This window comes from Pleurodeles waltl, chromosome 3_1 (genome assembly GCF_031143425.1).
Source record: "Pleurodeles waltl isolate 20211129_DDA chromosome 3_1, aPleWal1.hap1.20221129, whole genome shotgun sequence".
Lineage (NCBI taxonomy): Eukaryota > Metazoa > Chordata > Amphibia > Caudata > Salamandridae > Pleurodeles > Pleurodeles waltl.
This window is the reverse complement of record NC_090440.1, coordinates 614,788,849-615,365,564: the sequence shown is the minus strand read 5'-3', so window position 1 is coordinate 615,365,564 and position 576,716 is coordinate 614,788,849.

Here is a 576,716-nt window from a genome sequence, read left to right as displayed (position 1 = left end):
GGGTGTTGTGATCCCAGAATACTTCGAACACAATGAGGGCACAGCCTCGTTGGGATTGTTGGAATGGGATGTGTTCAAAGTTTTTATTCGAGGGAATTGCCTGGGGACCCAGTGTAGTTTGCGTTGCTCTGTTGAGCGTGATTTGATCCAGGTGGAACGTTCTGTGCTGCGTCCGGAGGGGGAGGTGGCTGATGACCTGACGCAAGATCCGAGGTTATCTGTGGCTCGTGCAGAACACTTATTGTTACTTGAGTGGTTGTGCTGTCTGAACTATGCTGCGCATTCCGCGAGAACGCATGCCTCGGCTGATAGGGCGGGAAAACTACTTGCCTGGCTGATTCGTCGTGACTGCGACAGGGGGCCAATTGTGAAGATTCGGTCGAGAGGTGAGGGGATGGTGTATACGCCCTGGGAGATACACGCCGAGTTCACAAACTACTATGAGGCGTTATAAGCCTCAGATACGCCTCCCGCGGAGGGTCTTGGCAATGACTTTTTTGCTGGTTTGGAGCTTCCATGTCTGGAGGAGGAACAGGTGGAGGCACTTGAAGAGCCTCTCGACCTTGAGGAAATAAAGTCTAGTATAGGTAAGCTTGCATCCGGCAAAACCCCGGGTCCGGATGGTTTGCCATGTTGCCTTTTACAAGGCTTTTGCACCCCAGTTGGTGCCCCGGTTGCTTCACATATACAAAGAAGCTAGTCAGAGGGGCTGTGTGTCAGCCTCTCAGAGAGAGGCATTACTGGTGTCTCTTCCTAAGCCCGGGAGAGATCCAACTGAGCTGGGATCATACCGGCCCCTAGCAGTGCTGAACACCGACTACAAAATTTTGGCTGAAGTGTTAGCAGTGCGTCTTGCTCCGAGGGTGCCGGACCTGGTCCACTCTAACCAGAATGGGTTTGTGCCGGCCAGGGACACCTCGCATAATATTAGACGGCTGTTTCGCATCATGCAGTATGCGAGGAGAGATTGGCCAAGGGCGGGCTGCTTAGTCCTGGATTTGGAAAAGGCCTTCGACTCTCTGGAGTGGCCTTACCTGTTTCGAGTGCTGCTGCGGTTCGGTGTGGGACCCTCCTTTACCCGGCTGGTGTGGCTGCTGTATACTAAGCTGCAGGTTCGTGTGAAGCTTGGGGGCGTGATATCAGAGCCGATCAATGTGTGCAGGGGCACGAGGCAGGGCTGCCCTCTCTCACCGTTGCTGTTTTCTCTCGCCATGGAGCCCCTGGTGGCGGCACTGCGTGGAGAGGGGACTGACTGGGGCATCGCTCTGGGAGACGGTATGCACATAATGTCGTTGTATGCCGACAACCTTCTTCTGTACTTTTGTGACATCACGCAAATCCCCCCAAGGGTTGGGGCGCTGCTACAGCGCTTTGCGTTAGTATCTGGTCTCAAAATTAATTGATCCAAATCGAGTCTCTTCCCCTTTGACCTGGGGCTCAGGGATCCAGGACTCACAATAGCTGGGAGTCCTGTACCGTGGCAACCATGCATGATCCGATATCTGGGTATTCGTGTTTACCATTGTGAGAAGGACCTGATTGACGGCAACCTCACAAGAGCGGTGTCTTCGATTAAGTCACAGATGTCCTTCTGGAGGACGCTGCCGTTGTCGGTGGCTGGTAGAATAGGCCTTTTAAAAATGGTGGTCTTGCCGTGCTTATTGTACTTCTTTTCAAACCTACCGTACTATGTCTCCCCCGGCTTCTTTAGGTCCCTGGAGTCGGAATTGCGGGACTTCATATGCAATGGTGGCCGTTGCAGGGTTGCCTTGAAGAAGCTGTATTTACTGTCTGAGAGGGGTGGGTTGGCAGTCCCGAATCTAGAGCATTACTACCTGGCTGCCCAGCTTCAGTAGGTGTCTAAGTGGCTGGTCGGCGCCCAGCTTATTGATACGGCGTCCGAGAGTGGTTCCTGGTCCAGATCTTACACTTATTTCAACCGCTTAAGCGTGCGCGATCCAGCGGCAGCTGTACCTTGGTGTAGAATACAGATGCTTTCATAGATCCCTTCGACTCACCAGGCGGGTGGTCCCGTTTGCACCAGCCTTAGTGCTACTGGGCATGCCACGTGGTCCCAGGATCACATCGGACTTGGAGCTGCGTGGGTGGCACGAAGTGGAGTTGTGCACACTGGGCTATCTCTATGAGGACCGGCATCTGCTGTCATTTGCTCGCCTTCAGGAGCTGGGGCTGCCGCCCGGACAGTTCCTGCTATATAATTCCTTGCTGAGAGCCCTGAGATCCAAATGGGGAGAGGTATCGGTAGCTCTTCCTACGCATTTGCTGATTCAATACTTGCATGTGATGGGCCAGGGTCGTCGCCTGATCAGCTGGCTCACTGACGCACTGCGGGCGCATGCGGTCCTGGAGAGTGATGCCCTGCGAATGGCCTGGGAGGGGGATACGGGCAGCTAAATTTTGGAAGCACAGTGGAGGCTAGCCCTATCTGGTCACCGTAACATACCCCACAACTCCAGATTCCGCTTAATTCAGTTCTACATTGTCCACAGAGCTTATCTTACCCCAGCCCGAGTGAACAGATACTTTGCTCGCCAGGACGCTGCTTGTCCCCGTTGTCGTGCTGTGGGCGCGGATTTGTTATACATGTTTTGGTCATGCCCTTCTTTGTGCTACTACTGGAGTGCCGTGGTCGCCTGTCTGTCAGAGTGCACGGATCGGCGGGTTCCATGTACTTGGGAGGCGTGCATTCTGGGGATTTTTCCCAAAGGTAAGAAGCATAGAGCCGCGATGCGATTCAAGGATCTGGGATTAATTACGGCAAAGAGGCTGGTGACCCGCAGATGGAAGTCATCTGATCCCCCGCAATTGCAAGCTTGGAGATGCTGCTTTGAGGTGTGGGCCGGGGCCAAGGGCGCGGCGCTGAGGAGGGAAGAGGTGCTGGGTCTACGCCAGTTTCCATTTTCGGCTAGCTGGGAGGAGCTGGTGTCGCAATTGCGGAACATGAATGGGGCTCCGGAGGCAGAGAGCTTGGTCTAGCATGGATGGGGGTTCGCTGAGTACGTGGTGCACTGAGGTGGGGCACTGTGTGTGTTAACTGTCGAGGCCTGATTCAGTGTGGGAGTTAGACAGTGAGTTGTTGACTGGAGCTGGTGATGGGCTTTACCCCCCACCGGTGTACTGGACTGAAGAGAAGTGGCCCTCAATCTAGCCAGGATGTACCTGCAAGATAATTCTCTGCATGTATGTTTAACAACCAGCAATAGTTATTGTTTATATTGTTTGTTTGTAACCTGTTTACAGCATTCGCTTGCCAGTCAGCCGCATTCGACATGTAGTGTGGGTCTCGGTGACTTGTCTTACCATGTTCTACCTTTGTTCAACCTGTTGTCGCTGCTGTTCATTACTTGGGGCCATCAGAGTCAGCACTTATTGCTGTCTCAGTGGGGCTCTCTCAAAAACAGTATGCTGTCGTAGCCCATTCTATGCCTGAACCAACGGAATGACTGAAGACTGAGCAGCAGCTTGTCAAGCTGCCTACGTTTTTCTTTACTCGTTTGTTTCAATCTGAATGGACATTTCTAAGCATTGTAACCACGCAACACTGTCTCCTTGCACGCTAATGTTTAATGTTTCTTGTCATGTAGAAATAAAATGCAAATAAACAGATTCATGAAAAAAATTAAGCGCTGCAGGCGTGAAGCATGGCAGCCATGCACCTTTCTTTTGTTTCTGCAATGTACATGCTTGTTTACATATTCACTGGAAACATAGCATAAGCTTGCAATTGCGTTCATCCCACCTCTCTGAAATCCTGCCTACATCAAGGAAAAAAAAAGTGAGAACACACAACACTATTGGGAATGTCTGTGGCCATTACGCCACATCCGGTTCATGTTCGGAGAGGGGGAAGGGTTACTCTGCCTGCTGCTGAAATGATCTGCGAGCAAATCAAACCACTGGCGGCACTGACTTAGCAACTCATCCTTTCAGCATTAAAGTGCCATTAAATTGTGTAGGACTGTCCTACTTACAGAGCTAGCATGCAGTAAAACAGTAGTAGTAGGAACTTTATAAATGAGCTCTAATTTATTACAACTTCAGTTACGATTTTCCTTTTTATATTTTACCTCAAGCGGTGGAAAATACAACCCCTCCCCCGGTAATACAATATCAATATGGTACGATTATAAAAATTACTATACGTTAAAAAAACATGTAGATTCATTGAAAAATATAAAGGTTAAAGGGATGTTATAGTTAAGAAATACAATTTAAAAAACCATAGAAATTCTCCTAAAAAACAATGGTTACAGGTACCTTGTAGTTAGGCTCACATTTTAAACGTACAACTAGCCAAACCCAAAGCCAGCAACATAGACCCCACACACACACAGCCCCTATGTGACGCCCTCTCCAACCACTTCTACCACAAAATCCTGGACATCCACAGCAGCTTCATACCTCACACACCCACCACACACACCCCTCACTCACCCAACTGAACCCCCACTCATGACCCCCCCACCACACTCACCACTTGGGCCCCCACCACAATCAATCATAGGATTCATAAAGTGCACTACGTACCTGTGAGGGTTTCAAGGCGTGGGGGAGAGCTGTTGTTACTGGTCGAAGAGCCAGGTCTTGAGGAGTCTTCTGAAGGTGAGTAGGTCTTGAGTCTGTCGCAGGGTGATGGGGAGGGTGTTCCAGGTTTTGGTGGCGAGGTATGAGAAGGATCTGATACCGGAGGTCTTTCTTCGGATGCGGGGGACGATGGCGAGGGCGAGGTTGGTGGAGCGGAGCTGACGGGTGGGGGTGTAGAAGCTGGGTCTGTTGTTTAGGTAGGCTGGTCCGGTGTCGTGGAGCGCTTTGTGAGCGTGGGTAAGAAGCTTGAAAGTGATCCTTTTGTCCACAGGGAGCCAGTGAAGGTTTCTCAGGTGGTGGGAGATGTGGCTGTGGCGGGGTACGTTGAGGATCAGCCGGGCGGAGGCGTTTTCGATGCGTTGGAGGCGTAGTAGGTCTTTTGCTGGGATGCCTGTGTAGAGTGCGTTGCCGTAGTCCAGCCTGCTGCTGACGAGGGCCTGTGTCACTGTTCTTGTTTCTGTCGGGATCCACTTGTAGATTCTGCGGAGCATGTGGAGTGTGTTGTAGCAGGAGGAGGAGACTGCGTTGACCTGTTTAGACAAGGTGAGGGAGGAGTCGAGGATGAAGCTCAGGTTGCGAGCATGGTCGGACGGTGTTGGTGGGGTTCCTAGTGCGGTGGGCCACCAGGAGTCATCCCAGGCAGAGGCGGTGGGTCCGAGGATGAGGACCTCCGTCTTGTCTGAGTTCAGTTTCAGACGGCTGTTTCTCATCCATTCGGCGATGGATTTCATTCCCTCGTGGAGGTTGGTTTTGGCAGTGCGAGGGTCTTTGGTGAGTGAGAGGATGAGCTGGGTGTCGTCGGCGTAGGTGAGAATGTTGAGGTTGTGTTGTCGGGCCACTTGTGCGAGGGGGGCCATGTAGATGTTGAACAGCGTCAGGCTGAGGGATGAGCCTTGGGGGACGCCGCAGATGATGTCGGTGGCTTCGGAGCGGAAGGGGGGGAGGCGGACTCTTTGGGTTCTGCCAGAGAGGAATGAGACGATCCAGTCGAGGGCTTTTCCTTGAATTCCGGTTTCATGGAGGCGTGATTTCAGGGTGCAGTGTCAGACTGCGTCGAAGGCGGCAGATAGGTCCAAGAGGATGAGGGCTGATGTTTCGCCGTTGTCCATTTGGCGTCTGATGTCGTCTGTGGCGGCGAGAAGGGCAGTTTCGGTGCTGTGGATTCGTCTGAAGCCGGACTGGGAGGGGTCTAGGATGCCGTTGTCTTCGAGGTGGCTGGTTAGTTGTGTGTTGACAATTTTTTCAATCACCTTTGCTGAAAAAGGGAGCAGGGAGATGGGTCGGAAGTTCTTGAGGTCGTTGTGGTCTACTTTGGGCTTCTTGAGTAGGGCGCAGATTTCGGCGTGTTTCCATTTTTCAGGGAATGTCGCTGTTTCGAAGGAGATGTTGATGACCTTCCGTAGTTGGGGGGCGATGGCGGAGTCGGCTTTGTTGTATACGTGGTGGGGGCAGGGGTCTGACGGAGATCCTGAGTGGATGGAGTTCATGATCTTGCGTGTCTCTGTGTCGTTCAGGTTGGTCCAGGAGGTCAGGTGGATTGCACATGTGGAGTGTTCGGGGGTGGAGTCTGGCGTGGGAGTGGCGTCGAAGCTGTTGTGGATGTCGGTGATCTTCCGGTGGAAGAAGGTGGAAAGTGTGTTGCAGAGTTCTTGGGATGGAGGGATGTCGTTGATGTTGGCGCTGGGGTTGGAGAATTCTTTCACAATGCTGAAGAGCTCTTTGCTGTCGTGTGCTTTGTTGTCCAGGCGGTCTTTGAAGTGGGATCGTTTGGCTTGTCTGCTGAGTTGGTGGTGCTTGCGGGTGTCGTCCTTGTGGGCTGTGAGGCTGTCAGGTGTGTGTTTGAGGAGCCATTCTTTTTTTAGCTTCCGGCAGTCGTGTTTGGAGTTTAGGAGCTCGTCGGTGAACCAGGTGGCTTTTCTTCTGGCTTGGTTGTCGGTGGGTTTTTTGAGTGGCGTGAGGGTGTTTGCGCATTCGTTGATCCACAGGGTGAGGTTGTGGGTGGTGGTGTCTGGGTCGGTGGAGTCGGGGGGTGGGTTCTGGGCGAGGGCGTTGGTAAGCTGGTCTTCCGTGACTTTGCTCCAGCATCGGCGGGGTGATTGTTGGGTGCGATGGTGCTCGGTATGTTTCTTGTAGGTGAAGTGGATGCAGTGGTGGTCGGTCCAGTGGAGTACGGTGGTATGCTTGAAGGTGACATGCGCGCTTGAGGAGAAGATGGGATCAAGCGTGTGGCTAGCAATGTGGGTTGGTGTGTTGATGAGTTGTCTGAGGCCGTGGTTGGTGAGGTTGTCCATCAGAGTAGTGGAGTTGGTGTTGTTGTTGTTCTCCAGGTGGAAATTTAGGTCCCCGAGGAGGATGTAATCCGTTGAGGTGAGTGCGTGGGTGCTGGTGAGGTCGGCGAGGGATTCGCTGAATGGTGCTCGTGGTCCGGGGGGTCTGAAGATGAGCGTTTCTCTGAGAGTGGTGTTGGGGTCGGTGTGGATGCGGAAGTGTAGGTGTTCGGCGGTCTTGAGGGAGTCGTCAGTTTGGGTGTCGACCTTGAGGGAGGATTTGTGGGCGATGGCTATGCCTCCTCCGATTCCGTTGTTGCGGTCCCTACGGATGATCTTGTAGCCGTCCGGGATGGCTATTGCGATGTTGGGCACCGAGGAGTCGTTCCACCAGGTTTCGGTCAGGAAGGCTACGTCTGGGGCGGTGGAGTCGAGCAGGTCCCAGAGCTCGATGGCGTGCTTGCGTGCGGAGCGGGTGTTGAGGAGTATGCAGTGGAGGTGGTTAGTTTAGGTCTTTGTTGGTTTTGTTGTTCTGCTGCAGGTGAATCTGCAGGTGCGGCATGCGAAGGGTCCGTGGGTGTTCCTTGGTGAGGGCTGGGAGCATGCTGTGATGCGGCCGGGATTGAGGGCGTTGAGTTGGTCGGCCGTGTAGCGGCGTCTGTAGGTGCAGGGGTCTCGCGGACCAGGGGGAGTGCTGCTGGGCGCGGTCCAGACGCGGACGGGCGCAGACTGACTTGCCTTTGGCACGCCAGTGGCGAGATAGTGGGGCGCCAGCGGCGCGCCCGTTGCGCGCGGCCACGCCGCGGCTGCCATAAGAGGAGGGGAGGATGGGAGTGGCAGCTGGGAGGCGGGAGGGCTTGTCCTATGGGAGGGCTGGGGGTGGGGCCACAAGGGACGCAGCGGCGGGAAAGGGAAACAGGCACAACGGTGAGAGAAGGAGGGGGGAGGTGGGAGGGGCCACAGGGGACGCAGCAGCGGGGAAAGAGGCAAAGTGAGGATGGAAGAAAGGAGGTGGCGTGGAAGGCAAAGCGGGGAGCGACCTACCTGCAAGCAGGGTCAAAGGTTGCTCCCAGCTAGTGCGCCACGGCTGCCATAAGGGGAGGGGAGGGTGGGAGTGGCAGCTGGGAGGCGGGAGGGATTGTCCTATGGGAGGGCTGGGGGGTGGGGCCGCAAGGGACGCAGCGGCGGGAAAGGGAAACAGGCACAACGATGAGTGAAGGAGGGGGGAGGCGGGAGGGGCCGCAAGGGACGCACCGAAGGGAAAGGGAAACAGGCACAACGGTGAGAGAAGGAGGGGGGAGGTGGGAGGGGCCTCAAAGGACGCAGCGGCGGGAAAAGGAAACAGGCACAACATTGAGAGAAGGAGGGGGGAGGTGGGAGGGGCCGCAAGGGACGCAGCGGCGGGAAAGAGAAACAGGCACAACGGTGACAGAAGGAGGGGGGAGGTGGGAGGGGCCGCAAGGGAAGCAGCGGCGGGAAAGGGAATCAGGCACAACGGTGAGAGAAGGAGGGAGGAGGCGGGAGGGGCCGCAAGGGACGCAGCGGCGGGAAAGGGAAACAGGCACAACTTGAGAGAGGGAGGGGGGAGGTGGGAGGGGCCGCAGGGGATGCAGCGGTGGGGAAAGAAGCAAAGTGAGGACAGGAGAAAGGAGGTGGTGTGGAAGGCAAAGCGGGGAGCGACCTACCTGCAAGCACAAACCACACACAAAGAAACCGAAAAAAACATGAACTCCATCCAGTCCGGATCCCCCTCCGACCCCTGTCCTTATCGCATCTACAACAAAGCCAGCCCAACCATCACCCCCATACTCCGTGACATAATCAACTCCTCTTTCGGCTCCACCACCTACCCAGACCCCTGGAAGCACGCAGAAATCACTGCTCTCCTAACAAAACCCAAAGCCGACACGGAGGTCCTCCCCAACTATCGCCCCATCTCCCTCCTCCCTTTCCATGCCAAGGTTGCCGAGAAACTAGTCAACGCCCCCCTATCCCACTTTCTCGAAGAAAACAACAGTCTTGACCCCTCACAAATCTGGGATCCGCAAGAACCACAGCACGGAAACCGCCCTCATCGCATGCACTGACGACATCAGGACCAAAGTCGACAAAGGCGAGACCGTCGCACTCATCCTCCTAGACCTCTCCGCAGCCTTTGACACTGTCTGCCACCACACACTCCGCACACGCCTCCACAACACAGGAATTCACCACAAAGCCTTAGACTGGCTCACCTCCTTCCTCACCGACCGGGCCCAAAGAGTCCGCCTTCCACCTTTCCACTCCACCGTTACCAAGATCATCTGCGGAGTCCCCAAAGGGTCCTCCCTCAGCCCCACACTCTTCAACATTTACATGATCCCCCTAGCCAACATCCTCTGACCACACGGAATCACTATCCTCTCCTACGCAGACGACACCCAACTCATCCTCTTCCTCACCTGCAACCCCACCACTGCCAAAACCAACCTACACGCTGCTCTCCTCGACACCGCCAACTGGATGACAACTAACCACCTCAAGCTTAACTCCAACAAAACCAAGATCATCATCTTTGGCCCCAACAAAACCATATCGGACGACTCCCGGTGGCCCACCGCCCTAGGCCCCGCACCCACCCCGCAAACCACGCACGCAACCTCGACATCATCCTGGACCCCTCCCTCTCCATGACACAGCAAATCAATTCACTAACCTCCTCCTGCTTCCACACACTCCGCACTCTAAAAAAAATCCTTCAAATGGATTCCCCCAGAGACCAGGAAGACAGTCACCCATGCACTCATCAGCAGCAGACCAGACTACGGTAACGCCCTCTACGCCGGCACCACACTCAAACTCAAACACAAACTCCAGAGAATCCAGAACACAGCCGCACGCCTCGTCCTTGGCCTCCGCCGCCACAAACAAATCTCACCATACCTCAAATCCCTTCACTAGCTCACAATAGACAAGAGAATCACTTTCAAGATCCTCATCCACGCACACAAATCCCTCCACAACACCGGCCCGACCTACCTCAATGAAAGAATTAACTTCCACACTCCCACCCGCAACCTCCGATCAGCCGACCTCGCACTAGCTACAGTCCCCCACACCCAACGAACCACCACAGGAGGCAGGGCCTTCTCTTACCTCGCCCCCACAACTCCCTCTGCCTACCAACCTCCGCAAAACCAAAGACCTCCTACTCTTCAGAAAAAACCTCAAGGCATGGTTGTTCGAACAGTAACCCCTCCTCACCCCCACCCCCCACAAGCGCCTTGAGACCCTCATGGGTGAGTAGCGCGCTCTATACATTTTTTTGATTGATTAATTGATTGATAGAAATTCACCAGTTATAGTTCCCTCAAGTAACTATAACTCATTCCCCTAAGGCAGAGGTCTTCAAACTGGGGGGCGGGCCCCCCTAGGGGGGCTCGAAGTGATCCCAGGGGGGGCCCCAGACTCTGGACAAAATAAATATTATACAGATAACAGGCCTTTGTTTTAAGCAGAAGCATGTTATTGCAGTTTTAAAAAGGTAACAGTACTTAACTGCAATGTTTAAATAGGTTTAGACATTGCCATGTTTATAAAATAATTGTGAAAAATTCTTAGAGGGGCCCAATGATTTTTATTTTTCAACTGGGTGGGCGCAGCATTAAAAAAATTGGAGACCTCTGCCCTAAGGTGACTATAATTCTGACTATACATTTTTGAGGCTACTGCCCCAAAGCCTGAGCCATGGTGCGCTGTATCTTAGATACGGAGAGCACATGGTGGTGGTAAGGGGAGCTAAGGGGCGCAAAGAAAGTGGGGCTGTACTGTGTGCAGCGACACTTTCCTTAAAACTGCCCTCTAGTTTCTATAGAAAGATTATTTTTTGTTTTGCCAATAAGTTTGGTGCTTCTTAATGAATCTTCACGAAATGTTTTAAAGTTATACTTTGGTCAGTTCAGCTGTTGTCTTGAAAGTTTCAGGGTGATCTGTCAAGCAAGGGCCATGAAAAAGGGGGGGGTCCCAGAACTTGTTGTCCCCATTCATTTTTCCATTTGGTCTCTAAACACGCCTACAACCCAAACCGCTGAACGAAATTACACCAAATTTGGCAGAAAGCTACATCCTGGTCTGCAGATTGTGGATTCTGTGAGTCAGTGTAAATCTGTATAGTAGTTTTGGAGATATTAAAGGTTAAAAAATATAGATATCTAGGGACACGGAACCTCCGCAGATCAAACTGTCCCCGTGCTGATGTGTGATTGGCTGTTATCACTTCAACAAGAAAGTGTCATCAGCTATCTTGGGACTCGGCTTGAGCTGAGTCCCACAAAAAAAGTTAAACAAAAGTAAAGGGGCCAGCGTAGAGTCATCGTGAACCCCTAGCCTTGGTTTTGGTGTAGGGGTCCCTAATGGAAAGTTTTTATTTAAAGAAATCTTGAAAAAATCTATGGATCTGGATCTGTGGATTTTGCCAAGATTTTTGTTTTTAAAAAGGGCAGTCTCCTGCCCTTTTCTTTCATTTGGCCCGCGTTGGGCAGGTCCCGGGGACATTGGGGGATTGAAAAAAGAGAGGGATGCACTGGTCTGCCGTCATAGGGCTTATATTAACCCTGGTGATCACCACCTCTCCGGGGCGATTAGGAAAAATGTGCAGGGCCATGTCATTTCCCTGCACCCCGGGGACCACCACCTCCCCAGGGCAACATCTTTATTTTATATGGGGGAGGCCTTTAAGGCCTTTTCTGCAGCCCCCAGAACCATCACCTGCCCAGGGAGATTTGCTATAATCAAGGGGTGACATGCAGCCCCCCATAGCCCCAGAGACCCCAACTCCTCCCAGGGGCTGAAAAAAATAATCAATGAGGTCCATGGTGGACTCCTAGCCATGGGAACCACCACCTCCACAGGCAAAATGAAACATTCGGAGGCGGGCCATGTGGTTCCGCTCATGGTGCCAATAATGGCCCTGGGGACCACCCCAGGGCTATCTCCGGCTATGCCCCGGGGTGCTCACCCCTGGGACATAGCTGTTTGCTCTGACGTGACAGAGAACACTCTGCTTCTGGCAGGCAAAAGCTGTCAAAATGCTCTCGCCTGCTATAAGCAGAGGTTAAATCTCTTTCCCTGCCCACAGAGATACAGGAGGGAAAGAGATTAAATATTTGCTCTTAAACGCAGGTAGCTGCATGTTTAGCAGCTTCCTGGGTGCAATGGCAATGCCGACTCCTGCAGGTGGGGGGAGCTGGCTGGGACGACAGTGGCACTGAGGTTCCCTCTGTGGTCCAATTGCACCATGGGGGCCAACCAAGAGATATGGCCAGGCCCTGGGGGTATTGAGTCCCCGGGGCCAGAATCAGCCGGGGAGGGAAGCCATGTGACCCTCTCCCCCATTGAATTGTAGTGGGCCCAGGGGGAAGGGATCCCCGGTGTCACAATTGGCCTGGGGAGGGAGGTCATGTGGCCCCTTCCCCATTTAGTAGTGTTGGGAACCAGGGTATGGGGTCCCTGAGGCTGAAATTGACCTAGAAAGAGGGGACTCACGGCGCCCTCCTGGACACTGGCCATTTACCCAATGAAGTAGAACTTAGTAACTAACCATGAGAAAATACTCAAGTTAGATAGACATTTAGTGCAAAACTGTAGACTCTTGTTGGATAAATGAGCAGGTGAGTTTGTGTTCTTGCCATGATGCTTATTTCACAGAAAGTAAACCTCAACAGGAAGCACTTACAAATATAAACACAGCAGGTGCCCCAGTTGAAGCTCTACTTCTGGAAAGGACACATGATTCTAACTCTTGGGCTTGGAAAAGGCAAAGCAAGTGTGTTTGTTCCTAGATTCCATATTGAAATACAATCTGAAATCCTTTGTGGAAGTGAATGAATCTTTCATCTATTGGAATGCAATCTGTATGTGACTGTGACAAGTGGGTTCTTTCTTGTCCTCTCCTGGTGAGAGCATAGTCATGGTTCTCCCTTTAAATTGCTATGAGTATGCAAATGTGCTAATCACCTGGAAGCTCCGCCTGCTTGAACCCGTCCCATCAATCTTAGTGTTATGGATAGCTCTTCCTGCTTTTGCCAGGATGAATGACAGCTTACTAAAAGGCCCCCAGTGCATTTCCTGCCGATTTTGATGCTGTGTTCTTGATGCTGAGGAATATGAAGATATCCCTATTAAACAGAGAACCGCTTATGTCATAGGATGGACCCAGGTATGGTGGAGATTTACGTCTTTGTAGTCTCGTTGGCTTCTCTATAAGAGGATTCATGCTATCACAGAATCCTGGATAAAGATGCACAAGAAACAATCACATTGCCAAACACACACAAGATCGCTGGAGACACTTCTTGGTGGTCCATTACACAACCTTTGTGTAGAATGCACACTGGACATTAACCCAACAAGATAGCACTTATTAACTAACCAGTAGAAAGTACTTCAGTTGGGTTGTCATTTTGTGCAAAACTGTGGACTTTTGTTGGTTAAACGGTCAGGTGTGGTTCCTTTGTGGCAGAGTCACTCAGGCAGCTACTAACAAAACAACACAAACACACAAACACACCAACTCACAGACACACTCAGACACTCACTCAGACACTCATGCACCCTCTCACAGACCCAATCAGAGGCTCACGTACTCAAACACAAACCCTCTCAGACACTCACACACCCACTCATAGACCCATTTAGACACTCATGCACCCTTTCACAGACCCACTCAGAAATGCACGCGCCCACTCACAGACTCTCTGAGACATTCATGCTCCCACTCACAGACCCACTCAGACCACGCATCCATTCACAAGCCCACTCAGATAGTAATGCACTCACTCACACAAACATTTAAAAACTCATGCACTCACTCACATATGCACTCAGAGACTCATGTATCCACTCAAAGACCTACTAAGATACTCACACACTCACTCACAGATCTACTTAGACACTCACACATCCACTCACATCCACTCACAGACCCACTCAGAGACTGACGCATGCACTCACAGACCTCCTGAGACACTCATACACCCACTGACAGACCCACTCAGAAACTTACACCCACTCACAGATCTACTGAAACACTTATACACTCACTCACACACTCACTGTTAAAAGGTAAAGGTTATAGTTAGGAAACGAAATTCTAAATACCTTAGAAATTCACCCAAAAAATCCAAAGGTTACAGGGAGGTTATAGTTAGATAACAACATAAAAAAGTTTCACTGAAAAAAACAAAGGTTACAGGGACGTTAAAGTTAAGCTCACATTTCACTCATACAAAACCAGTGACATTCAGCTGTCATAGTTACCTGAGCTTACTATAAATTACGCCCCAGAATGCACTGCTTAGGACCTCACACATTACATCACTCTTGACGTGGTCACTGACATCACTGATGACATCACTGTCACTGATGAAATCTCAAATGACATCACTGATGACATTAGTGATTGCATCCTCCACATAGACACCCACAAACCCACTCACTCCCCTATGCAATATCTCATACACCCACTCACACACCCACACAACCACTCACATACCCATTCACAGACCCATACAAGTACTCACGCAACCACTCACTCATCCATAGAGCCACTCACACACCCACTCATTCACTCATGCAGGCACTCACACAACCTCTCACACAACCGCTCACCCACCCATACAGCTACTGATACAACCAGTCACCTACCCATACAGCCACTTACAGAGCCACCAATACCCACACAGCTACTTACACACCCACTTACTCTATATACAGCTACTCACTCATCCATACAAGCACTCACTCACACACCCCCACAAACCACTTACATGTCCATTCACACAGCTTATAAGCACTCATACATTATGAACATGGTGGTCTGTTGCACACCGCCGGCGGTGGCGGTAGAAACCGCCAACAGAGGAGTGGTCCGGACCTCCAAATAATGAACCAAACGAAACACACGCATCCCGCGCACCACCCACTGCCAGGAAAGGAGTCCCGCTGATGATGGCAGAGTTCGCTCACAGACCGTCGGAAAGGCCCAACCCGCCCATCAAATTATGAACCACCATTCTGCTGCCAGTTCCAGGGCGGGAACCACTGCCACACAAAGCCAGGCGGAAAAGAAACAAATAGAAGGAAACACTCACCGGAGTTCCACAAAACGTGCAGCGGCAGCCATGGACAGAGACCTGCAGATCATGCCAGCCTTGCTCCTTGCCATATATCTACACGACCGAGACCGCCGACAAAGACGACGATGGTAAGTACCGTAACCTACGACACAAGGGAGGAAGGGGCAAGCTTACATACCCACCCATTCCACCCACCCCTCAACGCCCCCCCAACCCTTCCCAGCAGCACAAGTCAGACACCCCACACCAAGAGGGACGTGCCCGACCGAGGCCACTGCAACTTGGCCATAGTACATACAATAGCCCCATACCCATAAATAATTTAAACAAACACCAGGGTGGAACTGTGTGGAGCCCAAACACAGGCCACACCGAAACTTAATTATGTAGCTCAGTGAGCTAAATGGTGCCAACAGGGCCAATGGCCAGTCCATCAAAAGTCAATTGTCCTTGGCCACAACTGGCCACACCTTACTCCCACAAGTGCTGGGTACTCCACTGAACAGGGCACCATATGGAGATCCAGGTACCTCATGGAAGGAGGGCGGGGATGGGGGTGGGGATTTATGACAGGGGTGGGACTTAGACTTGCATGAGGAGGTGGAAGGGGGTGAGCTTCTTCTTTGAAGGGGTGGAGGATGTTTGGCTCGGGCAGAGCAGGATGCCTTAGGCTCTGAGCAGGCCTTCTTCTTCACCGGAGAAGGGGCACAGGAATGGGAAGGCTGGACCGGGGTGGGCTGCGATGTGAAAGGAGCGGAAAGGGCAAAGAGGTGGGCACGTTTCGGGACAAGACGGGGTGGGCCAGTGGGTTCGAGCAGTTCTGCATTGGAGAGGAAAAGATTTTTGGGAGCAATTGGGGTGGGCGTGGATGAGGGCATGGGAGTGGAGGCAGAGGGAGTTGATGTATGGGGTGTAGGTGTGCGTGTAGTTGGTGCCAGTGACTGCTCAGTATGCTGTGGTGTGGTGGATGTCTGATGTGTGGGTGTCTTGGTGCGTTTGAGTGTTTTGGGAGATGAGGAGTGGACACAGTGGGAGAAGACAGACAGCTAGTGTGGATGTATGTTGGGTGGGTGTCTGCAAGTCGAGTGAGTGTGCTGCATGTGTCAACTACAGTGGAGGTGGTGAGTGCAGGTGTGGTGTATGGGGTGAATGTGTGGCTGTCTGCTGTTGTGGTGACTGTAGGAAGAGAAGAAGTAACAGTGAGTGAAGGTGCAGTGCATGAGTGTGTTGATGTAGGGGGACAGACAGGGAGGCGGAAGAGGCAGGCACACTGGGGGACGTGGGCGTTGTTGTGTGTGCAGGTGTCTGTTGGCTGTGTGAATGCTTGTTGTGGGATGCGTGGTGCTTGTGTTTGGAAGTGTGCTTCTTGTGTGTTGATGTGCCTGTAAGCGGGTCTGATTGTGTGCTTTGGATGGGTGAAGGGAGTGGAGTGCTGGAAGGGGTAGAGGAGGTTGGATGGGGGACGGTATGGCCAGGGAAACTGGCTGCCGTCAAAGAGGAGGCCAGAGCCTGAAAAGATCTCTGTAGGGCAGACACGGCACCGTGAATGCCATCCAGATAGGCATTTGGCTGCTGCACCTCTGATGCTTGCCCCAGGATGGCATTGACAATGGTTGTCTGCCCTACAGAGATGGTTCTCAGGAGGTCAACAGCCTCCTCTGTGTGGGCAGCAGGGCTGACTGGGGCAAGGGAGGAGGTGCCTGAGGCGAAGGAGATGCCCACCTTTCTTGGTAGGCAGGCACGGGCAACTCAGTGGGGAGCAGACGGGAGGGCACTGATGGTATGGGGGGTGGCAGGAGATCTCACGGTCATGGTTTGTCCACTAGTGTCCGCCACCACCAGAGGACCCCCATCGTAGGAGGTTTCAGAGTCACTACCTCCTGTGGTAGTAGCCTCCCCCGTGGAAGTCCCCTCGCCCTCCCACCCACTGGTACCCTGGGCGTCTGTTGTCTGTTGTCTCTGTCTCGGAGGATCCGTGGGCCGCTGCCTCCCCACTTGCCAGTGCCTCAGCTCCCTCGCCTGATGTTGGTGCTGTACCAGACAAACACAAGAGAACAGGGATGGAGAGACAAAACAGGAGAGACACTTGTAAGTAGCTGAATACTGATACACAATGGCCAGACATACACCTACCCAGCAGACACACCCAACAGGCAGCACAGTGCACTAGGCCCAGGACCATGGCCCTGACTACTGAGCAGTATACTGACCTACACCCATATCCTGTAATTGTATTTGAGCTGAGGTAGGTGAAACCTGACAGGGACACCCCTACACCCTTTGGGGAGCAGACAGTAGCTGGACACCAGTCAAAATCCCTGCTCTAAGCACCATGAGCCCTATCGCACCCACACTCATCCTTCCAGGCTGAATTATGGGCTGTGAGTATTCACCCCCTTGTGTCAGCCTTCAAGCGCCCATCCAGGTCTGGTTACGCCACCGCCAGGATCCTTCGCATGAGGGGGGTCAGTGCCCGACGTGCACCCCTTTCACATTGGGAGGACCTACCCAGCTGGACCTCGGTAATCTTCTGCGTCCAGCACCGCAGGTCCTCCCACCTCTTCTGACAGTGGGTGCTCTGCGGGGTCCGTACCGCCTTGGCGATGGCATGCCAATGTGCCCTCTTCTGGTGGGCGCTGACTTAGTATGGAGACACAGAAATGGAACACAGAGGTCAGGCACCTGCACAATGGCAACAGCTGGCAGATTGTCAGACATAGGACAGACAGCACTCCCAGACATGCAGGACAGTGGCATGCCGCATTCCATTCACCAAGCCCCATCCTGGCTCACAGGAGCACACATCTGTGCAATCCACTCCATCCATCAATCACACAGTGCCCCTCAAACCCGGACTCACCTGTACCTCTGGCCGGCCGTAGAGTCTGCCGTGCAGGGGCAGGACCCCTTCCACCAGTTTCTCCAGTTCTTCCTGGGTGAAGGCCTGGGCCCTTTCCCCTGCATCACGTGGAACATCCATAGCCAGAGGCAGGCCACAGCAGTACACAGTAGCTGGACACCAGTCAAAATCCCTGCTCTAAGCACCATGAGCCCTATCGCACCCACACTCATCCTTCCAGGCTGAATTATGGGCTGTGAGTATTCACCCCCTTGTGTCAGCCTTCAAGCGCCCATCCAGGTCTGGGTACGCCACCGCCAGGATCCTTCGCATGAGGGGGGTCAGTGCCCGACGTGCACCCCTTTCACATTGGGAGGACCTACCCAGCTGGACCTCGGTAATCTTCCGCGTCCAGCACCGCAGGTCCTCCCACCTCTTCTGACAGTGGGTGCTCTGCGGGGTCCGTACCGCCTTGGCGATGGCATGCCAATGTGCCCTCTTCTGGTGGGCGCTGACTTAGTATGGAGACACAGAAATGGAACACAGAGGTCAGGCACCTGCACAATGGCAACAGCTGGCAGATTGTCAGACATAGGACAGACAGCACTCCCAGACATGCAGGACAGTGGCATGCCGCATTCCATTCACCAAGCCCCATCCTGGCTCACAGGAGCACACATCTGTGCAATCCACTCCATCCATCAATCACACAGTGCCCCTCAAACCCGGACTCACCTGTACCTCTGGCCGGCCGTAGAGTCTGCCGTGCAGGGGCAGGACCCCTTCCACCAGTTTCTCCAGTTCTTCCTGGGTGAAGGCCTGGGCCCTTTCCCCTGCATCACGTGGAACATCCATAGCCAGAGGCAGGCCACAGCAGTACACAGAGTGGAGTACTTGTCCGCACAGGATTAGGGAGTCAAGTGATCAAACGATGACGAATGCACATATGTTCCGCGGCGGTATGCACAGTCACCGCTGGCGGCGATCATGATACGCCAGGATTCCCCATTGGCATCCAAGTTATCCAATGAGGGTGTGAACAGCGGTCAACACCGCCGTACGCTGTGACATCACCCGCTAGAGGTCTTAGGTCACTTCCACAACAAAGGGGCAGAACTACATTGGGCAGACATTTTGCAATCACCTACGCATCTTGAAATTCATAATACTCACAATGCTGGGCCTACTAGCCATATGAAGCACCTAGGGCTCTATCCATTGAATATATAATCACACATGATTTACTCCGTTCCCTTTTAGTGATGTACATGTACATCCGTCAGGTTGCAGTTATTGTACAGACACTACTATGAAGAATGCAGTGAATGTATGTAGCAAATATGCGAGTGTATGTGTGCACATGACTCCTTTTTCTTACCCCTCACAGGTACCGACCCTTGTGGCGAGGAAGGGCACCATCAGTGTACAGACCACTTGTGGATATGGGGACCATGGTGGAGTGTCAGATCATAATCACCTACAGACTCACATGTGCAACTGTTCAGGACCTATGTGCGTTACTGGACCCTGCACTGACTCCCGGAAATCATAATCAGCATGCCATTCCAACTGAGGTGCAGGTGATCTCCACACGCCATTTCCTGGCCACAAGCTCTTTTCAAGTGACAGTGGGCATGGGTGCTGGTTTCTCACAGCCAATGCTCAGCCAGGTACTGACAAGATTTCTGAATGCATTTGTACAACATCTGCAATCCTATGTGTGATTCCCCCAAAGTGCTGACCTCTCTGTCATCAAGTCTGTCTGACTTCTATGCCTTTGCAAACATTCCCCATGTTATAGGTGCCAACGATGGCACCCACATACCCATCATCCCCCCAAGAGTGAGTGAACAGGTGTACAGAAACAGGAAGAAATTTCACTCCATGAACATCCAATTGGTATGTACATCCATGTGAATGCTATGTTTCCGGGTTCTGTCCATGATTCATTTGTTTTGAGGAACAGTAGTGTGCCACAGAAGATGGAACAACTGCAAGAGGACAGAGGGTGGATCATCAGTAAGTTTGCCTGTCACTATCTGACACATTGCAGAAAACCAGCCTGTCTGACTAAGGGACATTACAATGACAACTATGTATTGACTATTTCTCTAGGTGATTCTGGCTATCCAAACTCGCGTTGGCTCCTGACACCAGTGAGGAATCCCAGGACGGATGCAGAGAGGAAATACAATGAGGCCCATTGACGTACTAGGAGGGTGACAGAGTGTACTAAAGGTCTCCCGAAGGCTAAATTTTGGTGCCTACATATCTCTGGGGGTTCCCTGGCCTATGGGCCTGATAAGGTGTGTAGAATAGTGGTGGCCTGCTGCATGCTGCACAACGTGGCAGTGAGACATTCAATCCCCCTTTTGGAGATGGAGGGTGCTATAGGCCCTGATCAGTTACCTCAGAGAGGTGAGGAGAGTGATGGTGAGGATGAGGAAGGGGAAGATGTCAATTCCAGGAATCAACTGATACAACTCTACTTCCAATAACTGTGTGGGACTTCAGCCTGTAAATGTGGTTAGTGGCTGAAAGTGTAAGTGTGCTATGTCATGTAGGGGGAATTGGTCATGAAAGGCGAGACATGAACCTCTTCAGCATGGTACTGACAGACAATATATGCATTCCCTCCTTGACTAATTTGAAACACACATTGCCACCACCATGCACAAATTGACAATAAAGTTGTTCCCTGCCAGTTGCATCCATACTCCACTTTGTTCAACATTGAAGACAGGGGACAGTGTTACAGGTGAGATATGTTGTTTATTGGTGGAATACAGTGAAATGAGCTATGTACAGTGATGGAAGTCATAATGGTTGGGTGTCCTCAAAACCAACTTGGTGGCAGGCCTGTTTGATGTCATAGGTGGGTCCTATTTGTAGTTTAGTACTTTATTTAGCCCTCAGCTAAGTGCAGTTGGTGAATGGGTGGGATGGTTGCTTGGCAGTAGTAGCAGTGTCAATTGTTGGAGGGGGGGCTTGTTCTTAGCTGGGTTTCCAGTGCCATATTTTGGCCTGAGACTACGTTTGGGTGCCTGCTGTGGAGCTTCTTGGGGTGGCATGGTTGGGCCTTGTGATTCCTGGGAGGGTATTTCCTGTGCTGTTTCAGCTGCTTGGGTCATCTGTTGCTGGTTGTTCAGGGCTGTTGTGGGGGCCTCTTGTCCGGTGTGGGTGTCTGAGTGTTTGTTAACCAACTGCAGCAGAGATCCAGCAATGGTGGCCATTGTGGCATTGTGTTCTTCCCACTGCTCCATGGCCTGTTGGTGTTGTTTCAGCTGCATCCTCTGACTTTGCTCCAGGGTCGATACAATCTGTGCCAACCTGTCTTGGGTATGTTGGTAGGCCCCCAATACCTCTGCAATGACGTCCTGGGTTGCTGCATCTATCCGGTGCCCTACCCCCTGACCCACTGGGGCACTTGACCTTGCCATGGACCCCTGTGCCTGTGTCCCTGCGCAGGTCTTGACGTGCCACTAGTACTGGGGCCCTTATCTTCCTGCATGTTGGGGGTGGGAGACTGTGGCCTCTGTAGCTGTGTTCCACCTGTTTGTGCCCTGGGTCCACTGGTGTGGGTGCGCCTCCCCTGGCCTGCTGGTCTTGACTGGGTGTTAGGGGTGACAGTGTTTTTCTGGGTGGGGCTGCTGCATGGTGAGCATCCAGGGCTGTGTGAGGGGCCTGCCTGCTCATCAGTATCCAGGGATCCTTCACCAGTGTCCTGTGATGTGACTCTGTCTCCCATGAGTGCTGTGGCACTCCTTGTCCCCTCCATTAGGGTTGCATGGGTGGTGGTGCCTGTTGGAGGACATAGAAATGTATGTTACATAGGCATGAGAGTTTGAGGTGTACTGAACTGTGCAATTTTGTGCTGGTGTGCCTTTCAGTGGCCTTCCAGGATGCCTTTGTGAGGTGGACATTGCATTTAGTGGCAGTGGTGGGGTTACATTGTGGTGGGGGTTATTATTCCATTGTGAGTACGTGCAGGGGTGGGTGGCTGTGCACAGCGGGAGTGATGTGGGCCTGGTAGTGAGTTGTGGGTGATGGATGTGGTGGGTAATGGCTGGGTGGGGTGTGGGTGTAGGTGGGGTGTGGGTCTAGGTGGGTGTGGGTGGGGTGGTGCATGCATTACAGGTATGGTGTATATGGGGTAATTGTAGATGACTTACCCACGTCCATTCCTCCAGTGAGTCCAGTGAGTCCCTCTGGGTGAAGGATGGCGAGTACCTTCTCCTCCCAGTCGGTGTAGTCGGGTGGTGTGGGTGGCGGTCCTCCCCCAGTCTTCTGCACTGCAATGTGGTGCCTGGATGCCATGGCCCGGACGTTCCCCTGCAGGTCGTTCCATCTCTTGTGGATATCGTCCCTGGTGCGTGGATGGTGTCCCACTGCATTCACCCTGTTCACAATGGTCTGCCACAGCTCCATTTTCCGGGCGATGGGTGTGTGCTGCACCTCAGACCCGAATATTTGTTGCTCCACTTTTAGGATCTCGTCCACCATGGTCCTTAGCTCCCTTTCGGTGAAGTGTGGATTTTTGGGGCGGGGACATGGTGAGGGTGGTGGATGGCGTCGGACTGGGGACGGGGTTTGAATGCTCCTGTGTGGGTCGTTATGCGTGTCCTGTCTGCTGGCAATCTCTGTCTGGCTCTGGTGCTCTCCGTCTTCTGGTTTCATTGCAAGGGGTTGTGGGGTGTGTCTGGGGATGTTTTATGGTGTTCTGGATGTGTGTCAGGTGTGTGGGTGCTAAGCCTAGCCAATGTGTGCACTGGTTGCTGTTGGGCCCACTTGCCGCCCATGGCAATCGCAGCCGCCAATGGTTGTCCGGCCTCCACTGTCCGCCGAGGTGATTTGTGCATCATTATTTGGAGGGCGGGATGTGGGTGTGCTTGGCGATGGCGGGGTGGGGTGGGCCGGGATTCCTGCCGACAGGGTCCTGGCGGGGAGTGGTGGTCTGGGAATTTTTGGCAGGGTTGGGTTTTTCGATCACTATATGGCGGGTTTCCATTCGCCGCCACCGGCGGGATTCTGTTCACCGCCACCACAGCGGTCGGCGGTCTTTCTCGCCATGTTCATAATGACTGCCTTAATTTACAATACAGCCACTCACACAGCAACTCACTTAACCAAACATCCACTCACATAGCCACTCACTTTCCCATACAGGTACTGACACGCACAATCACTCACCAATATAGTCAGTTGCACAGCCACTCACTCACCCACACGGCTACTCACATACCTACTTATATACCCATACAGGCACTCACACGCCCACTCACATACCCAATCAGACACTCAGACACCCACTCCCACATGAATATAGACAGCCACTCACATAATATATGTTAGAAATTAATAGTACAGAAAGTATACTAGTTTAACTTTTGTAGTAAAAGTGATACACTATGTGAGGTCATAAGAATGTATATTTATATATATTACCTGCTACATTATCTGTAGGTAGTTATTGTTAGGACCTAGTTTCCATAGGAAAAGCAGTTTTTATTTTGAGAATATGATGAACTTGATGGATCACCTCAACACTTTAAAAGAGAGCAGAACTGACTGTCATATAAGGTTTGAGAATTTTGTTAAGATTCGTGAAACAAAATTCTCAAACCTAATATGACAGTCAGTTCTGCTATCTTGAAAAGTGATGAGGTGATCCATCAAGTCAGGCCTGAGAAAAAGGGGGTCCCAAAGCATGTTCTCCTCATGCATTTTCGCTTAGGGATTTTGATCACCACTACAGCCCAAACCGCTAGACGGAATTGCACCAAATTTGCCAGAAAGTTAGATTTTGGTCAAGAAACTGTGCTTTTTGTGATTTTGGGACTCTGCTTCAGCCAAGTACCCCAAAAGTCTTTTTTTTTTTTTAAGAAAAGGGGGCAGGGTAGGAATACCCTTAATTCCTAGACTTGCTGCTGGGGTCCCCCTGGTCCCTGCTAGGTCACAAAAAGCATTTTATAAAAAGTTTCAGTAAAATTTGAGGAAGATCCGCAATTTGGCTAAATAAAATGTGGTCTCCTGAGATTCTTTCCAGTGTAGCCCCTGGGTGGGTCAGATCCTGGGGACATTAATATTTTTTTAAATAGGAGGGGGCACATGGGCCCTCCTCCAAGAGCTTTCACATGCCCCAGTGACCACCACCTCCCTGGGGCTCCCTAAAAAATAACAGGGGGCCTGTGCAGTCCCCCCAGGCCCCAGGGACCACCACCTCCCGGGGCCACCATGTACAAGTGAAAGATGGGGGACCGTGTGTCTCCCCTCCTGGGACCATGAATGGCATATTTAGCAGCTCTCTGAGTGCAGGAGCAATCTGGTCTCCCACAGAAGGTGGGGAGCTGGCTGGGACTGCAGGGGCCTTGAGGCTCCCCACGCGGTCCTCCAAACGCATGGCAGACACAAAGCAAGTGTGTTTTCTTTACAGTTTCAAAGTGAAAAGTAATCTGTAATCCTCAAGGGAAGTGTTTGAATCCTGTCGTTTTTGAGCATAATATTTTATGCAGTGATACTACGGGCATGTAAAATGCCCTGGAAGCCTTGTCCCATTTACATTAGTGGTATGCAACGTTTTTCCGCCCTTTTACCAGTGAGATGGACAGCTTATTATGAGATCACCCAAGCACATTTCCCGCCAATTTTAGAGAGACATTGTTTTTGATGCACAGAAATATGATCACATCTTCACCAAACAAAGAAGCACTTACTCCTGAAAAGTACAAATCATCCGAATTTCTTGCGCATGGCCAAGGCAAAGCAAGTGTGTTTTCTGAGCAGTTCCACCTTGAAAAGTTATGTGTAGCATGGGGTTGGGTGCTTACAGAGGTAGGTCGAGGGCCTGGCCTTATGACTAATCCCCGCATGCATGGCCAAAGGCCATGCACAATGTGGGGTTGGGTGGTTATGGACGTAGGCCATAGAGCCTAGCTGCACTCTAGGCCCGGTGACCAACCCCACCACATACAGCCAAAGTCCATGTATGGCATGGGGTTGGGTGGTTATGGGGGTAGGCCACAGGCCGTGGGGCCAACCCCTACCATGCAGTACCAAAGGCAGAGCATGGCACAGAATGGGGTGCTTATAGGGGGTTGGCTGCAGGGCCAACCTTCATCTATGCGCAGCTGTGGTTGTATTAATATAAAGTTATTGAATTTACTTAAAGTGAAAAAAAAGATAGAAATTCACCGGAAAAAGCAAAGGTTACAGGGACATTATAGTTCAGAAATTGAATTTAAAAAATCACAGAAATTCACTTTAAAAAAACAAAGGTTACCAGGATAATAGACTTACATTTCAAATGTGCAAAACCATAGAAATTCAGCAGTTATAGTTTGAGGTATATTGAGTAACTGCAACCCTAAGGTAACTATAGCTTGTGCCCCGCTATGCACAGTTTTCTTATCAATAATTTTATTGCAAATGTCACAGTAATATTATCAATGATGTCATAGAAGATATCACGACTCATGTAGTATGTAGGGTAGTCATGTAATATGTGGGGTAGTTAGCATTGCATGGCGAGGGTGCACGTTATAGTTTCTACTTGAGATAACTGGTACTATAATTGCTGAATTTCTATGGTTTTGTGTGTGTAAAATCTGAATGTAACTATGTTTTTTATTTCTACTTTTTAAAATCTATTTCCTAACTATGGCGTCTTTTGGGTTTTAATTGAATTTCTATGATTTTTTACATTTTCTCTACCAACTATAACATCCCTGTAATCTTTGTTTTTTCAGTGAATTTCTATGTTTTTTTTAACATAAAGTAATTTTAATTACTACACATTGACCCAACCACCACCAGGTCAGGTCTAGTGGCCAACCCCCATAACCACCCAACCTCACTGCAAACAGCCATAGGCGGGCTTGGCGATAGGGCCTATCTCTCTGGATGTGAGAATAGGTGTGAGAGGGTGTCTCCGGGTGTGATGTTTCTGGGTGGGTGTGACAGTGGGAGTGAGAGTGTCTGTCTGGGTGTGAGAGAAGGTTTGAGAGGGAACCTTTGGGGCATGAGAGTGGGCGTGAGTGTGTCTCTGTGAGTGTCTGTGAGGGGGCGTGTGAGAGACTGAGTGGGTCTGTGAGTAGGTGCGTGAATGTCTGAGTGGGTCTGTGAGTAGATACATGAGTGTCTGAGTGGGTCCGTGAGTGAACGAGTGAATGTGTAAGTCTAAATGGGTCTGTGAGTGGGTGCGTGAGTGGGTCTGTGAGTGGGAGTGGGAGTCTCTGAGTGGGTCTGTGAATGGGTGCATGAGTGTCTAAGTGGGTTTGTGAGTGGTTGCAGTCTGAATGTCTGAGGAGGTCTGTGAGTGACTACATGAGTCTCTGAGTACATCTAGGAATGAGTGCATGAGTTTCTGAGTGTGTTTGTGAGTGAGTGCATCAGTCTCTGAGTGGGTCTGTAAGTGGGTGTGTGAACCTGAGTGGGTCTATGTGTGGGTGCATGAATGTCTGGGAGGGTCTGTGAGTGGGGGTGTGAATGTCTGAGTGGATTTGTGAGTGTGTGTGTTAGTGTCTAAGTTGGTCTATGAGTGGGTACGTTAGTGGGTCTGTGAGTGGGTGCGTGAGCCTCTGCGTAGGTCTGTGAGCTGGTGCATGAATGTCTGAGTGGAACTGTGAGTGGGTGCATGAGTTTCTGAATAAGTGCCTGAGTTTGTTTCTGAGTGGGTGGGTGTGTGAGTGTATGTGTGGGTGTGTCAGTAGCTGTGTGAGTGACCCGGCCACAAAGGAACCTCACCTGCCCTTTTATCCAAGAAGAGTCCACTGTGTTGCCCAAAATATCTACCCAGGTGGAGTTCTTTCTCTCTCCTTGGCTAAATGATCAGTGCATATCCCACACAACAGCCGCGTAATGGAGCACAAGGAAATGTCACCAGTGACCTTGTGTGTGTTGTGGCAAAATGATTGTACCTGGTGCTTCTTTATCTAGAAATATGTGATAACATGAATCCTCCTATAAAAAGGCCAACAAGAGTACAAAGATGTGAACCTCCATCAAACTAGGGTCTTTCCTCTTATCTATATTACATAAGTGCTTCTTTAATTTGTGGCGATGTCCTCATATTCATTGGCATCACAAATGCACCACCGAAATCAACCGCAAACGCACTGGTGGGCCCTTTGGTAAGCTATCCATCATTCTGGCAAAATGCTGGAAAACCTTTCCTTACTACTAAGATGGACTGTGTGGGGCCAAACGTGTGGGGCTTCCAGGTGATTTGCACATTTGCATACTTGTAGCAATTGAAAGGAAGAACCATAAACTCTAGGGAAGGGTGGCCGAGCGCCCCCCACCCCTGGGCCAATTTTGGCCCTTGGAACCCCATCCCTCAGGGCGTAGCCATGGCTTTTGGGTCCCCCCCCCGGATCCCGGCCGACTCCCAGCCTCCTGCAGGAGTCGACATTGTTCTTGCACACAGGGAGCTGCTAAATATGCAGCTCCTGGTGTGCAAGAGCAATCGTTTCAACTCTTTCCCTGCCCGCATCTCTGCAGGCAGAGAAAGAGATAAAACCTTCACTTCCAGCAGGCAAGAGAACTTTGACAGCTTTCGACCACTAGAAACGGAGTGTTTGCTGTGGCATGGTGAAGCTGTCAAAGCTCCCGCTAAGTCACAGCAAATAGCTATGTCCCAGGGGTAGGCACCCCGGGACGTAGCAGTAGCCGACTGTGGGGGTGGTGATCCCCAGGACCATTATTGGCTACACGAGGAGGGTTGTGCACCCCCCCCAAACACTTAACTTAGCCCTGTGGAGTTGGTGGTCCCTGGGAGTTAAGGACAGACCCCCTTCATTATTTTGCAGCCCTGGGAGGTGGCAGTCCCCAGGCCTGAGGTGGGGGGCGTGTGGGCCTCCCCTATTACTTATTACCATGTTGCCCCGGGGTGGTGGCAACGTTTTTGCTGCACAAATGGTAAAAGACCTTGTCCCTTTCTAGCTCGGCATGGATAGCACAGTGCTAATCCTACGCCTAAAAACTTTGCTTGAAAAACAGCCATTTGAGATGAGAAAATCTAGAGTATTGCTCGTGTTGCAGGGTGCTCCTTACTGGAGCTGCTCTCCAGCCAAACTTGGGAACTACCCAGAGTTCTTTCTTTTTTGTGTGGGTGTGTGTTTATATATATATATATATATATATATATATATATATATATATATATATACTCATGCCCTAAGGTAACTATAACTCGTGCCCTCGCCATGTACAGTCGTCTCATCAATAATGTTATTGCAAATGTTACAATGAGAATATGAAAGATGGCATGGAATATGTCATCAATGATATAGCATGTGGGATATTTAGCTGTGCATGAAGGAGCGAGCTATAGTTACCTTAGGGCGTGAGTTTTAGTTACTTGAAAGAACTATAACTATAACTGCTGTATTTCTATGGTTTTGTACGAGTACATTCTGAAAGCTACATATAACGTCCCTGTAACCTTCGGTTTGTATTTTTTTTAACATATAGTAATTTTCATTGATATACATGAATCCAAGCACCGCCGCGCATGGCGGCAGTTGGCCCGGCCCTGAGGCCAACCCCCTATAAGCACTTAACCTTGCACCATGCACAACCTTCTTCTCTGTGCAGTAGGGGCTGCCTGCAATGGCTGGCCTGTAGCCAATCCCTGTGGTCAACCCACATAACGACCCAACTCGATGCTGTGCACTGCCCTTTGCTCATGCATGGCGGAAGTTGTCTGTGGCCTCCCTGGATATGAGAGTAGGTGTGAGAGGCTGTATGGGGTAAGTGTGGCTGTCAGAGTATCTATTTGGGTGTAGGAGTGCATACATCAGTGTTTTAGTGGGTGCGTCAGTATGTGTGCGTGACTATAAGTGGGTGCATCAGGGTGTCAGTGGGTCTGTGTGTGGGTGTGTGACGTCTGAGTGGGTGTGTGAGTGGGTGTGTAACTGTCTGATGGGGTCTGATTGGGTGCTTGAGGGTCTGACTGGGGCTGTTAGTGAGTGCATGAAGGTCTGAGTTGGTCTGTGAGTGGGTGTGTGAGTGTCTGACTGGGTCTGTGATTGGGTGCATGAGTGTCTGGGTCTGAGAGTGGATGTGTAAATGTTTGAGGGGTGTGTGAGTGGGAGAGAGACAGAGAGTGCAAAAGAAAGAGAGAGGGAGAGGGATAGAGTTTTTTAATCTTTGATGTCTGATATACTTATAATGAGTTGTTTCCAGTTTAAAATAAAAAAAGATTTTGGGCCAGATGTAGCAAAGTATTTGCACATCGCAAACGGCGAAAATCGCCGTTTGCGAGGTGCAAATGCCTCTTTGCTATGCAGAAATGCATATTGCGAGTCGGTACCGACTCTCAATATGCAATTCCGACTCGCAAATAGGAAGGGGTGTTCCCTTCCTATTTGCGAGTCTGAGTGGTATGCAACACCATTTGCGACCGCGTACGCGGTCGCAAATTGCATCGCAGTTACCATCCACTTCAAGTGGATGGTAACCCACTCGCAAATTGGAAGGGGTCCCCATGGGACCCCTTCCAGTTTGTGGCTGGACCCACAAATATTTTTTCAGGGCAGGGAGTGGTCCAAGGGACCACTCCCTGCCCTGAAAAAATACCGAAACTAAAGGTTTCGGTTTTTTTTTTAAGTGCAGCTCGTTTTCCTGTAAGGAAAACGGGCTACACTTAAAAAAAAAAAAAACTGCTTTATTTAAAAGCAGTCACGAACATGGAGGTCTGCTGACGACAGCAGGCCTCCATGTTAGCGAGTGCCTATACTCGCTATGGGGCCGCAATTTGCGACCCACCTCATGAATATTCATGAGGTGGGTCATTGCGACCCCATAGCGAGTTGCAGTCGGTGTCTGAGACACCGTACTGCATACCAACTTGCGAGGTGCAAAGTGCGAGTCGCATGGACTCGCACTTTGCACCTCGCAAATTTTAAATTTGCTACATCTGGCCCTTTATTTTTAAATGTAATAATAAAAAACTAAATAATAATGCGCCCAGCTGGAGTCGAACCCCCCCAAAGCTCAGTGTAAAGGTCGTAGCCCTTCTGCAACCTTCACACTTTTTTTGGGGCCTTTATGGGCTATCTGGAACCTCAAGGGCTCTCCTGCGGTCCCTGTATATTTTTTTATTAATTTATTTTTAATTTAAAAAAAACAAAAAAAACGCTTATGGGCTACCTGGCACTGCGGGGAAAGCATTAAGGCTTCTCTCATAGTGCCATTGCTTCAGCGAGCACAGAGCTGAGGGGACAGAGATGAAGGCTTCAGATTTTGTCAGCAGGACATGCTTTACAGCTATGTCCTGGGGGTGGGCACCCTGAGACACAGCAGGAGCTGGCCCTAGGGGGGTGATCCCCAGGGCCATCTATGGCTCCAAGCGGGGGGCATGCAGCCCCCTTCCAATGTGGACATAACCCAAGGGGGTTGTGGTTTCCGGGGATAATGGTGGTCCCAAAGGGGCAGCAGGGGGCCATGGCCCCCCCACTCGCATATTTTAAAAGGAAAGCCCTGTGAAAGTGGGGATCCCCAGGGCAGTGGGAGTGTCACGGGCCCCTTGCATGAAGGAAAAGGAAAACCCTGGGGAGGTAGCAGTTCCCAGGACAGCAGGGGGTCCGCAGGCCCCTCTGCATAGCTAAAAACGAAAGCCCTGGGGAGGTGGCGGTCCACAGGGCAGCGGGGAGGCCATAGGCCCCTCCGAATAGATAAAAAGGAAAGCCCTGGGGAGGTGGTGGTCCCCAAGGCAGTGGAACGACTACGGGCCCCCCGCGTAGATAAAAATGAAAGCTCTGGGAAGTTGACAGTCCCCTAGGAAGCAGGGGGCCGCTGCATATATAATATAAAAAAATGAAAGCTCTGGGGAGATGGCAGTCCCCGGAGATGTGGGGGGGCTAGGAGGCCCCCTACACTAAATTTTTAATGCCCCCAGGACCTGTATATATATGTATATAATGTAATGTATATAATATAATGTATATATATATTTATTCACTGAAAAAAACAAAGGTTACAGGGAAATTATAATTAGGTTCTGAATTTACTCACACAAAATCAGAGAAATTCAGCAATTAGAGTTATTTCAAGTAACTATAACTCGCTGCCTAAGACACCCCCGGCACGCACAGTTTTTTCTTCAATAGTTTGAATTCTAATGTTTCATTGATATCTTTATTGATGGTATAAAAGTTATCTAAAGTGCTTTAATATCTGGGGTACTTGGCAGTGCATGGTGAGGGCGTGGGTTATAGTTACCGTAGGCCGCAAATTATAGTTACTTGAAATAACTAACTATAACTGCTGACTTTTGTGCATGTAAATTCAGACCTAACTATAACGCCCCTGTAACCTTTGTTTTTTTAATTGAATTTCTAAGGTTTTTTAAATTCTATTTCTTAACTATAATGTCCCTGTAACCTTTGTTTTTTTTTCAGTGAAACTCTTAGTTTTTTCAATGTGAAGTAATTTTCGTTTCTGTATGTTAATCCAATCCCCGCCGCGCATAGGCAGCCACCCAACCACACTCAACACACCACCATAGGCATGCACAGCAGGAGATTTCCGCAGGGTCTGTCTCTCCGGTTGTGAAAATAGGTGTGAGAGGTTGTCTCTAGGTGTGAGAGTGGCTACAAGAGTGTCTGTCTGGGTGTGAGATTGAGTGTGAGAGGGTCTATTTGGTGTGAACGTGGTTGTGAGAGTGTCTGATTGTGCTCCAATAGATGAAAGATGCATTGATCTGCACAAAGGATTTCAGATCATTTTTCAATATGGAAACGCTGAGTAAGCACATTTGCTTTGCCTTTGCCAAGACCAGGAGTTAGGATTATTTATCCTTCCCAGAAGTGGAGCTTCAACTGGGAGACCTGCTATGTTTATATTTGTAAATGTATCCTGTTGAGGTGTAGTTTCAGTGAAATGAGCATCATAGCCCCTGTACTGCCCTCCCCATTGGAAATTAATGTTTTGTCTCGGGAAGGTGTTGGTCCCCGGATAGTGGAGGGATTTACAGCTCTGTCACATATTTCTCTGTCATTGCCCTGGGGAGGTACCGATCCTCGAGGCTAATACAAGCCCTAGGAGGATCTTCATATGCCCCCCCTCCTCTTTCAATCCCCCTATGCCCCCGGGACCTGGCCCACCCCTGTGCAAAATTAAAAAGAAAGGCCGGGACACCCATTTCTTTAAATGTCAATACAATCTGTGGATCAGATTTTCCCAACATTTAAAAAAAATGCTTTTTAGCCCTGGCAGGGTCCTCTAGACCAAGGCTAGGGGCTCAGGGGGACCCTACCTCAGCTGTAAGCATGTCTCAAGAACCTATGGAAAAATAATTGGGGAAAACATGTTTTGGGCCTCCCTGTTTCTTGGCCCCTGCTTGACAGATCCCCGCAAAATGACAGCAGCTGAACTGAACAAAGTATAAGTTTGGATAATTTTGTGAAGATTTGTCAAGCAGCACCAAAATTATTGGCAAAAGAAAAAATGCTCTTCCGATAGAAAATAGGTTCTAACTATAACTACCTATTGGTGACCGCAAGTAGATAATATATGTATATGTGAATAATAGATAAATTATTTATATTCACCAATCAAAGTTAACTGTAGTAACTAAAACTAATGCCATGCCCTCCTCATGCACTGTTTGTAACCTCACATATTTCAACACTCATAGCGTTTTCTATGACTTCTTTTATAAAGCCACTGATGACAACTGCAATTACATTATTATTCTCAACACTGTGCATGGTGAGAGAAGGAGTTATGGATTCCTCAGTTTTTTTAAACCTTTATTTTTGAGATTTTTACCAACAACACTGCAAGGTTAACCATTACAAACTGTTCAGAGACTGTAAATCAGGTCATACTAATAATAATAGTTAGCATCAGCATCAGTCCAACAAATGTAAATCAGTAGTAATGATGGCACACTTGGTATAACACAGTAAAAGGGACAATAGATGAAATATAGGGAAGAAGGTTCAATATTGGACCGTTGTATTGGAAGCGGATCCAACAAAAGAAGAGAGAGAAAGTGGAGACAAGTGAAAGGGAGTCAATCACTGATCACTACATGAGAACTGTGTGCATAGGGGCATGCTTGGACGATTATGTGCAAGTGGTGGTGCGTGTTAGGATATAGTTTCAAAGTGGCTGCCATATCTCTTTAGGCCTTGAAGATGGTGTCTGCAGTGCTGCATAAATGTCGCTAGTAGTATCACAAAAGGACATATCATGAAGCCAGGCTAGTACAGCAGGGAGAGTACTGATCCCCCAATAAACTGTAACCTGGCACTTTGCGATAAGTAGGGCCAGGGCAACAAAACGTCCGGTGTTTTGAGGCAGAGGTTTTACATATCCCAGTAGCACTATCAACAGCATCGGAGCAAATGGATGCCCTAGCATTTGCGCGATGGTAGTATGAATGGATTCCCAATAAGTATGGATCGGGGAGCAGTTCCAAGTGAGATGTGCACAATAAGCATGTTCAGCAGAGCATTTTGGGAAAGTGTGTGCACAGGAGGGTTCTCGTTGGCCAACAGATGTGGTGTAACGTATGTATGGTGCAAGAATTTGAAATGCAACAGTTTTTGTTGATGATTGTTGGAGACAAGTTTAGTTTGAGTGCTGCAGTAATGCCACCGTTTATCAGTCAGGATGCTACCTAAGTCGCGCTGCCACACAGCTCTGGACTTTTTCTGTCCGACAGGTCGAAATCTAAGTGAGGTATTGTAAGGCCCAGAAATCAGATGCGTACCTTCGGGAGCCACAAGGATCAAGGAGAGAGGAGAGAATTCAACTGGCTCCATTAGATATGTAGGCAGAATTGCATGCAACATGCTGTGTAGAAGGTAGAGGATGAGTCTATCCAGGTATGATGTGTCAGGTCTCTCAAATAAAGTGGAGACAGATTTAAGGGTGCCATCGCTGCAGAGGTTTCTTAGTGTATGGAGGTGATGTAAATTTAACCTACGCTGAGTAACCCGTTCTAGAGTGAGTGGGATACAGAGGTTATTTGACAAGGGAAGGTGAGGGGAATACAAAGTGGTACACCCCAAATACCATAGTAATTTGGGCCACACCCAACAAGTAATAGGAAGTGTCTGAATCTCAGTCGGATTTCGAGGGAGGCCCTGTGGAAACAGTGCAGAGAGAGAATAGAGGAGAGCTTGGGAGTGTTCAGGCTTAAGAAAGGGTAGTCAAGCATCTGGATGATACCAGCAATAAGCGAAGTGCGCCTGGGCTGATTGGTCGGGCACCACAAATCCACCCCTCTCATAAGGAAGAGTTAAGGTATCCCATCGAACCTGAGGATGCCGTTCAGCCCAAAGAAGTTTTATGAGCAGACCTCTGAGAGTATTGAAAAAGCTATTATATAGTGCAATGGGGATGTTAAGAAATAGGTCTAAAAATTTCGTCAGAACCACCATCTTGATTATAGCAATTCTGCCGGCCATGGACAAAGGAAGTGTAATCCACCTGTCTATCTGCGATGTAAGTTTATCCATGGCAGGGCCATATTTCTAATAGACTACTTCAGCACTGTCTCTGGGAAGAGAAATGCCAAGGTACTTTTGGTGGGTCCTCGCATCAACTGAGAGGGTATTTGAAGGAGCAAGGAACCGTGGCATCAGTTAGTGGAAATAACACTGATTCGCTCCAGTTAATAGGTAATCCAGAGTAAGCTCCGAAGCGTATAATCTCCTGGATGAGGAGACGGAGATTTACAGCAGGGTCACAGAAGAATAACAGGATGTCATATGCGTATAGGGAGGCCAGCAGCGGACCTCGCTGAAACCTCAATCCCCGAGCAAGATGGTGCTCCTGAAAGGAGTGCACTAAAGGGTCCATAGCTATAATAAATAGCAAAGGGGACAGCGGGCACCCCTGTTGTGTGCCATTCACCCGGACACAAGCATAAGGGGCTATATCGAGCAGGGGAATCAAGTCTCTGAAACCTTTAGCGACTCACAGCTTTGCCAGGGTAGCATGAAGGAAGGACTATTTGAGAGAATCAAATGCCTTTTTGGCATCCAGCAGCACCACCGCCGCCTCCTCCGGCAAAGTCGGGAATACTTGGTTGATCACAGCCAAAATTGTATGGAGATTAATCGCTGTCAAGCAATGTAGAACAAACCCTGATTGCATTGGGGATATAATTTTGTCAATCAGAAGAGCCAGGATTGTAGCGATAACCTTGGCCAGAATCTTGTTGTCGTGATTTAACAGTGGCCTATACTATGCACATAAGTGTGCAGGTTTGCCAGGTTTCAAGAGCAATACTATCACCACCTCCTTCAGAGTAGGAGGAGGGTGCCCGTCTGTAGAGATTCAGCATAAAACTCAAGTAAGTGTGGGGTTAGGATGTCTTTGTAAGTTTTAAAAAAATCCCCCTTAAAACAATCCATCCCCGGGGCCTTTGAGCCACTCAGTGCATCAATGGCCTGAGAGATCTCCTCACAGGTTATAGGGGCAGCAAGATACTACTGCTGACCTCTCTCAAGCCACACCATGCCAATATCTGACAAGTAATCCACCAGCACCTTGGAGAAGGTGCTAACGCTCGAGGTTTCTAAGTTGCGGTAGTATGTGGTAAATTCAGAGACAATGTCAGTGGTGGAAGTGAGCTCCACACCATCCGAAGGATGCATACTTGTGACATATACAGCCTGGTATTGGGGGTGCAGTAGATGGGCTAAAGTTCATCCCGGACTCTCACCCTCTTGGTATTGGTGGACCCTGGCATATTTGCTAAGATGGGCTACCTCTCACAATGTTGGGGTATGGAATTTATGTAACAGTTCCGCTCTTGTGTGCATGGATGTATGGTCTGTATGCAATAGGAGCTGGCTGTCAATATTGGTCAACTGCTTCTCCGCCCTGGCCAGGTCTGTTCTGATAGCTCAAAGGACACCAGAATGCTTTGTTATACAAACACCTCTTATGTACGCCTTAAATGCCTCCCATAGGGTGGAGTGCTGTTGTACTGAGCCAGCAATCAGGGCAACATTTTCAGTGATGGCTGCACATACCAGAGTGCGAAACATTTCATCATACAATGCATTTATGGGAAATTTCCACGTTCAAAGGATTGGGATGGCGCAAGATATATGTAGGTTGCCAACTACAGGGGAATGGTCCAACAGGATACTGGGAAGGTTGGAAACATCTGCCAGCCATAGCAGGACTGAGGGGGGGAATACCAGTGGTCAATACATGTCCAGACATCATGTGACGCAGAATAGAAGGCAAAGCATGCCATATTGAGATGCTGGGTGCACCAAGTATCTGAGAAATGAAACAGGTCTAATAGGTCTGTAAGTGTGTGTAATGCATGAGGCTTAGTGGCTCCTGTGTGTGCCTTTGAGTCTAATACTGGATCACAGGTAATATTGAAATCGACACCTAGCAAGACATAGTCAGCAGCCAAGGAGTTCATCGGGGTTCACAGATTAGCAAAAAATTCCGGGGAGTCCACATTCGAAGCATAAACATTAGCTAATAAAACAGTAGCCACGCCAGCGCACCACGAAGCAGCAGATACCGCCCCTCTAGGTCTAGGTCCATGGCATGGCAAACAAGTGGTATGCTCTTATGGATTAATATGTGCACTCTTCATGAGTAGGAGCTATAGCATGCACGATATCGGTTAGCGCCCCAATGCACAGCATAGTAGTGTTTGGCACAGGGTGATAAATGAGTTTCTTGAAGAAATGCCAATTTTATCTCATGTCTGTTGAGGTAAGATAGGACCGTCTTACCTTTCATCAGATTATTAAGGCCCCTAATATTCCAAGTCATGCATGCTATCTTAGTTATGTGTGCTTCAGTATCGTGTGGAGGTGTATAAAAAGTATGGAACATGGACGGAACAGCAGGTTATAATGCCAGAAAAACAAGAATACAGAAAGAGTAACAGCATCTGTGATGTTAAGTACCCAATACAACTTAACCCAACACCCCCCTTCCACACCGGCGGATGGTGTTCCCCGTCGAATCCCAAAACACATTACAACCCATAAACATTGGAACCATCTGTTGTGCACTATGGGGGTGAGGCAAAGCTCTCAGAAAGGGGGAAGCACAAAGAACTGAAAAGTATTAGAGAAAGAGGATACTATGCAGACAAATACAACATATGAGATCTGACAGTGGCAATATGTTATTTGCTCCTCCATGCTTGAGGCAAGGGGCCACCTGAAGGAGTGTGATGCACTGGTGATGATGGCAGAGATGCAGAATCAGAGCCCTCATTGCTGTGGGGATGTCATGAAGGCACTCCTAGATGGTGTTGTTTGCAGAAGGATGTAGCCTTAGAAGACATGGAAAAGAGGTGTTGTTTACCGTCCAGTTCTATGTGCAGTAGCCCAGAATATAACATTGCGTACTTAATGTTGCATTTTTGAAGCAGTGCCTTAGTATCTGAGTATTTGCAATGTGCCTCTTGTACCAGCTGAGTGAAGTCAGGGTAGATAGAAATGGACTGTAATGGACCCTTCTCATGTGCCAGGTGTAGTGCAGTGTCTCAATCCTGGAAATTCAGGAAACTAGCAATTATGGGACACAAAGGGGCCCCAGGGACAGGGTGTGGACCCTCTCCACAATGAAGGTAGTTGTAAAGGCATCTTTGCCAAACAGTTCCCCTATATGTTTTTCAACAAAACGGTCCATGCGCCCGGTATTGGTGGACTCTGCCACCCCTGTGATGCAAATATTATTGCGTCATGAGCATGCTTCTAGGTCTTCCTTTTTGGGTGCTACAGTTTTCAAAAGATGTTCCACCCTCTCCAGATGCATTTGAGTGCCTGCACATCCATCCTCAATCTCGGATGTACATTGTTGTGCCCCATCCATTCTGGTAGCCTAGCGGTCCATGCACTCAGTCATCCGATTCAACTGCACCATGAGAGAGTCAAAGCAAGAATCTATAGACTGGAATCACCACTGTGCAATCTGGTGAGGGGTTTGCCACAGCGCTAGACGCAGGAGCATCAGAGATGTGTCCATCCCCATCCATGGTGGATTGTTTGGTGTCTTTGCTACTATCAAATGACAGTTGTCGCTGCCGCAGATCATCACGGATCGCCATCTTACTATCCAAAGACAAAGATACAGGAGCAATCAGGGGCAATTCCTGGGGTAGTGCAGAACTGCAGGTGCTATTTTTGGGAGCTAGTGAAATAACTTCAAACTGTCACGCCATCATCCATGTTATGTACTGTGTTGCTGAGCACGAATGGCCCAGGGGTCCCCAGCGACTGCAAAACTCGGGCTCTAAAAGGTGACGAGTGCCTGAGGGTAGGAACACATCAGAATCCACGTCTCAAAAAGGGCTGAAAATCACTAGAGGAGATAGCAGAGTGCAGTACTCCCCCTCTATCAGGCAACTTGGAGTAATTCAGAATCTCCAGTGCAGTGAACCGCCGTGATCCAGTCACCACCAACCAGCAAAGCACGAGGCAGCACAAACATGTACCTCCTCAGACCCGGCCCCCAGAAGGCTTAGACTCTGTGCCCCAGCCACAAAGCAGCAGGCCGGCGCATGTCCCAGTGGCATCTGCCCAGCACAGCTCCCAGCTTGGAGGCCGGCGCCACCGGCGATAGCAGAGCAGCAGGGGTGACAGCGAGTGAGGCAGAGCGAGAAGAGTCTTCCCACTCCCCAGCCCTCCAGGGGCAGCGTCACTAAGTAGTCCAGATGTCCTTCCGCATCCCACCAGGATGAGAGCCAGCAAAGAGGCGATGAGCCCAGCCGAGCCCCCAAGGAAGCCAGCCAAATCCAGCAAAGATACACCACAGGGCCCGGACTGCACAGCTGGCCCGCCACGGCCCCACCCTCAGGCTCGCCAGCGGGACCTGTCAATGCAGGGCCTCCAAGGTCGGCGTCAGGCCGCAACGGATGGCTTCCCGCGCAGTGGAGCACCGGGTCCAACCATCAGGACAAGCAAGGCTGCATTTAGCTCCGCGCAAGGTAGGGCATCAAAGCGTCCTGTGGCCTGGGCAGCAAAGCAAATAAATATTTTGTCTGCAGTTGTAGGATTTATGGTGAAATCCCCCGGAGCTTCACAACCGAGCGACCATGTTGGTCGGCAGTCAGGCCACGTCCCACAAATACTTCAGTTGACTGGATAATTTGAGGTTTTTTTTTAGTTTACCATGTTACATTACATATATTATATCTCTCTCTCTCTCTCTCTCTCCTCTCTCTCTCTCTCTCTCTCTCTATATATATATATATATATATATATATATATATATATATATATATATATAAATATATATATATATATATATATCTAAAACATATTCACAAAAAAAAAAACAAAGGTTCCAGGGGCATTATAATTAGGTTGATGTTTTACCCATACAAAACAATATAACTTCCGCAGTTATACTTTTAGTTATGTTAAGGAACTATAACTCATTTCCTAAAGCTACTTTCTGGCGCGAGTTATAGTTTCTTTAGATAAGTATAACTATAACTGCTTAATTTCTTTGGTTTTGTATGGGTAAAATATGTAACTGTTGTATGTTAATGCAACCACTGCACCATTTTTTTTCATTTGGCCCAAATCACTCCCACAGGAGTCAGACTCCTGCTGTAACGAGCGCTGTGAGTGGCTTCCAGCAACATGAGAAAATTCATGCCGGCACCCATTACAAGACTCTGCCCTGAAGTTAAAAAAATAAATAAATAATATTAATATAAGGGGGCAGGATGGGAATACACCACCTGCCTAGCCCCTTTGTGGGGAACCCCGAGGGACCCCCTCCAGGCCAACATAAAAAAAAGAAATCTAAGGTTTTTGCCACAATCCCATGGAAGTTCTGCGGAATGATTGCAACAACATAAACAAAAATTGGTAGCTGAGATTTTTTTTTAAATAACTGAGGAGGGGGCATGAGTAAGCCACCCCTCTCCAAGCTCATTTTGGGCCCCAGGGATCCCATCGGCTAGGGGTAATCAATATGGGGAAGGGATATGCAACGCCCCTCCCTCAGCCTTGAAAGGCCCCGGAGACCCCGTCCCCTGGGGCTGAAATTATCAAAAATATTAGATTTTGGCCTAATGATATAGGGTCACTGGGGCCTTTTAAGGCTTGAGGAGGGGAGCACATTCTCCCCATCCCCTTTAAGTTGGAACTGGCTCTGGTGGATGGGGTTCCTGAGATCAATTAAGGAGTGAGAAGGGGGTCTGCACATGCCCTCCCTTTAATATATATGTTTGTGCCCCAGAGGATGGGGTCCCTGGGGCCAGAAGTCTAACGGTACGCTGTCACACCAAAGGCTCTGGCGGCATGGGTATGGCAGCCTGATGGGGGTCTGGCCATAGGGCCTGGTAGTAAGCCAAGCCCTGTGGCCAACCACCTGCTGTCCACGGCCAGAGGCTGTGCACAGTGTGGAGTTGGCTGCCTGCAGGGAGTTGGGCACAGGGCCTGGCTGCAGGTGAGGCCCTGCTGCTAATCCCACACCACACACTACCAAAGGTCATGTGCGGCATGGGGTTGGCTGTCTCTGGGTGGCTGCCTATGGGGAGTTGGAAGCAGGGCCTGGTTGCAAGCCAAGCCCTATGGCCAACCCCACACAAGGCACGACAAAAGGCCATGTGTAGCATGGGGGTGGCAGCCTGTGAGGTGTTTGCCTGCGGGGACTCTGAGGTCAACCCCCCAACACACACTGCAGTGCATGGTGGGGTTGGATTTATGTATAGTAATAAAATATTACCTTAAGTTTAAAAACAACCAGCTATTCACTGGAAAAAAAATAATGGTTAAAGTAATGTTATAGTTAGGTATGAACAAAAAAACAAAAAATGTTTTGTTTTTAAAAAAATCTTTGAAATTCTCTGAAAAAAAACAAAGGTTAAGTTGACGTTATACAATAAGGTTTTGAACAAAAAAAAGCACAAAGAAATTCACCAGTTATTGTTAGCAGCTCTAGCTATAACTTGCCCCCATCATGCACTGCTTATGACTTCACATATTACATCATTAATGATATATTTCATTACATCATTTATGACATCACTGATGACATCCCAAATTACACAATTGATGACATCAATGAAAAAATAAATATGTAAAAAAATTTAAAGTATACTGTACTACATTCTTTTTTAGAAATATAGGGCCTCATTATGGGTTTGGTGGAGGAGATTACTCCAACACAAATGTGACGGATATCCTGTCCGCCATATTACAAGTTCCATCATATCCCATGGAACTTGTAATATGGCAGATGGGATATCCATCGTGTTTGTGATGGAGTAATCCCCTCCGCCAAACTTGCAATGAGGCCCTTCGTGTACTACAGTGTCTTTTCAATTTTTAACATGTCTCATTCTTTAGAAAAACCTCTACAGATACCGCGATAACACCTACATATGATTGTGCAATTTAAAAAAAATACAAAAAAGTGTGGCTCTCTGTAAAATGCTATAAAATATATAGAAACAGATAAATACGTTTGTCTAGCTATTAACACTTTAGTAAAGTGGTAATAAGTAGGTAAGAACAATAAAACCTACTACTTACCTACATTTAGGTCCCTAACCTAGACATAGCGAAATATTGCTGAAAACAACATGGCTGCCTTTAATATTTTGTAAAGACAGCTGTTACCAATCACATACTGCCTTCTCATCTGCATTTATCACAGTATACCGCAAACTTACCGCTGTATACTGCGGCACAATAAATTTGCATTTGAACTCATAATCTACATTCCTGCTACATTACATCTACATCCATTTGCCCACCTATCATGCTGCATCTGTTCCGAGTACCTCACTCCAATCTACATCACTTTACTGTACTCCACTCCACTCTAAGGGCCAGATGTATCATCACGGCCCATTGCGATTCGGTAATAGTGATTTTTAAGAAATCGCTATTACCGACTCGCAAAGGGCTATGTATCACATTTGCGAATCAGTAATAGCGATTTCCTAAAAATCGCAAATGCTATTACCGAATCGCAAATTGCGATACCGGTCCCATTCGCAGCTATGGGCCTGTTGGCCCATAGCTGCAAATTTTTTGCATTTCCAAAATTGCGATTTCTGAACCAGAAATCGCAATTTTGGAAATGCAAAAGGCCAGGGTGCTGGGGGCCTAAGGCCCCCTCTCCTGCACCCCAAGATCATTTTTTTCAACATGTAAGGTACACACATGCCAAAAGGGCATGTGTGCTTTACATGTTCAATTTAAAAATGTAGTTTAACTTAATTTTTAAATTTTGCACCAGGTTCCCACCTGGTTGCATATCATGGTATTTTGCATGTGCAAAATGCCATTTTTGGAAAAATTGCAATTTGCGATTTTTTCCAGCATAGCCTTGCAACCTGGAATTTGCGAATCGCAAATTGCGACTCGCAATTTCCAGGTCGCAACGCAAGAAATCGCAATTTTAGCATTTTCCTATTTGTGGTCTGCGAATGCATTTCATGCATCGCAGACCACTGTTTTGCACTCGCAAAACGGCCGAATTTACCGATTCATTTGCGAGTGCAAAACTTTTTCATATATCTGGCCCTAAGTCACCACATTCTACACCTTTCCACGGTGTGTGATTACAACCTTTGCCATTCCATTTTATAACACTCCAGTGTATGCCACTATACTGTACCCCCCTCCACTCTATGGTACTCCACTCTATGCTATTTCACTCTATGCAAGTCCACTCTACAACACTGTACTGTATGGTATTTCACTTTATACCACTCCACTTTACACCACTCCAGCCTACACCACTGCACTATATGCTTTTCCACAATGTACCTCTACACCAGGCACGGACAGTCCTTTAGGGCACCCCCCCCCCACCTTTTGCCCCTCATGAATAGTGTCTGTCAGGCTGAACAAAGGTCAGCCTGACCGACACTCTTCATGTTCAGGTCAGGCAGCCAGGAGCAGACATGTGTGATTTGCGCAGACTCCTGGCTGCCTGGGCTGAACTTTGCTGGGCTGAGGAGGTCATAGCTCCTATGTGCGTGACCTCCTCGGCTCAGCAAAGGTGCCTTGAGGCCCTCCCCTGGGTGACAAGGAAAGCGTCACCCATTGACTTCTACCTGGGTGCTTCAGGTTTAAGCCCTGAAGCACCCAGGGCAAGTGTCAATCAGTGACACTTCATCACAGAGTGGAGTGGGGTGGGGTCAGCAGTCTCACTGACCCCAACCCCCTCTGTGACGAAGCTGGGACAGCTGACTTCCCTCATTGGCTGACCTTAGAAGGCTTAGAAGTCCCACCCCCCCGGGACCTCCGAGGCTGAAGGTAAGTGTGTGTGTTTGTGTGATCTTTTAAAATGAATGTTTGGTGTGTGCGTGCATGCTTGTTTGAATGTTATGAGTGTTATTAATGGATGTGCGTGCATGTGTGTGTGATCTTTTAAAATGAATGTTTGTTGCGTGCATGCATGTTTGAATGTTATGAGTGTTGTTAATGGATGTGCGTGCATGGGTGTGTGTGTGTGTGAAAGAATGAGTGTGTGCTTCCAGCCCGCCCCCCTCCCTCCTAAAGCTGCCAGCTGCCAGCTGCCACTGCTCTACACTGTACGCCACTCTACTCTAAGCCACTCCAGCCTACACCACTCTAGTGTATGCTATTCCACTGCACACCATTGCAATGTACATTTCTCCTGTCTTCTCCACTGTAAACCAGATCACTCAATGCCATGCCAGCCTATGCTGCTCTACTCAACGCCCTCCATTCTACCCCACTCCAGAGTACACTATGCCACTGTATGCCATGCCACTTTACACCACTCCACTCTATGCCACTCCCCTCTACGCTATTTCACTGTATGCCATTACAGTCTACCTCACTCCACTCTATGCTGCTTCGCTCTAAACCACTCCACTCTATGCCACTCTACTCTATGCTGTTCCACTTTACACCACTCCACTCTGCATCACTCCACTGTACGCTATTCTACTTTATACCACTCCACTCTAGCACACTCCACTCTACTCCACAGTACTTTACAGCACTCCATTGTACACTGTTCCACTGTACATCATTCCACTTGACATCACTCTAGTCTATGCCACTCAGCTGTATGCCACTCTACTCTACACCCTTTCACTATATGCCACTACACTCTACTTTATTCTACTTTGTGCCACTCTACTCTATGATAGTCCATTCTACACCACCCCAATCCATGCAACTCCACTCTGTGCAACTCAGCTGAACGGTATGTCACTTTATGCCAGTCTACTCTATCACATTCCGCTCTATTCCACTGCACTTCACTCCACTCTATACCACTCCACTCTACACTATTTCACTGTACACATTCCACAATATGCTACTCAACTCAACACCACTCCACCATGCGCCACTACACTCTATGCTATTCCACTGTATGCCACTACACTCTACCTCAGTCTGCTGTACACCCCTCAATCTACACTACTCCAATCTGTGCTACTCTACTGCATGCTATTACACTCTACCCCACTCCACTCTACACCACTTCAATGTACAATATTCCACGTTATGACACTCCACTCTACACCACTCCGCTATATGTCACTAGACTGTATGCCACTACACCTTATCTCTCTCTATTGTATGCCACTCTGCTCTATACCACTCCAATTTATGCTACTTCACTGCACACTATTCTACTGTATGCCACTCGACTGCATGCCAGTCCACTCTACGTCATTCCATGCCAATGGTCTCTCTGCCAATCCACTGCATGCTGTTCTTCTGTATGCCACTCCACTCTACCACACTCCAGTCTATGCTGCTGCACTCTACACCACTCCACAGTATGCTCTTCCATTTTACCCCATTCTATTCTACTCTACTACACTCTATGCTTCTCCACTGTATGCCACTACACTATACACCACTCCTGTCTTTGATATACCAGTAGATGCAGCTCTTCTGTACGCCTCTCCATTCTACAGTGTTCCACTCCATGCCACTCCAAACCACTGTACGTCACTTCAATATACACTGTTCCACTGTACACCACTCTAGTCTACTACACTACACTCTATGTTACTATATTCTACCGCATTACATTCTATTCCACTCCCCTCTATAGCACTACGCTCTACATCACTCCACTGTATGCTTCTCGAGTCTGATACTATGATATGATATCTCCAATCTACTCTATTCCACTCTATGCAACTCCACTCTACGCTAATCCACTCTACACTATTGCACTCTATGCCCTTCCACTCCACAACAATATATTGTATGTCACTCCACTGTATGCTATTCCACTCTTCAACATTCCACTCTATGCCACTGCACTCTACGCCATTGCACTGTATGCCACTGCACTGTTCCTCATTCCCTTGTATGCCACTCTGCAATACAACTCTCCACTCTACTCCACTACAGGGTAGCTATTATACTTTATCCCATTCTTCTCAATGCAAGACCACTCTTCCCACTCCACTGTATGCTAGTCCACTCCATCCCACTCAACTATATGCTATTCAGATGTATGCAACTAGACTCAATGCCACTCAAATCTGTGCTATTCAACTCCACTCTACCCGGCTCCACTCTACCCCACTCCAGTGTATGCTATTCCATTGTATGCCACTCCATGTTATGTCACTCTGCTCTATACTATTCCACTGTACACCACTCCATTCTACGGCACTACACAGTACGCTATCCCACTTTATGCCACTCCACTCCACCACATTCAACTCTACGCCACTGCCCTCTACACTTCTTCACTCTATACTATTTCATTATATACCATTGCACTCCACCACATTCAACTCTACGCCACTGCCCTCTACACCATTTCACTCTACGCTATTCCACTGTATGCCACTACACTGTACCATGCTCATCTATATGCCACTCCACTATATGCCACTCTACTGTACACTATTCCATTCTAAGCCACTCCACTCTATGCCACTCCTCTGTACGCTATCTCACTTTATGCCACTCCACTCTACCAGAACCCACTCTACAGAACTGACCTCTACATTACTCCACTGTATGCTGCTTAGCTCTATGCCATTCTACTCAACACCACTCCACTGTTTGCTACTCTACTATACACTATTCCACTGTATGCCACTCCAACCTGCAACACTCTGTTGTATGCTATTCTACAACCTGCAACACTCTGTTGTATGCTATTCTACTCTGTGTCACTTCACTGTACGCCACTCCACTCTACCCCATTCCACTGTACCCCACTCCACTCTATGTCACTCCAGTATATGCTATTCTACATTATACCACTCAACTCTACAGCACACTACTGCATACTATTCCATTGTACACTATTTCACTCTATGCCACTCTACTGTACACCACTCCACTCTATGCCACTTCAGTCTATGGTATTCAATTATATGAAACTCTCCTGTATGCCAATCCATTCTACTCTGTTTCATTCTATGCCACTCCACTCTACGCCATTCCACTGTACAGCACTCCAATGTATGCTATTCCACTGTAAGCCACTCTACTCTATGCTCCTCCACTCTATGCCACTATACTCTACCCCTCTCGACTCCACCTTATGGCACTTAACTTTTTGCTCCTCAGAGCAATGCCACTCCGCTGTATGAGTCTCCACTTTATACTAATTCTTTGTACTCAACTCCACTCTTTGCCATGCCACTCCACGCTATGCCAATCCACGGTATGTCACTCCACTATATGCTATTCTATACGCCACATCACTCCAATCTTCACAATTCCATTGTATGCCACCACAGTCTACCTCATTCTAGTGTATGTCTCTCCACTCTATGCCACTGCAATCTATGGTACTCCATTGTCAGTTTTTACACTCCACTCTTCTCCACTCCACTGTGTGATATTCCACTGAACCCCATTCCACTGTACATTGCTCCACTCTACAGTACTTCACTGTACGGTATTCCACTCTATGCCAGTCTGCTCTATGCCACTGCCCTCTAAGTCACTGAAATGTTCCTCACTCCAGGCTATACCAGTCAACTATATATTATTTTAATCTACACTAATCCACTCTATGCACTCTGTTGTACACTATTCTACTGTACTTTACTCCACTCTACACCACTCCACTCTACTCTATTTCATTGTATGCTACTCCACTCTACCACACTCCACTCTGTGCCACTGCACTGTTCACCACTCCACTGTATGATATTCCACTGTATTCCACTACACTCTATGCCACACCGCTCTACACCACTCCACTCCATGCCACCACACAACACACTACTCTACTGTACACAACTCCATTCTATGCTATTCTGCTCCACTGTATGGCACTCTACCATACACCTCTGTACTGAATGCCACTGCTCTACATGCCAGCCCACTTACGCCACTATACTCTATCCCACTTCAGTATATGCCACTCCACTGTCGACCAGACCAGTCTAGGTCACAAAACAGTACGCTGCTCCAGTCAGTGCTATTCCACTGTGCGCAACTACACTCTAGGCTCTTGCACTCTACACTCCACACTACTCCACTCAATGCTGCTCCACTGCATGCTCCACTCCAGTATACACTTTTCCACTTTTCCACTCTATGCCTCTTCAATCTATGCTATTGCACTGTATTCTACAACACTCTCCCTTACTCTACTGTACTCCACTCCACTCAATGCCACGGCACTGTACGCTACTACACTATACTCTATTACACTCTACCCCTCTCCACTCTATGGCCACTTCACTCTATGCCAATTAACTCTAGAACACTATGTTGTATGCTATTACACTTTAAACCAGTCCACTTCATGCCACCCTACTCTACACCACCTCACTGTACCACTTCACTCTACACCAATCAACTATATGCTATTCCACTGTATGCAGCTCGACTCTACACCACTCAACTATCCACTATTCGATTCTACACCCTCCCCTCTATCCTACTCATTTGCACACCACTTCACTGTATGCTTTTCCATTGTACACTACTCCATTGTACACTAATCCACTATACCATATTCCATTATTTACTACTCCACTCCACGCAATTCCACTCTATGCCACTCCACTCCACTCTACAACACTACACTCTTTGGTAATACACTGCACGGCAATCTCCTCCACTTTAATGAACCACTCTCCAGTTAATAACACTCCACTCAATGACATTAAACTCCACAGTTTCAAACACATTTTTATTAAAAAAGCATTCAAATTCAAATAAAAAACACAAAGGTTAAATTGGGGGGGCGGAATTTATGAATTTTTTGAGCAGATTGGAGTAAATTTGTTTTTCTGCATTCCTCATCCAATGCAAAATTACTAATTATTTCCACGAACCCACCACTGGAATTAAATCAGCACAGAACCCACCACTGGAATTAAATCAGCACTGTAATAGTTTTAAACAGGGCTGGAGGAGCAAGCAGTCCCCCTATGTTTAAAAACATAGAGGAGCTGGTTCCTCTTCCAGCCCTCAAAAGTACCACTGCAGTGCAGTGCATACATCTCAACACCCTTACATATGTATATAAGGCCACTGAGTGGTATGCACTAGAGTGGATACGCCTCAATCAATGTAAAAAAAAACAGCAAATAACAATATGTTGAATTTCAATATCTGGCTCAGGCAGAATAAATGTGTATGTGTAACTTTCTTTATTGTTTATTGATCTTTAATATTTGTGAGATTGCCATTGAATACCCTGCAGTGCCCTTAAAAAGTATGTTAGAGCACAGAGGAGTATGTACTGCACTGGAGTGCATAATCTCAGTGCTTTTACATAAGTATACATTGTCACATTATGGACACTGCTAAATGTTATTATTATTTGGGTAATCAGCTGGGTACATACAGCTGGTTTTCTGTTTCTCTGGAACAGTATGAGACTGTCACTTGGTTAATGGCACACTACTGTGCTAGCCTATGCTCTGCCTTCTGACTCCTCACAGATCAGTGGTTCCCAACCTGTGGTCCGGGGACCCCTGGGGGTCCGCAAAGGCTCCTCAGGGGGTTCGCGACTACTTAGGAAATTAAATAATATTAACAGATTAGCTCCCTGGCTTTCAGCAATGACTTACTGGGGGGTCCCCGGATTCCAATAATGATTCAGTGGGGGTACCCGGGATCCAGTAATGTTAAAGTGGGGGTCCACAGAAGTCAAACGGTTGGGAACCACTGTCATAGATCATTTTCTTTTTGCATTCCACAGGCCTTCTTCTCTTCTGCAAGAAAGCTCTGTGATTCTCCTGCACTGTGGTTCAGCCCTGCGCCTAAGACCAACAATGCCAGAAGAATACAGATGTACTGTTCATTTGTATGCAGTATACTTTTTCTGCTATGATTACTACTTTTTAATAGTGTGGGGTGTCACTATTTTGCCTTTTTCAACCACTCGTAAGGATTAGCTAATTTGGGAGCCTGGGAGCTAAAAGAAAGTTTGAATTTGGTAAGTGAACTGTTATGCAACATGCTCATGAAATTAATTAATGTTGTGTTCACCTACCTCTCACTTTCCATAAATCCTCTACCCATTCGTTCATGAAAACCACAACCCTTTTCCCCCAAGTTGTTAGATCTGTGCTGTTAATTTTCATCATCAAAAGATCACAAACTTGGTGCAGCCGATGTGGGTAAAGCAGTACCAACTGTTAAAGAAGGAGGTCTTCAGATATTGCAAATTTGCTCACACCACCCTTCATGCCTTAAAGTAAATATAACTCACTACTCTACATGCTTTGTTGGTACCCTTGCATATCACATCACTCACAACCTGCTAAGTGTCTGCATTGATAATATCCCTAATGACATCTGAAAGGACATCATTGATGACAACACTGACCATGGCGAGTGTGAGAGTTATAGTTACTTTAGGTCATGATTTAGACTTACTTGAAGTAAATATACATGGTCAACTTAAGTGGTTTCATTAGTTTAAAATGTTATTTTGGCATTTTCATTTAACTTTAACATCCCTTTAACATGAATTTCTGAGGGTTTTTTAACATAAAGTTAGATATTATTACAATATCTATTTACAAAGTTAAAATAGAAAATATATATATATGTATATATAAATATATATATATATATATATATATATATATATATATATATATATATATATATAAATATATGAAAGAAAGACAGGTCTCTTCTCAGCCACTCCCCTGGACCAGTTGCAGGGGGGCACAAGAACAGATGACTCCCGGTCCAGTTCAAAAACATCAGGTGATTTTTATTGTTTTTCTTCTTTGCGCATATATATTGCGCAGCCCATGAGAACCGGACTATGGAAGCAAATACATGCGGCAGTCTGGGCAGGGCTCTGGTGGCCCCAGATATAAATTACACAGTCCCAAATTATCTTCAGGTAGACCTGGACAATATTATATTATATATATATATATATATATATATATATATATATATATATATATATATATATATATATATATGTGTGCATTGATAGATAGATAGATAGATAGATAGATAGATAGATAGATAGATAGATAGATAGATAGATAGATAGATAGATTTGTTTGCAAACAAAATAAACGTTACAGGAACATTATAGTTGGGCTCAGAACCATACACATTGAGCAGTTATGTTACTGGGTTATAAGTAATAAACAGTGCACTGTGGGGTGTAAGTTATACATAGCTCAGGTAACTATAACTGCTGAATGTGTATGGTTTTGTGCATGTAAAATCTGAGTCTAACTATAACTCAGATTTCTAAGGTTTCTTTTAAATTTAATTTCCGAACTAAAACGTGCCTGTAACCTTTGTTGTTTTTAAAGTAAAGTTCCAAGTTTTTTTGATTGCATTCCCTAACTATAACATCCCTGAAACATCAGAGCTTTGTTTGCAAAGCTTTAATGTTTTTTAAAAGTTTATATCCTAAGTGTAACCTGTAACCTTAGAGGATGAGTGGATGTCGTTGTTGTATGTGTTGTTGAGTGGATGTGTGAGTGGCTGTATGAGTGCATGATTGGCTGTATGGGTCTATTAGTGGGTGTGTAGAGGTTTTGTGGGTGTGCAATTGGGTGTGTGAGTCGGTGTATGGATCTGTCTGTGGCTGTGTGAGTGTCTGTATGGGTCTGTGAGTGGGTGTATGAATAGTTCTATGGGTGTGTGATTAGGTGTGTCAGTGGTTGTACAGCTGTGTGAGTGGATGTGTAAGTGGTTGTATTGGTGTGTGAGTGGCTGTATGGCTCTGTGGGTGAGTGTGTATGTGGTTGTATGGGTCTCTGAGTGGTGTGTGAGTGGTTTTGTGGGTGTGTATGTGGGTGTGTGAGTGGCTGCTTGAGTCTATGAGTGGGTGTGTGAGTATGTGGGTGTGAAGGGTAAGTGGGTCAGTGAACTTGTGTATTTGTTTTTCCATTAGGGCTGGATCCCATCCCATCCTTTTACATGTGTTCTAGTTGGATAAACAATTGTTTAAGGGATACTCTGTTCTTGTTTCATTCGATCCATCCACATTGTCGGTAGATCCCTTCGATTGAAACAGTGATGCTGCTATTTTCGATCGATTCATTTTTCTGGTCTCTACTTTGTAAATAGTTGTATTCGCCATCCTTTAGTTATTTTTGTTTTTGATGCGGTAAAGATTTATGTCCCGCACTTCATAGGCTAACGTGAAAACAACTCACTATGAATGATCACAGCTATGAAAGTGGTGGTTATGACTATATTTAACTTCGCCGTTTTTCTAAACGAATTGCCTTTCCTGTGCCTTTTCTTTTGGGAAATTTGGATGGAGTCTGAATATTATCAAACGAAGTCAAGAGTTGGTAACAATGTTGCACTTTCAATAAAGAAGTAGTTTTTATCAGTTTCAAGGTGGATAATTGCCGTAGACACAGACTCTCTTTCAAAGACCATATAATTGATTTATGTTTCTTCCACTCCCTCTGAGGGTAGTTGTAATGCTAATTCTTTGCATCGTACTTTCAGGTGCTTAGCAAGATCATTCAAACTCTGTGTTACGGCATGGTTTGCTGCCAGTAATGCTTGCAGTGGTGTAATTCACAGTGTTATCTCCATTCAACTTTGCTGAGAGGCTGCTTTAGTGAATTCAGTGATACGTTCCATTTGTACAGTATTGGTCTCACTTTATTTCATGATTTAAGTGTGTCTGCTTGTGTACATTGTTTATCTTAAAAGCAAGTACACAAATGCGATTTGGTTACGGTGATGATTACTATAAATGCAATTGTCAATTATTGTAGAAACAAGCACTGAAAGCCGCTCTGGCCTGCCTTGAGTTCTTTTCAGTAATCTGACAAGTGAACACATTGTAGCGGTTCAGTACGTACAATTTGTCCGCTTCAGGCAGAGATTGCCTTTGATTCAGCATACCTAACACACAATATTCGTTACATTTCTCACCACAGTGTCACTTTTAGAAATAACTAAGTTGTAGTAATTCCTGGCCCGATACGTTTTGAAACATTTGAACAACTAGAAAAAATGATTTTATCCGCCTTAGTTTAGATAATTGTCTTGGACACTGCTTTTGGATTTCTTATCTCTTTCACATACCATGTCATTGATTTATAGTTAATCCACTCTATCAGAGCTTAGTTGTGACACTGCTCCTTTGTTTATTACTTGCATATGATTAGCAATGCCATTCATAGTCTGTATTGTCGGCTTAGATTGCTGCTGATTTTGCTTGTGGTGGTGTAGTTCACAGTATTCATAGACATTCAACTTTGCATAGCAGCGACTTCATGAATTAAGTGATACTCTCCATAAGTGATTTATTGGTCTCACTTTGTTTCCTAATTGAAAATTGTCTGATTGGAACGTTGTTTGTTTGGCAGCAATTATCCAAAAATGGGTTCGGTTACAATAATCATGCGCATATATGTAATTGTCAGATTTTGTTAACACAGCACTGAAATTCTCTCAGGCAGAGCTTTGAGCTGTTCACAGTGATCTTAGAAGTTGACACATTGTAGCTGTTTAGTGTATTGAATTTCTTGGCCTCAGGCAGAAGATTGTCTTAGATTTTGCCTACTGAGCACCACTGAGCACAGCCTTTGGCCCTGCTTCCAACTCCCTACAAGCACCAATTCCTGTCCCACCGTACAGCCTTCGGCCATTTAGGGCGGGGTTGGCGGCAGGACCTAGCCTGCTGCCAGATCCTGTGGTCAACCCCCTGTAAGCTCCGAGCCCCACGCTATGCATGGCCTTTGGCTATGTGCATCAGAGGTTAGCCGGAGGCCCTGGCCTGAATCCAGGTCCTGCAGCCTACCCCTATAAGCAACCAAACTCACACCATGCACAGCCTATGACCAGGCGGCACCCAACCCCTTCAAAGTACCAAACGCCACGCACGCCCTTCGATAAATACAAACAAGCATTTGCATACAATGGGTCTCGCATTTGCTCAAGTTAGAGCTATTAGCGTTGTAAACTCCTAACCAGAATTTTCTTGCCAAATAAATTGAAAATGAAAATTAAATCAGTTTCACCTAAGCGAGACAACTCACAGCACCACAGCCGCCATGAGCATCAGCGTAAAGAGACACACAAAAGGAAAAAGAAGTTAGCTCGAAGTCAAACTTATCACAAAAGTGCAATTAGACATGTAACAGGGACGATGGCCAAGGCGGTAACAAAACCTCCCCAAGGAGGAGCAAGGGTAAAGCAGTTACCAATGTCATCAAAGGATGTTTGAAGGGCAAGCCCACAAACGAGTGGTAGTGATGGGTGTGAGGTGGGCGTTGTTAAAAGCCCATATACATACTAACACATCGGAAAAACAGCACCTGCGCCCTGCTATGCTCGACCTAAAAAAAGAAAAGGGAGCTGGGTGCAAATATCCGAGCACCCTTGCTTTGGTCCTGGGGTTCCTCTAGGGCCCTGCCAGGGCCAAAAAGTATTTTCCTTTACATTTTTTGCCAGAATCCGTGGGTCGATCTACAGATTTTACCTACATTTTTTTAAAAAAGTGTGGTCTCCAAGTCCCGGCGCAAAGTGTTGTACCTATGTATTGATATTTAAAATGTGTGAAATTGTACTTAAGAAAGTGTTAGGTATAAAACCTTGAGTTTTTTAATGCTGGGGAGAGAAGCTGGGAGGTACTTGACCTGTTCGCATAATTCTGTATGTTTTGTCCTCTGGGCCTGTTTTCCTGGAATAAATCAACAAAAACTTTCACATCTTTTTTTGTGTTCTATTGACCTTCCCAACACAACATACTGGAAATGACTTGGAAGAATCTACATTGTACGGGTCAGTGATTTTGGAGGCCCACCCGGGTAGTTTTCTGAAACTCGAAGGAAAAGACAAAATACAGCGATATACAGTGAGATGCTCTGCAAGTACTATATTTACGTGGGTTGTGCAGTGGAGGAATTTAAAAATTAATGCTATTACTGTGGTTGCCCGCCTAAATGTTTACTTTTGTGTGGGAAAATGCAGTTGACTGTGTATGCTCGTGAGTCCGAATCTAAACTGCCACGCGGCTATTGTAGTGCAGAGCTTGAGACTGTGTTAATTTCTGGCAAGTAATTCAGTAAATTTGTGCTATTAATAATGGTATCAGATTATAGTTAACAGAGCAGGCTGTGCAGAACGATTTTCGCACCTCTTCTGCACGAGGTCTCTTCAAACTTTTCTTATTACACACGCATCAATAACACAAATTCTGTTGAATGTGAATCATCCTGCAGATTGGAGGATTTTGACTGCAGTTTCCATTTATATGAAAATCAAACTGTGTGTGCAGCTTTAATTTCTTGGAAATATATTAGTGGATCTAACATGCATTTATATGTTGTGGCTGGGTTCCCAGCTCTTGCGTATTGAGTTTACAGCTGATTAGTATTTTGAAGAAAGCCAGTTGAACATTAAACCATACTGGCATTTGTACAGCAACATTAGCTGCAACAATTTACCTCGTTCCTGTATCCATTTTCTTCTGGCATTGAATTTTTGGTTGTGGGCTACATTTGGGCTATCTAAAGCTTATTGGTGGATTGTTTTCAGTCCAACAAGTTTCTAGAACACTAACCTCCATTAGCACTGCATCAATTATGACAGATCCCAGTATATTCTTCAACAAACAGTATTTCTGTAGAATCCAGGAAAGCCCATATTAAAATGGAAAAAATTGGTACAGAGGGTTTGAGAACGATTTCATTATATCGATGGAAAACGTTTTAGTGTGGAGCGAAAGAAGGCACAGCTGAACAATAAGCCTTTGACAGTTTATCTGAAGTGGAACCACCAAATGGACAACGCGAACATTGGGACGAAGATACTGCAGCGGTCAAGTGCATGGAGAAACAGTATACTGAGTATCACGGTGTCGAGGCACTCATTTTTTATGAAAAAAACAATAAGACAGTGAAAGCATTAAGGAGTACATCACAACTTTGTGTATATTGGCCTACACATGTGAATTCGGAGATATTATCAACACTTGCATTAGGGACCAACTACAAGAAAGGTTATTAGCATGTAGGAACCCAAATTTATCAAAGGGAAGTGACTGCTAAGCTGATCTTATGATCTTGGTTAAGGTATTACTGTCAGATAACATGCAAACACCTAATATTTGCATGGTAAATGATTAAAAACATCTGGTTTCAAAAATGAATTTACAGGAGGTGCAACCTATGCAGGTGGAAGTGGCGAAAAGGTTAAAAGTGGTAAATTCAATTCAAGGAAACAAACATTGTGTTACAGGTGTGGTGAAAAGTCACATTTGAGTGATAAGCCAATTTGCCCTGCTGCTGATAACAAATGTCTCAAATGTTTGAAAATTTGCCATTTTGAATCAGTTTGTAAAAGCAGCAAACCTTATATTAAAGTAAATTCTGTAGAAGGGTTTGATGAGGAAATGTGTGCAAACATAATCTTTACCTTTAAAACTGGCAACACCAGATTCAAAGGCTGTTGTGCTTGGTCTACATTGGTGGAGTTGAGCTCAACATCATGGTGGATTCAGGGTCATCTGTCAACATTTTGTCTATGGATATGTAAAATAAGTTATGGAAAAATGTGTTATTGCCCAAAACCGATATTAACACAAAGGCCTTTGAAGAATTTGATATCACTATGATGGTTTATTTTGAAGATCATCTTTATTTTAAGGGACGGTCCATAAGAACAAAAATTTAGGGACGCCGGATTTGGGCAAGCTGGGAATCTGGCCTAAACCAGGTTTAGAAGATCCCATTGTGTTAGGTGACATGCCAATTTTGAATGTTCAGGAAAATAATAAAAATACTGAAGAACAGTTACATATTGACAAGATATTAGAAAAACATGTTAAGGTATTTTCACCACCCATTGGTTGTGCCAAGGGATTTGAACATAAAATAAAACTTAAAAGTGAAGCTGTTCCAGGAAGTCACAAAGTACGTCCCGTACTATTACCTGTCAGACACGATCTTAAAAAAATGTTAAATAAATTGTGAAGGAATTTGACAATTGAGGGCTCTGACTCATCTGAATGGATATAATTTCATGAGTGATTATGAACTTCTCTGTACATCAATTGGTGTTAGCAATGATGAAGGGGATGAAAATAGTATTGAACCACAATCTGAAAGTTGTATTGAACAACCGTTTGACATATCTGACTCTGATGTACACTGTGAACATAGTGGTAGGAGAATTGTCTTACCAGCAAAGTTTACTGACTTTGTGATGTATTGATTATATTTACATTTCAAAATGCTCATGCTTGTAACTAATTTATAGTATGTATTACTTACATGTTTATTAAAGTTTTATTAATATTTCCATATAGTATTTTAGTGTTAATAATTTTATAATTATATTTATTACTCTTCTTTATCTAGAGCTACTGTGTGTGTGTGTGTGTGTGTGTATATATATATATTTATTTATGTATATATATTTAGTTGTGTTTTTTTGTTTGTTTTTTTAAGAGAAAGAGATGTTGTACCTGTGTATTGATGTTTAAAATGTGTTAAATTCCACTTTAGAATGTGTTAGGTATAAAATGCTGGGTGTTAGGATGTTGGAGAGAGAAGCTGGGAGGAACTCAACCTGTTCACATCATTCTGTATCTTTTGTCCTGTGGGCCTGTTTTCCTGGAATAAATGAAAACGACTTTCAAATCTTTGTTTGTGTTCCATTAACCTTTCGAACGCAACAAATGGACAATATAGTAAATAAGGAGGAAGGGGGCAGCGACCCCTCCTCCTAGTGCTTTTAAAAGCCCTGGTGACCGCCACCTTCTCGGCATTATATTTAATAAATATACGGGGGCCAAACAATCCCCTCCAGGCCCCAGGGATCACTACCTCCCCAGGGCAACAAATTAAACATAGTTAGGTGGGGTTTATGGACCCCAGGGACCACCACCTCCCTGGGAATACATATGAAATTGTTTTAAGGGGAGGCCGTGAGGACTCTCCCCTGGGACCCGGGGACCACCACCTTTTTGGGACTACCTAAACAAATTGTTGGGGGGTTACATAAACATTACCTATGCCCCAGGGACAACCACCTCCCCAGGGAAACAAATTAAAAATACTTGGAGGGGCTACATAGACACCCCAGGCCCCAGGGAGCACCACCTCCCCTGGGCCATTTTTTCACTTTAAAATTCAGGGGAGCCACGTGGCCCCTCTCCCTAGGCTGATCTCAGCCCCAGGGAAGCCAACCTCCTAGGTGCCCTGCACCACCCAAGGCACCCAACATTCTTTGATGAGGACTGTGGGGGTTAGTCTCAAGGCTCCCGCGATTTCAGCCGGCTCCCCTCCTCTTGTGGGAGCTGGCATTGCTCAGCTGAGTCTAAAAAAAAGATGAAATGGTACTGTTACCGAGCCGTGGTCCAGAGGTCCCCCAGGCCCCACCACAGTGCTAAAAAGCATTTTTTCTAAATTCACGGTACAAATCACAAATATCAGTGAATTTCACCACAGATTAAAAAAAAAAGCATGTCTCATTTTGGCCCAAGGTAGGCCAGGTACAGAGGGTATTCACAAAATATAGGAGGTTGGCAGAGGCCCCCCCCAGGGCTTATCAAAGTGCCACGTCCCTGGGGCAATGCATATAATGCATGCAGGGGGTCTGCGGGGACCTCACCATGCCCCGGAGACTGCTACCTACCCATAGCAATCATTTGTTACGTATGTGGGGGGGCCCTAAAGATATACCCAATGAGGTAGGAATTACTAATTACCCAATAGAAAGTGCTTCAGTTGGATAGACATTCGGCACAAAATTGTGGCCTCTGCTTGGATAAATATGCAGGGCAGGATTTATTCTGGCATGATACTCATTTGACAGAAATCAAACCTCAACATGAAGCACTTACAGATATGAACAAATCAGGTGCCCAAGTTGAAGGTCCACTTCTGTAAGGTACTAATCATTCTAATTTTTTGCACCTGATCAAGGCAAAGCAAGTATTTTTTCTCTGCATTTCCACCTTGAAAGCTTACCTGTAATCCATGATAAAGGTGTTTGCATCCTTGCTTTTTTGAGCGTTCTTTCTTGTCTACTGATGCTGAGAGTAACTGTGTGTGACACAGGGTTGGGTAGTTATAGGGGGTTGGCCACAAGGCCTGGCTGCAGGTTGGATTAACGAATAGTAATTAAAATTAATTTCCGTTAAAAAAAAAAACAAAGAAATTCACTGAAAAGAACAAAGGTTACAGGGAGGTTATAGCTAGGAAATAGACATATAACATCCATGTAACTTTTTCTTAAGTGAATTTCAATGTTTTAAAAAAAAAAATATTTCTCAACTATAATGCCTGTTTAACCTTTGTTTTTCAGTGAATTTCTACTTCTTATAATGTAAAGTAATTTTAATTACTATATGCTAATCCAACTGCCGCCGTGCACAGCCATGAATGGCGGGGTTCGCTGACAGGGCCAAGCCCCTATAACCACCCAATCCCACACCGCACCTGGCCTTTGGCCTGTGCAGCGGGACATGCCCACAGTGCCTGGCCTTCAGCCAACCCCCTATAACCACCAAAACCGGCATCATGTGTGGCCTTCACAGGCATGGTGGAGTTTGGCCCCTGGGCCAGGCCCTGAAGCCAAACCCTTATAACCACCCAGCCCTGCGTCACACATGGCCTTCTCTCTATAACCATCCAACCCCGCTCTATGCACAGCCTTTGGCTGTCTGCATATTTGCATGAAGGGAAAGAGATGAAAACTCCGCTTTCTGCAAGCAAGAGCTGTTTGATAGTTCCCGCTTGCCTAAAGCAAACAGCTACTTCCCAAGGGCATGCACCTTAGGAGGTAGCAGTAGCCAGCTGTGGGAGGTGACGGTCCCCAAGGCCACCTACAGGTCCTCGAGGGGGACCGTGTAGCACCACTCCAATGTTTATTTTAGCCCTGAGGACCAGGGCCAGGGGTCCGTGACAGATCTCCTTCATTTTATTGTAGCCCTGTGGAGGGGGTTGCATGGCCTCCCATCTAATGATTTGAATTGTCCCGGTAGGTGGGGATCCTTATGGTATGGCGGCTGCATGGTCCCCCCACTAATTATATAAATTGTACCAGGAGGTGGTGGTTATCAGGGCTGTGTGGGGCTGGCCAGACCCCAGTGCACCAGGGAGGTGGTGGTCCCTGGGGTTGCGGTGGGCATTGTGGGCCCCCCTGCATTATTTTAACATCCTTTGTCCCAGGGAAGTGGCGCATGGCACCCCTTCATATTTTACTCTCAGCCCTGGGAAGGTGGTGGTCCCTTAGGATACAATAAGCCCCATTTGCCCCCTCCTTTTTTTTTAGGCCCCAATGCCCTAGGGCCCTGACCCACCCGGGGGCAATCAAAAGGAATAGTGTGGGAGACCACCCTTTAAAAAAATAAAATAATCTATGGATCCATCTGAGAATTTTTCAGAAATGTTTTCTTTACATAATGCTTTTTAGCCCTGGGGGAGTCCCTGGGGGACCCCTACACCAAGGCTTGGGGCTCAATGTGTCCCTACCCTGGTCCTTTTTCTTTTTTTATCTTTTTTTCCTTGTTGATGTTTTGGCAGCCAATCAGATATCAACCCTGGGTCAGTTGGATCCGCGGAGGATCTGTGTCCCTTGATATCTATATTATGTAACCTTTAATATCTTTAAAACTACTGAACAGATGTACACCAAATCACAAAAAAGCACGCTTTCAAGACCAAGAGCTAGTGTTCTGCCTAATTTGGTGTGATTCCGTCCAGTGGTTGGGCTATAGTTGTGTTCAAAAGCCCTGTGGGAAAATGCTTTTGAAAATGTGTTTTGGGGCCCCCCTTTTTCCCTGCCCCAGCTCAACGGATCACCTTCAAACTTTCAAGACAGCAGCTGAACTGACTGATGTATAAGTTTTGAATATTTTGTGAAGATTTCTCAAGTGGCATCAAAGTTACTGGCAAAATAAAAAAAATGCTCTTACTGTGGAAACAAGGTCCTAACTATAACTACCTACTGTTGATATATAAAACAGGTCTTTTCATCACTTCTAATATATATATATATATATATATATATATATATATATATATATATATATGTACATAGATTTGTATAGATAGATAGATAGATAGATAGATAGATAGATAGATAGATAGATAGATAGATAGATAGAAAACAAAGGTAAAAGTAAAATTATACTTAGATGTGAACAATTATTAGCAATTCACTGAAAAAAATGAAAGGTTAAAGCAACATTAATATGCACAGCCTTTGCTCATGTGTGGCGTCGATTTAGCCTCAGTGCCTGTGTTGCAGGCATGTGACCCGCCTTTCCAACCCTCAAAAGGCCCTGGGACCCCATTGCGCAGGGCCATATCTATTTTAAAAAGGGAGGGGGCCAGGCTTCACTCCTCATCAAGCCTCATTAGGCCCTAGGGACCCAATTCCCCAGGACCTTATTTATTTTAAAGGAAAGGGGGGCTGCATGCCCTCCTTTCCCAAGGCTCATTAGGGGCTCTGGACCTCACCCCCCATGGCTACACCTTTTTGTTTTAGTGACCCCTCTTACTGAGCCTTCGGAGGCCCCTTGGACCCAATCCCCCCAGGGTTGTATTGAGGGAGAAGTTATTTAGGATGTGTGCTCTGAGTGGAAGCTATCTGTTGATCTGTTTCCTTGCTCGCATCAGTGCAGGCAGGGAAACAGATCACAAGTCTGTTCCCAGACAGCAGGAGCATTTCTAAAGCTCCCATCTGCTGGAAAATACTTTGTGCTTGCTCCTGTTTGGCAGGAGATTCATAAATGCTCCCGCCAGGGGGGAGAAAAGACAAGTTTCTCTGTCTGCCCCAGTGAGGCAGAGAAACCACTGTGTCTTGGGGTGGGGTCCCTGGGATGAAGTATGGAGCAGGCCTTGGGTATAGGATCTCCGGGGACACTAAAAGTTCAGAGAAGGGGGCTGTACAGCCTCCCTCCCTTTTAATTTACGTAGCAGCCCTGGGGGATGGGGTCCCTGGGCTTTTTCAATGGGAGTTTTGGGGGGGGCCTTAGCCTCACTCCCCTTAAAATATACTTTGGGCCGTAAGTATGGGGTCCCCAAGGCCAAATGCAGCTCTGAGATGGATGGCACGTGCCCCCCCCATAGTTAATGAATCAGGCCCAAGGTGCTAGGGCTCCTAGGGCTGAATGTGGCTCAGGAAGGGAGGGCATGTGCCCCATTCCCTACATTCATAAGTCTGGCCCTGGGGGTAGAGCTCCGAGGACCAAAAATGGCTCAGGGAGAGGGGCCAGAGTGCCTCCTCCCCTTAATCAAATAATGCGGCCAGGGGCCCCCATTTTGTTTTGTTTTCTTGACACAGTCCTGCAAGAGTCTTGCAGGATTTTGGCAAAATTGTTGGTTTTTTTCAAATTGGCCCCAGGGCAGGTTTGGTCCCTCAGCTTATGCCCATGGAGCCTAGGGGTCAGGTTATCTCTAGCCTGTCCTCATATAACCTTTTTTTTAAAGCTCAGGACAGGGAGCTAAGGGCCAGATGTAGCAACTTTGCAAATTGAGACTTGCAATTTGCGAGTCCGAGCGACTTGCAAATTGCAACTCGCAATTTGCAATGCAGAACGGTGTCTCAGACACCATCTGCGAGTCGCTATGGGGTCGCAAAGACCCACCTCATTAATATTAATGAGGTGGGTCGCAAATTGCAGCCCCATAGCGACTATAGGCACTCACGGGTATGGAGGCCTGCTGTAGTCAGCAGACCTCCATGTCCGTGACTGCTTTTAAATGAAGCAGTATTTCTTTTTCAACTGTAGCCCGTTTTCCTTAAAGGAAAACGAGCTGCACTTAAAAAAAAAAAACGAAACCTTTTGTTTCGGATTTTTTCAGGGCAGGTAGTGGTCCCTTGGACCACTACCTGCTCTGAAAAAATAATTTGGGGTCCAGTCACAAAGGGGAAGGGGTCCCCTGGGGACCCCTTCCCGTTTGCGAGTGGGTTACCATCCACTTCAAGTGGATGGTAACTGCGACTCCATTTGCGACCGCGTACGCGGTCGCAAATGGAGTTGCATACCACTGCAACTCGCAAATAAGAAGGGAACACCCCTTCCTATTTGCGACTCTGAAATGCATTTTGCGAGTCGGTTCCGACTCGCAAAATGCATTTCTGCATAGCAAACTCAGGTTTGCGACTCGCAAACAGCGATTTTTGCCGTTTGCGACTCGCAAACTGTTTGCTACATCTGGCCCTAAGTCCCTGAGACCTGTTATGGCTACTGGCAACATTTGTCTCATGCTGCTGAAAGCCAATCAGAGTGCTCACTCCTGCAGGAGTCTGACTCACATGGGAGGGAGATGGCCCAAAGTAAAATAAACACCCTGGGACAATCAGAATTCTCAATTCTTTTACAATTGGGGCCAAAGGACTGTCCTGGACCCAACCATTCAGATATACTTTAATTTGTGTTATCCTAATTTCTCAAACTCTGCTGTAGGGATTTACATCAAATCCCAAATCCAACATCTGCCTGCTACTATCAATTTTCCCTCCAAGTTTTGTGTAATTCTGTTCAGCAGTTTTTGCTATAGCCCTGCCTAAAGAAGTCTACTAAAAAGGCATGATGATTTTGCATTTTTTGACCCACTTTTCCCCTTGGTCCCCACTTGATGGATATCCACAAAACGTTCCATGCACAAACTAGTCACAAATTAGCACCCTTTTGGGAAGTTTTGTGGCGACTCAACAATCGGAGCCAAAGTTATTTGCAACTCAAAAAACATTTTATCTATGAAGCAGCTGACCTAATATAACTACCCAGTGTCAATCACCACTGGGTAACATGTATACTTTACTGATACACAAACGTACAGTAAATGGTGGGCAAGTTTATAGGGAAGAAGATACCTGAGGATAAAGGGAAAATAATGTCTGGCCACATGGGCCTGGAATGCAGGAGCCACCATGAACCTAGCCACCAACAGGGACATACAGACAAAGATTTTGCATGAATACTCTGCCATCCACAAGCCCCTAAAATGATTTTTTAAAGCCTACAGCCCAGCAGCAATGAGAATGCAACACAATACGTAAAAATATATATCCAACGACAGCTGCATGACAGACTTGGTCCCAAACAGTAAAACTACAAGACAGGAAAATAATTAGGGGTAGGCATAAATGCTGTAATTCTCTCTATCATAATTAATCCTAATTAGTGCAAAATTATTGTGTGCAATAAGGTGAGAAGCGTAATCCAGCAATTAGTGCTATTTTTTAAGTGCAATGCATTTTGTGCTACAAAAATAACACTGAATGCTAGAGGACATGAACATTAGTAGGCAGCAGCCGCTCACTCTCTCTTAGTTTGTTGTTCCTGTGCTCCTGCTGTAGGATTTTTCCCCAAATTACTTTTAATTACTCAAACTGGGGTAATTGCATAATTTCAGTAATTTCACATCACAAGAGTCATGCATAATTACTGAAATTACTCGGATTACTTCTGCATAATGAATATTTAGCCGAGGCATACAATTATTCACTAATCTGTAGAAAATTCATTAAAAAATAAAGAGAATTGAAACAATATATAGAGAAAATGTGCAATCATTTTCCTGCAAGAAAAACGTAATCACACAAGGGTCCCTACTCAGTCTCCAGGCAGCCCAGCCATAAAAAACAAAACAAAAAAGGAATAAAACTGGCCTGCTGCACCTCAAACAAGAAACTTTTTGCACAGTACTCATCCAACTCACTTATTTTTCCCCCAAAAAGTAAAAATCCCAAGGATGGGCATGCAGCAGAGATTGATAACAAAAGAGACTGATGCTTTCGACCCAAATTCCAACTCCAAAATGGCCAATTACTGAACAGAGCAACGGGAGAAATCTTCAGGGCAGGGCACTGAATGCAGAGTAGCGTCACAGTCTCTATAACACTTCCCTATGTTTTAAAAAATACCTATTTCATGCTAAATAAATTGCCCAAAGGTGTGGCCCTGGTAATAATTCAACATGACAATGCACGTTCGAGTTGATTTTGGCACGCATGTGTTTACATTTGGAACAGTGTCATTTGCATTTCAAACACTACAGTTCCCATTCGGAACTGCAGTTTCACACTGTGCTTCTTGTGATAGTCATTTCCCCCAAACGGAATTCTCATAATGCGATTGGTGGCAATTGCTTATTCTCAGTAACTACGCATACATTTTATTTTGCGCAGTTCCCAAAATTATGAAAATTATTCTAGCATAATTGAAATGTTTCCTAGGCCAAAATAGAGGAATTCGCGATACCTATTTTTTTTTGCAATCAGGTTCTTTACAAAATAAAACCAAAAAAGCACTGGATCTGGCTCCTGCTCGAAGGCTACCCATCCTGAGAGTGGGTGCCCTCCTGACATCTCTTTATGAATTCCCGTGGCCACTCACTTGCCTAGAAACTCAGTGAATATTTAAGCCTTTCTAGTGGTACTCTTTCTGAGATAAAACTGTCTAAATTTTTAGAATTTAGCTCCTCCTGATGCACTGTCCTAATATGCACAACAATGATGTGCAAATTGCATGCCACCTGGTCTGCACTTGGGAGTGTGATTTGTGATGCGACCTATTGTCTACTAGGTCGCATCGCAGTTCTGTATTCACAGGGAGTCACAAAATGACCAGCCGAGTGAATAGTAATGAGGCAGGTTACAATTTGCAACTCAAGGGAAAGCAGGTCACCATACTTGCATTTGCGTTCCTAAATGGGAAACATTGTTTTTTTTTTTTTTTTAAAGCATTTGGTGTCCATAAAAAGGACAGATGATGCTTTTATTAAAAATAAACAGATTCCTGTTTGTGATTACATCCTCTAGACAACTACACACACCCCCACAAGCCCATATTGTCACAATTCCCAAATAAGAAGCTGTTCTAGAGGGACGGCTTTACCTTTTGAATCAGAACCTAACTCAGGGATCTGTGATCAAAGTTTGCGACCACAATTAGAGTTGGAAATCATTGAACCAGTCCATTGAAAATACCAAGTAGGAAGAGGGTAGCCTTTTAATGCAACTCCCCTGTAGGGAAATGCCTCCTTGGCATGGTTACCCCCTGACGTTTTGCCTTTGCTGATGCTAAGTTTTGATTGAAAGTGTGCCGTGACCCTGCTGACCAGGCCCCAGCACCAGTGTACTTTCCCTAAACTGTACCTTGGTTTCCACAATTGGCACAACCCTTGCACTCAGATAAGTCCCTGGTAACTGGTACCCCTAGTACCAAGGGCTCTGATGCCAGGGAAGGTCTCTAAGGGCTTCAGCATGCCTTATGTCACCCTGGGGACCCCTCACTCAGCACTTGCACACTGCCTCACAGCTTGTGTGTGCTGGGGGGGGGGGAGAAAAAAGACTAAGTCGACGCCAACCTCACACTTCCTGTGGCATAGGTAAGTCACCCCTCTAGCAGGCCTCACAGCTCTAAGGCAGGGTGCACTATACCACAGGTGGGGGCATGTGTGCATGAGCACTATGCCCCTACAGTGTCTAAGCAAAACCTTAGGCATTATAAGTGCAGGGTAGCCATAAGAGTATATGGTCTGGGAGTTTGTCAAACAATAACTCCAAAGTTCCATAATGGCTACACTGAAATCTGAGAAGTTTGAAATCTGAGAAGTTTGGTATCAAACTTCTCAACACAATAAATGCACACTGATGCCAGTGTGGAATTTATTGTAAAGTGCACCCAGAGGGCATCTTAGAAATGCCCCTTGAATACCAATCCGACTCCCAGTGTTAGGCTGACCAGTTCCTGCCAGCCTGCCACAAACAAGACGAATTGCTGGCCACATGGGGAGAGTGCCTTTGTCACTCTGTGGCCAGGAACAAAGTCTGTACTGGGTGGAGGTGCTTCTCACCTCCCCCTGCAGGAACTGTAACACCTGGCGGTGAGCCTCAAAGGCTTACTCCCTTTGTTACAGTGCCCAGGGCATCCCAGCTAGTTGAGATGCCCGCCCCTCCGGCCACTGCCCCCACTTTTGGCGGCAAGGCTGGAGGAGATAATTAGGAAAACAAGGAAGAGTCACCCACCAGTCAGGACAGCCCCTAAGGTGCCCTGAGCTGAGGTGACCCCTGCCTTTAGAAATCCTGCATCTTAGTTTTGGAGGATTCCCCCAATAGGATTATGGATGTGCCCAGCCTCCCCACAGGGAGGAGGCACAAAGAGGGTGTAGCCACCCCCCTGGACCGTAGCCATTGACTACTGCCCTCCCAGACCTAAACACACCCCTAGATTTAGTATTTAGGGATACCCCAAAACCCAGGAAATCAGATTCCTGCAACCTGAACTACAAAGAAGGACTGCTGACCTACAAGCCTGCAGAGACAACGGACGACGACAACTGCTTTGGCCCCAGCCCTACTGGCCTGTCTCCTGGGTCGAAAACCTACAACCAACGACGCATCCAACAGGGACCAGCGACCTCTGAAGCCTCAGAGGACGGCCCTGACCCCCAGGACCAAGAAACTCCCATGAGCAGCGGCTCTGCTCACCAACAGCAACATCTTTGCCACACGAAGCAACTTTTAAAGAACTCACTCTTCCCGCGGGAAGCGTGAGACTTCACACTCTGCCCCGACGCTCCGGCTCAAGATCCAGAGAACCAACACCACAGGGAGGACTCCCCCACACCTGTGACCCCGTGAGTAGCCCGAGACAACCCCCCCAGACCTCAACAGCGATGCCTGCAGAGAGAATCCAGAGGCTCCCCTGACTGCGACTGCCTGTAACAAGGGACCCGACGCCTGGACCAAGCACTGCACCCGTAGCCCCCAGGGCCTGAAGGAACCGAACCTCAGTGCAGGAGTGACCCCCAGGCCACCCCCTGCCTAGCCCAGGTGGTGGCTGTCCAGAAAAGCCCCCCCTGTGCCTGCCTGCACCACTAGAGTGACCCCCCGGGTCCCTCCATTGAAACCTATCGAAAACCCGACGCCTGCTTTCCACACTGCACCCGGCTGCCTCCATGCTGCTGAGGGTGTGTTTTATATGCCTACTTGTGTCCACCCTGGTCTGCCCCCCAAGGACACAGGTACTTACCTGCTGGCAGACTGGAACCGGAGCACCCCTGTTCTCCATAGGCGCCTATGTGTTTTGGGCACCTCTTTGACCTCTGCACCTGACTGGCCCTGAACTGCTGGTGTGGTAACTTTGGGGTTGCCTTGAACTCCCAACGGTGGTCGGCCTATGCCCAGGAACTAAGACTTGTAAGTGTCTTACTTACTTCACAATCTAACCAATACTTACCTCCCCCAGAAACTGTTGATTTTTGCTCTGTGTCTTTTAAAATAATGCCATTTTAGCAAAAACTGTATATGTTATTGCTCTAATTCAAAGTTCCTAACTTACCAGTGTGGAGTACCTTAGATTTTATGAATTTACTTCAAATCTTTAACTTGTGGTTCTAAAAATAAATTAAGATAAGATATTTTTCTATCTAAAAAACTATTGGCCTGGAGTAAAGTCTTTGAGTGTGTGTTCCTCATTTTTGTGTGTACAACAAAAGCTTAACACTACCCTCTGCTAAGCCTACTGCTCGACCACACTACCACAAAATAGAGCATTAGAATTATCTGTTTTTGCCACTATCTTACCTCTAAGGGGAACCCTTGGTCTCTGTGCACACTATCTCTTACATTGAGATAGTATATACAGAGCCAACTTCCTACATCCCCCTTTTTGCAATAAGTTTTGAATTGCAAAACCCCTTTGGCAAATTGGATCATTTCTTTGCACTTGAGGTCGCCAATTCTCTAGGGACGTGGGAAGCTGCAATGCCTCTCCCTCCAAATTTTTCGTAAACTCGCAAATTCTATTCTTACCTTCCTACAATGTATTCTATGTGGGTGTTCACATTGAAATGGTAACATTTGAATCACAGGGGATGCAGGAAACTTCGAGAACTAAACGTAATACAATTATCATGATCTTCTCTTCTTTTGTTGCTTGCTTAAAAAAATGCTCATGCCACTGGTGAGAATGTCTTTATTTTTAACAGTCTTGGTCTGAATCTTAAGAATACTGCCTTTCATACCCCAGTAGTCTGGGTTAATGTAAGTCCAGGCTGAAATTTTCAAGGTGGATTGTTGTTTTTAATGGCACCTGAACTTATAAAAGATGCAGTAATCGTCCCAGTTATGTCTCTGACTTCTTAACCCAATGCATTTAGGAATATGAGCAGTACAAATATGCTCGATAATACAATTCAAGGGGCGTCCTGCCATATCCTAAATCTCAATCAGAAAAAATAGAGGAGCTTTTCATGTAAGTGAGACCTCAATGGACTTTGGTCTGCAGTGACTTTTCTGTGTCCCGGGAACCTGGAACAGGAATGCAAAATTAAGCACATGCTGACTGATGTTTGCCCTGGGATGGAAAACAGTAAAATAATTATAATAAAACGTGAAGGGCCCAAAAACAAAGTGTAATACATTATAAAATTTCTGGTGGAGTATGAAAACATTTCCTTTTTCAAGAGACCCAAGAATTCGCCTAAGTTCTTGATGGATTTTTGGCTAACTTTACCAACAATTGTTAGCCAATTTCATTATTCAAACCTATTGCTGACATTCGGTCATGTTTTGGAAATTCTCACAAGGCTCAGATGTTTACCAGCTGAGAGGCAAATCTCAAACTATAGGAGGCCAAAGCCTTGGGGGGCATGGCCTGAGGGGCCAACATGGTGGGCGCACGCAGCTGGCTCAGCAATGAGACCCAGTTTATCCAGTGGTTTCCCCTCTCACAGGTGTCACACGGAATACTAGTCAGCAGTCTGTAACTGATGGGGCACACAAGACTGAAGAAGTGATTCAGCGGCCGACTACGCAGCCCGGGACTTGCCCGTTTCCTGCGTGCATTCCTCCGGCGTGAGGAGTAAGAGGACCGCCCGGCAGCAAGCGGAGGAGGTTGGCGACCGAGGGGACCGGAGTCGCAGATCTCGAAGGGGCATTTGCTGGCCCACAAAAGTGCCCCTGAGGGGCCTGTGACATTGAAGTGGTGGCCACCCCTCCCCTGCGAACAAGTAAGCGGGAGGAGTTGGAGGTGCGCATGCTCGGGCCATGTGGTGGAGGCCCGGATGCTGCACGGCCTCCTGGGGATGCCTCTCCGATGTGGCAAAGTCTGCGGGACCGCCGGGGGCCGGGATGAGATTGGGCCCTGAAGTGAGCCGGCCATAGTCGGATTGCTACCGTGTGGAGAGGGGAGAGGAGTAAGGATATCGACGGGCGCTTCGGCCCGCAATGAACGAACAGTGCACAGAGAGCGGGAGTGGAAGGGCTCCCACATTGAGAGGTGCTGTTGAGGGCAGAGGCGCTCTTCGGAGGGAGCATCAGGTGCTATGTTTCCCTAACACCCTGAGATTACCACACAGGCGCCCCCGAGGGAAATGAAAAGAGAGCGAGTGAGTAGTTATTGCCACACTTGCCCTTCTGGAGCAGTGTCAACGGACTGACATTGCTGTGCTGCTTAAGGAATGGCTGGTAGGGGCACACACTATATGACCCTACTACACTGTGACCATAGACTGTGCCCTGACCATTATTGCAGATGTCACCTGAATTGCATCATCTTGGGGGTGCCAGCAGCGGTGTGAGCTGATTGTGACCGCTTCATTACGCATTGTATACTGCGCTTCATTGCACATTGTATACTGTCCCACTGAGGAATTAAGTCTGACATGTTCCCAGACACCTGCAATATGGGGCGCTTGCGCTCCAGGACAGGTAGTGGATCCTCAGCCCGGAGCGCTGGCTGCCCATCTTCGATGGATTGCAAACTAGATGCAGTGCTGGAGGTCGTGGAATGCCTTGGCACATCACTGGATCAAACCAGATCATCCTTGGAGCAGAAGATCGATGCTGTGGCGACTGACCTCAATCTGCTCCATGTAGACCACCGGAAACTGGCGGATAAAACCCGCACCATGGAATACACCTTGCACGAACGTACCCCCAAAACCCATCAAGAAGAGGCTTCAGTGCAATCATTGCTTGATAGGGTGGCCAGTCTGGAGCGCAGAGTGGAGAACTCAGAGGGGCGCTCCCGGAGTAATAACATTCGAGTGGTAGGTTTGCCGGAGGGGATTAAGAGGAGTGACTCTGTGTCTTACATGGAAAAATAGATAAAGGAACTAGCCCCTGCTGGGGCGCTTACGCCATTTTTTACTGTCGAGCAAGCGCACCAGGTGCCCGCAAGGCCCCTGCCACCGGGGTCAGGCCCGCGGCCTTTTTCGTTTTGCTTATTACACTATGCTGACAGAGACTCCATACTAAGTGAAGCAAGGGCAGTACAAAACATTCAGGTTGACAACGCTATGGTAATGCTCTTCCCCGATTACACTATGACTGTACTAAAGCAAAGGAGCTCCTTCCTGGCCGTGAAACTACAACTCCACACCCTAAATTTGAAATATTCTCTTCTTCGTCCGGCAAGACTCCGGGAGGTGGCTCAGGGACAGTCAAACATTTTTGATGCACCTGAGGGAATGGCTGGAGGCAATGTACCAGGCCCGAAGGCCTACATCAGCGGAGACACGAGGCAGAAAGTGGAGGACACGATCCGGCTGCCGTCGAGCCAAGGGACGTAGCGGAGTATCTTCATAGCATTTGTCATATGCTCCTGATCTTGAACAGATTATACGGGACCGGCGAAGTTCATTACAGTCAGCAGCAGCCATTGGGGAGCCAGTTTGTTTTTCGGATCTGGAGGAGGGAACTTACGATTTTGGCAGCGAAGACAAGTCTTTGAGTGGTAGCCATTCAGGGACTGAAACGGTAATACCCCCGGATGTGACACTGCAAACAGCAGATGACATTTTATGAGTTACAAACCCCTTTGCTATTGCTGCAGTCTCCTGTTTCATATACATACTGCTGTTTAACATGGCCGCTATGTGAAAACATATACCTGACGGCCATCTGAGTGTCCGGGGGCCTGGAGGGAGCCTTGTGAACTTTATTTTCACTCTTGCTTCTTTCTGTCCAGTGTTTCCCTGTGGGGCACCTGTTCCCCCTCCCCCCTGCCGTGCTGCTTCCCTCCTTCCATTTATGCGTCTTTTGCCACGCTTGCAGAACTGGGACGCACTCCCTGCTGGGAGATACTGTACGCGGCTCAATGTGCTATTTCTTGGCGACGCTTGCCGAATAATGGTAGTTGAATGGGTTCTTTGTGTTGGCACTCCTCATGCCGACCCCCCCCACAGTCACTTTCTTCCTTCTACATTAGTTGAACTGCATCAATAAGTTTGGAAGTTAGGTCAGGAGTAGTTTGTCTTTCTGCTCTTATGGTATTTGCGCTAGCCATTTTGGTGCTATCTGTTTATTCCTCGTTGCATTGGTTTGTGTTGAATGGAGCCTCTATCATCACCTTCACCCTGCTGCTTACCCACCATCCATGAAGTACTCCATTGACTGTCCCTTCCCTGATTGGCACTGACTAACATACTCACATGGAATGTGAGAGGCATACACACACCAACATGCAGATATGCTATTTATTCATTCCTCAAAAGACATTCCGTACACATTGGATTTTTACAATAAACGCACCTCACCATGTCAGAGGCCACTAGGCTATAGAGACGCTGGCGCGGACAGTTAGTTGCAGCGCCTTTCTCCTCTTTTGCTAGAGGAGCTTTCATATGGATTAAACCAGGTACTCCCTTTCTGGCTGAGGAGCAGGTGATAGATGCTGACGGCCGTTATGTATTTGTACGCGGTCGTTTAAATGGCCGAGCCCTAGGTTTAGAAACAATATATGTACTAAATACATAACAAGCGTCCTTTTTGCACAAACTGTCTGGTATCCTATCTCGTTGGAGCGATATCCCATGGCTTCTGAGGGGGAGAATTTAACAGCGTCATTGACCAGGGCTTGGATCCCTCTTTCCCGCCCCTTCCCATGGCACCTGCAGTAAATGCTGCAACATCGCTGCGTAACTGGCTTCAGCATTGGCACTTAGTAGGTGTTTGGTGCCACCGCCACAGCCAGTATTGTGTACTCTCCTACTATTCTGCCCCACACAACCTCTATGTGCGGCTAGACAGAATCCTCTGCACTGAAAACCTAATACCCACCATATCACACACAGACTACTTGGGCTGTACACACTCAGATCACAATCCACAATACATGCAGATGGTACAGGATATTCTAGTTCCGGCTATACCCACTTGTCGATTACGGCCAGAGGCGCTGGAGGACCCTCCCTTTCACGAGTCTCTTGGTAAGGCTGTTGCAGCATACTTCGACAACAATGCCCAGACAGCCTCATCGAGGCACCTGGAATGGGACGCACTTAAGGTGACACTGCAGGGCCACTGTTTGGGTGTGCAGTGGAGCATGCTTAAGATGATTGAGGCCAGTCTAACGTGAGTAGAGGCAACTCTATTGGGTCAAGAAACACATGCCCTATGCGACCGGGAGGGGCGACGCATCCTAACGGATAGTCACAGGGAATGTATATCCTTGTCGGAGCATCTACGATGGCTTAATTACGCTTCACACTCAGCCCACATGCATGCTGAGGCGGACCGGTCAGGGCAATTACTGGCATGGCTGATACCCCAATAGTGGCGTTACCCAACGAGAAATACATGATGAGCTTACACATTACTATACACACCTGTATCAGTGAGCCCGAGGAATATAATCCATTTCTTACATTACTTCCTTTGCCTCATGGATGATCAGCAAATGGAATTAGAGGAACCCTAACACTGACCGAATTGCAGGAGAGCATAGGTGCCCCAGCCACTGGTAAGACCCCGGGTCCAGATGGACTCCCAACTGAATTTTACAAAACCTACGCTCACTTGATTGCCCCCCACCTCCTGAAAGTGTATGAGAAGGCACTCTTTGCGACTGCGCTCTCCGCTTCTCAAAGTGAGGCACAGCTAATTTCTCTTCCAAATCCTGACCAAGAGCCGACTCTGTTGGGCTCTTATAGACAGCTGGCCATGCTCAACATGGATTATAAGATACTGGCCAAGGTGCTCGCCACACGTTTAGCACCTTTGGTCCCCACACTGGTCCACCGGACCAGAACGGGTTTGTGCCAGCCCGCAGCACCTCTTTGAATATCCATCGTTTTTTCCAAGAAATGAAGTATTTCACGCAGGCCTGGCCAGCTGCTGGATGTCTGGTATTGGACCTTGAAAAGGTCTTCAGTTAGCTAGAATGGCCATTTTTATTTCAAGCCCTGAGTCACTACGGTTTTGGCCCCAGTTTTTTAGACTAGTGTGACTATTGTATACACAACCTCTGTTCAGAGTAAGAACTGGCTCTGCTATCTCCGATCTTAATGGGCAGGGGCACTCGACAAGGCTGTCCCCTTTCTCCATTATTCTTTTCACTAGCTATAGAGCCTCTGGTGGCAGAGATCCACCAACCTGGGGCAAACTGGGGCATCCCACTGGGGGACAGACTACATGTAGTGTCCCTATATGCGGGCAACCTACTTTATTTTAGAACCATCTCAGATATCCCTGCGGAGGTTGTGGAAGTGTTGCAACACTTTGCCTCCCTCTCAGGCCTGCGTGTTAACTAGGGCAAATTGTGTTTGTTCCCACTTCATCCAGAGTTAAAGGACCCGGCCTTGATGCTTCCTGGTGTTCCAGTTCTCTGGCAACCCAGAACATTCAGATACCTTGGGATCTGAATATACCACACTGACTCTGATTTGCACAATGGAAACCTTAAGGGTGCGGTTGTTATAAATGGGGTCTTTGGTTGGCAGTCAGGCTACCCCAATGTGTAAAGTATTTGTGCAATAGCTCATACAATAACTCCATATAGAATCACAAAAATACACCACACAGTGTTTAAAAAAGTATATCATATTTATCTGATAAGTTGCAGGTCAAAACGATTAAAATGCCATAAGTAGATGTTGAGATATCACTGTAAAAGTGATATAAAGTGTCTCAAGTCTTTGCAAAACAAGTAAATGTCTCTTAAAAACAATAAAACCCTCTTGCAAGCACAAAGTACCTGGTTCGTGTTCAAAATCTCCGCAAGGGAATGCAGAGGAGGCATTGCGTGGAAAACGGGGACGTGTGTGTCGATTTCGCCCCTTCGCACACTGACTTGTGTTATTTTTCACACAGGGGAAGGCTTTGCGTCGCCTTCCTTCTTGCAGAGCGAAGTCACAAGCGCTGGGTTGATCCAGTGGGCATTGCATGGACATTTCTCCCGCACGGCAGGCGCTGCATCGATTCCTCTCTAGAAGTCAGGCTGCCTCACCCCGGGTCGGCTGTGCGTCAATCCGGTGGGCCATGCGTTGAAGTTCCGGTCGCAATGCAGGTGCTGCATCAATCTTCTCCTTGTGAAGTCGGGCTGCATCATTCTGATTTGGCGTGCGGTGAATTTCTCACCGCAGGGCAGGCTGTGCGTCACTTTTAGCAGGCTGTGCATCAAATTTTCACCGCACAAGGAGTCCAGTTGCAGGAGTGAAGTCTTTTTGGTCCTGAGACTTCAGGGAACTGGAGGCAAGCTCTATCCAAGCCCTTGGAGAGCACTTCTCAGCACAGCCAGAGAGCAGCAAGGCAGCAGGGCAACAGCAAGGCAGCAGTCCTTGTCAGAAAGGCAGTCCCAATGAGTCCTCTATGCAGCCAGGCAGTTCCTCTTGGCAGGTCTCGTTCAGGGATTCTTCACCAGCAGGTTTCTTGTCCAGAAGTGTCTGTGAGGTATAGGCCCTCATTCTGACCCTGGCGGTCGGTGATAATGCGGCGGCCAAGCCGCCAACAGGCCGGCGGTCCAAAATATGCAATTCTGACCCTGGCGGGAACCGCCAACACAGCCCGCCGCATTAACACTCAGCCCGCCACGGCGGAACAAACAAACAGCGCGGCGGTCCCCGCCAACAGCCAGGCGGCAGACAATGTACCGCCCACCCTATCACGACCCACCAATCCGCCACCTTTTCCGGGGCGGGAGCACCGCCGATAAAAACACGGCGGAAACAGACTACGAACGGGAAAACGCTCACCTCTACGCACTCCACGCGAGATTCCGGCAGTATGGAACCCGAGTTGCAGGTAATCCCCGCACTCCTATACCTGCTCCTGTACCAGGAGCACGCCCGGCGGCGCGGAAGACATCGGTGAGTACTGCACCTACGACACAGGGGAGGGAAAAGAGTACCGGCACACACCCACCCACCCACACCCACTACAACACACACATCAATGCATTCCCACAGATCACTGTCACAACCCACAACCCCCCCCCCTCCGAAATAATGCAAAGACCAAAAGAAGAGATCATAAACGGGCAGATATATTGAAATATGGACACCAGTAATCCCAATAAATAAATAAACTATGTACAAAATATATACAGCTACTAAATGTAGTCCAACCACTGTCCGTGGACCACAGGGGTCCTGTGCAAAGGGGCAAGGCCCAGTCCCACGACAAGAACTCCACGGAGAGAACACTGCAGGGGCATCAGAAAGAAAATAGGACAGGCACCTCAGGGGGAAGGGAAGGGGGGGCACCTCAGCCACTTGAGTACACGACGCCAGATCCACGAGGGGACTCCATGACCACTGGGCCATCCTGGGGAGAGCAAAGCCACAGTCCATACAGTCCATACAGTGGGTGGCCTGCCCACTGGGCCATCCTGGGGAGTGCAAAGCCACAGTCCATACAGTCCATACAGTGGGTGGCCTGCCCACTGGGCCATCCTGGGGAGAGCAAAGCCACAGTCCATACAGTCCATACAGTGGGTGGCCTGCCCACTGGGCCATCCTGGGGAGAGCAAAGCCACAGTCCATACAGTCCATACAGTGGGTGGCCTGCCCACTGGGCCATCCTGGGGAGAGCAAAGCCACAGTCCATACAGTCCATACAGTGGGTGGCCTGCCCACTGGGCCATCCTGGGGAGTGCAAAGCCACAGTCCATACAGTCCATACAGTGGGTGGCCTGCCCACTGGGCCATCCTGGGGAGAGCAAAGCCACAGTCCAAACAGTCCATAACAGACTCCACTGCCACTGGAGGAGGCATGTTGGCCAGAGGACATCCTGCAGCCCTGCCCGAGACAGATCCTGCCCTGCCACGTCTGCCAAAGGGCCAGCGGTTCTTGCCTTGAAGGGCCCAGTTCAGCGCTTCTTGCCTTGAAGGGCCCAGTTCAGCGGGTCTTGCCTTGAAGGGCCCAGTTCAGCGGTTCTTGAGACGGCGGTCCCCAGCGGAGCGGTGCTTGAGACGGCGGGGCCCAGTTCAGCGGTGCTTGAGACGGCGGGGCCCAGTTCAGCGGTGCTTGAGACGGCGGGGCCCAGTTCAGCGGTTCTTGAGACGGCGGGGCCCAGTTCAGCGGTTCATGAGACGGCGGGGCCCAGTTCAGCGGTACTTGAGACGGCGGTCCCCAGCGGAGCGGTGCTGGAGACGGCGGGGCCCAGTTCAGCGGTTCTTGAGACGGCGGGGCCCAGTTCAGCGGTGCTTGAGACGGCGGGGCCCAGTTCAGCGGTGCTTGAGACGGCGGGGCCCAGTTCAGCGGTTCTTGAGACGGCGGGGCCCAGTTCAGCGGTTCTTGAGACGGCGGGGCCCAGTTCAGCGGTTCTTGAGATGGCGGGGCCCAGTTCAGCGGTTCTTGAGACGGCGGTCCCCAGCGGAGCGGTGCTGGAGACGGCGGGCCCAGTTCAGCGGTGCTTGAGACGGCGGGGCCCAGTTCAGCGGTGCTTGAGACGGCGGGGCCCAGTTCAGCGGTGCTTGAGACGGCGGGGCCCAGTTCAGCGGTTCTTGAGACGGCGGGGCCCAGTTCAGCGGTTCTTGAGACGGCGGTCCCCAGCGGAGCGGTGCTGGAGACGGCGGGGCCCAGTTCAGCGGTTCTTGAGACGGCGGGGCCCAGTTCAGCGGTTCTTGAGACGGCGGTCCCCAGCGGAGCGGTGCTGGAGACGGCGGGGCCCAGTTCAGCGGTGCTTGAGACGGCGGGCCCAGTTCAGCGGTGCTTGAGACGGCGGGGCCCAGTTCAGCGGTGCTTGAGACGGCGGGCCCAGTTCAGCTGTGCTTGAGACGGCGGGCCCAGTTCAGCGGTGCTTGAGACGGCGGGGCCCAGTTCAGCGGTGCTTGAGACGGCGGGCCGAGTTCAGCGGTGCTTGAGACGGCGGGCCCAGTTCAGCGGTGCTTGAGACGGCGGGGCCCAGTTCAGCGGTGCTTGAGACGGCGGGGCCCAGTTCAGTGGTTCTTGAGACGGTGGGGCCCAGTTCAGCGGTTCTTGAGACAGCGGGGCCCAGTTCAGCGGTGCTTGAGACGGCGGGGCCCAGTTCAGCGGTTCTTGAGACGGCGGGGCCCAGTTCTACGGTTCTTGAGACGGCGGTCCCCAGCGGAGTGGTGCTGGAGACGGAGGGGCCCAGTTCAGCGGTTCTTGAGACGGCGGGGCCCAGTTCAGCGGTTCTTGAGACGGCGGTCCCCAGCGGAGCGGTGCTGGAGACGGCGGGGCCCAGTTCAGCGGTTCTTGAGACGGCGGGGCCCAGTTCAGCGGTGCTTGAGACGGCGGCCGGTCTATGGCCAACTGCTCATTGCCTGGTGGTGCCCTCCTGGGCAGCGGGGATGGTGCTCCTTCAATGCCCACCTGGGCTGTGGGTGGTGGGGCCCTCCTGGCCAGCTGGGCTGGGTCCTCCCTGGCCAGCGGCTATGGGGGTGGTGGGCTCCTCCTGGGCAGCAGGCCTGCAGCCTGACCTCTCCGACTTGCTGCCCTTGCCCTCCTTAGTCGGGAGTCTGTGGCCCTTTCCTCCCTTTGGAGCTGTGGCTGGTGACTGTGTCTGGGTGGTGTCCGGGGGGGATGTAGAAGCCGGGCTCCTGCGGCGCCCCTTCCGCCTTCTGCTCCTCTTCCCAGGGGGTGGGCTGGCTGTCCCCTTGCTGCTGGGCGAAGATCCAGACATGCGGGCTGGTGGGCTCCAATACCCCTGCTCCCTTGTCAAGGGGGCTGCAGGGCTGGTGGTGGCTGAGGTGCTCTTCTTACCCCGACGAGAAGGAGGGGGGGGCTCAGGGTCAGGAAAGAAGTTAGCAGTGGCGAGGAAGAGTTTCTTGGGACAATGGAGAGTGGTAGGTACAGTGGGAATGGGAGTGGAGGGAGAGGATGTGGTTGTAGGTGAGTCACGTTTGCTGTCTTTGGGTGCAGGTGCAGGAGGGATAGGCTGTCGTGAGGTGGATGGCTGTTGGGTGGGTGGGTGGCTGCGTTTGTGTGGTGTGGAAGAGGGGGTGACAGACACAGTGGGAGAGGACACAGGGGACGTGTAAATGGCAGTGGGGGTGGTGACTGCACGTGTGCGGACTGGACTGGAGGGTGTGCTGGTGATGGAAACACTGGCTGATGGTGAGGTGAATGGAGGTGTGAGTGTAGACGTCACAGGGAGGGAGGAGGGAGACGAGGAGGTGGGGGTCACAGAGGTGGTAGTGACTGTTGGCATGTCTGCATCGGAATGTTGCGTGTGTGAATGTCTGCGTGATCTGTGGTGCTTATGTTTGGATGAGCTTCTCTTGGGTGTTGAGGTGTGTGCAGGCTGGTCTGATGGTGTGGGTGGGACAGGCAGAGGAACAGGAGACTGGGAGGAGGGAGTTAGTAGAGGGAGGCAGGAGACAGGGACAATGGCTGCCGTCAGTGCTGAGGCCAGAGCCTGGAACGATCGCTGATGGGCAGCCTGACCCGAATGAATGCCCTCCAGGTACGCATTGCTGCGATGAACCTCCCTCTCCACCCCCTGGATGGCATTCAAAAGGGTAGTCTGCCCAACAATGAGCGTTCGGAGGAGGTCAATGACCTCCTCACTGAGGGCAGCGGGGGTAACAGGGGCAGGGCCTGAGGTGCCTGGGGCGAAGGAAATGCCCGGCTTCCTGGCAGAGCGGGCACGGGGCGAACGCTGAGGGGCTGCTGGGAGGGCAGAGATGGTGCGCTGGGTGGCGGCTGTACCTGTAATGGCGGGGGGCACGGATGGTGCCACCCCCGCAAGGGAGCTCCCTTCTGAGGACGTGTCCGTGTCGCTGCAGGGTCCAGTCGTCCCCGTCGTGGAGCTCCCCTCGCCCTCCGTCTCACTGGTCCAGTCAGACTCTGTGGCATGGCCCTCCTGGGCCATGTGAGATGCAGCTCCCTCCTGCCCCGATGCCACTTTTCCTCCGCCTGATGATGCTGATGCACACAAGCACAGAAAGACAAACAAAAAGGGGGGGGGAGAGAGAAATAAAGGGATATTGAGTACATGGATCTCCGGTACAGTTAGCGGACATGACAGACACAGATGCCCCCTGCACTAAGTTGCGCACTTGGGGTCCGCTACGCATTCCGTGGAACATGCCCTACACGCCTAGAGTTGACAACTGCACCCATGGATGGCACGGCCCAGGGATGGCTGTACTGACACACTACTGAGGGTGGTGGCTGGGGACACAGGGGCTTACGGGGGTGCCCAGCCTACAGATATCGCCCTGGCCTAGGGGGACCCACAGCCCTCCTCCCCCACCCAGACACCTCCACTGCACGACAACAGAGTAGATAATGCTTTTACTCACCCCCTTGTGTCTGCTGTGCTGCCCTCACGCGCCCATCCAAATCAGGGTAGGCCACCGCCAGGATCCGGAACATCAGGGGGGTCAGTTGACGGCAGGCACCCCGCCTACGTTGGGAGGCCATCCCCAGCAGAGACTCGGCGGTCTTCTTGGTCCCGCGGCGGATGTCCTCCCACCTCTTGCGGCAGTGGGTGCCCCGTCGATGGTGGACCCCCAGGGTCCGGACTTCCTTGGCGATGGCACGCCAAATCCCGATCTTCTCATGGGCGCGGACCTATGTGACACGTACAGGGAGGGAGAAATACCACGTTCAAGTTTGTCTGCATTTTCGTTGCCAGTGGCCCAACGCCCCCCATCCCCGCCAGGCCCCCCGCCATGCCCCCCGCCAGGCCCAACATGCCCCCCATCCCCGCCAGGCCCCCCGCCATGCCCCCCACCAGGCCCAACATGCCCCCCATCCCCGCCAGGCCCCCCGCCATGCCCCCCACCAGGCCCAACATGCCCCCCATCCCCGCCAGGCCCCCCGCCATGCCCCCCACCAGGCCCAACATGCCCCCCATCCCCGCCAGGCCCCCGCCATGCCCCCCACCAGGCCCAACATGCCCCCATCCCCGCCAGGCCCCCCGCCAGCCCCAACATGCCCCCCATCCCCGCCAGGCCCCCCGCCAGCCCCAACATGCCCCCCATCCCCACCAGGCCCCCCGCCAGCCCCAACATGCCCCCCCATCCCCGCCAGGCCCCCCGCCAGGCCCCCCACCAGGCCCAACATGCCCCCCATCCCCGCCAGGCCCCCCGCCATGCCCCCCACCAGGCCCAACATGCCCCCCATCCCCGCCAGGCCCCCGCCAGCCCCAACATGCCCCCCCATCCCCGCCAGGCCCCCCGCCAGCCCCAACATGCCCCCCCATCCCCGCCAGGCCCCCCGCCATGCCCCCCGCCAGCCCCAACATGCCCCCCATCCCCGCCAGGCCCCCCGCCAGCCCCAACATGCCCCCCCATCCCCGCCAGGCCCCCCGCCATGCCCCCCGCCAGGCCCAACATGCCCCCCATCCCCGCCAGGCCCCCCGCCAGCCCCAACATGCCCCCCCATCCCCGCCAGGCCCCCAAGCCAGCCAGTGGCCCCAAATCCATATTGAATTAAACTCACTTGTTGGTCTGGAGGACCGTAGAGTAGCGCATACTGGGGGAGGACCCCATCCACAAGTTTCTCCAACTCCTCTCCAGTGAAGGCAGGGGCCCTTTCCCCAGTCGCAGCAGCCATTGTCCCTTCCAGACCGAGGTCACAGCAACACTTGCAGTATAGGTCCTCTCCTGTGAAAGTTCAAGTCGCAAGTGGATAAGTAGATTGAAAATGGCGGTCACGTCCGCGGCGGTGCGTACCGCCGCCGCCGGCGCCCTTCGCCATTGGCTCCTGAAACCCATAGGCTTCAATGTTAACCAATGCGGCTTCGCGCCGCGGTCTTCGACCGCTGACCGCCGCGGTGTGCCACGCCAGCGCATTGACCTCACATCCCATTGTCACACTTCACAGGTCAGGCAGCCGCCATTTCGAGGGTCCACATGGCTCAATTTCATCTGCGTCACACAGGCCTAGGCCTTGCATAGCCACTCAGACACGCCATTCACTGCATAGAGAATCGTTTACTGTGCTAGCTGTGAGTACGTACCTGTGGGTTGCTTGACTGTGTGCTCCATGTTGTCCTTCCTAGGCACCGTCCGCTGGGTTTGGCGAGGAGACGGATGAATCCTCCCGTGTACCGACCGCTGGTGGACCAGTCGACAATGGAAGAACGCCACATTATCCTGACCTACCGTCTTGACCGTGCCACTATACATGAACTGTGTGCCCAGCTGGAGCCCGACCTGATGTCCCCCATCCGCCAACCCACAGGGATTCCCCCTCTGGTGCAGGTCCTGTCAGTACTCTATTTCTTGGCAAGTGGCTCATTTCAGACAACAGTGGGAATTGCATCTGGGATGTCTCAGCCCATGTTTTCGAAGGTGTTATCCAGAGTGTTGTCTGCCCTGATGAAATACGTGAGGAGCTACATCATTTTCCCTGAGGTGGGCGAATTGGCTACAGTGAAGGGTGATTTCTACGCCCTTGGACATATTCCCAACGTCATTGGTGCCATTGATGGGACCCATGTGGCTTTGGTTCCCCCAAGAGACAGGGAGCAGGTGTACAGGAACAGAAAAAGTTACCATTCCATGAACATCCAGGTGGTGTGTTTGGCTGACCAGTACATCTCGCATGTAAATGCCAAATTCCCAGGGTCAGTGCATGACGCCTACATCCTGAGGAATAGCAGCATCCCTTACGTGATGGAACAGCTAGAGAGACACCGTGTATGGCTATTGGGGGACTCTGGGTACCCCAACCTGTCGTGGCTACTGACCCCAGTAAGGAATCCCCGGACCAGGGCAGAGGAACGGTACAATGAGGCCCATGGGCGTACTAGGAGGGTGATCGAACGCACCTTTGGCCTCCTAAAGGCCAGGTTTAGGTGCCTGCATATGACAGGTGGATCCCTAATGTACTCACCTAAGAAGGTGTGTCACATCATCGTGGCCTGCTGCATGCTTCACAACCTGGCTTTGCGCCGCCAGGTGCCTTTCCTGCAGGAGGATGGTCGAGACGGTGGTGTTGTGGCAGCGGTGGAACCTGTGGAGAGTGACGAGGAGGAAGACGACGGGGCTGAAACAGACAACAGGGACAGAATCATTGAACAGTACTTCCAATAGGACACAGGTAACAATTCAAAGATAATTTAGTAAATGTGAACTACTCTCCTGCATCTCTGCTGCCTGTCTATTTGCCCCAGTGTATGATGACTGAGTTGTGGCTTTTCCCTCCCTATTTCAGATCTGGGGTCCCCACTACGAGTCCTGTGCTTCGTTTCCCCATGGACTACAGCTTTGTGGCAGCTGTTTGTTGACTTCACTATGTACAAGGACATATTTGCACTGTCATGTCAATTACAATATTTTGAAATCACAGCCAGACTCCAGATAGTTTTGTGCAAAATAGGTGTTTATTTCAGTGCTCAAAATGGGATGGGTGGTTTCAAGTGGGTGGGGGCTATGGTGAAGGAATGTCCATGGCAGAGTCCAGAGTAACAGTCACACAGGTGCATTGTCCAGAGGCCTGTGGAGAGATGGAGCATGGGCAGTTCAAGGATGGACAGGGTGACAATGTGGGACAGTGGGATGACATCAGGTGGTATCCTTTGCTGGCGGGGGTCTTGACATCCTACTCTGTCTTCTTGCGAGATCTCAGGGCCCTCTTGCGGGGTGGTTCTTCTCCTGCAGGAGGTGGGGGTCTAGTGGGCTGCTGTTGTGCGGGGGCCTCCTGTCCACTAGCGCCGGCGGAGGTGGTTGGCTGTTCTTGGTCCAGGCTAGTGGCAGGGGCCCTTTGTTGTTGTTGAGTGTCCGTCCTGGTGTTGATGAGGTCCTGCAGCAGCCCGACCATGGTAACCAGGGTGGAGGTGAGGGCTCTGATGTCCTCCCTGTACCCCCGATAGTGTTCCTCCTGCAGTACCTGGATCTCCTGGAACCGGGCCAGTACCGTCGCCATCGTCTCCTGGGAGCGGTTGTATGCTCCCATGATGGTGGTGAGGGCCTCGTGGAGAGTGGGTTCCCTGGGCCCGTCCCCCCCCTGTCGCGCAGCTGCCCTCCGAGTTGCCCTGTTTCCCTGGGCCTCTGCCCCCTGGCCGGTGTGCCCACTACCACTGCCCCCAGGTCCCTGTTGTTGTTGGGGTGGTGGGTTATCCTGGGTGCCCTGTAGTGGTAGACACACCGCAGATTGACGCGCCCTGGAGACAGAGGCATGGGCCCGCTGGCTGGGAGCTGTGCTGGTGTTCCCAGAGGGGTTTGGGTCTGTAGTGGCCTGTGCCTGTGTGAGGGGAACCGACTGTCCAGAGGTCCCCGATGGTCCGGGCTGGTCATCGGTGTCCAGGTCGACAGAGCTGCTGTCATCGCTGACGGCCTCTTGGGTGGGGGGTGTGGATAATTCTGGGCCCTCCGCGGCGGTGTGTTGACGGTCGGGTCCTGCAGGGGTATAGAGGTATGGTTATAGTTTCAATGTGTGGCATATGGGTGTATCTGTGGGTTCCCGTGTCCCCAAGTGCTGGCATTCATGTGTGGGGGCTTTGGTGAGGGTGGCTTGTGGGGGGGATGTGTATATGCATTGGGCATGCTTTGGTGATGGGTGTCCATGCTTAGTGGACGCATGCAGGCCTAGGTTTTGGGATGTGTGGGTTGTGATGGTGAGACATTGGCAGGGAATAGGTGTGCTGGGGGTGGGGGTGAGGATGGTGGTGGGGGTGAGGATGGTGGTGGGGGTGAGGGTGGGGGTGAGGATGGGGGTGGGGGTGAGGGTGGGGTTCGAGGATGGGGGTGAGGGTTGGGGTATGATTTGGCATGCAGGTGGGGGGGAAGCAGTAGTGAAGCTTCAACTTACCAGTATCCATTCCTCCGCCGACTCCTGCGAGGCCGTCAGGATGCAGGATGTTCAAGACTTCCTCCTCCCATGTTGTAAATTGTGGGGGTTGAGGTGGGGGTCCTCCGCCAGTCTTCTGCACGGCGATGTTGTGCCTGGATACCATGGAACGCACCTTCCCCCGTAGGTCGTTCCATCGCTTCCTGATGTCTTCCCGATTTCTGGGGTGCTGTCCCACAGCGTTGACCCTGTCGACAATCCTCTGCCATAGCTCCGTCCTCCGGGCAATGCTGGTGTATTGGATCTGTGTGCCGAACAGCTGGGGCTCTACCCGAACGATTTCCTCCACCATGACCCTGAGTTCTTCGTCTGAGAAGCGGGGGTGTCTTTGGGGTGCCATGGGGTGGTATGTATGATGTGTGGGGTGGAGTATGTGTAGTTAAGTGTGTTGAGTGTGGTGGTGTGTGTTGTTTTGTGTGTGGATATTGTGTGGGTGATGGTGTTGAGTGGCTGTGGCTGCTAGTTTGTGGATGGTGGTGTCTCGCTCTGGCCTTCTTTCTGAATTTTTGGTCGTAGGGGTTTGTGGGTGATGTGGGTGTGTGTTTTATATTGTATTGTGTGTGTGGGAGTGGTGTGTGTATGTGTATTAGGTGTGTGGAATTCAATTCAGCCAATGTGGCTGAGTTTTGTTCGTTTGTGTGTATTCTGACCGCGGCGGTGTGTCCCGCCAATGGAAAACCGCGTTTGAAAGACCGCCGCGTGGATTCGTGGGTCGTAATGGCATGGGCGTATTTCTGTTGGCGTGACGGTGGAGGTTTTGTCACCTCCACTTTTCCGCCGACCGCTGGTCTGGCGGTCTGTTGTGGCTGTCGGATTTTCGGAGGTTTGGCTGCTGCGGGTCAGAATGACCGTGGCGGGTTTCCGCGACCGCGGCGGGATTATGGAGGATTTCTGACCGGCGGTAGGCGCCTTTTACCGCCGAGGTCAGAATGACCACCATAGTGTCTACCTCAAGAAGTGTCTAAAGGTCTGTGGTTTTGGGTCCTCTTCTTATACCCATTTTGGCCTTTGAAGTAGGCTTACTTCAAAGGAAAGTCTCACTTGATTGTGAAATCCTGCCTTGCACATGCAAGGCCTCAGACACACACAAGGGGGTTGGAGTCTGCATTGTGTGAGGGCAGGCACAGCCCTTTCAGGTGCGAGTGACCACTCCTCCCCTCCCTCCTAGCACAGATGGCTCATCAGAATATGCAGGCTACACCCCAGCACCCTTTGTGTCACTGTCTGGAGAGAGGTGCAAACAGCACAACTGTAAAACTAACCCAAGGCAGGGAATCCACAAACAGGCAGAGTCACAAAAATGGTTCAAGCAAGAAAATGCCCACTTTCTAAAAGTGGCATTTTCAAACACATAGGTGGTCATTACAACCCTGGCGGACGGTGTTAAAGGTGCGGAAATACCGCAAACAGGCCGGGGGTCAGAAAAAGGGAATTATGACCCTGGTGGAAACCGCCAACAAAGACAGCCATTTTAACACACTGCCCGCCATGGCGGTACAGACTAGCAGTGCAGCGGTTACCGCCAACAGACAAGCGGGAGACAATGTACCGCCCACACTATTACAACCCGCCAATCCGCCACCTTTTCCGGGGCGGATTCACCGTGGATAAAAACACAGCGGAAACAGCTTTTGCTATGGGAAAACGCTCACCTCAACATACTCCACGAGGAAGGAGGACACCATGGAGCCCAAATTACAAATCCTACCTGCCCTTGTCTTTCTGCTCCTCTACGACCAACAGCTACGTAGGCGCCGAAGACACCGGTGAGTACTGCACCTACGACACGGGGAGGCAAATGTTAGGGGGGGACCCACCAAACACCCCCTCCCCCACCCTCGCATATCACAACATACACACCAATGCAGTCACAAAAATCACAGTAACAACCCACAATCCCCCCGAAAGAATGAAAAGACAAAGCGAAATTCTGGCAAACATTGTAATGTGCCAATATACATGTCATACAAAAATATACATATATATATCTCAAAATCACTCATATTTATATATACAATCCGAGAAGTAGTGCAGATATGTACACAACAATGTCCGTGCACCAACAGACCAAAAATGCATGGGCGAGGCCCACAAACTATACCTGACCACAATCGGAGAGAACACTGCCGGGGCATCAGATAGAAATACTACAGGCACCTCAGGGGGAAGGGAAGGGGGGGCACCTCAGCCATATGAATGCGAAGCCAGATCCACGACGGGGCTCCATGCCCATTGATGTATCCTGGGGAGTGCAAAGCCACAGTCTCTCAAGTCTCTACAGTGGGTGGGTTGCCCATTGTGCCATCCTGGGGAGTGCAAAGCCACAGTCTCACAAGTCTCTACAGTGGGTGGGTTGCCCACTGTGCCATCCTGGGGAGTGCAAAGCCACAGTCTCACAAGTCTCTACAGTGGGTGGTTTGCCCACTGTGCCATCCTGGGGAGTGCAAAGCCACAGTCTCACAAGTCTCTACAGTGGGTGGGTTGCCCACTGTGCCATCCTGGGGAGTGCAAAGCCACAGTCTCACAAGTCTCTACAGTGGGTGGGTTGCCCACTGTGCCATCCTGGGGAGTGCAAAGCCACAGTCACTCAAGTCTCTACAGTGGGTGGTTTGCCTACTGTGCCATCCTGGGGAGTGCAGAGCCAAAGTCTCACAAGTCTCTACAGTGGGTGGGTTGCCCACTGTGCCATCCTGGGGAGTGCAAAGCCACAGTTTCACAAGTCTCTACAGTGGGTGGGTTGCCCACTGTGCCATCCTGGGGAGTGTAAAGCCACAGTCTCTCAAGTATATGCAGTTCTCTACTGGTACTGGGTGGGACTGGTGCCCAGACTGGATGAGTCTCCCCGTGAAAGTTCATGTCCTGTCACTGTCCCAGCTGCACATGGGAGACGGATGCCTGATGTGGCGGCCTTTTCATTCCTACACGGTGCTTGCCCTGTTCAGCGATCTTCACCATGGCGGTCTTTGCCCTGTTCAGCAGTGCTTTGCCATGGCGGTTCTGGACTGTTCAGCGGTGCTTAGTCATGCCAGTCTATGGACTGTTCAGCGGTGCTTTGTCATGCCGGTCTTTGCCCTGTTCAGCGGTGCTTTGACATGGCGGTTCTGGACTGTTTAGCGGTGCTTAGCCATGGCGGTCTTTGCCCTGTTCAGCGGTGCTTTGCCATGGCGGTTCTGGACTGTTCAGCGGTGCTTCGTCATGACGGTCTATGGACTGTTCAGCGGTGCTTTGCCATGCCGGTCTCTGCCCTGTTCAGCGGTGCTTTGACATTGCGGTTCTGGACTGTTTAGCGGTGCTTAGCCAGGCGGTCTTTGCCCTGTTCAGCGGTCTTCACCATGGCGGTCTTTGCCCTGTTCAGCGGTGCTTTGACATGGCGGTTCTGATACGGACATTGGTGTGTGGCATGACGATCTCTACACTGGGCATTGGTGTGTGGCATGACGATCTTTACACTGGCCATTGGTGTGTGGCATGACGATCTCTACACTGGGCATTGGTATGTGGCATGACGATCTCTACACTGGGCATTGGTGTGTGGCATGACGATCTCTACACTGGACATTGGTGTGTGGCATGACGTTCTCTACAATGGGCATTGGTGGGTGGCATGACGTTCCATCATTGCCCAGCGGGGCTGTGCCATCCGGGCCCCTCCTGGGCACTGACTCCGGCGGTGGTCTCCTGACCAGTGACGATACTTGGGCCCTCCTGGGCTGTGACTCTGGCGTGGTCTCCTGACCAGTGACGATACTTGGGCCCTCCTGGGCTGTGACTCCGGCGGTGGTCTCCTGACCAGTGACGATACTTTGGCCTTCCTGGGCTGTGACTCCGGCGGTGGTCTCCTGACCAGTGACGATACATGGGCCCTCCTGGGCTGTGACTCCGGCGGTGGTCTCCTGACCAGTGACGATACTTGGGCCCTCCTGGGCTGTGACTCCGGCGGTGGTCTCCTGACCAGTGACGATACTTGGGCCCTCCTGGGCTGTGACTTCGGCGGTGGTTTCAGGACCAGTGACGACGGTGCTGGCGGTTGTGTCTGGACCACCGGAAATGATGGCGCACTTCTCCACCGTGACACTCACAACAGGCTGGGCAGACTTCCTCTGGACCTTCCCCACCTTTGTTGGAGTTACAGCTGACACACAAATCCCCTTCGAACCCATGTCACTTGTTGTCCCACCAGGAGTCTTAAAACGGTCCTGTCGTCCACTCTCCACCAGGAGTCTTTACAGGGGAGGGCTGCCAGTGCCTTGGCTCCGGGTCCTACTGCCTGCCCTGGTGGCCTGTGCACTCCACAAGCCTTGAACACGCACCACTGGTACTGGAGGCTTTTTGGCTGAGGCGCTACGACGGGACTGATGAATTGGAGGGGGGGTGGGGGCAAAAAGGTCAATTTTACAGAGGGACAGTTTTTGACGGACACTGGGATGGGTAGCTGGAGGGGGTCTGGGAGTGGAGGAAGAGGAGGTGGTTGTAGGAGGTGTCACTTTAGGTGTTTTGGGTGCAGGTGCAGGTACTGGAGGCTGTTGTGACGTGGATGGATGTTGGGTGAGTGATTACACACTGTAAGAGGACACAGGGGACGTGTAAATGGCAGTGGAGGTGGTGAGTGCAGGTGAGCGGCTTGTGGTGCTGGGTGTCCTGGTGCGATTCCTGGTGCCTGTAGATGTGGTGCATGCAGGTGTGCGTGTAGACGAGACTGGGAGGGAGGAGGGAGAAGAGGAGGAGGGGGACACAGTGGAGACAGTGGATGTTGCTGTGTCTGTATGTGGGTGAGACTTGCGTGAGTGCCTGTGGTGTGTGTGGTGCCTATGTTTGCTTGAGCTACTTTTGGGTGTTGACTTGTGTGCATGCTGGTCTGTAGGTGTGCTTGAGATGGGCTGGGGTACAGGGGATTGGGTCTGGGTGGAGGAAGTTGGAGGGGGGAGGCTGGACACAGGGACAATGGCTGCCATCAGTGCTGAGGCCAGAGATTGCAGGGTTCGCTGAAGGGCAGCCTGACCAGAGTGAATGCCCTCCAGGAATGCATTACCATGTTGCAACTCTCGTTCTACACCCTGGATGCATTCACAATGGTAGACTGCCCAACAGTGAGTGACCTGAGGAGGTCAATGGCCTCCTCACTGAGGGCAGCAGGGGTGACTGGGGCAGGGCCTGAGGTGCCTGGGGCGAAGGTGATGCCCACCCTCCTGGGTGAGCGGGCACGGGGCAAACGCTGAGGGGCTGCTGGGAGGGCGGTGCTGGTAGGGGAGGTGGCTGCTGTACCTGTTGAAGTGGTGGGCACAGATGGTGCCGCCACCACAGGGGAGCTTCCATCGGCAGACGAGTCCCTGTCGCTGGTTGGTGATCCGGTGGCCGACGTGAAGCTCCCCTCGCCCTCTGTCCCACTGGTGCGTTCAGAGTCCGTGGTGTGGCCCTCCATGGCCATGTGGGATGCAGCTCCCTCGTGCTCCGGTGCCACTGTACCTCCGCCTGATGATGTTGATGTACAAAAGGACAGGGAGAGCAGGAAAATGGGGGGAGACAGAAGAAAGAGAGTTTTAGTGCATGGCATTCCGCTACCGTTGGCGGACAAGACAGACGCAGCACCCCCCTGCATAACGCCGTGCTCCGGCCCTCTGCACATGCAATTTCTGGGATATGGCCTACATGGCAATGGTGGATATCTGCGCACATGGATGCCACAGGGGCACTATACGTCAACTTGGCACTCTGCTGAGGTGGGGTTGAGTGCCACATGGCCTACATAACGGAGGGGCCTTGCCTACCGAACTCGCCCTGGCCTAGGGACACCCACAGCCCACCTCCCCCACCCAGACACCTCCACTGCAAGCAAAGTCCACAGAATGAGGTTGCACTCACCCCCTTGTGTCTGCTGTGATGTCCTCAAGCGCCCATCCAAATCCGGGTAGGCCACCGCCAGGATCCGGAACATCAGGGGGGTCATGGTGCGACGGGCACCCCTCCCACGTTGGGAGGCCATCCCCAGCTGAGCCTCCGCCGTCTTCTTGCTGCAGCGGCAAATGTCCTCCCATCTCTTACGGCAGTGGGTGCCCCGTCTCTGGTGGGCCGCCAGGGTCCGGACCTCCTTGGCAATGGCACGCCAAATGTCCCTCTTCTGGTGGGCGCTGACCTACATGACATGCACAAGGGAAGAGGAACAGTCATTACCAACTGCACCGTCGTTGTGAGTGGCCCCCTCCCTACTCTGGCCATGTGGCCCATTCATTCCCATGCATTAATGTTCTTAGAACTCTGCCTCCTTCCCTCTTCCACCCAGCTCTCTCCACCCAGGCCTAGCCCATACAACGTGCTCCCTGTATACTAACCTGTTGGTCTGGAGGACCGTAGATTAGCTTGTACTGGGGGAGGACCCCATCCACAAGTTTCTCCAACTCCTGTGCAGTGAAGGCAGGGGCCCTTTCCCCAGACGCAGCAGCCATCGTCGCTTCCAGACCGAGGTCAGAGCAGCACTAGCAGTGTAGGTCCTCTCCTGTCGAAGGTCAGGTATCTGGTGATTAAACAGATAGAAAATGGCGGTGACGTCCGCGGCGGTGCGCATCATCACTGCCGGCGCACCTGTTCATTGGCTCCTGGGACCCATAGGGTCCAATGTTAACCAATGCAGCATTGCGCCGCGGTCTACGACCGCCTACCGCAACGGTGTGCAACGCCAGCGCAGTTACCCCACAATCCCATTATCCCAGTTTAGAGGTCAGGCAGCCGCCATTTCAGGGGCCCACATGGCTTCATTTACTACTGCATCACACATAGCTAGGCCTACACTCAACACACATACAGGAAGGGTTTTGTGTCTGGTGTAGTCTTGTGTGTAACTGTGGGTACATACCTGCAGGAATAGTGACTGGTTCTTCACTGTTGTCCTTTGTAGGCACCGTCAGCTGGGACATATGAGAAGATGGCGGAATCCTCCGGTGTACCGACCGCTGGTGGACCTGTTGACAATGGAAGAAAGACATGTCATCGTCACCTACCGGTTTGACCGTGCCACAATCCCGGAACTATGTACCCAGTTGGAGCCAGACCTGATGTCACCGATCCGCCATCCGGCTGGAATCCCCCCTGACGTGCAGGTGCTGTCAGTGCTCCATTTCCTTGCAAGTGGGTCATTTCAGACTACTGTGGCCATGGCATCAGGGATGTCCCAGCCTATGTTTTCCAACGTCTTGTCAAGAGTGTTGTCTGCCCTGCTGAAACACGTAAGGAGATACATCATTTTCCCTCAGGTGGAGGATTTACCTACAGTGAAAGGTGACTTCTATGCCCTTGAACATATCCCCAACGTCATAGGTGCTATTGATGGGACTCATGTAGCTCTGGTCCCCCCCACAGGAGTGAATAGGTGTACAGGAACAGGAAGAGTTATCATTCCATGAATGTCCAGATGGTCTGTTTGGCAGACCAGTACATCTCGCAGGTAAATGCTATGTTCCCTGGCTCTGTGCATGACGCCTACATCCTGCGGAATAGCAGCATCCCTGATATGATGGGTCAACTCCAGAGGCACCGTGTATGGCTATTGGGGGACTCTGGTTACCCCAACCTTTCCTGGCTATTGACCCCAGTGAGGAATCCCAGGACCAGGGCAGAGGAACGGTACAATGATGCCCATGGGCGGACTAGGAGGGTTATCGAATGCACCTTTGGCCTCCTTAAGGCCAGGTTCAGGTGCCTCCATATGACTGGTGGATCCCTAGTCTACTCACCGAAGGAGGAGTGCGACATCATCATGGCCTGCTCCATGCTCCATAATTTGGCATTGCGATGCCAGGTGCCTTTTCTGCAGGAGGATGATCCAGATGACGGTGTTGTAGCAGCTGTGGAGCCTGTGGACAGTGATGAGGATGAAGCTGAGGAACAAGAAAACGACATCAGGGAGTCAGTCATACAGCAATATTTCCAGTGACACACAGGTGAGAACATTTTTTGGTTTAACATTACATTAACTTTCACACGTCTACCTCTATCCTGTACCTCCATTTCAATCACTATTTGTTAATTGAGTTGTACCCTTCCATTTCAGTTTCACAAGTGTGGTAACCTACGTGTCAACTGCTTGCATCCTTCAAGGGCTTGTGATGTGTGACATAGGTATGTTAGGCTTACAATGGGTAACCCATTATGACACTGTAATTGATAATACAAAGTACCAAATCATAGACTGACAGATTATTTTGTGTTTCAAGGGTGTTTATTTAAGTGCTCAAAAAATAAAGGGGGGTTGTGACATGGTGATGGGGGATGGTGGAGGAATGTCCATGGCAGAGTCCAGCCTATTAGTCTCACAGGTGCACTGCCCATCTGGGCATAGGAAGTGGAGCTGGGGCAGTTTGAATATGGACAGGGTAACAAAGTGGGACAGTGGGAGGACAATCAGGGTGGTCTTATTTCCTGGCAGGGGTCTTGCCATCTTGCTCTGTCCTGTTCCTGGATCTCAGGGCCCGCTTGCGTGGTGGTTGTCCGTCTGCAGGGGGTGGGGTGCTGGTGTGGTGGTCCTGTAGTGGGGCGTCCTGTCCACTAGCGCCGGCGGAGGTGTTGGGCAGTTCATCGTCATGGCTAGTGTCAGGGGCCCCTTGGAGTGCCACGGTGTCCCTCAAGGTCTTTTGAATGTCCTTCAGCACCCCTACAATGGTGCCCAGGGCGGAGCCGATGGTCCTGAGCTCCTCCCTGAACCCCAAATACTGCTCCTCCTGCAGACGCAGGGTCTCCTGCAACTTGTCCAGGACCGTCGCCATCGTCTCCTGGGAGTGGTGGGATGCTCCCATGATGGAGGAGAGGGCCTCGTGGAGAGTTGGTTCCCTTGGCCTGTCCTCCGGCTGTCGCACAGCAGCCCTCCCAGGTCCCCGGTGTTCCTGTGCCTCCGTCCCCTGGACCGTGTGCCCACTACCACTGCCCCCAGGTCCCTGTTGTTGTTGGGGTGGTGGGTTACCCTGGGTGCCCTGTAGTGGTGGACACACCGCTGATTGACCTGTCCTGGGTAGGGAGGTTTGGGCCCGCTGGGTGGGTGCTGTGCTGGTGTTACCAGAGGGTGGAAGCTCGGTGTTGGGCTATGGCTGGGCAAGGGGAACCGACTGTCCTGAGGCCCACGATGGTCCGGGCTGGTCATCAAGATCCAGTAGGGCAGAGCTGCTCTCGTCACTGTGGGCCTCTTCTGGGGGTGGAGTGGTGTTGTCTGGACCCTCTGGTGTGGTGACGTTCCTTCGGGTTCCTGCAGGGGTATAAGAACATGATTATTGCATGTGTGTGTGTAATGGTGTGCAATGGGTGGGTGTGCGTGAACCCCAGTGCAAGCATTCCTGTGTGGGGGCTTGTGTGATGATGGTTGTGGGGGTGTTCTGGGTATGTGCAGTGAGCATGCTTTAGTGAGGGGTGACCATGCTTAGTTGTGTCATGCAGGGCTTGGTGTTGGGATGGGTGGTTTGTGTTATGGGTACATTAGTGAGGATTTGGAGTGATAGGGGAGGGTGTGAGGGTGGGGGAGTGTGATAGCATGCAGGTAGGGTGGGGGATGTGATAGTTAAGATTTGACTTACCAGTGTCCCATCCTCCACCGACTCCTCCGAGGCCCTCAGGATGCAAGATGGTCAAGACTTCCTCCTCCCATGTTGTTAGTTATGGGGGAGGAGGTGGGGGTCCGCCGCCAGTCCGCTGCACCGCGATGTTGTGCCTGGAGACCGTGGAATGCACCTTCCCCCGTAGGTCGTTCCACCTCTTCCTGATGTCCTCCCTATTTCTTGGGTGCTGTCCCACGGCGTTCACCCTGTCCACTATTCTGCGCCATAACTCCATCTTCCTGGCTATTGATGTGTGCTGTACCTGTGAGCCAAATAGCTGTGGCTCTACCCTGGACGATTTCCTCCACCATGACCCTGAGCTCCTCCTCGGAAAAGCGGGGGTGTCTTTGGCGTGACATGGGGTGGTGTGGGTGAGGTGTGGGGTGGTGTATGTGGTGATGAGTGTGGTGAGTGTAGTGGTATGTGGTGATTTGTGCGTGGATGTTGTGTGGGTGATGGTGTTGTGTGCCTCTGTGTGATGGGGTTGTCATTTGCTGTGCTCTCTCTCTGGCCTTCTCTCAGAATTTCTGGTCGTAGGGGTTTGTGGGTGATGTTGGTGTGTATTTTATATTGTGTTGGGTGTGTGGGAGTGGTGTGTGTATGTGTATCAGGTGTGTGTATTTGGAATTGTCCAATGTGGCGGTGTTCTGTAGATGTGTGTGTATTTTGAGCGCGGCGGTGTGTACCGCCAATGGAATACCGCGGTTGAATGACCGCCACGTGGATTCGTGGGTCGTAATAGCATGGGCGTGTTTCTGTTGGCGTGGAGGTGGAGGATTTGTTTCCGCATGTTTATCACTGACCTTTGGTGTGGCGGTTTTGTGTGGGTGTCTGAATTTCGGCGGATTCCGTGATGTGTGTCATAATAGCTGTGGCGGTCTACCGCGGCAGCGGCAGTGTATTGGCGGTCTTCTGCACGGCGGTAAGCGCATTATACCGCCAATGTTGTAATGACCCCCATAATCTCAAAATCAACTTTACTAAAAGATGTATTTTTAAATTGTGAGTTCAGAGGCCCCAAACTCCACATGTCTATCTGCTCCCAAAGAGAAGCTACGCTTTAATCATTTTTAAAGGTAGCTCCCAGGTTAACCTATGAGAAAGATAGGCCTTGCAACAGTGAAAACCAAATTTGGCAGTATTTCACTGTCAGCACATATAAAACACAGTAGTATCTGTCCTACCTTAACCATACACTGCACCCTGCCCATGGGGATACCTAGGGCCTACTTTAGGGGTGTCTTACATGTAGGAAAAGGGAAGGGTTAGGCCTGGCACTTGGGACACATGCCAAGTCGAATTTACAGTTTAAAACTACACACACAGACACTGCAGTGGCAGGTCTGAGACATGATTACAGGGCTACTAATGTGGGTGGCAATCAGTGCTAAAGGCCCACTAGTAGCATTTGATTTACAGGACGTGGGCACCTCTAGTGCACTTTACTAGGGACTTGCCAGTAAATCAAATATGACAATCAATATAAACCAATTAACAGTACAATTTACACAGAGAGCATATGCACTTTAGCACTGGTTAGCAGTGGTAAAGTGCTCAGAGTTTAAAAGCCAACAAAAACAGATCAGGAAAAATAGGAGGAAGGAAGCAAAATGTTTGGGGAAGACCCTGCAAAAAGGGCCGGGTCCAACAGCCGTCACCTCCATAAGCACGCAAATGGCCTTCTGGCAGACGCTGTTGTTATCTGTGATGGGGTGAGTGGTCCTCCTGAAGATGGTAGTGCTTCCTCGCCTTTTATACTACTTCTCCAACCTGCCCATTTATATACCGGCAAAGGTTTTTAGAGAGTTAGAGCCCAGGATGAGGGACTTAATATGGAATACTGGCCGCTGTCGTGTGGCATTGGCGAAATTATATGCACCGCTGGATAGAGTAGGTTTGGCGGTGCCTAACCTGGGACACTATTATCTGGCCTCCCAGCTACAGTGGGTGACCAGCTGGCTTTCGGGTCATCACTTACCGGACACAGCTACAAAGGGCTGCAGTGGACTTTGGCCAGTATATTTCCTTTATTCCACCCAAAAACACACACTAGGACACCGGATTTCCTTTTTATAAAGATGGCACATTGGTGCTATAGTAGGAGCATTAATCTTACATGTTCTCTGACTCCCTATGCACCAGCACTGGCTCTATTGTCTATTGGGCCCCACCAGGAACACTACTCTTACGTCAGCAGCGGAGCTAACATCCTGGCATGTAGCAGGAATACATTCATTAGGTGATCTATACAGGGAGGGCACACTGGTTCTCTTTGACACTCTGGCAGCGGAGACTGGTCTACTGCCAGGACAGTTTCTGCATTATAATTCATTGAAGGCATCTTTGTCGTATCACTGGGGAGCCATAGTTACAGAACTGCCAACTCACCTAACGATCCAACATATGCAGGTTACAGGTCGGGGCACGCACTTAGTACATTGGCTAGTTAGCTCGCTACAAATACATCCCACACCTACCCATGCTTGTCTGCGTGCCCGATAGGAAGGTGACCTCTCCCAGCCATTCATGGATAGGGAATGGGAGATGGCACAGGAAAGTCCCACGCATTTCCTGACAAGATTAACAGGTATTTTCACCGGGCCGACGCGTCCTGTCCCAGATGTGTGTTGGTTGCAGCGATTTCTTGCACATGGTATGGTTGTGTCCCTCACTGTGCGCCTACTGGTGAGGTGTGACCTCCCACCTTTCTCCCCGTACGGCACGCCCCGCATTAACTAACTGGGAAGCATGCCTATTGGGATTATTCCCCAGGTTCCCCAGGTCTTTGAAACTCAAGGCAACCTCCTGTTTCTTGGACTTGGGACTTTTGACAGCAAAGTGTCTCATTACAAAGAGATGGAAGGCGTCTGAACCGCCGCCTCTGGTGGCGTGGCTGTCCTCTTTCTTGGTGTGGGAGTGGGCTGAGAGGGTAGCATTACGCAGGGAGGAAGTATCCATTGTCCGCTAGTTGTAGACCTGGCTCACTGAGCTGGAGACCCAGAGGCACTGTGTGCATTGTTTATGGGATGGGGGAGGGGGTAGTCTGCAACCCTAAAGCGGGGAATTGTACAGCATTAGAAGTCTATATTGCTGCATTTTCTTGCTCCTAGAGGGCGGAAAGGACTGAGTGAATGTATTGGGTGGGTGGCTGGGAGTTGAAACATAGGTGAGATTCTGCTAATAGGCTCTGGTTATGTTTGTTACACCCACTGTTGTCATCACTTGCTATCCCAAGTTATGCCAAAGTGCACATCATAAAACAGACACATCCTTCAGTTATGCTGCAACTGCCCTGACAGTCATGATTACTTATCATAGGACTATGGGAACTGGATAGCTGTCTCCACTAGAATATGCTTTGAACTTAGATACAATGGGAGAAACAACTGTCACAGTTGGGCCTCCTTGTAAATCGCACACAATGTAAGCTGTAGTTGTTCTAGACGAGAGTGTATAATGAATATATATATATGTATTTCTGAAATATGTATCTACTAGAGATGGTATGTCTGATAGTTCCTGATTAAACTTAAATGTTATACTGTGTAAACGGTTAAAAACTGTAACAAAAATCGAATAAAAGATTTATATAAAAAAAAATGAGCGGCAAAAGCCTCAGTCACACAAACTGTTTTATTATACTGCTCAAGAAAGTCCCTATACTGAGAGTCATTCCTGCGCACTGGACATGATCTTTGTAGATAATGCCTGTTTGTTGCAACATAATTTAGTTAGTTAATTTAGTAGTTAGTAGTTTAAAGGTATATATTTTCTGTTTTAGTATGTATACTCAGAATTGAAGACCTAGGAGGTCTCAATCTGAAAGCTGTTTAGAAGAAATGCAAAATGATAGAAACTGCTGTGAATTTAGCCACGTTGTGGATCAATCAATCATTCATAAAGCATGGCAAATCACCTGCGAGGGTCTGAAGGTGCTGGAGTTGCTAGCTGCTGTGTGGTGAGCAGTTCATTCAATCAACCAGGTCTTGAGTCTTTTCCTGAATTGCTAAAGCGATATGGTGGTCCTGAGGTACAGGGGAAAGTTGTCCCAAGCTTTGACTGCCAGATGTGACATACAGCATCCTCTGCTGTTGGCTCAGTGGATCTGGGGGTGTCGTCAGGAAAAAGGGAGGCGGATCATAGGTGTCTGGTTGGTTGATGGAAGGTCATGCGTTTGTTAATGTATGATGGTCCTACATTGTGCAGGGCTTTGAATGCATGGGTCAACATCTTGAACTGGCATCTCTTCTGGATCTGGAGCTAGTGCAGCTTCTTAAAGGTAGGGTGTGATGTGGGTTCATCTGGGGAGGTTGAGAATGAATCTTGCTGCTGAGTTTTTTATTGTCTGTAGTCTCTTCAGGAGGCTGAGGTGATTCCTACGGAGAGAGTGCTCCTGTAGTCCAGCTTGCTAGTGAAAAGGGCCTGTGTGATGGTCCTTAATGTGTTGACTGTGAGCCACCTGAAGATCTTGTGGAGCATGAGTAGGGCTTAGAAGTAGGTGGATGAATATGTTTACCTGTTGCTTCATAGATACCTTGCTATCCAAGATGATTCTGAGGTTGCAGGCATGGTCTGTCGAGGCAGGGGGTGGGCCGGGTTCTGCATGTCACCATGCATCATTCCATGGTGCAGTGTTGTTCACAGAGGTGAAGACTTCTGTCTTGTCCGTGTTCAGCTTGAGGCAGTTTTCTTCATCCAGTCGGCGACGTTCAGCCTTTCAGACGTTCAGCATACTTCTGTGGAAGTTGGCTCTGGTTGTGGAGGATTGTTCTGACAGCAAGAGAATGAGATGGGTGTCATCGATGTAGGAAATTATGTTGAGTTCATGTGATCTGATAGTATTGGCAAGGGCGGTCATGTGCGTGTTGAAGAGGGTGGGGCTGAGGGATGACCCTAGGGGGATGCCGCATATGATCTTCTTGGGTGCGATGTGAATGGTGGGCGGAGGATTCTCTGGGTTCTTCCGCCGAGGTATGTGGCGATCCATTTGAGAGTGTTTCTCTGGATTCCGGCAGGTGGAGCCTGCTGCTCAAGATGCGTGGGAGACTGTGTTGAAGGTGGCTCATAGGTCCAGGAGGATGAGGACTGCTGTTTTGCCACGGTCCAGGAGGGCCCTGATGTCATCGGAGCCTGCGATCAGGGTTGTCTTGTTGCTATGGTTGGCACTGAATCCAGATTGAGAGTGGTCCAGGAGGTTGGTGTGTTCCAGGTATTCTGTGCATTGATGTTTGATTGCCTTCTCAAGAACCTTCGCTGGAAAGGGGAGCAGGGAGATGGGTCGGTATTTCTTTGCTTCTGCTGGGTAAGCAGATGGTTTCTTCTGGAGTGGCCTCACTTCAACATGTTTCTAGTCCTTAGAGAAGGAGGCAGATGTGATGAGGTGTTCAGGACTTTCTTGAGCATGTCGCCAATTGTCTTGCTACCAAGTCTGAAGACATAGTGAGGACAAGGGTCCATGGGTGCTCCTCAGTGCACGCTGTTCATGATGGCTACTGTGGCTTGGGCTGTGACTGGGTTGGGTTGGGTTAGGTCTTGGTTAATGTTAAACAGACAACATGCTCAAAAGGACAAATCATCGCTACAATAGATAACGTGCCCCAGGACCCTCTGGAAACTTACTTTGTGTTTGAAAAGCCACCACATACAGTTAATAAATCTCCTAAGACAACCTTATTTGTATGTCTGTATGTATGTATGTATGTATTATTTCTATTGGGCAAACCTATCCAAAAGTCAAACAAGCAGTCTACAGAGTCAAAGCATAAAGTCAACAAGTGATAGGAGAGATCGCTCGGTTATGGACATTGAAGCAGTGTGCTGCAGTGTTGTTTAAAGAGTAATTACCTGATTTAGATCTTGACGGTGTTACCGCCAAGGTGCATCGGTGACAGACCCGAAGAGACCATCCACTCGACAGTGTTCTGCCCACTGTATTTAGATGTATTGTGGGTCAGCCGAAGACCGCCACGATGGAGAGCACTCCGTTGAGCATGCTGCATCCTGCAGCTGACGCAGCCTACAGGTGAAAACCGCCAGGAACAGGATGGCGGTAAGGAGGTCGGAATCCCCATGCCGGCACTGCAAGCAGCGCCGGCATGGAGGATTCCCTGGGGCAGCGGGAAACCAGCGGGAAACCGGCGGGACACCGCCGGTTTCATGTACTGACCGCGGCTTTACCGCCGCGGTCAGAATTGCCCCGGAAGCACCGCCAGCCTGTTGGTGGTGCTTCCGTCATTTTAGCCCTGGCGGTCGCCGACCGCCAGGGTTAGAAAGACCCCCTATATTTGTTTAAAAAGAATTCACAATGGTAGGGAGGAGAATTCCCTGTTTCTCAGAGTAAGAGTTGTCTGTCATGGTGGTTTGAAATCATTAGAGCAGAACCATGATTGCTTGGAGTACAAGTACAAAATACAACCATATCTCAAAAAAGACAAATGTAGTCCATAATAGTTGACAGAGTGAATGTTGGAGCAAACAACCGACACACACAGGAGGAGATTAGGAAGAGGTGGAATGACCTGTGGGGGACAGTGCATTCCCTGTCGTCTGAGCATCACCTGGAGGCCCAGAGGACTGGTGATGGTTCTCCCAGCCCCCCATTACAACTCTTTCTGGGATGAGAAGGTCTTGCAGATCCTACCTAGTGAAGTTTGACCAGAATCCCTGGTGGAGTGAAGTGTGTTAAATTGCACTTAGCAAAGTCTCAACAATCACAAATAGAGTCCTTCCCTTAAGTAAGACATTTAGAATGGTTCAACACCTTTAGCAAAACAGATATATCTGAAAGGGACTCCACAAAATATCTTGTTACATACCATTTACTAGCATCATGTTTGAACCTATCTTTTTAACAACGTGCAATATGTTTAGTCAGATTATGGGGGTTATTCTAACTTTGGAGGAGGTGTTAATCTGTCCCAAAAGTAACGGAAAAGTGACGGATTTACCACCAGCCGTATTACGAGTCCATTATATCCTATGGAACTCGTAATACGGCTGGTGGTATATCCGTCACTTTACCGTCACTTTTGGGACGGATTAACACTCCTCCAAAGTTAGAATCACCCCCTATGTGTTGTTCCCCATGGATCCTCCCTTGCATTTGCTCAGTCCCTTGCTTTCAATCAATGTATGTTGTTCTCCCAAAACAGGTCCAAAACTCTATCCATTTGCAAATGAAGGAATAATGTTTGTAAGTGGTATTTTCACCTATTCACATCTTACCCATATGTGTGTACATGTTGTAAATAAGTGTTAATCTTTGTTTTTATAATTGAAATAGGTATAGGTATGTGTCTCTCACTTTTTAAACAAGTAATGTCTATGGTGTTAATAGATGACTACAACTACTATGATACCCTAGTTTTGTATCTGCAAAACAATAGTGCAATGTAATGTTCTTCCACCTTTCTTCCATATATGGACACATCTAAAAAAATGTGTACATTTGACAGTAACCATGTCATGCTATGGATTAAAATGTCACATGTTGTGAGAAAGTGCCTCTTTTGCCATGGTTAGCCCCGCACTTTGCGCCTGGAGCATGATGTGGTTTTGAACTGTAAGTGCCGCAGGACCCTGCTAAACAGGTTCCCAGTGCCAGATCTCTCCCCCCAAAAACTGCACTACGATTGGCACTTCAGCCACTCTAGTAAGTCCCTAGTAAATAGTACCCCTGGTACCTAGGGCATGGGTACTGAAGAAAGCGAACCAGAGCTGCACCACCAATTGTGCCACTGTGAGAGGCCCCACACAAGCCTCATGCAAAGTGTCACTGCAAGTGCATGACAAGATGTCCCCAAAATTGCAAACTCAACATGGCACTCATCCTGGGTGCCATGCCCGCTAACACTGCATTCCATATAGATAAGTCACCGCTCAAGCTGGCCTTACAGCCTTAATTAGGGTTCACTGTCTTTGCCAATTCTTAGACATAGTAAGTGTACAGGGAAGCCATAGCAAATGCATGTGCTGGGCATTAGTCACTACACGTTCCCCAGGTACATGATGACCTCTCTGCAACCGTGGGTTGTTTGGAATCAAACAGCTAAGAATAATAAATCCACTCCGATTTCACTGTGGGAGATATTATAAAATGTGCCCAGAGGGCATTGCAGAGATGACACTGCAAAACAACCATGGCATGGTTGCTGACTGGTCTCAACCAGCCTGCCACCAGCAGACATGATTCTACACTACTTGGAGACAGAATACAAAGCCTTTCCTGGGTGGAGGTGTCACACCTCCTCCCTCAGGCAGGCATTTGCTCCAGCAGTCAGCTTCAAAGACTTTGCTCTTTTGAAATCTGAACTAGCAGCAGAAGGTAGACCTACAGTTTTACCCCCACATTAGGTGGGAAAACTGGCAGGAAACTCAGGAAGAATAGGAGGAGTGGTCACTCTGAGCCTGCACCACACCTCAGGTGTGGCAGGTGAGGTGACGACTCCATTTCATTTTCCTCCATCTTGGATGGTAGGAAAAATAGCCAATCAGGGTCAGGGATATGACCCCTTCCCACAGGAAGTGGTCACTTAGGGGTTGTAGCCACCCTAAGGTAGGTAGCCCATGGGCCACTACCAGGTACTCCCCCCAATGCCCCCTAAATACAGTATTTAGAGGGCATCCCCTGACCAAGATCTCAGATTCAATGGACACAAGAAGACCACGACAAAGACCACAGAAGAAAAGCCCTGCTGCAGAAAGAAAAAGGTTCCAAAGCCTGCCTGCTGCTCCAAGGACATGACCATCATTGCTGAGGTGTTGCCTGGAAACCTGAAGGACTCTAGAAGACCCCAGAGCGCCTGCAGCCTTCTAAAACTTGTCAAGAACCTCCCTCAGAGTGAAGGTATCACTCTCCTGCACTCTGCAGGCAAGGAATTGATGAAATCCAGTTTACTCACCTGCTGCTGACCAACGACCCAGACCCAGGAGCCCTGACCAAAATAGTACAACAGCACCAGAGATCAAGCGCTACCTATCTGTCAATTATGGTGGTACTAAGACTTACTAGGGCTGTGGCATACCACTACCCAGAGTACCAGAACCCCAACATCAGACTCCCAGAAGAAGAGTACATTTTGGACTCCCAAAAGTACAGGAGCAAGCACCAGTTGAGGGACTTCAGCACACCCAAGATCCATTCCCTGAGTGGCCCAGCTGACCTGCAATCTACCCTCAAGCTGCCTGCCCCTGCCTATAAGGGCTCCAAGATGCACAACACCTGGCTGACCAATTTGCGATGCACCTGGCCTCCCTGGCCCTTGTGCTGACAAACCAGCTGTGCTCCCATAGTCTGAAGCCCTTGCAACGTCCTCCCTCCAAGAATAACCCTGAGACTTACTTTTAAGCTCCTCTGTGCAGTGAGTTTTCAAGTGGTTCCTCTCTCCTCTATGCTCCAGCTCTAACACCTTCAGCTGCTGCTTCCGCTGGAACTGGGAACCACCTGTCACGACTTACGTGCTGCTTTACCCTGGAGGCCGCAGAGTGAGTGGCGTGGATCCTGTTCTTGAATGTTCGGCCTTAGCCCAAGTAGGGGTGACTCTTTCTGGTAGCCATGGTGCTGCAGGCAATGGGTACGCCAAGGGCAGGCCGTGTCCCTCAGAAGTAGCGCCAGAGGGCAAAAAACCCTGAAAGGCGAAAAAACCTCCTCAAAGATAGGTTCCTACAACAGGAATAAAAAAGAAGAGGTAACAGCAGGAGCAAATACAGGAAAAAATATACTGGAACTGCCGAGAACCAGCACAGGAATACAAGGAAACAGGAGCGAAGACACCATCCAAACAGAAGGTGTTGCAGCGCAAGGAGAGAAAGAATCACAGCCCTTAAATACCAACGAAACAGGAAACGACCAACAGGAAGTAAAAGGACACCATCTTAGAAAGGGAAAAGCACATAGAACAGAATGGACTAGGAACCATAGAGAATAGGGAACAAGGAATGCTGGGAAGAGAAGGGTAACATGGGAAGGGGTAAAAAACATAAAGGAAGGCACAATCAGATGTCCAAAGAAAAGAAGAAAAGAAAAACAGGTGAGTGGTGGTTCAGACCTGCCTAGACACGCGGTGCATGGAAAAAGAACGAGGCCCCATGCCTAATTTGGGGCCTCTTCAAGTACAAAGCAGACTGGAGATGCGGTGCATCTGAGGACCGCGTGCTGCGGCCCGAGCCGAATGTTCGGCTCATGCCGGGCGCAGCAGCGCAACAGTAGGCCCCCCCCCGAAGGCCCAGGTTTGTGCGGAAACAAGCAGTGAAAATGACAAATCAGAAGAGGTGCGTGAACAGAAGAGGCATCTTCCCAAGAGCATTCACTGAGAGGATAACCCTTCCAATGAATCAAATACTGAAGACATCTGTGAAAGATACAAGAATCACAAATCTCCTGTACCTCATATTCAGGTACATCATCCACTAACACAGGAGGAGGACAGGGAAACTGACAAGAGTAAGGATCAGGTACATAGGGTTTGAGCTGGGAAACATGAAAGACCGGGTGAATCCTCCAGGTACGAAGCAAGTGAAGACAGACAGTGATGGGATTAATAAGCTGAAGGATTCGGAAAGGACCATAGTAAAGAGGTGTGAACTTATTCTGAGAAAGGCGTAAAGGTAGAAATTTTGACGAAAGCCAGACCTTATCCTGAAGGTGATATTCTGGAGCATCCCTCCATTTCTTGTCTGCTATTCTCTTCATGTATCTCTTGGTGTTCAACAAGTTAGAGCGAATCAATCTATGGATCTGTAAAAGTCGTCTGGAGAATGAAGTAACAGCAAGAAGAGAAGAGGTAGACTAAGGAGTAGTAGGAAAAGAGGTAGGATGATAGCCATAAGAACAGGAAAAAGGAGTGACCTTGGAGGCACTATGGACAGAGTTATTGTAAGAGAATTCAGCGATATGGAGGTAAGTGTTCCAGTTGCTCTGAGTAGAATTACAAAAGCAGCGAAGGTACTGCTCCAATCCTTGGTTGATACGCTCAGTCTGTCCATTGGTTTGAGGATGGAAACCCGATGAAAGTGCAATGTTGATATTCTGTGTCCTACAAAAATGATTCCAAAACCGGGAGATGTACTGAGGTTCCCTGTCAGATACAATGCTGTGTGGAAGTCCATGGAGACATAAAGGAAGGCACAACCAGATGTCCAAAGAAAAGAAAAAAAGAAAAGAACAGGTTAGTGGGGGTCAGACCTGCCTAGACACGTGGTGCACGGAAAAAGAACGAGGCCCCATGGCCAATTTGGGGCCTCTTAAAGTACAAAGCAGACTGGGGGCGTGGCATGTCTGAGGATCGCGTGCTGCGGCCCGAGCCAAATGTTCGGCTTGTGCCACATGCAGTGGCGTGACACCACCTGAACTTCTCTGGCTGGACCATTGGACCTCTTCCTGATCTCGACCTAGAAACAAAAGGTGACTCTTGTAAGAACATTGACTGATTTTATATACATTTGTAAAGTTTTTCCCATTGATTCTAATGGTGTGTAATTATGAACAGGAAAGCAACATTTTCTGAACTTTGAAAAATCATTAAAAAAAGTACTTATCATACATTGGTGATCTTGGCCTTAAAAGGTTTACAAAAATCTATATTATTCTTATTATTCTTCCGAGTGTGTCTCTTCATTTATTGATACTGTGAGTACAAAAAATGCTTTGCACATATCCTTGATTAGCCTAACTGCTCGCCCACACTACCACACAAATAGAGCATTAGGTGGTCTGCTTTTTACCTCAGGATACCAAAGTGGGGTTATGTGGGCTCTCTGCACAGTGCACATTATTTTCGTATACTACATAGAGAGCCAGCCTCCTACATTTGTTGGCAGCAGTGGGATCTAGGACTTTGCATTTGCTGATACCACTTTGTCAATAAGTGATCACACGAATAACTCGAAAAATTGTCTTTAGCCTCATTGCATTTTTTTCAATTGGATTATTTTTCAGAATTTCAAAATTAATATCTAGGGCCCTGTTAGGTCCCTCAAATAGTAATTAAAAGCTTTAAAAATACTTTACTTTAGTTAGGACTTAGAAAAAGGTTTTAACAGTCTTAAAAAGGTCCCAATTTTAGTAAGATAAAATGTCTGATGCAGAGAACCACATTCAGGAGCTCGGCCTGACCCCTTGGATGGGGTATAAATACCCCTAGCTAAGGGCTCTCTGTAAAGCTTACATAATTCACACTGGTGCTCATGCTAACCCAGAAAAGCGTAGAAGGCTTGTGTGTGGCAGAATATGAGACTGAAAATCCAGTAGAGGAAGGAGAATCCTCAGAGAATCAAGAAAACTCAAATGAGAGTGAGGAGGAAGAGGCAGACTCCCCTACCTCAGAAACAGGAGCCCTCTCAGAGGTGGGCCTGGCTCTAGAAAAAATGACCAAAAGGTTGACTTTAGAAGCTCAACTTTTGGAACTAGAGATACAAAGAAGAGAGTTGGGCCTAGAACCCATTACTGGTGGCAGCAAGCAAATAAATAGGGGGAAATAGAAATATTTTAACCTAAAACCCCATAAACGAGTTGTCTGTCCTTACCCAGAAGGTGATGACATCATCAAATAGTGTACTGCCTATGAGAGAGCCTGCATAGCCAGGGAAGTAGATAGGAAACATTGGAGCTCTGTCTATTGTGGAAACTTTTCCCAGGTAAATGCAGGGATAGACTCCTGACACTGATGAGGCAGATGTTAAGTCCGATAACCTCATACCGGCTACCCCGATTGAGGGATTTGGACTTACCACTGAAGAATACATATTAAAATTCAGGGAGATTATAAAAAAACAGAGTCAGCCCTGAGTAATAATGCTGAGTGGCTGGTTAGAAGGTAATAAGGTACAAGATTATAATGGGCTTTACCATTTATTTATGAAAGAACTTCTATTGAGTTATTGTTATAATGAGAAACTACATCAGTTCCTGTAGACCTAAGTCTACTTTCTTCTCTAGAGTTGGGGAAGAAGGCAGACTACTGGGTCAAAACAAGGGTGAAAAAAACTACCACTGGTGGGGGAGACCAGAAGAAAGAGGCCAAAAAGCGCCCCACCCCCAAGGGAAAGAGGATACCAAAACAAAAACAAACAGTCTTCATCAAGCCCCAAAAAACCTGCTCAGGAGGGTGGGTCCCAAGACTCCACAAGTTTTATGGTGGGTACAAAGAGAAGCACTTTAATCCCAACAAGGCTTGGTGCCATAATTGTAAAACTACAGGACACCAAACAGGAGACCCTGGCTGTAAAAATCTAAAATAATGCCTCTAGTCCACCTGCAGTAAATGCAGTTGGTAATCTCCAGATGGGATCACAGATGTGGCTTAACTATGTCCGTGAACCCACTGAGGCAACATTAGTCACTGAGAGAGGGATACAATTGTTCTTTGCTGCCTGGCCCACTAATATGAAAAAATACATGCAGTGCTCCTTGATTAATGGGACTAAGTTAGAAGCCTTGAGGGACACTGGGGCTAGTGTCATTATGGTGACCCAGCACCTGGTTCACTCAGATCAGTATATGATAAGGAAACCTATCCTCTCACCAATGCTGACAATCTCACAAAGATCTATCCTATGGCATCTTTGGAATGGTGGGGGACTAGTTGGACAGAGAGAAGTGGCTGTGTCCCCATCCATCCCTGTAGTCTGTCTGCTTGGAAATGACCTGGAGAATTCCCCTCAGGCTGTAGTAGAACTGAGGACCCATGCAGGGATGCTCAGGACCCCAGAATGGGGTTGTGACAAAACCAGAGCGCAAAGCCAACTCCAAAGTGAACAAGAGGTGTTGGTTGGACCAACCCTCCAAGAAAAAAGGCAAGAAGACTGGGGGACCAGTTTCTAAACAGATCCCAAGTCAGAACCCCTCTTCCCAGGAAGAGGACTTGTTAATCACAGAGCTTGGGCCTTACCAACCAGAGCGCTTGGGACCAGGGAGACCCTCTAGGGAGGATCTGTGCAATGGACAAAAAACCTGTCCCACTCTTGAAAGCCTGAGGCAGCAAGGTACACAGGAAGAACAGGGTAATATAAATGGTAACCAAAGGGTCTTTTGGGAAGATAGACTCCTGTATAATGAGGCCATAGATCTCAATCCTGGTGCAATCAGAAGGGTGGTAGTATCTCAGCAGTACAGGGAGTTTTTTCTCTATCCTGCTCATGACATTCCCCTGACTGGGCACCTGGAGCAAACTAAAACCTAGAGTAGGTTAATAAATCACATTTACTGGCCTCGGATTTCCCAAAAGGTAAAGGACTTTTGTCAGTCCTGTGTCTCCTGTCAAGGTAATGGTAAGCCACTTGAAGACCCCCCTTAATCCCACTACCTGTGGTTGGGGTACCCTTCAAAAGGGTAGGGGCTTATATTGTTGCCCCTCTTTTACCCTCAAGAAGCCTTAGGAAATAGATTTATCCTAATGGTAGTGGATCATGCCACTAGATATCCTGAAGCTATTCTTCTTAGGACCACCACTACCCCTGCAGTGGCCAAGTCCCCTCTGGGTATTTTTACTATGGTTGGCTTTCCTAAAGTAGTAGTATAAGGCAGGGGTTCAAACTTCATATCTGCATACAGCAGGAATGAGGTGTTACTTATACATTCACTACCCCATACCATCCACAGACCAATTGATTGGTTGAATGGTTTAACCAAACATTGAAAGGCATGATTGGAAGACTCCCACAAAAACTCAGAAGAAGATGGGATATCTTCCTTCCATGTCCTTTTTTGCTTACAGGGAAGCGCCACAAAAGGGAGTAGGGTTTTCCCCCTTTAAACAGTTGTTTGGACATTATCTTAAGGGTCTATTAAGTCTTATAAGAGAAGACTGTGAGAGGCCTCTCAAAGAGCCCAAGAAAGACATTGTGGATTATGTGCTTAGCCTTTGTTCCAGGATGGCTGAGTGTTAGACGTGATGGCCTTAGGGTGGCCATCCCCTAACTTTTTGCCACACTCCACTTTTCCGACACTGTTTTTGCTGGTTTTAGGACTCTGTGCACTTTACCACTGCTAACCAGTGCTAAAGTGCATATGCTCTCACCCTACAAACATGGTAACATTGCTTCATACCCAATTGGCTTATTTAATTTACTTGTAAGTCCCTAGTCAAGTGCACTACATCTGCCCACGGCCAGTAAATTAAATGCTACTAGTGGGCTTCAGCACTGGTTGTGCCACCTACATAAGTAGCACTCTAACTATGTATCAGGCCTGCCATTGCACAGCCCGTGTGTGCAGTTTCACTGCCACTTCAACTTGCCATTTAAAAGTACTTGCCAAGCCCTAAACTCCCCTTTTTCTACATATGTCACCCATAGGGTAGTCCCTAGGTAACCCATAGGGCAGGGTGCTCTGTAGTTAAAAGGCAGGACATGGACATGTGTGGTTTATATGTCCTGGTAGCAGAAAACTCCTAAATTGTTTTTCCACTACTGTGAGGCCTGCTCCTTTCATAGGATAGCAATAGGACTACCCACATATGCTGTTGAGTGGTAGATTCTGATCAGAAAGATATAACCAGGTCATATTTAGTATGGCCAGAACGGTAATAGAAAATCCTGCTTATTTGAAAGGTTGGATTTTATATTACTATTTTAGAAATGCCATTTTTAGAAAGTCAGCATTTCTCTGCACTTAAAATCTATCTTTGCCTTACAGTCTGTCTCCAATTCACGTGTGGGCTGGGCTAGTTGACAGCTCCCTTGTGCATTTCACCCAGACAACCACAAACACAGAATACACAGTCACACCTGCACTCATCTGCATACTGAATGGGTCTTCCTGGGTTGGGAGGGTGAAGGGCCTGACACTTACATTTCAAAGGCTAGTGGCCTGCCTTGACACAATGGACTGCCAAACCTCCTACTGGGACCCTGGCAGACAGACATGCACTGAAAGAGGCCCTTGTGTACTTCAAAACTACTCTTTAAAGTCTCCCCCCACTTCAAAAGCATTTTTGGGTTTATAAACTGGGTGTCTGACTCTACCATTCTGGACTTGAACCTGCAACCTGTCAAGAGGAACTGCCTGACTGCCCAAAGAACTCCTCTGGATTGCTTTGCTGAGAAGGACTGCTTTACTGCTGTTGCCCTGCTGACCTCTGATGTTGCTGGGAAGTGTTCTCCAAGGTCTTGGATTGAGCTTGCCTCCTGTTTTCTGAAGTCTCAGGGCCAAAAAGAGGTCATCCCTTCAGGAAACACCTTGTGCACCAAAAATTGATGCACAGTCTGCCGGAAACTACGTACAGCCCAGGTGTGAAATTGCCGGACAGATGAACCAGAACGACGTAGCCGACTTCCCAAGTGAAGAATCGACACAGCGCCTGCCTTGCGGCCGAAAATTTGATGCACAGCCCTAGTGGACAGACGCACAGCCGAACAAGAACGATGCAGCCCAACTTCCCGAGTGAAGAAGTGACACAGCACCGGCTGTGTGACAGAAAATTCACTGATCGACGCAACGCCTGTAGCTTTTTCCCGCATGCCCTGGATTTCCCTGCATCACCCCTGTGCATCAAAAAGATCCCTGCATCGCAGTGAGAAACCAAGACTGCATGCCGGATATGGACACAAAGCCCCTTTCAGCATAGAAAGAAGCTACGCATCGTCCGTGCCGCTTTGGAAAATCAGACGCGCACACTATTTTTCAACGCCTCTCCTCCTCTGAGGTATCCGTGCATGTTATTTTTGACGTGACACAGGTACTTTGTGAAACCAAGAAACAGCTGTTGATTTCTGAGACTTAAGACTCTTTTTATTCTTGCAAAAGTGATTGCTCAACTTGTGCTTATTGAATCTTTGTCTTTTTGACCTTAATTTAACCAGATAAATATCTTATATTTTTCTAAACCTGTATTGTGTATTCTTGTGGTGTTTTCACTGTGTTACTGTATGATTTATTGCACAAATACTTTACACATCGCCTTCTAAGTTAAGCCCGACTGCTCAGTGCCAAGATACCAGAGGATAGGTACAGGATAATTTGGATTGTGTGTGACTTACCCTGAATAGAATTGTGGTCCCTACACCTCTGCCAACTAGAGACCCCATTTCTAACACTGAGTAAATGGCAAAAACAAGCAAATACCTTTAGGCCAGCCAGGAGCTCCAGAAGCACTGGTATGACCAAAGAGCTGCTACGCTGGAATTCCAACCAGGGCAGAAGGTATGGATGTTGGAGCCTGTGGCTCCTGAGGCTCTCCAAGATAAGTGGTCTCGGCCCTACCCTGTCCTTGAAAGAAAAGGGGAGGTCACCAATTAAGTTGACCTTGGCAGTTGCAAGAATCCCAAGAGAATAATTCATGTCAACTGTCTGAAGCCCTATTTTGACAGAGCTGATGTGACCATGCTCATGGTTACAGATGAGGGACAGGAAGAAGAGAGTGAATCGTTCCCTAATCTCCTCTCCAGCAACCCAAAATATGGTTCTGTTGATGGAGTGTTCTTGTCAGACACCTTCACAGAGCAATAGCAAGCTGATTGCAGGCAAGTCCTCAACCAATATGTTAAGTTATTCTCATTGACCCCTGGTAAGACGCATTGGAATACCCATGATGTGGACACTGGTGACAGTGAAAAACAAATTTATTGGCAATCAGACCATGTCAGAGAAAGCATCCAAACTGAAATAAGCAGGATGTTGTATGTGGGTGTTATTGAAACCTCTGAGAGCCCTTGGGCCAGCCCAGTAGTTTTTAGTCTCCAAATCTCACTCATAGGGTGAGAAAAGAATAATGAGGTTCTCTGTGGACCTTAGGGGCCTCAATGTAGTAATAAAAAAACTGATGCACACCCAGTTCCTAGAGCAGACACGCTTATTGACAGATTAGGGGGAGCCAAATATCTAAGTACCTTTGACATCACATCTGGGTGCTGGCAGATAGGTGTGAACCCTGGAGCAAAAGAAAGATCTGCATTCTCCACTCCAAGTGGGCACTACCAGTTCACTGTGATGCCGTTTGGATTAAAGAATGTACCTTCCAGAGTTTGGTGAACCAAGTCCTGGCTTGGTTGGAATCCTTTAGGGCAGCTTATCTGGATGATAGTGCTGAAAACAGCTCCACCTGGCAGCATCACCTGATCGACCTTGGGAAAGTCTTTGAGGCTCTGCAAAAGGCAGGCCTCACTATCAAGGCCAGTAAGTGCCAGATAGGGAAGGGAAAGGTTCTATACTTGGGCCACCTGGTAGGTGAAGGCCAAGTTCAACCCTACAGCCTAAGAGCTATACAATTCTAGCTTGGGAAGCTCCAACCACCCAGATCCAAGTCAGGGCATTCCTTGGTTTGACTGGGTACTATAAGATGTTTGTGAAGGATTAAGGCACCATAGTGGGCCCCCTCACAGAACTTTCTTTAAAAAAGATGCCCAAAAAGATTATTTGGACAGTAAGTTGTCAAAAGGCGTTTGACACTCTGAAGGGTGCAATGTGCTCTGCCCCAGTTCTGAAAGCTCTAGACAACTCCAATCAGCTTATTGTCCAAACAGATGCCCCTGAGCATAGAATAGGAGCAGTCCCAACCCAGACAAATAATGAGGGAGATGGCCAACCTGTTGCTTTTATAAAGCAGAAGACTTCTCTCCAGGGAACAAAAACAAAAAAGCCTTTGCTATGGCCTGGGCCCCGAAGAAACTGAGGCCACACTTGTTTGGCTCTCACTTCATAGTTCAGACCAACACTGGCCTCACTGGTGGCGGCAGCAAATGAAAGGTGAAAACCCCAAACTGCTTAGGTGGTCTATATCTCTACAGGGATTGCCCATGCCAATGCAGGTGGCCTTTCTAGGTTCTTCCTCTTTTGATATGGTTAGCCCCCTACGTTTTGCATGGAACATTATGTGGTTTTGAAATGTAGGTGCCTTGGGCCCCCGCTAAACAAATTCCCATGGCCAGATCTCTTTTCCCAAAGACTGTACTATGATTGGCACTTCAGCCACCCTTGTAAGTCCCTAGTAAATGGTACCCCTGGTACCTAGAGCGCGGGTACTGAAGAGGGCCCTCCAGAGCTGCAGGACCAATTGTGCCACTCTGAAAGGCCCCACAAGAGCCTTATGCAAACTGCCACTGCAACTGCATGAAAAGGTGTCCCCAAAATTTTAAACTCGACATGGCACTCACCCTGGGTGCCATGTCCACTGACACTGCATGCAATATAGATAGGTCACCCCTCTGGCAGGCCTAGCAGCACTAAGGCAGGGTGCACTATAATGCATGTGAGGGCAGATGTGCATGAACAAATGTGCCCCTAATGTGTCTTTGCCAATTCTTTGACATAGTAAGTGCAGAGGGAAGCCATAGCAAGTGCAAGTGCTGGTCACTGGTCACTACAAGTTCCCCAGCTACATGATCGCCTCTCTGAACCTTAGGCTTATTGATATGAAACAACTCAGAATAATGAATCCACACTGAAGCCAGTATGGGATTTATAATAAAATGTAACCACAGGGCAGCTTAGAGTTTCCCCCGCAAAACCTAACAGTTGTGGCATGGATGCTGACTGGTCTCAGCCAGCCTGCCACCACCAGACAGGATTCTGGAATCCTATGGTGAGAGTCTTTGCTCTCAGGAGCCAGAAGACAAAGCCTTTCCTGGGTTGAGGTCTCACACCTCCACCCCCAGACTGCTCTAGCGGTCAGCTCCAAATCTTTGTTGTCTTTGAAATCTGATCTCCATTTTTGCTGCTAGCAGCAGAAAGCAGCCAAATAGTTTTACCCCCACTTTAAGTGTGAAAACCAGGGGAAACTTAGGAAGAATAGGAGGAGTGGCCACTCTCAGCCTGCACCACCCCTCAGGTGAGGTAGGTGAGATGACCACTCCATTACATTTTCCCCAATCTTGGATGGTGGGAAAAAATAGCCAATCAGGGTTAGGGAAGTGTCCTCTTCCCACAGGAAGTGGGAAGTCACCACCCTAAGGTAGGTGGCCTGTTGGCCACGACCAGGTACTCCCCCAAACACCCCCTAAATGCAGTACTTAGAGGGCATCCCCTGACCAAGGTCTCCGATTCAATGGACACAAGAAGACCAGGACAAAGAAGACCCAAGACATGAGAAGAGAAGCCCTGCTGCACAAAGGAAAAGTCACCAAAGCCTACCTGATACTCCAAGGACTCTCCCATTGTTGCTGAGCTGTTGCCTGGAAACCTGAAAGACTCTACAAAACCCTAGAGCACTTCCAGCCTTCTAAACATTGCCAAGACCCTCCCTCAGAATCAAGGTATCAATCTCCTGCACGCTGCAAGAAAGGAACCCATGAAGTCTAACAGAACTGAGGACCCATGCAGGGATGCTTGGGATCCCAAAATGGGGTATGTCAAAAGCAGAGCGCAAAGAAAACTTCAAGGTGAGCAAGAGGTGTTGGATCTTGGAAGAATGGACCAATCCTCCAAGAGAAAAGGCAAGAAGATTGGGGGACTAGCTTCTAAACAGATTCCAAGTCAGAACCCCTCTTCCCAGGAATGAGGACTTGTTAATCCCAGAGGGAACTGGGCCTGCAGAGCTTGGGCCTTACCACCCAGAGCTCTTGGAACCAGGATATATGCCGGGGACATACAACCTGAGGCAGCAAGCTGCATAGGAGGAACATGGTAATGTCAGTGGTACCCACAGGGTCAACTGGGAGGATGGACTCCTGTATATTGAGGCCAGGGACCTCAAGCCTGGTACAACCAGGAGGGTGGTAGTACCTCAGCAGTACAGAGAGTTTCTTCTCTGTCTAACCCACAAAAATCCCCCGGCTGGGCACATGGGCCAGAACAGTACCTGGAGCAGGTTAGTAAATCACATTTACTGGCCTGGGATGTCTCAAAAGGTAAAGGACCTTTGCCAGTCTTATGTTTCTTAACAAGTCAGTGGTAAGGCCAGTGTGTCTCTTCATTTATTGATACTGTGAATACAACAAATACTTAGCTCATCTCCTATGTTAGCCTAACTGCTCGCCCACACTAACACAAAAACAGAGGATTAAGTGGTCTGCTTTTTACCTCTGGATTCCAAAGTGGGGTTGTGTGGACTCTCAGCACAATGCAAGTCATTTTTGTATACTATAAAGACAGCCAGCTTCCTACACTTGTTGTGTATCTCAAGCATGTGGACACATTCTCATAGCTACAATGAAGTAACGTAAATGCTCACATAAACCATAGTCCGTTGAATCCATGATTTCTGACCATGTGATGTGGTAATGCTATATGGAAGTAGTAGCAACACACAATTTAATTTGCACCATCCACACAATGATCAATGACAGTTTCAATATTAAGTTGAACCACAGTTTGCCTAATGTTTTGTAGCCTGCTAGGCCTTGGAATGGTCAAGTACTCTATTATACTCACCAGTGTGCTGGGTTAAATGTCTGCTACATGTAATGTACATCATCTCTGGAGTTGGGTCTGTATAAATCAGCCTACGTGTGTAAAACAATGAAAATAGCACAAAGGCCTAATCAGTCTAGCGATCTGTTTTTACCTTTTTTTTAGGTTTCCATGTTTGTAGATAAAGACACATATGATGTACAGACTAGATATTAATTAAATATTCCCTGTATTCTACTTAGGTCCGGCCCCCTGGGCAAGTGGACCACCATCTGCCACCCAAGACACCTCCACTCCAGGCCAGGAGCAAGCCTTGAGTGAGAACTGCACTCCTGCAAGCCCGGATGATCGGGAGCCAGCTGGTACATCTGATGTGTCTGGCCAGACAACTCCAGTAAGTTGGACTCGTCCCACACCTACAACCCCCACCCTTGCTGATACCCCATCTCAGCATGATGACACCTCCACTTCCTGTGTACCGAGGAGCTACACACCAATCCTGTGCCCCCTAGTCCTGGCTGCTGTTGAGCCAACACTGCCTCCAGTTATGCCCGGACCCCCTGGGATGGGGCACACTGCTTCAAGGGCACAGGACAGTGAGGGTAGGGGTCATGGGAAGGAATCTGTGGGCCAGCCATATAAGGCCATTGGGGCCAGACCACCATTGACTGAGTCTTGGGAGCAATACAGTGATCCCAGTAGCCCCAAGACATGATGGGGCAGGTTGTAACTGAGCTCTGGGAGATCAAGGAAGTGCACAGGGAGCTCATGTTGGAAATACACAACCACAATGAAATATGAGCTCCCTGACTGGGATACTTTACCACATCTACCACCATGTAAGCAGAACTTTTCCCAGTCTATCTGCCCTGTCTGTGTTCCTTCTACATCTGGCCGAAGTATACCACTGCCAGCCATAGACAGGGAGGCCCTGCCACATGAGGAACCTACTTTTCCCACCCCAGTCTCTTCACCTGTGCCCTCTCTCCACGTGGAGGTGAGAGTCTTTCAGACCACCAGGAGAGGATGGTAAGACCTCCACCACCTCCAAGAGACGTAGATCCTAATTTCCTCCAGTGTGTCTACCATTACTCTGTGGAGTAATTCAGGGACGAGTTTACATTCTTTGAGCACAGTTGTATTTTCTACATTGGACTTCAAACTGTTTTTGGCCCTACTACACCATAATATACTTTTTTGTTCAATTTCTCTTTGTTTCTGTTCTTTTGTGTCATGCAAATAAATGATATGGACACAAACTAAAAGACTCTTGTTGGATTTATTATGGTATTTTATTTGTCATGTCTGTTTTACACCATCATGTTTTCCAATCTTTTGAACATTCATTTGCAAAGGACAATTAGAAATGACAAATAGGTAATGTGTTACCCATTTCATTCAAACAAAACTAAACAAAACATATTTCTAATATATTGATAACATATATATGTAGGTAACAAGTCCTTGTAGAAATCAGAGCTGATTTTCACAAACCATGCATAACCCCAGTACTGTGTGCCATGTAGAGGTGGACACAGCACAACGTTGACACCATGGAAGAAAGGGAATATTGCATGGGATCAAATTAAATAGGCAGCTGGAGCCATACACCCTGCCCTCATAATTTGAATCCTACATCAATAACACCAAATAGTCTACATCATGGAAGTATAACTATTTTAGGAGATTTGACCATTAGAGGACACTGTGGCATTATCTGGTGCAATGTCACAATCACCATTCAGTAGTGTGCTAAAAAATGTTCTGTCAAGTATGAGAAGATACATAAACAGCTATAGCCACTGAACACAAATTGAAGATTTATCCAATGTGAAGGAAGAACAGGATGCAATGGCTTGACCTACATATGTGGTTTGAGCAGCACATATTGCATTGATGGTAACATCACACAGAAAACAGGTCAGATCTGATCACCTGGACTTTTATTCAATCACAGTGCAAGTTGTCTCTGTACAAGATCCTAAATTGGTGTCTGTCCCAGGATCAACACATGTTCACTTTATACTTTCCATCAGCAACATAGCACTGCAAATGCCCAAATGAAGATGATATGGTGAAGGACCCTGAAACAGAATAACAAGGGAAAATTAATTATTCCACATAATACATTTGACTCAAATAACCAGTTAGGAGAGCACATATACTTAGCACAAGCAAAGTTAATCTATGACAATGACCACAATAGTCAATGTAGGGATACTCTGATCTACTAACATCTTTGTCTTGGACTATCCTGATCCGACCAGTCCTACCAAAGTACCATTGCAGACTGATAGGTTTCCTATGTCACAAGTTGTACTTACATTGGATATTACAATATGTAAAGGTACACTTACAGTCAGGTGAAGAAGTGTTCAGTTACATGTTCATGTAGGTCAATTCCTTCTTCTTCACCACCGTCATCTTCATGGGTACTTCAACATCATCACCTGGCGGCTTTTCACAGTCTATGTAATCTGCAATTATTTGGATGTTCCGCCGCAGGGCTATATTGTGGAGCATGCAGCAGGCAAATGTGATTTGGCACACCTTATCAGTTTAGAAGAGGAAGGTTCCACCATTCTTTTCCAGACACCTAAATCTGGCCATGAAAACCCCCAAAAGCTTGCTCCACTGGCCTCCATGTTCTTTCATGTGCCTCATTAAAGCAGACTTCCCCAGGTGGTGCTGAATTCCTCAGCGGTTCCAACAACCATGGTAAGTTAGGACAATCTAAGTATCCTACATGGAAGCAACATATCAACAGGTTAATATCATAGTATACCATTGTCCCTCTCTAACCTTTAAAGTAGGATTCAGGCAGAAGACCCCCCAAGTCATATTGTACTTGCCAACAAGCCATGTCCTCTCAGTTCCAAAGTTGTGACATTTGCAGGGGTCTGGTGCTGTTCCATAGTACAAAGGAACCATGTGTTGACCCAGGAAAGCGGGTGCACACTTGAGATGTAATAACCCGGTAAGCAGACAATTTGCACATTGATGGAAAAGAAGCTCTTCTGATTGTGGTACAACTGTTCCCTTGTGTATGTTAGCACCAAGACAATGTGTGTGCCATCTATTGCTCCAGCCATATGTGGTAGTTGACCCCAAGGATAACATTTTCCATTCATAATGGCCAAATCCTGTTGTCATGGGAACTGGATGAAGCAGTTGATGTGTCTCAGCTTTGAAGAAAGGATTTCTTATAGCACACCACTGAAAGTTGGGTTGGACATGCCCCAGATACTGCCACAATGTATTGAAGAGAGCCAGTGGCCACAAAATGAAGTACTGGCATGAGTTTCACTATTGGTGTTATTACTGTTGTATTCATATTGTGAGGCAGGAGATCAGGCTCCAGCTGGTGACACAAACCCAGGATACTTTGCCTATTTAGCCAAAACCTTTTTATAACATCCCTTTCTTCCAAGGGGGCAAGGTCTGGAAATGGGCTGAAGACCTGAGGCAGTCATCTCCTACCCATGCCTGGGTACAAATGTCTGCATGTATGGGAAACAATATTAGCTTAACTAGTCACACCATACCCTGATAATCAGCACACATCTGATATCTTTATGACATTATAAATCTCATTGTGTCTTTTATGTATATAAAATGATTTGCAAATATTTTCTAAATTAAAAAAAAACTTTCCCCTTTCTAATTTATTTTTATATTATGTGCAAATAAAACATTTCAAATGTATTATTTGCACATAATTTTTTAAATGTCTTTTTACAGTCAACAATGATATTACATCCCCCACAGCACCCTCTATGTCAAACACAGTCACAGTTCACATTAAATGTGTCATATCTTGTCAAAAACAGTGTTGTTTCTATCTGACATTTGTAAATACACTAGCCTCCATTCTGAGTGCTGGTGATGCACTAACAATTGAAAAAAGCTCAGCTTAACACCATAAAATGGCAGGTGCTTGACCTTGCCAACAGGACATTGGCTACCCAATGTCCATGGGCAGAAGTTGACTGCGTAGTAGGTGGTACCCTCCATGATGGAACAGGCCATAGGTTAATGTGTGTGACAGCTACGCACAAAAGCTAATGGCTGTTTCCATCTCCATCACAAATCGCATCCTCCGTGTACTTGTATGCTGCATATTAGAAAAAAAGCTCACTTGCCTTCTAACACTGCAGCCAAGACCTCATTTTTTGCTGCTGTTACCGACTTCTGGGATCCAGGATGCCGGGCAAAGTATGTGACAGGGCCACTGCCTTCAGCACAGAGGAGCTGAAACTCCTTGCCACCTTGCCAGGGTGATCCTGTTCCTGTACAGCCAGCTCTATGGGACCCTAGAGGAACATATGCCTGTCTGATTGGGAAATGTTTGGTTAAGTAACTGGTTCCTTTTTTGTCCGCAAGATAAATTGTTCCTTTTTTTTCATGGGTGAGGTGTTGTGATTAGAGTGTAGTGAAGTGAATCATTTAGCTGGGGACAGAATGTTTTTTGCCACTGTGAGAAATGTCTGTTCATGGAAATGTAAAGTCACCTGAAAGGAGAAGCTGCAATATCTGTCCATGTAACTTACAATTCCAATTTCATCAGACAAACTGCAGACCCCTTACTACCAATGACTAGTATACAGTGTACCAGCAGTATGAGTGACGACATACAGTCAGTCTCAAAATGAGAGTGATGTTAAGTGGAAGACAATGTTTTAAAGTTATGAAGTTGCCTGATGCTGTCCTACCAAATGGGGTTACAGTCCATATTGTGGAATAGGAAGCTCTGTATGGTTTAAACATGTCATGGTGTCACATATGGGGAAAGTTACTTCCTGTGCTGCAAGTTCAAATGCCACAGGCTCTCAATCGTCCATACAAGTATGTCTCATTCCTACACACACCTACACACATCTGTTCATATATCCTCCAAATACCTGCTCTTCCGGACACATAGCTGCCCTTCCACACTGCTCTTAGACACTGTCTGTGATGTCTGGGGTTATGTGCAAGGATTGTACAGGTTGCTTAGCCTTTAGAATCGCACAATGATTGTGAGTAATCAGGGAGGGTCTCACAACAGAAAATGGTTCATAGCACTGATCTAGATGATGGGCCTGAATTGGTAACATGAGGACATAGAGATTGTTGAGGGTGCTCAAAAGATCACTGCAAATCAGAATTTCCTAGGAACCTCTAAATGTTTTAGGAATCGATGAAGTTACTATTTGCTGAATGTATTTGAGTGATGCAACAAAATGTTGTTACAGCACTATAGACAAGCCAAATCACAAAAAAAATCACTCAAAACGTCTCTTCTTGTTCTTTTCTATCATCCATACAGGTCAATGCCCATCAAATGTGGGAAATCTGGAAGGTCGTCGCCAAGAAGCTGCAGACCCTGGAATCCATAGTTGGCGCAGCCTGCCTTGCCGGAAGAGGTGAGAGGACCTCTGATGCGGAAGGCCAGCCTGGGCAGTCCCCCCAATGATCCAAGCGGGTGCGCTGCACCCTGACCCCTTTAATTACCTGCATCCTTGCAGTGGTGTACTCGGAGCATGATGGGCAGTTGAGGGCCCAAAAGCAACATCTAGGGGTAAGTTATTGTCTTTTTTTGTCGTTTATCCTTTTTAATTTCCAGCAATGTTGTGTGGCATCAACATGATGGTTGACACACATCCGACACATATAAGGATTTCTGGTGGTGTAAGTTATTCAGACAGTGTCTGATGCTGTGTCTGGTGTATTGCTGTGTGCTAAAGGTTGGCACTAGATTCCTCATCGCAAGCCAAGTATAGTTTTGAGCAGACATATGGGTTCATGAGTACAAAGGGGTACCTGCATTTTCTCAATGTCATAAGGGACAGTTGGACCAAACATGCCCCATTTTATGATTGGCTCAGGTAGGATGCTCCATCACAAATTTGAGTAGGTAATGTAGGCCCTATTACTGGTGATATGGCAAACTGTGCTCCTAAGATGCAGTTGATTTGTCATACTTGACACTGATAAGTTGGTGCTCTTACAATATGATAATGAGCATCTGTTCCAAAAGGACTAGAAACGTGTACAGTGGCATCATTCCTTATCTGGAACATGTTTGAAACCTGTTTAGACAGCATATTTCTAGTCAGTTCATGTGGACAGTAGCAGGTTGTCATTATACCTTAGTCATTCACAAATGTGCATGCAAGCCAGTCCGTGTGAAGCAACATGACATTTTATGCCACATTGTATTTATTGTAAAAGGCAGGAATGTGTCCACAATGGTGGGAGAGTTGCACATCCCTCAACATGATTTTGGTGTTCTTAGTTCTGTCCAGATGAGATATCAATGATGGTGAGAAATGTGATATTTAAAGGGACATTTGCAGATGGAAGGTTACATCACAAAGATGGTGTGGTATCCCATCTTGAGAAGTCAGTTTCCACCCATATACCTGGCTCCTTTGAAAATGTGAATATATTTTAGCTCTGCACTGCATTGGGTTAGAAATGTCTCAAGGCCTCTGTGTTTCCTCATGCTGTCGAAATCCTTTGTCATGGAGGGGACTACAAGTGGATAAGAGACAAAGGCATACATGATATAGGAGTTAGCATGGGGAATTTCTAGACTTTGAGCAAATGCTGTGTGATCAAAGTTCATGTCCAATTGTATTTGCCTAGATACTCATACTGTTTGCATTTGTCTTTTCAGCATCGTCTGGGCAAGGCGAAGGTGATAGTGGCCACGTAGGCGGGGAGAAAGCTGGCCACTGTGGCTCTGGTGTGGACACCACAGACAATGAGGGAGTCAGTGCCACAGAGGGTGAGGTAACTGGCACGGAGACCACAAGTGACTCTACATCTTCTTCAGAGGCTTCCAATGAAGACCAGTCCCTAATGGTGGCGGACCCTGGCATGACTGTTACACCTGCATCGTTGTCTGTCACCCACATTTCCATCCCCACCCTACCTCTTGCTTCCCCCCTAGTTGGCCCTAAAAGGGGTGACTTCACCTTTGCTGCAGGTACCTCACCCCTGCCCTAGTGTCCCAGGCTATACTCAGTGAGGATGCTGAAGATCTTTTAAGGACTATCGCTGTAGGACAGGCCCCATTACTGAATGCCATCCATTTTCCAAAGGAAGACCTTCTTTTTGCCCTGGCCTCAACCTCTTTCACATCCCAAACTATACCTCCTAAACGTCTTTCCACCCTTTCCACATCTCAACCCACCCTTGCCACAATCCAGCCCTCCCCTCCCAAATGTAAATCCACCCCTCCCAAACACAGACCCACCCCTCCTAAACCCATGACTCCCAAACACAAGGACGTACCACCCAGTAACAAAACTGAGGTGCCTGCTCTCTGCCCCACAGATGCCACTTCCAAAGGAGGTTTATTTTGGCAGTGACATTAGGAGGTAAGTTGTGGGCATGCACCCAAACAATTGACTACTGGCCTAGTGCCTTTATTGTTTCTGTACAATTTATTTTCAAAGACGTCTCAGAGAGTTATCTCAATTCTTTAAAACATTTTTATTTTGAAAATACCTTTGTACTGTCTTTATTTAATGATTGTTACTAACAGTTTGCTGACAATGGTATTTCTGCTAGTGGGTGTGCCATAAATGTACTCTCATTTCTGACAATGGCAAGCACAACTTGTACATTTCTTTTTAAAAAAAGGGTACATTAGTGTTGCACATTTGTAATGGCCATGTTTAGTTTGGTGCAATCATTCATCTTGCTACTGGACACTTGCACCAAAAGTATATGTGTTTCTTTTAATGTGACTGGAAAATGCATGTGTGTTTATTTTGACATGATGTGTCAATGATATGCACATATGCATTGCACAGGATACCTGGCACTTTACAGTTAAATTACATCAAATGTTTGCCATATATTGCACACATCAAGGGGGCATGTGACCTTCATACCTCTCTGCCATGTTTACAGTTCAGAACTAAGATTGGTAGTACATTCTGTGTACACCCACTTGCAGCATGTTGTAGTAGATGTGCGGCATTATCATGGGCCTGAGCAGTTCCTATTGGGTATTCTGTTAATGAGTTCAAATTTATTAGGACATTATTGCACACACCTGTGGTGTGGACACAATTCTAATTGTGATTGCTGTGACTTTTTGTGTAGGCGTCTACTGTCATGAAGGAATGTTCATACCAGATTGGCAGGTGCTACTAATATCTTGAGGTTTTACACATGAACAAATCCAGTGCTACTCTACAGCTACAAGTTCGAGGGTGACAGGTATGACCATGACTTATCTTCTGTTCCAGCAACAATAAGGTTGATTTCCATCTTGGTCCAGGAGCAGCAGCCAAGGCAGAACAGGTATGACTGGGTTCATGGTGGTAGGAAATAGGAAAAGTGTTAAGAAGGTGGGTTTCGTCCGTTCATCCTTCCCAATCCTCCAACTCAGGTGTAGAGGTTTAGCTGCCACAGTTGAATCCGCGGGAATGCACATCATGATTGGCTCAGTGGTAAAAGGGGGTTGCATCTTGCCGCCAGCCAATTTAGCCGATGGGGCCATCGAAGTGGATTGAGATATTTGGCAGTGACGGTGAACCGTCAGCCGTCTTTCAGTTATGCTCCCACTAACATCTAAATAGAGCAGGTGGACCGTCATGGCCGCAGACGAGTTTTGAGATGGGAAACCGACAGCAGGAGTATTACCACCAAGATCTAAATCAGGCCCTAAGTCTTCAACTCTTTCCTATATTGGAGCAATATTGGGCCTTCCTGGGCCATTCAAGGAGGTTGTTCCATATCCTGAGTGCCATTTTCTTGATTGTTCTAAGAGAAGTCCCACTTACCCTGAGATCATGCCATATTGTACTGTCCCATGTCCCATGCTTGTTACCACCACATCGATATAGACTTGATGACAAAGGCCGCAAATTCTGTGTGCCGCTGGGGCTTGAGTCCCAAAATTATTTCAGCTGACGGTCTCTTCTTTTACTGGAGCATCACTTGCGAATATAATGGCGCTGCACCTACTGTATGCTCATGTCATAAATGTGCTGCAGGTGTGGTACCTGAAAGAGCACCAAAGCTCAGCTGTGAAAGACAGAGTATAGCTCCAAAGGTTTCTTGTTCTCTTCAGACCTGTTTCAGCTCTTCTGTCTATACCGCATGGCCATAGGAGAAGTGGAAATTCCAGGTTGTGCTATGTCTCACTGCCAAAAGGCCCAACACTGATAGGCAGCAAAGGTTTTTGCTTGCCTCATTGTTTTAGAGGAGTGTGAATGTCTATCCATTAGCACTGGACTTCAGACTTAAGCATATCCTTGTTGTGAAAATAGACAGAATCTTCCAATAAATTCCCTTAAATAAAACACTGTGCCCACCTTGCAAAATAATGAGCAATCAATTGTAAACACTTTGTAGAATTTGTAAAACTTCCATTCAGTAAGGCTGCTTCTGCAGAAAATAATTGTTTAGGCTCAATCACTTTGAATTTTTTTTAATGTAATTGTTATTCTGGCAGTGCCTTGTTAGGCTATTTTTGTGAATACATTTGGATAATCGAATGACATAAATGTAATATTTAACCACATAAAAGGAATGTTAATAATATTTTTGTTAAACCTCTATAACACACATATTAATAAAACCTGAAACTTGAACTGGCCCCCAAAACGTTTATGCGCGTGAAGCTTGCAGCATGACACTGCACATTGAAGAATGTTTTTCTAGCATCTGCCCATGAGATGCAAACTCATCACTTCACTGATTCATCTTTGATTGTCTCTCCAACTAAAGGCCAAAAATCTCAAAAGAAGGCAATGGTTTTAACGTTTGCTGCTATGTGGTCCAATTGCCATTTGTGACACCATCATCTAATCGTGGCTTTTCAGGCAGCAGCATGTTGCATTGTAGAACTTGTGATTTTAAAACGGTAAGTAGGGACTGAAAATCCCACAGCAATTTTATTAGTTTTATATAGCAACATAAAACCCAACAGGTCACAATTGCACTTGGCAGACTGAACACTGCACAAGTCCAAAGCATATAACAGAGACATACGATCAAGAACCGTTGTAGTAGTCAAGAACAAGGCACACAACATTCCTACATCGCAGACATGCCTGCAGCACAATCTCCCCGGGTCCCCATCCATTTCCCCCTCAATCTGTCATGTTTAGCAGGACAGCCCCTCGCTTCATAAACAAGTTTTTCTTGCTGGGCACACCAGTCTACCCCTTGGTGCCACTTCACAATCACGGGAGCTGTCTCTGCTTTCCAATTCGCTGCGATGTCTCTCTTGGCCACTAAACATGCCTTTCCCACAAAGGCCCGCTCCGCTCTGCTGGACCCCACCTCTTCAAGGACTCCCAATAAAATTGACAATGGGGCAACCCCGACCTCCACTTGCAGGAGATCTCTGTCACCACTGCTTGCCAGTAGGTTGCTATGTGGGGGCAAGCCCACACCATATGGAAAAAGTCAGCACTAGGGCCTGCACAACGAGGACAAACAGCCTGGGCAGGTGGCCCGCTCTATGTAACCTGCCGGGAGTGAGGTAAGCCGTGTGGAGAAAGTAGGTCTGCACCACCCAGAGACGGGAGGTTATGGTCAGTGTCCTTGGGCCATCAAAGTGTCCCTCCAGACCTCGTCCTCCATTGGACCCACCCACTGTTCCCACTGCTCTCAGAGCTTGTCAAGTGCCTGTGCTGTATTAGTGACTAAGGTGCGATATATGCGCGACACTCCCCCTCTACCCAGGTCACCCATCAGTGTCTTGGCCTTAACAGGGCTAAACTCGGGGAGGACCGTCCCTGCTTGAACATGCACGTGTTATGCGTGTCTGAGTTGCAGATATTTATGGAACTGGGTCCAAGTGAGCGAAAACCGCTGCTGAAGCTCCTGGAAGGACCACATGTTGGAACCCACCCAAATGTCACCCAACAGCAAAAATGCCTATGAGGTCCCATTTATGGAACCCCTCAAGTGCCGAGACCTCTCCCAGCCACGATCCTTGCCACAGCGGAGTCTGTTGAGTGAGACAGCGCCACCATCCCGTCTCCGACAGCGCAGCCCTCCACCCCATCAGCACCACCCTCGTCACCTCTGGGACCTTGCACGGCAGGGGGTCACCGTACAGCATCCCGAACAGACTGGGAAAGCCCATCATCAAGAGTTCTAGCTGATATGCAGGATCCGACCAACCTCCCCAACCAGTCTTTAACCACCAGTAGATGCATCGCAAGGTGGTAAAGATAGAGGCTAGACATCCCCAGACCACCCTCATACACATCGCCCTGACAGGTGTGAAACACCAGCCGGGGCGGAAACTATGCCATAGGAACTGCGGCGCGACAGCCTCCATTTGTTTGAACCATCACCTGGGGATGTGGTAGGGGAAGTTCTGGAGCAAATAGAGGAACTGGGGAAGTACCATCATTTTATACAGCGCTATCCCTCCCAGGATGTTGAGGAGCAGAGACCGCCATCTCTGGAGGTCCTCCTTGACTCTCCGAGTTAGTGGCGCGACATTAAGTGACCATGCCAGCTCGGGTAGTAGCGCTATATGCACCCCTAGATACTAAAATATACTGCATCAGATAGGAATGGCAATTTTCCAATCATAGCAGTCCCTGGTAGGGCATAGCGGAACCAACAGAGATTTACTAGGGTTAGCCTCCGCGAACAGCCCCAGCAGTTGCATCACCCTAGGTCCACTGCTGGGTGGGTTGGCCAGGGACAAGAGTACATCGTCTGCATATAACATGATGCGGTTCTCCCTCCCGGTAGGCCATGACCAGCCATCAATCAGGGGGTCTTGCCTTATTAGCTTCGCAAGCAATACCTTCGCCAATGCAAATAGGAGCGGGACATCCCTGGCGGGTTCCCCGGTGGATAGGAAACTGGTCCGACACTGCCCCATTTACCTGCACCCGGACAGTTGGATTAGAGTAGAGGAGTCCCACCAGTGCTCAGAATCGTGGACCAAACCGGGCGCTCGAAAGCACCCACTGAAGGTAGGACCAGTCCACTGCATCGAACGCCTTTTTGAAGTCCAAGAGGAGGAGCGGCAGAGGAGAAGTTAACAGGGCCTGATTGGCCAGTGCCACGTGCGGTCACCTAATACAATGCCTGGAACTCCTAGCTGGCAAAAAGCCGCACTGGTATGGGTGGATCAGAGAAGACAACACCCTCTTCAACCTAGTGGCTAAAACCATGGACAGTATCTTAATTTCAGTATTCAAAAGCGAGATGGGGCGGTACGCAGAGCAGCGCCGTGAGGGGGGGCTAGTCTTAGGAATCACCACTATGGTGGCCTGGTCTAGTCCCAGGGGAAACCCCCAGTCTTTTCGGCCTCCTTAAACATGGCAAGTAGGTGGGGAGTTAGGATATCGCAAAACTTGTTGTAAAGCTCCGACAGGAAACTGTCAGGACCCGGTGTCTTGCCCGCAGCCAGCTCCCATGTAGCGGTCCCAACTTCCTTGAGGCCTATGGGTTCGTCTAGGTCCTGTATTTCCACCACCGAGATCCTTGGAAAGGACACCTCCTTCAGCAAGGGGATCTCACTCTCCACTTGGGGTATAGGCCGCTCTTCATAGAGTTTTGTGTAGTAGGTGGTGAAACTCTGCGCTGTTTCGTACGGCGTCTGGGAAATGGCTCCCGAGTCGTCAATGACTTCCGAACCGACTCTCCTTGCCATTGGTCCAGCTGCAAGCCAGTGCAAGAGCTTGCCGTTTTTGGCCCCCCACCCGTACACGTGGGTCGCAGAGGCTTGCCACATATGCTTCCTGGTCTCAAGAGTAGCGTGCCTAATCTCTTCCCTAACTAATGCGCGCTGCCTTGTGACGGATGCATGCGTGGAATCGGTGAGTTGGCCCTCCAGATGCACTGCCTTAGCCTCAAGCACCAACACTTTTTGGTTAGAAACATGAAGGAGATATTTGACATGCCCTTTAAGGGTGGCTTTGCAAGCAGCCCAGACTGTACCCAGAGACAGCACAGACCCAAGATTAAAAGCAAAGTAGTCAGTGAGCCGGTCCCTGAGGGCCTGAGCGTAATCACTATCCTGCAGGTACCAGGCATTAAGCCTCAATACCGGGCGCCGGACAGCATCAATATCATCCAGTCGAAGAGTGAGTGGCGCGTGGTCCGAGACCCCATGGGAGAGTATTTCAACCCCTGTGACTCGGGGTACACCAAGGACTGGCACAAGAAAGAGGTCTATCCTGACCTGAGTGTGGTGCGCCGCCGACATATGGGTGTATGGTCGCAATTGGGGGTGCCAAACCCACCACACATCACAGAGACCAAGGCCTTCCACCCATCTGAGCAGCACTGTTGCCCTGGTAACGCGGCTTGAAGACAAGGGCCCGGTGATGTCCATCTCCGGGTTCATGGCAGATTTGAAGTCCCCCCCAGTATGGTTAGACCCGGGGGAAGTCCCACCGCCACGTCCCTGAGGGTCACGAGAAATCGCTCCTGCGCACCCGGAGGAGCATAGACGCTAAGGATATTGATTGGGTGCCCCCGAGCAGTCCGGAGTTCACCACATATCGTCCCTGCGTATCCAACCGGGAGACAGCAAGGAACGGTGCAACAAAACAGCCACACTTCTAGAGCCCCTGGAGAATCCTGCGTGGTAAATCCTGTCGTAGCCCCCCCTCATGAGCATAGGGAATTGGGTACCAAGAAAGTGAGTCTCCTGTAGTAAGACTATGGACGGAGCAAAGCAACGGATGGTGCAAAAAAACGCAGATCATTTAATTTTATCCAGGAGCCCATTTACGTTCAAGGAGAGGACCCGCTTGGCCAGCTCTGGCATGTGTAAGGAATCAGTAGTATTGTGTGCAGTGTGCCCATCCGAACGTCCCATCGTGACCAACTAGTCAAGAACGGGAGAACGGAACACAGACTCAACCATAAAAAACTGTGAATGAACATTCTCGCAAGTCCCCCCAATTGGACCTCACCCCATACTTCCAACCCAGAAGCATCTGCGGCCCAAAACTGTGAAAACAGAGTGTCAGTAGTAGGTGTGGAGTGGTTGGCCCCTCCATCATGTTGGAGTTCTGCAATGCGGCCATCTTCCGCCCTGTGCCAGGTGCCACGGAGGGAGCGTTCGTCCATGTCCTCCCCAACTGCACGAGGTTCATGTAGATCAGTCTCAGGAGAGCAAGGGAGACTGGCTAAGGTGCGTCCCCTCCACAGCCAGAGCCAGCCTTTTCTCCTCGGGGCCACCTGGTGTACTCCTGCCCCCGAGGGACTCGGGTTCAATTGACCATCTTCCGCCGACATGCCACGCAGACCACTTCTTTTCCTCCAGTGGGACTCCCGGGAAGCCGATGGGGCCAGACACTAGCGGGACGCCCGATGCTCTTCCCACTCAGTCCCACGCAGCCTCCGGTGAGTCAAAAAAGAAGGATTTCCCATCCATGAGGACCTTGAGGCGCATGGGAAAGAGGAGCATATAAGTCAGTTGCATTGCCCGAAGCTTGTGCTTCATTCATACGAGTGATGCCTGGCGTGCACCGCTTGGGTGTAATCTGCGAAGATTAGGATCTTGTGGTTGTCCCAGCTACGGTCTGGGTGGGCTCTTGCCTCCCTAAGAATGACATCCCGGTCTTTAAAGTTGAGAAATCTTGCAATCATCGGCCGCCAGGGGCCACCCGGTGGTGGTGGGGGCGCAAAAGCCCTATGGGTATGCTCAATGGCGAACCGGGGGAAGAGCCGCTGATCGCGGACCCATGATCTGATCCAGCGCTCCAGGAAATCGATCGCGTGGCTCGCCTTTACTCCCTCCGGGAACCCAACAAAGCACAGGTTTTTACACCTGGGACGGTTTTTGGCGTCTTCCGCCCTATGGTGGAGTCTGCAGCTGGGCGACTTTGGCTTTGAGGTCCGCAATCTCATCCTCTACCTGGGAGACTTGGTCTTCAACTTCTTTAATATGACCCACCGCTGTCCACAGATCCTGTCACAACAGGCCCACATCCTCTCTCACCTCACCGACCTTGGTCTCAACTACCAACTGCAAGGATTGGATGGCCTGAGGATCATATTCACCCCCTCTGCAGCGGTAGCCTCCGGCACCGGGTCACCAGCCACGCGAGAGGCCGCGTGCCTGGCGAATTGATCAATGTGCTGCTGCAACGCCGGCGGCTGCTTACTTGCTTTATCTTTCCCTATGTCCACCACCAGTCCGGGGCGGCGCAGATGCAACCGGGACCCCCTCCAAAGTTCCAGGCACCAAAAGGCAAGTGGATGACTCGCAGCAGCCACACTCCGGTCACACCAGGACCACTCTCCGGTGGGCCATCGGGAGGGGGTTGGGCAGCAGGAGGTTGTTGCCTCTTCAGAAACCAAGCCTACTCAGGCCCATCCAGGTGACGGTACCTCGCCTAGCACATGCAGTGTCCTGCCACCAACTCGGGTCTCGCTTGTCGCCAGCAGGTCTCCCTTTCCGTCACCTTCTGTCCCCCACTTCTCCTCACGGGGTCAGTCACCCCGCCAAAGGCCACGCCGCACCTCAGGGGCCCGCACACACCAGCTCCTGGTCTCCGCACCGTGGGTCACCTCCAGGCCACCTCAGACTCTGTGTAGCAAGAGCACTGGCAAGGGGTTTGGCAGGCCCCACCCCACACCACAAAGTCCGCTGGCACCCCTCTCCGGGTGCATTGAGTTGCCCTCCTAACATGCGGCCCAGGCCCACCGCGGCCCCAGCGGGGAATGGCAACCACAGCACCAACGCTGGTGGGCCACCAGTTCCGGCACCACCAGCCGCTCCGGCTGCCAGGCAGGATCCATCGTCACTCCTGTCAAGTGCGGGCCCTTTCGGGCACAGGGATCAGGCCGCACCACACTGCGCAGGCCTCCTCGCATTCTCGGCACAGGCCGGCCTAGGCCCCTCCCGCCGTTGAAAGTCAGCCCCGCACTACCGGCCGTAGCACAGGCTTCAGGCTGCAGCTTTCCGGAGCAGGGCACAGCCCATCATCTTCGCTGCTGTCCCACGGCCAGAATCGCAGATTGGGACAGGCGGCGCTTCACTCCTTAGGAGCGCTGCCACAGGTGCAAAGCGCCACTCCAGGAGGCGGCCACGGCTTCCACCAATGGCCCACCCCATGCAACAGGGCCTAGAGGCAGGCCGCAGGCACCGGCTCCAAGCGACGGAGCTCCTCCCCAGGCTCTGTCGCAAATGCGCAGGAAGTCCAGGTCCCCACACCGCCTCAGCTGACTCCCATACAGGCGGGGGGCCAAGCAAGGACTAAACGGGCACAGGGTCAGACAGGCATATCGAGGCGGATGACGGAGGGGTCTGGAGCACTCTTAGAGTGCGACCGCCATCTTGACGCCTGTAGCCACACTCCCCTCTAGTGCAGTTTTAAACTGCCATTTCGACATGGTAAAAATAAACCACTTGACTGGCTTAAATCGTCCTTTTTTATATTTATAAGTCACCCATAAGGTTGGCCCTCAAATGTCATAAGCATAATTTTTTACATGTCCTGGCAGTGGAATACTCCTAAAGTCGTTTTTCACTGTGGCAAGGCTATCTCTCCCATAGGCTAATACCCGGCTGCCTTATTGCAAATAATAAGTGATAAATTAAGTTTATGAACAAATAGAAACATAGGGCCAGATGTAGCAAAGGGTTTTACCCATTCTGTGTCTATGGGAAAATGTGTTTGTACATATGGCCCATAGTTCTTCCACTCACTTGAATTGTGTTAGAAATGGGGTCTTTGGTTGGCAGTCAGGTTACCTCCTGTCCAAGCAAGGACCCTCACTCTAGTCAGGGTAAGTCACACACAATCCAAATTATCCTGTGCCTACCCTCTGGTAGCTTGGCACTGAGCAGTCAGACTTAACTTAGAAGGCAATGTGTAAATTATTTGTGCAATATATCAGTATAAGTACCACAAAAATACACCACAAAGGTTTAGAAAAATATTGAATATTTATCTGAGTAGATTAAGGACAAAACAATCAAGATTTGATAAGTACACGTTGAAATCTTACTTTTGTAATGCTAAGATGAAATTTAAGGTTTTAAAAAGCAATAAGTGTCTCTTGCAAGCACAAAGAACTTGGTTTGCATCTAAATTATTTGCATGAGACCGCAAAGGTGGAGATGCATGAAAAACGAGGAAGTGTGTGTCAGTTCCAATGGGGGCACACAGACGATGCATCAATGGTTTTCTACGCAGCAAGGGCTTTGCGTCGATTTACAGCGTGCAGACTTGAATCCTCTTTGGGTTGCGGTGTATTCGGATGCCCCGTGGACGATGTGGAGAAATCCTGGACATGCAGGACGAAGTCATCGGAGCTGCGTCGATCCGGTGGGTGATGCACGGAAATTTCTGTTGCATGGCAGGCGTTGTGTTGATTCCTCTCACAGGAAGTTGGGCTGCGCCGTTACTTTTCGGCGATGCGTTGATCTGGTGGGCCATGCGCTGAAGTTAGTTCCGGTAGCAACGCTGGTGCTGCGTCAATCTCCACTCAGAGAACTGGGGTGCATCGTTCTGGTTCGGCAATGGGATCATTTTCTTACCGGTGGGCAGGCTGTGCATCGATTCTGGCAAGCTGTGCATCGATTTTCACTGCACAAGGAGTTCTTTGCAGAGATTAAGGTGGTCATTTTGAACTTGGCGGTGTGGCCCGCCATGCCGGTGGTGGCGGGAAAACCCACCAACCCCCATCGGCGTCCCTCACTCACCGCCAGGCTGCCTCCGTCAGGCAGCCTGGCGGTGGTCGGAATCATTATCAGACAGGGGAGCAGTGCTGCCCCTCGAATAATGATTCCTCAGCCTCCAGCATCTCCCTGGCGGGCTTCCCCATCAGGGAAAGGCTGGCGGAAGGGGTGCTCCGGGTCACCTCTGGGGGCCCCTGCACTGCCCATGCAGTTGGCATGGACAGTGCAGGGGCCCCTGTGCAGTGCCCCATCGCGCAGGTCACTGCCTGATTTTCGGGCAGTGATCTGCGCGATGGGTGCAGCTGCACCCGTCGCACAGAGGCATTGGCGGCAGCTCCATGTAGAGCTGCCATCAATGTTCCGGCCAGACATTCCTGTGGGCCGGCCGGCAGATACAATGTTGTTTTTAGCACTTTTAAGTTTCATTGCAGCTTTTTGGTTTTGTTTTTCCATGTTCAGTCTATTATTTTAATTTATAGGTGAACAGATAATATCGCAGATATTGGTACCTTCATAGCACTCAGAAAAATGCATAAAGGTACAGATCGCATATCTGGGCTTATATATTACGTGCCTGTGGCGGATATCCGTTCACCATATTATGACACACAAACACCAATCCGTCACTATTCAGATACAGACACAAGTCTGCCACACCAAAGGTCAGGGATAAACTGGTGGTATCAAAGCCCACAACTTTACGCCAACAGAACAACGCCCATCATATTATGACCCATGAATCACCACAGCGAACATTCAATGGTGGTAAACCATTGGCGGTACATACCGCTGAGCTCAAAATACACACACTCAAACAAAACAACACCACATTGGTCAATTTAAATAACACACACCTGACACCCATAACCACACCACACCCACACACCCACACCACTAAAAAACTGTCAGGAATAAAGCTGTGCGCGGTCCAGGTCCCGCCCGAAACTCCGCTGCGTGTATTTGCGGCGCTTCATGCGCACCACTTGTCATCCCCTCTTGTTCTAAAAGTGGTCATCAGCGTCGCCTGCCCTGTGGTAAAGCTCATGTAGCTGCAGGGTCAGGACATTGGTTGACAAGATGCACTTATCAGTGCTATTTTAGGACTGGACTACAATTCCCAGGTCTCCAGAGGCAGCGGCCATCTTGGGGTGTGGCAGGCCTATAAAGCCCAGCCACACCCAAGCATATTGCTCACTATTTTGAAGACTTCAATGCAATCAGACCTCGTGGGGGTTCCTCTGAAGAAGAGCAAATTTCCTGCTTGGCAGATTGACAATAAAACGGAGTATCCTTGTTTCCATGGTGAATTCAGATACGAGTAGGTCGTACTCGTAGCAGTAAGGTCTTGATGAGCCCAATCTTGAAGGGAGTTGTTACTTTAAAAAGTAAAGCGCCCCTTAGCACAACGAGCAAAGCGTTTTCAGTTCAAAGAGTAAAGCGGCCTTGGCGCGACAATCAAATCGCTTCGGATCACAGGAGTAAAGCGCCCCTTAGCACAATGAGCAAAGCACTTCAGTCCACATGAGTAAAGCACCCTGGGCACGGCAATCAAAGCACTTCAGTCCACATGAGTAAAGCGCCCTGGGCACGGCAATCAAAGCGCTTCAGTTCACATGAGTAAAGCAACCTTGGCACGGCAATCAAAGCGCTTCAGTCCACATGAGTAAAGCGCCCTGAGCACGGCAATCAAAGCGCTTCAGTTCACATGAGTAAAGCGACCTTGGCACGACAATCAAAGCGCTTTAGTCCATATGAGTAAAGTGCCCTGCGCACGGCAATCAAAGCGCTTCAGTTCACATGAGTAAAGCGCCCTTGGCACGGTAATCAAAGCACTTTAGTCCACATGAGTAAAGTGTCCTTGGCACGGCAATCAAAGCGCTTCAGTCCACATGAGTAAAGCGCCCTTGGCACGGCAATCAAAGCTCTTCAGGCCACATGAGTAAAGCGCCTCTTAGCATAACGAGCGTAGCACTTCAGACAAAGCAAGTAAAAGCGCTCTCTGGCATATTGAACAAAGCGCTTCATGTATAACAAGCAAGGCGCTTCTGCCCATACAAACAAAGCGTTTCAAGTTCAATGAGTAAAACTTTCAGGTCTAGGTAGTAAATGTGAAAACGTTTTGGAGATAAGCAAATTATAGTTTCATTGTTTTTTGAGAATCATAATATGTGAGATACATATTGAAGTCTTTGAGAATATGTGAGATACATATTTAAGTCTTTGAGAATTTCTAGGCTGAGATCAAATGTTTATGTTTATGAATGTATAGTGGTTACATGATTGATATTCAGAGTATGTCAATAGTCCAAGGCTCTTGCCATCTCTAGGTTCAGAGGTTGCAGTTTGTTCTTGTTCCATGATTCAGTTCACAAAGGGTCTCAATCTGATATCACGGAGGAGCGAGTTATACTGTTATGAATAAGTATATGCATATTTGTTCTAAGGTTTTCTTTTCAGATCTCTGTCCCTGCAGTTCCCTACCCTAATTCCCTTCCCCCCACCTGGCTTCATCATAACTCTGTGCATAATAGCTTTCTGAGTTGGTGACGACGGGAGGTGGGCCTTTTGTTCAGCAGTGTACAGATTCCGAGGAAAGGGCACTGTGACAGAATAGTGAGCCCACGAGTTTATACATTCCTCTTGGTCTGTACGTGAGCTGCGGAAAATGGCCACCTTAGACACCCTTATGCAAGTAGTCACTCAAATGCAAAGGGATTTGACAGACTCAAAAAATGTTACAGCTGATTTAGTTAATAAAGTAACCCAGTTACAGAGTAAGGTGGATGGTTCTGAATCTGAGTCTCGTCCTACGCTTTCCACACCTACTAACATAGCTGTTAACGTGCCGACACAGATTCCTCTAGCTGCACCAGAAAGGTTTTCAGGGGACCCCAATAAGGTTAAAAATTTTCTCCCACAGGTGGAACTACATTTTTACGTGTCGTCCCAGTGCTTTTCCGGACTCACAATCTAGAATTGCATTCCTTATATCATATCTGAATGGTGATGCAGCTACTTGGGCAGTGTCATTAGTCCGATTAGACAGTCCCCTTTTGTATAATTGGCCTCGTTTTGTAGAAGAATTTTTTAAAGGTATTTGACAGGTGCGCAATAACTATGGGGGTGATTCTAAGTCTGGCGGGCGGCAGAGGCCGCCCGCCAGACTTCCCCCTCCAAAATACCGCTCCGCGGTCGAAAGACCGCTGAGGGTATTTTTGGTTTTGCACTGGGCTGGCGGGCGACCGCCAAAAGGCCGCCCGCCAGCCCAGTGCAAAACTACCTTCCCACGAGGACGCCGGCTCCGAATGGAGCCGGCGGAGTGGGAAGGTGCGACGGGTGCAGTGGCACCCATCGCGAATTTCACCATCTGCAATGCAGACAGTGAAATTCTTTGTGGTGCCCTCTTACTGGGGCCCCTGCAGTGCCCATGCCATTGGCATGGGCACTGCAGGGGCCCCCAGGGGCCCCACGACAACCCATACCGCCATCCTGTTCCTGGCGGGCGAACCGCCAGGAACAGGATGGCGGTATGGGCTGTCAGAATCCCCATGGCGGCGCAGCGAGCTGCGCCGCCATGGAGGATTCAAATGGGCAGCGGAAAACCGGCGGGAGACCGCCGGTTTTCCACTTCTGACCGCGGTCAAACCGCCGCGGTCAGAATGCCCAGTGGGGGCACCGCCAGCCTGTTGGCGGTGCCCCCGTCATTTTAGCCCTGGCGGTCTTGGACCGCCAGGCTTAAAATGACCCCCTATGTCTGCAGACAAAGAGTTACTAGAGTTACGCCAAGTAAACAAAGACTTGATAACGTATTTATCACACTTTAACCGGTTAGTAGTAGAAACCGCTTGTCCAGAGGAAAAAAGGTCAGCAGTATTTTTATCAAGGGCTAAAAGACGAACTGAAAGACGTATTGGCCCAAGTTGAACCGCAACCGGGAACTTGCACTTATCTAATTAATCTAACCCTGAGGATAGATCATAGACTCTCAGAGAGAAAAGGAGTAAGGAAAAAATGGGAAAAATGGGAAAAAAACAACTGGCTAATGGAAAGGTGCAGACACCCTCAGTTGTCCTCAGATCCTATTATTGAACCGATGGATATCGGAACTGTTCGCCCATCATTGACCAAAGAGGAGAAAGGCATGCGACGAAGAAATGGACAGTGTCTGTATTGTAGAAAAAATTGTCATTTCGTAAAAGAATATCAAAAGAAACCCAAAGGTAAAATTTATCCAACATTTGTGACAAAGAAAAAGATAGCAATTGCTTTGGAAAATTCACAGGAAAACTAAAGTGCACAAGAAAAAACAAAGGGGACCTCTTGGACAAATTGACAATCCCTTCAGTGTGTTCTTGCACAAATCGTTATGTCAAACATTTTCGAATTTTGGTGCAGCTGGCTGTACAGGGAAAAAGACATAGGGGGTCATTACAACTTTGGCGGTAAATCCCACTTACCGCCGGGCAGAAGACTGCCAACACACCGCCACGGCCGCGGAATTCCACCACAGCTATTACGACTCACAGCTCGGAATCTGCCAAAATTTAGACACCCACACAAGTCCACCACACCAAAGGTCAGTGATAAAATGGTGAGAACGAAACCTCCACCGTCACGCCAACAGGAATACACCCACACTATCAAGACCCACAAATCCACGCGGCGGTCTTTCAACCGCAGTAAACCATTGGCGGTACACACCGCCGTGCTCAAGATACACACACTCTTATAAAACACTACCACATTGGACAATTTGAAATACACACACCTGATACACATACACACACCACACCTACACACCCACACCACTATAAAACACCCGCCCACATCACCCACAAATCCTTACTACCTAAAATATTGATGAAGGCCAGAGAGACAGCACAGCAAAGACAACACCACCATATAGAGGCACACAACACCATCACACATACACATCCACGCACAAAACACCACACACCCCTAAACATCATCCCACACATCACAACACACACCACCTCACACATCACCCACACCACCCCATGGCACCGCAAAGACACCCCAGGTTTTCTGTGGAGGAGCTCAGGGTCATGGTGGAGGAAATCATCCGGGTAGAGCCACAGCTATTCAGATCACAGGTGCAGCACACCGCCATAGCTAGGAAGATGGAGCTATGGTGCAGAATCGTGGACAGGGTCAACACAGTGGGACAGCACCCAAGAACATGGGATGACATCAGGAAGAGGTGGAACGACCTACGGGGGAAGGTGCGTTCCGTGGTCTCAAGACACCACATTGCGGTTCAGAGGACTGGCGGCGGACCCCCACCTCCTCCCCCACAACTAACAACATGGGAGGAGCAGGTCTTGGCTATACTGCATCCTGAAGGCCTCGCAGGAGTAGCAGGAGGAAAGGACTCTGGTTAGTCAAATCTTAACTATTACATCCCCCACTCTACCTGCATGCTAACACATACCCCCACCCTTACCCTCACCCCCATCACTCCAACTCCTCACATATGTCCCACTATCACAAACCACACATCCCAACACCAAGCCCTGCATGCAACACCAATGCATGGACACCCATCACCAATGCATGTCCACTGCACATACCCACACAGAGCCCTAAACAATTAGCACACAAGGTCCTACACAGGAATGCAACCACTGGGGTAGGGGGTCACCCACCCATGGAACACCATGGCACCCACAGATACTAAAACTATGCCTTTACACCCCTGCAGGACCCCTACCCAACGTCACCAGACAGGAGGTTCCAGACATGTCCACTCCCCCCACAGAAGAGGCCCACATTGATGACAGCAGCTCTGTCCAACTGGATCTAGATGACCAGCCCGGCCCATCTGGGACCTCAGGACAGTCGGTTCCTCTCACACTGGCACAAGCCACAACAGCCTCTGGAAACACCAGCACAGCACCCACCCAGCGGGACCATACCTCTGTCCCAAGGACACGTCAAGCAGCAGTGTGTCTACCACTACAGGGAACCCATTACCCCAAGAACAGCAGGGACCTGGGGGCAGTGGTAGTGGGCACACTGTTGAGGGGACAGAGGCCCAGGAACACAGGGGGAACTGGGAGGGCTGCTGTGCAACAGGGGGAGGACAGGCCAAGGGAACCCTCTCTCCACAAGGCCCTCTCCAACATCATGGGAGCCTACCACCATTCCCAGGAGATGATGGCAATGGTACTGGCCAAGTTTCAGGAGACCCAGCGGCTGCAGGAGGAACAGTATTTTGGATTCAGGGAGGAACTCAAATCCGTCAATACCACCGTGGGCACCATTGTAGGGGTGCTGAAGGAACTAGTGAACACCAGGAGGGACACTGTGGCACCACAAGGGGCCCCTGACACTAGCCTGGACGATGAACTGCCCACCACCTCCGCCGGCGCTAGTGGAAAGGAGGCACCGCCACAGGGCCACAACACCAGCACCCCACCCCCTGCAGATGGAGAAACACCCCGCAAGCGGTCCCTGAGATCCAGGACAAAGACAGAGAACAATGCCAAGACCCCTGCCAAGAAATGAGACCACCCTGATTGTCATCCTTCTGTCCCACTTTGTCACCCTGTCCATCCATCAACTGCCCCAGCTCCACTTCCTATGCCCCTTTGGACAATGCACCTGTGAGACAAATATACTCGACTCTTCCATGGACATTCCTCCACCATCACCCCTTCCCATTTTACAACACCCTCCACTATTTAGCACTTAAATAAACACCCTTAAATCACAAAACTATCTGGAGTCAGTCTGTGCTTTCACAAATGTGTATTTGCAATAACTGAGGGAAATAGCAATATCCATTGTATTGTCAACATACCTATGTCACGCAGCTCTAGTCCATGAGGAAACATAGCAGAGGTCACACAGTGGGACCCACATCTGTGAAATCGAAAGGGAAAGTGACCAATCAGGGTCCATACACTGGGTGAAAGTGACAGACAGATGAGAGGTAGAACAAGTGTATCAGATGTAGCAGGCAGTGATGTCTTCTTACCTGTGTCTCACTAGAAGTATTGACGAATCACAGTGTTTCTGTTGTTGATATCCTCTTTTTCTGCTTCCTCTTCTTCAATGTCCACAGGCTCCACAGCTGCCACAACACCTCGTTCAGACCATCCTCCTGCAGAAAAGGCACCTGTCGTTGCAAAGCCAAGTTGTGCAGCATACAGCAGGCCATGATAATCTTGCACACCTTCTTTGGTGAGTAGTAGAGAGAACCACCCGTCATATGGAGGCACCTGAACCTGGCCTTCAGGACGCCGAAGGTCTTCTCTATAACCCCCCTAGTTCGCCCATGTGCCTTATTGCAGCGTTCCTCTGCCCTCGTCCTGGGATTCCTCACTGGGGTCAGTAGCCATGACAGGTTGGGGTAGCCAGAGTCACCTGCAAATGTTGAGGGACAACTGTAAGACATACACTAACCCTTAGGGACAACCCCAGACCCAGATAACTATTCACACTGTATAGGGTCCATGTCCTCACCTAATAGCCACACACGGTGCCTCTGGAGTTGCCCCATCACATAAGGGATGCTGCTATTCCTCAGAATGTAAGCGTCATGCACTGAACCAGGAAATTTGACATTCACCTGGGAGATGTACTGTTCGGCCAAACACACCATCTGCACATTCATAGAATGGTAACTCTTCCGGTTTTTGTACACCTGTTCACTCCGGTGGGGGGGGACCAAGGCCGCATGTGTCCCATCAATGGCACCTATGATATTGGGGATATGTCCCAAAGCACAGAAGTCACCTTTCACTGTAGGCAAATCCTCCACCTGAGGGAACACGATGTTGCTGCGCATGTGTTTCAGCAGGCCAGACAACACTCTGGACAACACGTTGGAGAACATAGGCTGGGACATCCCTGATGCTATGGCCACTGTCGTCTGACAAGACCCAATTGCCAGGAAATGGAGTACTGACAGCACCTGCACTAGAGGGGGTATCCATTGGGATGGCGGATAGCTGACATCAGGCCCGGCTCCAAATGGGCACACAGTTCATGGATTGTGGAACGGTCCAGTCTGTAGGTGACAATTACATGTCGCTCTTCCATTGTCGACAGGTCCACCAGCGGTCTGTACACCGGAGGATGCCTCCATCTCCTCAACTGCCCCAGCGGACGTGCTCTATGGAGGAGAACAGCGAGCAGAGGGTCAGCCAACACTGAGGTGCGAAAACACAACTTCATTGCACAAATTTTTTAATCTGCTATTGGCCTGTCTTAGTGTGTATGCAAGGCCTAGATATGTGTGACGCAATTAAAAATTACGCCATTTGGCCCCCTGAAATGGCAGCTGACTGACCCGTAAGGTGGGACAATGGGATATGAGGTAACTGCGCTGGCGTTGTACACCGTCGTGGTAGGCGGTCGAAGACCGCGGCGCAATCCTGGGCCTATGGGTCCCAGGAGCCAATGACGATGTACGCCGGCGGTGACGGTACGCACCGCCGCAGACCTGACCGCCATTTTCTATCTATTCACTCACTTGATACCTGATCTTCGACAGGAGAGGACCTACACTGCAAGTGCTGCTGTGACCTCAGTCTGGAAGTGACAATGGCTCATGTGTCTGGGGAAAGGGACCCTGCCTTCACCACGGAGGAGTTGGAGAAACTAGTGGATGGGGTCCTCCCGCAGTACACGCTAATCTACGGTCCTCCAGACAAACAGGTAAGTACACTGTGAGCATGCTGTATGAGTGAGCACTGCCTGTCTGCAGTGGTGTGGATGTAAGATACGAGGGGGAAGATTGAGGCATGCATGAAACGACGGTGAGTGCATGTGTGTCATGGCAAGGGTAGGAACGCGGCGGGCCAATGACTGTGACGGTCCGGACGGTTATATCTTCTCCTTTTCCCCTGTACTATTCCTGTAGGTCAGTGGCCACCAGAAGAAGGATATTTGGCTTGCCATCGCCAAGGACGTCCTGACCCTGGGGGTCCACCACAGACGGAGCACCCACTGCTGGGAAAGCTGGGAGGACATTCGCCCCTGGAGCAAGAAGACGGCGGAGGCCCAGCTGGGGACGGCCTCCCAATGTGGGAGGGGTGCCCGTCGCACCATGACCCCCCTGATGTTCTGGATCCTGGCAGTGGCGTACCCGGAGTTGGATCTGCGCTTGAGAGCATCACAGCAGCCACAAGAGGGTGAGTACACTCTCATTCAGCTGAATCAGCGCGCATTGGAGGTGTCTGGGTGGGGGAGGTGGGCTGTGGGTATCCCTAGGCCAGGGTGAGTTTTGTAGGCAAGGTCCCTTTGTAAGGCAGGCCATGTGGCACCCAACCCCACCAGGGTTAAGAGCCAACTACACCTAGGCAGGATCCTGTGACGTCCATGTGTGCAGCAATCGGGCATAGGCCTTGTACCCCATGGCCCTGTGATTCATGAGGGAACTCAAAGTGCATGGCGTAGTTCAGAGGGCTGCTGTATCTGTAGTGTCCACCAACGGTAGCGGTACTGCATGCACTGAACATGTCTTTCTTCTGTCTCCCCCCCCTTTATGTGGTCTCCCTGTTCTTGTGTGCAATTGCATCATCAGGCGGAGGAGCAGTGGCACCGGAGCAGGAGGGAGCTGCATCCTACATGGCCCTGGAGGGCGAGACAACGGACTCCGAATTCACCAGTGGGACGGAGGGCGAGGGGAGCTCCACGGCGGGGACAGGAGCTGAGACCAGCGACACGGACTCCTCCTCTGATGGGAGCTCCCTTGCGGTGGTGGGACCCTCTGTGCCCCCTGCATCTACAGGTACAGCTGCCACCCCCCCTACCAGCACTGCCCTCCCAGCAGCCCCTCAGCGTGTGCCCCGTGGCCGCTCACCCAGGAGGGTGGGCATCTCCTTCGCCCCAGGCACTTCAGCCCCTGCCCCTATCAGCCCTGCTGCCCTAAGTGAGGAGGCCATTGACCTCCTCAGATCCGTCACTGTTGGGCAGTCTACCATTTTGAATGCCATCCAGGGTGTAGAGAGGCAGTTGCAACAGACAAATGCATACCTGGAGGGCATTCATTCTGGTCAGGCAGCCCAACAGCGAGCTTTTCAGACTCTGGCCTCAGCATGGTGGCAGCCATTGTCCCTGTGTCCAGCCTCCCCCCTCCAACTTCCTCCACCCAGACCCAATCCCCTGTACCTCAGCCTATCCGAAGCACACCATCAGACCAGCATGCACAGACCTCAACACACAAGGGTAGCTCTGAGAAACATAAGCACCACACATCCCACAGGCACTCTCACAAGCATCATACCCATGCACACATACCAACATCCACTGCCTCTACTGTGTCCCCCTCCTCCTCGTCTCCCTCCTCCCTCCCTGTCACGTATCCACTCACACCTGCATGCACTACATCTTCAGCCACTACGTCTATCACCAGCACACCCATCACCACACACCGCTCACGTGCACTCACCACCCCCACTACCATTCACACGTCTGTGTGTCCTCTCCCAGTGTGTCTGTCAGCCCACCTCCCAAAGTACACAAATGCAGTCACACACCCACCCAACAGCCATCCACCTCACGACAGCCTCCAGCCCATGCACCTTCACCCAATGTCAGCAAACGTACACCTCCTACAACCACTACCTCTTCCTTCACTCCCGAACCCCCTCCATCTACCCGTCCCAGTGTGTCTAAAAAACTTTTCCTCTTAAATGTTGACCTCTTCCCTACACCTCCCCCACCCCTTCCGTCCCCTAGGGCATGCCTTTCCAGGTCCCAACCCAGCACCTCAACCACCACATCACTGGGAACAGTGGTGCCAGCAGTAAGCGGCTTCTGGAGTGCGCCAAGCCACAGGGCAGTCAGTGTGCCACGGAGCCAGACCACGGGCAGTCCCCCACCTCAGAAACATAGGAAGTTGGCCACAGCCCGGCGGGAGAAGGGCAAAATACCTGCCAACAAGGGCTCTCCCAGGACTACAGCTGGGAGTGGCAAGACAGCTGCGCCACCTTCCAAGATGGGGAAGGGGCATAGAAAGAAAGGGAAGTCGCCGCCAACCTCCAAGGCGGACAAGACCGCCACCAGCACCGCTTCCCAGGTCACCGCCGCCACCAGCACTGCTTCCCAGGACTCCGCCGCCACAACACCGCTTCCCAAGACACCGCCGCCACCAGCACCGCTGCCAAGGACGCCGCCCCCACCAGCACCGCTTCCCAGGACCCTGCCGCTACCAGCACCGCTTCCGAGGACACCGCTGACACCAGCACCGCTGCCAAGGACACCACCACCACCAGCACCGCTGCCAAGGACACCGCCGCCACCAGCACCGCTGCCAAGGACATCGCCGCCACCAGCACGCTCACTGAGCCACCCTGCAGCACCGCAGGCCCATGAGCGCCGCAAGCACCGCCGCTACTGAGGCTGCCGCGAGCACTGCCAGCGGTCACGCCACATCATGTGCCAGTGGCACCACTGCAGACATGGCTGCCATCCCCAGTGGTCAGTCGTACGAAGCTGGTGGTCAGTTTTAGGGGCCTGGACAGCTTCCATGTAGGCCCACCGTCAGTGGAGAAAGCCATCCACTACCTCAGTCCTTGGCAGGATGAAGCACTCTGGGCACAAAGCCCCCTCCTGAACCAGTGGAGAAAGGCATCCACTACCTCTGTCCTTGGCAGGATGAAGCACTCTGGGCACAAAGCCCCCTCCAGAACCAGTGGAGAGTTACATCCACTACCTCAGTCCTTGGCAGGATGAAGCACGCTGGGCACAAAGCCCCCTCCAGAACCAGTGGAGAGTTACATCCACTACCTCAGTCCTTGGCAGGATGAAGCACTCTGGGCACAAAGCCCCCTCCAGAACCAGTGGAGAAAGGCATCCACTACTTCAGTCCTTGACAGGATGAAGCACTCTGGGCACAAAGCCCCCTCCAGAACCAGTGGAGAGTTACATCCACTACCTCTGTCCTTGGCAGGATAAAGCACTCTGGGCACAAAGCCCCCTCCAGAACCAGTGGAGAAAGGCATCCACTACCCCTGTCCTTGGCAGGATGAAGCACTCTGGGCACAAAGCCATCTCCAGAACCAGTGGAGAAAGGCATCCACTACCTCTGTCCTTGGTAGGATGAAGCACTCTGGGCACAAAGCTCCCTCCAGAACCAGTAGAGAAAGGCATCCACTACCCCTGTCCTCGGCAGGATGAAGCACTCTGGGCACAAAGCCCCCCCCCCCAGAACCAGTGGAGAGTTACCTCCACTACCTCAGTCCATGGCAGGATGAAGCACTCTGGGCACAAAGCCCACTCCAGAACCAGTGGGGAAAGGCATCCATTACCTCTGTCCTTGGCAGGATGAAGCACTCTGGGCACAAAGCCCCCTCCAGAAACAGTGGAGAAAGGCATCCACTACCTCTGTCCTTGGCAGGATGAAGCACTCTGGACACAATGCCCCCTCCAGAACAGTGGAGAAAGGCATCCACTTGAGAGACTGTGGCTTTGCACTCCCCAGGATGCAGCAGTGGGCAACCCACCCACTGTAAAGACTTGTGAGACTGTGGCTTTGCACTCTCCCGGATGCAGCAGTGGGCAATCCACCCACTGTAAAGACTTGTGAGACTGTGGCTTTGCAATCCCCAGGATACATCAATGGTCATGGAGCCCCCTCGTGGATCTGGCGTTGTGCACTCATCGGGCTGAGGTGCCTCCCCTTCCCCCTGAGGTGCCTGTTTTATTTCGATCTGATGCCCCTGCAGTGTTCTCTCTGTTTTGGTCGGGTATCTTGTGTGGGCCTCGCCCATGCATTTTGGGCCCAGTGGTCCACGGACTATGTATGTGCAGTACATGGACTTGAATTCTTGGTGTATATATTTGTTAATAATGTATATATATTTTATGAGTACTGGATTTTTATTGATTACAATCGTTCAACTCATTTCCTTTTGTCCTTGCATTCTTCCAGGTGGGGCTGGGGGGTGTAAATGTAATGTATCAACATGTACTTGTGTGTGTGTTGTAGTGGGTGAGGGTGGGGGTGGGGGTTTTGCATGTTGCATGTGGGTCACTCTCTTTTCCCTCCCCCCTCCCCTGTGTCATAGGTGCAGTACTCACCGTGGTCTTCGCCGCCGGCATTCGTGCTCCTGGTAGAGGAGCAGGAAGACAATGTCAGGTAGAATATGGAGTTCCGGCTCCATGGCGTCCTGGTTCCTTGTGGGGTGTGTAGAGGTGAGCGTTTCCCTTTTTCAAGTCCTGTTTCCGCCGTGGTTTTGTTCGCGGTGAATCCGCCACGGAAAAGGTGGCGGATTGGCCTCTCATGATACTGTGGGCAGTACATTGTCTTCTGCCTGTCTGTTGGCGGTGACTGCCATGCTGTTTGTTTGTACCGCCGTGGCAGTCGGAGTGTTAAAGTGGCTGTCTATGTTGGCGGTTTCCGCCACGGTCTTGATTCAAGTTTTTTTTACCGCCGGCCTGTTGGTGGTTTTACCGCCGCTTTAACACCGACCGCCAGGGTTGTAATGAGGGCCATAATGTACAAGTTCCAATTGATCCAGGGGCAGCAGGAAATTTTTTGGGCCAACAAACTGCATTAGACTTGCATATTCCCAGTGTCAAGAAAAAGCTTCCTGAAGTTGTTTGTGCAGTTGATGGTAGTAAATTGGCAGGAGGCCCCGTTACTAAACAAACCTCACGAATACAAATGATTTGCAAAAATGATGAGAATCAGAACCACTGTGAGATAATTTGCTTCGATATAATCCAAGCACCCCAATATGGTTTTATTTTAGGAATGCCGTGGTTAATGTTAAACAATCCATGCATAGACTGGCGCAACCAGGCTGTGCGTTTTTCTTCTTCCTTTTGTGTAAAAAGATGTCTTCAACCAAGACGAGACAAAGAAGGAAATCTTCAGCACTCTATTGCTATGCAGTATTCAGAATATATTGACGTTCTCTGTGAAAAGAAAGCAAGATCCTTACCACCTCACAGGCCGTACCACTGTCAGATCGACTTTGTACCTGTCACCAATATACCAAATTGTAGAATCTATGCATTATCAGAGAAAGAAAATCAAGTCCTATGAGAATACCTTGATCAATGCTTAGCCAACAAGCTAATTCGGCCATCACAAATTCCAGTGGCTTCTCCGCTGTTTTTCGTAGCCAAAGCTTGTGGCGAATTGAGACCTTGTATTGACTTTACAGCAATAAACAAGATCATTGTTAAAAATAAATATCAACTACCTCTCATACCAGTCTTGTTAGACCAGATAAAATCTGCCATTATTTACACCAAGCTTGACTTACGAGGTGCTTATCACCTAGCTCGAATTCGAGAGGGAGAGGAGTGGAAAACAGCTTTTAAAACTTGTTATGGTCTCTTTGAGTATCTAGTGATGCCTTTTGGTCTCTGTAATGCCCCAGCAGATTTCCAATGTTTCCTAAACGATGTTCTGAGAGAATACCTAGACATCTTTGTCATCATTTATATTGACGATATATTGATTTATTCAAACTCTGAAGAAATACATGAAGAACATGTAAAAAAGTTATTACACACTCTACAAAACCATAATTTGTTTTGCAAATTAAGTAAATGCAAATTCCATACCAAAGAAGTTGAATTTGTGGGAGTCATTTTAACACCTGACAGCATACAAATGACTGAAAGAAAAAATCAAGCTGTATCTGAATGGCCCACACCAAAATCAGTATGTGACATCCAATGTTTTTTGGGTTTTGTGAATTTTTATTGACGCTTCATCCATCATTTCTCCCAAAAGGTAGCACCAATTACCAAATTGCTAAGGAAAAAGGCCGTCTTCAACTGGTCCCAAGAGGAAGCATTTCTTAAAAAAAGGCCTTTACTTCAGCACCCATTCTAGCTCATCCCAATGTGGAGGAACCTTTCATTGTGGAAGCCAATACATCCGATGTCGCTGTTGGGGCCATCCTATCCCAACGTCACAGAGACACTGGACAGTTGCACCCCATAGCATATGTGTCAAGAAAACTGAATGAAGCAGAACCGAATTACAACATAGCAGAAAAAGAATTATTAGCAATTTGCAATGCTTTCAAAGAATGGAGACATTATCTATTGGGAGCAAAACACACCATAACTGTATACTCTGACCATTGAAACTTACAATGTATGAGCTCTGCCAGACTACTAACTCCCAGGAAACTGAGATGGATGCTATTCTTTGCAGAATTTGTTTTCATAGTGACTTTTAGACCAGGAGTAGATAATCGTAAAGCTGACGCATTGTCTAGACAACATTCTTCGATCACACATACTGAACAAAAACCCATGCCTATTATAACGCCTTAAAAAGTGTTGTGTTTTATAGCAGCTGAGAAGTTCTTTGATCTGATTTGTAATCATTTTTACATCACCAAATGGCAAGAGTGGTTACAACAAGACACCAAAAGATCCATTCAACAAGGCCTACCTCTACACGAATCTCGAGTATTCCTGCCTACTGAGGAGTTAAGAGAGACAGCTTTTCATTGGTTGCATAGTCATCTTCTGGCAGGCCATCCAGGTCCTCAAAAAACACTAGAACTCATGAAAAGGTATTTTTGGTGGGCAACTTTTTTTCATGACTTTAAGCAAATGCTACAATCATGTGAAGTATGTGCAAGATACAAAAGCGAACATAGCAAGCCTAAAGGACTATTGATACCTCTACCCATTCCCAATCATCCATGGGAACATATCTCTATGGATTTTATTACTGGTCTTCCTCAAGTAAAGCAATTTACAACTATTTTAGTGGTGGTGGATAGTCTTACCAAATATGCTCATTTCATTGCATGTAAAGGTCTCCCAACCTCGGACACCTTAGCAACTATCATCTTAGAAAACATTGTTTGCCTTCATGGACTTCCAAGAGTCATCATCTCTGAGGGAGGAACACACTTTTCTGCAACTTTTTGGCAGCAATGGTGCAAGGTTTTACAAATTGATTTGACTTTATCCACTAGTTATCATCCACAAATGGATGCTCAAACAGAGAGACTAAACCAAACTCTAAAGCAATACTTACGATGTTATGCAACAAAGGGGGTTATTACAACTTTGGAGGAGGTGTTAATCTGTCCCAAATGTGACACCACGTTTGGTGCGACACTTTCATCTTCTCCATCCTGATGAGCCGGGCCCTGGACTGCGACTGGGAGAGGGGTGCAATGTCAGGAATAAAGCTGTGCGCATCCAGGTCCCGCCTGGAACTCTGCTGCGCATATTTGCGGCGCTTCATGCGCACCACTTGTCATCCCCTGTTGTTCTAAAAGTGGTCATCAGCATTGCATGCCCTGTGGTAAAGCTCATGTAGCTGCAGGGTCAGGACATTGGTGGACAAGATGCACTTATCAGTGCTATTTTAGGAATGACTATAATTCCCAGGTTTCTAGAGGCAGCGGCCATCTTGGGGTGTGGCAGGCCTATAAAGCCCAGCCACACCCAAGCACATTGCTCACTATTTTGAAGACTTCGATGCAGTCAGACCTTGTGGGGGTTCCTCTGAAGAAGAGCAGATTTCCTGCATGCAGATTGACAGTAAATCGGAGTATCCTTGTTTCCATGGTGAATTCAGATATGAGTACGTACTCGTAGCGGTAAGGTCTTGATGAGCCCAATATTGAAGGGAGTTGTAACTTCCAAAAGTAAAGCACCCCTTAGCACAACAAGCAAAGCGTTTTCAGTTCAAAGAGTAAAGCGGCCTTGGCGCGACGATCAAAGCGCTTTGGATCACAGGAGTAAAGCGCCCCTGTTGGAAAATGGGTTATTGGTAAGGGCAGGTAGGTACCTACACCTAGCAACAAGCCACTAACCTCCACCTAGGTACAGTTAGGTCTCAGTAAATTAATCCCAGCTCAACCCTTGGTAGCTTGGCAACGAGCGTCAAGGCTTAACATAGGAGACAAAGTGTAAAGCATTCAAATATCACAAAACAGTAATCAAATAAAACACAGGAAACAGTTTAAAAATCCAAAACCAATTTATAAAAATAGTTTATATTGTTATCTTTAAAATGACACAAAAACTATTAAAATCGGTTCAGGGGAACCGAAGATATGAATTTTTAAAGAATTACTATTTTTCTAGCGCTTAGAAACAAAAAGCGCCAATCGGGTCATCTGGTTGCACCAGGACCGGGGCAAAGTCAAAGTTTCAGGCCGACCGCGATGGAGCCCTGCTCGGCTACAGGTCGCGGGAGGCCTCGGTTAAAAAGTTACCTTCTGACTTAGTCTTTATTTTGAAGTTTTTCTTCACCGGGACGAACCTGCCAGTTGAATCCGACCTCCTGGAGCCCTTGTCCGGATACGCGATGTGGGTTTCCTCGGTGGAGACTTTTACCTTCGGACTTAGTCGTTTTTTCGAGATGAAAATCCTTCGACCGGGGTAAACCTGGATCTTGATCCGACGTCCATGGAGCCCTTCTCGGATACGATGGCTGGGAGGTCCCGGTCAACTTTTTACCTTCGGACTTAGTCTCTTTTTTGGATGTTTTTCTTTACCGGGACGAACCACGAAGTCAGGCCGGGTCGCGGTTGAGGCAAGCCGGCTAGAATTTCCGCGGCGGGTCGGTCCCCCTCTGGAGCTTTTTTCCCAAAATTCTCAAATCTTTTCCAAACTTCTGGGGCTTCACCCAGATGTTCTTTTAAGGTTCTTTTGGGGTCCACAGCTCACCCCAAGGGTCCAGAAGTTCTGTGATGGTCCTTGGGGGGTGCGGACTTCAACTCCCAGAATGCACCTGGCGCAAACTCCTTTTTGGCCACTGGACAGTGGTCAGCTGGTCGCTTTCTTCAGGAGTTGGTGCAGGGGACCCTGGTTAGCAATTTTCACCTGTAGCAAACAGGGAGTCCCTCCTTGAACCAGTTGAAGCCAGGCAAAGTCCTTCTTGTGGTGAAGCCCAAGTGTGCAGCTGGTGCAGTCCTTCTGAGTGCAGGTTCCAGGTGCAGGCCAGGGGTCCAGCAGGGCAGTCCTTCTTCTCCTTAAGTTCTTTCTTCTTGAAATTTGGTGGGGATCTGAGGTGTGGGGGCAGGTCTGCCAGTTTTATCCTTGCTCCTGGGTGAAAAGAAGGGGGGCCCTGGTTCTCCAATCAGGGACAGGGTCGTCCCCCTGTGATGACCACTTCCTGGGAAGTGTGGCAAAAATCCATCCCAGAAGGCAACAGTCTCTAAAAATCCAACATGGATGAATCTGATTTTTGGAGGTTACATCTGGCTGAGCCCACCCACTGGTGTGGCTAAAAATCATAAACACACCCCTCTCCTGCCCTCTCCTAATCTAATCAAGGGGGCACCTAATTGTCTGGGGTTGCAGGATGTGGGGGTGTTGCTGGGTGCTCCAGATGTCCTTCTCTGCCTTTGAAGACCAGTTTGGCAGCCCTCCCCCTTCCTGCATCACCATCTGCTGAGGGGAGATTCTCTCCCCCAAGCACATTCCTTTGTGTGAAGCCAGGCCACTTCACACCTCATCAAGGCAGCCTGGCAGAAGCTGCTGCAGGCTGGCCAATCAGAGCACAGCAGCAAAAACAATGCAGAGCTGAAATTGGCAATTTTTTAGGTAAAGTCTAAACTTTTTACCTGAACAAGTTATATTAAATCCAACAACTGGAAGTTGTGGGATTTATTACAACAATTAATTTGATACCAAATTCTTGGTATGTAACATTTAAGGAGACTTTAAAATTTAAAATAAAGTCTGCCCATTCTAGCCTATGAAGGCCATTTACTTCAATGAGGGAAAAACGAATTTGGCTGTTTTTACCTCACCAGGGCTTATAAATCTATTGTTATAAAGTCCCTGCTTATAGTTACATGGCACCCAGCCCTAGGGGCACATAGGGCACACCTTAGGGGTGACTTATATGTAAAAATAAGGTAGTTTAAGACTTTGGAAGTACCTTTAATTCCAAAGTCGAATTTGCATATAACTTTAATTTAAAAGCAGCCAGCAAGGCAGGCTTGCTTTTAAAATGACACTGGGCACCTCAGCAGTGCACCTAGGTGTGCACCACCTATGCTGTGGTCCCTAAACCTACATGCCCTACCATATACTAGGGACTTATAGGTAGGTTAACTTAGCCAATTATAATTAGCCTAATTTGCATATCCATTTTACACAGAGCACAGGCCCTGGGACTGGTTAGCAGTACCCAGGGCACCATCAAAGTCAGGAAAACACCAGCAAAAAGAGGAAAATGGGGGCAAAAAGTTATGGGGCCTCTGCAATCAGCCCTGTTTTCTCACAGCCCCTTAGCACAACGATCAAAGCGATTCACTCCACATGAGAAAAGCGCCCTGGGCACGGCAATCAAAGCGCTTCAGTCCACATAAGTAAAGCGCCCTGGGCACGGCAATCAAAGTGCTTCAGTTCACATGAGAAAAGCGACCTTGGCACGGCAATCAAAGCGCTTCAGTCCACATGAGTAAAGCGCCCTGGGCAAGGCAATCAAAGCGCTTCAGTTCACATGAGTAAAGCAACCTTGGCACGGCAATCAAAGCGCTTCAGTCCACATGAATAATGCGCCCTGGGCACGGCCATCAAAGTGCTTCAGTTCACATTAGTAAAGCGCCCTTGGTACGGCAATCAAAGCACTTCAGTCCACCTGAGTAAAGCGCCCTTGGCACAGTAATCAAAGCGCTTCAGTCCACATGAGTAAAGCGACCTTGGCAGGGCAATCAAAGCTCTTCAGTGCACATGAGTAAAGTGCCCTTGGCACAGCAATCAAAACGCTTCAGTCCACATGAGTAAAGCGCCCTGGGCACAGCAATCGAAGCTCTTCAGGCCACATGAGTAAAGCCCCCCCTTAGCATAACGTGCGTAGCGCTTCAGACAAAGCAAGTAAAAGCGCTCTCTGGCATATTGAACAACGCGCTTCATGTATAACAAGCAAGGCACTTCTGCCCAAACAAACAAAGCTTTTCAAGTTCAATGAGTAAAACTTTCAGGCCTAGGTAGTAAATGTGAAAACGTTTCAGAGATAAGCAAATTATAGTTTCATTATTTTTTGGGAAGCATAATATGTGAGATACATATCTAAGTCTTTGAGAATATGATAGATACATATTTAAGTCTTTGAGAATTTCTATGCTGAGATCAAACATTTATGTTTATGAATGTATAGTGCTTACATGATTGATATTCAGAGTATGTCAATAGTCCAAGGCTCTTGCCATCTCTAGGTTCAGAGGTTGCAGTTTGTTCTTCTTCCATGATTCAAAGAAGGGGCTATGCCCAATTCACAAAGGGTCTCAATCTGATATTACGGAGACGCCTTTAGTCAAGAGTCTATTGGTGAGTTATACTGTTATGAATGAGTATTCTTTTCAGATCTCTCTCCCTGCAGTTCCCTATCCTGATTCCCTTCCCCCCGCCCGGCTTCATCATAACTCTGTGTTATAATAGCTTTCTGAGTTGGTGACGCCAGGATGTGGGCCTTTTGTTCAGCAGCGTGCAGAACCCAAGGAAAGGGCACTGTGACAAAAACACACACCCAGATTACCCACACCCCATTAAGATTACAAACCATTTGGACGAGACAGACACCACGACTACAGACAAAACCAGAGCCACACACCACCTACACCTATACACCAGCCACGCAACCCACATTACACACCCCAAAACATCACCCCACACACCCTCACCTATACAACTCACACAACACCCATGGCACCACAAAGACACCCCAGATACTCAGAGGAGGTGCTAAGGGTCCTGCTGGAGGAAATCATCAGGGCAGAGCCACAGCTATTTGGAGCACAGGTGCAGCAGATATCAATTGCTAGGAAGATGGAGCTATGGTGAAGGATTGTGGACAGGGTCAACGCCATGGGACAGCACCCCACAACCCACTGATGCACAATATGTCACACACAGAAACAATAACACAGCATTTACATCCCCACATATGTCCCAGCCAATGGCAGCAGAGAAGAGGTGCCAGCACTATCCAGTCCCCCAACTGAAGAGGCCCACAGTGATGACAGCACCTCTAGTCGCCTGGATCTGGACGACCAACCTGGCCCATCAGGGACCTTCGGACAGTCGGTTACCCAGGTCCAGTCACACACCACAACAGAACCTCCCCCATCTGGAAGCACCACCACAGAACCCACCCAGCGTACCCATACCTCTGTCCCCAGGACACGTCAATCAGCAGTGTGTCCACCACTACAGGGACCCCAGGGCACACCTCATACCCAAGACAATCAGGGACCTGGGGTCAGTGGCAGTGGGCACACAGTTCAGGGGACAGAGGCACAGGACAACAGGGAAACTGGGAGGACTGTTGTGCGCCAGGAGGAGGACAGGCCCAGGGAACCGACTCTCCAGGAGGCACTTGCAGAGATCCTGGGAGCCTACCTACATTCTCAGGATACGCTGGGCCGGATCCTGGACAACGTGCAGGAGAACAGGCGGCTGAAGGAGGGACAGTACCAGAGGATCAGGGAGTACTTGCAGGCCATCAACATCATCCTGGTCTCCATAGCAGGGGTGCTGGCAGACATGGCCAACATTATGAGGGAGGCAGTCTCACAACAGTGGGCCCCTGCCACAAGCCAGACTTCTGAACTGCCTTCCACCTCCGCTGCCACTAATGGACAGAAGGCCTCACCACATGACCAACAGGCCAACAGCACCCCTCCCCCTGCAGAAGGTGAACCGCCCCACAAACGTTCCCTGCGATCAAGGCAGAAGCCAGAGACTATTGCCAAGACCCCTGCCAGGAAATTGGACTCCCCTGATTGTCACCCTCGTGTCCCACTCTACCACCCGTCCACATTGAACTGCCATTGCTCCCCTTCCTATGTCCCCATGGACAATGCACCTGTGCTACAGACTGGAACTCTACTGGAATGTCCTCCATCATCACCCCATCCCATTGCACTTGCCATCAATATCGTAGCACTTAAATAAACACCTTTGAAACAAATAGAAGTATGGACTATGTCACATTATTTATTATAAGTATGTATTCGTTTAACCAGATTCAAACATTGCAATTCAACTGTACAGTAATGTCCACATATGAAAGACCTGTAGTTAGCTGCAGTGATCACACCAGGAGCGATAGTGGGGCACCAACATCTGCAAAATGAGTTGCCAAAGGGTACAGTGAGTGGGCATAGAAGTGGGAAATAACAGCATGCCAGTGCCAAAGATAATCTAAATAATGACAATGAAATGTGAAGTAACACTGTCTTACCTGTGTGTCATTGGAAGTATTGTTGTATCAGTGTTGTTCTGTTTTTCTCATCCTCATCCTCTGCCTCCTCATCCTCACTGTCCACAGGGTCCACTGCTGCCACACGGCCATCTCCAGCCTCCTCCTCCTGCAGAAAAGGCACATGGCGCCTCAAGGCAAGGTTGTGCAACATGCAGCATGCCACGATTATCTGGCAGACCTTCTTGGGTAAGTAGCACAGAGATCCCCCAGTTAGATGGAGGCACCTGAACCTGGCCTTCAGGAGGCCAAAGGTCTGTTCGATTGTCCTTCTTGTTTGCCCATGTGCCTCATTGTAACGTTCTTCTGCCCTTGACCTGGCATTCCTCACAGCGGTCAGTAGGCATGATAGGTTGGGCTAACCTGAGTCACCTGCAAATATCAAAGGACAACATTTAGGCAAACACTACCTTATATGGCCCACACCATACCCATACACCAACATCTACTGGGTGGGAACCAGGGCTCACCTATTAGCCACACCCTGTGCTTCTGTAGTTGGGCCATCACATTTGGGATGCTGCTATTCCTCAGGATAAAGGTATCATGCACCGACCCAGGATACTTAGCATTGACATGGGAGATGTGCTTGTCCGCCAAGCACACCATCTGTACATTCCTGGAGTGGAAACTCTTACGATTTCTGAACACCTGTTCATTTTGCCGGGGGGGGGGGACAAATGCAATATGAGTTCCATCAATCCCCGCAGTTATGTTGGGGATATGTCCCCTTGCATAGAAGTCAGCCTTCACTGTGGCCAGATCCTCCACCTCTGGGAAAACAATGTAGCTGCACCTCTGTTCAATCAGGGCAGACAACACTCTTGTCAGCACTATTGAGAACATTGGCTGTGACATTCCTGCTGCCAAGCCCACTGTCACTTGGAAAGTACCAGTTGCCAAGAGATGGAGCACATATAAGACTTGCACAAGAGGGGGGATCCCAGTGGGGTTACAGATAGCAGATATCGGGTCAGGCTCCAGTTGGGCACACAGCTCTGTGATTGTGGCCCTCTCAAGTCTATAGGTGAGGATAATGTGCCTGTCCTCCATTGTTGCCAAGTCCACCAGGGGTCTGTACACAGGGGTATGTCTCCATCTCCTAATTATCCACAGCGGTTGCAGTCTAAGGGACAAAAGAGTGAGAAGCTGGTCACAAACTGAACATCGGAGCCACAACAGTACAATGCATGATCTTCATTTGTAATAGTTAAGTGGAATTTGTTCTGTATGTTCCATTTTTAACTGTGATGCAGTTATTATCCCGGGCTTGCACCCCCTGAAATGGCGTCTGCCTGTCCTGTGTGGAGGGACAGGTGGAAGTGAGGTAATTCCGCTGACGTTGTGTGCCGTTGCGGTAGGCAGTCAGGAACCGCCGTGCAACTCCTAATTGGTTAACATTGGGCCCTATTGGGTACAGTGGCCAATAATGATGTATGCCGGCAGTGACGGTATGCACCGCCGTGGACGTGACTGCCATTTTCTATCTGATCACTCACTTGCTACCTGACCTTCCATAGGAGAGGACCTACACTGCATGTGCTGCTGTGACCTGTGTCTGGAACCTAGCATGACTCATATGACTGGGGAAAGGAGCCCTGCCTTCACCTCGGCAGAGTTGGAGAGACTGGTGGATGGGGTCCTACACCAGTACGGACTGCTGTATGGGTCTCCAAACCAACAGGTGAGTACACTGTGAGCACAATGCATGTGGCATGATTGCATTGAGTGGTATGTGTGAAGGCCTTGTGTAGGGTGGGTGGTTGGATGTCCCCTGGACGGCGTACAGCTTGTGTGCTGGGCCATGTGTGTGAAAATGGCGATGTGAAGGAGTATGGGTGGCCATAAGTGTAACGGGCAGGACGGTCTGACTGATACCATTTCCTGTGTGTATTTCCGTGCAGGTCAGCGCCCATCAAAAGAAGGGTATATGGTGTGCCATCGTCAAGCATGTGTGGACCTTTGGGGTCTCCACAGCAGGTGGCACACCCACTGTCAGAAACTGTGGGAGAACCTGAGGCACTGGGCACGGAAGACAGCGGAGGCCAAGCTGGGGATGGCCTCCCAGCGAGGAAGGGGTGCCGGTCAGACTCTGACCCCCTTGATGGCCTGCATACTGGCGGTGGCCTATCCGGAGCTGGATGCATGCTTGAGGGCATCACATCAGCCACAAGGGGGTGAATACAGTGCCCATCATTTCAACTTATGCATGGTAGGGGGGTACCCGGGTGGGGGATTTGTGTCGGTGGGTGCCCCTAGGCCAGGCCTGACATTGCAGAGTAGGTGCCATGTTGGCCAGGGTTCTGAAGTGATAATCCTGCTACCTAGCTCGTAGGCATCCACAACTGGTCAGGACTGTGTGGGTCCCAGGTGTTCTGCATTTGGTGGTACGTGATCCTCCCCATGCCTTGGTGGCTAGCATTATAACTGGTAGTGCAATGCATAGTGCCTAGGGCTGTTCCCTGTGTGTTGTGACGGTGATGTGTACGCCAACGGTGGTGTTGGTGCAGCCACTGACCCAGTGTATCCTTTGTCTCTTCCCTCCCCTTTTTGTTTTGTCACCCTGTCCTTATGTGCATTAGTATCATCTGCCGGAGGAGCAGAGGCACCAGTGACGGAGGGAGCTGCATCCCACAGGATCCTGGAGGCAGAGTCCACCGATGGTGAGAGCACCAGTGGAACGGAGGGTGAGGGAAGCACCACGGCAGAGACAGGAGGGGACAGTTCGGACACAGATACCTCCTCCGATGGAAGCTCCCTGGTGGTGGCGGACACCTCTGTGACCACCCCAGCTGCAGGTGCAGCCGCCACCCCTGTACCAGCACCGCCCTCCCAGAAGCCCCTCATTGAGCTGCCCGTGCACGCTCACCCAGGAGGGTGGGCATCTCCCTCACCCCAGGCACCTCAGGCCCTGCCCCAGTTAGCCCTGCTGTCCAGAGTGAGGAGGCTATTGAGCTTCTGAGATCCATCTCTGTAGGGAAGTCAGTCATTGTGAATGCCATCCAGGGGCTGGCAGCCCAGGTGCAACAGACTAATGCATTCCTGGAGGGCATTCACACTGGCTTGGTGGCCCAACAGAGATCAATCCAGGCTTTGCCTCCTCCCTGATGGCAGCCATTGTCCCTGTTTCCACCCTCCCCCCTCCATCTTCCTCTTCCCAATCCCTTTCCCCTCAACCCCAACCTAGCCCAAGCGCATAGGCAGACGAGCATGCACAGAAGACAAAACACAAGAGTGGCACAGGCAACCATATATCATCCCACAGGCACTCACACAAACACCATCCAGATGCAGACATACCAACATCAACAGTTTCAACTGTCTCCCACTCCTCCTCCTCCTCCACCTCCATCCCAGTTGTGTCTACACTCACACCTGCATGCACTACATCCTTATCCACTACCAGCATCACCCACCACAAAACACACACCTCACTGGCAGACACCTCCACAACAGCCATGCACATGTCCCCTATGTCCTCTCCCACTGTGTCTGTCCCACCCTCCAAAAGTACAAAAACGCAAGCACTCAGACACCCAACCAGCCATCCACCTCACAACAGCATCCAGGCCATTCATCTGCACCCAAACACAGCAGACAGACACCTCCTACAACCACTCCCTCCACTCCCAAACCCTCTCCATCTTCCCGTCCCAGTGTGTCTAAATACCACCGCCAGCATCCCCGCCACAAGCAACGCCACATGCACTGCCCCCTGCCCCGCCGCTGCCACCACTACTGCCAGCAGCATCCCCAGTGGCAGCCGTCCGAGGCTGCAGGAGATGGGCTGGTGCCTCCCTCCACCACTGGCAGCACCGGCACCTGCACCACAGGAAGCACCACCAGCATCCCCGCCGCAAGCATCGCCTCAAGCACCGCCACCTGCATCGCTGACAGTAGGACCACTACCAGCAGCAGCAGCCCCAGTGTGCGTCCGTCCAAGGCTGCAGGAGATGGGCTGGAGCGTCCCACCACCACTGGCAGCACCCCCACCAGCACCGGCACCACCACCAGTTTGCAGCCGTAGTCGCTGCAGGATGGAGTCTGGCCCTGCCTCCATGGAGTATCATGCTACCTCGTCCCTGCAAATCTCGTGCCTCAGACACCCAGGTGAGGGAATGTGAACTGCCACACCCCAAGTGCTGCATCACTGGGCACAAAGCCCCCTCCAGAACCAGTGGAGATATGCATCCATTCACACGATCCTTGGCCGGATGAAGCAGCCTGGGCACAAAGCCCCCTCCAGAACCAGTGGAGATATGTATCCACTCACCCTATCCTTGGCAGGATGAAGCACACTGGGCAAAAAGCCCCCTCCAGAACCAGTAGAGAAGCCATCCACTCGAGAGTCTGTGGCCTTGCACTCCCCAGGACCAAGCAGTGGGCAAACCACCCACTTGAGAGACTGTGGACTTGCACTCCCCAGGACCAAGCAGTGGGCAACCCACCCACTTGAGAGACTGTGGCTTTGCACTCGCCAGGACCAAGCAGTGGGCAACACACCCACTTGAGAGACTTGAGAGACTGTGGCTTTGCACTCCCAAGGACCAAACAATGGGTAACCCACCCACTTGAGAGACTTGAAAGACTGTGGCTTTGCGCTCCCCAGGACCAAGCAGTGGGCAACCCATCCACTTGAGAGACTTGACAGACTGTGACTTTGTACTCCTCAGGACATCGCTGTGGGCATGGAGACCCCTCCAGGAGCAGTGGCGTTATTCCATCTTCCGGATGGGGTGCACCCCCTTCCCCATCCCCCTGAGGGGTTGGCGGTTTCCGCTGTGGTCGTGATCCCATTTTTTTACTGGCGGCCTGTTGACGGTATTACCGCTGCTTTAACACCGACCGCCACGCTTGTAATGAGGGCCTATATGTTGTAACTATACCCGTGTGTTGACCCGAGATAAAGCGAGGATCTGGATGGATGATCTTGAAACCAAAAAATGTGCCTGACATACATTGGTATCCATTGGCCAAATTAGCCACCCGCCAGGACTGGAAAGTGAAGAATTATAAGTACCAGAATGAACCTTTGCATTTAGCTCTTTGTCAGTGACATTCAGGAAGAATTGAACTTTGCAGGTGTTGGTATACTGGGCGTGTTCATTTCTTTCATTTTTGCTAACCACAGACAGGATGTCTGTTGAATGGTGTCATTTAAAAAGATTATTTGCACAGGAATCAGGCATGCTCTAAATAAAGCTTCCCTACCCTGTATTTGCCAATCTTGGGTTCCCCATACACTTTTTAAATCAAGTGTTCTTCCTGTATTCGTAGCCTTCAACTGTCAGACGGGAAACAAAGGACTCTGAATGAATCAGCTTTGCACCGGTTAGCAAAGTTTTTCTAATTTTTGAAGGAGGTAACTTGAAATAATATGACGCTGACTTTTTGTGTCATGTCCAGTGAAATAAGTGAACTTATTTAAATAGCGTTTTGGGCTCCCCACTGGAGGTGTAGAACAGTGTTCCCACTGTGTGTAGTTAAGTACTGGCCTGTGTCTAGTAGCAGGGTGCAGGTAGTAATATCCCCAGTTATTATAACAGAACGTTTCCCCAGAATTCATTGTATGTCTATATACATCATCACTTTCAAACACTGAATAGTCCTTCATTCCAGTTAACATTAAATGAACTGTCTGGACATCCCAATCATCAGGTACAACACCAGGTCTAATGACATCTGTCATAGATATTTTGAATACATATGGAATTTGAATCACCTCAGTAGGCCCGTATATATCAAATGGAACGTTGTCCCACACAAAACCATCAGGAATTGGCACAGCTGAAATGTTCACAAGGGACAAGTCTCTTCCGACCTTATGTGAGGAATGATATGGAGTTAAGACTTCATCCACAAGCTTTACTGAGGAGCGTTCAGGAAGGTAATGACCATTTATAAGCAAAAAGAATATAGTCACAAACCCAATCCATAGGAACAATGCAAAAAATGTCAAACAGAACCATAAATAATTCCATGGGTGAATTAAATAGTTACTTTTAAGCCATAAGTACAGCTTACGTATCTTTGGTACATTTTCAGTCACTGGAGTTGATGAGGCTGGAGAAAAGTCATCAATGTCGATGAAATAGACAGAGGCAGACTCTGTAAACACTGGAGCAGGTGCATTACTGGTAGATTGATCCACTTCGAGTGGAAGCTCATAGTAGACGGTGTCATCAGTTTGTGTAGTGTTGAATTAAAAAACAGCCAAATCTTTGACAGGTGCTGTCGTTGATGTGGTAACTGGAATCAGCAAGAGCTAATTTTCCGCCCTCCCCATGGTTGAGGAGGTGGTTGAAATATCGTTGGACATTGTTGTGTAGTCCGAAGTAGTGTTGTTAATTCTACTTTGAAGAGGTATGCCCTGTTGGGTGGTGAGAGGGGACCGGGAACTATCCAAAGGATCTCTAGGTCTACTGTGCAGGATCGGCCACATGGTGAACTGTAACGTCATCGATGAAAATTAATCTGTTTGCTTTGGAATCAGGCAGTAGTGGTAAGATGACAGTTCTGGTACCTTGTACTCCCAGGACTGGGACCAGTGCTCTGTAGGATGGACCGAATTCCTTCTTCACAGCGATCTTCTCACAAACCAGATCCCCGACTTCAGGAATCCAGCCAGTGGAAGTTGTTGGTAAATCCCTTATTCCTAAGGTGGCAGCACTGGCGGGTGATTTATCATCATGAAATTGCTGACGCTCCTGTAAGACAGTGAGACGTTCATTTATGTTAAAAGGTGTGTCTGCCGCCACCAAACCAGGGCCATCAAGATCTGGGCCATACACAGGTATCCCAAAGAGAACCTCAAACGGAGTGCGTACCCCCAAGGACCGCCTTGGCAAACTGTTTAGTGCTCTCTGGACCCCATATAGGTGATGAAGCCAACTGCTACCAGAACCTAATACGCTAGCTGTTAAGGACTGCTTTAGATCACGGTTCCGCCTCTCCATGGATCAATTTCCTTCGGGATGGTATGGTGAGGAGTAATGGAGTTCAACACCCATCGTCCCCATGGTGTCCCTGAATGCCTTAGAGGCAAATGCAGGGCTCTGTCCGAATGGAATGCTACAACCACATATGTACTGATAAAGATCAGCAAGTCTTTAATAACAGTTTGAGCGTCAGCCGACTGCTGAGGCCATACCCACAGGAATCCAGAACAAGAATCAACAGCGACTAACATGTATTTGTATGCACCATCAGGTTGAAATGGACTGTGATAGTCCAGGTACACACATTGCAGTGGCCTGCTGGACACTAAGTGGGATTTCTGCGATAGACATTTGACATTCGAGCCCTTTATTTGCTGGCAAATATCACAACAAAGGACGTATCGTTTTGTCTGTTTGTATAGACCTGTCCACCTAAAGCGTTTCTGTAAGAGTGTTACCGTGGCCGAAATACCAGCATGTGCAGAAGCGACACCCTCATGCGCTGCTTTTATTAGATCTAGTCTCTCCTCTTAGTTAGGGATCGCTCTATCTCCAACCCCAGGAATTGTTGCTTAAGCAACATTCTGTGCAGTGATGTGGTAAGAATATTTTGCAGGGTATGCTTTTGAGAGAGACTTGCCTTCAACCAAAGCCTTCATGGCAGTCAGTATTTCATTATCCAATCTCATCTGAGAATGAGTCACTGCAGCCACAGAAGCCATAGCTACTGCGGATTTGTCTGTTTCATCAGCCAAAGTGTTGCCGATAACGTGTACTCCTACACGTTGGTAGCCCAATGTATGTACTACATGGACACGGTGGTAGCCCAATGTATGTACCACATGGACACACAGTAGCTTATCCTTAAGATCAGCCACCCTCCCCTACAAAGTTTTGTGTTTTATGGTATTACCCTTGGAATATCTAAACCCATTCAGATTCCAATTATTAAGGTAATTATTGTAGGACTGGACGCAGTAGTATGAGTCGCAGCAATCAAAGTCAGCAAGCCTGGCTCTGTGCGTTCCAGTGCTTGAAGAAGGGTTTTAAGTTCAGCCAGCTGAGATGTGCAGACCCCTAGGATCTGCATGTAGGTATTATGAGGGTGGAAAACTCCATCCTTCATCACTCCACTCATGGCTGTGCAAGCAGCTAAATACTGATGTGTGGTACCTACAGCAGGTTGTGTTGAACCATTAGTATAAATGACAGTATGGTATCTGTCAAGTGGTAAAATTTCTAGAGGAGCAGGGTACTCCTGTTCGTATTGGAGATATTCTTGTGTCTGAAGTTTTGGATTAAAGATGTAGTCAACATCAGTGGCGGTCACGGAGGTTGCCCACTAAATCCAACATAGATGTAGTGCTTTAGCGTTAGGAACACTTGCTTTAGCGATGGCCTCTAAGGCTGGAACCGAGGTAACGACAATGGTGCATTTCCCTTGGGCAAGTGTCCTCTCCTTAATGAGAGCCATTTGAACTGCGGTCAGAATTCTTTCTAAAGGTGCAAAACGTTGTTCTGCATCCGAGTATAAATGAGATTTATATGCTATGGGCACTGTGTCGCCCTCGTTAAAGGTGACATAAGTAAACCCAATGGCACCCTGTAAGGAAATGCCTCCTTGGCATTGTTACCCCCCAAAACTTTTTGCCTTTGCTGATGCTAAGTTTTAATTGAAAGTGTGCTGGGACCCTGCTATCCAGGCCCCAGCACCAGTGTTCTTTCCCTAAACTGTACCTTTGTCTCCACAATTGGCACAACCCTGGGACTCAGGTAAGTCCCTTGTAACTGGTACCCCTGGTACCAAGGGCCCTGATGCCAGGGAAGGTCTCTAAGGGCTGCAGCATGTCTTATGCCACCCTGGGGACCCCTCACTCAGCACATGCACACTGTTTCACAGCTTGTGTGTGTTTGTGGGGAGAAAAAGACTAAGTCGACATGGCACTCCCCTCAGAGTGCCATGCCAACCTCACACTGCCTGTGGCATAGGTAAGTCACCCCTCTAGCAGGCCTCACAGCCCTAAGGCAGGGTGCACTATACCACGGGTGAGGGCATATGTGCATGAGCACTACGCCCCTACAGTGTCTAAGTAAAGCTTTAGACATAAGAGTCCAGGGTAGCCGTAAGAGCATATGGTCTAGGAGTTTGTCAAACACAGACTCCACAGAGTTATATAATGGCTACACTGAAAACTGGGAAGTTTGGTATCAAACTTCTCAGCACAATAAATGCACACTGATGCCAGTGTGCAATTTATTGTAACATACACCCAGAGGGCATCTTAGAGATGCCCCCTGAATACCAATCCGACTTCTAGTGTAGGCTGACCAGTTTCTGCCAGCCTGCCACACACCAGACATGTTGCTGGCCATATGGGGAGAGTGCCTTTGTCACTCTGTGGCCAGGAACAAAGCCTGTACTGAGTGGAGGTGCTTCTCCTCCCGCTGCAGGAACTGTAACACCTGGCGGTGAGTCTCAAAGGCTCACCCCTTTTGTTACAGCCCCCCCGGGCATCCCAGCTAGTGGAGATGCCTGCCCCTGTGACCACTACCCCCACTTTTGGCAGCAAGGCTGGAGGAGATAATGAGAAAAACAAGGAGGAGTCACCCACCAGTCAGGACAGCCCCTAAGGTGTCCTGAGCTGAGGTGACCCCTCCTTGAGAAATCCTCCATCTTGAGTGAGACTTCTCACTCTGCACCCGGCTCGAGATTCAGAGAACCAACACCTCAGGGAGGACTCCCCGGTGACTGCGAGCACGTGAGTAACCAGAGACGACCCCCCTGAGCCCTCACAGCGGCGCCTGCAGAGAGAATCCAGAGGCTCCCCCTGAACGCGACTGCCTGTAACAAGGGACCCAACGCTTGAACCAGCACTGCACCCACTGCCCCCAGGACCTGAAGGAACCGAACCTCAGTGCAGGAGTGACCCCCAGGCAACCCTCTGCCTAGCCCAGGTGGTGGCTGTCCTGAGAAGCCCCCCCCTGTGCCTGTCTGCACCGCTAGAATGACCCCCGGGTTCCTCAATTGTTTCCTACCGAAAACCCGACACCTGCTTTGCACACTGCACCCAGACGCCCCTGTGCCGCTGAGGGTGTCTTTTGTGTGCCTACTTGTGTCCCCCCCAATGCTCTACAAACCACCCCTGGTCTGCCCCCCGAGGACGCAGGTACTTACCTGCTGGCAGACTAGAACCGGAGCACCCCTGTTCTCCATAGGCGCCTATGTGTTTTGTGCATCTCTTTGACCTCTGCACCTGACCAGCCCTGAGCTGCTGGTGTGGTAACATTGGGGTTGCCTTGAACCCCTAATGGTGGGCTGCCTATGTCCCAGCACTGAGACTTGTAAGTGTTTTACTTACCTCCTAATCTAACCTTCACTTACCTCCCCCAGGAACTGTTGATTTTTGCACTGTGTCCACTTTGAAAATTGCTTGTTGCCATTTTTACAAAGACTGTATATGATATTGCTTTTATTCAAAGTTCCTAAACTATCTAAGTGAAGTACCTTGCATTTAAAGTATTTAATGCAAACCTTGAACCTCTGGTTCTTAAAATAAACTAAGAAAATATATTTTTCAATATAAAACCTATTGGCCTGGAGTAAGTCTTTAAGTGTGTGTTCCTCATTTATTTCCTGTGTGTGTATAACAAATGCTTAACAATACCCTTTGATAAGCCTACTGCTCGACCACACTACCACAAAATAGAGCATTAGAATTATCTATTTTTGCCACTATCTTACCTGTAAGGGGAACCCTTGGACTCTGTGCACACTTTTTTTTACTTTGAAATAGAATATACAGAGACAACTTCCTACACACCCGCAATTATTCTGATGACCAAACTTGTTTTATTGTCCTGTGTGTGTAAGTGTTTGGCTTCTAGCATGTCCTGTTGCAATTACCTAAGGATGCATGTGTGTTCAACTGTCCAGTGTTTGCTGGAAAAATCTGGGCAAATTAAGTCATAAAGTGGCTTGATACATTGTGCACAGTCAGGAATGTATGTTCTGCCAAAGTTAAAGAAGCCAAGTAGAGACTGTAGCTTTTGGAGCATGTTAGGTAGGTGAAGTTGTGCACATTTCTCTAGGAAGTGCGGGTCCAGGCTCTTCCCCTCATTTGACAGTTTATATCCCAGTAACAATACACTGAGAAAGGCTATCTTACTTTTCTTAAAGTTAAATTTGTAACCGAGGTCTGAACATCCTAAAATGATCCGATCGACCCTGACAAGATGAATGGTGAGGTCGTCGTCTGTGAGATAGATGTCATCCATGTAGGATAATGCCTCGAGATCAAGATCATGTAATATTGTCATTACACGGGCTGAGAACAGTCCTGGGACAAACGGCAGAGGCGTTTCTGTGAGCCAAATGAGAATGCACTCAGGTCCCGACTTTCGTGTGCTAAGTTTTAGCAGAAGAACCTGTTGGAAATATCCAACATTGTTTTGTACTTTTTGCGCACTATATTGGTAATGAGTGCTGTGCTGTGTGAATTTTGTATAGCGTATTAGCATGTATGAGCTGTTTAAGTGTCTGTAATCTTTTCAGTAGGAATCATCTGGCTTTGAAACCAGGAATAACGGGTTATTCATTGCAGAGACACAGGGCTCAATTACTCCCTGGTACCTGAGCTAAGTGAGGACTGCCCTCATTGGAGTTTTAGCTTTGTGTTTAACAGGATATTGTGGTTGAGGTTGGGGTGTGGACTTGATAGGTATTGCATGACAAGGAGAGTCCTTGTCCCAACCTACATGATTGCGGTATAGTGCAGGAGCCTGCATTAAAGCCCAATCAACAGTGTAGGCTTGTTTTACCCCCTCCGAAACAAGATCAGAGATAGAAGGCAAAATGACATCTTCCCCATGTGGGAGCTTATGGACGTGCACAGGTGGCGAGTCTCTTTCGGCCAATAGGATATCACAATTAAGTTCATCCCAGAATATCACTTCAATAGTGCACTCTATGTCTCCCTCAATTTGAATTTTTAAATCATAAACCCTATCTGGTGAAAGAACGCATCCATCCGCAGCCTAAACTGCAATGAAATCGCTAGTGACTGTTGCATCCAGATGATCCTTCAGACTCTGGCGACATATTGTGACCTCTGCTGAGCTGACTGTAACAGTCCGAACAGTATAAAGGCAACGGAGAGGTATGGAGTTGATTATATAAGTGGTTTATTCTAAATAATTAATAGCAATAAAGGGTTATGATGGTGGTGTTTGTTCTTCCCGCACTTGTGAGCTTGTTCGTCTGCTTTTCCCCCTTCCCGGATTGGTGTTATCTTCTAATTGTTTTCTTCTCTTTCAGGTTGCGTGGTGGCTTGTCCTCTCAGGGAAATCCAGCATGGTACCGGAAATAGAAGGACAAAACGCCGGGTAAGTATAGGGTCCTATAATAGGGTTTGTACTCTTTTCCTAGCATGGACTGGGGAAGAAAGGTAAAAACACAAGGAGGGGTTTGGTGGTCGTGAGGAAGTGGGGAAGTAAATGTGCCCACACAAAACAAAAACCCTAATAGGGGTGTTGTAAAGGTGCCACACAGGTGCTGGTTGCTGTGCCCCTTCTTAATTCCCCTTATCTCCTTCCCCCTCCTCTATATCCCCTCCCCAGTCCCTTTTTTAGTTATGCCCCTCTTGGTGTCCACAAGGACCGTACCTTGGTTAGCCACGACCCTCCAGGGTCGTGGCTGGCGTTGTAGCAGTCTTCCGTCTGCAGTCTCCTCTCAGGGTTTCTTTGTTCGGTCTCCTTGGGGTTCCCAGGTTTTCCTCGTCCTTCCTTCCAATTCGGTAGTACTCTCGGGTGTTCCTGCTCGCCGGTGAGGTCTTCGGTTCTCCTGGTCTCCTCCTCCCCGACGGGTTCTCCCCCTCGGTGCGGCGTCTCTCTCTTTTTACCTTCCCCGTGCCGGGAAACCATAATGGTTTCCCCGGCAACGCGAGGCTGCCAGCCTCGCTCTCGTCGCGTTTCCCCGGCAACGGGGAGACGCAGAAATGACGTATCGGCACTGTCCGATACGTCATCGGGAGCGTGCTGTGATGGGGACACCCCGTCACACTGACTAACAGTGTCACTGGCCACGTCATGTTCTTCAGCAATGTTCGCAAGTGTACTGGCATTTTTAATTGAAAGTGCTGCTACCTTTTTCTTTTTAAACTGTGGCTTCTGTTGGGGGATTTATCTTCTTTTTTGTCTGAAGACTGTGGTGAGTCTTTCTTCAGGAGGGCCCCCGCTCTCGCTTCGTCTATCCGCTGCATCCTGAAAGGAACGAGAGGGACATGAAACAGTATATATGTTGGAAGCTTTTATACTTTTTCTATTTCTGAGAGTATATCTCCTTTTGGAGTTCTACGGATGTGGAGAATCTGCTCTTTTATTTCGTCTTTCTTTAAATTGATTCTGCTTATCCCAGTGCTTCTTAGAACGTTCCTGTGCTTGTTTAGTACCTTGCTTAGGGGTGGTACATTGTATTTCCAGCTTCTTCGGCTTGGCTCCCAAATTATCCTGTCCTATACTAGTATATGTATAGGAAATAAGGGCCAGATGTAGCAAGCATTTTGCACGTCGCAAACAGCTAATTTCACTGTTTGCGATGTGCAAAAAGCACATCGCAATGCACAAATCTCATTTTGCGATTCGGTAACCTGGTTACCGAATCGCAAAACGGGTTTGCGAGTCGCAATTAGGAAGGGGTGTTCCCTTCCTAATTGCGAGTTGCAGTGCAATGCAGGATTGGTTTGTGACCGCGAATGCGGTCGCAAACCAATCGCATTTTGCACCCATGTCAAATGGGTGGCAACCCATTCGCAAAAGGGAAGGGGTTGTGAATGGCACTGCAAAAATTTTTTTAGAGCAGGCAGTGGTCCAAAAATGTTTCATTTTTCGTTTTTGTAATGCATCTTGTTTTCCTTTGAGGAAAATGGGCTGCATTACAAAAAAAAAAACTGCTTTATTAAACAGCTGTCACAGACATGATGGTCTGCTGTCCGCAGCAGGCCCCCATCCCTGTGAGGCCCGCCATTCGCAAGGGGGTCGCAAATTGCGGCCCACCTCATGATTATTCATGAGGAGGGCATTTGCGACCCCCTTGCGAATCGTAGATGGTGTCAGGGACACCATCCAACATTCAGAATTGCGACTCGCAAATTGCGAGTCGCTCTGACTCACAATTTGCGGGTCGCAATTCTAAATGTTGCTACATCTGGCCCTAACTTTCGGTAGTTGACTCTCCTGGTCCAAATGTGGAATCTCTCAGAGATGTTGGCATATAGCCAGTACTACTGCTTCCCCTTTAATGTTACTGAGTATTATTGAGTATTATTGACTATTATATGCTAGTGTATATGCAGCAAAGCCTGTACCCCATGTGGTGCAGTCATCCACTGAGGGAACCATCCTGAAGGGTAAGCGTATAGTGAGAATTCTATGTTTCTCCTGTGGTCCCGTATTGGGAAACACAGCATCCAGCTTATTTGTTTTCTGGGCTATCCAGAACGGTATTTTCTCTCATTCTGTGGGTACTTTAGCCATAATGGTATGTACTGTTTGTGGATTAATCCCAGTAGCCAATTGGTATACAGCATATGCTGGTGGTGCTGGACGCGCTGGTGTTGTGTTTAATGTACGCATTATGAACTGAACTAGTCGTCTGTATAGTGTTACTAATTCAAGATATAAGTCTTGCAGGTCGGCTGCCTGCATGTTTTGTATACCTGGGTGAGGTGTGTTTGCAGCAAACATAGGCCACGTTGGTCCATCATTACCTAGGGGACCTAATCTCACACGTTGTATTACATGTGGTAGGGCGTCTTCAAACCAGTTCTGATGCTCTTGGTATGTTAGCGGTATTTCAAGATACAGGTATGCTTGGTATCATTGAGGTACGTTCGCAGTGTTATATATGTGGAATGTGTCTGATCTGCCGTTTGTCACAGGAAATGTGACACAAGAATAAAATATTTCTGTTTGGTAAGCTTCACTAGCTTCAACTATGAATGTAACATTCCCGTCCTCTTCTGCTAAACCATGTGCTACTAAAGGTAAAGTAAAAGCTCGTCTAGCATTCTCAGGAAGGTCTATGGCATTAGCCATAATGTAAAACTGAGTAAAGAGATGGAACACCAAGTGGGGAGTGACGTGCTTTTATGAGTTCGAGCTCGAACAACCTACAGCTAAATTAGGTGGTCCCTGTTCAATTGAGGAGGAGCTTCCCCAAGACCACAGACGTCTCCATATAATGGTACTGAGGGTACCTGTAGTATGTGAGACAGTGATAATCGAAGTATCCATAAATTAGTGCCTCAAAAAACCATTATTGGTGGCGCCATGTCATAGTTGGACTCTTGCTCTAGGCAAGACTGCTTGTTTAAGGATGACAGTACTTATGTTTGTAGGCGACTATGCGAATCCTACAACAAAACGCAACTGTCGTCCCAACCCTTCCGGCTCACAAGCAGTACCTCACCAAAAACCCAAAACAGTCAAAGGTGATTTGTGGCAGCCTTTATGCATGGTCTTAAGAGTGTGACATCTCAGGGAGCGTCGTGGCTAAATGGAGAGTACCACTTTCTCACATTAACAACATGTCTCAATCATACACAGGCAATGAATAAGATGCAGTAAAGTTTCAATAGGTTTTATTTTGGCAAAACTGCAATCTGCAGTAGGTTGCATGGCCTGCAATCATTAGGATAATGAACAGTGCAAGAAATAGAATGGTAAAGACAAGAGTCATTAATACAAAGACACCCACCATCTTTCAAAATCATGAAATAACATGAAGTGTGTGATATATCCTAATACCCTAGCATGGTAGGCCTTACCTCTAACCTAGAAGAGAGCTAGGTATGTTAAACCTCAATGTGCCAATGCCATGTCCATGAAAAGAGCCCCCAACCCTTGTTACGTTGGAATGAGGTCTCTAGCTCAGACTCCGTAGGGACACGAAGACTGGATCAGCATCAAGGCGACATGCAGCATCAATAGTAGCGATGGCATCTGGTCGGAATCCCTCTGACTATCTGATAAAGTGAAGAGAATTTATACAGATCTACTTGAACCCCTGACATAGGTTTGTTCCCAAACAATAGATAACAAGACAAGCTTGGGACGGTAATAATATAAACAATTCCCTCGAAAGCATGAAGAGGAAAAGTACCTAAAGTGAGCACCTACAGTTTGCTTGTCTTTGTCGCCTGATCTTGACGCCTTACCGCGGTGGCACTGATAATGGAAACTAAAACATGGGCCTAAACCAAAACAAGGCAGCCATCTTAAAAGAATTAAAAGAGTTAAAAGAATTAATTAAATAAATGCGATAAAACAGAGCAAGCTAAGTAGGGTAAAAGTCACATACTAAGCAAACTCCTGTATCCCATTAAAACAAACTAGGATTCACTACAAGAGCAGACCACTTCTTCTTTCAGTGGTGACTCCTTGAAGCTGAAAACCCAGAAATGCCACACTGTCAAAAATCTTGATAGCATCTCCTCTCATCCACCATGGTGCGAGGCCTCTTGCGTAATATGTGGACCGCCCATGTCCTCCACTACAGGCCAGTAAAACCCGTCCTTAATCCTATTGGACCACTCAAGCCTCTAAAATAGTTTTTAAAGACAATACACACCTGAACAGTATATAAAAGAGTCTTACCATATCATACATCTGCAGCAGCTTCCTCCTTAAGCATATATGCTTTTCAGGCAGGTCAACTGCACCTAATTTAAACCGTCTACTCTGAAAAAAACAGAATACTTAGCAAACAAGTGTTGAACACACAAAGACAAACTGTAGTTGGGCTAAAACAATGCAGATGTGGAGCAGAGGAGAGATAAGAAATCAAGGCCTAGCACTGATTGCTGCCTGACACTGGAACATACCACTCTCTGAACCACAGCTGACCCCTCACTTCTACACTTCACAAAGAAGTTGAAAACATTATTATTTTGCTCATTTCTTGCTGATGTTTAGCTTCTCCTATCGAGCACAATGGACATCGATCTGGCCTCCACCTCGACACTCCACCCCGCATCCACTAGCTGCAATGAAATGGTCCCAATCTGTCTTCTTCTCACTCATGTATGAATCTCTTCACATGTTGTCATTACCCCTGTGATTTGTGCACTCAATCATTAGTGTTATATAACATTAATTTAACCCAAGGAAGAGCTCATCTGTGTAAGGTAGGAGATAAAGACATCTGTGTAATTTTCCGTCTTGACCCCACCATGAAGAGTCATAGAACTATATCATTGAGAACCAGTTTTGAACATCATTTTTTAAAACAATAAACAAATTCAGAGGTAGAAGTAAATTGTGGTGCATGTCATTTTGATGAAAAGAGTTGTGCTGCTAGATTATTCAACTCCTGAAGAAATGTTTTTAGGAAACGTTTCTGTAAGCGTGTGCCATACATCCTAACTTTTTGTCTATTTGTGTAGGTTTCTTGGGGGTTTGACATTGGGAATTGCATCTCCCAGCTCACCTGGAGGAGGTGTGCTTTGCTAGCACACTCTGGTATATTGGAGCTTTCATAAATTAGTTCCTCAAGATAGTATATATAACCAATGCAGCACACATAGAAGTAACAAAGCGTCATTTTGGAATCATTATTGTGTGCAGGAAGGGGCACCTTCCGTCACATAAACAACCAATCATGGCTTTTTGCTCCTTCTATGTGTGCTGCATAATGAAGCACACATAGAAAGAACAAAAAACGAGGAGGAATAAAAGTATTCCTCCTTGTTGTGCCATGCTAACGCCACCGCCTTCTTGTAAATATGGGGCAGCGTCAAAATCAATGGGTGTTGCAGTGAAACACCCACAGCAACACCCATTGCATGCCCCTCTGATGCAGAAAACTGCATGGGGGGGCATATTTACAAGGAGGTGTTAAGCACAAAAAGTGGCTTAATGCCTCGCTGTAAATATGGTGCAGTGAAAAGCGCCACCCAAGCTAGGGCCTTGTAAATATGGCCCCAGGTGAAGTCTCAATGGATAACCCAACTGCCAGGCCAGTTCTCTTCATTCAGCAGTCTATACCACGCTCTTTGTTAGCCTTGATTCCACGGTGGAACACAGTGCCTGATTATATGAACGCACAACTGGATGTTTAATGAACAGTGTTTGTGTTTTCAGATCAAATGCAAATGTTCCGTAGATATGACTGGGGGTGTCACTTAGAGAAGACCCACAACAAAATCCATTGTCAAGTTTTATACATTACAGTGTGTGCAGGGCCATAGCTTGGTCAGTAAGATTGGGGGGGGGGTGAGCTTCATATTTCCCAACAATCACATTGGCACATAGGACCTGATTACGAGTTTGGTGATCGGAAAACCAGACCCGCCAGACCCGTGGTAAGGAGACGGCTGCAGAGCTGGTGGTCTCCCAAGTGCCCCATTTGGAGTTTTCCACTAGGATGACAATCGGAAACCTAGGTTTTCGCCAGTCAGCCCAGTGGAAAATGTATGGCGGCATTGGACTCGGCTCCGCGTGGAGCCGAGTCCAATGCTGTCGGCCAGGGGGCTTCCCTAACACTCTCAGAATAAGCACACAGTACGCATTCCAACAGTGGTGGGGAGGAGGGCCACTGTACTGCCCACAACAATGTCCTGGGAAGTGTAGGGGTCCCTGTGTGACTCCCAGCACTTGTTCTTGGCCAACCTTTTCATGGCAGCTGAACTGCATTAAAAGGCTGGCAGAGAACATGGTTGTAATCAGCAGGGCGGCACTGACTTAAGTGTGGCCCTGGCTAATGACAACCAAGACCGCTGTCAGCCCGCTGGGATCAGAGATCCTAGTGGAGCTGGAGGTCTTTTGGCCACGCAACCCCCAGACTTGTAATGTGGCAGTCGGACCGCCAAAGCTGCGGTGGTCCAACCGCCACCTCAGGTCTTGAGACCGCCTGACTCGTAATCTGGCCCATAATGTTAAAATACATCATATGACAAGCAGGAAACACAAGAGGGGCTTAGGGGCAGCATAAAGGAAGATGAATGCAGACTGGTAGGGGCACTAAATGAGAGAAAGCACATTATTTTTTTAAATAACCAGCATTTTTTAAGTATTCTCAAACAGGGTGAGGGATGGAGTTTGTGTGCATTTTTGTTTGTGTGTATAAAATTCCTGGTGATATCCGACAGACACCTCACCATAAAAGCCCATGCACCCAACTAATTATGAAAAGATACATTTGTTAGGGGGTGTAAAACCACCCAACCCCCGCAGGTACACCCCCGACTGTGCGACAAAAGCCTTACACACAGGGCTCCATTTTCTCAAACAAGATCTGCATGTTGCGGTAGGTCTAGTATTGTGTGCTGATGGGTAACAAAGGCCCTCTTGGAAAAATCAAGGGTGTGATTTACTAACATTTTGCACTGACTTTGCACCTTAAAAGTGAAATAAACAAGCGCAATTTCTTTTTATTATTTACGTTACAGTGCAAAAAATGTTTTGCACTGGAAATTAACAAAAAGTAGGGCAAAGCAGTGTGAAGCTCTGCTTTGTATTACTTAGACCAAAGGTGACATTACATGGGCATTCCCATGCAACTTCCCACCCTTTTTGACACAAAACCCTATCTACCATAAAATGTGAGACAGGGTTTTAGGTAAAACATTAACTCCTTTTAAGGCCAGGTGTTAAAAGGAGAAAAATTGTCATTCTCCTTTTTTTTCCTACTTTACATGTGTGCTGCACTGTGCAGCACATATACGAAGTAGTACAAGTTTTAGAAGTTGTCTGGCAGTGGTAGCCGGCAGTTTTAGGAGGGAGGGGGCGGGCGGGAACCACACTCACACTCATTCTTTCACACACACATGCATGCATGCACATCCATTAACAACACTCATCAACATTCAAACATACACCCATGCACCAAACATTAATTTAAAAAGATCACACACACACACACACTTACCTTCAGCCTTGGAGGTCCAAGGAGGGTTGGGACTGCTGCCTTCCCTTGCTGGCTGACCTTAGTCCCTTATTAGGACCTTAGGTCAGCCAGCGAGGGAAGGCAGCAGTCCCAGCTCCGTCACAGAGTGGGATGGGGTCAGTGAGACTGCTGATCTCACCCCACTCTGTGACGAGGTGTCACTGATTTACACTCGCCCTGGGCGCTTCAGGGTTTAAACCTGAAGCGCCCAGGTCGAAGTCAATGGGTGACGCTTCCTTCGTCACCTGGGGGAGGGCCTTGAGGCACCTTTGCAGAGCCAAGGAGGTCACTCCAACAGGAGCTGTGACCTCTTCAGCCCAGCAAAGTTCAGCTCAGGCAGCTAGGAGTCTGCGCAAATCATGCATGTATTGCTCCTGGCTGCCTGACCTGAACATGAAGATTGTCTGTCAGGCTGACTTTTGTTCAGCCTGACCGGCACACTTCATGAGGAGCAAAAGGTGGGGTGCGTAGCCCCTCTGCCCTAAAAGACGAGCCGCACCTGTTGTCTAGGCATAGTATTTTGCACCGCAAGGGTACCCTTCCAGTACAAAACATGTGCTATGCTCTCACACACACCCTTGCACTAAGGGGCAAAGGCATGGGTATGGTTCACAACAGCTAAAATCAGCGCCGGTGCTAGGGAGAGGGGAGAAGTGAGCCAAATCCCTGTAGGTACAGTGTTCTCCTGCTGCATTTTTGCCTGCTGCGTTGCACGACAGTTTAATCGAAAAGCAGTCATTCAAAACTGCTATCGTCCAACTGGTTTAAAGATAAGACCCTTGTCTCCCTGTAGGCTGGACACTTGAAAACATCATAAAAGTCAGGCTTTAGAGGACCCGTCCTCTGAGACGCATTTTTCTTTTTTCACTTCTTATTAATAACAGTGAAAGAAAAAATAATGCCCGAGTTCTATAGGGCGTTAGACTAACATAAGGGTGATGGGTGTCTGTATCCCCTGTGACACGTTTAATGAAAAACTATCCCAGTGCTGTGAAGTCAATCAGGGACATTTCCACTGGCTACCCTTCTTACCCCCTGCCCGCACACTCATGGGTGTAGCGCTGTGCCATCTTTTCTGTCTTACTTCGTAGATCAGGAGGGGTTGGCCTGGCCTTGAATTCCAGGCCGGTTGTCAAACGCGGTGCTCGTTTTGAAGGTGTTCTGCGTTTTGAGCACAGTAGTCATCCTGGACAGCTTGCCCGAAATTTTCTATCACATAAGTTAACACAGATATACTATTCTCTCTATGTTAAAACCGACTGCCACGTGGAGAAGTCTATTTCGCCAGTACACCGTTAAATCTGGTGGCTTGTGAGGCGCTTCCCCACTGAACTAGCGCTCGTGCGTCTCTAATTTTCGAACTAACGTTAGCCGTGCGCACCTCCGGTGGGCAAAGCCGTGGGGAATGTTTTGTACAGTGGCGCAGCAAGGGTGCAATCACAGAGGAAATTGGACAACCCGATCCCTTATTAGGAAGTGAAACAAAACCATCGCCCGTGTTGTGGTGAGCGGCGTACTTTTCTGAACCACTGTGCCTCTCTACCTATTACACTAAGGAGGGTAACAGCTGTTTTTTCAAGCACCTAATAGTTAACACTGTAGGAGTGATTTCCACAGTATGAATAACCATTCCCATGGCGACGCTTACTTTCCTACCCCGTTCAGAATTAAACTCCCTCAGAAAACCGTTCCATAAAGAGAATGCCTACTGCCATGTGTGACTCAGGATTTGGAGGCTTTTTCCACATAATTGACAGTTTTTGAACCTTAAGTGACACATATGTTGCGAACCAGGTCATACGTATTTTCTCAAGATTACACGATTTTGTCATCTGGAAAAGGTAGAAGTTGAGTCCAAAATGTCAGTCCTAGATACACAACAGACAAGAAAGCCTCCAGTAGAGCAAATGAAAGAGTAAAATATTATTTAAAAAGCAACCAAATCACAGTGGTGGAACTATTCTGTGGGTGCACTGTCCTGGAAATGGAAAATAAATACTCTGGAAAACCATAGATTGGGGTTCCTGGTGTGGTGACGAAAAAGGGTAAAAATCACAAGGGGTGGAGTCATGAAAAGCAGTTTGACAGTTATTGTATACATTTTTTAAAAATATCTCTGCCACTAAGAAACTGGCAACAAGGACAAATGTGACAGTAAATGTATTCAGGCTCACATAAATTGGCCACGAAGCAGAGATCCTTCTATGCCCAACAATGTTTAGAGTAAATTATAAGGGTAAGGTAACTTTGGTGATTAATTCACTTGTTGAAGAAAGCTAGGTGTCCTCAAATACAGTTTTGACTCACAGTAGCACAGAGGATTAATGTTCCTGCTGCAAAGCACATTTTGTAACTTGTAGATCACAGATTTGCATATTATGTAGATTGGTAAGTGAATTACTGCTTTTGACACAGGGTCATTTTGACATAGAGATTTTGTCACAGAGATCATTTTGGGCCACATGTTGATGGTCTGATTTGCAGAATCGGACCGTTTGCGACCATTAATTCCATTTAGGTATGGACAAATCCTATTTTGCGATTCGGTAGCCAATTACCGAATGACAAAATAGGTTTACAATTCGGTATTAGGAAGGGGCATGTTAAGGTTGCCCCTTCCTAATGACTCGCAGGGGGATGTATGAATGTTTTGCGACCCCTGCCCTTTTTGTATGTGGATACAAACATTTTTTAAGAGCAAGCAGTAGTCCCAAGGTGCACTGCCTACTCTTAAAAAATGAAAAGAAAACTTGTCATTTTTTTAAATGAATCCCGTAGGCCCTTTAAGGAAAAGGGGCTACATTAAAAAAAAATGCTTTATTTAAAAAGCAATCACAGAGATGGTGGTCTGCTGACCCCAGCAGGCCACCATCCCTGTGATTTCAGGCCATTCCCAATGGGTCACAACTTGAGACCTACCTCATGAATATTGATGTGGTAGGTCTATTTGCTACCCACTGGGAATCTCTAAATGTGTTTCAGACACATTAGCACATTGATGTTTGAGTCTTCCTAATTGTGAATCACAAAAATGTGCAGTTAGGAAGTCACAAACAGAATTCTTTGTACATGTGGCCCTTGGTTACTTGCAGTTCGTAAGGTTTAGTCCTTCTAATATAACAGTCTGAGCTATGAACTGGCATCAAGGAGCTGCATGCAAACTCAATGCATGGGTTTAGATCCTTATTTTTTTTAATTCATCTCTTATTATTCCATGGGTGCTAAAAGGGATCATTTGGATAGTAATAATGCCATATTGGTAAAGACAACCTCAGCTACTGTATGACATTTAAATATTGAATTTGCGTTTCTCACTTAACGTATACTGCCAACCAGTATGGGTGAATATATGACTCCTGCATCTTGTAACCCTCTTTGTCTTATGTAACATTATCTGCACATTTATTTACGCAGGTGTTTGATTTATTATCACTGAATATTGTTTGTGTGTGATGTAAAGCTCTATAAAAGAGTTAAACAAAAAAATAATTATTAAGTGCTATTTAATTCTTTATTTGTGTAATTACGTATACAAACAGATACAACAGGCATGTTTATAGTGCATACATATCTCGTACATTCAGGGGTTGAGCCAAGTCAAAAACCTGCCTCCAGGTAATAGTTTCTCTAAGTATTTGAGTAGTGATAACACGCTGAGTGCTTTGATTATCTCTAATGGGTTGGCTTTTAGGTGTTAGTCTTTGGATAGCTTCCAGCCAAGTCGATACTTTAAATCAGACCTCTCTTTTGGGCACAGCTGGAAGTGAAAATATGAACGCCCCTTTGCTACATGCACATTGCCTGCTCCGAATACACAGCTGAATTACACTGGGGCATGTTCAGCATATTTTAATGAGATTATTCCAAATCCCAGATCTGACTCAGTAATAGCTGTTGGATTAGAGATCCCGCAGGAGCCCCCTTATTTCCCGCCTTGACTGTTGACAATGTTTAAAAAATACCATTATATAAAGATTCATTGTAAGAAAAACGAAATAATGACATCTTTGATTAAGTAAAATAAAACCACTTCATTTTGTGAGCCTGGCCCTCCCCATTCCCCACTGGCCATTCAAAGTCCCCACCACCACAGGAACTTCCATTTTTTGATTGACTGATTGACCTACCAGCACCTGTCTTTGAATGTAAGTGTATCATGCGTCCATACTGAAGCCCTCCGTATCCGGAAGGTGATTAGTGAAACGACAAACGACGGCTGGGCGAGCCTGTCTCCCCTCGAGCTGAAGTGAAATCAGTGGCGCCCCCTCGCCTTCCCCTTGCTCGCGCCTCTGGTGGTGATTAGCGACAGGATTATAGTAATTATGTGGCCTCTTATTTCATCAAGCCCTGAACGCTGCCTGCCAAACCCCATAAGTGGTAAGAATTGTGCGTCGTACATTTACATGAGAATCTGGAAAAAGTGGAAAAATGCCTTTCAACTAGCGCAAGCTTAAGTATCAGACCACCATCTAGCGCCTGTCAACCATGGGGACAGGTTTCACATTGCCTTTTGCCATGATGTGGATAGATCTTCTAGTAAAGCCACCATCCACTCTCTGAAGCGATACCAGACTCCTTCCCGACTGGATACTTCACATTAGAATTGATAGGTAGACCCGTCAGTAAGAGTTGTAGCATTTTAGGCCAAATTTAGAGAAAAAGAACGAGGCTGACTGTGGTGATCATTGCACAGGGTCACAAAAATGGACATTCTACAACAATATTGAAGCTTTAATATCCTCCTACTCTAATATCGAATCCATAATATCCTCTACTATTAAGATCAGTAGATGTGGAGTTAGGGATAGCAAACCCTTACCTACCTACATATGCTAACCATGACGGTTCGTTGGCGTTCCATATTGTGGTGTAAATATTTAAAAAATGGCACTGTGCCTGTGTCAGTCAATAGCTTGCGCCAGCCCTGCTTACATACACATTTGTCATATATTAAAAGTAAACATTGCTTCTTCCATCGCCATCTCGCTCCACCTGGGGCTTCAATTCACGTATTTTAATTATTTATTTTTTATTTTTGCAGTTTTATATATCCAGGACATGGCCTGAAGACACCAGAGCGCTCTACAGCGCACAGAATACAGGGTTACAGTAGGTTACATTAATAGTAGTTGAACTTGTATGTTTACATCAGTGTATGTATATAGCAGTGGTGTAACAAAGGCCCCACCAGCCCCCGCTGTGCGTGGGTGGGGGGAAGAGGTGGCCTTAATCACAGTACACTGTGCAAGGGTGGCAGGCCCCTGACTAGGTCCAAAAGGGAGGGGACCCCTCCAGGTACTTTGCAGGGAGGCCCCCTCAAGTTTTGTTACGCCATTGGGTATACTGGAGTTACCACAAGAAACAGTTACGACAATAGGGCAGAGAACATGAACAGTTAAACGAAGGCAGATCAGGGTGCACTGGAGAAAGTAAATACGTCTGGTCCAGGGTGAATTAACCAAGATGTCTGTCAAATAGGAGGAGCTTGAGGTTCTTTTTGAAGGTTGCTAGGCAGGTGGTTAGATGGAATGAGGGAGGCAGAGAGTTCCAGATTCTAGTGACGCTGCCAGAAAAGGATTGCTTCACATATCGTTCTCACCTGAAAGTGGGGGGTTCCAGGAACAGGGATTGGGCATTTCTGGAACCTCTATTTGCTCCGGGGATTTTCAGTTACTCATTTAGATGGCAGGATGAGGAGGAGTGCTGCGTTCTGTGGGTGAGGTAGGCAATTTTGAATTGGGCCCACCCTTGAATGGGGAGCCATTGGAGGGTTAGAAGGGCAGGGGCAATGTGGTCACATTTCTTATGACCTACGATGAAGCGTGCTTCAGCATGTAGTGTTGCTCTCAGTGGGCCTAGGTGAACTTTGGGAACGCCTGAGAGAAGTGTAATTCCATAGTCTAGTCTAGAGAGAACGAAAGACTGCACCACTATTTTGAGGTCTTGTTCCAGAATGAGTTGTCTGATGCCCCAAAGCTGCCTGAGTTGGTGTTGTCTGCTGTTGGTCATGACTGGTATGTGGCTGTGAAGATTAAGACAATTGTCCAGGGTGATGCAGTGTGATCTGGCACTCGTGACAATGGTGGGGCAGCCTACGAGCGCAGGAAAGTTGACCATCCATTCTAATACAGGCGTTTTTGGTTTCTGAGGTGAGGTCAAAAGAAATTCTGTTTTAGTCCGGTTGAGTTTTCAATGGAGGTTGGACATCCAGTTTTGAATATTTAGGAGTGTATTTGAAAGCAAGGAAACATTGTCAGAGGATGAGATTTTCATGTATATTTGGGTATTGTTGGCGTAGATGTGGAAGAGAATCCCAGAGTTTCTGAGAAACACACATAGTGGTTCTAGGTAGAGGTTGAAGAGGGTTGGGGAGAGGATAGAACCTTGGGGGCACCTTGGTTAATGCTGACTGGTCTCGAGAATGAGTTGCCCATTTTCACAATTTGGGAACGATAGGATAGGTAAGAGGAAAACCAGTTGAGGACTGTTCCTCCACATCCCATGTGTAGCTTAAGAATACGAAGGAGGTCATGTTGGTTGACCGTGTCAAATGTGGCTGAGAAATCCCGGAGGACCAGGAGCCAGGAGTTTCTGGAGTCAAGGATTCTAAGGGAGTCATCGACTACTTGGAGGACTGCAGTTTCTCTACTGTGACCCTGGCGGAAGCCTGATTGGAGAGTGTCTAGGAGGATGTTTGTTTGGATGTGTGAGGCTAGTTGGGACGCTACGCAGCTTTCAATGACTTTACCTAAAAATAGAAGTGTGGAGACTAGGTGGTAGTTGTTCAGGTTATCTGGTTCGAGAGGTTGTTTTTTTAAGAGTGGACTGATTTGACTGATTTTTAGTCGTTCAGGGAAGAGGCCCTAATTGAGAGAGGAACTGACCTAGGTGTTCCATATATGGAGTAGGTGTGTGGCGAGAGATTTCCTGATAGATCCTGGAATAGCGTCCTGATGATGGTCTGAGGATTTTACTTTGGAGATAATTTATAGTACGTTCTACTTAGATATTGGAGTGACACATGACCATGATTATGTTGCTTTGCACGGTAGACTCAACCGTTTCAAGGGAGTCATTGATTGGAAGCCATAAATGGATGTCTCTAACTTTTTTTATCACAGAAATCCATGAAGTCATTGCAACAGGCCAAGGATGGCATAGGAGCCGAAGTGATAACGGGGATAGTTGACTATGCAATAACCTCAAACAGATGCTTTGGTCTATACTTTGTGGAATATAGAGGGCTCTGATATGGGAGGATTTGGCTCTGAGAATTTGGTCTTGTATTGTTTTCTCGCTTTGCAAAGTTTAGCCATACTCAGGAAGGATAGTGCTTTTCTCCATCCTTTCTCATATTTTCTGACAAGCTTTCATTCTTCATAAAGCTGTATAGAGAACCAGGGCCTAGACGGTTTTGGTCTGGATAATTTGTACTTCAGTGGTGCACATTTGTGAATAAGGGATTCCATTCAGGAGTTGAACTTGTCACTGGCCTCGTTGATGTCAAGATGAGGTGCGATCACAATTAGGGTGGAAAAGACCATGATGGCCATGACTTCTGTGTCAAAGTTGGATGTTTTTTTAAACCATATTTTGTCTTTCTAGGGATGCCCATATTTTTTGGTGTAGGAGCTGGTTAGAGAGAGCAGGATCTGCATGTGATCAGACCAGTCGACTGGAATGGGGTCATATGTCTCTAGGTAAAGAGAATTGGGGAATATCAGATCCAGAATGGCACCTTTGTGGTGTGTAGGTCTATGGCAATGTTGCTGCAGAACGTTGGCATTGAGAAAGGAGGTAAAGGTGTCCACTTAACTGTTTCCCACATCTCTCCAGTGGATGTTGAAGTCACCAAGGAAGATATTGTTGTCAGGGCTCGTAAGTTGAGAGGTATAGAAATCTATGCATTACTTCATGAAGGTATTGGTTTGACCTGGTGGATGGTAAATCACATTCAATCTGAGTTTGGAGGTTGTGGATGTGGACAGTTCCACTGACATTCTTTTGAAAGACTGAAAGTGAGTAATTGGGAGGGTTCTGCATCTCAGAGAGTTTCAGTGAATGAGTGGGAGACCTCAACCTTGTCTTTCTTCACAGGTTGCACCGCAGAATGGAGTAGTTGGGAGGAAGAAGAAGGTCAAGAGCGTGGTTAGATGAGTTGAGCCACGTTTCTGTGAGCATTGGGATGTCAAGATTATGGGTCAAGATTGAGTCTGATAACTCAAGACAATGATTGACTGCAGATCGACAGTTGTGTAGCATGCAGCTTAGGGAGAAGCTGTTGTCTTTCTGACTTGGCTGATCTGGGAGGGTATTCAGGATTTGTATCAGGTTAAAAGGGGATGAGTGAGCACTGGGGTGGTGTGTGAGTTTTAATGCAATCAAAGTTGATAGTGGAAATCTGGCAGCCCTCTACGGTAAGATAGGAGGCGGGGGTAGCAGGCAGATAGGACAAGGGGTAGTAGAATTTGAAACTGCGTAACTCTTGAGGAGATGGAGTAGCTCTGAGTTGTCAAGGGCAGGTTGTGTTCATTTGGGTCTGGGTAGGCAGCTGTCTCTTGGTATGCTGGAAAGATGTGTGGGGAGAATCACAGGGATTGATGAGTATAGGAGTGAGGGGGAGACAGAGTCACTAAGATTGAATATTGCCAAAGTGAGGATGTCCATTTTTGAAAGAGGTGTGAGAATGAGGAAAGGAGCTCGTTCATAAGAGACCAGTTGTGTTCAGTAATTGTGGGAAGATTGGAGTGAACTGTCAGGAATGGACTCTGAGGGGGTTGATGTGCAAAAGCGGGAGGATGCTGGTTGCTGGTGTCTGGTGTTTGGAGATGTTGAGGCAGGAGATGAAAAAAGAAAGGTGAGGGGTGGTAATGGCAACCAGAGTGGGAGACAGTGGTTTGTGGAAGGATTGAGAAAAATGACGTGGGGATGGTTTATGGAAGGGATGTTCGAGGTCTGGAATAGGCAGTGGGCAATGGGTTGTGGGGGCATAATGGATTAGATGAGAGTCCAGGGTGAGAGAAGTTGTCTGGGTGGACTGCAAGGTGGGAGAGTGGGTGGAGAGTATTATTGGTGGACAGAGAGGGGGAATGTAGAGGATCATAGGAGGGAGTGAGGGTGAGATAGATTAAGTCAATGATGTCCAGAATTGTGTTGTTGGCTTAGAGCATGATCTTCCCATTGTTGTAAATAGATATAGAAAGGTTGCCTGAGAGGCAAAAAGGGGAGCAGCATTTGAGTTTGCGTCCAAAGGGGATGTTAGAGAGAGAAGAGGATGGAAGAAAACTGTGTAAGGATATGACTCATAGGTCAGTGTTGTGTGTGAAGAGGAGCAGGTAGGTTTCAAGGGAACCTTTGTGTTGCCAGTGGTATTGTTCTGTGAAGAGGGTTTCCGGGAAGCCTCTCAAGGTCCTGTGTTTCAAGCTTTTCCATTGTGTGTTTGGAAAGATTTGTGAGGTATTTGATCTTGAAAAAGGTTTGTGCCAGATTTGGAAATGGGCATTGGGGGGAGCTGGTGGCACTGGGCATCAACGACATGTTGGGGGCAGATGGGAGTTAGGAAATTATAGTTATGACCTAAGCAACCTTTGATAGGTTAAGGATGGTCGTCACCTGCAATGAAGCAGGTATTTGAGGCGATCACCCAGGGTGAACGAGTGAAAAACAATCACTGCCACGGCATGGGCCGAAGTGTTGAAATTAAGTTGGGCTTTTCTGGTCCTGTAACGTTTTCTCAGTGAAGTCATTCCGTCATCTCGCTCTGTCCTAATTTAAACTTAATGGCTAAGGATCACCAGTTCCGGTAGCTATCCAAAGCACTACATTCACTATGCGCCAGCACAGATAGTTTGATGGTTGGTAATTTTGGTTCCCATGGAGGTTAGTAATATAGGTCGTCATTCATATTTATGACATTAGGTGGAGCTCCAGAGTCCTCTTAATTGCTATGAGTCAAAGATCTGGACTGGTGTTTGGTTTTAGTCCTTTTTGTTGTTTTGGGAAAGATTGAAGGATAGCAAGAAGATGGCTGCTGTGGGGAAGAAAAATATGTGGGTTGGAGGGGCAATAAAAACCCAAAATGGAGGCAGCCGAATTAGGGCTTTGCTGAAATGAATTGAAAGTCTGCTCACAAGCAACTAAAATGGGCTACTCGGCCTCAGGAGCTGAAGGGATTACATCAAATGGAAGTCAGGCAGCTGAAAATGCAGCAAAGGATTGAACAATAGGACATAGAGTACATATATATTACACACAAGTCCCACGCCTCCTACGCACACCCAACTCACAGTGAGGTCAGTGATGCTATAGTGGAAGGCGTGGCTGGGCAGCAGTACTTTCTGTCTCGCTAGCTTAGGTAGGGGCACTGAGAAAGGGTCTTACCTTGAGGGTGATCAAAGGTGCCTCTGATCGATGTAGCAGCTCATTCACAGGAGTCTTTGTGTGCAGTAGAAGGAAGGGCCCCCCGTCACATCATGGGTGCCAGGATGTAGCAGCTCACTTACAGGACTCTTTGTGTGCAGTGGAAGAAAGGACCTCCGGCTGTAGTACATTGTGTGAGGCAATGAACACGGTCACCACCCAGAGCACTAGATCCTGGTTCTGAAGTCATCATCTGCAATAGTGTGAACTGAGTCCTGAAGGCCTCATATTCAATGTTGTAGATGTGCTCTGGAGGCCATCTCTGAAGGATTGTGGACTGTGTTCTGGGCCCCTCACCTGGAAGATTGTGGTGTTTGAAAGACCTTTACAATCCTATGCTATATTGCTTATTTGTATAAAACATTATGCTACTATAAAGTTACATCAGAGTGCTTGAGGAGGAGGGGAGCAGGCAACACAAACTGAAGTGGCAAGAGAGCTGAATTATTGAGCCTTTGCTGAAAGTCATACATATAGAATTCTGTTCAATGAGGGTGGCCGTACCTAGAATATTGTGCTCAATGCAGGTGGCAACATCTATTGTTTGTGATCAGTTCAGAAAGACATGTTTCTATCATGAGGTCAATATTACTGCCCAAAGTTCAGCATATCACATCTACACCACTGAGTTAATTTCATGAACCCACTGCTACAGTTCTGTGTCAAATTGAAGAGCTAATATCTATGGTATTGAGTTAATTTCACAAAGTCACATCTATAGTACTGTGTCCAGTTCAGGAGGTAACATCTATAGTATTGCGCTGAGTTAATGGAGCCACATTTTTAGCCATGTGCTGAAATCTGGGGCCACCATATAATATTGGTTTCCGTTGAGGAGGCAAAATCTATAACATTGTGTTTGGTTCAGGAGTTGTACCTACGGGATTGAATTCACGTAATAAGTCTGAATCTATAGTTCAGTATTAATTTCAAGGTGTTGCAGAACTCTATAGCATTGTGTGGAGTTCATGAGGGCACATCAGTTGCCATGTGTTCAAATATGGAATTTCTTTTAGTTGAGGAGGCCACATCTGCAGTACTGTGATCTACAATACAGTGATAAAATTATGTGGACATTGCCACAATTTATGTGGTCAACAGAAAAAATAATTTTCAGAAAGCCAAAAAAGGGGCGCTTGAGTTCCACCTGCATTGTGGTCTCCTGAGTACAGCATTTCATTAAGCACAAGTTGTGAACTTCCAATGAAAGTTAATGCTTGTACTTCACTTTTTGATTGCAGGAAAGTGTATGCTCAAAACAGCAGAGCTGTGTTGAATATATTGGTTAATCAATGATCACGGTTATAGTTCTAATTTACTTTGTCAATTGTAATTGGGTATATATTTTTAATTTCAGAGCAGTATGCTTCATGGTTGCCAGTTGTAGGAAAATGCCACTGTTGGCATGGTCACCCCCCACTTTTTCCCTAAATGTTGATGCCAGTTTTGATTGGAAGTGTGCTGGGACCTTGATGACCAGGCCCCATCACCAGTGTTCTTTCCCTAAAACTGTACCTTTGTTTACACATTTGGCACAGCCCTGGCACACAGTTAAGAGAGAGAAGGAGACGACAACTGACCTGGCCCCAGCCCTCCCGACCTTTCTCCTGCTTCAAAGACCTTACAACCAAAAAGGGATGCGTTCTATAGGACCAGCGACCCCTGAAAAGCCTCCAGAGGACTGCCTACACCCCCACAACGATGCCTGCAGATGGAATCCCGTGCACCCCACTGACCGCGACTGCCCAGGACGAAAATATCCGACACCTGAAGAAGCACTGTACCCGCAGCCCCCAGGCCTGTGAGAAACTGACTACCAGTGCAGCAACGACCAGCAGGCAGCACTCACCCTTGGCCAGTTGGGGGCTTGACTGAGAGGCCCCCGTGCCCTGTCTGCAGCGCCTAAGTGGCCCCCGGTCCCTCCCTAGAGTTCCATTGAGAACCCAATGCCCTATTTGCATACTGCATCCGGCTGCCCCGTGCTGCTGAGGGTGTGGTTTTTGTGCCTTCTTGGGGCCCCTCCAGTACTACTCCAAACCCCCCTGGTCTGCCCTCCGACAATGCAGGTACTTACCTGCAAGCAGACTGGAACCAGAGCACCCTTTTCTCCATAGACTCCCAAGCTATTTTGGCTCCTGTCTGACCTATGCACCTGTCCGGCCCTGTGTTGTGGTGATGTCTATTTGGGGTTGCCTTGAACCCCCAACGGTGGGCTACCTATGCCCCAGAGACTGAAGCCGTAAGTGTGGTTCTTACCTCTGAAACTGTACTGTACTTCCCTCTCCCAGAAACTGTTGAAAATTGCAGTGTCCACTTTTAAAACAGCTTTTTTCCATTTTAATGAAAACTGTGTACAGTATTGATTTGATTCTAAGTCTCAACTATTACTATGCAAAGTACCTTTCATTTAATGTACTTACCTGCTAAATGAATCTTGGCGTTCTAAAAATAAATTAACAAAATAATATTTTTCTATATAAAAACCCTTTGGCCTGGAGTTAAGTCATTGAGTGTGTGTTTTCACTTATTGCTTGTGTGTGTACAACAAATGCTTAGCACTGCCCTCTGATAAGCCTAACTGCTCAACCACACTACCACAAATAGAGCATTAGTATTATCTATTATTGCCTCTGTCAAGCCTCTTGGGGAACCCCTGGACTCTGTGCACACTATGGCTCTCATTAAGAGAATGGCAGTAAATGCTGCCTACAGCTGCGGTGACGGCCGCCAAAAGACCATCGCCACGGCTAACATCTGTCTGCCAAATTATGACCACAGCTAGATTTCCGCCACGAGAAGGGCGGAAACCTGGCTGTGGCCATACTGGCAGATGGTGTTAAGGTGTCGCTGCTACCACCAGCAGCTCCATGCCAGTAGACTGCCGCATTATGAAAATAACACTGCGTGGTGGTGCTCTGCTGGTGGGCGCTGCTGGCAGTAGCAGCGCCCCATCCCCTGCCAGAAGGCCCCCTGGATGCAGGTAAATTTGGTTTCTGACAGGGGAGGGGGGTGGAGGTGTGTGCATGAATGTGTGTGTAGTGTTGTTTGCGTGTGTGTATGCATGTGTGAGAATGTGTGTATGAATGGAAATGTTCATGCATGTCTGCGTGTCAGTGTGAATGTGTGTACGGATGTGTGCAAGAATGAATGGATGCATGCATGAATGAATACGTGTATGACTCTGTGAGTGAGTGTGTGTATGCGTGGTGCGTGTCTGCAAGTGTCCGTGAACGAGGGGTGAGGGATAGGAAGGGGGAGCATGGATGGAGGGAGGATGGGGGCATCTGGGTAGTGTTTGGGGGGTGGGTGAGCCTCCTACCAGTGACAGGGAAGGAATTCCCTGTCACTGGTTGGGCCTACTGCCATGGTTTTCGTGGCGTTGTGAACGCCACGAAAACCATGGCAGTAGGCAGGGTCAAAATGCCGCCGGTGGTACATTAGCGGCCCTGGGCTGGAGATTGTTATCTCCAGCCCAGCTGCTGCTATGACCATGGCGGTCGGAGTGGTATATTGGTGGGTTGGCTGCAGCCAACCCGCCAATGTCATAACGTGGCAGTATGTACCGCCAGCTAATTGGCGGTACTAACGCCACAATATCACCGATCGTCGGGGTCATAATGACCCCCTATATCTCATTTTGATATAGTATATACAGAGCCAGCTTCCTACACCAGTTTATTCACATTTCAGTTGGTCTGTTTTGTTTGTAGTGGCAAGCCAGTGGTAAAGGCTGTAGGCCAGTTTGGTCTATTGGGGAAGCTTATGTTAGAATTTATACGTTTGATCTCTTTACTATGAAAAAGTATGACAAGGTCAGAAGGCCTGATTTATTTTTGGTGAAAAACATGTGTCAAAGGCAATAGGCATTTACTGGTGGATTGTAACTGTGTTAAAACTTGCAGGCAGGGTTTTTGTTAAATATAATCTTAAAGATTACTGGTGTGGGCAAGGGTTTTGGCAATGATACCTTACTCGAACAAATTATGCATTTAGAAGTAGACCTGGGTGAAATTTAAATTAGGCTTGTGTAATTCACATAACTTTGGGAATTTTATTACTAAAACACGTAATTCCCAAAATTGTGCTATTAAGCTACTTCGAGTAATCATGCACCACTAGAGGTGAAACAAAAATACCACGAGTATGCTATTCTCAGAAAAACTTACAACAAATGCACAGGAACATCACAACACAAGCAGCTATTGTTCATGTTGCTTCTGCTTTTGCCCTATTATGTTAGCACAATATATTCTCCTGCATCAAATAATGACGCAAAGATGCATTTCACACTAAAATATAGTTCTAAATGGCTTTTGCATTACATTATTATGCGCAATTTCTCATTATTTTGCAGAATTTCTTTTAATCACCCCATAGCAAATCACACAAATTTCACAAACCAATAGGGAGAAGATTTGCACTAAGATAATACTTAAAAAGCCCTCTTAAGAGGTATTTTATATTTATTTGACAAATACAATTTTGTTCGCATTTGTAATTTTAGTATGGTATACATGATGGCTGCCTTGTGAGGAAGCATATGCTACCTGAAGTAGATCTGAGTTGTTTACTGTGAGAAGACATTGTTAAGTTTACACACATGACTGGTTCATTAGGGGAGGTTATTGTAGGTGCATAAAGTGTGAGATTTTTCACGTCAAAAAAACAAGGCAGCGGGTAGAATAAAGGAAGGTGGTGGATAAATTGTAAATGAAAGTTATACCTTTTGCATTTTTAATACTGTATATTTTAAACTTGGTTTGTATAGGGAAAATATGTTTTCCTAACTATAAGTAAGCTTTAACCTTTGTTTTTTCATTGGATTTCAATGTTTTTGTTTAACGTTTTTAATAAAAATCAGTTTCAAATCTTAGAATCCAGTGTTGCAAGTGTAGAGTTGTTATGTGGAGTGTCGCACAGTACAGTGGAGGAGAGTGTTGTAAAGTCTAGTGCCATAGACTGGAGTATTATGGTTTAGAATTGAGTGGAGTGTAGTAGAGTGCAGTAGTGTATCATACAGTATTGTAAAGTGTTATATAGTGGAGTCGCATGGTGTCTTACATAGTGGAATCAACGTCATAGACTGGAGCAACGAGTTGTGCAATGGAATGGAGTGTCGAACAGTAGAGTATGCCTTCAAAGACTGTCATAGAGTGCACAACAGTATTTTGGAGTCGAGTAGGGTGAAGTAGAGTGTCATAGGGTGGAGTACCATCAAGTTCAGTGTCATAGAGTACAGTGAATAAGAGTGTCATAGAGTTGAGTGCTGCTTCATATAGTGGAATGGCGTATCGTAGAGCGAAGTCTTGGCCTGTTGTAGAGTGTCATACAGTGTAGTACAGTGGCGCAGAGTGGATGGGCATAGAACAGAGTAGAGTGTCATAGAGTATGGCACAATATTGTAGAGGGCAGTTTTATACAGTGGAGTAGCATGTCGGACAGTGCAGTGGTGCAGAGCGGAGTATAGTACAGTGGCATAGATTGGGATAAAGTGTCATAGAGTGGAGTATAGTGGAGTGGAGTACATTGGAGTGGGTAGTGTAGACTGGAGAAAAGTGTCATAGACTATAGTGGCGAGGAGTGCATTAGAGTATAGTGTCATAGCATAGAGTAAAGTGTCATAAACTGGAGTGCCATGTTGTGCAGTACAGTATAGTGGGGTGATGTACAGTATTAGAAATTGATATAGACTACAGTAGAGTAGAGAGGCATAAAGTCTAGTTGATTTTTGTAGAGTGGCATGGTGTATAGTACAATACCGTTTTGTAGTGTGTGGTTGAGTGGATTGGAATACAGTGTTATGGCATATAATAGTACTGAGTGACGAAGAGTGGAGTGCCGTACAGTGGAGTAATGGAATAGAGTGGAGTACTGTGTCAGAGTAGAGTGGAATAAAGTGGGGTGAAGTGGCATATAAAGAGCTACGTACAAGTGTTGTACAGTATATTAGAGTGTCAGAGTAAAGTGAAGTAGCGTGTTGTACAATGACAGACACTATAGCACAGTGTTGTACAGTGGAGTGATGAGGTATAGACAGAAGTAAAGTGTTGTAGAGTGGAGTTGCATAGAGTACAGTAGTGTGTGAAAAACAGTGTAGCTGCGTAGAGTGGATTGTTATATAGTAGTGTAAAGTGAGGTAAAGTCTCATTCAGTGGGGTATAGTTGAGTAGACTGGAGTGAAATGTAACATAGTCTACTGGTGTGTTGTATAACAGATTGGCATGCAGTGGTGTGTACTGGTATAGTGTATGCAGTAAACTGTTATAAATTGGAGTGGGATCTCACACAGTAATGTGGAGTGCTGTGTCGTACAGAAAAATGTTGTACGTTGGAGTGTATAGGCATAGAGTGGAATATAGAGTAAGACAGTGGAGTGTAGAGGGATAGAGTAGAGTAGAATGTCAAGGAGTGCCATGAAGTATGATAGACGTTTAGAGAGTAGAGTTATATAGAGTGGAGGAGAGTGTCAAACAATGGAGCAATGTAGAGTGGAATGGTGTACACTGTAGTGGTGACACATGGATTACCTTAAAGTGGAGTAGAATATAGTTGATTAGAGTACAGTGAAGAGTAGAAGAGTTGAAGAGTTGAGTGGCATATAGTGGAGTGGTGTACAGTGGAGTAGGGTACAGTGGATTAGCATAGAATAGTGTGGGATACATTAGAGTGGCATAGATCTGAGGAAACTGTCATAAAATGGATTGGCATCTCGTACAGTCGATTGGAGTGCTGTGTCGTACAGTGTTGGAAACTGTCATAGAATGGAGTTGAGTGTTGTATAATAGAGTGTACATGCATAGAGTTGAGTGCAAATTTGGACAGTGAAGTGTCCTGGGATAGATTGGAGTAGGGTCTAAAAGTGGCATAGGATGTAGTAGAACTTTGTAGAGTGAAGTTGTATAGAGTGGAGGAGAGTACATTGGAGTGGCATAGAGTGGAGTAGCATACAATGGAGTGGCATGAAGTGGAATAGCTTTGAATGGAGTAGCATGGACTGGAGTAGCATAACGCACAGAGGGGAAGATTGAAATAGCATATAATATAGCAGTATACAATGGAGTGGCATAAAGTGTAATAGCATATAGGTGGTCATTATGAACACAGCGGGTTGGCCCGCCATGCCGGTGTTGGTGGCTGAAACCGCCAGCTGGCATGGCGGGCCAACCCGCAGCATAATAATCATGGTGCGGGACGCCATCGGCAGCCCTCACTCACCGCCAGGCTTCTGCCATCAGGCAGCCTGGTGGTGAGTGGAAACACCATCCGACAGGATAGCTGCGCTACCCCAGAGATGTTTCCTGATCCACCAGCCTTTCTGTCGCGGGTTATCCCGCCAGGGAAAGGCTGGCGGAGGGGGTGCCCACTTGGCATGGGCAGTGCAGGGGCCCCGGTGCAGTGCCCCGTCGCGCAGGTCACTGGCCGATTTTCGGGCAGTGATCTGCGCGACGGGTGCAGCTGCACCTGCCGCACAGAGGCATTGGAGCTGCCCTCAATGTCCCGGCCATGCCTTTCTGTGGGCCGGCGGGCGGAAACAATGTCCACTCTGGAGTGGGCTAAAGTGGAATACCATGCAGTAGAGTGTCAAAGATTTGAGTTGCATACAATTTAATTGCATTGAATGGAGTGGCATACAGTGAAATATCGTAGAGTAGACTACAGTGGAGTGGTGTAGAGTAGAATAGTGTAGAGTGGAGTGGCATACAGTGGAGTGGTATACACTGGAGTAGTGTACAGTGGAGTGGGGTAGAGTGAAATAGTATATAGGGGTGTGACATAGAATGGAGTGGCCTCCAATGGATTAGCATAGAATGGAGTGACCTAGAGTGAAGTGGTGTACACTGGAGTGGCATAGAGTGGAGTACCATATAGTAGAGTAGCATACAGTGGAATAACATTGGGTGGAGTGGTGTGCAGTAAAGTGGCATAGACTAGAATAGTGTATTGTGGTGTAGTGTACAGTGTAATGGTGTACAGTGAAGTGGTGTAGACTGGAGAGGTTTACACTGGAATGGGGTACAGTGTAATATCATACAGTGGAATGGTGTACAGCGGAGTATTGCTTAATGGAATAGCGTAGATTGGAATGGCATACGCTAAAGCGGAGTATAGTGGAGCAGCACACAGTGGAAAGGCATGCAATGGAATATCATAGAGTGGGGTGGCATACAGTGGAATGGCGGCATACAGTGGAATGGCATAGAGCAGAATAACATATACTGGAGTAGACTATAGTGGAGTGGCATACAGTGAAATAGAATGCACTGAAGAGGTGTTGAGTGGAGTTGCACAAGGAGTACTAGCATCGAGGGGCTGGTGTAGAGTGAAGTTGCGTACAGTGCAATAGCGTAACATGGTGTAGCATAGAGTGGAGTGTTGTACAGGGGAGTGGCATAGAATGTAAAAGCATATAGTGGATATAAGGAAATGCCTCCATGGCATGGTTACCCCCTGACTTTTTGCCTTTGCTGATGCTAAGTTATGATTTGAAAGTGTACTGGGACCCTTCTAACCAGGCCCCAGCACCAGTGTTCTTTCCCTAAACTGTACCTTTGTCTCCACAATTGGCACAACCCTGGCACTCAGGTAGGTCCCTTGTAACTGGTACCTCTGGTACCAAGGGCCATGATGCCACGGAAGGTCTCTAAGGGCTGCAGCATGTCTTATGCCACCCTGGTGACCCCTCACTCAGCACATGCACACTGCCTCACAGCTTGTGTGTGCTGGTGGGGAGAAAATGACTAAGTCGACATGGCACTCCCCTCAGAATGCCATGCCAACCTCACACTGCCTGTGGCATAGGTAAGTCACCCCTCTAGCAGGCCTTAAAGCCCTAAGGCAGGGTGCACTATACCACAGTTGAGGGCATATGTGCATGAGCACTATGCCCCTACAGTGCCTAAGCAAAACCTTAGGCAGTGTAAGTGCAGGGTAGCCATAAGAGTATATGGTCCTGGAGTTTGTCAAACACGAACTCCACAGTTCCATTATGGCTACACTGAAAACTGGGAAGTTTGGTATCAAACTTCTCAGCACAATAAATGCACACTGATGCCAGTGTGCAATTTATTGTAACATACACCTAGAGGGCACCATAGAACACCAACCCGACTTTCAGTGTAGGCTGACTAGTTTCTGACAGCCTGCCACACACCAGACATGTTGCTGGCCACATGGGGAGAGTGCCTTTGTCACTCTGTGGCCAGGAACAAAGCCTGTACTGGGTGGAGGTGCTTCTCACCTCCCCCTGCAGGAACTGTAACACCTGGCGGTGAGCCTCAAAGGCTCACCCCTTTTGTCACAGCACCACAGGGCATCCCAGCTAGTGGAGATGCCCACCCCTCCGGCCACTGCCCCCACTTGTGGCGGCAAGGCTGGAGGAGATAATTAGAAAAACAAAGAGGAGCCACCCACCAGTCAGGACAGCCCCTAAGGTGTACTGAGCTGAGGTGACGCCTGCTTTTAGAAATCCTCCATCATGTGAGTGGAGGATTCCTCCAATAGGACTAGAGATGTGCCCCCCTCCCCACAGGGAGGAGGCACAAAGAGGGTGCAGCCACCCTCAAGGACAGTAGCCATTGGCTACTGCCTTCCCAGACCTAAAACACACCCCTAAATTCAGTATTTAGGGGCTCCTCAGAACCTAGGAAAGTAGATTCCTGCAACCTTAACAAGAAGAAGGACTGCTGACCTGAAGCCCTGCAGAGAAGACCGAGACGACAACTGCTTTGGCCCCAGCCATACCGGCCTGTCTCCTAACTTCGAAGAAAACTGCAACAGCGACGCATCCAACAGGGACCAGCGACCTCTGAAGCCTTAGAGGACTGCCCTGCACCCAAGGACCAAGAAACTCCTGTGAACAGCAGCCGTGTTCAAAAACCTGCTACTTCTTGGCAAAACAAAGAAGCAACTTTAAAGACTTCACGTTTCCCGCCGCAAGCGTAAGACTTCCCACTCTGCACCCGACGCCCCTGGCTCGACCTGCAGAAAACAAACACCTCAGGGAGGACTCCCCGGCGACTGCAAGCCCGTGAGTAACCAAACACGACCCCTCTGATCCCCAAAGCGACACCTGCAGAGAGAATCCAGGGGCTCCCCCTGACCGCGACTGCCTGTAACAAGGGACCCGATGCCTGGAACCAACACTGCACCCGCAGCCCCCAGGACCTGAAGGAACCAAACTCCAGTGCAGGAACAACCCCCAGGCGACCCTCTGCCTAGCCCAGGTGGCGGCTACCCCGAGGAGCCCCCCCTGTGCCTGTCTGCATCATTGAAGTGACCCCAGGGTCCCTCCATGTTTTCAATATAAAACCCGACGCCTGTTTACACACTGCACCCGGCCGCCCCTGTGCCACTGGGGGTGTACTTTCTGTGCCTGCTTGTGTCCCCCCCGGTGCCTGGTCTGCCTCCCGAGGACGTGGATACTTACCTGCTGGCAGACTGGAACCGTGGCACCCCTGTTCTCCATGGAAGCCTATGTGTTTTGGGCACCTCTTTGTCCTCTGCACCTGACCGGCCCTGAGCTGCTGGTGTGGTAACTTTGGGCTGGCCCTGAACTCCCAACGGTGGGCTGCCTTTGCCCCAACTTTGAGACTTGTAAGTGTTTTACTTACCTTCAAAACTAACCTTTACTTACCTCCCCCAGGAACTGTTGATTTTTGCAGTGTCCACTTTTGAAATAGCTTATTGCCATTTTTACAAATACTGTACATGATATTGTGTTCATTCAAAGTTCCTAAAGTATCTAAGTGAAGTACCTTACATTTAAAGTGTTTGATGTAAATCTTGAACCTGTGGTTCTTAAAATAAATTAAGAAAATATATTTGTCAATATAAAAACCTATTGGCCTGGAGTAAGTCTTTGAGTGTGTGTTCCTCATTTATTGCCTGTGTGTGTACAACAAATGCTTAACACTACCCTCTGACAAGCCTACTGCTCGACCACACTACCACAAAATAGAGAATTAGTATTATCTATTGTTGCCACTATCTTACCTCTAAGGGGAACCCTTGGACTCTGTGCACACTATTTCTTACTTTGAAATAGTATATACAGAGACAACGTCATACAGTGGAGTAGCAGACAGTTGAGTGGCTTTTAATGGAGTGGTATAGACTGGTGTGGAATACAGTGGCATGGAGTAAAGTATGATAGGATGCAGTGGAAGGCCAAACATTGGAGTGGGGTTCCATTGAATAGCACATGTACTGGAGAGGTACAGGGTGGAGTAGTGTAGAGTGGAGTGGCACACAGTAGAGAAGCATAGAGTGGAGTGGCATAAAGTGGAATGACGTGCACTGAAGAGGTGTAGAATGGAGTTGCATCCAGTGTTACAGCATAGAGTGGACTGGAGTAGAGTAGAGCTGTATACAGTGCAATAGCATAGAGTGGAATTGTGTAGAGTGGGTTCTTGTACAATGGAGTGGAATGAATGTTGAATTTCTATGGTTTTGAGGAAGTAAATTCATAACCTAACAATAACGTCCCTGTAACCTTTCGTTTTTGCAGCAAATTTAAATATATATATATATATTCACTTAAAAAAACAAAGGTTACAGGGACGTTATAGTTAGGCTCACATTTTAAACGTACAAAACCATAAAAATGCACCTGTTATAGTTAATGTTATCTCAAGTAGCTCGTGACCTAAGATAACTATAACTTGTGCCCCCGCCATGCACAGTTTGTTCACCAAAATTTTACTGCATATATTACATTGATATTATCAATGATTTTTTCAAAGATGTCATTAGTGCTGACTTTTGGGGGATAATTACAAATTTGTTCCAGCACTCTTTTTCTGATTGGACATATCATGCTAACTATAGATAGTAAGTCACAGGGGCACAACAATGCATAAACACAGAAATCACTACTACATGTTATGAATTTGTTAATGTATCTTGTTTTCCCAGTAGGTAGTGAGTATGTATTCACGGGACCGAGGGAGAGAGCTTACTTAACAGTGGGGATTTTCCAAATGTGGCCACTGTAAAGCTTGTAAAACAAGCAAGAATGTGAAAGCCTACTCACTACCTACTAAAAAAAACTAAATACATTAACAAATGTATAACATGTAGTAGTGATTTCTGCATTTCTGTATTTTTGTGCACCTGTGGATTACTATATGTTGGTAGCACGATATTTCCGGTCAGAAAAAGAGTGCTGGAGCACAGGAGGGCCATTAGGAATGTCCATCAAAATGATCTTGTGGTGAGATATTGGTCCCTGGTGCATATACAGAATACGGATGATTTATCTTTCTATGGTATTGACAAGCTTGTCCTCAACAAATGAGGAGGAGACAGGGAGAAGAGACTCAGAATCGTGGAATCTGAATACATGAATTGGTTGAACAATTGTACACTTAGAGGACTGAATACGGATGAGAACTTTTTTGTTCATATTGGCTAAAAAAAGTTGTTGCTACTGCAATTGTGCAGAGAATGAAAGACATTTTCCTTATATAAGTTAACATACATGTTTCTGTTTTCCTGGGTTTGAATTGTGCACCTTTTTGTATGTCTTTTTTCTATGGGGAAGGATCAATAATGGTTGATGATGTACAGCTGATGATGAAATAAAGAGAAGGGACCTTGTTATCACACTGAGGGAGGGGGAGATGTTTACCTCATAAAATAATGGGCAATTTGATTATGATGTAGTTACCAGATTATTAATATCTGATGGATTGGCTTTGATGAGAAGTTTATTGCCAACATTCTGAGAAAATATTTATCTTGTGAAGTGCCAAGCCACTTGGTCATGATGGAATCAGAAGATGTTTCGAGGTAAATTGGTCTATATAATTAGACTATTATAATACTGGCTTTGTTTCCAAGAAAATATTTCCTTTTAAGCATCTCCTCATGAATTTTCAGATATGTGAGATAAGTAAAGCAAGTCTGTCTTTGCATAGGTCATCAATGGTGATGGTCTGCCTTTCATTTTCATTTCTTTTCCTGATGACATTGCAAACATGCTTTTAAAGGAGATAGGGCATGGGTTTGTTTTTGACTATGAAAAAGATGGTAAGATCGAAACGTGTTGCTGAATAACTTTTTATTCACATAACCCAGTCCTGGAGTACGTTTTTTGGTGTCATGGGATTCTTATGGAGCTTTGGATTCATGTTAGCGGGTTTCCTGCAAATTAGCACCGACCTCACAAGGTGGAGTTGGTCACCATCAGCTGGGCGGTTCACTGAAAAAAACAGAGCCTACAGGGGCTTTATAGTTAGTCTTGCGTTTTAAATGTACAAAAACATAGACATTCACCTGTTAGAGTAATCTCAGGTAACTATAACTCGTGCCATAAGGTATTTGTGGGGTAATTAGCAGTGCATGGCTTAGGGCATGAACATATGTATACATATATAGAGAGAGAGATATGCAGCTATATATGTGAATGTGTGTTTGTGTGTGTCTGTGTGTGTGTGTGTGTGTGTGTCTGTGTCTGTGTGTGAATGTGTGTATGTACTCGAACCAGCTTATAACCTTTGTCTGTGTAAGTGTAATTTTATTTAAAAAATTCTATCAGTTAAAGCATATTAAATCAAACAACTATCACAGAATAGTATTTACAGTGTATCATTGTATTACCATTCCAAGATGGGCAGGTCATTGATTCTTAATGTGGTATCTATGCTGAAACTTTAAAACAATAATGCAATATGTATACCACTGCAAGACGGCCACACGCTCCCATGTTTAAATTTAATTGTTATTGTAAGCATATGCCTGCCATCTGTAAGGGACAGAATATTTATTTTTTCTACTTTTATTCTTTTAGTTTATCTTGTATATGTTGTATTGTTTGTGAGTTTGTTTTATTGTAGTTGTGTACGAGGATGAACACACAAATGAGTCAGTGAGTAGATGAATGGATGCGTAAGTTTAAGGATAAGTGACAAAGCGTATGTGTGCTGACTTACTGAGTGGTTAAGTTCTTCAATGACTGAACAGGCATCTTCATTTATAAGCTAGACTTTCCTGCATTGCCACTGCTTGTTTTCTATTCGTGCCAGTGACAGTAATCGCTGTCGGTGACACAAGTCGGCCGGAAGAGCACAGTCTAGCACAAAGCTCGGCCAGCTTTTGCGCCTTACTCTCTCGATCAATTATACATATAGGGCAATGCAATGCAAAGATACTCAGTGAACACAAAATAGAACAAGCATTTGCAATGCAATGGGTCTCGCATTTACTCGAGTTAAAGCTATTAGAGTTGAAAACTCCTAACAAGACCTTTCTTGCCACATAAACTGAAAAATAAAACAGTTTCACATAAGCGAGCTGACGGCCGCCATGAGTGCAAAGCAAACATACAAAAGGGAACAGAAGTTCTCTTGCAGTGAAACGTATCAGCAAAAGTGCAATTATTAATGTAACCAGCAAAAGTGAAATTATCCATGTATCAGGCAAAAGTGCAAATATCCATGTAACAGTGTTGATGTCATGCAAAGCGCTCTACTACTGCCCAGCGAGATCGAGCTGCCTACAAAATAAAGAGACAAAATAGTGCAGAAACCATACAGAAAACATGGAGCCTCGTGTGTTTTCAATAGTTGGCCGGTGCGCACGAGGCTGCACGGAAAAGACATGACGAATGCCTGCCTTTCACTAATTAAATCAAGCTAATTTTAAAAGGCAAGCCCACGAAACAATCAAACTGATGGGCTTGACATGGGTATGTTTAAAGCCCACAGAGAGATTACAGCAGGGATGGAGCGCTTTGCTCTCGACCCTAAAAAGAGTGATGTATTCACAGGTTTGAATTGTATCTCACATGTGGCCTCAAACAAATATACAGCTCTTCAAGGATGCCTGCTTGTGTGGCCTGTGGCCACGCCCGTGCTGGGGGACCAAAAGCAGCACAGGCACAAATACACAAACCAGTCCCTCTCCCTTCCTCTCCTAGAGTCAGGGACAGCTTTAGGGTGGTACTGCCGCTACACTAGGCGCTGACCTTACGGGGAGGGGGCACTGATCTCAACAGGGTGGGGTTCTGTTTTTAGCAATAACTTATGATTTAGAAGTACCTGCTGCACAGTTACTTGTGCATCCAGCTTTCAACAGCAATAGAAATGTCAAGACAACTTGTGTGATTAATGTTCCAACTAGAGAGAGAGAGAGAGACAGATCGGAGTTTTTTCTAGTGGCTGTTTTGACTTGCCATTAAGTAGCGCAGAGGGTCAATATGCCCGCTGCAAAGAACTGATCTGTATTCTATGCGGATAGCTAAGTGGATTAATAAAGTCAGCCTTTACCAGTACTTTAAAAACAATTAAATGTTAGTAAGAGAGAGGGTATGAAGAGATGATGGGCACTTTTGCCTGGGGGGTAGTGAGGGAAACCGAGGAGGTGGTCATGGGGCGTCAAAAGGGACAGTGGCACTGCGCGCCACCAACCCCCAAGCCGGTCCTGCCAGGAGTTCTCCTTTTCCATCCATCCATTCTCTCTCTCTCTCACCGTCTCTCCTCTCTGCTGTGGTAGTGCTTCTGGGACAGCTGAGCAGCTAGGTGCCACGTTAGTTTCCTTGAGCCAGGAGGGACGCCCTGATCCGTGGCTACCTAAGCTGCAGTTCTCTGTTGTACCAGGTCACAGGTGCTAGCTCCAGGAACGATCTCCCTTCTCTGCTTAGCACGAGCTCTTTCGAGCCACAGTTCACACAAATCATTGTTCTAGCGCCATCTATCGACTAACTTGTGAATTATGTGGCACTGGGAGGCTTTATCACAAACCAAAGGTACTTTCTATTTATTCTTTTGACCAAGTCTATTTGTTCCACGTGATAATTAATGTGCTTTTTACTTGAATGTGTTTATTCATTCTTTGTGTTTTATTTGTGAGTAAACACAGTGTCTGGCTCAAGAAAATAAACGAAAAGAACTACCGGCAGAAATGTATGCCTCCTCTGAGCGCGTAGCCGTTATTTCCTATTCGTTGGTATTTGTAAAGCTCAGGATTCCAGTGTCCAATTCAGGATGTCAGGTGTTTTTTTTTTTTTTTTTTAGTCAAGTCTATAATGCTCCCTGCAAGGAGTTCTCCACGGTGAATAAGACAACCAAGGGTGGATGTAACCCTCTTAGCAAGCGGGCATTTTTTTTTTTTTCCATGTGGAATAAAGCTTTTCTCCTAAAATCCCAGCAAATGTGGAGAAATCCACCCCACTTTCCACTCTGTGTGAGAAGTTAATCCAACCCTTAACTAGAGTAAATCCCAAACCTTTTTCAAGGTGAGAAAGAGGAGTTTGGAAATACAAAAACCGTCGATGTTAGTGGACATTCCCACATTTCCAAGGTAAACCCTGACCTGGAACACGCTATTCCTAGCCTCGGGATAGGATTTAAGAGGGCACAAGTCTACACTCGTGGCGGACAAACATGCAGTCGTAAGTGGGTTTAAGGCTGCCATAAATTCTTTTTTATGAATTCGTGACAGCTGTAAAAAAGGAAATTTCAGTCAGGAACTCAACTTTCTATTCTATAGGAGGATATATTCCTTGCGCAGATATGTGTTTATTTTCTTTCTGATTTGGTGGAGAGCCTGAGTATTTCTAAGGTGTCCCTTCAGATTGTGGGCGCTTAGCTGTGGAACGCCTCCTTTTTGTTTTCCATTCTTTCACATTTCCCTTGCTGGTTTGATGATGTCCACGTCCTGGTGGGCTCTGTCCAGCTGAAGAGGTTAGTTTATTGACCACAGATGCGATGATATAGTTTCTGATGGCTCTGCAGGTAATACATCTGGTTTTGAAGATGACGCAGCCCTGGAGAGAGATCAAACGCAGTTCCTTTAGTTCTGGTAAGGTGAGGTCAAACTTCTGAAGTCCCTCTATGAGACAAACCAAGCACATAGCGTGCCTTTTAAGGGTTTTTATCACATTATACATTATCATAATTCAGCTTCTCGTCAGTATTTTATGCTTAAAGAACTTATAACAATTTAAAATACACATACATACCTACGTATTGGCTAAGCTTACAAGATGTTATATTGATGTACCAAAAAGTACACATTCCCAGGAATGAAGTCAGGATTGAATAAAAAGCACTCTTTCATTGCTTGATCAGGATTTGACCACGTAGAAAGAAAGTGCAAGGAGCACTGGGTACATGAACAGGGTGTAAAGCTTGGTGCATATGGAAAGTGAGTGGGAGGAGTTTGGTGCACGTGGACACAATGTGAGGAATTTGGGCAGTTTTAAGAGCCCCTTGCGCCATAATATCGCCAGATTAGCATCATTTTTTTAAGCTAATGTGGCGATATTATGACAAAAACACCGCACCAGATTTATAAAGTAGCGCAATGCATGCATTGTGCCACTTTGCACCCCATCGCCACAAAATGTATGCAAGGGGAGCATTCCCCCATTATGGGGGCCAAAAAATGGTGCAAAGAAATCTAAAAGATTTCTTTGTGTCATTTTTTCGGCATTTTTAACATCTGCTCAGAGTGTTAAAAGGGGGCACACAATTTTTTATAATGGTCTCCTATGTACTGCTCAAGGTTAGCTCTAAAATGTTGGCACTGTCCCTGAACAGTACATCAATAGTGTCACAAATTCTGATGCTATTGCCCTCTATCCTGTGCCATGGTGCACTATATTTTAAATACAGTGCAGACATGGTGGCGGCAGTGGGGGCGATATGGGATGCAAGGAATGTGGCGCTGCACTCGTTGCAGCACCACTTTTATTAAATCTGCCCCCTAGTCCGACAGAGTGAGAAGCCTGGTTGGCTATGTGAGGAACATGACAAACATGGGATGACTCTGAAAAGCATAAGGCACATGATCTCAGGGCGGGGGTTTTGGGGGCACATGGTCAGTGTCAGGAGCTTTGGGCACATGGAGCAACTGTGTGAAAAATGTGATGCACATGGGCAGACAGAAGATCATGATACATGTGGACAGGTAACGTGATGGCATCTGAGAACAATGTCAGGGTGCTGCAGGAACAGAGCAATGATAGAGCAAGATGACAAACAAGTGTTCATAGAATACAGACTAGTGTTCACAGAATACATGTTCAAAGAGAATTGAGGCTATTGCCAGAGAGAAGACTATGTAGTTTCACATTTATGTGTAAGAGACTACCAAGAAGCACATACAACAAGTTCATTTATGTGTAAGATTAACTTATTTGACTTTTCCTCACCATCTTACACAAGTTCCTTGATTCTGTATCCCTTCTCCATCCTTCCAGAGAACTTTCAGTTCTGCGCCACTTCGCACTCTTCCGGTCTATATTTTATCATCACATGTCTTTTAACCAGACAAACCTGCTGTCTCTTTGCCCCTCCAACTTCCCATCACTGGTTTCACCTACCTCTCTTGGTTGGTCCAACCCTTTTTCACTGTTCCTCCTCATATTTCATATTTACCCAGTCACCGAGCTGGGGGATGGCAAGTTTCAAAAGTGGTCAATAAGATCAAGCATGTGGGTCTGGAATCCTATAGAAGGGTTTCGAGGGGCCTAGTATGAGAAAAAATGAAATAAATTAGCTGAATGGTGCATTTTACAGCACAATTGCATATCCATTTCCTAAGCAGTGAATACTTTCGTGGCGTGTCATGCAAGCTTTACATTTGTGGTGTCATATCTCTTATCAAGGTGTATTGAGCCTTGGAGAAAAATCTACACATACAAGATACTTGAAAGTAAAGCAATATTAGGTGTTCCATCATTTCTTAAAATGGATGAATATATTTCTTCATTTAATTTTCCCATTCACGTTGTCAGTGTAGATTCTCAGTGATATATAAGGACTAAGGCCCTCATTACAACCCTGGCGGTCAGTGATAAAGCAGCGGTAATACCGCCAACAGGTCGGCAGTAAAAAAAATGGAATTATGACCACGGCAGAAACTGCTCAGACAGACAGCCACTTTAACACACCGACCGCCACAGTGGTAGCAACAAGCACTGTGGCGGTAACCACCAACAACCAGGTGGAAGACAATGTACTGCCCACCCTATTACAACAATCCAATCTGCCAGCTTTTCTGGGGCGGTACCATAACCATCAAAAGCACGGCGGAAACAGTGCACACAAGGGAAACAACTCACCTCTGGACACTCAAGGAAGAACCACGATGCATGGAGCCTGAACTACAGGTGTTACCCATGCTGGTTTACTTCCTCCTACACCAGGAACACGAACGGCGCTAAGACAACCACAGTGAGTACCGCACCTAGCACACAAGGGAGGTTGGGAGGAAAAAGAGAGTGACACACACACGCAACACCCCCACCCCCAACACCATACACACAAACAGATGCAACAACATTACATATCCAACCCGTACCCCTCAGGAATAACGCAAGGACAAAAGGAAGTGAGTAAAGTCAGTGTAATAATATACATTTCTAGAAATATGTCCTGAAAGCACAAAACAGTATCTACAATATATAACAAATGGGGTTTTTGCAGGGGTCAGGGCGCACTACAGCCCATGGAGGCACGACTACACACTGCCCGCTGGCGGTGACGGCTGCTCAGTGGTGGCAGTGGCGGGGCTGGCGGAGGTGCTGCCAGTAGTGGGGGGAGGCTCCAGCCTTTCCCCCGCAGCCTCAGACAGCTGCCCACTGGGGCTGGCAGTGGTGCTGGCAGTAGTGCTGGTGGCGGAGCAGGTGGTGGTGCTGGTGGTGGTGCTGGTGGCGGTGCTGCCTATGGTGGGGGAGGCTCCAGCCCTTCCCCTGCAGCCTCGGACGGCTGCCCACTGGGGCTGCTGGCAGTGGTTCTGGCAGTGGTGCTGGTGGCGGTGCAGGAGGCGGTGCTGGAGGCAGTGCTGGTAGCAGTGCTGCCTGTGGTAGGGGGAGGCTCAAGCCCTTCCCCTGAAGCCTCAGAAGGCTGAAGTGTCATGGCTGGTGTTGTTTGCTCAGATGCTGCTCCAGCACCAGGCTCCATATCCATCCTGCCTGCGGCGTCTGTGCCTTTGTAATTAACCTTGGCAGCTGGTTTTCCCTTCCTGCCCTTGGCAGCTGGTGGTGCCTCCTTGCTTCTGCCAGCTGGTGGTGCCTCCTTGCTTTTGTCAGCTGGTGGTGCCTGCTTGCTTCTGCCAGCTGGTGGTGCCTCCTTGCTTTTGCCAGCTGGTGGTGCCTCCTTTCTTTTGCCTGCTGGTGCTGCCTCCTTGCTTCTGCCAGCTGGTGCTCCCTTTTTGCCCTTGGCAGCTGGTGCAGGCACACTGGCTGTGTGGATGGTTGTCTTCACGGAGCCTCTCACAAATGCAGTGGTTGCAGAAATGACAGTGGCCATGGACTGGGTGGCTGAGGTGCTAGCCTGGGTCCTGACCACCGTGGCCTGACGTGAAGGATGGGGGGGGAGAGCAGGGAATAGGTCAAGGGTGGAGAGGAAAAGCTTTTTAGGGACACTGGGCTGGAAGAGGGTGAAGGTTTGGGAGTGGAGGAAGAGGGAGTGGTGGTAGGAGGTGTCTGTCAGCTGTGTTTGGGTGCAGGTGCATGGGCTGGATGCTGTTGTGAGGTGGATGGCTGTTGGGTGTCTGAGTGCTTGCGTTTGTGTACTTTGGGAGGAGGGGGCACAGACACAGTGGGAGAGGACACAGGGGATGTGTGCATGGATGTGGGGATGGTGACTGCCCGTGAGGGGCGTGTAGTGATAGGCATGATGGTGATGGAGGTAGTGGATGAAGATGTAGTGCATGCAGGTGTGAGTGGAGACACTACTGGGAGGGAGGTGGACGACGACGACGAGGGGGACACAGTGGAGGCAGTGGATGTTGGTGTGTCTGCATCTGGATGGTGCTTGTGTGAGTGCTTATGGGATGAAGTATGGTGCTTTTGTTTGCCTGAGCCACTTCTGTGTGTTGGTTTGGGTGCATGCTGGTCTAGTGGTGTGCTTGGGATAAGCTGGGGTTAAGGGGAATGGGGCTGGGTAGAGGAAGTTGGAGGGGGGAGGCTAGAGACAGGGACAACGGCTGCCATCAGGGAGTTGGCCAGAGCCTGGAATGATCTCTGTTGGGCTGCCACGCAAGAGTGAATGCCCTCTGGGAATGCATTTTTTTTTTGCAAATGCCCTGACAGACCCTGGATGGCATTCACTATGGTTGACTGCCCAACAGAGATGGATCGCAGCAGGTCAATAGACTCCTCACTGAGGGCAGGAGGGCTGACTGGGGCAGGGCCTGAGGTGCCTGGGGCGAAGGAGATGCCCACCCTCCTTGGTGAGCGGCACAGGAAACACGCTGAAGGGCTGCTGGGAGGGCGGTGCTGGTACAGGGGTGGCGGCTGTACCTGTAGTTGGGGTGGCCACAGAGGTGTCCACCACCACCAGGGAGCTTCCATCGGAGGAGGTGTCGCTGTCCAAACTGTCTCCTCCAGTCTCCGCCATGGTGCTCCCCTCGCCCTCCGTCCCACTGGTGCCCTCACCGTCAGTGGATTTGGCCTCATGAGCTATGTGGGATGCAGCTCCCTCCATGGCCGGTGCCTCTGCTCCCCCGACAGATGATGCTAATGCACACAAGGACAGGGTGACAAAACAAAAAGGGGGGGGAGAGAGAGGATACACTTGGTCAATGCCAGCCACAACACCACCGCTGGCGTACACAACACACAGGGAACAGCCCTATGCACTAGGCCATGCACTACCAGTTACGATGCTAGTCACCAGGCCATGGAGTACAATGCCTATAGCCAATAGCAGCACACCTGAAACCCACAGGACCCTGCCCAATAGTAGTTGCCCAATAGGATATCTGGGGCTGGAGTGCATCAGACCCTGCCCATCATGGAACCTACCCTGCCATGTTCGTTCTGGCCTAGGGGCACCCACAGACCAACATCCCCCACCCAGATAACACCACAACCCACGCAATTTTCTGATTCTGAAACTGTACTCACCCCCTTGTAGCTGCTGTGATACCTTCAAGCGCCCATCCAACTCCCGATAGGCCACGGCCAGGATGCGGAGCATCAGGGGGGTCAGGGTTCGACAGGCACCCCTTCCTCGTTGAGAGGCCATCCCCAGCTGGGCCTCTGCCACCTTCCTTGCCCAGCAGTGCAGGTCCTCCCACCGTTTGCGACAGTGGGTGCTCCACCTGTCAAAGACCCAGAGGGTCCGCACGTCCTTGGCGATGGCACACCAAATACCCTTTTCCTGATGGGCGCTGACCTGCAGAAAAAGATACATAGAAAAAGGTATTAGTCATACCTCATGGCCCACCATATCCCTCCCATCCCCTTACGCACAGACATTGACCACCATACATGCAGCACTCTGCCCAGGACCCCTTAGCCACCCCCCCTTACACGAGGCTTACACACACAGCACTCCATGCATTCATGCCTAATGCATCGTGCTCACAGTGTACTCACCTTTTGGTCTGGAGGACCATAAAGTAAACGGTACTCGGGTAGGACCCCAACCACCAGTCTCGAGTCACCAGAACCATGCGCAGCCGGAAAACAAGCAGGAAAATCCACGCACAGACCCGGGACATCTGGTACTCCCCGCAAACCACAGTAAGAGACTGTCCGCGCGCCGGAAAATGACGCCCGACTCCCCACGTGGAAAATAACGACGCAAGTCCGTGTGTGCTGAGGAGAAATCGACGCACACACCAGTTTTCCACGTACCTCTTCTCCTGTGGCCCTCTGAGGAGATTTTCCACCAGAAACCAGGTACTTTGTGTTTGAAAGAGACTTTGTTTACTTTCTAAAGACTTAAGACACTTTCTATCACTTTTCAGTGATATCTTTACAAATTCGTATTGCAACTTTGATCGTTTTGACCTGAAGATACCCAGATAAATATTATATATTTTTCTAAACACTGTGTGGTGTATTTTTGTGGTGTTATGCTATGGTGTTGTATGATTTATTGCACAAATGCTTTACACATTGCCTTCTAAGTTAAGTCTGACTGCTCGTGGAAAGCTACCGGAGGGTGAGCACAGGCTGATTTTGGATTGTGTGTGACTTACCCTGACTAGAGTGAGGGTTCTTGCTTGGACAGAGGGCAACCTGACTGCCAACCAAAAACCCCATTTCTAACACACTTGTCCCACTAAACAGGTCAGGCGGCTGCCATTTCAGGGGGGCACAGTCTATGGCACCTAACTGCGTCACAGCAGACATAGGCACATTTACGGAACTACACGTTAACATACTGTTTCTGTCACAACATGCAAGGCATTTTAGTCTGAGGATATCTTTGAATATGACCATCTGCTCACCGTTTTCCACACTAGAGTTCAACCGCTGAGGATGGATAGGAGATGGAGACATACCTCAGTGTACAGACCCCTGGTGGACCTGGCAACAATGGATGACAGGCACATTATCCTCACCTACAGACTTCATAGGGCCACAATCCAAGAGCTGTGTGCCCAATTGGAGCCAGACCTGATCTCAGCTATCCGTGCCCCCCACTGGGATCCCCCTCTTGTGCAAGTCCTATCAGTGCCCCATTTCTTGGCAAGTGGCTCCTTACAAGCAACAGTGGCCATAGCAGCAGGGATGTCACAGTCTAAGTTCTCAAACGTGCTGACCAGAGTGTTGTCTGCCCTGATGAAACACATGCACAGCTACATAGTTTCCCCCCAGGAAGGGGGATTTGGCCACAGTGAAGGCTGTCTTCTATGCACTGGGAAACATCCCCAACATCATTGGTGCTATTGATGGTACACATATTGCCTTTGTCCCCCCCTCCCGGAGAAATGAACAGGTGTACAGAAATCGAAAGAGCTTTCACTCTATGAATGTGCAGATAGTGTGCCTGGCGGACCAGTACATCTCCCATGTGAATGCAAAGTATCCTGGGCCGGTGCATGATGCCTATATCCTGAGGAATAGCAGCATCCCATATGTGATGGCTCAACTCCAGAGGCACCGGGTGGGGCTAATAGGTGAGTCCATGGTCCCCACCCAGTGTATGTTGGTATATGGGTGTGGGGTTGGCCCTAAGGGTGAGTGTCTGGCTAACAGGTATGCCTCGATATTTGCAGGTGACTCTGGTTATCCCATCCTCCCATGGCTACTGACCTTAGTGCGGAATGCCAGGACAAGGGCAGAGGTACGTTACAATGAGGCACATGGGCGAACAAGGAGGATCATTGAGCGCACCTTTGGCCTCCTGAAGGCCAGGTTCAGGTGCCTTCATCTGACAGGTGGATCCCTGTGCTACTCACCCATGAAGGTGTGCCAGATCATCGTTGCATGTTGCACAACCTGGCCTTGAGACGCCAGGTGCTTTTTCTGCAGGAGGATGAGGCTGGAGATGGTCGTGTGGTAGCGGTGGAGTCTGTGGACAGTGACGAAGAGGAGGCAGAGGATGTGGACAACAGAACAACTATAATACAACAGTAACTCCAGTGACACACAGGTAAGACACTGTCACCTCACCTTCCATTGCTGTTTTGTGAAGTGAATTTTCCCCCGCTGGCTGCGGTTCCCACTACAAAGGCCACTTGTTGTACCCTTTAACATGTCTATTTGCAGGTATTTGTGCCCTCCTGTGGCTCCTGGTGTAGCATATTACAGGTCATAACTATGTATACATCACTGTACAGTCTATTTGCAATGTCTACTGATTGTTAAACAACTAGGGCCCTTATTACAACCCTGGCGGTCGGTGTTAAAGCGGCGGTAATACCGCCAACAGGTCGGCGGGAAAAAAAATGGAATCATGACCATGGCGGAAACCGCCAACATAGACAGCCACTTTAACACTCCGACCGCCACGGCGGTAGAAACAAACACCGCTGCGGTCACCGCCAACAGACAAAGTACCGCCTACCATATCACAACAGGCCTATCCGCCACCTTTTCCTGGGCGGAACCATCGCTATCAAAAACACAGCGGAAACAGTACACAGAAGGGAAACCACTAACCTCTCGACACCCAATGAGGAACCAGGACGCCATGGAGCCCGAACTACACATACTGCCTATGCTGGTCTTCCTCCTGCTCTATCAGGAGCAGGACAGACGCCGTCGACGACCACGGTGAGTACTGCACCTACAACACAGGGGAGGGGGGAGGGAAAAGAGAGTGACACACACACGCAACACGCAGTACCCCCACCCCCACCCACAACAACATACACATAAATATATGCAGCAACATTACATATACACCCCCCACCCCTGGAAGAAGGCAAGGACAAAATTAAATGATTGTAACGATTGTAATCATGAAAAATCAGATAGTGAAAGTTCAAAATTCAGTATATACAAATATGTACACCAACTACAGAAGTCCGGATAGTGTACCAATCATTGTCCATGGACCAGTGGTCCCAAAACGCATGGGCGAAGCCCACAAAAGATACCTGACTCGAAATGGAGAGAACACTGCAGGGGCATCAGATCGAAATGAAACAGGTACCTCAGGGGGAAGGGAAGGGAGGGCACCTCAGCCGGATGAACACACAACGCTACTGCTGCACGAGGGGGCTCCATGCCCATTGCTTTATCCTGGGGAGTGCAAAGCCACAGTCTCTCAAGTCTTTACAGTGGGTGGTTTGTCCACTGCTTTATCCTGGGGAGTGCAAAGCCACAGTCTCTCAAGTGGATAACAGTCTCCACTGGTTCTGAAGGGGGTTTGGTGCCCAGAGTGCTTCATCCTGCCAAGGACTGAGGTAGTGGATGTGATTCTCCAGTGGTTCTGGAGGGGGCCTGGTGCCCAGAGTGCTTCATCCTGCCAAGGATCAGGTGAGTGGATGTGATTCTCCACTGGTTCTGGAGAGGGCCTGGTGCCCAGAGTGCTTCATCCTGCCAAGGGCTGAGGTAGTGGATGTGAATCTCCAGTGGTTCTGGAGGGGGCTTGGTGCCCAGAGTGCTTCATCCTGCCAAGGACTGAGGTAGTGGATGTGATTCTCCACTGGTTCTGGAGGGGACCTGGTGCTCAGGGTGCTTCATCCTGCCAAGGATCAGGTGAGTGGTTATGATTCTCAACTGGTTCTGGAGGGGGCCTGGTGCCCAGAGTGCTTCATCCTGCCTAGGATCAGGTGAGTGGATGTGATTCTCCACTGGTTCCGGAGGGGGCCTGGTGCCCAGAGTACTTCATCCTGCCAATGACTGAGGTAGTGGATGTCAATCTCCACTGGTTCTGGAGGGGGCATGGTGACCAGAGTGCTCGACATGCAGTGTGGCCGGTCCCATTTCTTCACCTGGGTGTGTGTGCCATGAGATTGCCTAGGAACAGGTAGCACAATACACCTTGGAGGCAGAGACATACCCCACACTGCTGCGTCTTCGCCTTCCACCTGCAGGTGCAAACAGTGATGGAAATCAGGCCTCATGGAAGCTGGGCAGGGTCCAGGAAGTCTCCTCCGGCCTCGGACGACTGACCACTGGGGATGGTAGCTATGTCAGTGGTGATGCAATCGTCCGAGCATGTCGTGGGGCTGGTGGCGGTGCTTGAGGCGGTGTCTGTGGAGGCGGTGCTGGCGGTGGTGCATGGGTCAGCACCTGTTGAGGGACACAGCAGGATGTCTCCTGCAGCCTCGGACGGCTGTGCAGGTGGCGGTGCAGGTGGCGGTGCTGGTGGCAGGGCAGCTTGCGGTGTTCGCCGCCGAACAGGTTGGTGTAGTTGTGGACAGAAGGGGTGACACTAGTCCTTCAGTTGGTGCCACCGTGCCCTGTCCTGACCTGCTCTTCTGCTTTTGTCCCTTCCACACCTTTGATGGTGCCGCAGGTGTCTTGCCACTATCCCCTTTTGTTTTGTGGAGCCCTTGGTGGCTGGTAGGTGCAGCTTCTCCCTCCAGGATGTGGGCACCTTCTTCACCTTGGCAGTGTCGCATTGGCTCTCATTATCCTAAATGAGACTACTGGATTTTTGGGTATCAGGGTCGTTCTTAGTGTGGGGGACTAAGTCTAACCCACGGAGAAGGATCCCTGTCACCCTCAATCTGGTTTTGCTCCGGCTAACTAGCAGTGCCTCATCTCTCCCAAGGGGAAGGGATGATTGGGCAGCCGAGCGCATTACATCATAGAGCTTCTCAGGGAAGTCGTGGTCGCTCAGATCCCAACCAGCTCTCTCATACAAAGTGTGGTCTTATATACAAATGACAAAGGCAGTTTAAGTTTTATAGATTGATTTAATAAAACGACTGCATTTTAGATAACAAGGCGTGAGCCGCAATAACCAGAACCATACAACACAGTAGGATTGAAATAGTAACGAGGAGAGTGAAACATAGAAATAACGCTATCATAGTGTTACCAGATTACGTTCTCTCTACTAAGTTCTATTTTGAGCACAGCATGTTAAGCTCTAAGCTTGCCTTTCAGATTCCCCGGGAGGACATCAACCCTCATGCCTGAGCAAAGGCCTGTGATCTGGATCAGCATCTGCAACAGGGCAGTCAGCGTCTAGTTGTGGTTCCCTGGTCGGAATCTCCCTCTTACGTGTATTAGGACTAGGAAGTGTTTTTATAACTAACATGTCGATGTGCTAACAAACGTCCCTACGCAAGAATGTGTATCGTCTACGAACCCGGAAGACTAAACTCCTACCACGTCTATCGGCAATGTACCAGACTGTATCCTTGACTGAAGCACAGAGTGAGCAAGAATGTATTATTTGAGAACTAAAGTGCTGAAGTAGGCTAAACAGTGTGATAGAAGAAAATAAAACAAGACCGTGAAACTGGCTATTGAGAAATAACAGTACGAGGCTGAATAAAACACATCTAGAGCAAAGTGCACAGAGGCCCAATGCTTTAACCAAACGAATAAAATGCATCTAGGGCAAAGTGCACAGAGGCCTAATGCTTTAAGCAAACGCGCAAAAGGCTATATAAAAATGGCTACACTACAGCAGGTAACGGAACGTCCTTGCCCTCGCTACGTGGCACACTGGGAGCCCTGAAGGGTGGAGCACTCGATGACCCCGCAGTTGCTGGCACCACTGTGCCTGGGGATTTGGTGGCTGAGGTGCTGGGCTAGGACCTGGAAAGCCTGGCCCTAGGGGAAGGAGGGGGAGGTGAAGGGAAGAGGTCAAGGTTTGCCAGGAAAAGTTTCTTAGACACACTGGGACAGGAAGATGGAGGGGGTTTGGGAGTGGAGGAAGAGGTAGTGGTTGTAGGAGGTGCACGTCTGCTGAATTTGGGTGAAGGTGCGTGGGCCGGAGGCTGTTGTGAGGTGGATGGCTGTTGGGTGGGTGTGTGCCTGCGTTTGTGTAGTTTGGGAGGAGAGCTCACAGACACACTGGGAGAGGACACTGGGGATGTGTGCATGGTAGTGGGGTTCATGATTGCACGTGAGCTGTGTGTAGTGATGGGAATGCTGGTGATGGAGGTAGCGGCTGAGGATGTAGTGCATGCAGGTGTGAGTGGAGACGAGACAGGGAGGGAGGAGGAGGACATGGAGGAGGGGGACATAGTGGAGGCAGTAGGTGTTGCTGTGTCTGCATGGGGATGGTGCTTGTGTGAGTGCTTGTGGGATGTGTGGTGCTTATGTTTGCCACGTCCACTCTTGTGTGTTGAGGTGTGTGCATGCTGATCTGATGGTGTGCTTGGGATAGGCTGAGGTACAGAGGATTGGGTCGGGTGGAGAAAGTTGGAGGGGGGAGGCTGGACACAGGGACAATGGCTGCCATGAGCACTGAGACCAGAGCCTGAAATGCTCTCTGTTGGGCCGCCTGCCCAGAATGAGTGCCCTCCAGGTATGCATTTGTTTGTTGCAAATGTCTCTCAACACCCTGGATGGCATTCAATATGGTAGATTGCCCAACAGTGAGGGATCTTAGGAGGTCAATAGACTCCTCACTGAGGGCAGCAGGGCTGACTGCGGCAGAGCCTGAGGTGCCTGGGGCGAAGGAGATGCCCACCCTCCTGGTTGAGTGGGCACAGGACACACGCTGAGGGGCTGCTGGGAGGGCAGTGCTGGTGGGGGGGGGGGGGTGGCTGTACCTGTTGATGCGGTGGGCACAGAGGTGCCCCCCACCGCAAGGGAGCTCCCATCAGAGAAGGAGTCACTATCACTGGTGTGTGCTCCTGTCCCTGTCATGGAGCTCCCCTCACCCTCCGTCTCACTGGTGGCTTCAGTCTCCGTTGCTTCACCCTCCAGGGACAAGTGGGTTGCAGCTCCCTCCTGCTCCGGTGCCACTGCTCCTCCGCCAGATGATGCTATTGCACACAAGAACAGGGAGACAAAACAAAAAGGGGGGGGAAGACAGAAGAAAAACATGTTCAGTGCATGCAACACCAGTACCGTTGGCGGACACAACACACAGGGAGCAGCCCTCAGCACTACGCCATGCACTAACAGTTCCTAGCAAATTCACATGCCCATGGGGTACGAGGCCTAAGCCCAATTGCTGCACACCTGGTAGTCACAGGAGCCTGACTAGGTGTAGATGGCTATTACCACTAGTGGGGTTGGGGTGCCACAGAGCCTGCCTCACAAGGGACCTTGTCTACCAAGTTTGCCATGGCCTAGGGGAACCCACTGCCCACCTCCCCCACCCAGACACCTCGTAATGCATGCAGAGTCAGCTGAATTAGAGTGTACTCACCCCCTTGTGGCTGCTGTGATGCCCTCAAGCCCCCATCCAACTCCGGATAGGCCACCGCCAGGATTCGGTACATCAGGAGGGTCATGGTGCAGCGGGCCCCCCTTCCACGTTGGGAGGCCATCCCCAGCTGGGCCTCCGCCATCTTCTTGCTCCAGCGGCGCAGGTCCTCCCATCTTTTACGGCAGTGGGTGCTCCGTCTGTGGTAGACCCCCAGGATCCAGACGTCCTTGGCGATGGCACGCCAAATAGCCTTCTTCTGGTGGGCGCTGACCTAGAGGAATGGTACAGGAGGAAAGGAAATTACTCACCCATCCGGACCGTCATACTCATTGTCCACCAGTTCCCACCCATGCCCTGACGCATATACACTCACCATCCGCACATGCAGCCCTCAGCCCCCCCATGTATCTTCCATCCACACCACTCAAAACAGGCATTGCCCACGCAGCATGCTCACAGTGTACTCACCTGTTTGTCTGGAGGACCGTACAGTTGCGTGTACTGGGGGAGGACCCCATCCACTAGTTTCTCCAACTCCTCCGAAGTGAAGGCAGGGGCCCTTTCCCCAGACACTGTAGCCATTGTCGCTTTCAGGCACAGGTCACAGCAGCACTTGCAGTGTAGGTCCTCTCCTGTTGAAGGTCAGGTATCAAGTGAGTGAACAGACAGAAAATGGTGGTCACGTCCGCGGCGGTGCGTACCGTCACCGCCGGCGTACATCGTCATTGGCTCCTGGGACCCATAGGGCCCAATGTTAAACAATGTAGAATTGCGACACGGTCTTTGAACACCCACCGCGACGGCGTCCAACGCCAGCGCAGTTACCTCATTTCCCCTTGTCCCACCTTACAGGCCAGGCAGCCACCATTTCAGGGGGCCACATGGGATGGATAAAAACTGCGTCACACCTATCTAGGCTGGGAATACAGACAGATACCAGCACATTGCGAATTACCAACGTTTCTGCAAATAACACATTGTGATACCTCAGTGTTGGATGACTCTCTGCACGCTGTTCTCCTCCATTGGGCACGTCTGCTGGGACAGGGGATGAGATGGCGGCATCCTCCGGTGTACAGACCCCTGGTGGACCTGTCAACAATGGAAGAGAGACACATCATTATCACATACAGACTTGATCGTGCAACAATCCTGGAACTGTGTGCGCAGTTGGAGCCAGACCTAATTTCAGCTATCCGCCATCCCACAGGAATCCCCCCTCTAGTGCAGGTTCTGTCTGTACTCCATTTCCTGGCCAGTAGGTCTTTTCAAACAACAGTGGCCATGGCATCAGGGATGTCCCAGCAAGTGTTCTCTAACGTGTTGTCCAGAGTGTTATCCGCCCTGCTGAAACACATGCGCAGCTACACCCTTTCCCTCAGGTGGAGGATTTGCCAACAGTGAAAAGTGACTTCTATGCCCTGGGACATATCCCCAACATCATTTGTGTCATTGATGGGACACATGTGGCATTTGTCCCCCACCCCCGCAGGAATGAACAGGTGTACAGAAACCGGAAAATCTAACATTCGATGAATGTGCAGATGGTGTGTTTGGCAGACCAGTACATCTCCCATGTGAATGCCAAGTATCCTGGCTCAGTGTATGACGCTTGCATTTTGAGGAATAGCAGCATCCCTTATGTGATGGGCCAACTCCAGAGGCACCGTGTGTGGCTAATAGGTGAGGCCAAGGTCCTAACACAGTTGACATAGGTGTCTGGGTATGGGGTTGTCCCTAAAGGTTAGTGTGTGTCTAACAGTTGTCCCTAGACATTTGCAGGTGACTCTGGTTACCCCAACCTGTCATGGCTACTGACCCCAGTGAGGAATCCCAGGACAAGGGCAGAGGAACGCTACAATGAGGCACATGGGTGAAGTAGGAGGATTATAGAACGCACCTTTGGCCTCCTGAAGGCCAGATTCCGGTGCCTCCATCCCCCAGGTGCCTTTTCTGCAGGAGGACGGGCCAGATGGTGGTCTTGTGGTAGCTGTGGAGCCTGTGGACAGTGAAGAAGAGAAGGCAGAAGAAGATGTCGACAACCGAAACAACATCATCATGCAATACTTCAAGTGAGACACAGGTAAGAAGATGTAACTGCTTCCCACATCTAATACTATTGTTGGAGCTAGCATAAGTCTGTCATTTTCACTCAGTGTATGGACCCTGATTTGTTACTTTGGCTTTCCATTTCACAGATCTGGGTCTCACTTTGTGCCCTCTGCTATGTTTACTGCTGGCCTACAGCTGTGTTACATTGGTATGTGAACAAGTATATTGACATTGCTATATTCCAGAGATATTGCAATTACACATTTGTGAAAGCACAGACTGACTCCAGATTGTTTTGTGATTCAAGTGTGTTTATTTCTGTGCAAATAAGTGCAGGGGGTTGTAAAATGGGCAAAGGTGATGGTGGAGGAATGTCCATGGCAGAGTCCAGTCTATTTGTTTCACAGGTGCATTGTCCAATGGGGCATAGGAAGTGGAGCAATGGCAGTTTGAGGGGGACAGGGTGTCAAAGTGGGACAGAAGGGTGACATTCAGGGGGGTCTTATTTCCTGGCGTGGGTCTTGGCAATGTTCTCTGTCTTGTTCCTGTCCCAAGGTCCCTGATGGGCCGGGCTGGTCATCTTGATCCAGGCATGCAGAGCTGCTGTCGTCACTGTAGGCCTCTTCTGTGGGGGGACTGGATATGTCTGGCACCTCCTGTCCAGTGACGTTGGGTAGGGGTCCTGTTGGGGTGTAAATGCATAGTTATTGTATCTGTGTGTGCCATCTTGTGCAATGGGAGAGTTACCCTCTACTCCTGTGCTTGCATTATTGGCTTGGCCCTTGTGTGATTGGTGATTGGTGATTTTGGGGCATGAGTGAGTCTCTCTCCTGGACATGATTTGGTGATGGGTGTCCATGCATTGGTGTTACATGCAGGGCTTGGTTTTGGGATGTGTGGGTTGTGTTAGTGGGGTATCTGTGGATTGTTGGGGTGATGGGTGTGAAGGTGAGGGTGGGAGTATGTGATGGCATGCAGGTGGGGTGGGCGGATAAAGTTGTAAAGATTTGCCTTACCAGAGTCCAGTCGCCCTGCTACTCCTGCGAGGCCCTCAGGATGCATGATCGCCAAGACTTGTTAATTGTGGGGGAGGAGGTGGGGGTCCACCGCCAGTCCTCTGTACAGCAATCTGGTGTCTGGATACCACGGAACGTACCTTCCCCCGTAGGTCGTTCCACCTCTTCCTGATGTCATCCCGTGCTCTTGGATGCTGTCCCACTGCGTTAACCCTGTCGACAATTCTGCGCCATAGCTCCATCTTCCTTGATATGGATGTCTGCTGCACCTGTGATCCGAATAGCTGTGGCTCTACCCGGACGATATCCTCCACCATGACCCTGAGCTCCTCCTCAGAGAACCTGAGGTGTCCTTGAGGTGCCATGATTTGGTGTGGGTGATGTGTGAGGTGGTGTCTGTTGTGATGTGTGAGGGGATGTGTTGGTGTGTGTTGTTTGAGGTGCATGGATGTTGTATGAGTGATGGTGTTGTGTGTCTGTGAATGCTGGTGTTGTGTTAGGTAGTGTCTCTCTCTGGCCTTCTTACAAATTTTTGGTTGTAAGGGTTTGTGGGTGATGTGGGCGTGTGCTTTATATTGGATTGGGTGTGTGGGTTTGGTGTGTGTCTTTGTATCAGGTATGTGTATTTTGAATTGTCCAATGTGGTTGTGTTTTGTTAGTGTGTGTGTATTTTGAGCGCAGCGGTTTGTACCGCCAATGGTTTACCGCGGTTGAAAGACCGTTGCGTTGATTCGTGGGTTGTGATAGTGTGGGCGTATTCCTGTTGGCGTGACGGTGTGGGTTTTGGTATCACCAGTTTATCACTGACCTTTGGTGTGGTGAACTTGTGTGGGTGTCTGTATTGTGGCGGATTCCGAGCTGTGGGTAGTAATACCTGTAGCGGAATTCCGCAGCCGCAACAGTATGTTGACGGTCTACCGCACCGCGGAACGCGGGATTTACCGCCAGGGTTGTAATTAGGGCCTAAATCTTTAAATCATTTGACATACTCCATAGTTGTTTTTTCCAAGGGTGTTTATTTGAGTGCTGAGAAGTAAATGGGGATGTGGAATGGGCTGGGGTGATGGTGGAGGAAAGTCCAGGATAGCGTCCAGTCTATTGGTATCACAGGTGCATTGTCCAAGGGGGCATAGGAAGGGGAGCAATGCCAGTTCAAGGTGGACAGGTGACAGAGTGGGACACAAGGGTGACAATCAGGGGAGTCTTATTTCCTGGCGGGGGTCTTGGCAATGTTCTCTGGCTTCTGCCTAGATCTCAGGGACCGTTTGCAGGGTGGTTCTCCTTCTGCAGGGGGTGGGGTGCTGGTGGCCTGTGCTCCTGTGGCAGGGCCTCCTGTCCACTAGCGGCAGCGGAGGTGGAAGGCTGTTCATTGGTGTGGCTAGTGTCAGGGGCCCGTTGGCGCCTCCCTCATGGTGTTGGCCATGTCTGCCAGCACCACTGCAATGGTGACCAGGATGGTGTGGATGTCCTTCAGGTCCTCCCTGATCCCCAGGTACTGTCCCTCCTGCAGCCTCTGGGTCTCCTGCAACTTGGCCAGTATCTGGCCCATGGTCTCCTGGGAATGGTGGTATGCTCCCAGGATGTTGGTGAGTGCCTCCTGGAGAGTCGGTTCCCTGGGCCTGTCCTCCCTCTGTCGCACAGCAGTCCTCCCAGCTTCCCTGTTGTCTTCTGCCTCTGTCCCCTAAACCGTGTGCCCACTGCCACTGAACCCAGGTCCCTGATCGTCCTGTGTTTGTGGGGTTGCCTGGGGTCCGTGTAGTGGTGGACACACTGCTGTTTGACGTGTCCTGGGGACAGTGGTATTGGCCCACTGGGTGGGTGCTGTGGTGGTATTTCCTGAGCGGGGAGGGTCTGTGGTGGGATGGGACTGTGCCTGGGTAACCAACTGTCCAGAGGTCCCTGATGGACCAGGTTGGTCATCCTGATCCAGGTGTGCAGAGCTGCTATCATCACTGTGGGCCTCTTCTGGGGGGACTGGATGTTTCTGGCACCTCCTCTCCGGTGATGTTGTGTGGGGGTCCTGCAGGGATGTAAATGCAGTGTTATTATTACTGCATGTGACATCTTGTGCATGGGTATGTTTCCCTCTATGGTTGTTATTATCAAGGCAGCTTTGGCTTGTGTGAGTTGTGATTTGGTTGGCTAAGTGATTGTCACTACTGTGCATGCTGTGGTGATGGGTGTCCACCTAGGGCTGTGAGTGGTGTCCATGCATTGGTGTTGCATGCATTGCTGGGTACTGGGAGGGGTGGGTTGTGATGGTAGGGTGTATGTGAGGTGGTGGGGTGATGGGGTGGGGGTATGTGATGGCATGCAGGTAGGGGGTGAAAGTAGTTAAGATTTGACTTACCAGAGTTGTGGCCCTATCCGGATGATTTTGTCCACCATGACCCTTAGCTCCTACTCAGAGAATCTGGGGTATCTTTGTGGTGCCATGGGTGTAGTGTGTAGAGTGTGTGTAAGGGTGTGTGGGGTGATGTGTTGGGGTGTGTGCTGTGAGGTGCGTGGATGGTGTATGAGTGATGATGTTCTGTTGCTCTAGTTCTGTGGGTGCTCTTGGCATCTCTCTCTCTCTCTCTCTGTTGTAAATTGTTTGTAGTGGTAAGGGGTTGTGGGTAATGTGGGTGTGTGTTTTATAGTGGTGTGTGGGTGTGGTGTGTGTATGTGTGTCAGGTGTGTGTAGTTTGTATTGACCAATGTGGTGTTGTTTTGTTAGTGTGTGTGCATTTTGAGCGCGTCGGAATGTACCGCCAATGGTTTACTGCGGTTGAATGTCCGCCGCAGTGATTAGTGGGTCATAATGCTGTAGGCGTATTTCTGTTGACGTAACAGTGTGGGTTTTGGTACTGCCATTTTATCACTGACTTTTTGTGCGGCGGACTTGTGTGTGTGTCTGTATAGTGGCAGATTTCTATGTGTGGGTCATAATACGCGTAGCGGTATACTGCCGCGGTCGCGGTACGTTGGCGGCAGTCAGCATGACGGTAAGAGGCACTTACCGCCAATGTCATAATGAGGGCCTAAGGGCCTGATTACAACTTTGGCGGTCGACTGACAGGCTGCAATGTTGCACGCGGCAGTCCCACAGACCTATTACATGTTATAGAGGTAGGACCACAGACCACCAAGCAGAAAAGGCAGACCACCAGCGGCGATGCGGCCTGGATATAGGCAGTCCAACCTCTAGTGGCATCAGCATCATCATTGCAGCAGCCAACCACCAAGCCTATTACAAACACACAGTCGCCATGATGGTCCCTTCGTGGCGATCAGCCAATGGTAGTGGATCACTGCGGTTCGCGGTGAGCAAAGTAACAGACAACTGCACATTGGATAAAGTAAAAAATGACACAGCTGACACACATTGGCCAAGTGGAAACACCTGCAAAGGACACTATAAAACACATCCCCTCACAGACCATAATCCTTTGCATTTCTACTGGCAGACAACAAAGCCCTAGCACCATTTTTTGTAGAGTACATAGATTAGGCACCCCTTTTTTCCAATATCCCATAGAATACTATGCACATACTTTTGTCCACTTACACCCTATTGTCCTTCCCCTATTAAGTAAGTCCCTGTCACACTTTTTTTATTTTTCCCACCATGTCACATTAAAAAAATCCTCATTTTTCTGAAGATGAATTAAGATTCATGGTCATGGTGGATGAAATCATAAGAGTAGAGCCACACTTGTTTGAAGCACAAGTCCAGCATACTGCACTCATTAGGAACATTGAATGTTGGGACAGGATAGTCAACACAGTGAATTCTATTTGCACCACCATGTGCACAGAGGAGGACAGTAGGAAGAGATGTAACAACCTCATGGGCAAGGTCCATCCCCTGGTCTCCAGGCAGCAGGTGCAGGCCACGAATACTGGCGGCAGCCCTCCCAGTGCCCCATTAATACTCTTTCCCTGGGAGGAGAAGGTCTTGGCCATCCTGCATCCTCAGGGCTTGACAGGAATACACAGGGAGTGGAGTCTGGTGGGTTACAACACAAAAAATGTCTGAAAAATGCAATGTTATGCATGCTCACAGCTCACCTTTTGCCGCTGTCTTCTTCGTGTACCCCATCAACATTCAATACCCAGAGTATCTGAGTTTTAATACTCTCAATGTGCATCATTGGACCCAACATCACAGTTACCAAGGCCCATCACATGCAATATGTCCAACTTGGGCCTAGAAATCTTACAATAATAAAAATAAATTCCAGGTCCCATGGTATGTTCCAAAATGAAAATGTAGGCTCAAACATAAATGCAGCCTGCCTACGGAAATGTAATACACAACAGTTGTCAAGTGTTGGGTAGTACAGAGAGTGACCTGACTACAACTCCCAGCAAGCCTTGTTTCAAGAACTCCGACCATCAGCCCAGTGTTCACTTGCCCCAATATATCTGTATGTGAACTCATGAAGTTGACTCGCCTGGGGGGAGAGCATCTATCAAGTATTGGGGATTAGAGAGAGTAACCTGACTGCAACTCCCAGCAGGTCCTGTTTCAGGAACTCAACCATCAGTCTAGTGTTCACTTGTCCATGTACCTCTGGTTGTCAACTCACCAATGGTGTTTACTCACCAGGGGGAGAACTTCTGTCAAGTTTTGAGGAGTAGAGAGAGTGACCTAATTGCAAGTCCCCACAGGCCCTGTTTCAGGAACTCCAACCACCAGCCCAGTTTTCACTTGCCCATTTACCCCGGTTTGTCAACTCTCAAATGAAGTTTACTAACCTGGGGAGAGACCATCTGTCAAGTATTAGAGAGTATAGAATGTGACCTGACTGAAACTCCCAGCAGACCCTGTCTCAGGAATTCAAACCACCAGCCCTGTGTTCACTTGCCCATATACCCCTGTCTGTTAACTCACAAATTAAGTTTACTCACGTGGGGAAGAACATCTGTGTGTGTTGTACAGGGAGTGACCTGACTGCAACTCCCAGCAGGCCCTGTTTCAAGAACTCCAACCACCAGCCCAGTGTTCACTTGTCCTAATAAATCAGTAAGTGAATTCACAAATGAAGTTTACTCACCTGGAGGAGAACATCTGTCAGGTGTTGGGAAGTAGAGAGAGTGACATGAGTTCAATTCCCAGCAGACACTGTTTCTATAACTCCAACCATCAGCCCAGTGTTCCCTTGTCCAAAAACCCTGTTTGTCAAATTACAAACAAAGTGTACTCACCTGGGAGTGATCAAGCACAGCCTACCTAGCTCCATCTTGACTTGCTATGTCAAGATGAAACTGTTGAGGACAGGAATGATACCTTATCCAATGTGTACATCAAGTATTCATAAGGCCTTAAGATTTATTGCCAGATTTGCAGCAGCAGCAGGCATATTGACACAGTACTGTGCACATGATGACTCCAGCCACATATACAACAAAGTCAAGGGTCTGCCTGCATCCCACTCAACTAGACCTCAAAATGGCAAAGCAATATCTTGACCCTTGATTATGCTAATTGCCCTGATGATAAGATGTACTTTTTAGGCCATCCTCCAAAGGGCAACTGATCTGCACATCACAGCAGCTGCTTGACTCAAATTGGGTTGGCATGCTTCACACGTGTAATGTAAAATCACCTAATACCATGGTTACTTGCCACAATTGGATTAACTACAAGTTAACTTTCTCCAAGGTCACTGCTTATTGTAACACTAAACTGTTAGAGGTCAATGTCACAATACAACCAGTAACAATGTATATTTTACATCAACAGGTGGATCTGCCGCTGGGCACACATGGGCCACTGAACAGTCTGCGACTACCCCCCTGGATGAAGCCCTCAGTGACGATGACCCTCCTGGATGACTGGACGTGGAGCATGGTTCTGGCCCATCTGAGCAATCTGGTCAGACGACAACAGTGAGTTTCACTGTGCCCTTAACGTCACCTCTCAGCCCTGTTACTTCTACATCCCAGGCAACCATTTGCCCCCAACCTGTGTCCCTAGCACAGTGTCCACCATCTTGTGCCCCCCCAGTCCTGGATCCTGAGTTGCAGCACAACACTTCAGACAATGAGGGTCCAGGGACAAGTTGGAGAGTGCACCCTGTGGCAAGGGCACAGGCCCATGATGTAGGGTGCATGTGAGGGTTGTGTGGGCCAGTGGAATTAAGCCACCGGGGTTTCTCTTGGCAAGGACACCATCAGCCATGCCTTGGGGGTCTATCAGCACTCCCAAGGCATGATAGGCCAGGTGTTGACCGAACTCCGGGAAATAAAGCAGCTACAGAAGGACATGAATAGAGATATGTTGGAACAGATGGAAGCCCACAATACCATCATTGCCTTCCTAACAGGGTTGTTGAGGGACATACACAGTACCCTGAGCAGGACTTTTCAACACCAGTTTACTCCTTCCTTTGTCTCATCAGCAGCAGGCCCATAAACATTGGTGCCAGTCACTGGAAGCGAGGCCCTGCCAAAGGGACAACAAGCCCCAGACACCCCTGTCTCTGTAGCAGCAGATCCCCCAACATACAAGCGGGGACATCCAGCAAAGAATCCAGGAGGGGCGGATGGCAAGACACCTACCACTGCCAGTAATAACCCTCTTCCTTAAGGACCTCCTTTGTGTGTTACACATTCACTCTGTACTGATTCTGAATGACCTACAATTTTCATTGGGAGCAGTACTCTGGACTTTGGACTCACAAGGGTGTGGCATCTATTCCAATGACTTCACTCACCATGACTGACCTCTTCACATTTGAATTTTTGTTGAATCATGTCACGTATATTGTATGTTAATCATAGCTGCTCCATAAAATCACTCTTCACTGACTCATTGTCTGCTGATTTTGATTTTATATTTAGCCATGTAGATATGTCAGGCTATGTGAACATACAATGATGATCCAAGGTACTTGTTCAAGTTGGTATGTGTTGCATGTACACAGTCTCCAGCTCAAGATTACAACCTTCCCACGCAAACACATACATAGAAGTGTTGGGTCAACATAAAAATGTTATTACAGTGTTAAGCACTGTCAATATGTCTGAACTATTGAAAATCATGAGTGATTGACTCATACGGAGTAAATGAACATATTGACAGGTACAGACCCCCAGACCACTGAAGAAAGGGATTTGTCAGACATTGTCCTGTAGAACAGGCAAACATTGATGTAATTGGTGTCATCAGCCTGGCTTTATCACATACCACACCAAAGTAATTCAACATCACATAAGCCAAGATACAGACAGGTGGCAGAAAAACAGTCCATGATCACAGGGCCATCATAATCCAGTCCCCATGCATCTGGTGGTAGGACACAAATATATGTCAGTGTTGTGGTACTGGCACTGTGCCTAAAATGATGAAACACATGTGCAGCTGCATACAGGTCAGACAAAAAGAGTGTTTAGCCAATGTGACGGAAAAATGACTTGGTTGAAAGCTAGGACTACATATTTTATGACAACATGACACACATGATGCATCAGGCCCACCACAGCACACAAAACAAGTCCAATGGGCACTTCTGACCTTTCACTAAAACACTGTGCAAGCTGTCTTGGCACACATCTCCTACACCCAAACTCCTTCATTACCTGGAACAATCCATGTCCACTTCGTATGTCAGAACAGCATCACATATCTGCCAATGTCATAACTCTAAAATGCTCACATGAAGATGTCATGGTGAAGGTACCTGTACAAGGAACAAAATAAGGAGTATAGACTTGAAATCATACATATGACACAAGTCACAAAGCAAGCATCTAGAAAACAAAGTACATTGAAAGGAAACTGACATAAGATATTAAAGCAACATCATCAAGGTGGGTATGTGTCAAAATCGGCAGTAGGTAGTATGCAGGTTGGATTAGTGTTACCTGGCATCAGATCTGGCTCCAACTGACAGCATAAGTCCACTATTGTTTGCCTATCCAGGCAATATAACTGGATGAGGGTGCATTCCTCCATGGTCTGAAGGTCTGGAAGTAAACAGTAGACAGGATGTTGTCGTATCCTCCTTCTCCCAGGGTACCTATACGTGACAAGACATGATTTGTAACATTAGTCAGTGTGTCCACAGCAACATATATTATGCATCCCAACAATATCATGTGACAAAGCATTTCTGACAGGATAGACATGACACACAGTACACATCCCAGCTGGCAAGTACACAAGAGTCACATAGGATCCCCATGGTTGTCAACACATGTCTCCACAACATGGATTCGGGTGTCACCCAACAATGTGCTACACAATTGCCCCTCAAACTGTGACTGTATGATCCGACTGCCAAAAATACCATCAACGGTGGTGGACCCTGCACCGCCGTCATATGCCATCTGTGCCCTGCAACACACTACACTGGTAGTTGTGTAATAGGACCTACATAACAAGACAGAATAAGGATGTGTGTGATGATGCAAAATATGTATTGCGGGTATGATGCAGTTTATGAAGCCATTTACGGTATTTTAGACCACTAAAGTGGCAGATGCCTCACCTACTTCATCGGACATTAGGAAGTGCCCGCGACTGCTGGTAGAAATCGTCTGCACGGTAGGCTGTTCCAACCATGGCGGACACAGCCATAGGCTAACGTTGTTGCCTGTGGTGGTTGCAGCCTAATGGCTGCGTCTGTCTGCGGTGATGACCGCGTATGTGGCGAATGTGACCGCCATGTTGACTCCTGACACTGGAGCCAGCAACACATCCACTACCTGAGCTGCTGTGTGCCACCACTGGAAGTAATCATGCCTCGTCCAGCAGGTGGTAGAGCCCCTGCCTTCTCTCCAGAGGAGCTGGAAAGGCTTGTGGATGAGGTCCTTCCCCTGTGTGAACAGTTCTATGGCTCACCAGAGGGGCAGGTCAGTATCTGATGTGCACAATTGTTTCTGTTCAACACCATCCTTTCTCTCCTCGCAGGCTACAATGTGCCCCTGTGTGCCAGTTTTGACTTCTTGTGTGGCTGTTGTTGCAGTCTGTTGCAGTCTGTGTCCCGTCAATGGCATGTACATGGTTCGGGTCTTGGTGACCAGTACTATATGTTGTGTTCATTAACATTGCGTTGTGTGATGTTTTTTGGGGTCCTAAATCATCCTTGTGGTGGGTGCACATAACTAAGCAAGGAGACTTTACAGCCATCCAATGACATTTCTTTGTTAGGCAACAATGTATGTGCATGGCAGCATGAGCTGTATATGCATCTTGTCTGAGTCATTGGAGGATTTTGTAAGCAATGTGTATAATGCCTCAGAGCTTTCAAACTGTTGTCTGGAAGGCATTTCAGGACTCACTCTGCCCTTCAGGTTGCCACACAAACCACATTGATGATGGCCACAAGATGTCCTGTCATGCATGGAAGTGAGGGAATTGTGAGCGACATATAGGTTCTGTATGCTCAGCCTGCAGAGACCAGGGCCTGTCAAATGTATCTCATAGTATGGGACATAGTCCAGGCTGTGGGGAAGTCACTGTCACTATGCAAATATGGCACTGTTTCCACTCCCTGCACACCAGTAGATCCTGTCATGTGGTCAATATGAGGCTCTAGTTGCAACACTTGCCCTGTACAGAGGTACATCCCAGAACTAGTCCCTATGTGCATTTTGCATTTTGCATCATTGAGAGTGTGTGCCTTTGACTCATGGCAGGTCCCTTACTCCCAGAGCTCCGTTGTCACCTTCACAGAAATCATAATTGTCCTGTAAAGGCCTATTGCTCAAATGACAGACCCACAGTACAGACACTGTGTAGATTCCTGAGAGGCCGTAACATGTGACTCAATAGCTTGGTTATATAGCAGAAATTGGACAATGCATACCTTTGTATGTTGGATGCCATCTCTTTAGTTTAGACACCTATGTCCAAAGGAAGTTGCCTGTAGGGACTGTATGCAGTGAGGCAATCTCACAGAGTGTAAATGTTTTGGTCCAGTCAGGTCTAAGGAGTATACCTTCAGGAGCCACATAGGTGTGTAGTGTTTCATTGGGGCTCACATCAGAGTACTTGTTGCTGGGGCATGGGCTACCTGATGTAAGTAGGCTTGCTTACTCATTGTAGGCCATGAGCAGGGTAGTGGGTTAGTCTGCAGATGGATACAGAAGTGTTTAGTCATGTCCCTGTAGTTATTGGCTTGTGTGCTTTATACTTTTGGTGTGTTGACAAATTAACCATTATTTGCTTGGTGTTTCTCTAACATAACTATTTGGTCAAAAAACTTGTCATTGTAATTGCTTGATTTGTTTCTTGCATCCATACAGGTAAATGCCCATCAGAAGAAGGAGATATAGAAAACCATCTCCCAGAAGGTGCGGGCCACGGGGGGCCACAGCCAGAGGTGGTAGGACACGAGACGCTGGGCCCAGAAGGTTGCGGTGGTCTAGCTGGGACTGTCCTCTCAACGTGAACAGGGCACATGTTGGACCATGACCCCCTAATGGCCCATATTCTGGCGGTGGCAGACAAGGGACTGAGTATAGGGCATATTCCTCCATATCACATTGCAAAGTTAATGTGTTAGGTTCTGACATCTCTCCCTGATGATTAGGGATGAGCCATGTGTGACACAGTAGATGAGTAACTGTTTTGTAGATATATAATGTGGTGCAAACTGATGTACCATGTCTATTGGCCCAGGGACCCAGGAAACAACTGTGTACAATCCGCAAACAATTTGCTCTCCATGGACAACACATGGTTGTGTACATTGATCAGTCAAGCAAAATTTGTTGCTGTGGGTGTAAATTCTGTGCTACAGACCACTACTCCTCAGTTATAAAGGCCAAAGAAAAAGAAGTGGTGGATCACTGTCCTCAGCCATGTGTCTGGTCAAATGAGTAATTTGGCATCTGCCCCGCAGAAACCACTTTACTTCAGTGAGTAATGAGTGCTGGTGCCTCACTACTGTCCGTAATGTGAAGATGGCCATCACACATGTGACAGAGCATATGTTGTTCTTTGGGTCAGCTACAGATCAATACTTTACCTTGGTAAGTGGGGAATGTCCATTGACATAATTTATGTGCCATCACTCCTGCCAAAATTCCTTGTGCCTACATGTTAGGCTGTGTCCCTTTCTCTTTTGCCAAAATGCATACACTGCTGTTTCATGCATGATCTACCTGTGTTCATGGGATGATTTCTGTATTCCCTCACGTATATCTGCATGACAACCTGTGTTTGCATTTGTACATGTGCAATGGGGCTACCTTTCATCTGGTGCTACGGACAGGAGTGTGTCACCATTGATTGTTGGCTCACACATACCCTCACCCATCATAACATGTCATTTGGCATGTACAACTGCAGTAGCAATGAGGGACATGACAGGTATGACTAGACTTTTCACACACAATGTGCATGTCCATGCCTTTGATGTACCATCATGTGGAAAAGTGCGCTGCACATATGTAGTAGCTAATGGGTGTTACCTGACTGTTGGCATGCATCACGGAGTGACTTGCAGTTATGTTGGAATCATATGTGGTTGGGTATACCCGTTCAACCACAAACATCTGGGTGTGCAGGACCAAATTGGAGACAGTGGTGTAGCTTCACATTGGGCAACATGTTGAGGACCTTCTACAAGTACTTGCAAATCTCCAAGTCAACATACAAAGGAGTAATGGTGTCTACTAATGCAATCAGAGTCATTGTAAGGGGTGCCAGACATTAGTGGCGATTTCCGTGGGGCTTGCTGATTCTGGTGTTGGGGATTTTAGGGACATATCTCACTGGCAATTTGCACATTTTGTCTGCAGTGTACATTTCCATGCCAAATTTGTAGCATATCTGAGCAACATTAGTATTACCTCCATGACTCCATTAGGACAAATTACACATGGTGAAGTGTGCATTGTTGATATGTTTCCAGTGTGACATCAGTATTTCCACGTCACCTTCTCTAGGCTACTGTACTGTTGTCAGCAACATGGCAGGTTTTAGGACCATCATTTATTATTGTTGTGTTATTGTGTATGTGACAAATAGATGTCTGCATAACCTTGTGTGGGATCTGTGGGAATGAATTTGGCATTGGCTTACTATTGTATGAAAACAGGTAACAGAGTTATGTTCTCTGAGGCAAAACATCAACGGTGATGTGATCTCCTATGTGTTTAATAGTTACTGTGATTGCACAACTTCAGCCATGCAATTGTAGTTGTCTGAAATACTGATTTTCCTGTGGTCAACTGTTGACAACCCAGATGGCATGAATGCATATGGTATGGTACATGTAGGAGGCACTTTGAAGTAGTATGTTGCTGGGGCCTACTTGACGTCAGGGTAATGTTTGCTGATCAGAGCTGTTGTTCTTGTGTGATAAGGAACATGTGGTGACCCTTTTCCTCTTTGTATTTGCAGCATCAGCCCAGGCAAGCAAGAGAGACAAGGCACAACCAAGTGGGGAAGCATCTGGCCATGGTGCCTCCAGCCATGACACCACCAACATGGAGGGACCCAGTGGCCTAGAGGGTGAGGAGAGTGCCTTGGAGGACACAGGATCAACGTCATCATCATCGGATTCTACCTCCAGTGGCCACACCGAGTGGCAGCTGACCCATCAAGACCTACTCCTGTACCATTTTTGTCCACCACCCCCAGTTCTATCACCACCCTCCCTGTTGATCCCCACCCAGTTGGCCATGTCCGCTCACCCAAGAGGGTGGACGTCTCCTTTGCCACAGTCACCTCCGCCCCAGCCCCTGTTACCCCTGCTGCCCTAAGTGAGGAGGCTATTGACCTCCTGAGGAGTATCTGTGTGGGCAGAGTGCCATTGTGAATGCCATCCAGGGGTTGGCCAGCTAACATCAGCAGACCAATGCTTTCCTGAAAGGCATTCATAGTGCCATGCCCGGCCTACAGAAATCTTTTCAGGCTCTGGCTTCCTCACTGATGGCAGCCAGGTCACCCTCTACATTCCTCCCACTCCTACTTCCCAATCCAAATTCCCAATTTCCCACCTGTCCCACGCACACAGACACATGCGCATGCACCTACCTCAACTCACACAAGCAGCACACATTAATACAAACACCACAAGACAAACCGGCATGCAGGCACTTAAAATCCACCCACGAACATGACCTCAGCCACCACTTCACCAGACACCTCGCCGAAACACACACCACATTCAACATACCCATAGACACCACCACAACAAGCATACAAACATCCACCACATTCAGCACACCTGAAGACACCACCACAACAGACACACAAACATCTACAGCATCCATCATACCCACAGACACCACCCCAACAGAAAAAGACTCATCCATCACTCCCACAACACCCATCACCTCCACCTCCCTCCCAAGACATGCAAATGCCCACACCTACACATGCAACAGACACCACCCAAACAGAAGCATACCTCACACACACACACACACACACCTTCAATCTCCAAATCCCCAACTCCTTCCGCAGACCCTCCCTGTTTTCCCAAGGAGAGTTTCTTTTTCAATCTTGCCCTTTCCCCTATTCCCTCCACCCCTTCCCAAACCCAAGAGGCCTCCACACACATTGAAGTCCTTCCATGTCACACCTGTCCCTTTTGCAAGCACTCATACCCCCCAACAGGAAGCCCACTCCTCCAAAGAAAAAGACTCCAATCCCAAATCCAACCCAACCCAAGGATGATCCCCAACATGCCTGTCTGCCCACTTGATGCCACTTTGTGTGGAGGTTCCCTGGCAGTGATTGGAGTCAGGTGTGGGCACAGTGATGTGCATGGACATCTAATTGGACTGGCCAATGGCCTGTGTTCTGAATAATTTGAAAATAATAAACCCAAGTTGTTTTCTTTTTGGGTACACATTTGTCCTGCGATTCCTTTTCTACCTTTATGTTGTTCCTGAGTAACGTGTGCTGTATACATACAGCTGTGTGTGTTTCAGCCTGATTGCTGATCCATTTGCATTGCTTTCAAAATCTGACTTTTTGGGCAGTACTGGTGTCACCCAAGACAAAGGTAGATATTGACTGTATGGATTTGTGCGTGCTGTTCCGAATGGGGTGTCACTGCTTTGTGTTATGTTTGATATGGTAAGTATTTCATCTTGTGTTGTCCAATGTTAGCATGTATGGTGTTAGACTTGTCCCCCTGATATGGATTGTACATTTGTCTCATGTGTGGAAGCTAGAGTTCTGTTTGTCCACACGTGGAGGGTGTTCAATTGTGCTAGATTCCATTGCATTTCACTCTGCATGTGTCCATTTTGATATGTGTACCTTGCAGCTACTTCATCTAGATGTATAGCCCATGCTGTTGCTGTTGGATTTGCTTTCTTGACTTGCTCTTCCACATTATTATACAGATAGGCATGTCACTTGGCTCTACTATTGTTTTTCCCTAAGATACATGAAAGGACAGTTCTTGTGCAAATGTTGTTTTGGGGGCATGTGCAAAGTGTAATGTGTCTCAATGCAGCATCCTTCCATGAGTGCTCCTGATTCCTCCATCATTATTGTGCAGGTATTGTTTGCATAGTAAGCTTTCGATATGTGTCTCTCAAACTATTGTGCATCCCATTGTCCTTCCATTGTGGTGCAATGTGGGTGATGTGTGGGTCCATTGCAGGGCTGTTTCAAGGGAGGGGTGTTTGTGTTCCATGACACATCTAAAGATATGTGTGTTCTATCTGATGACAGTCCATGGCATGTGTGCAATGTGAGGGTGTCAATTGTAGTGGCAGTTGTATGTTGATGTGTTGTTGCTGTTGTGTGACACAATGTTGCGTACACTTTGCTGTCTCTGTGCCTGAGATGGTCAGATGTGTTGCAGTGCAGTATCAGTGACCTGCCCAAATGGGGTATTTTGTGATTGTGAATGTGTCATTTTATGTGAATGACTCAGACTGTGAACACAATGACAGGTGTACTTGGTGCCTGGAGAGTGGGCTTCACATCATGTGGATGACGGTGCAACGATCTGTTGTTGGACACAGGTAGATGTGTATACTTACCTTCTGTTGCGTCCAGTGCGGTGTGGATTTTGGCCACCTTCGATGAGCACCAGCGGCAGGACGTATGTGATGGGCTGCTTGGCAGCAAAGGCCGTGTTATGCTGCCTGCAGGTGAGTTGCTTCCTTTATGCTCTTCATTTCTGGCAGTTTGGACATAGTGGTTGAACCACCATGGTCACATTGACGGTGTGCAACATCATAATGAGTCCGACGAAAACACTGTTTCCGCTAGCCTGTTTGCCCTGCTTTATCATCGCAGTGGTCTGTGCTGCCTGTTGGTGCCGGTGGAACCAGAGTAGTCTTTCCTCTCTAGGCCCGCCAACATTGTAATAAAATGGTCCGACTGCCAAGCCGATAGTGGTCAGACAGCCGCCACCATGGCAAAGCATGAACCGCCAAACTTGTAATCAGGCCCTACGTTTTGCACGGAAACAGGTCAAATACACCAGAGTTAGGAAAGTCTTATAGGCTCATACAGAAATGCTATTTTTCTGCTACATACAGTTTACAGGATCAGATCTTAGCACTCGTGAGAATATCATTGAAAGCTTTGTCACTATAGAGGAAACATTTTCTCTACATGAGACATAAAATAATAGCCAAATCAGTAAGCATCTTCTGGTACCAGCAGCCAAAATCCAGCAAAAAGCTTTTCAAACGTAGCATGATTATCCTTCAAGTGTTAGCTTTAGAAATATTTCACAAATGCAGTCTGATTTCCCACAAAATGGCTCGCTTGCCACATAAAAAAACAGATATATGTTTTTCATTTTGCATACATACGGAAAGTTTTCGCAACAAACGTGTTTCTTCACAAAAAATTAAAAAAATCAGAAATGCTAGATTTTCATTTTTTTTGTAAATACATGCTTGGTCTCCAAACACAAGCTTGCGATTTTCACAGAGGTTTATTTGTACTTTTGTCAAAAATAGGTCCATTCTATTTCATGTCCATTTATCCTAATGGTCATCATCATTTTCACATACCAGGGATGCTCATCATAGACAATGAGTTTTACCACCACTATGCCATGGACAGCCACAATTCTGTCATGAATCAGTACAATGTTTCAAGGATTGACATAAATATGCCTGCTCCATTATTATCTCATAGATCGGCATGAATACACCAAGCACACCAGTTATAAATGGGGTGTTTGCTTGACAGTCAGGTTACCCCCTGTCCAAGCAAGGACCCTCGCTGTAGTCAGGGTAAGTCACACACAATCCAAATTATCCTGTGCCCACCCTCTGGTAGCTTGGCACTGAGCAGTCAGGCGTAACTTAGAAGGCAATGTGTAAAGTATTTGTGCAATAAATCATGCAATAACACAGTATAGCACCGCAAAAATACACCACACATTGTTTAGAAAAACATATAATATTTATCTGATATGACAAAACGATTAAGATGCAATAAGTATATGTTGAGATATCACTGTAAAGGTGATATAAAATGTCTTTAGTCTTTTAAAAACAATAAATGTCTCTTTCAAGCACAGAACCGCAGAGGAGGAGATGCATGGAAAACAAGCGGGTGTGCGTCGATTTCTCGGGCTGCACACGGCGATGCGTTGTTTAGTTTTTACGCAGGGATGGCTGTGCGTTGATTTCTGGCGCTCAGTCGTGGATCCTCTTCGGGTTGGGGGTTTTCGGATGCCCCAGGGACGATGCCTGGATTTCTGGCACTGACAGGACGAAGTCACAGGGGCTGTGTCGATCCGGTGGGCGTTGCATGGAAATTTCTACCGCATGGCAGACGCTCCATCGATTCCTCTCTGGATGTCGGACTGCGTCGTTCCGGCATGGCGGTGTGTCGATCCAATGGGCTTTTCATTGAATTTCCGGTCGCTACGCTGGCGCTGCGTCGATCTTCTCGTTGCAAAGTCGAGCTGCGTTGTTCTAGTTCAGCGTGCAGTGAATTTTTCACCGCAATGCAGGCTATGCATCGTTTCTGGCAGGCTGTGCATTGATTTTTGCCGCACAAGGAGTCCTTCTTGTAGAGATGAAGTCTTTTGGTCCTGAGACTTCAGGGAACAGGACGCAAGCTCTATCCAAGCCCTTGGAGATCACTTCTCATCACAGCCAGAGAACAGCAAGGCAGCAGGGCAACAGCAAGGCAGCAGTCCTTCACAGAAAGCAGTCAGGTGAGTCCTTTGGGCAGCCAGGAAGTTCTTCTAGGCAGATTGTAGATTCTGGTTCAGGTTCTCTGCTCCAGGAAGTGTCTTGTCAGGTAGAGTGTTTACCTCTGAAGTGTCTAAGTTGGTAGGGTCAGAGACCCTGCTTAAATACCCAAATGTGCCTTTGAGGTGGGTGAGACTTCAAAGAGTGGCTTATAAGTGCACAAGGTCCCCTTTCAGTTCCATCCTGTCTGCCAGCGTCCCAGTAGGGGGTGTTGCAGTCCTTTGTGTGAGGGCAGGCTACTGTCCTTTGACATGTAAGTGTCAAGCCCTCCACCCACCGAGCCCAGGATGACCTATTCAAAATGCAGATGTATGCAAGTGAAGCTGAGTATCCTGTGTTTGGGGTGTGTCTGAGTGAATGCACCAGGGAGCTGTCAACTAAACTGTCGTAGTTTGGACTCTTGCTCTGGGCAAGACTGCTGGTTCAAGGATAACAGTACTTCTGTTTGTAGGTGGCTATGCCTGTCCTACAACAAGTCGCAACTGTAGTACCAACCCTTCCGGCTCACCAGCAGTACCTCACCAATAACCCAAACAGTTAAATGTGATTTGTGGCAGCCGTTACGCATGGACTCAGAAGTATGACATCTCAGGGAGTGTCCTGGTTAAACAGAGATTACCCCTTTCTCACTGATATATCATGTCTCAACCAAACACAGGCAATAACGAAGATGCAGTATTGTTTCAATAGTTTTTATTTATTACAATGTGGTAAATAGCATGGGCTGCAATGATTAGGATAATGAACAGTGCAAGAAATAGAATTGTAAAGACGAGAATCATGATTATGAGTCCGCCAAGGTTATAATCACCCCCAAAGTGTATAATATGTCCTAGTATCCTATTGTGATAGGCCTAACCTACCTAGAGAAGAGCTGGGTATGTTAAACCTAATCTGCCAATACCAAGTCCCTGGAAGGAACCTCCAACCCTTGTTACCTTGAAATGAGGTCTCAAGCTCAGACTTTGGAAGAACACGAAGTCCGGGTCTGCGTCAAGAAGACATGCAGCATCAATAGCAGCGATGGTATCTAGTCGGAATCCCTCCAATTATTTGTCTAAAGTGTGATGTATTTAAACAGATCTACTTGGACCCCTGACGTGGGTTATTCCAAAACAATAGATACCACTGCATGCTTGGGACGGTAATTTCTAATGTGAGCACCTACAGTTTGTTTGTCTTTGTCGCATGAGTTGATACCTTAGCGCGGTGACACTGATAACATAACTCTAAACAAAAGGGCCTGACTGTAAACAAGGCAGCCATCTTAGAAGAATTAATTGAATGAATGGTCTAAGACAGAGCAAGCTAAGTAGGTTAAAAGTCACTAGGTGACGGGGGCACGATTCTGCAAGCCAAAGGCTAAGCTAACTCCTGTTATCCCATTAAAACAAACTAGGATTCATTACACCCTCCCCATTGCTGTAACAAGTATGAGCCCATTACTGGACGTCACCGAAGGTGAGGGAATCCAAAAAGCTAAAAAAGCTGCTCTGGACTAAAAACAAAGCATAAAAACCAAAGTTAAAAACAGAGTTAAAATTAAATGTTTAAAAACATACTAAAGAGACTTAAAGTCAACCATGACAAGCACAGGAGGCCAAAGTAAAATCATACATTGGATGTTATTTTGATTAAAAAAAAATCAATGATCGTGAAGTGGAACCATAGTCATGATCTTGAAGACTAGCTCCGAAGTCCCCTGTTAAAAAGTAATAAAAAAATGAGGCCAAATCGTCTGATGTAAGATCGATCACTTGGGCGGATCGATTCATGGAGCAAAAGTGCGCAGTAGTCTCGTGTGCAGGTCCACCTGCATCATTGCCATTTTCCGTAGATGGAAGAGCCAACTCTGAGTGTTCATAAGTGGCCTCGCGGATCAGTCTTAGTCTCATGGGGCACAACCGTGTATGAACCCTCATCGGCGACATCAGCAGTTCTTGGTCCACAGGAGAAACTGGCAAGACGGCAAGACACACTGTTGGAAAATGTTCGAAGAAGCACCACACGCAGTGAAAGGCAGGCTGCACGCACCAGAGGAGTGGCTGAAATGACAACAACCAATTATCCTCCAGTTCAACCAGCAAGGAAACATTGAAGATTTGAACCATGTGTTCATGGCACTGTTGTGCTGGTGGCAGCGGCTTCATCGCTCTGTGTAGCTGTAAAGAAACAACCACTGTGAATCAGAGAAAATAGCAGGAGTATTCCACCAAATGATGGCAAAATTACAGGAAAGCCACCAAACACACTTGAAAAGAGAGAACGGATGGCCGACGGGATGACTCCGAAGATAGTCTGGAAGACAGACACAAATCCAGACACAAATCCAGACCCAACAGCCTTAAAGAAATGGACAATCCCAGTAGTACTCGAGGTGTTGAATATTCTGGATACCAGCTCACCAAAGTGCTTGGGGAAATTGGAATTTAATAGGGATTGTATCTCGGCTGATGATCTTGCAATCAAGAAAACATACTTCTCTCATAATTTATATTAATAGTATCAATGTGAGGCCACATTTCTGATACCTTTATCTCTTGTGTGGGGGGGAATAAAACATGTCCACAACATGTAACAACCTAAGAGAACGAAATTGTGTAGGCAATGCCAGGTCGCATACCGCAACAGCTTTGATTGCTCAGCACCACATAACTGCCACTGGAAAGTACATGAAATGCTGGTCAAATCAAAGAAATGGGAGTACCCTTCAGAAAACAGGCCAAGTTTGCAACCCCCACATTGCAGTGGCCATGAAGGGACACCTGCTTGCAGATCATAGAATGACTAATAGTAGTCTCACATTCACGTCCGCTAAAAAAGACCTCTGTTTCGCCATTCAGAAATTTATAATCAAAAGGCAACTCCCACTCTTCCTTAATATAGCTATTGCCCAGATGTTTCAAGCATTTTGAAAAATGAAAGGTGGATATGGGCAGATTAATAATGCCATGTATGAGCCAGACAGTCGAAGGACTCTCTACTATCATAAAAGGGAATTTTTCCAACTTTTCTATATGAAGCATAGTCAAACTTGCTTCCCTTTTGACCATTGTCTGTTGTTTCTCAGATAAATTAAAAGCAGCGAACAATTCACTACCGTTTATGTATCTCCATGGAACACGACCATTTTTCAATGTTTGTAACGTTCAACCAATCTGCATAATAGAACGCAGCTGACTTTGTCCATGGTATAAACGGGACATGTCTGACTGAATGATATCAATCATAGATGACACTATGTGAGTGAATAAATTCTGTTGGACAGGGTGTTCATGCCGACATTGACAACCGCCAAAGCCTTTTCTATGTTTTCCTTATCTATCTACCTTAAACATGCAGCAGCTTTATCTGAGAAAGTTACCATATCTCATTATACATAGCATATACAAATCTTTTAGAGCTCTGTTTCCTAGGACCTAACAGGAAGTCCTCTAAGTCAATGGTGGTCATTATGAGCATGGCGGGAAAAACCGCCAACCGCCGTGTCGGTGGTGAACAGAATCCCAACATTGGCGGTGAATGGAAACCCGACATATAATGAACGAAAAACCCAACCCCGCCAAATATTCCCAGACCACCACTCCTCGTCATGAATCTGTCGGCGGGAATCCCGGCCCACCCAAACACTACACCACCAAGCACACCCACATCCTGCCCTCCAAATAATGATGCACAAATCACCTCGGCGGACAGTGGAGGCCGGACGACAATTGGCGGCTGCGACCACCATAGGCGGCAAGTGGACTCCACAGCAAGACGTGCACACATTGGACAGGCGTATCACCCACACCCTTGACACACATCCAGAACCCCATAAAACACCCCTAGACACACCCCACAATCCCATGCAACGAAAGCAGGACATGAAGACGGAGAGCACCAGAGCCAGAATGTGAATGCCAGCATACAGGAGATGCATATCGACCCACAGAAGAGCACCCTTACCTCGTCCCCAGTCCCAACACCATCCACCACACTCACCATGTCCCCCCCAAATATCCACTTTCACCGAAAGGAAGTTAAGGACCATGGTGGACGAGATACTGAAGGTGGAGCCACAAATCTTCGGGCAGAGGTGCAGCCTACACCCATAGGCCGGAAATTGGACCTGTGGCAGACCATTGTGAACAGGGTGAATGCAGTGGGACACCATCCACGCACCAGGGACGACATCCGGAAGAGATGGAACGACCTGCTGGGGAAGGTTCGTGGCATGGCATCCAGGCACCACATCGCAGTGAAGACTGGTAGAGGACCGCCACCAACACCACCCGACTACACCGACTGGGAGGAAAGGGTACTCGCCATGCTGCACCCAGAGGGACTCACAGGACTCACTGGAGGAATGGACTCGGGTAAGTCATCTACAATTACCCCATATACACCACAGCTGCAATGCATGCACCACCCCACCCCACACACACCCACCTGGACCTACACCCCACCTAGCCATTACGCACCACATCCACCCCCCTGTATGACCTCCAACCCGCTAACAGGGCCACATCACTCCCGCTGTGAACAGACACCCACCCCTGCACATACCCACAATGGAACAATACCCCCACCACAATGCAACCCCACACTGGCGCTAAATGCAATGTCAACCTCACAAAGGCACCCTGAAAGGCCACTGAAAGTAACACCAGCACAAAATAGCCTAGTCCTGTACACCTCAAACCTACATGCATTTGTAACAGACATGTCTATGTCCCCCAACAGGCACCACCACCCATGCAACCCTAACGGACAGGACAAGGAGTGCCACTGCCCTCCAGGGAGACAGAGGCACCCTTACAAGACCTTGGCGAAGGATCCCTGGACACTAATGAGCAGGCAGGCCCCTCACACAGTCCTGGATTCTCACCATGCAGCAGCCCCACCCAGGTAACCACTGTCACCCTTACCACCCAGTCAAGACCAGCAGGCCAGGGCATGCGTACCCACACCAGTGTACCCAGGGCACAGCCTGGTGGAACACAGCTACAGAGGCCACAGTCTCCCACTCCCAACATGCAGGAAGGTGAGGGTCCCAGTGCAAGTGGCATGTCCAGACCTGTGCAGGGGACACAGGCACAGGGGGCTAGGGCAAGTTCAAGGGTCTTAGTGGGCCAGGGGGAAGGCCACAGGATGGATGCAGCAGCCCAGGACGTTATGTCAGAGGTATTGGGGGCCTACCACCATACCCAAGACAGGTTTGCACAGATTGTGTCCACCCTGGAGCAAAGTCAGAGGATGCAGCAGGAACAACCCCAACAGGCCATAGAGCAGTGGAAAGAGGACAATGCCACAATGGCCACCATAGCTGGACCACTACTGCAGTTGGTCAAAAACCAGTCTGACTGCCACACCGGACAAGAGGCCCCCACAATAGCCCTGGACAACCAGCATCAGATGACCCAAGCAGCAGAAACATCCCAGGAAATACACTCCTAGGAAACCCAAGGGCCAACCATGTCACCCCAAGAAGCTCCACAGCAGGTGCCCAAACGTACTCTTAGGCCAAGATATGGCACTGGAAGCCCAGCTAAGAACAAGGCCCCCTCCAACAATTGACACTGCTACTAATGCAAGGCAACAATCCCACCCATTCCCCAACAACACTTAGCTGAGGGCAATTTGAAGTACTGTTCGACAAAATGGACCCAACAATACCATCCAACAAGGCTGACACCAAGTTGGTTTTGAAGACCCCCAACCCTTACAACTCCCATCACTGTATATAGCACAATTCACTCACTTCTACCAATTAAACACATTTGACACCTGTAACACTGTCCCCTGTCTTAAATTGTGAACAAAGTGGAGTATGGATGCAACTGGCAGAGAACAACTTTATTGTCAATTTTGTGCATGATGGTAGTCCTGTGTGCCCAAATGGTGGCAAGGAGGGAATGCCTTTATTTTCAGTTAGTACAATGCAGAAGTGGCCCTTGTATCACCTATCATGACCAACCCCTCCTATATGACAGCGCACACTGACAGTATTAGTCACTAACCCCAATTACAGGCTTAAGTCCCACACAGTTATTGGAAGTAGAGTTGTATCAGTTGGTTCCTGGAATTGACACATTCCCCTTCCTCATCATCACCATCACTCTCCTCACCTCTCTGAGGTAGCTGATCAGGACCTATAGCACCCTCCACCTCCAGGAGGGGAATAGAATGTCTCACTGCCACGTTGTGCAGCATGCAGCAGGCCACCACTATTATACACACCTTATTAGGCCCATAGGGCAGGGAACCCCCAGAGATATGTAGACACCGGAATCTAGCCTTCAGGAGACCTATAGTTCGCTCTATTACCCTCCTAATACGTCCACGGGCCTCATTGTAATTCCTCTCTTCATCCGTCCTGGGATTACTCACTGGTGTCAGGAGCCAACGCAAGTTTGGATAGCCAGAATCACCTACAAAATGGTGCAATTTAGACTTGTCATTGTTATGTCCCTTAGTCAGACAGGTTGGTTTTCTGTGTCAGTTAGTGACAGGCAAACTTACCTATGATCCACCCTCTGTCCTCTTGTAGTTGTTCCATCTTCTGTGGCACACTACTGTTCCTCAACACAAAGGAATCATGGACTGAACCTGGAAACATGACATTCAGATGGGAAATGTACTGGTCTGCAGTACATACCAATTTGATGTTCATGGAGTGAAAGTTCTTCCTGTTTCTGTACAACTGTTCACTCACTCTTGGGGGATGATAGCTATGTGTGTGCCATCAATGGCACCTATGACATGGGGAATGTTGGCAAAGGCATAGAAGTCAGACTTGATGGCAGGGAGGTCAGTATTTTGGGGAAACTTCACATAGGATTGCAGGTGTTGTACAAATGCATTCAGAAATCTTGTCAGTACCTGGCTGAACATTGGCTGTGAGAAACCAGCACCCATGCCCACTGTCACTTGAAATGAGCCTGTGGCCAGGAAACGGAGTGCGGAGAGCCCCTGCACCTCAGTTGGAATGGCATGTGATTACGATTTCCCGGAGTTAGTGCAGGATCTAGTAATGCACAAAGGTCCTGAATAGTTGCACGTGTGAGTCTGTAAGTGATTATGATCTGACGCTCCACCATGGTCCCCATATCCACAAGTGGTCTGTACACCGATGGTGCCCTTCCTCGCCAAAAGGGGGGTCGACACATACGAGGGGTTACAAAAAGGAGTGATGAAAACACATACATAGGCACACTTGTCATCATATGTGCACAGCATTGTTCATTGTGGTGTCTCTACAATAACTGCTACCTGACAGATATACGTGTACATCACAATGAGGGAACAGAGTATTTCATGTGTGCTACTTTTTCGCCTCTGGAACAAGATTATAGAAAGAAGGCAAAATTATATTTTTCCCATGCTGGAGCTTACGGACGTGTTCGGGCGGCCAATAGGACGTCACAATTAAGTTCCTCCCAAAGAATCCCACCGATGGTGCGTTCCACGTCTCCCTCAATTTGGATCTTTAGACCATAAAGTCTATCTGGTGGGAGTACGCGCCCGTCCCCTGTTTCAACTGCAACAAAATCGCTAGTTGCTGTTGCATCCAGATGATCTTTCAGACTCTGGCGACATATCGCGACCTCTGCTGCGCTGTCTAGCAGTGTCACTGTCTACGTCTTGTTCTTCAGCAATGTTCTCAAGTGTCTTGGCATTTTTAAGCAATAGTGCTGCACCTTTTTGTTTTTAAACTGTGGCTTTTGTTGTGAAGTCTTCTCTTCTTTTTTGACTGTAGACTGCGGCTAGTCTTTCTTTTGTTTCACATAGTCAGGATGTCGGTCAGGATGGCCTCCTCTCTCGCTACGCCTATCCAGAGTGTCCTGAAAGGAAAGAGAGGGACGTGAATCAGTATATCTATCAGGAGTTCTAATATTCTCCCTATTTCTGAGAGTATATCTCCTTTCGGAGTTCTACGGATGCAGAGAGTCTGCTCTCTGCTTCTGTCTCTCTTTAAATTGTTTTGGCTTCTCCCAGCGCTTTTTCGAACCCTCTTGTGTCTGTTTTGTACCTTCCTTAGGGGTGGTACTCTGTACTTCCAATTTCTTTGGCTTGGCTCCCAGACTATTGTGGCGTAGTATAGGTATCGGAAATAATTTTTGGTAGCTGTCTCTCTTGATCCAAATGTAGAGTTTCTCAGAGATGCTGGCGTATAGCCAGTGCTACCGCTTCCCCTTTAAAGTTACTATTATCGAAGATACTGCGTCAAAATTACACATCAATTTCATCCCTAAATCTAGGGCAGGGGCTGCCCCATGCTCATTCTGTATTTGTTTTAACATCTCCTGTAAATTGGCAAGCGTCGGGGTACCATGTGTGGTACTATATATTTCAGCGAAGACTGTACCCCACGTGGCACAGTCATCCACCGAGGGAACCATCCCAAAGGGCAAGCATATTGTTAGAATTCTATGTTTCTCCAGTGTCCCGTATGGGGAAACACAGCTTCCAGCTGATTTGTTTTCTGGGATATCCAGTAAGGTATTTTATCCCGTTCTGTGGGTACTTTACCCATAATAGTATGTTCTGTTTGTGCATTAATTCCAGTAGCCAATTGGTATCCAGCAGGTGCTGGTGGTGCTGAACATGTTGTGTTCAAAGTCCGCATTACGAACTGAACAAGCCGTCTATTTAATGTTACTACTTCATTATATAAGATTCGCAGATCTGCTGCTTGCAAATTTTGTATAGCCAGGTGAGTTGTGTATGTGACAAACATAGGCCACTTAGGTCCGTCATTAGCTAAGGGACTTGGGGCCAGATGTACTAAGCAGTTTGCACGTAGCAAACAACTAATTTTGCTGTTACGACGTGCAAAATGCACTTTGCAATGCACAGACCTCGTTTTACAATTCGGTAACCTGGTTACCGAATCGCAAAATGGGTTTGCAAGTCGCAATTAGGAAGGGGTGTTCCCTTCCTAATTGCGAGTCGCAGTGCAATGCAGGATTGGTTTGTGACCGCGAACCCGGTCGCAAACCAATCACAGTTTGCACCCTTTTGTGAGGGGTGGTAACCCATTCGCAAAAGGGAAGGGGTCCCTATGGGACCCCTTCCCCGTTGAGAATGGCACTGCAAACATTTTTTCACAGCAGGCAGTGGTCCAGTGGACCACTGCCTGCTCTGAAAAAATGAAACGAAAACGTTTAATTTTTCGTTTTTGTAATGCATTTCGTTTTCCTTTAAGGAAAACGGCTGCATTACAAAAAGAAAATAACTGCTTTATTAAAAAGCAGTCACAGACATGGTGGTCTGCTGTCCGCAGCAGGCCATCATCCCTGTGAGGGCCTCCATTCGCAAGGGGGTCGCAAATGTGACCCACCTCATAAATATTTATGAGGTGGGCATTTGCGACCCCCCTGCGAATCGCAGATGGTGTCAGGGACACCATCCAACATTCTGAATTGCGACTTGCAAATTGCGAGTCGGTCTGATTTGCAATTTGCGGGTTGCAGTTCAGAATGTACCTACATCTGGCCCCTAATCTCACGCATTGTGATACATGTGGTGTGGGGGGCCTTCAAACCAGTTCTGATTCTCTTGATAGGTGAGCGATGTTTCATGGTACTGGTATGCTTGGTACCGTGGAGGTGAATTAGCAATTCTACATGTGTGAAATGTGACTGACCTGGCGTCCTCCTCAGGAAAAGTGAGCCAGGAATAGAACGTTTCTGTTTGGTAAGCTTCATTAGCTTCTACTATGAATGTAACATCCCCACCCGTATCTGTTAAGCCATGCGCTACTAGGTGTAATGTTAATGCTTGTCTAGCATTCTCAGGAATGCCTATGTCCATATTTGAAAAGAGAACTGAGGAAAACAGAAATTCCTGTAGAGATGGAACACCAAGTGGGGAGTATATACCTTTTATGAGTTCGAGCTCCAACAACCTCATGCCCAATTAGATGTTCCCTGTTCAGCTGAGGAGGATTTCCCAAAGACCACGGACATCTCCGTATAATGGTACTTTGGGTACCTGTCGTCTGTGAGACAGTGATAGTTGGGGTACCCGTAAATTAGTGACTCAACACCATAGTTGGTGGCGCCATGTCGTAGTTTGGACTCCTGCTCTGGGCAAGACTGCTGGTTCAAGGATGACAGTACTGATGTTTGAAGGCGACTATGCCTATCCTACAAGTCGCATCGGTAGTCCCAACCCTTCTGGCTCACTAGCAGTACCTCACCAATAACCCAAACAGTTAAAGGTGATTTGTGGCAGCCGTTATGCATGGACTCAGAAGTATGACATCTCAGTGAGTGTCATGGTTAAACAGAGATTACCCTTTTCTCACTGATATATCATGTCTCAACCGAACACAGGCAATAACGAAGATGCAGCATTGTTTCAATAGTTTGTATTTAATACAATGTGGTAAATTGCATGGGCTGCAATGATTAGGATAATGAACAGTGCAAGAAATAGATTTGTAAAGACGAGAGTCATGATTATGAAGACCCCCACCATCTTGCGTTAGCATGGAAAGACATTAAGGGGGTCATTACAACATTGGCGGTAAAAGGCGATTACCGCCGTTCAGAAGACCGCCAATACACCGCTGCGGCCGCGGAATTCCGCCACAGCTATTATGACACACAGCTCGGAATCCGCCAAAATTCAGACACCCACACAACTCCGCCACACCAAAGGTCAGTGATAAACTGGCGATAACAAAACCTCCACCTCCACGCCAACAGAAACACGCCCATGCTATTAAGACCCACGAATCCACGCGGCGGTCTTTCAACCGCGGTATTCAATTGGCGGTACACACCGCCGCGCTCAAAATACACACACATCTCCAAAACACCGCCACATTGGACAATTCAAAATACACACACCTGATACACATACACACACCACTCCCACACACCCAATACTATATAAAACACACACCCACATCACCCACAAACCCCTACGACCGAAAAATCACGAACGAAGGCCAGAGAGAGAGCACAGAATAGACAACCCCATCACACAGAGGCACACAACACCATCACCCACACAACATCCACGCACCAAACACCACACACCACTACACATCACCACACTCATCACCACATACACCACCCCACACATCACACACACCACCCAATGTCACGCCAAAGACACCCCCACTTCTCCGAGGAGGAGCTCAGGGTCATGGTGGAGGAAATCATCTGGGTAGAGCCACAGCTATTTGGCTCACAGGTACAGCACACATCAATAGCCAGGAAGATGGAGCTATGGCACAGAATAGTGGACAGGGTCAACACCGTGGGACAGCACCCAAGAAATAGGGAGGACATCAGGAAGAGGTGGAACGACCTACGGGGGAAGGTGCGTTCAACGGTCTCCAGGCACAACATCGCGGTGCAGCGGACTGGCGGCGGACCCCCACCTCCTCCCCCACAACTAACAACATGGGAGGAGCAAGTCTTGACCATCATGCATCCAGAAGGCCTCGGAGGAGTCGGTGGAGGATGGGACACTGGTAAGTCAAATCTTAACTATCATATCCCCCACCCTACCTGCATGCTCTCACACACCCCCACCCTCACCCCCTCCCCTATCACTCCAACTCCTCACTAATGTACTAATAACACAAACCACACATCCCAACACCAAGCCCTGCATGATACAACTAAGCATGGTCACCTCTCACTAAAGCATGCTCACTACACATACCCAGAACAACCCCCTAACCATCATCACACAAGCCCCCAAACAGGAATGCTTGCACTGGGGTACACAGACACCCACCCATTGCACACCATCACACACACATGCAATAATCATGCTCTTATGCCCCTGCAGGAACCCGAAGGACCGTCACCACACCAGAGGGTCCAGACAACACCACTCCACCCCCAGAAGAGGCCCACAGTGACGATAGCAGCTCTGCCCTACTGGATCCTGATGACCAGCCCGGACCATCGTGGGTCTCGGGACAGTTGGTTCCCCTTGCACAGGCACAGCCCAACACTGACCTTCCACCCTCTGGTAACACCAGCACAGCACCCACCCAGCGGGCCCAAACCTCCCTACCCAGGACAGGTCAATCAGCGGTGTGTCCACCACTACAGGGAACCCAGGATAACCCACCACCCCAACAACAACAGGGACCTGGGGGCAGTGGTAGTGGGCACACGGTCCAGGGGACAGAGGCACAGGAACACAGGGGAACTGGGAGGGCTGCTGTGCGACGGGGGGACAGGCCAAGGGAACCCACTCACCACGAGGCCCTCTCCTCCATCATGGGAGCCTACCACCACTCCCAGAAGACGATGGCGACGGTCCTGGCCACGTTTCAGGAGACCCTGCGCCTGCAGGAGGAACAGTATTTGGGGTTCAGGGAGGAGCTCAGGACCATGAGCTCCGCCTTGGGCACCATCGTAGGGGTGCTTAAGGACATACAGAACACTATGAGGGACACTGTGGCACTCCAAGGGGCCCCTGACACTAGCCAGGACGATGAACTGCCCACAACCTCCGCCGGCGCTAGTGGACAGGACGCCCCCCCACAGGACCAACACACCAGCACCCCACCCCCTGCAGACGGACAACCACCATGCAAGCGGTCCCTGAGATCCAGGAACAGGACAGAGCAAGATGGCAAGACCCCTGCCAGGAAATGAGACCACCCTGTTTGTCCTCCCACTGTACCACCTTGTTACCCTGTCCATACTTAAACTGCCCCAGCTCCACTTCCTATGCCCAGATGGGCAGTGCATCTGTGAGACTAATAGACTGGACTCTGCCATGGACATTCCTACGCCATCACCCATCCTCTTTTTACAACCCCCTCACATTTCTGAGCACTTCAATAAACACCCTTGAAACACAAAACAATCTTGAGTCAGTCTGTGATTTACTAATTATGTATTATCAATGACAGTGTCATGATGTGTTTCCCATTGTAAGGCTAACATACCTATGTCACACATCACAAGTCCTTGAAGGATGCAAGCAGATGACACGTTGGTAACCACACCTGTGAAACCGTAATGAAAAGGTACAACTCAGTTACCAAATAGTGTTTGAAATCGACAAACCGGATAGAAGTAGACGTGTGAAAGTTAATGTAATGTTAAACATGAAAATTTTCTCACCTGTGTGTCACTGGAAATATTGCTGTATGACTGACTCCCTGTTGTCGTTGTCTTCTTCCTCAGCTTCCTCCTCATCACTGTCCACAGGCTCCACAGCTGCAACAACACCGTCATCTGGATCATCCTCCTGCAGAAAAGGCACCTGGCGTCGCAAAGCCAAATTATGGAGCATGGAGCAGGCGATGATGATCTCGCACACCTTCTTCGGTGAGTAGAATAGGGATCCACCTGTCATATGGAGGCACCTGAACCTGGCCTTCAGGAGGCCGAAGGTGCGTTTGATCACCCTCCTAGTCCGCTCATGGGCCTCATTGTAGCGTTCCTCTGCCCTGGTCCTGGGATTCCTCACTGGGGTCAAAAGCCAGGAAAGGTTGGGGTAACCAGAGTCCCCCAATAGCCATACACGGTGCCTCTGGAGTTGACCCATCATATCAGGGATACTGATATTTCGCAGGATGTAGGCGTCATGCACTGAGCCAGGGAACATAGCATTTACCTGCGAGATGTACTGGTCTGCCAAACATACCATCTGGACATTCATTGAATGATAACTCTTCCTGTTCCTATACACCTGTTCACTCCTGTGGGGGGGGACCAGAGCTACATGGGTCCCATCAATGACACCCATGACGTTGGGGACATGTCCAAGGGCATAGAAGTCACCTTTCACTGTAGGCAAATCTGCCACCTCAGGGAAAATGATGTATCTCCGTACGTGTTTCAGCAAGGCAGACAGCACTCTGGACAACACGTTGGAAGACATAGGCTGGGACATCCCTGATGCCATGGCCACTGTTGTCTGAAAAGACCCACTTGCAAGGAAATGGAGCACTGAAAGCACCTGCACGTCACGGGGGATTCCAGTCGGATGGCGGATTGGTGACATCAGGTCTGGCTCCAACTGGGTACATAGTTCCTGGATTGTGGCACGGTCAAACCGGTAGGTGACAATGACATGTCGCTCTTCCATTGTCAACAGGTCCACCAGCGGTCGGTACACCGGAGGATTCCGCCATCTTCTCAACTGTCCCAGCTGACGGTGCCTACGAAGGACAACAGCGAAGAATCAGTCATTATTCCTCCAGGTATGTACCCACAGTTACACACAAGACTACACCACTCACAGAACCCTTCCTGTATGTGTGTTGAGTGTAGGCCTAGCTATGTGTGACGCAGAGGTAAATTAAAACATGTGGGCCCCTGAAATGGCTAAACTGGGACAATGGGATTGTGGGGTAACTGCGCTGACGTTGCACACCGTCGCGGTAGGCGGTCGTAGACCGCGGCGCAATGCTGCATTGGTTAACTTTGGACCCTATGGGTCCCAGGAGCCAATGAACAGGTGCGCCGGCGGTGATGATACGCACCGCCGCGGACGTCACCGCCGTGGACATCACCGCCATTTTCTATCTGTCCAATCACTAGATACCTGACCTTCGACAGGAGAGGACCTACACTGCAAGTGCTGCTGTGACCTCGGTCTGGATGCGACGACGGCTGCTGCGTCTGGGAAAAAGGGCCCCTGCCTTCACTGCACAGGAGTTGGAGAAACTGGTAGACGGGGTCCTCCCCCAGTACACGCTACTGTACGGTCCTCCAGACCAACAGGTTAGTACACAGGGAGCACGTGGTATGGGCTAGGCCTGGGTGGAGAGGGCTGGTTGGAAGAGGGAAGGGGGCAGAGTTTATAGTACATTTATGCATGGGAATGAATGGGCCACATGGCCAGAGTAGGGAGGGGGCCACTCACAACGACGGTGCAGTTGTTAATGACTGTTCCTCTTTCCTTGTGCATGTCATGTAGGTCAGCGCCCACCAGAAGAGGGACATTTGGCGTGCCATCGCCAAGGAGGTCCGGACCCTGGGGGCCCACCAGAGACGGGGCACCCACTGCAGTAAGAGATGGGAGGACATTCGCTGCTGCAGCAAGAAGACGGCGGAGGCTCAGCTGGGGATGACCTCCCAATGTGGGAGGGGTGCCCGTTGCACCATGACCCCCCTGATGTTCCGGATCCTGGCGGTGGCCTACCCGGAGTTGGATGGGCGCTTGAGGGCATCACAGCAGACACAAGGGGGTGAGTACACTCTCATTCTGCGGACTTTGCGCACAGTGGAGGTGTCTGGGTGGGGGAGGTGGGCTGTTGGTGTCCCTAGGCCAGTGCGAGTTCGGTAGGCAAGGCCCCTCCGTAATGTAGGCCATGTGGCACTCTACCCACCTCAGCAGAGTGCCAAGTCGAGGTATAGTTGCCCCTGTGGCATCCATGTGCGCAGATGTCCACCATTGCCATGTAGGCCATATCCCAGGAATTGCATTTGCAGAGGGCAGGAGCACGGCGTAATGCAGGGGGCTGCTGTGTCTGTCTTGTCCGCCAACGGTAGCGGTATGCCATGCACTAAAACTCTCTTTCTTCTGTCTCCCCCTCTTTTTCTGCTCTCCCTGTCCTTTTGTACATCAGCATCATCAGGCGGAGGTACAGTGGCACCAGAGCACGAGGGAGCTGCATCCCACATGGCCATGGAGGGCCACACCACGGACTCTGAATGCACCAGTGGGACGGAGGGCGAGGGGAGCTTCACGTCGGCCACCGGATCACTAAGCAGCGACACGGACTCGTCCGCCGATGGGGGCTCCCTTGTGGTGGCGGCACCATCTGTGCGCTCCACTTCTACAGGTACAGCCGCCACCTCCCCTACCAGCACCGCCCTCCCAGCAGCCCCTCAGCGTTCGCCCCGTGCCCGCTCACCCAGGATGGTGGGCATCACCTTCGCCCCAGGCACCTCAGGCCCTGCCCCAGTCACCCCTGCTGCCCTCAGTGAGGAGGCCATTGACCTCCTCAGGTCACTCACTGTTGGACAGTCTACCATTGTGAATGCCATCCAGGGTGTAGAACGAGAGTTGCAACACGGTAATTCATTCCTGGAGGGCATTCATTCCGGCCAGGCTGTCCTTCAGCGAACCCTGCAATCTATGGCCTCAGCACCGATGACAGCCATTGTCCCTGTGTCTAGCCTCCCCCCTCCAACCTCCTCCACCCAGACCCAATCTCCTGTACCCCAGCCCATCCCAAGCACACCTACAGACCAGCATGCACACAAGTCAGCACACACAGGTAGCTCAAGCAAACATAGGCACCACACAACACACAGGCACTCACGCAAGCCTCACCCACGTACAGACAAAGCAACATCCACTGCCTCCACTGTGTCCCCCTCCTCCTCTTCTCCCTCCTCCCTCCCAGTCTCGTCTACACACACACCTGCATGCACCACATCTACAGGCACCATGAATCGCACAAGGAGACCCAGCACCACAAGCCGCTCACCTGCACTCACCACCTCCACTCCCATTTACACGTCCCCTGTGTCCTCTCCCAGTGTGTCTGTGACGGCCCCTCCCAAAGTACACAAACGCCGGCAATCACTCACCCAACATCCATCCACCTCACGACAGCCTCCAGTACCTGCACCTGCACCCAAAACACCTAAAGTGACACCTCCGACAACCACCTCCTCTTCCTCCACTCCCAGGCCCCCTCCAACTACCCATCCCAGTGTTCATCAGAAACTGTCCCTCTGTAAAGTTGACCTTTATGCCCCCACCCCCCCCTCCAATTCATCAGTCCCGTCGTAGCGCCTCAGCCAAAAAGCCTCCAATACCAGTTGTGCCTGTTCAAGGTTTGTGGAGTGCACCGGCCACCAGGGCAGGCAGTATGACCCGGAGCCGAGGCACTGGCAGCCCACCCCCTGTAAAGGCTCTAAAATTGGAGAGTGGACGACGGGACTGTGTGAAGACTCCTGGTGGGAAAACAACTCACATGGGTTCCAAGGGGATTGGAGAGTCAGCTGTGACTCCACCAAAGGTGGGGAAGGGCCACAGGAAGTCTGCCCAGCCTGTTGTGAGTGTCACGGCGGAGAAGTGCGCCATCATTTCCGGCGGTCGAGACACAACCGCCAGCACCGTCGTCACTAGTCCAGAGACCACCGCCAGAGTCATTGCCCAGGAAGGCCCAAGTATCGTCAGTGGTCAGGAGACCACCGCCAGAGTCATTGCCCAGGAGGGCCCAAGTATCATCAGTGGTCAGGAGACCACCGCCGGAGTCACAGCCCAGGAGGGCACAAGTATCGTCACTGGTCCAGAGACCACCGCCGGAGCCACAGCCCAGGAGGGCCCAAGTATCGTCACTGGTCAGGAGACCACCGGCGGAGTCACAGCCCAGGAGGGCACAAGTATTGTCACTGGTCAGGAGACCACGCCACCGCCGGAGTCACAGCCCAGGAGGGCACAAGTATCGTCACTGGTCAGGAGACCACCGCCAGAGTCATTGCCCAGGAGGGCACAAGTATCTTCACTGGTCCAGAGACCACTGCCGGAGTCACAGCCCAGGAGGGCACAAGTATCGTCACTGGTCAGGAGACCACCGCCAGAGTCATTGCCCAGGAGGGCACAAGTATTGTCACTGGTCAGGAGACCACCGTCAGAGTCATTGCCCAGGAGGGCACAAGTATTGTCACTGGTCAGGAGACCACCGCCGGAGTAACAGCGCAGGAGGGCACAAGTATCGTCACTGGTCAGGAGACCACCGCCGGAGTCCCAGCCCAGGAGGGCACAAGTATCGTCACTGGTCAGGAGACCACCACCACCGCCAGAGTCACAGCCCAGGAGGACCCCGGCTGCCACAGCCCAGGTGGGCTATGATGGAACGTCATGCCACACACCAATGCCCAGTGTAGGGAACGTCATGCCACACACCAATGCCCAGTGTAGGAAATGTCATGCCACACACCAATGTCCGTACCAGAAACGCCATGGCAAAGCACCGCTGAACAGTCCTGAACCGCCATGTCAAAGCACCGCTGAACAGGGCAAAGACCGCCATGGCAAAGCACCGCTGAACAGGGCAGAGACCGCCATGGCAAAGCACTGCTGAACAGTCCTGAACCGCCATGTCGAAGCACCGCTGAACAGGGCAAGCACCGGGTAGGCATGAATAGACCGCCACATCAGGCATCCTTATCCCATGTGCAGCTGGGAGAGTGACAGGACAGGAACTTTCACGGGGAGACTCATCCAGTCTGGGCACCAGTCCCCCTCCAGAACCAGTGGAGACCTGCATCCACTCTGTCTGTCCTGCACAGGATGAAGCACTCTGGGCACCAGTCCCCCCCAGTACCAGTGGAGACCTGCATCTACTTGAGAGACTGTGGCTTTGCACTCCCCAGGATGGCACAGTGGGCACCCCACCCTCTGTAGAGACTTGAGAGACTGTGGCTTTGCACTCCCCAGGATGGCACAGTGGGCAAGCCACCCACTGTAGAGACTTGAGAGACTGTGGCTTTGCACTCCCCAGGATGGCACAGTGGGCACCCCACCCACTGTAGAGACTTGAGAGACTGTGGCTTTGCACTCCCCAGGATGGCACAGTGGGCAAGCCACCCACTGTAGAGACTTGAGAGACTGTGGCTTTGCACTCCCCAGGATGGCACAGTGGGCAAGCCACCCACTGTAGAGACTTGAGAGACTGTGGCTTTGTACTCCCCAGGATGGCACAGTGGGCACCCCACCCACTGTAGAGACTTGAGAGACTGTGGCTTTGCACTCCCCAGGACGGCACAGTGGGCAAGCCACCCACTGTAGAGACTTGAAAGACTGTGGCTTTGCACTCCCCAGGACGGCACAGTGGGCACCCCACCCACTGTAGAGACTTGAGAGACTGTGGCTTTGCACTCCACAGGATACATCAATGGGCATGGAGCCCCGTCGTGGATCTGGCTTTGCAGTCATCCGGCTCATGTTGTATAATGCGAGGTTGGGGGTGGGGCTGTTTGGTGGGTGTCCCCCTAACTTTTGCTTCCCCCCTCCCCCATGTCGTAGGTGCAGTACTCACCGTTGTCTTCGGCGCCTACGTAGATGATGGTCGTAGAGGAGCAGAAACACAAGGGCAGGGAGTATTTGGAGTTCCGGGTCCATGGAGTCCTCGTTCCTCGTGGGATGTGCTCAGGTGAGCGTTTTCCCATTGCCAAAGCTGTTTCCGCCGTGTTTTTATCCACGGTGAATCCGCCCCGGAAAAGGTGGCGGATTGGCGGGTTGTGATACTATGGACGGTACATTGTGTTCCGCCTGTCTGTTGGCGGTGACCGCCGCGCTGCTTGTCTGTACCGCCGTGGCAGGTGGTGTGTTAAAGTGGCTGTCTTTGTTGGCGGCTCCCGCCAGGGTCATAATTCTCTTTTTTTGTCCGCCGGCCTGTTGGCGGTCTTACCGCCGCTTTAACACCGTCCGCCAGGGTTGTAATGACCCCCTAAGTGTATAATATGTCCTAGTACCCTATTGTGATAGGCCTAACCTTCTACCTAGAGAAGAGCTGGGTATGTTAAACCTAATCTGCCAATACCAAGTCCCTGGAAGGAACCGCCAACCCTTGTTACCTTGAAATGAGGTCTCAAGCTCAGACTTCGCAAGAACACGAAGTCCGGGTCAGCGTCAAGGCGACGTGCAGCATTGATAGCAGCTATGGTATCTGGTCGGAATCCCTCTGATTATCTGTCTAAAGTGTGATGTATTTGAACAGATCTACTTGGACCCCTGACATAGGTTGTTCCAAAATAATAGATAACACCGCATGCTTGGGACGATAATTTCTAATGTGAGCACCTACAGTTTGTTTGTCCTTGTCGCATGAGTTGACGCCTTACCGTGGTGACACTGATAACATAACTCTAAACAAAAGGGCCTAACTGTAAACAAGGCAGCCATCTTAGAAGAATTTATTAAATAAATGGTCTAAGACAGAGCAAGCTAAGTAGGTTAAAAGCCAATAGGTGACGGGGGCATGAGTCTGCAAACCAAAGGCTAAGCTAACTCCTGTTATCCCATTAAAACAAACTAGGAGTCACTACAAAACCTAGCCAGACGTGGATTGGAAGGCACAGAAGGATTTAAGTGTAGAGAAATTCTCACTTTCTAAAAGTAGCATTTCTAAAATAGTAATATAAAATCCAACTTCACCATTAAGCAGGATTTTGTATCACCATTCTGGCCATTCTAAATAAGACCTGGCTACTCCTTTAGGATCAGTCAGGATCTACCACTCAAACAGTATAAGAGGGTAGCCCCAATGCTATCCTATGAAAGGACCAGTCCTCACAGCAGTGTAAAAGCGAATTTAGGAGTTTTACACTACGAGGACAAATAGAACACACATGTTCATGTCCTGCCTTTTACCTACATAGCACCCTGCCCTATGGGCTACCTAGGGCCTACCTTAGGGGTGACCTATATGCAGAAAAAGGGTAGTTTAAGGCTTGGCAAGTACTTTTGAATGCCAAGTCGGAGTGGCAGTGATACTGCACACACAGGCACCGCAGAGGCAGGCCTGAGACATGGTTAGGGGGCTACTTATGTGGGTGGCACAACGAGTGCTGCAGCCCACTAGTAGCGTTTAATTTACAGGCACATGTAGTGCACTTGACTAGGGACTTACAAGTAAATTAAATAAGCCAATTGGGACAATTTCACCATGTTTTAAGGAGAGAGCATATGCACTTTAGCACTGATTAGCAGTGGTAAAGTGCACAGAGTCCTAAAGCCAGCAAAAATGAGGTCAGAAAAAGAGAAGGAGGAAGGCAAAAAGTCTGGGGGTGACCCTTCAGAAAGGCCATTTTCAACAACCCATATAATATTAGGATGGACAAGAATATTCACAATATAATATTGAAATTGTTCCCACATTTGTAAGGCCTGAGTTTAAAATATTTGGGAGCATATTTATAATCTCCCAGCACCACCTTACTCCACATTAGCTTCATTATTTTTGACGTTAATGTGGCCTAACGAGGCTGAAATCCCCACGTCATATTTACAGAGTGGCGCAAGCAATGCATGCATTGCGCCACTCTATGACCCTTTGTGCTACATTATGCCTACAACAGGCATAATGTGTGCAAAGGAGGCGTTCCCCCATTAGAGGGGCCCAAAAAATGGTGCAAGGAAATCTATGAGATTTTACTTGCGCCATTTTTGATGGCCCTTTTATGCCTGGTGCAGGCATAATGTAGGGCAAAGGGTTACAGAGTGGCGCAATGCATGCATTGCACCACTCTGTAAATACGACACGAGGATTTTGGCCTCGTTGGGCCACATGAACGTAAAAAATAATGACACTAATGTGGCGTAAGGTGGCGCCTGGGGATTATAAATATGCCCTTTAGTTTATTTCCTCACACAGTTGTTTGTGGAGGCCCAATCAAGGGGCAGATTTATGGAAAGTGGCACTGCACAGAGAGCAGCGCCACTTCCCCTGTGCCCCTTAGCAGCCCTCTAGTGCCACCATGTATTTAAAATATGGCGCACCATGGCGCAGGGTAGGGGGCAAAGCATCATTCAAAGTAACGCTATTGATGTGCTCTGTAGGAGTAGTGCCAAAATGTTGGCACTGCTCCTGCAGGGCACATAGGGGCCGATTCTAGATCAAGGAAGCCCCCTTTTAATGCCTGCTGTGAGCAGGCGTTAAAAGGGCCATCAAAAATGGCGAAAGTAAAATCTCATAGATTTCCTTGCACCATTACTTAGAATGGGTCCCAATGTGCTCTGCAGGAGTAGCGCCAACATTTTGGCACTACTCCTGCAGAGTACATTAATAGCGTCACATGATGCTAAGCCTCCGACCCTGCGCCACGATGTGTCATATTTTAAATATGCGCGCACATGGTGGCAGTAGGGGGGAGTTAAGAGGCGCAGGGAAAGTGGCGCTGCAGTGTGTGCAGCGCCACTTTCCATTAAATCTGCCCCTAAGAACTTTAATTGTTTTAAAGTATTTTTTTGCCCTTCGGCTTTTTCCTTTTCTTACCCCTGCCCTTATTAGCTTCATCCCTACCCAGAACCTATGTCTCTTTCCTCCACAACTTACTTCGAACACTTCATCTCTCAACTCTGCACCCCCCTCACTTCTCTTTGGGGGTCATTACAACATTGGCGGTAACAGCCGCTTACCGCCGCGCAGAAGACTGCCAATACACCGCCGCGGCCGTGGAAATCCGCCACAGCTATCATGACCCACATCTCGGAATCCGCCGAAAGTCAGACACCCACACAAGTCCGCCACACCAAAGGTCAGTGTTAAACTGGCAAAAACAAAACCTCCACCGTCACGCCAACAGGAATAAGCCAATGCTATCACGACCCACGAATCCACGCGGCGGTGTGTACCGCTAATGGAATACCGCGGTTGAAAGACCGCCGCGCTCAAAATACACACACATCTCCAAAACACCGCCACATTGGACAATTCGAAATACACACACCTGATACACATAAAAACACCACTCGCACACACCCAACACAATATAAAACACACACCCACATCACCCACAAATCCCTACGACCAAAAATTATTGACGAAGGCCAGAGAGACTGCACTGCATAAACAGCCCCACCACACAGAGGCACACAACACCATCACCCACACAACATCCACGCACAAAACACCACACACCACTACACATCACCACACTCATCACCACATACACCACCCCACACATCACCTACACCACCCCATGGTACGGCAAAGACACCCCAGGTTCTCCGAGGAGGAGCTCAGGGTCATGGTGGGGGAAATCGTACGGGTAGAGCCACAGCTATTTGGATCACAGGTGCAGCACACCTCGATAGCTAGGAAGATGGAGCTATGGCGAAGAATAGTCGACAGGGCCAATGCAGTGGGACAGCACCCAAGAAATCGGGAGGACATCAGGAAGAGGTGGAACGACCTACGGGGGAAGGTGCGTTCTGTGGTCTCCAGGCACAACATCGCTGTACAGCGGACTGGCAGCGGACCCCCACCTCCTCCCCCACAACTAACAACATGGGAGGAGCAAGTCTTGACCATTATGCATCCTGAGGGCCTCGGAGGAGTCGGTGGAGGAATGGACTCTGGTAAGTCAAATCTTAACTATCATATCCCCCATCCTACCTGCATGCTATCACAGACCTCCACCCTCATCCCCTCCCCTATTACTCCAACTCCTCACTAATGTACTAATAACACAAACCACCCATCCCAACACCAAGCCCTGCATGACTCAACAAAGAATGGACACCCATCACTAAAGCATGCCCACTGCACATACCCATAACACCCCCCCAACCATCATCACACAAGCCCCCACACAGGAATGCTAGCACCGGGGTACACGGTCACCCACCCATTGCACACCATGACACACACAGATGCAATAATCATGCTTTTACACCCCAGCAGGACCACTACCAAATGTCACCAGACGGGAGGGTCCAGACATCTCCACCCTACCAACAGAAGAGGCCCACAGTGATGACAGCAGCTCTGGCCAACTGGATCTAGATGACCAGCCCAGACCATCGTGGGCCTCGGGACAGTCGGTTCCCTACACCCAGTCACAGGCCACCACAGACCTTCCACCCTCTGGTAACACCAGCACAGCACCCACCCAGCGGGCCCATACCTCCGTACCCAGGACACGTCAATCAGCTGTGTGTCCACCACTACAGGGAACCCAGGATAACCCACCACCCCAACAACAACAGGGACCTGGGGGCAGTGGTAGTGGGCACACTGTCCAGGGGACGGAGGCCAGGAACACAAGGGAACTGGGAGGGCTGCTGTGCGACAGGGGCAGACAGGCCAAGGGAACCCACTCTCCACGAGGCCCTCTCCTCCATCATGGGAGTATACCACCATTCCCAGGAGACGATGGCTACGGTCCTGGCCAAGTTTCAGGAGACCCAGCGCCTGCAGGAGGAACAGTATTTGGGGTTCAGGGAGGAACTCAGAACCATCAGCTCCGCCCTGGGCACCATCGTAGGGGTGATGAAGGACATACAGAACACCATGAAGGACACCGTGGCACTCCAAGGGGCCCCTGACACTAGCATGGACGATGAACTGCCCACCACCTCTGCCGGCGCAAGTGGACAGGATGCCCCGCCACAGGACCACCACACCAGCACCCCACCCCCTGCAGACGGAGAACCACCCCGCAAGCGGTCCCTGAGATCCAGAAACAGGACAGAGCACGATGGCAAGACCCCCGCCAAGAAATGAGACCACCCTGATTGTCATCCCACTGTCCCACTTTGTAACCCTGTCCATATTGGAACTGCCCCAGCCCCACTTCCTATGCCCATATGGGAAGTGCACCTGTGAGACTAATAGACTGGACTCTGCCATGGACATTCCTCCACCATCACCCCTCACCATTTTACCACCCCTTCCAATAATTAGCACTTCAATAAACACCCTTGAAGCACAAAACAATCTGGAGTCAGTCTGTGATTTTGAAAATGTGTATTAGCTATGACAGTGACAAAATCCGTTCTCAAATGTAATGTCAACATACCTATGTTCCACATCACAAGTCCATGAAGAATGCAAGCAGATGACACACGTTGGTAACCACACCTGTGAAACCGTAATGGAAATGTACAACTCAGTTACCAAATACTGCTTGAAATTGACAGACAGAATAGAGGTAGAAGTGAAAGTACTTGTAGTAGGCAAGAAAGTGTTCTCACCTCTGTGTCACTGGAAATATTGCTGGGTGACTGAGTCCCTGTTGTCAATGTCTTCTTCCTCTGCTTCCTCCTCATCAGTGTCCACAGGCTCCACAGCTGCCACAACACCGTCATCTGGACCATCCTCCTGCAGAAAAGGAACCAGTCGTCGCAAAGCCAAGTTGTGAAGCATACAGCAGGCCACGATGATCTGGCACACCTTCTTTGGTGAGTAGAATAGGGAACCACCTGTCATATGGAGGCACCGTAACCTGGCCTTCAGGAGGCCAAAGGTCCGCTCTATAATCCTCCTAGTTCACCCATGGGCCTCAATGTAGCGTTCCTCTGCCCTTGTCCTGGGATTCCTCACTGGGGTCAGTAGCCATGACAGGTTGGGGTAACCAGAGTCACCTAATAGCCACACACGGTGCCTCTGGAGTTGACCCATCACATAAGGGATGCTGCTATTCCGCAGGATGTAGGTGTCATGCACTGAGCCAGGGAACATAGCATTTACCTGGGAGATGTACTGGTCTGCCAAACATGCCATCTGTACATTCATGGAATGATAACTCTTCCGGTTTCTGTACACCTGTTCACTCCTGTGGGGGGGGACCAAAGCCACATGGGTCCCATCAATGGCACCTATGATGTTGGGGATATGTCCAAGGGCATAGAAGTCACCTTTAACAGTAGCCAAATCCTCCACCTGAGGGAAAACGATGTACCTCCTCATGTGTTTCAGCAGGGCAGACAACACTCTGGACAACACGTTGGAAAACATAGGCTGGGACATCCCTGATGCCATGGCCACTGTTGTTTGAAAAGAACCACTTGCAAGGAAATGGAGTACTGATAGCACCTGCACTTGAGGGGGGATTCCTGTGGGATGGCGGATAGCTGACATCAGGTCAGGCTCCAACTGGGTACACAGTTCCTGGATTGTGGCGCGGTCAAACCTGTAGGTGATGATTAAATGTCACTCCTCCATTGTCAACAGGTCCACCAGCGGTCGGTACACCGGAGGATTCCGCCATCTCCTCACATGTCCCAGCTGACGGTGCCTAGGAAGGACAACAGCGACCACAGAGTCAAACAACTCAGAGGTATGTACCCACAGTTACACAGAACACGAAACATAATCCAAAAAGTTGTCTGTATGTGTGTTGAGTCCAGGCCTGTGTGACGCAGTTGAAAATGAAGCCATGTGGGCCCCTGAAATGGTGGCTGCCTGACCTCTAAAGTGGGACAATGGGATGTGAGGTAACTGCGCTGGCGTTGTACACCGTCGCGGTAGGCGGTCGAAGACCGCTGCGCAATGCTGCATTGGTTAACATTGCACCCTATGGGTCCCAGGAGCCAATGACGAAGTGCGCCGGCGGTGATGATACGCACCGCCGCGGATGTCACCGCCGCCGCCATTTTCTATCTGTTCAATCACTCGATAACTGAACTTCGACAGGAGAGGACCTATACTGCAAGTGCTGCTGTGACCTCGGTCTGGAAGAGACAATGGCTCATGCGTCTGGGGAAAGGGCCCCTCCTTTCACTGCTCAGGAGTTGGTGGAGCTCGTGGACAGGGTCCTCCCCCAGTACACGCTACTCTACGGTCCTCCAGACCAACAGGTGAGTACACAGGGAGCAAGTTGTATGGGCTATGCCTGGGTGGAGAGGGCTGTTTGTAAGAAGGAAGGGGGCAGAGTTCTGCGAGCATGAAGGACTGTGAATGCATGTGCCACATGGCAAAGGTAGGGATGTGGGCCACTCACTTCGATGGTGCAGTTGGTAATGACTTCTCTTCTTCCCCTGTACATTTCATGTAGGTCAGCGCCCACCAGAAGAAGGATATTTGGCGTGCCATCGCCAAGGGCGTCTGGACCCTGGGGGTCCACCAGAGACGGAGCACCCACTGCCGTAAAAGATGGGAGGACATTTGCCGTTGGAGCAAGAAGACAGCGGAGGCTCAGCTGGGGATGGCCTCCCAACGTAGGAGGGGTGCCCGTTGCACCATGACCCCCCTGATGTTCCGGATCCTGGCGGTGGCCTACCCTGAGTTGGATGGGCACCTGAGGACATCACAGCAGACACAAGGGGGTGAGTACACTCTCATGCAGCGGACTTTGCGCGCAGTGAAGGTGTCTGGGTGGGGGAGGAGGGCTGTCGGTTTCCCTAGGCCAGGGCGAGTTCCGTAGGCTATGCCCCTCCGTAATGCAGGCCATGTGGCACTCCACCCCACCTGTATACATGCCCCTGTGTCATCTATGTGTGCTGATGTCCACCGTAGCCATGTAGGCCATATCCCAGGAACTGCATCAGTAGAGCCCAACAGCGCGGCGTAGTGCAGGGGGCTGCTGTGTCTGTATTGTCCGCCAACGGTGGCTGTAAGCCATGGACTCAACCTGTCTTTCTTCAGTCATCCCCCCCCCCCACCTTTTTGTGCTCTCCCTGTTCTTTTGTGCATCAGCATCATCAGGCGGAGGTACAGTGGCACCGGAGCACGAGGGAGCTGCATCCCACATGGCCATGGAGGGCCACACCACGGACTCTGAATACACTAGTGGGACGGAGGGCGAGGGGAGCTTCACGGCGGTCACCGGATCAGCAACCAGCGACACAGACTCGTCCTCCGATGGGAGCTCCCTTGTGGTGGTGGCAAAATCTGTGCCCCCCACTTCTACAGGTACAGCCGCCAGCCCCTCAGCCTTCGTCCCGTGCCCGCTCACCCAGGAGGGTGGGCATCACCTTCGCCCCAGGCACCTCAGCCCTGCCCCTGTCACCTCTGCTGCCCTCAGTGAGGAGGCCATTGACCTCCTCAGGTCACTCACTGTTGGGCACTCTACCATTGTGAATGCCATCCAGGGTGGAGAAAGGGAGTTGCAACACACTAATGCATTCCTGGAGGGCATTCATTCCCGTCAGGCTGCCCATCATCAAACCCTGCAATCTCTGGCCTCAGCACTGTTGGCAGCCATTGTCCCTGTGTCTAGCCTCCCCCCTCCAACTTCCTCCACCCAGACCCAATCCCCTGTACCCCAGCCTATCCCAGGCACACCATCAGACCAGCCTGCACACAAGTCAACACACAAGGGAAGCTCAGGCAAACATAAGCACCACACATCCCACAGGCACTCACACAAGCATCACCCACATACAGACACAGCAACATCCACTGCCTCCACTGTGTCCCCCTCCTCGTTGTCTCCCTCCTCCCTCCCAGTGTCGTCTCCACTCTCACCTGCATGCACTACCACTACAGCCACTACGTCCCGCACCAGCACACCCTGCTCACCTGCACTCACCACCCCCACTACCATTTACACGTCCCCTGTGTCCTCTCCCAGTTTGTCTATGACGCCCCCTCCCAAAGTACACAAACGCAGGCACACACCCACCCAACAGCCATCCACCTCACGACAGCCTCCAGCGCATGCACTTGCACCCAAATCAACAAAAGTTACACCTCCTACAACCACCTCCTCTTCCTCCACTCCCAGACCCCCTCCAGCTACCCGTCCCAGTGTTCGTAAGAAACTTTTCCTGAGCAACCTTGACCTCTTTCCCTCCCCCCCTCCAATTCATAGGTCCCGTACTAGCACCTCATCCAAAAAAACTCCGGTACCAGTGGTGCCTGTTAGAGGTATGTGGAGTGCACCGGGCACCAGGGCAGCCAGTGTGACATGGAGCCACAGCACAGCCCGTCCCCCCCATGTGAAGCACCAGAAGTTGGACAGTGCCCGACGGGATAGGGGGAAGACTCCAGCCGGCAAAGCCGCTCACAAGGGTCCCGGGGGGACTGTCCACTCAGCTGTGATTCCTCCCAAGGTGGGGAAGGGGCAGAAGACAGCGCCAAAGTCTGGGACGAGCAGCACAGCGGAGAAGGCCGTCATCATCCCCGCTGCCCAGGAGGCCACCGCCAGCCCCATCGTCACTGGCCAGGAGGCCACCTCCAGAGTCAGTGCCCAGGAGGGCAGCCCGATCGTCACTGGCCAGGAGGCCACCGCCAGAGTCAGTGCCCAGGAGGGCAGTCCCATCGTCACTGGCCAGGAGGCTACCGCCAGAGTCAGTGCCCAGGAGGGCAGTCCCATCATCACTGGCCAGGAGGCCACCGCCAGAGTCAGTGCCCAGGAGGGCAGTACCATCGTCACTGGCCAGGAGGCCACCACCAGAGTCAGTGCCCAGGAGGGCCCCGGCAGCCACAGCTCCGCTGGGCAATGAGGGACCACCATGGCAAACACCGCTGCACAGATCAGAGACAGCAAAGTCAAGCACCGCTGAACAGGGCAACCACCGCTGAACAGGGCAAAGACCGCCATGGCAAGCACCGCTGAACAGGTCAGAGACAGCAAAGTCAAGCACCGCTGAACAGGGCAAAGACCGCCATGGCAAGCACCGCTGAACAGATCAGAGACAGCAAAGTCAAGTACCACTGAACAGGGCAAAGACCGCCATGGCAAGCACCGCTGAACAGGGCAAGCACCGCTGAACAGGGCAAAGACCGCCATGGCAAGCACCACTGAACAGGTCAGAGACAGCAAAGTCAAGCACCGCTGAACAGGGCAAAGACCACCATGGCAAGCACCGCTGAACAGGGAAAGCACCGCTGAACAGGTCAGAGACACCAAAGTCAAGCACCGCTGAACGGGGCAAAGACCGCCATGGCAAGCACCGCTGAACAGGGCAAGCACCGCTGAACAGGGCAAAGACCGCCATGGCAAGCACCGCTGAACAGGTCAGAGACACCAAAGTCAAGCACCGCTGAACAGGGCAAAGACCGCCATGGCAAGCACCGCTGAACAGGTCAGAGACAGCAAAGTCAAGCACCGCTGAACAGGGCAAGCACCGCCAACTCAAGCACCGCTAGCCCATGTGCGGCAGGGGCAGTGACGGAACTGGGACCGTCACGGGGAGAGTGATGCACTGTGGGCACCAGTCCCCCTCCAGAACCAGTGGAGAACAGCACCCACTACCTCAGTCCTTAACAGGATGAAGCACTCTGGGCACCAGTCCCCCTTCAGAACCAGTGGAGAACAGCATCCACTACCTCAGTCCTTAACAGGATGAAGCACTCTGGGCACCAGTCCCCCTCCAGAACCAGTGGAGACTGTTATCCACTTGAGAGACTGTGACTTTGCGCTCCCCAGGATTGAACAGTGGGCAAACCACCCACTGTAGAGACTTGAGGGACTGTGGTTTTGCACTCCCCAGGATGGTACAGTGGGCAAACCACCCACTGTAGAGACTTGAGAGACTGTGGCTTTGCACTCCCCAGGATGGTACAGTGGGCAAACCACCCACTGTAGAGACTTGAGAGACTGTGGCTTTGCACTCCCCAGGATGGTACAGTGGGCAAACCACCCACTGTAGAGACTGTGGCTTTGCACTCCCCAGGATGGTACAGTGGGCAAACCACCCACTGTAGAGACTTGAGAGACTGTGGCTTTGCACTCCCCAGGATGGTAAAGTGGGCAACCCACCCACTGTAGAGACTTGAGAGACTGTGGCTTTGCCCTCCCCAGGATTGAACAGTGAGCAACCCACCCACCGTAGAGACTTGAGAGACTGTGGCTTTGCACTCCCCAGGATACATCAATGGGCATGGAGCCCCCTCGTGGATCTGGCGTGGTGCTCTCATCCGGCTGAGGTGCCCCCCCTTCCCTTCCCCCTGAGGTGCCTGTTGTATTTCGATCTGATGCCCCTGCAGTGTTCTCTCCGTTTTGCTCAGGTATCGTGTGCGGGCCTCGCCCATGCATTTTGGGCCCAGTGGTCCACGGACATTGAATGGTGCATACGTGCACTACTAATCGTGATGTATATTTTGTTGAATGTGAAATTATATCTGGATATATTTGCTTACTGTATTTTGATACATTACAATGGTTGCACTCCTTTCCTTTTGTCTTTGCATTCTTCCGGGGGGTATTGGGGTTGTTACTGTTATGTTTGGATATGCATTGGTGTGTATGTTGTAGTGGGTGAGGGTCAGGGTCGGGGTGGGGGTGGGGGTGTTGCGTGTGTGTCCCTGACTTGTGCCTCCCCCTTCCCTATGTCGTGGGTGCAGTACTCACCGTTGTCTTCGGCGCCGGCGTTGATGATGATCGTACAGGAGCAGGAAAACTATCGCAGGGAGTATTTGGAGTTCCGGCTCCATGGTGTCCTCCTTCCTCGTGGAGTGTGTAGAGGTGAGCGTTTTCCCATTGAAATGGCTGTTTCCGCCGTGTTTTTATCCACGGTGAATCCGCCCTGGAAAAGGTGGCGGATTGGTAGGTTGTGATACTGTGGGCGGTACTTTGTCTCCCGCCTGTCTGTTGGCGGTGACCGCCGCGCTGTTTGTCTGTACCGCCGTGGTGGTCGGAGTGTTAAAGTGGCTGTTTTTGTTGGCGGTTTCCGCCACGGTCATAATTCCCTTTTTTTTCCGCCGGCCTGTTTGCGGTCTTACCGCCGCTTTAACACCATCCGCCAGGGTTGTAATGACCCCCTTTGTCTTCCACTTACTTACACTTGTGCGTCCGCACATTTCCACTACGATCTCTGCCTCTTTGTTCTCTGCTACATTAATCACAAAAGCTCTTGCCATCTCCAAAGCACTTGTTTCACGAAAGCTAAATGTATTTTTCCTTTTCTTCATGTGTAATGTAGCATGAGTGAAGGCACCCAGTGCAAGATTTTTTCAGGGCAGAAGCCAAAATAATGTTTTGTTATTTGAGTGTTCCCTTTCCCCTAACATAAGGTAAGTCATCTCAATCTGCCGATCTCATGTTGCCATGTGTGATGACACCATAAGGCAGCAGCCTAGAATGGCCTTAATGCATGATCAGCTCTGAGCCACTATGCCCCAGTGACACATAATAGAAAAGGGTGGCCACAGAGCCACAGAACCCTAATCTCAACCTTTAGCTACACCGGACCTTGAACCCACAACTAACTTTGCTGCTGCACCTCAAATCACCCCTACACCATTGCTGGCCATTACATTATCCTGAGCTATTCCAGTTTGAAAAAAACACACACAAGCGCGCATACACACACACATGCAAACACGCTTGTCTCCCACTCTGTCTCCTTATAGTTGGTACACTAGAAATTCCAAACCAAAGACACACAACTTTGCCAAATAACCTCTGCAGTGGCAGAAAGTCCACCTAGCTACTCCATTAATGAACCCCTGACATGCCTGTACCAATGCAGATCATTTCAGAGCTGATTTGTATTATTTTTTTGACGGAAGCGTCAGAGTGCAGTCTGTCTGACAAACTGCATACATTTTGCAGAATTTTGTGCAAAATATATTTTCCTGGTGGTTGAAATTACTTCCAGGGCTTGCTTTCCCAGTGTTATTGTTTTTGATTGTGAACAGGAAGACATGTCATGTTTGGTTTCAAATTAATTGTAATTTAAAGCCCTCTTAATGGTAAAGTCGGATTTTAAGTCCGAATTCTGAAAAAGCCAATTTTTGAAATTTGGCATTTTCTTGTTCTAACCATTTTGTGCCTGCTGCCAGTGTGTTTCTCCCAGATAGTGAGACAATAAGACTTAGGCTTAGGCAAGATAGTCCTGACAGGATGGGCCAATCCATCAATCAATCCGCATTTGCACAGGGCAGCACTGTCACCCTGGGGTATCTGGGTGCTGGGGGTGCTGTGTCACAGTCGGAAAGCCAGGTCTTGAGTTTCTTTTTGAATTCTGCTAGTAAGGGTGCTGTTCGGCAGTCGAGGGGCAGGTCGTTCCAGGTCTTGGTAGGGTTGAAGGAGAAGGAGAGACCCCTGCTGCGGCTGCAATGGATGCAGGTGTGTGTGCAAGGGTGAATGAGGTGGAGTGAAGGTGCTTTGTGGGCAGATAGAAGTTCAGTCGATGGTTGATGTAGTATGGCCATTAATCGTATAGGTCTTTGTATGCGTGCATGAGGACCTTGAACTGGCATCTCATCTGGATGGGGAGCCACTGGAGGTTTCTGAGTTCAGGGGTGGTATGGGTTCATTTGGGGAGGTCCGGGATGAGTCTGGCAGCCATGTTCTGTATGGTTTGGAGCCTATCGAGGAGCTGGGAAAATCTGGCGTAGAGGGCTTTGCCATAGTAGAGAAGGCTGGTGATGAGGGTCAGAGTCATGGCCTTTCTGGAGTTCATAGGGATCTGAAGATTCTGTGGAACATGCAAAGGCTGTGGAAGCAGGAGGCGGTGACTGCATTGACTTGTCGTTTGATGGTCAGTTGGTTGTCGAAGATGATGCAAAGATTGCATGCATGGTCTGTCTGTGTGGGAGTTGGTTGGGTTCCACTGGCCACCACCTGTGGTCCCAAACAGAAGTGTTCTTCACAAAGATCAGTATTTCTGTTTTGTCTGAGTTGCGTTTGAGGCAGAAGTCTCTCATCCATTTGGCTATGTTGCTCATGGCATTGAAGAAGTTGGTTTAGGCATTGACGGGGTCCTCAGTGAGCGAGAGGATTAGTTGAGTGTCATCTGGGTAGGAGATAATGTTGAGTCCATGGGATCTGATGAAGTCTGCAAGAGGGGTCATGTAGATGTTGCACAGGGTGAGGCTGAGGAATGATCTTTGTGGTACGCTGCATATGATGTTCTTGGATGTGGAGGTGAAGAGAGGCAGTCAGATGCTCTGTGTGCGTCCTGTCAGGAAAGAGATGATACACATAATTTTGTTGTATGCAAGTTGAGTCTGTCGGTGAGGGTGAGGTGGGAGACAGTGTCGAATGCAGCAGAGAGGGCAAGGAGGATCAGGGCCAAAATTTATCTGCAGTCGAGGAGAGTTCTGACAGTATCTGTGGCAGCATTTAGTGTGGTCTCAGTTCAGTGGTTGGCACGGAGTCCTGAGTGTGAGGTGTCAAATAGATGGTTTTTGTTCCAGGTGTTCTTTGAGCTGTTGGTTGATGGCTTTTTCGAGTACTTTGGCTGGGCAGGGGAACAGAGAGATCGGTCGTCAATTTTTGAGGTTGTTGGGGTTGGTGGAGGGTTGCTTTGAGAGGGGTCTGACCTCTGCATGTTTCCATAGGTACAGGAAGATTGCTGTGGAGATGTAGGTATTGATGCTGGTAGGTTCTGTGTTGATTGGGTTGGTTCCAAGGTTGAAGAGGTAGTGGGGGCAATGGTCAGTGGTAGACCTGGAATGGATGGACGACGTGATGGCTGTGGTGGTCTGAGTGGTGAGTGGAGACCAGGTGATGATTGTTTGGCTGGTTTTCACTGGTTGATTGAGGTTGTCGAGGTTGAGAGTGGTGGGTTGGGGGTCGAAGTTGTTGTAGATGGCAGCAATCTTGCTGTGGAAGTAGTCTAAGACAGTGTCACAGAATTCTTTGGAGGGATGGATGGTTGTCTCTGTGGCAGTCGAGTTGGAGACTTTTTTGACTATTTTGAAGAGTTCTTTCATGTGGTTACCTACGGTGTTGATGCGGGTAGTGATGGCTGCTCTCTTGGCTTCCTTGATGTGTAGTTGGTAGTTGCTGAGGGCTGCTTTGTGAGCAGCTCTGTTCGAGGGTTCCTTAGGGATGCGTCAATGCTTCTTGAGTAATAGCAGTTGCGCTTGGTGGTTCTGAGCTCTGGGGTGTACCAGCTGTCTTGTTCTGAGGTTTTGTTAACTTTTTCTGGGCCAGAGTGGGGTGAGCTGTTGGCACAGATGATGATCAAAGTGGAGAAGTACTGGACAGCCTGGTCAAGGTCTGCTGAGGTTTCTGGTTGTGGGGTGCTAAGGGCCTGGTACCAGTGCGTCTCTGTTACCTTGCCCCAGCTGCAGTGGATGGCAATGTGGTGCTTGGTGATGATGTACTGGGAGTCAGAGATGTTGAAGTGAATGATGGCATAGTCAGTCAAGTGAATGATGGCATAGTCAGTCCAGACGAGTTCTGTGATGTGGGTGAATTTGATTCTGTCGCTGGAGGTAAAACGTTCATCAGGTATGTGTTCAGCTTTGTGCATGGGCTCAGTGACCAGTTGGGTGGGGCCAATGTTGTTCAGCTTCCTGTCCCCGCCTCCCCGACAGCCCCTGCCACCTCCCAAGATGATTTATGGAGGCTACTGCGTGGCTCCAGTGGGTAGCCCTCGACCTCTGGTTGTTGCACAGGTCCCCCTGTCTAGCTCCACAAGATTAGGACTCTGTTCCCAGTCCCCAAGCCTCTTTGTTTCAGTCCTGCTGTCAGAGGACCCACGCCCAGCCAGATTTCTGCAACAGCTCCCATTTAGCCTCCTGGTAAATGGAATTTTTTGATAGTGATTATTGGTTCTTCAATGGGGACTTTATTTTAATTTTAGTTGCTTTGGCACACTTTATTTTTCACTAGTTCATTTGGGTTGTTGTTTTATTGGTGCACTGTTTTGCCAGCCGTTTTCCTGCTTCCACCACTTTCCTACTCCCCATCCTCCCACCTTCCTATGGCCTAAAACCTGCACAGTAGCCTGGACTGTTCCTTCACCCTGGTCGGTTGCCCCCCAAAACCCTACCCTGGCTCTTTGACATGGTGGGCACGGCTGTCTAGAGGCAACAATCCTGCCAAGCTGCTGCTCAGCAAGACGCAGAGTGCAACCCTCTTGTCACTGTTTCTGCAGTGCATGAGGTGCCTAGGGCCATGCAAGTCAACACTACAGCCGATCCACTCTCCAGGACGTAGGGGCCCAACCAATGCACCCATGACAAGCCAGGCCTACCTCTTTCCATACCCAGGGATAGCTACATGTGCAGCTCATTTTGCCCATGTCGCCTGTATGCTGAAAGCCGCCGTGGCCTGTAAGTGGGCACCCGACCATCCATTAGGCCCTGCGTAGCCCTGATTCCCCAGGGTACCATGTACCTCTCTGCCTACTGTAGGGAGCCACTGCACATCATCCTTACCAGTGCACTGTCACTCCTGCAGCCTATGCTGCCCAAAGCAATGCAGCTAGGATCATGTGAGAGCTGACAACAATGACCCGATTTCCTCCCTGAGACTGACTGTGTGGAATCACCCAGCTAGGCCATGGACACCATCCTGACCACTGTGTCATTTGTGGTATCAGGGTCCCCTTCCGGGAAGACCTGGATAGAAACATTGAAGCTGTACTTTGCAGCTCTGGGGATTGAGAATGCAGCACCTGGCAGGAAAAGCCATCTACAAACTGTCCAGGCCAGTCACAGAAGCCGGCCCTCCATTCACCTAAAACACACAGAAGGCTGCATTAACAGCGTATTTCAAATCTCTTGTCAGTTCCAACTACAAGAAGTTTCTCACGCACCAAGCCTACTAAAGCCCAGAGGAGTCAGTGGATGCATTTTATGTGCACCTGCAAGTAGTAGCCTGCACCAGGCATGCTCCCTGACAAACAGGACAAAATCAGAGCACAATTCATGCAAGACTGTGCCTCAGCAAAGCTGATGGAACAGATACTGCAAGACCCAGGGAAGTCCGTGTTGGACATCCTCACCTGAATCAAATGGTGTGGTGGATGCTTTCCCCATGCAGGGGAGTGCCATGCAATGGGCAAGAACTGTTCAGGTTGTTGGAAACAAGCACTGAGAATCCACCTAAGGAAGTCCATAAATGCCATGAAACTAGCACAGTTCTCACCAGATAAAGACAACATGGACAACGGTGGCCCAGAAGACACCTTCCACGTGATTCAGGAAGTTGCACCTGCCCACAGATGCCAGTTTCAACTAAGGGAACAGCACATCACTGCCCTAATCGACGCCGAAGCATTGATAAATATCATTGCACAATTGTTGGTCAACATCCTGACCACTAAGCCAAAACTCTGTCAAACCAGCACTAGAGTATACGTATACGGCATGAACATGCAACTTCCCCTTGCTAGAGTCTTTGTCACAGAACTTGCACACTAGGACCACTAGACTAGAGCAAAAGAAGGGGCAGGAATGTTGTTGACCTGCCCTGCAGCTGAAAAATTCCAACTGGAAAAATCTGCATTCAGTGTCCATAAAGCTACCATAGAGTCCCTACAGGAGTTCAAGCCGCTCTTCCAGGGCATCGGATGCCTTAAAGGAAAAAGGATCCACCTCCACATTGTCCAGTCTATCCAGCTGGCAGCTCTCTGACACCGCCAGATGGCCTTTCATCTCGGACTCAAGGTAGAAGCCAAGCTCCTCAAGTTTGAGGCACCTAACATCATTGAAAAAGTGGATGGCCCCAGGCTGTTGGTGTCATAAATCATGATGGGCAGGAAGCCAAAGCAGCCAGGTGAAGTATGACTCTCTGTCGGTATGCCTAAACTGAACCACCCAGGGTTACAACTCTACAAGGGCCTCAACTTTGGAATTTCAAGCTTAGCGGAGGTGGTCCAAGGCATAATGGTGGGGTGTTAGTTAATATAAACTATGACTTCCTGGTGCTTGTGGCGACCCTAAGTAAGCACTTCAGTCACCTAATGGTGGTGTTTAGCAGGCTCCAAGACAAGGTGCTCATGTTGCACAGAGAAAAATATTAGTTCCTGAAAGATTAAGTCAGTTTCTTTGGGTACCGTTTTTTCAGCAGTCAAGTTAGCACATGACCCAGCTAAGGTCTGGGATATCCAATCCGCTCCTGCCCTGATGACAGTGACTTAATTGTGGGGTGTCTTGGGAATAGTCACATACTGTGACTTGTTCATGCATAACTTGGCCACCCTTGCCAGTCCCCGCAGAGAGCCCACGAAAGCATCTGCCCCATTGGTGTGAGGAGAAGAACAAGTACAGGTATTTCAACCCCCAAAAAGAGCTTTATCAGAGAACATCACGCTGGTGCAATTTTAACCACAAAAGGAATCTGAACTATCACAGGACTCAAGCCCCACAAGGCTGAGGTCAGTGCGCACACAAAAACAATTATGCAGAGGGGGGTTCCCAGTCACCCATGTCAGCTGGGCTATCGCGCAAACAGAACAGAGATACTCTCACATCAAGAAAGGGATAATAGCCATCCACTGGGGATTCAGGCATTTCCATTTGTATCTGTTTGGGCATCCATTCACAGTACACACAGATCATATCACCCTAATGCTGATGTTTCAGAAGCCATCCTCCAAGCCACCACCCCAGATTGAAAATGCATCCTACAACTGTAGGAATACCAATTCACTGTCAAGTACAGATCAGGTGTACACAACCAGGCTGACTACCTTTCGAGACATGCCATGCCAGCCACAGCAGAGGAAAAAGTAGCAGAGATTGAGACTACCTCCAGCTAATCGTTGAGAGCTCCTGGTCTCCTTAGAAGACATGGAGAAGGTCACAGTAATGGATGACTGCCTACAGCTAGTGTCTGCTGCAGTGCACTCTGGAGAATGAATGTCCATAACTGCAGATGGGAATCAAAGAACCAAGGAAGTCAGACGAGTACTGTCTCTCTTTACTACATATGGGATATACTGACCATCACCCATCAAGGCTGCCTGTTATGCAGTCCACAACTGGAAGTCCTGAGAAGTCCAACACAACATCTCGTCATCCTGGCAAACAGCTCATACCAAGGGATTGTGAACATCAAGAGCAGGCTTCAAAGTAAAGCCTGCTTCCCCTGGCTTGATGAGATGTTTGAGCATACTGTCAGCCAGTGCTAAGCCACTGTGACCCTACCCAACTCTGGTGGAGACTGACACAAAGGCATCATGCCAGTGTGGAATTTGGAAGCCTTCTGGACCGTAAAAGCATTCTGGTCATCATGGACTACCGTTCAAAGTATCTTGAGGTAGAAATAGCACATTCAGCGGCAGCTAGTGTAACAGTACCAAAGCTGGAAAAGGTGATAGCCACCCATAGGCTGATACAAGAACTTTGCACCAATAACAGTCCACTGTTCACTGGGCAGAAAATAACAGATTATCTCAAATCCAGAGGAACCAAACACAGGAGAATCACGCCCTAGTGGCCTCAGGGAATGGGGAAGCTGAACATTTCATGAGGACATTAACTAAAGTAGTACGAATAGTTTAGGCAGCAGGACAAAATCTGGAAGGAACCATATACACCTTCCTCTGAGAATACTGCTGACCCCACTTGTGATCTTTGAGATTTCCCCAAGCATATGGTGTGATGGTGGGAGGGTAAAAAAATCAATCCCCCATCACCCACAGAGGGCTACAGCAGCACCCCCGCTGAACATGTCACCCAAACAGCATGCAGAACAGAATGCATAATCCAGCAGAAGGTGCAGAGAGCGACCAAGCAGATTAACAGTGCCCTGTGAACAAGCGCCAACCTTTGTATGAGCCTGGTCCATTGGGAGGTCACTAGAAACCAGAGCACCATGGTATCTGCCCACAGAGGAGGTCAGACAGTCACCAGAAATGTGTTGTTCTTCAGCCATTTTTAAATACCCACAGGCTATCCACGACGTGGACCAACAAGCGGGCATGGACAGAGACAACAATGATGATGTAACCAATATGATGACAGGCTTCCTATTTCCAGCCACATCGAGGAGGAGCTAGAGAGACCCTGCAACAGCACCAGGCTGCAATGGGGCCGATGGGCAAGAAACTAGGGCAGACAAGACAGGAGGAACAGAAATATGCAATCTCTGGATAAACTTTACACCATTAAGCGATATGAAGAATTCATCATGCACTAGCTGGCTTTGCACTGCAAGGGTGTACTGGACAAATATTTTGAGAGTTTTTCCTTCTGTTTATGTTTTGCTAGTTTCCCTTCTTGGTTAAGGAGAAATGTAGTGTTTGAGCCAAACCATGTGGGACCACCCACCCGTGGTGAACAGCAGTATCTGTTACTGATGAGGTGGTTGGTATGGCCCCAGATTACATATCTAAAATTTAATAAAGTTACCTGCTAGGCTCAGAACAGCAAGAAGAGCAAGTAGCCCATCTACTGTGTGTGTGTTTATTGTTTTGCACTGCAATCCTTGGCTAACAGCCAAAATAAAGGGTTAGTGGCACTATACTTACCAAGAGAGTAAAACAGAGGCAGGCAGGATTGAGGATCTCACAACTGAAAACTAATTCTGGAGGTAGTAGACCTACGTTTACAATATGGTGAACATCAGAGAGACCTGTTTTTGCAACAAAAGAAAACACAAATGCTCAGACTTCCTGTCCAAGGATCCACAACCCCAGTCCAGTGAGAATGCACTGTTGATCAACTAGTAATTCAACTGGTTATTCTTCTTTATAGTGATAGCACTCATACCAAGCTTGATCAATATATGACACCAGTCCTTAGCACACGTTAGTGGATACATTAAACATGCTACTCATCTACTGAAAATGACCCAAGAAAGGCAATACAAATCCCTAAAAGAATAGCCCTGTTGACAACAAAAAGGAAAAAGGTGTGCTACTCAAATCCTGCCAGCATCAGCCTAATGGCATGGCTCCGGACTAGTTAGAAATTTTACATTTACATCTACCAACAGAAAGCATGTACAGAGCCAGGGAGGCAAGGGAAACTACCACTCATCAATACTATACAGCAAAATGTAAACTGTTCATTACATGGGCCTCTAGAGAGAGACTTACAGGAAACCATAACCAATGATGTTGTCATTGTCAACCATCTATTGTATTTGCTCAAATCCAGTTTGTCAAATCCTGCACTAACATACCTGCCATAGTTCCATATTTAGAGAGAAAAGCCTTTAAAAAAATCAGTAATCAAAATATTTCTAGATGTAGAAAAAAGGTAAACCCTCCTAGGTCAGTCCCACCACCAGTGTGGAGTCTCGGCTAGGTTCTTACAAGACTAATGAGCACCAACTGATAAGGTTACTCTGAAACAACTGAGTCTTTCAAGCATCCACCAGTTTGTATGGGGCAGACTCTGCGCTCTTTAGTGAGAAGAATATCTAACACAATTCTATTTTGAAAACCCATGGATCTCATAGCTACCATTTCAGTATCTACAACCAATAAAGCTCCTGCCACACTGGTTGAGTTTATCCACTATGGTAGACAATTTTCTAATCTTATGTCATCACATCTACAGAGGGAATCAATGCATCAAAGATGTCTTCCACTACTTCTCTAATACTAGCACCTCATTTAGGTCTGGAATTTGCCTCCCATATGGGATCACTGAAATTATTTACATGATATAGTTTCAGGAAGACTACACCTAAATAGCATATGCCATATCATCCCTTGGGCAACTTGATATATACATGTCCTTCACAAATATAAGGAATACCACCTTCCAAAAATCATTCCCAATTTCCTATACCCGTAAATGTGTGATCACATTCAGTCTTTCCCATGAACATAGTGTCAAATGAAGATTTATCTGTAAGTATGCACAATTTCCCTTTATGTTTAAAATCCAAAATCAGTGCTGCTTGATTTCCTGCCACTTAATGCTTAATTTCTTTTCTAGCTCACTTATGCTAACTCTTAAGGTTTTTGTCTGTCTTTGACTTAGATTCAATATCTCTCCTCCTACTTTAAACTTAATTGAGACATTTCTTCTCAACACCTGTAAAAAGGCAAGTCAAATTATTCCGGTGAGCATAGACAGTATACAATTTCACAGTGGGTTTGAACAACCTCGTATTTATCCCTATCTCTTGAACACTGGGATGGCGATTCATATGCTCCAGTATAGGAATTTCTGAAAAAACGAAATCATAATTTGAAAAATAAAACTGGTAATGACCATGTCTATAGAAAATACTCAGTAAAAGAGTAAGGCACATATTTATGAAAAATAATTTAGCATTAGCTAACACCATTCCTTAGAGTCATCTGTGCGCCATATTTATAAAATGACGCACAATGGCGCTAAATAATGGCTAGTGCCATGAAAAATGATGTAGCCGGGCTGGACGGCGGTAGTAAAAATGGCACTAGGCAGATTAGTGGCAAAATATCAGTCGCTAGTCAGCCTAGCGTAATTTTTTCATGCACAAGCAGCCAAAAAATTATTCCTGTCTAAGTACAGACAGGAGTCATTACCATAATCCCAATGCCCACCACTGGGGACCAGTGTCCCCAGGACAAACCCTACATACCCAGTGCCAGCCAGGGGGCCACATGTAAGTGGCTCCAAGTGGCACATAATATTAAAACATATATACTTATCTTAACTTACCTGGAATGGGCTCTCTCCACCTGTAGTGTCCCTGTGGTGTTGGTGGGGGTGATGCTGGGGGTTGGGGTGGGTATCTATGTGTCCAAAATAGGGACACCATGATGGAATTCATGGTGTTTCCCTAAAGAAATGTGCTTAAATGCACTTTAACGCCTGGCCTGACCAGGCGTTAAATTTTGACGCTAATCAGCTTTAGCGTCATTTTTTGGGTGCTCTTTTCCAGGTGCATTTTTTTAGCACAGGAGATAAATATGGCACTAGGGGCCTCACATAATTTTTAAGAAGGGAACACCTACCTTGCATCTGCAATGAGACGCAAGGTGGATTGGCACTCCCTATAAATGGCGCTAACTCTGATATTTTAACACTTGCATCCCTTTAGCGTAAAGAAACATATGCTAAGGCAGCACAAACATTTCATAGATATGGGCCTAAGGGCCTGATTTACAGTTTTGCCGAGGGGGTTACTATATCACAAACATGACGGATATCCCATCCGCTGTGTAATGATCCCATCATAGCCTATAGAGATAGTAATACAGTGGATGGGATATCCGCCACATTTGTATTGGAGTAATCCATCCCTCAAACTCTAGATCAGGCCCTAAATGTAATAATATGTCAGAGGAATATGATGGTGCCTGATGACCTCTGCAGCTATTGCAGGCAATTGAATACATACATAGCAATCGCTTGCATCCATAGTATCAATGTACTTATAAAGTAATTTAAAATAAACATTTGCACAAAAGCTCCACCCGATATGTCTACATGTAATTCTCTACCATCACGTGAATGAAAACCACTGTCAAAAGGAAAACTTGTTTTGGGTTTTTGTAGATCTGGTCTCCATTAAACAAGAACATGTGGGAGAACACAATTCCCCAGGTAAAACAATCAACACTACAGCTAGAAACACATCTTCTATTATGTACCAGGTCTACTTTGGTTATTAGTTTCCATAACTTCTCTAAAATCAGAATGTTGAGTGCAAATTCTCTGTGGATTCTACTAGTGCAAATGGCAAATCAAAGTTCAATCAAAATATAATGAAGTTAGTTACAAAATATTTGTGAGTCTTGCTCAGCCATACTTTGGGCCTGTGTCCTATAGGATTTCTATTTCAGTGGATGGGATATCCGTCACCATTGTGACAGAGTAACAACTCTGCCAAACTCTAAATTAGGCCCTTTGTGTTCTTTTAAATGACACCCTTACGCCCCTTCAGCTAACTCGGGCCTCAGTAATCATCTTAATTATTATCTAAAAACATCTGTTTAAATGTCTCTAATGAGAATACAGTTTAGCGACTACAGTGATAACAAACTGGGCCAGTCTATTCAGTGGCAAGGTAAAGTGAAAATGTAGTTCGGCCACAAAGTGCAGTCCAAGGAGGTTCAGTTGGATTTGTACTGTTAACCTCAGGATCCCAAAATTCTCTCTATCTGTCATTGGCAACAAAGTATGTCTATTAAGGTGAAGAGTACCTTCGACAAGCTACCTTTGCTCTTTTCAACCTCCTTATTGCAGACCCTTCATCATCAATGTCACTCAGGCCAGCATCTACTGGAATAGTGTGAGGTACAAGTCCCTCAGGCAGACTCAGTCTCTCCTTCTCCTACCTTCTTGGCCAGCAATCTCCAGCTCCCACTCGTGTTTTCACAGTGCTAGGCCCTTCATCAGGGTCTAAACCTTACTCATTCACCACCATAAGACAAGACTCTCTTGTCTCAGCTTCAGCTGTTGACTCATCCAGACCCCCCTTAGACTGACCATGTGCTGTTTCAAACTCCTCTTGATCCCAGAAAGCTTGTTTTACCTGGTCTCTCTGTCTGTGTCACAGCTGGCCCTTCTGGGAGAGGTGCTGACACATCATCAAGTGGACCCTCAACTCTGCAAGTATGATCAGCGTCTAACTCCACAGAAGTCGGGAAACCAAACCTGAGAATCAGTTCCCTCAGCTTCAGTTTAGCTACTGTGAGACTGTCATTCCTTCTGGTCAGGTAAGCTTCAACCCAACACAAGAAGATGCACACAACCACCAGACCATATGTCAGCCCATGGCACACAGGCATTTTGATGAAGTTCAACTGCATCCTGTTGAAGGGACCGCCTGATCTTCCTGTGAGGTGCAATGTCACTGCAGTTTATCTGTTGACACACAATACATCTGTGAAATGATCCTTCAGGCATCAGTGTAAATCTACAGTTAAACCAGGTTTGTGAAACAGACAAGCCATGGCATCCCTTCCTACATAAGCAGGACCATGAAAATGTCTAGCCATTGAGGCAACAGACTATCTGGCAAGCAGGTCTTCCATTTGCTGAATCCCAAATGCCATTATTCCTTTTGACACAACCTTCTCTGAGCCAACTCTGTTGTTCTGCCTCTGACACTTCTTCCTGCAACCTCTTAAATTCTTCTCATGTATCAGCTATTGATAACAAAAGGTTGTCATTGGTCTCATCTGCAGCCTCGTTTGACTAATCATCATTGAATATACAAGCTCCATGAGCAGAGTATCTTGCGATTTCATCTGCATACTTGTTGCCCACAATCACATAGTCATCCCCACTGCAGTGTGCAGAGCACTTCACAACCACAATCTGGGCAGGAAACTGTAATGCTTCAAGCAGTTTGTTCACATACTCCCTATTTCTAATAAGAGAAACTGAAGAGGTCATGAATCCCCTTTCTGACCATAACCGTCCAAAATTGTGGGCAACGCCAAAGCCACACTATCTGTGAAAATCATCCTTTCAACTGTTGAGAAACAACCAATTTAACCACTTTTGAGGAGAGCACTCCTCAAAGCCAGGAGGTCTCAACTATGCGTGAGACTGTGCAAAATGCATAGGCAGCTCTTAGATTTCCTTCATGGTCAAACGAGACCCATTAACAAACAGTATGGAATCAGACTCAGGTAGTAGCTTGCCTTGAACGTTTGGTCTTGGGTTGCTGCATAGTTCAGTGACATTGAGGCAATCATGCACTGCTTCCCTATCTTTACTCTCTGTTTCAGGAAGGGGTAACACTGTAAAAGGGTTCACCTCTTGAAACTCACATTTTTGGCAGCCAAAATGATTTGCTCATAGTGGGTCAAACAGCTATTTGTCAAATGTTGGGTGCGGGTACGGGTTAACAATATTTTGACTGAATAAGGCACATTCACAGTGGACCCATCACAATGCTTTCACATTTCTCCATGCTGAAACCTTTGGCTGTCACTGCTTTAAGGCATCCAGGCAGAGCTGCAGCTACAGGTTCAAAGATAGCAGAGAAGTAGGCCACTGGCCTTCGGACATTTCCATGCATTTGTGTAAGCACAGCCCTCCCTGTCACTGCAAAAGGGAGCAAACGCCTTGTTTTGATCAGGTATTGCCAGTGCTGCGGCACAACAGAGACTTCCTCCCAGCTCTAGGAAGGCATTCAAGCAATTCTCATCCCAGGGTACCAGATCAAACACATCCATATGTGTCAGCATCTGTAAAGGATTGGCCACTAAGGAAAAGCTGATTTCCCACTGGTGACAGAAGCTCACCATTCCCTAAAACATCCTGACTTCTCTCTGAGTAGTTGGCAGATTCATTTTCAGGTTTGATGAAATGATTTCGTGCGACACCTTCCTCGCTCCCTTCTCACTGTGATGTCTGACAGCACTACAACTTACTCTGGGACACTTTGGTGATCATTATGACCCTGGCAGTCTCCTGACCGCCAGGGCAAAGGTGGCGGTTTCACCGCCGACAGGCTGAGGGGGGAAGACATACCTCCAGGGTGGTTGGAGCCGCTGGGCCGGAGATGCATCTCTGACCCGGCAGCCCACAGAAGACCACCAGCGGTATTAGGAGCAGCCTTTGCTCCAGGGTTTCCGCAGCGGGCGTATTGCCACGAAAACCCTTGCAGAAATGCTACCGGTGACATGGAATTTCTTCCTTCTCACCTGTAAACGACTCTACCACCCCTCACCAAGCACAACACCTCTCACCCCGCTCCAGGTGCGGCACCCCCGTGCCCCCGCAAGGTACCCGCATACATGCACAAGCACACAGACACCCACATGCACCACGTATACACTCATTCACCTACACTTACACATACGCATTCACTCACACGCGTCCATATTCGCATTCACCTCAGCACTCCTACGCGCATTTAACCATGCAGGCACACACCCATCTAAACATGCATATACACACATGCAGACAAACATGCACATGCACACCCATCCAAACATGCATACACACTTTCATGCATTCACACACTCACTTCTACATTCAGACATGCATACAACCATGCATTCACACATTCATGCACACGCGCAAACAACACACACTCACACATGCACACACAACACCCCCTACCTCCCATCCCCCTCCCTTGTCGGTCAATCAACTTACCTGGTCCAGGGAGTAGATCCTCCGGCAGTTAATATGGTGGGCGGTGTCCTTCTGGTGGGGCGAGGCTGGTGGTGGGACCACCCCAGCGCCTCCGCCCGCTAGCAGGACTACCATTGGATTAACACCCAAAGTGTGGCGGAAATCCAGCAATACTCGTAATATGGTGGTCGGAAGAACACCAGCACTGGCTGTCTTCTGGCACCCGTGGCTTTGGTGGTCTTCAAGGAAGACATAACTAAGGAGTCAAGATTCTTTTTAAAGTTCTGATTGAAAATTGATGGGCTCTCCGTATACCTTTGTGGGACTAACCAACATGCAAAGAGGAAAGAGGAACTGACTGTTCTCATGCAATGGTATGGAAAAGAAGGCCTGAAATAAATCGGTGACAGTGAACCATGCAGCCTCACATGGAATTTGAAATAAAATCACAGGTGGGTTTGGTACCATGGGACAATAGGGAACAACCATGGTGTTTATCTTCCTCAGGTTTTGAACAATGCAGTATTTACCACTAGGCTTCTGTAAGCCCAACATGGATGAGTTATCTGAGCTCCCCATTATCTTTAGAATCTTCTTTAAAATTGCCACTATTCAGTTTGCACAGGAGATCTCTACCTAAAAGACTTACTGGGTTACAATCACACACCACTAATTTGCGATTCTCTTCGAAGGACCCTATTTTAATAGGTACTTCTTCTGTTATGGGGCGTATCATTTGTTTATTTGTGACTCCAGCAACTTTGATTCTTTTTCCTGAGAGAGGTAGGTTTGGAACTTCCACTGTTCTAACAGTAGAGCAGATAGCACTAGTATAAATCAGGAAAGATACGGGTGGCCATTCTCCTCACCATCCATGACTGGACCACTGTCGTCTTCCTCTTAGACTGAACCAAGAAGCAGTGGTGGATACCATATATTTAGAGCGTTGAGGCAGTAAAAATATGGGTGACATTAAAATAAGAATTAAAAAATGGCACTTATCCTCCTGACTTGCTGCGATGTCCTCCTCACTCCAATGCCTTCTCTCCTCGAAGCTCAGGACCCAGGAAACTGCACTACCCAGTCCTGGCACTATTCTCATGCTGGTGAGCAGCATGAGTAAAGAATCAGGGTTGGAGAGAGCAGCCTCTCTCAGCGCTCTTAAGTATTTGCATCTGAGGCACTCTGATCAGTAGGGCTTAAAGAGGTATTAATGCCTGCACTTTCACCCATCAGGTTTTTACTCGGGTTTATGCCCATATATACTGGGTGGAGGGTACTCCTGAATTTCCATTGAGAACTGCATCACTCATTCCCTCAAGTTCGGTCTCATTATATGAGGGTGGACGCTCCAATAGCAACACATCCAAGAAGTCATCACTAGAGTCACTATCACTATCATCATCTATATTCTCTGTGTCATTTGTCTTTTCCCTCTTCTTTTTCTGTGACTTTCCTTTCTCCTTCTCTTTATCAGTCATTTTACTCATCAATATAGGGTACAATCTAAGATAACTCTATAATGTCAGTCCCTCACCCTTTTTGTTCCGTATCCCATCTCCCATCTGCATAAGTGCACACTGCCTTTCAAACTCTTCCCTGATGTTTTTCCTTGTGCTTAGCATGGGCTGCATGCTCTCAAGCATTAAGTGCTTTATACTGTGTGGGTCTAGGTTGTGGTTTCATCTCATACAACCCTCGCATCAAATGTTCAATGATTCTCAAATTAAATATGCCATAGTATGAAAATGTCAATGCACCTTCTTTCTCTGTTATTTTATGCCATTTATTCAGGAACATACGTGTATGAAGGCCCACATTTATAGGTGTATAATGACCTGGTGTACCTTCTGGTAGTGCCTTTTCTCCCTCCCAAAAGGGTAATTTTAGATCTCCCCTAATTAGATCTCTTATGGCCTTAAAATATTTCATTTTCAACAATATTGTCAACAATCGCAATTAGAAATCCATTTTGAGCCAGTCAGGCAATTCTTTGTTGACAGCTACAGACAATTAGAGTGCAGCACTCCATGATGTAGGCAACAAATAATAGTGCAGCTCAACACCAATTTACCAATCCCAGCATGGCACACTGTGACATCAGCCTCACTCCTCAAAGCAGCTCACTCTTCCTTACAATTTTTCACAAACGCACTTTTTTCAGCACTGAACACTCATAACAAAACGCAAAGCGATTTAAACAAATAACACAAGAAACAGTCCAGGGTGACACTTTCTAACATACTCTGACTCATACTCAAATGAAACCTGTACCAGCAAAGGAATCACCCAGATTGGTGTAACTTCTCCCTGTACACTAAGATTCACTACACCAACCACACCTTTACTCTGCTGCGAAGATAAACATTGCTAATTCAATGGTACCATCGATGACATCTCATGACAAGCACCACAAAACTTAGCAGACAATAACAGCAGTGTTTTCTACACCCATAACTTAGTTTCTGGTATCTTCGGCTACGTTGAGCCCAATAACTTCAACGTTTCTGCATTAAGAGTCACACTCAAAGAACAACTTAAAACATTACCAAATACCACCACACAATCTCCACAAAACGCTGCAAGCTAGCCATAAACAACTTTGACACACAATCCTATTAATACTCACTCTCCCGCTGTTACAACTCTCTCCCAAACGACTGGAACAGCATCAGTCTTCCGAATCAAACCATGGGCTTTAGGACCTTGGAATGGGTTTGGGAAACTCTAGAATAGGACACTGGGAGAAAGTTATCCTTTTAGCAGCATCACCCCAATGTTTCTGACTGATATTGGTGGTAACTGACCCTGCCTTTGTCCAGGGCTTCGCTAAACACACCCATGGCCAGTGCTCTGAATAAAAAGTATATGATAAAGTGACACAATTGACAATGACAGACCCCTGTAAGTCCCTAGTAGATAATAGGGCAAAGGGGATTCGAACTACCTATAAGTCCCTAGTATATAATAGGGTAAGAAAGTTTAGCGGCCTAGTATATTTCCTGCATTGGAGTGTACACTGCTGTGTTGCCTGCTGTCATTTTTAAAGGCAGCCTTGCCTTGCCATCTGTCTTTAAAAAGTAAAATGTGTGAAAATTCAACTTTTAAATTTAAGGTACTTGCAAAGTGATAACCTACCTTATTTTCACATATGTCACCCCAAGGTCTCCTCTCGATTCCCCAGGGGTGGCGTGCCATGTAACTATAAGCAGGGACATTATAAAATACGTTTTATATGCCAAGGTGAAGGAAATACTGAACTTTTCATTTTCCCATATTGTAGATACTCAGGGCTACATGTACAAAGCATTTTTCTTGTCGCAAACAGGCGAATCACAGAATCGAAAAATGCTTTTTGGGATGTACAAAGCCCAATTTGTGATTCTGTAACTTGTTACCCAATTGCAATGTGGGTTTTGTGATTGGGTATCAGGAAAGGCTGTGTTCAGGGCATCCATTCCTAATACTGAATGGTATGTATGAGTGTATGAATGGGCCCCCTACCCCTTTGTGAATACATGTGAAAACACTTTTTAGGAGCCAGCAGAGTTGTTTTCTTTTTAAACGCATCCTGTTTTCCACTAAGGAAAACCTGCGGCTTTTAAAAAAAAAGATTGCTTCATTTAAAAGCAATCACAGAAATGGTGGTCAGCTGACTCCAGAAGGCCACCATCCCTGTGATTTTTGCAATTCACAGTGGGTTGCAAATTGTGATCTACCTCATTAGTATTACTGGGGTAGGTCCATTCGTGACCCACCAAGAATAGCAAAAGAAACCCAAAGGAGTTTCTTATATTTGGAATTGAGATTTCCTAACTGCCATTTGCATGAAATTGCAATTAGGAAATCACAATTCCAAATGTTCTTAAATGTGGCCCTTAGCTCCATGGGATGAAATGGGAATACTTTCCAATAGCATAAGTATGGCTCAGAGATAGAGCTAAATGTCTCATGAAAGCACTCAAAGGAATGGTCATGATAAATACAACAACTTGCCAATGTTGAATTTAAAATAAGTAGTACAGAAAATAAGTTAGAAGACTTTCTTTTCTGTAAGCCAAATTTCAGTCTCCTAGTGGCCTCTCCTGATGGGTTAGCCTTAACAGAATTAGCCAGGCTGCTTTGATGAGGTCATAAGTGCCCTGCATTGAGCAGAGGCTATCTGATGGGGGAGGTTATCAGATGCTGAGGATAACGCCAGGAAGGGGGCTGGTTAAATCAAACTGGGCTTCAAAAGATGCAAGGCAGAAAGGAATGTTAGCCAGGCTACCCTCTCACCCTGTACCCCATAGATAGATAGCAGGCCCATGAAAGAAATTTGCAGATGTCCAGAGGGGGAGTGCTAGTGGAAATGAGCCACACTAGAAGGTTGGTTCAGCCAGGTCTTGCTCTTCTGGAGGAAAATCACCCATGTTGGAATGTTAAAGCGCAGTGCTCTATGGGACAAGAAAATGCCACATTTTGAAGGAAGCTGTCATGCTTTTGGGTGGCACCCTGCAGCTCATTGGACCCAGCTGCCAACCTGCCTGCTCCCCAAGATGATTGAATAAAAGTGGCTGATCTGCAATGCAACTCATATCTGCTGCCTGAAACCACAAGAAGAAGAAGGACTGCCTTGTTGGAACCCTGGTCCGCAACCCAGAGGACTGTACACTGAAGTACAGCTCCTGTTGCACACTGGAACAACCGCCTAAAGAACTTTGCCTTGCTTCAAAAAGGACTCAGGAATAGACTTCCTGAAAGCAACAGGTTAACAGAGCTTGACTGCACCACCTTTCACAAACGTTACCAGCCTGGAGTGTGTCCAGGGGACCTTTAAGGATTTAGCCAGGTGCACAGGTGCATTGTGAGAATTGTTGTCCTAAACTTCCAAGGACCATCTCAGAGATTCTAGACCCTTGGATGTGTGTTTTGAACACTTTTTATACTCAAGAGGAACTTCAGGAAGAAGTTCCTGAACTTTGGAGAAGTTTGAAGCAACTTTTAGAAAAAGCTCCATAAGTGGACAAACTCAGGTTCATCGCACTGAAAGCTTTGGAGCTCCAGACTTCCAGGATTTGACCAGGGTCACGCGGAAATGCAGTCCGATGACGTCGCTTTGAGATTGGCTTCCTGAGGAGGACTGCAAGACAATGAGGCCCTCATTTTGACATCAGCGGTAAAAACCACCTACTGCCGCAGCGAAGGCCGTCAAAAGACCGTCGCCACGGCTACCATCCGTCCACCATAATATGACCACAGACGGATTTCCGCCACAAGAATGGTGGAAACCCAGCTGTGGGCATCCTGGCGGATGGCGGTAAGGTGGCGCTGCTACCACCAGCAGCGCCACACCAGTAGACCGCCGCCAGCCGTATTATGAAAAATAATATGGCCTGGCAGTGTTCTGCTGGCGGGTGCTGCTGGTGGTAGCAGCGCCCCGCCAGGTGTCCTGCCGGAGGACCCCCTGTATCCAGATAGGTCAGGTCTCCAACAGGGGAGGGGTGGGGGTGTTTGTGTGTGGGGGGTGTGCATGTATGTGTGAGTGTGTGAGTGAATGCGGATGTGTGTTTAGTGTTTTGATTGAATGTGTGAATGTATGGAAATGGAGTACGTGTATGTATGGAAATAGGAATGCGTGTCTGCGTGCATGTTTTGAAGTTTGTTCGGATCTGTGTGTGAATGGAAGAATGCATGCGTGCATGTATACGTGAATGAGAGTGTGTGTGTGTGATTGGGGGCGTGGATGTAGGGGGGTGAGGGGTGTCTGGAGAGGTTGGGGGGCTCCTATCAGTAACAGGGAAGGAATTCCCTGTCACTGATAGGGCCTACTGCTATGGTTTTCGTGGCATTACAAATGCCATGGAAACCATGGCGGTAGGCAGGGTCATAATCCTGTGGGCAGAATGGCGGCAGCTGGGCTGGAGATAGTTATCTCCAGCCCGGCGGCTGCTACCGCCATGGCGGTCGGATTGGTACACTGGTGGGTTGGTTTCAGCCAATGTCATAATGTGGCAGTAAGTACAGCCAGCCTATTTGGAGTACTACCACCACATTAACGCCGACCGCCGTGGTCATAATGACCCCCTGAGAGAGAAAAGCTCCACAAACGTTTGTAAGTGAGAAGGAAAAATGTTGATAGAGGTGTCCTGCTCAGTGTATCTGATCAGGTCTCCTTCGTGGCCGGCATTAAACTTTGACTTTGTCCCGGTAAAGGGCAACCAGATATCCACAGTTGACGCTATTTATTTCTAAGCACTAGAAAGCACATTTTTTCATATAATCCTTAAAAAATCATTACTCTGGTTTCCTATATTGTTTTTGTCATTTTGGTGTCATTTTAAATTTTTATAAATTGGTGTAGGATCTTTTACTGTGAGTGTCTTACTTATTTACTGTATTGATTTATTTAAATGCTTTACATACCTGTCTCCTAAGTTAAGCTTACCTGCTCATTGCCAAGCTACCAGGAGTTGATCCAGGGGCTGAAGTTTGGAGCCCTTGACTGGACCAAACACTGTCTGAAGGCATTATTGCTAGTGGTAGATGCATACTTGCCTCTACTAATAACCCGACCTCAACATAATTGGTGTTCAGTGGTGTGGATGTGGGCTTGTGTGTTAATTACACCATACAATAAAGTGAGTTAAGATCACTAAAAATCCACTAAATTGACCTAGAACTAAACTTTTGATTTTTGGATTTCTGACATTTGGACTAAAACTGATTTTAATCCATTATGTTGATTTTTCCAAATGTTTTCTTTTTCTAATTGTGAAGTTTGTGTGACCCAAAATTAGGGTTACCATGGAACTTGATCTGACTAAACTGAACTAACTCAAAGTTGCTGAGCTTAATGTTCAGTGTAGGTCCAGGTTACCCCCTAATAGCAACAGAATGGCTGAGTTGGTTAGATCCCTGAAGTCTGGGGCACAGACAGCTTCAGAGAAAAAAGGGGAGGGGGGAAGTAGCCCCCTCCAATGACCTTCACCAGGAGGAGGAGGATGACACCCTGTCCACAACGTCCAGTAATAGATTTGTGCTTACAGCTAGCAGAGAGCGAGAAGGCTCTCCCAGTGGGGAACTAAAACTGTCTCTTGAAGAGAGAAATCTTCAGGCTCAGTTGGAAGCCTCAGCTATAGAAAAGGAGAAGCTAGATTTGGAGAAAAAGAGATTGACAAGGGAAGAAAGGAGAAGAAATGGTAGCAGTAACAATGAAGAAACTGCTGATATACCCAATGGGGCAAAGGGTAAACCCAGGCTTCCCAAAGGAATACTTCCCATGACCACTGAGGGGGGTGATATTGATAAATGGTTGACTGCATTTCAGAGGGCCCTTGAGTTGCAAGAGGTCTACTCTGTGTACTGGGGTTCACTCCTGTGGGAACTGATTCCAACAGCTGGGAGGGATAGACTCCTGACCCTACAGGGGGATGAGGCAAAATTGTACTTCCACATGAAGCAATGCTCAGTCAAGAAATTTGGTCTGACCCCAGAACAGAAAAGAGTGAAGTTCAGAGACACCCAAAAGGTGAGCACACAGTCCTGGGTGGACTTTGTAGACATATCAGTGAAGGCACTAGAGGACTGGATTGAGAGCAACCAAATGAGTACTGTTAGACCTGACATGCCTTAGGGTGGTCACCCCTAACTTTTTGCCTGCCTCCCTCCACTTTTAGGACTCTGTTTTTGCTGGCTTTTAGACTCTGCACACTTTACCACTGCTAACCAGTGCTAAAGTGCATATGCTCTCTCCCTTTAAACATGGTAACTTTGGATCATATTGGACTATTTAATATACTTATAAGTCCCTAGTAATGTGCACTGTATGTGCCTAGGGCCTGTAGATTAAATGCTACTAGTGGGCCTGCAGCACTGGTTGTGCCACTCACTCAAGTAGCCCCTTTACCTTGTCCCAGGCCTGCCATGGCAAGGCCTGTGTGTGCAGTTTCACTGCCACTTCGACTTGGCATTTAAAAATACTTGCCAAGCCTAAAGCTCCCCTTTTTCTACACAGAAGTCACCTCTAATCTGTGCCCTAGGTAACCCCTACAGCAGGGTGCTGTGTGGGTAAAAGGCAGGACATGTACCTGTGTAGGTTACATGTCCTGGTAGTGTAAAACTCCTAAATTCGTTTTTACACTACTGTGAGGCCTGCTCCCTTCATAGACTAACATTGGGGCTGCCCTCATACATTGTTGAAGTGGCAGCTGCTGATCTGAAGGGAGTAGGAAGGTCATATTTAGTATGGCCAGAATGGTAATACAAAATCCTGCTGACTGGTGAAGTTGGATTTAATATCACTATTTTAGAAATGGCACTTTTAGAAAGTGGGCATTTCTCTGCACGTAAATCTTTCTGTGCCTTACAATCCATGTCTGGCTAGGTTTAGTTGACAGCTCCTTGTGCATTCACTCAGACACACCCCAAACACAGGGTACTCAGCCTCACTTGCATACATCTGCATTTTGAATGGGTCTTCCTGGGCTGGGAAGGTGGAGGGCCTGCTCTGACACAAAGGACTGCCACACCCCCTACTGGGACCCTGGCAGACAGGATTGAACTGAAAGGGGACCTGGTGCACTTCTAAACCACTCTTTGAAGTCTCCCCCACTTCAAAGGCACATTTGGGTATAAAACAGGGCCTCTGCCCTACCACCTCAGACACTTGCTGGAGAAGAAACCTGAACCAGAACCTGCATCCTACCAAAAAAGAACTGCCTGGCTGCTCAAAGGACTCACCTGTCTGCTTTCTACAAAGGACTGCTGCCTTGCTGAACTCTTGTCGGGCTGCCAAAGTGCTCTCCAAGGGCTTGGATAGAGCTTGCCTCCTGTTCCCTGAAGTCTCAGGACCAAAAAGACTTCTCTTTTTTATTTGGACTCCTCGTGCGCCGAGGAATTCGACGCACAGCTTGCTCTGCGGTGAGAAAATCGCTGCACGCCGACGCTGCCCGACGCGACTCCGACGGGTGACCGGAACTTCGACGCATAGCCTCGCATGGACAACGCCGCTCGGCTTCCAGAAAGGAAATCGACGCAACGCCTGCTGTGAGAAAGAAAATTCCACGCACAGCCTCCCGGAACAACGCGCAGCCGGATAACAAGCCGAGGAAGCCACGCACAGACCCTGGGACATCTGGTAATCCCTCGAACCATAGAAGGAGTCGGCCCGCGTTCCGGAAAACGACACACGTCTTCCCAGAGTGAAAAATAACGACGCAAGTCCGTGTGTGAAGGGGCGAAACCGACGCCAACACTATTTTTCTTCCCGCAGAACGACACACATCTCCCCGCGTGAAAAATAATGACGCAAGTCCGTGTGTGAAGGGGCGAAAACAACGCACACACCATTTTTCCACGCATCTCCTCCTCTGCGGCCCTCTGCGGAGATTTTCCACTCCAAACCAGGTACTTTGTGCTTGAAAGAGACTTTGTTTGCTTTTTAAAGACTTAAGACACTTTTTTGGGGGTCATTCCAACCCTGGCGGTCGGTGTTAAAGCGGCGCCCAACCCGCCAACAGGCAGGCGGTGCAAAAAATTGAATTCTGACCCTGGCGGGAACCGCCAACACAGACCGCCACTTTAACACTCCGACTGCCACGGCGGGACAAACAAACAGCGCGGCGGTCACCGCCAACAGACAGGCGCCAGACAATGTACCGCCCACCCTATCACAACTCACCAATCCGCCACCTTTTCCGGGGCGGGAGCCCCACCGATAAAAACACGGTGGAAACAGACTACGAACGGGAAAACCCTCACCCTACACACTCCACGAGGAATCTGGACAGCATGGAACCAGAACCGCACATCCTACCAGCAATTGTCTACCTGCTCCTCTACTAGGAGCACGAACGCCGGCGCAGAAGACAACGGTGAGTAGTGCACCTACGACACAGGGGAGGGGGGAGGAGAAAAGAATACGGGCACACACATACGCGACACCCCCCCCACCCAACTACCTACACACCAATGCAGAGCAACAACTCAGAGTGACACCCCCCAAACCCCCCGGAAGAATGCAAAGACAAAATAATATGTTATTGGAATTCAAATATATTGTAAGGCTAAGTAAATAAGTAAGTCGAACATCCCATAACTATATACACATATGTAAATTGTCCCGTCAAAATTGGCTTTCTGTCATTGTACGTGGGCCAATGGTCCTCAACACATGGGCAAAGCCCACACATGAGACCCGAATCCATTGGAGAGAACACTGCAGGGGCATCAGATAGGAAAACTACAGGCACCTCAGGGGGAAGGGAAGGGGGGGCACCTCAGCCACATGAGTCCACGACGCCAGATCCACAAGGGGCCTCCATGGCCACTGTTCAATCCTGGGGAGTGCAAAGCCACAGTCTCACAAGTCCCTACAGTGGGTGGCCTGCCCACTGTGCCATCCTGGGGAGTGCAAAGCCACAGTCTCTCAAGTCCCTACAGTGGGTGGCTTGCCCACTGTGCCATCCTGGGGAGTGCAAAGCCACAGTCTCTCAAGTCCCTACAGTGGGTGGCTTGCCCACTGTGCCATCTTGGGGAGTGCAAAGCCACAGTCTCTCAAGTCCCTACAGTGGGTGGCTTGCCCACTGTGCCATCCTGGGGAGTGCAAAGCCACAGTCTCTCAAGTCCCCAAGTGGATGACAGACTCCAGCGGTACTGGAGGAGTCTTGGTGCCCAGAGTGTATCGTGCAGCCCTGTCCGACACGGATCCGGGCCTGCACCCTCTGCCAATGTGTCAGCGGTGCTTGAGTTGAAGGGCCCAGCGGAGCGGTGCAGAGATGGCGGTGCCCAGCGGAGCGGTGCTTGAGAGAAAGTGCCCAGCGGAGCGGTGCTTGAGAGGAAGTGCCCAGCGGAGCGGTGCTTGAGTTGAAGGGCCCAGCGGGGCGGTGCTTGAGTTGAAGGGCACAGCGGAGCGGTGCTTGAGAGGAAGGGCCCAGCGGAGCGGTGCTTGAGAGGAAGGGCCCAGCGGAGCGGTGCTTGAGTTGAAGGGCCCAGCGGAGCGGTGCTTGTCTTGAAGGGCCCTGTTCAGCGGTTCTTGAGACGGCGGTGCCCTGTTCAGTGGTGCTTGTCTTGAAGGGCCCTGTTCAGCGGTTCTTGAGACGGCGGTGCCCTGTTCAGCGGTGCTTATCTTGAAGGGCCCTGTTCAGCGGTTCTTGAGACGGCGGTGCCCTGTTCAGCGGTGCTTGTCTTGAAGGGCCCTGTTCAGCAGTTCTTGAGATGGCGGTGCCCTGTTCAGCGGTGCTTGTCTTGAAGGGCCCTGTTCAGCGGTGCTTGTCTTGAAGGGCCCTGTTCAGCGGTTCTTGAGATGGCGGTGCCCTGTTCAGCGGTGCTTGTCTTGAAGGGCCCTGTTCAGCGGTGCTTGACTTGAAGGGCCCTGTTCAGCGGTTCTTGAGACGGCGGTGCCCTGTTCAGCGGTGCTTGTCTTGAAGGGCCCTGTTCAGCAGTGCTTGTCTTGAAGGGCCCTGTTCAGCGGTTCTTGAGACGGCGGTGCCCTGTTCAGCGGTGCTTGTCTTGAAGGGCCCTGTTCAGCGGTGCTTGTCTTGAAGGGCCCTGTTCAACGGTTCTTGAGACGGCGGTGCCCTGTTCAGCGGTGCTTGTCTTGAAGGGCCTTGTTCAGCGGTGCTTGTCTTGAAGGGCCCTGTTCAGCGGTTCTTGAGACGGCGGTGCCCTGTTCAGCGGTGCTTGTCTTGAAGGGCCCTGTTCAGCGGTTCTTCACATGTGTCTCCAGGGCACCAGATCTGGCCAATATATGGTGTTCACTCGCCATCCGACTTTTCGCTTGCGGGGCCCTTCTGTGCTGGTGTCCCGTGCCCGTGGGTGTCCTCCTTCACCCCCGGAATGGGGCTGGTGGGGCCCTCCTGGGCAGCTCGCCTGCTGCCGGACTTGTCGGCCGTGCTGCCCTTGCCATCCTTGCCTGATCCTCTGTGGCCCTTGCCTCCCTTTGGAGATGTGCCAGGTGGCACCCCACTTCCTGACGGTGCCAGGGTGGTGCCTGTGGAGGCTGCCGTCTCTGTCCTCTCGCGCCGGCCCTTGCCTTTTTTGGATTTCTTCCCAGGGGGTGGGCTGGCTGTCCCTTTGCTGCTGGCCGATGTAGCTGCCCTCGAAGGTGGTGGACTCCAATATCCCTGGACTATGGTCCTTGTAGGTCCAGGGCTTGTGGTGGCTGAGGTGCTGATTGGACTTTTACGAGATGGAGGGGGTGGGTCAGGTGATGGAAAGAGGTTAAATTTGGAGAGGAAAAACTTTTTAGGAGCAATGGGAAGGGTAGGTGCAGTGGGTATGGGAGTGGAGGAAGAGGATGTGGTTGTAGGAGAGTCAAGTGTGCTGTCGTTGGGTGCAGGTGCTTGTGACGGAGGCTGTCGTGAGGTGGATGGCTGTTGGGTGGGTGGCTGCCTGCGTTTGTGTGGTTTGGAAGAGGGGGTGACAGACACACTGGGAGAGGACACAGGGGACGTGTAAATGGCAGTGGGGGTGGTGACTGCACTTGTGCGGAGTGTTCTGGTGGGTGTGCTGGTGATGGACGTAGTGGCTGATGAAGTGGTGCATGCAAGTGTGAGTGGAGACGTCACAGGGAGGGAGGAAGGAGACGAGGAGGAGGGGGACACAGAGGAGGCAGTGGCTGTTGGTATGTCTGCATGTGGATGTTGCTTGTGTGAATGATTGTGGGATGTGTGGTGCTTATGTTTGGATGAGCTGACCTTGGGTGTTGAGGTGTGTGCAGGCTGGTCTGTAGGTGTGTCTGGGATAGGCAGAGGAACAGGGGAGTGGGACTGGGTGGAGGGAGTTGGAGGAGGGAGGCAGGAGACAGGGACAATGGCTGCCGTCAGTGCTGAGGCCAGAGCGTTGAATGATCGCTGATGGGCAGCCTGACCCCAATGCATGCCCTCCAGGTATGCATTGCTCCGATGCACCTCCCTTTCCACCTCCTGGATGGCATTCAAAAGGGTAGACTGACCAACAATGAGCGTCCGGAGGAGGTCAATGACCTCCTCACTGAGGGCAGCAGGGGTAACTGGGGCAGGGCCTGAGGTGCATTGGGCGAAGGAGATGCCCGCCTTGGTGTGCGAGCGGGCACGGGGCGAACGCTGAGGGGCTGATTGGAGGGTGGAGCTGGTGCGCTGGGTGGCGGCTGTACCTGTTGTTGCGGTGGGCACGGATGTTGCCGCAACCACAAGGGAGCTCCCTTCCGAGGACGTGTCGGTGTCGCTGATGTCTCCACGTGTCCCCGTTGTGGAGCCCCCCTCGCCCTCCGTCTCACTGGTGAAATCAGAGTCCGTTGCATGGCCCTCCGGTGCCATGTGAGATGCAGCTCCCTCGTGCTCCAATGCCACTTCTCCTCCGCCAGATGATGCTAATGCACACATGAACAGGAAGAGCAGACAAAAAAAGGGGGGGGTGAGAAATAAAGACATGTTGAGTGCATGCATTGGAAACACAGTTGGCGGAGAGGACAGACACAGAAGCCTCCTGCACTACGCCGCACACTTGGGGTACACTACTCAATCAGTGAGACTTGGCCTACAAGCCAATGGACGACATCTGCACACATAGGTGACACAAGGCCATGGATAGCTGTACTTGGCACCCTACAGAGGTGGAGGGCGGGGGCACAGGGCCATGCCTTACGGAGGGGACTAGCCTGCAGAAATCGCGCTGGCCTAGGGATACCCACATCCCTCCTCCCCCACCCAGACACCTCCACTGCGAGCTAAGATAGCAGAATGTGCTTGTACTCACCCCCTTGTGTCTGCTGTGATGTCCTCACGCGCCCATCCAAATCTGGGTAGGCCACTGCCAGGATCCGAGACATCAGGGGGGTCAATAGACGAGTTGCACCCCTCCTACGTTGGGAGGCCATCCCCAGCAGAGCCTCTGCGGTCTTTCTGCTCCCACGGCGGATGTCCTCCCACCTCTTGCGGCAGTGGGTGCCCCGTCTGTTGTGGACCCCCAGGGTCCGGACGTCCTTGGCGATGGCACGCCAAATGTCGACTTTCTGATGGGCGCTGACCTATGTGACCTGTACAGGGAGAGAAAACAAAATATCAACATTTTCTGCATGCTCGATGTGAGTGTCTCCCCATCCCCACCCTTGCCATGTGGCACATGCTCTCATCTGTCGTTTGATGCATGCCTCATACACTCCCCTCCGCACCTTCGTTCATTCACCCCACTCAACCCAGGCATTGCCCACAAAGCATGGTCCCAGTGTACTAACCTGTTGGTCTGGAGGACCGTAGAGTAGCGCATACTGGGGGAGGACCCCATCCACGAGTTTCTCCAATTCTTCAGAAGTGAAGGCAGGGGCCCTTTCCCCAGTCGCAGCAGCCATTGTCTCTTCCAGACCGAGGTCACAGCAGCACTTGCAGTATAGGTCCTCTCCTGTGGAAGATCAGGTCTCGAGTGATTAAGCTGAGAGAAAATGGCGGTCACGCCCGCGGCGGTGCGTACCGCGACCTCCGGCGCACTTCGTCATTGGCTCGTGAAACCCATAGGGTTCTATGTTAACCAATGCAGCTTTGCACCGCGGTCTTCGACCGCCTACCGCCACGGTGTGCCACACCAGCGCATTGACCTCACATCCCATTGTCACACTTCACAGGTCAGGCAGCCGCCATTTCAAGGGCCCACATGGCTTAATTTCTACTGCGTCACACAGGCCTAGGCCTTGCATTGACACTCATACAAGCCATTCAATGCATAGCGAATCGTGTACTGTGCAAGCTGTGGGAACGTACTTGTGGTTTGCTTGACTCTGTGCTCCATGTTGTCCTTCCTAGGCACCGTCCGCTGGGACTTGCGAGGAGATGGAGGAATGTTCCTGTGTACAGACCGTTGGTGGACCTGTCGACAATGGAAGAAAGACATGTCATACTGACATACAGACTTGACCGAGCCACTATACAGGAACTGTGTGCCCAGCTGGAGCCAGACCTGATGTCACCCATTCGCCAACCCACAGGGATTCCCCCTCTGGTGCAGGTTCTGTCAGTACTCCATTTTTTGGCAAGTGGGTCATTTCAAACAACAGTGGCCATTTCATTAGGGATGTCTCAGCCTAGGTTTTGTCCAGAGTGTTGTCTGCCCTGATGAAATACATGCGGAGCTACATTGTTTTCCCTGAGGTGGGCGATTTGGCTACAGTGAAGGGTGATTTCTATGCCCTTGGACATATTTCCAACATCATTGGTGCCATTGATGGGACCCATGTGGCTTTGGTTCCCCCCAGTGAAAGTGAACAGGTGTACAGGAACAGAAAAAGTTATCATTCCATGAATGTCCAGGTGGTCTGTTTGGCTGACCAGTACATCTCCCATGTAAATGCCAAGTTCCCTGGGTCAGTGCATGACGCGTACATCATGCGAAATAGCAGCATCCCTTATGTGATGGAACAGCTACAGAGACACCGTGTGTGGCTAATTGGTGACTCTGGTTACCCCAACCTGTCATGGCTACTGACCCCAATGAGAAATCCCCGGACCAGGGCAGAGGAACGGTACAATGAGGCCCATGGGCGGACTAGGAGGGTGATCGAGCGGACCTTCGGCCTCCTGAAGGCCAGGTTTAGGTGCATGCATATGACAGGTGGATCCCTAATGTACTCACCGAAGAAGGTGTGCCAGATCATCGTGGCCTGCTGTATGCTTCACAACTTGGCTTTGCGACGCCAGGTGCCTTTCCTGCAGGAGGATGGTCCAGAGGGTGGTGTTGTGGCAGCTGTGGAGCCTGTGGAGAGTGAAGAGGAGGAAGACGACGGGGACGACACAGACAACAGGGACACAGTGATACAACAGTATTTTCAATGACACACAGGTACGAATCAACACCGCCATTTTACATGTACTTACAGTCTCATGCCTCTCTACTGTCTGAGTTTCCCCCCAGTTTATGTTAACTGAGTTGTGACTTTCCCTTCCGTTTTCAGAGATGTGGGCCCCACTGCGTGACCTCTGCTTTGTTTGCCCATGGAATACAGCTGTGTGACAGTGGTATGTTGTCATCACAATGTAACTGAACATTTTGGCACCGTTATGTCTAATACATTTGTTCAAAATACAAGCAGACTCCAGATAATTTTAGTGCAATAAGTGATTTTATTTAAGTGCTAAATTTAGGGACATGCTTGAAAATCGGTGATGGGTGATGGTGGAGTAATGTCCATGGCAGAGTCAAGATTTTCAGTCTCACAGGTGCATTGTCCATATGCCTGTGGAAGGATGGAGCAGGGGCAGTTCAAGGTTGGACAGGGTGACAATGTGGGACAGTGGAATGACATCAGGGGGTATCCTTTGCTGGCGGGGGTCTTGGCATCCTACTCTGTCTTCTTCCTAGATCTCAGGTACCACTTGCGGGGTGGTTCTTCTTCTGCAGGAGGTGGGGTTCTGGTGGCCTGTTGTTGTGTGGGGGCCTCCTGTCCACTAGCGCCGGCGGAGGTGGTAGGATGTTCCTGGTCCATGCTAGTGACAGGGGCCCTTTGTGGTGCCACATGGTCCCGCAATGTGGTGACAATCTGGTTAAGAGCCACGACGATGGTCCCCATTGCGGAACTAATGGCTCGGAGTTCTTCCCTGAACCCCATGTACTGTTCCTCCTGCAGTACCTGGATCTCCTGGAACCTGGCCAGTACCGTAGCCATCGTCTCCTGGGAGCGGTGGTATGCTCCCATGATGGAGGAGAGGGCCTCGTGGAGAGTGGGTTCCCTGGGCCTGTCCCCCCCTGTCGCACAGCAGCCCTCCCAGTTCCCCTGTTTCCCTGGGCCTCTGTCCCCTGGACCGTGTGCCCACTACCACTGCCCCCAGGTCCCTGCTGTTGTTGGGGTGGTGGGTCAACCTGGGTGCCCTGTAGTGGTGGACACACCACTGATTGATGTGTCCTGGAGACAGAGGCATGGGCCCGCTGGGTGGGAGCTGTGCTGGTATTCCCAGAGGGGGGTAGGTCTGCTATGGCCTGTGGCTGTGTGAGGGGAACCGACTGTCCCGAGGTCCCCGATGGGCCGGGCTGGTCATCTGGGTCCAGGGAGACAGAGCTGCTGTCATCACTGGGGGCCTCTTCTCAGGGTGGGATGGACATTTCTGGACCCTCCTGGGCGGTGTGGTGGCGTTCGGGTCCTGCAGGGGTATAAGAGTATGGTTATTGCTTCTGTGTGTGCCATAGTGTGCAATGGGTGGGTAGCCGTGTACCCCAGTGCTGGCATTCCCTTGTGGGGGCTGTTGTGACAGTGGCTTGTGGGGGAGATGGGTATGTGCAGTGGGTATGCTTTGGTGATGGGTGTCCATGCTTGGTGGACGCATGCAGGGCTAGGTGTTGGGATGGGTGGGTTGTGATGGTGAGCCATTTGGAAGGAGTTGGTGTGAAGGGGGTGGGGGTGAGGGTGGGGGTATGATTTGGCATGCAGGTGGGGTGGGGGGAATGAAGTAGTGAAGATTTGACTTACCAGAGTCCATTTCTCCAGCTACTCCTGCGAGGCCCTCAGGATGCAGGATGCGCAAGACTTGCTCCTCCCATGCTGTAAATTCTGGGGGAGTAGGTGGGGGTCCGCCGCCAGTCTTCTGCACAGCGATGTTGTGCCTTGATACCATGGAACGCACCTTCCCCCGTAGGTCGTTCCACCGCTTCCTGATATCGTCCCGATTTCGTGGATGCTGTCCCACAGCGTTGACCCTGTCCACTATTCTTTGCCATAGCTCCATCTTCCTGGCAATGGTGGTGTGCTGCACCTGTGTCCCGAAGAGCTGGGGCTCTACCCGAACTATTTCCTCCACCATGACCCTGAGTTCTGCGTCAGAAAACCTGGGGTGTCTTTGGGGTGCCATGGGGTGGTGTGGATGAGGTGTGGGGTGGTGTATGTGTTGTAGAGTGTGGTGAGTGTGGTGGTGTATGGTGTTTTGTGCGTGGATATTGTGTGGGTGATGTTGTGATTTGCCTCTGTGTGATGGTGTACTCTATTCTGTGCTGTCTCTCTCTGGCCTTCAGTCGCAATTGTGGTCGTAAGGGTTTGTGGGTGATGTGGGTGTGTGTTTTATATTGTAATGGGTGTGTGGGAGTGGTGTGTATATGTGTCTCAGGTGTGTGTATTTTGAATTGTCCAATGTGGCTGTGTTTTGTAAAGGTGTGTGTATTTTGAGCGCAGCGGTGTGTACCGCCAATGGAATACCGCGGTTGAAAGACCGCTGCGGCGATTTGTGGGTCGGAATAGCATGGGCGTATTTCTGTTGGCGTGACGGTGGAGGTTTGGTCATCGCCAGTTTTTCGCTGGCCGTTGGTGTGGCGGACTTTTGTTGTTGTCGGGTTTTTGGCGGTTTGCCAGTTGCGGGTCAGAATGACCGTGGCGGTTTACCGCGACCGCGGCGGTGTTATGGCGGTCTTCTGACCGGCAGTAAGCGCCTTTTACCGCCGAGGTTGGAATGACCACCTTTATATCACTTTTCAGTGGTACTTCTACAAATTCTTATTGCATCTTTTATTGTGTTGATCTACAAATATCCAGATAAATATTCTATATTTTTCTAAACACTGTGTGGTGTATTTTTGTTGTGCTAAATGGTGTTATTGTATGATTTATTGCACAAATACTTTACACACTGCCTTCTAAGTTAAGCCTGACTGCTCGTGCCAAGCTACCAGAGGGTGGGCACAGGATAATTTGGATTGTGTGTGACTTACCCTGACTAGAGTGAGGGTTCTTGCTTGGACAGAGGGTAACCTGACTGCCAACCAAAAAACCCATTTCTAACATTGGTGATCAGCGGTGAGGATAGGACTTGTATTTGTGCAGTGACATACAGTAGCTAAGTATTTCACTACCTACCCACAGTTGAAGGTCAACTTGATTTTTATCTCTTTTTGCAAATTTGTTTTTCCTGACAATTTTCAAAAACTAAATCCTCACTCAACATGTCTCTGGCTGAGTCTCAAATAGGAGATCTGGACCTAGTCCTGTTGGAGACATATAGGTGGTCATTCTGACCCTGGCGGTCTTTGACCGCCAGGGCGGAGGACCGCGGGAGCACCGCCGACAGGCCGGCGGTGCTCCAATGGGGATTCCGACCGCGGCGGTAAAGCCGCGGTCGGACCGGCACCACTGGCGGGGTCCCGCCAGTGTACCGCCACCCCATTGAATCCTCCGCGGCGGCGCAGCTTGCTGCACCGCCGCGGGGATTCCGACCCCCCCTACCGCCATCCAGATCCCGGCGGTCGGACCGCCGAGATCCGGATGGCGGTAGGGGGGGTCGCGGGGCCCCTGGGGGCCCCTGCAGTGCCCATGCCACTGGCATGGGCATTGCAGGGGCCCCCGTAAGAGGGCCCCTACATGTATTTCACTGTCTGCTGTGCAGACAGTGAAATACGCGACGGGTGCAACTGCACCCGTCGCACAGCTTCCACTCCGCCGGCTCGATTCCGAGCCGGTTTCATCGTGGAAGCCTCTTTCCCGCTGGGCTGGCTGGCGGTCTGAAGGCGACCGCCCGCCAGCCCAGCGGGAAAGTCAGAATTACCGCCGCGGTCTTTCGACCGCGGAACGGTAACCTGACGGCGGGACTTTGGCGGGCGGCCTCCGCCGCCCGCCAAGGTCAGAATGAGGGCCATACTGTCAAACAGCTAAAAGGGTTCTGCAGGGTGATGAGAGTACCCACCCAAGGGGCCTCCAAAAAGTAGGACTTTCAAGTGGCACTGAGGGCCTGGGCAGAAGCCCATTTAGAGAAAAGTGAGGAGGAAGAGGAGCCAGAAAATGGCATCTCAGAGGATTAATTGCCATCAGTGGGTAATGTTACCACTGCAATTGTGCCCCCTTCCATACCAGGGAGCAGTGTCTCTGAGCAAAGCCTGACCGCAGAGGAAAGGAGAGAAGAAAGGGAGTTCCAATTGCAAATGGCAAAACTGAAAATTGAGGCTCAACAGGAGGAAAAGAGGGCAGAGAGAGAAGCCAAACAAGCTGAGGCTGAAAGAGCAGCCAAACAGGTGGAAGCTGAAACAGCTTTGGCTGAAAAGAAACTATTGTTGGCTCATGAACTGAGTCTCAAGGAGCTGGAGATCAAGGCGAGACAGTCTGAATCCAGCAGTAATGGTGGCAGCATACAGACAGGACCTGCTGGAGAAAAGAAGGTTTGTATACCCAAAAATGTGGTGCCCAGTTTTGTGGTGGGAGATGACATAGATAAATGGTTAGCTGCTTATGAAGTTGCACTAAGGGCTCATGAGGTTCCTGAAGGGCAATGGGGGGTAGCTATGTGGGGTTATGTACCGCCATTGGGGAGGGACACAATTCTCACATTGGATCAACCTGATCAAAACACATACCCACTTCAGAAAGCCACTTTACTTGCCAAGTTTGGGCTGACCCCTGAGGGATACCGTCAGACGTTCAGGGACAGCACCAAACAAGCCACACAAACATGGGTAGATTTCTTTGACTTTTCCAGTAAGGCACTGAATGGATGGGCGCAGGGCAACAAAGTAGATAATTATAAAGGGTTATATGACTTGATTCTGAGAGAGCATATGCTCAATACTACTTTTACAGAGTTGCGCCAGCACTTGGTAGATAGTAAGCTGACTGATCCCAGGAAGCTTGCTGAGGAGGCGGACCTCTGGGTTAGCACCAGAGTGTCCAAAAAGGTACCTGTGGGGGACACCCACAAAGGTGGTCAGGGTTCCCAACAGAAGAAAGAGGGGGGAGATAAACTTACAGATAAGGAACTCTCCAAAGGCCCCCAAAATAATTCCCAGGGAGGGGGTGGCAACCATTCCTTTTCCAGATTTGGGAAAAAGCCAGTGACTTATGATAAATCAGGGAGATCCAACCCCAAATGCTTAGAGTGCTACCAGTATGGTCACTATAAAGGCGACCCCAGTGCTCCAAGAGGGCACCGTCCACTACTGGACAGACACCTGGGTTGACTAGTGTAGCGCTCGGGGGGAGATGGACCCAGATAGCTTTAGGGAGCAGGTAGAGATTTCCCTAGTGTCACTGGGAGAAAGAGAAATGGTGCCCAAAGCCCACATGCCCCAAAATACTTCCAAGTACAGGCACTGGGTCACCATTGATGGGCAAGAAGTGGAGGCTCTGCGTGACACAGGAGCCAGTATGACTACTATCAAGAGCCAGCTGGTGTCAACAGAGCAGATAGTCCCTAATACATTCCACCAGGTCATAGTCGCTGACAATCGTGAGAGTCACCTACCGGAGGCTCTGGTTCCCTTTGAGTGGGGGGGGTCTCTGGTACTCTGAAAGTAACTGTGAGTCCTGCCATGCCTGTAGATTGTCTGTTGGGCAATGACCTTGATCATACTGCTTGGAAAGAAGTAGAGCTCAGATCTCACCTGGAGATGTTAGGGTTACTTGAGTGGGTCTGCATGACCACACGGTCCATGGCTGCCCGGGAAGGGAGTCAAGGGTGTCTGGAGCCTGAAAAAATGGCCCAGACAGCTGCAAAGAGGAAGGGCAAGAGGCGCGTGACACCCGCCTCAAATGATCCCACGGTGGTGGACGAGGCCTCTGAGGAGGAGGAGGCCCCTGAGCCCACTGGGGAGGACATAGCTGACCTGGGTAACCTACCTGAACTTGCTGGCTGGCAAGCAGAGGGGGGCCAACCAGACCAGAATTCTGCAAGGCACAGAAGGAATGCCCCGCCCTTGAGGGTCTGAGGCAACAAGCCACAGCCCAAGCAGCAGGTGACGCCTCTGGCACTCATCATATTTACTGGGAGAATGATCTCCTTTACAGTGAGTGTAAGGTTCCAGGTCCTTGGGCAGCCTGTGTGCTGGTGGTCCCCCAGTGTTACCGGAACTTCCTACTGGGTCTGGCTCACAACATCCTCCTGGCAGGACACCTGGGCCAACACAAGACCTTTAACAGGCTTGACACCCACTTCCATTGGCCCAAAATGAGGACAGCCTCAGATAACTTCTGCAGAGCTTGCCCCACCTGCCAAGCTAGTGGGAAGACAGGGAAACGTCTTAAAGCTCCCCTGCTCCCACTCCCAGTCGTTGGCACCCCCTTTGAAAGGGTGGGCATCGACATTGTTGGTCCCTTGGACCCCAAAACTGCCTTGGGCAACAGGTTTATCCTGGTTTTGGTGGACCATGCCACCCGCTATCCAGAGGCAATCCCTCTGAGAACAGTGACTGCACCGGTGGTAATCAGAGCCCTGTTGGGAATATTTACCCGTGTGGGATTCCCTAAGGAGGTTGTGTCTGACAGTGGCACAAAACTTCATGTCTGCATACATGAAGTCCATGTTGGTTGAGTGTGGGGTGACCTTCCGGTTTACCACCCCTTACCATCCTCAATCCAATGGGCTTGTTGAGAGATTCAACAAGACCCTGAAAGGCATGATTAGTGGCCTGACTGAGGCCATGAGGCGTAAGTGGGACGTCCTCTTACCCTGCCTGTAGTTTGCTTACAGAGAGGTGCCCCAGAAAGGGGTGGGGTTCAGCCCCTTTCAGCTTCTCTATGGTCACCCTGTCAGGGGACCCCTAAGCATTGTGAAGGAGGGATGGGAGAAAGCTCTCAAGTCACCTCCCCAGGATGTGGTCAGCTACATGCTGGCCCTTCACAACCAAACCCAACGCTTCTGGAAGCAGGCCCAGAGTAACCTCGAGGCCAGTCAAGAGGTGATGAAGGTGTGGTATGACCTGAAGACCACTCTGGTTGAGTTCTCACCTGGAGACAAAGTTTGGGTGATGGAGCCAGTAGAGCCCAGGGCTCTCCAGGACTGCTGGACTGGCCCCTTTGAGATCAAGGAGCGTAAAGGGGAGGCCTCTTACCTAGTTGACCTCAAGACCCCTATGCACCCCCTAAAGGTCCTCCATCACAACCAGCTCAAACCTCACTTTGAGAGGTCTGAGGCCAGTATGCTCCTGGTCACAGATGAGGGCATGGAAGAGGAGAGTGAACCTCTCCCCGACCTCCTCTCTGTCAAAGAAGGGGATGGGTCAGTGGGGGGTGTCATTCTCTCTGACTCCCTGACTCCAACCCAGAGAGGAGACTGCTATGAGCTGTTAGAGCAGTTCTCCCCCCTGTTCTCCCTTACTCCTGGACTGACCCACCTCTGTGTTCATGACATTGACACAGGTGACAGTCCCCCTGTGAAGAACAAAATGTACAGGTTCTCGGATAAGGTGAAGGCCAGCATCAAGGAGGAGGTCTCCAAGATGTTGACCTTAGGGGATATTGAGAAATCCAGTATCCCTGGGCCAGCCCGGTGGTATTGGTTCCTAAGGCTACTGCCCCAGGTGTGAAGCCAGAACTCCGGTTCTGTGTGGACTACTGGGGTCTCAACTCAGTCACCCGGACTGATGCTCACCCCATCCCCCGAGCTGATGAGCTCGTTGACAGACTCAGTGCTGCCAAGTTCCTGAGTACGTTCGATCTTACTTCAGGGTACTGGCAGATCGGCCTGACTAAGGGGGCTAAAGAAAGATCAGCATTTTTCACCCCTGATGGCCATTACCAATTCCGGGTGATGCCATTTGGACTGAAAAATGCCCCGCTACCTTCCAACAGTTGGTTAACGGGGTCCTAGCTGGTACAGATGCCTACTGTGCAGCTTACCTGGACGACATAGCTGTCTACAGTTCCAGCTGGGAGGAACACCTGCTCCACCTCAAGGAGGTGCTTCAGGCTCTGCAACAGGCAGGCCTGACTATCAAGGCTAGTAAGTGCCAGATTGGGCAGGGTTCTGTGGTGTACTTGGGACACCTAGTAGGTGGTGGCAAGGTGCAGCCACTCCAGGCCAAGATTGAAACTATCAAGGCCTGGCAACCACCTAGAACACAGACTGAGGTGAGAGCCTTTTTGGGCCTCACTGGATACTACCGCAGATTCGTCAAGGGCTATGGTACCATTGTGTCCCCCTTGACAGAACTCACTTCCAAGAAACAACCTAGGTTGGTGAATTGGACAGAGGCTTGTCAGAAAGCCTTTGATTCTCTGAAGGAAGCCATGTGCACAGCCCCCGTGCTCAAGACCCCTGACTAATCCCAGGAATTTATTGTGCAGACAGACGCTTCAGAGCATGGCATAGGGGCTGTTCTAGCACAGCTAAATGAGGAGGGCTCAGACCAACCAGTAGTCTTTATTAGCAGAAGACTATTACCATGGGAACAAAGGTGGACTGCTATTGAGAGAGAAGCATTTGCTGTGGTCTGGGCACTGAAAAAGCTAAGACCCTACCTGTTTGGGACTCACTTCTGGGTTCAGACAGACCACAGGCCCCTCAGATGGCTCATGCAGATGAGGGGTGAGAATCCAAAACTCTTGAGGTGGTCCATTTCCCTACAGGGGATGGACTTTACGGTGGAGCATCGCCCAGGGGTTGACCACGCCAATGCTGATGGTCTCTCCAGATACTTCCGCCTTAGCGATGAGAGCTTCCAGGAGGTCGGGTAGCTCTCCCCACTTTCAGCTGGGGGGGACACATGTTAGACCTGACATGCCTTAGGGTGGTCACCCCTAACTTTTTGCCTGCCTCCCTCCACTTTTTGGACTCTGTTTTTGCTGGCTTTTAGACTCTGCGCACTTTACCACTGCTAACCAGTGCTAAAGTGCATATGCTCTCTCCCTTTAAACATGGTAACTTTGGATCATACCCAATTGGACTATTTAATATACTTATAAGTCCCTAGTAATGTGCACTGTATGTGCCTAGGGCCTGTAGATTAAATGCTACTAGTGGGCCTGCAGCACTGGTTGTGCCACCCACTCAAGTAGCCCCTTTACCTTGTCCCAGGCCTGCCATGGCAAGGCCTGTGTGTGCAGTTTTACTGCCACTTCGACTTGGCATTTAAAAATACTTGCCAAGCCTAAAGCCCCCCTTTTTTCTACACAGAAGTCACCTCTAATGTGTGCCCTAGGTAACCCCTAGAGCAGGGTGCTGTGTGGGTAAAAGGCAGGACATGTACCTGTGTAGTTTACATGTCCTGGTAGTGTAAAACTCCTAAATTCGTTTTTACACTACTGTGAGGCCTGCTCCCTTCATAGGCTAACATTGGGGCTTCCCTCATACATTGTTGAAGTGGCAGCTGCTGATCTGAAGGGAGTAGGAAGTTCATATTTAGTATGGCCAGAATGGTAATACAAAATCCTGCTGACTGGTGAAGTTGGATTTAATATTACTATTTTAGAAATGCACCTTTTAGAAAGTGGGCATTTCTCTGCACTTAAATCTTTCTGTGCCTTACAATCCACGTCTGGCTAGGTTTAGTTGACAGCTCCTTGTGCATTCACTCAGACACAATCCAAACACAGGGTACTCAGCCTCACTTGCATACATCTGCATTTTGAATGGGTCTTCCTGGGCTGGGAGGGTGGAGGGCCTGCTCTGACACAAAGGACTGCCACACCCCCTACTGGGACCCTGGCAGACAGGATTGAACTCAAAGGGGACCTGGTGCACTTCTAAACCACTCTTTGAAGTTTCCCCCACTTCAAAGGCACATTTGGGTATAAAACAGGGCCTCTGCCCTACCACCTCATACACTTGCTGGAGAAGGAACCTGAACCAGAACCTGCATCCTGCCAAGAAGAACTGCCTGGCTGCTCAAAGGACTCACCTGTCTGCTTTCTATAAAGGACTGCTGCCTTGCTGTTGGCCTGCTGCCTTGCTGAACTCTTGTCTGGCTGCCAAAGTGCTCTCCAAGGGCTTGGATAGAGCTTGCCTCCTGTTCCCTGAAGTCTCAGGACCAAAAAGACTTATTTTTTTCATTTGGACTCCTCGTGCACCAAAAAATTCGACGCACAGCTTGCTCTGCGTTGAGAAAATCACCGCACGCAGACGCTGCCCTGACGCGACGCCTACGGAGCGACCGGAACTTCAACGCACAGCCTCGCATGGACAACGCCGCCCGGCTTCCAGAAAGGAAATCGGCGCGACGCCTGCCGTGAGAAAGAAAATTCCACGCACAGCCTCCCGCAACGACGTGCAGTCGGATAACAAGCTGAGGAATCCACGCACAGACCCTGGGACATCTGGTAATCCCACAAACCATAGAAGGAGTCGGCCCGCGTGCCGAAAAATGACGGACATCTTCCCCAAGTGAAAAATAACAACGCAAGTCTGTGTGTGAAGGGGCGGAACCGACGCACACACCATTTTTCTTGCCGCAGAACGACGCACGTCTCCCCGTGTGAAAAATAACGACGTAAGTCTGTGTGTGAAGGGGCGAAACCGACGCACACACCATTTTTCCACGCATCTCCTCCTCTGCGGCCCTCTGCGGAGATTTTCCACTCCAAACCAGGTACTTTGTGCTTGAAAGAGACTTTGGGCCTGATTCTAACTTTGGAGGACGGTGTTAAACCGTCCCAAAAGTGGCGGATATACCACCTACCGTATTATGAGTTCCATAGGATATAATGGACTCGTAATACGGTAGGTGGTATATCCGCCACTTTTGGGACGGTTTAACACCGTCCTCCAAAGTTAGAATCAGGCCCTTTGTTTGCTTTTTAAAGACTCAAGACACTTTGGCCCTCATTCTGACCTCGGCGGTAAAAGGCGCCTACCGCCGGTCAGAAATCCTCCATAATCCCGCCGCGGTCGCGGAAACCCGCCACGGTCATTCTGACCCGCAGAAGGCAAACCTCCGAAAATCCGACCGCCACAACAGACCGCCAGACCAGCGGTCGGCGGAAAGGTGGAGGTGACCAAACCTCCACCGCCACGCCAACAGAAATACGCCCATGCCATTACGACCCACGAATCCACGCGGCGGTCATTCAAACGCGGTATTCCATTGGCGGGACACACCGGCGCGGTCAGAATACACACAAACGAACAAAACTCAGCCACATTGGACGATTTGAATCCCACACACCTGATACACATACACACACCACTCCCACACACACAATACAATATAAAACACCCACCCACATCACCCACAAACCCCTACGCTTAAAAATTTGTAAAGAAGACAAGAGCGAGACACCAGCATCCAAAACATAACAGCCACAGCCACTCAACACCATCACCCACACACTATCCACACACAAAACAACACACACCACCACACTCAACTCACTTAAATACACATACTCCACCCCACACATCATACACACCACCCCATGGCACCCCAAAGACAACCCCGCTTCACAGACGAAGAACTCAGGGTCATGGTGGAGGAAATCGTTCGGGTAGAGCCCCAGCTGTTCGGCACACAGATACAATACACCAGTATTGCCCGGAGGACGGAGCTATGGCAGAGGATTGTCGACAGGGTGAACGCAGTGGGACAGCACCCCAGAAATCGGGAAGACATCAGGAAGCGATGGAACGACCTACGGGGGAAGGTGCGTTCCATGGTATCCAGGCACAACATCGCCGTGCAGAAGACTGGCGGAGGACCCCCACCTCAACCCCCACAATTCACATCATGGGAGGAGGAAGTCTTGAACATCCTGCATCCTGACGGCCTCGCAGGAGTCGGCGGAGGAATGGATACTGGTAAGTTGAAGCTTCAATACTGCTTCCCCCCCACCTGCATGCCAAATCAGACCCCAACCCTCACCCCCATCCTCGAACCCCACCCTCACCCCCACCCCCATCCTCACCCCCACCCTCACCCCCACCACCATCCTCACCCCCACCACCATCCTCACCCCCACCACCATCCTCACCCCCACCCCCAGCACACCTATTCCCCGCCAATGTCTCACCATCACAACCCACACATCCCAAAACCTAGGCCTGCATGCGTCCACTAAGCATGGACACCCATCACCAAAGCATGCCCAATGCATATACACATCCCCCCCACAAGCCACCCTCACCAAAGCCCCCACACACGAATGCCAGCACTTGGGGACACGAGAACCCACAGATACACCCATATGCCACACATTGAAACTATAACCATACCTCTATACCCCTGCAGGACCCGACCGTCAACACACCGCGGCGGAGGGGCCAGAATTATCCACACCCCCCACCCAAGAGGCCGTCAGCGATGACAGCAGCTCTGTCGATCTGGACACCGATGACCAGCCCGGACCATCGGGGACCTCTGGACAGTCGGTTCCCCTCACACAGGCACAGGCCACTACAGACCCTAACCCCTCTGGGAACACCAGCACAGCTCCCACCCAGCGGGCCCATGCCTCTGTCTCCAGGGCGCGTCAATCTGCGGTGTGTCTACCACTACAGGGCACCCAGGATAACCCACCACCCCAACAACAACAGGGACCTGGGGGCAGTGGTAGTGGGCACACCGGCCAGGGGGCAGAGGCCCAGGGAAACAGGGCAACTCGGCGGGCAGCTGTGCGACAGGGGGGGGAGGAGAGGCCCAGGGAACCCACTCTCCACGAGGTCCTCACCACCATCATGGGAGCATACAACCGCTCCCAGGAGACGATGGCGACGGTACTGGCCCGGTTCCAGGAGATCCAGGTGCTGCAGGAGGAACACTATCGGGGGTACAGGGAGGACATCAGAGCCATCAACACCACCCTGGTTACCATGGTAGGGCTGCTGCAGGACCTCGTAAACAGCAGGGCGGACACTGAACAACACCCAAGGGCCCCTGCCACTAGCCTGGACCAAGAACAGCCATCCACCTCCGCCGGCGCTAGTGGACAGGAGGCCCCCGCACAGCAGCAGCCCACCAGACCCCGACCTCCTGCAGGAGAAGAACCACCCCGCAAGAGGGCCCTGAGATCTCGCAAGAAGACAGAGTAGGATGTCAAGACCCCCGCCAGCAATGGATACCACCTGATGTCATCCCACTGTCCCACATTGTCACCCTGTCCATCCTTGAACTGCCCATGCTCCATCTCTCCACAGGCCTCTGGACAATGTACCTGTGTGACTGTTACTCTGGACTCTGCCATGGACTTTCCTTCACCATAGCCCCCACCCACTTGAAACCACCCATCCCATTTTGAGCACTTCAATAAACACCTATTTTGCACCAAAATATCAGGAGTCTGGCTGTGATTTCAATAGATTGTAATTGACATGACAGTGCAAATATGTCCTTGTACATGGTGAAGTCAACAAACAGCTGCCACAAAGCTGTAGTCCATGGGGAAACGAAGCACAGGACTCGTAGTGGGGACCCCAGATCTGAAATAGGGAGGGACAAGCCAAAACTCAGTCATCATACACTGGGGCAAATAGACAGGCAGCAGAGATGCTGCAGAGTAGTTAACATTTACTAAATTATCTTTGAAATGTTACCTGTGTCCTATTGGAAGTACTGTTCAATGATTCTGTCCCTGTTGTCTGTTTCAGCCCCGTCGTCTTCCTCCTCGTCACTCTCCTCAGGTTCCACCGCTGCCACAACACCACCGTCTCGACCATCCTCCTGCAGGAAAGGCACCTGGCGGCGCAAAGCCAGGTTGTGAAGCATGCAGCAGGCCACGATGATGGGACACACCTTCTTAGGTGAGTACATTAGGGATCCACCGGTCATATGCAGGCAGCGAAACCTGGCCTTTAGGAGGCCAAAGGTGCATTCGATCACCCTCCTAGTACGCCCATGGGCCTCATTGTACCGTTCCTCTGCCCTGGTCCGGGGATTCCTTACTGGGGTCAGTAGCCACGACAGGTTGGGGTACCCAGAGTCCCCCACTAGCCATACACGGTGTCTCTGTAGCTGTTCCATCACGTAAGGGATGCTGCTATTCCTGAGGATGTAGGCGTCATGCACTGACCCTGGGAATTTGGCATTTACATGCGAGATGTACTGGTCAGCCAAACACACCACCTGGATGTTCATTGAATGGTAATTTTTCCTGTTCCTGTACACCTGCTCCCTGTCTCTTGGGGGAACCAAAGCCACATGGGTCCCATCAATGGCACCAATTATGTTGGGAATATGTCCAAGGGCGTAGAAATCACCCTTCACTGTAGCCAATTCGCCCACCTCAGGGAAAATGATGTAGTTCCTCACGGATTTCATCAGGGCAGACAACACTCTGGATAACACCTTCGAAAACATGGGCTGAGACATCCCGGAAGCAATTCCCACGGTTGTCTGAAATGACCCACTTGCCAAGAAATGTAGTACTGACATGACCTGCACCAGAGGGGGAATCCCTGTGGGTTGGCGGATGGGGGACATCAGGTCGGGCTCCAGCCGGGCACACAGTTCATGGATAGTGGCACGGTTAAGACGGTAGGTCAGGATAATGTGGCGTTCTTCCATTGTCGACAGGTCCACCAGCGGTCGGTACACGGGAGGATTCATCCGTCTCCTCGCCCAACCCAGCGGACGGTGCCTAGGAAGGACAACATGGAGCACACAGTCAAGCAACCCACAGGTACGTACTCACAGCTAGCACAGTATACGATTCTCTATGCAGTGAATGGCGTGTCTGAGTGACTATGCAAGGCCTAGGCCTGTGTGACGCAGTTGAAATTGAGCCATGTGGGCCCTGGAAATGGCGGCTGCCTGACCTGTGAAGTGTGACAATGGGATGTGAGGTCAATGCGCTGGCGTGGCACACCGCGGCGGGCGGCGGGCGAAGACCGCGGCGCGAAGCCGCATTGGTTAACATTGAAGCCTATGGGTTTCAGGAGCCAATGGCGAAGGGCGCCGGCGGTGGCGGGACGCACCGCCGCGGTACGCACCGCCGCGGACGTGACCACCATTTTCTATCTACTTATCCACTTGCGACTTGAACTTTCACAGGAGAGGACCTATACTGCAAGTGTTGCTGTGACCTCGGTCTGGAAGGGACAATGGCTGCTGCGACTGGGGAAAGGGCCCCTGCCTTCACTGGAGAGGAGTTGGAGAAACTTGTGGATGGGGTCCTCCCCCAGTATGCGCTACTCTACGGTCCTCCAGACCAACAAGTGAGTTTAATTCAATATGGATTTGGGGCCACTGGCTGGCTTGGGGGCCTGGCGGGGATGGGGGGCATGTTGGGCATGGCGGGGGGCATGGCGGGGGGCCTGGCGGGGATGGGGGGCATGTTGGGCATGGCGGGGGGCCTGGCGGGGATGGGGGGCATGTTGGGCATGGCGGGGGGCCTGGCGGGGATGGGGGGCATGTTGGGCATGGCGGGGGGCATGGCGGGGGGCCTGGCGGGGATGGGGGGCATGTTGGGCATGGCGGGGGGCATGGGGGGATGGGGGGCATGTTGGGCATGGCGGGGGGCCTGGCGGGGATGGGGGGCATGTTGGGCATGGCGGGGGGCCTGGCGGGGATGGGGGGCATGTTGGGCATGGCGGGGGGCCTGGCGGGGGGCCTGGCGGGGATGGGGGGCATGTTGGGCATGGCGGGGGGCATGGCGGGGGGCATGGCGGGGGGCCTGGCGGGGATGGGGGGCGTTGGGCCACTGGAAAGGAAAATGCTGAGAAACTTGAACGTGGTATTTCTCCCTCCCTGTACGTGTCACATAGGTCCGCGCCCATGAGAAGATCGGGATTTGGCGTGCCATCGCCAAGGAAGTCCGGGCCCTGGGGGTCCACCATCGACGGGGCACCCACTGCCGCAAGAGGTGGGAGGACATCCGCCGCGGGACCAAGAAGACCGCCGAGTCTCTGCTGGGGATGGCCTCCCAACGTAGGCGGGGTGCCTGCCGTCAACTGAGCCCCCTGATGTTCCGGATCCTGGCGGTGGCCTACCCTGAATTGGATGGGCGCGTGAGGGCAGCACAGCAGACACAAGGGGGTGAGTACAAGCATTATCTACTCTGTTGTCGCGCAGTGGAGGTGTCTGGGTGGGGGAGGAGGGCTGGGGGTCCCCCTAGGCCAGGGCGATATCTGTAGGCTGGGCACCCCCGTAAGCCCCTGTGTCCCCAGCCACCACCCTCAGTAGTTTGTCAGTACAGCCATCCCTGGGCCGTGTCATCCATGGGTGCAGTTGTCAACTCTAGGCGTGTAGGCCATGTTCCACGGAATGCGTAGCGTACCCCAAGTGTGCAACTTAGTGCAGGGGGCATCTGTGTCTGTCATGTCCGCTAACTGTACCGGAGATCCATGTACTCAATATCCCTTTATTTCTCTCCCCCCCCCCTTTTTGTTTGTCTTTCTGTGCTTGTGTGCATCAGCATCATCAGGCGGAGGAGAAGTGGCATCGGGGCAGGAGGGAGCTGCATCTCACATGGCCCAGGAGGGCCATGCCACAGAGTCAGACTGGACCAGTGAGACGGAGGGCGAGGGGAGCTCCACGACGGGGACGACTGGAGCCTGCAGCGACACGGACACGTCCTCGGAAGGGGGCTCCCTTGCGGGGGTGGCACCATCCGTGCCCCCCGCCATTACAGGTACAGCCGCCACCCAGCGCACCATCTCCGCCCTCCCAGCAGCCCCTCCGCGTTCGCCCCGTGCCCGCTCTGCCAGGAAGCCGGGCATCTCCTTCGCCCCAGGCACCTCAGGCCCTGCCCCTGTTACCCCCGCTGCCCTCAGTGAGGAGGTCATTGACCTCCTCCGAACGCTCATTGTTGGGCAGACTACCCTTTTGAATGCCATCCAGGGGGTGGAGAGGGAGGTTCATCGCAGCAATGCGTACCTGGAGGGCATTCATTCGGGTCAGGCTGCCCATCAGCGATCGTTCCAGGCTCTGGCCTCAGCACTGACGGCAGCCATTGTCCCTGTCTCCTGCCTGCCTCTACTAACTCCCTCCTCCCAGTCTCCTGTTCCTCTGCCTGTCCCACCCACACCATCAGACCAGCCTGCACACACCTCAACACCCAAGAGAAGCTCATCCAAACATAAGCACCACAGATCACGCAGACATTCACACACGCAACATTCCGATGCAGACATGCCAACAGTCACTACCACCTCTGTGACCCCCACCTCCTCGTCTCCCTCCTCCCTCCCTGTGACGTCTACACTCACACCTCCATTCACCTCACCATCAGCCAGTGTTTCCATCACCAGCACACCCTCCACTCCAGTCCGCACACGTGCAGTCACCACCCCCACTGCCATTTACACGTCCCCTGTGTCCTCTCCCACTGTGTCTGTCACCCCCTCTTCCACACCACACAAACGCAGCCACCCACCCACCCACCCAACAGCCATCCACCTCACGACAGCCTATCCCTCCTGCACCTGCACCCAAAGACAGCAAACGTGACTCACCTACAACCACATCCTCTCCCTCCACTCCCATTCCCACTGTACCTACCACTCTCCATTGTCCCAAGAAGCTCTTCCTCGCCACTACTAACTTCTTTCCTGACCCTGAGCCCCCCCCTCCTTCTCGTCGGGGTAAGAAGAGCACCTCAGCCACCACCAGCCCTGCAGCCCCCTTGACAAGGGTGCAGGGGTATTGGAGCCCGCCAGCCCGCATGTCTGGATCTTCGCCCAGCAGCAAGGGGACAGCCAGCCCACCCCCTGGGAAGAGGAGCAGAAGGCGGAAGGGGCGCCGCAGGAGCCCGCCTTCTACATCCCCCCCGGACACCACCCAGAGACAGTCACCAGCCACAGCTCCAAAGGGAGGAAAGGGCCACAGGCCGACGACTAAGGAGGGCAAGGGCAGCAAGTTGGAGAGGTCAGGCAGCAGGCCTGCTGCCCAGGAGGAGCCCACAACCCCCATAGCCGCTGCCCCGGGAGGAACCGGCACAGCTGCCCCGGGAGAGCCCACCACCCCCATAGCCGCTGCCCAGGGAGGACCCAGCCCAGCTGGCCAGGAGGGCCCCACCACCCACAGCCCAGGTGGGCAGTGAAGGAGCACCATCCCCGCTGCCCAGGAGGGCACCACCAGGCAATTAGCAGTTGGCCATAGACCGTCCGCCGTCTCAAGAACCGCTGAACTGGGCCCTTCAAGGCAAGAACCGCTGAACTGGGCCCCGCCGTCTCAAGAACCGCTGAACTGGGCCCTTCAATGCAAGAACCACTGAACTGGGCCCGCCGTCTCAAGAACCGCTGGACTGGGCCCCGCCGTCTCAAGAACCGCTGAACTGGGCCCTTCAAGGCAAGAACCGCTGAACTGGGCCCCGCCGTCTCAAGAACCGCTGAACTGGGCCCCGCCGTCTCAAGAACCGCTGAACTGGGCCCCGCCGTCTCAAGAACCGCTGAACTGGGCCCTTCAAGGCAAGAACCGCTGAACTGGGCCCCGCCGTCTCAAGAACCGCTGAACTGGGCCCCGCCGTCTCAAGAACCGCTGAACTGGGCCCTTCAAGGCAAGAACCGCTGAACTGGGCCCCGCCGTCTCAAGAACCGCTGAACTGGGCCCCGCCGTCTCAAGAACCGCTGAACTGGGCCCTTCAAGGCAAGAACCGCTGAACTGGGCCCCGCCGTCTCAAGAACCGCTGAACTGGGCCCCGCCGTCTCAAGAACCGCTGAACTGGGCCCTTCAAGGCAAGAACCGCTGAACTGGGCCCCGCCGTCTCAAGAACCGCTGAACTGGGCCCCGCCGTCTCAAGAACCGCTGAACTGGGCCCTTCAAGGCAAGAACCGCGGAACTGGGCCCCGCCGTCTCAAGAACCGCTGAACTGGGCCCTTCAGGGCAAGAACCGCTGGCCCTTTGGCAGACGTGGCAGGGCAGGATCTATCTCGGGCAGGGCTGCAGGATGTCCTCTGGCCAACTTGCCTCCTCCAGTGGCAGTGGGGTCTGTTATGGACTGTATGGACTGTGGCTTTGCTCTCCCCAGGATGGCCCAGTGGGCAGGCCACCCACTGTATGGACTGTATGGACTGTGGCTTTGCTCTCCCCAGGATGGCCCAGTGGGCAGGCCACCCACTGTATGGACTGTATGGACTGTGGCTTTGCTCTCCCCAGGATGGCCCAGTGGGCAGGCCACCCACTGTATGGACTGTATGGACTGTGGCTTTGCTCTCCCCAGGATGGCCCAGTGGGCAGGCCACCCACTGTATGGACTGTATGGACTGTGGCTTTGCTCTCCCCAGGATGGCCCAGTGGGCAGGCCACCCACTGTATGGACTGTATGGACTGTGGCTTTGCTCTCCCCAGGATGGCCCAGTGGGCAGGCCACCCACTGTATGGACTGTTTGGACTGTGGCTTTGCTCTCCCCAGGATGGCCCAGTGGGCAGGCCACCCACTGTATGGACTGTTTGGACTGTGGCTTTGCTCTCCCCAGGATGGCCCAGTGGGCAGGCCACCCACTGTATGGACTGTATGGACTGTGGCTTTGCTCTCCCCAGGATGGCCCAGTGGGCAGGCCACCCACTGTATGGACTGTTTGGACTGTGGCTTTGCTCTCCCCAGGATGGGCCAGTGGTCATGGAGTCCCCTCGTGGATCTGGCGTCGTGTACTCAAGTGGCTGAGGTGCCCCCCCTTCCCTTCCCCCTGAGGTGCCTGTCCTATTTTCTTTCTGATGCCCCTGCAGTGTTCTCTCCGTGGAGTTCTTGTCGTGGGACTGGGCCTTGCCCCTTTGCACAGGACCCCTGTGATCCACGGACAGTGGTTGGACTACATTTAGTAGCTGTATATATTTTGTACATAGTTTATTTATTTATTGGGATTAATGGTGTACATATTTCAATATATCTGCCCGTTTATGATCTCTTCTTTTGGTCTTTGCATTATTTCGGAGGGGGGTTGTTTGTGGGTTGTGACAGTGATCTGTGGGAATGCATTGATGTGTGTGTTGTAGTGGGTGTGGGTGGGTGGGTGTGTGCCGGTAATCTTTTCCCTCCCCTGTGTCGTAGGTGCCGTACTCACCGATGTCTTCCGCGCCGCCGGGCGTGCTCCTGGTATATGAGGAGGAATAGGAGTGCGGGGATGACCTGCAACTCTGGCTCCATACTGCCGGAATCTCGCGTGGAGTGCGTAGAGGTGAGCGTTTTCCCGTTCGTAGTCTGTTTCCGCCGTGTTCTTATCGGCGGTGCTCCCGCCCCGGAAAAGGTGGCAGATTGGTGGGTCGTAATAGGGTGGGCGGTACTTTGTCTGCCGCCGGGCTGTTGGCGGGAACCGCCGTGCTGTTTGTTTGTACCGCTGTGGCGGTCGGAGTGTTAAGTTGGCGGGCTGTGTTGGCGGTTCCCGCCAGGGTCAGAATTGCATATTTTAGACCGCCGGCCTGTTGGCGGCTTGGCCGCCGCTTTATCACCGACCGCCAGGGTCAGAATGAGGGCCTTTATATCACTTTTCAGTGGTACTTCTACAAATTCTTATTGCATCTTTTATTGTGTTGATCTACAAATATCCAGATAAATATTCTATATTTTTCTAAACACTGTGTGGTGTATTTTTGTGGTGCTATATGGTGTTATTGTATGATTTATTGCACAAATACTTTACAGATTGCCTTCTAAGTTAAGCCTGACTGCTCGTGCCAAGCTACCAGAGGGTGGGCACAGGATAATTTGGATTGTGTGTGACTTACCCTGACTAGAGTTAGGGTTCTTGCTTGGACAGAGGGTAACCTGACTGCCAACCAAAAACCCCATTTCTAACATTGGTGATCAGCGGTGAGGATAGGACTTGTATTTGTGCAGTGACATACAGTAGCTAAGTATTTCACTACCTACCCACAGTTGAAGGTCAACTTGATTTTTATCTCTTTTTGCAAATTCGTTTTTCCTGACAATTTCTAACAAGTACCTATGAGGGGCTACATAGTTTTATTCTTAAAGAGCACATCCTGACCCATTTTGTATGAGAGAAGTTACACCAGTATCTATAGGACTAAAGGTTTTCTGGTTCCAGGGAATTGGGGGAGACAGCTGATGAGTGGGTGAGACCCCGGGTTTCTAATCAACACCAGGGACATGACCAGAAGAAAGGAAGACAGGTCCCCTCCCGGGGACAGTCCAGGTGAAGGAACTTAAAAAATAGAAAGAGTTCGGAGAAGGCCCACCAAAACCTGCACAAGAGGGTGGGACCCCGAGCCATGCCACTTCCAAGGAGAAGGGGTATTTGGGGAAGGCGTTTGATCCTACAAAGGCAGGAAAGTTTTGTGACCCAATGAAGGTAGGGCAGTGTTTTGACTGTCATCAGCCAGGACGCAAAAGAGGAAATGCTGTTTGCACAAAGAAGCCCCCCACTGGTGGGCAGTCCACAGGGAGTGCTAGTGTAGGTGTGGGAGTGGAGAGTGCCCCAGAGATGGGGAAGGGCTTAACAGAGGCAACCTTAGTGTCCATGGTTGGGGAGGAAATTGCAGCCCTGCCCCCCTTGCCTTCCAGCATGGAGAGGTACAGGCAGAGGCCTAAAATCAATGGGACTGAGGTTGAAGCCCTGAGAGATACAGGAGCCTTTGTGACTATGATCACAAAGAAGCTGGTTTCTCCTGGGCAGATCATACTAGTGTGTACCACCAGGTAACCTATGCAGACAGAAGAACCAAACTCTATCCCATGGCAATGGTGAGTTTGGAATGGGGAGATGTGACAGGCCCTAAGCAGGTAGCTGTGTCTCCTGCACTCCCAGTGGAGTATTTACTGGGAAATTATCTTGAGGCTTCTAACTGTTCAGAGGTGGGAAAAATGGTCCATGCAAGGATGCTAAATCTTCTGGAGTGGGTATGTGCTGTGACCAGGTCACAGGCTTCACAGCAGGGAAATGCTGGCCACGTGGACTCTGGAATAATGGACCATGTATCCAATGACAAGAGAAAGGGCACTGGGTCTGGAGAGCCAACCCAGATAACCCCAGAGATGCAGGAGAATCTACCTACTGAGAGTGGCATTCCACCCCTGCAAGATCTCCCGACTTGCCAGAGTTGACAGGAGGTGGAGGACCCTCCAGAGAGGAGTTTTACCAGGGATAAAGAGAGTGTCCCACCCTTGAGATCTTGAGGCAAACTGCCTCAAGGCAAGAGGAGGGTGGTGTCAGTGGATCCCATAAAGCTTACTGGCATGATAGAGTCCTATACACTGAGGCCAGAGACCTCAAGGAGGGAACTACCAGAAGGTTGGTGGTACCTCAAATGTACAGAGAATTCCTCCTTATTTTGAGATATGACATCCCCTTGGCAGGTCATTTGGGACAGGACAAGACTTGGAACCAGTTGGATAACCATTTGTATTGGCCCAACATGTCTGCCAAGGTGAAAGAGTTTTGTAGTTCCTGTGCAACCTGTCAGGCCAGTAGCAAGACGGGGCAACCAAAGGCTCCCTTGATACCACTACCAGTGGTTGGGACTCCCTTTGAGAGGGTGGGGCTTGACATTATTGGTCCCCTACACCCACAAATTCATAAGGGAACAGGCATATCTTGGTGGTAGTAGGTAGACCATGACACTGGGTAGCCTGGTGCAATTCCCCTCAGAACAGTCACTGCACCTTTAGTGGCTAGGGCCCTACTTTGTGCGTTCACCAGAGTGGGTTTCCCAAAGGAGGTTGTTCAGATGGGGGCACAAATTGCATGTCCAGCTATCTCAAAGTGATGTGGGAAGAATGTGGAGCTACTGACAAGTCCTGCACCCCATATCACCCCCAGACTAATGGTCTGGTGGAAAGGTTCAATAAGACCCTGAAGGGCATGATCAATGGTTTGTCTGACAAACTCAGGAGGAGATGGGATGTTCTCCTACCATGCTTACTGTTTGCATACAGGGAGGTTCCACAAAAAGAGTGTGGCTTTAGTCCTTTTGAATAGTTGTTTAGGCACCCTTTAAGAGGCCCATTGTGCCTGCTGAGAGTCTTGGGAAAAGCTTCTGATGGAAATCAAGGATAATTTCTTGGACTATGCACTAGGCCTGAGATCACGCATGGCAGAGTACATGTACAAAGCAAGCCTGAATTGGAGGCCAGCCAAGAGCTCATGAAGCTCTGGTTTGACCAGAAGACTATCATGCCTGAGTACAAATCAGGACAATTGGTGTGGGTGTTGGAGCCTATGGCTTCTAGGGCACTCCAGTACAAGTGGACTGGGCCCTATCCAATCCTAGAGAAGAAGGGTGAAGTTGCCTATCTGGTAGACATTACCACCACCAGGAACCCTCACCGGGTCCAGCATGTCAGTAGGTTGAAATCTCATCAAGATAGGGTAGACATGACCATGCTGATGGTCACAGATTAAGACGGAGAAGATGAAACTGAGCCACTGCCAGACCTCCTCTCCCACAATGAGCAGGATGGCTCAATGGAGGGAGTTGTACTCTCTCCCAAATTGACAGGTCAACAGCACAGAGACAGCAAGCAGGTGCTGGAGCAGTATGCTGGCCTGTTCTCCCTGAGCTCTGGGTTCACCACTTGATATGTGGATGACATTGACACTGGCGACAGCCTCCCTGTCAAAAGCAGGTTGTGCCAGTTGTCTGACCAGGTCAGAGCCAGATTAAAAGCTGAGGTAGCTAAGATGCTGGAATTGGGGATAATTGAGCCTTGTGATAGTCCATGAGCCAGTTTTCTCGCCCTATACCTATCGCTGATAAGTTCATTGATAGGTCAGGGGCTGCTAAGTACCTGAGTACATTTAACTTGACTTGAGGCTACTGGAAGATTGCCATAAGTGAAGGAGCAAAGGAGAGATCAGCATTCTCCACACCAGAGGGACATTATCAATTGAAAGTAATGCCCTTTGGCTTAAAGAATGCCCCTGCCACCCTCCAAAGGTTGGTTGATAGGGCCCTGTATGGGTTGGAGCAGTTCAGTGTAGCTTATCTGGATGATATTGCTGTGTACAGTTCCACTTGGGAGGATCATTTCACCCACCTGAAGGAATTGCTTAAGGCCCTGCAGCAGGCAGGCCTGACTATTAAGGCCCATAAGTATTGAATAGGGCAGAGTTCAGTTGTGTACCTGGGTCACCGTGTAGGTGGAGGCCATGTACAACCTCTGCAGGCCCAAATCCAAACCATAATGGATTGGACTGATCCTACAGTCCGTGGTCTGACTGGGTATTATAGAAGATTTGTAAAGAAGTATGGGCCCATTGTATCTCTCCTGACAGAGGTCACTTCTAAAGAGAGGCCAAAGAGTGTCATGTGCACTCTGGAGTGTCAGAAGGCCTTTGACACTCTGAAAGATGCTTTGTGTTTTCTGTACCAATGTTGCTGGTCCCTGATTATACAAAGGAATTTGTGGTTCAGACAGATGGTTCAGAGCATGGGATTGGGACAGTGTTGGTACAACTAAATGATCATCCAGTTGCCTTTATCAGCAGGTAACTGCTCCATAGACAGCAAAGATGGAGTGTCATTGAGAGGGAAGCCTTTGTTGTGGTTTGGTCCCTGAAAATGCTGAGATCATACTTGTTTGATACTTTCTTTTGTGTTCAAACTGACCACATGCCTCTCATGTGGCTCATGCAGATGAGGGGGAAGAATCCTAAATTGATGAGGTAGTCCATTCCCCTACAGGGGATGAACTTCACAGTGGAATGCATACCAGGAAAGGGGGAGGGGTGAGAATCCTAAATTGATGAGGTGGTCCATTCCCCTAAAGGGGATGGACTTCACAGTGGAACATAGACCAGGGGTGGTCCATGCTAATGCAGATGGATTTTCCAGGTTTTCCCACTTAGCTGATGGAGGACTACCAGGGTGTAGATTAGTTAAACCATTACCTTTTGTTTGGGAGGAGGCCATGAGAGAAGGTCATCCTTTTAGCATGTTCATCTTAATGTTTCGGACTGATACTGGTGGTAACTGACCCTGACTGTGCCCTGGGCTTTGCCATACAGGCCCACGGACACTGTTCTGAATAAAAGGTATATGATAAAGTGGCACACATGCAATTGACAATGACAGACCTCTGTAAGTCCTTAGTAGTTAATAGGGCAAGGGGGATTCAAACTACCTATTAGTCCATATTATATAATAAGGCAGGAAAGTTTAGAGGCCCAGTAGATTTTCCTGCACTGGAATGTGCACTACTATGTTGCCTGCTGTCATTTTTAAATGCAACCCTGCCTTGCAGACTGACTTTAAAAAGTACAATGTATGCAAATTTGACTTTGGAATTTAAGGTACTTCCAAAGTGATAATGTACCATATTTTTGCATATAAGTCACCCCAAGGTCTCCCATCAGTACCCCAGGATCCCATGTAACTATAAGCAGGGACATTATAAAATATTTTTTATTTCCCCTGGTGAAGAAAATACTGTACCTTTCAATTTTCGTCATTGTAAATACTTAGGCCCTCATTCCGACCCTGGCGGTTTCAAACCGCCAGGGTGGAGGGCAGAGGAAGCACCGCCAACAGGCTGGCGGTGCTTCCTGGGCTATTCTGACCGCGGCGGTAAAGCTGCGGTCAGAAAAGGGGAACCGGCGGTTTCCCGCCGGTTTTCCCCTGGCCCAGGGGATCCTCCATGGCGGCGCTGCTTGCAGCACCGCCATGGGGATTCCGACCCCCTTCCCGCCAGCCTGTAAGAGGCTGGCGGGAACGGGTGTCGTGGGGCCCCTGCACTTCCCATGCCACTGGCATGGGCAGTGTAGGGGCCCCCTAACAGGGCCCCACAAAGATTTTCAGTGTCTGCTTTGCAGACACTGAAAATCGCGACGGGTGCCACTGCACCCGTCGCACCCCTGCAAATCCGCCGGCTCCATTCGGAGCCGGCTTCCTCTTTGCAGGGGCTTTCCCGCTGGGCCGGCGAGCGATCTTTAGGAGATCGCCCGCCGGCCCAGCGGAAAAGTTGTAATGACCCCCGCGGTCATTTGACCGCGGTGCGGTCTTTTGGAGGTTTCCGCCCGGCGGGCGGCGCCCGCCGCCCGCCGGGGTCGGAATGACCCCCTTAGTTCCTTAGGATAAAATGGGAAAACTTTCCACAAGCATAAGTATGGCTAGGAGAGAGCTAAATGTGTCATGAAAGGACTCAAAAGAATGGTAACGATAAATCCAACAATGTGCCATTGTTGAACTTATCATAACTAGTACAGAAAAGAAGTTCTAAGACTTTCTTTTCTGTAAGCCACATTTCAGCCTGCTAGTGGACTCTCCCGATTGGTCAGCCTTAACAGGAGTAGCCAGGCTGCTTTGATGAGGTGATAAGTGCAGAGGTTATCTGATGGGGGAGATTGGCAGATGCTAAGGACAGGCCAGGAAAAGGGCTGGATAAATCAAACTTGGCTTCAAAGGAAACAGGACAGAAAGGAATTTCAGCCAGGCTGCCCTCTCACACTTTACCCCACAGATAGCTAGCAGGCCTAGGGAATTAATTTTCAGATGTCCGGAGGGGGATTGTTAATGGAAATGAGCCACACTAAAACGGTTTAGCCAGGTTTTGCTCCTCTGGAGGAAAATCATTGATCTTGGAATGTTAAAGTGCAGTGCTTTATGGGTCAAGAAAATGCCACACTTTGGAGGAAGCTGTCATGCTTTTGGGTGGCACTCTTCAACTCACTGGATCAGGCTGCCTCCCTGCTGTTCCCCAGGATGATTAAATAGAAGTGGCTGCTCTGCATTGCAACTCAAATCACCTGCCTGAAACCACAAGAAGAAGGACTGCCCTGCGGAAACCGTGGTCTGCAACTCAGAGGGCTGCACATTGAAGTACTACTCCTATTGCACACTAGGGCAACAGCCCTAAGGCCTTTGCCCCTGCTTTAAAAAGGGCTCAGGAGTGGATTCCCTGAAAGCAACAGGTTAACAGAGCTTGCCTGCACCACCTTTCACAGAAGGCCCCAGCCTGGAGTGAGTCCAGTGGACATTTAAGGATTTGGCCAGGTGCATTGTGGGAATTGTTGTCCTAAACTTCCAAGGACCATCTCAGAGCTTATAGACCCTTGGATATGTGTTTTGGATACATTGAACCCTCAATGGGAACTTCAGGAAGAAGTTCCAAAGGTTTGGGGAAGCTTGGAGCAACTTTTGGAAAAAGCTCCATAAGTGGACCGCGTCACCATTGTGAGTCAAGCCACCTACCTTCAACCACGACCCAGCCAGGATTTCAGGTTCATCCCGCTGAAAGCTCTGGGGGGCCAGACTTCTAGGATTTGACTGGGGTCTCATGGAAAAGCAGTCCGACGATGTTGCATTAAAATAGGCTTGTGAGAAGGACCACATAAAGTCAGGAGAGAAAATCTCCACAAACTTTTCTAAGTGGGAAAGTAAAATTTTGGCCCAGGCCTCCTGCTCAATGTATCCAAGTAGGGCTCCTTCGCAGCCGGCCTCAAACATTGACTTTGTCCCAGTCAAGCGCGACCAGATATCCTTGGTTGGCACTATTGATTTCTAAGCACTAGAAAGCACATTTTTTTACTTAATCTTTAAATATTCATTACTCTGGTTTCCTGTATTGGATTTGTGTTGTTTTAGTGTCATTTGAAAGATAAACATGTGTACTATTTTACAAAACGGTTTGGGATGTTTATTGTCTTAATTAGTTGCTTTTATGGGTGTATTTAAATGCTTTACATACCTGTCTCCTAAGTTAAACCTTCCTGTTCATTGCCAAGCTACCTGGGGTTCAGCCAGGGGCTGAAGTTTTAAGACCTTGACTGGAGGGGGGAATTATTGCTAGTGGAAGGTGTGTACTTACCTCTACTAATTACCAGCCTCCAACAGACAGTCTAAATCCCTGCTTCAGTAACTAACCATCCAACAAGCTACCATCTGTTAGAGCACACGTGGAAGCAGAGGTTGCTCCTCATCTAATGGATCCTTTTAGTTGAAAAGGAGGCAGGGCAGTTAACAACAAATTCACAATTTACCTTTCATGGAGTCAATTTGACCATACAATGAGGACCAGAAAAAGATATGTAAAGTTTAGTAGGTTATTACAAATTGGTAATCAATTCAAAATAGGTGCATATCAAGATCATATTATAAGGATACCGAATCAGAACCAGCAAGTTCAAGCACCGGAATAGGTACAGCCTCAGCAGAATGCGTCATAAAAAGGATACAGTCACAGAAAAACACATACTAATGAGCAGAAATTTGGATTCCTTAAAGAAATTCGGATCACCCTTTCTAAACATAAACAGATTTAAGGCTCATCTAATCTGGGCTCTAAAGTAGAATGGGAATGCTTAGAATAGAGGTCTCAAAGGATTTGGGAATAAAGGAAGGAAAGTGTCAGCATAATGAAGACTCCAGTAGACATCTTCTGAAAAGGTAAATTAGTATTTAACATGAAGTTACGCAGTTGAAAGGACAAAAGAAAGCAGAATAAAGGTCTGATAGTTGACGAATAGGAGGCTTCTTCTGCTCATTAAATCGCCCTGGTCTTGCCAAGATGTCTCTTTTCAGGCCTCATTATCGCTAATACACAAAATTCCTTTCTCTAGCTATGAGATCACAAAAACACACCTACAAAGGAAAAGAAACATGCAAAGCAAGGAAAAATACATTTCATGTTAAGAAATAAATGCCTGGTCAAGCTACCACTAGTGAGTTATTTTTAATGTGCACGTTGAATGCACAATTACATATATGTGCATGCATAATGTCAGAATAAATGTAAAACGTAAATAGATAAATACATGATTACATATGCAATGTACTTTCAATAAATGCAGTGTATGTTGAAAAATGAATGTAAATACCAATGAGAACTATGAATCTTCATGTGAGGCTAAACATTAGAACACACATGTATATAAACCTCTCATTTCTACAGTGAATACACCTCAGTCATTTTTGGTGCTTCACTTTACATTAATAAAGTTAAGGTAAACAGACTATATAGTGTCAGGTACACATATATATTGCTTCTGTGATGTGTAGGGGTGAAGCCTAAATTGCACTGCTCCAGTGGCTACAGGGAGGTCCAACAAGAATACTCCTGTTGTATCCTCCTCATCACAATAGCTCTGAGTGTTTCAGAAGACATAAGCGTGGAACTCTTCATTCCTCATCTTGGATAACATTCTGGCTGCCTTTGGTGCAAAATAAAATTTCTCCAAATAACTGGCTAGATCCGTAGCCATTACTCTCTCTAAAGCTTTATCCACGTTATAATATTCCGTTGGTAATCACAGACCTCTTAAGGATCAGAGGGTCTGTTTAGCAAGGGGTGGGTGGTGGATCATCATATTTTTCAAAAGTTGGGAGCCAGTCCCTCTGTACGACAGATGTTAAATGAAGACACAATAGTATCAGATATTACTGGGACCAGCAATTTCCGCATGGTGGTGGGCAGGAATCTTCCTAATATAAGATATTTCTGTGTCCAAAGCTCATTTACTTCTCTTAAGGCAGATGTAAAAGTAGAAATATAAATAGAGGTGCTTTTCGAGGGCGTTCAGTTTTAAAGAGGTTCTGTTTTATTTTACGTAGTTTAATGTCCGAGTAGGTGTTTTAAATATTCTCCTTGCAAACTACTGACAACGTATCTCACAGAACGAGTGAGGGTTGAACACCGTTAAACGAATGTTTCCATTCTCGGTGCACGGTTCTTTTGCCACACCGTCATTGCCAGCCTGCGTCATGACACAGAGGCAACTGTGATTGGAGTGGATTTAAGGGTGATGGCTTTGTTATACCTGCCCCTGCCTCTCATCTTTCACGTTAAAGTAGAATAAAAGGATTCACTTGTCCACAGCATTCCCACTCCTGAGATGTGTTTTCTGTTGTCAGGTCGTGTGCTCCAGTGATAAGAACTCTTCACAATGTACGGCACAACTGTCAGGCTAAAAGAACACACAACACCCACCAGGCCATGCCAACTATTAACTCTTCAATATTAGGTCCAAAGACAGAAATGTGCCCTTCCCCTGGCACAACCCTAGAGCCATTACACATCCCAGGCCATGCCAACTATTAACTCTTCAATATCAGGTCCAAAGACAGAAATGTGTCCCTCCCCTGGTACAACCCTAGAGCCCTTACACATCTGTAAATAGCACAGTTCTGAAGTTCTGGCCTAAAGGCGCATCCTACTAGCCACTGCCTCACAAGTCTACCTGGAGGTGTGTGCGGGCAAAGTTCAACCCTGCCCCTGTCTGCAGACCTGGCAGTGAATGAGCACAGAGCAAGAATCCCTCCATTAATACACCCGGTAAAGCACATTATCCAACAGCACAGAAATGGCAGCACGCCAACCTAACACCTACGGAATATGAGCGCGAGAATGAAGCTGATCCTCTCCATTGAGTCAGACCCAAACCCCCAGGGGCCTGAGAACTCCTTCTACACACCTAAAGTTTAGACCGGTATCGTGCATCAGGAGCGATGTAGGATCAAAATAAAAATGAAAAATATTTGACAGCCCAAGAAACAACGAAGATCAAAGGGGTGCCTCCCAAGCAAAAAGGCGAACTCTGCATAGCCCATCTTTTATGTCCTCTGCTAAGAGGCCTAGGGGCTTATTCTTGTTGCAAAAATATGAGTTTTGGGTGCCTGTCTAGGGATGCAAACTCATGTCAATTCATCAATGACTAAAATGAGGAAGACGGGCAAGTCAGTCAGGACAGTTTGCAGGAGGGCTATTGTTAACTTGCATTCATTGCTTATAAGTACCACCTGATCTAAAAAACGCGATCTAATGGCTCCCGATGTAATAACCTCAGACATAATGACTGATATTCCATTTTGGGCTAAGCAGCGTGCAATCTAGGGGATAAATGGTTGATATGGATGTTCTCCAGAAATGCTGGTTAGCATAAAGAACAATCAAATGGTCTTTTTTTTACTCTGTTTGTTGATTTTCGGTGGAGATATTACATATTACGCCATTTACTTTTTACAGCGCTTAAAACAGCAGGACATACATTCTTTGCTGATCTGTAACCGGGGACAGTTTAGCATAAGTTACAGTTGTACGCTAATCATTTCAGGTGTCGATAATTCTTGCGGAGTTCCTACCCTCCCGGATACATTTGCTAGCCCCTTAGGTAGTTTTGCAAAATGAGGGTGTAAGCATTTAACTGCTCCAGCGAGTTGCGTCAAGCCAGAAATAAGTATGTGAGTTCTTGTGTCAGCAACAACACACAGTATATTTTATCGATACCCAAAACATTACAAACAAGCATGTCTACATGTGTCATTGTACATTTCGTTTCCCTATTGTACATTGTGGATGAATTAGTGTCATCTAAATAGTGCATGGTAACACCCCCCTGCGGAGATGCCGGAATCGCCAGTTCCTGTCAGTGAGCATCTCGTGTATATGCCGAAAATTTCATTCTATGTCCCCTTCGTTTTCTGTGGCGGCCGGGAATTACCGCCAGCCATGTGTCGATGCTTCTGCGGAGTCTGTACTTAGGCCTGCCACTAGTCTAGTGCATCCCACCCATTCTACGTATTGTCAGTGCGTCTTCACGACGCAGCGCCACACTCCTGTGCCCAGTTCACGAGTGAGTAAAGCCAAGCGGTTAAGTGTGGAGGGTCCAGACATTTAGCTTGAGAACACTCAAATGAGCTTGATGCAGTCAGCAAACCACCACCTCGAAAGGCATACAGTCAAGTCTGGAAACCTAAAATGTCAGAAAATGTTAATATTGTAGAAAAGTGGGAAGGCTTTCCTTACATCCTGTTATTCACATCTTTGCTTAATCATACGTTTCCAACTCCAGACTACGTAGGCAATATCCATGCCAGAATTTTATAATATTCACCTGGGAAACTTTTACATGCAAGGAACGTAAAATCGGAGCTATTTTAAATCTATTTACATAACCAGTGCTTATCCTGAAATCTGTCATGGGACTGGCACTCTGGACCTCTGCCGGGCGAATCTGCCTGAGAAAATGCCTCCGCTAACTAGCTACTTAGCTCAAGGACTAACAAAACTATCCTGTTTGTGTCGAGGACTTCAGGGACATTTGGATAGGGCGATAGCGCATACCACTTTTTCGTGATTCAATAGAAAATAGATGCTCCAAGTGTCTATTAAAATGGGGTTTTTAGGTAATGGCATTCCAGGATGGAGACTAGTAAAAACAGTTTAAACAAACTAGAACCTGAATAATCCTACTTCATTTCTAGGCTGTAAATTCATGGTGCAGCCTTACGCTTGAAAGGAGGGTGAAAAGACAGCTACTGAAATGATAAAGACAGAGACAGGCATGCAAAAGTATTTTATTAGTGCTGGTAAAATGACAGAGCAAGTTGTATTATTTTTACCTAAAAGTATTCTCCTCCTTCCTTGGGTCTTGTATAATGTTTCTTGTGCGTCCATTTCGTGATGTTTGCCAGTCGTTTGTTGTCATGTATTTTTCTCGAGCCATTGTAAAAAATGCCAGCTAATGGAATGTTTGCTTTCAAAATGGTGTGTTGGATATGGCCCTTCTTAGGGGATTTTTAAAAACGTTTTGCTTTTTCCTCCTTTTGTTTCTGACATTTGTTTTGCTTGGCCTTAGGACTCTGGGCACTTTCCCCCCCGTACTGCAGTGGTAAAGTGTGCACGCCTTTGCTACAAATGCCAGGAAAGGACACTTTTGTGTTCGGTTCAAGTTGTGTACCCAGGAGTTCCCTGTGAAATGGCACACCACATACCCAGGGCGGGTACAGCCCTGGCTAGTGGTGGGATGCTTCGCTGAGTGTGCTCACCACCAGAATAGCCTGCAAACGTGTATAAGGTCTGCCATTGCAGGCTTGTGGAGGAGCAGTTGCACTTGTACTTAGGTTGGCATTATTTACTCTTTAGCCATCCCACTACCCCTAGAGTAACCCCCTGAAGAGCAGAGTAGGTGGTAAGTTAAAACTGGGTCCTGTATACATTGGTGTTCCATGCCCTTGTAGTGAAGAACCGCATGTGGGTTTTCCCTTCCTAGAAGACCCATTCTTCTCATAGGTTTGACTGATTCTCTTGTAGTGGCCTTAGGTCTCTGGGCACGTTCTCACTGTAAGTACAGTGTGAAAGTGTGTGTGCCCTTCCTACACATGTTAGGAAGTGACGCCTAACAGTGTGTGCACACTTATAGCAAGAGTGTTTTCAAACATGTTCTAAGCCTGTCATTGCAGGCCTGAGTGTGTGCGCTTGCAGCATGTAGTTGTAAACATGTGTCCTGCCTGCCATTGCAGGACAGTGTGTGCACACTTGCACCAACGGTGTTTTTAAACAGGTGCTAAGCCTTCCATTGCAGGCCTGAATTTGCACACTTGCACTATGGTGTTTTAAAAATGTGTCCAGCCTGCCATTGAAGGCCTGTGTGAGCACCATTGCACACATGCTAGGGTTGGCCTTTCTAAATCCCCAGGCAACCCTGAGGAGACCTTCCACTAATAACAGGGCACCCGTAGGGTAACTCATGAAGGGGTGAATATAGTGGTAGGTGAAAGGCAGCGCAGGTCCAAAGAGATGTTCTCTGCCAAGGTAGTGAAGAATACCTATGTTCGTTTTCCATACCTCTGAAGGTTGCTCTTCCCATAAAGTTAACATGGGGGACTGATTGAAATCACTCCAAATTGCAAAAGTGGATAGAAGTCGAGCAGCCTCATAATGTTCCCTATCATTCATTTCGGATTGACAAGTATTTCCTGTGGTACAGATGGTTTTGTCATTAGCTTAAAAATGTCACTTCTATAAAGTGGGCATTTCTCTGCCCAAAAATTTGTGATCTGCCTTTCTGCTTGGCTCTAATCCACACTAGAGGCTGGGAAAGCTCACCTGTGCATTCCCAAGCAACAGCTATAAACATTGGGCATGCAACTGGATTGACAGACCCCTGCCATTCCCATCAGGGGTGGGTGACCACACTCACTGAATAACCTGCGCTTACCCTTGGGAGCTTGGCACTGAGCAGTCAGGCTTATAGCAGGGGCAGTGTGTAAAGAATTAGCACAGCATTCCCACAATAAATACACTGAGCATCACAAGAGACTTCACATATGGTATATAAATAAAGGTTTATTCAACACACACATTAATTAACACAATATGAACATCGTGAGCTTCTGGCCATCTCAATCAGAAATATTACTAGCAGTACTGGGCCCAAACCTGGTTAAAATGACATCAGTAGTATGCACACTGGGGAGAGAGCCTACGTTACTCCCCTGGCACCTGTATATCATTGTAGTGTTGAAAGGTAATTGAGTTCTGTCAACAAATTATCGGGGGTTAGAAAACATTTTTTTGAAGAGTGTGCTATCAAATGCAGACAAATAAATGATAGGCAATATGACAAGGGAAACAATTAGGACACATTGCAGGATAGTTCCAATGGTTTCTGGAAATGTTACATCTATGGTTCCTGCGCTTACTCAGAAAATCACAAAACATTTCCAGCAACTGGTAAATAATTTTTATGTTTTGGGCATTTTGTGAATGGTTGCTACCAGAAGAGTACATTTGACCCAAGAAATGCATAGGGGAGTTCCTGATACTCTGCAAATCTGATGATCCAAATTCATCTAGGTCAGAACGCAGCGAGATGATGGAGTCGATGAGGAAGCCCACATTCCACCCATGTTCAAATTCCTGATTGATAATGTCACTTCTTATGTACTAGCTTAGTCAAGAATGCCTTATACAGTAGTTTCAGCTCTATATTTATTTAAAAAAGAACCAAATACTAGAACATTTTTTTCTGTGGTAATTCCATCAATGTGGTTTATTTTATATTTCAGAAATGTAATTCAATGAGTGGAACATTTTTTAAAAATTAAAAAATTAAAGATTTGAGTGAAGCCTGCCACCAAATTCAATTAACTCCAAACTGTAGACTCATTGACCAGTTTTCACACTGCCTGATCGTGCCTTCTGTTATTTTCACATGCCTTTCAGTTTGACATCTGCCGCCTCCATTTTCTGAAGGCTCATGAGCAAACTTATTGGTAACACTGGGAAGTGGTGACTTTTTAAAGATTGTATTCTTGTTTTTGGATTATCATTTGAAAAGTGCAACAAGACATTGGGTAAAGTTTAGAAAATTTTACAGGGGAAAGGTATGATGTTCCAATTGGAGAAATGTAGGGGCAGATTTACTAAGTTTTTGAGACTGAGTGGACTCACTTGTGGTGTTACCCCGACAAACAAAATCATTTTTGCTATTTACTAAGCAATGCAAAGCTTGTCTGTGTTGGCACTCTTCTCAGCTAGCCAGATTTTGTCTACGTTATGTGAATTAACTTTATACATTGAATACATTTCTTAGAAGGATAACTGTGGACCGAATTGTTTTCCAGGCTTCTGACCAGAGATGAGTGTGTTGTGGCCTATGTAGCATCGGCATTGGTGCTGTTACAGATTTCTCTAATGGTGAGTGGGTGACATGCAAGGAGTCTGACTGCACTTTAATAAAGGTGAAATACATTTGTTAGAAGAGAAAATGTAAGTTTCTAATCTTTAAGTGTTTTGGAAGGTTAGAGTTGAGTTATCGTTAGACAATGATATACTTTTAAGAGGGAATACATTTGTGTTCCTCAAAACATCAGAATCATAATTTTCAAAATTTCTCATAACGGTCAGTTAGGGGAACAGCTACCATTAAATTGTTCAAATCTAAGTATTGGTGGCCATAAATAGATAAAATGATTACCAGTTTGTAAAATTGCGTGAGGAGTGTTGCAAATCTGATAAAGGTTGAAAAAGTTAAAAATGTTCCCTCGACTCCTGGTCCCTTTCCCAGTAGACTTCGAGAACAACTCTCCATAGAATTTATTGGTGTGTTTTATCGTTGTGTGAAGTACATGATTGTGCAACCAAATTCATTTTCTAAATGGGTTAAGTGCAAATATATACAAGATCTCACTATTTAGCTTGTTTTAGATGCATTAGGGGTTGTTTTTCATAAAGAAGTACTTTCATGCCAGTCCCTACTTGTTAGGGTGCCTACTTTACATCATTCAAAATGAAGGTGTATTTTATGAAATAAGGCATTGTTCAAACATGCACACATCTTCATGGCCCTAATTGCAATAGTTTGGCAGAAAGGGTTAATAGGATGTTGTGTGAAGATATTAGGCCGAGGTGTAGAACTCAGCACCGCTGGCAGAGTTTGCGGAATCCTGGCACTTTGTGCTAAACCCTGTATTGTGGAGTTTCCACATTCCGCAATCTGGCGCAGACCAAAGTTTGATCATGTGCATGAGCTTGGATTTTGGCACTCTCTCACGAGAGCTACAATATTCCTGGGCTGCTAGCGAGCATGTGTGAGACTTTGTGTTTGCTCGTGCTGTTACTGGCCACGCACACAAGATGTTGCAATTACTTGTGCTGATTCCAGCCAAGACAGTGGCCAGAACAGTCCTCCTCGTGAGCGTGAACGCACCTGGAGTAGATATTCTACTCCACATACAGCTAAATCTAGTCAAAAAGTGTTTTTGGAGTGGATTTTCTTCTCCAATGGACCCTTCAAGTTGTTTTTTAAGATTGAGAAGTCTTTTTGTTTCAAACAGGAAGGAAGTGCCCCAGAGATTCCAACTTCCTGTTCCTGTCCAACAGACTCCTCTCAGTGCTTTGTCCATTTCCTGGTCACTTTTCACTTGGATTTTGAGGTGGAAGGATCCTTTTCTTTGTCTCCTGGATGAACCTTTGGATTTAAGCACTTTGTTTTTGTGAAATCACACAATTAAGTTCCAAAACTATTGGAAAACTGTGTTGTTTGTTTGCTTGGGCATGTACCAATATTTATTTGTACTTTAACTTGATTTTAAAAATTAATAGTGGTTGGTGGTCTGGAATGTGAGTATTGGCCTAGTTATTTATTTTTAATGTAATTGATTGTTCATCTTTTGTAAAGGGAAATTGTTGCACAGCTCAGTACCTGTCATTTTCTACATGTTTTTAAAATTTGCAATATTATTTTACTATGTGGCCTAGATTTCCAAAGGGCCATCTAGCCAGTAGGCCCAGTATTTGTAGTCATCAGTGCATGAAATAAATATTTCAGTGGTATATGTTTTTAAAGCTTCATTAAGGGCAGCGATGGCATTCGATTAAATTAAAAGTGTTGGCTATTGTTTGCATTTAATTTTTGTTGCAAAAATTGTATATGTGCGTGGTAATTTTTTATGGCAGAAGAGACGTGTGTACTGTTGTTTTGAAATTTTCATAGCTCAGTAAATTTTTGTGTTTTGCATTGCTTATTTAATGTTAGTGTTTTCTTCAATGTTACCACCATGCCTCCTTACGGCCAGTGAGTGTGTGTGTGTGTGTTTGTCATCGTCCACCATTTATCTTTGCTCTCTATGCCATGTGGCCAGGGCCCATTTCGTGTAGTATATGTCCATAGGCTTGCATGTTTTCTTTGTTCTCCATGCCTTCTTGTTCGCGGTTGAGGTTTGGCAATGTGGCTGGTGGCCATTTTCTGCATGCAGCCAGTGTGTCTTTGCCATAGGCTTGCATGTGTTCTTCTTTGTTCCCCTTGCTCCTTATTGTTGTTGTTTGACCATGTGGCTGGCAGCCATTTTGTGCATGCAGCCAGAGTTTCTTTACAATAAGCTTCCATGTGTTCTTTTTTGGTTCTCCTTGCTCCTTGCTCCTTGTTGTTGTTGTTTGACCCTGTGGCTGGAGGCCATTTTGTGCAAGCAGCCAGTGTGCCTTTGCCATAGGCTTGCCTGTGTTCTTTCTTTGTTCCCTATGTCTCCTTGTTCTTTGTTGTTGCTGTTGGACCATGTGGCTGGTGGCCATTTTGTTCATCCAGCCAGTGTCCCTTTACCATAGGCTTGCATGTGTTCTTTGTTTGCCAAGCCTCCTTGTTGTTGTTTGACCATGTGGCTGGCAGCTATTTGTGCAGCAAAAAGTGTGTCTTTGCCATAGGCTTACATACAATCATTGTTGATTATTGATCATTTGTTTATTTTGAGTTTATATATTATTTTTTTAAAGTATATGTTATTTATTTTTATCTTAATTTTTTAATCTATTATTTTTAATTTAATTTTGCATTTTTGTAATTTAGGTTTTTATTTTAATTTTTAATTGTATATTTTTTAATTTCTTGTTTTTTATTTGAAGTTTTATTTCACTTTTTAATTTTTGTTGGGATTTTTTTTACATTTTTTAAATATTTAATTTCATTTTATTTAATGCTGAATTTTACCTTGATCCATCCATCCACATCCATTCTTCCATTCATTCATCCATCCATCCACCAAAGGCAGACAGCCGCACCACATCATTCACTTTCCTCAGGTGTGTAATAATTCCATATCTTCCTGGACACCCTGGCTACGGCGCACTGCAGACAAACCACTGCAGCATAAGTAATTATTCTAATGATGATTCCCTTTCCCATGGACCACCTTGACACCATAAGTTTTTTAAGGATAATTCCATTTACCCACGCACCTCTCTATGACTACCATAGGTGTCTCCTTTAAAACAGATGGAGATAAACAAAGAGCTATATCTGCATGATGTGCTTCCTGATTTGAAATTAATTTTATGGTGTGGTGGTGTAGTTTGACTTTACAATGTTTGATGAAAGTGGTATTTATTACACAAGTAACCAACTGCACTATGACTGCATTTGTCTGTACTATTTCAACCTGCAACAATGCCACATTTCACTAACAACATGTTTTTCTTGCATGGTTGCTTTCAGGGGCACAAGAGAAGAGACATAGGGGGTCATTCCGACCCCGGCGGTCAAGGACCGCCAGGGCCGGGGATGCGGGAGCACCGCCAACAGGCTGGCGGTGCCCCGCAGGGCATTCTGACCGCGGCGGTTTGGCCGCGGTCAGACAAGAAAAACCGGCGGTCTCCCGCCGGTTTTCCACTGCCCTGGGAATCCCCCATGGCGGCGCAGCTTGCTGCGCCGCCATGGGGGATTCCGACCCCCTCACCGCCATCCTGTTCCTGACGGCTCCGACCGCCAGGAACAGGATGGCGGTGAGGGGTGTCGTGGGGCCCCTGGGGGCCCCTGCTGTGCCCATGCCAATGGCATGGGCACTGCAGGGGCCCCCGTAAGAGGGCCCCACTTTGTATTTCAGTGTCTGCTTTGCAGACACTGAAATACGCGACGGGTGCCACTGCACCCGTCGCACATACCCACTCCGCCGGCTCCATTCGGAGCCGGCTTCCTCGTGGGGAGGGGTTTCCCGCTGGGCTGGCGGGCGGCCCTCTGGTGGTCGCCCGCCAGCCCAGCGGGAAAGCCAGAATGGCCTCCGCGGTCTTTCGACTGCGGAGCGGCCATTTGGCGGCTCCCGCCGCCCGCCGGGCTCAGAATGAGCCCCATGATGTCACCTGCACTACTGCCAAAGAGAAGGCCTGCACAGTTAAGTCCTCAAATCTCTTCAGCTTCTGCAGACAACTGACAGCTTTAAGATGGCCCCAAAGAAAGTTGCTCTCAATAAAGTGGTCAGTGAGAAGAAGCAGCTTTTCACCAGTGCAGTGCCGACTGCAATCTTTTTCAAGAGACGTGTGCTTGCCACAGCATTCCCGCATTTACAGCACCACCCCAACCTAAGCCCAAGACCATGTCTGTCAGTGAGGCAGCCACTGCAATCATGATGATGCCAACAAACAGTGATGTTTGATTGGATTTGCCCCTTTTGCAAAGTAGTACTCACTCGTTTCAAGAAACAGAGCAAAGTGGACAGCAGCTGCAGGCAGCAATAGTAGATCTTCCCTAAATTGGAGCAGACCAGGAGGTCGAGCTCCCTGCAGAGCAAGAATCTCCTTTTTTAGAATCAGTGGCTCCCCGATCTCCAGCAAGAAAAAGGAAGGGTACTACTCCAAGCACCACTTCAGATGACGATGATAGGGACATGGCGTGGACCCCGGTAGAGTCCAGAAGACGCCAGGAGAGGCAAGGGAAAAGAAAAGTTCCAGAAAGCCTTAGAATCATGGAAGGGGGTGATGGTGAGGCAGATGATGACGTTGAGTCAGTCATTGTTGAAGCTGGCACAGAGGAGTCCGGCTTTACTATCCAACCTGCTCCAAGGGATGTGGCACAGGCAGCCTTGCCAACTCCCATATTTCTAAGGCCCAAGCAGAGACCTGCAACAACACGTACCTCAGTAGACATATGTGCTGGAGAGAGGCAATTGACACACCCACCTACCTCCAGTTCTTCTTCAGGCATTGGCCCAGTAAGAAAGTACTCCTCCTCAGTTTGAGACTTATTTATGATTAGCAAAGAGGAGGAGAACATTGCAATATGCTCCAATAGCCACGCGAGTGTTCGTCGAGGTAAGGTTGGTTCACATTTTGGTACTGGAGGCCAGACAACCCATTTGAAAAATATCATGCAATCCGGTGGGAAAAGCACCTAAAAACAATTGCTAAGCCAAACATCATCAAAAATGGCCCAATAGGGCATGAGATATCACTGTGTGAAGTCTGGTCGCCTTTCTCCTTTCCCAGCGGATGATGAAGCACGTAAGGCTCCGCCGCTGACTGAGAATGAATCTCTGAGATAGGCCAAGGCCCGGAGGCTGCCCCCATAATGAATGGAGCCGGGGAGCGCCGTTGCACATCCCCGGCAAAGAGGCTGTGTAAAGGCAGGGCCATCCTGCTTCCTCGAAAGTGAGGGGAAGGAGCCCAGGACCCTATCCCTAGGCCCAGCACTAAGAAGATATGCCAGAGAATGCTGTCACCTCCGCGAAGGTGGCCCAGAGGGGCCTCAAGCCCATCCTGGGGCCCTGCAAGAAAGTCAAGGCAGGGGACACCATCACACCCCCATGTAAAAGGAGGAAGGGGCCCCTGACCCCAATCCGGGGTCCTACAAAGAAGCAAAGGTGGGACACTCCATCTCGCTCCCCATGAAGGTGGCCGCCAGATGAGGGAGGGGCAAATGTCAAAGCAGACGTTGAGCAGAGCTGTTGTGCTCCAGTGAAGGTGGAGGAGGAGAAGCAGGACCCCATCCCTGTGCCCCAATGGTGTGGAGGAGTGGGGGAGTATCATTGCACTCCTCCCCGTGGCTCCCACAGCCACTGCACCCAACACATCTGCCCACTGGAACGGGCAGACTCGCAATAATGAGCCAGCTCCCATGGCAGCACAGGAAGGTGCTGTATGGGTATGGAGCTGGCAGGAGCGGCCAGGAGTGGGCTCCCTGTACTGCCCCCCAACAAAGCACTCACCTGGAGTGGGGGTGTCCAGGTGGGACCGGACACCCCCGAGACAGTGATGTTCTCTGCCAGCTACGCGGCTCTCCCCAGAGCAGCAGGAGAGCCACTAATAAAATATGCATGTTCCGTGAAGAGTGCCCCATAATGCCTTATGAGGCACAATGGTTTTGGCCCCAAAAGTGATTGAGCTTGTGGTGGCCCCAGGAAGATGGGGTCACCATCAACGGAAGCAAATGGATAGGGGAGCTGCAGGAGCAGTGCAGCCTCCCCCATCAGGAATTTTTCTGTCCCCACGCTAGGTTGGTTGGGACTGGGAAATGATAACCCCTCCAGGGTTCCAATGTGCTTCTGAGCAAGTCCCAGCTGGAACTTTTGGTTCAGGGTGATAGGATTGCCCCCTCTAGAAGTGGAAATCATGGCTGCAGTCCTTGTTGCCTGAATGTCCATAATACCAGGATACTTATAATGGTGAACGCCCATAAGGGCTGAAAGGCTTTAATTACAGATGTTTTTACACTAATGTAGTTCTTTAGGGACTATGGTTAAAATGGTAGCATGTATGCTAAATCTGATTCAGAATATATGGCTGCAGTGTTATGGCCAATGATATGACTTGTATAGGGTCATATGTGAAGATAACCTCTAGGGGTGAAAGATGGTAATTAACAAGCAAGGCATGTCCTTTAGGGGCTTTGTCAATTGTGCATCCTTGTAATGTGGAATGTTCATTGTGGCATAAGATGTGTGGTTAGCCTGTGTAGACCAACAGCGCAAATCATTCTAACAGGCCTATATATGTTCTTGTTGATGCTTATTTGAGTAATGAGACTGATAGCCACTAGTGATCAGAGTAAATGTACTTTATTGCCAGTAATAGGTGCTCTTACTCAAAGTTACAGTCAAATATTGCATTGGAATACAAGTGAATGTTTTGACATGTGGGTTGTTGGCTTGTATTTCCCTTTGGGAAAGACAAGAGTGATCACACAATGTCATCCAAAAGTAATTCCATCAGCTTTTGTACATTTGTAAATTGCTGCATAGTATTGAGCACTGTGTGCGTAATAAATGTACTTTTACTATATAAAAAAAGCACAGACTGGACAATCATTTATTGTGTGTTATTCTTGTGTGCTTGTGAATGGTGATTACTAGCCCACATCACCTCCCTTGAGTAACCCTTGGACTGCTCTGCAGCACTACCTTGTGAGAGTCAAGCACTACAATGGAGTGTTTGGTTCCAGTGGTGGTGCGGACCCATTACTTGTGCACACCACACAACTAATGGCCCACCCTCCAACAAGAATACATTGATATTGCTAGTTTTTATTATCAAATCAGGTCTTTTTTGTTGTGTGTCACATACTGTCATTGTGGTAGTCTGACCTCAGTCTTCCTAAAGTTATGATACAAAATATTGCCAGCTAACTCTCTTTTTTCTATCAATACACAGTGATGGATAACCCTTTGATTAATCCTGCAGTTGGAGTTTGCATGGGTGGGAGTGGCACCTTGTGTCTTCCCTGTTAGCGTACTAGCCTGCTTCTGCTACTACCGCCCCCTTAAGGTGCCACCTTGGGAAACATCCTGCAGAAGGACGACTGGTGTATTACCCCTCACTTCATCTATTTAGGTAAGAGAAGAACTATGGATTGAAGTAAACTGGTTTAGTTAGTGATTAACTTGTACTGAAAAATATGTTGTTTGTGTGTATCTGTGTATCTAGGTTTTTGTAGGCAAAATAGGCATGGCCAATCATCCCCTAGTGGTCAATACTGTTACAGATGGCAATAGAGCAAAGGTAAACGTAAACGACATACACCTTTTTAGCAGATTTGAAAAACAGGCTACATTAAAAGACAGGAGTGCAAACTAAAACACCAAAATAAACATTTGAGGCATAAATGAAGTAAAACAAAATCCCCTTGTATTTTTAATAAATAAAAAACCCACCCTTTTCACCCACAACAGGCCTACCTCTCTCCCCAGACAAATAACCCCATCTCCAAAAAGCCCAATGAAAGTCAAAAGTGAATCCTGGTCCCAACTCCCTCCCCACTCTCTACACCCACAACAAGTCCCTCCCACCAAAACAAAAAAATTAAAAAGGGCTTGAAAGAGGGTATTGTCCAGGCTTTGCTCTATGCTACCTAAGTAGCTTTCAATGCAGTCAAGCCACTGCAGGCGCAAACCTGTCCGAGCAGGAGGGGATGGCAGCAGTGGCAGTGAGGGTTCATGACAGCTGACGGTGGCGCTGTTTAATGTGAAAGCCTGAAGTCTGGCGCTGGCATGCTGCTGAACTGAGTCCTGGGTCAGAGATAGCTATTTCTGTCTCTTCATCCTCCAGGACCACCAGCTGCCGGTTTTTGACCTGTATAGACTCCAGCCTCTGCTGCTGCAGATGGGACGCCATCTCCTGCCTGGTGGGTGGTGCAGTTTGACCAGCAGGAGTAGCTTTAACACAAAAAAATAAAAATAAAAAAGACAAATTGTAAATACTGCTCTGAGCAAACACTTCTTTCAAAGTAAGTATTGAGTGGCACAGTATCAGTACATTGCTGGTCTCATAGGGACATTAGAATTTCATGTGATTGGGAGAGTCACAGGGCCAATTTTATTTGTTTACCCACACATGCCAGAATTACACCAGATGAAAACCAGTGTTTTTTTTTTTTTTCTTTTTAAGGATTTTCTAGTAACTAAACAGACAGTTTTAGGGGAAATATAAAAATCAATTACCTCTCATTTATGAGTAAGGCATATGCACTATGGAGTACAAGTTGTTGTGCCAAATTGATGGAGACATGCTAGGCAGTGCTTCGGGTACTTTGCTATTGTCTGCAGCTAGGAGAGCTGTAATTGACAATTATCGATTTTAATGCCAATTGCCCTGCTCTTCTCCAAATGCCTTTCACTTAGTTTCTACCTTGACTCTAAAGAGGCAGGTAAATAATAAATGATATACTATGCCACACATGTCACATATAAAATGCTGGTATATTATCCTGACTGCCATAAGTAGATGGCAGGAAAAATGATGCACTGCAGTACAGGGAAAGGAACAGACTATATAGATTGAATTTAGCACATTTATCACAGAGTATCCCTTATGTCAAATCTGAGGTCAAATCAGGTACTTACTAGCCTCGTCCACCTCCACATATTATTTCCAACAAATTCCTTCACTGGGCAGTAAGGAAAGGAAACTTGAAACACTCTACTGCATGGAACGGTAAAGGGATTATAAGGGTAGGTGGAGCTTTTGCTGTAGAATAGAGGGGTGTCAATGATCATCCATTCATCATGTGTCTAAACTTTGGCTTATTCAGTCACTGTATTAGACGAAAGTCTAAAGGAAAAAATCTGAACAGGAGTAAAATAAATCTGTTACGGTAACCATAAAATATATTTTGAAAACACTTCACATGGCCATACAAATGTGTCACATGGCAAAATAGATTTTTTAAAAACATTTTTTGTTTTCTGGGACGGCAGAACTTATTAAAGAATAAGTTAGTGAAGTACTACGAGAGGTGACTGAGTGGGTGAAGGGAATTACACTGTGTGTGATTGGTTTGCAATGCATTAAAAAATTTGTAAGCATCGGCTCAAGTGTCGCTCCATCTCTTCCTGCAGCGGCACTTGAGCTGGTGCTACTGGTGGATGGTGTGGAGAGAAAAAAACATTATACTGTTTTTAGATGCCAGTTACACCGCCACTTACTTTTTTAAATAAAAAAATGCAACATAATACATTGGTACACTTCGGTTAACACTGCAGTATCTTCGATCAAAAATATCACTCTGGGAATTTTGTTGGGTCACAATGTCAGAAAAGCCAGGTATTCAAGCCAATCAAAAACCTTTCATAATGGAGGAGCAGAGCAATAGCCTGTGATGACGATGACTTGGAATCATTGAAGTGCAATGAAGGGGTGGAATAAAATGGTCAATAAAAGACAGAAAAAAAAGATAATGCTGCACTAACAGGAATTAAACAAAAATTGGATAGGGAAGTTGGAAAAGAAAAAACAGTATAAAAAATAAACAAAGCAAAATTAAAAGTAGTATAATAGTGGACAGAGGTAAAAGTTAGGATAATAATAATAATAATAATAATAATAATAATAATAATAAGACTTACTGCGATGAGCATTGGCGCTGGTGGTCGGTGTCTCCTTGCCAGCTCTTGCTAGACCCGCCTCTGTGCCCCTCTTCTTCCCTAGGATGCTGATGTAAGAAATAAAGAAGATTAAATAAATAGACTTGACACATATGGGTGGTTGGGAATGGCGGTGCACACGCTAATAGTACTAACTGCAACGTAATAGTTTAAGGTATGTGGTGCTCAAGAAGAGAGGAAGAGCCATTCTTAATTCCTTAATCGGAAAAGATCCTTAAATTGTTCATTAACTTCAAGCACACACCAAATAATACCACTGGTAGATAAATATAACTTTTATTTTCTTTGTAGATCAAATATCAAAACGCGTAGTTTGCCTCAATACCACTGCCACAATGCCAACACGTTTCATCATGCTACCTGAGTTGTAGCTGACTTCTTCAGGACTGGAATCAAATTAAAAAAGAATGTGCATCAATCTACGGAGCAGACTGTAATTCTAATGATAGAACCCATCATCTGAGGCAAAGTAAAGTCACCTGTGCACAAAAAAATATATAGGTGTGTCATTCTAGCATTATAGATTAACCAAAAAGGATTTTGTGGCATTCACAAGTGCAGGTCAAAACTGGTTTAAAAAAGGATGTAAAACGCTGTGAAAAATATTAATATCCCAAGTATGCATTCATCTCACAATCTCCCATAGTGTGTAAGTGTACACCAGTCTTGGTAAGTTCTAAATAGCTTGTGGTTCTGTATGGTGTTCATGACATGTTTTTGGGTATTATAGTCATAAGTATCTTTATTTCAATGTTGCAAGTAGACACCCATGTGGTTATGGGTCAAGAGTCTGAGTTCCTATACTAATCAGTCAAATCAAATATGACCCTTAATGATCAGATAACCTTAGCACAATATCTTCATATAAGATGTAATATACAACATACATCTAACCAAAACGGTGGGATGCTAAATGAGGCCAATGCCAGAACATCCATGTAACAAACCAAGCATACTTTGCCATCGATACCTCTCTTTGGACACGTACTCATAATACATAGAATGACATAATATGGCTCTCAATTAAGCTCAGTGAATGAGCTAACATCAATACAAGGTGCCTGTAATAAAATGGCATGCCTAGTGGATTGGTCCAAATCTGCATTACATCCATCCTCAAATCTATTGCATGAAAATGACATGCCATATTATGGTAACTGAAATGCATGCCCATACTCAACACATCCAATAGTTTGTTCCACCAATGCAAATATTTATGTTACAAACACTCATGTCTGTTGCCACATAATCAATTCTATAATGTAACTTCCACAGCCACCATCTTACATGTATAAAAAAGAAACAATCCCTACCTTTGTAACTATATGTGAGAGTGCCACTATATAAGGTTGTACATAATCCATTACATTCCACTGATCACGTTAAAAACAAAATCAAACGACATCCCTAAACACTGCAAATCACCAATGTTCAAAACATACCTGGGAGAGTGCTGCCATAGTAGCTTGGTATCACTCTAAATACGATGGCATGCAACATGGACGCCATATTAGAAGCATCCTAAATACATGGTACGCTGCCATGTAAATGTGACATAATGACCCAAAGCGTAACAGTGGTCTAATGTCATCTGGATCAAAGATGGACTATAAGGTTATCATATGTACACCGCCATCTTGTAGAGTATACTAATGCCTAATATCCATACCTGAGTCTGGGTTCACATGAAGTGCAGACGCTCACCGTGAGCCATCAATAGCTTACATTATTGCCACAGTGGGTAGTAAAGTACAAGTGCTCACCGTGAGCAATTGGTAGTCTATTCTCAGCTTACGTATCAAGCCCAAAGTGTACCCATATTTTAATGTTTTTTAAAACACCACCTTCGAAGTCCAGGTCCGTATAAAGTGTGAGGGCTTACAGAGGGAAATGAGTAGCCTTTATATGCTCCACAGTAAGTTATATGGTGTAAATGCACACGGTGTGGTGACAATATTCTTTATGACTGCCCCAATAATTACATAGACAATAATAGCCATAGTTCATTTAGTAACCCGAAGCGTAATCCCTATGTCTGTCCTACTCTAAAACCAGAGAAACATGTATAGAATTCATGATAGCCATCCACTACATCCTACCTGTGTGCTTGTAATACATGCCCCAATTAGTAGCAGTTACTATTGTCTCTACAGATCATATATTCTATGTAAGTTTAAACCATGTAAGTCATTGTCGATGTCCTCCTTCAAGCTAATATAATCAATCATGCCAAGAGAAGGTCATAAAGATTTGGGGAAATATCAGTAGTATTTAATCCCGGATCTGGAAAGAAGAGCCACGAATTATGCATCAACAGTCAAATTAACTACACCACCAAAGCATGCTTATTATTCATACTGTAATATATTCGTTCCCAGAGGGGACCAAGGCATATTGTTTTGTCATCAAACACAATTCTACTACAGTGTCTCACTAGAGATTGCCAAGTGAGAGAGATATAACACCAAAACCATATATGACCCATGGTCTATATACTCTCATGGGTTATATATCTACTTTTCCTGTCCCTTTAGGTGATAGTACTAATAAGGTATTTGTTGAAACCCAATTGTACCCAACTGTTTCTCCGTGTCCTTCTACAGACTGAGTGTTGAGCACAACCAAGTCACCCAAAAAATAGTGTAATTCATGATCCACATTTAAGCACACTTCTACTGTCTTAAGTCTCATAATCAATAAAGCCTCCCGTTGGCAAAGTTGTAAATCCTGATTACCATCCCTAACAATTGGCTGGACAGTGTCAATCCCATGAAATGAAAAGCCTTTATGAGGACGTTTTTGACACAAGTGTGAGTATGTAGGGCAAATACTTGAAAATTTAAATTTTCTATGGTACTAGTATTTACTATCATTGAGTTGGCTATACTAATCCTAAATTCCCTATTGCTAATTTCCTTAACAAAGACTACATTTGGAACTAATGCATTGCAATGAATGATCTTTGATTCCATTCTCATTTCTCAGCCCCTTTAATGGACCAACTCAGTCTACCTTTTCTGCAATGCATAGATGCATTCTAGTACTACACATCTCTGTGAAATTGCTTGGGGCTGTACGAGCTTCATAAAGAAAGTCAAAGAGAATGTTAACTTACAGATATCACTAATTTGCATGGTGACAGAAGAACAGAGGAGTCTGCATTGCAATGGCTTCTTAAATAATCAGCCAAAGTGAGCGCCGATGAATACGATAAGGTAGCACCGAGCACCTACCTAGCTCTAACTGGATCATATAATAATATTCCTAACGTGAACTAAACGTAACGTACCTCTGAATGTGAGCAGCGTGCTATTCAGAAAAAAGTTAGCATTGTAGAACACAAACAAAATAATGTAGTTAATATACTTACTGAGCTCTGAAATCTCAATGTCTAGCAGGTCAAGGAGGTCCTGCTCGTAGTTGATGATATCCACCCAGCGGTGCATCAGCTGCTGGATAGTGTGCTGGACCTGGGTGGTGCACTGAATACACCTGGGCACCTTCCACCAAAGCAGCCGATGCTCCCACAAGGGGTAACCCTTGACAAGCCTGCCGCCTACTCCCAGTTTGGAGGAGGAGTGGCGCTGCATGTAGAAAACCAATGCTGCCACCTCCGCCTCACAGAAGATGGGCTGAGGCTGCACCTCTTGGCGGTGCCGCCACCCACAATGTACACAGCTGCTGCTAGCTGTTCGGGGGGGTCTGGAACTGCCACTTTCCTGTTTCTCCATGCCGCTCTGCTCTGCCATGGCGCTGGGTGGTTGTGTGAATTAAAAAGAAACAGGAGAAGGAAGGTAGGAAGAAATAACTAAGAAAGTAAAGGGGAAAAAGCACAAAAAATGAAATCAATGTAAAAATACACAAACACAAAACAACACACTAACACAATAAATGAAAATGAGGGGTAGATTAATTAGAAGGGTGGAGCATTGAAAAGATTATTGAGGGATGAAAAAAAACAGGTCCAGCACAATTAACAGAGTAAAAAACAAGATGGCTGCACCCATGTGAACTGCATGCTGCCATTCACATGCAATTTTGATCACAGTGCACTTGACATAAAATGCAATGTGAAGGGGCATGACAGGGAACTCCATCTGATTGCAGAACTCTGCGTAGCGAGGTCGAGTTTTTTTATCACTTTGCAGACTTCCACGCACCTCAACTCTGCGAACTCCACCCACCCATAGAAGGTAAACAATTAGCATTCGCATTTGGAAGAGAAGAGGAAAGCTTATTTTCAAGAGAAAATGTGGGCTTCTCATAGGACACTCCATACTCCCAGGGGTTTTTCTCCTTTTAAGCTAATGAAGAAATGTTTTCCCCCACACCGATATTATTCTGTACTGAATGTATAGATATAAGTGCTCTAGACTTAATGTAGCTATGCATGTCTCAGCTTCTAAGAGGGTTAGAATGAGCAAGTTAGGACAAAAATTGTATGAGAGCAAAAATTGTTTCAGTAAACCTACATTTGAAATTGGAAACTAAGTAGAGGTTTTGATTCCTCAGCTGATATGAAAGGGTAATTGTAAGTTCTCTGTTCTACCTATTGTAAGCAAAACCAAATTGTCTATCAAGTTGGATGAAGGAAGTTAGTAGATGCAACACAGAATAGTAAAATGGAATAAAACAGTAATGCCTGAGGAAGAAAGCTACTCGGATATGGAGAAATATGGGTCAAACAGTGCCAAAACGTATGTCTGTTCGCAGTTCCAGAGCTGGAGAGTGTGTTGAAGTGTGTTATTACTTTTATTTGACTAAACCCTCTTGTCTTGTGTTCGACTTCTTGTCTCTCTTGTCTCCTACTGTTTCCGGGTTGCATATTGTCATGTACTTCCTCAAGTCATTGTGAAGTATGTGATTTAATGGAATGTTTGCTTTCAAATTGGCATAGCCAGTGAGATCACATTCCTAGAGTGTCAGAGCTGGGGGGCTCAGTACTGCCTCTGATCATGCATTTCTACAGAGCTCCATACATCCATACAATTTTGATAGCAAAGAGCAGGCAGAACACAGCAAAGACCCAGCAGCTGCTTATTGTAAGAAACTGGGTTATTGGTTGAGGAGTGTGGAAGCTCCACTCAGGCAACAACCATAAGGCTTGTCAGGGTGAACCACAAAAGTAAAACAATGAACCTGTGCTTAACCCTCTGGTAGCTTAGCAAAAAAGAGTCAGGCTTAACTTGGAGGTAATGTGTAAAGTATTTATGCAGCACACAAACAGTGATAAAGTGAAAATAAAACGCAAGAAAAAAGCCAATCAAATGTAGGAAAATAGAGTAAAATTTAGAATACGGACTAGAAAAAAAACAAAAATCGAATCACTAGAACAGGAAATATTGAATTTCAAAATGTTATGGAGGTAAAGCACCTAAACGCACAAAGAACCACTCACAGTCACCTGGTTGTGCTCGACCAGGTGGAAAGTTCAGCACAGGCTGGACACAGGGACTAGGTCAATCCATCAGAAAAAAATTACCTTCTCCAAGTCATGCGCTAAGAGTTCCTATTGCAGTAGAGGAGGCTGAAAGGTGAAGGGAAAGGGTTACGGATTGTCATTGATGTAGCATAAAGAGCAGGCAAGGCCGTGTGGGCTGACATCAGAATAGTGCAAAGAGCCATTCTATTGCAGTAGACGGTCAGTTCTGGAACTTCATGTTGGCGGTCACTGTGGACTGTCTTTGCTATAGTGCAAAGTGCAGATCTATCTTTGACGGTGAGCTCTGGTGGTCACTGTAGCGTGAACAGTTAGGTTCACCAGAGCGTCGCATTGGTGGTTGTCACAGGTGGCAGAGTTTTGGCACGAATGACCCGCTTGTGGTTGCAAAGAGCCCAAAACTTCAGGCGTTCACTCTAATGCGAGCCAACAGTCCAGGACCTGGGGAGGCATATTTTAAGGATCAGGGACTCACTCTGGCACAGGCTGGTAGGTCTCAGGCAGGTCTTCTTCCGGGTCCAAGCAACAGGTCAGCTGGGCAGTTACAGGGAGGTCTCTGGACCATGTTGTGTGACATGTAACTCAGACAGTCGGTCAGACAGGGGGTCAGCCAGTAGACCCTTGGAGTCATTCAGTTAGCCTGGGATGAAGTGAGCGGATCCATTTCCTTCTCAGAGAGTAGGGCAGTCCTCAAGCAGTGGGGTAGTCCCCTGATAGCAGCAGGGTCGTCCTCTGGGTGGCATTGCAGTCCTTCGGTAATGTTGCCAGGCCCAGGAATTAACTGAAGATTGCTCAGGAGGTCCAATATGTATGCCTGGGGCCTGCCTTTTTGTATGAGGAGAACATTCTGTCCTACCCCGGCATCTGGTTCTGGAAAGTTCTCCCCTTCCCCTGTCAAGGCTCAAAGAAGTCTGAAGTGACAAAGGCTTGTGTCCGGGTCCTGTGTGTGTTCCGGAGGCAAGCCCTTTGAATCGTAAGTAAGGCAAGGCCCATCCTGTCCACACCTAAACCCCTTTTTGTCACTGTCTGCCAGGACCACACAAACCCAGCAGCAGAGCCATTCACAGCCATGTGACCCAGGATACAGCCAGAAGGCACAAATGGTTAGGACAAGAACATGTTAACTTTCTAAAAGTGGCATTTTCAGACTTTATTATTAAAGAGGATTTTAAATTTCAATTCATTGAGTCTAAACATTATGGCCCTCATTAAAACATTGGCAGTAACTGCCGCCTACCGCCACAGCGGCGGCCGCCAACATACCACCACCCTGGCTACCAGCTGTCTAAACGTAACATGACCGCCGACGGTATAACGCCATAATGCTGGAGGAACATCACCGACGGTCATGGCGGTGGATGGCGGTAAGGCGGCGCTGCTGACAGCAGCACCGCCACACCAGCAAAACACCACCAACTGTACCATGAGCAATGATACGGCCTGGCGGTGTTTTGCTGGTGGATGCTGCTGCTGACAGCAGCGCCTCAGACCGTCTCCAGCTGGAGGACCCCCTACAAGCAGGTTAGTCAGGCTCTCCGACAGGAGAGGGGGTGGGGGATGATGTGTGTATGTAGGGGGTGTATGTTTTGGGGTGCGTGCATGCGGGTGTGAGGCGCATTGAATGCGTGTGTGAATGAGTGATTGTGAGTGTTGTGTGTTGTGAATGCATGTGTGTGACAAGGTATGTTGGTGTGTGTTGCAGTGTGTGGGTTTGTATGTGTGCATGCGTGGGTGGTGGCGGGTATGCGTGTGTGCATGTGTGTAAATGGGTGCGCATGTGGGTGTGTATATGTGCGGGGCAGGCGAGGGAGGGGGAGGGTGGGGGAGAACTCTGGGGAGGGGGGCAGGGGAGACCCACATCAGCGCCAGGGAAGGGATTCCCTGGCACTGATAGTGCCTACCGCCATGGTTTTTGTGGCGGTATGTTTGGCACAAAAACCATGGCGGTAGGCCGGGTCGTAATCCCGAGGGTGGGATTCTGACAACCGCCGGGCTGGAGACCAAAGTCTGCAGCCCAGCGGCCATTATCACCCTGGCGGTCGGTGTGTTAAAGTGGCGGTCTTTGATGGCGGTTCCCACCAGGGACAAAATCCCATTTTTTTTACTGCTGTCCTGTTGGCTGTATTAACGCCGCTTTAACACCGACCGCCAGGGTTGTAATGAGGGCCTATATCTCTATCTGCTTGCAATGAAAAGAATCACTTTTTAAATGCAATAATGTACCCCAGTGTTAGTCAATGGGAAAGATATGCTTTTCAGCAGTGAGGAGTTTGTCACTAGTAGGACATGTAAAACTTGAACATGCGTCCTGCTTGTTAAATACAACCCACCCTGCCCTATGAGTCTTTAGGGCCTACCTTGTGGTGACTTCTACGTAATACAAGCATTTACAATGCAACGGGTCTCGCGTTTGCTCATGTTAGAGTTGATCGCGTTGTAAACTCCTAACCCGACTTTTCACCTATCGGACAATAGTGCTTTATGTATGTAACCCGAAAAAGTGAAATGAACTATGTAAAGCGCTCGACTTCTGCCAAGTGAGATCGCGCTCGTAAATTAAAGAAAAAGAAGTCCACGAGCCCGATGGAAAACAGAGAACCTCGCATGTTTTCTGTACTTGGTTGCTGCGCTCGAGGAGGGCTAGCCACCGGAAAAGGCATGACCTATGCGTGCCTCCGACTAATGAAAGCAAGCAGATTTAATTAGGCAAGCCCACTAACCAATAAAAAACACTGACGTGAAGTTGACAGGGCTCCGAGCCCTTTTCTAAATACAATAGCGTCTCGCTGCGATACGCATGCGCGAGTGCATGCAATGCAGGCTCGACCCTAAAAAAGGAAGGCTTAGGCCTGGTAAAAGGCTTGTTTTGCCCAGTCAAAATGGCAGTTAAACATTGCACTTCAGGCTGTTGTGACAGGCCTGGGACATAAAAAGTGCTGCAGGCCCACTAGTACCATTTATTTTACAGGCCTTGAGTACCTATAGTACCACTTTACTAGGGTTTTACAAGTGAAGTATATGTGCCACTTAGATGTAAACCAATTCTACCATAGTAGAAGGAGAGAGCAAAGCTTTTTAGCACTGGTTAGCAGTGGTAAACTGCAGAGAGTCCTAAAGCCAACAAAAACGAATCCAGCAGGACAGGAGGAGTAAAGGCAACATGTCTGAGGTGAATCTGAAGAGATGCAAGGTCCAACACTTTTCCTCTTCAAATTCTTATTTTTAAAGGTATGTATTTTAATAACTACTTAGTAAAACATGTAAAATTTCAAATTAAAAAACAGAAAGAAAACACAACAAACGAGCCAGGCGGGGCGGTTTAAAAACATGCCCCGAAGTGTATAGTTGACTAATATGAAAATTGCCTGTTAGAGACGACAGCCCATGTAATTAGTGCTGGGAGTCATAGTGCACAAGGTTGTGCATCATAGGTTTACAGAGATGAATAATGTAGAGCTTGGCTTTATCATGCACCAATTATCCTCTCCTTTGTTCTTATTTATGCTCGTCTTTACTTACGGAATCCTCTAATTTTGAGGCGTTTGTTCCTGTCGGCTGTTGGTGTTATTTGACATCCAATGAGATCACTGCCCATGCTTGCGCTGTTCTCTGACAGAAAGATAATGTAACCCCTCAAACCCTCCACCACGCACATAAATACAGATTTCTCACTTGTTTACTTCACTGAATAAACAGTAACGAGGTGTGGAACTTTCCAGGTGGTTGGGGGCCTTAAAGAGAGGGTTTTGGAGTTCTACGTCCTACATAAAAAAAACAGGAATTGGACACAGTGTTTGCGGCCGATTTTGGATTCTAAGTTGTGTCCAAATTGAGGATGACCCAGTGTATTCTCTGAGCAAACCCTTCCCGGCATTACCACGAGGTGTTAGCGTGGTGTAAACGGTGGCTTAGGAGGAGTGGACATGCAGTTTTCGACGTCAGCTTTTACCCTAGGCCTAGTCTGCTGGTCCGGCCGCAATTCTCAGGCACCTCAGAAAGGGCTACTTCGGTGGAAGGTGGTTTGAATTCCCATAAGAAAAGAAAGAAGGCAAAAACACTCACAGGTAATCACATCAAATGTGTGAAGGAAAAAGGGTCAAAGCAACCGGCGATGGTGGTAAAAACGGGAGACCAGGGTCCCTATATCTTGAAGAGCACACAGCAGAGCTCCTGTTTTTTTGCTTTTTAAACTTTCTAAAGTTAATTCTTGTAACTCGGAATTTCTCAGAATCAATGCAGAAATTTTCGAGTGCAAAAGTGGGAAACAGAGAGCAAGGACTGCATGAACGCTAGTTAGGGGTCCCCAGTTCCCTGTCTTGCCCTTTGCGACTCCTGGCTTCATGGGTGGCAACATCAGTGCCAGGAACACAGTAACAGCTCCTCCCTATGGACATCGGTGGGGACTCCCTCTATCTGTTTTCTGTCAATTTTTATTTCACTGATAGTAAATAATAAGATATTATCCACTATTAGTCTAATAAAAAAGGGACAATTAGCTTGAATATGCCCTTCCATGGCAGTTGAGGAAAGTAAAACTGATTTTAAATGTATGGTGTACGTGTGCTTACTGGTGGCAGTGTGTTTATATGAGGGTGTGTGTGAATTTGTGTGTAAGTATATGTCTGTAAGTGAAAGTGGAGGTCAAATGGCACGTGATGTCACTTCTGCGACCACTGACATTTTGGTGAATTGATGTCCATGAAAGGTTGCCTCTGTCTGTTTCTGACTTTTGCTATCTAAATTACAATATATCGGTCGTGTCATGGCCAGGAACACTGGCTCACACCAAGGCGGAGCGATTTGTTTCTTGTTTCTGAGGTGCTTAAATTTCGTACATATCAATTCGAATTTCTCCGAGTTCGAATTAATGCACCAACTTAAGACAAAACAAGCTGGAAGCTGGAAAGAGTGAGCAGAGATTCACCTCTCTGTGTCCAACTTTTCTGCCCGAAGTTCCTGCATTGTCAGAAAAACGTATGAGTTATATATATGTTTATAGACCCTTCAGACACAAAACATTGGTGCTCAGATATATGCTGATGAAAGGCCGCAGATAGCTTCTGTCTTGTTTAGGCGAGGCAGGTAAATTTGAGCATTAAGCTAACAGCAACACTGACAGTGGAGGTATTTGTGATGTTTTTAAATATTTTTAACATCTGCGCAAGCACGTGAAGGACTTCCACACTCTAATATTCTAATGTTTCTCAGCTTTTCTTTCAATTGCGGTAATGGCGACTCATATGTCCTCGCCAGATTCTTAGCAGGCTATAACACCCACCAAAGCTGTGAGCAACGTTATTTGCAAACTTCTGTGTGCGTTATATTTTTGTCACAGTATTAAATGTTTTAGAAAACTACTAACTGTTGTGTGATCCATTGAGGCATCCTGTTTTTACAAGTTATAATTCTAAACACCATACATCTCTCTCATAAATTTGATTAGCAAGAATTCCCAACCACGAGTGATATAATCGTAAGGAACACTATCCAGGAACTTGTTAGTGCACCACTGCTGGCTGCGAATATTTGCAACCTTAATTCCTCATTGGTCTTGCTCATGCAACTCCTTACAAATTAGGTTTTAATTCTTTGGCCAGGCAAACTACTCCTCCTCTAACTGAAAGTATGAAGAGTGCTACTAGCCATAAGTATCCAGTTGTTTCTGCTGTGAAAGGTGTTACACTTGTACAGGAATCTAATGTTTATCAAATGGGCAGGTGTGCCTAGGGTGACCACCTGGCATGGAGCTAGTTCTGGACACTGGATGTAAAAATTCAGGACAAAGGGTCAAAATTCTGGACAAAGTGTTTATTTTTACAGACACATCGATGGAGGTAACACCTGCCAGTTTTTTGGCTTTGGCAATGCTAGTTTTGTTTTGTCAAGTTTTTTGTTAAACCTTACTGCTGAGGGAGATACTGTCCCTTCGGCAGCTTAACAAAACTATAAAATAGTTTGGATCCTAAAAAGCACAAGAAACCAGAATAATTCTGAGCATGGACAGGGCTACTTTCTGTATGAATGTCCTCATAAAATGAAACATAGAGTCACTCATGGTGATAGTTAGCCAACGGCTGAAGTGGCCGGGCCAAAACTTAATGCGAGATGGATATTCAACCAAAATACTGCTGAGAACAAAAAAAAAGCCCACAGGAGGCTAAATATCTCAATGGAATTAGAGTAGCTCTCAGGTGTGGATGAATATGCTCACCGTCACATCACAGGTAGCAATGTGTGTGAAGAATTTTCAAGCCTCTGTGGAGTTAAAAAAAAAAGACAAATTAATTCAAATAAACACATTTGAAATTCAAAACAGATGAGAAAGCATCATAACTAATTTTAAAAACATTAACAGAGCTCCAGGTGACAAGACCTGTCCGTAGACTATGGGGTACTCATCATGTAAATTGCACTATGCACAAGAAGCACCTCGTGAGGTCTATTACATGGTCCTCTGTTCCTTTTGCAGATGTCCATTGTCATGGAGTGGACAGCCCAGAAACATGCTTGCCATCTTTGACACTGCCTTACCCCCATGACTCTCCTTACACATTATACAGGACAGCTGCTGTCTTTTCACTATGATTCTGTAGAGGAATGTTCCCAGTAGGCTTTTACATCCATCTGTGGTTTACAACAAACATCTCACAAACTACTCCCTGTTCAAGATGGAACCCGGCTTGCCACCTCCAACACGTTCTTGGCATTGGATGTCCCAGTCTCATGCAGCGTAATTCCACTTTCACCAAATCAATCTTGCGAGTAGCCATATAATAGGAAGTTACAGTCTAGCTACACTTCACTGATGGGCGTGTATTCAAAGTGATATAATTTCAAAATAAATTGAGAAACATTCCTGTGCCCCCACCATGATAAAAATGCGACCATTGAACTCTTGAGTTATTATATGTAACCCATATGTGGACTAGAGTATTACAGGTAGAACAACTTTACAGTATGTTAAATAAAACGCAAGAGGTTTTTTGTATGGCACACTTCCTGACTTTACATATTGAATTTGCATTTAAATAGCGCTTACTACCCCTAGCAAGGTGTTGGGAGTGCTTTATACCAGGCAGCAAGCTGCTCTGGAACCAAGGGTTAGGGTTTAGACCAGTGTTATTGGTTCGTTTTGGCTACTGGGGTTCATCTTGTGTGCCCAAGAAAACCATTCTATGCTATTAATCCAGTTTCTTTGTGATGGGTTAAATAATTATGAGTTAGATGAGATCATTAGTGGGGGCAGATTGTTATGTGAGCTCATGCATTTGGTTGGTGGGATTAACACATGATCTAGAGGAGATTAGGTATTATTAAATTGGACGGGTCTGACTTTCAAAGGTAAGAGATTGTGATCTTGTAAATGGGTTTTGGGTGGTATGTAGAAAAAACATAATAGAGATTAAGAAAAACATGCATGTGACAGCAGGTTGTGCTCAGAGAGAGGATGTGCGCAGCGGATGGAAGGGAAGTTGATGGCCTTCTGAATGGAAAATTAGAGGTGACAATAAAACGGTTTCATTAAAGGCTGCGTTTCATGTCGGATTTTAGGCATATATAAGATATTTTCAATACAGTATGCAATTTGTGGATTCAGGACTGTAGAAATGAACAACATAATTTTCATATGAAGATTGTGCTTTGTTAGGTATTTGTGATAAGCAAAATAGAAATATACATGACAATTTTAGTAAAATCAGAATAATAGGTCGTGACAAGGGACAATAATGCATGCCCAGAGTCATTCTCGCTAAATATAGGGTGTATTACAGCAGAGGTGTAACAAAATGCTAAAGTGAAGGAAAAACTATAATTTATTTTCCAGCAGGGAAAGAAAGGTAGCACACTGATCTATGTTAGCACTGCGAGATACAGACCCTTTACCTATAGAGGGAAAATCTATTAGCCTCACTGAAATTTTATTTCAGAACAGTTCCTCAGAAGGAGCACAGATGAAAACCATGTTGTCCAATAAAGCTAGGCTGGAATATTTGAAGGTGCACTCATATACCGTAGAGATGGGCAAGCCACTGAAAGCTGTAGAGCCACTAAAAGCTTTAAAGCCACTGAAAAGCTTGAACCAGGCTCAGCTAGAACTCCTGATGTAAGATTAAGCTTTCATGCAGCTTCTGCCTGCGATCCACACCCTACCCTTACGGGCAAAGAGTTAAAATCAATACATTAACATTTGAGATAAAAAAGGAGTGGCACAGAGATATCCATTTAGTGAAAAATTTGAACAAACTAAAACCGGAAAGCCAGGGATTAATCCTGGCTTCTCCCTTAACGAAATTGTGTGATTTTAGGCAAATATTTTATTTTGCCAATCTTCCTTTGACTTCTTCATCACATATGAAAGCACATTCAAATATGTGACTTCGGAATACAAGCAATAAAAACGTATTGTGTTTGATTTAATAGACTAAAATGTTGTTCTACCTATGAGAATCTGGGCCACATACATAGTGCACTAGAAAAGTGGATTGCCTCTTAGGTCTCTAATGACACTTTATCCAGGGCGTAGATAGAACAAGAGTGGCTCTAAATTCATCTTTATAAATATATCACTTTTATTGTGTACCTCCCAGATCAGTGATAAAATGTGACTTAATAAGAAGAAAGTTTCCACCTTTAAGAAATACACTTTTTTTGTCCTTTGAAAAGACTTTACCACATTTTCACGGGGTTGTTGCATAATTTGCATGGCAAACATTTTCAGGACTAGGTTCGCGCGTGGGCTCTTAGAGCCCTTGGCTCGGCTCTGCCACCTCGAATATACCACAAGCATGAAGGTTCTTTCAATTAAAATATTTGCCTAGGATCACTCAGTGTCGTCAAGCCACATGCAGCCTGATATTCCAGGAGCGCCCTGAGGTGTGCATCTGCATTTGTAAAACCTTCACTCGACACAAACAAAGGAAGGCTGAATATTCATTTAATCATGCCCGAGTGCCTCGAGGAAAAGCGCAATGGAAGGTGGCCCTGGGAGAGAAAATTTGAAAAAGGCTAAGAGGAGGCTTGAGTAATGAGAAGAGCGGGAGAGAGAAGGAACAAATTGCACCTGATAAAATGTGAAAAAGAGAAGCTTGGCCCTAACAAATAATGTTGCAATTTCGAATGCAGTCCGGTCGGACAGTGACCAACAGGCCTCAGAAACTTTAACTTAACTTCTCCGTTGCAGAAGCGAATATTGTCACAAAATTCAGTTCTCGCCATCTAGGAGTGTCAGTGTAATCTGTTTCTAGCTTCAAAAGTGGAGGACAAGAGCAATGAGCCCACTCGTGGCTCACTGGCACAGGAACCAGGGAAGAAAAGGAGTGAAGGTGCTTCACCACCAGGACTAATTCAAATATTCTGATGATAGGCGGGGGCGTTGGGAGATGAGGAGCCCTGGAGTAGCTGGGGACAGACAAGCCAATCCTAGGTAACATTACAGGCTCTGACCACTTTACTGAGTGGCCACTGAAAGGAGAAATCCAGCGACATTGGATGGCACCCCGCATTGTTTAAATTACGAACAAACTGCGTGCGTAGAAGTCTTATCATGGACAACGGACGGGAGTTACAAAATACGCACTGTCCATGTAAGTTACGGACGGGTGGTCACCCTAGGCTCACCCTGCACGTAGCAGAGGGGCGCCATTAGTTGTGTCATGGGCAGGCGCTGAAAGGGAGGTGGCTGAGGACTGTCACAAGAGTGTTAGTGACATCACTGGTTAGCGCGACGTCCTGGACATTTATACAGAGATGAGGCAAGTGGTCGGCCACTTCCTTCCTTGAACAGGCATCTCGGAGGTAACACTTGCGGACAGGATCCGCAGATTGGAAAAGACACCGGGCGAAGAATGCGGGGCATTTTCCCTACCAAGTGTACAGAGCAAGCAGAATGCCATCAGTGTGTGTGTGGGGAGAGATGCATGCTGCCTCAAAGGGGATCAATCATGTTTCTTGTGTCAGCATGCTGGAGGGGTACCAATGTACTACAGAAATGCCTGATTGACGCTAACACTCTTTTCATGTTTAGCATTTTCTAGTTGAGTAATGACAGCTGCACCTTGTATTGTTTTAGGCTATTTTTACCGTGTCCCGGACAGGGCACTTGAGAAGCTAAGAGCTCTGGGTGCGCATAAGCAGGATTGAAGGGCTCAGGAGTCTACTAGGCGACTGCCTCATCGGTGCACTCTTCTTCATTAATGACGTGGGGTGGGCAACCTCACAGCTGGCTCACCAGTCCGGTACCCGGAAATTGAGGGGTGCAAGGGGAAGGGAGCTTCGGGGCTCTATTTAATGAGATTGTAACAGTATGGCACCCAAAGGAGCGCGCACAGCCATGGCTACCCCTTCAACATAGAAGGAACTCTGCTCCTTCAGCGAGCTGGGGGAAACTGCAAAGAACCATGGCACTGACTGGGCCCTGAAAATGGTGACAAAAGGCCCAGGAAAAGACCAACGGGCATCTGGGAGCCTTCCCAAGAGAATTTTACCAGCGTGCTATAAAGACACCCTTGCACCAGTGAGTAGAGCTGGGAGTCAGCTGCAGGCACCCCATGGTGTAGGGTGAGTCATCAGAGGAGTAGGGTCCACTGCCCCTTCCCCCGGAAAGTAATGTGGTTATATTTCCAACACTGCTAGGGTAGCAGGAGTAACCCCTCTGACACAGGACTTGGTCCCACTAGGGGAATCCTACAGTGTCGGTCCTCTCTCATCCAGCAGGCCCAATGGCGGGTCTGGTAGAAGCACCAGCAGTGGCAGTGTTGTGTTATAGAATTCTCGACATACGTGCGTATGTCGAGAATTCTACATTCGGAAGAGGGACGGTTGAGAGAAGGGAGAGGACGGAAAACGGAGGTCGGCGAGGGAGCGTTTCTGTGTTACGCTGTGGCGGATTTCACACAATAAATATTGTATTGGCAACATTTTCCTGGAGCAACTAACATTATTACATTGGCGACGAGCGCCTACCTCCACCTCAGAAATTACCGTGGCACGGAAACGCGAGAGTGGACCCGCGATCCTGGCGGTGACCGGTAAAAGCGACTTCCTCCCTGATTGATGTTCGGAGGACACGAAGGAAGGGAGGATCACGCGTGTATTGTGAGCATTGAGGCTAGTAAGCTGAAGATTTACTTTTTAGCAAAACAACCCCTACCACCCTTAAAGAAAACGTGGAATGACGTGGCGGCCATCTTGGGGGTAGGAAATACATTGGATCAAATGGTACAGTAATGTGGCAGCCATCTTGGGAGTATAAAACCTATTTCTTTTAACGTGGTGGCCATTTTGAGAGTAAAAATCCGGATTTAAATAGTCTTTTGGTGTGGCAGCTATTTTGGGAGTACAAAATTAGATTTCACATACCAGGTGGCCATTTTGGGAGTAAAATTCAGATTTACATCTTAAAAGTAGACAATTTAATATTGAAGGACGTCAAGATTATACACAAAAGTGTGACTATCTATCTACAAAGTTTGATCCTGTTTAGAGTTATGTTTTGAAGACTTATTGGGCTGGTCTTATAGAATATATATATTCAACGAAGGGAAAGGTCCAATATTTACATTGTGGATCACCATGGCTACCAACACTCAAGGTATAGTACCACCTCCCCCGTTTCTTGCACAACCAGGTAATCCACCCATTCCTTGGGGTGAATGGATTGACATTTTTGAAAATTATTTGGTGGCACTTGACGGGCAGGATTTGAGACCTGCAAGGAAAAAGGCTATTCTTTTGAGTACTATAGGTCAGGAAGGTCAGCGTATATTTAAATACTTACCTCAACCACTAGTAGAAGAAGGCCAACCGGAAATGGATGTGTATAAGGAGGCAAGGAAAAGACTGGAAAAAAGGTTTGTGAAAGAAGTCAACATTGTCATGGCAAGGCATACATTTTATACCCAACCACAAAGATCAGAGGAGAGTATTGATGAATTTGTCACAAGGTTGAGGGAGTTATCCACTAAATGTCAATTTGGTGCGATGACCGAAGAATTAATACGAGATCAATTAATCGTTCAGTGTCATAGCAAAAAAATGCAAGAAAGATTATGGGCAGCCAAAAATCCGTCGTTGAAGGATGCTATCGATATAGCAAAAGTTGTTGAACAATCTGAATATTGTATGAGAGAGATGGAAAGGAAAGAGAGAGTGTTCAAAGGTAGTCCTGATACAAATACTTGTGTTATAAAATAAGGCAGTGATGTTTTGGCAAGTACAAAAGGTGGGCGTGTGTTCAAGGGTGCAAATAAGAATATTGTTATCAACAAGTCTTATAGTAAGGTGTGTACGAGATGTGGGAGTAAGTTTCACAATGCAGATTCAAAATCATGCTTTGCCTTGGGTAAGGATTGCATGAAATGTGGCAAAAAGGGACATTTCGCACGCATGTGTAAGAATAATGGAAAATCTAGAGTGGGTATCATACATCAAGATTATATGGAGGAGGCCGAAGAAGTAGATAGAGTTTTATCTATAGAGAACACTAGACAGGAGGTGAAAGGTGTACATAGACCTCCCAGACCAACAGCAAATTTTATAGTACGTGGGAGAAAAGTACGCCTAATGATTGATTCTGGTTCACTATACACGATTATACCCAAAAGCTTAATGGTTAAAGAATGGCCCAGTGTGCGTCTTCTACCAAAGGATATCAATCCGGGTGGTTATCAGGGTGAGAAAATAGATATAATTGGTTACATGTTGGCCGACATAAATTTTGCTGAGAGACAAATTGAGGGTAAGGTTTATGTGGCTACTAATGGTCCACCAATTCTGGGTTGGCATCACCAGTATGATTTACACATAAGATTAGATCCCAGGACAGACAATAGGGTCATGGCGTTGCAGGATGATAACATTGGTAATGTATTGGAGGAATACAAAGATGTCTTCACCAATAAAGTTGGAGCACTTAGAGGGTATACACACAAAATAATGTTGAAGAAAGATGCAGTTCCCGTACAGCACAAATTGAGGAGAGTTCCTATTAAGGCAAGGAATGAGGTAAAGAAAATGATTGGTGACATGGTACAAGAGAGCATCATAGAACGTATTGAAACATCAAGCTGGATATCCCCAGTGGTCATCACAAGTAAATCTGATGGGTCTTTGAGATTCTGTGTCGACCTCAGATCACTTAACCAGAATGTAGTGGTTGATAATTACCCATTGCCAAATATTAACAAATTAGTTTTACTCCTGAGAGGGGGGGAAATATTTTTCCAAGTTAGATCTTAGGAGTGCGTATCATCAAGTCAGATTGCATGGGAAATCAAAAGAGTTAACAGCATTTATTACTATGGAAGGGGTCTATCAGTTTAATAGGATGCCATTTGGCTTGGCCTCTGCGGCAGGTGTATTTCAGAGAATAATGGGTGATGTATTTGAAGGGATTGATAATGTGCTGTACTTTCAAGATGATATTTTGATTTTTGGTGAAACATTGGAAGAACATAACCAAGTACTGAAGTGTGCTTTAGAGAGAATTATGAGAGCTGGTCATACACTAAAAAAAGAAAAATGTAAATTTTTAGTAAAAGAAATTGAGTATTTGGGATATACCCTCTCTGAACATGGAGTAAAACCAATGAAGAAACTATTGGATGCCATTGAAAAGGTTCCATCCCCCCAGGATAAAGAACAGCTGAGATCATTCATGGGACTCATTGAGTACTACTCCAAATTCATAAAGAATTTTGCTGAAAAAACAGAGAGTATAAGAAAACTTTTACGCAAAGGGCAAAGATTCCAATGGGGGGATGATCAGGAGTCAACTTTTCAAAACATGAAGAAAGAAATGTGTGAAGCTAAAGTGTTGGTACCTTTCAATCTTGAAGCTAAGTCTATTGTAACAGTAGATGCGAGTGCAATTGGTTTAGGAGCGGTGCTTTCACAAACCTCTGACAAAGGAGAAGAGACTGTTGCTTTTGCGTCACGATCATTAACCAAATCTGAACGGAATTACTCGGTCATTGAAAAAGAGACATTGGCTGCATCATGGGGCATTGAATATTTCAGGACTTACATTTGGGGACGTAAGATAATATTACACACTGATCATAAACCATTGTTGAGGGTATTGTTACCTGGGGGTGCCAACAAAGTGTCTCCACGCCTTGCGAGATTAGCTGCAAGGCTGCAGGAGTATCAGTTTACTATTGAATATATTCCTGGATGGCGTAATGTTCAGGCGGATTGCCTATCTCGCTTGCCTTTGAATTGGCAGGAAGTAGATCAACAACGCATACAAGACTATGAGAGTGAAGGTGCTGTTGCAAGTGTTGAGGACGTGCTTGAATGCACTCAGGGTGTGGTGTCGCGTGAGGAGTGGTGTGAGGAAATGGAGAAAGATGAGATGATGAGAGACGTTATTAATTTAATTGTTAGTGGAGAAAGGAGAGAGAGTACATTAGACCCTCAGGTTCGACCCTATGCAAACATTTTAGAGGAATTGTCTATTGTCACTGAGAGTATTGTGGTGAGGGGTGACAAGTTTGTTCCTCCGGTAGGGGTGAGATACAAACTGTTTTTGTTGGCTCACGAAGGCCATTTAGGGCAGACTTTAACGAAAAAAAGACTGAGGGAAAATTTTTGGTGGCCAGGGATTGATGGTGACGTTTGCAATTGGGTTGAGAGGTGTGTTGATTGTATGGAGAGTGAAAAGAGACTGAAAGTGGGCAAACAAGCTTTATTGGGTTCCATACCAGATCCTGGCATAGTGTGGCATACATTGTGCATGGATTTCATTGGACCTTTGAATGGTGTTCCATGGGACCTAAGATATGCTTTAGTGATGGTTGATGTGCATTCAAAATGGTTGACAGTCAAATTTTATAAAGAGATTACTACTAGAACAACCATTAGGACAATGCAGGAAATATTTCATGAAGAAGGTTTTCCAACGAAACTCATTACGGATAATGGGACACAGTTAGTTTCCCATGAAATGGAACGATTTCTCAAACAGACAGGAATACATCATTCCCGCACTGCATTGTACAATCCACAGGCCAATGGTATAGTAGAGAGATGCAATCGGATGGTAAAGGGTGTTATCAACATGGCTATAAGAAGTGGTAAGAATATACGTACCATGGTAAACGACCTTGTATGGGCGTATCGCACCACAGAGCACAGTGTTACGGGTAGAATTCCTTTTGAGGGGATGAGAGGCAGGAAAGCATGCACAAAAGTTAACCCACCGTGGTTGGTTTCAGTTTTAGGGGAAAGAGACGTGATACATAAGAATGGAGATACACCACGACCTATTTGGGAAAATAACATTAAGAAGGGAGATTTGGTTAAGATTAGAGCAGTGAATACTGGAAACAGTTGCATGAAATTTCAGGGACCCTACTTAGTTCGAGATGTACATAAATTTCATGTTGTTTTGGAAAATGGTGAACGGAGGAATAAGAGGAAAGTAGCACTGTATTGCAAAAAGGATGGAAATGAAAGGAGGAATTTGGGCTCTGAAAGATGGGTTTCTGATGAGAGTAGTGGGTTTTTACTTACGAGTGATGAAGATATGTTAGATAAAGGAAGAGTGGGTGTACAGGAGAGAGATGGTTTGCGAAATGAATGTCAACAAGAGATAGAGATGGAGCTACTTACAGATATGAATAAAGAGAATGTTCAAAACAAAAGAGTAGGGTTAAGATCTCGTAAACCCCCAAGTTATTTACGAGATTATGTTGCGTGAAGTTGTTTTTAAGTTATACTATTGATGTTGTTTATTGTGTACATAGTTTTAAGTCATATGGAATTTGTGCATGTCATCCATTGTTTGTAAAGGGGGTGGATATGTTGTGTTATAGAATTCTCGACATACGTGCGTATGTCGAGAATTCTACATTCGGAAGAGGGACGGTTGAGAGAAGGGAGAGGACGGAAAACGGAGGTCGGCGAGGGAGCGTTTCTGTGTTACGCTGTGGCGGATTTCACACAATAAATATTGTATTGGCAACATTTTCCTGGAGCAACTAACATTATTACAGGCAGCAGCTTAGGTTTGGGCCCAACCCACATCTACTGTGGCAACCAATGGCGGGGGATCAGTGCAGCCCCCCTTCAGCTCTTACCCTATGCTTTTTGGCACAGCTTCCCCACTCTGCGATGACACAGCACTTTTAAGAATGATTCTGGCTTCCACTTAATGTTGAAGATTAATTTATTAGATTGAAGCAAGCAACCCCATACACGTCCTCTCTGTGTCTATCCAGCAACTCTACTCCCCATTCTAACCCCAGAACCTAACAGCCAGAACTCTACAGAACTCTGGTTGCTAAGATTGCTAGGAGACAACATCATCTCCCCTTCCTTAACACAAGAGAACATACAACATATTAAGATCGCACAACAAAAAAAATACTTTAACTCAGTATTATACATTTTTATAAGTAATAAATCTGTGGAAATTACATTTTGATTTCGTACTCCTTCCACCAGATTGGTCTGACTTTAGAGCGCTCCCTGCGTCCCAATTCCAGCTCTGATGATGGTTTACATTCCACACCGTTTCCACCTTGAATTTCCTTAGTAACCAATTGTGACTTTTTATTGTCAACTTTATCCTTCCATATCTTTTGCTCCATTTCATTGCATAATGTGACTTTCCTTATGTTCAATTTTTTTCTATCACTCAGCCATACATACTTGTCCCACACTTTCCTTATTTCCTTAGGTTCCGACCATTTACTGCTGCCTTGTCTTCGTGCATTCATCAACCTTGTCCTCACCCAATCACCCACCTTAAAACTGAGACCATCTCTCCTAACCTTGACGTTATGTCTTTGCACATATTTTCCCTGATACTCTGCCACTTTGCGTACCACAGCTTGCATCGACTTATTCCCACCATATTCTGCAATCCTGGTTTTGTGCATCCATGCAGGTGTCACCGCAGTGTTTGCTTCTCTTCCCTTCAATAGGAAAAATGGAGTTACACCCGCAACCGTATGCGGTGTGTTACGATAATTCCACAGCATTGCTTTGACCGCATCCACCACACATTTGCCTTCACTTTCGGCTATCTGCACACACTCCTTTAATACACAATTAAACCTCTCTACTAAACCATTTTCCCTAGGATGGTAAACAGCTGTTCTATGATGCTCAATTCCTGCTTCCTGTAGGATTTTTTTTAAATCATCAGCAACAAATTGTGGACCATTATCACTAACTAGGTATCCGGGATAACCCTCTCTCTTAAATTTTTCTTCACAGAAACTTATCACACATTCAGACCTAACATCCCTTACAATCGCCACCTCAGGCCTTTTGGAGAAATAATCTACTAGCACAATGGCCCATTTCCCTTCCACCCCTCTACTGCTGAATGGACCACAAATATCAATAGCTAATTTCTGCCATGGTTTTTCGGGGAATCGGGACGCCACAATGGTTGTTTCTTCTGACTTCTGACTTTTGTCACTGCACATGCATGCTACTCACGCCCGCACAAAACTTTCAACGTCCTTATCCATTCCCGGCCACCAGAAGTCAGCGTGCGCTCTACGCTTCATGTTTGACATGCCCCCATGGCCTTCGTGCAATAGTTAGTAATCTTACCCGTAAACCAGCCGGAACTACCAACCTTCCATTTCTTCTCAAAATGCCATTTAACTCAGACAATTCCGACCATACCTCTTTGTAATCCTTACATTCCAACCTACCATACCCAGTAAATTCAACTGGTCTGGATAAGTATGCAGAAATGTGCTTCAAAAGGTCATCTTCCAAAACAGCCATTCTCCATTCTTCTTCTGTTATTGCACCCTGACACGACTCATCAACATTAGCAACCAACCATTCTTCATTACCCTCATCATTGTTCTCACAACCACTCTGTAGAGGCAATCTAGATAAACAATCAGCATTACAATTATTCTTTCCAGGAACGTAATTTAAGGTAAAATCATACTCCTGCAGACGGTATATCCATTTGGCTATTCTAGGTGTCGCCCGGCTAGCTCCTTTGGTTGTAAATACATCAATTAACGGTTTGTGATCTGTTCTCACTTCAAATGTTGTTCCCCAAACATATGTCTTGAAGTGATCCACACCCCACCAACATGCCAGTGTCTCTCTTTCAATCACTGAATACGTTGATTCTGCCCCTTTGAGGGAACGAGATGCAAACGCAATGATCCTTTCATGCCCTTGTATATCTTTCTGCAACAAAACTGCTCCAAGTCCATATGCACTAGCGTCCACCATCACTATTGATTCATCCTGAGGGTCAAACGGTGTCAATGCAATTGCATGCACAATGTCTGATTTAATTTTCACAAACGCCTCCTGACATTCATGTGACCATTCAAATTGTATGCCTTTTTTCATTAGTTCCCTTAATGCATGTACCTTGTCTGCAAAATTTTGCACAAACCTGGAGTAATACTCTGCCAATCCCAAAAACGAATGCAATTGTTCCTTATTTATTGGAGCTGGAGCCGATTCAATTGCCTCCAAATGCTTCATTTTGGGTTTTACACCATCCGCAGATAACGTATGTCCTAAATAATCCACTTGATGCACCCCAAACCTGCATTTGTCACTTCCCACGGTCAGACATGCATTCTGCAATTTCAATAATACTTTCTCTAATCTGCGATCGTGATCTTCCTCACTATCACCCCATATCAAGATATCATCTTGGAATACCAAAACGTTCTTTTCACCATACAAAATTTTTCCCATGAGCCGCTGAAACACGGAGGAGGCTGAAGCCAACCCGAAGGGCATGCGTAAAAACTGAAACGCACCTTCCGGTGTTATGAATGAGGTGAGGTGTCTAGATTCTGGATGTAACTTTATCTGATGATACACACTTGAGAGGTCTATGGATGAAAAATACTTTGCATTCCTGACACTTGAAATCATAACGTTTATATGTGGTAAAGGATGGCGGTCTATCCAAATGCTCTGATTAAGATCTCTTAAGTCCACACACATGCGTACCTTCCCATTTGGTTTCCGAGCTAAAACTATGGGACTAAGCCAGTCAGATGATTCTATGGGTTCAATTACCCCAGCCGCACATAACCTATCCAGTTCCTCTTTAAGTTGCTCTCTCAAGGCCAAAGGAACATTTCGCACTTTGTGCGACTTGGGCACACTCCTTGCCTTCACAATTATGTGATGCTCAAATTTCTTTAAGCATCCCAATTCCCCTGCAAACAAATTAGGGAACTTCTCACGCCATGTATCTATTTTTGCAGCCACAGTCAACAACACCTGTTCAGGGTGATTTGGATCCAAAATTGTACCCATAGCTTTGTGTTCTCTCCATCCCAACAATGCCGTTACCTTTATCCACCACATACACCTTACCCCATGCCATCCTATTTTTATATTTTAACTGAGCATTGAAGTATTCTACCACAGGTAGCCTAGTTCCGCAATAACCTTCCGGCTCCACATCAGTAGGTGACAATTCACACGCGCCCAAATTCTTCCATACCTGTTTATCAATTATTGTGTAAGGTGAACAAGAATCTGACCCCGCTGATTTCCATAAAACATTTGGGAGAATGATATGTATCTTTTACCACTCCCACTACATCAGAGACATCGAGTGCATCACCCGATACCACCAATACTTCAATGGCCCTGTCTTCGGTTTCATCATTCATATCTTCATCATCACATCCAGACACAACGTGCACCCTATGTCCATTTCCATTTATGAGATCTGCCTTACACATCCGTGAAAAGTGTCCCATTTTCTTGCACCTAAAGCATTTCGCCTTGGAGGCAGGACATGTCACCGCATCTGCCATGTGTTTTGTACTTCCACACCTGTAACATAGACGTTTTCCTTTCGCACTCGTGACATCCTTCACATTAGTGTCGTTCCGTCTTTTACGTACCATATTTACTTTTCCACTGCTCATGCCTTCCTGACCATGTTCATAGTTCAACTCTTTAACATACCTAGAAGTGTTTTCTATACGACATGAAATATTAATTGTTTTCTGCAAAGAAGGATCTTTAAGTTCTAGCAACTTCTCTTGAATTTTTTCGTTATTGGTTCTATTTATGAATTGATCACGCACGATCTCTTCATGTAAATCTCTGAATTTACATGTAATAGCCAATGTTCTTAATGCAGAAATGTACTGCTCTACAGCCTCCCCCAGTAATTGAACTCTTGAAAAAAATGTATGTCTCTTCACTACAATACTAGTTTTTTACCATAGTTGTCATCCAGAGCTTTCATTGCACTTGCATACACATCTAACAGCACTTCTTCAGCATCTGACACTTCCTCCCGATCTGCCTCATGCACATTTGATGCATTACGCGCACTTCTAGGTAACGTTTTTAAAACTTTCCTACCCTCAATTCCCAAGCAATGTTTTAAAAGTGCAAGCTTTCTTGAAGCTTTAAAATTTGTACCACCAACAGCCTCTAGATAAGTCTCAAAGTACTCCCGCCAATCCTCCCAAGCCATTACAGGAGTGCCAGGATTCTACAAAAAGTTTTGTTGAGCCAATATTGATGCATCCATGTTGTATAACCAGTTATGAAAAACTAACCCTTCAGATATTTTACATTCAATTAACATAATAGTATAACACTGCTTCACTATGTCATTGCTCACACAAAATAAACTAAAATAATAAAAGTAGTCACTGTTGTCTGAGGAGTGGGTCCCTTAGAACTTTGGATCCCAACTGGGCGTTGCACAGGAAGCCGCACTTCTAGTGTCCTTGTTTGCTGTCTGTTTAATGCCTTCAACAGTCCACAAAGCAATTAAACGCGTCACGCTACTGAACGCGTTATGTTGTACTTCTTGCCCGAAATGTCAACTTCCTGAATTCAACACGCAATGTGCACACCACGCAACAGCTACGTCGCGTTGCAGCATTTCCAATAGCTGGGAATGCCTCAATGTGACACACGCACATGAATACGGTGCATCGCGTCACATCACTCCTTGTTATGAAGACGACTGGATGAGCCTTGAGTACCTCAACGTCACGTGAGTTCTATCGGTAATCCAACCGAATGCAGATTCAAATGAACACCGATCCAACTCGCGTGTTCTTTTGAAAGAAAACTAACAGTATGTGAAAGTTAGCAGTATGTGCCTTTACCTTTCCGCATTCCCTTTTACAGCAACACTTAATCACATGGCGTGCCGTCCGTATCTGTTCCTTCGTTGTATCTGTTGTCACTCCAGCCCTGGATCGTTCTTTGACCGTTGCGCAAGTCGTTCCCAATGCGCTACTAAGTCCCAATACGCTCAAACCACACAACCTCCAAGCTTGAGAAAAAAAAATACGAACGAGGCGATTCCGGTATCAATTAACTCCATTAACTTCCATCTCACGATCAGCTTTTTTTTCTTCAATACGACACCTTCCTGGGTTCGTGCTGGAGTTGAAACAGTTCTAGTTCACGCCAAACCAAATCTTGGTGAACACACTGATCCCATCCTCGTCGCCAATTTTAAGAATGATTCTGGCTTCCACTTAATGTTGAAGATGAATGTATTAGATTGAAGCAAGCAACCCCATATACGTCCTCTCTGTGTCTCTCCAGCAACTCTAAACCCCATTCTAACTCGAGAACCTAACAGGCAGAACTCTACAGAACTCTGGTTGCTAAGATTGCTAGGATACAACAGGCACAACCCCACAAAGTCTAAGGACAAGATACAGAAAGGGGAGTTTAGTGATATGTTTGATCTAATTAATGCAGGAGTGGTACCTGGAAGGGGAAAAAGCGTTAAGAAGGGAGAGCATAAGCCTAAGAAAATCTGGGCGGAATGGTATCTGAAGAACTGGGTGACAGGGTTTTCCATATGGGTGGTGATTTTGTTAGACACGTTCCCAGCTTTAGCACTTGAGCTGTTAGGGTACATGTCATTGACCCAGAGTGCAGCTTCTGAATTCCAGGGTTCAGTGTGGCTACAGAATGAAATTTAATTTAGGCAGATGAAGGCTGTCAGGCTGGAGGTTGGATGGGATCAGAGAGAGATCAATATTTGGCACTCAGAATCAGGGCCGGCTTTAGGGCGGTGTGAGCTTAGCGGCCTCACCAAGTGCTGACCTCAGGCGGGTGCTGTGTTTAGCAATAACTTAGATTAAACTTGTGATTTAAAAGCACCTGCTGAAAAGTTCCCTGTGTGTCCAGCCTTCAGGAAGCAATTTTAGGCTGTCAAGATTCCTCTTGTCATTAATGTTCCTTCTAGGGAGAGAGATGGGAGTTTTGTCTAGGGGCAGCTTTGACTCCCCATAAAGTAGCTTAGAGGGTTAATATGCCTGCTGCAAAGAACAGAACTATATTTTATGTTGATAGCTGAGTGGATTAGTAAAGCTAGTCTTCGCAAGCACTTTAAAACAAATTAATGTATGTGAAAAGGGGGCCATGGAGAGATAAGTGGCTCACTTACCGGGCGGTAGTGAGGGAATCTGAGGCGGTGGTCATGGGGTTGGGGGTGCCAAAAAAGACTGTCGCACAGGGTGCCACCAGTGCTAAAGCTAGCCATGTTCAGAATTCAGCATGGGGTCTGCTCAGGGGAGGAACCCACTGTCCTTTCAGACAGACAGCAGGTTGAGGGACAAGAAGATGGCCTGCTGGCAGTATAACGAAAACTCGTTTCTTAGAGTGTCTGCTTACAAATTCAAACGGTCGTGCTCATTATGTGGAACCTAGGGACACCGATAAAATTGCACATTTTGGCACACCTGCTGCATAAATATGGACCCAGCCATGATGCTTATTACTTTACGACAGTTTTAGAGATGATTTTCACGGTCTGTTTAAAGCCCTACCCTCCTCAGTACCTCCTAGAAATCAGCAATTGCGAAGCAGCCACAGATAGCCAGTGAAAAGATAGAGAAATAAGTGCTGGCAGGGAGAGTAACAGGCCCCATCTTTAGAAGGCCTGGTCTGCTCAATCCTTGGGCTTGTGGCCAAAAAGGAGGCAGTCAAGTTGTTGCCTAGTTCACGAGTTGTCCTTTCCAGCAGGGCAGTCTTCCAGTGATGGATTGCAGCAAGACTTGTGCACCATCCAGTATACATCCTCTGATGAGGCTATTAGGAATCTGCAGAAACAGACGCAAGAGGCATTATTGTCTAAATCAATCAAAGTTATGTTCTGCTTACTGCCCATATGCCCAGAGGATACCCACTTCCTCGGTTTCACTTTTCGGAGTCAATACTATGTGGGCTTATGCATGCCCATGGGCTGTGCAATAGCATGTTCATAATTTTGAGACCTTCTGTTGGTTTCTGGAGTGGGCCAAAAAGGATCTACTGGCCCAAATGACACCTCCCTTCTGCGTACCGTGCTTGCTCTGGTCAGTTGTGAAGCAGGCTCTGTTAACAATTTTCTCAACTTCTCTCTATGCAGCCTCTTATCAAAGCCTGGTGAACATCTGGTGGTGTGGCCATTCCTTTATCTGTAGAGTGAGCAAACAGTTTCGGGAATCCAGCTTGGAGAGGGTGCTGCTGTAGGGAATACGCATGCACCACTGTGTGGGCATCTGTTGGGGAACCTGTTCAGTCACCTACTGATCTCACTTGAGTCTGGAGTCATTGATTGGCCACATATTTTTGTCATGCATGCGGGGGGCAACAGCATGGTCCATTAGGATGGCAGGCTGTGCAGGAATGTCTGTTCTCAGCCTTTTCCAAGGTGAGAAAGAGGCTCCCAGGAGCCACTATACTATGGTCCAAAGTTATATCGTAATCTGTATGGCTGTAGGAGCTCCTGTCAGAGGTCTGAACGACACACTGAGAATGCTCGACTACCCAATACAAAAGATACTAGAAGACTCATCCATGGACACTATTCGGCATAACTTACTCCAGCTCTTTAGGGCTGAGCTGTTCCACAGGGATGGAGTACACGTGTCTCGCCATGAGGTCTTAATGCAGACAGTCTTGGAACCATAGCCAAGGCAATTCAGGTGATACTGGGAAGTCAGTACATCAGTACATCAGTCTTGGTTGAGATCCAAAACACAATCAACCATATTTGCGCTATGTAAATTACAGGGGAAATTGTGGAGCCCAACTACGAAAATGATTAGGAAAGTGTTAAAACTAAACTGCTAGCAGTAGCAGGATACAGCAAGCATTCGCAGGGCAAATGGAGATAACAATGGAAAAAGCACAGCGCCAGGGATGCAAAATACACAAGTAACTGTTTGATCCGTCTCAAATTTTGGTCTCGTTTAGCAAAAGTATGAAGGCATGAGCAGCCTGGCACAATACTAGTTCCAGATCCTCAAAGCGGACACAGGAACATTAAAGGAAGCCCTCAAAGTGTTTTTTGTAGGGAGATCGAACCAGTGGAACAGCTATCTGCAAAGCGCAATGTCGGAATTAAATCTAGCAAAGGCCTCCTGGACACAGGAGGAAGTAACCTATGTGGCTATAAAGAAAGTGCTAAACAAGCACGTTTTCAAGTTATCAAGGGATGAGGACAAGGTCAGATACAAAAAAAATGGAAGACTACCAGGCCGAGTTCCCTCCTATGAAGCTAACATCATACAGCTGCACTTGACTAGTGCATTGGGTACGAAATGCCTGAAAGACATACAATGGGCCTCGGTTGTACAACTCCCAAGTAAGGAGCTGAATCCAGGATGGAAATGTCTGCAGCAGATAATCAAATGTCGACTGTGCATTTACAGAATAGAGTTCTTGGTACACCTTGTCTGCTGTTGCCCAGCTTTGATCCAACAGCGTCAGACTCTCTTAAGGCCTGTGTTTTTACAGCATGGCATAAGGACATGCTTAGAGAGAGTTGTATGGCTTCTGGCCTATACAGTGCCCTCAGAGTTGGCCATGTTTGGAAGATACATGAGAGTGGCCTGGCCTTAATTAAATAAGGCTACCGATTTTGGCAGGCCACAACCGGAGAGTTGAACACTAAGAAATCAAGATAGTAACAAGCTAGTCAAATAACACTTATAGGCAAATACTATATAAACTTGCAATCATTCTGAGAAATGATTGTGACCATGGTTGATAGTGATGGGAGATTCCCCCTTTGCCCAAATGCACAAGCACTTTACATGTAAGAGTTGTTAGAAGGAAGGGGTGGACCTCTGGAACTGTGTTCTATAGTGATGAGAGTGCCCCCCTTCACCCAAATGCACAAGCACTTTACATGTCAGAGTTATTAGAAGGGGTGGACTCTTGCGATTATGTTTTATAGTGATGAGAAGGCTCCCCTCACAAATGATTGCACAAGGACTTTATGCGTAAGAGGCACTAGAAGGAAGGAGTGGACACTTACGTCACAATTGATTTTAGCCATGTTATTTGCATACTTTTAATTACTAAAATTTTAATGTCATTTGTATATGGGTGTTTGTATATGAGTGTATTTGTAATGATTTTAAGTAATTCTGCGATAGAATGTATTCATTCATTCAAGTGCATAAGGGGGAGGGCAGGTTCACCAGTAACCCATCACTCTGTGATGGTTGGACTGGTGTGCTGGTTGTGTTCCCTTGTTGGGGTGTTGATTTTGGGGGCACAGGGCTGGCAGGAGAGCTGACTGGCCTGCTGGTGGTCCTGGACCTTTCTGCCCTACCTTTGTTTGCCTAGAGTGAATGACAAAAGGAGGACTTCGCCTGATGACAGGTACCCCGGCAGGGACAGAGCATTATGTGGTGCCCTGGTGTAAGGAAATGCCTCCTTGGCATGGTTACCCCCTGACTTTTTGCCTTTGCTGATGCTATGTTTTGAATTGAAAGTGTGCTGAGGCCTGCTAACCAGGCCCCAGCACCAGTGTTCTTTCCCTAACCTGTACTTTTGTATCCACAATTGGCACACCCTGGCATCCAGATAAGTCCCTTGTAAATGGTACCCCTGGTACCAAGGGCCCTGATGCCAAGGAAGGTCTCTAAGGGCTGCAGCATGTCTTATGCCACCCTGGAGACCCCTCACTCAGCACAGACACACTGCTTGCCAGCTTGTGTGTGCTGGTGAGAACAAAACGAGTAAGTCGACATGGCACTCCCCTCAGGGTGCCATGCCAGCCTCTCACTGCCTATGCAGGTATAGATAAGTCACCCCTCTAGCAGGCCTTACAGCCCTAAGGCAGGGTGCACTATACCATAGGTGAGGACACCAGTGCATGAGCACTGTGCCCCTACAGTGTCTAAACAAAACCTTAGACATTGTAAGTGCAGGGTAGTCATAAGAGTATATGGTCTGGGAGTCTGTTTTACACGAACTCCACAGCACCATAATGGCTACACTGAAAACTGGGAAGTTTGGTATCAAACTTCTCAGCACAATAAATGCACACTGATGCCAGAGTACATTTTATTGTAAAATACACCCCAGAGGGCACCTTAGAGGTGCCCCCTGAAACCTTAACCGACTATCTGTGTAGGCTGACTGGTTCCAGCAGCCTGCCACAACCGAGACATGTTGCTGGCCCCATGGGGAGAGTGCCTTTGTCACTCTGAGGCCAGTAACAAAGCCTGCACTGGGTGGAGATGCTAACACCTCCCCCAGGCAGGAGCTGTAACACCTGGCGGTGAGCCTCAAAGGCTCACCCCCTTTGTTCCAGCACCACAGGGCACTCCAGCTAGTGGAGTTGCCCGCCCCCTCCGGCCACGTCCCCACTTTTAGGCGGCAAGGCCGGGGGAAATAATGAGAATAACAAGGAGGAGTCACTGGCCAGTCAGGACAGCCCCAAGGTGTCCTGAGCTGAAGTGACTCTAACTTTTAGAAATCCTCCATCTTGCAGATGGAGGATTCCCCAATAGGATTAGGGATGAGACCCCCTCCCCTTGGGAGGAGGCACAAAGAAGGTGTACCCACCCTCAGGGCTAGTAGCCATTGGCTACTAACCCCCCAGACCTAAACACGCCCTTAAATTTAGTATTTAAGGGCTCCCCTGAACCTAAAATTTTAGATTCCTGAAACTACAAGAAGAAGAAGACTGCTGAGCTGAAAAACCCCTGCAGAGGAAGAACAGAAGACACCAACTGCTTTGGCCCCAGACTTACCGGCCTGTCTCCTGTCTTCCAAAGAAACCTGCTCCAGCGACGCTTTCCAAGGGACCAGCGACCTCTGAATCCTCAGAGGACTGCCCTACTTCAAGAAAGACAAGAAACTCCCGAGGACAGCGGCACTGCTCCAAAAGAACTGCAACTTTGTTACAGAGGAGCAGATTTAAAGACCCCTGCAACTCCCCGCAAGAAGCGTGAGACTTGCAACACTGCACCCGGCAACCCCGACTCGACTGGTGGAGAACCAACACCTCAGGGAGGACCCTCCGGCGACTCCAAGACCGTGAGTAACCAAAGTGTCCCCCCCTGAGCCCCCACAGCGACGCCTGCAGAGGGAATCCCGAGGCTCCCCCTGACCGCGACTGCCTGAACCTAAAGTCCCGACGGCTGGAAAAGACCCTGCACCCGCAGCCCCCAGCACCTGAAGGAATGGAACTTCTGTGCAGGAGTGACCCCCAGGAGGCCCTCTCCCGTGCCCAGGTGGTGGCTACCCCGAGGAGCCCCCCCCCTTGCCTGCCTGCACCGCTGAAGAGATCCCTTGGTCTCTCATTGAAAACCATTGAAAACCCGACGCGTGTTTGCACACTGCACCCGGCCGTCCCCGCGCTGCTAAGGGTGTACTTTTTGTGCTGACTTGTGTTCCCCCCGGTGCCCTACAAAACCCCCCTGGTCTGCCCTCCGAAGACGCGGGTACTTACCTGCTGGCAGACTGGAACCGGGGCACCCCCTGCTCTCCATTGAAGCCTATGTGTTTTGGGCACCTCTTTGACCTCTGCACCTGACCGGCCCTGAGCTGCTGGTGTGGTAACTTTGGGGTTGCTCTGAACCCCCAACGGTGGACTACCTTGGACCCAAAACTGTGACCTGTAAGTGATTTACTTACCTGCTAAAACTAACAATAACTTACCTCCCCCAGGAACTGTGAAAATTGCACTGTGTCCACTTTTAAAACAGCTATTTCTGTTTTATGTGAAAAGTATATGTGCTACTGTAATTATTCAAAGTTCCAAAAGTACTTACCTGCAATACCTTTCAAATGAGATATTACATGTAGAATTTGAACCTGTGGTTCTTAAAATAAACTAAGAAAATATATTTTTCAATAACAAAACCTATTGGCTGGATTTGTCTCTGAGTGTGTGTTCGTCATTTATTGCCTGTGTGTATGTACAACAAATGCTTAACACTACTCCTTTGATAAGCCTACTGCTCGACCACACTACCACAAAATAGAGCATTAGTATTATCTCTTTTTGCCACTATCTTACCTCTAAGGGGAACCCTTGGACTCTGTGCATACTATTCCTTACTTTGAAATAGTGCATACAGAGCCAACTTCCTACATTGGTGGATCAGCGGTGGGGTACAAGACTTTGCATTTGCTGGACTACTCAGCCAATACCTGATCACACGACAAATTCCAAAAATTGTCATTAGAAATGGATTTTTTTGCAATTTGAATTTTTTCTAAATTCTTTAAAGTCCTGCTAGGGCCTTGTGTTAGTCCCTGTTACCATTGCTTTTAGAGTTTAAAAGTTTGGTAAAAGTTTGAATTAGATTCTAGAACTAGTTTTTAGATTCTTAAAAAGTATTCCAACTTTTAGAAGCATAATGTCTCGTACAGATATGAATGTGGTGGAACTCGACACCACACCTTACCTCCATCTTAAGATGAGGGAGCTAAGGTCACTCTGTAAATTAAAGAAAATAGTAATGGGCCCCAGACCTTCCAAACTACAGCTCCAGGAGCTGTTGGCAGAGTTTGAAAAGGCCAATCCCTCTGAGGATGGCAACTCAGAGGAAGATGATAGTGACTTGGAAGGTGATTCCCCCCTACCAGTCCTATCTAGGGAAGACAGGGCCTCTCAAGCCCTGACTCCAAGCATAATAGTCAGAGATGCTGGCTCCCTCACAGGAGGGACCAACCTCTCTGAAATCACTGAGGATAACCCCAGTGAAGAGGACATCCAGTTAGCCAGGATGGCCAAAAGATTGGCTTTGGAAAGACAGATCCTAGCCATAGAAAGGGAAAGACAAGAGATGGGCCTAGGACCCATCAATGGTGGCAGCAACATAAATAGGGTCAGAGATTCTCCTGACATGTTGAAAATCCCTAAAGGGATTGTAACTAAATATGAAGATGGTGATGACATCACCAAATGGTTCACAGCTTTTGAGAGGGCTTGTGTAACCAGAAAAGTGAACAAATCTCACTGGGGTGCTCTCCTTTGGGAAATGTTCACAGGAAAGTGTAGGGATAGACTCCTCACACTCTCTGGAAAAGATGCAGAATCTTATGACCTCATGAAGGGTACCCTGATTGAGGGCTTTGGATTCTCCACTGAGGAGTATAGGATTAGATTCAGGGGGGCTCAAAAATCCTCGAGCCAGACCTGGGTTGACTTTGTAGACTACTCAGTAAAAACACTAGATGGTTGGATTCAAGGCAGTGGTGTAAGTAATTATGATGGGCTGTACAATTTATTTGTGAAAGAACACCTATTAAGTAATTGTTTCAATGACAAACTGCATCAGCATCTGGTAGACCTAGGACCAATTTCTCCCCAAGAATTGGGAAAGAAGGCGGACCATTGGGTCAAGACTAGGGTGTCCAAAACTTCCACAGGGGGTGACCAAAAGAAAGGGGTCACAAAAACTCCCCAGGGGAAAGGTGGTGAGACACCAAAAAACAAAAATAGTAAAGAGTCTTCTACAGGCCCCCAAAAACCTGCACAGGAGGGTGGGCCCAGAGCCTCTTCACAAAACAATTCTGGGTACAAGGGTAAAAACTTTGATCCCAAAAAGGCCTGGTGTCGTAGCTGTAGTCAGTCTGGACACCAAACTGGAGACAAGGCCTGTCCCAAGAAAAGTACCACTTCAAACTCCACTCCAGCTAACACTGGAATGGCTAGTCTCCAAGTGGGATCAACAGTGTGCCCAGAGCAAATCAGGTGTCACACTGAAGCTACATTAGTCTCTGAGGGTGGGGTGGATTTAGCCACACTGGCTGCCTGGCCCCCTAACATGCAAAAATACAGGCAGCAGCTCTTAAGTAATGGGACAAGTGTAGAGGGCCTGAGGGATACAGGTGCCAGTGTCACTATGGTGACAGAGAAACTGGTTTCCCCTGGCCAATACCTGACTGGACAAACCTATCCAGTCACCAATGCTGACAATCAAACTAAAGTACATCCCATGGCAATGGTAACTTTGGAGTGGGGAGGGGTCAATGGCCTGAAACAGGTGGTGGTCTCCTCAAATATCCCAGTAGACTGTTTGCTTGGAAATGACCTGGAGTCCTCAGCATGGGCTGAGGTAGAACTGAAAACCAATGCAGCCATGCAGGGTATCCCTGAACTGGTGTGTGTCAAGACAAGGGCACAGTGCAAGGCACAGGGTGAAAACGTAGAACTGGAGTCTGGAAGAAGGCCCAGCCTACCAAGAGAAAAGGAAAGTCAGCTGGGAAACCAGCTGCAACACAACAAGCAAAAGAGAACCTCTCTTCTCAGGAAGAAGTTCTGCCCTCTGAGGGAACTGAGCCTATGGAGCTGGAACCTTATCAGGTTGAGCTCTTAGGCCCAGGGGGACCCTCAAGGGAAGAGTTGTGTAAGGGACAGGAAACCTGTCCCTCTCTTGAAGGCCTTAGGCAGCAAGCTGCTGAAAAGTCCACAGGCAAGAAAAATGGAACACATAGGGTCTATTGGGAAGATGGACTCCTGTACACTGAGGCAAGAGATCCGAAACCTGGTGCCACTAGGAGAGTGGTAGTACCTCAGGCGTTCAGAGAGTTTATTCTGACCTTAGCCCATGATATTCCCCTTGCTGGGCATTTGGGACAAACCAAGACGTGGGAGAGGTTAGTCAACCACTTCTACTGGCCCAACATGTCCCAGAAGGTTAAGGAGTTTTGCATCTCCTGTCCCACCTGTCAAGCCAGTGGTAAGACAGGTGGACATCCAAAGGCCCCCCTCATTCCACTTCCAGTGGTGGGGGTCCCCTTTGAAAGAGTGGGTGTGGACATAGTGGGTCCACTTGAACCTCCCACAGCCTCAGGAAATATGTACATCCTAGTAGTAGTGGATCATGCTACTAGGTATCCTGAAGCTATTCCCCTTAGGTCGACTACTGCCCCTGCAGTAGCCAAGGCCCTCATTGGTATCTTTACCAGAGTGGGCTTCCCTAAGGAGGTGGTGTCTGACAGAGGTACCAACTTCATGTCAACATACCTGAAACACATGTGGAATGACTGTGGAGTGACTTATAAATTCACTACACCATATCATCCACAAACTAATGGCCTTGTTGAGAGATTCAACAAGACATTAAAGGGCATGATCATGGGGCTCCAAGAAAAACTCAAAAGGAGATGGGATGTCCTCCTGCCATGTCTGCTTTTCGCTTACAGAGAGGTGCCTCAGAAGGGAGTAGAGTTCTCACCCTTTGAACTTCTGTTTGGCCACCCTGTAAGGGGACCACTTGCTCTTGTTAAAGAAGGCTGGGAGAGACCTCTTCATGAGCCTAAACAAGACATAGTGGACTATGTACTTGGCCTTCGCTCAAGGATGGCAGAGTACATGGAAAAGGCAAGTAAAAACCTTGAGGCCAGCCAACAACTCCAGAAGTTTTGGTATGACCAAAAGGCTGCACTGGTTGAATTTCAACCAGGGCAGAAAGTCTGGGTTCTGGAGCCTGTGGCTCCCAGGGCACTTCAGGACAAATGGAGTGGCCCTTATCCAGTACTAGAGAGGAAGAGTCAGGTCACCTACCTGGTAGACCTGGGCACTAGCAGGAGCCCCAAGAGGGTGATCCATGTGAACCGCCTTAAGCTCCTCCATGACAGGGCTGATGTGAATCTGTTGATGGTAACAGATGAGGACCAGGAAGCTGAGAGTGAGCCTCTCCCTGATCTCCTCTCATCAGACCCTAAAGATGGCTCAGTGGATGGAGTGATCTATTCAGACACCCTCTTTGGCCAACAGCAAGCTGACTGTAGGAAGGTCCTACAACAGTTTGCTGAGCTCTTTTCCCTAACCCCTGGTCAGACACACCTGTGTACCCATGATGTGGACACAGGAGACAGCATGCCTGTCAAAAACAAAATCTTCAGACAGTCTGATCAAGTTAAGGAAAGCATCAAGGTGGAAGTCCACAAGATGCTGGAATTGGGAGTAATTGAGCACTCTGACAGCCCCTGGGCTAGCCCAGTGGTCTTAGTCCCCAAACCTCACACCAAAGATAGAAAGAGAGAGATGAGGTTTTGTGTGGACTACAGAGGTCTTAATTCTGTCACCAAGACAGATGCCCATCCCATTCCTAGAGCTGACGAGCTGATTGACAAATTAGGTGCTGCCAAATTCTTAAGTACCTTTGACTTAACAGCAGGGTACTGGCAAATCAAAATGGCACCTGGAGCAAAAGAGAAAACAGCATTCTCCACACCTGATGGGCATTATCAGTTTACTGTTATACCCTTTGGCTTAAAGAATGCCCCTACCACCTTCCAAAGGTTGGTGAATCAAGTCCTTGCTGGGTTGGAGTCCTTTAGTGCAGCTTATCTTGATGATATTGCTGTCTTTAGCTCCAACTGGCAGGATCACCTGGTCCACCTGAAGAAGGTTTTGAAGGCTCTGCAATCAGCAGGCCTCTCTATCAAGGCATCCAAATGCCAGATAGGGCAGGGAACTGTGGTTTACTTGGGACACCTTGTAGGTGGAGGCCAAGTTCAGCCACTCCAGCCTAAGATCCAGACTATTCTGGACTGGGCAGCTCTAAAAACCCAGACTCAAGTCAGGGCATTCCTTGGCTTGACTGGGTACTATAGGAGGTTTGTGAAGGGATATGGATCCATTGTGACAGCCCTCACAGAACTCACCTCCAAGAAAATGCCCAAGAAAGTAAACTGGACTGTAGAATGCCAACAGGCCTTTGACACCCTGAAACAAGCTATGTGCACAGCACCAGTTCTAAAAGCTCCAGATTACTCCAAGCAATTCATTGTGCAAACAGATGCCTCTGAACATGGGATAGGGGCAGTTTTGTCCCAAACAAATGATGATGGCCTTGACCAGCCTGTTGCTTTCATTAGCAGGAGGTTACTCCACAGGGAGCAGCGTTGGAGTGCCATTGAGAGGGAGGCCTTTGCTGTGGTTTATCCCTGAAGAAGCTGAGACCATACCTCTTTGGTGCTCACTTCCTAGTTCAAACTGACCACAGACCTCTCAGATGGCTGATGCAAATGAAAGGTGAAAATCCAAAACTGTTGAGGTGGTCCATCTCCCTACAGGGAATGGAATTTATAGTGGAACACAGACCTGGGACTGCCCATGCCAATGCAGATGGCCTTTCCAGGTTCTTCCACTTAGAAAATGAAGACTCTCTTGGGAAAGGTTAGTCTCATCCTCTTCCGTTTGGGGTGGGGGGTTGTGTAAGGAAATGCCTCCTTGGCATGGTTACCCCCTGACTTTTTGCCTTTGCTGAAGCTATGTTTTGAATTGAAAGTGTGCTGAGGCCTGCTAACCAGGCCCCAGCACCAGTGTTCTTTCCCTAACCTGTACTTTTGTATCCACAATTGGCACACCCTGGCATCCAGATAAGTCCCTTGTAAATGGTACCCCTGGTACCAAGGGCCCTGATGCCAAGGAAGGTCTCTAAGGGCTGCAGCATGTCTTATGCCACCCTGGAGACCCCTCACTCAGCACAGACACACTGCTTGCCAGCTTGTGTGTGCTGGTGAGAACAAAACGAGTAAGTCGACATGGCACTCCCCTCAGGGTGCCATGCCAGCCTCTCACTGCCTATGCAGGTATAGATAAGTCACCCCTCTAGCAGGCCTTACAGCCCTAAGGCAGGGTGCACTATACCATAGGTGAGGGCACCAGTGCATGAGCACTGTGCCCCTACAGTGTCTAAACAAAACCTTAGACATTGTAAGTGCAGGGTAGCCATAAGAGTATATGGTCTGGGAGTCTGTTTTACACGAACTCCACAGCACCATAATGGCTACACTGAAAACTGGGAAGTTTGGTATCAAACTTCTCAGCACAATAAATGCACACTGATGCCAGTGTACATTTTATTGTAAAATACACCCCAGAGGGCACCTTAGAGGTGCCCCCTGAAACCTTAACCGACTATCTGTGTAGGCTGACTGGTTCCAGCAGCCTGCCACAACTGAGACATGTTGCTGGCCCCATGGGGAGAGTGCCTTTGTCACTCTGAGGCCAGTAACAAAGCCTGCACTGGGTGGAGATGCTAACACCTCCCCCAGGCAGGAGCTGTAACACCTGGTGGTGAGCCTCAAAGGCTCACCCCCTTTGTTCCAGCACCACAGGGAACTCCAGCTAGTGGAGTTGCCCGCCCCCTCCGGCCACGGCCCCACTTTTGGCGGCAAGGCCGGGGGAAATAATGAGAATAACAAGGAGGAGTCACTGACCAGTCAGGACAGCCCCTAAGGTGTCCTGAGCTGAAGTGACTCTAACTTTTAGAAATCCTCCATCTTGCAGATGGAGGATTCCCCAATAGGATTAGGGATGTGACCCCCTCCCCTTGGGAGGAGGCACAAAGAGGGTTTACCCACCCTCAGGGCTAGTAGCCATTGGCTACTAACCCCCCAGACCTAAACACGCCCTTAAATTTAGTATTTAAGGGCTCCCCTGAACCTAAAATTTTAGATTCCTGAAACTACAAGAAGAAGAAGACTGCTGAGCTGAAAAACCCCTGCAGAGGAAGAACAGAAGACACCAACTGCTTTGGCCCCAGACTTGCCGGCCTGTCTCCTGCCTTCCAAAGAAACCTGCTCCAGCGACGCTTTCCAAGGGACCAGCGACCTCTGAATCCTCTGAGGACTGCCCTGCTTTAAGAAAGACAAGAAATTCCCGAGGACAGCGGCACTGCTCCAAAAGAACTGCAACTTTGTTTCAGAGGAGCAGATTTAAAAACCCCTGCAACTCCCCGCAAGAAGCGTGAGACTTGCAACACTGCACCCGGCGACCCCGACTCGACTGGTGGAGAACCAACACCTCAGGGAGGACCCTCCGGCGACTCCAAGACCGTGAGTAACCAAAGTGTCCCCCCCTGAGCCCCCACAGCGACGCCTGCAGAGGGAATCCCGAGGCTCTCCCTGACCGCGACTGCCTGAACCTAAAGTCCCGACGGCTGGAAAAGACCCTGCACCCGCAATCCCCAGCACCTAAAGGAACGGAACTTCTGTGCAGGAGTGACCCCCAGGAGGCCCTCTCCTGTGCCCAGGTGGTGGCTACCCCGAGGAGCCCCCCTCTTGCCTGCCTGCACCGCTGAAGAGATCCCTTGGTCTCTCATTGAAAACCATTGAAAACCCGACGCGTGTTTGCACACTGCACCCGGCCGCCCCCGCGCTGCTGAGGGTGTACTTTTTGTGCTGACTTGTGTCCCCCCCGGTGCCCTACAAAACCCCCCTGGTCTGCCCTCCGAAGACGCGGGTACTTACCTGCTGGCAGACTGGAACCGGGGCACCCCCTTCTCTCCATTGAAGCCTATGTGTTTTGGGCACCTCTTTGACCTCTGCACCTGACCGGCCCTGAGCTGCTGGTGTGGTAACTTTGGGGTTGCTCTGAACCCCCAACGGTGGACTACCTTGGACCCAAAACTGTGACCTGTAAGTGATTTACTTACCTGCTAAAACTAACAATAACTTACCTCCCCCAGGAACTGTGAAAATTGCACTGTGTCCACTTTTAAAACAGCTATTTGTGTTTTATGTGAAAAGTATATGTGCTACTGTAATTATTCAAAGTTCCAAAAGTACTTACCTGCAATACCTTTCAAATCAGATATTACATGTAGAATTTGAACCTGTGGTTCTTAAAATAAACTAAGAAAATATATTTTTCTATAACAAAACCTATTGGCTGGATTTGTCTCTGAGTGTGTGTTCCTCATTTATTGCCTGTGTGTATGTACAACAAATGCTTAACACTACTCCTTTGATAAGCCTACTGCTCGACCACACTACCACAAAATAGAGCATTAGTATTATCTCTTTTTGCCACTATCTTACCTCTAAGGGGAACCCTTGGACTCTGTGCATACTATTCCTTACTTTGAAATAGTGCATACAGAGCCAACTTCCTACACCTGGTATTGGTTATTTAGGCTCTTTCACACTCCTCTGGGAGACAGAGGGAAAACGTCCATTCAATGGATGATGATGATGACATGATTTTCTCAGGTACCCTTGGGGAGCAACATCTATTGTGGGTACGTTCTTGCCCCAGGGAGGGATGTATAATGGAAGAATTGGTTTGACATGATTGCATTTTCTGAGTGAGTTCACTACAATGGGGAACCTTGGATCAGTATGCTTTATTCAATGTCAATTGCTGTACAGTCGGTGCACTGCCTTGCCTTATCTTGTTCTGGCCCAATGATGTCTTGTGTGGCACAATGGTCAGAGTGGCAGACCCTGATGCAGAGGTTTGTCCTCGGACCAGGGTTCAATTCCCGCCTCAGTGGATTTTGGGCTCAATTCCCTTGGACCAGATAATTCTTGCCTCATGGATAATCTAATTAATGGGTCCCACTCTGGCCAATAGCTTGCTTAATCTCCACAATGTCCCTGACAGTGCTTGGATGCCTGCTTTCATCCTGGGGCTGTCCAGGAGTAGTCGCCTCACAGGGAAAAGCCAGGAGGGGTTCCACAGCGGTATGTGTACAGCGCCTTGAGACCCTAACGGGTGAGTAGTGCGCTATACAAGTGCAAAGTTTTACATGTTCTTTTCTATTCTCATACCCAATTTCTACGTTACTGCAGTTTTCATTCCTTCCTGGTATTCTGGGATTTAAAGAGCTACCTCTTAGTAGACCACATTATGGTGTCTGTTTATCTCTCTGTGGGTACTAAGTAATGGGGGGGTGCTGATAGAGGCACACTTTGGTTGTGGGTACGGCAACTTGCATGTTGTGAGCGCACTATTGTATAGCCTTAGTATGCAGTTACTTATCTCTACCTTAGCTCAGCCAGGGTTTGTGATTCAAAGGTGATACACACTGATTTGAGAGTCCTTTCTTAGGACTCCTGAGAGAGTTTCAATTGGAAGAGAACTTCATGCACTGCAGGGTGAAATTGGCTCCTGGTAGCTGTCAGGGAGTTCTATTTCTTTCATTTTCACATCCCAATTTCTCACAGAGAGCTTCGCAGATCTCCATGATAATGCAACCACTAAGCTTGACCGGGTTATGGTAGCACAACTGTATGATTTGTATCACTGTTTGGTATCCAAGAAACATGCCACGCATCAGGAAATAAAGGTCAGTTGCTGATGGTGGTCTGTTTCAGCGTGACAGTTTGGAGCCACAAACGTGTGCTGCAGAGAGCACATGTGTGGTTAAGGCACCGAACAAGGAAGTCGTGGTTAACGAAAGCGTTGTTCCACTTTTGTTGTCCACGACTTCATTGTTCGGGAGTCGTGGTTTAGGCTGCTTCCCAAGACTGATAGATCAGACTGATAACGAAGTGGAGAGTGAGCAGGAAGCATTGCAGCCTATCATTACCCTATGTCCTATATCCTAATCCCAGTCATTACTTGTGAGGTGACTTCCACCTCACCCACACAACCAAAACCAAGAAATAGGAATGGATATGATGTAATCAAGCTCCGTAGGATTGGTATAAGTTATCGCCATAACCCTTCCTTAGTTTGCTCCAGTCTCATAACTGAGACTGTGACACAGGAATGTAAGCTCCTTGCTGGGCTGGGGTCTTCAAGATCTGTCATTCCAATACCACACCATGCCAAGTACAGGGTATGCTTTTCCTTTGAGGGCACAGCAATACACAGTCCTTTTGGTTGCTAGTATCAATAAGCCTTTTTTTTACCTCAGATGTGGGCAGAAAGAAAAGATCTAATATGTTAGGCATGGTCGAATTTCCTACTAAGTTAAGAAGTGTAGATCTATGTAAAGCATTTACCATCAGGTGGGTAAGACCAGTAATTTTACTTTATTTGGAAAGCAAGGCTCCCATTACACCCATCTGTGCTTGGCATTAGTAGCTTCACGAAGGGAATTTGCTGTGTAAAAAGGTGTCAAAGTGCATTCTCCTGGTTTCACATTCCAGGGCACTTTTGTGAGGAATGTAAGAGTGTGGTAGAAGCAGGTATGGTTCCTTTTGTGTGAGGCTAATTTATGTTGGTGGAATATTACTGACATGTTCCCTCTATTCCGTTGACTGAAAAGAAATGGGCAAACATAATCAGTCAAATAATGACTCAAGATCCTGTGTCTCCTCCGAGGAAGAGGACTAGAAAATATAGGGAAACCTTAATGGGTTGACTCTCTTGAAGAGAGTCTCAAAAAGATTTTGCTGAACACCTTGGTGGGAGTGCAAAATATCTCTAGAAAAGTAGAGAAGGGGAGGTCGGTGGTGTATTCATCAGAAAGTGATGATGAGGAGGGGGATATGCTATTCCAAAAGCTGATCTTGAATGAAAATATATCAATAATGAAGAGCTCCCTAAAATCCTAACTAGAGAACGGATGAATATGGGCTGCTAGAGGCTGATTTTCCCTCTACCTCAAGGGATTCAGTATTAAGACAATTTGTGAAGTTACAGACACCAGGGTGCATCCACCAGCATGTTACGGGTGTGGTTTTAAAGGAATGGAAAGATCCTGACAGGATCATTATGCTTTGATTTATGTCCAAGCTCTATGCTTTTGAGGGCATTGAAAAGAAGTTTCCCTAATAGGTGCCATTGGATTCCTTACTGGACAGCCCCATAGAAGGCATTTCTATTGCAGAAGAAAACATGATCAAAGATCCAGCACACAAAAAAGACAGAATAAGCTTCATCGAAAGCATATGGGATTTCTGGAGCGTATCCCAATGCATCAATATTGCCTGACTTCATGGAGCTAGCCAAGGTAGACCAAGAAGGACATCTGTGTTCAGCTCTCATGGAGAGTTCAAAGAAACAAGGATAATTCATATTGGATATATCATTTGATGTAATAAGGGCAGCAGCTTTGTCAAAGGAAGCAACAATAGCAGCAAGAAAAAAAATGTGTTCCTGAAAGACTGGCATATTGATGATGTACAAAGAATGTTGCTCTACCCATGCCCTTTAAGGCTACCAAACTCTTTGGACTGGAGCTGGATGAGAAGCTACACAGAACATTTAAGGAGAAGAAACATTCCTCATCATTCAGACAATCCCAGTTTTATTTCTCCTCTTCATCTGGCATCAAGTCAAAAAAGTAAGTTAGACATCCTTCATATCAGTAGTATAATCATTCAAACTATTCCAGTCTTCTGTCTCCTCTTCAGCAGGTTTCAAGTCAAATAAGTAATTTAGATAGCCTTCTTATCAGCAGTATAATCGGGGTGAAAAAAAGACAAAAGGGAAAATCTTTCAAAACTCAAGCTAACATCAAAAGTAGATCTTCTCTGGTGGAGAAGTCTCAGAGCTCATGACTATGCAGGAAATGGCCTACAGTGACCAGTTGTAGGAAATATTGTTCACCCCCTGGAAGTATGAAAACAATCCACTTCAGACTCCAAGGTTCTTCAGATAGTGGAGACAGGTTACAAAAGATAATTCCTCTGAATTCCTCTGGAGATTGGGACCATTCATATACAAGATCCATCCTACAAAGAGAAGTATAAGTCACTGTCAATGTCTATCTAATCATTAATCAGCAAAATACTATAAGGAGGTTTCCAAATATTAAAGAGGAAAAAGGGCCTATTGAAAAACAGTTCTGGTCCTGAAAGTAAAGTGGGTGCTTCTGTCTGGTATTAGTCTTAAAGAACGTAATTTAATGCATAAAGAAGCACTCTTTAAAACAGGACAATCCAGAAAATTATACTTATGATTGCTCCAGGGTACTTTAAAGTGACAAAAGAGCTCATGCATGCATATTTTCACATCCCAATTGTCCACTGGCATCAGAAATCTCTACAGTTTTGCACTTTTGGCATGCATTATCAGTTCTAGGTGTTGGCATTTGGAATCAAATCTGCCCCCAGGGTCTTTACAAAAATGATGGCTCCTGTAGTAGCTTAACTCCATCTCCAAGTTCTACAGGTACTGCTACACCTACATAAATGGTTCTTGGTGGCCAGACCAAAGTAAGAGACTTTACCAGAGCTAAACATCATGGAAAATTGACTCAAATCATGAGCCCATTCCAAATAATGGAAAATGTCAGATAGTCCCCTGCCAAGAGAGGGTGTTGTTCATAGGAACCCTCTTTGACACTGTCAAAGGCATGGCTTATCTCCTTCAGAACAGGGCAGTGAGGTTGAGACAGACTATGAGGGTCATTACGACCCCAGCGGTCGGTGGTATCGTGGAGGTATTACCGCCAACAGGATGGCAGTACCTACCTCCACTTTTATGACATTGGCGGTTTGGCCAAAGCCAAACCGCCAATGTACCACACCGACCGCCACAGCAGTAACGACCGCCGGGCTGGAGACTTCAGTCTCCAGCCCAGCGGCCCTCAATAGACTGCCCATGGCATTATGACCCCACCCACTGCCATGGTTTCAGTGGTTTCTGTACCGCCACTGAAACCATGGCGGTAGGCACTATCAGTGCCAGGGAATTCCTTCCTTGGCACTGATAGGGGTCTCCCCTGCCCACCTCCTCCTCCCCAGTGCTCTCCCCCACTCTCCTCCTCCCTCTCCCGACCCCCCAGAACATTTATACAAATACACGCACATACATACACACCCATACACACACGCATACACACATTCACCCACACATTCATACATTCATACACACTCACAGCAACACTCACAAGCATATAACCAGGCACACACACAATCTCACGACACAACATGCACGTACACTCACACCCACTCATGCACATACGCATTACACACGCATGCACGCATTCACATACAGTCACACACACCCCCACTCATGCATACAAACCCCCCACGCCCCTCTCCTGTTGGAGAACCCGACTTACCTGCTTGCAGGGTGTCCTCCGGCAGGAGACGGGACGCGGAGATGCTGCCGGCAGCAGCAGCCGCCGCCGCCAGCAAAGTACAGCCAGGCCGCATCATGGAACATGATACGGTAGACGGTGTTTTGCTGGCAGCAGCGCCACCTTACCGCCGTCCACTGCCATGACCGTAGATGGAACTCCGCCAGCCTTCTGGCGGAATTCCATCTACGGTCATTATACCATGGACGGTCAGTAGACACGGCGACGGTATGCTGGCGGCTGTCGCCATGGCGGTAGGAGGCATTTGCCGCCAAGGTCCTAATAAGGGCCTATAAGTCATCTTCTTAGGCAAGGAGTCATCAGCAAGAATGTTATTGAAAGTACAAGGACACAGGGTTTTTTGTGTATTTATAGTTCATTTGGGAAGGTTGCAGATGAAATGTTTACTTTGTCATCTCCTAATGTTATGGAGACCATAGTCACTGAAATACAAGAGGAAGATTCATGTCATAAAGGTGACCTCAATGCAGCTTCCTTTGTGGCTCAGGGCATACTCTTTTAAAATTAAATCCCATCCCTCCCTGCACCCTAAAAACAGATGCTATACCAGTTGGATGGGGGCATCTCTGGAGAAACACACAGCTGAAGGAAAATGGTCTGTGAAGCAAAAATAGCACTTTTCAAATTGGAGAGGATCACAGCAATCTGGAAGCTTTAAAGCCATTCCAAGACATACACAAAAATAAACATTCAGACAGACAATCATGTGGTGATGACTTACATCAGCAAACAAGTAGGATCAAAATCCCACTCTTTGAATTTGGTGACGGTGAAGATAGGGAATCTTGTGGAGAATTTCCTTCTATCTCAACCAGCGATGTATATCAGGGGAAAAGGCCAATGTCCAGATAGACTTCTTGAATCTGAAGTTCATAACTTTCCAGGATCAATGTCTACAGCAGGAGATATTCATAGATAAATGCCACAGATTCAAAGAAACATTTTCTGGACCTTTTTGCTTCTCCGAACAACACACAACTTGAAAATCTTTGCACTCAGTTTCCAACCCTGGGTTCTGAGGGAAAGAATGATCTACTGACTCAATGGCCTTGGAAACTCCTTTATGCCTTTCCCCCTTTCCCTCTGATTCCCAAGCTTTTATTGAGGATTTAGAGGAAAAGGGTACAAGTAGTGGAAGTACATCCTTTATGGTCAATGAGATCCTGGTTTCTTCTTTTCCTATCAATGGCTTTCTTACTGCCTTGGAAAATTCCAACATGTCACATTTCTCTAGTAAATCAGGAGTTGCTACCTGTAGCTCATTTGACTCTTTAGGTTTGGACGTTGTAAGGGCTAGGTAAGAGGGAAAGGAGTTCCTGAACATTTAGCAGCTGTAAATCAACAGTCTAGACATTCTTCTACTTTGATTAGCTTACACTAAAGATTGAAAGATCTTCCAGACATGCTGTTTAGGGAAACAGATCTCCTCAATATATTGTGAAATCAGAATGTTGTTGCAATGCTTATTTCATTTTTACAGTACTGGCTTATCAGTAGCAACATTAAGAGCTCACTGAGCAGCAAAAAGCGCATTTAGAGATAATTTAGGAGATGTTCCAGATAATTGAGATTTAGGATTTAGACTTCTCATACGTTTTTCCATCTCTAGACCTGCCAATTGCTCTTTCTTTCTTCCTATGGATCTGTCTTTCATTCTTAAATCTTTATGCTACTGCTCAAGTGGTATTTCTTGTGACAATGATTTCGGTCAGGAGAATAGGCGAATTGGGTACCTTGCTGTGTAAATCCCTGGGGTTAAGGATTTTGGAAGATGGGATTGCGATGAAGACTGATCCTCAATTCTTAACTTAAGTTCTGTTTTTGTCTCATAGAGAGTGGGATTTTTAAAATCTTTTTTTCCCTAATCCCTCTACTTAGGAATAAAATAGCTTCTCTCTCTGCTGGTTAAAAGGTCTGGGGTGAAACGCTACTCTAGCAGCAACTATAATCTTTGTCAGGGTGAAGTCACTAGCAAACCCCAAATTAACCTATGCTCAACTTTCTGACAGCATGGAGCAGAGCAGTCAGGCCTGAAGTATTTATGCAGCAAGTCAAATAGTAATAAAATAAAACACAAGAACAATGCCAACTTAGAAAAATAGAATACAACTTAATAAATAATTTAATACCAACACAACAAAAATCCAATCAGTAAAACTGAAGATATGCAATATTCAAAATGTGAGTGAAAATATTGCGAAAAAGCACAAAGCGCCAACTGCGAATATCTAGTTGTGCTAGACCAGCACTAAGTCACAAGTTCAGGCTGACCAAGATAGAGTGTGGTCTGGCTATAGTGATCCAGTTAGGGTCCCCGAGCAAAGTACCTTAAATCGTGTTTGAAGAGCAATGCAGAGTCCCATGTGGAGGATGCGTGGTGCAGCAGGAGCGATGCCAGGTCCTTGTGTGGAGAGTGGAGGTTCAGGTTAGCTGCAGTGGTGATGCAAGGTGTTTGCGTGGAGATGCATCATGCAGTACTTGGTCTGATGAGCTGTTGTGGTGATGCAAGGTCCTTGCGAAGAGATGTGTCATGCAGCATCGGTTCCAGTGGGCTTCAGGGAGTGATGTAAAGTACTTCTGTAAAGATGCATTCCACAGCAGTGGTTCAGATGGGTGCGGGGCTGCGATGCAAAGTTCTGCATCAGGGACACAATGTGCAGCGATTCCGAATCTGAGTCTTGTGAGGAGAGGCTCTGCTGGGACCACAGATGGGCTAGCAAAGCACCTTCAGGTCCACTTCAAGGGGTCCAGTACTGGGGTGGCACCACTTGAGAGGGCACAACTCATAGCTGGAAGAGTTCAGGTACTGGACTCACGATTGTTGGATCCTGTTCTGTCCATGAGGTTCTGATCAGGTGGCCAGTCAACCAGTACTTGGAGTTAATCTGGTAGTCCAGGATGCAGGCCCAGTCCTCACTCAGGCACGAGAGCAGTAGGACAGCACAGCAGGGTAGTGACGTGGCAGTCCTTTTTGCCTTAAGGCATCACAGCATTCCTTCTTCTGACTCTTCCACAGGTCCAGAAGTGTATCAAAATGTTGGTCTGAGGGTCCTATGCTCAATATTTGCTACCCACTTTGCAGTAGGTGAAGTTTCTAGAAAATTCCTTTAAAGTCCTTGAAGTTTTCTGCCTCACCTACCCTGGCACCAAGCTGTTCCATGAACAATGCAGTGGTGTCAAGTCCTTTGTGTGAACGCAGGGCACAGCCTATTAATTTGCAAGTGGGGCTGTGCCCAGCTCAGCCCACGTCTTGCCAGTTGATGGTCCATCCAAGTACACCTGATCCCTCTATTGTGTCACTGTCTGAGAGGATTAAACAAAGTCCAGCTGCCAACTACACCGATTTATGTAACACAGGAACAGGACGCAGACACCAAATGGTTAGGACAAGAAAATGCCAACTTTGTAAGCGTTGCTTTTTTAGAATTGTGACATAAAATCTGTCATACCGCGGCAGCCGCCGTGCTTGCCGCGGCTGCGGGCTCAGGTTGCCGTGGCACGGCACTCCATTTACACCGCGGCCGGCGCGCGGGCCGCGGGGGATGCCGCGGCTCGGGCACAGGCCGCGGATGCTCCAAGGAGCTTGATTAGGGGTCGCGGCACTCGCCGCTTCCCTTTCTTTAAGTTCTGCCATAAAGGCAGACGCGGTAGGGCTTGAGACCCCGAAGGGGTTTCAGGCCTGACCGCGTGTAGCGCATTATGCGCGTTTACAGCTATCTCTGCATTCTGCTTTGCACACCTGCTCACCACTTACCATGTCTCCAGTCAAAAGCCGAACCCTTGCACATGGTGGTATTTTTGTACCTGCCTTTTTCCTTTCCCAGCATGCTGAGCACTTCCTCTCCTCCCAGCATGCATTATTTTTCTTCTTTAGGTGCATGTACCTGATTCACTATTGCATTCTTTTCCCCAATCCAAGATGGTGGTATTTCTACTTCCTGTTTCCTACTTCCTGCCTGGGGGTATATAAGGGGAATTCAGCTGCTGGTTCATTGCGTTGCAACACTCCTTGGTGGTAGTCACGCTCCGATTGATTTCTTCCTGCGAATCCAGTGTTTGCTGACCTGTCTTTGTTCTCCAGTCTTCCTGATCTTCAGTCCTAACGCCTTGGTGTCCTCCTTTCGTTTCAGGGAGTTCCTGTGGAGGTTTTTTACCCCACTGGGGTTTTTCCTCTGGGACTCCTTCTGGGGGGCACGGACTGTAGTGGTTTGCTCTTGCCAAACAGCACTGTGGCTACCGGAAGGGGTCGCCCCTACCTCGGCCAGAGCAGAACCTGCCGGAACCGGGGACGTTCCCCTACGCTTCTCAACCTCGACGGTAAGCCCATTGAAAACCGTGACAAAATCTGACTTTACCATTAAAGAGGGCTTTAAATTACAATTCATTAGACTCTAAACTTGACATTCCTACCGGCTCCAATTGAAAGTTATCAGTTATTACTTGTAATAAGTTAAGCACATGTTGTTCTATGGGATAGGTAGGCCTTGCAATAGCGAAAAAACAAATGTAAGAGGTTTTCAGTACCAGGACATGCAAAAGATGAAAGTACATGTCCCACATTTTAAATACACTACATCCTGCCCTAGAAACTATTTAGGGCTTGCCCTAGGGAGTGACATTTATGTATTAAAAAGGAAGGTTTTGGCCTGATATGATCAAGTTCATAGGAAGCAGTACCCTCCCATGCCCACCTCTGAGTGGCCGGACGAGGGAAGGGTATTAGGAAGGGTACTGTGGGGAGGGAGATCTGGAATAGAACAAAGTCCTTGATTAGTGAAAAAGTTTACTGTGAGAATTAACTATCAACACAGTTAAAAATATAGATTTGCCCTGTTCAGTTCCTGTAAGCCTTACCTGCTACCAAAAAATAAAGAAGCAGAGAATCTTGCTAATGAAATATGGTTGAAGAGAAACTAGACCATTTTCCCTTTTAAATAGGTCAAGCCTAGCATCAGCGAGTATAATCCTTCAGTGCTGAGACTTCTAATAGAGTTCCAAAAGCTTTATCTGCTTCTACTTCCTAAAGAATGATACCTATGAGCTCTGAGTGTTTTCACATAGTCTTTGGAGCTTTCTGATACAGAATGGTTTATTGACAACCTTAATGATATTTTCAGGACCTTTCTTGGATTTCCAATACCTGCTATGCACACTCTCATGTAAACGTTCTCAACAAGATCAAATGCAATCATTCTCAAGAAGATTTTTAAAAAACAAATCCTACCATGATTCTGGTGTACCAGACCCCACCCAGCCAGTTGCTGCCTGCAGAAACACATGCGAAATGCAAGCACTTGCATCAGAGCATGGCCAGTATTTATAAGTGAGTTTTTAAAATGGCGCCTGGGATACGAAGTCTCATGGGATCTTGCTGAGTGTTTTTGCTGTAGACAGTGGGCATATCTAAGACTGTTCACTATTTTAGTGACTCTCCCAATGAGCTTGTAGCACCACTAGTCTTGAACAGTCTACTTATGGCTGTGAATAGTGTCTCTTCACTTGACCAATATCTTTGGCAGCAGATTGGTGTCATCTAAGTATTCTATACAACATCAGAGCAGTGTCTCTTCATGGAGTATTTCTATTACTTGCAGGTCCGTGTAGTTTCTCTCTCTCTGAGCAGTCCTGCTAAGTGCAAATTAGTGTCTCTTTTATAGGAATGCTCTTTCCGGGATAAGAATACCAGCAATGACTGGTGGGGGAATAGTGTCTCAGATTTCTCCCCCCCCAGGTTTAAGTGAGTTGGCAACGCCTCTTTGTTTATTTCTTAATGTTAGGGGGGCACACAGTGTCTCTAAGTGCTGCCCTGGCATGTTTGATCGAGAGATAGCCTAAGGATTCATGACAGAGCCTGGCAAAAGGTTTATTTTGACTGGTCAAATGTCAGTTTAAAACTGCAAACACGGGCTGGTATGGGAGGACTGAGAAATGTTTAAAAGGCTACTTAAGTGAGTGGCACAATGGGTGCTACAGGACAACAAGTCACATTTAATGTACAGGCCCTGGGTACATTTAGGACAACTTTAAAAAGGATTTACAACTTGTAAGTAAATTAACTGTGCCAATTGGGTGTAAATTCTGCCATGAGGAGACAAGATTCTGGAACCCTGGGGTGAGAGCCTTTGCAAAGCCCTTCCTGGGCAGAGGTGTTACATTTCCTCCCCCACGGATGTGCACTGCCCTGCCAGTGAGCTTCAAAGGGCTTGCACCCTTGAAACTACACCTCCATCCCTGCTGATAGCAGCAGATGGCCACATCTGTGCCAAACCCCCACTTTTGGGGGGAGCAGAGGCAGGAAAATGCACACAGGATAGGAGGAGTGGCACAATCACTTTAATACTGATTATCAGTGGTAAAGTGTGAAGAGTCCTAAAAGTCAACAAAAATGGTCTCAGAAAACAAGAGGATGAGAGCAAAAAGTTTGGGAATGACCCTAGAGAGGGCCAAGTCCAACATAAGGAGAGTGTAAGGAAATGCTTCCTTGGCATGGTTACCCCCTGACTTTTTGCCTTTGCTGATGCTAAGTTATGACTTGAAAGTGTCCTGGGACCCTGCTAACCAGCCCCCAACACCAGTGTTCTTTCCCTAAATTGTACCTTTGTCTCCACAATTGGCACAACCCTGGCATCTAGGTAAGTCCCTTGTAACTGATACCCGTGGTACCAAGGGCCCTGATGCCAGGGAAGGTCTTTAGGGGCTGCAGCATGTCTTATGCCACCCTAGGGACCCCTCACTCAGCCCATGCATACTGCCTCACAGCTTGTGTGTGCTGGTGGGGAGAAAATGACTAAGTGGACACGGCACTCCCCTCAGAGTGCCATGCCAAACACACACTGCCTGTAGCATGGTAAGTCACCCCTCTAGCAGGCCTTACAGCCCTAAGACAGGGTGCACTATACCACAGGTGAGGACATAAGTGCATGAGCACTATGCCCCTACAGTGTCTAAGCAAAACCTTAGACATTGTAAGTGCAGGGTAGCCATAAGAGTATATGGTCTGGGAGTTTGTCAAACACGAACTCCACAGCACCATAATGGCTACACTGAAAACTGGGGAGTTTGGTATCAAACTCCTCAGCACAATAAATGCACACTGATGCCAGTGTGCAATTTATTGTAAAATACACCCAGAGGGCATCTTAAAGATGCCCCCTGAAAACATACCCGACTCCCAGTGTAGGCTGACTAGTTTTTGCCAGCCTGCCACACACCAGACATGTTGCTGGCCACATGGGGAGATTGCCTTTGTCACTCTGTGGCCAGGAACAAAGCCTGTACTGGGAGGAGGTGCTTCTCACCTCCCCTGCAGGAACTGTAACACCTGGCGGTGAGCCTCAAAGGCTCACCCCCTTTGTTACAGTGCCACAGGGCATCCCTGCTAGTGGAGATGCCCGCCCCTCCGGCCACGCCCCCACTTTTGGCGGCAAGGCTGGAGGAGATAATTAGAAAAACAAGGAGGAGACACCCACCAGTCAGGACAGACCCTAAGGTGTCCTGAGCTGAGGTGACTCTTATTTTTAGAAATCCTCCATCTTAGTTTTGGAGAATTCCCCCAATAGGATTAGGGATGTGCCCCCTCCCTACAGGAAGGAGGTACACAGAGGGTGTAGCCACCCTCAAGGACAGTAGCGATTGGCTACTGCCCTCTCAGACCTAAGCAAACCGCTAAATTCAGTATTTAGGGGCCCCCAGAACTTAGGAAACTAGATTCCTGCAACCTTAACAAGAAGAAGGACTGCTGACCTTAAGCCCTGTAGTGAAGATGGAGATGACAACTGCTTTGACCCCAGCCCTACTGGCTTGTCTCCCAACTTCGAGGAAAACTGGAATAGCGATGCATCCAACAGAGACCAGCGACCTCTGAAGCCTCAGAGGACTGCCCTGCAACCAAGGACCAAGAAACTCCTGAGAACAGCGGCCCTGTTCAACAATCTGAAACTTTCTGCAACAAAGAAGCAACTTTACATACTTCACATTTCCCGCCTGAAGCGTGAGACTTTCTACTCTGCACCCGACGCCCCCGCCTCGACCTGTAGAAAACAAACATCTCAGGGAGGACTCCCCAGTGACTGCGAGCCCTTGAGTAACCAGAGACAACCATTCCTGGCCCCCCACAGCGACGCCTGCCGAGGAAATCCAGAGGCTCCCCCTGACCGCGACTGCCTGTAACAAGGGACCCGACGCCTGGAACCAACACTGCACCCACAGCCCCCAGGACCTGAAGGAACCGAACTCGAGTGCAGGAGCGACCCCCAGGCGACCCTCTGCCTAGCCCATGTGGTGGCCCTGAGGAGCACCCCCCGTGCCTGCCTGCATCGTTGAAGAGACCCCCGAGTCTCCCCATTGCTTTCAATACAAAACCCGACGCCTGTTTGCACTCTGCACCCGGCCGCCCCTGTGCCGCTGAGGGTATACTTTCTGTGCCTGCTTGTGTCCCCCCGGTGCCCTACAAAACCTCCCTGGTCTGCTCTCCGAGGTCGCAGGTACTTACCTGCTGGCAGACTGGCACCCCCGTTCTCCATTGAAGCTTAGGTGTTTTGGGCACCTCTTTGACTTCTGCACCTGACCGGCCCTGAGCTGCTGGTGTGGTAACTTTGGGATTGCCTTGAACCCCCAAGGGTGGGCTACCTTGGGCCCAACCTTGAACTCTGTAAGTGTTTTATTTACCTGTGAACTTAACAATTACTTACTTCCCCCAGGAAGTGTTGATTTTTGCAGTGTCCACTTTTAAAATAGCTTATTGCCATTTTTGCCAAAACTGTACATGCTGTTGTGATTATTCAAAGTTCCTAGAATACCTGAGTGAAATACCTTTCATTTGAAGTATTACTTGTAAATCTTGAACCTGTGGTTCTTAAAATAAACTAAGAAAACATATTTTTCTATATAAAAACCTATTGGCCTGGAGTAAGTCTTTGAGTGTGTGTTCCTCATTTATTGCCTGTGTGTGTATAAAAAATGCTTAACACTACCCTCTGATAAGCCTACTGCTCAACCACACTGTCACAAAATAGAGCATTAGAATTATCTCTTTTTGCCACTATCTTACCTCTAAGGGGAACCCTTGGACTCTGTGCACACTATTTCTTACTTTGAAATAGTATATACAGAGCCAACTTCCTACAGAGAGCAATGTTGGTGTATTTAGAGGTCACCAGGACTTTTAGGAGAACTGATAAATTGGTTGATATGTTGGTAGAGGTAACCAGAGTTGCAAAGCATCTGACATTTACATAAATAGATGGTTTCGAGGAACCATTACTTTGGCTTATGAGTCTGCTACTGTACCTCTTTCTGTCAGGATTCATTGCAGATAAGCAAGAGGTGCAGTTGCCTACTGGGCTGAACTCGAATGTAATTCATTATCAGAGGTCAGCTAGGGAGTGCACTTGGCAATCTCTCTCATTTTTTTGAGACATTACAAGATTCAGGGTAGAGGCACGTCAGCAGAAAGTTTTGGATGCAGCTCTCTGTCAGTAATAGTGATATTTTTTAGTGATTTGTTCTCATCAGCTAGTATAGGCTTGGTATTCTTCACAGTAATGACTGGGATGTAGAGGAAGGATGTAAGCATGAGGCCCTGGTTACGTACTGATAATCTTCATTATTTTTAGTCCATAGCATCCTCATCACAGTCATTTCAGCCTGCTCTGTCCCCTCCGAGCTTCTGGCCTCAGAGGGCTTGGTAGTTCAGGAAGAGCCATGGGCTGGCTATAACTTATGCCATCTCTAGTGGTGCAGGATTACGTTATATCCACTCCTACTTCCACAATGACTGTGTAGAGGGTGTGTGAAACTGTTCCCTTGTTGCAGTAAGTCCCCGCCTTTTTGCTTCATGTCTGAACGCAGCTTGAACCGGAGTGCACTAAGTACCTTCTAACCAGGTCCCCAGTGCCAGTGTCCTTCCCCTAAAATGGATACAAAATATTATCACAATTGCCAACACCTTTAGCTGCCACTATAAGTCCCTAGTAAATGGTACTTTGGTACACAGGCCATGGAGTACTAAGGGTAGGTCCACGAGGGGAACAGCACAGATTGTGCCACCCTCAGGAACTGTGCATCTAAGACCACCCAGCACTGCCATTGCAGGCTGAGTGTCCTGGTGCAATCCTAAAGGTAACAATTGACATGGCACACAGCCTATGTGACCTGTCCACTACACATTGCATGCATTATGGGTAAGCCACCCCTGTGGCAGGCCTTCTAGCCATTAGGCAGGGTGCACTATAATGCATGTGGGGGCATAGATGCATGAGCAATATGCCCCTACTGTGTCCTTGCCAAACCTGGGACATAGTATGAGAACAGAGCAGCCATTCTAAATACATGTGCTGTACACTGTTCAGTATGAGTTTCACAGCCACAGGATGGCCAATCTGAACCCTAGGTTGTTTGGTACCAAACAAAGCAGAACAATAAATCCAAACTGGTACAAGCATTGGATTTATTACAAAAGGTACCCAGAGGCCACCTTCAAGGTGATCCCTGCAAAGCTAACTAACCCTGGCATGGTTGCTGGCCGGTCACAATCAGGCTGTCACAACCAGACAAGATTCTGGAACCCTGGAGTGAGAGCCTTTGCAAAGCCCTTCCTGGGCAGAGGTGTTACATCTCCTCCCCATGGATGCGCCATTGAAACTCCACCTCCAGCCCTGCTGCTTGCAGCAGATGGCCACACCTGTTGCAAACCCCCACTTTCAGGGGGGAGCAATGGCAGAAAAATGCACACAGGACAGGAGGAGTGGCCGCCCACAGACTGCTCCACCCTTAAGGTGGTGCATACAGGTGACCCCTCCAGTTCATTTTCCTCCCTCTTGCATGGTAGGAAAATAGCCAATCAGGGACAGGGAGTGACCTCTACCCACAGAAAGTGGTCACATAGTGGGTGTAGCCACCCAAAGGTAGATGACTTATTAGTCTCTACTAGGGACACCCCTAAACGCAGATGAAATGCAGTATTTAGTGGGAACCCTTAGATCTACAGATCAGAATCCAATGTCACAAGAAGGCCAGCAACAAAGATCATCCAAGGCTCGACAACTGCAATCCTGCTGCACAAATAAAAAGGTGCTAAACCCCGCCTGCTGCACCCAGGACTCGACAATTGCCACTTTGGGTTTGCATGGACATCCGACGGACTCTACAAAACCTCAGAGGACCTCCACCATCTGAAAATCACCAAAGATCTCCTTCTAGAGTAGAGGAGCCAAAATTGATTTTAGAGAATGTGTAATGATTATCCCATAGGCCAGGTTGCATCTCTGCCTCGCTGCATTCATGGTACTTATGCTGAGCAAAGACTTCTGGTAAGTCCCAAGAGTTAAGGCAAGAGGTCCACTTGAACACTGTGTTCCCTTTCTCAGTGACCATGAACATACGCCTGATCCAGTTCCAAGCAATAGTAGGTCTGTTTGGCCAACCATGGCTGGACCAGTTTGTCATAAAACAGAATTGGATGCTTCCTAGTTTTTATAAGCTGAATCCGTTGGACTAAGCATGTGGGACAGATGCACTGCAATCCCTCTGCCCCCTTTGGGAAGACATAGGCCCTCATTACGACTGCAGTGGTCTTTTTTGAATACTGACGCAGCTGCAGCCGCCAGAAGAACACCAGTGCTGGCGGTCTTCTGACCGCCGTATTATGGCTGCCAACGGATGCCCCACTACCGGCACCACCACGCCAGAAAAAGACAGTACACATTATTCTCTGTGGCGGTCTTCTGGTAGAGGGGCACTGCCAGCAGTGGGAGTGCCGGGTCCCGTCCCCTCACGGAGGAGCATCTCATCAGACAAGGTAAGTGTAGTCCGCAAGTGAAGGTGGGGATGTGAATGGGTGTGTGTGAGTGTGTGTGAGTGCGTGTATTTGTGTGATGAATGTGGGGGGGGAGGGAGGAGGAGTGTTTGTGCATGCGTATGTGTCTGTGTGCAAATGTGGTGATGGTGATGCGTGTGTGTATGAATGTGTATGGTGGGTCAGGGTGTGTGTGTATGAATGTGGACAGGGTGGGAGTGTGTGCATGGGTGAATGAGTAAGAGGGAAAGGGGGTGAGTGCATGCAGATGCCTGTATGTTTCTATCTGTATATGGTGTGTGTGATGTGTATGGGCATGTATGTGTGTCTATGGGGGTGAATTTAGTTAGTGTGTGTGTGAGTGGGGGGTGTCTTTGTGTGATTGTGTGTGTGGGGGCATGCATAAGTGTGTGTCAAGGTGTTTGGGGGTATCCTGATAACAGGAACAAATGTTCCTGTTGTCGGGATACCTTTTTGCCAGCATTTTCATGGCGGTGAGACTGCCAGAAAAATGCAGGCATTGTCCCTAGTCAAAATAACCTTGCCAGTTATTCGACTCCCGCCGGGCTGGAGGTTGAAACCTCCAGCCCGGTAGGCCACGGTAAAGCGGCAGGATGGGCGGGAGGCGGCAGTTTGGCAGTGGCCAACCACCGCGGCGGTGAGACTGTTACCGCGGCCCTGGCAGGCCATGGACCGGCAGGGTCGTAAAGAGGGCCATAGTTTGGAGAGCCCTCCACTCCACCACAGAAGAATTTTCATAGTTTTATTACCCATTTTCAATTTATGTGCACACTTCTCATGCTAGACAGTATCCTTTGGCTCTGTGAAGTAAAATAAATGGGAAAGGGTGCAGGAAACAGAAAAAGGGCAGAGAACTAAAGAGGATGGTATAATAAGAGGGGAAGGAGAGGAAGAAGGAAGATAGAGCTAGAGATGAGGTACATAGATAGGTGAAGTACATGAAGACTTAAGATAAAGAGAGAGGTGAGGTAGCTAGAACCATACAGAGATGTAGAACGAGGAAGAGGTATGTAGAGAAAGAGATGGAGAGCTAGGTGAGGCTTAGAGGTAGGTAGAAATATAGTTAAGGAGAAGAAAATATAGAGTGCAAGAGAGTAGTTTGGTCCACTCAGGGGTTATGTAGGGAAAGAAGTATGGTAAAAAGAGAGGTGAGTTAGAGAGAGTAGAGGTTGACCAGTAGAGAGGTGAGATAGTGTGAAAATATGTATTTATTTATTTTTTAAGGGTATTTATTAGCAGCATAACTATCAATCTTATCGATTCTCTTGGTACTGGAATCATTTCAATCTACAGCAATCTAGGGACATAAACTCAATTGTGCACTAGTCCTTGAACATACAGATTTCATGGCTTTCCTGAAATAGAGTAATTGAAGAATAGTTTGAATCACATAAGGTAAGGGAAGTTTAGAGAGAAGCAAGGTGGAGATTATGGTAAGGTAGAGAAAGTAAAAACTGAGAAGAGGTGTAAAAAGGCAGGCCAGGCAACAAAAAATAGAGACGCAGACGGAAAGGTAGTGAGTAAGGGGTAAAGTTAGAATGAGAGATTAGGGTAGACAGAGAAGATTGGTAGAGCATAGATAGGTGAAGTAGATAAAGAGGGACCTGGTGATACAGAGGTGACAAAAGAGAAAATGAGAGGGTGAGGTAGATAGAGTTGTGAGGCAGACCAAGAGGTAGAGACAAATGAGTGAGAAAGATGTACAACAAGAGACGAAGAAAAAGAGCGAAGGACAGACGGGTGACTTGAGTTAAAAAGGTAGTGCTAAGAAAAATGATAAAGCAAAACAGAGAAGGTAATAATAGCTAAAATGAGTTACAGATAAAGATAGAGTAGGTAGAGAGAGGGAAATGGGATACAGATAGATGAGGCATTGAAAGAGAAATGGGGTAGAGAGAGGGATGTGAGGTGGAGATTGGTGAAGAGGAGAGGCTGCTGAGAGAGGCAAGCTTTATATAGATGGAGAGAGAGAGGTAGAGAGGGTGAGGTATAGATAGTGCGACAGTCTACTTTACTCAATGACACTATATTCCCTTCCACTCTACCACACTACACTACATTGTACAACAGTGCACAACAGTGTACTTCAATCTATTCAAGTGTGCGGCACCATAGTTTACTCTGTGCCTATGTACGATATTCTGTTCCACTGTACGGCACTGTATGCAACTCCCTGTATGCCACTCCTCCCCACTTTACTGCACTTGAGTCTATGACACACTACTCCACTCTACTCTACTCTACTCCACTTTACACCACTCTACGCTATACTATGCTACTCAATTTGATGACGCTCAATGCCACTCCCCTCTACCATCCTGTTCAGCACTCTACTGTACTTCAGGCCAATCCACTCTACAATAATATCATACACTCTGTGGCATGCCAGCATACTGCACTCTACTACGTGCATGCACTACCCATAGAGGGCCTCATTCACAAAGGTAAACAAACAAACACTTTTTTTGGTATTCATGAACTACGAGTTAATCTTCGTGAGATCTTAGCTTCTAACTCGACGACCCCAGGGACACCAACACAACTGACCTTCTGGAAAGCATGAACAATTTTGGCCTCAAGAAAGTTGTCACCGACCCTAGTCACATTGCAGGACAAATGCTCAACCCCATTTTCAGGTCTAGTAACAGAGTCAAGTACATCCATGTCTCACAGCTCAACTGGACTGACCACTACAGCATCCACTTCACCATCTCAGGACCTACCAACGCTGGCACCACACCCCCCAGCTCCACATGCAGACACTGGAAAAAGATATTAGAAGACCAGTGGAACAATGCTCTCAACTCCCACCTCCCAGACACAACATCCAAACCAGAAAAGGCTGCAAAGAACTTCTCCCAGTGGATTACTGATTGCCCCGACACAATCACCCCACCAAGCCAGCCAAATATAAAGGACCTACCAGATGGGCCAGCTGGTTTACTGTGGACCCGAAATCCACCAAACAAAGCTGCTGGCAACGAAATAGAAGTGGTGCACCAGCAAAGAGATAGGAGACCATACCGCCTTCAGCACTCAACCAATACCACCACCCCATGAAAGAAGCAAAGTAAAACACCCTATCAAACCTTGTAGGAGTCAGTACAAACTTAAGCAAGGACCTTTTCACCATCAATAAGAAGTTCTCCAACTCCGCAGCCACCATGAACTACATGACCCCCTCCCAAGAACTGTATGATATCCCAGAGGACTTCTTCCTCAGTAAGATCTCAGTCATCTACAAAAACTTCAAACTATAAACCCCACCACTGGCAGCATCAGTGTGCTCACACCCATGAGCACAAACCCTGAACACCTGCTCACTCACTGGGACCATTTCACAACTCATGCCACAATATCCATCATGAACTCTGTGGACTCTGGAGCACTCACTCACCCCTGTCCCCCGCATGTCTTCAACTTTGGGAGCAAGACAATTGGTGATATGCTCAAGAAAGACCTGAGCACTTCCATCATCTCGGCCTCCTTCCCTGAGGACTGGATACATGCTGAAGTGAGGCCCCTCCTGGAGAAACCATCTGCCAACCCAGCAGAACTGAAGAATTACAGGCCCATATCCCTGCTTCCCTTTCCAACGAAGGTTCTAGAGAAGGCAATCAACCAGCAACTCACTGAGCACCCAGAGCACAACAACCCCCTGGACCCTTCTCAATCCAGATTCTGAGCCATCCACAGCACCTTGACAGCTCTGATCCCAGCCACTGATTACATCAGGGCTCTCCTGGACCATGGCAAATGGCAGCCCTCATGATCCTGGACCTGTCAGCTGTTTTCGATACTGTCTCCCACCACATCTTGATCAACAGACTCCACCACATTGGAGTCCAGGGAGACTCCCCTCAAATGTATCTCCTCATACCTCACGAGAAGGACCCAGAGAATCAGTCTCTCACAGTTCACCTCGGAACCCAAGCAGATCATCTGCAGCATCCACAAGGATCCTCCCTCATCCCTATCCTCTTAAAACATATGAGCCCCCTGGTCAACATTGACAAGATGGAAGTTCTCAACATTAAGAACAGCACCTCACCATGGAACAACTCAAGGTGGCCTGCTGAACTCGGCCCATCCCATGCCCGACAGACCACGCTTGCAACCTCAGCATCATCTTGGACAACAAGCTATCTATGAAGAAACAAGTAAATAAAGTATCATCTGTCTGCTTTGACACCCTATGCATTCTCCGCGAGATCATCAGGTGGCTCCGAGTCAACACCAGAAGGACCGTCATGCAGGCCCTCATCACTAGCAGGATGGACTATGGGAACACACACTACGTAGGGATCACCACACACTTCCTGAAGTGATTACAGACAATGCAATACTCAGCAGCAAGACTCATCCTTGACCTCCCAAGATGGACCCACATCACACCCCACCTCAAGAAGCTACACTGGCTCCCGATCCAGAAGGGAGACCTGTTCAAGATGTTGACCAACGCATATAAAACCCTGCACAACAAAGAAACCAGCACATATTTACAAACGCATGACCTTCCACCAACCAACCAGACACCTACGATCCACCTTTCTCTCTCTCACAGACACCCCCTGGATCCGCTACTTCTCACATATGGTGGCCAAAGCTTGGAACAGCCTTTCCCTGCACCTCAGGACTGCCAAATCGCTCCAGCAATTCAGGAAAGGACTAAAGACCTGGCTCTTTGATTGAACAGATCATCCTGAAGCAGTTAGAAACTCCAGCCCCTTGAGACCCTCATGAGTGACTTTGCCGCTCTTTATAAATCCTTGATTTATTGATTGATTGATAGTAAGTTTTAGGAGTGTGGAGACTCAGCATTCGGGGCGGAGAACTCCACTTATAAAAAGATAGGACAGATCTATCTTTTAATATGTGGAGTTCTGTGCCCGACTGTGGAGTCTGCGCAGTAATAAACTTACTATTTACTCTTAGTTTGTGAATGCCAAAAAAACATAACACACATGTAAGCTTACCTTTGAGAATGAGGCCTAGAGTCCATGTGATAAACTTGTACGATCAATTAACAACAAATTAGGTGTTTTAGCTTTAAAACTAATTCCCAAGAACTTCGCTTCTAAGAAGATCTAAATAGCATCTGAATTCAATTACCTTAGGAATGCTCAATTAAAATATACAGTTGTCTACAAGAGCAGCAATCCCCATGGTTCTCAAGGAGAGATGACAAATCAGAATTACACATTTCATAATACGATTGCTGCACCCTTCTTCACAGCCTTCGCACAATTGAAGGCTTCAGCTCTGCAGTGACAAGGAGATATCCCATCAGTATGATGATACATTGTGGTCAGCATGTTCCAGGCACAGGTAAGGAAATTCACTTTTCACTATCTATAAAATGTATTCGGATAACCAATTCCCACACAAAGCAAAACATTTGTAACATTTTAAATAACTCAAACTTCTGCAGCTTAGCTCCTGAAATGAGAGGAAAAACACAGCAGAAAAAAATTATTTTCATATTAGCATGAAACTTTTAAACTGAGGCCTATTTTAAATATAGTTAACCTAACATGAGCATCACACTTGATATATGTGTACGTGATGTGCAGATTAGTATATATGTTAAGCAGAATGAAAAATGGTGAGTCTCACCAGGTTCCAAGCTTCATTACAGAACATAATTTCATTAGGGTTAGCAGTTTCAATCAATCAATCAATCAAGAAATTTATAGAGCGCGCTACTCACCCATGAGGGTCTCAAGGCGCTGGGGGGGGGGGAGATCACTGTTCGAACAGCCAAGTCTTGAGGTTTTTTCTGAAAAGCAGGAGGTCTTGGGTCTTGTGAAGGTTGGTGGGGAGGGAATTCCAGGCCTTGGGGGCGAGATAGGAGAATGATCTGCCTCCTGTGGTGGTGCGTTGGATGCGGGGGACTGTGGCGAGTGCGAGGTCGGCGGATCCGAGGTGGCTGGTGGGAGTGTGCAAGTTCACTCTTTTGTTGAGGTAGGTTGGGCCGGTGTTGTGGAGGGATTTGTGTGCGTGGATGATGATTTTGAAGGTGATCCTTTTGCCTATGGGGAGCCAGTGAAGGGATTTGAGGTGTGGTGAGATGTGTTCATGGCGGGGGAGGTCCAGGATGAGGCGTGCGGCTGTGTTCTGGATTCTCTGGAGTTTGCGCTTGAGTTTGAGTGTGGTGCCGGCGTAGAGGGCGTTACCGTAGTCTAGCCTGCTGCTGATGAGTGCGTGGGGGACGCTCTTTCTGGTCTCTGTGGGAATCCATTTGAAGGTTTTTTTCAGCATGCGGAGTGTGTTGAAACAGGAGGAGGTGAAGGCGTTGATTTGCTGGGACATGGAAAAGGAGGGGTCCAGGATGATGCCAAGGTTGTATGCGTGGTTTGCGGGGGTGGGTGCGGGGCCTAGGGGGGTGGGCCACCAGGAGGCATCCCATATGGTTTTTGGGGGGCGAAAATTATGATCTTGGTTTTGTTGGAGTTGAGCTTGAGGTGGTTAGCTGTCATCCAGGCGGCGGTGTCAAGGAGTGCAGCGTGGAGGTTGGTTTTGGCTGTAGAAAGGTTGCGGGTGAGGGAGAAGATGAGTTGGGTGTCGTCTGCGTAGGAGAGGATGGTGATTCCGTGTGGTTGGAGGATGTTGGCTAGTGGGATCATGTAAATGTTGAAGAGTGTGGGGCTGAGGTAGGATCCTTGGGGGACTCCGCAGATGATTTTGGTGGCAGTGGATTGGAAGGGTGGGAGGCAGACGTTTTGGGTTCTATTGGTGAGGAAGGAGGTGAGCCAGTCTAGGGCTTTGTGTCGAATCCCAGAGTTGTGGAGGCGCGTGCAGAGTGTGTGCTAGCAGACAGTGTCAAAAGCTGCGGAGAGGTCTAGGAGTATGAGTGCGACGGTCTCGCCCTTGTCGACTCTGGTTCTGATGTCATCAGTGCATGCAATGAGGGTGGTTTCCGTGCTGTGGTTCTTGCAGAACCCAGATTGGCAGGGGTCGAGTGTGTGTTTTTTTTCGAGGAAGTGGGATAGACGGGCGTTCACTAGTTTCTCAGCGACCTTGGCGGGGAAAGAGAGGAGAGAGATGGGTCGGTAGTTGGAGAGGTCGTCTGGGTCAGCGTTGGGCTTTTTTAGGAGTGCAGTGACTTCTGTGTGCTTCCAGGGGTCTGGGAAGGTGGCGGTGTCGAATGAGCTGTTGATTATGTCTCGGAGCTTGGGAGCGATGGTTGGGCTGGCTTCGTTGTAGATCCAGGTCGGAGGGTGATCCAGGGTGGATGGAATTCATTATTTTTTCCGTTTCTTCGTCAGTGGTTGGGGCCCAGAAGGTGAGTAGGCTGGGAGGAGTGTGAGGGGGGTCTGTGTTGGACGGATGGGGGGGTGTGGTGGGTGTGTGTGGCATGAAGCTGTTGTGTATGTCCAGGATTTTGCGGTGGAAGTGGTTTGAGAGGGAGTTGCAGAGGGTTTGTGTGTGCGTGGGGTCTAGGTTGTTGGCTTTGGGTTTGGAGAGCTCTTTGATGATGGTAAAGAGTTCTTTGCCGTTTTGGGAGTTGTTGTCTATGCGTTCCTTGTAGTGTGTTCTTTTGGTGGTGTGTATGAGTTGGTGGTGATTGCGAGTGGAGGTTTTGAGGGTGGAGAAGTTAGTGGTAGAGGGTTCGTGTCGCCAGGCTTTCTCTGCTTTGTGGCATTTGCGCTTGGAATCTTGGAGTTCAGCAGTGAACCAGGGGGCGTTCTTGATGTTGCGGTGGTAGTGTTTTTTCTGAGGGGGGCGAGTGAGTCTGCGCAGGTAGTGATCCATTTGGTGAGGTTATGTGATGTAGTGTTGGGGTCGTTGGTGTTGGGAAGGGGGTTCTGTGCCAGTTGGGAGTTCAGGCGTTCTGAGGGGATCTTGTCCCACATGCGGTAGGGGGTGATGGATTGGTGGTGGTGTGTGGGGGGGTGTTTGGCGAAGGAGAAGTGGACGCAGTGGTGGTCGGTCCAGTGGAGTTCGGGGGTGTGGGTGTAGGTTATGTGTTGGCTCGAAGTGAAGATTGCATCAAGTGTGTGTCCTGCTGAGTGGGTGGGTACTGTGATCAGTTGTTTGAGTCCGAGGTTGGTGAGGTTGTCTAGGAGGGAAGAGGAGTTGTGGTCGTGGGGGTTCTCCAGGTGAAAGTTGAAATCGCTGAGGAGGATGTAGTCTGTGGAGATGAGCGCAGCGACCGCCATTAAGAAGGGGAGGTGGGAGGGAGGAGCAGCTGGGAGGCAGGAGGCAGGAGGGGGAGGGGAAAGCAAATGGGGTGCGAGGGGGCAGGGCAGCAGGGATGCAGCGGTGGGGAAGGCAGAGGATCGGCTCAGGGAGAGCAGGCAGAGGAGCACACAAGGGGCAAAATGGCCCAAATTACACAGAGAAATACCTCAAAAACAGGGCACAATAAAAAACGATAGAAACAGTATAAACAAGGCACAATAAAAAATTATGGTAACAGTCACAATAATACAATGCACAGGTCTAGTGACGCTTACCAGTAGCCCACTAGACACCAGAGATGAGGTGCAGGCGGGTGCCTGCGGGTGGAGGAGGGCCTCGAACACGCGATCCGCAGCGTGGGTGGGGGTCAGGGACACGGCACAGCTAGGTAGTACTGCACTTGCGGGGGAGCGAGCTCCGGCCAAAACAGGTCAGGGGTCACTCACCCGCATCGCGCAGCGACCGCCATTAAGAAGAGGAGGTGGGAGGGAGGAGCAGCTGGGAGGCGGAAGGGGAAAGCGAATGGGGGTGCGAGGCGGGTGGGGCCGCAGGGACGCAGCGGCGGGGAAGGCAGAGGATCGGCTCAGGGAGAGCCGGCAGAGGAGCGCAAAAGGGACCAAATGGCCCAAAATACGCAGAGAAATTCGGCAAAAACAGGGCACAATAAGACAAGGCACAATAAAAACGATAGAAACAGTATAAACAAGGCACAATAGAAAACCATAGAAACAGCATAAAGAAGGCACAATAAAAAACGATGGAAACAGTTACAATAATGCAATGCACAGATCTAGTGATGCTTACCAGTAGCCCACTAGACACCAGGGATGAGGCGCAGGTGGGTGCCTGTGGGTGAAAGAGGGCCTCGAACACACGATCAGCAACGTGGGCGGGGGTCAGGGACACGGCACAGCTAGGTGGTGCTGCATGCGCGGGGGAGCGAGCTCTGGCCAAAACAGGTCAGGGGTCACTCACCCGCGTCACGCAGCGACCGCCATTAAGAAGGGGAGGTGGGAGGGAGGAGCAGCTGGAAGGCGGGAGGGGAAAGCGAATGGGCGCGCAAGGGGGTGGGGTCACAGGGACGCAGCTGCGGGGAAGACAGAGGATCGGCTCAGGGAGAGCTGGCAGAGGAGCGCACAAGGGGCAAAATGGCCCAAAACACGCAGAGAAATATGACAAATGTGTAGCTAATCCGGCTAAAGAGATACAGAGCTTTCATCAGTATCTTCCAGGTTATAATTCTCCTTAGACCAGTGCTACACTGACCTATAGATTTATGGATTTGAAGCTAGTTTTGCTGACATTACAAAAACCTTCCTTAAAAAACGTTGGCGATATTGGGGCAGGACCATAATGTAGGCCCCTGCAGCCACAGACCAATGAATATCTATCAAATATGGGAGACTCAAGGACACCTGTTCAAATTATGCAAGGGAGGGGGCTTTTCTTTTTAGTTTCGCCATTGGCAATTGATGGCTTTTAGGTGCTTTCATTTAAGAACTGCAGGTAGAAAGAAGAAGTTAGAATTGTACATTTTCTGCACAGCGAAGTAACAGAACATTCCCATACCCATATCCCTTATAAACTCTAAGTAAAACTGCAAATGATTTGCGAGAAATAACCTTGCAATTAGTGTTTTACATGAATACTCTTCTCCAGGTAAAAACACCAAAACAAAATGAGGAATAAGAAATACTGCCCACTGCAAGTTATTAATTTTGTTACACCGTTTAGTCTACTAAATAAAGGATGCGTACACTTAAATACTCTAAATGGAGAACTTTGGAACTTTGTGAAATTTGCAATTCGAATTTCACGAAGTTATCAGAAGTGCCATCCTATGATCTTCACCAGTTTGGAGATCTATTTCCTAAGTTCATTTGAGAGAGAGGAAGAGGGAAGCGTGCCAAGGAAGCGAGTAAACCACCTACATGAGCCATTCAACGGTTTATGTTGAAATACTGGCGTGACGTAGGCAGGCTGTTGTGGAAGTGAGTCTTAAAGTGCAGAGTGATGCTATGCCTTTGGATTCGTGGTTCCCCTTGCTATAAGCTCCTTAAACCATGCCAGATCAGGGGAGGAACATGTTTGACATCTACCTTCCAAACAGGTCATGCATAATCATAGGTTCCATCAAAGTCATAGCTCGACGCTATTCTTAAAAATTAGTAAAATGTTGCACTCTTCTCAGAATTAGGGACATCCAACAGGAGATGTCACTGGAAGATTGAAGTCCACTACCAAAAAGATAGGGGATTTAAACGAGCAGTAGTTGCTCCATCAATTTAATCATATCATGCAGAAGGGAATAGTCTTATGTTCTTTGTATAATATACATATTGCTCCGAATCTAAATAAATGGCTTATCAAGCAGATTGTCTAACATTTTTATCAAATCCCACCAAGTACTTGTATACTTTGAGGTCCCTTAACTGACCCTACAAACACAGCTACTTGCAAGGTAGACATTGCAGGTGATTGTGGCTAACTGCTTTCTATCATCATAGTTAATGCTGAGAAACCATTCAGTAGGATTGCCTGTATGGGGTGTAAAATTGGTGTAATTTGTTTTTGTGTGATTACATGAAAATTAGGAACGATTATGTGAAATTACATCTAATTACACGACATGCAAATCAATGATTAGAGCTATATTTTAGCTCAAAATGCATTCCTGCGTCTATTTTTGATGTGAGGATCATTTTCAGCATTACCACAACTGCTGCGAACAGCAGACACTTGCATTTGGGTTTCTTCCACTGTTCCAGCGCTCCCAAGATAAAATGTTGCCAAGAGAGGCAGTGTAAATACACAGTGTTGTATAATGGCATAATTTCAGGAATTTCATGTAAAAAGCAGAATGTGAAATTTTCGAAATTATACGTATTACGTCGGCATAGTTAACATGTAGCACGGTCCTGGTTGCCTGGCCTTTTTTGTTGGAGTTCCTGGTGCCTTACTGGTATTGGCTATGTATTTATAGATATGATCAAAGCGCTTAGTAGAGCTATTGCCTCAGAAGAGGTGGTTAGTGGGAAGCTTCAGTCAATCTTTCCTGATTTAAATAGGTACAAAGAAGAGGTACCGCCCCTCCTTTATTTTTCAATATCTTTTGTGTTAATAACATTGAGTGTAACTTGAGACTGTGTGCCTCGACCTCTTGGTATACACATCTGACATGGTCTTAGTTTAGCACTGAAGCAAAAAGTATGCTTCCTCGGTGCAAAACGAGAAATGAAATGGAGCTGGGCAGACGACACCTCTTCTAGTTTTTCTTGGTTTGCTTTGTTCATTCTTTTCTTTGTGTGCATCCTTGTTAAGATTCCTTCCCGGCCTCATGTTACCATAACCAAAGTTAACCATGCCTGTTGGAGGAAAGTGCCAAATTCTGGGGCCCGATTGACAAAGGTAGATTTGATCATAAAAGTAAGTTTACAACCAAATGTACCTTTTTTACACGTGCCAAGAATACACAAAGGGATTCCTGGCAGGTGTAAATTGTGTTAAAAGTGCAAGCATCTCCACTATAAATGCGGAGAAATCCATATCTGCAAGTCCTGCTCAAAGAGTAGGAAAAAGAATTTCCAAGGCATGGTTTGCCCTGGAAGTTAAGGAGCGTCCACAGACTTTATATTTGTGGGTGTTCCCAAACTCCAATCTAACCCTGGAAGTAACCCCTATTTCAGAATGGGAACAAATGACCCCCACATTTGGTGAGGGTGTATGGGAAGGGATTGTCTTGCCAAATGATGAAAAATGGTGCAAAAATAATTTGGGATTCCCTATGTAAACGATTACTTTTTTGGGGAAATTCTACATTTGGAAGCAATCTTCAGGATGCATTGCTTCTCTAATGAAAATGAGTGGGGAAATGCTTGGAGCATCATGGTGGGTGGAGAGAGGCCGGAGGAGTGTCAGCAAGGCCAAGCTCTTTTTTATAGGTTTTTTCAAATAAAGGATTTATTGTATAAGTGTCTTGACAGTTGGAGCAGAGGGACATAGCTGCTTTATTTATAGTCATTTGTATTAGGCCAGATGCATCTCTTTATGGTACAAAAACTGCTTAAGGATTCTTTGACGAATGATGAGACTTTGATAACAACCTGCTGTGAAGATTGAGTTTTAGAATATCTCTCCTGCATCAGGTTCTTTGCCCCGAGAACTTGATCAAATATCATCTCTGCATGCTAGACTGTTGGGACCGTATGACATATACAGCACATTTTCCGTGTTTGCGCCACAGCGCACCTTTAAATAGGTGAGCTGTGTGAAACAGGGAAAGTGCGACATATTACTGTGAACACGCCTCCTCCAGGGCAACCACAAACTTGTGCTGCCTTGGGCAGCGCATACAGGTGAAGCACGGACAGGCTGCTTCAAAACCGCTCCATGTTTCACTGTGCAGACGGCAACCTGCCTGCACTTTTCAGAGGGGAGAGACATTCCCTTGCAGGCGGTTGCAGTGAGTGACTGCACCGGCTGGAGGTGGTCCATGGAACCCCTTTTGTCCCCTCCAGAGGGCTGACTTCAGGCAGCATACTGAAAGTGTGCCACCTTACAGTGCTCCTTCTAAAGGCATGTTTGTCTTAGAGCCTGCATCTTTATTAGGACCCAGGTGTACAGGCAAAGAGATTCCCTCATTTGCATGGGGACATCCCCCCATGCACATGAGGGAATGCCCTATTGAGATAACACTGGCACTACACGTGCACCAGTGCCATCTGTATTACAGAAGGGGCCACACAAGCGTCTGCAGCCCCTCCTGTAATATCAAAGTGCACCGGGCTGAACAAAGTGGGTGCACATGGCCGTTGTGGCCTGGGCACTTTCTATAGTATAGTCCCTAGACTCTAAGGACCATATTTTGAATTGTCCATCCATCTTCTGTTGTTTTTGCATTTGTCGCCCCAAGTGGGAAGGGTATGCCCAGATGTAGGTCCCGTGCTTGCTATGCCGCCAGATTCAAGCTAGCCTGGCTGGTGAAGGGTGATACCCTGAAATCAGTCCCAGGATGCTTGTTTCTGGTCCAGGGAGGACCTGGCCTGGCAGTTCGGGCTGGACTATTCCCATGGGGAACAGGGTCAAGACTGATTTGCATATGGCTGGGTCTGAGCTGGAATGGCATGGCAAGCAAAAAAACTGATAAGATTAAACCCAGATCTGTGATTGACGGTGAATGTTTGATTTGTTCTGCATTCCGTCCATCTTCTGTTGTTTTTGCGTTTGTCGCCCCAAGTGGGAAGGGTATGCCCAGACGTGGGTCCCGTGCTTGCTATGCCACCACATTCAAGCTAGCCTGGCTGATGAAGGGTGATACCCTGAAACCGGTCCCAGGATGCTTGTTTCTGGTCTAGGGAGGACCTGGCCTGGCAGTTCGGGCTGGACTATTCCCATGGGGAACAGGGTCAAGAATGATTTGCATATGGCTGGGCCCGAGCTGGAATGGCATGGCAAGCAAAAAAACTGACAGATTAAACCCAGATCTGTGATTGACGGTGAATGTTTGATTTGTTCTGCATTCCGTCCATCTTCTGTTGTTTTTGTGTTTGTCGCCCCAAGTGGGAAGGATATGCCCAGACGTGGGTCCCGTGCTTGCTATGCCACCAGATTCAAGCTAGCCTGGCTGATGAAGGGTGATACCCTGAAACCGGTCCCAGGATGCTTGTTTCTGGTCCAGGGAGGACCTGGCCTGGCAGTTCGGGCTGGACTGTTCCCATGGGGAACAGGGTCAAGACTGATTTGCATGTGGCTGGGTCTGAGCTGGAATGGCATGGCAAGCAAAACAACTGATGGACTAAACCCAGATCTGTGACTGGAGGTGAATGTTTGATTTGTTTTGCATTCTGTCCATCTTCTGTTGTTTTTGCATATTTTGAATTGGGCACACTGACAAGCTTTGCGCGATAGCACATAGATGGCCCATATTATGAATCAGACACACTAATCAGCTTTGTACCGGGGGTAAATATGAACAGTGCACCCTGCTCAGGGCAGCTGCAAACTTAGGGTTGCCCTGGAGGCAGCATATTCAATGAAGTATGGAGGGCCTGCTTTAACCAGCCGTCCTGTGTTTCCCTATGCAGGCAGCACCCACATGCACTTTAGCCAGGGGACAGAGATCCCCCTGCAGACTTGCAGAGGGATAGCTGGTAGGTCCCAAACACCCTCTTTCCCCTCGCCAGAGGGCTGCCATCAAGGGGTGCACTGACAGTGTGCCACATTTTAGTGAAACACTTTCAGTGAACCTCCTGACAGCTTTTTTGCCTTTGCGCTGATGTCTATAACACAGTGTGGGCTCAGAGGCAAAGAGACTCCCTCATTTGCATGGGTCCACTCAACCATCCAAAAGAGGGAAAGCCCTCTTGAGATAGAGCTAGCGTTACATGTATGTCAGCACTATCTGTATTACTGAAGTGGCCACACAAGCTTCTGTGGCCCCTTCTGAAATACCAAAGGGACCCAGTGGCACACAAAGTGGGTGCACATGCCTTTTGCACCCTTGGTGCACTCTCTGTAGTGCAGATCTACTTGTATATTCGGTGCTGATGTCAGAGCACTGAGTTGATGAAGACTAATAGCAACCTATAAAAAAAACATAATTTTTTAAAAGACATAGGTGGTCATTACAACCCTGGCGGATGGTGTTAAAGCGGCGGAAATACTGCAAACAGGCCGGCGGAAAAAAAAGGGAATTATGACCGCGGCGTAAACCGCCAACATAGACAGCCACTTTAACACTCCGACCGCCACGGCGGTACAGACAAGCAGCACGGCGGTCACCGCCAACAGACAGGCGGGAGACAAAGTACCGCCCACAGTATTACAACAGGCCAATCCGCCTCCTTTTCCGGGACGGATTCTTCGTGGATAAAAACACGGCGGAAACAGCTTTGGCAATGGGAAAACGCTCACCTGAACACACTCTATGAGGAAGTAGGATACCATGGAGCCGGAACTCCAAATACTCCCTGCGATTGTGTTCCTGCTCCTCTACGAACATCAGCAACGGCGGCGCCGAAGACAACGGTGAGTACTGCACCTACGACATAGGGGAGGGGGGAGGCAAAAGTCAGGGACGCGCAACACCCCCACCCCCACCCCGACCCTCGCACACTACAACACACACACCAATGCATAACCAAACATCACAGGAACAACCCCCAACCCCCCCGGAAGAATGCAAAGACAAAAGGAAATGAAGTACAACCATTGTAATGTATCAAAATACAGTAAGCACATATATACATAAATATATACACATTCCAAATATATACATCACGATTAGTAGTGCACTTATGCACATTTCAATGTCCGTGGACCACTGGGCCCAAAATGCATGGCCGAGGCCCACACACAATACCTGTCCAGAAATGGAGAGAACACTACAGGGGCATCAGATAGAAATACAACAGGCACCTCAGGGGGAAGGGAAGGTGGGGCACCTCAGCCGGATGACAGCACCACGCTAGATCCACGGCGGGGCTCCATGCCCATTGATGTATCCTGGGGAGTGCAAAGCCACAGTCTCACAAGTCTTTGCAGTGAGTGGGTTGCCCACTGTTTTATCCTGGGGAGTGCAAAGCCACAGTCTCACAAGTCTTTGCAGTGGGTGGGTTGCCCACTGTTTTATCCTGGGGAGTGCAAAGCCACAGTCTCACAAGTCTTTGCAGTGGGTGGGTTGCCCACTGTTTTATCCTGGGGAGTGCAAAGCCACAGTCACACAAGTCTTTGCAGTGGGTGGGTTGCCCACTGTTTCATCCTGGGAAGTGCAAAGCCACAGTCTCACAAGTCTTTGCAGTGGGTGGGTTGCCCACTGTTTCATCCTGGGGAGTGCAAAGCCACAGTCTCACAAGTCTTTGCAGTGGGTGGGTTGCCCACTGTTTCATCCTGGGGAGTGCAAAGCCACAATCTCACAAGTCTTTGCAGTGGGTGGGTTGCCCACTGTGTTATCCTGGGGAGTGCAAAGCCACAATCTCACAAGTCTTTGCAGTGGGTGGGTTGCCCACTGTTTCATCATGGGGAGTGCAAAGCCACAGTCTCACAAGTCTTTGCAGTGGGTGGGTTGCCCACTGTGTTATCCTGGGGAGTGCAAAGCCACAATCTCACAAGCCTTTGCAGTGGGTGGGTTGCCCACTGTTACATCCTGGGGAGTGCAAAGCCACAGTCTCACAAGTCTTTGCAGTGGGTGGGTTGCCCACTGTTTTATCCTGGGGAGTGCAAAGGCACAGTCTCACTAGTCTTTGCAGTGGGTGGGTTGCCCACTGTTTCATCCTGGGGAGTACAAAGCCACAGTCTCACAAGTGGATAACAGTCTACATTGGTTTTGGAGGGGGACTGGTGCCCACAGTGCATCACGCTCCCCATGCCGGTCCCAGTTCCGTCACTGCCCCTGCCGCACATGGGCTAACGATGCTTGAGTTGGCGGTGCTTGCCCTGTTCAGCGGTGCTTGGCCTGTTCAGCGGTGCTTGCCATGTTCAGCGGTGCTTGCCATGGCGGTCTTTGCCCTGTTCAGCGGTGCTTGGCCTGTTCAGCGGTGCTTGCCATGTTCAGCGGTGCTTGCCCTGTTCAGCGGTGCTTGGCCTGTTCAGCGGTGCTTGCCACGTTCAGCGGTGCTTGCCCTGTTCAGTGGTGCTTGCCATGTTCAGCGGTGCTTGCCATGGCGGTCTTTGCCCTGTTCAGCGGTGCTTGGCCTGTTCAGCGGTGCTTGCCATGTTCAGCGGTGCTTGCCATGGCGGTCTTTGCCCTGTTCAGCGGTCTTTGCCCTGTTCAGCGGTGCTTGGCCTGTTCAGCGGTGCTTGCCATGTTCAGCTGTGCTTGCCATGGCGGTCTTTGCCCTGTTCAGCGGTGCTTGACTTTGCTGTCTCTGACCTGTGCATCGGTGTGTGCCATGGCGGTCCCTCATTGCCCAGCGGGGCTGTGGCTGCCGGGGCCCTCCTGGGCACTGACTCTGGCGGTGGTCTCCTGACCAGTGACGATTGTGCTGCCCTCCTGGGCACTGACTCTGGTGGTGGTCTCCGGACCAGTGACGATTGTGCTGCCCTCCTGGGCACTGACTCTGGCGGTGGTCTCCTGACCAGTGACGATTGTGCTGCCCTCCTGGGCACTGACTCTGGCGGTGGTCTCCGGACCAGTGACGATGGGGCTGGCGGTGGCGTCCTGGGCAGCGGGGAGGATGGCGGCCTTCTCCGCCGTGCTGCTCTTGCCAGACTTTGGCGACTTCTTTTGCCCCTTCCCCACCTTGGGAGGAGTCACAGCTGAATCGACACTCCCCCCGGGACCCTTGTGAGTGGCTTTGCCTGCAGGAGTCTTCACCCTCTCCCGTCGGGCACTGTCTAACTTCTGGTGCTTCACAGGGGGTGGACTGGCAGTGCTTTGGCTCTGTGTCACACTGGCTGCCCTGGTGCCCGGTGCACTCCACATACCTCTAACAGCCACCACTGGTACCTGACTTTTTTTGGCTGAGGTGCTACTACAGGACCTATGAATTGTAGGGGGGGGGTGGTGGGACAGAGGTCAAGGTTGCTCAGGAAAATTTTCTAACGAACACTGGGACGGGTAGCTGGAGGGGGTCTGGGAGTGGAGGAAGAGGAGGTGGTTGTAGGAGGTGTAACTTTTGATGCTTTGGGTGGAGGTACATGTTCTGGAGGCTGTCGTGAGGTGGATGGATGTTGGGTGTGTGTGTGCCCGCGTTTGTGTACTTTGGGAGGGGGCATCACAGACACACTGGGAGAGGACACAGGGGACGTGTAAATGGTAGTGGGGGTGGTGAGTGCAGGTGAGCAGGGTGTGGTGCTGGCTGTTCTGGTGCAAGTCCTAGTGGCTGTAGTGGTAGTGCATGTAGGTGAGAGTGTAGACGACACTGGGAGGGAGGAGGGAGACGACGACGAGGGGGACACAGTGGAGGCAGTGGATGTTGCTGTGTCTGTATGTGGGTGATGCTTGTGTGAGTGCCTGTGGGATGTGTGGTGCCTATGTTTGCCTGAGCTGCCCTTGTGTGTTGACCTGTGTGCAGGCTGGTCTGATGGTGTGCTTGGGATAGGCTGAGGTACGGGGGATTGGGTCTGGGTGGAGGAAGTTGGAGGGGGGAGGCTAGACACAGGGACAATGGCTGCCATCAGTGCTGAGGCCAGAGATTGCAAGGTTCGATGATGGGCAGCCTGACCAGAATGAATGCCCTCCAGGAATGAATTAGTGTGTTGCAACTCCCTTTCTACACCCTGGATGGCATTCACAATGGTAGACTGCCCAACAGGTAGTGACCTGAGGAGGTCAATGGCCTCCTCACTGAGGGCAGCAGGGGTGACAGGGGCAGGGGCTGAGGTGCCTGGGGCGAAGGTGATACCCACCCTCCTGGATGAGCGGGCACGGGGCGAACACTGAGGGGCTGCTGGGAGGACGGTGCTGGTAGGGGGGGTGGCGGCTGTACCTGTAGGTGTGGGGGGCACAGATTTTGCCGCCACCACAAGGGAGCTCCCATCGGAGGACGAGTCCATTTCGCTGGTTGCTGATCCGGTGACCGCCGTGAAGCTCCCCTCGCCCTCCATCCCACTGGTGTATTCAGAGTCCGTGGTGTGGCCCTCCATGGCCATGTGGGATGCAGCCCACTCGTGCTCCGGTGCCCCTGTACCTCCGCCTGATGATGCTGATGCACAAGAGAACAGGGAGAGCACAAAACGGGGTGGGGAAACAGAAGAAAGACAGGTTGAGTGCATGGCTTACCGCTACCGTTGGCGGACAATACAGACACAGCAGCCCCCTGCACTACGCCGCGCTCCTGGGCTCTACAGATGCAGTTCCTGGGATACGGCCTACATGGCTATGATAGACATCTGCACACATAGATGACACAGGGGCATGTATACCTGTACTTGGCACTCTACAGAGGTGGGGTGGAGTGCCACATGGCCTGCATTACGGAGGGGCCTAGCCTACGGAACTCGCCCTAGCCTAGGGAAACCCACAGCCCTCCTCCCCCACCAAGACCCCTCCACTGCGCGCAAAGTCATGAGAATGATAGTGTACTCACCCCCTTGTGTCTGCTGTGATGCCCTCATGCGCCCATCCAACTCAGGGTAGGCCACTACCAGGATCCGGAACATCAGGGGGGTCATGGTGCGATGGGCAGCCCTCCCACGTTGGGAGGCCATCCCCAGCTGAGCCTCCGCCGTCTTCTTGCTCCAGCGGCGAATGTCCTCCCATCTTTTGCGGCAGTGGGTGCTCCGTCTCTGGTGGACCCCCAGGGTCCGGACGTCCATGGCGATGGCATGTCAAATATCCTTCTTCTGGTTGGTGCTGACCTACATGACATGTACAGGGGAAGAAGAGAAGTCATTACCAACTGCACCGTCGAAGTGAGTGGCCCACATCCCTGCCCTTGCCATGTGGCACATACATTCACACTCCATCATGCTCGCAGAACTCTGCCCCCTTCCTACTTACATCCAGCCCCCTCCACCCAGGCATAGCCCATACAACTTGCACCCTATGTACTCACCTGTTGGTCTGGAGGACCGTAGAGTAGCATGTACTGGGGGAGGACCCCGTCCACGAGCTTCTCCAACTCCTGTGCAGTGAAGGCAGGGGCCCTTTCCCCAGACGCATGTGCCATTGTCTCTTCCAGACCGAGGTCACAGCAGCACTTGCAGTGTAGGTCCTCTCATGTCGAAGATCAGGTATCGAGTGATTGAACAGATAGAAAATGGCGGTCACATCTGCGGCGGTGACATCCATGGCGGTGCGTATCATCACCACCGGCGCACTTCGTCATTGGCTCCTGGGACCCATAGGGTCCAATGTTAACCAATGCAGCATTGCGCCCCGGTCTACGACCGCCTACCGCAACGGTGTACAACGCCAGCGCAGTTACCTCACATCCCATTGTCCCACTTTAGAGGTCAGGCATCCGACATTTCAGGGGCCCACATGGCTTCATTTTCAACTGCGTCACACATACCTAGGCCTGGGGTCAACACACATACAGAATTTTTTTTTGTATTTTGTGTCGTGTTCTGTGTAGCTGTGGGTACATACCTCTGAATTGGTTGACTCTGTGGTCGCTGTTGTCCTTCAAGGACATGTGAGGAGATGGCGGAATCCTCCGGTGTACCGACCGCTGGTGGACCTGTTGACAATGGAGGAGCGACATGTAATCATCACCTACAGGTTTGACCGTGCCACAATCCAGGAACTGTGTACCCAGTTGGATCCAGACCTTATGTCACCAATCCGCCATCCCACAGGAATACCCCCTCAAGTGCAGGTGCTATCAGTGCTCCATTTCCTTGCAAGTGGGTCATTTCAAACAACAGTGGCATGGCATCAGGGATGTCCCAGCCTATGTTTTCCAACGTGTTGTCCAGAGTGTTGTCTGCCCTGCTGAAACACATGAGGAGCTACATCGTTTTCCCTCAGGTGGAGGATTTGGCTACAGTTAAAGGTGACTTCTATGCCCTTGGACATATCCCTAACATCATAGGTGCCATGGATGGGACACATGTAGCTCTGGTCCCCCCCGCAGGAGTGAACAGGTGTACAGGAACCAGAAGAGTTATAATTCGATGACTGTACAGATGGTATGTTTGGCAGACCAGTACATCTCGCAGGTACATGCTATGTTCCCTGGCTCAGTGCATGACGCCTACATCCTGCAGAATAGCAGCATCCCTTATGTGATGGGTCAACTCCAGAGGCACCGGGTGTGGCTATTAGGGGACTCTGGTTACCCCAACCTGTCATGGCTACGGACCCCAGTGAGGAATCCCAGGACCAGGGCAGAGGAACACTACAATGAGGCCCAGGGGCGGACTAGGAGGGTGATCGAACGCACCTTCGGCCTCCTGAAGGCCAGGTTCAGGTGCCTGCATATGACAGGTGGTTCCCTATTCTACTCACCAAGGAAGGTGTGCCAGATCATCATCGCCTGCTCTATGCTTCACAATCTTGCTTTGCGACGCCAGGTGCCTTTTCTGCAGGAGGATGGTCCAGATGACAGTGTTGTGGCAGCCGTGGAGCCTGTGGACAGTGATGAGGAGGAAGCTGAGGAAGAAAACATTGACAACAGGGACTCTGTCATACAGCAATATTTCCAGTGACACACAGGTGAGAACAATTTCTTTACTAGTACATTTACTTTCACACTTCTTCCTCTATCCTGTCTGTCAATTTGAAGCAGTATTTGGTAACTGAGTTGTACATTTCCATTACGGTTTCACAGGTGTGGTTACCAACGTGTGTCATCTGCTTGCATCCTTCATGGACTTGTGATGTGTGACATAGGTATGTTTACATTACAATCTTAGAAAGGATTTTGTCATTGTTATAGATAATACAAATTTTAGAAATCACAGACTGACTCCAGATTGTTTTGTGGTTCAAGGGTGTTTATTGACGTGCTAATTATTGGAGGGGGTGGCAAAATGGTGAGGGGGGATGGTGGAGGAATGTCCATGGCAGAGTCCAGTCTATTAGTCTCACAGGTGCACTGCCCATATGGGCATAGGAAGTGGAGCTGGGGCAGTTCGAATATGGACAGGGTAACAATGTGGGACAGTGGGATGCTAATCAGGGTGGTCTCATTTCTTGGTGGGGGTCTTGCCATCGTGCTCTGTCCTGTTCCTGGATCTCAGGGACCGCTTGCGGGGTGGTTCTCCGTCTGCAGGGGGTGGGGTGCTGGTGTGGTGGTCCTGTGGTGGGGCGTCCTGTCCACTAGCGCCGGCGGAGGTGGTGGGCAGTTCATCGTCCATGCTAGTGTCAGGGGCCCCTTGGAGTGCCACGGTGTCCCTCATGGCTTTCTGTATGTCCTTCAGCACCCCTACGATGGTCCCCAGGGACGGAGCTGATGGTTCTGAGTTCCTCCCTGAAGCCCAAATACAGTTCCTCCTGCATGCGCTGGGTCTCCTGAAACTTGGCCAGGACCGTAGCCATCGTCTCCTGGGAGTGGTGGTATGCTCCCATGATGGAGGAAAGGCCTCGTGGAGAGTGGGTTCCCTTGGCCTGTCCGCCCCCTGTCGCACAGCAGCCCTCCCAGTTCCCCTGTGTTCCTGGGCCTCCGTCCCCTGGACAGTGTGCCCACTACTACTGCCCCCAGGTCCCTGTTGTTGTTGGGGTGGTGGGTTATCCTGGGTTCCCTGTAGTGGTGGACACACAGCTGGTTGACGTGTCCTAGGGACGGAGGTATGGACCTGCTGGGTGGGTGCTGTGCTGGTGTTACCAGAGGGTGGAAGGTCAGTGTTGGGCTGTGCCTGTGCGAGGGGAACCAACTGTCCCGAGGCCCACAATGGTCCAGGCTGGTCATCTGGATCCAGTTGGCCAGAGCTGCTGTCGTCACTGTGGGCCTCTTCTGTGGGTGGGGTAGAGATGTCTGGACCCTCCTGTCTGGTGACGTTAGGTAGAGGTCCTGCAGGGGTATAAAAGCATGATTATTGCATCTGTGTGTGTCATGGTGTGCAATGGGTGGGTGAGCGTGTCCCCCAGTGCTAGCATTCCTGTGTGGGGGCTTGTGTGATGATGGTTAGGGGGTGTTATGAGTATGTGCAGTGGGCATGCTTTAGTGATGGGTGTCCATGCTTTGTTGTGTCATGCAGGGCTTGGTGTTGGGATGTGTGGTTCGTGTTATTAGTACATTAGTGAGGATTTGGCGTGATAGGAGAGGGGGTGAGGGTGGGGGTGTGTGATAGAATGCAGGTAGGGTTGGGGATATGATTGTTAAGATTTGACTTACCAGTGTCCATTCCTCCACAGACTCCTCCGAGGCCCTCAGGATGCATAATGGTCAAGACCTGCTCCTCCCATGTTGTTAGTTGTGGGGGAGGAGGTGGGGGTCTGCCACCAGTCCGCTGAACCGCGAGGTTGTGCTTGGAGACCACGGAACGCACCTTCCCCCGTAGGTCGTTCCACCTCTTCCTGATGTCCTCCCAATTTCTTGGGTGCTGTCCCACCGCGTTGACCCTGTCCACGATTCTTCGCCATAGCTCCATCTTCCTAGCTATCGAGGTGTGCTGCACCTGTGATCCAAATAGCTGTGGCTCTACCTGGACGATTTCCTCCACCATAACCCTGAGCTCCTCCTCCGAAAACTTGGGGTGTCTTTGGCGTGCCATGGGGTGGTGTAGGTGATGTGTGGGGTGGTGTATGTGGTGATGAGTGTGGTGATGTGTAGTGGTGTGTGGTGTTTTATGCGTGGATGTTGTGTGGATGTTGTGTGGGTGATGGTGTTGTGTGCCTCTGTGTGGTGGGGTTGCCTATTGCTGCGCTCTCTGTCTGTCGCCTTCGATTTTTGGTCGTAGGGGTTTGTGGGTGATGTGGGTGTGTGTTTTATATTGTGTTGGGTATGTGGGAGTGGTGTGTGTATGTGTATCAGGTGTGTGTATTTGGAATTGTCCTATGTGGCGGTGTTTTGGAGATGTGTGTGTATTTTGAGCGCGGCGGTGTGTACCGCCAATGGAATACCGCGGTTGAAAGACCGCCACGTGGATTCGTGGGTCGTGATAGCATTCGCGTGTTTCTGTTGGCGTGACGGTGGAGGTTTTGTTTTCGCCAGTTTATCACTGACCTTTGTTGTGGAGGACTTGTGTGGGTGTCTGAATTTTGGCAGATTTCGAGATGTGGGTCATAATTGCTGTGGCGGAATTCCGCGGCCGTGGCGGTGTATTGGCGGTCTTCTGCACGGCGGTAAGCAGCTTTTACCGCCAGGGTTGTAATGAGGACCATAGTTAGCCATTAAAGTATTGGGTGCCCACATAGAAGACTCACTTGCAAAAATATATTTAGCGTTCACCATTTTATGCATTGTGTTTTATGACTTCTTAATAATTATGGTGGTAAGTACTAATGCTTTTGCAGGAGATTAGCTAATAATTATTATTAATTACATCAATATAAAATACAAGTTCTTGTGCGTGTACTAGTTTCAGGGTTCAGGGTGGGACTCTGCATTATCACCTGCCGATGAGATTCGTTGACAGGTTCTTCTGCCTCATAACACGAGCATAACTCAGTAGGAGGGATGAGAAACATCAGCAAGTTTTCCTGTCCTTCAATAAGGTCATGTTTTCCCTTCGGGATTTCGGATACGTTTGTGGTGTGACCCTCGTTCACTTCGGGGAACATGGCATTATTCTCCAATTTCTAACCTGCAAGTGTGGAATGATTAAAGAGAACACTTAAAGTAAGAAATAATCATTCACAATACAAACTAATTCTTTTTCAGGTTAATTTGATAAAAGAGTATCCATCAGGTTTATAACTTTCATTAGGACACAACTGTCTGTGTTACAACTGCCATAGCTAAGTATAGCTCTAAGTTTAGAATAACACGTTTTTCTCATCTGAGGCAGACAGCATGGGAAATGTGCTTTTCCAATCACAGGCTCCCTGACTCAAAAAATATCCATGTTTGTTCTATTTTAAATGCCAGGAGACGCCCTTGTCCTCTAGAGATTAGGTCTAAATAGTGGTGAAGAATTTATATTATTTGAGAGTAATTCAAAAACAAAGCAGGAATCCACCAAACTAACATCTGGGACGTCAAGGGAATAACAATTGACAGTACCAAAAGGTGCTTTTTCGGCCAGAGTTGCCCTCAAAGATGCCCGATCTCCAGTGACTGTGAAGGACCTTGACTTTACTTTGGAGGTCATTCGCTGATCATGGAAAGCACGGTGCCAGAGGACAAAAGTTGAGTTCAAACCATCGCATTGTGTAGAAGCCAAAATTATTTTGTGATGTAAAGATAGGTGAATGGTCTGTTTAGAACGGCGCTGTCTGTTCCCATTTCTCCATTACACACAGGGAACTTTGAACACAAAAAGTTCTACCACGAGAAAAAGAAGGAACAAAAAAACAGAGAGCGAATACAAAATGTCAATTAGGGGCGAGCAAAGGAAGTTAAACCCTCCGGCAACCAGTGCAGGGCAGGATTTCTTGCCACAGGATGTCCTGTGTCGTCATGGCACCCTTTTCTATAGGTTCGATATCCAGATCCGGGATGGTGAAGGTTCTGGAGGGGCGAGGGGAGTGTGCTGGGCAGGTCTTTTACCAAGGTGATGGGACTCCGCTTGAGTCTTCTCAATGCAGTTAAAAGGGTTTCCTGCTGGCTGAAGTACCAGAGGAGTAGCAGCCTTTTTTTTTTTTTTTTAAACATCGGGCCATATGTATGAACACATTTTCCCATAGACACAGAATGGGTAAAACCCTTTGATACATCTGGCCCATTGTTATCTCAATACATTGTAAATGTCCTAAGTTTGAAAAAATATGCAAATGTACCTTAGCCTGGCTTTGCAACTTTATGCTCTGCAACTCTCATTCTCTTTCAAAGTTATGTCGGTGCCTGACACGTAGGCACTAACAGTTAAATCAAAATCATCTTTCCAAGCTCCGTATTCATCGCGAACCTTAATTATTTTAGCAACGGCCATCATTCAAGAATACACAGTCTTCATCTCCTGCAAAAATGACCAGTCTGGTACCCATTTCGGATGTAAAGCCTGCTCAGCTTTTGGTCAACTCCATCACTTTTCTCCAAATCAGTGGTTCCCAACCTTTTGACGTCTGTGGACCTCCAGTTTATCATTACTGGAACCCGGGGACCCCCACTGAATAAATATTGGAATCCGGGGACCCCCCCACTGAGTCATTACTGAAAGCTAGGGATGGAATCTGATAATATTATAGAATTTTCTAAGCAGTTGCGGACCCCCTGAGGAGGCTTTGCGGACCCCCAGGGGTCCCCGGACCACAGTTTGGGAACCACTGAGGTAGACCATCACTGAATATAAACTTATGAGACAAAGCAGCATCTACTGAACTTCACATGGCATGCACACCTTCCTGGTTCTAGATCTTTGAGAATGCACCTGGAGCTGTGTTACAGAGCGTGCCCTATCGGTGCAGCGGGCATGTGTGTCGGCTTTGTACTCCTCCGGGCACTTTGATAATACAGAAGTGGCCGCGGACGCTTGTGCAGCCCGTTCTGTAGTGCTGATAGCGCTGGCACATATGTAGCGCCAGCCCTATCTCCAGAAGGCATTCTCCAATGTGGATGGTTGTGTGCCCTATATAAATGAGGGATATTTTTTGCCTCCGCACCATATTATGGATGCAGGCGTAAAGGCACAGCTGTCAGGAGGCGCACTGTAAGAGCACCGTAAGATGGTGGACCACTGCCAGTGCACCCCCTGATGGCAACTCTCTGGAGGGGGAAAGAGGTTCTCAGGGATCCCCCAGACATCCCTCTGCAAGTGGGATTTCTGTCCTCTCTCTGAAAGTGCATGCGGTTGCCGCTTCCACTGTAAAACATGGAGGGGCTGGTTAAAGCAGCCACTATGTATTTCACTGAAAGCACTGTCCCTAGAGCAGCCCCGAGTTTGCAGCTGCCCTGAGTGCAGCGCATTCATTGTCACCTGGGGCTGTATTACAGAAAGTGCCTGCAGCGCAACTGGCATGTGCACCCACTTTATGCACTACAGGGGCACTTTGAAATTACAGAAGAAGCCTCTTATATAATACTGATAGTACTGATGTACATGTATCACCAGTGCTATCACAAGAGGGCGTTCCCACATTTGCATTGGTATGTGGCACCATGAAAATGAGAAGATATCTTTGCCTCTGCATCTGAGCCCTATTATGGATGCAGACACAAAGGGAAATAAGCTGGTCAGGAGGTGCACTCAGAGTTTGTCAATGCGCTCCCTTGCAAGCTGGTGCAGTCACTCACTGTACCTCCTGGCAAAGGAGCTGAGTGCAGGAGGGTTGCAGCCTGCACAGTGAAACATGGAGATACTTTGAAGCAGCCACTCCATATTTCACGTGATTACACTGCCCCAGGGCAGCACGAGTTCACAGCTGCCCTGGGAGCAGTGCATTTACTGTAATCGGGCGCACTTTCCCTGTTTGCGCACTGCACATGTATTTAAAGGTGCACTGTGGCACAAACAGAATAAGTACACCCTATGTGTAAAAGGGTCCCTGGTGAACTGTTCTTGTTTGAACCAGGTCCACCTGTTTAAAGGTGCACCATGGTGCAAACATGAACAGTGCGCCCGATTCATAATACAGGTGATTCCGTTGTGCACATAATAATGATCTTGTGAGGTTGCTTAACATCTTTGTGTATTTAAAAACGAACAATTTATTTTTTGCTCAGTGATCTAAACTGTTTTTCTCAAGCAAATGCATTCAAATGACTTGTTATATTTCTCAAAGGCATATTCACAGTAAACACATATTTTGACTTAATTTAAATCCGATTTGTGCCTCCGATTTATCTCACTACATTTCCAGCCTACAGTGGCTGCTTCATCGAGGTCGGTATATCTGACTTCGAGGATTTCTGTTTTAGAGACAATACTGTATAGCCATAGCATACATTCTTGCAATGGTTCCGCAAACACCGGACACTTCACTTCTTGACATCATCTCCATTCTGAAATCTGTCATATGTCAAAGGTATATATTGACAGAAAGATTTTAACAGTTCGGCGTGTCCTGTAGGTTGTATCTTAAGTCCTATCTTCAGCTTTCGTTTTGGTGCCTGGAACATATTCGTGGTGGGAAGACGATTACAGACCACACACCGGAGAGCGTATAATTGATGGGCCTATGCAAGACTGCATGAATATGGATGTTAACATACAGCAAGGCGTGGGCTGTATGTAACACTAACTGAACACACAATAAACAAGCATACCTCACATGTCAATAGGACAGTAAAGAAGGGATAACTATTAATATCATATAACAATAAGTAAAAGCACCCTTTGCTTATTTCACCATTAATGTGACATCTATTCGAAAGTGGGTTTTAACATGGACGACACTCATCAAATGCCACGATCTTGTAATTGCTCATTTGAGCATTAAATTACACTCTTGCTTCATTGTCGACACATAGATCAAAGAAGCACTTGAGTGATCAAATACATTCTGAAAGGAAAGAGCAACATGGACCTGTCAGAAGAAATACTTAAAGGAAGTCTTAGGAACTTAGGGGCACATTTGTCAACTCTTTTTTGCACCAAAAACACGCAGTGTAACAAAAGTACAAACCTTCCAGTGTAAAACTTTCTTACCGTGCAAACTAGCCCTTTAAGACACTCAAATAGTACTTTGTGCTACTTGTAGCGTTCGCGCTAGGGGCCAAGACGGGACACCAAGACAAGACACCTTGTGCGGTACTTGAGGAACTGCCGGGTCAGCAGACCTCGTCTTTATTTAATAACTCGTGCCGAAGCCCACTCCCACGACCTCGCGGGGCAACAAAGTATAGTAGATCCCTCCAGGATTTTATTCCACAACCCAACCAACACAACTGGACCTTTCATTAAACACAGACTGTCGGAGTAAACAAAAGGTAATAGGTAAGGACGGAAAACAGGTACAGGGGGAAAAACAGAGAGGTGAGTGCATAAGAAAAGAGCGAAAGAGAAAGAAGCAAGAGAGAGAGAGATAGAGAGACATATGCTATGCAATAAATGTTCTACACACAGCTCATGCCCTAGCCGGTCGTGTCAGCTGGCCGGCTTTCTTTCAGGCCAGCCCATTGTAAATAGTCTTCGCCGTCTGTTTTCGACGTCACCTTTTCCTGGGCAGCTTCCACCTCTTCAGTTTGGTGTCTCTTAGCATGCAAAATCTCGAAGCCGATGGCTGGGAGCCAGGTTGGGCCGAAGATGATACCTCTCACTCCGACTGCTCAACCTCGTCTCCCTATCCTCCTCTGCGGGCTGAGGTACAGTGTGATTGCACGCAGCTTGGCTTCCCGACCCATCATTGATCACGCCACCAGCCTCTCCGACTGCGTCCTCTTCTTCGGCTTCTTGGCAGTCATCCACAGGCACTCCCACTCATTTAAAATGTGAGTCGTTCCTTGTCGCCTGCCTCTCGCCACGGCGGGCCGTTACCATGGACCCCTGGGTTCGCACCACTGTCCACACCTCCGGCTCAAAAGGGGTCAAAAAATTTCCTCCCGGTCGTCTGTTTCTCAAAACAACCCTGTCACTCACCCACCCCCAAGTCCTGGTGTCGCGTTCTTCTTCGGGCTGTGGCTTGGCCGTTGACTTGCCTCCTCCCTTGTTGTGTGGTGGCCACATCCAGTGCAGGCGGTTCCCATAGAGCGCCTGCTGGGATGCAGTCACATGGGGCAACTTTGAACAGCAGGTAGGCAGGTGCACACCCCGTGGTGCTGTGGGCTGTCTGACGATAGCCATGCAGAAATTGTTGGAGGCTACTTTACAGGTCTTCCCCCCTTTCCACCACTATTCTCAACACTTGATTCAAAGTGCGCATGAACCTCTCCATGTCGCCATTGGCCTGCTGCCAGTATGGCGTTATCTTGCGATGTTGTATAGCCAGTTCATCCAGAAAGGTCTTAAAGTCCTGCCCCTGGAATGGGGGACCATTGTCTATTCAGATCTCATCTGGAAGGCCGAATGTAGCAAACGCTCTCTCCAATACCGGTCTCAGGCTCCCAAACAAGGTGGAAACCAAGGTCTCCACTACAGGGAATTTTGTGAATGAGTCAATCAGAACCACTGTAAGTTTGCTATCTGGAAAACTCCCAAAATCCATGCTTAACGTCGACCAGGGCTGGCAGCAGGGTGGTTCAGTAATCACAGGGTTGGTGAGCAGTTCAATAGATGTTATAATACACGAGTGGTAGTTCCCCACAAACGAATCTACCCTCGTGTTGCATAGTGGGGAACTATACCTTCGCTCACAGACTCGCCTTTGTTTTTGCTGCTCCTTGATGGCCTTGATGAGCTAACTTCACCACTCTATCCCACAGGCTGTGGGGGATTACTATTTTTTGACCTCGCAGAAGAAGACCATCACCGCTGACGGACAATTACTCTTTGACTTTCCACAGTCCTTGCATAGCTACTCTTTCCTCTGAATCGTAGGCTTTTACCCCTTCCAGGAAATGCTTCCACCGGTTCTGACTCAGGGCCTCTTTGACGTGGGTGATGACACGGTCTTTGTTTGACTCCTCTGCTAGCTCCACCACAGTTAAGGCCACTGGACACGTCACCTGTATTACCAGGTTAACAAAACTCTCCATCTTTTCTTCATCATCGCTCTCCGGCACCCCCAGGGGTGTTGTCTGTGGATGCCTCGACAGTTAGTCCAAGGGGTTACTTGCCCCTGGGCGATAGACGACCATGAAAAGATACGGCTGTAGCAGGACTGCCCACCTCTTGATTCTCGGGGGAGCTAGTCTCATGGACTCAACGAACAAGGACACTAGCGGCTTGTGGTCTGTGATAACTTGAAATTCCTGGCCATACAGGTATAGAAGAAAATGTTTGCACGCCCATCTGATTGCTAGCGTCTCACGTTCTATCTGAGCGTACCGCGTCTCTACTGCCGACAGGGCTCTGCTGGCATACGCATCCGGGGTCCATTCTTGGGGACTCTGCTCTTGCATGAGTACCGCTCCCAGAGCCACTGGGCTTGCATCCACCACCACATCCGTCCTCTTCTCCGGGTGAAAGTACGCCACGGTCACTTTGTTCAACAGCTCCCCTTTTATTTCCTGGAAAGCTTTGTCTGCTTCGGAAGTCCACTCTTACTTGTGGTTGACCTTTGTCAGCTGTTTTAGTGGTTCTGCCATCGTGGCTAGTTGGGGGATGAAACGGCCTCAGTAAGTTGCCATTCCCAGGAAACTCCTGACTTCTGTGGCATTTTGGGGAGTCGTTGCTTGGTGGATGGCTTCCACTTTCTTGGGATTCACCTGTAAACCATCCTTCAAGAAGATGTACCCAAAGAAGTCAATGGATGAGCGGTAGAAAGCGCATTTGTTCTTGTGAAGTGTCAGGCCTGCATCCGAGAGTCTCTGTACGGTGGCCTTAAGGCGGAGATGATGTTCTTCCCTCGTCTCTGAGAAGATCAGGATGTCGTCACTCAAGTTGATTCCCCACACCAACCCAGTGTCTCTCTGATGGCGTTTTGGAACACCTCCGCTGCTGATGACACCCCAAAACTCAGCCGTTTGAATAATCAGAGTTCCACATTGGTGGAGACTGTGGTGAAATTCCGACTGTCGGGGTCCAATTCTAGTTGGTGGTAGCCAGAAATGAGATCCAGCTTCGAGAACCATTGTGCACCATTCAGGTCTGCAATGATGTCGTCCATCGTGGGCGTGATGTGGCGTTCCCGCTTAATCACACGATTGGGTAGGCACATGTCCACACATAGGCGGATGGCCCTCGGTTGCTTTGGCTTCGGTGCGATCACCAGTGGCGAGACCCAGGGAGTGGGCCCGTCCACTTTCTCGATTACTCCTTGGCTCTCCAACATCATTAGTTCCTTTTCGACAGCCATCGCAGATGGAAGGGCACTCTTCGGTGTCTCAGTGCTACAGGCATCACAGCTCCTTCGATGTGTAGCTTCACTTGCTTGTCTTTGAGCTTCTGCAGCCCTGTGAACAGCCAGGGTAAATCCTTGAGGAGAGATTCTGCATGTGACTCATACACCTGGCGTGCAAAAAAACAAGCTCAAGGTCTTCTGCTGTATGGCACCCCAGCAGAGTGCTGCAGTCTTCTGTCACTACATAGAACTTAGCTTGGGTGCTGTGCCCTTCGTTGGTGACCGGTGCTTCTATCGTGCCCTGCAGTGGGAGAAGGACTTGTCCGTATATTTTTGTGTTGCTGGGTGATAGCAGTGGTTTGGGAGACAATTGCTGATATTGGGGGTCATTCTGACTCCCGCCGGCCGCGGTATCCGCAGGGCCGGCGGGAGCCGCCAGAATACCGCTGCGCGGTCACAAGACCGCCGCGGGTATTCTGGGTTTCCCGCTGGGCTGGCGGGCGACCGCCATAAGGCCGCCCGCCAGCCCAGCAGGAAACACCCTTCCACAAGGATGCCGGCTCCGAATGGAGCCGGCGGAGTGGAAGGGGTGCGACGGGTGCAGTTGCACCCATCGCGATTTTCAGTGTCTGCCTGGCAGACACTGAAAATCATGGTGGGGCCCTCTTACGGGGGCCCCTGCAGTGCCCATGCCATTGGCCCATGCCATGCAAGGGGCCCCACGACACCCCATACCGCCATCCTGTTCCTGGCGGCCAAAGCCACCAGGAACAGGATGGCGGTATGGGGGTCGGAATCCCCATGGCGGCGCAGCAAGCTGCGCCGCCATGGAGGATTCCCCAGGGCAGCGGAAAACCGGCGGTACACCGCCGGTTTTCCGTTTCTGACCGCGGCGTCAGAATGCCCTTGGGAGCACCGCCAGCCTGTTGGCGGTGCTCCCGCGGTCCCCGGCCCTGGCGGTCCATGACCGCCAGGGTCAAAATGACCGCCATAGTGTATTGTCCATCACGTTGACTGATGCGCCTATGTCAATGAGCACGGTGGCCTGGGTGTTGTTGATCCTGACCATACTCATAGGGGGTGGTCATCGTTTATGCTGTCTTCTTCCTGTGAACGATATGGCAAACACGTCCTCCACTTCTTCTTCTTCGCACATTGGCAACTTAGTGTCCCCTTGTGTTTGGAGTGCGTGTACCTCTTTCTCTATGTTCTTGACTGTGGCAGCCTTCCCTCTGGAATCTCGTGGTCTACCCTTCCCCATCCTGCACACTTTAGCAAAGGGGTTCCCCTTCCCGCATTTTTTGCACACTTTGCCCCTTGTTGTTCTGCCGCACTCATTGTCTATGGTGTCACTTTATTTTACCTTTCGTAGGGTATTTAGTAGATGCCTCCCCCTACTTGGTGTCTCTCCCGTTCTGGGCACTTGGGGCTGTGCTGCCCTCATCAGGTCATCAAACAGGATAATGTAGGGACACCTCTGGCTGCACTTGGACCTCACTGCCACGCAGCCTGCACTGTCTCAGCCCACCCTGGCCTGGGAGACACGTTGCTCGAGGAGCACAGGGCCAAGAAGCAGCAGTAGGGACAGGAGACAGCAAATTTGGGCAATGTGTGTTGAGTTCCGGCCCAGGACAGTCACAGAGGAGTAAATGAAGGAAGAAGAGAAGAGAGAAAAAAAAAACTCTCCTCTGAGCCACAGCGTATTCAGACCGGCCTTTAGCTGGGCACCTCAGCGGGTCCTCTTAAACAGGGCCTCTTAGGGATAGGGGCATCTCTGCACTCCCGGGGCTGTGAGATCGCCAGCAGCGGACCGATGCAGCCTTTCACCCTCGCCCGGTGTACCTCGCACGCTCGGTGCAGTGACGAGGTAGGCCGTGCCGAACTCCGTCTTCCCCCAGCGCTGAGTGCCGATGAACAAATGTGTGCGTTGCAGCGCACCCCTGCCGATGCCGGTTATGTTTTCTGCGGACACGATTGTCTGTGGTGTTCGAATCCTGCTTCGTCGCCACTGTAGCGTTTGCGCTAGGGGCCACGACGGGACACCTAGACAAGACCCCTTGTGCAGTACTAGAGGAACTGCAGGGTCAGCAGACCTCATCTTTATTTAATAACTCGGGCCCAAGCCCACCCCGCGACCTCGCGGGGCAACAAAGTATAGTAGAGCCCGCATGGCTCTCTACACTACTCTGAGTTGAGAGGGCGTCCCATGGGATGTAAACGGCTATACCCACACTACCACTTATGGTTTTTGTCATAACGCCCCACCTAATAAAACTGATAGTGCTTTCCACCATAAAATAACACCTACTTGAAGCAGGCTCTAACAAGGATAAATGTTTTTAATTCTCCTAATTATTTTCACATTTCATAAGCCTAGCGCTGTACAACATATGTCCACAGTGTTAAAAAGTCTATAGTTAGTGTATGTACATTTATTGCAACCCTAGCACAGTTCAGCGTCAACCATTAACTGTGGTTTTCCCTCTGCCAATCCCACAATCCACAAACTGAGAAGAGATGACTTAACAAAATAAAAGAAAGGTAGCTTTAAAAAATAAAACTTTGCAATTTTGTTTGCCCTGCTGGGTTCATTTTTGCCAGTCACAAGCCTTCTGTTTGTGGGTCACTGGAAGTGAAAATGAACAAAAAAGTTCCTCAATTACGTTGGGCGCAGCAGACGGGCACTAATTAAGTAGAAATCAATTAGGGCTTGAACCCTGCTCCACACAGAGGAACGGAAATTATGCCAGGCATGCCTTCACGAATTACAAGGCTGTAAAGAAGAATGCCACGCAAACCAACAAATGGTGAGGGACAAGCGGGCTCCAAGCCCTTTACTGAACACAACAGTGCTGGGCATGCGAGATGCATGCGTTAGCGCATGCACTCGTAGGCCCACCCTAAAAAGTAGTTCCTCTAGTGAAAGCAGTGGAATAATAGAAACCATCAGTCGAAAGGATGATGAAGAAGTTATGCTCCATGTTGGAGACAAACGTAAGAAGAGAAAGGAAAGCTATTGAAAAAAAAAGAAAGCAAATGAGACTGACAATAAGGTCAATCAATGTTAGGCAATGGGGTAGCCCGAAGCCCACAGTATGTATGGGTATTCTACAAATTGTTTGTCGTCAACAGACATCATGTGACATTGCCAGCAGCTCGAGGGCAATACATTTATTAACACTAGAAGATTAAAAAGTAATTTAACTAGTTTTGTAGCTTTTTGAAAGAAAAAACTAGGCACCAAAGGCCATTATCACAATCAATATAGGCGCTGGTGAAGCATACCAAGAAAAACACATTAGAAAAAATGTCATTTATATAAGCACCATTCTTACTGGTTCCAAGGGAGGCCCCATATAACAGTTCGACTTTGGAAGGATGTGTCCCCTATATGGAATATATCATCAGTCAACGGCTTCAAAAGTTCATTAGGACTCCCCGAAAAAGTGTCACAGGCGGAATACATACACGGAACTAAAACAGCAGCCAGAGTGATTCGAAAGCACAGCTGGAAGGTAAGACTGACATTCCCCAATGAGAACAGGGTGGAATGTAAATAATCGAGTGGCCTATGTATGGCACGGCTGGTGCTACATTGAAGCATACTGGGCAACCACTTTTGGACAATCGGCAGTGGCGTTCCACGTTGCAAATGCAGGGCTCAAACATGCCCCACTGCTAGGAGAGAGGGAGCACCAAAACAGCAAAATGCCATTTTGATTGTGGCTTTCAAAATGGAGGCAGCAGGACAAGATCTGAGGGGGCTTCAAAGGTATGACAATGTCTATACCTCGGCGGACAGTAGATTTGAGCTCCCTGTGGCCACCTTTCCACCCTGTACTACCAGACCGCCCCCTAATTTCTCTATCCATCCCCCAGCGTCGCTTGAGAAGGCAGGGGAAGAGGGTGAGGAAGGGTGGAGAATAGGGGGACAGGGAGAGGAGGAAGAAAGGGGTTGTCGCTGTTCACAAACATGTTGTTTGAAAAGGGGGCATATGCCTTGGTGCTATTTTTTTTACCAAGAGCTCTGTGATTGGCTGAGGCGACCTCAAAATTCTTCACTGATGTAACGCAATATTCAGCATCTTCCTGAGTACAGGGCCAGAGAGAAGGCGAAAAGGAGTTTGGAGAAAGAGCATGGAAAGTGCAGTGATTGGGAGCAGACGTTAAGTAACCTATTCATGTCTAAAAATATAAAGCTTAAGAAACCCTTAGAATAGGAAACTTTCTATGTAATGACATCCCCTGAAACTAGAACGTGCGTCTTAAGGACAAAAGGTAATCAAATTCCCACAGGTGCGCTGATGTGAAAACGAGCAGGAAATCGCAAAAGAACCCTGCTGTGTGCCTTTAATGTTACTGGGAAGGAGGACCCGGCACATTTTCTACTTTTAGGTACAATGACAATAATTCTAAGAAAAGATTGAGGCTTTTGTTGCCTGAAAGAAGTATTAGACAGAGGGGCAACCACTGCGTGGCTTTTGAGGGCCGAGGATGAAACAAACTCGTAAGTAGTGTCTGGATATATGAACAGTAACATGTTTAATATAATGATAAAATAACGAGTTTTTAAGTATATTAACTGGTTTTCTATATAATAAGTTGCATTTTAGTAGCTCTTTATACTGCTCTTCTGCAGTTCCTAAGCCCTGTAGATGGAGTGTTTTGCTATTTACTCAATTTATTGGGACTCAATTTACCGACTAGGGAAAGATGGAAGGTGAAATTGCCCTCGCATATTTGAGCAGCAAGCTTTTCAACTCACGGAGCCATCGCGCTGGCTGTAAGTCATCACTAAGTTATAATTAGTAGTAATAACAATTGAAATATGTGCATCTGACTTACAGTGGGTGATGCTGAAAGCACATAAACAGACGAAGTGACTGACAATGCCAGTCATTTTAGGGAATGCACTCTTTGGTGGCTGTATGTGGGGGCGGTAAGTCCACTGTGTAAGTCGATTCTGGTAAAATGGGATAATTTTTATTTTGAAGTGGCTTTTATCTTATAATTAGGTAACCTCTATGCAGATGATCATGCTTTAAATTGTGAGATTCCTGGGTCTTTGGACTCGAGAGAAATGTGCCACAACATGCCCACAGACCTCCATGTTGTTACTGCACATTTCACTGTGCTTCACGTCTTGTTCGGTTTAATTGCATGAACACCTTAGAACCCACATTTTTTTTTGCGTGTAATGGTAGCCCTAAATTAACTTCCAGCTGTAGGAAAGTCCTCCTTTTTTGCCCTGGTCACCCCCAAACTTTTTGGACAGGTATTGGTGGTTACTGAATCTTGGCTGTGCCCTGGGTACTGCTTACCAGTCCCAGGGCCAGTGCTCTGTGTAAAGTGGATATGCAAATTAGGCTAATTATAATTGACAAAGTTAACCTACTTATAAGTCCCTAGTATATGGTAGGGCATGGAGGTTTAAGGACCCCAGCATAGGTAGTGTCCCCATAAGTGCACTGCTGAGGTGCCCCGTGTCATTTTAAAGGCAGGCCTGCCTTGCTGGCTGCTTTTAAATTAAAGTTAAATGCAAATTAGACTTTGGAATTAAAAGTAGTTCCAAAGTCTCAAACTACCTTATTTTTACATATAAGTCACCCCTAAGGTGTGCCCTATGTGCCCCTAGGGCTGGGTGCCATGTAACTATAAGCAGGGACCCTATAAAATAGTTTTATAAGCCTTGGAGAGGCAAAACAGCCAAATTCATTTTTCCCTCATTGTAGTGAATGGCCTCCATAGGCTAGAGTGGGGGGCTTTATTTTAATTTTAAAAGTCCCCTTAAGTAACAGATACCAGAAGTTTGGTATCAAGTTAATTGTTATAATAAATCCCACAACTTCCAGTTGTGGGATTTAATATAACTTGTTCAGGTAAAGAGTTTTAAACTTTACCTGAAAAGTTGCCAACTTCAGCCCTGCAGTGTTTTTGCTGCTGTGCTCTGCTTGGCCAGCCTCTGGCAGCCTGGCCAGGCTGCCTTGATGAGGTGTGAAGTGGCCTGGCTCCACACAAAAAGATGTGCCTGTGGGAGGAGATCTCTCCTCAGCAGATGGAAGCAGGAAGGGGGAGGGCTGCCAAACTGGTCTTCAAAGGCAGAGAAGGACATTTGGAGCAACCCAGCAACACCCTCACATCCTGCAAACCCAGACAATTAGGTGCCCTCTTGATTAGATTAGGAGAGGGCAGGAGAGGGGTGTGTTTAGGATTTTTAGCCACACCAGTGGGTGGGCTCAGCCAGATGTAACATCCAAAAATCACTGGATTTTTGAGGAATGTTGCTCCCTGGGATAGATTTTTGCCACACTTACCAGAAAGTGGTCATCACAGGGGGAAGGACCCTGCACCTGATTGGAGAACCAGGACCCCCTTTGTTTTTCACTCAGGAGCAGGGATAAAACTGGCAGACCTGCACCCACACCTCAGATCACCATCAAATTCCAACAAGGAAGAACTACAGGAGAAGAAGGACTGCCCTGCTGGACCCCTGGCCTGCACCTGGACCCTGCACTCTGAAGGACTGCACCAGCTGCACACTTGGGCTTCACCACAAGAAGGACTTTGCCTGGCTTCAACTGGTTCAAGGAGGGACTCCCTGTTTGCTACAGGTGAAAACTTGCTAAGAAGAGTCCCCTGCACCAACTCCTGAGGAAACCAACCAGCTGACCACTGTCCAGTGGCCAAAAGGGAGTTTGCGCCAGGTGCATTCTGGGAGTTGTAGTCCACACCCCCAAGGAGCATCTCAGAGCTTCTGGAACCGTGGGGTGAGCTGTGGACCCCAAAAGAACCTTAAAAGAACATCTGGAAGAAGATCCAGAAGTTTGGAGAGGTTTGGAGAACTTTTAGAAAAAAGCTCCATAGAGGGACTGACCCGCTGCGGCAACTCTAGCCGGCTTGCCTCAACTGCGACCCGGCCTGACTTGCAGGTTAGTCCTGGTGAAGAAAATCTCCCCAAAAAAGACTAAGGGGGTCATTACAACCCTGGCGGACGGTGTTAAAGCGGCGGTAATACCGCAAACAGGGCGGCGAAAAAAAAAGGGAATTATGACCGTGGCGGAAACCGCCAACATAGACAGCCACTTTAAAACTCCGACCGCCACGGTGGTACAGACAAGCAGCGCGGCGGTCACCACCAACAGACAGGCGGAAGACAAAGTACCGCCCACAGTATTACAACAGGCCAATCCAACACCTTTTCCGGGGCGGATACACTGTGGATAAAAACACGGCGGAAACAGCTTTTGCAATGGGAAAACGCTCACCTTAACACACTCCACGAGGAAGGAGGGCACCATGGAGCCGGAACTCCAAATACTCCCTGCGCTTGTCTTCCTGCTCCTCTACGAACATCAGCAATGGCGGCACCGAAGACAACAGTGAGTACTGCACCTACGACACAGGGGAGGGGGGGAGGCAAATGTCACGGACACACACACGTAACACCCCCACCCCCAACCCGACCCTCGCACACTACAACACACACACCAATGCATTTCCAAACATCACAGTAACAACCCCCAACCCCCCCGGAAGAATGCAAAGACAAAAGGAAATGAGTACAACCATTGTAATGTATCAAAATACAGTAAGCTCATATATACATAAATATATACACATTCCAAATATATACATCACGATTAGTAGTGCAGGTATGCACATTTCAATGTCCGTGGACCACTGGGCCCAAACTGCATGGGCGAGGCCCACACACGATACCTGTCCTGAAACGGAGAGAACACTGCAGGGGCATCAGATCGAAATACAACAGGCACCTCATGGGGAAGGGGGGGCACCTCAGCCGGATGACAGCACCACGCCAGATCCACGACGGGGCTCCATGCCCATTGATGTATCCTGGGGAGTGCAAAGCCACAGTCTCACAAGTCTTTTCAGTGGGTGGTTTGCCCACTGTACCATCCTGGGGAGTGCAAAGCCACAGCCTCTCAAGTCTTTTCAGTGGGTGGTTTGCCCACTGTACCATCCTGGGGAGTGCAAAGCCACAGTCTCTCAAGTCTTTTCAGTGGGTGATTTGCCCACTGTACCATCCTGGGGAGTGCAAAGCCACAGTCTCACAAGTCTTTTCAGTGGGTGGTTTGCCCACTGTACCATCCTGGGGAGTGCAAAGCCACAGTCTCTCAAGTGGATAACAGTCTCCACTGGTTCTGGAGGAGGACTGGTGCCCAGAGTGCATCACGCTCCCTGTGACGGTCCCAGTTCCGTCACTGCCCCCGCCGCTCATGGGCAAACGATGCTTGAGTTGGCGGTGCTTGCCCTGTTCAGCGGTGCTTGCCCTGTTCAGCGGTCTTTGCCCTGTTCAGCGGTGCTTGCCCTGGTAGCTGGAGGGGGTCTGGGAGTGGAGGAAGAGGAGGTGGTTGTATGAGGTGTAACTTTTGATGATTTGGGTGCAGGTGCATGTTCTGGAGGCTGTTGTGAGGTGGATGGATGTTGGGTGTGTGTGTGCCCGCGTTTGTGTACTTTGGGAGGAGGCGTCACAGACACACTGGGAGAGGACACAGGGGACGTGTAAATGGTAGTGGGGGTGGTGCGTGCAGGTGAGCGGGGTGTGGTGCTGGGTGTTCTGGTGCGAGTCCTAGTGGCTGTAGTGGTAGTGCATGCAGGTGAGAGTGTAGACGACACTGGGAGGGAGGAGGGAGACGACGAGGAGGGGGACACAGTGGAGGCAGTGGATGTTGCTGTGTCTGCATGTGGGTGATGCTTGTGTGAGTGCCTGTGGGATGTGTGGTGCCTATGTTTGCCTGAGCTTCCCTTGTGTGTTGAGGTGTGTGCAGGCTGGTCTGATGGTGTGCTTGGGATAGGCAGAGGTACAGGAGATTGGGCCTGGGTGGAGGAAGTTGGAGGGGGAGGCTAGACACAAGACAATGGCTGCCATCAGTGCTGAGGCCAGAGATTGCAGGGTTCGATGATGGGCAGCCTGACCAGACCTCCAGGAATGCATTAGTGTGTTGCAACTCCCTTTCGACACCCTGGATGGCATTCACAATGGTAGACTGCCCAACAGTGAGTGACCTGAGGAGGTCAATGGCCTCCTCACTGAGGGCAGCAGGGGTGACAGTGGCAGGGACTGAGGTGCCTGGGGCGAAGGTGATGCCCACCCTCCTGGATGAGCGGGCACGGGGCGAAGGCTGAGGGGCTGCTGGGAGGGCGGTGCTGGTAGGGGGGGTGGCGGCTGTACCTGTTGAAGTGGGGGGCACAGATGGTGCCGCCACCACAAGGGAGCTCCCATCGGAGGACGAGTCCGTGTCGCTGTTTGCTGATCCGGTGACCGCCGTGAAGCTCCCCTCGCCCTCCGTCTCACTGGTGTATTCCGAGTCCGTGGTGTGGCCCTCTATGGCCATGTGGGACGCAGCCCCCTCGTGCTCCGGTGCCCCTGTACGTCAGCCTGATGATGCTGATGCACAAAAGAACAGGGGGAGCACAAAAAGGGGTGGGGAAACAGAAGAAAGACAGGTTGAGTGCATGGCTTTCCGCTACCGTTGGCGGACAATACAGACACAGCAGCCCCCTGCACTACGCCGTGCTCTTGGCCTCCACAGATGCAGTTCCTAGGATATGGCCTACATGGCTATGAGTGTCATCTGCCCACATAGATGACACAGGGGCATGTATACCTGTACTTGGCACTCTACAGAGGTGGGGTGGAGTGACACATGGCCTGCATTACGGAGGGGCCTAGCCTACGGAACTCGCCCTGGCCTGGGGAAACCCACAGCCCTCCTCCCCCACCCAGACCCCTCCACTGCGCGAAAAGTAATGAAAATGTGATTGTACTCACCCCCTTGTGTCTGCTGTGATGCCCTCATGCGCCCATCCAACTCAGGGTAGGCCACCGCCAGGATCCGGAACATCAGGGGGGTCATGGTGCGACGGGCACCCCTCCCACGTTGGGAGGCCATCCCCAGCTGAGCCTCCGCCGTCTTCTTGCTCCAGCGGCGAATATCCTCCCATCTCTTCCGGCAGTGGGTGCTGCGTCTCTGGTGGACCCCCAGGGTCCGGACGTCCTTCGCGATGGCACGCCAAATATCCTTCTTCTGGTGGGCGCTGACCTACATGACATGTACAGGGGAAGAAGAGAAGTCATTACCAACTGCACCGTCGTGGTGTGTGGCCCACATCCCTGCCTTTGCCATGTGGCACATGAATTCACATTTCTTCATGCTCGCATAACTCTGCCCCCTTCCTACTTACATCCAGCCCTCTCCACCCAGGCATAGCCCATACAACTTGCACCCTATGTACTCACCTGTTGGTCTGGATGACCGTAGAGTAGCGTGTACTGGGGGAGGACCCCGTCCACGAGCTTCTCCAACTCCTGTGCAGTGAAGGCAGGGGCCCTTTCCCCAGACGCACGTGCCATTGTCTCTTCCAGACCGAGGTCACAGCAGCACTTGCAGTGTAGGTCCTCTCCTGTCGATGATAAGGTATATAGTGATTGAACAGATAGAAAATGGCGGTCACGTCTGCGGCGGTGACGTCCGCGGCGGTGCGTATCATCACCGCCGGCGCACTTCGTCATTGGCTCCTGGGACCCATAGGGTCCAATGTTAACCAATGCAGCATTGCGCCGCGGTCTACGACCGCCTACTGCGACGGTGTACAACGCCAGCGCAGTTACCTCACATCCAATTGTCCCACTTTAGAGGTCAGGCAGCCGCCATTTCAGGAGCCCACACGGCTTCATTTACAACTGCGTCACACATACCTAGGCCTGGACTCAACACACATACAGGAAGATTTTTATATTTTGTGTTGTGTTCTGTGTAGCTGTGGGTACATACCTCAGAATTGGTTGACTCTGTGGTCGCTGTTGTCCTTCCTAGGCACCGTCAGCTGGGACATGTGAGGAGATGGCGGAATCCTCCGGTGTACCGACCGCTGGTGGACCTGTTGACAATGGAGGAGCGACATTTAATCATCACCTACAGGTTTGACCGTGCCACAATCCAGGAACTGTGTACCCAGTTGGAGCCTGACCTGATGTCACCAATCCGCCATCCCACAGGAATCCCCACTCAAGTGCAGGTGTTATCAGTGCTCCATTTCCTAGCAAGTGGGTCATTTTAAACAACAGTGGCCATGGCATCAGGGATGTCCCAGCCTATGTTTTCCAACGTGTTGTCTGCCCTGCTGAAACACGTGAGGAGCTACATCGTTTTCCCTCAGGTGGAGGATTTGGCTACAGTTAAAGGTGACTTCTATGCCCTGGGACATATCCCTAACATCATAGGTGCCATTGATGGGACCCATGTGGCTTTGGTCCCACCCCACAGGAGTGAACAGGTGTACAGGAACCGGAAGAGTTATCATTCGATGAATGTACAGGTTTAGTTTGCTGTCATCACTGTGGGCCTCTTCTGTGGGTGGGGTAGAGATGTGTGGACCCTCCTGTCTGGTGACGTTAGGTAGTGGTCCTGCAGGGGTATAAAAGCATGATTATTGCATTATTGGGTGAGCGTGTACCCCAGTGCTAGCATTCCTGTGTGGTGGCTTGTGTGATGATGGTTAGGGGTTGTTATGGATGTGTGCAGTGGGCATGCTTTAGTGATGGGTGTCCATGCTTTGTTGTGTCATGCAGGGCTTGGTGTTGGGATGGGTGGTTTGTGTTATTAGTACATTAGTGAGGAGTTGGAGTGATAGGGGAGGGGGTGAGGGTGGGTGTGTGTGATAGCATGCAGGTAGGGTGGGGGATATGATAGTTAAGATTTGACCTACCAGTGTCCATTCCTCCACCGACTCCTCCGAGGCCCTCTGGATGCATAATGGTCAAGACCTGCTCCTCCCATGTTGTTAGTTGTGGGGGAGGAGGTGGGGGTCCGCCGCCAGTCCGCTGAATCGCGATGTGCCTGGAGACCACTGAATGCACCTTCCCCCGTAGGTCATTCCACCTCTTCCTGATGTCCTCCCAATTTCTTGGGTGCTGTCCCACTGCGTTGACCCTGTCGACTATTCTTCGCCATAGCTCCATCTTCCTAGCTATGGAGGTGTGCTGCACCTGTGATCCAAATAGCTGTGGCTCTACCCGTACGATTTCCTCCACCATAACCCTGAGCTCCTCCTCCGAAAACCTGGGGTGTCTTTGGCGTGCCATGGGGTGGTGTAGGTGATGTTTGCGGGGTGTATGTGGTGATGAGTGTGGTGATGTGTAGTGGTGTGTGGTGTTTTGTGCGTGGATGTTGTGTGGGTGATGGTGTTGTGTGCCTCTGTGTGGTGGAGTTGTCTATTGCTGTGCTCTCTCTCTGTCGCCTTCGTCTCTAATTTTGGGTCGTAGGGGTTTGTGGGTGATGTGGGTGTGTGTTTTATATTGTGTTGGGTGTGTGAGAGTGGTGTTTGTACAGTATGTGTATCAGGTGTGTGTATTTTAAATTGTTCAATGTGGTGGTGTTTTGGAGATGTGTGTGTATTTTGAGCGCGGCGGTGTGTGCCGCCAATGGAATACCGTGGTTGAAAGACTGCCACGTGGATTCGTGGGTCGTAATAGCATGGGCGTGTTTCTGTTGGCGTGACGGAGGAGGTTTTGTTTTCGCCAGTTTATCACTAACCTTTGGTGTGGCGGACTTGTGTGGGTGTCCGAATTTCGGCGGATTCCGAGATGTGGGTCATAATAGCTGTGGCGGAATTCCGCGGCCGCGGCGGTGTATTGGTGGTCTTCTGCACGGCGGTAAGCGGCTTTTACCGCCAATGTTGTAATGACCCCCTAAGTCCGAACGTAGGAAGTTGACCGGGACCTCCCAGCCAGCGTTTCTGAGGAGGGCTCCAAGGTCGTCGGATCAAGATCCTGGTTTGCCCCGGTCGAAGGATTTTAACCTCGAAAAAATGACTAAGTCTGAAGGTAAAAATCTCCACCGAGGGCTCCCGCGACGCGTATCTGAGGAAGAGTTCCAGGAGGTCGGATTGGACTGGCAGGTTCGTCCCACTGAAGAAAATCTTCAGAAAAACGACTAAGTCTGTGACGGGCTGACTGGGACCCGCCCACACACTCTGCCCACTTGTGCTGTCGCTGCCTCTGGTGTACCGGAACACCAAGGACTCTCAGCCAATGAGAGCGGCACATCCTGGACGACGCGGGAAGACGGGATCTTCAAAAGGTCGGCGGAGAAGGAGTCAGAAAAGAAGGAGCGAAAAAAGGAATTGGGAGAATCAGCGGAGGACGGAGAGGAAGAGCGAGAAGACAGAGCGAGAGGCCAGGAGGCTACTGAGACGGGAACCCGATCGGAGGATCCGGGATCCAGGAAAGGTGTTTTACCGTGACCGGCGGAATCCGAACCAGGAGGGGCGAGGAGGAGACCGGAACGCCATGGTGACCGGGAGGCAGAACGCAACAACCCGCCATGCTTCCGGAGAAGCGTGGCAATCACAGGTGTGTGACACTTTGTGGTCTGGGGAAGGGAGGATGGGTGGTGTGGTTAAAAGGTACAAGGGAGGACGGGTGGGGAAAACGTAAGAAACGAAGGGAGGGCAGATCTAATAAATCAGGAAGCACGGTGAGGTGAGGGGAATCACAGCACAAGAAATGTAAACGCTGTAAGAAAAGTACCAGGTCATACTGTTACAAAGAAAAGGAAGGTGTGGGTAAAAGACAGACGCCACTACTAACAGAAAGGTCCAGAAAGAAAACAGAAACAGGGAATTACAGAAGAAAAACCCATTGAAACACAGGGAAAGAAAAGAGAAGGTTAAAAACAAAGAAGGAGAGCACAGAGAGAGAGAGAGAGAGAACAGAAAGACGAGACAGAAGAAGAGGGACAGCATGGAATAGTTAAGAAAAGAGAAAACAACCGAAACACTTACCGTTATATTCCTTCTTTTCCCCGCATGCGCTTCCCGGGAGACCTATGAAAAGAAGAGAAACAAGGAGACGGTTAAAGAATCAGGAACTGAAGTAGACCCACAGAGATAGACGGAGGAACCAAGAGAGCCAACAAACAAAACACAACCACATGCATAAACAATAAACATCCCTAAACTATTGGAATACCGACTCCCGTGTTGTCCTTTTCACTGCGTTTTGCTACAAAGACCTAAGGTAAACTTTTGATCGAGGCCTCCCGCGGGCTGTAGCCGAGCGGGGCTCCATTGCGGTCGGCCTCAAACTTTGACTTTGCCCCAGTCAATGTGTGCCCAGATGACCAGATTGGCGCTTTTTGTTTTTGTACGCTAGAAAACAGTAATTCTTTAAAAATTCATATCTCCGGTTTCCCTTATCGTGATTTTATCCATTTTGGTGTCATTTTAAAGCTAAACATATTTCCTATTTTCATAAATTGATTTTGGATTTTTAAACTGTTTCCTGTGTTTTATTTAATTACTGTTTTGTGATTTTTGAATGCTTTATACTCTGTCTCCTAAGTTAAGCCTTGTCGCTCGTTGCCAAGCTACCAAGGGTTGAGCTGGGTTTAATTTACGGAGACCTAACTGGACATAAGTGGAAGTTGGTGGCCTATTGCTAAGTGTAGGTACTTACCTGCTCTTACCAATAACCCATTTTCCAACACCAGCCAAACGCAAAATTCTCATAACTTTACCTTGTCAGACTTCTAATCCATAAAAGACGGGAATTGGAGTGCCCTACAAGGCTGCCAGCCACATCCAGTTTGACCCAGTCAGTCTGGCACGAACATGGTTTTGACCTAGCTCCAGCGCAGCACTAAGATACGTATTTAAAAACACGCAAAAATAGTTAGTCAGTTAGTCAGAAGAACTATAACATGGTACATGAATATGAAGCTGTCACTTAATTAAAAACGTGACTAGCAGTTACACATTCTCCGGTGCAATGCAAAACTAATCCTGGACTGCGACAAGCTGTTTCCTGCAAATGTGTGGATTCCTTTTAGAAACCACGGCACTGCACCTCCAACCTACTCACCCTGCTCAATCTAACCTCACTTCTTGCGACAAACTGGCAAGCCTTGTGTGCCTAAATGCAGTGTACAACACAAAGCTTAGGGGAGTCTTGAAATGCTGGGTAGAATACCGACCTGCTGTTAGTTTTAGTCCTCCTAGAAAATAAATAATGTCACCCCTTCCGAAGTGAACACTCTTGCAGAAATGTCTAGAGCCCTGACATCAGATACCCTTTTGCAAGATATCAGGCACAGAAGCACGGCTAACTTTCCCAATATATCTTTGCGATTATGGTACTGATTGTCCTGCCAGCCTAGAAAAACTCATAGGACCAGATTGACATCCCATAAACTGGAGTATCTGGGTTGTGGGAATTTGGGTAAACGAATACTCTTCATTACCTTACACACCCAAGGATGTTCACCCACTGGTAAGTTATTGGTGGGATGATTTGCCGCCGAATTGGCTGACCTGAATGAATTGACTGCAGTAGGCCAAACCGGATTGTGCTATCTCCACTAGGAAGTTGGTAATGTTTGTAATTTCTGCGTCCACACACCAACGCATCCAAGCCGACGGCTATCTCTTGATGGTACTGGGGGACCAAGCTTGTTGGATGAAGCGATCAGCTTCGCTTGAAAGTCCTCGGTTCTGCCAATTGCACCTGAAATTTTATGGCAAGACAGGAGGCTAGCATTATGCATTAATCCTTTTATTCACTACTTTCAAGCAGCCTCTTTAAAGCTCCGTATTGGAATATAAAATGGCAACATAACTTAAAAGAACTTTCAGTCCATAAAACTCCCCAACACTCCATACCCTTTCTCTTTTGTATATTTCCATAATTCTGTCAGTTTTTTAAGAAAATAAATAGAGTTATAGAGGTTTAAATTAATTATTATTCTTGAGGTAGAGTATGTTATGGTGTATTAAAAAGATCCCAATTTATGGGGTTGTATTAAAGTGTCTAGAAAGAAATTTAATGGTGATTTAGAGTTATAAAAAAAAAAGAATAAGGGGAAAATGTGTTTGAAAACTGGGAGTCAATATGTTAAAGTTGCCTATTTTTAAAAGAAGTGGATTTATTAAAATTGATGTGATTTTTAGAAATGTTTGTTTAGGAATATATTTTAAAAAAGAATGGCTAGATGGTGTACATAAATGTTACCTGAAAGATTTTGTAGCAAACAGTAAGTATTCTTTGAAGTTTGGGAAGAATATTAACATGTTTTATACAATGCATTTTCATTTTACAGTTAAAGACGCATTGGTTAGAGCGTCTTTCAAATGGAGAGTTTGCATTTCTAGTCGCGCGTCATACACGCTCGCGAGGCAGTTTAGCATTGATTTTTAATTTCTTCAATTCACGAGTTGGACTCGTTAAAGACTACAAGTCCCATGAGTCCAAGGTGTAGAGGATGTCACGGTCCAATCACAGTGCAGTACAGCATAACAATATGAATGACGTCCCTTCCAGTTCCTCTTCTTCATTGGAGGAAGTTAAAGGTGGAAGTAGGTTAATCCAATCCTTGAGTATTGCCTGCATAAGTGAAAATAATTATAAACACGTTATCTGATTCTTCATCACAATGATAAGTGTCGTCAGAGAAAAAACATAGGGGGTCATTACGACCCTGGCGGTCTCCGACCGCCAGGGCTAATGTGGCGTCCGTACCGCCAACAGGCTGGCGATACGGAGACCCGTATTACGACCGCGGCGGTAGCACCACGGTTGCACCGCTGGGGATGGCGGTTTACCGCCGTTTTAGCCCCGGCGGTGATAATCCGCCAGGGAAGCGCTGCAAGCAGCGCTGCCCTGGGGATTATGACTCCCCTATCGCCGGCCTGTTTCTGGCGGTTTGCACCGCCAGGAAGAGGCTGGCAGTAAGGGGAGTCCTGGGGCCCCCTAACAGGGCCCCATGCAGCTTTTCACTGTCTGCATAGCAGACAGTGAAAAGCACGACGGGTGCTACTGCACCCATCGCATGGCCGCAACACTACCGGCTCCATTAGGAGCCAGCTCCTATGTTGCGGCCGCATCCCCGCTGGGCCGGCGGGCGTAAACTAGGTTAATATGTTAATACCTGCCTCAGCCATGATCCATCTAACCCATCTAGCAATAGCAGGAGATGAGACCGCTTTAAAGGGTTTCTGCAAGGCAATAAGAAGTTGATTCTCACCTGTCTGCCATCTAAAGTCATGTCCTCATATGCTTTAATACAGTTTACTACACATAATCTTTGATGGTCGGGAAAAGCGGGATAAGAAACCACTCTGAAATTGGTTTTGGTTCTTCTAGAAATAGTAAAAGTTACACCCTCTGGGGTAAAAGTTCTAGCTGAAAGATCCAGGGCTCTAACATCCGATACTCTTTTACAAGAAATAAGACAGAGAAGGATTGCTAATTTAGCCGAAATTTGCTTACGAGATAGAAGATGATTGTCATGCCAATGGGAGAGGAAATGTAAAATTACATTCACATCCAATAGACCCGAATACCTGGGTTCAGAGGGTTTAGAAAGGTGAATGCCCTTCATACGTTTACACACCCATGGATGTTCATCCACTGGTTGTTGTTAATGGCAACATGTCCTGCTGAAATAGCTGACCTAAAGGTGTTAATGGTACGATAAGCGAGGCCAGAGTGGGCAAGTTCTGCCAAGAAATTTAAGATATATATAAGTTGTGCCCCCAAGGGATTAATAGATTTCGCCATACACCAACGATTCCATCTGTTCCATGCCAGTCTGTATGTTTTGGTGGTACTAGAGGACCAGGCCTGTTGGATGAAGTCATTAGCTTCCTTAGAAAGGAGTCAGTTCTTCCAGCGTCCCCGGAAATCCTCCATGCCATGAGGAGAAGATGGCCCTGGAGAACCAACAGGTGAGGAGATCCCTGGTGATCGAGAAGGATTGAAGGGAATGACGGTAAGCGAATTGGAAAATCCCAGGACAGTTCCATGAGGGTTGGAAACCAGGCCTGGGATTTCCAAATCGGAGTCACTAGAATTAAGGACGCAATTTGACGTCTTACCTGAGCTGCTACTCTGGGAATCATTATGAAGGGGGGAAAGGCATAGGGAAGGCTCTTTGACCAATCTTGGAGGAAAGCATCTATCGCTACTGCTCCCGGATCCGGTCTCCAGCTGACATATCTCGTCAGTTGGTGATTGAGAAGGGATGCAAAAAGATCCAGATCGCAAGTAAACCATCTGTCCATCAGGGCTTGAAAAACCTGTGGATTTAATTTCCAATCGCTGTTTCCGTGAAGTTTCTGGAGTTACAATCTGCCACTATGTTGTTGGTCCCCGGCAGATACTCCACCACTACAGAGATCTGTTTTTGAAGGCAATAATGCCAGAAATACTTCGCTATTTCGGAGACAGCCCTGGAATGAGTGCCCCCCAGGCGATTTAAATACTGGACAGTGTATATGTTGTCCATCCTCAGAAGAATGGAACAGCACACTTTGTCCCTTGTGAGGGACTTGATTGCAAAAGATCCCGCCAGGAGTTCGAGACAATTGATATGAAGGGAGAGTTCCTCCTGTGACCACCTGCCTCCCATGGAGACTGTCCCGCATCTGGCTCCCCATTCCACACGACTGGCGTCCAATTCTATAGTCATGTCTGGGGCTGTGCCGAAAATCACTGTGCCATTCCAGGCTTCCATGTGGTCTAGCCACCATTGGAGTTCGGTTCTGGCCTCTGGAGATAAAGCAATCATCTCTGAATAAGTAAGACCTCTTCTGAGATGAGATGCTTTTAATCTCTGCAATGCACGATAGTGAAGAGGACCAGGAAAGATGGCTTGAATTGAAGAGGAGAGGAGACCCACAATCCTGGCCAATTGACAAAGTGAAATTCTGTCCCTTCTGAGGACCTTGCTGAGTTCTTTCCGAATCTTGGAAAGCTTGGATAAGGGAAGGCTGAGAGACGCTGCAACAGAGTTTATAAGAAAACCGAGAAATACTATTTTCTGAGTTGGAATTAACTCCGATTTGGATTCGTTGATGACAAACCCCAGATTGTGAAGAAGAACAATAGTTATGCTCAGATTGGATTTGAGCTGGGATAGGGACTGATCCATCATAAGAATATCATCCAGGTAAATTATCATCCTTATTCCCCTGGTACAAAGAAATTCTACAACCGGTTTCATAAGTTTGGTGAAACACCAAGGGGCTGAGGAGAGCCCGAAAGGGAGAGTTTGGAACTCGTAAATCTGATCTCTCCATGAGAATTGAAGAAATCTCCGATGAGGGGAAAAAATTGAGACAGAAAGGTAAACATCCTTGAGATCCAGTCTGATCATCCAATCGTTTGGAAGTAGGATGTCCCTCAATAGATGAATGCCTTCCATTTTGAAGTGTCGATAAACTAGCCACTCGTTGAAATCTCTCAAATTTATTACCGGACGAAAACCCTTTTCTTTCTTCTCTACCAGAAAAATGTTGCTTAAAAACCCTTTTGGAAGAAGGGTCGATCTGCAAATGGCCTTTTTGGATAGGAGATCCCGAACTTCTAGATCTATGAGGTTCATCTTGTGAGATGGGAAAACTAAAGGTCTGGGGCACGACTGATGAATTGGACTACCGTAGAACTCTATTTGAAAACCTTGAACAGTTTGAAGGATCCAAGGATCCCTTGTAATCGTGTTCCAATTTTGAGCAAATCTGCGAAGCCGTCCCCCCAGCTCTAGAGGGAAAAAAGGGATAATGCTTACAAGAAGCTCCTCCTGGTGCGTTAGCCTGATGCGATTGCCTTTGGCTTTGCCTGAACCTCAGGAAGGGTAGAATGTCCCTTGTCTACCATCATTCCAGCCGTTGTTCCTCTTCGGGTATCCTCTAGAGGGGCCTTGGTGCTAAAGGCGGCCGGAGGAGCGACCCCTTCCTCGTCCGGCCCCAGCAAAAACCTTAGCAGGAAAGATCTTTTTGATGGAAGTTTGAGCTTTGTCTAAAGCCGAAAAGGTTGCAACAAATTTACCCAATTCCTTAACAAAGGGTTCCCCAAAGAGGTTTCCCTGGGCAATAACTCTTGCCTCTGAAGTGGCTAACTCGCCCAACTTGGGATCGATCTTAATAAGCAGGGATCTTCTGCGTTCATCAGCCAGAGCACAGTTGGCATTACCATGCAGACAAATCGCTCTCTGAGCCCAACCAGCAACAATCTCAACTGAGAGAGGGGTACCAGAATGTTTAGCTTGCTCCGCTAGCTGGATAATCTGCGTAAGCGGTCCCACTACATCTAGGAGTTTGTCCTGACAGTTCCTCCAAGATCTGTCAATACTCTTCTTAGGGTCCTTCATATACTTGCCAAAAAAGGTGCACATTTTAAGGTCAATAATGGGAGTGAGAGCTACTTTGCCGGGTAAAGAGGGTCTTGGGCATTCTGCCCTAAGTTTAGCTCGGACCTCTTTTTCTAAGGGCTGACAAATTTTATCCGCCACATAGTCTGCCACTTTAGTGTCAGGGACCCATTCAGAAGTCCTGGGGTGGTAGATATCCGAAGGATTAAACATATCGAATCCTCTTCAGGGGAGTCTGGTGAACCAGGGTTAGGACGCCAAGGCCTACCCATTTCGTGATCCTCATCTGAGGACAGATCATCATAGGAATCACCCTCCCCTCCAAGGGGGAACCCTGATAAAGGGTTTACATTTTTTGAGACGAAGTCGCTGGTTTCTCCGGAGTTATCTTCCTCCCGGAAGGGTACATTTTTAAGTATGTGCGCACTCTTATGGAAGGTTTCAGTAAGCTTATCAAAACCTTCCAGGTGCCCCACGACACGCTTGGAGGCCTTTTTACCCCCTGATCTAACCTCACTAGGGCCCGGGGTAGGCTGAACTGGATCAGAAAAAAAACATGGTATGCTCTTCGCGAGCTTATCAACCTGCTCCCTAAGAGGTGCAAGCGCATTTGAAATAGCAAAAGAGAGCGCTTGGCTCACCTCTGGGGGAAGACTTTGGGGAGGCCAATCTTGTTGTGCATCCTGAAAAGGAGCAGATTCATGACCAGCATATTGGTCCATTATAAGGATGAGAGCACCAAACTCAAAAGGAGTATTGAAGAAAAAAGTATTAAAAATATCTAGTCTCTTATTATTATTATTAATATTTAATTGAAATTATTTATTTTTCTCTCTTTTTATCTTTTTTTTTTAACTATATTTTTTACAAAATGTAAAAATATATATACACCCTGAAAGATATAAAAGGGCAGCCCCCTATAGAGGAAGAATATAAAAAATATTGCCACTAGATGGTGCTATATGATTAGAAAACTGCTAGGCAGCAGTATACTGCGAGGGTTGGTTCGGGCATTAAACGCGTGACAGGAATTCAAAGAATTGCTGTTAGCGTTAATGCCGAAACACGCGTCGCGGTCAGCTGAGGCGCTCCAAGGGAGTCACCTCAGGCAAACAGCTGACACGCCTGACAGGTCGGGAGAGAGCGCGCGCGCGTCTCTGCCCGGCTGCGAAGGAAAAACAAACAACGACAGCGCTCGGGCCTGAAGCCTACCGGCAATGTAAATACTCGTAAAAATAATACAAATGGAAAATTTCACCAATATATAAATACAAACGTACTCGACAGTTAAGAGAAAGATAATGTTAGGAAAGTACGTAACTGACGAGCAGTGAAGAAAGAGGAACAGGAAGGGACATCATTCATATTTATATGCTGTACTGTACTGTGATTGGACCGTGACATCCTCTAGACCTTGGACTCACGGGACTTGTAGTCTTTATTTGTTTTTTTGACTTCATTACGTTTTCCCTTTGATTATGCTGTTTAAATAAAGTGAAGAAAGTAATGCATAATCCTCGCCTCCTGTCCTGACATAGAATCTGAGGAACATTTGAAACAGTTAGGGGGTGATTCCGACCCTGGCGGTAAATACCGCCAGGGCCGGGGTCCGCGGGAGCACCGCCAACAGGCTGGCGGTGCTCCTTTGGGCATTCTGACCGCGGCGGTACAGCCGCGGCCAGAAACGGAAAGTCGGCGGTGTACCGCCGACTTTCCGCTGGCGCCTCCATGGGGATTCTGACCCCCTCACCGCCATCCTGTCCCTGGCGGTTTCGACCGCCAGGAACAGGATGGCGGTGAGGGGTGTTGTGGGGCCCCTGGGGGCCCCTGCAGTGCCCATGCCAATGGCATGGGCACTGCAGGGGCCCCCATAAGAGGGCCCCACTTTGAATTTCAGTGTCTGCTTAGCAGACACTGAAATTCGCAACGGGTGCTACTGCACCCATCGCACACCTTCCACTCCGCCGGCTCCATTCGGAGCCGGCTTCCTCGTGGAGGGGTGTTTCCCACTGGGCTGGCGGGCGGCCTTTTGGCGGTCGCCCGCCAGCCCAGTGGGAAACCCAGAATGACCGCCGCGGTCTTTTGACCGCGGTACGGTCTTCTGGCGGTTCCCGCTTGGCGGGCGGCGACCGCCACCCGCCAAGCTTGGAATGACCCCCTTAGTGTAGTTTTAAGTGTTTAGGCGTGAAATATTTCAAATTTTGGGAGAGTTGAGCATTTATACAATCGGTTAGAATAGTTATTTTAAAAAGATGGCACATCCAGGTAACAAGAATATTAAACAGGAGGCGAGGATGAGAGAGCTAATTAGAAAGGAATTAAAGGAGAGCCTAAAAGAAACGTTGTGTGAGATTTTAAAAAATAAAAAGAGAAAAGGTAAAGATGATGAGGAAGAGTATTGTACTTCTGATGAAGATATCTTCTCTAATAAATGTCCAGGTGGGAAGTGCGTAAGAAAAAAGAAACATTTGATGGTTGAGAAGGTCTCAGTATCTTCAAAATATTGGGTCCAACGCGACTCAAAGGAGAAGGTATCCCAAAGCGGCACAAGTTCTGGGCAGGTTAACCCTACATGTGTATTCAGTCATACTAATAGAGAGAAAGGGCCGAATCCAGATTATGATGAGTATCTTTTTGACATGGATTATGAGGAAGGAGACATTGTGAGTGACTAGGAGTTTAGAAAAGATCCTAGGAAAGGATTGGAAATGCGAGGATGAGCTATTAGATGTCTTGGGTCCTCTAACATGTATATTTGATTTAGTTGAAGAAGCCCATATTAATGGAGGTGATATAGACCAAGAACTACTCAGAGGTTGGAGTCGGAGGGCAATTTGTTTTCTAGGAAACGCGAATGCAAGCCTTGTGGCAGAAAGGAAGAAAGCAGTTCTGTTTAAAATAAGTCCAAAATTGGGTGAGTTAGCGAAAAAAGAGGGTACTGAGGAAACTAAAGGGCCTCTTTCTGGAGAAGGAATAGTGAGATCTTTAAGGAAATTTGTGACTACATTCACATCATTTGATAAAGCTCAAAGCTCTATGTGCAAGGTATTTCAACCAAATAATTTATACCAAATAATTTATATCAAAGGGCTAGAAGGAGAGGACAGCCTTCTGACTGAGGATATTATAAAACCCAAGTTGAGTTTAGAAGAGCAACTTTTAGTGGAAGTCAAACACCATCAAATTTCTACCCGCAAAGGGGTAGAGGGAGTGTTCGAGAGTCTGACCTTAATGAGTCAATTTACAAGGGGACGCAAATAGGTCGATGAACCTTTTGACTCGCAATTAAGATGTTCCCACCGTGACTCCATTACATGCAGATCAATAATCAATAATATCAATAATCAATGACATTAATAATCAAAGGAGTCTGTAATTTTCACACACCATGACTTTTCAGTCAGGAATAACCACACCTTTTAGTAAAAGTTAGAATATTTATTTCCTTATATTAACAATGCTAATGTCACGTAGGTTAATCTCAAAATCGAATGATAAATGTACAGAAACAGCACTGGCTGTCCAAAGCGACGAAAGAAGCGCAATCCAATCAAAGCTTGAACTATTACACATTCTAAGGTTACAGTGCAAATTAATAATAATAACAATTGTGCAAATTATATCACATACCTTTAGATTCAGCAAAGAAAAGACATCAAACGTTATTCTCTATAGCAGACTTTCATTAGTAAGGAATCCTTAACTAACACCAGATTAGCATCAGAATGTTGGGCTTCATGCAAAACAATTTAGTAAACACAAATTTGGAAAACATCTAACTATGGCTCTATTAAACCAGTGCGTTTGGTACCTACAAAGAAAAAGAAAACATTTATTGCAAGTCACATTTAGTAATTTGTATACCTCTCCTCAAATGGATCGGCAAGCTAAGATAGTCTTCGTCATCAGGACATCAATTCGGTCAGCAAGGCATCAGGATTCAGCATCAAAGTTCAGAAAATGCAAAGTCTTTAAGCAGTTAAGTTAAGCACGTCTCTGCTCACAAAAAAAGCGACCTTTCGGCCAGGAAAATAATGGGCAAATGACTGTCTTCCCTTTGTGCAGTCCGGCTAAGTTAGATTCTCTAAAACTACTTCCCAAGTCCCTATTGGTCAAGGTATCACATGTTCACACTTTGTCGAATAAAACTAAAACTTCAAATCTACAATGTCTACTAATACGCGGTTCACATGTCGCTGAATGGCTTCGCTTGTAATGTCCTCATCATCTGGCTCGTCAGGTAACAATATTGTTGCAGCTTGTAATTCAGTCAGTGTCTTCATTGTTCTCCTCCTGAGAAAGTCAGTCTTACACATATTGCACTCATAATGTTACATTTAGCAAGAACATTATCTTCTAGCAATCGGTTCTCATGAGAAAAGACTTTTAGCTAAGAGCACCTTTAGACAGCACAGTGGAAAATCACTGTTTAATTCTCTGAACAGCCATTTTATTAAATGTTAAGAAATACAGCTTGAGGTGAGGCCATGAAACTAGGCCAAGACATCCGCTAAGTTAAGGCCTACAATTAATAAAGCTAATTCATAATGCACAACCCTCAATATGATGTCCTACTACATTAATCAAACATAAGCTTCATATTTCATATTAATAAGCCATTATTAAGTATACTTCTTGAAAACTGGCAGCCACTCATCGTGATCACATTTTCAAATGTGTGCATTATTTTTCTATATTATTACTTTTTCTACGCAAATCCATTTCTCAAAATACATGAATACTCATTAATATCTTTACTAAAACACCTGCACTAGCAGGATCAGAGGCAGACCTTCAAGAGGGAGAGGACATCTGTTTTCCACCTCAGGTGAGTATGGAGATTACTTCTGTTTTTTCCATTTAAAGGTGTAAGGTTGAGATTTTTCAGAAAAGAATGGGAAAAGATAACACAGGATATCAAATCATTAACATTTATAAAGCGCGCTACTCACCCGTGCGGGTCTCAAGGCGCTAGGGGGGAAAGGGGGGGTTATCGCTGCTCGAACAGCCAAGTCTTTAGGAGTCTCCGGAAAGCGGAGTGGTCCTGGGTGGTCCTGAGGCTGGTGGGGAGGGAGTTCCAGGTCTTGGCCGCCAGGAAGGAGAAAGATCTCCCACCCGCCGTGGAGCGGCGGGTGCGAGGGACGGCAGCAAGTGCGAGGCCAGCGGAGCGGAGGGGGCGGGTGGGGACGTAGAAGCTGAGGCGTCTGTTGAGGTATTCCGGTCCCTTGTTGTGGAGGGCTTTGTGTGCGTGGGTGAGAAGACGGAAGGTGATCCTTTTGCTGACTGGGAGCCAATGCAGGTGTCTCAGGTGTGCGGAGATGTGGCTGTTGCGGGGTACGTCGAGGATGAGGCGGGCCGAGGCGTTTTGGATGCGTTGTAGGCGGTTTTGGAGTTTGGCGGTGGTCCCGGCGTAGAGGGTGTTGCCGTAGTCCAGGCGACTCGTGACAAGGGCGTGGGTCACGGTTTTTCTGGTGTCGGCGGGGATCCAGCGGAAGATCTTGCGGAGCATGCGGAGAGTGAGGAAGCAGGCGGAGGACACGGCGTTGACTTGCTTGGTAATGGTGAGAAGAGGGTCCAAGATGAAGCCGAGGTTGCGGGCGTGGTCTGCGGGGGTCGGTGCGGTGCCGAGGGCCGTGGGCCACCAGGAGTCGTCCCAGGCGGACGGGGTGTTGCCGAGGATGAGGACTTCCGTTTTTTCAGAGTTCAGCTTTAGGCGGCTGAGCCTCATCCAATCTGCGACGTCCTTCATACCCTCTTGTAGGTTGGTCTTGGCGCTGGCGGGGTCCTTGGTGAGGGAGAGTACAAGTTGGGTGTCGTCGGCGTAGGAGGTGATGATGATGTCGTGCTTGCGTACGATGTCGGCGAGGGGGCTCATGTAGACATTGAAGAGTGTCGGGCTGAGCGATGAGCCTTGAGGTACGCCGCAGATGATCTTGGTGGGTTCTGAGCGAAACGGAGGGAGGTAAACTCTTTGGGAGCGGTTAGCGAGGAAGGAGGCGATCCAGTCCAGGGCCTGGCCTTGGATCCCGGTGGAGCGTAGGCGGGTGATTAGGGTGCGGTGACAGACGGTGTCAAAGGCAGCCGAGAGGTCGAGGAGAATGAGGGCGACTGTTTCACCGTTGTCCATCAGGGTTCTGATGTCGTCTGTGACTGAGATGAGGGCGGTTTCCGTGCTGTGGTTGGTTCGGAAACCGGTTTGTGAAGGGTCGAGCAGGTTGTTGTCTTCCAGGAAGGTGGTCAGCTGTTTGTTGACGGTCTTTTCTATTACCTTGGCTGGGAAAGGTAGAAGAGAGATGGGGCGGAAGTTTTTCAGGTCGCTTGGGTCAGCCGTAGGTTTCTTTAGTAGGGCGTTGACTTCAGCGTGCTTCCAGCATTCGGGGAAGGTAGCAGAAGAAAAAGAAGAGTTGATGACGGTCTGGAGGTGCGGGGCGATGATGTCGTCGGCTTTGTTAAAGATGAAGTGCGGGCAGGGGTCCGAAGGGGCGCCGGAGTGGATAGAGTTCATGATGGATTTGGTTTCTTCCGTGTTGATGTGGGTCCAGTTGTTGAGGGTGATGTCCGGGGAAGCGGGTTCAGTGGTGTATGGTTGGGTCTGGTGTCCGAAGCTGTCGTGGAGGTCGCTGATCTTGCGATGGAAGAAAGTGGCGAGGGATTCGCACAAATCCTGTGAGGGCGTGACGGCGTTGGCGCTGGCGCTGGGGTTGGAGAACTCTTTGACGATGCTGAAGAGTTCTCTGCTGTTGTGGCTGTTTTTGTCTAGTCTGTCGGTGAAAAAGTTCCTTTTGGCAGTGCGGATCAGGTGGTGGTGTTCGCGTGTAGCGTTCTTGAGGGCGGTCATGTTGTCAGCGGTGTGGTCCTTGCGCCAGGCCTTCTCAAGGGCACGACAAGTTTTCTTTGATTCTTTGAGGGTGTCAGAGAACCAGAGAGGTTTTTTGGTGTTGGTCTGTCGATGCGTGCGTTTGAGGGGAGCAAGGTTGTCAGCGCAGTTGGAGATCCAGTTTGTGAGGTTGAGAGCTGCGTCGTTGGGGTCGGTGGTGAGGGTGGGTTGGTTGGCGGCGAGAGCGGAGAAGAGTTGCTCTTCAGGGATCTTGTTCCACTGTCGACGAGGGATGGGTTGAGTGCGGAGGTGGGAGGTCTCGCGTCGGAATGTGAAGTGGACGCAGCTGTGGTCGGTCCAGTGTAGGGCAGAGGTGTGGCTGAAGAAGACGTGTTTGCTGGCGGAGAAGATAGGGTCGAGCGTGTGTCCGGCGATGTGGGTGGCGGTGTTCACCAGTTGTTTGAGGCCGAGGTTGGCGAGGTTGTCGAGCAGGGTGGTGGTGTTGGGGTCGTTGTTTTGTTCCAGATGGAAGTTGAGGTCGCCTAGGAGGATGTAGTCCGGTGAGGCGAGGGCGTGCGGGGAGATGAAGTCGGCGATGGCGTCGCTGAAAGAGGCGCGAGGTCCGGGAGGACGGTAGACGAGGGATCCTCTGAGGGTGGTCCTTGGGTCGGTGCGAATCTGAAAATGCAGGTGTTCAGCGGCGAGGGGGGGGTCTTCGGTGGAGGTGGTGACGCTGATGGAGTCTTTGAAGATGATGGCGACACCTCCTCCTACTTGGTTGGTGCGGTCTTTTCTGGAGATCTTGTAGCCTTCGGGGATGGCGGTAGCGATGTCTGGAGCAGAGGAGGCGTTCATCCATGTCTCCGTGATGAAGGCGACGTCCGGGGCTGTGGAGTCCAGGAGGTCCCAAAGTTCAACGGCGTGCTTGTGGACGGAACGAGCGTTGACCAGGATGCACTTGAGGTGGTTGATGGCGCGTGGGCTTGTGGTCGTGGTAGTTGCGTGGTGTAAGATGCGTTTGCAGGAGTTGCAGGCGAAGGGTCCATGGGTGCGTTTGGGGTGAGCTAGGAAGCAGGTTTTGGAGCGCCCTGGGTTGAGGGCGTGGAGGGTGGTGGGGTCGTAGCGGATCAGCGGGGCTTGGGGGAGCTGGGGACCAGGGGTCGTGGCGCTGGGCGCGGGCCAGGCGCGGACGGGCGCAGACGGGCTTGCCTCTGGCGCGCCTCCATCGCGCCAGCGGCGTGCCCGCTGCGCGCGCCCGCTGCGCAGTCGCGCAGCGGCCGCCATAAGAGGTAGGAGGGGGGGAGGGGTCAGCTGGGGGCGAATGGGAGCTGGGGGGCGGGGGCGTGCAGGAGGTCGCGGCGGGAAAGCGCGAGGGAGGGGGGGGACAGGTAGAGTGAGAGGAGCTGGGGGAGGGGGTTTAGGGTGGAGGAGGGTGAGTGTTAGGAGGTTTGGAGATTAGGGAGAGAGATAGGAGTAGGGTTGTGAAGATAGGGGAGGGGGGGTTGTAGAGGTGGGTGAGGGAGAGAGGTAGAGTGAGAGGATAGGGAGATAGGTAGTAGAGGGGGTGGCGGGAGGGGGGAGAGATAGAGAAATAGATAGAGAAAATAGATAGAGAAGTCGATAGATAGGGAAATAGATAGATAGACAGATAGGTAGGTAGGAGGAGGTGGAGAGTGGGGGAGTTAGATAGTGAGATAGGGAGCTAGAGAGATAGGAAGATAGGAGGAGTGAGGGAGGTAGATAGCGAACGGGTTAGCTAGGGGTGAGAGAGGGGGAGGCGAGTGAGGGAGGGGGATGAGGAAGGAGCAGGAGGGCAGGCTCGGGGGAAGAAGATGGAGGAGGTAGAAGAGCCGAAGACAGGAGAACAGAAGACAGAAGAACAGAAGACAGAAGAACAGAAGACCGGAAGAGCAGAAGACAGAAGAACAGAAGAACAGAAGACAGAAGCACAGAAGATCGGAAGAGCAGAAGAACAGAGAAGAACAGAGAAGAACAGAGAAGAACAGAGAAGAACACAGAAGAACCGAGAAGAAGAACACAGAAGCACCGAGAAGAACAGAGAAGAAGAACACAGAAGACCGGAAGAACACAGAAGAACAGAAGGGAAGAACAGAAGAACAGAAGAGAAGAACAGAAGAACACAGAAGAAGATTGCAGAGGGGGAGCGAGGAGGAAGAGACAGAGAGGAGGAAAAGAAGCAGGAGCAGGAGAGAAGGTGAGTGGCGCGGGGCAGGGCGAGGGGCTGGGAGGAGGGGGGTACTTACAGTTAGGTGGGTCTCAGGAACACAGGAACTCGGGAACTTGGAGGAGCTGCAGCGGCAGGGGGAGCGACCTACCCTTGGGTCAAGGGTCGCTACCACTGTCGCGCAGCGGCCGCCATAAGAGGTAGGAGGGGGGGGGAGGGGTCAGCTGGGGGCGAATGGGAGCTGGGGGGCGGGGGCGTGCAGGAGGTCGCGGCGGGAAAGCGCGAGGGAGGGGGGGGACAGGTAGAGTGAGAGGAGCTGGGGGAGGGGGTTTAGGGTGGAGGAGGGTGAGTGTTAGGAGGTTTGGAGATTAGGGAGAGAGATAGGAGTAGGGTTGTGAAGATAGGGGAGGGGGGGTTGTAGAGGTGGGTGAGGGAGAGAGGTAGAGTGAGAGGATAGGGAGATAGGTAGTAGAGGGGGTGGCGGGAGGGGGGGAGAGATAGAGAAATAGATAGAGAAAATAGATAGAGAAGTCGATAGATAGGGAAATAGATAGATAGACAGATAGGTAGGTAGGAGGAGGTGGAGAGTGGGGGAGTTAGATAGTGAGATAGGGAGCTAGAGAGATAGGAAGATAGGAGGAGTGAGGGAGGTAGATAGCGAACGGGTTAGCTAGGGGTGAGAGAGGGGGAGGCGAGTGAGGGAGGGGGATGAGGAAGGAGCAGGAGGGCAGGCTCGGGGGAAGAAGACGGAGGAGGTAGAAGAGCCGAAGACAGGAGAACAGAAGACAGAAGAACAGAAGACAGAAGAACAGAAGACCGGAAGAGCAGAAGACCGGAAGAGCAGAAGACAGAAGAACAGAAGCACAGAAGATCGGAAGAGCAGAAGAACAGAGAAGAACAGAGAAGAACAGAGAAGAACACAGAAGAACAGAGAAGAACAGAGAAGAACAGAGAAGAACACAGAAGAACCGAGAAGAAGAACACAGAAGCACCGAGAAGAACAGAGAAGAAGAACACAGAAGACCGGAAGAACACAGAAGAACAGAAGGGAAGAACAGAAGAACAGAAGAGAAGAACAGAAGAACACAGAAGAAGATTGCAGAGGGGGAGCGAGGAGGAAGAGACAGAGAGGAGGAAAAGAAGCAGGAGCAGGAGAGAAGGTGAGTGGCGCGGGGCAGGGCGAGGGGCTGGGAGGAGGGGGGTACTTACAGTTAGGTGGGTCTCAGGAACACAGGAACTCGGGAACTTGGAGGAGCTGCAGCGGCAGGGGGAGCGACCTACCCTTGGGTCAAGGGTCGCTACCACTGTCGCGCAGCGGCCGCCATAAGAGGTAGGAGGGGGGGGAGGGGTCAGCTGGGGGCGAATGGGAGCTGGGGGGCGGGGGCGTGCAGGAGGTCGCGGCGGGAAAGCGCGAGGGAGGGGGGGGACAGGTAGAGTGAGAGGAGCTGGGGGAGGGGGTTTAGGGTGGAGGAGGGTGAGTGTTAGGAGGTTTGGAGATTAGGGAGAGAGATAGGAGTAGGGTTGTGAAGATAGGGGAGGGGGGGTTGTAGAGGTGGGTGAGGGAGAGAGGTAGAGTGAGAGGATAGGGAGATAGGTAGTAGAGGGGGTGGCGGGAGGGGGGGAGAGATAGAGAAATAGATAGAGGAAATAGATAGAGAAGTCGATAGATAGGGAAATAGATAGATAGACAGATAGGTAGGTAGGAGGAGGTGGAGAGTGGGGGAGTTAGATAGTGAGATAGGGAGCTAGAGAGATAGGAAGATAGGAGGAGTGAGGGAGGTAGATAGCGAACGGGTTAGCTAGGGGTGAGAGAGGGGGAGGCGAGTGAGGGAGGGGGATGAGGAAGGAGCAGGAGGGCAGGCTCGGGGGAAGAAGACGGAGGAGGTAGAAGAGCCGAAGACAGGAGAACAGAAGACAGAAGAACAGAAGACAGAAGAACAGAAGACCGGAAGAGCAGAAGACAGAAGAACAGAAGAACAGAAGACAGAAGCACAGAAGATCGGAAGAGCAGAAGAGCAGAGAAGAACAGAGAAGAACAGAGAAGAACACAGAAGAACACAGAAGAACACAGAAGAACCGAGAAGAAGAACACAGAAGCACCGAGAAGAACAGAGAAGAAGAACACAGAAGACCGGAAGAACACAGAAGAACAGAAGGGAAGAACAGAAGAACAGAAGAGAAGAACAGAAGAACACAGAAGAAGATTGCAGAGGGGGAGCGAGGAGGAAGAGACAGAGAGGAGGAAAAGAAGCAGGAGCAGGAGAGAAGGTGAGTGGCGCGGGGCAGGGCGAGGGGCTGGGAGGAGGGGGGTACTTACAGTTAGGTGGGTCTCAGGAACACAGGAACTCGGGAACTTGGAGGAGCTGCAGCGGCAGGGGGAGCGACCTACCCTTGGGTCAAGGGTCGCTACCACTGTCGCGCAGCGGCCGCCATAAGAGGTAGGAGGGGGGGGGAGGGGTCAGCTGGGGGCGAATGGAAGCTGGGGGGCGGGGGCGTGCAGGAGGTCGCGGCGGGAAAGCGCGAGGGAGGGGGGGGGACAGGTAGAGTGAGAGGAGCTGGGGGAGGGGGTTTAGGGTGGAGGAGGGTGAGTGTTAGGAGGTTTGGAGATTAGGGAGAGAGATAGGAGTAGGGTTGTGAAGATAGGGGAGGGGGGGTTGTAGAGGTGGGTGAGGGAGAGAGGTAGAGTGAGAGGATAGGGAGATAGGTAGTAGAGGGGGTGGCGGGAGGGGGGGAGAGATAGAGAAATAGATAGAGAAAATAGATAGAGAAGTCGATAGATAGGGAAATAGATAGATAGACAGATAGGTAGGTAGGAGGAGGTGGAGAGTGGGGGAGTTAGATAGTGAGATAGGGAGCTAGAGAGATAGGAAGATAGGAGGAGTGAGGGAGGTAGATAGCGAACAGGTTAGCTAGGGGTGAGAGAGGGGGAGGCGAGTGAGGGAGGGGGATGAGGAAGGAGCAGGAGGGCAGGCTCGGGGGAAGAAGACGGAGGAGGTAGAAGAGCCGAAGACAGGAGAACAGAAGACAGAAGAACAGAAGGCAGAAGAACAGAAGACCGGAAGAGCAGAAGACAGAAGAACAGAAGAACAGAAGACAGAAGCACAGAAGATCGGAAGAGCAGAAGAACAGAGAAGAACAGAGAAGAACAGAGAAGAACAGAGAAGAACACAGAAGAACAGAGAAGAACAGAGAAGAACACAGAAGAACCGAGAAGAAGAACACAGAAGCACCGAGAAGAACAGAGAAGAAGAACACAGAAGACCGGAAGAACACAGAAGAACAGAAGGGAAGAACAGAAGAACCGAAGAGAAGAACAGAAGAACACAGAAGAAGATTGCAGAGGGGGAGCGAGGAGGAAGAGACAGAGAGGAGGAAAAGAAGCAGGAGCAGGAGAGAAGGTGAGTGGCGCGGGGCAGGGCGAGGGGCTGGGAGGAGGGGGGTACTTACAGTTAGGTGGGTCTCAGGAACACAGGAACTCGGGAACTTGGAGGAGCTGCAGCGGCAGGGGGAGCGACCTACCCTTGGGTTTTGAATACTGTACAAGGTTACAGAATAGAGTTCAACATTATATATTATCAGGACAAGGAACCAAGGGAAATTTCAAAGTGGCTCAGGAAAAGATTGTAAGAGAGGAAATAAATAATATGTTAGAAAAAACATGCAATAATAGAGATAAAGGAAGAGGAAAGATTTTTTTAAGCACATTATTTTTGGTCAAGAAGAAAGACAAAGATTGGAGACCGGTAATCAACCTTGGACAGGTGAACCAGTATGTGACTTACAGACATTTCAAAATGGAGGGGATTCATATGTTAAGAGATATTTTACAGGAGAAAAATTGGATGGTGAAATTAGATTTGAAGGATGGTTATTTCACTATTCCGATAGAGAAAGAAAGTTAAAAATACCTTCAGTTCCGGTGGAATGGATTTCTTTTTCAGATCAGATTTTGTCTTTCATTGACCCCATGGTGTTTTGTGGGCCTTTTGAGAGAACAAGGCATAAGAATGGTGGTTTATGTAGGCGATATTATCATCAGAAATCAAGACATGGGAATGTTGAAGGAACACATGCAAATAGTAACAAATTCTTTAGAAAGATTGGGGTTCAGAGTGAATCCGGAGAAATCATGCCTGGAGTTTTGTCAGGAGAAAGAGATAACTTTGTTGGCTCAGTATTTGCCAGGGAAAGAGAATTTGATGGCAGACTGGAACTCTCGGCATTTAAGGGAGTACATCGAATGGTTGTTAGGGGCATTTTCGAAGAGATAGAAATTTCTCTAGGTCCTAGAGAGATAGATCTTTTTGCTTCCCGTTTACTGGCCAAAAAGGAGTTTATTTCAGTTGGAGATCTGGAAGTGTTGGCAGTGAATGCTTTCACACAGGATTGGACAGACATGAGGGGTTATGCATTCCCGCCTTTTGCTTTTGCTTTGATTCAGAGAGTTTTACTGCATGTGAGGAAACAGAGTTGTCAAATAATTGTGGTAACCCCCTTCTGGAATACTCAGATTTGATTTCCAACAGTTTTAGAGAAGACTGTGGTGATTCCTCTCCTAATAGAATGAGAAATGTTGAAAGGTATAGACAGAGAAGAGCATCCTCTTGTGGAGGAGGGTTCTCTCAACCTTTTAGTTTGGAAGATATCAGAAGATCAGGAAGATTCAGCAGACTTTCAGATAAAACTTCTGAACTCCTTGATGAGTCATGGGCTCCAGGTACAAAGAAAAGATATAGGGGAGCATGGAAAGTTTGGGTATGTTGGTGATTGGAACAGAATCTGGATCCTGTGGAGGCTGATGATGTGGAGATAGCTAATTTTGTAGCAGATTTGTATAATAGGGGATTGGCTTATAGAACTTTAAATTGTTATAGATCTGCTATTGCAGTAGGACATTCTTTGGTACAAGGTTTATCTATAGGCAGATGTGCTGTAGTTTGTAGAGTTATGAAGGGTATTCATCTGAAAAGACCTCCTAAATCTAGGTATGTTACATTATGGGATGTGAATTTGATTCTGACTTTATTTGAAGGATGGCCCACTAACAAGTATTTAGGTTTGAGGGAATTGTCTTGAAAGTTAGCAACTTTATTATGGGTAATTTCTTTTAGGAGAGATTCGGAGTACAGGCGTTAGATTTAAAAACTAGATTTTATCAACCAGAGGGAGTTTTGTTTGCGATATTTAGGAGAACTAAATGCATGTCAGAGTCAGTACTTTATCCTTATTTTGAGGAGAAACCCACATATTGTGTGGTCGATTGTATAATAGAATATTAAAAAAGGATGGAAGCATTTAGAGCAGGTGGTGTCACTCAGTTATTGATATCATACGCAAAACCTGATAGAGCAGTTTCAGTTATGACCACTGCTCGATGGGTGAAGAATGTTATGAAAGAAGTAGGTGTGGATGTGCAAAGATTCAAATCACATTCAATAAGAGAAACTATGTCCCTGTAAGTTTTTAATAAAGGATGAAGGTTGGAAGAGAATTTGAAGGCAGCAGATTGGTCTAATTCTGGAATATTCAGGAGATTTTATGTTAAACCTTTGGAGCATGTGTCTAGCTCTGTATTGAGGATTTTTAGACATGCATAATGTTAGCCTCCTGTCTTGCCATAAAATAGCGATTCCCATACTTTTAATTTTGGAAGAATTGTGATTTTATTAAAGACAAGAAGGCTAGCATTATCCACCCTCCCTTCCCTCGGAGGGAGGTTAAAAATATTTATATGTAGTGCGATTAGTGATAGTAAGGCATAGAAATTATTGAGGAAAGAAGAATGAATAGTATTTTGAAGCAAATGTTTTAAGCTGATTTTGTTATTGTATTCAATGTACTACAGGTAACTTAGATGTTCACAATTGTATTTCCTCTAGAGAACTAAAGAAATGTTTGCAGAAGTTGCAGAAGATTGTTTGAAGAAGTTACAGAAGATTTATTTGAAGATTCAATTAATAAACAAAAGAGGAAGTGTATGGTGTGTTGGGGAGTTTTATGGACTGAAAGTTATTTTTAGTTATGTTGTCATTTTAATTTCTAACATGGAGCTTTAAAGAGGCTGTTTGGAAGTAGTGAATAAAAGGATGAGATCCCCATTCTCCAAGCCATGAACCTGAGATGTCCCTGGAGAAACCAGTGGATGTTGATGGTCGTGGGAATCCAGAAGGATGTCTGGAAAGGATGGCGGTTCTATTGGGTCCCCCCGACATCTCCAACAGGGAAGGGAACCATGCCTGAGATTTCCACATTGGAGTTATCAGCACTATCGATGCCTTCTGACCGCCGGACTTGGCTGCTACTCTGGGAATTAGAAGAAAAGGAAGGAAGGCATACGGCTGACCTACTATCCAGTAATGGACAAACATATCCATTGTAGTGGCCCCTGGATCTGGGCGCCATCTGATATAGAGAGGAAGCTGGGTGTTCACTCTAGATGCGAATAGGTCCAGGCTGCACAGGCCCCATCTGTCCATCAGAGTTCTGAACTCTGAGGGAAGTAGCTTCCAGTCATTAGAATCCTTGAAATGGCAGGAGTTCCAACCTGCCATTGAATTCTGTACCCCCGGCAAATACTCCGCTGTCGCCGAAATCTGGCGTTGCAGACAATAATACCAGAAGTCTTTTGCCTACCCCACCAAGGCCCTGCATCTCGTACCTCCCAGGCGGTTGATGTATTGTACTGCTGAGATGTCCATCCACAGTAGGACACAGCATGAAACTCTTTCTCGAGTGAGGAGCGAATTGCAAATGAGCCCACGAGGAGCTCCAAGCAGTTGATGTGCAGGTTGAGTTCCTCCAGTGTCCATTTGCCCCCCATTGAAGATTTGCCCACATGTGGTCGATCCACAACTGGTGTTGGACTGGTCCATGATAAGGAGGTCCTCCTGGTAGATAATCAATCTGACTCCTTTTGATCGCAGGACTTCCACTACTGGTCTGAGAAGTTTCATAAAGCACCAGGGTGCAGACGAAAGGCTGAACTGTAGTGTCTGGAATTCGCATATTTGCCCCCTCCAAGCAAATTGGAGGAAGCGCCGGTGTGGTGGGAAAATGAGAGCTGTGAGGTACGCATCCTTGAGGTCCAGCCAGACCATCCAGTCGTCCTGCAGGAGGAGATCCCTCAGCTGGTGAATTCCCTCCATTTTGTAGTGACGGTATATCAGCCCCTCGTTAAACTGCTTGAGGTTTATCACTGGACGATAACCCTTGTCTTGCTTTTCCACTCAAAGAGGTTACTGAGAAAACCACAAGAGTGGATTACCGACCTGTCAATTGCCTATTTTCGGAACAGTTCTTGGACCTCTGCATCAATGAGGTTTGTCTCCTCTTCTGAGAAGTACAAAGGGGGAGGCCTTTATTAGCTGCACATGAGTCCCCTAGAACTCTATGTGGTAGCCGCGTACTGTTTCCAGTATCCATAGATCTGTTGAAATCTCCGCCCGCTTGTGAGCAAAATGTTTGTCTCCCCCCAAGGCATTGAGAAAAAGAAAGGGTATTCCTTACCATTCGAACCTCCAGGGGCATTCGCTCCTCCTCATGCTTTTCGTCTGGCTCTGCCTCTGCCTCCACCTCAATTAGGGAAGAAGACTCCTTGGCGGCTGTCATGCCATCCACTGTTCCTCTTGAGTTGTCCTCTGTAGGAGCATTGGAAATCTGGACAGCTGGATGGCTGGAGGAGTGAAACCTGCCTCTTCCTGCACCCGTGAAAACCTTACTGGGGAAGATCTTTTTTATGGAGGGCTGGGTCTTGTCCAGCGCCGAGAAGGTGGTGACAAATGTTTCCAATTCTGAAAAACCGATGGGTCCCAAATAAGAGCCCTTATGCCACCGCTCCTGCCTCCGATGAGGCAAGTTCACCCAGCTTGGGGTCGATTTTTATCAACAAAGATCATCTTCTCTCGGCAGACAGGGCACAGTTGGCGTTACCATGGAGGTACACCGCCCTCTGTGCCAATCCTGCAACAATATTGATTGGGAGTCGTTCCCACGTCTGTTTAGCCATTTCTGTCAGCTCAATGATCTTGCTCAGCCACCCGAAGACATTGAGGGGGTCATTACAACATTGGCAGTAAAAGCCGCTTACCGCCGTGCAGAAGACCGCCAACACACCGCCGCAGCCGCGGAATTCCGCCACGGTCATTATCACCCAAAGCCCGGAATCTGCCAAAATCTAGACACCCACACAAGTCCGCCACACCAAAGGTCAGAGATAAACTGGCGATAACAAATCCTCCACCGTCACGCCAACAGGAATACCCCCACACTATCATGACCCACGAATACACGCGGCGGTCTTTCAACCGCGATATTCCATTGGCGGTACACACCTCTGCGCTCAAAATACACACACATTTACAAAACACAACCACATTGAACAATTCGAAATACACACACCTAATAAACATACACACACCACTCCCACACACCCAATACAATATAAAACACACACCCACATCACCCACAAACCCTTACGACCAGAATTGCGACTGAAGGCCACAGAGAGACACCACCATCTAAAAACGAGCATCCAGAGGCACTCAACACCATCACCCACATAACATCCATGCACCCCACACAACACACCACTAAATATCACCCCACACATCACAACAAGTACCACCCCAAACATCACCCACACCATCCCCTGGCACGGCAAAGACACCCCAGGTTCTCTGAGGAGGAGCTCAGGGTCATTGTGGAGGAAATCATCCGGGTAGAGCCACAGCTATTCGGATCACAGGTGCAGCACACCTCCATAGCTAGGAAGATGAGCTATGGCGAAGAATCGTGGACAGGGTCAAGGCAGTGGGACAGCACCCAAGAACACAGGATGACATCAGGAAGAGGTGGAACGACCTACGGGGAAGGTGCGTTCCGTGGTCTCCAGACACCACATTGCGGTACAGAGGACTGGCGGCGGACCCCCACCTCCTCCCCCACAACTAACAACATGGGAGGAGCAGGTCTTGGCTATTCTGCATCCTGAGGGCCTCGCAGGAGTAGCAGGAGGCATGGACTCTGGTAAGTCAAATCTTTACTATTACATACCCCACCCTACCTGCATGCTATCACATACCCCCACCCTCGCCCTCACCCCATCACTCCTACTCCTCACACATGTCCCAATATCACAAACCACCCTACCCAACACCAAGCCCTGCATGCAACACCAAAGCATGGACACCCATCACCAAAGCATGGCTACTGCACATACCCAAACACCCCCCTAAACCATCATCACACAAGGTCCTACACAAGAATGCAAGCACTGGGGTACACGGCCACCCACCCATTGCACACCATGGCACATACAGATGCAATAATCATGCCTTTACACCCCTGCAGGACCCCTACCCAACGTCACCGGACAGGAGGGTCCAGATATGTCCACTCCACCCACAGAAGAGGCCCACAGTGATGACAGCAGCTCTGTCCAACTGGATCTAGATGACCAGCCCGGCCCATCTGGGACCTCAGAACAGTCGGTTCCCCTCACACTGGCGCAGGCCACTACAGAGCTTGCCCTCTCTGGAAACTCCAGCGCAGCATCCACCCAGCGGGCCCATACCTCTGTCCCCAGGACACATCAATCAGCAGTGTGTCCCCCACTACAGGGAACCCAGGCTAACCCACCACCCCAACAACAACAGGGACCAGGGGGCAGTGGTAGTGGGCACACGGTTCAGGGGACAGAGGCCCAGGAACACAGGGGAACTGGGAGGGCTGCCGTGCGACAGGGGGAGTACAGGCCCAGGGAACCCACTCTCCACGAGGCCCTCTCCAACATCATGGGAGCCTACCACCATTCCCAGGAGACTATGGCAACGGTACTGGCCAAGTATCAGGAGACCCAGCGGCTGCAGGAGGAACAGTATCTGGGGTTCAGGGAGGAACTCAAATCCATCAATTCCACCCTGGGCACCATTGTAGGGGTGCTGAAGGAACTCGCCAACACCAGGAGGGACACTGTGGCACAACAAGGGGCCCCTGACACTAGCCTGGACGATGAACTGCCCACCACCTCCGCCGGCGCTAGTGGACATGAGGCACCGCCACAGGACCACCACACCAGCACCCCACCCCCTGCAGAGGGAGAACCACCCCGCAAACGGTCCCTGAGATCCAGGACAAAGACAGAGAACGATGCCAAGACCCCCGCCAAAAAATGAGACCAAACTGATTGTCATCCTTTTGTTCCACCTTGTCACCCTGTCCATCCTTAAGTCCAGCTCCACTTCCTATGCCCCTTTGGACAATGCACCTGTGAGACTAATAGACTGGACTCTGCCATGGACATTCCTCCACCATCACCCCTCACCATTTTACAACCCCCTCCAATATTGAGAACTTAAATAAACACCCTTAAAGCACAAAACAATCAGGAGTCTGTCTGTGATTTCGAAATAGTGTATTAGCAATTACAGTGGCAAAATGCTCTTTCAAATGTAATGTCAACATACCTATGTCACACAGCTCTAGTCCATGAGGAAACAAAGTAGATGTCACACAGTGGGACCCACATCTGTGAAATCGTAAGGAAAAGTGACAACCCAGTGACCATACACTGGGTGAAAATGACAGACAGTAGAGAGGTAGTAGATTAAAATCAGATGTAGCAGGCAGTGTTGTCTTCTTACCTGTGTCTCACTGGAAGTATTGCAGGCTCACCGTGTTCCTGTTGTCGATGTCCTCTTCTTCTGCTTCCTCGTCTTCACTGTCCACAGGCTCCACAGCTGCCACAATGTCAACACCAGAGCAATACGAGCTATATTGGTGACAAAAATGCAAAAACCCAGCACTCTCAAAACAAAGTAATTTATGCATTGTGCTGATATGTTGTGGTTTAACCTTTTGCATTGCAGAGTTCAATCCTGAAAACGTATTTTTAATATGCTTACAAATACTGTTCCTTTGCAATATATTGCTGCAGGTTTTCAGAGTGTGTTAGGGTGTGGCCCCTTTCCAGGGCCTTCCAGAGACTTTTCCTGCAACATGCCTGGGCGTGGTTCTGGGCTGGGCCAAGACTCTATAAAAGAGAGCCAGCCCAACTCCCAGTGCTCACTATTCAGAGGTCCCGGTGCAGAGCAGCAGCTTCTTCCTGAGCTCCTGTCCCGACGGCCTATTTGGATCTTCCAGTCTTCTGCCCTAATCCTTCATTGGTGATCATTGTTCCAGGCGGTAAGACGGTGGTTGGACTGTCCCGACACCGTTATTTAGAATTTTCATGTTCTTGGTTTAAATTCTTAAATGAGTAACAGATTACTTGCGCGCTACCATTTCTTGACATTTATATGGTAGTTTACAAATAGGCAAGATGCGCGATTTATTTCATAAAGGTTTGACTTTGTTATTCATTGCGCGCTACCATTTCTTGACATTTACATGGTGGCTTAAGAATCGGCAAGATGCGCGATTCGTTTTATGGTGTTTAAACATTGTTGTCCATTGCGCGCTACTATTTCTTGACATTTACATGATGTTTTACGAATTGGCAAGACGCACAACTCGTTTCATGAGCATTTAACTTTGTTGTTCATTGCGCGCTACCATTTCTTGACATTTTACATGGTGGCTTAAGAATAGGCAAAATAAGCGTGATTCGTTTCATTGTACTTTGATCTTGTTACTTATTGTGAGCTGTTATTCCTTGACATTTACATCGTGATTTACGAATCGGCAAGACGCGCGATTCGATTAACGATGATTTGACTTTGATATTCATTGCGAGCTACCATTTCTTGGTATTTTACATGGTAACACTCGAATTGGCAAGACGCATGATTCTCTCCTCGAGTTTAATTCATGTTGTTTATTGTATGCTACTATTTTAAGATATTTATTATGTAATATTCGATTTGACAAGTTATGTGATTTGTTTCCTGAATCCATATTGTGTTATTCATAGTGCACAATCCTTTTATGGTGTTTACTATATATATATATATATATCTGCAATATGCGCAATTTGTGTTGAAACATTTTAAGAGTGCACAGAAGGCCAGAGTTTCTAGATGCAATATTGTATGGTCCTAGTATACATTCTCAAAACAGGATTTATATGACTGGTTTAAAATTTAGTCAGAATGTTTTTTCTGATTCTCATGTAAAGGATAGTACTTGAATAAGAAAGTTTTCATTTAATTAATCTTGATTATCCTACAGGTATCCGGCCATCTTGAAACTTAGGCGGTCATTCTGACCTCGGCGGTAAAAGGCGCTTACCGCCGGTCAGAAGGCTGCCACAACACCACCGCGGTCACGGTAAACCGCCACGGTCATTCTGACCCTCAAGAGGCAAACCGCCAAAAACCCGACATCCACAAAAGTCCGCCACACCAACGGCCAGCGTTAAACTGGCGAAGACCAAACCTCCACTGTCACGCCAACAGAAATACGCCCATGCCATTACGACCCACGAATCCACGCGGCGGTCTTTCAACCGCGGTATTCCATTGGCGGTACACACCGCCGCGCTCAAAATACACATACAGCTCCAAAACACAGCCACATTGGACAATTTGAAATACATACACCTGAGACACATACACACAACACTCCCACATACCCAATTAACTATAAAACACACACCCACATCACCCACAAACCCCTACGACCACAAATCAGAGACAAAGCCCAGAGAGAGACAGCACAGAATAGAGAACACCATCACACAGAGGCACACTACACCATCACCCACACAACAACCACGCACAAAACACCACACACCACTACACTCACCACACTCATCACCGCAAACACCACCCCACACCTCATCCACACCACCCCATGGCACCCCCAAGACACCCCAGGTTCTCAGACGCAGAACTCAGGGTCATCGTGGAGGAAATAGTTCGGGTAGAGCCCCAGCTCTTCGGGACACAGGTGCAGCACACCACCATTGCCAGGAAGATGGAGCTATGGCAAAGAATAGTGGACAGGGTCAACGCTGTGGGACAGCATCCACGAAATCGGGACGACATCAGGAAGCGGTGGAACGACCTATGGGGGAAGGTGCGTTCCATGGTATCCAGGCACAACATCGCGGTGCAGAAGACTGGCGGCGGACCCCCACCTCAACCCCCAGAATTTGCAACATGGGAGGAACAGGTCTTGAACATCCTGCATCCTGAGGGCCTCGCAGGAGTATCTGGAGGAATGGACTCTGGTAAGTCTAATCTCAAATACTTCATCCCCCCCACCCACCAGCATGCCAACTCATACCCCCACCCTCCCCCCCACCGCCATCACACATCCTCCCTGCTAATGTCTCACCATCACAACCCCCCCATCCCAACACCAAACCCTGAATGCCACCACAAACCATTGACACCCATCACCTAAGCATGCCCACTGCACATACCCATCTCCCCCACAAACCGCCATCACAACAGCCCCCACAAAGGAATGCCAGCACTGGGGTACACGGGCACCCACCCATTGCACACTATGGCACACACAGAAGCAATAACCATACTCTTATACCCCTGCAGGACCCGTACGCCACCACACCGCCCAGGAGGGTCCAGAAATGTCCATCCCACCCCCAGAAGAGGCCCCCAGTGATGACAGCAGCTCTGTCTCCCTGGACCCAGATGACCAGCCCGGCCCATCGGGGACCTCGGGACAGTCGGTTCCCCTCAGACAGCCACAGGCCACAGCAGACCTACCCCCCTCTGGGAACACCAGCACAGCACCCACCCAGCGGGCCCATGCCTCTGTCTCCAGGACACGTCAATCAGTGGTGTGTCCACCACTACAGGGCACCCAGGTTAACCCACCACCCCAACAACAACAGGGACCTGGGGGCAGTGGTAGTGGGCACACGGTCCAGGGGACAGAGGCCCAGGGAAACAGGGGAACTGGGAGGGCTGCTGTGTGACAGGGGGGGGACAGGCCCAGGGAACCCACTCTCCACGAGGCCCTCACCTCCATCATGGGAGCATACCACCACTCCCAGGAGACGATGGCGACGGTCCTGGCCAGGTTCCAGGAGATCCAGGTACTGCAGGAGGAACAGTTTATGGGGTTCAGGGAAGAACTGAGAAACATTAGTTCCGCAATGGGCACCATCGTTGTGGCTCTCAACCAGATTGTCACCACATTGCGGGACCATGTGGCACCACAAAGGGCCCCTGTCACTAGCATGGACCAGGAACAGGCTACCACCTCCGCTGGCGCTAGTGGACAGGAGGCCCCGACACAAGAACAACCGGCCACCAGAACCCCACCTCCTGCAGAAGAAGAACCACCCCGCAAGCGGGGCCTGAGATCTAGGAAGAAGACAGAGTAGGATGCCAAGACCCCCACCAGGAAAGGATACCCCCTGATGTCATCCCACTGTCCCACATTGTCACCCTATCCAACCTTAAACTGCCCCTGCTCCACCTTCCACAGGGATATGGACAATGCACTTGTGAGACTGAGAATCTGGACTCTGCCATGGACATTCCTCCACCATCACCCATCACCGATTTTCAACCATGTCCCAAAATTGAGCACTTTAATAAACACACTTATTGCACACAAATAATCTGGAGTCTGCCTGTATTTTTGAAAATATGTATTAGACATAAACGTGCCAAAATGACCAGTTACATTGTGATGACAACATACCACTGTCACACAGCTGTAGTCCATGGGCAAACAAAGCAGAGGTCACGCAGTGGGGCCCACATCTCTGAAATTGGAAGGGAAAGTCACAACTCTGTTAGCATACACTGGGTGAAAAGGACAGACAGTAGAGAGGCAGGAGACTGTAAGTAAATGTAAAATGCCGGTGTTGATTCTTACCTGTGTGTTATTGAAAATACTGCTGTATCACTGTGTCCCTGTTGTCTGTGTCGTCCTCTTCGTCTTCCTCCTCTTCACTCTCCGCAGGCTCCACAGCTGCTACAACACCACCATCTGGACCATCCTCCTGCAGAAAAGGCACCTGGTGTCGCAAAGCCAGGTTGTGAAGCATACAGCAGGCCACGATGATCTGGCACACCTTCTTTGGTGAGTACATTAGGGATCCTCCTGTCATATGCAGGCACCTAAACCTGGCCTTCAGGAGGCCGAAGGTCCGCTCGATCACCCTCCTAGTACGCCCATGTGCCTCATTGTACCGTTCCTCTGCCCTTGTCCTGGGATTCCTCACTGGGGTCAGTAACCACGACAGGTTGGGGTAACCTGAGTCACCAATTAGCCACACACGGTGTCTCTGTAGTTGTTCTATCACATGCTGCTATTTCGCATGATGTACGTGTCATGCACTGACCCAGGGAACTTGGCATTTACATGGGAGATGTACTGGTCAGCCAAACAGACCACCTGGACATTCATGGAATGATAACTTTTTCTGTTCCTGTACAACTGTTCACTTTCTCTGGGGGGTACCAAAGCCACATGTGTCCCATCAATGGCACCAATGATGTTGGGAATATGTCCAAGGGCATAGAAATCACCCTTCACTGTAGGCAAATCCCCCACCTCAGGGAAAACGATGTATCTCCGCATGTGTTTGAGCAGGGCAGACAACACTCTGGACAACACCTTTGAAAACATAGGCTGAGACATCCCTGATGAAATGGCCACTGTTGTTTGAAATGACCCACTTGCCAAAAAATGGAGTACTGACAGCACCTGCACTAGAGGGGGGATCCCTGTGGGTTGGCGGATGGGTGACATCAGGTCTGGCTCCAGCTGGGCACACAGTTCCTGTATAGTGGCTGGGTCTAGCCTGTATGTCAGAATGACATGTCGTTCCTCCATTGTCGACAGGTCCACCAGCGGTCTGTACACGGGAACATTCCTCCATCTCCTCGCAAGTCCCAGCGGACGGTGCCTAGGAAGGACAACAGCGAGCACAGAGTCAATCAACCCACAGGTACGTTCCCACAGCTTGCACAGTACACGATTCTCTATGCATTGAATGGCTTGTATGAGTGTCGATGCAAGGCCTAGGCATGTGTGACGCAGTAGAAATTAAGCCATGTGGGCCCTTGAAATGGCGGCTGCCTGACCTGTGAAGTGCGACAATGGGATGTGAGGTCAATGCGCTGGCGTGGCACACCGTGGCGGTAGGCGGTCGAAGACCGCGGCGCAAAGCTGCATTGGTTAACATTGAACCCTATGGGTCTCAGGAGCCAATGACGAAGTGCGCCGGCAGTCGCGGTATGCACCGCCGCGGTACACACCGCCGCGGACGTGACCGCCATTTTCTATCTGCTTAATCACTCGAGACCTGATCATCCACAGGAGAGGACCTATACTGCAAGTGCTGCTGTGACCTCGGTCTGGAAGATACAATGGCTGCTGCGACTGGGGAAAGGGCCCCTGCCTTCACTTATGAAGAATTGGAGAAACTCGTGGATGGGGTCCTCCCCCAGTATGCGCTACTCTACGGTCCTCCAGACCAACAGGTAAGTACACTGGGAGCATGCTTTGGGGGCAATGCCTGTGTTGAGTCGGGTGGATGAAAGATGGTGGGGAGGGGAGCGATTGAGGCATGCATCAAACGACGGATGAGAGCATGAGCCACATGGCAAGGGTGGGGATGAGTGGCCACTCACATCGAGCATGCAGAAAATTATGACAATGTTATTTCTCCCCCTGTACATGTGACATAGGTCAGCGCCCATCAGAAAATCGACATTTGGCGTGCCATCGCCAAGGACGTCCGGACCACAACAGACGGGGCACCCACTGCCGCAAGAGGTGGGAGGACATCCGCCACGGGAGCAGGAAGACCGCGGAGGCTCTGCTGGGGATGGCCTCCCAACGTAGGAGGGGTGGCTCCCGTCAATTGACCCCCCTGATGTCCCGGATCCTGGCGGTGGCCTACCCCGATTTGGATGGGCGCGTGAGGACATCATAGCAGACACAAGGGGGTGAGTACAAGCACATTCTGCTGATTTAGCGCACATTGGAGGTGTCTGGTGGGGGAGGAGGGCTGTAGGTATCCCTAGGCCAGGGCGATTTCCCTAGGCTAGGCCCCTCCATTAGGCATGGCCCTGTGCTCCCGCCCCCCACCTCTGTAGGGTGCCAAGTACAGCTATCCATGGCCCTGTGTCCCTATGTATGCAGTTGTCGTCCATAGGCTTGTAGGCCAAGTCCCAATGATTGAGTAGTGTACCCCAAGTGCGCGGCGTAGTGCAGGGGGCTTCTGTGTCTGTCCTCTCCGCCAACTGTGTTGCCAATGCATGCACTCAACATGTCTTTATTTCCCCCCCCCCTTTTTTGCTGCTCTTCCTGTTCATGTGTGCATTAGCATCATCAGACGGAGGAGAAGTGGCATCGGAGCACGAGGGAGCTGCATCTCACATGGCCCTGGAGGGCTATGCAACTGACTCGGAGTTCACCAGTGAGACGGAGGGCGAGGGGAGCTCCACAACGGGGACACGTGGAGACATCAGCGACACAGACACGTCCTCGGAAGGGAGCTCCCTTGTGGTGGCGGCAACATCCGTGCCCACGCAACAACAGGTACAGCCGCCACCCAGCGCACCAGCTCCGCCCTCCAAGCAGCCCCTCAGCGTTCGTCCCGTGCCCGCTCGCACACGAAGGCGGGCATCTCCTTCGCCCCAGGCACCTCAGGCCCTGCCCCAGTTACCCCTGCTGCCCTCAGTGAGGAGGTCATTGACCTCAGGACGCTCATTGTTGGGCAGTCTACCCTTTTGAATGCCATCCAGGAGGTAGAAAGGGAGGTGCACCGGAGCAATGCATACCTGGAGGGCATTCATTCGGGTCAGGCTGCCCATCAGCGATCGTTCAACGCTCTGGCCTCAGCATTGATGGCAGCCATTGTCCCTGTCTCCTGCCTCCCTCCTCCAACTTCTTCCACCCAGTCCCACTCCCCTGTTCCTCTGCCTATCCCAGACACACCTACAGACCAGCCTGCACACACCTCAACACCCAAAGGCAGCTCATCCAGACATAAGCACCACACATCACACAAGCATTCACACAAGCAACAGCCACATGCAGACATACCAACAGCCACTGCCTCCTCTGTGTCCCCCTCCTCCTCGTCTCCCTCCTCCCTCCCTGTGACGTCTCCACTCACACTTGCATGCACAACATCATCAGCCACTACGTCCATCACCAGCACACCCACCAGAACACTCCGCACACGTGCAGTCACCACCCCCACTGCCATTTACACGTCCCCTGTGTCCTCTCCCAGTGCGTCTGTCACCCCCTCTTCCAAACCACACAAACGCAGGCAGCCACCCACCCAACAGCCATCCACCTCACGACAGCCTCCGTCACAAGCACCTGCACCCAAAGACACCACACTTGACTCTCCTACAACCACATCCTCTTCCTCCACTCCCATACCCACTGCACCTACCCTTCCCACTGCTCCTAAAAAGTTTTTCCTGTCCAAAATTAACCTCTAGTGGCAATGTGCGGTACCTCTTATGTAATTTGTAAAAATCCAATCTCAATTATTGACTGCACAATCCATTCAACTATAATTAAGGTTACCAGAAATTAAACAAATCAAAGCCTCAATTGCTGTATAAGTGACATATAATAATATATCTTTTTGTAGGTCAAACAATCAATTTATTGTGATTCATCTGTCAATTCCATCATTTCTTATTATGAAAAACATCATAAATTGTTACAGGTCAAGTAAATTTATGACAATCCATTTATTGTAGTTCATCAAGTCATGATTCAAGTCAGCCAACACGTGTTTCGTCTCGGGACAATGTTTTCTTAAATCCCAAACGACTTCTTCAGGGCTGAAAAGATTTATGTAAGTAGATTGAATATGAATTGATTAATGAAACCAAAATGCTCCAACTTAAAATTGTGAAAAAGTCTTAAAAAATCTTTAAAAATCCCAACAACAAGAAAATTACCAGATGTGATATGTGAGAAGTGGCATAAGGTAACAATTCCAGTACCAACGGGGCATTCCCAAATACAAGAACATCCAGGATACACCTCAAAAGGGAGATTTGCGCTCCCGTCATGCACTAATATACCACCGTGATAAACTTCACCCAAAATATTCCTCCGAGTGGTATGTGAGCTCACCTATTGTGTCTGGATTACGAATATGTGTTGCATGCCATTCACAAAAAATATTCAAATAAAGTAGCCAAACTATCCAAATATTAATAGTGTATCAGTCAGACGACTTCAACGCATTAACTGCGTTTATCAAAATGAGAGTCTACTCACCACTTGTCTGTATTTGTTTATCTCTATTTAAAACAACAAAACAAGTCCCAGTGAAATAACTATCCGTTGCATTCCAAGTCCTGTTTATCTCAAATAAAAACGATTACACAAAAATACCTTCGTAAAGTCCTCCAGTCAAAAAAGGAATTCCATCACAGCTTATACAAAGAATGATCAAATCTCATTCTAAATGTAAAAATATATTAGCCGTAAGTTAATCATTCAAAAAAGCCAGTAGTTACTGTAATGAACCATAATGGTTTAATTGCTCACCTGAATAGGGCACGCGACTAATTTAAATCAATAGTCAATAATGTAGGACACCAATGCGCCGAGTACACACACAATAAAGCCGAGCGTATCTGTATCAAAAAATTATTATGTCGTTAATACTACTTACAAGTCCAAAAATTCTCGTAAGTGCATACATTATAATCAAGTATTTACCAGGGTACCATCGAAGAGATCCAAAACCGGCAACAAAAGTATATCGACGCCGTGCTGCGAGTACGCACAGTGCGTCTTGTTAACCCGGAAGTTAAATACACTTCCGGGTTAGATTCCGATCCTCCACCGTAGAAATAAACAAAGGACTACCGGTGTTGTACACTGTATTCCCATTCACAACACTGCATGCGCCTGCTCTGCCGAGCAGAACCGCATTGAACTTTCTCTATTCTCATATTAACTTAGGATAGTTTGATGTAGTTTATAAGCGGGTACTTGTTACCACTTTGCTATAATTCGGTTCCTGAATATACCTCCTATAAAAACACACCAAATTAAAACCAAAAAAAAGACTACAGCATCTCCAAGTAGTACTCCTTATTCACAAAGTATCTCAGTTCATGGCACGTCTTACCATATACCCAAATTGTATATGCCATCAGTCCAACAACAATTATTGAATCCATTAATCTAAGTAGTGAAAAATAATTCTTACTTTTCTTTCTTATTAATAAATATGGCGACCTAAAAATGAACTTGTAATCCAGATCCTAATTTGTTGGAGAATTTTGGTTGTTATGATCATTACAGTATACAGTGTATTACATATTACATAGACAAGTCATTTTAGTCATGTTCAATTACCCAAGAAAAATTCTAGTTCTCTGTCAGAGTTCAGGCCACATTCAACAGTTCTAAACCTCATAATCCATAATGCTTCTCTTTTCCTCAGGGCTAACTCCCTGTTACCTCCCCTTGGGTCTTTAATAATATGTTCAAATCCAAAAAATTCAAAAGATTTCTGCATTGTCTGTGAGTCACATTCCATGATATGTGAAACAATCGGATATCTAGTATCAAGATTTTTCAAAGCCCGAACGTGTTCACCTATTCTCATTTTGAGTGCACGTATTGTGCTACCTACATATATTTTAGAACATTTGCATCGTATTATATATACCACAAAAGTGGTATTACAGTTTATCATTGACTTAATTATGTAGTGTTTGTCACCCTGTACATATTCTTTAGTATTGTGGCAAGCCCAACGGCACACCCCACACCCACCGCATTTATAGAAACCCGGTGTTGTGATAGATAGCCATGTCCTATCCACTCCAATGGTGGTGAAACTAGGACTCAAAAAATTCCGTAAATTCCTACCTTTTCTATAAGTTGTTAAGACTCTCTCAGGTACAAAGTCCTTCAGTGAGGAATCATTGGACAAAATCCCCCAATGTTTAGACATGAATTTTACCATTAACAAGGAGGCATCATTATAGTCAGTAATAAATCTTACTTTATTGTCATGTTCCATCCTTTTGATGGGACCCTTGTTTTTCAAAGTTTCTCTTCTATCAAGCTTCTTAGCTCTGATCTGAGCTTTTTTCACCACTTTTTTAGAGTATCCTCGCGCCAGAAATCTCTTACCCATGTCATCCACCTGACTTAGGAATTCCTCCTCCATACTACAATTACGCTGGGCCCTTACTAGTTCAGCATAAGGAATTGACACTATTTGGTGTCTGGGGTGAGCACTCTCAGCATGAAGTACAGAGTTACAGGAGGTCGTTTTGCGAAAAAGTCTACTCTGGATCTTACCATCAGCAATATAAACCTCTACATCCAAGAATTCAATTTTAGTGGCGCTAAAGCGATATGTAAATCGTACATTCATAGCATTAGAATTTAGAAAGGTGCAAAATTCAATTAATTTCTGTTCCCCACCAGTCCAGATTAAAAAACAGTCATCAATGTATCGTCCCCAGAACAATATGTAGGTTTGCCACTGGGTAGACAAGGGGCCCCAAACCCATTTGTGCTCAAACCACCCCATGAAAAGATTTGCATAAGAGGGGGAGAATTTGGAGCCCATTGCCACGCCTTGTTTCTGTCGGTACCAGTCTTTATTAAATAGAAAAACATTGTTTGTTAAAATTACATTAATCATGTCCATTATCATCAATGTGTGTTCCCATAAACTTGCTGATCTTTTGTTGAGAAAAAACTGAACAGCCTCTTGCCCCAGTTCGTGATTGATACAAGTATACAATGACACTACGTCCAATGTGACTAGTAGCATATTGCTATCCCATTCCAAATCATTTAAAATGCTCAAAATGTGTGTAGTGTCTTTAATGAAAGATGGAAGGTTACACACCATAGGTTTAAAAAAACAGTCAACAAATTCCGAGAGCCTCTCAGTGGGTCCGGATATACCCGATACAATAGGTCTACCCGGGGGAAAAGGTAGATTTTTGTGTACTTTTGGTAAAGTGTAAAGACATGGGTATCTAGGATGATCCACCTTCAAGTATAAAAATTCATCTTTACTAAGTAACCCTTGATCTCTCCATCCAGATAACTTTCTATTGATAGTATATACTAGACATGGAATGGGATTACTGATAATCTTCTCATAGCACATTGTGTCATTTAATTGCGACAAGATCTCGTTGTCGTATTCTGTCTTGTCCATGAGAACGACATTCCCGCCCTTATCGGCCTGTCTAATGATGATATCCTTGTTCTGTTTAAGCGTTTTGAGTGCTGTTAATTCTTCAGAGTTCAAGTTTTGTTTACTTGTGTGTCTATATTTATTCTTCATCAGATGTCTATCAAAATCATGACTGACCAAGTCCAAAAACTTTTTTCCATCACCTGACCCACCCCCTCCATCTCGTAAGAGTCCAATCAGCACCTCAGCCACCACAACCCCTGGACCTACAAGGACCATAGTACAAGGATATTGGAGTCCACCACCTTCAAGGGCAGCTACATCGGCCAGCAGTAAAGGGACAGCCAGCCCACCCCCTGGGAAAAAATCCAAGAAAGGCAAGGCCCGGCGCGAGAGGCCAGAGACGGCAGCCTCCAAAGGCACTACCCTGGCATCGTCAGGAAATGGGGTGCCACCTGGCACATCTACAAAGGGAGGCAAGGGCCACAGCGAATCATGGAAGGATGGCAAGGGCAGCACGGCCGACAAGTCCGGCAGCAGGCGAGCTGCCCCGGAGGGCCCCACCAGCCCCATTACGGGTGTGAAGGAGGACACCCACGGGCCCGGGACTCCAGCACAGGAGGGCCCCGCAAGCGAGAAGTCGGATGGTGAGTGAACTCCATATATTGGCCGGATATGGTGCCCTGGAGACACATGTCAAGAACCGCTGAACAGGGCCCTTCAAGACAAGCACCGCTGAACAGGGCCCTTCAAGACAATCACCGCTGAACAGGGCCCTTCAAGACAAGCACCGCTGAACAGGGCACCGCCGTCTCAAGAACCGCTGAACAGGGCCCTTCAAGACAAGCACCGCTCCGCTGGGCCCTTCAAGACAAGCACCGCTGAACAGGGCCCTTCAAGACAAGCACTGCTGAACAGGGCACCGCCGTCTCAAGAACCGCTGAACAGGGCCCTTCAAGACAAGCACCGCTGAACAGGGCACCGCCGTCTCAAGAACCGCTGAACAGGGCCCTTCAAGACAAGCACCGCTCCGCTGGGCCCTTCATCTCAAGCACTGCTCCGCTGGGCCCTTCTTCTCAAGCACCGCTCCGCTGGGCCCTTCATCTCAAGCACTGATCCGCTGGGCCCTTCATCTCAAGCACCGCTTCACTGGGCACCGCCATCTCAAGCACCGCTTCGCTGGGCACCGCCGTCTCAAGCACCGCTCCGCTGGGCACTTCATCTCAAGCACCGCTGCGCTGGGCCCTTCATCTCAAGCACCGCTTCGCTGGGCACCGCCGTCTCAAGAACCGCTCCGCTGGGCCCTTCATCTCAAGCACCGCTCCGCTGGGCCCTTCATCTCAAGCACCGCTTCGCTGGGCACCGCCGTCTCAAGCACCGCTCCGCTGGGCCCTTCATCTCAAGCACCGCTCCGCTGGGCACCGCCGTCTCAAGCACCGCTCCGCTGGGCCCTTCATCTCAAGCACCGCTCCGCTGGGCCCTTCATCTCAAGCACCGCTTCGCTGGGCACCGCCGTCTCAAGCACCGCTCCGCTGGGCCCTTCATCTCAAGCACCGCTCCGCTGGGCACCGCCGTCTCAAGCACCGCTCCGCTGGCCCTTCATCTCTGCACCGCTCCGCTGGGCACCGCCGTCTCAAGCACTACTCCGCTGGGCCCTTCATCTCAAGCACTGCTCCGCTGGGCCCTTCATCTCAAGCACAGCTCCGCTGGGCCCTTCATCTCAAGCACCGCTCCGCTGGGCACCGCCGTCTCAAGCACCGCTCTGCTGGGCCCTTCATCTCAAGCACCGATTCGCTGGGCACCGCCGTCTCAAGCACCGCTCCGCTGGGCCCTTCATCTCAAGCACCGCTCCGCTGGGCACCGCCGTCTCAAGCAGCGCTCCGCTGGGCCCTTCATCTCTGCACCGCTCCGCTGGGCACCGCCGTCTCAAGCACCGCTCCGCTGGGCCCTTCATCTCAAGCACCGCTTCGCTGGGCACCGCCATCTCAAGCACCGCTCCGCTGGGCCCTTCAAGTCAAGCACCGCTGGCCCATTGGCAGAAGGGGCAGGCCCGGATCTGTGTCGGGCAGGGCTGCACGATGCACTCTGGGCACCATGCCTCCTCCAGTACCAGTGGAGTCTGTAATCCACTTGAGAGACTGTGGCTTTGCACTCCCCAGGATGTAACAGTGGGCAAGCCACCCACTGTAGAGACTTGTGAGACTGTGGCTTTGCACTCCCCAGGATTGCACAGTGGGCAACCCACCCACTGTAGAGACTTGTGAGACTGTGGCTTTGCACTCCCCAGGTTGTAACAGTGGGCAAGCCACCCACTGTAGAGACTTGTGAGACTGTGGCTTTGCACTCCCCAGGATTGCACAGTGGGCAACCCACCCACTGTAGAGACTTGTGAGACTGTGGCTTTGCACTCCCCAGGATGTAACAGTGGGCAAGCCACCCACTGTAGAGACTTGTGAGACTGTGGCTTTGCACTCCCCAGGATGGGACAGTGGCCATGGAGGCCCCTCGTGGATCTGGCGTCGTGGACTCATGTGGCTGAGGTGCCTCCCCTTCCCCCTGAGGTGCCTGTAGTTTTTCTATCTGATGCCCCTGCAATGTTCTCTCCAATGGATTCGGGTCTCCTGTGTGGACTTTGCCCATGTGTTGAGGCCCATTGGCCCACGTACAATGACTGAAACCCAATTTGGACAGGACAATTTACATATGTGTATATAGTTATAAATGTTGGAAATAATTTTTTACTTAGCCTTACAATATATTTGAATTTCATGATCATTTTATTTTGTCTTGGCATTCTTCCGGGGGGTTTCGGGGGTGTCACTCTGAGTTGTTGCTCTGCATTGATGTGTAGGTAGTTGTGGGTGAGGGTGGGTGTGTCGCGTATGTGTGTGCCCGTAATCTTTTCTCCTCCCCCCTCCCCTGTGTCGTAGGTGCAGTACTCACTGTTGTCTTCTGCGCCGGCGTTCGTGCTCCTGGTAGAGGAGCAGGTAGACAATAGCTGGTAGGATGTGTAGTTCTGGTTCCATGCTGTCCAGATTCCTCGTGGAGTGTGTAGAGGTGAGCGTTTTCCCGTTCGTAGTCTGTTTCCGCCGTGTTTTTATCGGTGGGGCTCCCGCCCCGGAAAAGGTGGCGGATTGGTGAGTTGTGATAGGGTGGGCGGTACATTGTCTCCCGCCTGTCTGTTGGCGGTCACCGCCGCGCTGTTTGTTTGTCCCGCCGTGGCGGTCGGAGTGTTAAAGTGGCGGTCTGTATTGGCGGTTTCCGCCAGGGTCAGAATTCCATTTTTTTGACCGCCTGCCTGTTGGCGGGTTGGCCGCCGCTTTAACACCGACCGCCAGGGTTGGAATGACCCCCTTAGTCATTTTAAACTTAACTCTTAGATTGTTGATGTTTTCAGAGTGACTAGGCTTAGAATCATAGTCTAGTATTGATTTCAGAAGATATAATTTTCATATTGTGTGTTCTAACCTTTTTCTTACTACAGGTCTCCTTCCCAGCTGTTCCCTTCCTGATCCCCTCTTCCTCTCTTGGAATCTCTCAGTCTCTGTGATTTATCTATCAGAGTCTTGGAGCTGTTCAGTGGTGGACGTGTTGGGAACGTGCACAGACCCTGAGGATCTGGTGACTCTGACAGAATAGTGAGCACACAAATTATTATCCTCCTGGCTTGTGTATGTTCTCAGCATGGCCACGCTAGACGAGTTAGTCAAGGCTATCACCCAGCTCCAAGCAGAGGTGGTATCATCCAAAGAATTGACAACTAGCTTAGCAGAGACAGTGAGTCAGTTGCAAGATAAGGTAGAGAAGAAGGAACAAAGTCCCACAGGTGTGTCTTGGCCAGGTACTTCTTCTCAGGCTTCTGGAAGTAATCCGATTTCCCTAAATGTTCCTTCTGCAATTCCTTTAGCTCCCCCAGAACGTTTCTCAGGTGACCCTTTGAAAGCGCAATCTTTCCTGGTTCAAGTGGAACTACACTTCACCTGCAGACCAAATACTTTTCCCCATGCCCAGTCCAAAGTAGCTTTCTGGTTATCATATCTGTCTCGGGATTCAGCTACTTGGGCAATTCCTCTTGTGCGTAAAAATATATGTATAACTGGAGAAATTTTGTTCGTGAATTTGAGAGAGTTTTTGATCGTAGAACTGTAACACAGTCAGCAGATCGTGAATTATTAGATTTACGCCAAGGAAATCAAGACCTAGTGTCGTATTTAGCCAACTTTAACCGGCTGGTTGCCGAGACATCCTGGCCTGAAGAAAAACAAGCGGTCTTGTTTTACAAGGGACTCAAAGAGGAATTAAAAGGTATCTTAGCGCAAATCGATCCACAACCTACAGACTGTCAAGAATTAATAAATCTTGTCTTGAGACTTGATCATCATTTAGCAGAACGTAAAGGAACGTGCAAAAAGATGGAAAAATATTCATGGCGCGTTCATGATAACAGAGACTCAAGAACTCCGAAAGAAAGAACGCCGGAACCAATGGAAATTGGAACCATCAGAAGACCTTTGACCAAAGATGAAAAGGACCTCCGCAGAAAAAATGGACAATGTCTTTATTGTGGGCGAAAAGGTCATTTTGCCAAAGATTGTCCAATCAAACCAAAGAACAAGCAAGGTCCAGTTCAGAAGGTCGCAGCCAATGCACCAGTCAAGTTGGAAAACTAAAACACCCGAGATGCAGAGAAGGGTTGCTCTTGGGTGTCACCGTGGACCCTTCACAATCTAGACATCTTAAACTGGAATTAAGAGTTCAGGTTAAGAAAAAGATCTATTTAAAAAAAGCTCTAGTCGATTCTGGGGCTACTGGGAATTTTGTTAATGTCCAATTGGTTCGTGCACTGGGGGTCCCATGTATTGAAAAGAAGACCCCAGAAATCATCCAGGCAGTCGATGGAAAACTCTTGACTGGAGGTCCGGTAACTCTTCAGACTATCCCCTTGTCGATGATTTGTGAAGATAAGATTCAAAGAAAGAAACATAAAGAGAAAATCATCTTTGACGTGATCCATGCTCCCCAATATGGGATTATCCTCGGCTTGCCATGGTTAACTCATCACAATCTGGAGATCAATTGGGCATAATGAAAAATCGTGTTCTCATCTGCGCTATGTAACGAACAATGTCTCCAAAAGATTCAAGTACCAAAAGTTTGCAACTCTTACATAGCTACTGCCGCGGAGAAAGAAATTCAGCTGCCCAAACAGTATTCATCTTACAAAGATGTATTTGATGAGAAAGGAGCAGAGACTCTACCTCCTAATAGAACTTATGACTGTCAAATTGATCTAGCCCCAGGTGCGATACTTCCCAACTGTCATGTATATGCCCTGTCAGAACATGAAAATCAACATTTACGAAAATACCTAGATCAATTTTTGGAGAATGGCTTCATTCGCCCCTATAAGTCTCCTGCAGCTTCGCCTTTGTTTTTTGTTCCAAAAGCTAATGGAGAACTTCGAACTTGCATCGACTATAGGGGTTTGAACAAAGTCACCATCAAGAATAAATATCCTTTGCCCCTAATTCCGGTCTTATTGGAACAAGTAAAGAAAGCAAAAATCTACGCGAAGCTTGACCTTCGAGGTGCCTATCATGTGGTCAGAATGAGAGAGGGTGACGAATGGAAAACAACGTTCAAGACAAGATATGGCCTTTTTGAATACACCGTCATGCCTTTTGGTCTGTGTAATGCTCCAGCAGTATTTCAATTTTTCTTGAATGACGTTCTTAGAGAGTACCTCGACATATTTGCCATAGTCTACATTGATGACATTTTGATCTACTCAGACAATGAAAACGAACATGTCCAACATGTCAAGAAAATTCTTGCAGCCCTTCGAAAACACCATTTATATTGCAAACTAACCAAGTGTGAGTTTCATGTTACCACAGTTGAGTTTTTAGGGGTTATTCTTACCCCTCAAGGTATGGTGATGGCAGAAAAGAAAGTAAAAGCCGTATCTGATTGGCCCACCCCAAAGACTGTTCGTGATGTACAATGTCTCCTAGGGTTTGCAAATTTTTACCGGAGGTTCATAAATCATTTCTCCCAGACAGTGGCTCCAATCACTAAGCTACTACGAAAGAAAGAAAAGTTTGTATTGTCCCCAGAAGCTGATCAAGCCTTCTCGACTTTGAAGGAAGCTTTCTCCACTGTCTTGACTCATCCTGATGCGAATCAACCTTTCATAGTGGAAGCTGATGCTTCAGATGTAGCAATAGGAGCCGTCTTATCACAACGAAATAAAGACACTGGTCAACTTCATCCTGTAGCTTATGTCTCGGAAGTTGAACGAAGCCGAACAGAACTATGTCATTGCTGAAAAAGAGCTTCTGGTGATTCGTGACACCTTTAAAGAATGGAGACATCATTTGTTGGGTGCCAAATACACTGTTACAGTATATACTGATCATCTAAATCTTCAATTCATGAATTCCGCCAGACTTTTGACACCTCGGCAACTACGCTGGATGCTTTTTTTTGCCGAATTTGATTTTGTAGTAACCTTCCGGCCTGATAAAGATAATCGCAAGGCTGACGCCTTGTCCCGTCAAGAGTCTACCACGTTGCCTGCATTTCAAGAGTCCATAGCTATAATTGCTCCTGACAAGGTTCTATGTGTCATAAAAACTGAAGATTTCTTTGAAGAAATTCGCAACTCTTTCACTGTTGAAAAATGGCAAACATGGGCCCAAGCAGATCCCAAAAGGTCAATCAAGCAAGGTTTACCCTTTCATGACGCTCGTTTGTTCGTATCCACTACCAAACTTTGCAAGATAGTGTTTCATTGGGTGCATGTTATACCTACGGCAGGTCACCCAGGTACTCCTAAAACTCTTGAACTGATCCAATGCTATTTTTGGTGGCCTACCCTAACAAAAGATGTAAAAGCAATGGTAAACGACTGTGAAGTTTGTGCTCGCATTAAAACAAGTCATTCAAAACCAAAAGGGTTGTTACATCCACTTCCAACCCCAAGTCGTCCATGGGAGCACATTTCTTTAGACTTTATTACCGGTCTGCCAGTGGTTCAACAGCATTCAGTAATTCTGGTGGTAGTAGATAGTCTCACGAAATATGGCCATTTCATCGCCTGTAAAAAATTGCCCACTTCTAGTGAATTGGCAATTATTTTACTGAACAGAGTGGTTCGTTATCATTGACTGCCAAAGGTTATCCTCTCCGATCGGGGGTCACAATTTTCCTCCAATTTCTGGAAGACATGGTGTAAAACACTCCAAGTGACATCTACGCTATCTACTAGTCACCATCCTCAAACAGATGGTCAAATGGAGAGACTAAATCAGACTTTGAAACAATACCTACGTGCCTACGCTGAAAAGGCACTTCATTCTTGGACATCTATGCTCTGGTTAGCTGAGTTAGCTTACAGTAACTCATTCCACACTTCTATTGGTGTTACACCCTTTTTTGGTTTATTTGGCTATCATCCTGACACCTTGCCCATCACAATTCCTCAAGAAAGTTCTCTTACTCCAGCTGTGTCAGAAACCATTCAGCATTTACATCAAACTCAGAAACAGATTCAACAGCATTTAGAAAAAGCCAAACAAAAATATAAAAGGCATTATGACAAGAAACATTGTGAGGGACCGCAATAACAACCAGGTGACAAAGGGTGGCTTTCCCCAAAACATATAGGCCCTCATTCCGAGTTTGGCTGGCGACGGTAGCCGCCAGCCAAACGGGAACCACCACTTGGCTGCTCCGCGGAGGCCATTCAGGCTTTCCCGCTGGGCTGGCAGGCGCCAGCCAAAGGAGCACCCGCCGGCCCAGCGGGAAAGGCCCTGCAACAATGAAGCCGGCTCCGAATGGAGCCGGCGGAGTTGCAGGGGTGCGATGGGTGACGTTGCACCCGTCGCGATTTTCACTGTCTGCAATGCAGACAGTGAAAATCTTTCTGGGGCCCTGTTTGGGGGCCCCCGCACTGCCCATGTCAGTGGCATGGGCAGTGCAGGGCCCCCCAGGGGCCCCACGAGACCCGTTCCCGTCATCCTGGTTCTGGCGGTGAAAACCGCCAGAAACAGGCTGGCGGGAAGGGGGTCGGAATCCCCATGGCGGTGCTGCAAGCAGCGCCGCCATGGAGGATTCTCCCAGCCGGGGGTAATCCGGCGGGAAACCGCCGGACCCGGCTGGGCGACCACAAGCACCGCCAGCCTGTTGGCGGTGCTTCCGTGGTCGTCGACCCTGGCGGTCGATGACCGCCAGGGTCAGAATGACCCCCATAGACTTCAAGAAGAAGCACATGTTTAACCCTAAATTCATAGGTCCTTATACTGTCCTTCAGCAAATCAATCCGGTGACCTATACTACAATTGCCCAGATCCTTACGGATTCATCCAGTGTTCCACACTTCCCTCTTGAAAAAGGCAGTCCAAAAGGTCGGCCCTCATCCAGCTCCTGTTCTAGTACAAGGGGAAGTAGAATACAAAGTCAAGAAAGTGTTGGATTCTAAACTGAGAGGGCGTAATCTATGGTACTTAATCTCATGGAAAGGTTATGGTCCTGAAAGTAACTCATGGGTTTCTGCATCTGATGTTCATGCTCCAGTACTTGTGAGACGCTTTCATCGTCTTACTCCAAGCAAACCAGGCCCTAGAGCGCATCTGGGAGAGGGGAGTACTGTCAACACCAGAGCAATACGCGCTCTATTGGTGCCAAAAATGCAAAAACCCAGCACTCTCAAAACAAAGTAATTTATGCATTGTGCTGATATGTTGTGGTTTAACCTTTTGCATTGCAGAGTTCAATCCTGAAAACTTATTTTTAAAATGCTTACAAATACTGTTCCTTTGCAATGTATTGCTGCAGGTTTTCAGAGTGTGTTAGGGTGTGGCCCCTTTCCAGGGCCTTCCAGAGACTTTCCCTGCAACATGCCTGGGCGTGGTTCTGGGATGGGCCAAGATTCTATAAAAGAGAGCCAGCCCAACTCCCAGTGCTCACTATTCAGAGGTCCCGGTGCAGAGCAGCAGCTTCTTCCTGAACTCCTGTCCGGGCGGCCTATTTGGATCTTCCAGTCTTCTGCCCTAATCCTTCATTGGTGATCATTGTTCCAGGCGGTAAGACGGTGGTTGGACTGTCCCGACACCGTTATTTAGAATTTTCATGTTCTTGGTTTAAATTCTTAAATGAGTAACAGATTACTTGCGCGCTACCATTTCTTGACATTTATATGGTAGTTTACAAATAGGCAAGATGCGCAATTTATTTCATAAAGGTTTGACTTTGTTATTCATTGCGCGCTACCATTTCTTGACATTTACATGGTGGCTTAAGAATCGGCAAGACGCGCGATTCGTTTTATGGTGTTTAAACATTGTTGTCCATTGCGCGCTACTATTTCTTGACATTCACATGATGTTTTACGAATTGGCAAGACGCACAACTCGTTTCATGAGCATTTAACTTTGTTGTTCATTGCGCGCTACCATTTCTTGACATTTTACATGGTGGCTTAAGAATAGGCAAAAGAAGCGCGATTCATTTCATTATACTTTGATCTTGTTATTTATTGTGAGCTGTTATTCCTTGACATTCACATCGTGTTTTACTAATCGGCAAGACACGCGATTCGATTAACGATGATTTGACTTTGATATTCATTGCGTGCTACCATTTCTTGGTATTTTACATGGTAACACTCGAATTGGCAAGACGCACGATTCTCTCCTCGAGTTTAATTCATGTTGTTTATTGTATGCTACTATTCTAATATATTTATTATGTAATATTCGAGTTGACAAGTTATATGATTTGTTTCCTGAATCCATATTGTGTTATTCATGGTGCACAATCCTTTTATGGTGTTTACTATATATATATATATCTGCAATATGCGCAATTTGTGTTGAAACATTTTAAGAGTACACAGAAGGCCAGAGTTTCTAGATGCAATATTGTAAGGTCCTAGTATACATTCTCAAAACAGGATTTATATGACTGGTTTAAAATTTAGTCAGAATGTTTTTTCTGATTCTCATGTAAAGGAAAGTACTTGAATAAGAAAGTTTTCATTTAATTCATCTTGAATCCGGCCATCTTGAAACTTAGTCATTTTAAACTTAACTCTTAGATTGTTCATGTTTTCAGAGTGACTAGGCTTAGAATCATAGTCTAGTATTGATTTCAGGAGATATAATTTTCATATTGTGTGTTCTAACCTTTTTCTTACTACAGGTCTCCTTCCCAGCTGTTCCCTTCCTAATCCCCTCTTCCCCTCTTGGACTCTTTCATTCTCTGTGATTTATCTATCAGAGTCTTGGAGCTGTTCAGTGGTGGACGTGTTGGGAACGTGCACAGGCCCTGAGGATCTGGTGACTCTGACAGAATAGTGAGCCCATGAATTAATATCCTCCTGGCTTGTGTATGTTCTCAGCATGGCCACGCTAGACGAGTTAGTCAAGGCTATCACCCAGCTCCAAGCAGAGGTGGAATCATCCAAAGAATTGACAACTAGCTTAGCAGAGAGAGTGAGTCAGTTGCAAGATAAGGTAGAGAAGAAGGAACAAAGTCCCACAGGTGTGTCTTGGCCAGGTACTTCTTCTCAGGCTTCTGGAAGTAATCCGATTTCCCTAAATGTTCCTTCTGCAATTCCTTCTTGGAGCTGTTCAGTGGTGGACGTGTTGGGAACGTGCACAGACCCTGAGGATCTGGTGACTCTGACACACAACACCTCCATCTGGACCATCCTCGTGCAGAAAAGGCACCAGTCGTCGCAAAGCCAAGTTGTGAAGCATACAGCAGGCCACGATGATCTGGCACACCTTCTTTGGTGAGTAGAATAGGGATCCACCTGTCATATGGAGGCACCGGAACCTGGCCTTCAGGAGGCCAAAGGTCCGCTCTATAATCCTCCTAGTTCGCCCATGGGCCTCAATGTAGCATTCCTCTGCCCTTGTCCTGGGATTCCTCACTGGGGTCAGTAGCCACGACAGGTTGGGGCAACCACAGTCACCTGCAAATGGCGAGGGACAACTGTTAGACACACACTGACTCATAGGGACATCCACAGACCCAGACAACTATTCCCAATGATTTGGGTCCAGGTGCTCACCTAATAGCCACACCCGGTGCCTCTGGAGTTGCCCCATCACATAAGGGATGCTGCTATTCCGCAGGATGTAAGCGTCATGCACTGAGCCAGGGAATTTTGCATTAACATGGGAGATGTACTGGTCTGCCAAACACACCATCTGCACATTCATCGAATGGTAACTCTTCCGGTTTCTGTACACCTGTTCACTCCTGTGTGGGGGGACCAAGGCCACATGTGTCCCATCAATGGCACCTATGATGTTGGGGATATGTCCCAGGGCATAGAAGTCACCTTTCACTGTAGGCAAATCCTCCATCTGAGGGAAAACGATGTAGCTCTGCATGTGTTTCAGCAGGGCAGACAACACTCTGGACAACACGTTGGAAAACATAGGCTGGGACATCCCTGATGCTATGGCCACTGTTGTTTGAAATGACCCACTTGCTAGGAAATGGAGTACTGACAGTGCCTGCACTTGAGGGGGGATTCCTGTGGGATGGCGGATAGCTGACATCAGGTCTGGCTCCAACTGGCCACACAGTTCCTGGATTGTGGCACGATCAAGCCTGTAGGTGATGATCACATGTCTTTCCTCCATTGTTGATAGGTCCACCAGCGGTCTGTACACCGGAGGATGCCGCCATCTCCTCACATGCCCCAGGGGACGGTGCCTATGGAGGAGAACAGCGAGCACAGAGTCAACCAACTCTGAGGTACGTAAACACAGCTTACTCTGAAAATATTCATAAATCGAAATTTGCCTGTATGAGTGGTTAGGCAAGGCCTAGGTATGTGTGACTCAGTCAAAAATAAAGCCATGTGGGCCCCTGAAATGGCGGCTGCCTGACCTGTAAGGTGGGACAAGGGGATATGAGGTAACTGCGCTGGCGTTGTACACCGTCGCGGTAGGCGGTCGAAGACCGCGGCACAATTCTGCATTGGTTAGCATTGGACTCTATGGGTCCCAGGGGCCAATGACGATGTACGCCGGCGGTGACGGTACGCACCGCCGTGGACGTGACCGCCATTTTCTATCTGTTCAATCACTCGATACCTGATCTTCGACAGAAGAGGACCTACACTGCAAGTGCTGCTGTGACCTCAGTCTAGAAGAGACAATGGCTCGTGTGTCTGGGGAAAGGGCCCCTGCCTTCAGCATGGAGGAGTTGGAGAAACTCGTGGATGGGGTCCTCCCCCAGTACACGCTACTCTACGGTCCTCCAGACAAACAGGTAAGTACACTGTGAGCATGCTGTATGGGCAATGCCAGTGTGGAGTCGGGTGGATGAAAGATGGGGGGGTGAGAATGAGGTGTGCATGAAACGACGGTGAGTGCATGTGCTTCATGGCAAGGGTAGGGATGCGGGCCAATGACTGTGACGGTGCAGTTGGTAATTACTTATCTTTTCCCTTGTACAATTCCTGTAGGTCAGCACCCACCAGAAGAAGGACATCTGGCGTGCCATCGCCAAGGAAGTCCAGACCCTGGGGGTCTACCACAGACAGAGCACCCACTGCCGGAAAAGATGGGAGGACATTTGCCGCTGGAGCAAGAAGATGGCGGAGGCCCAGCTGGGGATGGCTTCCCAACGTGGGAGGGGTGCCCGTCGCACCATGACCCCCCTGATGTTCAGGATCCTGGCGGTGGCATATCTGGACTTGGATGGGTGCTTGAGGGCATCACAGCAGCCACAAGGGGCTGAGTACACTCTCATTCTGCTGATTCAGCGTGCATTTTAGGTGTCTGGGTGGGGGAGGTGGGCTGTGGGTTCCCCTAGGCCAGGACGAGTTTGCTAGTTAAGTTCCCTTCTTCAGGCAGGCCCTGTGGCACCCCACCCCACCTGTGTACAGTGCCAACTACAACTAGTCAGGCTCCTGTGACATCCATGTGTTTCTTTAAATCAGCCATAGCCTTTAAGCCATGTCCCAGGGATTGAATAGTGCGCGGCATAGTGCAGGGGGCTTCTGTGTCTGTCGTGTCCGCCAACGGTAGCAGTATTGCATGCACTGAACATGTCTTTCTTCTGTCTCCCCTCCCTTTTTGTGGTTCCCTATACTTGTGTGCATTAGCATCATCAAGCGGAGGAGCAGTGGCACCGGAGCAGGAGGGAGCTGCATTCCACATGGCCCTGAAGGGCGACACTACGGACTCCAAACTCACCAGTGGGACGGAGGGCGAGGGGAGCTCCACGGCTGGGACAGGAGCTGACACCAGCGAGACGGACTCCTCCTCTGATGGGAGCTCCCTTGCGGTGGCGGCCCCATCTGTGCCCCCGCATCTACAGGTACAGCCACCACCCCCTCTACGAGCACCGCCCTCCCAGCAGCCCCTCAGCCTTTGCCCCGTGCCCGCTCACCCAGTAGGGTGGGCATTACCTTCGCCCCAGGCACCTCAGCCCCTGCCCCTGTCACCCCTGCTGCTCTCAGTGAGGAGTCCATTCACCTCCTCAGGTCCCTCACTGTTGGGCAGTCCACCATTTTGAATGCCATCCAGGGTGTAGAGAGGCAGTTGCAACAAACCAATGCATTCCTGGAGGGCATTCACTCTGGTCAGGCAGCCCTTCAGCGAGCTTTTCAAACTCTGGCCTCAGCACTGATGGCAGCCATTGTCCCTGTCTCTAGCCACCCCCCTCCAACTTCCTCCACCCAGACCCACACCCCTGTACCTCAGCCTATCCCAAGCACACCATCAGAGCAGCATGCACATACCTCAACACACAAGGGAAGCTCTGGCAAACATAAGCTCCACACATCCCACAGGCACTCACGCAAGCATCACACACATGCAGACACACCAACATCCACTGTCCCCCTCCTCCTCGTCTCCCTCCTCCCTCCCTGTCTCGTCTCCACTCACACCTGCATGCACTACATCCTCAGCCACTACGTCCATCACCAGCACACCCACCACCACACCCCGCTGACGTGCAGTCACCACCCCCACTACCATCCACACATCCCCTGTGTCCTCTCCCAGTGTGTCTGTGACGCCACCTCCCAATGTACACAAACGCAGCCACACACCCACCCAACAGCCATCCACCTCACGACAGCCTCCAGCCCATGCACCTTCACCCAAAGTCACCAAACATACACCTCCTACAACCACAACCTCTTCCTCCACTCCCAAACCCCCTCCAGCTACCCATCCCAGTGTTCCTGAGAAACTTTTCCTGGCTAGCCTTGACCTCTTTCCCTCACCTCCCCCACCCTGTCAGTCTCCTAGGGCCCGACTCTCCAGGTCCCAACCTAGCACCTCAGCCACAACATCGGCGGGACCAGTGGTGCCAGTAGTCACCGGATTATGGAGTGCACCAGGCAGCAGGGCAGGCAGTGTGGCAAGGAGCCACAGCACGGACAGTCCCCCACCTGTCAAGCATAAAAAGTTGCCCATTGCCCGGTGGTAGAGGGGAAAGAAACCAGCCACCAAAGCCGCTCCCAGGGGTACAGTTGGGAGTGTGGAGACAGCTGCGACACCATCCAAGGTGGGAAAGGGGCACAGTAAAACCGGCAAGTCTGGGAAGATCAACACGGCGGACAAGACCGCCAGCAGCCACACTGCCCAGGAAGCGACCGCCAGCAGCCCCGCTGCCACAGACAGGACCGCCAGCAGCAGGCCCGCTGCCCAGGAAGCAACCGCCAGCAGCCCCGCTGCTACAGACAGGACCGCCAGCAGCTGAACTGCTGCCCAGGACACCGCCGCCAGCAGCCCCGCAGGCCAGGACAAGACCGCCACCAGCTGAACCGCTGCCCAGGACACCGCCGCCAGCAGCCCCGCAGGCTAGGACAAGACCACTACCAGCTGAACCGCTGCCCAGGACACCGCCGCCAGCAGCCCCACAGGACAGTCAGCGCAAATGATTCCGACGCTACTGAGTCCGCCACGGGCAGGATGAAGCACTCTGGGCACAAGGCCCCCTCCAGAAACCAGTGGTGACTGTTATCCATTTGAGAGACTGTGGCTTTGCACTCCCCAGGATTGAACATTGGGCAAACCACCCACTGTAGAGACTTGAGAGACTGTGGCTTTGCACTCCCCAGGATTGAACAGTGGGCAAACCACCCACTGTAGAGACTTGTGAGACTGTGGCTTTGCACTCCCCAGGATTGAACAGTGGGCAACCCACCCACTGTAGAGACTTGAGAGACTGTGGCTTTGCACTCTCAAGGATTGAACAGTGGGCAAACCACCCACTGTAGAGACTTGAGAGACTGTGGCTTTGCCCTCCACAGGATTGAACAGTGGGCATGGAGCCCCCTCGTGGATCTGGCATCGTGCGCTCAACCGGCTGAGGTGCCCCCCCTTCCCTTCCCCCTGAGGTGCCTGTTTTATTTTTATCTGACGCCCCTGCAGTGTTCTCTCCGTTTTGATCGGGTATGAGTGTGGGCCTCGCCTATGCCTTTTGGGCCCAGTGATCCACGGACTATGATGGTGGAATCCCTTGGACTTGTGTTCTTGGTATATATAAATGTATATAGTACAAATGTATGTATTTGTAAATATTTTTGATGTATGTAATTGAATGTATCACAATTATTCAACTCATTTCCTTTTGTCCTTGCATTCTTCCAGGGGAGGTTGGGGGGTGTAACTGTTATGTATCAATGTGTATTAGCGTGTGTGTTGTAGTGGGTGGGGTGGGGGTGGGGGTGTTGCATGTGTCTTTCACTCTCTTTTCCCTCCCCCCTCCCCTGTCTTGTAGGTGCAGTACTCACCGTTGTCTTCTCCGCCGGCGTTCGTGCTCCTGGTAGAGGAGCAGGAAGATAAAGGCTGGCAGAATCTGGAGCTCGGGTTCCATGGCGTCCTGATTCCTCGTGGGTTGTGTAGAGGTGAGCGTTTTCCCTTCTAATTCCTGTTTCCGCCGTGTTTTTGTTCGCGGTGAATCCGCCCCGGAAAAGGTGGCGGATTGGTAGGTTGTAATGGTGTGGGCGGTACATTGTCCTCCGCCTTTCTGTTGGCGGTTACCGCAGCGGTGTTTGTTTGTACTGCCGTGGCGGTCGGAGTGTTGAAGTGGCTCTCTATGTCGGCGGTTTCCGTCACAGTCGTAATTCCATTTTTTTTACCGCCGCCCTGTTGCCGGTTTTTGCGCCACTTTAACACTGACCGCCAGGGTTGTAATGACAGCCCAAATAACTTATCTTGGCACGTCCGCCAAGATCTATCAATTCCCTTCTTAGAGTCTTGTATATATTTAGAAAAAAGTGCACATTTTTGGGTCAATATCTGGTGTTAGAGCTACCCTCCCATCAAGAGAGGGTTGTGGGCATTCCGCTCTCAACTGAGCGCATACCTCCATGGCTAAGGATTGACTTATTTAGCTGGCCACATATTCGGTCACTTTGAGTTCCTGGAGCCATTGAGATGACCTGGGTTAGAATATCCCTTTTGGATCAAACATAACAGATGAGCCTGCCTCTCCCACCAAGGGATCTGAGGTGGCAAACCCGGGACGCTAATGATGTCCAGAATCCTGATTCTCATCTGAGGGGCCACCTTTGTCAGTTTCACCCTCTCCATCTTTGGATGACCCCCAGTTTGGGTCAAGGTTTGGGACGACTAAGTTGCATTTTTCGAATGGCATCTCCTCCTCCCGGAAGGGTGCATTTTCCAATGTGCGCGCACTCTTGGAGGAAGCTTCCCAAAGGTGGTCGAAGCACTCAATGTGCCCCATGTCACGTTTATTGGCCTTAGGCATGCTCCTTAGGAGTTGGTTACTGGGTCCCTGATCTGGTTGGGGACCCGCTCCCCCAGTGACCTGTGAAAACAATTTGTCCACACTCTCCTGCAGAGGTGCAAGTGCTTGGGAAATAGACACTGAGAGAAGCTTGTCCACCTCTGCAGGGAGTCGGTGTTAAGGTGGCCATTCCTCATAGGCAAAAACAGAGGTGCACGTGTGGTCCATGAAGGGCCCCATGAATAATGCAGGTTGAGAGCACCATTGTAAATATATATATATATATATATATATATACATATATATATAGATATATCCAAAACACGCCCAGAGGTCTGTTAAAAATGGACAGCCACCTCGCCAGTGCTCTAAATTGACAGGCTGTCTGTAACAAATGTAATTCAAAATGGCTGAAAATTGCTGCATATGCTTGTACTGAGGGTGCTGGGGCCCGTACTCCGCTGACCGCACTCATAGTGTAACAGTAATAATTGTCCACTGCGTCAGACGAGGGTTGGTAGGGCCTGAGGTACTAGAGAGGTCTACAGTGTAGACCCTCTAGAGTAAGCCCTATCACATATTCCTGGTCTGAGGGACGTGACAAAAGCTGCTCCTCCAGACCGCAATATCCCGAAGACCACTAGCAGCGCGAAAGAGCACCCTCTAGTGGACCTGCTGTGAATTGAAAATGAAACGCACTCAGGCAGAAGCCTACCGTGCCATGAATTTACAAAGGAAAAAACAATGGCAGAATGACAATGGCAATGAGAACAGTGCACAAAATAGCAAGCAAAAACACGATTCACATCAGTTTTGAATCCCACTAGAAACCACAACCACCTAGAGAGTTAAGGAACGTAGGGAACTTAACTGACAGAGCAGTGAGGAAGAAGGAAGAGGAACTGAAGTCATGGACATATCTACATTGGGGACTACACTATGATTGGCTATTGGTTGTTATGGATACCCAAGACTGTGTGTTCATGGGAAATCTATTAAATGTTTTTTCTTTGACTTTCAACTTGCTGTTTATTAAAGTGAAGGAGAGAATGCATAAGCCGTGCCTCTGGTTCTGACATAGAATTAAGGTTCTCATTACAACCCTGGTGGTCGGTGATAAAGCAGCGGTAATACCGCCAACAGGCCGGCGGTAACAAAAATGGAATCATGACCATGGCGGAAACCGCTCAGACAGACAGCCACTTTCACACACCGACCACCAGGGCGGAATCAACAAGCACCATGGCGGTAACCGCCAACAGCCAGGCAGAAGACAATGTACCGTCCACTCTACTATGACCTGCTTATCTGCCACCTTTTCCTGGGCGGTACCAACGACATTAAAAGCTTGGCGGACACAGATCTCAGAAGTCAAAGGACTCACCTGTGGAGACTCAGGAAACAACCACGACGCCATGGAGCCCAGGCTGCAAGTTTACCCAAGGCTCGTCTACCTTCTGCTTCATTATGAACACCAACGCTGGCCAAGAGGACCACGGTGAGTACTTCTGCCTAGCACACAAGGGAGGGGGGAGGAAAAAGACAGTAACACACACACGCAACACACACACCCCCACCCCCAACACCATACACACAACCAGATACAGCAACATAACATATTTACCCCTCAGGAATAATGAAAGGACAAAATGATTTGAAGAAAGTGAGTGTAATACGATAAAATACTATGAATAAGTGCATCAAAATCCAAACGTGTATACATATTTACAAATGTAGGGACACTGCCCAGTCCTCAATGTCCGTGGGCCACAGGGCCACAACACATAGGCCAAGGCCCCACCTCACTCCTGCAACAACACGGAGAGACCACTGCAGGGGCATCAGGTCGAAAATAGATATGCACCTCAGGGGGACGGGGAATGGGAGGGCACCTCAGCCGGAAGATGATACAACACCACTGGTCCTGGAGGGGGCAACATGCCCTGTGCGCTGTCCTGGGGAGTGCAAGGCCACAGTCTCTCAAGTGGGTGGTTTGCCCACTGCTTGGTCCTGGGGAGTGCAAGGCCACAGTCTCTCAAGTGGGTGGGTTGCCCACTGCTTGGTCCTGTGGAGTGCAAGGCCACAGTCCCTCTAGTGGATGGCTTCTCCACTGGTTCTTGAGGGGACATAGTGCCCAGTGTGCTTCATCCTGGGAAGGATGGGGTGAGTGGATGGCTTCTCCACTGGTTCTGGAGGGGGCATAGTGCCCAGTGTGCTCTGTCCTGGTAAGGATGGGGTGAGTGGATGGCTTCTCCACTGGTTCTAGAGGGGGCATTGTGCCCAGTGTGCTTCATCCTGGGAAGGATGGGGTGAGTGGATGGCTTATCCACTGGTTCTGGATGCAGATCTTGGGGAGTGCAAGGTCTCAGTCTCTCACCTAGGTGTCAGACCCACAGGATTTGCAGGGGCCAGGCCGCACAACAGCCCATGGATGCAGGACTACACACTGTCCGCCAGCGGTGATGGATGCTCAGTGGTGGCAGTGGTGCTGGTGGCGGTGCTGGCAGTGGTGGGGGGATGCTCCAGCCCGTCCCCTGCAGCCTCGGACGGCTGCCCGCTGAGGCTGCTGCTGCTGGCAGTGGTGCTGTTGGCGGTGCTGGCAGTGGTGGGGGAAGGTTCCAGCCCTTCCCCTGCAGCCTTGGACGGCTGCCCACTGGGGCTGCTGCTGCTGGCAGTGGTGCTGGTGGCAGTGCTGGTGGCAGTGCTAGCAGTGGTGGGGGGAGGCCTCGGACAGCTGAACCCCCATGGTTGGTGTTGGGGGCTCCGAATGAGTCCCAGCACCAGGCCTCCTGTCCTTCGTGCATGCTGGTGCAGGCCCTTGCCCTTCCTGTCAGCAGCCGGGGATTGCTCCTTGCCCTTCCCTGTAGCAGCTGTGCCTCCTTGCCCTTCCTTGACGCAGCTGGTGGTGCCTCCTTGCCCTTGCTTGAAGCAGCTGGGGGTGTCTCCTTGCCCTTCCTTGAAGCAGCTGGGGGTGCCTCTTTGCCCTTCCTTGATGCAGCTGGTGGTGCATCCTTGGCCTTCCTTGCAGCACCTGGTGCAGGCAACCTTTCAGTGTGGCTGCCTGGTGCCCGATATCTTCTCCAACCTGGAGTAGCTGTCAACACTACTGTGGCCGTGGACTGGGTGGCTGAGGTGCTCACCTGGGTTCTGACCACCCTGGTCTGACGTGAAGGACCGGGGATGGGGAGTGGTAGGGAAGAGGTGGAGAGGAAAAGCTTCTTAGGGACATTGGGGCGGGAAGAGGGTGAAGGTTTAAGAGTGGTGGAAGAGAAAGTGGTTGTAGAAGATGTCTGTCTGCTGATTTTGGGTACAGGTGCATGGGCTAGATGCTGTTGTGAAGTGGATGGCTGTTGGGTGTCTGAGTGCTTGCGTTTGTGTACTTTGGGAGGAGGTGGCACAGACACAGTGGGAGAGGACACAGGGGACGTGTGCATGGATGTGGGGGTGGTGACTGCCAGTGAGGGCGTGTAGTGATAGGCGTGATGGTGATGGTGGTAGTGGATGAGGATGTAGTGCATGACGGTGTGAGTGTAGACGCAACTGGGAGGGAGGTGGACGAGGAGGAGGAGGGGGACACAGTGGAGGCAGTGGATGTTGGTATGTCTGCATCTGGATGGTGTTTGTGTGAGTGGCTGTGGGCTGATGTGTGGTGCTTGTGTTTGCCTGAACCAATCCTGTGTGTTGTCTTGTGTGCATGCTGGTCTGCCTGTGTGCTTGGGATAGGTTGGGGGTTGAGGGGAATGGGATTGGATAGAGGAAGTTGGAGGGGGAGGCTAGAAACAGGGACAATGGCTGCCATCAGAGAGGAGGCCAGAGCCTTGATTGATCTCTGTTGGGCCGCCATACCAGTGTGAATGCCCTCCAGGAATGCATTGGTCTGTTGCATTTAGGCTGCAGCCCCTGGATGGGATTCACAATGGTTGACTGCCCAACAGAGATGGATCGCAGGAGGTCAATAGTCTCCTCACTCAGGGCAACAGGGCTAACTGGGGCAGGGCCTGAGGTGCCTGGGCGAAGGAGATGCCCACCCTCCTGGGTGAGCTGGCATGGGAAACACGCTGAGGGGCTGCTGGGAGGGCGGTGCTGGTACGGGGCTGGTGGCTGTATCTGTAGTTGGGGTGGGCACAGAGGTGTCCACCACCACCAGGGAGCTTCCATCGGAGAAGGTATCACTGTCCGAACTGACCCTCCAGTCTCCGCCGTGGTGCTCCCCTCGCCCCCCGTCCCACTGGTGCCCTCACCGTCGGTGGATTTGGGCTCCTGGGCCCTGTGGGATGCAGCTCCCTCCGTTGCCGGTGCCTCTGCTCCTCCGCCAGATGATGCTAATGCACATAAGGACAGGGTGACAAAACAAATAGGGGGGGGGAGAGACAAAGGATACACTTGGTTAATGGCAGCAACAACACCACCGTTGGCGTACACAACACACACACACAGGGAACAGTCCTACGCACTAGGCAATGCACTACCAGTCACAATGCTAGTCACCAGCCCATGGACAGAGACACCTAACGCCATTTGCAGCATACCAGAGACTCACAGACCCCCTGCCTGGTAGTGGATGCCTACCAGCTTGGTTGGAGGAAGTTTACATCAGACCATGCCCAACATGGGACCTACCCTGCCTGGCCTAGGGGCATCCACAGGCCCACATCCCCCACCTGGAGACCACCCCACCACGCGCAAGTAGTATATTGGGGCACTGTACTCACCCCCTTGTGGCTGCTGTGATGCTCCCAAGCGCCCATCCAGCTCTGGAAGGGCCACCGCCAGGATGCGGGCCATCAGGGCAGTCAGGGTTCGATGGGCACCCCTTCCTCGTTGGGATGCCATCCCCAGCTGGGCCTCCGCTGTCTTTTGTGCCCAGCGTCTCAGGTCCTCCCATTGTTTCTGACAGTGGGTGCTCCGCCTGCCGTAGACCCCCAAGGTCCGCACATCCTTGGCGATGGCACGCCATATACCCTTTTTCTGATGGGCGCTGATCTGCAGAGAAATACACATAGGAAAAGGTATCAGTCAGACTGTCCTGCCTGTTACACTCATGGCCCACCATAGCCCTTCACATCCCCTTACGCACAGACATGGCCAAACATACATGCAGCACGCTGCCCAGGGCCCTTCCACCAACCCCCCCATACGAGACCTTCACACACACCACGCCATGCATTCATGCCCCATGCATCGTGATCACAGTGTACCCACCTGTTGGTCTGGAGGCCCATACAACATTCGGTACTGGGGTAGGACCCCATCCACCAGTCTCTCCAACTCTGCCGCGGTGAAGGGAGGGGCCCTTTCCCCAGTCACACAAGCCATGGTCGGTTCCAGACACAGGTCTCAGCAGCACATGCAGTGTAGGTACTCTCCTGTTGAAGGCCAGGTAGCAAGTGAGTGAACAAATAGAAAATGGCAGTCATGTCCGTGGCGGTGCATACTGTCACCGCAGGTGTACATCACCATTGGCCACTGTAACCCATAGGGCCCAATGATAACCAATGAGGAGTTGCACAACGGTTCTCGACCGCCTCCCGCAACGGCGCACAACGTCAGCGGAATTACCTCATTTCCACATGTCCCTCCATACAGGACAGGCCGACGCCATTTTGGGGGGTGGCAGGCCATGGCACCTACACAGTACACATAAGCACCATTTGGACCAATCCCACAATATACTGTTACAATCACAACATGCAATGAAGTGTAGTGTTTGGAAATATGAGATACTGCCCAGCTGCTCACCGTTTTGCCCCATAGATTGCAACCGCTGTGGATGAATAGGAGATGGAGACATCCCCCCGTATACAGGCCCCCGGTGGACTTGGCAACAATGGAGGACAGGCACATTATCCTCACCTATAGACTGGACAGGGCCACAATCACAGAGCTGTGGGCCGAATTGGAGCCTGACCTGATATCTGCTATCCGTCACCCCACGGGGATCCCCCCTCTTGTGCAAGTCCTATCTGTGCTCCATTTCCTGGCAACTGGCTCCTTCCAAGTGACAGTGGGCTTGGCAGCAGGAACATCACAGCCAATGTTCTTAATAGTGTTGACAAGAGTGTTGTCTGCCCTGATTAAATAAATGCGCAGCTACATCGTTTTCCCCCAGGTGGAGGATTTGGCCACAGTGAAAGGTGATTTCTATGCAATGGGACATATCCTCAACATTATTGGGGCAATTGATGGTACACATATTGCATTTGTCCCCCCCCCCCCGGAGAAATGAACAGGTGTTCAGAAATCGAAAGGGCTTTCACTCAATGAATGTGCAGATAGTGTGCCTGGCGGACCAGTACATCTCCCATGTCAATGCAAAGTATCCTGGGTCTGTGCATGATGCCTTTATCCTGAGGAATAGCAGCATCCCATATGTGATGGCTCAACTCAAGAGGCACCGGGTGTGGCTAATAGGTGAGCCCTGGTTCCCAACCAGTGGATGTTGGTGTGGGCACTAAGGGTTAGTGTGTGTCTAACAGATGTCCCTCGATATTTGAAGGTGACTCTGGTTACCCCAACCTGTCATGGCTACTAACCGCTGTGAGGAATCCCAGGACAAGGGCAGAGGAATGTTACAATGAGACACAAGGGCGAACAAGAAGAATTATAATGAGGACATTCGGCCTCCTGAAGGCTAGGTTTCGTTGCCTCCATCTCAAAGGTGGTTCCCTGAGCTACTCACCCAAGAAGGTCTGCCAGATCATCATGGCATGCTGTATGTTGCACAACCTTGCCTTACATCGCCAGGTGCCTTTTCTGCAGGAGGATGAGGCTGGAGATGGCCGTGTGGCAGCAGTGGACCCTGTGGACAGTGAAGATGAGGAGGCAGAGAATGAGGATGAGGACAACAGAAGTGCAATAATTCGTCAATACTTCCAATGACACACAGGTAAGACAGTGTCACTTCACTTTTAATTGACAGTTTTGTGTTTGACATTGTCACTGGCAGGCTGATTTACCCACTTCTATGGCCACTCACTGTACCATTTGGCATCTCTATTTGCAGATATTTGTGCCCCATTATTGCTCCTGGTGTGTTGACTGCAGCCAACTACAGGTCATTCCTATGTATACATTAATGTACAGTTCTATTGCAGTGTTTATACCTTGTTAAACGAATACATAGTTCAATCATTTGACATACTCCATACTTTTATTTTTTCAAAGGGTGTTTATGTAAGTGCTAATGAGTAGAGGGGGATGTGCAATATCCTGGGGTGATGGTGGAGGAAAGTCCAGGATAGAGTCCAGTCTATGTGGATCATAGGTGCATTGTCCAAGGGGGCATAGGAAGGGGAGCAATGGCAGTTCAAGGTGGACAGGGTGACAGGGTGGGACACAAGGGTGACATTCAGGAGAGTCTTATTTCCTGGCGGGGTGTTGGCAATAGTCTCTGGCTTCTGCCTGGATCGCAGGGAACGTTTGCAGGCTGGTTCTCCTTCTGCAGGGGAGGGGTGCCTGTGGCCTGTTGGTCATGTGGCGGGGCCTCCTGTCCACTAGCGGCAGCGGAAGTGGAGGGCTGTTCATCAGTTTGGCTAGTGGTAGGGGCCCGGTGGTGTGCCACTGCCTCCCTCATAGTGTTGGCCATGTCTCTCAGCACCCCTGCAATAGTGACCAGGGTGGTGTTGATGTCCTTCATGTCCTCCCTGATCCCCAGGTACTGTCCCTCCTGCAGTTGCTGGTTCTCCTGCATTTTGTCCAGTATCTGGCCCATCGTCTCCTGGGAATGGTGGTGTGCTCCCAGGATCGCGGTGAGTGCCTCCTGGAGAGTCGGTTCCCTGGGCCTGTCCTCCCCCTGTCGCACAGCAGTCCTCCCAGCTTCCCTGTTGTCCTGTGCCTCTGTCCGCTGAACTGTGTGCCCACTGCCACTGACCCCAGGTCCCTGATCGTCCTGTGTTGGTGGGGTGGCCTGGAGTCCCTGTAGCAGTGGACACACTGCTGATTGATGTGTCCTGGAGACAGAGGTATGGGCCCGCTGGGTGGGTACTGTGCTGGTGATTCCTGAGGAGGGAGGCTCTGTGGTGGTCTGGGACTTTGCCTGGGTAACCGACTATCCAGAGATGCCTGATGAGTCAGTTTGGTCATCCATATCCAGGCATCCAGAGCTGCTGTCATCACTGCGGGCCTCTTCTGGGGGAGGGGACTGGATGTTGCTGGCACCTCCTCTCCGGTGACGTTGGCTGGGGGACCTTTGGGGATGTAAATGCAGTGTTATTGTTTCTGCGTGTGACATCTTGTGCATTGGTGTGTTGCCCTCTATGGTTGTTTTTGCCCTGGCAGCTTTGCCTTGTGTGAGTTGTTATTTGGTGGGCTAGCAGTTTCCCTCTAGTGTGAATGCTTTCGTGATAGGTGTCCATGCAGCTCTGTGATGCATGTCCATGCATTGGTGTTGCATGCAGGGCTTGGTATTGGGATGGGTGGGTTGTGTTGGTGTGGTGTGTGGGAGGTGGTGGAGTGATGGGAGTGAGGGTAAGGGTGGGGGTTTGTGAAGGCTTGCAGGTGGGGGGGTGATAGTAATAGAGATTTGACTTAAGAGAGTCCAGTCCTCCTCCTACTCCTGCCAGGCCCTCAGGATGCATGACTGCCAAGACTTGCTCATCCCATGTTGTTAGTTGCGGGGCAGGGGTTAGGGGTCCACCGCCAGTCCTCTGTACATCTATTTGGTGTCTTGCTGCCACGGAACGCAGCTCCCGCATAGGTCGTTCCACCTCTTCCTTATGTCATCCGTTGTTCTGGGGTGCTGTCCCATGGCGTTGACCCTGTCCATGATTCTCCGCCATAAACACCATCTTCCTAGCAATGGATGTCTGCTGCACCTGTGATCCAAATAGCTGTGGCTCTACCCGGATGATTTCCTCCACCACGACTCTTAGCTCCTCCTCTGAGAACCTGGGGTGTTGTTGTGGTTCCATGGGTGTAGTGTGAGTGGTGTGGGTGAGGGTATGTAGGGTGATGTGTTGGGGTGTGTGATGTAAGGTGCGTGGATGGTGTATAGGTGATGGTGGTGTGTGGCTGTGGTCTTGTCTGTGGTCTTGCTATCTCTCTTGTGGCACTTGTTTGTAGTCGTAAAGGAATGTGGGCACCGTGGGTATGTGTTTTATAGTGGTGTGGGTGTGGTGTGTGAATGGGTGTCAGGTGTGTGTAGTTTGAATTGTCCAAGGTAGTGTTGTTTTGTACATATGTGTGTATTTTGAGCACGGTGGTATGTGCTGCCAATGGTTTACCACCATTGAATGTCCGCCGTGGTGATTCATGGGTCATAATGTTGTGGGCGTAGTTCTGTTGGTGTATTAGTGTGGGTTTGGATACTGCCAGTTTATCACCGACCTTTGGGCTGGTGGACTTGTGTGTGTGGCTGTATAGTGATGGGTTGCCATGTGTGTGTCTTAATATGGGTAGCGGTGATCCGCCGCAGCGGCGGTATGTTGGCGGCAGTCATTATGGCTGTAAGCGGTACATACCGCCAGTGTCATAATGAGAGCCTAAGTGTTTTGCACACTTCTGACCTTGGGACATACTTGAATTACATTTGGGTGATATATGTGCTACATTTGGGCTCTTTTTTCTCTGGTGGATGGCCACCTTAGGGAATTTACTTGTTGTGAAGCTCTCTGATTTCTTACTTTACTGCAGTGTCCACATTAGAAAATGCTTTAAGCTTTCCTCTTTGTTTCCATCAACATGGCTTTCAGATAGTCCACATTTTTGGCATAAATTGAGAATGTTAGCACTCTAGTTGCTCATTAGGACACTGCAATCTGCTGATCACCAGGGAGTTAACTGGCAGTCTGCTGCTGGTTTTGAAAGTGCACGTTTCAGTCCACGTGTCAGAATGTTTTAATGAAATAGAAGAGAAAGATATATGAGAACTATTTTAAAACATGTCCTAATTTTTCTTTCTACAACACTAACCATAATTTCTCTGACAAAATGAATCCCTGCATTTTGTTTCTTTCTAAACTGAATGTTTTTATATTTTACCAGTTTGATTCAATCAAGATGGCTTCAGGTGTGCCACATTTTTGTGTTAAGTAAGACTGTTAGCGCTCTAGGTGTTCTTTAGAATACTGTAAGAGGCTGCATTGGAACACAAGGTAATCAGCTGACAGGCTGCTCATGTTAGAAATACATGTTTTACTGAGAATGTCAGACTTCATTCTCATATGGCTGAGAAGGATAGTGTGAATTAACAGAAAATATAGTCTCATTTTAACTTCTGGAGCACCTTCCATAACCTCCGTGGTAAAATCGTGAGAAAACTGTTTTCTATCAAACATCATTCATGAAATCCCTTCATTGTAAAATCACCTTAGAACACATCACAGTTCCTAAAATTAGTATGGTACCGTCAACAAATGATTTATATTGTTACTAAAATCTTTTATTACCCTTCATATGTTCTCCTTTTTGTGACCCTCAAAATCTGCCATTCACAACAATGCATTTCAGTGGTGTGCTTTCATGTATATTGGTCCCAGGATGGCTGCCAGCACTTCCTGGCTGAAGTGCTGGCAGCCAATCAGATATCACCATAAGATTTGTGCTTAGGCTCCGCCCAGATATACAAATTTGGTTTTCTTCAACTATCTCATAAACTACTGAACCCATTTACACCAAATTTCAATAAAGGGGCTTTCTACACCAAGAGCTACCTTTGTGCCAAATTTGCTGTAATTCCATCCAGCGGTTCAGGCTGTAGCCGTGTCTAAAATCTGTATGGGAATGAACATGGAAAACACTTTTTTGGGAAAATGTCATGAAGCTTCATCAAACGGTGCTAAGGTATGGATATATCCAAGTCAAAAAACGCTTTTCCTATTGTGTTGCTAATAACTTTGGTCCCGTTTGAGGAATCTCCATGAAACTTTCCAGAAAAGTGCTACATTTTGACTAATTTGTGCATGTGAAGTTTCGGAATGATCCATCAAGCCGGGGACCAAGGAAAAGATGGGGCCTCAAAATGGGTATTCCCCATTCATTTTCTAATAAGAACCCTAGACTCAGCTACAGCCCAAACTGCTAAATGTATTTCCACCAAATTCAGAAACAAGTTAGATCTTGGTCCAGAAAGAGTGTGTTTTGTGTATTGGTGTAAATCTGTTCAGTAGTTTTTAAGCAAATAATGCTCAAAAAATGTACATCTAGGGATGAGTAGTCTCAGCATTTCTGAAAGATCTGCTGCTGCGATCTGATTGGCTGCCACCACCTCAACCAGAAAGTGGTGACAGCCATCCCAGGACTCAGGACTCAATCTCCCCATGGAAAAGAGAGGAGAGAGGGCGGAAGCAAGTAGTACTCATGTAGTACTACTCGCTGCAAATGCAGATTGTGAATTTACCCTTATATTTCGCTAATACTTGATTTGGTTGAGGTGTAGGGAAAGGGCTTTCTCCATTGGGAAATGTTTCACAGTAGAGAAAAAAGGAAAAAAAATGATATGTGGTGTTGCACATTTGGCTGCCATTTCATGCGCCAGCTGCAGTTTTCCATGCGTACTCCTGGAAATACACAGTACAGTTCCAGATTTGGGAAAGACCTCATTCCTGTGGAAGTACACACACACTATTGTTTCATCACAAGGAAAACCATTTCTTCCATAGCAAAACCACTTTTTCTACAGCCATATGAAATTCGGTGGTGTTGCATTTAACTACTGTCCTTGGTGAGGAGTTTTCTCTGCCCCATTACAGGTGTAAATTTCTGACAATTTCCAGGGTGGGAAAAGATCAGAAAGAAGTAGATGAAGGTCCGCAAACAAATGTTTTAACAAGCTCACAATGCTAACCACACTGACTGACATGCACGGCTCACCCTTTGCATGGGTTACTTCTATATCATTTTCTGCAGTACCACCTCAACATTACATTGGAGTAAATGAATTTGCAGCTGGTGGATAGTCTTTTACTAATATCTGGGATGAGCAAATCCAGGCATTTTGGGCCATAAATGTACGACACCATTCTGTTTTTCTGAGTAATGCACTTATGCATTCCCGTCTTCAATGGTGTTAATATTAATCCCAAAGGTACAAGCAAGCAATATCAAGTAACGTATTGGAGTGAGTGCATGTTTTGGACTCCTTTTTGATCCCTCATTTTCCAACGACTGCAAATGAACGTTTGCGAGACCTGGTACGTTCTAGTTATCTTCTGGAATCCGTCTAAGTTAGAGGCAAACCAAGTAAACTTCAACACCTGACAACTGCCACCCACTGTTAGTTTGTTAATTCTTGAAATAATGTTAATGAGGCCAAAGCTAATTTGTTCTTATAATATTCCTTAGTAAATTAAGGAAATCATTTCTTTACTGGTCAGAAGGTTGATACCAAACCCATCTTCAAACTTTGTTTTGTTTACACCTGCAGAACCTGCGCTGGCTCTGCCACTGTAAACCTTTGACCTGACATCCGCCAGGTCACAGTGACTGTCACCCAAGCCTACTAAGCCCCGAATCATCATTTCTCTTATGTCCGTACTCAGCACTGTCAAACGCACAATGCATTTATACAAACAAACACACAAGAATATGATGGAGATGGTAATGTTAGTAGCAGTAGTGATGGTTGTGCTGGTGGTGGTGGTACTAGTGGTTGTGGTGGTGGTAGTACTAATGATGGTGGCTGTGCGTGTGGTAGAGTGATGGTAGTCATGGTGATAGTATTGGTAATGCTAAAGCAGGTGTTTTAATAAAAATATTTATGCATATTCATGTATTTTGAGTGATGGATTTGTATAGAAAATGTATTAACCTAGAGAAAAATAATGCACGCATTTGAAAATGTGTCCACATGAGTGGATGCCAACGTTCACAAAGTGTACTTATAAATGGCTTATGAATATGAAATATGGAGCTAATGTAGTATGTGTGTAGTAATACATAATACATCATATTAACGGTTAAGCATTATGTATTAGCTTTATTAATTGTAGGCCTTAACTTAGCGGAGGTCTGGCCTAGTTGCATGGCCTCATGTCAAGCTGTATTTCTAAACTTTAATAAAACGTTTGCTTAGAGAATTAAATTGTGATTTTCCATTGTGCTGACCAAATGTGCTCGTAGCTAAAAGTCTTTCTCATGAGAACCGCTTGCTAGAGGATGCTGTTCTTGCTAAATGTAACAATATGAGTGTAATGTGTGTAAGACTGACTTTCTCAGGAGGAGAACAATGGAGACACTGACTGGAGTACGAGCTGCAACAATATTGTTACCTGATGAGCCAGACGATGAGAACGGGACAAGAGCCAATCAGCGACATGTGAACTGAGCAAAAGTAGAAATGATAGATTTGATGTTTTAGTTTTATTGGACAAAGTGTGGACATGCAATCTCTTGACCAATAGGGACTTGAGAAGTAGTTCTAGGAAATCTAACATAGGACTGCACCAAGAGGAGAAGCGCCATGCTCCCAATTCTTCTAGAGGGTTTACCTCTATTCTTTCGAACTGCTTAAAGACTTTGCGTTTTCTGAACTTTGATTCTGAATCCTGTTGCCCTGCTGACTGAACTGATATCCTGATGACGAAGACTATCTTAGCTCGCAGATTCACTTGGGGAGAGGTATATTATTACTGAATGTGTTTCTTAAGATTGTTTGCAATAAATGTTTGTTTTTTCTTTCTAGGTAACAACAGCACTATTTTGATAGAGCCATAGTTAGATGTTTTCCAAATTTGGTGTTTACTAAATAATTTTGCATGAAGCCCAACATGCTGATGCTCATCTGGTGTCAGGTAGGATTCCTCACTAATGAAAGTTCACTATATGGAGTAAAGTTTGATGTATTATCTTTGCTGATGTTTTTCTAAATGTATGTGATATCATTAGCACAATTGTTCTTGTTATTAATTCGCTCTGTAACTTTAGAATGTGTATTGGCTCAAGCTTTGATTAGATTACGTTTCTTCTGCCGCTTTGGACAGCCAGTGATGTTTCTGTATGTTTATCATTTGGTTTTGAGATTATCTTACGTGACATTAGCTTTGTTAATGTAGGGAAATAAATATTCTAACTTTTACTAAAAGGTGTGGTTATTCATGACTGAAAAGCCATGGTGAGTGAAAATTACTGACTCCAATTGATTACTAGTGCTATTGATTATCATTGATTATTATTGTTACTGATTAATGATTGAATATTGATCTACATGTCCTGGAGTTATGGTGGGAACATCTTAACTGCAAGTCAAAAGGCTCATCGACCTATTCGCATCCCCTTGTAAGTTTACTTATTTAGGTCAGACGCGCTAACAGTAATTGTGATAGTTATGGTGATGCCCCTAGTAGTAGTGGTGATGATAGTGATGGTAGAGTTGGTGAGGTAGTAGTTGTGATGATAGTGGTAGTAGTGGTAGTAGTGATGATGGTTGTAGTGATAATAGTACTGATAGTAATAATGCTGGTGATGGTGGTAGTGGTAATATAGATAAGAATTGTAGTAGTGGTGGTTGCAATAGTGGTCATGGTGGAGGTGATGGTAGTGATAGTGCTGTTGGTAGTAGTGGTGATGGTGGTGGAAAAGTAGTGTTAGTGATGATGTCTGTATTAGTGGTGGCTTGGTGGTAGAGATGATGTTGGTATTGATGAAGGCTGTATTTACAGGAAAGATGGGGGTAGTGGTGTTTTTGGTGCTATAGGTGGCAGCTGTATTGTAGTGATGATGAGGTTGGTGGTAGAAGTGTGATTATGGTAGTATTTATGATTGTGGTGATGGTAGTAGTGGTGGTATCAATGCTGTAATGGCGATAGCATTCACAATGATGGTAGTAGTGGTGATGGTGGTAGTAATCTTCAATGCCCTGATTCCTACTCTTCCTTGTTTCAGTCCTTATGCATGAGGTGTAACCCACCCACTACTAAAGTATAAGATACCTAAAAGCTCTATTTTCCACTTTTCTATCTCCTCCCAGAGAAGGAGATATGAGTATTTTAGTTATAATCATATTTTTTTAAAGATTTGAATAAACACGAAATAGAAATGTTTAACACAATTGAATTCTGTTTTAAGGGTGCCTCATCAGTAAAACTATAATTAAAAAATGGCATTTCAGCCCATGACATGTTATTTCCAATGGTCTGTACCGAAGCTTGCTACAAAAATGACTTAGCTATTCTTACTTGTGTAATGACAAAAATAGAGTCATTAAAACATGTATTGACTAGCAGCAAACCTTTCATCAATGAACCAGTGCTTATTTTGTAAAAGAATAGTTGCAAGGACTCAAAGTTATGCTCAGAAACCTACAGCCATCTGTATGGGCCAGAAAAGAAGCACCAGCAATAGCCAGAGAGGAGTCACTACAGAGTGAGACTGTCGGAGACAGAGTGGAAGAATGTTATAACTGTGCATTAGCAGGCCTAGAGCCAAGGAGATCAGTGGCGGGATTGGCTTTGGAAGAGGTAATGGCCTTGCTTGTTTCAGATGACAGTAGTGGAGTGTGCATGTACGTATGTGTATTTGTTTACATTTTCTCTGTTTATATGTATGTATAGGTGTGCTATTATGTATCTATTGTGTATATGACTGGTGTTGTGACCCTACTTGAAAAACATTTCCACACCTTGGGAACCATTCTTGCTATCATGGTGCCCACAATATAAGGGCTTCCTCTCTGACACAATTATGACTATTTGCAACATAAATTTGCACTGGCATAATAATGCTAAATATTGATATATGTTGTGAATTCCAGTACTACACATGCATAATGGCAGCTATTGTGGTATATTGTAAGTATGCTTGGCCTAATAGTGGTCATCTGATATGATGCAGTGATTCTTATTACTGTGGGCAGCCATGGCACAGCTGTGGCCTTGACATAATGGTGGTCATCCTGGCATAGTGCAAGCATCTTTGGTATTTGATGGCAATACCTGGGCAGTTGGAACAGAATCTGTCAATTTGATGCATTTTTACTAGATACATCATCAAAAGCTAACAGGTGGGGACCATGCATGAAAAATGATTTTTGAGGCAAATTGTTTTGTGTATGTTAACCCAATATTGAAAGTGCATATCTAATATGAAAAATATACGGTTTGAGAAACTAATATGATGATATTTAAAAGCAAAATGATAAAAATCAAAAAAATATTCAAACTGCTTTTTGAAAAATAGTTCAAACTGAGTTGAGGAGATTCATAACTGGTAGTATTTCCTTCATGCCAGTGGGCACTTTCTGCTTTGTCTATTTTTTCATTTCATCTTTCATGTGAATGCATTTTAAAGTGATAACTCTTTTCCTGAGTTTGCTTTTATTAACCATGTCTTATGCATTGGGTGTTCTACAAGACTGAGTTTTAAATATCTAGAATATCAACTACCACAATACCATGAAGATAGGTTTTTATAGATAAGTTTTCTTTTGTTTACATTCTTAGCTCTATATCAATTTATCTTGAAGACATGAACCTTTAAGGTATGCAAAAATGGAGTTAAGAACAGTAAATCTGTACCTACCTGTACATATGTACTTTCATGATAATTGTATTACTCAATATTCTGGACATAATAGTTTGGCATGACAATATTTTATCACTCGATATTGTGACATTCATCTGTGTGGCCACTGTTGTGACTGTATTTGAGGAGGTCACTGAAACAAAAGTCAAAGTTATTATTAGCGCAGAACCATTTTATTGATCAGAAGTAGCTCTCATTATAGAAAAGGTTTGAGACGCATGGCCTAGTCTCTGACAGATGCAGCCAGGTAGTAGTCAGTGAAATAGTAGAAAATCCTGCTCTTAGAATCTGCTGTTACATTGTCTATCTTTGAAAAGTAGGTGGCTCTTAAGGATCTCAGATGGGACTCTGCCCATGAACAGGGCTGGTGATCAACAGCCACCAGTGTTGGGATCCCACCCATGCCCCCTGATTGTCTGTTTTTATCAGGAATGTTTTATTACGATCAATAGGGCAAAAAATAAAAGAACTTGGATAATTGCTGACAACTCTCTCAAATTTGATGTCCTTGGCGCTTCTTCCAATTTCAAAAAAATATTTAGCATTTTATGATCCAGGGATTGCTCCCCAAACATTCATGCTGGCGTCCGTCATCACACTAAAAGGGGAGCCATTGAGGATCCTTTTGAATATACTGGCTGACTGGGACAATGTTTTTCTAGCTCTGCAGAAACTGGGCACCAGTGATGAAAATGGTGGTAGGTAATAGGCCTCATGTGAAACCTTGACCAAGGTACAAGAAACACAGATTTGGGCATGTCCCCTAAAAACTAGAGTCAATAATCAACTTGTTCTGATCTTTTCTTTAGGATATTTGGAGAGGTGGGATTGAAGTTTGCTTAATCCAGAGAGGAGGGAGAAGTCTTTCTGTCTGGGTGTCAAAGAGTCCCCCTATTAACTTCAGCTATTATGTTGGATGTTGAGGCAACCTGTCAAAATTGAAAATAATTCTGTGGAAAAGTAACAGGTCACAGACCATTTCAGTGTGCAATCATGACAGTGCACAGTGGAGGTACGGATCATCCAGTCATCTAGAAAGGATCAGGTCTGAGTGCGCCTTCTCCATCAAGAATTACAAATAATGGAGTCATGCCATTCATGAATATTGAAGTAGCTGATTTTATTTGTATTTGTGTTTGTATTTGTATTTGTATTTTGTATTTATATAGCGCATTCTGGCCTAGGCATCGAAGCACTCAGAGGCAAAGTGAGGTGCCGGAGAATCAAGACAACTTAACGTGGGAAAATCCAGGTTTTAACCAACCTCCTAAAGGCCAAGAAGTTATGCTCCCTCCTGATAAACAGAGGTAGCAAGTTCCAAGATTTAGCTGCAGCCACAGTAAATGCTTTGTCGCCCCATTTTACTTTATGGGTCCGGGGAACCTGAATCCTGAAAGCTCCCCTTGAACGGAGTTGCCAATTGGGATTATACCAACATAGCCGGGAAGCCAGATATTTAGATCCATTTCCGTGTACTGCTTTAAAAGTCAAACATAACGCCTTTAAAATTATACGTTTAGCCACAGGTAGCCAGTGCAGTTGTTTTAAACTGCTACTGGCCGAGGCTGAATGGGAGAGATTTAAGATGGCCTGGGCAGCAGTGTTCTGAATCAGCTGAAGTTTCTTCAGAGATACCTTATCCAAATTGAGCATCAGAGCATTGCAGTAGTCTAGCCTGGACATAACCAATGCCAGAGTCACTGTAATTCTCCATTCTCTTTGAAGAAAAGGGAAAATCTTTTTAAGCATTTTCAGTGTCCAAAAACTAGTTTTGACAATAAGATTAACATGCGATTTAAAGGAGAGACAGTCGTCAAACATGACACGCACATTTTTTGTGGCCGTGATAGGAACCGGAAGAGTTCCACACTCTGTCGGCCACTAACGGGAGCTCCACAGTTTTTTTCCAGATCCAAAACATAAAATGTCCGTTTTGTCCCCATTTAATGTAAGCCAATTTAAATTCATCTACCAGTTTACGTCTTGCAAGCATTCATTAAATCGATCTGCTACTTTCTCCCAGTTCTTCTGGACAGGGATTATCAATTGGGTGTCATCAGCATACGAAGTTGGCCAAAAGCCAAAGGTGCTAATCAGTCTGTCCAGCGGTGCAACGTATAAATTAAATAAGGTGGGGCTAAGAGAAGATCCCTGAGGGACGCCACAAGGTAAATGGTATGCATAGTCACCACAATTTACCGGGGTCCATCTATCCATCAAATGGGATTCCAATGTTTTTAGGGCTACATCTCTAATCCCTGCTTGATACAAGCGGGATATCATAATTTCAGGAGAAATAGTGTCAAATGCCGCAGATAGATCCAGTAATATAGCCCCTTGTCCTTCATCCACCATTCTCCGAATTGAATCAATATGTTTCACAAAAATCTTGGCCTGGAAAGGCAGTAAGGAGATAGGGTGTAAGTTGTTCAAATCTTGTCTAATTCCCTCTGGTTTCTTTTTTAGAGGAATTACTATAGCCTCCTTCCAAGAAGGAGGGTAAACTCCATAAGTGAGGACCTCACTAAAAAATTGGAGCTAAGGCTGTCAAAACTGGATCAGGGGCTAATTGAAGAATAGAAGGAGGACAAGGATCCAAAGGAGAACCATATTTAATTTCTAACATTAGATTTTTTATTCTTTCAGGGGGTAAGGATTGAAAATTAGTTCATAGAGTGTGTTAAATATTTGAGTCCATGGTAACTACATCAGAGTGCCCGTCACTCTCATCCGAGTGATTTAAACTTGCATACATTTTTAACATTTTATTTTTGAAGTGTGTGGTCACCTTATTACAGAAATCTTGAGAATTCTACAGCTCTTGGAGAGGCAAGGGGGAAGTTAACGCACTAACAACCTTAAAAAGTTCTCTAGGGGCATTGGGGGCCTCCTTGATTTTATGAGTATAATATTCAGATTTAGCTTTAAAGCTTGCCTCTTTACAGTTTTTGAGAGCTGTTCTTAATTTCTCTTTCTCCACAAGATTAGAATTCAATTTCCATCGTCGCTCTTGTTCGCGATACTTTCTTTGAAGCAGCTTAAGATCCCTTGTAAACCAGGGTTGCCTAGGCTTTTTCAATTTCCGTGAATCTACGGTCCTAAGAGGGGCCAGGTGGTTAATGGCAAAAGAAATTCCCTGATTGAAACTATCTACCAAAGACAGGGACAAGTCCTTAGACGTTTCCCAAACTGCCTCCAATGCAGGTACTAGCTGTTCCTTCTTAATACGATTCCAGTGCCTATTCATTTTTCCTTTACAGTTGGATGGCTGAGATGGATGAATCTGCAAAAAATTGAAAGTTAGAAGAAAATGGTCTGTCCAGCTGGGCGTGTTTGTTAATGCCAACTGGTCCTCAGACCGGGCAAAAATTCCATCAAGCAAATGTCCAGCTATGTGTGTAGCAGATTAAACTTTCAGCTCCCAATCTAAAGCTGCCATCGAATTTATAAACTCTTTAATATAAGAGTTTTGATTATTATCAAAATGGAGATTAAAATCCCCTAAAATAATAGCTTTACTAGACATAATTAACGGTTCTAACAAATCTGACCAGTGCTGTAGGAAATTCAAAGTAGGAACAGGTGGTCGATATACTAACAGTCCTTCAAGAAGTAAAAGATTATTCTGATACATTTTTAAATACTTGGCCTCGCATAACTCGGATGGGGGGTTTTGTCCATTCCATTGGCACGTAAGATCAACTCTGCAAATGACTGCTAAACCTCCTCCCCTACCAGTTATTCTATCCAGTCTGTTTTTGCCCAAGTTTCTGTGATAAAAAGGCAGTCAACATTATTTTGTCCAATTAATTCTGCAATTTCTGTTTTGTGTTTAATTAAAGAGCGGGCATTTATTAAATCATATATTAATGGCCCCCTAGTAGAGGTCCTGCCCTGAATTTTCTTCCCCCCACTGAATCCAAGTCCCTGTGCAAGGCTCTAGCTGCCTCTAAGTTCTTGGGAGCCTGAATCGCCCAATTACACTGCTTACAATCCCATACAGTAGGATGCTCTAACACCATTTTATATGCTGGCAGGAATTGCCTGCGAGAGAGCAAGAAAATGAGGGGAGTAAGTAAGAGTGGTCTGAGAATGGACATGGTCCCCAGCTCCCAGACCCGACCTGACGCGGACGGGCGCAGACGGGCTTGCCTTAGGTGCACCTTCAGCGCGCCATCGGAGCTCCCGCTGTGCGGCTGCATGTGCAATGAATATATTGCCGCCTAGTCCGAGAGGAGAGCTCACGTGACCCGTGGCGACTAGACTGCCTACCGAAAGGTTTGTTGGTAAAGCGGAAGAAGGGCTCTGACAGACCCTTACTTCAAAAAAGAACCAAAGTGCAAATCCTTAGTCCCTAAGAGTGCTCGAAATAATGCCCCCAAAATAAAAGTTACACAATAAAAAAAATTAAAACAGTATCATTAAAACATAAGAAGCTCGCGGCAGACGCGCTTACCCTCTGCTGCGCGGCCACATATGGAATGAATATATTCTATGTCAGGACCGGAGGCTTCGTATTATGCTTCTCTCTCTATGCTTTATTTACCACAGCAGCCAATCACAAGAGAGTAACCAAAACAAAACATATCCCATCATTCAATGGGTAACGTCACAACCATCGAGACCTACACTGCATATATAAACTAACGAGGATAAAGCACTTCCTCTTTCTTTGCTGCTGCCGCAGCCAGTTAAGTGCCTTTCAAGTTCTCTTCAGAATTTTGTACTGTTGTTTTGAACGCGCGCTACGCGTCTTTTAGCACGGTGGAGTGGGAGCGGGAGTTCGCCTACGAGGCTCTGCCCCGGCGATGATCGGCTTCCCGATCGGAGTACCGGCTGTTTTTTGCCCCCACACGCGCGCGTGCGCACGCACGCACGCATTCGCGCGCGCTCATTCCGTTTTCCTGCCGACCAGCCCCTTTTCATTAACAGGGCTTGGCGGCATTTTGCAACGGAGTGCTCGCACGTGAATTGCAGCCCGATTCCTTTCTGTTTTTTGCCTAAAAACGCTGCGCTCTTGCCGGTGACTCCCACCTTGACCTGCCTTCAGGCTTGGTGTTACTCCCTGACGCCCTGGGGCCATCTGGTCGGCCCAGGGTTGAAATAATTGGCATAGGCTCTACCTAGAGTGCAGCAGGCTGCTCCCTCCACGCTCAATTACCCTTTGGTGCCTTATAGCCTGCTGGGGTTCGCACTCCCCCTGATTGTAGTCTTTGGCTACCTTGATTGCAGTTACCCATACTGCCCTGATCATGTCTCACTCCTTTGCTTATGAGGAGGAGGATTATTATGGCGAAGACGCCCCTTCTTTGGAAGAGTCCCTGGTGGGTGCCCTTGACAATAGCGTCCAGCTATCCGTAAACAAAGCCTTGGCTAAGGCTTTGGGACCCCTGACTCACCACTTTGAAAACTTTGCTCGCCAGAAGGGTTGGGTACCGCCCATCCCCCCGGCTGAAGATGCCCATAAAGACACCCAGGAGAATCACCCCTCTACCTCCAAGGGCAAGTCTAAACTCCAGAAATGGGCGCATTCAGAAATGTTTGACAAGCTGGCCGCCTCCATTCAATCTGAGCATGGTTATAGCTCAACTAATTTTCAAGTGGTTCAAGATTCGGACACCTCTTCTAATAACTCCCCTCCAAATGCCTCGTCAGATTCTGACTCCGACTCTGCGCAAAGTGTTCCTTCAGTCCCTACTAAGCGCAAGAAGCATTCCAAGACCAAACATCAGGCCCCCAAGGCTCCTCGTCTTCTTACTTTTAAGCCCGAGGACATTGTTCACCCTCGTTCCTCCAGCTGGACTCCTCTCCCAGAGGTAGCCTTGTACATGCAGGAGCATGTTAGAGCTGGCTTCGATAAAGAAGTTCGGGCAAGACTAAAGACGGAATGCCCCAGACCAGATCTAGAGGGCAAAGTCACTGATACTCCAGATGTCGATCCCACAATGGTGACATTCTTAAAGAAGTGGGCTAAAGACCCTAAGACGGGCCTTGATCGGGCATGGAGATCATGCCAAGATAAACTACTTGATCTCACCGGCCCCCTAGCAAAAATTTTGGAGTTAGCCTATGTTTCCAAGGAGTCTAATGCCCCCATTGATCCTGACATTCTTATGGGTTGGGCACAACGTGCCATCTGCCTCTTGGGGAATGCCAATGTGGCGATCTCATCGGAACGACGTCGTTCGATATTGATGCGGGTTGACCCCCAGCTCAATGAACTAGCTTCCTCGGAAGCAGGTCAAGCCGCCCAAGGCCTCCTTTTCGGAGCTCCTTTCCTCAAGGACTTGTCCAAGTTTGCGGCTACGTTTAATTCCATGGATAAGGCGCAGCTTTCCCTTAAGAAGGTCTTCAGGGAGACTCTTTTTCGTAGGGCGAGACGCGGTCGGGCCGCTCGTCAGGCCGCTCTTTCTATCAAGGCCCCAGAAGAGACTCGTTCTCCTGTGGCAGAGGTTTCTACAGAGATCAGCAGGCAGATAATACCTTCTACCCCACACGTTCCCGCGCAGGGAGGTCCCGTTTCCGGAGAAACGCCTACAAGGGTCAGCAGGGAAGCTCCCAGGATACCTCCTCTTCAGGTGAGACTCATTCCTTTTTCGGAGGTGCTGCTGGGGGGCAGGGTCCAAACATGTCTGGGGGAATGGCAGAAGATAACCAAGGATCCTTGGGTGTTGGAAACCGCTCGAGGTTTCAAACTAGAGTTCTATCGCTGTCCTGTCCAACCTTTCATCCCTCCCCTTCACCGTTTTTCCCGTCCCGACCAAGAAATCATGAATACGGAAATTCTTGCCCTTCTCAAAAAAGGGGCTATTTGTCGAGCAGACCCTCATCCTCAAAGTTTCATCAGCCCCATCTTTTTAGTAGAAAAGAAGGGCGGCGGTACAAGACTGGTTCTAAACCTCAAGGATTTCAACGCCTGGTTAGTTTACAGGCATTTCAAAATGGAGGGAATCCACCTCCTAAGAGATGTGCTCCAAGAATCAGATTGGATGGTTCGTCTAGACTTAAAAGACGCATACCTAAGCATTCCGATCTTCCCTCCTCATCGACGTTTTCTCCAGTTCTTCTGGATGAACCAATGTTTCGAGTTTCAGGTTCTCCCCTTTGGGCTTTCTTCCGCTCCTTGGTGCTTTACCAAGATGATGCGCCCTGTGGTCGAATCCCTGCGTGGCAAGGGGGTTCGCCTGATCGTCTATCTCGACGATCTGATCATTATGGCTCAAGACCCGTTGGTTCTTCGGGATCACTTGTCCTGGGCAATCAACCTTCTTCAGAGTCTGGGTTTTCTCATCAATCAGCCCAAATCTTGCCTCGTCCCCTCTCAACAGATGGAATTCTTGGGGTTCCAAATAGACTCGATTCACTCCCTTCTGATCCTTCCTCCTCAGAAGATTCGCAACATCAAGAAGGAGTTGCGTCTTCTGTTGTCGAAACAAAATGTGTCCTTGAGGAGCTTAGCGCGGATGGTAGGTCTTTTATCTTCCTCGATTCAGGCCATTTTCCCGGGCCCTCTTCATTACAGGGCCCTTCAACGTCTCAAGATTTCCCACCTTCAGAAGGGCCTGTCGTATTCAGACAAGATCCCTCTGTCGGAGGAGGCCCGTTCGGAGATTCAGTGGTGGCTGGACCACATGGACGCCTGGAATGGTCGGGCGATATTCGGTTCTTCGCCGGATGTGATACTGGAAGCAGACACCAGCAGATGGGGCTGGGGAGCTCGCTGCGGTTCTCTGACCACGGGCGGCCGTTGGTCCCAGGAGGAACTTCTCCTCCACATCAATTGCCTGGAACTTCTGGCCGGTTCTTTGCGATTCGGAGTCTTTCTCCCCTGAAATCAGATTGTTGCATCCTTTTGAGGATGGACAACATATCTGCGGTCAGATATGTGAACAAACTGGGTGGTACGAGATCTCCGATTCTTGCTCAGATTGCCAAAGAGTTTTGGCAGTTCTGTCTTCAGCACCGCATTTCAGTGATTGCGGAACATCTTCCAGGAGTGGACAACACCGTAGCGGATTGGAACTCCAGGTTTCTGCGGGATGGCAGCGACTGGAGGCTCCTTCCGCAAGTGTTCCGTCACCTCCACCAGTTGTGGGGTCCCTTCTCCATCGACCTCTTTGCATCGCGCCTGAACCGACAACTTCCGTTGTTCTTCAGTTGGAGACCGGATCCGGAAGCAGCAGCCACGGATGCCTTCCTTCAGGACTGGTCTCCCCATCTGGGATATGCGTTTCCTCCATTCAGCATGATCCCCCGAGTTTTGTCTCAGGTTCGACGCCAGCGTGTGGTGATCTCTCTTGTGACCCCCCTTTGGAGAGCACAGACTTGGTTTCCCCTAGCTCTGGAGTTATTGTGCGATTTTCCGCTCTTGATTCCGCATCATCTCAACCTGTTGCTGGACCCTCTGGGGAATCCTCATCCTCTGATGTTGTCAGGCCAGTTACAACTAGTGGCGTGGAAACTTTCCGGAGACAATGGCTTTTGCCAGGTATTTCAGAACAAGCTTCTAAGCTCATCCTTCAGGCATGGTCCTCTGGTACGCACAAACGATATGCCTCCGCCTGGAAGCGTTGGGCTTCTTGGTGTACGGAACGGGATTCTGATCCCTTTAAAGCAGATGTCAATCTAGTAGTCAATTTTCTGGCATCTTTAGCGGCTTCTGGTCTCGCTTACAGATCTATTAACAATTATCGATCTTCCATTTCAGCGGGCCATATCCCGGTGTCAGGTAAGCCTATAGGCGAACACTTTGTTGTTTGTAAACTGATGAGAGGTATTCGGCTTGCTAAACCTCCTCTCCCGCGTTATTCCTCTCTTTGGGATGTTAACGTGGTCCTGTCTTTTGTTTCCTCATGGCCTGACAATAAATACTTGTCACGTAAACAACTGTCGGCCAAGCTTACATTACTTCTATGTCTGGTTTCATGTAAAAGAGTGTCTGACGTTAAAGCTCTGGATCTGTCGGGAAGGATGTTTACTCCTTCCGGAGTCTCTTTTTTGATTTTCCGTCGTACTAAGACAGGTACTTCTTCGGTTTACTATCCTTCGTTTCCTCACAATCCTAAACTTTGTGTAGTTCAGTGCCTAAAGGCTTATGAAGCGTCTACAGAGGAATTCCGGAGAGACCCTAGTGGTCAACTTTTGATTGCTCTCCATAAGCCGTTTAACCCTGTCTCATCAGCTACTCTAGCGAGATGGATTCGGTGGCTTCTGGCCGAGGCTAGCATTGACATCTCCATTTTTGGGGCCGATTCGGTTCGTGGAGCTATGGCTTCAAAATCTTTTTCTCTTGGAGTTAGATTAGAAGACATTATGAGAGCGGCGGACTGGTCTACTGAGTCTACTTTTAAGACTTTCTATTATAAGCCCATTGTGGATATTGCGTCAGTCGTGATTAGTCAGCTTTGAACTAGCATAATACGAAGCCTCCGGTCCTGACATAGAATAAAAAAAAATCTAGCTTTCGCGTCAAGAATTTTCAATTCTATTAAGGACACGGAGGCGAGGATTATCCCACCCGGATTACAGGAATTAACATACTTAAGAGTTAAGTATTTTAAAATTTACATTTACACTGTTGTTTTGATGGTATGCCCTCCCTTTGTATAAGTGGATTTGAGATTGAGTTTTATGATTTTTCCGTTGTCTATGACTGGTTCTGTTTGTGTCCTCTAGGTTTTGAACAGAAACAATGAGGAACTGGACGTTCGCTGGATTCTCGGATTGTTTTCCTTTGGATCCTTGTTCCCCATCTTCAGCATGGTCTGTGGATTTCGTTGGGATCCTGTTATTGACTTTATTGACTGTTATTGTTGAATTTTGTTCAGCATTCGCAAAGAAAGAGGAAGTGCTTTATCCTCGTTAGTTTATATATGCAGTGTAGGTCTCGATGGTTGTGACGGTACCCATTGAATGATGGGATATGTTTTTTTTGGTTACTCTCTTGTGATTGGCTGCTGTGGTAAATAAAGCATAGAGAGAGAAGCATAAACCTCGCCTCCGTGTCCTTAATAGAATTGAAAATTCTTGACGCGAAAGCTAGAAATTTTTTTATTGCCGCCGGGTCCGAGAAGAGAGCTCACGTGACCCGTGGCGACTAGACTGCCAACCAAAACGTTTGTTGGTAAAGCAGAAGAAGGGCTCTGACAGACCCTTACTTCAAAAAAGAACCAAAGTGCAAATCCTTAGTCCCTAACAGTGCGCGAAATAATGCCCCCAAGATAAAAGTTACACAATAAAAATAATTAAAACAGTATTATTAAAACATAAGAAGCTCGAGGCAGACGCGCTTACCCTCCGCTGTGCGGCCGCATTTGAAATGAATATATTGCCGCTGGGTCTGAGAGGAGAGCTCACGTGACCCGCGGCGACTAGACTGCCAACCGAAAGGTTTGTGGATAAAGCGGAAGAAGGGCTCTGACTGACCCTTACTTCAAAAAAGAACCAAAGTGCAAATCCTTAGTCCCTAAGAGTGCTCAAAATAATGCCCCCAAGATAAAAGTTACACAATAAGAATCATTAAAACAGTATTATTAAAACATAAGCCGAATTTTAGCTGGAGAAGAAAGACCTGAAATTATAAATTCCCTGTTGTTGGAGCAAACTTCAGATAGCATTGATGAGATAGATGAATGGGATATGGAAGTAGGAATTTGTCATGTATATTGAAGTTTAAAAATCCCCCTGCGAACAAAGCATGGATGATGATTATACAGTGACTATCTTGAAAGTTGTTGATTGTACCCATGCATTCACATCCTTCAGATCAATGAGTTACAGGCTGACATTTTCTGATGGTTTTGGTTCACAACACTGGATTATGTGCCAGTGTCTTGTTCAGCCACAAATCCAAAAGCAACAAATGCCCTTGTCTTGATTAGTTCAACATTCTTTAGCCACTGAGTTCCCCAGATGATAGCTGGAGAAGGATTTTCTGTGTCTTTGGAGCATAATATTCAGGACCCACTGGTTTAAAAAGTTTTAGAACCACATATGTAGGGAAAAAATTAAGATGACCTACCAGAATAATCCAGTTTTTAGGTTCTTGAGAGTTCGCTGTATTGGAATAGTCAGGAGCTCTGAGTATTTAATGATGAGGCTTACAACCCCAAGAGAACCCTCCTCCTCTCTTCTGAAGCCAACCACTGAAAGAACATTCACAGCTGATCGTAGGATGAAGAGAACAGTATTTAAGTGACGGTTTTCACCATGACAAAGAAGATGGATTAAAAGAAATTGTTAACTTGCGTTTCTCAGCTTCTTCCTTGGCCAGTTCTTTCAGATGTGGATTAAGAAGATCTGCACCCAATAAAGGAGCCTCAGGACAAAGGGTTTCTCAGCTTGGCCTCTCTTCAAAGTATGTATCCAAAAATGTACTCTTGCTGCTAGAGCTGAAGCAGTCCAGAGGGAAAACATTTTAAAAACATCCACTACAATGTAAGTATTGTAGTTGTTTTTCTATAATGTCAATAAGGACTGCATGACTTGAACTGTCTTCCAGTGCAGCAAGGAGCTCTTGAGAGTGTTTCACCATAGAATGAGTGCAATAGGCAATACAAGTTTGTGCTCAAGGGCAAAAAACAGATGCTGAATTATAACGACTATGGGTGTGTTCAAGAAATGTATCTGCAGGGTCTCTATGAGAAGCATATTTTGAGGCTTTTCTTAAATTTTCTGCTAGAAAAGGTAGAAGTGAATCTACTTTAAATACCTCAGGAAAGTTTATCAAAATTCTGTAAGTGATACAATTTAGCCCAAAAACCTGGAACAAACTATTTTTCTGGTTCCTTCCATTCCTGTAGTAGAATTTTCTAGTGGAAAGGAAGACCAGAAGACCTTACAGGAAGACAGCAATCAAATATATTTGGATTTCCCTTTTCTGAAATTGATGGGACTGCAGGCCTTGGAAGAATCTCCTAATTAACATGTTTTCCTTTTGCTTCTGTCTCAGGGCAGTCACTTTCCTGCATACAAGATACAGAAGAATCTGCAATACTAGAAGGAGTTTACAAAAATAAACTTAAGTTTCCTATCATTTAGGAGTGGATGGGTGCCAACTCATAGATACGAACAAAGAACAGGGTGAGGTAGTAATCTGTCCCTACTTTCAAGGTGCCTCCTGTGTGTAGCAGTACAAAAGCTCCTGATACCACCTAAGGTGGTGGAAAAAAGAGCAGGTGTGCTCAAAATGCGGAGGCTCAAGACATTACCTTTTACTTCAAGGGTCAGAGAAGTACATAAAGATATCTTATCTAGCCACTCTTTAAATACCTAGTCCAAGGGACAGAAAAAAACAAAGCCACAGGGTAGCTGCTCAGCAAAATAAAGTAAAATAAATACATCAAAGAATGATTCAGCAGTAAGAAAATGTGTGCTGCTTTCTATGTTTAAGACAACATTTTAGAAGAAGAGGTAGAATGGAAGCTAGCAGTCACTAGCAGTGAGTGAGGAGCTGACATGCCCTTGCCAAATATAAAAATTAAAAAAATACCAAACCAAAATAAAAATTCCAAATGCAAAACAGTTTTCTTTGTAAAAGTAAATTAACTAAATATTAGGCAGATGAGTACAGGTAGAATGTCGCCACAGTAAAATGAGATAATGGTTGAAATGGGCTGATTCTGTGGCCCATGTTGTATGCTTTGAATGGTGGAAGCAACATGTGAATGACCACTTAACAGACCAATGGGTGAAGTCTGTTGACCAAAAGCCCTGCTGTATATGTGTATAGTTTTTACTTATGAATGAATACTTAGGACAATGTGAAGATCATGCCAGGTGCGGGCTGACCGGGCCAAAGGCAGTTGCAGCCTCAACTGGGCCAAAGGGACAGTTACATAAAGTGATTCCCACCTGGAACCTGTTGTGAGAGACAAGGGGACACCCGCTTCAGTGCAGGCCCCTCCTAGCTCACACTCATGTATGGATAGGGAAACACCCGGAACAACGACTCCTAAACCACGAAGTTGTGGAAAACGAAAGCGAAACAACGGTTTCGTTTTCCACGACTTCCTAGTTTTCGTACCTTAACCACGCATGTCTGAACCACGTACATGTGTGGTTAAGGCACAGAAGAAGAGAGTCGACGCGGTGAAGGAGGAGGTAGGTTGGGCTGGGACTGGGGCTGTTTTTTTTTGGGGGGTTGGGTGGGGTGAGGGGCACGGGGTGATTAGGGTTTGGGGGTCAGGGTTTAGGTTTTAGGGGTGGGTTGGGGGGTTGGGGTATTTTTTGTTTTTGGGGGTGGGGTGGGGGGCTCGGGGTGATTAGGGTTTGGGGGGGTCAGGGTTTAGGTTTAAGGGGTGGGTTGGGGTGGTTTAGGTTTTAGGGGAGGGGCTGGGGTTGTGGTAATTTTGGGGGTGGGAGTTGGGGTGGTTGTGGGGGTGGGGAGGTCCGGGTAATTTTTGGGGTTGGGGGGCTGGGGGGAAGCATGCTGGAACCGTGCATGCTGATCACTAATGCCTTTACCAGGAATGCACTTACAACGAAAAATCGTTGTAAAGGCATTCGTGGTAAAGGCATTAGTGATACCAACGAGTTCGTTGTTCCGATCTCGTTGTTGAGCCATGGGTGCTTGAAGCACTAGTGGTTTCGAGATATAACCCAGATAGGCAGGCTTCTAGTCATTCTTTCTTCTCAGCTCTTACAGAATAAAGTGCACATTTCAGGTGATGTCTCCTCACATACTGGCACTGGCTGTCAGGCAGATACCACCCCTCATTGCACATTAGTCCTTCAAGTATTCTGCAGCGATCTCCCTTCCCTGGTCATAAAAGATTTAGAAATAGGGATCCACTGCTTAAATGGTAAAACCAATTTGGGGTGATTTTTGTTTTAAGTGTCTTCCTCAGAATGTCCCCCAGGCACAGCCTTTATGTAGAGGATATTTAACGTTAATTTTGATTTAAGAATACTGTTGGAAAACAATATCCTGGGATAAATATTGTGATACCAGGAATACGGTGGGACAAATTTCAAATGCAAAATATCACCTTTTTATTTATCAAAAATATCAAAGTAATATTGAGTTCTTTAATATAGTTGCATAATATGTATGTTTTCATTAGTGTATCATTTATAACTTTCTTTAATCCATTGCATATTAATTAACATATCAGTAGGTCAACTGATGTTTATGTCAATGAAGTCATTATTTAATAGATCATTTTTTAATTATTTCTAGGCATGTTCGTAAAATTATATATTTTAATTTGTTTTTTATTATTTTGTTTTATTAATACTATTTTCTTATGTAATGCATTGATTGATTTATAATTTTTAATTTCTTTTTTATTGGAAAGTGTTGATTTTCAAGAGATTGGGGTGGGACTTTTTATTTTTTTTAATGTATTATAAAATCACTACATTATTTGATTGTTTACATGAATTAAATATCACTTGAATTATGTTTTAATGTAGTTTTATGTAACTTTTATTTTGTAACTTTTGTAATTTTAAAATTATAATGTTATATAATTGTATTAATAATATTTAATGCACAACACTGATTTGTGCAGGCACCATGAGAGGCCTTACCTTGCCCTCAGAAGAGGGAGGATGGGCCGGCAGCGCTCATAAGGTGTTGATGTGTCTGCAGCACGGGACCTGATTTTGATCTGTGCAGGTGTTGTGAGAGACACAGAACTGCTTCAGCTATATTTTTACCTCAGCCCTCAGGAGAGGGAGGAGGGGCCAGAAGCCATAATAAGGCATCAACGCGTCCTCAACGTGGGACACAATGTGGGAGATGCTTTGGCAATGCCCAGGCCAATATTGGGTCCATCTGTGCCCATCAAGGCCTGGAGGAGGCTAGGCTGGACCAGCCTTCCTGACTGAATGACTAAACACCATGGGGCAAAGGAAGGCCCCCATGATCTCAGAGAGTAGGATTTTTCAGCACCCTCAATGGCTAATTTCCTAATGAGTGTGATGGGAGCCATAAACAAACATAATAGCTCTGTGGAGGAGAGTCTGGGTAAGGACAAAGTGCACTAAATTAATCCACATCTTTGTCTTCTAAGCCTATGTAAACTCAAGCTGGATCTAACGCGGTCTCTGTACAGGTTGGGACAAACCCTCATTTTCAATAGACCTCTGTACATGATCTGCGGCATCATAGTCCTTCTCCAGCAAAAAAAGAGAGATAACATCAGGTAAAAGATACCGTCAAAGCCTGCTGTAGCTACTTGTGCTTCCTCAAAAAGACACCACAAAATTGGAGATTTGTAATGTTACTCAGTTGCCCAATACTCCTGACGTCTTATGTTTACCTGATATATATCTTGAATTTGCATCCGTTATGATCAAATAACTTGAGTCTGTTCATGCTAAGTTAGGAGACACATAGCTTTCTCTAGTCAAGCTCATCAACATGGTCTCTGAATTGAAGGCCAAAGAGGAGACCGGAGTGCAGAGCATTTGTATCAGTACCAAGAGTGCGTGCAACACAAGGCAGGTAGCAGGGAAGAACTCTCAAGCAGGAAGTAATATCTCAATTAGCACCAGTGTTACCACACAAGGTCCTTATAATGAATGGTGGAAGGCCAATAGAACGATCCAAAAGGAGGTTAGCATTCTGTACCTGTGGTGGTGTGAAGGCACCTAGTCCAGTGGTTCCCAACCTGTGGTCCAGGGTCCCCTGGGGGTCCGCTAATCCTCTTCAGGGGGTCCGCGACTGCTTAGAAAATTAATTAGTATTAACAGATTTAGGTCCCAGCAGTCAGTGGAGGAGGTCCCCTGATTCTAATAATGATTCATTGGGGGTCCCCGAATTCCAGTAAGGATAAAGTGGGGGTCCACAGAAGTCAAAAGGTTGGGAACCACTGACCTAGTCCATCCATCTTAATGCATCACCTCCCAATCAAGAGCTGCCCAGTTTGCAACTCCCCCCAATGCAACCGTCTATGTTATTGTCTTATCCAATGTCCCCCCAGTAAAGATATGATCAAGTTGAAGACTGGTCAGATTTAAGGAATAAAGGGCCTAATTAATATTTCAGAGGACAAGTGACTCTGTCCGCCATATTACAAGTGCATTACATCCTATGGCACTTGTAATGTGTGAACTATTTGTAAGGTTCCTATGAATTAAGTACAACTTCAGAATATGGGGACCCGGTCCACATACACCATCAGTATGTGCTGACAATTCCTAGCAGCACACAGTGCCCCATCTGACCAAATAACCTTACAAGGGTACCAGATGGTATCAGCAACCTCAAACATGACCACTCTTACTCCCAAGGAAGTCATGGAGACAGATCTACCCTTTCATTGTTACTTCTTTGCATGCCCAATGCAGATACAAGAAAGAGACAAAAATGGCTTTTCAGACATTTATTGAAACAATCATATTCTTGTATAGAAAGCATGACCTGTGACTATTAGGGAGATAAAGCAAAGCATTGTAACCAGCATTGTAAGAATGGTAAAAAAGTTAAACAATTCAACCATGATAATGTTATTATGTTTTACACTCCTATCTATAACTACCTACACTATCAAGAGCACAGTGGGAGTACCTGCTGCCAGATCCACTGGGATAACCTAAACCCCCCATACCTGGGTAAGAAATGCCAGGAAGCCAGTCTCATGTAGTGCAGGCTATCGTCCTTTGCAGGATGGAGGTCAGAGTCAGCAGGGCTGCATCTCAGGCACAGTGCAACATGTTCCAGGATAATCCCAGCCAAAGTGCTGCTCTGTCTAAGGTAGCTCAGAGGCAGTTTATATAAATAAATAATGTATAAAGCACTGTTCATGTTGCACTGTGTCAAAGGTGCAAAGCTGATGCAATGGTGTATCTGGAGCCCCAGAGCTGTCTCCAATGGACAATCAAGATACAAGGGCATTGTGTTGTATGTGCCTAGCCTTGGACAGAGTGTACAAGTTACACGGCATCAAAGCTTACAAGGAGTAAGTTGCTGTACACTGTGTTCTCTGTAGGGCTGGGTGAAAAGCTCTGCTCCACTCCTGTACTTTGGGGAATTCAGTAACTCTGCATTCCACGGAGAATGGGACGTTTCCAATAGACTTCGCACTCCACAACGTAGCAGAGTTTTTTCAGATTTTCCCCCGTTGGCATGCTCTTTCTGTCATTTCACACGCAAGAGATATTGAGATGAAAGACTTACACTCTCTCGCAATCACAAACAAGATTTTTTACCCGCTTGCAAGAGCAAACGCCACAGTAGCAACTTCCGGCATGTCTTTTTTTACATAGGCGAGCACAAGTGAACACGACTGACTGCTTCTGCAACCTGGCAAGGCTGGAGCAGATCAAATCTACAACTTCGAGTGAAAAATCTTCTCTAATTGACCGTTCGCGTTGATATTGTTGTGTGAGAAGTACAATTTTTTTCCCGACAACAGGAAGCGCCCCAGAGACTCGAAATTCCTGTTCCTGTCCAGCAGGCTCCTCCTACTTCTTTGTCCATCTTCTGGCCACTTTTCACTTGGATTTTGAGCTGTGAGGATCACTTTTTCTTTGTCTCCTGGATATATCATTGGATTAAAGGACAGTTGTATTGAGTTTTCACAAGTAAGTTAAAAAACACTTGCAGAAGGGTGTTGCACAACTTGTTTATTTGATAGGGGGCATGTCCTATGATTTATCTGTAATTTTATTTGTTTTTTTAAATTTATGTTGGTGGGTGGCTTGCATTTGTGGCCTAGTTATTTTACTTCGAATTTTTGTTCTACAAAGGAAAAATGCACTACATTTGCTCAATGTTCTGTTTTGTAAATTTGCAATATTCATTAAATTAAATGTTAATGTAAAGTGGCTTAGCCTGCTAATGTAGTAGGCCTTCCAACCGTAGGCCCAGTACTAGTCATGTGTGCGTGATGAAAAACAACTGTTTGTGGTGTCTGTGGAACTGAAATACTATGGATGGTATCGGATTAAAGATAATAAAATGTTGTTTGGCGGTATTTCAAATTTATTTTCAGCAAACGGTGTATGGGGGTTATATAGTACTTGATGCCTTTGTATGATGTATGTTGTTGTAAAATATTTTACTGACTGTTTTTTTCTCCTTTACCCATGCCTTCTTTGTCTGGCCTGTGTGTGAGAGTGTTTGTCCTAGGCCACCATGTTTCCTATTCATCCTGCTTGTTGTTTGATGTGGCTGATGGCCATTTTGTTAAATCAGCAAGTAGTCCTCCATGTGTTCTTCTTTGTTGTGATGGCCATGCGTCCTTGCTGGTTGCTGTTTGACCATGGGGCTGGCGGCCATTTTGTGTGGACAGCCAGTGTGCTTTTGAGGTGCATGTGTTCTTCTTTGTTGTGGTGGCCATGCCTCCTTGCTGGTTATTGTTTGACCATGTGGCTGGTGACCATTTTGTATAGGCAGCCAGTGTTCATTTGGGGTGCATGTGTTCTTCTTTGGTGTGGTGGCTATGCCTCCTTGCTGGTTGTTGTTTGACCATGTGGCTGGTGGCCATTTTGTGTAGGCAACCAGTGTGCTTCCTTTAGACCTTCATGTGTTCTTCTTTGTTCTGCTGGTCATGCCTACTTGCTGGTTGTTGTTTGACCATGTGGCTGTTGGCCATTTTGTGTAGGTAGCCAGTGTGCTTCCTTTAGGCCTGCACGTGTTCTTTTTTGTTGTGGTGGCCATGCCTCCTTGTTGATTGTTGTTTGACCAGATGGCTGGCGGCCATTTTATGTAGGCAGCCAGTGTGCTTCAGGCCTGCATGTGTTTGGGGCCATGCCTCCTTGCTGGTTGTTTTCGACCATGTAGCTGGTGACCATTTTGTGTGTTGTTTATTCAGGCCTAATAGATCAATGATGCTTATTACTAAATGAAGTGTGTATGAGCAGTTTATTATATTGATATACTTTTTTACATTTTTCACCCCACCACTCCTTACCTCCCAAATCCCTGTGGTTTTTTTCACAACCCTTATTTTATTAAATTTTATAATATCAGTTTAATAATAATACTTTTTTTTCTGTACTTTTTCTTGTTTTTTGATTATTATTTTTTACATCATTTTCGGTTTTTTCCAAATTTTTCCCATTAGCCCCATGTCTGCCATAGACGTACGGTTGCACTACATTTCATAACATTACATTATTCAAGAATTATTATTATTCCATTTGTCACTAGCACCTCCTTAAGTGTCACATGCCAACTTGACGCAGACAGATAAAGCTAACATTTACATTCTGTATGTTGTAGTTGTTGTTCTTTCTTATCCTTTATGACTTACATGCTAATGAAAGTTAATGCTGGTGTGTTGTTTTTACGAACGGATACACTGCATTTCATCATTATTTATACGTTTATTTAAGTAACCATTCTGTGATATTGTTTGTTTCTACTACTAATGCAACTCCAACAATAATGCCACGTTTCACTGATACTTCTTGCATGTTTGCTTTTAGGTGCATAAAGAGAAAGAGACATCACCCACAGTACTGCCAGACAGAAGGCCTGTGCTCGACATGACGCTTGACCACACTGACGACCGCACGGACATCACTACAGTTGCGGAAGCTAAATGCTACTGTCAACTGACAGCTTCAAGATGGCCCCAAGGAAAGCTGCTACCAAGAAAGCGGCCAGTGATAAAAAGGAACTTCCCACCACTGGTATGTCACCCAAAGCCTTTTTTGGACAAAAAAGTGTGCCTGCCGCACCAGCCTCTGGGGGACAAGCTGAGAGCACTTCTCCCGCATCAGCAGCCAAAGTCCAAAGTAGGCCCAAGCCCATGTCTGGCACAGAGGCAGCCTCTCTGATCACAGGAACGCCGACGATCAGTGACGTTGAATTGGACTAATCTCTTTCTCAAAGTAGTACCCAATTGTTGGCGGAAACTCAGGCCAGTGAACAACAACAGCCACAGCCAGCAGTTTCTTCTGAAGTAAGAGCACATCAGGATGTTGAGCTTCATGCATAGGAAGCAGAGGAAGCCCCTCTTTCACAAGATCCACTGTCTTCCAGATCCCCACAATCTTCTTCCTCAAGCCCCCCTTTTGATGATCAAGACTCCACTTGAATTCCATCTTAGTCTAAGATCTGCCAGGTGAGGCAAGAAGTGAAAAGAAAGTCTCCTGAAAGCCTTATAGTTATGAATGAAGAAGAGGAGGATGACGAGTCTGACAATGACCCAGTCATCATGGATGTTAGCTCAGACCCAGTGGAGTCAAACATTACCCCATTTTCTCAACCTGCTCCATGAGATGTGATAGTGATACCACCACCTCCACCAGCTTCCAGATTTACAAGGCCCCAGGTCTGACCTACATCCACACCCACCTCAGTAGAAGAAGGCACCACAGAGAGGCAAACATCATCAAAACATCATCCTCCAACCGCCACTTCTTCAGACAGTGGCAGTGGCACCAGTGTTAGAAAGTTGACCTCCCCAGTTTGGGACTTCTTTACAGTTTGTAAAAAGGAGCCAAACATTGCCATATGCTCCATTTGCTGAGCAAGTGTTAGTCGGGGTAAGCTTGGTCCAAACTATGGACCCGAAGGCCAAACAACCCATTTGAGAAAACACCACACACTCCGCTGGGAGGCGCACCTTAGCGGCCAAAAGGAAAAGCCTGCAAGTGGTGTTAGTGAAGGTGTTGAAAGCAGGGAATCTGATCCGACCATGGTGGAAGGTGAAGAGGGGGGTGACATTTTTGTTACACAAATCAGGCCTGTCCCCAGCATTGCAGTAGTATTGTCACCCACATTAGCAAAATCGCAATGGCACAGGAAGACTCAAAGTCAGATTGAAACACCAAAGCAAGAACCTACAGTGGTTGCAACCGTGAGACACATATTGAGCCTATCACCACCTGCTAAGTCGCTCGAACCAGTGGCACCAGCAAAACAAAATCCAGGCTACTATTACTGCCATGTTTAGGCAAGAGGGGAAGTACGAACGCAACCCCTCAACAGCCAATTTGTATAATGGGAAGATGGCTAAAATTTGAGCGTTGGACCTCCTCCCTTTTTCTTTTGTGGAAGGAGTGGGTTTTCTAGAATTTGTGGTGGCTATCTACCCAAAATAGAAGGTTCCCAGCCGGACCTATTTCGCTAGAGTTGCTGTTCCAGCGCTCCATCACATTGTGCTGGAATTGGTTGGACAAGCTTTGCAGCAGAGTGCTGTCCAGACAATCCACCTGACAACAGACAGTGGACCAGTTGCCATGCCACTGGTTACATGTGCATCACTGCACACTAGATCTCTTTTGTGGGGATTTTAGACATGATATCTGCAGGTGTTGACACAGCTGAAATTTGTAATCTTGCTCAGAAGCATGCAACAATAGCTATGTTTGCCGTGAAGAAATCCCATACAGCTGCAAACATCTTGGATGACTTTAACAACAAGGTATTTGAATGGCTGCACCCCAGAGGGATTAACGTTGGATTTGTTGCCACAGTGGCAGTAAGGTAGTTAAGGCCATGTCAGATGGTGGCTATTTCAGGGTCCCTTGTTTGGAACACTGCATAAACATCATTGTACAGGACTTCCTCAAAAAATAATCTTGTGTCAGTAACTTACTGTCTACACGCAGAAGAATCCGCACTCATTTTAGCCATTCTTTTAAAACCCGCAAGCTGTTGAGGATTATCCAGTGTGATAGTAGAATGCCAGTTAAAGCCCTTCTACAGGAGGTGCCAATACATTGGAATTCTACTTATTCCATGTTACAATGTCTATTTGAGCAGTACAAACCGATCAATGAATATGTCATGCAAAGATGCGATGCAACTGTGAAAGGCATGATCATTGAGAAGGACCAATGGGGCCTGGTCAAATGCCTGCTAGAGGTGCTGCTTCCCTTTAAACGTTTTACAAGGTACAGTCAGCAAGGAAGACTGTACCATGGGTCAAGCTATCCCATTGGTGCATATGCTGCAGAAATAGCTAAAGAAAGTGTCTGAAATGTACGCAGGTGTGAATGAAAAAATAGATGCGCGGGTGTTGGTAGAGAGCTTATGCCTTCACTTATCCGTTAATACAAGGCTTCAAAGAGACATTGTGTCATCCAAACATTACATCTGTGTCACAATTCTTGACCCACGATACAAACAATTACTGGCCACTTTCATTCCTTTTTCTGATGGGGATGTTTCAACCTACAAAACATGGATTGCTGAGTGAGCCAGAGACCTAGAAAAATAACGGCTGGAAATTAGAGGCTCACTCATGGGCAGAAGTTCTGGGGTGCAGCCTACAACTTCCATTGAGCCTGCGGAGAGTGCTGTTGGCTCACAGCAGCCAAAATCGACACCAGCAAAACCAACAACAGGAACAGGACCAGCAGCCCCAAAATCTGTATTTGACTAGTTTCTAAAGACAGGGCTTAAGTCCACTGCAGAGGCAAATTCAACAGAGCTCGAGCAAGGTGGAGCACCAATGACTATTAAGTGGATGGTCCAGGCCTACCAGGAGGACCCAGCGGAGGTCTATCTGGATCAAAAACCATTGGTATCGGAAGAGGCGCCAATGGACAGTGCTCAGCAGGGTGGCAATAAGGTACATGGCTTGACCCGTACCCAGTGTGTCTGCTGAGCATGTGTTCAGTGCAGATGGTGAAGTTGTGGCAGTGAGAAGGACCAGTCTCTCACCCCAAAATGTTGAGAGATTGACCATGATCAAAATGAATCAGCACTTTATACCAATAAATTACAGCGTACCTGAAGTGCAACAGGAGGTGGATGAGGGTGGTGATTGGTCAGACTCAGGTCATGGTAGTGTGTTAGCTGACCAACTTCTGGATGAACCACCTGAGTTTGAGGATGAACTCTACTTCTCTGACTAGACCTGGGGCACCATAAACTTTCTACTTCTATTATGAACAGCTTTGAGAAAAAAAATAGCTAACTATGAGAACCTTATTAGTGTATATTGTTTGTTTCTGTTTAAATGACTAATGAACAGCAACGGTTTTAGGCACATGGATGGCCAAATTGTAGTTGAACCAGTATGCATTGAAGAAGCCCCTAAATCCACCAAAATCACTTCAAGGAGATTTGAAAGACAATGCCTTCCTCCATCCTGTGCCTATCCTTTCTTTTGTCCCCTAGCAGGACTGTCCCAGATATCCAATTTACAACTTACTGCCCAATGTGTGTTTCATTTCCTGAATCGAAGAGGATCAGCAATGTGCCGCCATGCTTGATTGGAACAGGTATGTGGTGCTATATCTGCCTCAATGATTGATATGAGGGATACTTTTTTCAGTGTTAAAAACTGAGATGGTTAGTATGACTCATCATGTCTAGTGGTGGCAGATAGTGAGAGTGGATGTTTATATTATTTAAATATATTACGCTGGCTTGTGTTTGTGTCGTGATCAATTAGCAATGTTGGTAGCATAAAAATATTAATTGGTGATATTTTTTTTCCTGAAGATGATTTTTTTTCCCCCTCCCCTTTGTCACTTACCGAAATTTGTTTGCTGGCGTTTTCACACTAATTTGTTTTCTGGTGCTCTGCTTTCTGGTTCACATTTGTCAAAGAAGACCCGACCAGTCCATTTAGCTTACAAACAAAATTCTAGTTCAGAAAATAAAACATACTCAATGTTTCTCTTGTTAAACAGTTACAGATCGCTCTATCTCAGTTGGGTCGTGACTGAGACTGTGACTCTCAGGAGTTGATTAGGATTGGTAGGTAGATTCTACACTTTACAGATCAATCAATTCCTCATCATCATCCTCATGTGCCCAAGGATTGGCTAGTAGTGTGATTCACTGTAGTTGACAAATGTTGAAAGAGAAAAATGAGGACAGAAGTAAATCCATTATGGAAGCCATAATGTCAAAAATGTTGCACAACCAAAGATTGATTTTCCCAAATTATTCTGGAGTCTGGGTCAGAATTTAAGAAAGATTAACAAAGTGAAGTACTAGGGAGTGAGGCACTAGAAGAAAATTGGGAAACAAACCCTTTTTAACATTGCCATGCATTGAAAAGAGTTTGACATATTAACTTAAGTTAAGCTGACAGACGCACATTGCAAAGCCAAAATTGCAGTGCCAATTCTGCCGAATTGAACCATGCAGCTGTTAGGTTACCATGGGTGACACTTGTGAAAGGCCATAGCATGGGAGGGAGGTGGTGGTTAATGGATGTTGAGATACATAATAATACCTGCCTCGCTTGAAAAATACTGTGAGTCAAGGGAATATTCTGAAATACCATCCAAACCTTTTCATCAAATCTTTGATAAAATCCATTACAAGCAAGTAAAGTGGGTGAGCAGAATGGCACTATCTAGAAGAGCTCCCTTGTTTCTTCATTCCAAGCATTTATCTATTCATCATCATTGCAAATGTCTTCTTCTAGTACTCTTATTCTTCATCGCCCTTGGCTTTAATACACACCATTTCAACAAAGCTTTACATTCTCTCATCCAGTCGTTCGCCATTTTCCAAATTTCAAACATGGCTCTCTACTACCCTTTTGACAACATACATTTAGCCAATAACCACCCATTCATCCTTTCACCCATTCACCCCTCCAAGAGATTTACCCCACACAAGGAGTCCGTTCACCCATCCAGGCATGGAATCCTTTTGCCCATACCCTTTCACCCACCTGGCCTGGCATCTTACACCTGTATACCCTCCTTCACCCACACATGCATCCTATCATCCTCCTCATCACTCACCTAAATGATTATTATTATGCACCCTTTCATCCACACACACATCCTTTCACTCATATTATATTTTACCCATCCATTCTACTTCCATCCTTTTTTCAATTTTCCAAAACACAGAGTTCAAGTTCATTTTATAAACCTTAGTCTGCTGAGTTGCAGATAGAAGAGCCCGATACTTACTTAAGTCCTGCTGCATCTACAAAAGCAGGGTGTTGACAAGTGAGTGAACCACACTGGTACACCCTTGTAGTGACTATATTACTAATTGTCAATAAGGAAGCAATAGGACTTACCACCGCCCGCCACTGCTGCCGTGGAGACTCCTTCCATATCTGCTCCCGCAGCCGGGTCAGCACCGGCGCTGCAGGCCCCGGCATTGGTGGTCGGTGCGGCTAGAAAACAAATTACACAATTTAGACGTCATATACGCCTCTCCCTATTGTTTTTTTTCTAATAGGGAAATACAACCGAAAATACATTACTACAGTATATTTCGGGTACGGATTCTCTTCTATCAACATATTTGATGTTTGGAAATTTGTTAAATTAAAGTAGGGGTGTGTGGGGAGCTCCGCTCCTTTGGCAGAGCTAACAGAGTTTTTGGAACTCCGCGCTCTGCTTGGAGCACAGAGTTGGCCAAAAAAACTCCGCTAGCCCTGTCAGCAGAACAAATCTCATCCGGGGTACGGCTGCAGCCCAGCATGGTCTGCACAGCAAAAGCACAGACAGTCTGTGCTTGCGCTGCGCACCAGAACAGAGGAGAGAGGCAGCTGTGTTGAGAGGAGGACTCATCGGAGAGGTGAACCCCAGGGGAAGCCCCAGATAAGTCCTGTTCTCTTTTTTTGTTGTTGCTTGTGCACACTGGTGCGCAAACAAGGACTGAAACAGCAGCTTTCGCTGCTATTCTGGCCCTGGCCTGAATTCAGGCCAGGGCCGTAGACAGTGAAAGCTGCCGTTTCAGGCCACTTGGGCACCGGCCTGTTCCATGTGCAGTGCACACTGGGCAGGCTGGTGCACAACAGGCCTGGTAGCTGGTGACTAGGCCCGATCCTGCTTAGTGCTTCCGAGATGTGCGCATTCAGGAGAACTCCGCGGGGCATGGAAGAGCTGCTTCGCAGAATTACAGAGTTTTTTTTTTTTAACTCTGCGGAATTCCACTAAGCCAGACTTTGTTCACTCTGCCCAGACCAACTTCTCATGAAACATGTGTAGAATACCTTACATGGGCATGCAATCTTCAGTATATATGCGTTCTCTGAGCCTTACCACCACTCCACAAGATAAGATACAGAAGGGGAGAGGGAAGAAGGAAGCTACAGATTATCATAGCCAGACAGTTCGAAGTAAAGAAATTCGAAGTATAGAAAATAAGTAAATAGGATAATGCAGGGATAAGAAGATTTTACAAAACAGATAAATCGAAGTGGAGTTGGAAAAAAAATAGGAGACAGGGACAGTAAAAAGGTACAAAATAATTCTAAGTGTGGAGCGGCAAACGTTATGGAAATAAATATTAATATTAACAACAACAGGAGGACTTACTGGGGCCAGCAGACCTATATGCCCTGGCACTTGCGGAGGGACCACCATCAGCTGCCTCACCCTCCTCAAAAACCATCCTCCTGCCCCTGGATGCTGGATGATGTAAGAAAAAAATTACAAAAGATTAGTGGTACTGTTAATAAATAATCTCTCCAAGAATATTACTTTTTTGAAAGGAAAAGGCAAACACAGTAACATTTCTACATCAGAGGTTGAGGGGGCCTGGATAATATAATATTATTAGTATCAAGAACCATCCTCCTATTTCAAATTTCCTAACCCTATTGCTAATTTCCTAAACTACATTTTGGAATTACTAATAACTTGCAATGAATTATTTCTACAGTTCTCATCTCATTATCAGTCTCCCGGTGCATTAGATTGGATGCATGCAAAACTACTACACATCACTGGGAAATTGCTTGCCAATTGGCACTGTACGAGCTACAAAAAAGAAAGGCACAGAGAAGTGAGAGAACATGCAAAATCACTAATACTGATATGTTAACAATGACTATCTTTCATAGGACACAGGACTCAGGAGGAGTCTCTGCATTACTTCTTAATCAGCTCACGCAAGCGACAAAAAGAAGTACAAATAGGTAGCGCAGAGCATCTGTCTCGATGATGATCCTAGAATATTATATTTGTAAAATAAAGTTAAGTTACCTGCGTGTTACTGAGCAGCATGCTTGCTATTTTTGAAGAAACTATTAGCATAGAGCACAACTAATAAAAAATAATTTTTACTCACTGAGCCCCGCAACCTCGACGCCTAGCAGGGCAAGTAGGTCAGTCTCCCGTTCCAGGTTGTCAGCCCACTGGTGCGTAAGCTGTTGCTGGGTGTGCCGGAGCCCAGAGCTGCAGTGCACAGCCTGGCGCACCCTCTCCCAGCCTGCTGGCGCTCCCGGAGGCCGTAACCAAAACCGGGCGGCCACCTACTGCCAAGGTGGAGGGAAGGTGGCACTGCACATGAAACACCCGGGCAGCCACTTCTACCTCCGAAAATATGGTGCGAGCTGCATCACTTGATGTTGCCACCTTCGGCATGAAAGGCGGCCAGCAGATAGGGAGGCGGGTTGGGAGCACACTGCCTCACATCCCAGTCGAGTTCGCCCCTTTGCATCCTGGTAAATGCAGTTCAAATTTAACGCTTACTTGAAAGTGTCCGTAGTTTTTCACTAAAGTTAGTGCAGTCATTGCTGTTCATCTCTATACACGTGTTTCTGGGTAATTGCCCTTCATCAGTAGAGAGTAGAAAGCATCAAAAAATATCTGGGGTTGCTGGAAATGCAGCCAAAATCGTCTCAGGTCTAGTACCACTCACAGGCTCACAGGTGCATCTCCGGAGCTCGCCAGCTCAGTGGCTCAAGGGAGCCTTTCAACAGGAAGGCGGGTTGGGAGCACACTGCCTCACATCCCAGTCGAGTTCACCCCTTTGCATCCTGGTAAATGCAGTTCAAATTTAACGCTTACTTGAAAGTGTCCGTAGTTTTTCACTAAAGTTAGTGCAGTCATTGCTGTTCATCTCTATACACGTGTTTCTGGGTAATTGCCCTTCATCAGTAGAGAGTAGAAAGCATCAAAAAATATCTGGGGTTGCTGGAAATGCTGCCAAAATCGTCTCAGGTCTAGTACCACTCACAGGCTCACAGGTGCATCTCCAGAGCTCGTCAGCTCAGTGGCTCAAGTCGAACTCGACTGGGATGTGAGGCAGTGTGCTCCCAACCCGCCTTCCTGTTGAAAGGCTCCCTTGAGCCACTGAGCTGACGAGCTCTGGAGATGCACCTGTGAGCCTGTGAGTGGTACTAGACCTGAGACGATTTTGGCTGCATTTCCAGCAACCCCAGATATTTTTTGATGCTTTCTACTCTCTACTGATGAAGGGCAATTACCCAGAAACACGTGTATAGAGATGAACAGCAATGACTGCACTAACTTTAGTGAAAAACTACGGACACTTTCAAGTAAGCGTTAAATTTGAACTGCATTTACCAGGATGCAAAGGGACGAGCTCTGGAGATGCACCTGTGAGCCTGTGAGTGGTACTAGACCTGAGGGATTTTGTTTTGGAAAATAAAAATAAATGCCCCCCTCACCATGGAAGTTTTGTCCCATGAGGAGGGGAGCATTTTGCAGTTTCACTGCCCCTTTCCACCAGGCTATACCTTTCAGGGACAGACGGTGAACACTGGTGACGTATTCTCCCCCTCTAAATTGGGTGGGCGTAGACATGGCCAAACCTTCAACAGCTCATATTTTGTCAGGCCGTTGGCGGCAGACACGGAATAGTTTCTGCTGTCAACATAATGAAGATCTGCTTGACTCCAAATGAGGAAGGAGGAACTTCAGTTTAGCAGAGAGGGTACTCTTTCATCTTTGCAACAGATTAACCTCTCCACAAAACTCTAAATAGGATCGTTATTCTCAAATGTTCAGCAAAATCAGTAAGACAATCAGGCAGCATTCATAGTAGAAGGGAAAGATTTACGTAGCCATTTTCTCCATAAGAAAGGATTCAAAGTAAAAAGTCAACATGGAGTCAATGAAGAATTAAATTTTCAACACATTACAGTATTTTTGAATCGTTACATGACCCTATCACCTTAGCACTAACCCAATGGATTAATTTTGATCCGGCCCTTCTGATCTCACCCGGAGGTGTGAGAAAAACTAGTTACACAAACAACAGTGGAGCATTGTGAATGAATGCAATACCATCGTCTTCCTAAAACTTCGACTAGCAGGCTCTCCTCTAGAACAGTGTTGGTCAGAAATAAACAAAAATCCAGATCTTGCTTCATGTGGTGTCAGGCAGAAATATAAACAGAGAATAAACATAATACAGTATCCATTTTAGACTGGACGCAGAGGCATAACTGAAGCCTAGTTAGTCTAAGTCCAGAAAGACACTTTAGCATGTCATAGCAAATGTGTTTCAATTTTGCTATGCTAAGTCAGTATAACTACATGAATTCAAGTGGAGATTATTTGCTCTGCACGCAATTAATAGCGCACATTTTGATTTAAATGCACAAAAGTTCTAACAACACTATGATTTCGTCATGGTTAGAAGAGTATCCTGGATGGGCAATGGCTCCAAGTAAAGTAGGGGTCACTGCGTTGTAGTGAATTTGAAAGAACCCGCTATTGCTCATTACTATTAATCTATACCGGTGAGATGTTTTTTATAGAGGTCTCGATCATATGTTATCTTGCAGTCTGTGCCTGGGCACTAATCATTTTATGCAACAGAATCTTACTTAAAACATCGCTATTTCTTACCTCATTCTCCCTTCTGAAGACACTGGAAGGGATCCATTGATCCTTGGAAGCGGAATGCCGATGAAGGGATTACAGCGGCAGTCTGCCTAGTAGAAGCAGGTCTGACAGGAAGGGCTGTGCCCTCGAACCCTAGTTCCGCCCCCTGCAAACTCTGACGTGTTCAAGGGTGTCTCGTATATTGTTGCGGGCATTAAAACGCAACTTAAGAGCCCCGACTTCGTCACTTATATCAAACAATTTGACTGTTTATATTTACAAGAAACGTGGCCACTGACCCTTTCTTTGTAGATTTCCTTATCACACGTGCAGCCCGGACAACCGCCTCTAACACAGGGAGGGTCCAAGGGTGGTCTGGCTATGCTGTTTTCCATTAAGGGTTCTAACAAAGAGATCAAACTGCCGATTGACTGATGATGTTATCAAGCTCTTTTCCTGACCGAAGGCAGTATTTTAACTCTGGCACAATCACAACTCCTAGACCTGAAGGTTAAAAATTAAGCAATCATTTTAAGGGCGAATGGCTTTGGATATGGTTGGGGGTTTCCAATATGCATGTCTGTACGCTTAATTCTACTGAAGTGCGTGGTTCCTCATATGGGAATGATCTCACATACTTCGAGCACAATACAGTGGGAGACTTCCTAAATTACTTCAATATTAAAGGGTGCTCTCTGAGGATTTGCGTCCCTTCATTTAAGTCTGCAGAGGCTTTGTCCATTGTGCAAGTGACCACAGATCACTCACTCTCCCCTTTAATTGCACTGGGACGACTGTGGTCCAACCTATCGAGTCTATGGATATGACACTGACAAGCAATAAAGGTGTTATATGTAGATGGGCTAATGTTGACCTTTCTAATTTTTTGTGATTTGATTAATCTCAGAACGGACGATTGTATGATATGATTGGAGGGATAGAGTGTCCCATCGAGTATTTTAGGTGTTTTGATCCTATTGGCCAGACCCTAAATAAATTATTGACTGAAGACCCGCACACCAGAGCAAAGAAACAACTTTGCTATTTTGATAAGGCATGCACTACTGCTCATAAAAATGTGATGATTGTCCTAAAAACCAAGCCATGGTCTCGAATGGATACCTGTTTCTTTCAATGCAGAATATAGAAATGCCACTAAAACAAACCAGTAGGGATGAAGCATGAGCCACTGTGCAGCTCGCACGCTCTATATGCTGTAACAGTGAATTTTGGTGGTGGTCGCTGCTTCTTATTTTAGTGGTAATAATGTATCATCTTTAGCTTTGGTCATTTATGCTTCTAGATGGGAAAAACATGTAATATATATGCCCTTAATGAGTCAACCATTAATCCACTTGACGAGATGGGGAATAGGTCGGGTCTCACTAATTCGTTTGCTCTTACTGAAGTTCGGAAATTGCAAGGGGAAGGTGACAGGCCCATATGGGATAATTTCCTCTGTGAGCATGGATTTATAGGCTCCTCTAAACCGTAATGTGTTCCATGTTTTAAATGGAGCTGAAGTATGCAAACCCTATAGGTCTTGGTTTCATTTGTGCATTGTTCCGATCTTTAAAAAGGGGGACAAAGTGGACCCTTCCTCCTATAGACCTACATCCCTCTTTGATTCACTGTGAAAGTGGTGGTGGGGAGTGTTTGTTTGGCCCACTAGAATGCTGGGCCAAAGAGAACTCAAGAGGATCAGTTTGGCTTCCTGCCATGGGTTGGGCCAATGAGCAATGTCTCAAACTCTAGTTACTGACTTCAAAATAGACTGTGGTCAATAAGAGTGGCAAGGGGATGGTTCAATTAATTTGGCATTTATGGACCTCTCTTCTGCCTTTGACGTAGTAAACCATTCAAAATGACGACATAAAATGCTAGCTCTGGGGGGAGAATCTGCAATTGTTTTTTTTTTTTTGTCTAGAACAGCTTCATTTTATTACTTCCTGTGTCAGATTTGGCACTTCAGGAGAATTCAGAATCAGTGAGAGGTCTGTCAGAATTGTGTCCTTGCTCCTTCCTTTGTACCCTCTATATGAATGAGGTGGAAGCTAATTTCAGGTTGTAAGGCTGGGACATGCCCCAGAGAGAGGCCTGCCTAAGTCCGGCTCTGCTGACAATACAGGTCTTATGGCTTGTGATTCCAACGGGCTTGAGAAATTACTTGATATTTTTCCTAATTTTGTGAAATGTTTTGATTTAAAGACTAACATGGGTAAATTGTATGTTATGACATGCAGTCTTAATACATTTCGTAGCCTGTTACTAAATCCTTTGTTATTGTGTTCAGATTTTCCAGAAAACTGGGGTCTAAGCAAGTTACGGATATGCTGACCAATTAAAAGTCCAAGTCTGTTCCTCTCATAACCTATGGAATGGAAAGCCCATTAAAGGGGATTCAGATAGCTTCAAATGGCTTTTAGTGAACGTTACCTAGAGTCCCAAGAAGTATACTCTGGTTCATTTGCCATGCTGAATTGGGTAGTCTCAATATAGAATATTCTTTAATTTTCTGTCTTTGATGCTGCTGCTCTCGATTTGGCCAAAGGAGGAGACTTCTTTCAACTGGCTATGTGTATCAGAATATCTCTCCTTGGCCTAATGGCACCGCATCCCGTGGATCAAGTCTGTGGAAGAAGGGTTTGATTGGTTGGATAAACCAGAAAAGTTTTCTCCCCATCTACTGCGAATGTCTGTACAAAGTCATGATAAAAAAAATGTTTTTTAGAAATCTTGGGATTAAAGAACATTAGCAGATCTCAAAGAACCCACAATTAATTAGTACGTAGCAGTTTCTACCTGTAATAGTACTGAGCCCTGCCTTTTTATCTATTGCTGATGATGTTTCTGTTAACTCATTTTAAATTTAATATTTTACATGTATCAGTTACCAACTTGCCCTTGTGACAATCGCTCAATGCAATTGGCTAAGCATTCAATTTTATTTTCTTGCTTCTATTCGGGACCCAGAACACAGATTTTGCTGCTTTTATTTTGCCTTTTTAAAATGCAAAACATTTGGACGGCTTATTAATCATTACAGCACCTTACTACCACTTGTATATGTTCTCCAGTTGTTAAATCTATCAGATATGTAATTAGAATAAGGTGCTGAAACCATACATTATTTAAATGGCAGACTCTTACGATCAATTGCTACTGTGTTTGAAGCATTGATCACATGTATTTTTATAAAATAATTTTTATGAGGCTCAGTTTTTACATAATATTTATTTATATATTTCTGTTGTATTGTAGTTTATGTTGCATCTTTTATCGCTGTTAGCCAATTAAAGATCATTTTAATGAGCACAATTTTAATTTGTTGTTTGTTTCTTGGGTTTGTAGGGATGCTTTATGCATTTTATGTACATATAGGTTTTAGTAAAACATTGGGTATTGTAATTAAGTTAATTGTTGATTTCAATTTTAATATTTAGAAAATACTTTAATTTAGGCTTCAAGTCAATATATTTGTTTTGTGTTGTTCATTGCAGATTATTATGTTATTTTCTGGATGGGATGGTTGGTCTAGTATGGGTATTTCGAAACATATATGTTTTGTTATTTGGTTTGCATAGTAAATTATTCATTATGTAACTTGTTAATTAAATGATTTATTAATGTACATGTTTTAATACATCATATTTATTATTGTTTTGTTAGTATAATTTGGCATCTACAGGTATTGTTTTATTTTTTACTTTGTTGTTATGGTTGTAATGGCAACATTTTTCAGGAGTCCAACACGTTCCCCAATGTGGCAAAGGTTGGAGTCGGAATCATAAACCTCAACCCCCCCCCACCCCGATCCAAAAGTTTCCTCCCAGTGTCACAAAGTTTGGTGTGGGAATAGTATATCTGCCTCCCCCCCCACCCCAGAGTCCAAGACTTTTTCTATGTGACTAGTATAAGAGTGGAAATATTTAATCTGAAACCCCCACACCCTGCAACAAGAAACCACAATTTCACCAATGTAACTAACTTTGGAGAGGAAATAGTAAATCTGGCCCTCCCAGTTTCCAAACCCTTCCCGATTGTAGCTACATGTGGAGAGGGAATAGCAAAGTTGATATCCACTTGCCCGCAGGTCCAACACTTTACCGAAAGTGGCTAAGGGCCTGATTACGAGTTTGGCTGTCCGTTCCCCGCCATGGTGGTGGTGGAGGTCTGACTGCCATCAGTTTGGCGGTCAGACCACTGTATTACGATCCTGGTGAGCCTATGAGACCGCTGTGATTCCTCCTGCACCATCAGGCAGAGCACACCGCCGCAGTGACAAGGCAGGGCAAACAGGCCGGCAGAGCAAGTGTTTTCAGTGGACTTATTATGATGTTGCACACTGCCAGTGTGACCGTAGCAGTCCAACCACCACGTTCCAGCAGGTGGAAACGGAGAGTATAAAGGGAGCAACTCACCCGCAGGGAGCGTTACACACCCTGTGCGGCCATCGAGCCCATCATACATGCTGCGCATCGATGAAGCACAAAATCCACCCTGCTGTGGATGCAACAAACGGTAAGTACACACACCTACCTGTGCCATTAACCTTAACAACAGTCTGTTGCGCCATTGTCCACATGATATGGGGCCCACGCTATAGTCACCAACTACACGTTTCATTGTGCCCACAGTCAGATTCATTCACAAAGAAGGACACATTCATAGCCATTAAACGCCCCCCTTGGGCAGGTCACTGCCACTGCACTGCCACACTACACAAAACCACATGTCTGAACATCTTAAGCAGAGGGACAATAAAGTGTACGCAACATTGTGTCACATAGCGGCAACAATGCAGCAAATTCACATCTACCAATACAACTGACATCCTCATATTGCACACATGCCATGAATGGATGTGTCATGGAACACAAACACCCCTACCATGAAACAGCAGTGGACCCACACATCACCCATATTGCCACACAATGGAAGGATAATGGGATGCACAATAGTTATAGAGACAACTATCCAAAGCTCACAATGCAAACAATACCTGTACAAAAGGAATGGGGCCACCAGGAGCACTCATGGAAGGATGCTGCCCTAGGAAACATTACACTTTGCACTTGCCCCTAAAACAACATTTGCACAGGAACAGGCCCTTCAGGTATCTCAGGGACAAGTAATACTAGAGCCAAGTGGCATGCCCACCAGCAGAATGTGGAACTGCAAGTCAAGAAAACACATACAACAGCTATAGCATGAGCCATACATCTAGATGAAGTAGCTGCAAGGTACATAGCAAAATGGACACATACACTGTCAAATGCACAGGAAGGTAGCACAATGGAACAGCCAACATGTCTGCACAAAGAAAACTCAAGCTGCCACACAATATGAATCTACAATCCATGTGAGGGGGCAAGTCTAACACTATACATGCTGACATTGGACAACACAAGATGAAATACTTACCTTACCAAACATAATACAATGCAATGACACACCATTTGGATTATCACCCACATATTCATGCAGTCAACATCTATCCTTGTCTTGGGTGACAACAGTACTGTCCACAAAGTCAGACATTGCAAACAACAGCAAATGAATCAGCAAGCAGGCTGAAACACACAATTGTAGGTGGACAACACAAGATACTCAGGAACAACATAAAGGTAGAAAAGGAATTGCAGGACAAATGTATACCAAAAAAACAACAATGTAGGTTTATTGACTGAAATTGCATAATGGCAAAGGCCATTAGCTAGTTTGTTTCAAAGTCTCTGCACAGTATTGTGCCCACACTTGACACCTATCAGTGGCAGGGAACCTTCACAGGAAAGGGGAATCAATGGGCAGGCAGGTACCTCAGGGATCATCCTTGGGTGATGGAGGGGTCTCAGATTTGGGATGGGCGGGTTCGGGTTTAGGAGGGGAGGACAGTTTCTTTGGAGGGGTGGGCTTCTTCTTGGGGGGAGGGGCATGGGTGCTTCCAGGGGGCAGGTGTGACAGGGGACAACTTGGATGTGGAAAGGAAGGATTGGGATGTGGGTATGGGCCACTTGGGTTTGTGAAGGGGTTTGGAGGTTACAGGGAAAAGGGCAAGGTCAAAAAGGAAACTTTCCTTCAGAACATGGGGACAGTAATCAGAAGGGGTCGGGATTTGGAGGTTGAGGGAGTGGTTGTCTTAGGTGCGTGTGAGGTATGCTTCTGCTTGGATCGTGTCTGTTGTGTGTCTGAGTGTGGGTTTTTGCGCATCTTGGAGGCTGGGAGGTGGAGGTGCTGGGTGATGTGGGAGTGGTGGATGTGTGTGTGTCTGTTGGTGTGGTGTCTGCAGGTATGCTGAATGTGGTGGATGTCTGTGTGTCTGTTGGAGTGGTGTCTGCTGGTATGGTTGGTGTGGTGGATGTGTCAATGGCTGTTGTGGTGGTGACTGTGGGAATGCTGTATGTGGTGTGTGAGTCGGTGGGGGTGTCTGGTGAAGTGGTGGCTGATGTTGTGTTGTGGGTGTATGTTGAGTGCCTGCATGCAGGTGTGTCTTGTGGTGTTTGTGTTGATGTGTGCTGCTTGTGTGTGGTGAGGTGGGTGCATGTGTATGTGTCTATGTGCTTGGGATAGGTAGGGGAATGGGGAATTTGGAGTGGAAAGGGGGGATGGAATAAAGGAGGTGACTGGCTGCATAAGTGAGGAAGCCAGAGCCTGAAAAGATCTCTGCAGGCCAGACATGGCATTATAAATGCCTTCCAGGAAAGCATTGGTCTGCTGAAGTGGGCTGGCCAACCCCTGGATGGCATTCACAATGGCAGTCTGACCCACAAAAATGCTCCTCAAGAGGACAATAGTCTCCTCAATCAGGGCAGCAGGGGGAACAGGAGATGTGTTGGAGGTGCTTGAGGCAAAGGAGATGACCATCCTCTTAGGTGAGCGGGCAGGGCCAACTGGGTGGGGAGCAACAGGGATGGTGGCGGACAAATATGGTATAGGAGTATGTCCAGATGGATCCACCACCACTGGGGAGTGGCCACTGGAGGTTGAATCCGATGTTGAAGACGTTGATCCTGTCTCCTCCGTGACACACCCCTTACCCTCTGGGCCACTGGGTCCCACCATGTTGGTGGTGTCTTGACCAGAGGTACCGTGGCCAGATGCTTCCCCACTTGGTTGTGCCCTGTCTCCTTTGCTTGCCTGGGTTAATGCTGCAAATACAAAGAGGAAGAGGGTCACCACATGGTTAAGAACACACTTGAACAACAGCTGTGATTAACAAACATTACCATGCTGTCAAGTAGGCACCACCAACAAACTACACCAAAGTGACTCCCACATGTACCACACCATATGCATGCATGCCATCTGAACTGTTAACAGTTGCCCATGGGAAAAGCTGGATCTCAGACAACTACAATTGCATGGCTGAATTTGTGCAATCACATTAACAATTGAACAAATGGGAGACCACAACACCTTGAATGCTTTGCCTCATGGAGCATACCTCAGTTACCTATATCATACAATAGAAGCCCGTGGTCAAGTTCATTATAACAGATCCCACACAAGGTCATGAAGACATCTATTTGTCACATACACAAAACCACATCAATGTGAAGTGATGCTCCCAGAACATTCCATGTTGCTGACAACAGTACAGTAGTCTGGTGAAGGTGACACAGAAATACTCATGGCACACTGGAAACTTATCAACAGTGCACACTTCACCAAGTTAAATTTGTCCCCATTGGAGTCATGGGGTAGTACTAATGTTGCTCATATATGCTATACATTTGGTATAGAAATGAACACTGTATACAAAATGTGCAAATTGTCAGGGAGATTTGTCCCTAAAATCCACACTACAATGAATCAGCAAGCCCCAGGGAAATCGCCACTAATATCTGGCAGCCGTTACAATAACATACTCTGATTGCATCACTAGATGCCATTAGTCGTTTGTATGTTGGAGAGGTACAGAGATTTGCAAGTACTTGTAGAAGGCCCTCAACATGTTGCCCATTGTGAAGCTACATAACTGTCTCCATTTTAGTCCTATGAACCCAGATGTCTGTGGATGAATGGGTGTACCCAACCATATATGAGTCCAACATAACTGCAAATCACTGCATGATACATGCCAACAGTCAGGTTACAAACCTTCCACATTACACATGTGCAGTGCACTTTCCCAAATGATGCCACATCAATAGCATGGGAATGCACATTGTGGCTAATAAATCTGGTCATACATGTCATATCCCTCATTGCTATGCTGTTGTGCGTGCCAAATGATGAGTGAGGCTATGTGTCAACCAATAATCAATGATGACACCCTCCTGTCTGTGGCACCACATGAAATGTACCCCCATTGAAAATGTCCTATTCCAAACACAAGTTATCATGCGCATACATGTGAGGGAATACAGAAATTATCCCATGAACACAGCTACACCATGCATGAAACATCAGTGGACACATTTTGTCAAAAGAGACACATGGTAACATGTAGGCACAATGAATGTTGATAACAGTGATGGCACACCAATTATGTCAATGGACATTCCCCACTTGCTGAGGGAAAATATTGATATGTAGCTGACCCAAATAACAATGTGTGCGCTGTCACATGTATGACGGCCATCTTCACATTGCAGACAGTAGGGAGGCACAAGCACCCGTCACACGCTGAAGACAAGTAGCCTCTGTGTGGCAGATGCCAATATACTCATTTGACCAGAAACATGGCTGAAGACCATGACTTCCTTTTCTTTGGCCTGTAACACTGAGGAGTAGTGGTCTGTAGCATACAATTTACAATCACAATAACAACAAACATTACTTGATTGATGAATGTACACAGGCATGTGTTGTCCCTGGAGAATAATTTGTTTGTGGATTGTACCCAGTTGTGTCCTAGGTCCCTGGGCCAATAGGCAAGGCACATCAGTATGTACCACCTGACATATCTTCACAAACAGTTACTCATCTGCTGTGTCGCAAATGACTCATCTCTAATCATAAGGGGGAGATGTCAGAATCTAACACATGAAGGGCTCGATTCGCAAAGGTAAGCTTAGACCAAAAGTCCAAGTATAAACCTAAAGTCTAACTTTAGACTTTTGGTCTAAACTAACACCAAAAGACTAACTTTACTACGAGTAAAGTTAGACTTTAAGTCTTAACTTAGACTTTTGGTCTAAGTTTACCTTTGTGAATTGGGCCATAACTTGGCAATGTGACAGGCAGGAATATGTTGTGTACTCACCCACTTGTGATGGCTGTGCTCCCTTCAAGCACCCATCAAGTCCCGGGTACGCCACTGCCAGGATGCAGGACATTAATGGGGTCATGGTCCAACATGTGTCACGCCCACGGTGGGAGGACAGCCCCAGCAGGACCTCCCTGATCTTCCAGGCCCAGCGTGACAGGTCCTCCCACCTTTTTTGACAGTGAATGCTAAACCGGCTGTCTGCACCCATGGTTCGTACCTTGCAGATGATGGTTCTCCATCTCTCCTTCTGATGGGCGTTTAACTGTATGGATGCAAGCGACCAATCAAGAGATTACAATCACAAGAGACTACAATCACACATTTTGGCACAAATGGTTGTGTCACACACATGTCAGAAACACCACGCTAAAAATGTTCAATTTGTCAACATACCAAAAGTGTAAAGTACACAAGCCCATAAGTACAGGGAACTGCCCAATGGACTTGGTTTGTGTGCTGTTGTGGGCTTGGTGCATCATGTGTGTCATCATGTGGGCATGAAATATGTAGTGCTAGCTTACGACCAAGTAATATTTCCTTCACATTGGCTAAACACTCTTTTGTCTGACCTGTATCTAGCTGTAGATGTGTTTAATCAGTGTAGGACACAACACTAAAATATGTTTGTGTCATACCAACAGATGCATGGGCATTGGATTATGATGGCCCTGAGATCACAGACTGTTTTACTGCCATCTGTCTGTACACTGGCTTATGTGATGTTGAATTGCTTTGGAGTGGTATGTGATACTGATCAAGCTGCTGACATTAACCACATGTTATACTAGTGTACCAGACAATATCTGAAAAAAATCCCTTTTTTCCGTGGTCTGGAGATCTGTACCTGTCAACATGTTCATTTACTCTGTATGAATCATTTATTTTCTATTTCCAATAGTCCTGACAGATTGACGGCCTGTGTGCTCAACAGTGTTGTAAAAGCTGTAGTTTGAGCAGACACTTGAATGCATGTGTTTGTGTGGGAAGGTTTTAATCCTGAGCTGGACACTGTGTACATGTAACATATACCATCCTGGACAAGTAGCTTGGATTATCAATGTATGGTTCACATGGTCTGATGTATCAACATGGCTAAATATGAAATCAAAATCAGCAGACAGAGTCAGTGAAGGGCGATTTAATTGTGTAGCTCTGACTAACAGAAGATATATGTGACATGACTCATCAAAAAATCAAATGTGAAGGGGTCAGTCATGGTGAATGAAATCATTGGTGCAGATGCCACACCATAGGTAGTCCAAAGTCCAGAGTGCTCCTCCCATTGGAATTGGTAGGTGGTTCTGCATCAGTCTAGAGCAGAGAACTTCAAACTGGCGGGTGAGTCCCCTAGGGGGGCCTCGAGTGGTCCCGGTGGGGGGGCACCAGACTCTGGCCAAAAGAAGCATTCTACAGATAACAGGCCATTGTTTTAAGCAGAAGCATGCCACTGCATTTTTAAAAAGGTAGCGGTACTTAACTGCAAGGTTTAAATAGGTCTTGACATATTTAAACATTGACAAGTTTATAAAATAATTGTGAAAAAATTCTGAGGAGGGCCCAATGATTTTTATTTTTCAACTGGGAGGGGGCGCAGCATTAAAATGTTTGGAGACCACTGGTCTAGAGTGAATGTGTAACACACAAAGGAGGCCTTTAAGGAACAACGTTGTTATTGGCAGTGGTGGGTGTCTTGCCATCTGCCTCTCCTGGACTTTTTGCAATCTGCACTTGCATGGAGGGGATCTGCTGCTACAGAGGCAGGGGTGTCTGGGCCTTGTTGTTCCTCTGCCAGGGCTTACCTTCCAGTGGCTGGCACCAATGTTGCTGGACCTGTTGTTGATTGGCCAAACGAAGGTGTTGAAAGCCCTGCTCAGGATCATAAGTATGTCCCTCAATAGCCCTGTTAGGAAGGCCAATTTGTCATTGTGGGCCTCCATCTGTTCCCACATGTCCCGGTGCATGTCCCTCAGCAGCTGCTTGATTTCCTGGAGTTTAGCCAACACCTGGCTGTTAGACCTAACAGCCTTAGGGTAGTCACCCCTAACTTTTTGCCTGCCTCCCTCCACTTTTTAGATACTGTTTTTGCTGGTTTTAAGACTCTGCACACTTTACCACTTCTAACCAGTTCTAAAGTGCATATGCTCTCTCCCTTTAAACATGGTAACATTGGATCATATCCAATTGGACTATTTAATTTACTTATAAGTCCCTAGTAGAGTGCACTATATGTGCCTAGGGCCTGTAGATTAAATGCTACTTGTGGGCCTGCAGCACTGATTGTGCCACCCACTTAAGTAGTCCTTTAACCTTGTCTCAGGACTGCCATTGCAAGTCCTGTGTGTGCGGTTTCACTGCCAATTCGTCTTGGCCTTTAAAAGTACTTGCCAAGCCTAAAACTTCCCTTTTTCTACATATACAACACCCCTAAGGTATGCCCTAGGTAACCCATAGGGAAGGGTGCTGTGTAGGCAAAAGGCAGGACATGTACCTGTGTAGTTTACATGTCCTGGTAGTGTAAAACACCTACATTCGTTTTTACACTGCTGTGAGGCATACTCCCTTCATAGGCTAACATTGGGGCTGCCCTCATACATTGTTTGAGTGGTAGCTGCTGATCTGAAAGTAGTAGGAAGGTCATATTTAGTATGGCCAGAATGATTAAATAAAATCCTGCTGACTGGTGACGTTGGATTTAATATTACTATTTTTGAAATGCCAGTTTTAGAAAGTGAGCATTTCTCTGCACTTAAATCTTTCTGTGCCTTACATTCCACATCTGGCTGGGTTTAGTTGACTGCTCCCTTGTGCATTCTCTCAGACACACCCCAAACACAGGATACTCAGCCTCACTTGCATACATCTGCATTTTGAATGGGTCTTCCTGGGCTGGGGGGGGTGGAGGGCCTGACACTTCCATGTCAAAGGACAGTAGCCTGCCCTGACACAAAGGATTGCCACACTCCCTACTGGGACCCTGGCAGACAAGATTAAACTGAAAGGGGACCTTGTGCACTTCAAAGCCACTCTTTGAAGTCTCCCCCACTTCAAGGCACATTTGGGTTTTTAAACAGGGCCTCTGCCCCTACCAACTCAGACACTTCCTGGAGAAGAAACTTGAACCAGAACTTGCATCCCGCCAAGAAGAACTGCCTGGCTGCCCAAAGGACTCACCTGTCAGCTTTCTGTGAAGGACTGCTGCCTTGCTGTTGCCCTGCTGCCTTGCTGCTCTCTGGCTGAGGTGAATAAGTGCTCTCCAAGGGCTTGGATAGAGGTTGCCTCCTGTTCCCTGAAGTCTCAGGACCAAAAGGACTTCATCACTACGTGAAGGACTCCTTGTGAGGCAAAAGTCGACGCACAGCCTGCCGGAAATTACGCACAGCCTGCACTGCAGTGAAAATTTAACCGCACGTCAAACCGGAACAACGTAGCCCAACTTCGCAATGAGAAGATCAATGCAGTGCCAGTGTAGCAACCAGAAATTTGATGCATGGCCCACCGAATTGATGCAAAGCCAAGCCGGAACAACGCAGCCCGACTTCCAGAGAGGAATTGACACAGCACCTGCTGTGCGGTAGAAAATTTGCCGCAACGCAAACTGAATCGACGCAGCTCCTGTGACTTTGTCCTGCCAGTGCAGGAAATCCACGCATTGGCGTGGCATCTGAAAACCCCACAACCCGAAGAGAATCCACGACCGAGTGCCAGAAGTTGACGCACAGCTGTCCCTGTGTGAAAATTAAACGACGCATTGCCATGTGCGGACCGAGAAATCAACGCACATCCCTTTGTTTCCACGCATCTCCTCCTCTGCAGTTCTTTGAGGAGATTTTTCATGCGAACCAGGTACTTTGTGCTTGAAAGCAACTTTGTTTGCTTTTAAAAGACTTAAGACACTTTATATCACTTTTACAGTGATATCTGAACATATACGTATTGCATTTTAATCGTTTTGACCTGCATCTTATCAGATAAATACTATATATTTTTCTAAACACTGTGTGGTGTATTTTTGTAGTGCTATGTGGGGTTATTGTATGATTTATTGCACAAATGCTTTACACATTGCCTTCTAAGTTAAGACTGACTGCTCAGTGCCAAACTACCAGAGGGTGGACACAGGATAATTTGGATTCTGTGTGACTTACTCTGACTAGAGTGAGGGTCCCTGCTGGAAAAGGGGGTAACTTGACTGTCAACCAAAGACCCCATTTCTAACATTGGTGATCAGCGGTGAGGATAGGACTTGTATTTGGGCAGTGACACACAGTAGCTAAGTATTCACTACCTACCCACAATTAAAGGTTAACTTGATTTTGTTTGTCTTTTTCTGCAATTTCGTTTTCCTGACAATTTTCTAACTAAAATCCTCACTCAACATGTCTCAGGCTGGGTCTCAAGCTGGAGATTTTGACCTAGCCCTGTTGAAGACATATGCTGTCAAACAGCTGAAAGGGTTCCACAGGGATATGGGAGTACCCACCCAAGGTGCCTCCAGAAAGGAGGAATTTCAAATGGCGCTGAGGGCCTGGGCAGAGGCCCATTCAGAGGAGGATGCAGAGGAGGAGGGTCCAGAGGATGGCCCCTCAGAGGATTTTTTGCCATCAGTGGATGATGTTACCACTGCAATTGTGCCCCGTGCCAAACCAGGGAGCAGTGTCTCTGATCAAGGCTTGACCGCAGAGGAAAGGAGAGAGGAGAGAGAGTTTCAATGGCAAAAGGCAAGGTTGAAAATTGAGGCTCAACAGGAGGAAAGGAGGACAGAGAGAGAAGCCAAACAAACTGAAGCTGAAAGAGCAGCCAAGCAGATTGAAACTGAGAGAGCTGAGGCTGCAGCTGAGGGAGCCTTGGCTGAGAAGAAACTTCTGTTGGATCATGAACTAACTCGCAAGGAGCTGGAGATCAAGGCGAGACAGTCTGAGTCCTGGCCTTAGGATTCTGCACACTTTACCACTGCTAACCAGTTCTAAAGTGCTTGTGCTCTCTCCTTAAAACACAATATAATTGGCTTGTACCCAACTGGCATATTTATTTTACTAATAAGTCCTTAGTAAAGTGCACTATATGTGCTCAGGGCCTGTAAATTAAATGCTGCTAGTGGTCCTGCAGCACTGATTGTGATCCCACGTAAGTAGCCCTTTAAACATGTCTCAGGCCTGCCACTGCTGAGCCTGTGTGTGCAGTTTAAACTGCCATTCCGACCTTGCAAAATAAATATTTTGCCATGCCAAAACCTTCCTTTCTGATACATGTAAGTCACCCTTAGGGTAGGCCCTGTACAGCCTAGGCAGCAGGTATTTAAAAAGTAGAATATGTACCTTTTATGTTATATATGTATCTTTACAAAGTCTGGGCTTATGACTAGGTGTAATTGGTAGCTGGGCTTTGTGTATTCCTCACAGACAGCCACACACAATGGGAGCTTTGGTGTGACTTAATGAGCCATCCTGGACAGGATAGGAGGGAGGAGCTGGATACAGCCTCATCTACACTTGAATAGGCTGTGTTCTGTCCACATACAAAGGGATGCATATACCCGGAGGTAGGCTGGAGCCAGGGCAGGGAGGAAAGGACATCTTTGCACTTCAAAAGCATGTCTTTGAAGTTTCTCCCACTTTAAAGGCACCTCTGGGTATAAGAATTGGACCTCAGACATTAACACTTCAGTACACTTCCGGACCTGTGGATACTCTGACAGGAAGAAGAACTGATGTGCTGCTGAAGGACTGCCCCTCTGCTGGACTGCACTCTGCTGGACCCCTGGTTTGCTGGGCTGACCTGTTGCCTGCTGCCCTCTTGCTTGTGAGTGAGAAGGAATGGACCTGTATCTCTCAGAATCTAGAGTGACTCCACGGGCTAAATGGCTGGCCTCCTAGTCTGAAGCCTCAGGGACACAAAAGATTTCCAACCACCATGCTTCTGCACCTGGACTGTGCCATCTGCGAGTCTACCCTGTCAAGTGATGCCACCCCAGTCCTTGACCCTTGGAAGTGGGCCTAAGGTTCTTGTCAGCTGAACGGACGCATCCTCTGTGCAGAGCGGTGCATCCCCCAGCTGATGTGATGCATCTTCTCTGCTGAGCAGCACGTTCCGGAGCAGAAGTGATGAATCTTCTCTATAAATTGCTTCATCCTGCAGCAGAACCGCTGCATCGTCGCTGCTGTGTAGATTGGAGCCAGTGCAAAAGACTCACAATGCTGCCGCATTCTGCATCTTGGGTTCGACACATCGCTTTGATATCCAATGCTGCACAATTCCTCCCTGGAGTAGGTCCTTGCATCCCTCATTGACAGCAACCTCGACAACGACACCGAATCTCCACATTGCAGCTTCCCTGCTCATTGGAACCAATGCATCACCTCAAGTCCACAGAGCATCCCGGACACTGGCCTTTGCATCACAAGCCTTGTAGACAGGATCATCATTGTTGGTGCAACCGGAGCTCACACTGCAGCCTCACTGTATCTTGAAACCCATTCATTGCCTCTGCTGCACAATGCATCTTTTTCTCAGATTTACGCAATGCTCCACAACCAGGATTTAAGGAACTTTTGTTCAGCGGGCCAATCTGGGTCCCTGTAGCTGACTCAAGCTCCATCAAGGTCAACCTGAACTTTTGACTTGGTCCTGGTCCGGCACGACCAGATATCCCTGGTTGGTGCTTTGTGTTATTAAGTGCTATTTTACAGTTTTTTCTTTAAAAGTTCATAACTCAAGTTCTACTAATAGATTTTTTGTCATTTTGGTCTTGTTTTATTTATTAAAGTAAACTCTATTTTTCTAACCTGGTGTGGGATCCTTTTTTGTATTGTTTTCTTTCTCTGTTTTACTGTTTGAAGTGTGTTAGAAAGTGAGATTCTGGTAGTCAGAGGTATGCACACTCTTCAAGCAGAAACCACAATCCTAGTCAGGGTAAGTCAAATACACACCATAAATCAAACCTGTGCTAACCCTCTGGTAGCTTGGCACAGAGCAGGCACGCTTAACTTCAGAGACAATGTGTTAAGTATTTGTGCAACACTTAAAACAGTAAAGCAGTGAAAACACCACACAAAAATAATCCACATCAGGTTAGAAGAACTGAGCCTAATTTAATGAACAAAACAAAACCAAAATGACATAAATAAAATAAGTAGAACTTGAGTGATGAATGTTTGAAGAATATATGCAATTTTAATGCTTAGAAACTTAAAGTGCCAACTGAGGCCATCTGGTCTCACTAGACCAGGGTAAATCCAAAAGTTCAGGGTGACTCCTATGGAGCATGGACCAGTTACAAGGGCCAACGTTGTTCCACTGAAACAGTACCATGTGTGGAGGATTGCGTCTACATCAAGGATCCGATGTGAAGGCAATGAGTCAGTTCTAATCCATCCAGTCAGGGATGCTTTGTCTTTGAGCAGCACAGTTGCTGATGCAAAGGTGATGCTCTGGGGCTGATGGTGATGCATCGATCCTGAGCATCGCAATAGGCGAAGCAAAATCCTCATCCTCAGCGGTGCTGTTTCGGCTACGAGGAGAGATGTGGTTGTTCCGGTGAGCGCAGTGACAGCGATGTGTGGTATTTCACAGAACATGTAGTTGGCTGCCTCTCTATATAGTGTACAAAAGTGTCATTAATCATTAGTGCCTCTTTCTTGAATGTGTCTTGTCCGTGCTGGGACTGAGGTTCATAATTTTATTGCATATCTGATGAAGAAGGATCCATTAATGCACACTTTATATGGGGACGGGCAGTCAATAAAGGTGCGTGTTAAGATTGAAGGGGTACTGCTCAGGGAGCTCCTTTGGCCCTTGCCATAAATGACTGTGTGATCAATGCAGAGTGCTTTGAAGATGGAGTATCTGGCTTTGGGTAGCCTGTTAAGCACTTAGAAGGCTGATGTAGTGCGGTATTGCTCTTCGTTCCACCACATTCTTTGTATGGCAATGTGCTGTGGCATCCATAACAAAGCCACTGGATGTAGTTTGATAATAAAATTACAGTTGCCTTGCATTTTACTAATGAGGCATGCTTTCAGGAACTATGCTTAGAGTGGTAAAGGTCTGATGCGGTTATTTACGCTTAGGTGTTGGCATGTAAAAAAAAGTTGAAAAAGAGAATTACATTGCCGGGGCTGTGAGGTATTATGTACATTCTGTGTATGCATGTATGCTTATATATTTACTGCTACTATTGTTTTTTTTAGTTACAACTGCATTCCAATAGGCAAAGCATTTTTTTGTGTTTGTTTATAACTTTGGTAATGTTGGCGTTGTTTGAGGAATATTCAATAAACTTTACAAAAAAGTCTCATCCACCTCATCTTCTTCCTGGAGAGTTTTGGGGTGATCCATCATGGACGAGGGGGCAAGAAAAAGGGGGACCCCAAAACGCTGTTTACCCATTCATTTTTCCATAGGGAAAGTGAACAGCTATAACGCAAAAACTGCTGAACGGAATTGCACCAAATTGGGCAAAAAGATAGATCTAGGTCCAAAAGGTGTGCTTTTTCTGATTTGATGTAAAAAGTAGTCAATAGTTTTCAAACAATTTCAGTAAAAAAAAAAAATATTTCACATTGCAGAGGATCCACGGAGCCTCCAGATTTCAAGAAGAGATGTGATTGACTGCCACCACATTAACATTGATGTGCCGGCACCTATCTTAGGAGTAGACAAATATAAGGGAACAGGCCTCAAGCCTTCTTCAGACCCCAGAAACCTTATCTCTCAGGGCCCAATCAATGAGAGAAGGGGGTAGGAGGTATGATTCTCCCCAAGCCTTGCTGAAGCCCCATAGACCCCATCGCCAGGGGCCAATACACATTTGAAGGGACGGGGCATACATCCCCCTCTCCCCCTCTCCTCAGCCTCTTCCAGCCTCGGGAACCCCATTCCCAGGACTGTTTTTTTTTTAAATAATTGAAGGGCACGCAGCTGACCTCCAATTAAAAAGGGGAGTGGACATACAGCCCCCTCCCAAGCCTCGTTGATGCCTAGGGGATCCCATCCCCCATGGCTGATATATTTTTAAAGAAGAAGGGCCATGTGGCTCCCCTCCCCAGCCTATTCAGGCCTCCAGGGAACCCATCCCTCAGGGCTGTATTCTAATGAAAGAGAGGGGGCCACCAGCTGACATTAGCTCGGAGGACCATACCCTGAGGCCCAATACTTTACAGTGTACAGGGGAGCTAACCATTGTGACACTGTGGTTCCCTGTCCAGGATAGTGCAGGCAAACCCTGCCTGCACTCTCCCGGACAGTAAACAGAAGATATACCCACCCAGTGGGAGAGGTAAAAAATGCTGCTTCTGCCCAGGCAAGTGCTAAGGAATGGGGCCTGCATTGTGGGTTCTGGGTAGGCACCGGTGCACCCTCCTACAGTTAAAAAATGGCTGTCACCTACAAGGGGAACCGGCAATGGTGTGGAGAGCCCTGGGGCTCCCCTTGCAGCCCCTAACTGGCCTGCTTTGTGGGTCCATGAGTAGACACTGGGACACCCATCTTCAGTTAAAGAATTGCCAGCTTCTGCCAGAGGAGCTGGCTGGGGCTGTGGGACCCGGGGCCCCCCTGTTACCCCCTAACAAAAATGTCACAGTGTGTGCCCTGGGTGAACACCCACTTAATAAAAAAAGATGGCTCCCACTGGCACACACAATAGGTGATGGCTGGCGCTCCCCCTGCAGCCACCAACCAAATGAAAGATGTGTGCACTCATTTATTATAGACTGCATGGGCAAGATTTATTTTTAGCTGGTGGGTCCTCTAGAAGAGGCAAGGGCAACAACAAGTATTTTTTTTAAATATTGTGTTGGGGTAGCAGGGAATGCAGCAGCCCCCACACAACATAAAAAAAACTGCAAGTATCCTGGGTCATTAAAACCATAACCCCAGGAGTGCTTACCATATTTTGTCAAAGCAATCCTACCTGGAAATCTATGCTCTACAGCTGGAGTGTAGAATCTCCTTCTGGTGTGCTCTATGTCTGCACTTTGTAGCTTTAAAAATGTTTAAAAAAATCAAAGACATGTTGATGCCTTTTATTAATTGAGCTTTGTTATATTTTGTATGACAATCACTTCAATTAAATATTGCAGTGTGTGAATTATTGAAATATACTTTTCATTATAATGATTGATTATTTATTAATAATAACAATGCATGTTCTTTATATATGCTGAGATAGCCTATAGGCCTACTTTTTTATTTTGGTGTTCGGATCCATTTGGCAAAGTCAGTAGGTGTGCCTTTCTTAAAATGACACCCAGGCCCTGCACCTAACTCCCCTGGTTGCCCTTGGCACCATCCAGGTTCGGGTACAGAGCCTGAACTACAGGCCATGCCATGGATGGTCGAAAGCTGCCAGCAAGGGGTTGGTCGCAGGGCCTTGGTCCAAACCAGGCCCTGCAGCCAACCCCACACCATGCACGGCTGCCAAACCACACCAGGAACATCAGAATTGTAATAAAATATTACTTTACATTTTTTTAAAAACAAGAAATTCACTGAAAGAAAAGGAATAAAGAAAGGTTAAAGGGACATTAGGTGAAAATGTCAGTTAAAACATATTTTTTTTAAAACACTGAAATTCACCAGATATAATTATTTCAAGTAACTGTAATTCATGCCCTAAAGTGGTTATAACTTGCACCCTCGAAGTTAGGCCTTTCAGCCTTAGGGTGGTCCCCTCCCAACGTTTTACTTAGCTCTTTCATTTTTCTGACCTTGTTTTTGCTGGTATTAGGACTTTGTGCACCTTACCACTGCTAACCAGTGCTAAAGTGCTTATGCTTTCTCCCCTAAACATGGCAATATTGGCTAATCCCCAATTGGCATATTTAATTTACTTATAAGTACCTAGTAAAATGAACTGCATGTGCCCAGGGCCTGTAAATTAAATGCTACTTGTGGGCCAGTAGCATCGATTTTTCCATCAGCCTAAAGAGCCCTTGAACCATGTCTCAGTCCTGCCTTTGCAGAACCTGTGTGTCACGGTGCCCTTTCCTCAGGATCTGCACGTTGCCGAACAAAAAGGCCCACCTCCCGGCGTCACCAACTCAGAGAGCTATTATAGCACAGAGTTATGATGAAGCCAGGCGGGGGTAAGGGAATTAGGGTTTGGAACTGCAGGGAGAGAGATCTGAAAGGAAAAGGTTAGAACAAATATGCATATACTCATTCATAACAATGTAACTCGCCAATAGATTCTTGAATAAAGGCGTCTCCGTAATATCAGATTGAGACCCTTTATGAATTGGGCATAGCCCCTTCTTTGAATCATGAAACAAGAAATGAACTGAGACCTCTGACCCTTGAGAAGGCAAGAGCCTCGGACTATGGACATACTCTGAATATCAATCATGCATCTACTATGCATTCATAATATAAAATGTTTGATCTCAGTCTAGAAGTTCGCAAAAACTTAAATATATATATCTCACATATCATCAAAGACTTAAATATGTATCTCACATATTATGCTTCCAAAAACAATGAAACTGTGATTTGCTTATCTTTGAAACATTTTCACAATTGCCATCTAGGCCTGAAAGTTTTAATCATGAAAACTGGAGTGCTTTGATTATTTTACCAAGGGCGCTTTACTCATGTGAACTGAAGCGCTTTGATTACAGTGCCAAGGGCGCTTTACTTCCTGTGAACTAAAGCGGTTTGAATGCTGTGTTGAGGGCGCCTTACTCATGTGAACTGAAGCGCTTTGCTTTCCGTGCCTAGGGTGCTTTACTTCCTGTGAACTGAAGCGATTTGAATACAGAGGCAAGTGCGCTTTACTCCTGTGAACTGAAGCGCTTTGAATATCGAGGCAAGTGCGCTTTACTCCTGTGAACTGAAGCGCTTTGAATATCGAGGCAAATGCGCTTTACTCCTGTGAACTGAAGCGCTTTGAATATCGAGGCAAGTGCACTTTACTCCTGTGAACTGAAGTGCTTTGAATATCGAGGCAAGTGTGCTTTACTCCTGTGAACTGAAGCGCTTTGAATATTGAACCAAGAGAGCTTTACCCCTGGGAACCGAAGCGATTTGAATGTCGTTCCCAGGGCGCTTTACCAATGTGGCCTGAAACACTTTGCTCGTTATGAAAAGGAGACGCTTTACCTTTGGAAGTAATAACTCCCTTCTAGATTGGGCTCCTCAAGACCTTACCGCTACGAGTACGACCTACTCGTATCTGAATTCACCATGGAAACAGGATACTCCAAGTTACTGCCAATCTACTCTGCAGGAAGTCTGCTCTTCTTCAGAGGAAACCCCCACGAGGTCTGACTGCATCGAAGTATTCAAAATAGTGAGCAACGTGCTTGGGTGTGGCTGGGCTTTATAGGCCTGCCACACCCCAAGATGGCTGCTGCCTCTAAAAACATGGGAATTGTAGTCCCTTCATAGGATAGCACTAATAAGTGCATCTTGTTCACCAATGTCCTGAACATGCCGCTACATGAGCTTTACCTCAGGGCAGACGAAGCTGGTGGCCACTTTTGGAACAAGAGGGGATGACAAGTGGGGCGCATAAAGCGCCGCAAATCTGCGCAGCGGAGTTTTGGATGGGACCTGGACCGCGCACAGACTTATTCCTGACACTGTGTAATCAGTTTTACACTGCTATGTCAATCTGGCAAAAAAAAACTTTTGCCAGTCCCAGCCTTCCTTTTTGTACAACTATGTCACACCTAGGGTAGGCCCTGGACAACCCAGAGGGCAAGGGGCAATGTATTTAAAAGGCAGGACATGTACTTTTAAGGTTTACATTTCTTGGTAGTGAAAAACTCCCAAAGTTGCTTTTCACTACAGCAGGCCTATCTCTCCCATTTGATAACATTGGGATTTATATAATCCACAATCTGGAAGAGATAACATTTTCTAATTTGGTGTCTCTGGAATCACAATTTGAAACCACAACTTCTGGTGAAGTGGGATTTAAAATAGCAATTCTGAAAATGCAACTTTTAGAAAGTTGGCATTTTCTTGCTTTAGCCATTTGGTACATGCTTCTTGTCTCTGATCACTTGTCTGGGGTGGGTGACAGCTGGGCTTTGTGCATTACCCCTAGACAGTGTAGGAAAGTACCATCTTGCCTGGCATGTTACCCCCATTTTTTACTTGTATGTATGTTTGTTTTTGCCTGTGTCACTGGGATCCTGCTAGCCAGGACCCAAGTGCTCACAAAGTGTGCCCTGTATGTGTTGCCTGTGTGGTGCCTAACTGTATCACTGAAGCTCTGCTAACCAGAACCTCAGTGTTTATGCTCTCTCTGCTTTTAAAATTGTCACTGCAGGCTAGTGACTAATTTTACCAATTCTGATTGGCACACTGGAACACCCTTATAATTCCCTAGTATATGGTACCTAGGTACCCATGGTATTGGGGTTCCAGGAGATCCCCATGGGCTTCAGCATTTCTTTTGCCACCCATAGGGAGCTCAGACAATTCTTACACAGGACTGCCACTGCAGCCTCAGTGAAATAACGTCCATGTTATTTCACAGCCATTTTACACTGCACTTAAGTAACTTATAAGTCACCTAGACATCTAACCCTCACTTAGTGAAGGTTAGGTGCAAAGTTACTTAGTGTGAGGGCCCCCTGGCACTAGCGAAGGTGCCCCCACATTGTTCAGGGCAATTTCCCCGGGCTTTGAGAGTGCGGGGACAACATTACATGTGCTCACTACAGATAGGTCAATAGGGTAACTCCGAACATGGTCATGTAACATGTCTAGGATCATGGAATTGTCACTCCAATGCCATTCTGGTATTGGGGTGACAATTCCATGCATCCCCGGTGCTCCAGCATAGAGCCCGGGTACTGCCAAACTAACTCTCTGGGGTTTTCTCTGCAGCTAACGCTGCTGCCAATGCTCAGACAGGTTTTTGCCCCCCTGGGGCCTGGGCAGCCCAGTCCCAGGAAGGCAGAACAAAGGATTGCCTCTGAGAGAGGGTGTTACACCCTTTCCCTTTGGAAATAGGTGTTAAGGGCCTGAGAGGAGTAGCCTCTCCTGACCTCTGGAAATGCTTTAAAGGGCACTGATGGTGCCCTCCTTGCATAAGCCAGTCTACACCAGTTCAGGGATCCCCCCAGCCCTGCTCTGGTGCGAAACTGGACAAAGGAAAGGCGAGTGACCACTCCCCTGACCAGCACCTCCTCAAGAGAGGTGCCCAGAGCTCCTCCAGTGTGTCCCAGACCTCTGCCATCTTGAATGCAGAGGTGTGAGGGCACAATGGAGACCTCTGAGTGGCCAGTGCCAGCAGGTGACGTCAGGGACCCCTCCTGATAGGTGCTTACCTCTCTCTGTAGCCAACACTCCCCTGAGGGCTATTTAGGGTCTCTCCTGTGGGTTTCTCATGAGATAACGAATGCAAGAGCTCACCAGAGTTCCTCTGCACTTCTCTCTTCGACTTCTGCCAAGGATCGACCGCTGACTGCTCCAGGACGCCTACAAAACTGCAACAAAGTAGCAAGAAGACTACCAGCAACATTGTAGCACCTCATCCTGCCGGCTTTCTTGACTGTTTCCTGGTGGTGCATGCTCTGAGGGCTGTCTGCCTTCACCCTGCACTGGAAGCCAAGAAGAAATCTCCCATGGGTCGACGGAAACCTCCCCCTGCCAAAACAGGCACCAAACTTGTTCTGCATCACCGGTCCTCTGGGTCCTCTCTCATCTTGATGAGCGTGGTCCCTGGAACACAGGAGCTATATCCAAGTGTCCCTGACAGTCAAGTGGCCCTTCTGTCCAAATTTGGTGGAGGTAAGTCCTTGCCTCCCCACGCCAGACAGTAATCCTGTGTACTGCGTGAACTGCAGCTGCTAGGGCTTCTGTGCACTTTTGCAAGACTTCCTTAGTGCACAGCACAGCCCAGGTCCACAGCACTCCGTCCTGCATTGCTCAACTCGCTGAGTTGGACTCCGACTTCGTGGGACCCCCTTTTGTTGTGCTGAGGCGACCGCCATGCTCAGATCTTCTGAACACCTGTTCAGGTGCTTCTGCGGTTGCTGCCTACTTCTGCGTGGGCTCTCTGTGTTGCTGAGCACCCCCTCTGTCTCCTCCTCCAAGGGGCAACCTCCTGGTACTCCCTGGGCTCTGGCAGCACCCAAAGTCCCCAAAGGAGAAGTTTGTGGCACCTTCCATTGTTGCAGAATCTTTGGCTTCTTCCACCCAGAGGCAGCCCTTTTTGCACCTTCATCCGGGGTTTAGTGGGCTCCTGCCCCCCCTGGACACTTGCGTGACTCTTGGACTTGGTCCCCTTCCTTTGCAGGTCCTCAGGTCCAGGAATCCATCTTCAGTGCTTTGTAGTCAGTTGTTGTCTTTGCAGAATCCCCTATCTCGACTTTACTGTCTTTCTGGGGTAGTAGGGTAACTTTACTCCTACTTTTCAGGGTCAGGGTATCTTGGACACCCTTAGTGTTTTCTTACACTCCCAGCGACCCTCTACACACTACACTAGGCCTGGGGTCCATTTGTGGTTCGCATTCCACTTTTGGAGTATATGGTTTGTGTTGCCCCTAGGCCTATTGTCTACTATTGCATTCTATTGTGTTCTACAGTGTTTGCACTACTTTTCTAACTGTTTACTTACCTGATTTTGGTTTGTGTGTATATTTTGTGTATATTACTTACCTCCTAAGGGAGTATATCCTCTGAGATACTTTTGGCATATTGTCTCTAAAATAAAGTACCTTTATTTTTAGTAACTCTGAGTATTGTGTTTTCTTGTGATATAGTGCTATATGATATAAGTGGTATAGTAGGAGCTTTGCATGTCTCCTAGTTCAGCCTAGCTGCTCTGCTACAGCTACCTCTATCAGCCTAAGCTGCCAGAACACTTCTAATCTTCTAACAAGGGATAACTGGACCTGGCACAAGGTGTAAGTACCACTAGGTACCCACTATGACCCAGGCCAGCCTCCTACAGACAGCCACACACAATGGGAGCTTTGGTATGACTTGATGTGCCATCCTTGGAGGGATGGGAGCAAGGCGCTGGACCCAGTATCCCTTACACCTTTGCTGCCTTGCTGGTCTGCTGCCCTCTGCCTAGGTGAGAAGGACTGGACCTGCATCACTTGACCCAGCACCCAGAGTAGCTCCAAGGGCTAGTCGCCTGGCCTCCTGATCTGAAGTCTCAGGCACATAAAAGACTTCCAACCACCTTGCTTCTGCACCTGGACTCTGCCATCTGTGAGTCTACCCTGTCAATTGGTGCCACCCCAATCCTGGTCCCATGGAAGTTGGCCTAAAGTGCTTCTCCACTAAAACTGATGCATCCTCTGCTGAGCGACGCATACCTCATGGCAGAACCTACACATCTCCTTGGCTGAGCAGTGCATCGTTGAGCAGAACCGACGCATCATCACTGCTTAGTGAATTGGACCCATCATAAAAGACTCACATCACTGCACCTGGGTCCAATGCATCACCTTCTGAACTGCTGCTACGCGACTCTTTTCGCAGCATAGGCCCCTCACATCTCCTGTTGCCAACAGCCTCAAGGCCATAGCCGAAAGTCTGCATCGCAGCTTCACAACTCATCGAAACCAACGCATTGCCTCAACTATGTAATGCGTCATTGACACCAGACTTCGCATTGCAAGCCCCATCGACAGGGTCTTAAACACTGATGAAACAGGGCCTCTCATTGCAGCCTTGTTGCACCTCGAAACTAACGCATTGCCTCAGCGGCTTGATGCATCTTCGAAGCATATTCCTGCAACACTCGTCAACTCAGATTTAAGGGACTTTGGCTCAGCAGGCCCATCCGGCTCGTGCTGCATTGCAGACGGCATGAACTTTTGACTTTTTCCTGGACTGGGGCAACCAGATATTCCCAATAGCACTTTTTGCTTGTTATTGCTATTTTTACTTTATAATTTGGAATTGAATATCTCCAGGTCTACTCATTGGACTTTTGGCATTTTAGTCTTGTTTTATTTATTAAATTCAAATCTATTTTCTCATCTGGTTTGGAATCTTTTTTGTAGTATTTTCGCTGTTTTACTGTATGAAGTGTTTGACAAATACTTTAAACACTGCCTCCAAGCTAAGCTTAACTTCTCTGTGCCATGTTATCAGAGGGTGAGCATAGGTTAATTTGGGGGTTGCCTGACTAAGATTGTGGTTGCTTTTTGACCACACCTCAGTCAACCACCAACCCATTTTCTAACACTTGCCATGCACTGTTAATCACTTCATATATTACATCACTCCTGACATGTTCAATGACATAATTGTTAACATCACTGCAACATCTGAAATTACATCATGGATGTCTATAGTCTGCATAGTGGGGGTGCGAGTTATAGTTACTTTTGGGCACAAGCTACAGTTACTTGATATAACTATAACTGGTGAATTTCAGTAGTTTTGTTAATTTAAAACAGTATGTTTTATATATACATACATATATATATATATATATATATATATATATATATATATATATATATATTTTTTTTTTTTTTATATATTTGTATATATGTATATGTATAGTCTCAATTTTTTGTTTTGCTAATAACTTTGGTGCCGTTTGACGAATCTTCACAAAATTTTCTAAACTAGTTTTCCAGTAACTTCACCTTCGGGGTAATCCCTCAAGCTGGGACTGAGAAAAAGGGGAAGTCCCAGTACACATATTCTCTATGCAATTTACCATAGGGAGTTTGGACATGACTACAGCCCAAACCCCTGTACGAAATTACATCAAATTTAGCAGAAAGCTAGATCTTGGTCCCAAGTAGTGCTTTTTATGATTTGGTGTAAATGTATTCAGTTGTTTTGAAGTTATTGAAGTAAAAATATGTTCATACATTTAGTAACGTGGATCCACATGCCAACAGCAATATATATATATATATATATATATATTTTTTTTTTTTTAATTATTATTATTTTTTTTTCACTGAAAAAAACAAAAGTTACAGGGATGTTATGGTTAGGAAATGGAATTTAAAATAAACATAGAAATTCACTCAAAAAACCAAAGGTTATAGGGGCATTATATTTAGACTCACATTTTAAACGTAACAAACCATAGAAATTCTCTAGTTATAGTTAGAGTTACCTCAAGTAACTATAACTCGTGCCCTAAAGTACTATAACTCACACCCTCATCATGCAAAGTTTTTTCATCAAAATTTTACTGCAAATATTACATTGATAACATCAATGATGTTATCAAAGATGTCATTAGTGCCGTAATTTGTGGGGTCATTAGCAGTGCATGGTTAGGACGCAAGTTTATTTTAACACAAGCCCTATACAGGCTATCTGCCACTGCAAAGGAAGCCTCAAGACCTACCCTGAGGTGTTATTGCTTCAGCCAGCACGGAGCTGCTTCAACAGCAGCTCCATGGTGGCTGAAGCATTTCATCTCTGTCCTCAATACGTGTGCAGGGGACAAAGATGAAAGCTTCGGTTTTTGACAGCGGGACCTGCTTTACAGATCCCGCTGTCAAATATCTAAGTGTTTGCTATGGCTTGGCTGCAGGTGCCAACAGCTATGTCCCGGGGGTGGGCATCCCGGCAGATAGCAGGAGCTGGCCCTGGAGGTGGCGGGCCCCCTCCAACAAGATATAGTCCAAGAAAGGTGGTGCATCCCAGGACTTAAGGGGGGTCTGAAATGGTTCCTCTCTAATTATTTCTGATATAGCCCAGAGGAGGTGGTGTTTCCCGGGGCTGTGGTGGTCACTCGGCCCTCCACTGATATTTGATTATAGCCCTGGCAGGTGGTGGTCTCCGGGCTGTGGGAGAGGCCATCAGGCCTCCCCCATGATGTAAGAACATTTTTACCCTGGGCGGTGGTGGTCCTTGGGACAGCTGCCGGGCTCACAGCACCCCACATATTGTTTATAAGCCCTGGGGAGGTGACGGTCCCCAGGCCAGTGAAAGGGGGCAAGGAGCCCCCTCCCCACAGCATTATTCTGCAAATGCCCCCAGTACTTGGTCCACCTGGGGACTTCATAATAACGAAGCATAGGAGCCCGTGTTTCGTTTTTTTTTTTGTTTTACACCAGATCTGAGGACCCTGTGCGACTCCAGCCATAAAATTAAAAAAATGCTTTTTAGCCCTGAGGTTGTCCCTCTGGCCCCAGCACCAGAGCTAAGGAGTCAGGGTTTTCGTACCCTGGCCCCTTTTCTTTATTTGTTGCTTTTTTTTATGGGACTCGGCTTCAGCCGAGTGCCAAGATAGCTGCCAATATTTTAACGGCTTCACTGTTGAAGTGTTGTCAGCCAATCAGATTTCAGCACGAGATCGGGCGGGGTCACGAATCCTTTGCGTGCCTAGATATACAAATTTGTTTTCCCCTTAATTTTACAAAAACTACTCAATGGATTTACACCAAATAAGAAAAAGGATTTCTTTCTGGACCAGGACCTATCTTCTGCCAAATTTGGTGTAGTTCCATACAGTAGTTTCAGCGCTATCGCTGTTCAAAATCCCCATGAATGGGGAAAATGTGTTTTGGGATACCCTTTTTCTTGCCACCCCCCCCTAGATGGATCACCCCGAAACTTTCCAGATAGCAGTGACTTGCACATTTTTTTGGAAAGTTTTGTGAAGATTCATCAAGCGGCGCCAAAGATATAGGCAAGTAAAAATACGCTAGGTCCTAAATATAACTACCTAGTGGCAACCACCACTAGGTAACATATATATATATATATATATACATATATATATATGTATATATATATATATATATATATATATATATATATCCAAGAAAGAAGTGACTCAAACAGATGATCTCATTAAAGAACAAAAATACATTTCTTGTGACTCATTGTATCCTTTGGGATCTTCCAGTGTGTGTGTATATATATATATACATATATATATATATATATATATATATATATATATATATATATATATATATATATATTTATATCTGGTTTCATACCTTTTTCCTAACGTTTGACCATGCGCAACAAGGGTTGCCTGCCGGGCCTCACCAGTGGCTAGGCCCTGTGATGGGCAGCCATCCCTTGGTGTGCACAGACTTTAGCGCACAGCTGGGGGTTGCCACAGGATCGGGTCTGTGGCCAGGTTCTGTGATCAACCTGCTGTGAATAACCAAGACTCACTGAAAGCCCTGCACAGCAGAGCTTAAGTGGTTTCAATACTGGCCTTTCATGAATCTCACTGAATGAGTATATATTTCACACATCTGTAGAGAGAAAGCTGGAAAGAACAGGGAAGGACATAAGAGGAACTGGAGCTCTTGTTGCTGTAATATTGGTGATGGTGGAATCCGTGGTGGGTGAGCATACGCTGGTAACTTCAGGGGATGATGTGAAATGGGTGCTAAGTGGGAACATGAAAGCATAATAAACAGGTGAGTATTCAGCCTAACCTTCCTTGTAATGGGTGTTCCCGTGAAGATTACATTAACCAGGATACCAGTGCTGATCCCCAGGATGCCACTAAACAGGTTCCAGCACTGTTGTGGTTAGCTGCCTAGCTATTGTAACTTGCAATCCTCCTGTCTTCCATAATTACCAATCCCAAATCTGCTATTACTTGTGACTTAGCAATTGAATTGAGGGGTTCTGCTATATTTTTAATCTTGCCCATGAGTTTTGGCAACAATGACAGATGCACAGCCTGACCCAGCCTACTGGGGGAAACTGTGGAAATGTTCTTAAACCACTTAAGTTACACGCCCATGGGTGGGTGGATCAGTGACGGTTTTAAACCTCAAGTTCATGAGGCAATGTGTCCCAATTTAAGGTACAAATCAGCACATACATTTACAGCTAAGTAAGAAAGGGTTGACTCAATAATTGAGATTCAGGGTGCAATTGTAAACAAATCAGTAATAGTAAAGTACAGAAAATTTGGCCAAATCAAAAATGGACCCATATGAACAGCAAAATCAGAAATAAATCGAGCAGCTTCTATAGTAGCATGGGAAAGTCTTCTGGCTCACCCCCAAATTTGAGGTTTTATAAAGGAAATCTTCTCATAGAACATAATGGAAAGTGCATATTCATCATGTAGTGAGCAAAAGAATGCAGTTACAGCAAATCAGAACATAGACATTTGGAGTGTCATACAGCTTTAAAACTTAAACACTATCCCTCTACATTAATTTTGATCCAGCCACCTCTATGCTAATGTCATACGGAGCTATCACAACAAACAAGATACAAAACTAGCAGTGAACCATTATGAATGAATGCAAATTTGTGAGCAGATGGAAGAAATCTTGAAGGATAGTTACATTACTGAGCTTACACTAGAGAACCTTGTTCAAGAATAGTGTCAATTGGAAGTAGACAAAACACAACAAGCTTGACTATGTGTGGCAGAAATAATGATCAGTGAATGCACAAGATGAGACATCAATTTTGATCAAGATGACATTGAGGCCTAGTAATCATAAGCCAGGGAAATGATCTTTAACAGTTCCTATCAAAATCATTTCAAAGGCAGTATCATCTTATATATGTACATGCATGATTTGAATAATTGTTAATAATGCACAACTAATATGAAACACACAAAAAACCTCTACAAACTGAACCACTGCTGTGCACAGCATTAAGCTATATGTTGCGGGGGTTGAATTGCCAAGCCCCACTGCAAATTTGTGTTTCAGATTTGTAAATCCCAAATAGAATTATTGACTCTAAAGCAAGCTTTATGCCCTAGAGCTTACCTCAGAATTGTGGTTCATTTCCTGATTCGCTAATCTTCAACAGCTAAAATGGCTGGCAGGGAATGAGGTACCAAGACACGCACTTCAGTCCCTGAATCCCATTTTAGGTATTGGGAATTTGAAAATCGGAAAATGAAATCACAGATCTTCAACTTTCTTTAAGGTTTCTTTTAAATTTAAAGGGAGAATGGCCCTTCAACGATACACTCAATATGTCCTGGGTGACAGGGTGTGCCTAATCTGTTCCTTTCTTTTTACTTCAGGATTTTGAGCTGTACCCTGCATACTGTAATAGCTGCCACAAGAGACATATTTGTATTGTGTCAACCAATCAGATCGCTGTGTACCGCATTTCCTAGTTTCGAACCATAGTTCCAAAATGGACGACCACAGAAAAGGCCCCCTTGTCCAATCAGATCCCTTTATTTTTTTTAACTCTCAGATTCACAAATGATCTTCAAATCCTAAACAGCAGACATACAAACATGTTAACCATTTAAAACCCTTTCTATAAATGCTTATTACTCCGAAGCTACTTAATGGACCAAACCAACAAAAGCACACTTTCTTATTAAAGATCTACTTTACTGCAATGTTTAGTGTAAATCTGCTCAGTAGTCTGGTTTAAGACACAAGAAAAAAGTCCTATGGGAGCTGAAATGCGCGATACACATCTTTTT